The 576,716-nt window shown below is 46.0% G+C and overlaps 1 protein-coding gene and 1 non-coding gene across 5 annotated transcripts; both read left to right on the top strand.

Moving 5' to 3' along the window:
* The first annotated feature begins 181,249 nt into the window (after positions 1–181,249).
* TBL1XR1 (TBL1X/Y related 1) lies at positions 181,250–436,799 on the top strand. 4 transcript variants are annotated; one of them, XM_060242534.1, is made up of 16 exons: positions 181,250–181,792; positions 298,311–298,375; positions 394,134–394,236; positions 404,722–404,867; positions 408,254–408,473; positions 415,461–415,593; positions 417,701–417,842; positions 419,320–419,383; positions 419,489–419,586; positions 422,165–422,225; positions 424,656–424,777; positions 427,389–427,463; positions 429,619–429,746; positions 431,100–431,265; positions 433,174–433,275; positions 436,605–436,799. In XM_060242534.1, exons 3-16 carry the CDS (start codon positions 394,179–394,181, stop codon positions 436,629–436,631), a joined length of 1,542 nt encoding a protein of 513 aa, XP_060098517.1. In that variant the 5' UTR covers positions 181,250–181,792; positions 298,311–298,375; positions 394,134–394,178; the 3' UTR covers positions 436,632–436,799. The 4 variants fall into 4 exon arrangements, with proteins under 4 accessions (XP_060098517.1, XP_060098520.1, XP_060098521.1 ...); XM_060242537.1 differs by lacking the exon at positions 181,250–181,792 and adding an exon at positions 182,045–182,222; XM_060242538.1 differs by lacking the exon at positions 181,250–181,792 and adding an exon at positions 182,399–182,442.
* On the top strand, positions 292,145–292,211 carry TRNAI-GAU (transfer RNA isoleucine (anticodon GAU)). The gene has a single exon. It is a non-coding gene; the product is annotated as a tRNA-Ile (tRNA).
* Positions 436,800–576,716: the final 139,917 nt, after the last annotated feature.

The following is a 576,716-nucleotide window of genomic DNA, read 5'->3' as shown; positions in this document are numbered from 1 at the left end:
TCAAAAAACAGGCAGGGAGTGTATTACTGTGAGAGATGTAAAAAAATATGCAGCCAGGTAAACCAAATGGTAAAACCAGGTAGAAGGAATGAAATGATGCAAATGATAATTAAGTTAAGTGCAGAAAATATGTGGAATTCACTGCCACAGGAGGTGGTGGCAGCTACAAGCATAGACAGCTTCAAGAGGGGAATGGATAAGCATATGGAGCCACAGCTTATTGTTGGAACTCTGTCTGGGGCAGTGATGCTCTGTATTCTTGTGCTTGGGGGTGTGGGGCACAGGGCTTCTAGCCCCTCTGGTGGACCTCTTGATGGCACTTGGGTTTTTTGGCCACTGTGTGACACAGAGTTGGACTGGATGGGCCATTGGCCTGATCCAACATGGCTTCTCTTATGTTCTTAAAAGGCAAAGGAACTGGGATTAAATAAGATGTTTTCAGAAGGATGTTGACAAGCTGGAACATGTTCAGAGGAGGTCAGTGACGATGGGGAGGAGTCTGGAGACCATTCTATGAGGAAAGGCTGAAGGAGTTGGGTATGTTCAGCCTGGAAGAGAGGGCTGAGAAGTTATATGATAGTCCAAGTATTTGAAGGGCCATAATATAGAGGATGGAGAGGATTTGTTTTCTGTTGTCCCAGAATGTTGGACCAGGACCAACGGGTTGAAATTAAATCAAAAGTATTTGGATAACCTTAGGAAGAACTTCCTGACTGTTAGAGCGGTTCCTCAGTGGAATGGACTTCCTTGGGAGATGGTGGGCTCTCTTTCTTTGGAGGTTTTTAAGCAGAGGCTAGATGGCCATCTGACAGCAATACTGATTTTGTGAATGTAGGCAGATTGCGAAAGGGAGGGCAGGAAGGGATAAGCCAGTGCTTCCTCTTGTGGGCCTTTCTTATGTGCCCAGGGGAATGTTGATTTCCACTTTGAGGGCAGGAAGAAATTTTCTTCCAGATCAGATTAGCCCAGGGATCCTGGAAACCAGCTGCGGAATTCATTGGGAGGCTTAGCCCAAAAACGGAGTAAGACTTGGGTCCCAGCTAGAGAATAATCATTTGCAATATGGAAGAAGCTGCACGCATTGATTTGCATAAGGATTTATGACTGAGGAAGGCATTGCCAAAACCGGTCGTCTTTTCAAGTCCCTGATTGGCTGAATTCTTTCGATTCACCTCGGAATCTTTGAAGACTGCACCTTATATATAAGTCTAAGGACCACATGAGAGATTTGCGTATATTGGGACTTTGGTAGATTTATTGATGTTACTGTGTCTTTAAAACTTGTGTCTTTATTTACTTGAGAATAGAATATTGTGAATGTTTTATTAATTTCAGAACAGAATATTGTGCGTGCTACTCGGATTGTCTGTATTTTTTGCCATATTCTCACAGAGTATCCTCTTTGTTTCCCAACTGGGGACTGGCAAACCTATTCTAAACAGTGAAGGTAATGGTTAAAAAGAGGTTGAAAAAGAGAGTCCAGAAGGTCAGATCTTTTCAGAATGCACGGAGGTAATTGTCGCTTCTGAATAGTTATTCAGATAAAATGTATACTACGGATTAGAACACATGCAGGCAAGTCCAAGAGGTGAATAATGAGCAGAGTGAACGAAGCTTGGGAAGGCAAAGAGGCTTCCTTGCATTGCAACCAGATCGGAGTCTTATCCAAATTAGAAATGTAAGGATAGCAAATGGGAAACTATCCATGGAAGAGAAAAGGCACAAGGAGATTACTGGCCGAGGATTTGGAGATTGTAGAGAAGCTGAACAAATTCTTTCCATCTGCCTTTATGGCAGAAGATGTTGGATCCATGCCTGAAGTGCTTTTCCTGGGAGCGTATCGTCAGGAGCCATGCTGTTCAGTGCTCTTTGTGAGCATGTGCTGTGAACGGCCTTGAAGGAAGCACTGGAAGTAGGGTTTCCAATCCCCAATTGGGGTCAGGGGATCCCCCGGTTTGGAGGCCCTTCCCCTGCTTCAGGGTCATCAGAAAGCAGGGGTGGGGAATGTCTGCAGGCCGGGCACTCCATTATTCCCTATGGAGACTTCCCATAGGGTATAATGGAAAATCAATCCACAGGTATCGGGCTGGGGGGGAGAGGCTGTTTTTTGAAGTAGAGGCACCAAATTTGCAGCACAGCATCTAATGCCTCTTCTCAAAACACCCTCCAAGTTTCAAGACTGGATCAGGGGGTCCAATTCTATGAGCTCCCAAAGAATGTGCCCCTATCCTTCATTATTTCCAGTGAAGAAAAGGCATTTAAAAGGTGTGCAGTCCCTTTCAATATGATGGCCAGAACTCCCTTTGGAGTTCAATTATGCTTGTCACAACTTTGCTCCTGGCTCCACCCCCAAAGTCGCCAGATATTTCTTGAATTGGACTTGGCAACCCTAACTGGAAGTTAGGGTGGTGCCTGCAATACACAATCAAGTGCAACAGCGTGTCAGGAAACAAAACAGTTGCATGCACAGGGGAAGGAAGGGGATTCGGGGGAGCAAGTCAGATACCTAAGAAAAAGCAGCTTCTCCGGCCTGTGAGAGCACATTTGCAGAACTAACAGAGCAATCCAGTGTGAAATTGGTGGAGGTGGTGATGGAAAGTGCCGTTAAGTCACAGTCCACTTATGGTGACCCTGTAGGGCTGTGGCCAAACTGTGGCTTGGGAGCCACATGTGGCTCTTTCACACATATTGTGTGGCTCTCAAACCCCCCATCGACCAAATTGAAGAAGGCATTTCATTCTTTAAATCACTTCTCCAAGCCAAGCCAGCCGGTGGCTTGGAGAACACATTTAAAGTTAAAATTGCTTTCTTTCCACCTCTCCCTCCCTTCCCCATCTATTTTCCTTCCTTCCTTCTCTCAAACATGTCCTGTGGCTCTCAAACATCTGGCATTTATTCTATGTGGCTCTTACATTAAGCAAGTTTGGCCACCCCTGTTTTAGACCTTCTGACTTCTGTAGTGTTCTTGAAAGACTGCATGTAAATACATGTAACACTGAGGCCTTTAGGAGGAATTTTTTTTGTAAGGGAAGAAGGAAAAAAGCCTTTGGATTTTAGGTGTGTGTGGCACGCAGGCTTCTGGATCAATCCCCAGCATCTCCAGTTAAAAGGATCCAGTACTAGGTGATGCCAAAGGCTTCAATCTAAGACCTCAGTGAGCTGCTGTCAGTCTGTGCTCACAATATCGACCCTGATGGTCCAAGGCTCTGATTCACTGTAAGACAGCTTTGTGTGTTCATATAATCACGTCTCGGTTAGGGAACCTTGAAAAGTCCCCTTCATTTTCCCTTCAAATGTTCCATCTCTGTCCCTGAATGCTTTGCAACATTATAAAGCTCTTGTTTTCTTCACAATATAAAGTTCCCTCCTACTTTTAGCTTTTTTATATACTTCATGTTCCGAAGGTACCTAGCTATCCTAGGTATCTCTCCCCTTCCTGCAGGTAACCACCTAAGAGAGCCTGTTTGGTGTAGTGGTTAAGTGTGCGGACTCTTATCAGGGAGAACCAGGTTTGATTCCCCACTCCTCCACTTGCACCTGCTGGAATGGCCTTGGGTCAGCCATAGCTCTTGCAGGAGTTGTCCTTGAAAGGGCACCTTCTGTGAGAGCTCTCTCAGCCCTACCCACCTCATAGTGTGTCTGTTGTGTGGGAAGAAGATAAGTAAGCTTGTCTGAATCTCTGATTCAGAGAGAAGGGCAGGGTATAAATCTGCAGTTCTTCTTCTTCTTCTCATTATGAACTTGTAGACACACCGCTCCTTTCTAGCTCCAAACACTTAAGACCTCTGTCTCAACAGGAATTTTCAGCTCCATCATATTTTTCCCCCTTAAATATGTGGCTAATAGGTTTGGTAGGAGTCCAGAACCCCCTGCCAAATGTGAATTATTTTCTTTGGCCAGTTTCATATGAGAGCTTTTTGAAGAGTGACTTGCACAGAGTTCCTACAAAAGAGAGATGAAAAGACTTCTGCTCACCGGTCTTCCACAGATCTGTTTTTTTATCCCATAGGACTGTTGCTGCTGAAGAGACTAGGTCAGGTTTTCCAAAATCAGAAGCACTGCACAGCTGTGGCGTGTGTCCCACTAAGTGTAGGGGGTGCCCATAAATACCATGTTCTGTGAAGCTTGTGATGTCCTTAAATAAAGGGAAATCCTTTCATGCAAAGGACATGCCTTGAAGTGAGAGACATCACCCAGTGCCCTCTGTTATTTCATGCATTCAGGACTGGAAACCAGATGCTAGTAGGTCTGGAGCAGAATCCTTGAGCAAAGAAATTGCTTTTCTGCAATGGACAGGTTATTTTTGGTCCATAATCTATCACTTGCTTGAGAATCCCAGGTTTTCGTTTTATAGCCAATGCTAAAATGCAATCATGCATGCACCAAGATGGTCCAGGCTAGCCCAAACTTATTGGATCTCAGAAGCTAAGCTAGGTAGGCCCTGGTTAGTAATTTTTAGGGTTGCCAATCCCCAGTTGGGGCAGGGGATCCCCTGGCTTGGAGGTCCTCCCCCTACTTCAGGGCTATCAGAAAGGGTGGCGGTGATGGTGGGGTCCATTAGGCACTCCATTATAACCTATGGAGATCGGTTCTCTATGGAAATTGGTTCTAGGGTTCCCAAGTCCATCCCCAGAAATATCTGGGGACTTTGGGGGTGGAGCCAGGAGACTTTGGGGGTGGAGCCAGGAGACACTGGGGTGGAGCTAGGGGGAAGGAGGGGAAACGACGAGCCCCGGCCCGCCTCCACCCCACCCTCCGCTTCCACCCCAGAAGTGGAGCGGGCGAGGCGGCAGCGGCGCGGCAGCCTCTTCTCCGCTCGCCGTGGCTGCTCCTCCAAGATGGGCTCAACCTGAGCCCATCTTGGAGGAGCAGCCACGGTGAGCGGAGAAGAGGCCGCCGCGCCGCTGCCGCCTCGCCCGCTCCGCTTCTGGGGTGGAAGCGGGGGGTGGTGGAGGTGGGCCGGGGACGTGGCGAGCCGCGAGTCCGAGTCCTAGAAGGGCCCGGATTCGCAGCTCGCCATGCTCCTGGCCTGCCTCGCCCTCCCCTGCGCTGCTGCCACCTCTTGGCTGCTCCTCTGAGATGGGCTCAGCCTGGGCTCATCTCGGAGGAGCAGCTGCGGTGGGAGGAGAGGGGGCAGCAGCGGCGCAGCGGCCTCGCCGGCTCTGGGATGCGGCGGCTCGCCATGCTCCCCGACGCCGTTTCCACCCCCTCCCCCCACTTCCATTTTTTGGGAGAGCGGGGGAAGAGGGTGGAAATCCTGGGGTCCCCCGCCAGGGCGGGAGGGTTGGGAAGCCTAATTGGTTCCCATAGGGTATAATGGAAAATTGATCAGTGGATTTCTGGGGGCTATATTTTTAAGATATCAGCACTTCACTTTCAGCATAGCATCTGATGCCTCTCCTCAAAAGACCCCCCAGGTTTCAAAAAGATTGGACCAGAGAGTTCTGTGAACCCCAAAAGAAGGTGCTCCTAACCTTCATTATTTCCAAATGGAGGGGAGGCATTTAAAAGGTGTGCATTCCCTATAAATGTGATGGCCAGAACTCCCTTTGGAGTTCAGTCATGCTTGTCACAACCTTGCTTCTGGCTCCACCCCCAAAGTCTCCTGGCTCCACCCCCAAAGTCCCCAGATGTTTCTTGGGTCGGATTAGGCAACCCTCGTACTTGGATGGGAGAATACCAGGAAGTCCAGGGTCACTGCCAATTTATAGCAACCCAATGAATGAATAACCTTCCAGTCATCCTGTTTTTAAGAGCCTCGTTCAGGTCTTGCATGCTGAAAGCTGTGGCTCCCAGTCTGCAGTCAATGCTGCTCATTTTGGGTCTTCCCCTTTTCCTGCTGCCTTCAAGTTTTCCTAGCATTATTGACTTTTCCAGTGAAAACCCTGCAGCAGGAGTGGCCAAACTTGCATAATGTAAGAGCCACATAGAATAAATGTCAGATGTTTGAAAGCCACAAGACTTGAACTTCAGTTGTTGGAGAGCCACAAGGAAGGAAGGAAGGAAAATAGATGGGTGAAGAGGTGGAAAGAAAGCAACTTTAATTTTAAATGCATTCCCCAACCCACTGGCTGGCTTGGCTTGGAGAAGTGATTTAAAGAGACAAATACCTTCACCAAGCCAGCCAACGGTGAGTGGGGGCTTCAAATGAGCCGCACAAGATGTGTGAAAATAGCGACATGTGGCTCCTGAGCCACAGTTTGGCCACCCCTGGTCTAAAAGGAGGGTGGAGAAGCCAAAGCTTCTCTTTGTCATTGGCCCACTCATAAAGCTGGAGGAATGGGATGTGATGGTGAAAATAAGCCAGTGGGTTAGAATGTGCCATACCGAGATAGGAAATGGCTGTATCCTGGCTCACTGCAGTCTTCGAAATGGCCTCTGGCTCTTCCCCAGCTGTAGCCATGTAGCATATAGGCAGTAGCCATGTCTGTTAGAAAGTGAGGCTTGCTGGGAAATGGATGGTTGCTTACAGGCCCCCTCAGCTGAACAGCAGGGTTGGCTCCTTTATGATCGTGCTGTAGGAGCCTCCCTTCAAGGTTGCCATTTGTTGCAGAGGAACTTAGTGTTGTATTCATTGATCAGTTATCATTCTGGGGAACTCCAGGCTGTACGTGGAGGCTGGTTTCCATGTTTCTCAAGTAAGCATAAGTGTAGTGGTGTAGTGGTTAAGTGTGCGAACTCTTATGTGGGAGAACCGGGTTTGATTCCCCGCTCCTCCACTTGCAGCTGCTGGAATGGCCTTGGGTCAGCCATAGCTCTCTGACCTTGAAGGGGCAACTGCTGTGATATCTCTCTCAGCCCCAGCTACCTCACAAGGTGTCTGTTGTAGGGGGCAGGAAGGTAAAAGGAGATTGTGACAGCTCTGAGAGTATAGGATGGGATATAAATCCAATATCTTCTCCTCCTCCTCCTCCTCTTCCTTCTTCTTCTTCCTTCTTCGTAAAGGTAGTCCCCTGTGCAAGCACGAGTCATTTCCAACTTTGGGGTGATGTTGCATCATGTTTTCATGGCAGACTTTTTATGGGGTGGTTTGCCATTGCCTTCCCCAGTCACCTACACTTTACCCCACCCCCAGCAAGCTGGGTGCTCATTTTACCGACCTCGGAAGGATGGAAGGCTGAGTCAACCTTGAGCCAGCTACCTGAATCACCTTAGATTCATAGAATCACAGAGTTGGAAGGGACCCCCAGGGTCATCTATTCCAACCCCCTGCACAATGCAGGAAATCCCCTAATAAGTTCACAGGATCAGCATTGCTGTCAGAGGGCCATCCAGCCTTTGTTTAAACTTCTTGTTTCATTTCAGCTGTGGTTTTGGTTTTTATTATATGTTGCCTGGTAGCCAGGTGACCGAAAAAGGAAACAAATGCATTATCTGTATTTGCATAATTTGTGCAGGTCCTCAAATTCTGGCATGATATTGGCAACAGGCTCAGAATTGTCTGTCTTGGACAAAACAACATATGGGGTGGCCCCAGGTCAGGTTCAATAGAAATGTTTTTAATAAAGTACACACAAAAAAAATACCCCATGGATTTTGTACATCTGTTTTTAACCAAGCAATTAAAGCAACTACTGACCTTAAAAAAAAGAAAAGATGCAAGCAAACCATTTGGAGTGTTGTGCCCACAAGCCCACTCATTATTAAGGCCACACATTATGTATTCTCAATTAACAATAGAGACAACTGGTTGCTTTTGTCAGCCACCTCAGCATTGCAAATTAGGCTCGCCTTGGGCAAATTGCCTTCCCTTTGAAAAGTAAGAGCCTTTCTTTTATCTCTTCCTGTCGAGTCAACTTTTGGTGCATCTTTAGAATTCACAGACTGGCCCAGTAGTTCAAATGGAGCCTTTGGCACAGAAATAGACCCAGCTGGTTCATTGTACAAAAGTATGCTCTTAGAACAATAGAAGGTAGACCAGAAGGTATGCTGACATCATTACGTCCAGACATTACTAGTGATGTAAAAAAGGCTACTTCTACATGGATTCTACCTTGCCTCCCAAATTCTAGAGTGTGTAGGGTTGCCAGGTACCCCAGGATGGGAGGAGTATGGTTGCTGTATCCAAATTAGGAAACTCCTAGAAATTTGAGAATGGAGCCTGATGAGAACGGGGACCTCAGTGGGTTACAATTTCATGCTCCACCCACCAAAGCATCCATTTTATCCAGGGGGCTGATCTCTTTAGTCTGTAGAGGACCTGGAGGATGGCTTCCATAACTACATCTGTGCTGAGCAACCTCTCCTCTAGAAGCTCTGCCTTCCCCAAGTATCATCCTCAAATATTCAACTACCACCCACCCTCAAACCACCTCTTCCTCTCAACTATCCCTGCACACCGTTATTCCCCTCCCCAGCCATAATATTCACTCACCTGACCCTTGGCATTCGATCATCCCCCCCTTGCTGTCTTCCCATCCACCCCACAGCTGAAACAGATGCTGGCTTCCCCCTCACCCCACAAGTGTGTGTGTCCCCATGTCCATGGTAGCTCAAAGCCCTGAAAGAGGCCCAGAATGGAGATAAGGAAGAATAATTATGGCGAGTAGGCATGGCAACAGTCACACAGATGCTGAAATTCACCATTCATTTTGTTTGCAGTGCATTTTTGCCACCTTTTCCTCTCATATTCAGCCTTGCGGCATTTAGCATCAGCATGAGCTTGTGGCATGATCCAGGGGGTGGGGGGGGTTGCCTGCCTTGGTTGTGTTATGATATACCGTAGAGTATGCACCTCAAGGTGGCTGATTTCTGTAGGAGAATTGATCTGACTTCAGCTTTTCATCTCCCCACCCCCCCTCGCAGCCTCTACCTAGTAAAAGCAGTCTTTTTCCAAAGCAGGAGGGAAGCAACCTCAGCAGGGTATAATGGCACAGAGTTTACCATGCAAAGCAGCCATTTTTTCCAGGGGAACTGATCACTGCCATCTGGAGAGTAGTTGTAATTCTGAGTGATCTCCAGTCCCCACCTGGAGACTGGAAACAATGGTTCCCCAGATTTGGAGGAAGGCGTCTATGGCACTGTACCTGTTTGAGACTTCACCCCTCCTCAAACTCCATACTCTCCAGGCTCCACCCATCAAATCTCCAGGAATTTCCCAACCTGGAGTTGGCAATCTTATCTCCTTCCTTATCAGTAGCAAGGGGCCAGGCCTAGGGTAGCCAACCTCCAGGTAGAGCCTGAAGATCTCCTGAGATCACAGTGGAACTCCAGACAACAGATCTCTCTCTCCATTCTGGAGAAAATAACTGCTTTGGAGGGTGGACTCTATGGCATTATATTCAGCTGAGGCCTCTCCCTTTACTGACAGAAGCAACCTTGGTTGCCTAGCAACAGTCTCTGCCTAGCAGCTTTTCCAGTGGTCCTATGTTTGTCCTGGGGTGAGGCTGAAGGGAGGAGGAAAAGAGGGAATGATAGGAAAGAGGCAGCTGCCTTGTCCTCTAAGGAAACACTCCTGGCAGGGCCAGGTCTTGCCACCTAGTTGCATTACTACCCTCATTCCCTCTCTCTTCCCTGTTGATTCTCCAATATTCCCTGGGCTGCAGTGGGTGGGGGACAGGGGACTGAGCCAATGGAAGGACAGAGAGGTTGACTGAGGGTTAAGGACCAATGGTTGATGCAGCACACCTCAGCCAATGGGCATCCGAATTTGGCCATCCCACAGGCCTTTTACAGAAATAAATACAGGTATTTTTGTATAACTGATCTATTTTTATATCTTATATTCCTTTCCTTTAGCTTTGGGCTGTTAATTTGGATTCATGTAACATTTTAGTTTCTTAATTCCATGTACCACATAGACCTCCCCCATCTTGGACACACTATTTTAAAAGGAGCACCAGGGGGAAGGCAGTCAGTTGGTAAGTGGCTGTTCCTCCAGTGGCACACAAGGCAGTCAGCAGTCCCCACGGTGACCAGTTGCTGGGCACTGGGAGACAAAGAGGCAAGGCCTCAGAACTTAGAAGGGAAGCTGGGAGTCCTGACCCTCTCAGTGGGTAATTCCGGCAAAAGGTCAGGCGGTGGTGGCAGGTTACCAGAGAACAAAGTAGGAGTCCAGTAGCACCTTTAAGACCAACAAAGTTTTACACAGAATGTAAGCTTTTGTATGCATGCACACTTCATCAGACAATAGAATGGGGCACTAGAGGTGTTGGGAAAACCTTGGCGGGCAGGGTGGAATCGGGCCTGAGGGCCAGAACATCCTGCCACAGAAGGTCAGCCCTGGTTAGTACTTGGATGAGAACCCACCAAGGAATTAAAGGGTTGCTATGCAGAGGAAGACACTGGCAAACCACTTACGAGCTTCTACTGCCTTGAAATCCCTACAGGTTGCCATGAGATCTGCAGCTTGACAGGACTTTACATACTCACAGACGCATAAATAGATCCACATCAAGGGATCACATCTTGAGTGGTTAACCCACATTCAGCCCTAATGGGAACTAGTTGCTTACGCCTCCTCAGACTGTTCAGCTAACAGTTTACATTCCTCTTAAATGTGTGAGGAGTAGAAAGTGAGATTTATGAGGAGACCTAGAAATGCTGGCAGTGGGCTAGGAGGGGTGTCTACTCTTCTTTCCCAACAGCTAGTGAAGGGAAGGGGAAAAAAATCTGTCTTCAGCCATTTTTGGTCTCTGCTCAGGCTGAAACCAGCCTCTGAGCTTCTTCACACTTCGTGCTATTAATACGTTTCTCACTTTAATCAAAAATAGACCATGAAAGCAGCCGGCCTCTTAAAATTAGCGAGAAACTTACTTCTTTCCATCGAAAAGCCTTTGTTGAACATAAATAATCCATGTTGTGGCCGCCAAGTTGTGGCCGCCAGATTCCCAGAGCAGATGTAGCCAATTAACAAAGTCCCTCATTGGACTGCTGAAATAACTCTTGTGTCTGTCCTTCCGGCATGCATGGCCAAGACACAAACTTGGCATATTGAAGCGTGGCTTATACCTGGGGGGTGGCAGGTAGGTTTTGCCAGAGGATTGTCAAGTATCCTGCCTTTAGAAGGACTGGTTCTTCATATCACATTAGTATGGTTCTAGAAGAAGATGATGATGATATTGGATTTATATCCTGCCCTCCACTCCAGATCTCAGAGTCTCAGAGCAGCTCACAATCTCCTTTACCTTCCTCCCCCACAACAGACACCCTGCGATTTAGGTGGGGCTGAGAGAGCTCTCACAGAAGCTGCCTTTTAAGGGCAGCTCTGCCAGAGCTATGGCTGACCCAAGGCCATTCCAGCAGCTGGAAGTGGAGGAGTGAGGAATCAAACCCGGTTCTCCCAGATAAGAGTCCACACACTTCACCACTACACCAAACTGGCCCTCTAAGAGCTATAAGGAAGTTAAGGCGACTTTTTCGTAGTCCGGTATAATGAGGAGGAGGAAGGGAGAGGACATGGCTCAGCAGCTCAGTAGTAGAGCTTCTGCTTGGCATGCAGAAGGTCCCAAGATCCCAGGCATCTCCAGCTGAAAGGACCAAGCAGTAGGTGATGTGAAAGCAGGACCGGCGTGTAGGACTAGGCAAAACAGGCAGCTGCCTAGAGTGCCCCCGTCCCACTACTCTCAGCATCCTGGATCTGCCCAGGGCAGGGCCTTGGGTACCAGGAACTCTGGCACAAGCCCTGCATGAAAGACCTCAGCCTGAGACCCTGGAGAGCTGCTGCCAGACTGAGTAGCCAATACTGACCTTGATGGCCTGATGGTCTGATTCAGTATAAGACAGATTCATGTGTTTCTGTGTTCTCATGATAATGCGATCTTTCAAGTTTCAAGAGAGAAAATCTTAGCACCCCGTTAGATGCAACTCCAATGTCATATACAGATCTGGTTTCCAGTTTATCTGCTTATTGATTTTTCTCACTTACATAAAACAGCATTGAGAAAATGGGAATTAATTGAAAATTCCACTCCCAGGAACCTCCTCCCCCCCCCTCCAGAATCACACAAAAGACCTGCTTGGCAAACTGCAGTTTTGACTATGAAACCAGCTCCAATCTACGATGTAAGTCCGCCCCATCTCCCCGCTAAGTGCCTAACAAACAACAGATTTGCATTCCCCCCATATGCACGCAAACACTTTTTGGACAACTCTCCGAACACATCCCCAGAGCATCCCCTTACAGAGCGGGGATGACTCCGTTTGATTATGGCCGGATGGTGTCATTACTGGGATAATAAAGCTTTGCTCAAAGCCGAACGCCGATTTCTGTGGCATGCTGATACGAGCAACATGACGGGCATCAGCCGGGCGACCGACGAGGAAGCCAACGAAGCTTTGCTGTCCCGGAGCCAGATCTTGTTTTCGTCAAATATGGTTCAGCTGTTTCGGCACATCGAGAGCTGACATCACGGCTCTATCCAAATGGCTCAGGGCAGGCTGCTCGAGGAAACCAAGTGCACTTCTGTGCCCAAATCGAGGCGCGCCTCGGTGACAGACTGGTATGTCTAGGCTTTGAGAACCACAGTGCCATGTGGCTGCCAGGCTGCCGCATGCTGGATACAGCGGAGGCTGATTGCTGGTTGATTATTCATGCACAGCCTGTGCCAGTCTTCTAATGGTGTGCTGTATTACCAGGGCTGTAATGGGGTGGTGCGAGTGATGCTCCTGCCTTGGGTGCAGCTGGGTAGGCTATGTTAATGCAAGGCTATTGATATTTGTTTAGAGTTGCCAGCTTTGGCTTGGGAAATACCTGGAGATTTTGGGAGTACAGCCCAGGGAGGGAGGGGCTTGGTAAGGGACAGGACTTTAGTAGGGTAGACTGCCCTAGAGTCCACCCTCCAAAGCAGCCATTTTCTCCAGGGGAGCTGATCTCTGTTGCCTGAAGATAAATTCTTATTCTGGAGACCCAAATGGAGGTTGCAACTCTATGCAGGGCTTTTTTTGGTAGGAAAAGCCCAGCAGGAACTCATTTGCTTATTAGACCATACCCCTGGCACCAAGCCAGCCGGAACGACGTTCCTGTGTGTTCCTGCTCAAAATAGGGTTGCCAAGTCCAATTCAAGAAATATCTGGGGACTTTGGGGGTGGAGCCAGGACCAAGGGTGTGACAAGCATTATTAAAATCCAAAGGGAGTTCTGGCCATCACATTTAAAGGGACCACACACCTTTTTAAATACCTTCCTTCCATAGGAAATAATGAAGAATAGGGGCGCCTTCTTTTGGGGCTCATAGAATTGGGCCCCCGGGTCCAAACTTTTGAAACTTGGGGGGGGGGGGTATTTTGGGGAGAGGCACTGGATGCTATACTGAAATTTTGGTGCCTCTAAGAAGAAGAAGATGATGATGATGATATTGGATTTATATCCCGCCCTCCACTCCGAAGAGTCTCAGAGGGGCTCACAATCTCCCTTACCTTCCTCCCCCACAACAGACACCCTGTGAGGTGGGTGGGGCTGGAGAGGGCTCTCACAGCAGCTGCCCTTTCAAGGACAACCTCTGCCAGAGCTATGGCTGACCCAAGGCCATTCCAGCAAGTGCAAGTGGAGAAGTGGGGAATCAAACCCGGTTCTCCCAGATAAGAGTCTGCACACTTAGCCACTACACCAAACTGGCTCTCTCTACCTCAGAAAACAGCCCCCCCCCAGAGCCCCAGATATCTGCAGATCAATTCTCCATTATTTCCTATGGGAACAAGTCTCCATAGGGAATAATAGAGTTCCCAGCAGTTCCATAGGGAATAATAGAGTTCCCATAGAGAATAATAGCGTTCCCTTCCCTCCCCCTGCTTTCTGATGACCCTGAAGCGGGGGGAGGGCCACCAAACCAGGGGATCCCCTGCCCCCACCTGGGGATTGACCACCCTAACTCAAAGAAAAGCCCTGACTCTGTGTATGAATCAGGCAGCCATTGGATCAAAGCAACCTGGCGCTCTGGTCTGGGAGGGAGGGCTTGCCCTTCTAATCAAAGGTGGGACCGAACCCAGCAAGCCCTGGCTCAGATTAAAGCCCCTATGTGAGTGTAAAGTGCTATAAAGTCACAGTCAATTTATGGTTGCCCCAGCATAGGGCTGCCAGCTTCCACGAGGGACCCGGGGATCCCCCTAGAATTACTCTGTCCTTCAGAGTACAGAGATCAGTTCCCCTGGAGAAAATGAATGCTTTGGAAGGTGGGCTCTATTTGGGCCAACACAGGAACTCCCCACAGCTGGATTTAAATTGTGTGTTCAAACACGCACATTTGGGTACCGCCTCACTCCTGCCCTTACGTCGTCCTCAGGCGCCTCTCTGCCACCTGAAAAAGCTACCGCTTATGCCTTGATGCATAAAAAGTAAAGGTAAAAGTAGTCTCCTGTGCAAGCATCTGGGAGGACCGGGTTTGATTCTCCACTCCACTCATTTCCGACTCAGAGGGGACGTTGCTTTCCCAACATTTTCTTGGCAGACTTTTTACAGGGTGGTTTGCCATTGCCTTCTCCAGTCGTCTACACTTTCCCCCCAGCACTCGTTTTACCAACCTCGGAAGGATGGAAGCCTGAGTCAACCATGAGCCGGCTACCTGAACCCAGCTTCCGCTGGGATCGAACTCAGGTCGTGAGCAGAGTTTAGGACTGCAGTACTGCAGCTTTACCACTCTGCGCCATGGGGCTCTTGTCTTGATGCATAGTAGTTGTAAATCCAGATGTCCAAACACCACCTGGTGATTGGCAGCTGTCATCTCACTGGATGTTTTCCAGTGTTTTGGATGTTGAAACCTGCAGAAAAAGATGTGCTGCAATCCTGTGACGGGGGATTCTCAACTCAAAATAGGCTGCTCCATGCAGTCTCCAACCCCTTAAGTCTATGCATGTATTCACTACATTTTTATACTGCTTTTCCTCCTTGCTCAAAGCAGTCTACAAGTTCCATCGGAACATTTTCATTTACATATGCCTTCTTGCCAAATCTCCCTCCTGTTTCAGGTATTCCTATTTACCAACACTGATCTTACAGTAGATCCATCCATCTGTCCATCCAGCCGTCCATCTGCCTGTTACATTTTTTTTTATCCTCCCTGAGATCAAAATAACTTCAGGCTGAACAGAAGTGCATATATTTTGGTTCTGAGACATGTTGAATAAAAGAAGCACCAGAATATTTCAGAAAGTCTCTTTTAGCTCTGAAATCAACATACATTTTAACCATTCAAAAATTACACTGACACTCAGGGCCAGATAGATATTAATGCCAGGAAGAGATCTGTGATCAGTTTCCTCCCATTTGAGTATTGGGGGTGGGTGGGTTTTAAGGAAAAACAGGCTTGGTAGCAAAGAGGGAATTTTCACTGCAGAAGCATTCCCAGGGTAAAGATTTGCAAGGCTTTTTTTGTAGAAGAAACCCAGCAGGAGCCTATGTGCATATTAGGCCACACCCCCTGACATCACCACTATTCGCACAGGGCTTTTTAAAAAGAAAAGGCTCAGCAGGAACTCATTTGCATATTAAGCCACACCCCCTGAAACCAAGCCAGCTGGAACTCTTCCTGTGTGTTCCTGCTCAAAAAAAGCCCTGAAGACTTGAATCCATTCTCTATGAGCCGCCTTTGATAAAAAATTGCTCCCCCTCTCCATTGCTTTTCCACCCACAGTGGGAGAGAAATATGCAGGGGTATAGATAAGCTCCCCTCTCTGAGCTCCATTTTCCTTTGTGGTCCAGTTGTAACCAACTTATAGCAACCCCCAAAGGGTTCTCAAGACAAGAAACTAACAGAGGTTGTTTGCCATTGCCTGCTTATGTATAGCAACCCTGGTATTCCTTGGTGGTTTCCCATCCAAAGACTGACCAGGGTTGACCCTGCTTAGTTTCGGAGATCTGATGAGATTGGGCTATTCTGGGCCATCCCAGTCAGATCACTAGCCAGCTCTGGGTTGGGAAATTCCTGGAGATTTTGGGAATGGAGTCTGGGAAGGGTGGGGTTAAAGGCAGGGAGAGACATCAGAAGGGAAGAAGAAGAAGAGGAAGAAGAAGACAAAAGATTTATACCCCGTCTTTCTCTCTGTAGCAGAGTCTCAGAGCGACTTACAATCTCCTTTATCTTCTTCCCCCACAACAGACACCCTGTGAGGTAGGTGGGGATGAGAGAGCTTTCACAGAAGCTGCCCTTTCGAGGACAACTTTGCAAGAGCTATGGCTAACCCAAGGCCATTCCAGCAGCTGCAAAGTGGAGGAGTGGAAAATCAAATGCGGTCCTCCCAGATATGAGTCCGCACACTTAACCACTACACCAAACTGGCTCTCTGTTGCCATTGAGTCCACCTTCCAAAGCAGCCATTTTCTCCAGGGGAACTGATCTCTGTATTCTGGATATTGGTTGTAATCCCAGAAGATCTCCAAGCAGTACCTGGGGGCTGGCAACCCAAAAGGTGAGGGTCCATGTAATGGACCTAATTCACAGCATTCATACCTGAGTGTCCCCTAAAAATCAGGGCAATTGCTCTCCTAGTGTCATGCACAGAAACACAGCTCCATAAAAAAAATAACTTCAGGGAGTCAAACAAGCTTGGACAGGAGCATCCATGTGTATTTACTCCAGTGTCCATCCTTTTTAAGAGCCCCGTGGTGCAGAGTGGTAAAGCTGCAGCACTGCAGCCTGAACTCTCGGCTCACGACCTGAGTTCGATCCCAGCAGAAGTTGGTTTCAGGTAGCCGGCTCAGGTTGACTCAGCCTTCCATCCTTCCGAGGATGGTAAAATGGGTACCCAGCTTGCTGGGGGGAAAGTGTAGATGACTGGGGAAGGTAGTGGCAAACCACCCTGTAAAAAGTCTTCCGTGAAAACGTTGCGAGAGAAATGTCACCCCAGAGTCAGAAACGACTGGTGCTTGCACAGGGGACTACCTTGACCTTTTACCATCCTTTTTGCGTGTAAAGCAGGGCATGGGTAAGGCTGGCCCTGCCACTAGGCAAACTAGGTGATTGCCTAGGGTGCCAAATTGGGTGCACACCATGTGACTTGGTGATGTTATCAGCGCAGGGGGGACAGCACCAGAAGTTAGGCTTGCCTAGGATGCCAGACAATCTAGGGCTGGCCCTGGGTGTGGGTGGTTTATAAGTTTCTAGAAAATGCAGAGTGGAGGTGGCGGGAACGAAGCACTGAAAACCTTCTTCCCCCCCTTTGTTACACAGTTGGTTTTTTCCTTCTTGGGCTTGAGTTTGGAAGCCGGCAATTTCCCATCTGCAGATGCTGGTGCAGCAGTTAAAGCTTTTCTAGTTCTGTGGCTTGTCCTTCCTCACTGTTTGCTGTGTTCACTGGAGCCTATCAATGAACCCAAGTGTGGGAAAGGCAGCCCTTGAATTCCTTGTCTGTGCCAAGCATGTGATCTGGGGGAGTCTGGCAGGGAATAATAGCTTCGATTCTTCAGCAGAAAAACTTTCAACCTTTCCCCCAGTTTAATAAGGCATTCCCTAAAAGCCTAACCAGCCAGCAGAGGTCAAGTCCTTGAGATGTATGCAAGAACTCAAGCCACTGTGAGAGCAGGCTGGTATTCAACTGTACATTCTTAACAAAAATTCCATTGCGATGTTGCTACTGGACTTGGACGAAGAAGTCCTGAATGCCAGCACAAGGATGTAATGGCGGGAAGTAACCATTGCTCGGTTAGCTTCAAAGGTGCAGGCAGTTGGAACTAAGGTTGCCAATGTCCAGGAGGCACCTGGAGATCTCCTGTTATTACAAATGATCCCCAGGCAACAGAGATCAGTCACCTGGAGAAAATGGTTGCTTTGATGGTGGACTTCAGGGTATTATAGCCCACTGAAGTCCCTTTCCTCCCCAAATTCCATCCTCCTCAAGCTCCACCTGTGAAATCTCCAGGTATTTCTAAACCTGGAGCTTTGTTGGAACCTCTGCAAGGCTGGGGGGACAGTTAGGATGGTCTTCCCCAGAAGGCTGACGAATCCAAAGTGTTTCTTGATGTCTCTTGAGAATTTGCATACAGTCTGTCTACACTCCCTGCATATCTTCTTGCCAAGACCTGGGGTGGACTCATAAACGGTGTAACATGTAGTCAAGCCCTTAGGCAAGAGAACTAGGAATAGGGGCGGAATGGGAGTTTAGAATGAACATATGAACATATGAAGCTGCCTTATACTGAATCAGACCTTTGGTCCATCAAAGTCAGTATTGTCTTCTCAGACTGGCAGCGGCTCTCCAGGGTCTCAAGCTGAGGATTTTCACGCCTACTTGCCTGGACCCTTTTGGAGATGCCAGGGATTGAACCTGGGACCTTCTGCTTCCCAAGCAGATGCTCTACCACTGAGCCACCGTCCCTGCTCGAACCCACCGCTAATCAAACTGAGTGGCCATTACTGTGAAATAAGCTAGCCCTGTAGGTCCAGGCTTCTCATTGGCACCAATAATGTGTTCTGGCTCACCCATTCCATTCTTCCATAATATGATGGCAGTGTGAGAGGAGTACAGTTGCTGGCCTCCAAGTGGCACCTACAGGTTGCTATTACAGTTGATCTTCAGATGACCAAGATCAGTTCCTCTGGAGAAAATAGCTGCTTTGGAGGTTGGACTCTATGAGGTCCTTCCCTTCCCCAAACCCCACGCTTTCCAGGAATTTCCTAAGCCAGAGCTGACAACGCTAGGGACAAGGCAACTAGTGAGCTGACCCCAATCGTCATTGCCACTGAAGGGTCTGAGCAAAGTGGTCCCAAGACACTGGTGGATATGCTAGGACTCGGCTCTACTTGCTCCTGGCCAACAGCGGCTCTCTACAGAAGTGGCCTACCAGGACATTTCCCTACAAGCCAAATGGGAGGAGGAGGGTTGAATTTATACTCTGCTTTTCATTCCACACTAGACCTTTAATCCTGGTTCAGTCTTGTCCCCAAACTGATTTTCTGCACTAGAATCATAGACTCATAGAGTTGGAGTCTCAGAGCAGCTTACAATCTCCTTTCCCTTTCTCTCCCCACAAGACAACCTGTGAGGTAGATGGGGCTGAGAGTTCTCTGAAAGGACTGCTCTTGAGAGAACAGCTCTGAGAGAACTGTGATTGGTCCAAGGTCACCCGGCTGGCTACGTGTGGAAGGGTGGGGAATCAAACTCGGTTCTCCAGAATAGAGTCTGCTGTTCTTAACCATTACACCAAACTGGCTTTCTGGAAGGATGAAGAGGTGATGATCGGTTGACTGTCTTGAAGGACATAAACACCAAGGGCTGTGCCGAGATTAGACTGGGTGTGTGGGAGAGACAGAAAGCAAAGTTCTAACTCATTTTAAAGAAATGAGACCGAGTAGAGAAGAATCCTGGCAAAGGGCCAAGAGTACTAAGTCCAAAACTCTGAAGTTTTTATTACTGGATTTTGTAATCATCTCTCTAGGGAGGCACTGTAAATCTTGTGGCTTTAAGTCATAATGTACTGTTGGTGCGGCCAGAACATTTGGGATAATACCGTCTTTGTATAAACAAAGATGTTAGGACTGTTTCCATCCATGACTTCAGCACTGATGAAGAATCAAAATCCTGTCAATGGAGTAATGCAGAGGCGACAGAAGGAATCTTTCCACTGCCAACTGAAATTTTTTTTTAGCAATTTAACTATTGTGGCTTTCCCCAATGAATCCTGGGGATTATAGGTTGGCAAGAGAGCAAAAGATGTATCCATTAAAAGTCCCTCAGTTTCTCCTCACAAAACAACTCCCAGAATTCCATGGACAGAGAGAATGACTCAATGTGGCCGATTTATTTCCACCACAAAGTTATTTATTTCCCATTATTGTATGTATTTGTTCTATGACTTGTAGATCCCTCTTTTGACATGATGATTAACTGATATCACCACAATGTAGATACTCAGCCATGTATATAACAAATGGTGAGATATGCCCTTCACTACTTTGCAGCATTCCTTTGAGAGCCAAACCGTGCAGTCAGCCAAAATATATGTTAGAGGTCTTGTTGGGCATTCTTGCTAAAACTGGGTAATCTCATACCTTCATGTGCCAAATGAAGTTCAATGCTGGTAAGTGCCAGGTGATGCACACTGAAACAAAAAATATCCCAACTTCAAATAGAGGCTATAAAGGGGTCTGAGCTTACTGAAACTGAGGGGGGAAAGATCTTGGGAATGCAGAGAATAGCTCAATGAAAATGTCAACCCAGTGTGCTGCAGCAGTGAAAAGGCAAACTCTGCGTTAGGGATTATTAGGAATGGAACTGAGAATAAAACAGCCAATATTGGTGTGCCCCATATAGATCTATGATGTGGCATAATTTGGAATACTATGTACAGTTTCGGTCACCGTTATCTCAAAGAGGACATTTTAGAGCTCCAAAAGGTACATAGGACAGCAACCAAGATAATTAGGGGGTTGGAGCACCTTCCCTATGAGATGACTTGTGGGGGGGATATAATAGAGGTTTATAAAGTTAGGCATGGGTTATAGAGAGTTGACAAAGAGGAAATTTTCTCCCTCTCAAATACTAGAACTGGAGGCCATTCAGTGAAACTGATGGGCAATAAATTCAGGACAGACAAAAGGAAATACTACTTTACACAGAGAGTGATTAAAATGTTGAATTCACTGCCAGAGGATGTGGTGGTGGACACAGGAATACACAGCTTTAAAAAGTGATTAGATAGATTCATGGAGGATAAGTCTTATCTATGGTTACTACTCATGGTGACTGAGGGGAACCTCCACATTCGGAGGCGTGAATCTTCTGAGCCCCAGAGCCACGAGGCCTCTAGACCTGCTGTTGGCTATCTGGAGGAACTGGTTGGCCTCTGTGTGAGACAGAATGCTGGACTAGATGGACAATTTGTCTAATCCAGTGTTTGCCAAAGTGGGAGATATTGCCCCCTGGGGGGTGCTGGAATGATCCAGGAGGGCAGTGGCAGCCTTGGGTGCAATTGGGGGGCAGTGAATAAAAATAAGGGGGTGGTGGAAGCATAAAGGAAGAAGAGAAGAGAGAAGTGAAGAGAAAGGAGGAGAGAAGAGGAAAGAAGAGGGTAGGAGTTGTCAAAACATCACATTTCTGGGAGGGGTCCAGAAGTTCTAATTTAGTGGAAAATTCCAAAAAATAGAGGGTTCCTTTTTGTCTGCTACTTAGTGCGAATTCACCTAAGTAGACTAATCATGAAGACCAGAATTCCTTCCAAGGAAGGAGAGCCCACCACCTCCTGAGGAAGCCTGTTCCATTGAGGAATCGCTCCATCAGGAAGTTCTTCCTAATGTTGAGTTGGAAACTCTTGATTTAATTTCAGCCCATTAGTCCTGGTTCTACACTGATGACACCCAGCTCCACCTGTTGATGGCCAGTCCGATTCCACCCTAGAAGATCTGTCCGCAGCATTACAAACTGTGGAGGGGTGGCTCAGGCTCAGTGGACTGAAATTAAATCCGACGAAGATGGAGGTCCTGTACCTAAGTCGCCGCAGTCTGGGACCAGAGGTCCGTTTACCAACCTTTACCAACCGTTTACCAACCAGCTTATGCTGGCGCCCAAGGTTAAAAGCTTAGGAGTGCTCTAGGAGTGCTCTTGAAGTGCTTAGGCGTGCTCTTAATGATGGAGGCCCAAGTAGCTGCCACTGCCAGGTCAGCTTTTTACCATCTGTGGATGGTAAGGAAGTTGGTTCCCTTTCTTGATCGTGACGACTTGGCTACTGTGATCCATGCTACGGTCACCTTGAGATTAGATTACTGCAATGCCCTCTACATGGGGCTGCCCTTGTCCCAAATCCAGCGACTCCAGCTAGTGCAGAATGCTGCAGCCAGGTTGTTAATGAGAGTTCCTTTATGGGAGCACATGCGGCCTGTGCTGAAAGCACTGCACTAGCTACCGATAGTGTACCAGATTTGCTTCAAGATGCTGGTTATCACCTTTAAAGCCAGGGTCCTGCATACCTTAGGACCACCTTTAAGAACATAAGAACATAAGAACATAAGAGAAGCCATGTTAGATCAGGCCAATGGCCCATCCAGTCCAACATTCTGTGTCACACAGCGGCCAAATATATATATATATACACACACACTGTGGCTAATAGCCACTGATGGACCTCTGCTCCATATTTTTATCTAACCCCTTCTTGAAGGTGGCTATGCTTGTGGACGCCACCACCTCCTGTGGCAGTGAATTCCACATGTTAATCACCCTTTGGGTGAAGAAGTACTTCCTTTTATCCGTTTTAACCTGTCTGCTCAGCAATTTCATCGAATGCCCACGAGTTCTTGTATTGTGAGAAAGGGAGAAAAGTACTTCTTTCTCTACTTTCTCCATCCCATGCATTATCTTGTAAACTTCTATCATGTCACCCCTCAGTCGACGTTTCTCCAAGCTAAAGAGCCCTAAGCGTTTCAACCTTTCTTCATAGGGAAGGTGTTCCAGCCCTTTAATCATTTTAGTTGCCCTTTTCTGAACTTTCTCCAATGCTATAATATCCTTTTTGAGGTGCGGCGACCAGAACTGCACACAGTACTCCAAATGAGACCGCACCATCGATTTATACAGAGGCATTATGATACTGGCTGATTTGTTTTCAATTCCCTTCCTAATAATTCCCAGCATGGCGTTGGCCTTTTTTATTGCAAACGCACACTGTCTTGACATTTTCAGTGAATTATCTACCATGACCCCAAGATCTCTCTCTTGGTCTGTCTCTGCCAGTTCACACCCCATCAATTTGTATTTGTAGCTGGGATTCTTGGCCCCAATGTGCATTACTTTGCACTTGGCCACATTGAACCGCATCTGCCACGTTGACGCCCACTCACCCAGCCTCAACAGATCCCTTTGGAGTTCCTCACAATCCTCTCTGGTTCTCACCACCCTGAACAATTTAGTGTCATCCGCAAATTTGGCCACTTCACTGCTCACTCCCAACTCTAAATCATTTATGAACAAGTTAAAGAGGATGGGACCCAGTACCGAGCCCTGCGGCACCCCACTGCTTACCGTCCTCCACTGCGAAGACTGCCCATTTATACTCACTCTCTGCTTCCTATTACTCAGCCAGTTTTTGATCCACAAGAGGACCTGTCCTTTTACTCCATGACTCTCAAGCTTTCTAAGGAGCCTTTGATGAGGAACTTTATCAAAAGCTTTCTGGAAGTCAAGGTAAACAACATCTATCGGGTCTCCTTTGTCCACATGTTTGTTCACCCCCTCAAAGAAATGTAACAGGTTAGTGAGGCAAGATCTTCCCTTGCAGAACCCATGCTGAGTCTTCCTCAATAACCCGTGTTCATCAATGTGCCTACTCATTCTGTCCTTGATAATGGCTTCTACCAACTTTCCCGGTATTGAAGTCAGACTGACTGGCCTGTAATTTCCCGGATCTCCTCTGGAACCCTTTTTAAAGATGGGGGTGACATTTGCTACCTTCCAGTCCTCAGGAACGGAGGCAGATTTCAATGAAAGATTACAGATTTTTGTTAGAAGATCCACAAGTTCAACTTTGAGTTCTTTCAGAACTCTCGGATGTATGCCATCCGGACCCGGTGACTTATTACAAGGTTTTCTGCAGACAGTTAAGCTTCTTACAGTCCTTTGGTTACCAGGTGGTTGCTTCTGTTGATTACAGGCAACTTCAATGCCCCCAACACAGAGTGTCTTCTGCAGGGCCAGCATGTGGGAGTCAGTGGGGTAGGCAACTGCCTAGGGTGCCACCCTGTCAGGGGTGCTGCTGGGCACCCCTTTACTCCCCCTTTCCATGTGGTACTATTGCGCCAGCCAGCAGACAAGCCGAGAGCCCCGGGTGGCACTGCCATGCCACTCCTTTTCTTTGCAGGGCAAACGTTGCCTGCGCTTGTCGGAGGCTTCCTTCCAAAGAGCACCCCATTTTACTGCTGCCTGCAGCTTTCTGGTTGAAAGTGGCTGGGCAGTGGCACCTTCCCATTGCACTAGTCAGAGCTGAAGATTTCCAGGGGGGCGATGAGGTTTTTTTTTTCTGGAAAGGGAGTGTTAGGCCAAATAAGTTTGGGAACCTCTGGTCTAATCCAACAAGGCTCTTCTTACTTTTATACCTTCTTAAGATGGCCAGTCATGCCCTGGATTGTGTCAATGGGGCAAGAGATATGGACTTGTATCAAGGGGCTAAGTGTAACTATAGCATGTGGCAGCTAATAAATCTTTTAACTAAAATAAATATAACAACATTGTGCATTGTTTCTCTGTAATTTCAGCTAGAATAGGGTTTGAAGGGACCCTCAATAAGAGATCTAAATAATGTATATGAGGGTTCTGCACAGCCTTCTTTCTTATCTTTTGGCATGATGTGATCTTGTAGAGCCGTAGATCTTCTGATTCTCAATGTCACTCTGTCTAGTACTTTTTTTAGAAGAAGAAGACTGTAGATTTATACCCTGCCTGAAAGTCTCAGAGCAGCTTACAATCTCTTTTATCTTCTTCCCCCACAACAGACACCCTGCGAGATAGGTGGGGCTGAGAGAGCTCTCACAGCAGCTGCCCTTTCAAAGTCAACTCTGGGACAGCTATGGCTGATCCAAGGCCATTCCAGCAGCTGCAAGTGGAGGAGTGGGGAATCAAACCCAGTTCTCCCAGATAAGAGTCCACACACTTAACCACTACACCAAACTGGCTCTTTTTATCCCACGCATCCCCCCCAAAAAGTTCAGGATGGTATATATGGGTCTGTCCTATGGTTACCAGCTCTCCTGGTGGAGGCAGAAGTCCCCTGCTGCCAGCCCCACCTCCTGCTGCTCATCAGCCAGCCAGCAGGGGGATTTAACAGGAGAGAGAGGGAGCCCCAGGCCATGTTGCCAGCAATGCAGTGACATCACTTCCAGTATGCACGAGAAGTGACACCATTACGCCGGCAACTTCTAGGCAATGCTGTGGTATTCAGGCAAAAACTCAATGGTAGAAGCCATTTTTAAGATAGAATTTTGACCCAAATACCAGTATCGCCACAATGTCACAGTGTGATGATGTCACTTCCAGCACACCCCAGAAGTGATGTAGCCACTTGTCACCTAGGCCTCCCTTCCATTCCTGGTAAGTCTCCCTCCCATCCCTTGCCAGGCAACTCTAGTCTCGCCACTATTTTAACCTCAAACAACACTCTGAGGTAGGTTAAGCTGAGTGTGATTGGCCCAGAGACACCAATTGAGTTTGAAGGATAATCATGGATTTGAAGATTCCTATTTCAGCACTATAACCACTACACCCTGATGTCTTGATACCACCTTGAAGCCAGTGGTTTTTATTAATCAAGTTTCTAGAAGTCTAATGTGTAAATGAATTTTCTCTTTATTCCACAATACTGTTGATTCTTCTGTCACCATCCGGGGTTTTTTTTTCATCTTTCGACTTGCAGGGTCAGCATTACAATGAAGTGCCAGAATGAATCAGTAGTTTCATCTGGCAGATGCTGTAGAGGAAGCCATTTTACAGTCTTCAATCTGTCCCTCTGAGGCCTGATTTAAAGGGTCTTATATTTGTTGAACAACAACAGAAGGACTTCAAAGCGAATGTTCATCTGGGAGTTTTGTGTCTCTCATGCTCAAGGTTGTCCTTTATCCCTCACACCTGGGCCTATAGGTAGAAGCTTGGAGTTTTTTTGGGGGGAGGGGGCAAAAACGGGGCACCGACACTGGAATCATTTGTAACGTGATATCTCTTCCAAGGAAAACTGAAAATGACATAATATTACTGTCGAAATTTCCAGAAACTCTATGGTAAAACAATAGTTTCCGGTAATTCCTAAAGCAAAGCGACATTTTGTCTGGGTTTTCTCTGGATGTGGCATCACATATCAGTGATTTTTTAAAATCTCCCATTGCCAAAGGAGCTGTGGTGGAAAGAGCAAGTTGCGGGTGGGAGATCTAGTAGCACTAACAGAAACAGCTGTGACCTTCTCCTTCACATTATCTTGTCCCTTTTTAAGTGCCCTGTGGAGCTGTTATTGACTCCCTGGTCTCACAAATGGAGTCAAATGGCATCTCCACAGAGCAATGTGAGGAAGAGAAAACAACACAGAGGGGAGACTGCTGTCACTTCAGCCTGTTGCCAAGAAAGAAGGAAGGGTCTGGGAGACACAAAACTTCCCTTGAAAATATGCTTCAAAGTCCTTGTAGTATCACTCAAGAAATGTGAGGAAACTGTAACATGAGAAGAGGGCCTTAAATGTGCCACTGACTGACGGGCCAAAAGAAGTTACCAGTGCAACTCTGCAACCACTCCATGTGTAGTTTAAACTGGGCTACAACATTTTTATGGATGTGGAAGTTGGACAATGAAGAAAGCTGACAAGAAGAAAATAGATTCTATTGAAATGTGGCAATACCGGTCATCTCTAGGAAATGCTGAAAATTCTATGGTTTTTCAATGACATCGCTTCCAGGAAAAATGCAGAGGTGATGTCACGCCTCTCTGGAAAACTCCCTCTTATAACTTTCAAAGGCCCACCTCTTGCCAAACTGGGTTTGAACTAGGGTCGCCCACTTCGGATTTGGAAGTCTCTGGGAATTTAGGGGGTGGAGCCTGGAGATAGCCAGATTTGGGGAAGAGAGGGGCCTCAGCAGGGTATATAATATCATAGAGTCCAGTCCACTTTCCAAAGCCATTTTCTCCAGGGGACCTGATCTCTATTGCCTGGAGACCAGTTATAATCCCAGGAGATCTCCAGCCCCCACCTGGAGACTGGCAACCTTAGTTTGGCCATTGAAATGTTATTATTCCCCCTCTCCCTTCTTGCTTCATTGGATGTAGCTGCCTAGAAGTGGTTATTCTCTAAAGTCATCCCCTGGGGTAAGCAACAGCAATCTTCTCCCATAAAACTGTTGAAGCCTTTGAAATATACGGAAACATTATGACAATCATTATTAGTATAAATTACTAGTACAGGGAGCATAAGCCGCGTCTGTTCTCAAAGAGGAAGTCTTTGTGCAGGGTGCCTTAATTTTTAAATAAATAACCAATATGTACCTCCCCCCCTCCCATCCCCTCTCCCTCAGGGAAAATGAAAGATGGTTTCGTAAAAAGCAAACCCTTATCACGGATCTTCTGCAGGCTCTGAGCGATAGCAGGCACATTGAATTGCTCCGATGACATTGTGTCGGTTTGCTCTGGGAGTTCTAAAGAGTGGAGGGGGTGATTATGACAAATGATGGGACTTTTCATAAAAAAAAAAAAAAAAACCCGCCCCGACATAGATCTAAAGAGCTTCTAAAAGCAGAAGCTGGATGGAGGGAGAATGCGCCTCTACCTTTGCCATGGCATTTCCCACCATCATTCGTCATCTTAATTTACTCCAGAGAGACATCAGTGAAATCTTCAGAATCACAATGCAGGGCTTTTCACGGGGCCTTAATGAATCCCCCTTTGCTAATGTTCATATTCAGATAGGGCGAAGTTCTCTGTTGCTGCAAAGCGTGCCATGTGATTTGGTTCATTTTTCTTTTCATCTTTTTTTTAAAAAAATTCTAGCAGGAATTTGTTTTGTAAACAGAAGGATGATTCCATAGGAGTCTCTTTCTTTCTTTCCCAATGTTATGATTCAAGGGTGTGAGACTCAAACACTGGTGTGCTCCGTTGCAGTCCACAGAACAGGAAAAATATGCAGGATGTTTCGCCCAAAGGCAGCTGCTGCAACACAGGTGGAACAGCTGAGAATCTTGCCTCAAACATTAGAAACTGAGTACAATACGAGGCTTTAAAAGGTGATTCAGAAGCACTAATCCTCTGAATCTCAGAGCCAGAAGACCACATTAGGGGAAGGCCTCAGTTTTTGTGACCTGTTGTTGGGCCTCCAGAGGAACTGGTTGGCCGCTGTGTGGGATAGAATGCTGGACTATGACTGCAAATGCACTTTCAGTCCATTTCCAATGCCCTTTTCAACTGGATTTTGCCAGTTCACACAGAAAAATCCAGTTGGGAAATGCATCAAAAGTGGATTGAAAGTGAATTTTTTAGTTTGTGATTGCAGCCTAGATTTACTATTGAAGGGGTGTCAAACTCATTTGTCACAAGGGCCGGATCTGACATAAATGGGACTTTGTGGGGCTGGGCGATGTGTGTCATAAAATGTAATGCCAGGTAGTGGAGACATAAACTTTATAAAGGACACAAATAAACACAAAGATTTTTTTTTTTTTTAAACTTAAAACATGTTTAAAACATTAGCACTCTTGCAATATTTTGTCTATTTAACAGTGTCTGGTAACTGACAACTCTTGCTCTGTTGAGCCTCAGACAATAGAAGAAAGAGAGGCTTGGCTCAGTAGCTCTGCTGTGCAATTGAGAGAGCCTGGCAAAATAAACTGTGATGCAGAAGGAAGCAAGAGAGAGGGAGAAGGAAGCAGATGACAGCCAGTTGCTTGCGGGCCTGATAGGACCCCTCCGGGGGCATGATCCATACATGTTTGACACCCCTGCCCTATGGGATCAGAAAGCCCTTTGAGCTCCCTCCACTCCACAGACTCTGTCCCCACCAGGCACTACCCCCAAATCTCCAGAGACTTCCCAAGCCACAATGGCCAACCCTAGTCCCTACCCAGTTAACTGAGGCCCTTTTAGCAGTCGCATCTTGTACATTCTACAGAGAAAACATGTGCTCTGTTGAAGAAGAAGAGGAGGAGGAGGAGAGATTGAATTCATGCCCCACCCTTCACTTGGAGTCTCAGAGCAGATTACAATCCCCTTCCCTTCCTCTCCCCACAACAGACATCCTGTGAGGTAGGTGGGGCTGAGAGAGCTCTGGCAGACACTGCCCCTGAGAGAACACCTGTGAGAGAACTGTGGCTGGCCCAAGGTCCCCCAGATGGCTGAATGTGGAGCACTGGGGAATCATACCCAGTTCTCCAGATTACAGTCTGCCACTCTTAACCACTGCACCAAACTGAAGGGACCATTAATAAGGGATGGGCACGAACCATACTTAAGGGTTTATGAGGCCTTTTGCGTGGTAGAGCTGCAGAAGCAGAGTTTGTGGGGAAAGAGTGAGTGCGAAGGTCATGAAGGGCTTTAAAGTTCAGGATGTCTTTGGGTTGGGTTGAAGAAGGGGCAGGACCTTGAGAGAACTGTGACTGACCCGAGATTGAGCTATAGCCTTTCCCCAAAGAGGGATTTCCTTTTGTTTTTCCCTTTGCAGGTTACCGCAGGTAAATGTGTTAATAATCACAGCTTTGTTTTTCTGGACATGTCATCCTCACATTTACCTAGCTGTGAGCCCTGCAGAGCATGTGGTTACCAAATATTTGGAATGCTTATGAAATCGCTGTTGCAGATTGGTATACAGCCTTCCTCTGAACGCATACCAGATGTTCGCCTTTTATGACATTAAATTCCTTCCTTTCATTACCTTCCGAAGAACTAGGCCAGGGTAGGCGCGGCCAATGAAATGATCCCCGACTCAGCCCATATTTCTTCAGGGAGATCATGCATACTTAATTAATAAATGCCACAAAACGCCGTTCAAGCAGCGCTCCAAGGCACGGTTGACAAATCATCAGCCTGCCTGCCTCCCCGAAAAAAAGTTGTATAAATGAAGGCTGATTCATGCAGAGATACGGAGACAAGTCTGATACTTTTTGCCTTTAACAGTCAACTTGTTAAGATAGCTTTATGAATGGTTTCTAAAATGATGCAAGGGGTGGCGAGAACTGGGGATGATAACAGAAAGCTTCTGCGCTTCCAACGCAAATTATATTTTTAATAACATTTAAGAAACCGTGTGTGCAGACATAAGGAATTGCAAGGTGGGGCGTTGTTGTTGTTTTTCAGTTTCAAAATTGTTATTTTATCAAAAGAAAAGGAGATAAAGAAGGAAAAAGGAATTACAGATTTGATTTACACAAAAGCGAAGGGATCTTGCAGGAAATGGGTCCAAAACAGCAGAGGGAAGAAATCTGTACTCTTCCTGGATACCTGCAGATTGCAGGGCGACAATAACGTCAGCAGTCACAACTGTGAGTTGGCATAACAATGACGATTGTTGGCTCATAAACTGAGAGCATGTACTTTGGGGGTATGAATTTAGGGTTATGAAACTTGCTTGTATAAGCTGTGGTTGGATGATTGTGTATCGCATGTTCTGTTGGAGCCAAAACCTCCGAAGAAAAATTAAACAGCACCACAACCAAAATAAACCCATGCAGAAACCCAAATCAAAGTTCCCACCATGAGCAAATGCTCATGTGCTTCTGGACTGAATAACAGAATCCTCAGATTTAGTTCCTGAATGTCACCGGCTCCACTTATTAAAGCTGTAAGATCCGAATGGAGATGATGGAATGCAAACTGCGGGATTCTTGGCTTTTTGCAAATGGCTGCCATCCAAATCTAAAACTCAGCTATTTGGAAAGAATTCTCTCTCTCTTTTTTCATTTCAGCTGAACTTACTTCCAAAAAAATATGCTTAGGATAGCAGCTCGAGTCTTGTTCTGGTTACCGAATTAGACTTTGTTTCTCTTCAAAAGGAAGCTTACTGCTAAGCAAGTGAAAATGTACTCCTGGTTGGTATTATTATTTTGACTCACAAAATAAAAATTTAAAAAATAGAATCATTCAGGGTTTTTTGTAGAAAAAGCCCTGCATGAACTCATTTGTATATTAGGCCACACCCCCTGTTCCTGGGCATTCCTGCTCAAAAAAAGCCCTGAAATTATTGCTCTAGAATGATAATTTTGAACATCTCATCTATTCTAAAAAAAAGAGTTTCTTAGAAGTTTATTTCATGTAATAAGAAGCTTCTTATGACAGCCTTCTGATAAAAATGTCTCCAGCAATGTTCAACCCTAAATTATGCAATGGCTACACTTTCCCCCACACACTTTCCCCACACAGATTTTCAGAAACCTTCCTTTTGTTCTGGAGGGCATGGGGTATCTTTCTTCTCTGAAGCTGCATTAGGCTCTAGATCCTGTTGCAGACCTAACTTTCATGAGAACATAAGAAAGATTCTGCTGGATCAGACTAGTGGTCCATCTAGTCCAGCTTCCTGTTTCACACAGTGGTCAACTAGTTGCCTGGAAGCAGGGATGGAATTCTAGCAGGAGCTCCTTTGCATATTAGGCCACACCCCTCTGATGTAGCCAATCCTCCAAGAGCTTACAATGCTCTTTTTTGTAAGCTCATGGAGGATTGGGCTACATTAGGGGTGTGTGGCCTAATATGCAAAGGAGCTCCTGCTAGAATTCCACCCCTGCCTGGAAGGCTAACTAACAAGGCATAGAGGTCAAAGCCTTTCCCTGCTGCTTCCCCTTAGCATTGGTATTCAATGGTTCACTGCATCTAGATGTGAAGGTTTCTCCAGTGAAGGGGTATTTTCTTTTGTCCATCCTGAATCTATTCTACAAGATTTGGGTTGGACAAAAGGAATACCTCTTTACTCAATGAGTTGTTGAATTCTCTGGAATTCTCTGCCCATGGATGCAATTATGGGTCCTAAAATAGACAGCTTTAAAAGGAGATTGGATGGATTCCTGGAGGATAAGTCTATCAATGACTACTAGGCACAAGATTTTTTTTGTAGCAGAACTCCTTTGCATATGAGGCTGCACCCCCCTGATGTAGCCAATTCTCCTGGAGCTTACAGTAGGCCCTGTACTAATGAGGCCTGTAAGCTCTTGGAGAATTGGCTACATCAGGGTTGTGTGACCTAATATGCAAAGGAGCTCCTGCTACAAAAAAAGCCCTGATAGCCATGGTGACTAAAGGGAGCCTCCATGTTCAGAGGCAGTAAACTTCTGAATTGCAGTGTCAGGAGGCAACATCAGGGGAAAGTCTCAGCCTCTACGTCCTGCTGTTGGATCTCCAGAGGAGAATGCTCGACTAGATGAACTACTGGTCTGATCCAGCAGGACTCTTCTTATGTTCTTATATGAGTGTGAATGTTCCATGTACTCTATGCAAAATGAAAGTAATCATTATTCTTTCTACTATCCTATTTACAAGCCCCTCACTGGTAGTAATTCTAACCCCCTGGCTCTCATAAACAGTTTTCGATTGACACTGAAAGCTCAGCAGAATCTGTGATATAAATATCTGAAGGATCAATTCTTGCATAAGATTATGGAGATTTTCTTAATATTTAAAATAATCCTTTGGGGAAAAAAAGGACTTGTCATATCAGTAATAGGAAAATGGAAAGATTGACTCTTGCAAAACTCATACCCCAAAAACCTTGTTGGCCTCTAAGATGTTACTGGACTTGAATCCCAATTTGTTCTACTGCAGACCACCACAGCTACCCTCTGAAGCTATCTGGGAAATTCCTGGGTGCAAAATGCACTATGAACAGAGCCGGCCCTAGACTTTCCGGCACCCTAGGCAAGGCTAACTTCTGGCACGCCCCCTGCACTGCAAACATCACTAAGTCACATGGGGGATGCCCAGTTCGATACCCCTAGAAGGCCAGCTCCCTAGGCAATTGCCTGGTTTGCCTAATGGCAAGGCGGGCCCTGACTATAAAAGCTGGAATAAAGGAATTTGTCAGTCTATTGGAGGTCAAGTTCTTCTGGGGACTCCAGAATCCTTCTCTCTTGCTCAATTAGTACTTGTTTATATGTAATAACTGTGAAAGAAGATCTCCCATTTTGACAAATGATCTCCAGCTGGCAGAGATTAGCTCCCCTGGAGAAAATGGCTGCTTTGAAGGGTGGACTTTATGGCACTGTATCACGCTGAGGCCCCTCCCCTCCCCAAACCCCGCCCTCTCCCAGATCCACCCCCAAATTCTCCAGGTATTTTCCAGCACAGACCTGGTAATCCTAATTCCATGTGAAAGCTGTTACAGCACGATGACATAACTCGTATATCATGGCAAGTTGTGAATTTGGCGATGAACCCTTATTGTACTGTTTAGTTATTTTCCCCTGGTCCCTTAGAGCTGAAACGCCTATACTGTAGCTTTGTTTCACTTCCTCTGCCGGTTGTTGACCGTTAGATTCTGTTCAGGCAGAGGCCAGGAAAGGTCCAGCTTTTGTTCCAATAAAATGTTCAGTCCATTTGACACGGTGCGTTTATGGAATTACAGCAATCATGTTGGGTTCGATATAGCATGTGACTGAGAGCTTTCTGATCTTTAAGGCGACGTCACGGGCTGCAACCGCACACACTAAATTATGCACTTTCAATCCAATCCACTTTCAATGCACTTTCCAACTGGATTTTACCATGGGAAAGTCATTTGGGATGTCAGTCCAAGAAAATGAACCACCACATCATAGCCATTATGCGGGGCATGGCCAGGTTCCCCCTGGCCATTTGTAGAGGATGGTAGGGTTGGAGTTGCCAGGTCCAGATTGGGAGACTCCTGGGCATTTAAGGATGGAGCCTGAGGAGCACAGGGACCTCAGTGGGGTACAATGCTGAGTCCATCCTCCAACACATCCATTTTCTCCAGGGGAACTGATCTCTGTAGTCTGGAGATGATCTGTAATTCCAAAGGATCCTCAGGTCCCACCTTCAGGCTGGCATCCCTGAATTTAAGTAGCCTCCATGGTTACAATGATGTGCATGATGTTGTCGATAGTTTTGTCAGCAAGCTAGGATTGTTAACCTTTACTAAAGGTAGAGGCAGATGGTCTTGTAATAAAATCTCAGATGGAACTAAGCATCCTTTCCAAGTCTTTTGAGTTGCATTTGGTCTCTGCTTGGCAGAATCTTAGACAATTGATTACCAGAGAGTGGGAAGAAGGGGGATGGGGGAGAACCCTGCTTTATATGACAAGCAGATCTGTTTTCATCTGGTGATTCAATTGAAGCTCTCTCTTTGCCTCGCCCTGCCAATTTAATTTAATTGATAGAAGATTAAACTGCGGCGTACTAGGATTACAAATAAATGGACCAGACCAGACATTTTAAAATCATAAGAGACCAAGAAGAAGAGTGGGGAAAGGGATATTTTCCCCTTCTGTCTCTCTTAAATCTGTGGGCAAGATTCCTGAACGTCTTCAGGCAGCCAAAAGAGAGAATACTGAAAATGTCATTTGAAACCGAGGAATTTATGAAATCAAAGTCTGTTATGCTTGTCACGCTCCCCTCATCCAGTGAACCAAACATCTCATAATAATGACAAGACTTCCAGACCCCAACAAGATATATTTCAGACAATCCAGCCACTGACTGAGCAGCCATCTTGGCCTCAACACAGCAGCTAACAGTTGGCTGTCACTGAGGCCTAGTTCACACTGAGGTGCTAGCTTTATGTCTCAATTATACCAATTCAGGCAGCATGTGAGGGTTCATGATGAGATGTTCCCTCAGAAACACACACACAGCAAATCATTGTGTTAGGGAGAAAGCAAGACAAGTCTCTTTCTGAATTGTCTTTGAGGAGAAAAAGTTATGTATGGGTTGGTATTGAATGAGCAGTCTGAAGTGGGACAGGGCCGATCCAGGTTTCCCATTAAGGGCTGCCATTTTCAAGCTTCCCAAAATCCAGATCCTATGTCAATAATGGAAGGGATGTTGTGCTTCAGCCAGGATTGCAGGCCCCTCCATATCCCCACCCACAGCCTTTCCATGTGCCAGGAAACCTCAGTTCTCTCAGAAGAGACCCTGAGTAAAGCCTGGTTTGAGCAAGGGGCAGGTAAGTTTGTTTCCAGTGATCCTTCCCCAACATTTTTGTGGTAGTTAACAGGAAGAGATGCGAAGTAACTGGTAAATTATATAACAATTAATTGCTTGATATGCACATTTATGTTATCATCAGGGCCAGCTTGCTCACGAGGCAAACTAGGTGGTTGCCTAGGGTGCCAGGAAGGGGGGTTATGAATTGGGCTCCCCACTTCCCGGTGCCCGAGACGACCACCTAGTTTGCCTGCCTGCCCCCCTGCCCCCACTGCCAGCCGCAGCCCTTCCACCACCCTTCCCCACCTCAGCTTGCCGCGATGACACTGGGCCCTACTGGCGAGGCAGCCGTGTGTTTCTTGAAGGCAGTACACGAGAAGGCTTCTCCCTCTTCCTTTTCAGAACCAGAAGTGAGGGGGAGTGAAACCTCCTGCAATGCTGCCTTCAGAAAACACGCGGTTGCCTCGCCGGTAGAGCCCAGAGTCGTCACAGGGAGCTGGGGTGAGGAAGAGCGGCGAAAGGGAAGGGCGCAGGCTGGCGGTGGGGGGAAAGGCAGGCAGGGTCCAGCATTGCCATGGTGAGTGGGGAGGAGGAGGGCGGCGGCCAGGGGGGCATACACGCGTGAGACGGAGTGTGGCCAGGGGTAATCAGGCAGGGAGCCTGCCTGGTTATCATGAGGATACATATGAGCTCCAGAAAGCATTGGACTGGATGCCATTGAAGCAGGATGCTGGACTAGGTAGCCTGGCAAGGCCATTGTAATGTTGAGTGGATTTACCTGTAGCGCAAGAGCTCTTGAGAGCCTTCAAAGAACATGTTGGCAACCCTTCCAAATGCTGCTAGTCTGTGCACACACAAAACTCTCTTCCTACGGATGGCTTTTGGCTTCCAGGAGATTAAAGGATAATTCAGCTGCCAGCACTCCTGCTGTGAATGTTTCAAACGACCCAGCGGACAACTGCAAATCAACACACCAATGACATGGGCATCAGATTTCAGTTCTTGACTTCTTGCTAATGAAGCGATTGCTCTGGGGGGCTTGCAGTGTTTTGACAATGGGAGTCATTGGTCTTTGGGCACGGATGGGAATGAGCTTGACCAAATGACTCAGCATTGACTGGGTATCAATGCAGCAATCCTCCTGCTGGTGGCAAACAACTGGGTGCTTCGAGCATCGCTGTCAGTCTCCCAAATCGAATCTACAGAGTTCATAAACCAGCTGTTTCCTTTCAATAGATTCTGCATGGTTAACTCTCTGGTTAAAGGCCGTTTGCTGTGAGTTTTGGCATAAATGGGCTCTCAGAATCCAAGGGCAAAAATCTTCACGTTCCTTGATCAAAGGGAACTGTGAGAGGTGCCGTTTCACTTTATCTTTAGAAAGCTTTTGACATACTTAACCGCTAGATGTTAATTAGCAAACGTGAACTGCCAAAGAGAATGATGGATGAGATGGGAAGGAGGAAACTGAAGTCCGTAAGTTTAGCTTTTAAAACAGAAAAACAAATTGATTTAAAATATGTTCTGCCAATATTCATGCACTGGCCGCAATGGTATGCTACAACAGGTTTAGTAACCCCTCTCGGCAGGGAATCGTGGAAAACATTTGTCCAAGGGGTTCTGAGTACTTCTAACAATAATTCACAAACCCAAACCAAAGTACACATCCCAGAATTCTTTGTGGAAGAAGAAGAAGAAGAAGATGATAATATTGGATTTATATCCTGCCCTATACTCTGAATCTCAGAGCGGTCACAATCTCCTTTACCTTCCCCATCGCCCCACAACAGACACCCCATGAGGTAGGTGGGGCTGAGAGAGCTTTTACAGCAGCTGCCTTTTCAAGGACAACTCCTGTGAAAGCTATGGCTTACCCAAGGCCATTCCAGCAGCTGCAAGTGGAGGAGTGGAGAATCAAACCCGGTTCTCCCAGATAAGAGTCTGTGCACTTAACCACTAACACCAAGTTGGCTCTCTTATGGAAAACCATAAGGATCCAACTCATACCAACAGTTGGGTTTATAGAGTCAATATGACCCAGAGCTGTTTTCTAGAAAAACCTAAGACATTGTGGGATCAGATCAAAGCCAAAAGTCCACATCATCCAACAATACATTTCAATTCCAACAATAGGCAGCCTGATGCTCTATGGAATTTCTAAGCTTTGAATGCAGGTAATGGCCATTGTTTGATATTTATTTCCCACAGTGTGGTATAGAGTATTCCTACCTCTTTGCATGAAACTTCCATTTAGACATGGTTAATCTTTATTGTATTTATTTATAAAATTTATACCCTGTCTTTTGGTTAAAAAGGTAGCTAACGATTAAAAGCACCCTTAATAAAAAAAAACTCATCTGAAAAATCACAATAACCAACAAAAGCACCTCATTTAAACAATTAAGATCAAGTTAAGAACATAAGAGAAGCCATGTTGAATCAGGCAAATGGCCCATCCAGTCCAACACTCTGTGTCACACAGTGCCCCCCCCCCCCAAAAAAAAAACCAGATGCCATCAGGGAGTCCATCAGTGGGGCCAGGACACTAGAAGCCCTCCCACTGTTGCCCCCCCTCCAAGAATACAGAGCATCACTGCCCCAGACAGAGAGTTCCATTAATACCCTGTAGCTAAGAGCCACTGATGGACCTCGGCTCCATATGTTTAAGTTAAAATACACATACAATCAAGCCCAGGAGGAACTCATTTGCTTATTAGGCCACCCCCCCCACCGACATCACCATTCTTTCAGGCAGGGCTTTTTAAAAGAAGAAGCCCAGCAGGAGCTCATTGGCATATTAGGCCACAGACCCTGATGTTAAGCCAGTCAGAACTGTGTTCCTGTGTGTTCCTGCTCACAAAAAGCCCTGCATGCAGCACAGTAAAATATGCACATATAATAATGACAAGTAAAGCAGGAAGGAGGGATCATTGAGAAAACACCAGGTGAAACAAAAAAAAGTTGTCAACTGCAGGTGGAAAACGACAACAGAAGGGAGGTGAGTCTTTTGGGGCACAGAGTTCTAGAGTTTTGGGGCCACAACTAAGAATACCCTCTCCTGGGTTGCCATCTGCCTAATCTCAAAAGGTGGAGGCATCCAAAGTAGGATCTTGGAAGATGACTGTCGTGGTCAGGTACATTCATAAGGAAAAGGTGGTCCTTCAGGTATGCTGGTTCCAAGCAATAAGCCACTCCATCAGGAGGACCTTAAATATGGGATGATTTGAAAATTTAGCAAACACACAAGATAATGTGGAAGCTTTTAAAAATTGAATTGATTTAGCAGGAATGGTCTACCATCACTTAAGTTCCTTCTATGAATGTACCCTTAGGACTGTAAAGAGGGCATTCTGGGGTCCTCTTTGATCGGCCAAGGAGATCTTGTACAATGCTGGGTTAATCTGCCCATTAGAACAAGTGACCTGCTTGAAGCTGCAGAAAGTGTTTTACATCATTTAGTACTAGGTGAGTTTCAACTGCCAAGGGCTTTCTGAAAGAGACCTTTCCACAAATATGTGGAATCTGACTTGCGTTGCAGCATTCTTTGCTAGAGAGCCCCAGATCCCTACTTGTACAACTGCTCCAGGGATTCCCTGCTCAAGCTGATTACTAAACCAGTTGAAACTTAGTGATGCCCCAGAGTAGGAAAGGCATGCCTTCTATGCCTCACGATGCAGGACTTAACACAGCAGCTGTACATGTTCTGATATCTTCACAATGAATTGCCCTTGCCATTTTAGTGTTTGGGGCAGGGGTGGCTGCACTGTGGCTCTTTCATACATATTGTGTGGCTCTCTAAGCCGTCACCACCCCGTTGGCCAACTTGGAGAACACATTTATCTCTTTAAATCACTTCTCCAAGACAAACCAGCAGGAGGCTTGGAAAATGCATTTAAAGTTGCTTTCTTTCCACCTCGCCATCCTCCCATCTCTTTTCCTTCCTTCCTTCCTTCCTTCCTTCCTTCCTTCCTTCCTTCCTTCCTTCCTTCCTTCCTTCCTTCCTTCCTTCCTTCCTTCCTTCCTTCCTTCCTTCCTTCCTTCCTTCCTTCCTTCCTTCTCCTGTCTTGCAGCTCTCAAACATCTGATGTTCATGTCTTGTGACTCTCAGACTTCTGATGCTTACTCTATGTGACTTTTACCTTAAGCAAGTTTGGCTACCCATGGTTTGGGGCAATAGCTATTGAGCTGTGGGGTAGTAAGTCTGAGGACCCTTTGATATCCCATATTAGTTTGCAAGATTCTTGCCCATCAGGCACTGGAAAGAACAATCTGCAACCTTTGGGGGACTGGGAAAAAATTACATTTTGTAGCCATCTGTGTTTTGCTCTGATAAACTTTCCCATTGGGAAGAAAGAGAGTCCAATTGACTTCTGCCGAGTTTGCAGTAATGCGCACCATCTGACAGTATGTCTTCATGAGAACTAGAATTACTGTATATCAGATATAATTGCCGCTCTGGCTCTATCACTCTATAGCTTGTTTTATAGATATGGTCTTTGCTTTCCATCTGCGTGCTGACTTGTTGAGAGAGAGTCGCATTGTCAGATGTCAAAATGCATCACAGCCCTGTCGTTTTCCACATGGCTACCTCAATCTCTACCAGTTGTCAATCTGGACTTGAATATTTCATGCTAAATAGATCAGTGTGCATAAGCAATTATTTGACTATTAAAAACTGTGGCAAGAAGCAAGCTACAGGGCTCCAAGAAGATCAATAAGGACTTGTGGATGTCCCCAGGGCCTGTTCAGTGGCAAAGAATGAATTATATCTTGCTCACATGGAAGGGTCAGATATTTTGGGCCCTGAGAATCCAGGTCTCCCCTAAGCTCTATCTCAAACCCTCCTCAGAGATCAGGAGGCCGGCAGCAGCTGTACTTAAGGAAGCTTCATGCCCTTGATTTATTTGTGGACTAAGGGGAAGCTTTCTTTGATCATTTTTAAAAAGTTTACCCTTAGTTGTTGTAGATTTTCTGGGCCGTATGGCTGTGGTCTTAATGTAATAGTAGCTGATGTTTTGCCAGCAGCTGTGACCAGCATCTTCAGAGATATAACACAGACATCTGTGTTTCATCAGCAGCTGTGCGACCGGAAGAGGAAGAGAACAAAGAAAAAGGAAGTTCCCTGAGATTACACTTTACTGCTTAGAGGGTGAGTGAAAGCAGAGCAGACAGGAAGGAGACTGATATTGTCTCAGCTATCTAGCTTGCTCAATGGTGTTTGTTGTCTTGGAGAACTGAGCAGGAAACATGGCCAGTCTGTTCTTCTAACACAAGGGGCCACCACAGAGAAAGCCCTGTCTCACATGGGCCGCCCTCATTATTTCAGACCGCAGTGGCATGCCAAAGAAGGGTTTCAGATGATGACTGCAACAGTCAAGTAGGATCTCATAGGACTAGGCTGTCCTTCAGGACTCTGATCTCAGAGAAGGTATTGCCATCTTCTTTCACTATCTTCATTGGTTTCAGATTCCCTGAAACTGACCATTAACAATGGCAACACTTAATCCTTTGGCTGCTCTTCACCTGTTCTCTCTAATCACCCAGCATTCCCGCACTAAGCAGCTTCAACCCTCCAGACTGGTTTGTCCCATCAAACCTTACAGTTTCTCCTCCCAGTAATTATTTACATCCTTTGTCATCGGTCTCCTTTACACCTGAAATATCCCTTCCCAGAGCTCATTTTGTAGCAGGAGCTCCTTTGCATATTAGGCCACACATCCCTGATGTAGCCAATCCTCCAAGAGCTTACCGTAGTCCTGTACTAAGAGCCCTGTAAGCTCCAGGAGGATTGGCTACATCAGGGGTGTGTGGCCTAATATGCAAAGGAACTCTTGTTACAAAATGAGCCCTGCATAAGCCCCGTGGCACAGAGTGGTAAAGGTGCAGTACTACAGTCCTAAGCTCTGCTCACGACTTGAGTTCAATCCTGGCGGAAGCTGGGTTCAAGTAGCCAGCTCAAGGTTGACTCAGCCTTCCATTCTTCCGAGGTCGGTAAAATGAGTACCCAGCTTGCGGGGGGAAGTGTAGATGACTGGAGAAGGCAATGGCAAACCACCCCATTAAAAGTCTGCCATGAAAACATTGTGAAAGCAACGTCACCCCAGAGTCAGAAACGACTGGTGCTTGCATAGGGGACTACTTTTACCTTTAATAAGGTTTTATCTCTCCTTTTTCAGGCATGTTCCCCACCACACACAAACACATGAGCAAAACAATAAGAAAAGGAACAGTGGCAGCCAACCCACGACAAGCTCTGGAACTAAGCATTTCTCTCTATAGATTCTCCTACCTTCGCCTTGACTTTTAGAGGGAGAGAGCTCAGCTGTCAGTTTTGACATTTGCATCCCTCTATGAAAAGCACTGTTGTTAATAACAACCCACAAGAGGAGATGCTGCTAGCGGCTCAGTTTCTTTGGAAAACCACTTATTTTATTTTTTTGAAGTTATTGTTATAGCCCTGACTAGCCTAATTTCACCAGCGCTTGGAAACTAAGCAGGGTGGCCAAGGCTGGTACTTGGATGGGAGACCACCACATAGTCCCCTAATCTTTCCCTCATTTTAACGCTGTTAAGAAAACCCGAAGAACCATAAGAAGAGGCCTGCTGGATCAGGCCAGTGGCCCAGCTAATTCAGCATCCTGTCACATGGTACAATGGCCAACCATTTCCCCTGGAGATCCAGCAACAGGGCAAAGATAGAGGCCAAGGCCTTCCCCTGATGTTGCCTCCTGGCTGCCTCTGAATGTGCAGGCAGAGCCAGCGCTTGGGAGTTGGCGAACTAGGCGATTGCCTAGGGCACCAGCTCCCAGGAGGTGTGGGCGGCGGGTGTTCCCTCCCCACTCATGCTGTCCCTGAGCCTCCACTGCTCCCTCAGAGTCAAAAGAGTGACGTTTCCCTCCCCCCGCGTCCTCTGAGGGCACAGGGGAAGGGAAAGGTGGAGTGTTCCTTCAGCTTTGAGGGATCGCAGGACTTTCCCCTAATCTGTCAGAGCCAAAAGAGCCGCATTTCCCTCCCCCCATATCCTCTGAGGGCACAGGAGAAGGGAAAGGCCAAGCGTTCCTTCAGCTTTGAGGGATCTGAGAATTTTTCCCTAATCCCTTAGAGCCGAAACAACCACGTTTCCCTTCCCTCACGTCCTCTGAGGGCGCAGGGGAAGGGAAAGGCTGAGAGTTCCTTTGGCTTTAAGGGATCAGGAGGCATTTCCCCCAATCTGTCAGTGCCGAAAGAGTGGCACTGAGTGCCCAGCATGATGATGTCACAGTGACATCATCATGCCTTGTACACTCGCAATGCGCACACGAAAGTTTTAACTTGGGGTGCACACCATGGCGAGTAGCCACTGACAGACCTCTCCTCCATGCATCTGTCTTTTGTTGTTGTTGTTGTTCAGTCTAATCCTCTTTATAAAGCCAGCTGTGCCTGTGGCCATTACTACACCCTTTGGCAGCAAATCTGACAGTTTAATTTCTCCCTGTGTAAAGAAGTATTTCCTTTTGTCCATCCTGAATCTACTGCCCCTCAGTTTCTTTGCATGCCCTCAAGTGAGAGGGAGAAAAAAATTATCTTTGTCAGCACTTTCCACCCCATGCATAATTTTGTAAACCTCTATTATTTCCCCCTGTAGTTGTCTCTTTTCTAAACTGAGAAGTCCCAGATTCTTCAGTCTTTCCTAGTTGGGAAGGTGCTCCAATCCCCAATCATCTTAGTTGCCTTCTTCTACTTTGCCCAGGTCTGCAATGTCCTTTTTGTGATACGGTGACCAGAACTATACAGAGAATTCCAAATTAGGCCACATCATAGGTACAGGGCTTTTTTTGAGTGGGAATGCACAGGAATGCAAGATGGCTTGGCATTAGGAGGTGTGATCTAATATGCAAATGAGTTCCTGCTGGGCTTTTTCTTCAAAAAAAACCCTGTGTGAAACAATGGTGATGTCAGGGGTGTGTGGCCTAATATGCAAATGATTTCCTACTGGGCTTTTTCTACCAAAAATTAGGGCCTTATAATATTGCCATTTTATTTTCAAACTCTTTCATAATGCACAAATCTCACCCTTCTGGGTTATCCCCAGTCCTCCAACGATTTTGCTGTATTAATAAATCTCATCAGGTTCTGTTCTAGTCACGCAAGTCTCATCTTCTTGGACTTTCACTGTAACGTGGCATAGAAAAATCAGGTGCAGTGTTACTGATCATTCATGATGGCATGGGCACTAGCCAATATTTTTTTTAGTTTGAATCAGTTTTTCCCAGGGACAACTTCAAGGAAGTGAGAGGAGGAGAAGAACGTATACCAGATCAGACCAATGGTCCATGTATCCCAGTATTACCTACTCTAATCAGTTTTACTTAGCTGAAGGATTTCCCCCAAAGTCTTTTAAGTGAGATTCTTTTTAATTGAGGTGTAGGGAATTGAATTTGGGACATTCCACGTGCACTTTTCCACTGAGCCATGAGCCTTTCCCTGTTGCTCATGATGCCTCTTCTAAATGTCCCTAATTGTACGTCCAATTACTAGGAATTCCATTAAGGGCACCCGGATAGTTAAGCAGAAAAGTTTGAAGCAATTTGTAATGCACATGTACTTTCGCTGAGGCTGCATTTCTCTGCATTCTTTCTGTTGAGAAGTGTAAAACCTATTTGACATGGTGCAAAGGACTTCAGGATAAACATAAGAACATAAGAGAAGCCATGTTGGATCAGGCCAATGGCCTATCCAGTCCAACACTCTGTGTCACACGGTGGCCAATATATGTGTGCGTGTATATATATACACACACACATATACATACATACACACACACACACACACACACTGTGGCTAATAGCCACTGATGGACCTCTGTTCCATAATTTTATCCAATCCCCTCTTAAAGCTGGCTATGCTTGTAGCCGCCACCTCCTGTGGCAGTGAATTCCACATGTTAATCACCCTTTCGGTGAAGAAGTACTTCCTTTTGTCCGTTTTAACCTGACTGTGCAGCAATTCCATTGAATGCCCACGAGTTCTTGTATTGTGAGAAAGAGAGAAAAGTACTTCTTTCTCTACTTTCTCTATCCCATGCATAATCTTGTAAACCTCTATCATGTCACCCCGCAGTCGACGTTTCTCCAAGCTAGAGCCCCAAGCGTTTTAACCTTTCTTCAAAGGGAAACTTTTAATCATTCTAGTTGCCCTTTTCTGCACTTTTTTCCAGTGCTATAATAGCCTTTTTAGGTGCGGTGACCAGAATTGTACACAGTATTCCCAGTGAGACCGCACCATCGATTTATACAGGGGCATTATGATACTGGCTGATTTATTTTCAATTCCCTTCGTAATAATTCCCAGCATGGCGTTGGCCTTTTTTATTGCAATTGCACACTGTCTCGACATTTTCAGTGAGTTATTGACCATGACCCCAAGATCTCTCTCTTGGTCAGTCTCTGCCAGTTCAAAACCCATCAACTTATATTTGTAGCTGGAATTCTTGGCCCCAATGTGCATTACTTTGCACTTGGCCACATTGAACCTCATCTGCCACGTTGACGCCCACTTACCCAGGCTCGACAGATCCCGTTGGAGTGCCTCAGAATCCTATGTGGTTTTCACCACCCTGAACAATTTAGTGTCATCTGCAAACTTCACCACTTCACTGCTTACTCCCAACTCAAGATCATTAATGAACAAGTTAAAGAGCATGGGACCCAGTACTGAGCCGTGCGGTACCCCACTGCTTACCGTCCTCCACTGCGAAGACTGCCCATTTATACTCACTCTCTGCTTCCTATTAATTAGCCAGTTTTTGATCCACAAGAGGACCTGTCCTTTTACTCCATGACTCTCGAGTTTATTAAGGAGCCTTTGATGAGGAACTTTATCAAAAGCTTTCTGGAAGTCAAGGTAAACAACATCTTTTGGGTAACAGGTTAGTGATCTTCCCTTACAGAACCCATGCTGAGTATTCCTCAATAACTTGTGTTCATCAATGTGCCTTCTCATTCTGTCCTTGATAATGCTTTCTACCAACTTTCCCGATATTGAAGTCAGACACAGGGTAAACCTGTGTGGGATCGTGCTAAAACAGTTTGGAATGGGGAGGCCATGAAGGAACAAGAAACAAAAGGTTGTGTTGGTATTGCTGAGCACAGACCATGCTGGAGGTGAATCAACCCCAAGCAAGCCAGAAGTCATTTGGAGAGCCACCCAAACTTTATCCTTGGAATATTTTGGAAATCTTCTTTGGGATGGCAGAAATCCTACTGGTGCAGCATAATGGATAAGAGATCAAGCTAAAAAGCCCAGCAAGTTGCTGGCTTAAATCATTCCTTCACCACTCAGTGACCTTAGGCAAGATTAGGGATTAGATAGAAAGAGTCCCCTGAACATGGGGATGTATGATATATGGGGGTCCAGAGCTAATTTTGGGGTTCAGAGCCTTCAAACTCTCTCAGTGTTTTTTGGTTGAATTAACGAATAAGTCACAAACAAGGAATGGATAAGGAACTGGGAATAAGGAACCAACTTCAGCCTCCTTTCATGGAGAGCGTATTATTATTGTTGTTGTTGTTATTTATTCTGCCCATTCCCTAATGGGGGCTCAGGGTGGAGTACATCAATATAGATAATAACAAAATTACAATAAAACCTCATCCAAAAGCCTGGTGGAACAGCTCCAATTTACAGGCCCTACGAAAGGTTAACAAGCCAGGTACCAGTAGCTACTAGTCATGGTGACTGAAGGGTAGGGTTGCCAGGTCTGTGTTGGAAAATACCTGGAGACTTAAGGAGTGGATCTGGGAGAGGGTGGGGTTTGGGGAGGGGAGGAGCTTCAGCATGGTATAATACCATAAAGTCAGTTCACCTTTCAAAGCAGCCATTTTCTCCAGGGGAACTGATCTCTGCCAGCTGGAGAAATCCCCTAACCCTGGCACACAACTGGCAAGCAGGAATCTGTCGAGATATAGCCCTAATTCCATGGGCGAGGACACATCCACTTTGCACCCAGAGGATCCCCATCCTCAGGCCACATCTGGAGGCTGGCAACCCTACCTAAGGAAAACCTCCATGTTCAGAGGCACTAATCCTGTGATGCCCAGTGCCAGGAGGCACCATCAGGGAAAGGTCTAAGCCTCTATGTCCTGTTGTTGGCCTTCCAGAAGAACTAGTTGGCCACTGTGTAAGACAGAATGCTGGACTAGATGGACTATGTGTCTAATCCAGCAGGGTTCTTCTGATGTTCTTATGAAGGCCTTAGCCTCTCTGCCCTGTTGGTGGCCCTCCAGAGGAACCGGTTGGCCACTGTGTGAGACAGGATGCTGGACTAGTTGGCTACAGGTCTGATCCAGCAGGGCTCTTCTGATGTTCTTATGAAGGCCGTAGCCTCTCTGCTCTGTTGGTGGCCCTCCAGAGGAACCGGTTGGCCACTGTGTGAGACAGGATGCTGGACTAGATGGCTACAGGTCTGATCCAGCAGGGCTCTTCTGATGTTCTTACGAAGGCCGTAGCCTCTCTGCCCTGTTGGTGGCCCTCCAGAGGAACCGGTCGGCCACTTTGTGAGACGGGATGCTGGACTAGTAGGCTTGCCAATCCCCAGGTCCCAGCAGGGGTTCTTCTGCTTTTCCAGGCTCCTTCCTGCCCCCAGTCAGCTGGCCGGCAGGAGTAGCCCCGCCCCCAAAGCCATCATGTGAATTTCCCCCTCCGGAGGCTCTAGTCTCCGATTGGAAAGGCTTTCTCTTGGGATGGGGTGTCTGTGTTACTTGGAAGAAGTTGGCTGCAACTCGTGAGTAGGCTTTTGCTTTTGACATGTACTGGCTGCAACTGGTGACTCACTTCAGAGTCGCCAGAAACGGTGGGGGTGTGGGGAGAACGTCTGCTGAGCACTTCATTATTCCCCATGTGCAGATCAATTCTCATAGGGTATAATGGGGAATTGATCTGGAGGTTTTGGGGGCTCTGGGGAAACTGTTTTTTGAGGTAAAGGCACCAAATTTTCAGTATAGTATCTAGTGCCTCTCCCCAAAGTACCCCCCAAGTTTCAAAACGATTGGACCAGGGGGTCCAATTCTATGAGCCCCAAAAGAAGGTGCCCCTATCCTTCATTATTTCCTATGGAAGGAAGACATTTTAAAAAGTGTGCTGTCCCTTTAAATGTGATGGCCAGAACTCCCTTGGAGTTCAATTATGCTTGTCACACCCTTGTTCCTGGCTCCGCCCCCAATGTCTCCTGGCTCCACCCCAAAGTCTCCTGGCTCCACCCCCAAAGTCCCCAGCTATTTCTTGAATTGGACTTGGCAACCCTATGGACTAGATGGCTACAGGACTGATCCAGCAGGGCTCTTCTGATGTTCTTATGAAGGCCTTAGCCTCTCTGCCCTGTTTGTGGCCCTCCAGAGGAACTGGTTGGCCACTGTGTGAGACAGGATGCTGGGCTAGATGGCTACAGGTCTGATCCAGCAGGGATCTTCTTATATTCTTTAAGTTTAGCTTTGCTTTTGAAACAGTGTATGACAGCTTGCTGCCAGGCACAGTTCCCACCCTCCATCCCTTTATATGGCTTCTCCCCATCCCTTGCTGAACAGTGGGCAGTGGGGAAAAGGGGAGAAGGGGGTCAGTGACATTGGCAGCAGTGCTGCTCTCATGACACTTTTAAATGGTGGCAGCATCCTTGTGGCGACTATAAAGATATAGTCGTGTCCAATACTCCCTCTAAGTTGTGGAGTCTTATGAGCAAAAATTCTACTTTGTGAGCTACTGGCATTAAAGTTACTGCAGAAATTAGTTTGCTCTGGGGCCATTTTTCCTGAGCTAAGAAAAAAGATGTGAGCCAGAGGCTAAAAAAACTGACTAACTCAACTTTCAGGGAACACTGGTCTCTTGCCTAGTTGTGAGCAAGGACACTGTGAGGGAATAATAAAGGAATGGAGCACATCCTCGATGGCAGCACTGGGGTATCTACTGGAATTCCCAGTCTCAGAGAAAAAGTGAGTCAGACATATGAATCTGCCTTGTGCTAAATCTGACCACGCACTGGTCTATCCAGGTTAGTATTGTCTACTGTCCAGGTTCTCAGGTAGTTTCACGAAAGTTTCCTGGAATATTGGAGTGTGTGCTGGAGAACTTTAAGAGGATATTTTCCCAAGTATAAAATAGTCCCAGAGCTGGATTCTCCAGTCATTGACTGAGGATATTGTGCAGGTTTTGCAAGGGCCAATCTTGTCACTGTTAATAATAGTGCTAATCTTTCCACTGAGATTTTATTTTGTGGCTTTCCCGGCCACCAACCTAGGAGAACATACATATGAAGATGCCTTATGCTGAATAGATCAAGGCCAGTATTGTCTACTCAGATCAGCAGCGGCTCTCCAGGGTCTCCAATATAGGTCCTTCCCATCACCTACTGCCTGGTCCTTTCTAACTGAAGATGCTGGGGATTGAACCAGGGACCTCCTGCATGCCAAGCAGATGCTCTGCCTCTGAGCCACAGGGCATGGGTGCACAGGGTTTGGGGAGAAGAGGGCCTTCAGCGGGATATAATGCCATAGAGGCCATACTCCAGAGCCACCATTTTCTCCAGGGGAACTGATCTGGGTCCTTTGGAGACCAGCTGATTCTCGAAGATCCCCAGGTGCTACCTGGAGGTTGACAACCCTGATTGCAGAAGTCTTCCATATCACCTACTGCCTTTTCCTATTAAATGAAGATGTCAGAGACTGAACCTGGAGCCTTGTGCTCGCTAAGCACCTGACCTAACCACAGCCCCTCCTGTTTGGAGAGTTCGGAGTTCGGCTGTTATCTTCAGACTGCAAGGAAACAATGATCCAGGCATATCTGGAGTGAAAGGCATCAGAGGGGACTAGGAGGGGAGGAGCTTGCACACTCCCCAAAACACAAGAAGCATGAGGGTACCAGGAAACTTAGTAGTAGGTGCCATGGCATATGAAGGTACCATATTGGCAACTAGTAGCACCTTTAAGACCCACAGGTCTGATCCAGAATGTAGAAGAAGAAGAAGAATGCAGACTTATACCCTGCTCTTCCCTCTGAATCAGAAACTCAGAGCAGCTTACAATCTCCTTTATCTTCTTCCCCCCACAACAGACACCCTGTGAGGTGAGTGGGGCTGAGAGGGCTCTCACAGCAGCTGCCCTTTCAAGGACAACCTCTGCAATAGCTATGGCTGACCCGAGGCCATTCGAGCAGCTGCAAGTGGAGGTGTGAGGAGTCAAACCCGGTTCTCGCAGATAAGAGTCCAGACACTTCACCACCACACCAAACTGGCTCTCATGTGCGTGTACACTTCCTCAGACGATGAAATGGGGTACCATGAGCAGTGCTTCATATAGCTGGTGGGCACACAAAGTAGTACAAAGTTACTTTGTGTGCTTAACCACTGCCCACCAGCTATATGTAGCACTGCTCACTGTACCCCTTTTCATCATCTGAGGAAGTGTGCATGCACACAAAAGCTGACATTCGGGATAAAACTTCGTTGGTCTTAAAGGTGCCACTGAACTTTGTTCTCTTCTCAGACCAACACGGCTGCCCACCTGGATCTACCTACTGGCAACTGCTATGTTATATGAACATATGAAGCTGCCTTATACTGAACCAGACCCTTGGTCCATCAGTTTGGTGTAGTGGTTAAGTGCATGGACTCTTATCTGGGAGAACCGGGTTTGATTCCCCACTCCTCCACTTGCACCTGCTGGAATGGCCTTGGGGCAGCCATAGCTCTGGCAGAGGTTGTCCTTGAAAGGGCAGCTGCTGTGAGAGCCCTCTCCAGCTCCACCCACCTCACAGGGTGTCTGTTGTGGGGGAGGAAGATAAAGGAGATTGTGAGCCGCTCTGAGACTCTTCGGAGTGGAGGGCGGGATATAAATCCGATATCATCATCATCAAAGTCAGTATTGTCTTCTCAGACTGGCAGCGGCTCTCCAGGGTCTCAAGCTGAGGTTTTTCACACCTATTTGCCTGGATCCTTTTTTTTTTTGGAGATGCCGGGGATTGAACCTGGGACCTTCTGCTTCCCAAGCAGATGCTCTACCACTGAGCCACCGTCCCTCCCCAAGGAATATAGGAATCATTGGTCTTACTGAGCAAGGAAAGTCTTGCACGTACCTCGAGGAATCGTTGCGGCTATCTGCAGCCAACTGCATCCAGTGCTTTATCTTCCGCAGAGGAGAACCCAGGGCTTTTTTTTCATAGCAGGAACCCCATTGCATATTAGGCCACGCCACACCCCCTGATGTAGCCAATCCTCCTGGAGCTTAAAGTAGGCCTATTTATCTCAAAAATACAAAGGCAGTCTGCCTTCTATCTTCAACACAATTATTATCATTTGCAAGTTTATGAAAAAATGAGTGCAAACACGATAAACTGCTCCAGGTTTCTTTAATGAGGTAACAGTGCGATTTCGTTCTTGTTTCCTGCTAAGTAGCACGTCTTTCTATTATATTACGAGTCTCTGAGACAAGTTCAAAGCAAGTAACTCGTACAGCGAACCAATTGGCAGGCTTGTTTGAAGGCAGATAGTTCAGTTTCATATCTGCTGAATGATCCAGTCTCACCAGATACGAAGACACAGCAGAAGTATGCACTTGGAGGATTGGCTACATCAGGGGCCTCATATGCAAAGGAATTCCTGCTACAAAAAAAATAAGCCATGGGAGAATTAGGGTTGCCAAATTCAATCCGAGAAATATCTCAAGACTTTGGGAGTGGAGCCAGGAGACTTTGGGGGTGCAGCCAGGAGACATTGAGTATGGAGCCAGGAGCAAGGTTCTGACAACCATAATTTAACTCCAAAGGGAGATCTGGCCATCACATTGAAAGTGACTGCACACCTTTTAAATGCCTTCCCTCCTCTGAAAACAATGAAGGATAGGGGCACCTTCTTTGGGGGCTCTTAGAATTGCACCCCCTGGTCCAATTCTTTTGAAACATGGAGGGCATTTTGGGGAGGGGCATTGGATACTATGCTGCAAATTTGGTGCCTTTACCTCAAAAAATATTCCCTCCAGAGCCCCAGATAACTGCAGATTAATTCTCCATTCTACCCTATGGGAACTGGTCTCCATAGGGATTAATGGAGTGCCCAGCATATACTTCCCTCCCCTCCCCCCCACTTTCTGATAACCCTGCAGTGGGGGAAGGCCTCCAAACCGAGGGACCTCCTGCCCCCACCTGTTGATTGGCAACCCTAGGGAGAATCAATATGTTCACAAAGTGCCATGCTTGATTTATTATAACGCAGTGAGCCAGTGCACCAGTGCTTTCTTTTGCATGTGCTTTCTCCATCAGGCCGATGCAAAGAGACCTCTGGCTGAGGAGAACTGTCTGCTCCATTGTGTAATCTGCATTCTCTCCCAGGCCGGGGGGGATGAAGCGATCCAACTAGGTCTTCTAAGGATTCTGCTTGAGTTTGTACATTCCTACATGTTGGGTAAAAACCACAGGCATTTTGGCAACAGACACTGGGTTGCACCCATTCCATCCGAAATAATGGCCCAGCGATGCCAGAAGCCACAGCTATTATCAACAGTGCAAGTAATCAAGTGGAAAGAAAGGGAAAGCTTTCATTTTTCCCCCCTCTGCACAGCCAAATGATGAAATTGTCAAGACCATAAAGAGTCGTAGCTAAAACTGATTGCAACCTAACGAAGATAATTTTCTGCATTCCCATCTCCAACGGGGAATGGCACAAGAGTCTATAGCGGTGCATCTCAGCAATAAGCACTTTAAATTTAATTTAGGGAAAAACCACTTAGTCATTAAAAATAAGTTCTCTCATTATGGGGCCGGAGCTTTTGTGGAATCAGCAATATTATGAAGGCCCTATTTTACAAAAAGAAAGAAAGAAAATGAATTAAATTGAACATCTCCAGCAAAAGCTATCCTTGCTCCCATAGTTGGTATCAGTCAGAATCTCTCCAGCAGCATCACATGGCACTGTGATGTCACTTTGGATCACATGACCAGATGTGACATCATGGTGTTCCCCAATGTTTTAGCAATCCTCAAAAACTCCATAGCTTTATCAGAGTTTGGTGATGTGTGATGTCACTTCTGGCTACAGGCCGGAAGAGACATCATGGGGTCCCTGCAACATCACTCCCACAAACAAACTAAAAAAAATTCTCCAGAGGTTTTAAGGGACCAGAGGCTATAAGGAGGCACAGTACTATCTCCAGTACATTTCCACATCGGTGTGCACACATGGCCATGAGATACAAAGGCATGACTTCCCATTGTCTGTCACTCCCGATCACCCACTCAGTTTTCCTGTCTAGTTTGTAAACAGTTTGGGTTGCACCTTCTTTGTGGACCCGTTAGGAGATTAGCCATTCTGCAAAAGCATAAAACCAAACAGAAACTGTTGCTATCGTTTTATGAATACATCCTGGCTCAAAAGTCAAGACAGAACAAGCTATTTGCAGAGTAAATGAATACAAAATATAGCAGAGAGAAAGATGAGAGAGAGCTTTGTCTATAGCCTTTGAATGAAAGGACAAGGAAGTCGATAGCAGGACAGGTCCCAGCTCAGTCAATACACATTCAACAGACTGCATGAACAGACAACATGACCAGGCAAACAGCCTATGCAGAGTTTGGGCTGATGCTTTTTGCAAGGATCATATTCTTGAGGTTCCTGAGAAAGTGTTGCTCAATGAGACTATATATTTAAAAATCTCTTTTAGGGATACCTAGTTCACCCAAATAGAATTGAAACCACTTACTACCAGTAATGCAGATTCACTCACACACTCTTCACAATTTGTAGGATTTACAAAAATTCCTTTATAATATTTTGTATATTGCAATACATCCAGGGGTCGTTTTGTAGAAAAATAAGTGGTGGGGCTCATTAGCATAACTCATTAGCATATGCCACCGCCCTCCACCCCACCCCCCCCAGCCAAAAGCAACCTGACGCAAGAAAGGCGAGCAAGGCCTGCTTGGGCTGACTGGATGTCTCGCTCTCCTGGGGCTCTTCTGGCCCACCCCTCCCCCCAGTCCAAAGGCCAGCAAGCCACCCAATGCCCAAAATCACATAAGTAGAGAAAAGTTGGCACAGACTTCTCCAGGGGTTAATGAGGGCTGCTGGGGGAGTGACAAAGCCCCTGGTGGCTGGCTGGCTGGCTGCCTGCTCTCCTAATCTAGGGATTGTTATGCAGCTGCATCTACTATTCAATGGACAAAGTAGGTGTGAAGGAAGAAGGGGAGCCATCAGAAAGGTTCAGGAGCTCCTGTGAGCTCCTGCTGAATTCAAGGCCTGAATACAACCATAGGGAGTTCCAGGTCGGCTGTGTATGCTGCATTAAACGGTTGTAGGCCATGGCTCCATAATAATTGTTCAAGAGATGAGCAGAGCAGGAGGAAGATTAAGAACAGATTCAAAGGCCGGGTGCATGTTGTCTTCGCTTGCCACCCATTGTAGTCCAGTGAACAGTCCTCAGGAACCAGATTTTACATTTCAACAAATGGGGATTAGAACTGTACAGACTTTTGTTTTTGACCTGTATTCAGCGATGTCGGGAGCTTTTTTACCATTTCCGTGAGCTGATGGTCATGGTTGTATTGTAATATAAAGGTAGTCCCCCTGTGCAAGCACCAGTCATTTCCGACTCTGGGGTGACATCGCATCACGACGTTTTCATGGCAGACTTTTTTATGGGGTGGTTTGCCATTGCCTTCCCCAGTCATCTACACTTTCTCCCCAGCAAGCTGGGTACTCATTTTACCAACCTCGGAAGGATGGAAGGCTGAGTCAACCTTTAGCAGGCTACCTAAACCCTGTTTCCACCAGGATCGAACTCAGGTCATGAGCAGAGCTTGGACTGCAATACTGCAGCTTACCACTCTGCGCCACGGGGCTGTACATATTGTAATATACAAAATATTATAAAGGAATGTTAGTAAATCCTACAAATTGTGAGTGAATCTGTAAGAACGTAAGAGAAGCCATGTTGAATCAGACCAATTGCCCATCCAGCCCAACACTCTGTTACCATTTTTGCACACAGCTTACCTCGCAGTCACAATCCTGTTCCCTCCGTAGCGTCTGTCGGATTTCCCACCATCTGCGCCGGAGTTGCAGGAAGCGCCGCGGCTTTTGCGTAGCAAACGTAAACTGGGTTTTAGCGGTTTACGTTTGCTATGTAAAAACTGCGGCACTTCCTAACTTCGGCGCAGATGGTGGGAAATCTGACCAGACGCTGCGGAGGGAACAGGATTGTGGCTGCGAGATAAGCTGTGTGCGAAAATGGTCTGTGTCAGCAGCCAAAAAACCAGGCGCCATCAGGAGGTCCACCAGTGGAGCCAGGACACTAGAAGCCCTCCCATTGTTGCCCCCCACAAACACCAAGAATACAGAGCATTACCGCATTACCCATAATAAGTGGTTTCAATTCTATTGTTGTTAAGTGAATTGAACAGTGTATCGAATAGGGTGTTTTTGGTTTTGTTCTCGACGCTGTAATTGCCCTGTGTTTTTTGCTGGTTCAGCCCAATGGCAGCTCCCCAGGTGTTCCAGTTCAGCACTGAGGAAAAACTGTCTTTTCAAAACTCGCCTTCCTGTCCCATTGGCCAGTGAAAAAGAAACTGCTGGCAATCATACCATGCTATTGAAAGCAAGTGAAAATAGGTGCAGGGGCTGGAGGAAGCATCTGTTTACATCAGCTATAAATGCTATCTAGAGGAGGAAAAACACTTTCATTTCCCCTGTGGACTGGCTGTTCATTTTGCTGCTGCAGCTTCTAATGGAAAATAATAAAAATCCATTTGAGTCAGGCTGTATCTAGAACAGTTACAGGTCACGGCGAGCCTCCAAACAGACTGTTGAGCAACATAATGCATTGCTTTGTCGGGCTAGCATGTTTTCCTGCCGGTGGGGAGATTTTTACCATTTGGAACAGAACTGCATAAGTCAAAGAGAGCCAGTTTGATGTAACAGTTAAGTGTGCAGACTCTTATCTGGGAGAACCAGGTTTGATTCCCCACTCCTCCACTTGCAGCTTGTCAGGTTCTCCCTCTGTCGGAACCTGGGAGGGGCCGGGCGACCGCTCCAGGACGGATTAAACCAGGAACCAGGCATGCCTCAGACTGAGCAGGGGTGGTTGAAGGTATGGGCGGGGGCAGCGTCTCCGGACGTCCGTTGCTGGTGGGGCGTGGCGGAAGGATGGGCGGGTCTCCGCGGGTCATTGGTTCCTGTGGCTGGCCCTGTTGAAAGGGGCAGGCTCACTCTTCTCGGGCTGGTAGATATCCCGGCGTCTTTCGTCGTCCAGGCATTCCCCCGCCATAGCCTTTTGGGGATTCGAGGGCTTTGCCACTCAGGTCAGTCGCCGAGTAGTTTTCCAAGAGAGTCATGAGGGCTTTTAGGTCCACAGGTTTGTTGCGCACGACCCAGAGCCGGACATCCCGCGGCACGATGTGCAGGATCTATTCCCCCACAACTATCTCGATTACCACTTCCTTGGTGGTAGTTCCCAGTGCTAGCCAGCGCGTTGTTAACTCAGTCAGTTCCACTGCCATAAGGCGGTGCCAATCCTCGGAGCCCCAACATTGGGCTCGAAACTTGCTCCGATACGACTCTTCGGTGACCTCAAAACGATTCACCAAGGCATTTCGCACCGCGTCATAATCAGTCATTTGTCTGCACGGTAACCCCTGAAAGGTAACCTGGGCTCCCCATGTCATATACGGACCCAGGATATAGGCCCACTGGGTCCGGGGCCATTGGGCTATCTCCGCTGTGCACTTAAAGGTATCGAGGAAGATTTCTATGGCATCTTCCGCAGTGAGCTTGGTCAGTAGCAGCGGTGGGGGGTGTACGGGGATCCCGGTAGGGTTAGGGTGCGTGACCTGCCAGGCTTCGCACATGTCTTGGACTAGGGTCTTCTGGAATTCCCTCTGCTGTGCCATCCACTCCCGCATCATCTGGTCTTGCCTCTCAGTCATCCACTGGGTGAACTGAGCCACGTCAAAGGCTGGGGCAGCCGGGTCAGACATGCTTGCAGGTAGCATTGCTGGGCAAGGCCCCAGGAAACAAGGCCTGGCTAAGACCGGCCTTTGAGGCTGCCAGCCAGCGGGTGCAGGGATGGAAGGACAGGCCCAACTCTTCCCCGTATGGGCCACCAATTTGTCAGGTTCTCCCTCTGTCGGACGGATTAAACCAGGAACCAGGCATGCCTCAGACTGAGCAGGGGAGGTTGAAGATTAACGTCACCTAGGCACCTCCAACCGCTCTTGCTCCTGTCATTCGTTCCTCTCTCTCTCTCTGTACCATCCAAACTGACAACACCGAGCTCTTCCTCCCAGATGTGCTTGAATGGATCCCTTTAAATCTCATCCCTCACGACCCCCGCCCCCTCCCAGCTGAACTTCCCCACTTTTATTAAGCCCAGCCGTGTGCAGTTGGTCACTGATAATGCCCGCGGCGCCAGAGGGCATCCGAGAGCTCTCCAGCCAGCCGTTGGAGACCTCTTTGATGCTGGACTCATTGGCCCTTGGGCTGGAGGCTTGCGGGGCGTCTCCTAGAGACTCTCCCATCAATGGCAGCAGCCGGCAAGAGGCCAGAGGCAGGCCACGAGGCAAGCCCTCCGGACACAGCTGCTAGAATGGCCTTGGGTCAGCCATAGCTCTGGCAGAGGTTGTCCTTGAAAGGGCTGCTGCTGTGAGAGCCCTCTCAGCCCCACCCACCTCACAGGGTGTCTGTTGTGGGGGGAGAAGATATAGGAGATTGTAAGCTGCTCTGAGTCTCTGAGGTCAGAGAGAAGGGCGGGGTATAAATCTGCAGTCTTCTTCTTCTTCAAAGCCTGTGATAATTTGGGGGGTGGAGGGAGCTACTGGGATATTTGGTGAATATAGCAGAGTTTTGCCCAGTCATAGAAGTTCAATGCTGAGTGTAGTAACTATGGCCACAGACTTGCTTACCTTTAGGACCGCCTTTCCCCATATGAGCCCCAGAGAGCACTAAGATCAAGTACCCAGAATCTTCTTGTGATCAAAAGACGCTCGGCTGGCTACCACCAAAACAAGACGTTTTTCGTTAGTAGACCCTGCCCTCTGGAACGCTCTCCCTGAAAATATCAGGGCCCTGCGGGACTTGCCACAATTCCACAGGGCCTGCAAAACAGAACTGTTTAAATTAGCTTTAACAACTAATGGGGAATGTGACCACTAGACCACAGCATTGAACAACACTATTGTATACAGCGCCAAATACGAATTAATAATACTGATGCCATCTTGGATTTTAGGACTGAAACTGCAAATGTATTGTATGTATACAATGAATTTTAACGATTTTACTGTAATTTATTTTAACATTATGTATTTTAACTGTTGTGAACCACCCTGAGCCTGATAGTGGAGGGCAGGATACAAAAATAAATAAATATATATATATTGCAAAAAAAGATAAACTTACATTTATTCCAGTAGATCCAGTTCATATTGAGGTTGCAGTCAGAGGAAGAGAGAGAAGCCTAATCTAAAGAGTCCTTTTCCTATCACAAATGGCCAGCTTGTCTGTCATCATGTGTGTGGGAGTATGACAGCATTGTCTCTACAGGAGAGGCCTACAAGAATTTGTATCTCCATGGAAGGCCATGTAAAATGAGAAAGAGGAAAAAGGGAATAAGGAGAGGGGTCAGAGATGTGCTGATTGCCACTACAACAGAGGAAGAATTTGCCTTTTGCCTCTGCACCGTGCTTCAGCGATTCGATGCGGCAGGCCTTAAGGTAAAGAGGGAGAAGTGTATACTGGGGGTCCCAACAATCGACTTCCTGGGCTACACGGTGGACGCTGGTGGAATCCACCTGGCACAGGACAAGATCAAAGCCATCTGCGACGTGCCGGCCCCCACCAACAAGGCAGAGTTGCAGGCATTCCTCGGCCTCCTGAACTTTTATCACGCCTTCCTCCTCCACAAGGCAGCAATAGCAGAGCTTCTACATAGGCTCCTGGACAAGAGGGCTCTGTAGGTTTGGGATCGCTGGCAAGCCACCAGCTTTCAGGCAGTAAAGGACATTTTAACCTCAAAAAGCTTGCTGGCACACTTTGATGAGCGGCTGCCCATCATGTTGGCCTGCGACGCCTCCCCTTATGGGGTGGGCGCAATCCTGGCTCATGTGCTGCCGGACAGCTGTGAGGTCCCAGTAGCCTACTATTCCCAGACATTGCAGAAACCCGAGCACAACTGTGTGTAGATTGATAAGGAGGGTCTGGCTATAGTGGTGGGGTAAAAATATTCCATGATTACCTCTATGGTTGGCCCTTTACCATCCTTACAGACCATAAACCCTTGTTTGGCCTATTTGCCCCCAACCACCAAACTCCCCAGATGTTGTCACTGTGGGTCTTGCAGTGCTCCATCTTCCTTGAGGGGTACCAATATGCCCTCCAGTACCACCCAGAGAAGGCGATGGGCCATGCAGACACCCTAAGCCATCTGCCACTGCCATTGGGGGACCCAGCTCCTGCTCCAGTGCACCAGATACTGCTTCTAGGGCCCCTCTCAGACCACCCAGTACATGCTAAGGACATTGGCCACCTTTCCTCCAAGGACAAGACCCTCTTCTGAGTTTTGGACTGGGAGTGGAGGGGATGGCCCGCCAGCCAGGTGGACCCGGATTTTATGGCATACGCGTCCCACCGGGATGAACTTTCAGTACACAAGGGGTGTTTGTTGTGGGAAAGTAAGGTGATGGTGTCCCCAGCGCTGCAGCAGCGAGTCCTCACAGCGCTGCAAGAAACCCAACCGGGGATCGTGCAAATGAAGGCACTCTCCTGCAGCTTTTTCTGGTGGCCCAGGATCGATGGCCTAATATGCAAAGGAGTTCCTGCTACAAAAAAAAAGCCTTGGAAACAAGATTGATCTTAGTCTGCCTGCGCAATGCAATTTTATGTTCTTATGATTAGTGCTTTGGGCAGTGCTTTCGTCTATATGGGGAAACTGAATCCATAACAGAGATAATATAGAGATTATTTTGATCTATCTTTGCTTGTTACTCCAATTTTTTAAAAGCAATATTTTAAAGCCCGTGTTTATTTCAGTATGAGAGAAAGCAGCGCCATTTAGAAATGCTAGTGCCCCAACCCTGATGTCGTTGTGGCTACGGAAAAGTATATGCTCGTGATTGGTTGGTGCCACGGTAGGAATGGGAACGTTATTATTGAGCTGTGCTTCTTTCCCTTCTAGCCTGACAATAAATTATCCCTGGGCTCATCTATAGCCCCCACATAAATTGCTAAAAGCAATCTACAAAGCAGACTCGTCTATGTGCGGCTGTGACTTCGGTTTCAGGGCTTAAGAAAGTCTGACCTACCTGTCTGCAGCACTCGGCAGCTTCTTAGTATAAGCTAATCGTGGCAAGTGTCCATTTTTGCTTTTCTAACTAAGGAAAAACTCATTGACGTCCATTCGAAGCATGCCGTGAATTATGCCGTTATGTATTTGCAGCATTTTGGCTGGTTTTGAAACCCAGGGGTGGAATTCTAGCTGGAGCTCCTTTGCTTATTAGGCCACATGCCCCTGATGTAGCCAGTCCTCCAAGAGCTTACATTAGGTCCTGTAAGAAGACTTTGGGGGTGGAGTCAGGAGAAAGAGTGTGACAAGCACAATTGAACTCTGAAATAAGTTCTGGCCCTCGCATTTAAAGGGCCCCTGCTCCTTTTAAATGCCTTCCCTTCATTCAGAAATAATGACGGATAGGGGCACTTCCTTTTGGGGTTCACAGAATTGGACCCCCTGGTTCAATCTTTTTGAAACTCGGGAGGTGTTTTTAGGAGAGGCACTGGATGCACACAGAGACACACACATTCCTCCTTTTTTTTCTTGGTAACCTTGTCATCCCAAAACACAAAAAATAAACCAGGCTCACAGGGAGGAGTTTGTGGCTGTATGAGAACGAAGCACGTCAACCTCTCTGCAGATTTGCTGAATACAGTTATTCATCTCCAGCGTGTGCCATTTCTGTGGGCGCCGGGAGAGAAAGCAGGCAAGGCTATTTTTGTCTCGCCCATAACTTCCACCTGATTGTCACTGGATACCAAGAGGATACAGCCAGCCAAGCTCGGAACCTCGCCGCGCCAACATAAAATACCATATGCCTTGGAGAATGTCGGAAACTTCAGATTCAGTCACTGCCAGCCCAGCATAATGACAAGCGAGGCTTCCAAATAGCACTGGCAAAGTTGCCTTTCCTCGTTATGCTGTCTTCCTTAAGAACATCTGCAGATTGAACGCATCTTTTCCAGATCCCTGTTGGAGACTTTGAATACGAGTAGGCCTAACATATGTGACAATTGCACCTCCTCCTAATCAGAACAACTTGACTCCTTTTATTTTACAGCCGAGGCGATTGCGGTTGTCTGGGCTCTGGTACAGTCTGGACGCACAGAATCTTCAGGCAAGACTACTGTAATACATTGCTAGTGGGACAGCTCTTAGAGACAGTTCCACAAGGAAGGTGGTGCCAAACGAGGCAGCTTCATCTCTGTGATCTAGCCATTGGTTTCTGTGGCAGGCTACCTGGCAATGACCCACCTGGGAGACATACCCCTGGACCCAGGAGCAGGATTCACCTGGGTGGGAGCAGGGGCAGCCAAGGTAGCCTCAGCCAGAGGGCAGCTTAGGCAGTCTGTCGAAAAGGTGCTGACACAGTGAGTGAGCCTGGAAGGGAGAACAATGCCTCTCTTGGCTCAGCTGTTTTATGGCAGGGCGGGGCTATGTAGAGGAGGGAACAGAGAAGAGGGGAGTGGAGCTTAGCTGAAGGGCCTGGTGTGAAACTGGGGCTATAAAAAGAGATAAAAGGAAAGTGGGAGGAAGCTGTCTGGAAAGAGGAGGAAGAAGGAAGGAGGGAAGGAGAGAGAGAGGGAGGGAGAAGAAGAAGAAGAATTGGATTTATACCCCACCCTTTACTCTGAGCCTCAGAGTGGCTTACAATCTCCTTCTCTTCCTCACCCCACAACAGATGCCCTGTGAGATAGGTGGAGCTGAGAGATCTCTAGAGAGTCTGGAAGAGTGAGGAATCAAACCTGGTTCTCCAGATTAGAGTTTGTTGTTCTTAACTACTACAACAAACTGGCTCTCAAGAAGCCAGAAAGGGAGAAGAATTGTCTTGAGGAGGCTCCTAGGCAAAAAAAAAAAAAAGGCAGGCTGCAGTATTATTGGCTCTTCTCCTTTGCAGTGCATGGTAGTCTTGAGGTGGGTAGCCACACCTTCAGATACCTGAAGCTGTCAAATGAAAAGGAAGAGCATCCATGCAAGGAAGCAAAGTCAGAATCCAATACAATGTTCCTGTTGGATTCTAACTTTGTACTACTTTGCATGCTTAACCACTGCCCACCAGCTACATGTAGCACTGCTCACTGTACCCTGTTTCATCATCTGATGAAGTTTGCATGCACACGAAAGTTTACATTCTGAATAAAGCTTTGTTGTTCTTAAAATGTGCTACTGGACTCCAACTTGGTTTGAAAGAGATGTACTTGTTCACAAGGAGGAGGCTGTCCAGAGAAGAGACAGTATGTCTTCATTGCCAAGGCAACTTGGCCAACTCACGCTTGCTCAAATACAGCTGTGCTTTGCTGGTGAATTGGAGAAAGCGTGTGTTCGGGGGCAGGCAGATCCTATTGGCAACAATGCAGTGGGGATGGTCAGCGTTTGCATTCAGATGAACATCCACACTATCCTGCCCCCCCCCCCCAGTTATGGATGACTGCGTGACCACTAAGAACAACATGCAGGCATCAAAAACACATTGACTTTTTCATTCTTTTAAAAGCTGGTCAGTCCAGATGGTAGGGTAATCTTTGCTTTGTTGGGCCAGAGGTTGTGCAGAGCTGGTTTACATGAAGACAGAATTCCTGCATGAGGATCATCCGTAGGGAATGCTGCCTAGCAGATCCATACATCATGGCATCTAGGAGAGTCCATTACCTCCAGAATATTTATATTATAGGGCAGGGGTGGCCAAACTGCAGCTCAGAAGCCACATGTGGCTCTTTCACACATATTGTGCGGCTCTCGAAGCCCCCACTTATCTGTTGGCCAGCTTGGAGAAGTCATTTCTCTCTTTGAATCACTTTGCCAAGCCAAGCCAGCCAGCATCTTGGAGAATGCATTTAAAGTTGCTTTCCTTCCACCTCTCTCTCCCTCCCCATCTATTTTCCTTCCTTCCTTCCTTCCTTCCTTCCTTCCTTCCTTCCTTCCTTCCTTCCTTCCTTCCTTCCTTCCTTCCTTCCTTCCTTCCTTCCTTGCGGCTCTCGAACATCTGATGTTTATTCTATGTGGCTCTTACATTAAGCAAGTTCGGCCATTCCTGTTCTAGGGTAAAGAGTGCCTCCAAGCTACTCCACTCTTCTCCAAGAAAGTCACATTTTACTCTGCTCCATGTCATGGAATGAGAGGATCAAACATGCACTTCTGGTTGCCAACTGCAGGCTAAGAAATTCCTGGAGATTTGGGGGGGGGGTGCCTGGGGGCCAATGGGGCTCAGGGAGGGATCTCAACAGGGGTGTGATGCCCAAGAGAGTCGTCTCCAAAGGGGGATTGATGGTCTTTATAGCCTGGAGATCAATTGCAATTTTGGGATGTCTCCTGGCCCCACCTGGAAGTTGGAAACCTGACATGTACCCCTTGCCTAAGGCAACACTCCTGATGGAAATGGACCTCTGTCCCCCTGCATCTGCTGTCTATAGAAGTTTAACAAAGTGGGAGATTTCATCATGGATTTCCAATGTCTCACCTAATTTGTCCCATATATCGATCACATCCTAGCAATTTGCTGGACAACTTTGTCAGCTCTGTGTTTAGAGGAAGGGGATAAAAGAGATACTTTGAGAGCAGGTATTTGGGGTTTAAGCTGCAAAGGTTAGCTGTGTCTGTCTAAGTGGAATAGAAATCTTCTACTGGAAATGACTTTTTCAGTGCCTGCGCAAGTATTGTGTAGCAGTTATGTCTTTTGTTTTCTGCACATGGTTTCAGTATAATGTCTGTTCTCTTCCAGGAAGAAAATCACAAAAGCTGAAAGCTACTTTTCAGTCACTGAAGCTTCCAGAAACCTCAAACTTATGTATCTTATTTTCCTCTGTATTTATGGAGAACAGCTCCCATGGATTTCAAGTAATGGACTAAAGCAAAACCAGGTTTGCAAAGAATACTAAACTACTCTGTTGGCAGATCCAAACACACCATGGAATGTTGGGCAATTGACTTATCCACTCTAGCATTTAATAAGGCCAGGCATAGAAATAACTTTTAATATCCCTTTTGAAACAACCACTCTGTGGCAGGGACAAAAAAAAATCCCACAAATATTTGCTCAACATTCAGCTTCCATGGGTGCTGCTTGCATTTGTTTTTTCTCAACAATAAGACAAACTTTTACTCTAGGCTTCCTGTTCACTATGGGGTGTGATTCAAAGTGATGGTACTTCCCTTTATGGGTACCAGAGCACTAAAAAAGAGAGTACTTGCTCTCATACAAATCTGCTCAACCATTAAGACTTTCTTTTGATACCCTGCTCTGTGTTTCCTATGTTATGAAGTGAGTTGGCTGACTTCCAGAGCAAGTATCTCACCCACAATAGCACTTCATTTATACAGTTCTTTTCTTATCCATGGCTATGCATCAGATATGACGTCCCATATAACTAGGGGTTGACTGCAACCCCCATGAGTGTAGGGGCAAGAGACTTCTTGAAATTCACTTCTCGTTTTGAAACAGGAAGTGACACCATGACCCTATAGGAATGTTTGAAAACTCTATTGTTTTACCATAGAGATTTCTGAAATCCCTAGAGTGTTATGACATCACTTCCTGGGCTTTCCTCTTTCCCAGCTTCCTCTGAAGCAGGAGACAGCTGGGCAAGGCTGGTGTGGGCCGAGCTGCGCATTCTTTCTTCAAGAACATGCAGCTTGGCCCGCCCCTGCCCTTTGCCTGGCCCTCTCCCATTTCAGAGGGAGCTGGGCAGGCATCATGGGGGTCGGCGTGAGCTGGGATGGGGAAGGGGCACCCGCGCCTGCCCCTGTGGGAAGGTGGCGCCCCAGGTGGCCACCTACCTTGCCAGCTCCCACACACTGGCCCTGCTTCCAGGTATGGCCTGGAGATCTCCTGGTATTACAATTCATATCCAGGCTAGAAAGATAAAGATCAGTTCCAATACGGAAAAGGCTGCTTTGGATAGGGTTGCCAATCCCCAGGTGTAGGCAGGGGATCCCTCAGTTTGGAGGCCCTTCCTGTGCTTCAGGGCCATCAGAAAGGGGGGGAGGGAAATGTCTGCTGGGCACTCCATTATTCACTATGGTGCCCGATTCCCATAGGGGATAATGGAGAATTTATGTGCAGGTATCTGGGACTCTGGGGGAGCTGTTTTTTTGAGGTAGAAGCACCAAATTTGCATCATAGCATCCAGTGCTTCTCCCCAAAATATCTTCCAAGTTTCAAAAGGATTGGACCAGGGGGTCCAATTCTATGAGCCCCCAAATAAGATGCCTCCATCCTTCATTATTTCCAATGGAGGAAAGGCATTTAAAAGGTGTGCGGTCCCTTTAAATGTGATGGCCAGAATTCCCTTTGGAGTTCAATTATGGTTGTCACAGCCTTGCTCCTGGCTCTACCCTTAATGTCTCTTGGCTCCACCCCCAAAGTTCCCAGATATTTCTTGAATTGGACTTGGCAACCCTAGCTTTGGAGGGTGGGCTTTATGGCATAATATCCCAATGAGGTCTCTCCTCTCCCCAAGCCCTGCCCTCACCAGGCTTCACTCCCAAAATCTCAGGTATTTCCCAATCCAGAACTGGCATCCCTAGTTCTGCGCATTACTAACTTTGATTCCATTTCTTGGCATGCAGCTACACGCAGGAATTTCCTTTTTAATATATTAAATCGGGCTCGTACTAATTGAGCTTTGAAAGCGCTCTCCTATAGCCATGTAAGCTCTGTAGGGTTTTTTTTTTTAAATAAAAAAAATGTTAAGAATACCTAAGATGAAACAGGTGATCTGTGAACAGCCAGATCTTTCAGCATCATAGCTAATAAAGGCATGATAGAGCTGATGTATATTTATAAAGAGAAATTGGTCTCCACAGGGTTCCTCTTTTCACCAAAGAAGACCACCTACAGAGACGCTGCTCCCCCTCCAGGAGTACTGCCAATTAAGGTTGTGGGGCTTTGGAAAAGAACACAAGGGTGTCTTCTGGTGCATCTTAATCTGCTAACCTCGCCATTAACCTTGTTGGACACAGATCTGTCCACTTGGAGTGTGTTTTCCCAATTAAGCCTCTAGGCCTTCCGGCTTCAAGAACCGTCCGCAGCTGTTGCAGAATTGATCTATTCCCATGACAATGGCTGGAACCAGCAGTAAAATTTCAGAAGCCTCCTCGCTCTCGTTTTGAATGAATGAATCAGGGTTTCTTTTCACAAGCCAAACGCCCATGTACCACATTGCCTGCAGCCTCTCTTTACACTTCCGTCCTAAAAATGGCCGATGTCAGACTACTGGCTGACGAGAGTAATGGGAGATCTCCATACATTTATCTTTCCTTTGTTGTCAGAGAGAGTTAGGGCTGCTCCATGAAACTGCATGTAGTCCTCTCTCTATGATTTATTAATGAAAACATTTGCATGAAACATTGATGCGTTCCCTCTCAGTGATCCTCTCAAGGCGGTTTCCATACAGGGTTCAAAGCACTCATTAGCATAATAAATAGCAAGATAAATAGATCCCTGTTAAAACAAACGAGAAGCCCAGCCGTTGAAACAGTATTAAAAACCATAATTTAATATCCCTTCCTGAGCCAATAATTTGTATTTATTTTTATATCCCATATTAAAATGACAAGAAGAAGACGAGGAGGAGGAGGAGGAGGACGATGACAACGACTGCAGGTTTATACCCTACCCTTCTCTCTGAATCAGAGTCCCAGAGTGACTTACAATCTCCTTTATCTTCTTCTCCCACAACAGACACCCTGTGAGGTAGGTGGGGCTGAGAGAGCTCTCACAGAAGCTGGCCCTTTAAGGACAACCTCTGCAAGAGCTATGGATGACCCAAGGTCATTCCAGCATCTGTAAGTGGAGGAGTGAGGAATCAAACCCGTTTCTCCCAGATAAGAGTCCACACACTTAACCACGACACTAAACTGACTAAACTGAGGCTATCATACTTTGGTCACGTTACGAGAAGTCAAAAGTCACTGGAGAAGACAATCATGCTAGGAAAAGGCTGCAGGAATTGAGGAAGACCTAGCCTGAGATGGAGGGACTCCATCAAGGAAGCCACGACCCTCCGTTTGCAAGACCTGAGCAAGGCGGTTAACGAAAGGATGTCTTGGAGGTCATGAATTCATAGCATCTCCCTACATTGGAAGTGACTTGACAGCACTTAACACACATATTTGCAGTGCCAGCCCTAGGACACATGGTGCCCCAGGCAGGCCCCCTGCCCGTGCCCCCCCCCCCCCGCTGTCTCCCTCTCTGAGGGGGGGGCAGGCGGAGCATGGCAGAATGGAATGGAGAGGGCTGCTGCTGGCGGCAACAGTGGTGGCAGCGAGGGGAAGAGAGGCAAATTAAGGCGGTTGTCTTGGGTACCAGGAGGGGGGAGCCCAATTCGGCGCACCCCCTCCTGGCACCCTAGGCAACCGCCTAGTTTGCCTAGTGGGTGAGCTGGCCCTGCATATTTGTCCCTAAAGCAGTGTACAACACCATTCTCCCCTCCTCTATTTTATCCTTACTACAACAAACGTGGGAGGTAAGCTAGGCTGGGAGTGACTGGCCAAAGGTCACCCAGCAGCACACTTTCATGGACAAAGGCGTCTGTGTCCCAGCTGTAGAGATGAGGCGGCTGGCATGCAAAGACAGACCCCATGGAGGATTTCCACAGGCAGAGAGGTATACATCCCGAGAATGCAACTTTCTCACCTCCCCCCTCCCATGGTAGCGTGTTCTTAAGGGACAGGACACTTCTAGCAACAGGATTTTGCACAACATTTTAGCCTTCTGCAGGAACTCATATCCCTCCATCTGCAAAAATACTCCATGGGATCTAAGCTAGGGCTTTTCATCCTCCCCTTAGTAATGGCCTGCTCTTTGAGTTACCCACCTGTACGCCTGTAGCTGATGAGAGAAAAAAAAAATTAAAATGCTGTTGCCGATAGCATGACATCACTTCCAGGAAAAACCTGGAAGTGACCTCGTACCACTCCAGGAATCACCAAAAACTCTGTGCTTTTACCAGAGAGTCTCCCGGGATTCCTAGGGAGGCGTGATGTCACTTTCAGGTTTCTCCAGAAGTGATGTCACACCGTCACTGACAGTTTGCCCCCCATGTCCCCACCCACCTCCCAGTCTCTTACTGGTCGCCAGACCTGTTCCCCACTGTCCAGGCCAAAGATGCTTTAATTCCTTTATGTAACCAGTGAATTATAATAAGCCTTGTAAATGCAGATCTTGATTCCTCCTCCTCCTCCTCCTCCGCCTTCCCACTTCTTCTGTGCCCCTTTTGTTTGGCCTTCATTACCTTGCATCTAAATAAGAGATTATCAAGTACTCCAGCAGCTTCCAGGCAAGTTTTCAGCCACAAGAGAAGCGTCTGAGTCATCTCCCTGCGAGAATACTTCAGCCCGTACATCATGGTTTTGTTTTCAAGTGAACCAGTACAATTATGCAACACAAATGCTTTTAAAGCATCTGGGACTTCAGTTCAATTTAAAAATCCTGTCGTGTTTTTTTATGACCGCGCTAAATGATTATAAAACATGCACATCCTGGCTGAGGAGTCGGGAGAGGGAGGGGCAGGAAAACAGAGAGGGTGAAAGGGCAGCGTCAATTACAGGCGAATTTCAAGCAGAACATGGAGAATGGAAGCAAGGAGACACAAAAGCGCTAGTGTCAAAAGGGTGCCGATAGACTATTTATGGCTCCGTGGAACCAAATTGCTATCCTTGTTTTTCCGTTCAGATAGCTTGAATAATTAGAAGGCCTGATTGCCTGTATCAGGCAAACTTTATAACTGACATATAGTGGTTCAATGGCTACCTAGAAACATAGAGCAGGAAGGGACCTCAAGGGTCATCTAGTCTAACCGCCTGCATAATACAGGAAATTCACAACTATCCTCCTCCCCTATCCTCAGCAACCTCTATTCTATGCCCAGAAGAAGGCAAAAAACCTCTAGGACCCCTAGTCAATCTGCCCTAGAGAAAAAGTCCCTCCTGACCCCTAAATGGCAAGCAGCTTGTGAGAAAGGGGCACTAGAGCTGAGCACTGACTCATCCTTTTCTCCCCCTTCCCCCCGCAATGACCTGCCTAAGTTCACAAAATTAGCATTGCTTTCAGATGGCCTTTTAGCCTCTGCTTAGAAACCTTCAAAAATGGAGAGTCACTGACGTCAGGCTATCTGTGTATGACTGGTAAGTGTGCCTGAATTTCTTTTAAGTTTTAGACACTGGATTGAAACAGCATGATTAAGACCCTAAACATCTTTGAGTCATGGAGCTTGAAGAGCTCTTCCTATATTATCCACCCCACCAATTAAAATCCTCCTCATGAGACCTACCCTCCGTGCCCCTGCTTGCAGAGCTAAAGTGGGTGGTGACCAGAGGTGGGGCTTTTTCAGTGGTGGCTCCTCATCTACAGAATGCCATTCACCTTGAGTCTTATTTAGTGCTTCTCCCTTTAGGTACCAGGCCAAAACATTTCTTTATATGGAGGCTTTTCTTTTAGGGGGCTAATCTTTTCCAGGTTTTTAAAAGAAATTCTGTTCTAGCCTGCGGACATATGGCATAAGAAGAGCCCTGCTGGATCAGACCAAAAGCCCATCTAGTCCAGCATTCTATTCATACAGGGGTCAGCCAGTTACCTCTAGGAAGTCAGCAAACTGGAAGGCTGCAACAGCACCAACCTGCCTGTGCTCCCCAGGAACTAATTTAAAGAGATTTTAACTGAATTATTTTATCGTTTTAACTGTATTTATAATTGCTCTTTTTAAATATTTGCTGCCTTGTGGGCCCTGATCTAATGGGAAGGTAGCTTTAAAATGTTTTAAAGAAATCAAATAAACAGACGTTGATAAACGAAATGCTAAGATAGGAAGCGGGTCCTGCAAATGAAAGGAAAGGAAGGAATGCAGGAATTTCGTAATGTATCCAGCTGCCCTTCAAGCAGCAGCATTTTCTTTTATTAATTCTCGTCCAAGGAAAACCTGAAATGCTTGTGGCTTTTCAATGGCTATTCACAGACAAGAGAGATTCAAGGTAGGGAAAATTCAAGGACTAGGAAACGCGTCTTATGAACAAGCAAGGCATCCAGCAGGCTGCTGGAGAAGGCAGAGGGAAAGCACTGTGGTTCCCACCAACAATTAGATAATTGATCCACAGTTAGCAGACTGTCTCCCAGCAGCTTGTAGCTACACTAAAGAGAGTCTTCCTAAACAGGGCCCAGACTTTTTGTCAGATATACAAGCTTTACATGGAGACCAGAGAGACCACATGCTGGTTTCCTTCCCATTTTTGTCCATCTTTATTGTTCTGAGGCATTTTTATGCCAGAACATTCAAGTCTGGTCCTCGGTGCCTTGCCTTCTCCTCCCCCGCCTTTGCCACAGACCAAAAATACTGGGAAGTTCTCCTTCAATTTGAAATGTATGGAAGTTGTGCAAGAACACCATACATGTGCAAGGCCCTTGGAACAGAATTTCTTATAATATCTTCAACACGTATCCTAAAAGTCCATTACAAAATCTAGTTTGCAAAATAATAATAATAATAATAATAGGGGGCTAACCCCCTCCAAGAAAACGTTAGTGATATAAATGCCACCCCTAAAAAGGGACTTTAGGAGGCAATCTAAATTAGCACCCCACACAGTGGCAGAAACCACAGGCATCATGTGCTAAGTGGTGTTAGCTAGCTGAAGTCATACCAACAGCTGAACGGTGGCCTTTGGCTGGACTATTGCAGGAGTTATGACTCTCTGTTTTATGTATTATGTTTATGAGCTGTTCTAAATTTGTTGTGTTTAAATGGATATGTTTTATTTATTGCTATTGCAATGTTTTAATGTTGTAAGCTGCCCTAAGCCCACTTTGCAGGATAGGGTGGTGTATAAATCGCAAATTAAATTAAATTAAGAAGAAGAGGAAGACATGATGGGGCAAAAAGCTAGAACCAGGGGATAAGCAGTTCTGCACCTGGATCCAGTGCAGGTGGGGAAAGCAGAGCCAGAGATGGGGAAGTGGTGGTTTATTCAGGAATGGGATGTCCCCTCCTAAGTGAGTCCTTGTGGGCCCCCCTCTTCTACATCCCCGTTTTCTGTATTCTGGGACAACATCTAGGTAACTAAAAGACAGCCCGGTTAATATTATCTCCTAATATCCTTCCCTTCTCATGGTCCAGGCAAGCAGAGCTCAAGGACCTCATTTCCAGGACATCGGTGATGCTCCCAAAAGTCCTCTTGGCTGAAGTACAGGTAGCATCCTGGAGCATGACTACCTGGTCTCTCAAGACTATGTCAGTGTTCAAATGTAGTCAGCAAGAGGAGGGGACCAGTATTTCATCCAACCTCCCTGCTCAGAGAGGAATAACACCAAGGTACATCTAGCAGCAAGGAGTTAATTTTCCAAGGCTCACTTCAGTCCCTTTTGCAGCATATGGTTTGGAGATGACACATGCAACACACACACGTAAGCACAAAGTCCAAGATTTGGTTGATGGATTCTGCGACATCAACCTCTCTCTGGGTCGGGAATTCAACCTTAGAAACCTCCAGCTCCATCACACAGAACACAGCCTTTGTATATAGTTCTAAAATTGCATGCTTTTTTAAAAAAAACAAACCCAGAAACTACCGGTAACCCATTTCTAAATTTAACTCTCATTACCTGCTATTTATTACATAATGCTTCTGTGTTTATACTGCCCTGAACATTTATATCTATGGAAATCCATGCAATGCCTCCAGCTTATTATGAATTAAGCTTCTTTCATTCCTCTTCCGCGGCTTATTTTTCTTTCCTCTCTTAAATGATCAATCAATGGTCTAATTTGTTCCCTCTTGCTAGACATGCAAATGCTTTGTTGGCCATCATTCAGGTCAGTGCATTATTTTCCGCACAGGGAAAGACAATTTGCTCGTTATTGGAACCACCGTGGGAAGGGAAAGGGGGAGAGAGAGAGAAAAAAATGCTCCAAAAGCAAATTAATTTGCTTGTGACCAAATCGGGTCAATTTTCTTTCTCTCCATGAGACGCTGCTTAAGAATCGGAGCAGAACAACCGTATATCATCATTATCGCCTCCCGAACATTGGGATCGGGCATTACCTGTAGTCACATACTGAGCTGGAGAAAAGGGGATTTGGGTTCCCTGCTCATCAGTTTTACATGGTGGAAGGAGAAAGGGGAAAGATGGAGGGGGGGGAATCAAATATTAGCAGGACATAATTGGAATTATAATAACGAATATCAGAATGAATAGCCAAATTGGGTGTGTCAATACCTGCTGAGAAGACACATCCACCCATTCAGGGCTTTCTTTTTCTAGCAGGAGCTCCTCTGCATATTAGACCACGCCCCCCTGATGTAGCCAATCCTTCAAGAGCTTAGAGGGCTTTTAGTACAGGGCCGACTGTAAGCTCCAGGAGGATTAGCTACATCAGGGGGTGTGGCCTAATATGCAGAGGAGCTCCTGCTAGAAAAAGAGCCCTGCACTCATGGCTTTTCCTCCATGTGGGTTCCAGGATCCCCACCACAGTTTTTTGAGCAGGGGGTCAACAAGGGCCCCTCCTCCTTCCAGCAGCAGCAAAAATGCTAGTGCCTTTTTCACTTATACTGCTTTAGCAGCAATCTTCCCTTCTAGCTTCAACTGTCTCATTCACAGTGATCCATGCTACTGATCCAAGCTACCATAACCTCCATGTTGTCCATGGGAGTGTCTTGAAGACCATTTAGAGCAGGGGTGGCCGACAGTAGCTCTCTAGATGTTTTTTCCTACAACTCCCATCAGCCCCAGCCATTGGCCATGCTGGCTGGGGCTGATGGGAGTTGTAGGCAAAAAACATCTGGAGGGCTACTGTTGGCCACCCCTGATTTAGAGGCTTTAAGTTAGAGCAAAATACAACAATATCCTTGTTTACTGGGTGAGAGCCAGCAGATCACAACTGCATTGACTATTTCTGGGTTTTGTTCAGGTGCTTTCAAGTTATTCGTGACCTTGCGGGGGAGGTACCTGCTTTGCACATAGGGTTGCAATCACCAGGTGAGTCCTGGACTGGAGATCTGTCAGAATTATCAATGATTTCTATATAATAATAATAATAATAATAATAATAATAATAATAATAATAATAATAATAATAATAATAATAATAATAATAATAATAACTTTTTTATTTCTATCCCGCCCTCCCCGCCAAGGCAGGCTCAGGGTGGCTCACAGCATAAAATATATTATACAACAATTATACTTATAAAATCATAGTTAAAACGGATTACAGATTATTAAAATTAACATTAACAATAAAGTGCTATAACATTAGATCTTCAATAGAATTCAGTAACTAAAAGCATTTTCAACGGCACTTCCTGGCTTGTCGTTAGTTGAAGGCTATTTTGAAGAGGTGGGTCTTACAGGCCCTATGGAATTGATCTAAGCATCGTAGGGCCCGTACCTCCTCCGGGAGTTGATTCCACAGCAGTGGAGCAGCAATAGAGAAGGCCCGATCCCGGGTGGCCTTCAATCTGGCTTCCCTTGGCCCAGGGATATTCAGCTGGTTTTTTCCAGCTGACCTCAGCGCTCAGCGATTTCTAGACTACAGAGAACTGTTTTCCTAGAGAAAAGGACTGCTTTGGAGGGTGAGCTCTATGACATTATGGAGAGCCAGTTTGGTGTAGTGGTTAAGTGTGAGGACTTTTATGTAGGAGAACCGGGTTTGATTCCCCATTCCTCTACATACAGCTGCTGGAGTGACCTTGGGTCAGTCACAGTTCTCTCAGAGCTGTTCTCTCAAGAGTAATTTCTGTCAGAGCTCTTGCAGCCCCACCTACCTCACAGGGTGTCTTGCGGGGAGTGGGTGGACAAGGAGATTGTAAACCACTTTGAGACTCCAAGTGAAGGGCAGGGCATAAATCTGATCTCTTCTTCTTCTCTTCTGATGAGGTCCCTCCCTTCCACAAATCCCAGCTACCCCCAAACCTCCAGGAATCTCCCAAGCCAGAGCTGGCAGCCCTATAAAAATTGCCAGGTGGTGAGGGGGAGCCCACAGGGGAAGTGTTTTAGCTTTACCACCATCCTGTTTAAAACAGATCTTAGATTCAGCCCATCCCAAGTCCTTTCACTTTTGCTCCCCCCCACCCTCAATTCCCAGTTGCTCTCACCAATACCCAGGCATGATGGCTCAAGTCCAGTGCTTGAACTGTGCAGTCATACATCCCGTCCCCACCCCCAGACCAGTAGGGATTTTTTCTTGTCTTCCAGTCACCTGAAAAAGGGCATCCTCCATCTTTTCATGCTGAAACCGCAGAAGGGAAGGCGGCAGCCGACTCATTTGTTTAGCAGAAAAATATCTTCCAACTTCTCCAGTTGCTAAGGGAGTTTCAGACCTGCAGGGACACCCCTGCAGGAAAATCGGCTCTTTCCATTTATTCCCTTCATTGGAATTTAATTCCTCTGCAGAAGAAAATATAGCCAGCAGGTGAGCCGTTTTATAAATAAGTTTGTGTCCAACGTATTTCACAGAGCCCGCGGCTTTAGTGGCAGGTACGCCGTGCTGATTCCAGGTACGTCATGCTTATTAATTTCTCCCAGGACAAGAACAAAAAGATTTTTCTTCGCGGCTTTAGTTATTTATTTCTCTTCCCGGCTCAGGCAGTATTCCTGCAAATAATATCATCTGATTGCACCTTTGGCTAGTCAGCTGCATCTGTCCATTACAGGTATCTTCAAATTAGCTTTGCTTTGGACACAGGCAATTTTTGTTGAGATATTTATACCTCATTTTTCTTCGCAGTGGGGACCCAAAGCTACTTATGACACTTTTCTTCTCCTCCATTTGATCCTAACTACAAGCCTGTAAGGTAGGTTAGCAGGGCTTTTTTGGTAGCAGGAACTCCTTTGTATATTAGGCCACACCCCTCTTATGTAGCCAATCCTCCAAGAGCTTCCAGAGCTCTTCTTACAGGGTCTACTGTAAGCTCCAGGAGGATTGGCTACATTAGGGGTGTGTGATCTAATATGCAAAGGAACTCCTGCTACAAAAAAAAAGCCCTGGAGGTTAGGCTGAGAGTGTGTGATTGGCCCAAGGTCATCCAGCAAGCTTCCATTGTAGAGCTGGAATTTGAATCTGAACCTCCCAAATCCTAGTTCCACATTCTAATCAGGACTCTATCAGTATATGGCAGAGCTGTTAGGTTATGGCCAGTGTTCCCTCTAAGCTGAGTTAGCGTGAGCTAGTTCACAGATTTTTAGCCTCCAGCTCACACATTTTTGTCTTAGCTCAGGAAGGATGACCCCAGAGCACAACCGTTTATGCAGCAGCTCACAACTTTAATGCCTTTAGCTCACAAAGTAGAATTTTTGCTCACAAGACTCTGCAGCTTAGAGGGAACATTGGTTATAGCTACCAAGCCCTGGCACAGGACCTGACATCCCCAGCCCTGAGTTCCTATTTCCCACCACCACGCCAATAAACACATTTTTAATACTTCACTGGGAGCTGTTATGGCCCTAGGTTAGCCTGATCTCATCATATCTCAGAAGCTAAGCAGGATCAGCCCTGGTCAGTACTTGGATGGGAGCCCCACCAAGGAAGTGCAGGGTATTGGGAGTTAACTGGTTAGTTAATCCAGTTTCCCATCTCAAATTTATCCCAGTTTGGTGTAGGGATTAAGTGTGCAGACTCTTATCTGGGAGAACCGGGTTTGATTCGCCACGCCTCCACTTGCACCTGCTGGAAGGGCCTTGGGTCAGCCATAGCTGTGGCAGAGGTTGTCCTTGAAAGGGCAGCTGCTGTGAGAGCCCTCTCAGCCCCACCCACCTCACAGGGTATCTGTTGTGGGGGGAGAAGATATAGGAGATTGTAAGCCGCTCTGAGTCTCTAATTCAGAGAGAAGGGAGGGGTATAAATCTGCAATTCTTCTTCTTCTTCTTTAGCAGAGTGCATCTTGGCTACATGCCATAGAAGACATTTGTTCTCAGTGTGCTGGCAGAGTTACAAAGTTACACAGAGCCATTTATCTACTGCGAGACTAATAGTCCTGCTCTGCCCTGGATAGCCCAGGCAAGCCTGATCTCGTCAGATCTTTGAAGTTAAGCAGGGTCGACTCTGGCAAGTATTTGAATGGGGGAGACCTCCTTTGGAATACCAGCAGTCAGGAGTACTGACTGCTGGCAGGCTTTATTCAGCCTCTGGGTCAGTCACCATGTCAGGTGCAGACACATACAAACGGGGTATGAAGAAGAAGAAGACTGATAATAGTCCTTTTATTTAGGAACTACATTCTAGATGGTGAATAGATAGAGATAGAGACAGAACTAATCTAAAGTTGCTCGGATGGGTCCAGATGCAGAAAGGCATCCAGGCTCCATTGTGGCAAAGAGGAGAGCAGTGTGCTCCTTTTCTGTCGTGTGTGTGTGTGTGTGTGTGTGTGCGTGTATGTGTGAGAGAGAGGCAGAAAGAAGAGAAGAAAGAGTGTGAGAGAGAGAGAGCAGAAGGAAGAGAGGCAATTCCCCTGTGTTATCAGTCTACATCAATGGGACAACAACATAAGAGTAAGCAGGAAGAAAATCCACAGTTTGCCTGTCTATCACATTGACTTGCTTGCACCCCCCACCTCCTTGGAGGCTGAGGTTGGAGGAGAAGGAGGAGGAGATTGGATTTATACCCCACCCTTCACTTGGAGTCTCAGAGTGGTTTACAATCTCCTTTCCCTTCCTCTCCCCGCAACAGACACCCTGTAAGCAATACTCCCTCTAAGCTGTGGAGTCCTGTGAACAAAAATTCTACTTTGTGAGCTACTGGCATTAAAGTTGTGAGCTACTACAGAAATGAGTTTGCTCTGGGGCCACCCTTCCGGAGCTAAGACAAAAATGTGTGAGCTGGAGGCTAAAAAACTGTGAGCTAGCTCACACTAACTCAGCTTACAAGGAACACTGTCTGTATGGTAGGTGAAGCTGAGAGAGCACTGAGAGAACTGCTCTGAGCAAACTGATTGACCTAGACCGATTTTGCACTCAGCTTACCCCGCGGTCATGTTCCTCTTCTCTGCACAGCGTCTGTCAGATTTCCCACTATCTGTGCCAAAGTTACAGGAAGTGTTGCAGCTTTCACGCAGCAAACAGAAACTGGTTTTTAGTGGTTTCCGTTTGCTGCACGAAATCCGTGACGCTTCCTGTAACTCCGGCGCAGATAGTGGGAAATCCAACGGACGCTGCGCAGAGAAGAGGAACGTGACCGCGGGGTAAGCTGAGTGCGAAATCGGTCCTAAAGTCACTCAGCAGCTGCACGTGGAGGAGTGGGGGAATCAAACCCAGTTCTCCCAGACTAGAGTCTCCACACTTAAGCACTAAACCATACTGGATCTTATTTAGCCTCTTTGCTTGTTTGTTATTTATTTATAATTTAATTTGTATAATATCCTTTTCTGGATTCACAGAGCTCAGGGCAGTTAACAGTTTTCTCCCTAGTAAGGGCCCAAAGAGTCTCGGAACTTCGTTCTCCTTCTCTCCATTTTATCCTCACAGCAACAACAACACTATGAGAGAGCTTAGACAGAGAAAGTGACTATCCCAAGGTCACCTAGTGAGCTTCCATGGGCGAGTGGAGATCTGAACGTAGGTCTTTGAGTCTGAAATTCTCATTGCCCCACAAAACTTTATACTACTTGTTAACTCTTTAAAGTGCCACGTGACTCCCGTTTGTCCTCCGAGTTTAAATTGGGGGTATGGATACCTATGACCAGTGTTCCCTCTAAGCTGTTAGTGTGAGCCAGGTCACAGTTTTTTAGCCTCCAGCTGACACATTTTTGTCTTTGCTCCGGAAGAATGGCCCCAGAGCAAACTAATTTTTGCGGAAGCTCACAACTTTAATGCCGGTAGCTCTCAAAGTAGAAATTTTTGCTCACAAGACTCCACAGCTTAGAGGGAACATTGCCCACGACCCTGGGCTGATTCTTCCATTTTGAAAATAACGGACAGTTGCAAATTGTCCAGATGAAAACCTGTTAGAAAACCTCAGCAAAGATGGGGGTAGGGTCATTTTGTTACAGAATAGTGGGAAACTATCGTATCTCCTTTTTTTTAAAAAAAAAGTAAAAATACCAGAAGTTGTTTGGAAAGGGGAAGCTGTGCTCTGAACTCTGTAACCAACAGAAAGATGTGGGAGCTTTTTTTGGTTTTGTGGGATTCCCTTCCTCCCCCCGCAAAAAAGTCCTTTGCCCTAGATTTTGTCACACAAATATGTAATCGCTTGGCTGAGGAAACGGATCTGGGCTTTTAATGTATCTGACGGCTGAGAAAATGGGACAGCGGAACCTTGTGTTTATATTTCCAGAACTTCCCCCAGATGCAGGTCTGTTTTCCTTTGGCTGGACCTGAATCCTCTCACCCACCCGACTATAAAATCCCTTCGGTGGTGGGTGGAGGACTGCTGGGGGACAGGAGGGGCAGGCCGCTCTGGATTCCCTGTAAAGCCACAGTCTCATTCTCCCTCTTGGTTGTCTTTAAATCCCATAATGCATTGTGGTTTTGATCAAAGTGGGGGCTTTTCTCACCTGGAGCTGTATGTTTTGCTGCATTAGCAGCAAACAGGCAGCCAGATCCAAGGTGGATTGCCACTTCCTGATCCCTGCTGCTTCAGCGACAAAATCCCCAGTTGGCAAATTTGCTGCAGCCTCGTGCAAATCAAACTAGGGATTCTTGGCACTCATTTTTTCTGTTGCCTTGCGCTGAATTGACAAGTCAATCCTACTTATATTTGTACACAGAAATATTTAACTAGTCATGCCTACTTTTCAGGGTGGACCCCCAAAGCAGCTTACCTGGGGTTGCCAGCCTCCAGGTGGGGCCTGGAGTTTTACTGCTTGTACAACTGACCTTTCAGGCAGAGATCAGCTCCCCTGGAGAAAATGGCTGCTTTGAAGGGTGGACTCTAGGGCATAGGACCGTGCTGAGGCCCCTCCCCTCCCCATATCCCATCATCTCCCAGATCCGCCGCCCCAAAGTCTCCAGGTATTTTCTAACACAGACCTTACAATCCTAAGCTTACCTCATATATGAACATATGAAGCTGCCTTATACTGAATCAGACCCTGGGTCCCTCAAAGTCAGACTGGCAGCGGCTCTCCAGGGCCCTGAGCTGAGGTTTTTCACAGCTCTTTGCCTGGACCCTTCTTAGTTGGAGATGCTGGGTATTGAACCTGGGACCTTCTGCTTACCAAGCAGATGCTCTACCACCGAGCCACTGTCCCAATCTCAGTCTCCTCTTCTCCATTTTATCCTCCCAACAGCCCTGTGAGATAACTTCAGCTGGGGCCCCCCAACATGGTGCCCATGAGACACCCACTGACATCTTTCTTGGAGCCTGCTGAGTGTTTTTGAAAATGGGTGGGGCCAGGCAGAGCATTGGACAAATGCACATGAAAGAACCATATTATGACCTGAGGTGTTTTGGCCTGCAGAGGCCTTCTTCAGAGGTCAAACAGTATAAATTACAACATACAATAAAGTCCCTGTTATGCATGTAAATCAATAACCAATTAATATAGGACTAGGGCTGGCAGATCTGGCTCAAGAAATATCTGGGGACTTTGGGGGTGGAGCCAGGAGACATTGGGGTGGAGCCAGAAGACTTTAGGGGTGGAACCAGGAACAAGGGTGTGACAAGCATCATTGAACTCCAAAGGGAGCTCTGGTCATCACATTTCAAGGGACCCCATACCTTTTAAATGCCTTCCCTCCATTGGAAATAATGAAGGATAAGGGTACCTTCTTTTGGGGCTCATAGAATTGGACCCCTGGTGCAATCTTTTTGAAACTTGGGGGGGGGGGGTGTTTGAGAAGAGGCACCAGATGCTATGCTGAAAATTTGGTGCCCCTAACTAGAAAAACAGCCCCCCCCCCCAGAATCCCAGATACCCACAGATCAATTCTCCATTATATCCCATGGGAATCAACGTCCATAGGATATAATGGAGTGCCCAGCAGACATTTCCCCCCCTTGCTTTCCAATGACCCTGAAGCAGGGAGAGGGCCTCCAAACCGGGGGATCCCCTGCCCCCAACTGAGTGATCGGAGCAAAGAAAGAATGACACACGAGTGTCAAAGACAAGAAAAAATAACACACCCCATGCCCAGCTCCCTCCGAACCAGGAGAGGGCGGGGCTGGGGGGGCGCCAAGCATTTTTTCTCGGCTCCGAATAATCAGAGCTGAGAAATAACGTTTCAGAAAAGTGCGCAGGCACAATGACGTTATTTCCAGAGGGGGGTGGGTTTCTGCCCGGAGCAGCAGAACCCGTAGAGCGAGTGCTGCTTCCCGATCTCTGTTTTTTTTCTGTCTTGGAGCTTTAGGAACTCATCCCCTTCAAGGTGGTTGTCCTCATGGCAGGAGCTGACCTGTTTCACTGAGGAGGACGAGACCAGATTAAGGCCAACTGACTGAGGCCCTAAGCACCACCCAACAATGGTGCCCCTCAGCCCTTCCACTGCTTAACAGACAAGAATTAAGACTCAATAAGGTGAAAAAAAGAGATTACAAATTCACTTTACCTCCAGGCCATACCCCACAGTTTTATTCAAAACAAACTTTCTTAAAAAAAGGGATCCCGTAGAATTATAGCTCATCTCCAGATGAAAGAGCGCAGTGCCCCTGGAAAAAAATGGCTGGTTTGGAGGGTGGATGCTATGGCATTGCATCCCACTTCCATCCCCAAAAATTTCTAGAAGCTTCCCAGCGTGAATCTGGCAACCCTATCCCCACCCCCATCCCCTGCCAGTAACCACGGCCTTGGCAACCCTTCTTGTTACTGAGACACAGCTGTTTCCTGTGCCTCTTCTTTTTTCTTTTTATATAATTTCGGAAAGGGCCTTGTTGGCAAGGGGAAGGGAAACATAGCAGGGTGGAGAGCTTCCTCATTCTTGCAGCACCTCAGGGCATGAAGCTGTTTGGGACTGGCAGAGATCTGAGTTTCTTGCTCTGTTGGTTTTTTCAAAAACACATGGATGCTTTAACATAAAGCACCTCTGCTTCACATGATGGGCCAAACCAAATGCAGCCCACGGAAGCTGCAGTCAACTGCTCTGTGTGTGTGTGTGTGTGTGTGTGGTGAAGTGGTTAAGTGTGCGGACTCTTATCTGGGAGAACCAGATTTGATTCCCCACTCCTCCACTTGCACCTGCTGGAATGGCCTTAGGTCAGCCATGGGCCTCACAAGGGTTGACCTTGAAAGGGTGGCTTCTAGGAAAGCTCTCTCAGCCCCACCTACCTCACAGGGTGTCTGTTGTGTGGGAAGAAGTTAAAGAAGATTGTAAGCCGCTCTGAGACTCTGATTCAGAGAGAAGGGTGGGGTAGAAATCTAGTCGTCTTCTTCTTCTTTTCTGCCACTTTCCTGGCACTGCAAAAATATTGGATTTGCCAAGATCCTGCCAGGCCAAAATATATTAGGAGGCCACTCTGGCTTTTATGTGCCAGGTCTTCTCTTTTATCTTTGACACTGTCTGTAGGTTAGGTACAGGTGCATATTAATTCAGTATCTTACCATGACGGCATTTAGGAAGATGGAGAGGTCTTTTCCTGAGCAAGATTGGACTTGGGGGAGAACCTGCTCTTCTCCTTTTGAGCAGAAAAAAACCCAAGATGGGCATTGTGCTGATTGGCCAGCGCAGCAATCATGAAGCAGCTCTCCTCTGCAGAGCCAGTTTGGTGCAGTGGTTAAGTGTGTGGACTCTTATCTGGGAGAACCGGGTTTGATTCCCCACTCCTCCACTTGAACCTGCTGGAATGGCCTTGAGTGAGCCATAGCTATTGCAGGAGTTGTCCTTGAAAGGGCAGCTGCTGTGAAAACCTTCTCAGCCCCACCCACCTCACAGGGTGTCTGTTGTGGGGGAAGAAGATATAGGAGATCGTAAGCCACTCTGAGTCTCTGATTCAGAGAGAAGGGCGGGGTATAAATCTGCAATTCTTCTTCTTCTCTGCCCTCTCTTCACAGACCCACCTATGCCCAGCACTGAATGGCAAGCTTTGTTGTCCGTCAAAAGGACACTCCCTTCCCTGACCTGAGTTGCTTTCAACATTTAAATTAATTTCGTGAGGAAGGAAAATTAAGTGAATGTGAAGGAAATAAACATAGGAAATAGAGAATGTTGTCCGTCCACCCAGAACGATGGTATGCGTTCTTTTGATCTATGCGAGTGTCCAGTGAGGAGATATCTGATATCTATGAGGTTATATCCAGTCCTTGTTCCTAAGAGTAGCATGCATGGCTCCCCCATACACTTTGTTGTTCTTGCTGTTGCATGCATTTGTGTGTATGTGTGCACGCGTATGTGTGCGTGCCCATGCCTGGAAGTCATGGTGACCTCTGGCAACCCCTACTGGGGCATGGGGGACATTCAGAGAAGTGGCTTGATAGGCCTGCCTCTGTCTCCGGTATTCTCCGGAGGTGTCTCTTCCAAGTACTTGCCAGGGTCTGCCCTGCTTAGCTTCCATGATCTGACGAGATTGGGCTTGTCTGGTCTATCCAGGTCAGGGCTCCCAAGACACACTTTTTGTTCTCATAACTCTATAAGGTATGTTTGCCTGTGATAGTGCGACAGGCCCCAAATCACTCTGTGAACTTTGTGGGTGGGTAAGGATTTGAACCCAGACCCTTCTTCAGTACTCTAACCACTACACCCCACTCTCCCTGGAGTGAAGCTGGGAGAAGCAAAGCTTTCTCTACACACAGAAGGGAAAAGCCCGGAGTCCTCTGTGGAGGCCTGTTTTTGTGCAACCAGAGTGTCACTTGCAAAATGGTCCTGCTGACACATCCCCCTTCTTTTGGAACAAGATTATATATTTAAGGCATTGTAGTGTGGGATTGCAAACTGTTCATTTTGGTTGCTCTGTGTGTGTGTATGAGAGAGAGAGAGAGAGAGAGAGAGAGAGAGAGAGAGAGAGAGAGAACACGGAACATGCAGCTGCTGGGGGATGAGGAAAGGAAGACTGTATTCAGAGGAAATGCACTGCCATATTTTTATTTATTTATTTTAGGGAATGTGAAAGTCTCCTGGCTCCACCCCCAAAGTCCTCAGATATTTTCTGAGTTAGACTTGGCAACTCTAAAATAAACGCACCCAAGAAATAAATAAATTGCCTGTGGGGGAAAAAAAGCATTACAACTAAAACGTTCCTTTTCTCAGAGCTGATGCTTTCAAGAAGGGATTAATATTTGGAAAATTATAAAAATGCTGCAGCATTTGAGGGATTGCGTCTGCTGAAAGAGGGTCCACCACACAAACAGTTCCCTCTGTGTAGGTCCACGTCTGCAAAACTTCCCGGGGACTCCGCAAATGGAGCTGGTTTGCTCCAGGCCTTTCTTGAAATGGCTCCTCGCCACCATTTCTTTCTGAAGGTGATTTCAGCTTCCTGTTGGACCCATTCCCACCGTGTTACGGAGCCAACCCCTTTGGTTGCTTAGATTAATTAAGATGGAAATAATTTAGCTAGAGTATGAATTACCAGCTTGCTCAGCGTGCAGTTGGCTTCTCCTTGTTTGCATTAAAGATATACTTCACATTCGGGTTTATCTGCATTGAAGTTCAGGGGCTGTGGCTCGTTGATACCATCTCTCTTTGCATGTAGAAGATCGCAAGTTCAGTCCCCGGCATCTCCAGTTCACAGGATCAAGGAGCAAGTAATTTGGTTATCTTACTTATTTTACTTCACTTATATCCTATGATGCCAGCCCAGCAACCTTTGCTGTCCTCAAACAAAAGTCTAGTGGAATATCTCTGCTTTGCGAGTCCTGCAAAATTGTAGAACAGGGGTGGCCAAACTGTGGCTCGGGAGCCACATGTGGCTCTTTCACTCATGTTGTGTGTCTCTCAAAACCACCACTGCTCCCATTGGCCAGCTTGGAGAAGGCATTTATCTCTTTAAATTACTTCTCCAAGCCAAGCTAGCCAGTGGCTTGGAGAATGCATTTGAAGTTAAAGTTGCGTTCTTTTCACCTCTCTCCTATTTATTTGCTTTCTTGACTGCCTGCTTTCCTTCCTTGCAGCTCTCAAACATCTGATGTTCATGTCTTGTAGCTCTCAAATATCTGACATTTTTCCTATGTGGCTCTTATGCTAAGCAAGTTTGGCCACCCCTGTTGTAGAATGTCCCGCAGGACCCTGGTATCTTCCGGCAGAGCATTCCACCAGGTGGAGTCCAGGACTAAAAAGGTCCTGGCCCTCATTGGGGATAGCCAGACCTCTTTAGGACCAGGGATCACCAGCAGGTTTCGACCAGTGGAGCATAATACTCTTCCAGGGACGTAGAAGAAGAAGAAGAAGATATTGGATTTATATCCCGCCCTCCACTCCGAAGAGTCTCAGAGCGGCTCACAATCTCCTTTACCTTCCTCCCCCACAACAGACACCCTGGGAGGTGGGTGGGGCTGGAGAGGGCTCTCACAGCAGCTGCCCTTTCAAGGACAACCTCTGCCAGAGCTACGGCTGACCCAAGGCCATTCCAGCAGGTGCAAGTGGAAGAGTGGGGAATCAAACCTGGTTCTCCCAGATAAGAGTCCACACACTTAACCACTACACCAAACTGGCTCTCCACGTAGTGGAGGAGGTGGTCCCCCAGATCACTCAAAACCTTGAATGTAGAAGGTCCCAGGTTCAATTCCTATCATTTCCAATTAAAAGGAATTAGGGTTGCTGGGTCTTCCCTGGTCACCAGCTCGGGATGAGGGTTAGGGTTGCCGGATCCAGGTTGGAAACTCCTGGAGATTTGGGGATTGAGCCTGAGGACGACAGGGACCTCAGTGGAGTACAATGCCACCGAGTCCACCTCCAAAGCATCCATTTTCTCCAGGGGAACTGATCTCTGTTGTCTGGAGAGGAGCTGTAATTCCAGGGGATTCCCAGGTTGCACCTGGTGGCTGGCTGCCTAAAAGGTATAGACAATAGGTTGCATGAGATACCTCTGACAGTCAAAGTAGACAATGATGACCTTCGTGGATCAACAGACTTGACTCCATAGAAGGAAGTTTCATATGTCCAGTGTGCTGGGGTTGTCCTTTAATCCCTGGATCCTGCCCACTGTATGGAATGTCTTCTCCCAGAGGTTTCTCCCCACCCCGTGGCTCTACATTCTTTTTCTGCAGCAAAGGTCTGCACTGATGGAGCCTTTTCTGAGGGAAGCAGCGGAGTGCATGACCCTCTAAACCACACATATGCCCCAGGCCCAGGAATTAACACTTGGGCCAGTTTGGTGTAGTGGTATTGTGGACTGTACTCTGGGAGAACCAGGTTTGATTCCCCACTTCTCCTCATGCAGCCAGCTGGGTGACCTGGGGCCAGCCGCAGTTCTCTCAGAGCTGTTCTCTCAAGAGCAGTTCTCTCAGCCCCACCTCCCTCGCAGGGTGTCTGTTGTGGGGAGAGGAAGAGGAAGGAGATTGTAAGCCACTCTGAGTGAAGTGCAGAATATAAATCCAGTCTCCTCCTCTTCTTCTCAGGCCTGGTAGGAGGCCCTCTTGATGGGTGGGGCCCTGGCAGCTGCCTTCCCATGCCAATCCCTGACGCCAGGCTTGCTCACAACTATTATTAGAACTGTGCTCTTTTGTGTGTGTGTGTGTTTTGTTTTCACCTATAGTTTTTAGATACGGCAATATGCCCGGTGTCACTTTAGCACTCCCACCCAGTGGAACTGTGACTCACAAATGCTGTAAATAAATCAATATACAGGGGTTTTTTTGTTTTGTTTTTTAAAAAGCCAAGATTGGACTGAAATAACCAAGAGAACTTCAGTAGAAAAGAGCAAGAATCCAGTAGCACCTTAAAGACTGACAGAATTTGTGGTTTTCATGACTCTTGTGAGCTCCTTGGTGTTGTTCAGTCACACAGTCGAGTCCGATTCTTTGTGACCCCAAGGACCAAGTCACGCCAGGCCCTCCTGTCTTCCACCATCCTCCGAAGTCTGCTCAAATTTGTGTTAGTTACATCAGTAACACTGTCCAGCCATCTCATCTGTTGCCGTCCCCTTCTTCATTTGCCTTCTGTCTTTCCTAGCATCAGGATCTTCTCCAGTGAGTGCTCCCTTCATCAGGATCTTCTCCAGGGAATGCTCCCTTCTCATTTGGTGGCCAAAGTATTTAAGCTTCAGCATCTTACCTTCCAGGGAACAGTCTGGTTGATTTCCCTTAGGACTGACTGATTTGATCTCCCTCTTTGCGGCCCCATGGAACAAGTCACGCCAGGCCCGCCTGTCTTCCACCATCCTCCAAAGTCTGCTCCAATTCGTGTTAGTTACATCAGTAACGCTGTCCAGCCATCTCATCTTTTGCCGTCCCCTTCTTCTTTTGCCGTCTGTCTTTCCTAGCATCAGGATCTTCTTCAGTGAGTGCTCCCTTCTCATAAATCTGCAATTCTTCTTCTTTTTCTCCCAAGGAGCAAACGTCTTTTAATTTTATCTCTTACCCTGCCACAAATTTTGTTAGTCTTTAAGTTGCTCCTGGATTTTTGCTCTTTTCTACCCCTACAGACAAACACTGCTGCCCAGCAAGAGAACTTCAGTCCTCTATCTGCTGTCTGGCAATAATAATATTGAACTACACGGCAAGGCTGATATACAGGTGCATGTTTTCTTTAAAATCCCAGATGCCTGGTAAGCACTGGTGCCTAATAATTTTAGCCTCATTTGCTCTCGGGTTATAGATCCAAGACTTTCATCATTAGAACCTAAGCTTTGCAGATCTAAGATTTGCACTGGTTATAACAATTGTTGAGATAACACATGTAAAAGACTTGGAATACTAGAACAATTATCTGTAAAGGCAATTGTTCTTCATATTTTCCAGTAACCTTAGTAGTGGACTTCTCAAAGGATGGAGGAAAGCTGAGAGGTTCTATATTGGAGAAGCCACTAGGTGGCTCTGTACTCTCTTCTACCTCAACTTCCACCCCAACTGCCATTCTCAGAATGTGTTCTCCAATCCTACCCGGGTTTATGCACAAGTTTGGGGTAACTCGCTTGCCAAAACATCCTGAAGCATCTCACATTTTAAAAAACACAAAAGCGAATTTGACCTTTGGTTAAAGGGGAAAAGCAAGAGCCCCGTGGCACAGAGCATGAAAGCTGCAGTACTGCAGTTCTAAGCTCTGCTCACGACCTGAGTTCAATTCCCGATGGAAGCTGGGTTTTCAGGTAGCAGGCTTGAAGTTAACTCAGCCTTCCATCCTTCTGAGGTCGGTAAAATGAGTACCCAGCTTGCTGTGGGGGGAGAGCGTAGATGACTGGGGAAGGCAATGGCAATCCACCCCGTAAAAAGCCATGAAAACGTTGTGAAAGCAACGTCACCCCAGTGTCGGAAATGACTGGTGCTTGCACAGGGGACCTTTCCTAAAGGGGAAAACATGTGGGCACGCCTGGAGAAAACTCCATAGGTGCAAGCTCACCTGAAGCAAGGGTTTGTGTGGGGTATACAACTGGATAGGAATGCAAGAGGGAAGTGAACACAGGCTGTTGATATCATGCATGTAGGATTACTTTATATTAATAGATGAGGTAGGAGTGAGATTTAGCAAGGTCCATAGAGATCTCTCTTGGATACCTACAAGGTGCAGCAGAGGGTACTTTAAGAATGTTGTTTGTTTGCATATGTCTGTATGTGTGTGTGTGTATTTAAATGTCATAACAATGCTATCAATACCAGAGAAATTAAAAACTCTGCAATTTCTTTAACACAGCAACTTGTATTTTTGGCATCATGCTTCCCTATATGTATATGTGTGCCGTTAAATGCCATCAAGTTGCAGAGGAGGAGGAGATTATTGGATTTATACTCCACCCTTCATTCAGAATCTCAGAACAACTGATAATCTCCTTCCCTTCCTCTCCCCACAACAGCCACCGTGTGAAGTAAGTGGGGCCGAGAGAACTCTTTCAAGAACTGCTCTTGAGAGAACAACTCAGAGAGAACTGTGAGTGACCCAAGGTCACACACCAGCAGCTGTATGTGGAGGAGTAAGGACTCAAACTGGGTTTGAGTTCACCGCTCTTAACCCCTACACCAAACTGGCTCTCAGTGTAGCTACTGCCCTTCGCCTTGGGCCCAAGAGTTCTCATCTCTGGCCACGCCCAGGTCTTAAGCACCCTCCCTGGAGAGAGACAAATGCTCCACCTGGTCAAGCTGGCAGCCATCTTCCCACAATTCCCCCTCCCCTGCAGCCCTTCGAGCAAGGTTTCAGGCCTTGTTTGGTGACGGCCCAGCACTCAGCCCAGAGGAGTGTGTGAAGACAAGCGCACAAACAGGAGCCTTGTGACAAGGTATAACCCGCCCCACAGCGCTGTCATGAAGCAAAACCCATTCAACATATTGTACCACAAAAAGAGCGAGAGAAATGCTGCGGCGCCATCCACGTCGCATGAAGTTTTTCATCTTCTGTGGGCGCATGAATACGCATGGACACACACGCGTGGGACAGCAAGGCTCATCTCCATCACTCATCGCCTGCTCTTGGAAGCGAAAAAGTCATAATGGTGTAGTGTAATATGTCAAGCATCTATAATTCATGGTCCCGGGATCACACAGCAGGCAGCCATGCAGCTCAGCTCCACTCCGTGGAGTGAAATGTTTGTAATCCATCTACAAGAAAAGAGGAGCAAAAGACAACAGGCCAGAAGAGAGGCCTTAAATATGAGCCAAATGCAGCCGGGCTGACTCACGCACGCCGTGGAGTACCTGGCACCCCCAAGTAGGCCTGCCAAAGTCACGTGGAAAGCAAGAGGATTAGAGGAAGAGTAAGCAACCCTGGACGGAATGCAAACTGTAACGGCCCACTTACGTAAACGGAGACGGAGGCCGAGTCCCCACGGAGGCCTTCAGATGGTTTTAACAATCATTCCCAAAGAATGCTGTGGATCTGGGGGAAAGGTCAGGGAAGAAGACCAAAACGATTGTGAGGTTGGAGCACTACAGTTAAGGGCTGCCAGCCCCTTGGTGGGGCCTGGAAGTCTCTTGGAATTACTACTGAACTGCAGATGACAAGAGTGCTTCGGGCACTCTTCCTGTACGTGCACTGAGAGAGCCAGTTTGGTGTAGTGGTTAAGTGTGCAGACTCTTGGGAGAACTGGTTTTGATTCCCCACTCCTCCACTTGCAGCTGCTGGGATGGCCTTGGGTTAGCCCTCAAAGAGCTGTCCTTCAGCTTCTGGGAGAGCTCTCTCAGCCCCTCACAGGGTGTCTCTTGTGGGGGAGGAAGGTAAAGGAGATTGTGAGATGCTCTGAGATTCAGAGTGGGGGGGCGGGATATAAATCCAATTTCTTCTTCTTCTTCTTCTTCTTCTTCTTCTTTGAAAGTTCAGTCATTCACAACTTTCCAGAGTGCATTCATGCAAGTTGCCCTTTCTGTTCTGCCAAGGGCCTTCTGAGCAGGATTGACTGATTGAGAAATTAGGAGGTAGCTTTGAGTACCAACCAAGACAACCTATCATAGAATCTGGCACCTGGAGATCATTTTTTTCTTTCAAAACGAAAGCCGATGGTCTGTATGCAGTTCTCAGACAGGACAGTATGTAGGGGAGGCAACAAAAATTATTCAGGGATTAAAAAAAGAGAAAAAAGCTAAACTGGCTGAGGGTTTTTTGGTTTATGAAATGATGACAACATCTTACAAAGATGCCTGGCGGATGTTTTCTGAATAACAGGAAGTATTTCTGCGCATAGTGCACAGTGAACTTCCGGAACTGTATACCACAAAATGTGACCAGAATTTCTAGATTAGATTATCTTTTTAAAGAAAGTCATGGGACAGATTCATGGACAGTAGCACAATCAGAAGTAAGGTTGCCAACCTCCAGGTGGCACCTGGAAATCTCCAGATGACCAAGATCAGTTTCCTTGGAGAAAATGGCTGCTTTGGAAAGTTTTTACTGAATACGAGCAATATGGGGTTCTTGCCCAACAAGGCTTTTGATTGGCTACTGGAGATCTGATTACCTGGGCAAATGAAAATAACATTCAGTATGAGCTGCTATCACAGCGCTGGTTTTATTCTGTCTTTCTTCTTTTCTTGGCGTATCTTTAAAATTACCCTTCTTCTTCCCTGTGCTTGGGCTTCCTGTGTGTGGCTGGCTCCTCTTCACGTGGCAGTCATTTTGTGGTTGGCTTTGCCTAGGATTGCCAGCCCCCAGGTCCCGACAAGGTGAAAATACACAACAGGCTACACAGAGGAATGAAGTTGCAACCAAATGAAACAAACCACTCTGTGAAAAATGCTATTACAAAATATAACTCATACAAGGAAAAGAGTGCATTTCAGCAACCTCATAATTTTACATACCAGATGCACTCTTTTTCTTGCATGAATTATATTTTGTAAGAGCATTTTTCACAGAGTGGTTTGTTTCATTTGGTTGCAGACACCAGGTCCCAGCAGGGTTTCCCCTTTTTGGGGGGGTTCAATCCGTTGCTGGCTGTCTGGCTGGTGGGGGAAGCCCCACCCACCCCCCAAAGAGGGACATCCCTGAGACAATGACATCACTTCCGGAGGATGTCGTGCAGTGACACTCTGGTTTTGGGGCAAACTCCATGGTTTTGAAGGCAAAAAACCCATAGAGTTTTGCGCCAGAGCCTTGCATGAAACATCACCGGCACAATGACGTCATTTCTGGGTGACGTCATTGCATTGGGGACATTGCATGCAACATCCCGCTCGTCCTTGGAATGCCCCCAAACCTCCACACACACACACACCACGATAGCAAGAGGACATGGCAACCTAGATCCATCTCTTGAGGCAGCCATTTTGTGGTTGCGCTCACCACTCTGTGTCAGCATTCCAAAGGTGCTTAGAAACTCAAAAGTTTGATCCCCTATGACTGGAGAAACTTGAAAAGAGGGTGATTTTCAGCCTTTAATTTATCAAATGGGCTTGAGCTTGCATTTTGCCTCAGGGCATCCTGTTTGCATGACCAGAGGTATCAAAGCACAACAATTTCAGAAAGCAAGTACAAAATGGCTGCTCACCCTTCCTACAATACCCTCTGAAGGGTTGGACCAGGGATCCCCAACCTTTTTAAGCTTGCTGGGGCACCTTTGGCATTCTGACATAGCAAGATCACAAAATGGCTGCCGCAGGAGGCGGCCAGAAGATGGCGGCTACATCTTACCTTTCGTCACACAGTAAAGATCCTTCAGCAGTGGTTGTAGCTGCTGACAAATCAGCGTTTTTAAAAAAATCTGTACAACTAATGAAATGGCCATTGGCCAATCAGAACCCTTGCTGGGCAAAAACCCATCCAGCCCTGCCCACATTCTAAAAAAAACTAGGCAGTGCCAGGGGGGGGGGGGGGCTTAGTGGGCATTATGGCACCCATGGGTGCCATGTTGAGGACTCCTGGTTTACACCCTTGAATAGTCTGGTTTTCCAACCTACATCTATGCTATTTGTTGACATCTAGATGTGAAATGCAGATTGAATTTCTGCGAGAAGATTCTAGCAATAAGGTTTGGTTAATAACGTTAAGATTTCACAGGAAATATTTCTACATGGACCTTTCTACTACCCTTTGGCCTAGGTAAGCTTTTATTTGTAGAAACAGTCCAGCAGGAACTCATTTACATATTAGTCCACACCCCCGGACGCCAAGCCGGCCTGAACTACGTTCCCATGCCTTCCTGTTCAAAAAAAGCCCTGGGCCTTAGTGAAAGTATTCCCGAAGTCCGTTTCTCCCCCCCCCCTTATTTATTTATTTTTGTTTTTTTAATTGGGTTTATATCCCACCCTCCCTGCCCAAGCAGTCTCAGGCGGCTCACAACATGTGGCATACAATAAAACATTTTCATTATAAGTATTAAAAACGGTAAAATCCAGTTTCCTTTCTTGTCTTGGAATACCACTTTTACCCTGAAGGGGAGCACACAGGGGTTAAAAGGAGTCTGGGAAAGAATGCGTAGCCCAATTTGCCTTCGCGCTGAGTTCGCAGGGATTTGAACTCAGATCCTTTAGACTGGCCACACCAGCTTTCCACATTCAGTCTTTTTTTTTTTTATCGTGGTGAGGGCGGGGGGGAGAGACACGATTGCAAAACTCGGGAAATCGACGCTCTGCAGTTTGCCATTTGCCGTCCCCAATGCGCCGTCAGTTCGCCTCCCTCCCCCGGCTGAGAAAAGCGCATCGGCGGCACAAACGCGAAGAGAGCGCTGCTCTCGCTCTCTCTCCTCTCCCCCACCCCCGGCCTGCCAAACAGGCAGTGCTCTTCTCTTAGGCAGCCGGGGCTCGGCACTTTGCGAGTGCTCCTCTCTTCGAGGCTGGTGGGTATTTTTTGAAAGGAGCCGTGTAATAATACACAAACCACTGATGATGTCAGCTTGTTATTGACTTTCCAAGTCTGAATGACTGAGCAAAGGAGAGGGGGGTGGGGTGGAATCAATCTCTGGCAGGCGGAGGTGGCCCGCCGCGCGAAAATGAGCGCTCAAGGTTGAGCCGGGGAGGCTAGCTGGCTGGCTGGGGGATGGGCGGCAGCTCTCTCGCTGGCTTGGCTGGCTGGCTGGCTGCGGAGCGAAGGACCCGGAGAGGCGGACGAGAGCGAGGCCAGCCTCTGAGCTGGCTGCAAAGCCCACCGGACCTGGGCTGCGTCCCCGGGCTCCTCGTGCGCAGCGCCCTCCATGCACAAAAAGGAGTCGTGCACACGGGGGGGGGGGGGATAGGGTTACCAATCCCCAGGTGGGGGCATGGGATCCCACGTTTTGGGGGCCCTTCCCCCCTTTCAGGGTCATCAGAAGGGGGGGGGGATATCTGCTGGGCACTCCATGATTCCCTATGGAGACCGATTCCCATTGGGACAGTGGAGAATTGATCCGCGGGTATCTGGGGCTCTAGAGAGGCTGTTTTTTGAGGTACAGGCACCAAATTTGCAGCATAGAACACAATACCTCTCCTCAAAATACCCTCCAAGTTTCAAAAAGATTGAACTGGGGGTCCAATTGTATGATCCCAAAAAGAAGGTGCCTCTATCCTTCCTTATTTCCAATGGAGGGAAGGCCTTTAAAAGGTTGTGGTCCCTTTAAATGTGATGGCTTGCTCTCCCTTTGGAGTTCGATTGTCACAACCTTTTGGCTCCACCCCCATTGTCTCTTGGCTCCACCCCCAAGGTCCCCAGATATTTCTTGAATTGGACTTGGCAATCCTGGGGGGGGGGGAACTCGCGGGCAGGCCTAGGCAAACAGGAGGAGTGGGAGGGAGAAGCAGGTGCTGCTGTGGCCCAAAATCTTTCTGTCCTCTCCTTTTCACAGATCCTGAGTGAGGACAACAGAGGGACGTTGCCAGGGGCTCGACTGGAAGGGGATCAGAAAAGGGGGGGGGGGGTGCCAGAAAGCTAAGCCGGTTGCAAACAGCTAAGCGCCCTTCTCCCCTACTTCAGGTTGGGAAATGGTTGCGTTTTGCGGGAGGGACCTTCGCAGGGTATGGTGCCATATAGTCAGAGCAGCCATTTACTCCAGGGGAATTGATCTCTGGCATCAGGGGATCAGTTGTAATTCCAGGAGAGTTCCTGGCTGTACCTGGAGGTTGGCAACCCTCCTTCCTTGGGCCTGCCGGCATGCCATGAAACAAAGCCGCATCCCATAGGGTACCTATAAGTAAAAGAGCTGAAACCCATGGCCTCCTATCGCTGATCCTGTAGCAGGACTCCGAGCCCTTCATGATGTCTTCTTGCGCTCTTAGTCTTAGAGCAGGGTATTTCTCTTCTGATTTCAGACATGCTTTTATATTCTAAAGGCCTATGTGCATCACACTGGTTCTCAGCCAGAGGAGAGCTCTAAAAATCACTGTGTAATAATCAGTTCAATCAAACAGCTAATGCACAAGTAAAATCAATATGCCATTTCTGTTTCTCGGTGGTCAATAGAACCAACTCACCTAGCAACAGAAGACAATAAGCCCAGCCTTTTGTTGCTCTGGTTCCCGAAAGTAGGGCTGGGATCTATGCGACAAAAGGGAAATAAATGCAATTTACATAGAGAATTATTAAAATGTGGAGTTTGCTGCTAGGGGATGTAGTGATGGCCACGACAGCTTTAAAGGGGGATTAGGTAGATGGATTCGTGGAGGACAAGTCTATCAATGGCTGCTAGCCATGGTGACTGAGGGGATCCTCCACATTCAGAGGCACTAAGCCTCTGGGTCCCAGAGCCAGGAGACACCACCAGGGGAAAGCCTCAGCCTCTGTGCCCTGTTGTTGGACCTTCAGAGGAACTGGTGTGAAACAGGATGCTGGGCTAGATGGACCACTGGTCTTATGAAGCCATCATCCTCTATGCCCTGTTGTTGGTCCTCCAGAGTAACTGATTGGGCACTGTGTGAGACAGGGTGCGGGGCTAGATGGACCATTTGTCTGATCCAGCAGGGCTCTTCTTATGGAGGCCTCAGCCTCTATACCCTGTTGTTGGACCTTCAGAATAACTGGTTGGCCACTGTGTGAGACATGGTGCTGAGCTAGATGGACCACTGCTCTGATTTGGCAGGGCTGTTTTTATGAAGCGTTTATGCCCTGTTGTTCGCCCTGCAGAGGAACTGGTTGGCCACCATGTGAGACAGGGTGCTGGCCAAGATGGCCCACTGGTCTGATCCAGCAGGGCTCTTCTTGTGTTCTTACCAATTTCCATTCTGCCAGGTGACCAATTTCCATTGTGCCAGTCACATTCTCTCAGCCTAAGTGACCTTACAGGGAGGATGTGAGGATAAAATGGAGGAGAGGAGAACAACATCAGCCGTTTTGGGTCCTCATTGGGGAGAAAGGTGGAGTTTAAATGAAGTAAATATGAGTCCCAGAGACTACTACAATTGGCTAACCAACATCTTTTGACCATCCCTGGCCCAAAGGACATCTGGCTTGCCTTGACCATGGCCAGGACCTTTTCAGCCCTGGCCCCGACCTGGTGGAACCAGCTCCCCATGGAGATTCAGGCCCTACTGGACTTGTTTCCATTCCATAGGGCCTGTAATACGAAGCTATTCTGCCAGGCTTTTGGCTGATGCAAGCGGGCATCCTCATTTCATTGGTTATACCATCTAACAGACCTCCCCTGCACTGACCAACCATCCAGACTGTTAGATATCGGGCCAACATCTATGACATTTATGACATCTACAAACTTATAAAATGTGCTACACCATTCACGCTGCTTTATCTTGTTTGCTTGTTTTATTCTTTGGATTTTTAACTGTTTTATTGTGCTTGTAATCTGCTCCATTAAGGGAAAGGGTGGACTATAAATCCACTAAACAGATAAATAATAAATAAATAAATAAAACGACGTGCCCATGGTTTTACTGGGGAAAGATGTCAGGAAACAACGACAGTTCCTGGGTGACAGGTATGGGAGTGGATTTCAAAGTCCAACCCAACTGTAGGTTAGGAAATTTCTGATTTGGGGGTAGAGCCTGGGGACGATCCTCAGCAGGGGATAATGCCTTACCGTCCACTCTCCAAAGCAGATGTTTTCTAAGGGGAACCGATCTCTATCTGGAGCTCAGTTGTAATTTGGGAACTCTCGGGGCGCCTTCTGGAAGCTGACAACCCTAAACATCTTTCTGGAATCCCCCTAGCCATGTTGGGTCTCCATCCACTCGTGATGGGCCCTATGTTATGTTTATAAACTTTTTTTTGCGGGGGGGGGGGGGCAATTTCTGCTTCAGCAGCCCTGTGGCGCAGAGTGGTAAAGCTGCAGTACTGCAGTCCTAAACTCTGCTCATGACCTGAGTTTGATCCCGGTGGAAGCTATGTTCAGATAGCCAGCTCAAGGTTGACTCAGCCTTCCACCCTCCAAGGTCGGTAAAATGAGTACCCAGCTTGCTGGGGGGAAAGTGTAGATGACTGGGGAAACCACCCCATAACAAAAAGTCTGCAGTGAAAACATTGTGATACAACATCACCCCAGAGTTGGAAATGACTGGTGCTTGCACAGAGTACTACCTTTACCTTTTTAAATTTCTGCTTCACAGTATATCGTGCCATCATAGGCATTTCCCCCTCTTAGTTCCGTAACCTTAGTCCCACTGAGTTGTGTATTGGAGGCCTTTGCTGTCTGATTGAATTTTCTTCTATGTTTTATAATCTGCCTTGAGTCCCAAGGAGAAAGACTGGTCATAAACAAAGTAAATAAACCACTGAAAACTGGTGAGTGAGGCAGAAAAGGGGGGGGGGTATGGGTCCCTAGGCCCCTGGGAACATGCAGGCTGCTTCCTCTACTTTCTCAATGAGCCACCCCTTCCTAAAACACTTTTAAAATTAGCTGCCACCTGCTAGTTCTTTCAAGGTCACCAGCAGACCTTATTTTCAGTGTCCCCTGTAAGCAAAAACCTCATGAACTTGGATAGTGTGACTACTAGGGCCTCTGACTGATGAGGAAGCAAAATGGAGACTCGTGTATGTATATGTATATATATATATATATATATATATATATATATATATATATATATATATATATATATATATATATATATATATATATATATATATATACACACACACACACACACACACACATGTATAATCAAAGGTAGTCAGAAATGTGAACAGCATTTGCAAAAGGCAGAAAGCTTATAAAATACAAAAAGGAGCCAACATGCCATTTTTTTAAAAAAAAAGTTCAAAATGCTGCCCAGTATTATGTTCAGATCCAGACAGGACCCTTGAAATTTACTTGGAGTTTATAATTAAAACATTTCCAATGATCTCAGTCACGTCACCCTGCCTGCTTGGAAATAAAAATCAGCAGCTCCGCCATTTTGTTTTCCTGTCAATCGCCAAGTTCATCCATTTGAAGGAAGTTCTTGAGCAAACGCCTCTCTTCTCAGCTAACTTCCAAGGTAGCCAAATTGACATATTTCAGGGAGATTCCACAGCTCTCACTAGCTAATAAGGAGGTATTTTGTTTTTCTCATCTGCTGTTGATTTGGCAAGAAAGAAGGTTCTATCTAGCACAACTAAAAACAGCAGCCTACCAGCTGAAATGAGGAAGGAACTGCAAGCCACCACCGAGGGCGTGAAAGACAGGAAATTCTACATTTGTGTATGAGATATATCAGTAAATAGGTTTTCTGTCAAAGAGGCTTCTTTTTTTTTTTTGCCGTCAAGTCACAGCTGACATATGGCAACCCTATAAGGTTTTCAAGACAAAAGACCTTCAAAGGTGCCTCTACATCACACCCCTGCAGCTCTGTGGTGTTCTCCCACTGAAACAGGGACCAAGAACAACCCTTCTTAGCATCCAAGACCTGATGAGATCAGGCCAAACTGGGCTATCCAAGTCACAGCCAAAGAGGCTTTGGCCTAGCTTTAGAAAAGGGGGTTGAACAGCTTGAAATTGGCAGTCCAGGGAAACTGAGATCCTTTCTACTATGACTGGAGCATAGGGTTATGAACAATACAATGTAATAATACCCGACACTTGGCTTCTAAGGAAATGATCCAGTTCCACATCGAATATAAATTCAGCCCACTCAGGACCGACGTGGAACTGGATCATTTCCTTAGAAGCCAAGTGTCAGGTGTTATTACATTGTATTGTGTATGGAGCATAGGGTTGCCAGCCTCCAGATGCAGCCTGGAAATCTTTTTTTTTTTTTACATCAGCCGGCAGAGATCACTTGCCCCAGGGAAAAATGGCTGCTTTGAAGGGCGGACTCTGTGGCATCATACTATGCTGAGCCCCTCACCTCCCCAAACCCTGCCCTCTTCCAGATATACCCCTAAAGTCTCCAGGTATTTTTCCACACACACTTGGCAACCCCAGCTGGAGACTATTCCATAAGAATATTCGTCTTTAAGAGCAATGGAGGAGTTTTCCTAAACAATTGCCAAGGATGGATTTGGGACATCCATATAGCAGAGTAACTGAGGCCATGAATGCTCGTTCAGAAATAGGTGTTTCTTTGAAAATGGAGGGGTACTTAATTTTTCTGTTGTTGTAAAAGGGGAAGGGAGGGATGGGCATTTTGAATGAGCTTTCAGTGGACGTTTTATAATTTCTATGGTTGCCAGCTCTGGGTTGGGAAATGCATGGAGATTTGGGGGGGGGGAGGAGCCTGGAAAAGACGGTGTTTGGGGAGGGGAGGAATCTCAGCAAGGTACAATGCCCTAGAGCCCCCCCTCCACAGCAGCCATTTTCTTCAGGGGAACTGATCTCTGTAGTCTGGAGATCAGTTGTACAAACAGGAGATTTCCAGGTCGTAACCTAACTGGAGGTTGGCAACCCTAACTCTAAGAAAATGTGTACCATTACAGAATTCACATATGACATTGCTTTCATGATTTTACAGATGTGACTGATTGATGTCTAGTAGAGAGTTTTCACAGCTTTGTCAATGACTGCGCGAAATTTTGAAACATCTCAGATTTTAAAATTAAGCTCTGAAGCTGTCGCTTCAAAATGGTCAGGAGGCAGTCAGATCAAAAAATGCCATCATGAATGGATCTCTTTTGGGAGACTCATAGGGTTGCCAGCCTCCAGGTGGGGCCTCCCGCTTTTACAACTGATCTCCAGCTAGCAGAGATCAGCTCCCCTGGAGGAAATGGCTACTTTGAAGAGTGGACTCCTTGGCATTATACCATGCTGAGGCCCCTCCCTTCCCCAAACCCCACCCTCTCCTGGATCTACCTCCAAAGTCTCCAGGTATTTTCCAGCTCAGAGCTGGCAACCCTAATTGGGGATCATCTGTGTTTCAAAATGGAATGAGGTTGGGAACAGAAAAAAAGGGTTGCCAGCTGCAGCAGAGGGTGTGGGAAAAACGGAACCTATTGCTGTTTGGAGAATCAATGTTGTATTTCAAGTAACTCCATTATCAGGCTCAGAAAACAGATTGAATGACTGGCAGAAATTACTTAATGACTTCATTTGGGAAAAGAGAAAGCCCATCCTGTGCAAGGGAATAAAGCCACGAGATCTGGAAATCGAAAACGTGCAGTCCAGTCAGGGGTGGGGGGGCTGTCCTTGACTGCAACACTAAATTCAATTGGAAAAAAAAATAACAGGTAACAATTGCATAGAAAGATGGCCTTAAGAAACCGGGAACGTTTGGAATGGGTGCCATCGAAAATGTAAAATTATATCCTGAAGGTCTGATTTTTTCGACAACAGTAAAAGATCTGGAAAGCTTGGCAGCCCAAATAAATGGTCATCAGCAGGACTTTTTTTGAGCAGGAACGCGGTTCCGGCTAACTTGGTGTCAGGGGTGTGGCCTATTATGCAAATAAACTCCTACTGGGCTTTTTCTACAAAAAAATCCCTGTGCAAAACAATGGTGCCATCAGGGGGTGTGGCCTAATATACAAATGAGTTCCTGCTGGGCTTTTTCTACAAAACAAACCCTGCGTCAGGATTCTGCCTCCCATCGTAGCCATTTATAAGATGATTTAGATGAGAAGTTCCCAGCCTTTTCGAGCCTGCCCTCACCTTTAGCATTTTGACACAGTATGGTAGGCACAGTGACAAAATGGCTGTCTCAAGCGGTGGAAACAGCCACAAAATGGCTGCCATGACTTACCTTCATCCACTCAATGAAGATTCTTGTGTAGCGGTGGCAGCCGCTGAACAGTGTTTTTAAAAATTAGAGCCAGCCAAAAAATTTCTATAGCTAAGCCAATGACCAATCAAAAGCAGTGCTGGGCAAAAGCCCCATTTGGCCCAGCCTACATTCTAAAAACATGGCAAGTGCCAGGAGAGGTGCTAGCAGATGCCATGTACCCATAGACATCATACTGGGGACCCCTGTTCTAGATTAACAGTGGCTGGGGAAAGGGGCTTCCTTGATTTGTAGATGTTCTAGACAGTGATCTGCAACTGGAAGCAAAGGGATCTTGAGCTGCTTATCCTTTGGTTTACTTACTACTTAATCATCTCATCTTGAGATCTCGTACAAGTCAGATCTCCAGAGATTGGATGGAATCTGAATTAATATGGCACTTGTGGGTTAGGAGCTCTAAGGGCTCGATTCCCTGGTGGTCTCAGCTGTTATGTAAACCTATCTACAGAAAACTGCCTCTTATGTTGTGAGAAGGGCAAACCCAATCGGAGATGTTGTGAGAGGTACCGGGTGGTGGTGGGGAACCCTTAGTTAAGCATTTGTCCTTAACTAATTTGCTCTTAACATGGGTCGTTTTGTAGAAAAATAGGTGGTGGAACTCATTAGCATAACTCATTAGCATATGCCGTGCACATACACCCTCAGCAGCCAAAAGAAACTTGATGCAAGAAAGGAAAGCCCTGGGTAAGTGAGGCCTGATTGGGCTGGCTAGAGATCCTGCCAGCCCAAGCAGACCTCGCTCACCTGGGGCTCTCCTTGGCTGCCCCCCCCCCACAGTCAAAAGGCCAGCAAGCCACCCAAAATCACATGAGAAGTGGAGAAAGGGTGGTGAGGGCTTCTCCAGGGGTTAATGAGGGCTGCTGGGGGCGCAGCAAAGCTCCTGGTGGCTGACTGGCTGCCCGCACTCCTAATCCAGGGATTGTTATGCAGCTGCACCGACTATTCCATGGACAAGGTAGGTGGGCAGAAGGAGGGGGAACTGTCAGAAAGGTTCAGGAGCTGTGTTCCTGTAAGCTCCTGCTGAATTCAAGGCCTGTCCAGAGCCAAAGGCATACTGGTACGATAAAATAGCAAACATTGATCTATTGTCAACTCAGCTTTGGTCCTAACTGCAGCCTGAGTCCTTGGGATAATTCTGCTGTGGGCTATGGCAAGAAAATGGTGCGCATGTGGTACAAAAACTGCCGTTGCAAAAACTGCCATACAGTGGCTTGAAGCTAGGGAGGAAGCATTCTGCCACAAAAGTGCATGGCAGGAAAACATAGACACAGGCTGGTTGGGTCACATAGCTGCTTAGAACAGGAAACGCATAGGGGGAAATCCTCTCACCCCTGCTAAAGGAGGGATGGAAAAACACCTGCTTTCCGAGCTTAGCTTTGTTGTGTTTTAAAGAATACATGTGTGATGTGTTAAGGTTTCAGTACTGTGAGGGTCACACCAAAGTAAAATTAAATGTAACAGCTTATTGCTGGGGAAAACAACAACATAGCATTCTTCTAGGTTCCCTGAATGCTCTCTAACTCTTTAGCAGCAAGGATCATCTGGAAACTCCCATTCTCTATATTCTTCTTTTTTATACACGGCCTTTTTTTGTAGAAAAAGCCCAGCAGGAACTCATTTTCATATTAGGCCATACCCCCTGACAGCTCAATTGTTTAGCATAGGGCTTTTTTGTAGAAAAAGCCCATCAGAAGCTTATTTGCATATTAAGCCACACCCTTTGATGCCAAGCCAGCCAGAACTGTGTTCCTGTGCGTTCCTGCTCAAAAAAGCCACACACACACACACACACACACACACACACATATATCTCCTGCCTTTCTCCCCAAACGGGAGCCAAAATGGCTTACATCATTCTCCTTTTCTCTGTTTTATTCTCGCAACAGCCCTGCAAGGTAGGTTAGTCTGAGAAGGTGCAAGTTGCCCAAGGTCACCCAGCAAGCTTCCAAGGTAGAGAGGGGATTCAAACTTGGGTCTCTTAGGCCCCAGTGCATCCACTACACCATTTAAGCATACATATAAGGATATTTCTCTAAACTACAACACTCAGTACTTAGTTATCCCAGTCGTTACTTGACTCGGGTGGAAATTAATTTCATCCGCAGGTTCTTATTGAAGAGGATATAGAACAGAATGGGACTTGATAGGGCTGCCCCTGCTAGGAGAATGTGATGGACAGCCCTTAAAATGGGCTTCAAAATGCTGCACTATCAGAGTACTGGGAGGTGAAGACTTAACATCTCCTCAAGAATGGAGAGCTTTGAGTGACAGGCTTCTCCAAGCACTTTGATTGTCCAGCTCCTGCTAAGGGCAGGAATGTTTATTAGCTGAGTGCTGAGGAGAAATGGGCATTCTGACAGATTCCTGAAGAGAGAGGATTCTGTACTTTAACTGCTAAAAACCTGCTCTGAGGAAGAATTCAGTTGAACAGAAAGACCCTGAGTCTCAGCCTGTGCTGAAAGTAGTTTTAGTCAGACACAAGAACTGGGAATGAGATTTGGCAAGGTTGTTGTGTAGTGAAAGGAGACTCCCATTCAGACCAAAGGAAAGGGGATAGATCTAGAAAAATAAGAAGAATCCCTGCCAGTTTCCCTTCCTTTTAATCCCTAATTTCTATCTCGCTTTTGAGGTGTCTCACATAATTTCCTTTCACAACAGACCACGGATCTCCTCCTCCCAGAGACAACTCTCCTTGTTCGAGTTATTTATGGAGATCTCCGGTCTGTTGTGAAAGAAAGCTGCTTCAAAAACCTCAAGAGCTAGTCAGAAATTGGGGACTGAAAGGAAGCGAGTGAGGTACTGAAAGAAGGCACCAGCTAGGGCTGTCTTAACACATGGGCCTGATGGGCACTTGCCTGTGGGCCCCAGGAGCATAGGGGCCCCATACTAATCTGTATATGATGCAGTCCTAATAACCATTTATATTTTTATTCCTGTGAGTAGTTGTCGTAGGGGCCCAGTACACTGCTTTGCCTGAGGCCCATAATGCTGTTAAGCTGGCCCTGGTACCAGCCTCAAGGAAATAAGAGGAGAAACAGGAAACTCTATTAAGAAGAAGAAGAAGAAGATATTGGATTTATATCCCGCCCTCCACTCTGAAGAGTCTCAGAGTGGCTCACAATCTCCTTTACCTTCCTCCCCCACAACAGACACCCTGTGAGGTGGGTGGGGCTGGAGAGGGCTCTCACAGCAGCTGCCCTTTCAAGGACAACCTCTGCCAGAGCTATGGCTGACCCAAGGGCATGCTAGCAGGTGCAAGTGGAGGAGTGGGGAATCAAACCCGGTTCTCCCAGATAAGAGTCCGCACACTTAATCACTACACCAAACTGGCTCTTGTATTGTATTGTAGTGTTTGAAAAACAAAGGGGGAAAGCATCTCGATATTAAGATCTCAAATAATTAAGAATATAATCTTCAGTAACTCTCATTTATTTGCCTGTATAAAGAATTACAATCTGTGCAACCACTGATTTTTGCCTTGAAGTTAACAGCTCCTGATTACACCTGACCTTCTCTTGTCTTTTAAATAAAGTCTTTTGTTCTGTTTGACTTGTACGTAATCTCAAACACCATTAAAAAGAGTTCAACCCAAGAGGGCTCCTTATTCTTCCCTCAGGTTCCAGTGCTGGGCTAAAAGCCAAATTAAATCTGTGTCAAGGTGGGACAATCTTTTAAAGACAAAATAAGACACGTTACTTGGGGCGGCTCAGTCACAGAAGGGAACAGAATTTTGGAGGGGAAATCTATCTGCAACAGGCTGTCATGGCAGGCTGCGGGGTTGATACTATAAAACCAGAAGTCTCTCGTTCTCTTCAAGCAGAGCTACTTGGGGGGTGGGCGGTCTATGGGGTCAGATTTCTGGCAGGCCAGATCACCTTGGGGACTGAGCTGGGTAACTACATATGTACATAAGAAGCTGCCTTATACTGAATCAGACCTTGGTTCATCAAGGCCAGTACCGTTAAGTCAGACTGGCAATGGTTCTCCAGGGTCTCAAGTTGAGAGCTTTCACATCAACTACAGCAGAGGTGGCCAGACTTGCCTAATGTAAGAGCCACATAGAATAAACATCAGAAGTTTGAGACTTAAACGTCAGATGTAGGTAAGTAGGTAGCAATGTTCCCTCTAAGCTGAGTTAGCATGAACTGGCTCACAGATTTTTAGGAATCTCATACATTTTTGTCTTAGCTCAGGAAAAATGGCCCCAGAGCACAATAATTTATGCAGCAGCTCACCACTTTAATGCCAGCAGCTCACAACTTTAATACCAGTAGCTCACAAAGTAAGAGTTTTTGCTCAAAAGACTCTGCAGCTTAGAGGAAGGAAGGAAGGAAGGAAGGAAGGAAGGAAGGAAGGAAGGAAGGAAGGAAGGAAGGAAGGAAGGAAGGAAGGAAGGAAGGAAGGAAGGAAGGAAGGAAGGAAGGAAGGAAATATATGGGGAGGAGGGGAAGGAGAGGTGGAAAGAAAGTAACTTTAACTTTAAATGAATCATTAAGATGGTTGGCTTGGTTTGGAGAACTGATTTAAAGGGAGATGCCTTATCCAAGATATCCGACAGGGCAGTGGGGGCGTCAGGAGCCACACAATATGTGTGAATGAGTGCGGTTATCTGGGAGGCCTGGGTTTGAGTCCCCACTCATGCCATGGAAGTTCACTGGATGACCTTGGGCCAGTCACATGCTCTCGACCTAACCTACCTCACAGGGTTGTTGTGAGGATAAAATAGAGGAGAGGAGAAACGATGTAAACTGCTTTGGGTCTCCACTGGGGAGAAAGGCGGGATATAAATGAATGAAATAAGTAAACAAAAATCATCCTTTGATCTGGGGATACCAGCAGTTCTACCTGAAGATAGAACTTGGGACCTTCTGCATGCCAAACTAATTCTCTGCCACTGAGCCACAGCCCATCCCTGACCACATGATTTGTTTTCACATCATGGTTGACATGAGGGAGCCTTTGTCTAGGGATCCATGGTAGCTTCCAGTGACTGCCTCTTCTTCCTATATTACGAGCATAAATATTATGGGAAGCTAAACATGTTTTTTTCTTTTAATGAGCTACTAGCATCAAAATCACAGGAGGTCATAGCTCCCCGGTATACTGCCTTGGTCAGGCCGCACCTGGAACACTGTGTGCAGTTTTGGAGGCCTCACTTCAAAAAAGATGTGGACAAAATTGAGCGGGTGCAGAAGAGAGCAACGAGGATGCTCAGGGGTCTGGAGGAAGAACCATATGAGGAAAGTCTGGGGGTCTTGGAATGTTCAGTCTGGAGAAAAGGAGATTGAAGGGAGACATGAGTGCTCTCTTTAAATATTTGAAAGGCTGTCCTTTAGAGGAGGGCAAGGAGCTGTTGCATTTGGCAACCGAGGATAGGATTCAAAGCAATGGGCTCAAATTACAAAAAGTACCGACTGAATATTAGGAAAAAATTTTTTACAGCCAGAATAGTTCAGAGATGGAACCAGCTCCCTAGGAAGGTGATGAGCTCTCCTTCATTGGCAGTCTTCAAAATGGGGCTGGATGATTATTTTTCAGAGATGCTTTAGGCTGATCCTGCATGGAGCAGGGGGTTGAACTAGATGGTCTGTATGGCCCCTTCCAATTCTTATGATTCCATGACTTTTCAAGGGAAGAAAAGCTGAAATCTCTGCATTAGAGCACTGCTTCTCTAAAGCCTGAGATCTTTGGATAAGGGAGGCAGTTCTTACCAATTAAAACTTGCCAGAGATCAGGGCACGCCAGAAAACCTTCTCTCAACTGGACTTCCTTTTTATCTCATACATCACTAGTAACCCAGAAAGAGGATTAAATAACCCAGACTTCCATACATCACTAGTAACCCAGAAAGAGGATTAAATAACCCAGACTTCCACTCACTGCTTTACCTTTGTTTATTAATATCATTTTTGAGCACTGTAAATAGATTCTGTTTTTATTAGAGTTAATAAGATCAACAGAAGATGTTTCAGGTGGGTAACATTTTATTGCCGCAGAGTTCCATTCCCAGTAAGTGTCTCTTGTCAGTTGTTTTTTTCATTTTCATTTTCATTTTTGATTTTGTTTTTATTTCGTTGCTGTATTCATTGTGCTATTGTTTGGCATTGAAGGCTGTCTTGTTGCATAGTCTACATACTGATATTATAAACTAGATTAAGGCCTTACTGCTATGCAGCATTTCTCTGTAGAATAACAAACTTCCTCTGCAAGCTGTAAAATAGAATGAATGTGCGTGTGTGTGGGGGGGCGGAAATGGTTAATAAATATATTGTTCATCTAGGAAAAACAGAAACAAATAAGGCAATCTGCTATGCAACAGAATCCTCCACATCACACAGCAGTTCCTAGGCAGATAAATAGGGTCCGGGATGGAATTCTAGCAGGCACTCCTTTGCATATTAGGCCACACACCCCTGATGTAGCCAATCCACCAAGAGCTCACAAGGCTCTTTTTTGAAAGCTCTTGGAGGATTGGCTACAATCAGGGGTGTGTGGCCTAATATGCAAAGGACCGCCTGCTAGAATTCTACCCCTGAATAGGGTTACCAGCTCTAGGCAACCTGGAGATTTTGGGGGTGGAGCCTGGGGAGGGCGGGGTTTGGGGAGGGGAGGGACCTCAGCAGAATACAATGCCATCAAATCCATCCTCCAAAAACAGCCATTTGCTCCAAGGCAACTGATCGTGGTCATCCAGAGATCAGTTGTAATAGTGGGAGATCCCCAGGTGTTACCTGGAGGTTGGCAACCCTACATGATGAATCAATATGGAAAGGATGAGGCAGGATACTCATGGAATGGCAACACCGAGGAGGCTTTGGCCTCTGTCATGTTTGATGGTTTTTAAGAGAACATTGAGAAGGAAGATAACTATAGCCCAATCTCACCAGATCTCAGAAGCTAAGCAATGTTGGCACCTGGATGGAAGAACCACAAAGGGAGACTGCAGAGGAAGGCACTGGAAAAACCACCTCTGCTTCTCAGATGCCTTGAAAGCCCCTTGCTGGAGTCAACGCAGGTCAGTTGTGACTGGATGACACTTCCCGAAGGGGCCATCTGTTTGGCTGCAGTGGGAAATAGGATGCTTCACTCAGAGGTCTGATCAAGCAGGGATCTTCTTGTGTTTTTGATCTTTGCTGCTCTGAAAAGTAGAGCGTTGGAAGGTGTAGAGTATTGGAATCAGCACAGCGCCGCGCAACCCGAGCCGCCCGCGGGTCGCCTTGCGCAGCGCGGGAAAGCCACCCCAATCAGCTCCAAGGGCGGGAAGTTCAACTGGCCAGGATTGGGCTGGCCAGCAAAGGGGATGTTCCGGGATGCTTGTATATATTAGCGGACCCGACCGCGTGTTAACCAGTTCGGTAGTGTGCTAGCTATTAAATACTTATGCCTTCACCACGACTCGTCTCTCAGTACACTACACTGGCGACGAGGATGGGATCTAGCTAGGCCAGGCCACCCCGCGGGGAACCAGCCCTGGCCGGAGACGAGGAAGGCGAGAGACCGACGACCGAGCAGCCCGCCGCCACCATGGCGAACTCTAGCGTAACGACGGGCCACCTTGCTGAATTCAACCCAGAGCACCCCGAGAGATGGGAGACCTACACCGAACGGGTCGAGTGCTACCTGAGGGCGAACTTGATCACTGATGATGACCGGAAGAGAGACGTCCTGCTGAGCGTCTGTGGGGAAGAGACCTTCGAAATCGCACGAAACCTCTCCGCTCCAGAAAGGCTGACCGAGAGATCCTACGGGGAGATCGTGAGACTCCTCACGGGCCACTTTGCGCCCCAACCCTCCATCGTCGCCCGCCGATTCCTCTTCCACAAGAGGGACCAGAAGTCGGGGGAGACAGCGGCGGTCTACCTGGCGGCACTTCGGCAAATCGCCGGGAACTGCAGTTTTGATAAGAGGGACGAAGCCCTGAGGGACCGTTTCGTCTGGGGCCTCCGAGACGAACGGCTGCAACAGAAGCTCTTCGCAAAAGAAGAGCTCACCCTACAACAAGCCTTCAACGAGGCGACGGCGTTTGAGAGGGCCACCAAGGCGTACGGCCAGCAACGCGGGGAGGCAGTACACCAGGGTGAAGCAGAGCCAGAGGTCCGAGCAGAGGGAGACGCGTTCCAGCTCCGACGACCGCAAAGAACCGACACACGGGCCCCCGCGAGGCCACGAGCAACGGAGAGGCCCACCGCCACCACCGGTTCCAGGTGCGCCAGCTGCGGCGACCCCCACGAGCGAAGGGACTGCCCGTACCGCCACCTGGACTGCCGCAGCTGTGGGAAGACGGGCCACATCGCCCGGGCTTGCCGGGCCAAAAACAGCCGCCGCCAACCGTCAGCGCATCACGACTCCTTGGATGCCTACACGACGGCTTCCACCAGTCTACAGGTACTGAACCTGCCCCTTGCAGCCCCCGACAAGGTCAAAATGTCGGTCCTGATCGAGGGCGCCCCATGCCTCATGGAAGTAGACTCGGGTTCCTCCATCTCGATCATTTCGGAGGAAACCCTCAAGAGACTATGCCCCCGCCGCCGCCTCCATACGAGGCCAGCGGACTTCGTATTAAGGGACTTTCAAAAAAACCCGGTACACATCGTGGGGTGGGCCCGGGTGAATGTGGAACGAGGGAGTTTTAGAGGACCCCTCGACATCCTGGTGGTCAAGCGCCAACTGACCACACTCCTAGGGCTGGCTTGGTTCCAGCCTCTGGGAATCCAGCTAGTGGGGGTAGACCACATGCGGACCAGCAATTTCGACGGGGTCTGCCGGGAGTTCCCAGAGGTCTTCGACGGGTCCCTGGGGAGCTACAAGGGGCCGCCCATCACCCTACCGATCGACCCAACGGTCCGGCCCATAAGGCTCAAGGCGAGACGCGTCCCGTTCGCCCTAAAACCGAAAATAGAGGCGGAACTGGACCGCCTCACGGCCCAAGGCGTCCTAGAGCCAGTCACATACGCCGACTGGGAGACCCCTATAGTGACACCCGTAAAACCCAACGGGGAGGTGAGGATCTGCGCTGATTACAAGTGCACGATCAACAAGGCTCTACAGGACAATCCCTACCCAGTCCCGGTGGTCAGCCATGTCCTCGCAGCGCTAGCCGGGGCGAAGGTTTTTGGGAAGCTGGACTTAGCTCAGGCATACCAGCAACTGCCGGTCGACGCTAAGACAGCAGAGGCACAGACAATCGTGACCCACAGGGGGGCGTTCAGGGTTAAACGGCTGCAGTTCGGGGTGAGCGTGGCTCCGGGGATTTTCCAAAGCATAATGGACTCTCTCCTTAAAGGGATCCCCGGAGTCCAGCCCTTCTTCGACGACGTTTTGATCGCCGCCCCCACCGAAGGAGAGTTCAGCCGCCGCCTGCGAGAGGTCCTCAGACGGTTCCAGGCGGCGGGGCTGAAGGTGAAAAAAGAAAAATGCTTGTTGGGTGTTCCGCGAGTGGAGTTCCTGGGCTTCGCAGTGGACGCAGCGGGAATCCACCCAACCGCGGACAAGACCAAGGCCATTGTCCAGGCCCCTGCCCCCAAATGCAAAGCAGAACTACAGAGTTTTCTCGGATTGTTGAATTTTTACCACTCATTCCTGCCGCACAAAGCCGCGGTGGCGGAACCATTACACCGTTTGCTCGATAAACAAGCCCCATGGGTCTGGGGAAAGCGCCAAGCCGCGGCGTTCCAGGCGGTCAAAGACCTCTTAGTCTCAAACGCGGTTCTTCATCACTACGATGAAAACCTTCCCCTGATCCTGGCTTGCGACGCCTCTCCCTACGGGGTGGGAGCGGTCCTGGGGCACCAACTCCCGGACGGGAGGGAAGTGCCGGTCGCCTATTACTCCAGGACTCTGTCCCCAGCCGAGAGGAACTACGCCCAGATCGATAAAGAGGCCCTGGCGATCGTGGCGGGAGTCCACAAGTTCAACGACTACCTCTACGGTAGGCGCTTCACCATTGCCACGGACCACAAGCCACTCCTCGGCCTCCTAGCCCCCGACCGGCAAACCCCCCAAATCCTTTCACAGAGGGTTTTACGGTGGAACCAGTTCCTGAACTCGTACACCTACACGTTGGTCCACCGCCCAGGGAAAGCAATGGGGCACGCCGATGCCCTCAGCCGCCTGCCGCTGCCCGCCACAGACCCAGATCCCGCCCCGGCCCACGGGGTGATGCTTATAGAGTCCCTCCCCGAGCGCCCACTACACGCCGAAGAGGTGGCTCGAGCTACGGGCAGAGACCGCATCCTAGCGCGGGTCAGGGACTGGGTGGGAAGGGGGTGGCCAGCGGGCAAGGTGGAAGATGCATTCAGGCCATTCACGTCCAGGAAGGACGAGCTATCGACCCACAAGGGGTGCATACTCTGGGGGAGCCGGGTGGTGGTTCCCCCCCCCTTGCGCAGACAGGTGTTGGAAGATCTCCACGAGACCCACCCGGGCATCGTGAGGATGAAAGCCCTGGCCCGGAGTTACGTGTGGTGGCCAGGCATGGACGAGGAAATAGAGGGGTGGGTTAGGAGGTGCCAACCCTGCCAGGAGTCCAGGCCCAATCCGCCGTCCGCCCCGGTCCACAGGTGGGAGTCAAACGGGCGGCCGTGGTCCCGCCTCCATTTAGACTTCGCGGGGCCGCATCAGGGGCAACTCTTCTTTATACTGGTAGATGCTCACACAAAATGGTTGGAGGTGATCCCGGTCACCTCGACCTCCACCGCAGCAGCCGTCCGGGCGCTCAGAAGGGTTCTCTGCACACACGGGATCCCTGACACCCTAGTGACGGACAACGGCACGGCCTTCACCTCCCGGGAATTCCGAGAGTTCACCGAGAGGTACCTGATAAGGCACATAAGGTCCGCTCCCTTCCATCCAGCCACCAACGGCCAGGCGGAGCGGATGGTGCGGACCACCAAGGAAGCCCTAGGGCGCATTGTCCAGGGGGATTGGGACCACCGCCTCTCCGCGTTCCTGTTCCACAACAGGATCACCCCAAACCCCACAACTGGTTTCAGCCCCGCCGAGCTGCTCATGGGGAGGAAACTGACCACCCGGTTAGATAGGCTCCACCCGGACAGGGCGCCGGAGGTCCGCGGGTCCCCCGAGGTTCGCGAGGCAGTAAGGGGATTCTTTCCGGGCGACCCGGTGTACGCGAAAAACTTCGCAAGCGGCCCGGAGTGGGTAGCCGGGAGGGTCCTGAGAGTAACCGGCTCCCGATCCTACGAAGTGACCACAGCAGGGGGCCAAGTACTGCGGCGACACATCGATCAGCTGCGCCGCCGCACCCTGCCCGAAGAGCCGGAGGCAGCCGGGATCAGGGAACTGCCGGAAACGGAGTCCCCAGAAGGGGCCCCGCCGACTCAAGAACAGCCCATATACGAGGTCCCCGGGGCCGCGGAACCCGTACCAGAGCCGCTACCCGACCCGGACCATCCACCGCCAGAAACGGAGCCACCCGCAGCTGGGTCGGGCTCCACACCAATAGCAACCCCGAGGAGATCAACCCGGGAACGCAGGGCACCAACGTACCTACAGGATTATGTAGTTTAAACTAGGAGGGGAGGAGTGTAGAGTATTGGAATCAGCACAGCGCCGCGCAACCCGAGCCGCCCGCGGGTCGCCTTGCGCAGCGCGGGAAAGCCACCCCAATCAGCTCCAAGGGCGGGAAGTTCAACTGGCCAGGATTGGGCTGGCCAGCAAAGGGGATGTTCCGGGATGCTTGTATATATTAGCGGACCCGATCGCGTGTTAACCAGTTCGGTAGTGTGCTAGCTATTAAATACTTATGCCTTCACCACGACTCGTCTCTCAGTACACTACAGAAGGACTGTGCAGGAAAAGCAGTCATAGCCTACTCCAGGCTCTGCTCCCTTCTCCAGTCTTGCTCTCCCACTTTGGTGTAGAGAAGCTGAGGGGACCAGCCAATTTCCTCCATTAGCCACCTAATTTGGGTTGTCCTGGGCTTTTAAGTCCCAGCCCCCACTCACAATTAGCTTGGGGGGGAGCATCACGACAGAGACTGTCTAGCACACACAGAATTCATTCTTAGGATGCAAAGCCATAGCATTCTGAAATCTGGGTTGGTACTTTTTCTTTTCTTTTTTCCTTTTTTTTTTGCTGGGGGCGGGGGGGGTAGAAATTGCAATGTTTGTACTTTTTAACCCTCCGTTTTTAAAATGTTTAATTGGTTTTAGATTCCACACACACACCCCAAAAAATCTGAGGATTTTAAACCTGTTATGCAGATTAAAATAATGTTTCTGAGCCACTGCTACCCATGTTTATTTATCACCTCTCTTTCCCCATGAATTTTTAAAATTACCCCTCATTTCCCCTGCCCTTCAGCTTCCTCTTCCTCAGTGGCTCCACCTCCTGTGGCAGCCATTTTGAGGCTGTGCCATCACTCTGTCAAAATTCCAAAAGCGCTCATAGCTTCACGGATAAAAGGATGTACTTCTTCACCCAAAGGGTGATTAACACATGGAATTCCTGTGGCAGTGGCTACAAGCATAGACAGCTTCAAGAGGGGATTGGATAAACATCTGGAGCAGAGGTCCATCAGGGGCTATTAGCCACAGCATATTGTTGGAACTCTCTGTCTGGGGCAGTGATGCTCTGTATTCTTGGTGCTTAGGGGGGCACAGTGGGAGGGCTTCTAGTGCCCTGGCCTCACTGATGGACCTCCTGATGGCACCTGGTTTTTTTAGCCACTGTGTGACACCGAGTATTGGACTGGATGGGCCACTAGCCTGGTCCAACATGGCTTCAATTATGTTCTTATGTTCAAAAAGGTTGGGCACCCCTTCTCTACTTAATTCTCAGATGACTCTGTTGTGCATTTTTAGTTTGGTTGGTTTTCACTTGGAAAGCAGGTTTAGGGATCTTCTGAAGGAGAAAACAGTGGGGAAGATCTCTTATTCAAACTCACTCTGCTCCCTGGAGCTTGGATCTGATCCATGAATGAAAGCTAATACGTTACCAGTCCAGAAGAGGCCATCGTGCCATTGAGGTAACCCGCCCATAATCTTGTGCTAAGGCTATCATGTTCCTTCCTTGGCAGGGTCAGAGAGGGCAAACCACAGTTGTAAAATGGTAAGGGAAGAAGCTCTGGCCTGCTAGTACACTCCTCATTTGTTCAACCTTTGCTTAACCTTTGGATGAACATATGCAGCAGAGGACCATGAGTAGCTATTGGCCGCAAGGTATGGATGGAACACTATGGGCCTGTTCAGATGCACAGTTTAATCAGTTGTTGCTACTGTTTCCTACCAGATTAAAAGTGGCTGATCAGACAGCAACGCCTGCCTCCAAGTAGTCAATCGTTGTCGCCCCCTCCTTCTCCAAACTGGATTATTTTGTTATCTGCTCCTTTGTGGTGTTTTTTGAGTTGTCCACTTTCATCTTATAGTTTTCTCCGTCTGGATAGTTCTCAACCACCTTCCGGATGTCTGAAGGCTGTCCCAGAGCAAAAGAACCCTCAAACATCCAGTTTACAGTCACCATTTTTTTTTACCGCTTAATGATATGTGCATAACCACATAATGTTTTCTGACTTATGCGTATAATAATGGGGGAAACAAAAAAAATAACTGCACAGTGCTGCCGTGTGGACGGCAGAAGACAGTTTCACCGTAGAGTTATTCGAATTGCAGTATGGCAGTCTGATCGATAATGTCCAGAATAAAGATGTTTGGAACAGAACTGAGTCAGTTTAACACGGACTCAACACGCTGTGTGAACAGGGCCTCACTATGACCGATTCCACGGTCACTGTGGCTCTGCCCCTGAGCTTCCGCTTTCCTCAAATCAAATGATCAACTTCCCACCAGTTGCTGCATGGGCACATTTTGACCCACGGCTCCCTCCAGTTCTCCCCGTGCTTTGCCAGGCTTAATTGCACAGGAGCTACAGAGCAAAACCTCTATTTTCTCCCTTGGCTGAGGCTTCTCCCTTGGGGAAGAAGGGGAGGAGGGAGAGATTGCTTTGCCAGGCTCTCTCAATCACACAGCAAAGCTACTGAGCCAAGCCTCTCTTCCTTCTATTGGCTGAGGCTCCTCCCCCTCCTTGTCTCCTGGGGTAGGAAGGAAAGAGCCAGAGCTTCCTTTGCCCAGTTCCCTGGATCCCATAGGAGAGATACAAAGAAAGCACCATTAAGACATGTTTTAAGAATGTTTTATTTTAAGGGTTTTTTTTTAAAAAAAAATCTTTGTTCGTCTGCGTCCTTTATAAAGTTTATATCTCTGCTGTCTGGCATTATATTTTATGACACACACGGCCTGGCCTGACAAGGTCTCATTTGTGTCAAATCCAGCCCTCATAACAAATGAGATCAATATCCCTGGTCCTGAGTCTTGTAGTGGCTTACAATCACCTTCCCTTCCTCTCTGCACAACAGACATCCTGTGAAGGAGGTGAGGCTGAAAGAGTTCTGTGATTGGCCAAGGCCACCTATCTGGCTTCATGTGGAGGAGTGAGGAATCAAACCCAGTTCTCCAGATTAGAGTCCACCGTTGTTAATTACTATACCAGACTGGCTCTTCCAAAATGCCAGGAATTGAACCTGGAACCTCCTGTATGCCAAGCTAATGCTCTAACACACTGAGCCACAGCCCCTCCCAATTGTCACCATTTTATTATCCAGAAATAGAGGTGGCTAGAAGAAGATATTGGATTTATATCCCGCCCTCCACTCCGAAGAGTCTCAGAGCGGCTCACAATCTCCTTTACCTTCCTCCCCCACAACAGACACCCTGTGAGGTGGGTGGAGCTGAGAGGACTCTCACAGCAGCTGCCCTTTCAAGGACAACCTCTGCCAGGGCTATGGCTGAACCAAGGCCATGCTAGCAGGTGCAAATGGAGGAGTGGGGAATCAAACCCGGTTCTCCCAGATAAGAGTCCGCACACTTAACCACTACACCAAACTGGCTACTGTTCTTCAGCACCACCCAGAAGGGTTGCTTGCTCATTTGCCCTCCTAATGGAAGCCCCGCCTCCCAAGCTGCAAACCAAGGCTGGGGTTCTCCATTGCTCTTCACCATAGCTCATACTGAGGTCAGTCAAGAGTGTGTGAGGTCTACTTTCTACAGGTGCCCTATTAAGTGCCTTCTAAGAAGGATTCTGGCAAAATAGGATGTCGGCTGGAGTACCTACCACAGGAATTTTTGTGGCAGAATTTGACCTTAAAAAATGTGGCAAAGAGAAAGCTTTTGGGCATAGAAATCATGGGGCTCTTTCTAGGCCCTGCTTCTCCTTGATGTCATATGCCCCACCTGCTGGTACCTCAAAGGCTAGTGGGGAAAAAATGGAGAGGGACAGGGATGCTAGCATCACACTTGTGCATGCTGTCTCTTCCAGTGGAAACCGGAAATGGTCATGACATTGGGTGGGTGCTCTACGATTGGCCCAGAATTCTGCGGTTTATGAATCCCAGAGGGTCACCTTCTGTGACATTGTGCCCTGGCGTGATGCTGCTGTATCTGCCTCCACCCTCCAAATGCTCCTGGGCGTTCCAGGCTGCAGTCTGGCAACTGTGGTCCCGCCCCCATAGCAGCCATTTTGCAGTCACATCCACTTCCCTTCCTCCAAATTCCAATATGTTCAACAAGGTTGTGGATTCCTCATGTATACATAGCATGTAGTGCACAATATTGTATGACAACCCTGAGTAGAATACTGAAGAATGTGGGACTTCGAAAAAGTTTAACCCTACATCTAAAAGCTCAGGTCTAGCATTATTGGGAATATTTGTGGCTAAAATAAAGTTGGCCAACCAGAGCTCTTTTTTTAGCAGGAACGCATAGGAATGCAGTTCCGGCTGATTTGGCATCAGATGGTGTGCCCTAATATGCAAATGAGTCCCTGCTGAGCTTTTTCTACAAAGAAGTACTGTGTGAAACAATGGTGACATCAGAGGGTGTGGCCTAATATGCAAATGAGCTCCTGTTGGGCTTTTTCTACAAAGAAGTCCTGTGTGAGACAATTGTAATGTTGGGGGTGTGGCCTAATATTTTTAAAATCCCTGGGGCAAAAAATGCTGTGGAAAGGATTGCCTGTTTTCTTTATATTTTCACATAGAGTAGGCCAACACTGAGAGTGCTGAAAAGTGGAATAAGAACAAGGAAAAAAAGCAGATTCCATCAATGGGATCTTCAGAACACCCCCACAGACTTTGTGGAAGGCATTTGGAAGACCTCTCCAGATGTGACAAATGGTCCAGAATGTCCTTCCTCCCCTGCCAGTTCTCACTAGGCAGAAGATGCAGCAGCTTCCTGAGCAACAGAATTCAGGGAGAGCCAACTCATTTATGGTCTCTCAGACCCACCTCCCTCACAAGGTGCCAGCTGTGGGGAGAGGAAGGGAGGAGAGTGTAAGCCACTTTGAGACTCCTGAAGGCAGAGAAAAGCAGGGTATTAAAACACATTTTTTTAGAAAACCATCCCTGATATCAAGTAGGGGTGTGCAAAAAAAAAAAAATTTGGAATTAATCGGATTCGGAAATATACGGGGCCAAAATATTCGGAATACCATATATTTCCGAATACCGGTATTCAGAATAGCCGTATATACGGGAGATATATGGCTATTTCCGAATATACTGCCCAATTATACCTTATGGGCCATTGAAATCAGAGGCAAAATTTGCCGCCTGGAGGTGTGGGGGTTTGAGGGAGAGCCCCCAAATTTGCAGGGGATCTGCAGGGGACTCTCCCCTACGAATCCACCAAGTCCCAAAAAGATTGGGCCAGGGGTTCCCATTCCAGGGGCACCCAAAGAGGGTGCCCCATCCCACCATTATACCCTATGGGCCATTGAAATCAATGGCAAAATAGGGTATATTGGAAGCAGCCTGGGGGGGAGAGGGTTTGAGGGAGAGCCCCCACATTTGCAGGAGACCTGCAGGGGACTCTCCCCTACGGACCCTCCAAGTCCCAAAAAGATTGGGCTAGGGGTTCCCATTCCGGGGGAATCCAAAGAGGGTGCCCCTATCCCACCATTATACCCTATGGGCCATTGAACTCAATGGCAGCATAGGGCATAATCAAAGGCTACTGGGGGGCAGGGGGTTTGAAGGGGAGCCCCCAAAACTGCACGGAACCCTCAGACTCTAAAAATAGCTCTATAAAAACATGAAAGTTACCCACCCCACACAGCCCACACACCAACCCCCTCACACCAACCAAAGGTAATTAAAAAAAACCAAAATGTGACAGAAATAAACTTAACTTTAAACCCCTCCTCCCCCCCCCCAAAAAACCCCAGAACCAGGAAAAGGGACAACAGGACAGAATGCAAAACCAACGCAACAGATCCAAACAAATCCAAGATAAGGCCAACAAATTCAACTGTTAAAAAAACTGAGCTTTTTAACAATAAAAAACCTCAGGCCAAATCAGTCAACAACACCCCCCCCCCCCCAAAAAAAAAAACCAGAACCAGGAAAAGGGACAACAGGACAGGATGCAAAACCAACAACAACAGATCCAAACAAATCCAACTGAGAAAAAGCCAACAAATTCAACTGTTAAAAACTGAACTTTTTAATAATAAAAAATAGACCAAACAGCACCCTCCCCCAAGAACCAGAACCAGAAGAGAAAAGGAGTAACAGCAGCACAACACCGCAGCAACAAATCAAACACAGAATCTTTTTAAAACAGTAAAGATCTTGACAATGCAGGAACTTAACCAACCCCTCCCCCCCCAAAAAAAACCTTCACCCTAACCCCAAGAAATCCAACCCACCCAAATCAGGAAAAATAAAAGGACACTGCACTTTTAAAAGTCCTCTGACTAAAGTTAGATATAGGCAAATTGGCAACCCCCGCACCCCAGGCCCCCACCCACAGCAGAACCCTCTAACCCTAAACCAAAATAAAGGAACTCTGAGTCTTAAAAATTCCTTTTACTTTTATCCTTCTCCAGGCAGGTCAGGCAAGGCTGAGAGACAGCAGCAGGAGCTGAGGCCAAGGGCCAGTGCAGCACAATCTCTCTCACACACACCAACACCAACACAGAAGCAATGGGATGGAGTCCATCCAGGCAGACTCCTTAAAAAGGTTCTCTGGCCCTACACAGAGCTGTTTCAAAAAATACCACTGCTCTGTGATTAACCAGAGAACAGTATTTACTTGTTTACCAAGTAAACAAAAGAACAACAATGTTGCTGATGGCTGGGGAATTAGCCCAGTCATCAGCTACACAACAGCCCTGCAAAGCATGCATTTGCAATGCATTTTGCAAATACATGCTTTGGATTGGCTGCTGGGGCTCCTCTCCCTCTCCCTCCCTAATCCCAGGGAGGCTATGGGAAAGGCGGGAAAAGGCTTCCAAAGGCAGGAAAGGAGGCAAGCAGCTTCCCTGAAGCTGCAGAAACTCCTTTCCTGCCTTTTACATTGAGTTCCGTATACTTCCGAATATTGATTCGGAAGTATATGGGGAGCCGTATACAGCTACCGTGTAATGCCTTCTAATTGGATTCAGAAGCATATGATGCCGTATACTTCCGAATCAGCGGGTATTTGGCGGTCTATTTGGTTCGGCCGAACTGAATTCATACCCCTAATATCAAGCCAAGGGAGGCATCCGCCCCATATCAGTGTGCCAGGACTGCAGGGCCAGCCTTAGACTATGTGGCACCTTAGGCAAGGCTAACTGCTGGCATCCCCCCCCCCCACTCGCTGCACTGATAATGTCACATGGGGGGCACCCAATTTTGTGCCCCCAGAAGGCTGGCACCCTAGGCAATCACCTAGTTTGCCTAGTGGCAAAGCCGGCCCTGCAGGACTGAGCCTTAGGGTTGCCAGCTGGGTTGGGAAATTCTGGGAGATGTTGAAGGTGGAGCCTGGGGAGGGCAGGGTTTCTTGAAGGGAGTGACCTCTGTGGGAGTCCGCCCTCTAAAGCAGCCATTTTCTCTGGGGAAACTGATCTCCATAGCCTTGAATTCGGTCATAATTCTGGGAGATCTCCAGCCACCACCTGGAGGCTGGCAACCCTACCCCAGCATCCTCTGACACCTCTGCGAGGCCGCTGTGCATTCTTAAAGTGGGTCACACTGCCGGTGACAAAAGCGGTCGCCACTTGAATACCACCCCCACCCCCAGCTCTAGCTGCAAAGACAAACCGCGTCGAGTGAGTTCTGTTCGGCCGAGTTCTTAGAAGGCAGGCTGAACATGCTGTTCTGTTCCCCAGTAGCCTTGATTCAAGTGGTGTTTTGAAAAACAAGGCTGTCTCCTCCAGAATACATGGCGGCATAAAGTCTCCATATATTGTTCCTGCGATGCCTAAGAAGGAAACATTTCTTTTTTAGGTCTAACGGGGGTAGCAAAGCTAATCTTTGCAGCCACGGGGAAGAACTTCAGTGGCTGCCATTAACCAAAAGCTTTATGAACGTGTAACTCATCTAATTAGCCGTTAAATCAGTAACATTAGTAATTGCAACCCCTCTGTTGCACTTCTTTCTTTTTCTCTCACATAGGGCTGCCGTCGCTAGGGGCAGACCGCAGACAAGTGAAAAAATCTAAGTCTGTTCTCATACACAAATGGCGCACAGGAGGTGTTGGCGACCAGAAATGGGCTAGGCTGCATGTGTGCAGTCGTGGCATCTCTGCTCTGCGCCGGCTCTGCCACTAGGCAAACTAGGCAATTGCCTAAGGCACCGGCCTTCTGGGGGCACCAAACTGGGCTTTTCATTTTTTTCCCACAATTCATCTGTTTTTGAAAATTGGTTATTAGTGCAGGGGAGGCGGGGGCGCACCGGAAGTTTGCCTTGCCTAGGGTGCCAGACAGTCTAGGGGTGGCTCTGAGAGCCAGTTTGGTGTAGTGGTTAAGTGCATGGGCTCTTATCTAGGAGAAACAAGTTTGATTCCCCACTCCTCCACTTGCAGCTGCTGGAATGGCCTTGGGTCAGCCATAGCTTTCGCAGAGGTTGTCCTTGAAAGGGCAGCTGCTGTGAGAGCCCTCTCCAGCCCCACCCACCTCACAGGGTGTCTGTTGTGGGGGGAGAAGATATAGGAGATTGTAAGCCGCTCTGAGTCTCTGATTCAGAGATAACGGCGGGGTATAAATCTGCAATTCTTCTTCTTCTGCCACAGGGGCAGTTGCCAGTTTTGGGTCTGAAAATACCTGGAGTCTTGAGGGCGGAGCTTGGGAGTGCGAGGTTTGGGAAGGGGAGGGATGTCTGTAGGGTAAATTGCCATGCAGTCCACCTTTCAAAGCAGTCATTTTCTCCCAAAATGGAAGGAATTGTTTAAATGAGTCATTACGGTGTACTGAGATGAGCAGCAGCTCTCAAGGGTCTCAGTCTTTCCTATCACCTGCAACCTGCTCCTTTGGACTAGAGCTGCTGGGGATTGAACCGGGGAACTTCTACATACTCAGCAGATGCTCTGCCACTACTAATGTTATAAGGCTCTTCCCATTGCAAGTGCACATCTGCCTATACAGCAGTCCATATGCCCATTAAAAAAATAGGAAAAGGTAGTCCCCTGTGCAAGCACCAGTCGTTTCCGACTCTGGGGTGACGTTGATTTAACAATGTTTTCACAGCAGACTTTTTACGAGGTGGTTTGCCATTGCCTTCCCCAGTCATTTACAGTTACCAACCCCACCTCCCCCACCCCCCAGCAAGCTGGGTACTCATTTTACCAACCTCAGAAGGATGGAAGGCGAAGTCAACCTTGACCCAGCTACCTGAACCCAGCTTCCGCCGGGATTGAACTCAGGTCGTGAGAAGAGCTTAGGACTGCAGTACTGCAGCTTTACCACTCTGCGCCAGAGGGCTTTCCTATATGCCTATACAGCACAGCAAACAAACACCACAGGAAGGGGTGATGTGATCGGTTCCTGGTCAGCTTCTCCCAGCACCCTAAATAAATCAGTTGGGTCATTTGCAGGGGGAGGGGGGGATGGGAATCTCAGCTTGCTTCTTACAGAAATAACATTGGCTGAGAACCAAAAGGCGGAGAGTTTGCATTCCAGGGCTTCCAAAGAGTACCGCAGCTGTGAACTGCCAAGCACAAGCGTAACCAACATGCCAGCATCCCAAACCCACGTTCAATAAGACAGCTATCTTCCAATTTGTGGGTCAGGAGGACCCCAACATGGGTTGCGGCTGCAGGCCAGCACTCTCAAATGGCCGCCCCTGCACTTCCCATTGCTCTCTTTTGTCAGCTTGCAAACCAAGATCTGTCCCCCTGGCAACAGAATCTTCCATGTCATTAGGGTTGCCAGCCTTCAGGTGGGGCCTGGAGATCCCCCACTTTGACAACTGATTTCCAGCTGGCAGAGATCAGCTCCCCTGGAGAAAACGGCTGCTTTGAAGGGTGGACTCTATGACTTTGTTCCATGCCGAGGCCTTTCCCCTCCCCAAACCCCACCCTCTCCTGGATCCACCCCCAAAGTCTCCAGGTATTTTCCAACCCAGACCTGGCAACCCTACATGTCATACTTGAGTTGATTTCCCCCCCACCCCCACAGTTTATGTATATCCATGTCAATCAAATAAAACATGTCCTGACAGTTGCTAGAGTGAGTTTTTTATTCTCTTAGGAGCCCTGTGGCACAGAGTGGTAAATTGCAGTACTGAAGTCCAAGCTCTGCTCATGACCTGAGTTCGATCCCAGCAGAAGCTGGGTTCAGGTAGCCGGCTCAAGGTTGACAGCCTTCCATCCTTCCGAGGTGGGTAAAATGAGTACCCAGCTTGCTGGGGGGGGGGGGAGTGTAGATGACTGGGGAAGGCAATGGCAAACCACCCCATAAAAAGTCTACTGTGAAAACATCGTGATGCAATATCACCCCAGAGTCAGAAACAACTGAGGCTTGCATAGAGGACTACCTTTACTCTTTTTTTTCTTTTTAGGGGAGATTAGAGGGAGTGATGGAGAAGGAGAGGGGGCGGCCAAAGCCTGGAAGATTTCCTCCATTTGCAAAGGCTGTGAATGTCGGAATGCCACTGGCTTAGTATTCATAGTGGGGTCGGGCAGTTGCACCCTTTGTGTGACATTTGTGAGTTTCTCAAAAACATCCGGGTAGCTGCTGTAGAAAATGCAATGCTGAGCTAGAGATGGGCTGAGATCATCATTCACCTAGGGTGCCAAAAACCCTCAGCCTAGTCCTGGATGGGTCACAATACCAAGTAAATTTGGACTCCAGAAGTGGAAGAAATAGTTTCAATAAGTCATTACTGCGTACTGAGAGGAGCAGCAGCTCTCAAGGGTCCATGGCCGGTGCGTGGGAGTAGGCCAAGTAGGCAACTGCCTAGGGCGCCACCTGGCATAGAGGGCACTGCCAGGCGCCCCCTCTCCCCACACACAGCATGTGTGCTCCTTGGAGTCTGCCATCCCCAATGGAAAGCAGGTTCCACGGAGCACAGACGCTGCCTGGCCGGTGTCACATTTCCCGGGTCTGTTACAGACCCGGGAAACGTGAAACTGTACAGCGCCTGCACAGTGTGCTCCGTGAACCCCGGCAGGGATGAATTAAAAAATTGTAAAAGCTGAAGAAGAGCCAATTACAGTTTCTAAAAATTGACTCCTGTTGAAGTTGTATGCTGCCACTCTAGGGTTGCCAAGTCCAATTCATGAAATATCTGGGGACTTTGGGGGTGGAGCCAGGAGACATTTGGGTGGAGCCAGGAGCAAGGGTGTGACAAGCGTAATTGAACTCCAAGGGAGTTCTGGCCATCACATTTCAAGGGACAGCACACCTTTTTAAATGCCTTTCTTCCACAGGAAATAATGAAGGGTAGGGGCACCTTCTTTGGGGGCTATAGAATTGAACCCCCTGGCCCAATCTTTTTGAAACTTAGGAAGTATATTGGGGAGAGCCACTGGATGCTATACTGCAAATCTGGTGCCGCTACCTCAAAAAACAGGGCCCCCAGAGCACCAAATACACGCAGATCAATTCTCCATTATTTTTTATGGAAATAAGCATCCTTAGGGAATCATGAGTTCCCAGCAGACATTTCCCTCCCCTCCCCCTGCTTTCTGATGACCCTGAAGCAGAGGGAGGGCATCCAAACCAGGGGATCCCCTGCCCCCACCTGGGGATTGCCAACCCTATGCCACTCATCCTTCCTGCTCTATTTTAATAGAGCCATAGGGTGGGGTGGGAGCCATAGCTCAGTGGCAGAGCATCTTTCTCGCATGCACAAGGTCTTGTCCCTGGCACCTCCAACCAAAAGGATCAAGTAGTATTCTTCCAATTTTTGTTGCTTAATCTCACAATTTTTTTAAAAAAAAATGGAATTAAAAATTGTAAATTAAATATAGTTTCAAGTTTCTTTATTTCTCCTACAATTTTCTGTTTTTTTAAAATTCAGTGGGGGGGGGGAGGTGCTAGTGGGCAGCTTGCCTAGGACACCAAAAACCCTAGCACCAGTCATTAGCCCCTGTGATTGGCAGCGGAGCAAGGCTCTGGAGTGCAAGGCCTCAGTCATACTCAGAAGGCCGGGAGCCGCTACAGGAAAGGACCTTCACTCTGCATTCCCCAGACATTTGTTAGCTGAAGTTACCTTCTCTCTTGATCTTGGAGAAACGTCGACTGTGGGGTGACATGATAGAGGTTTACAAGATTATGCATGGCATGGAGAAGGTAGAGAAAGAAGAACTTTTCTCCCTTTCTCACAATACAAGAACTCGTGGGCATTCAATGAAATTGCTGAGCAGTCGGGTTAGAACGCATAAAAGGAAGTACTTCTTCACCCAAAGGGTGATTAACATGTGGAATTCACTGCCACAGGAGGTGGCGGCAGCTACAAGCATAGCCAGCTTCAAGAGGGGATTGGATAAAAATATGGAGCAGAGGTCCATCAGTGGCTATTAGCCACAGTGTATACACACACACACATATATATATATATATATATATATGCGTGTGTGTGTATATATATATATGTGTGTATATGTATGTATGTTTGTGGCCACCGTGTGACACAGAGTGTTGGACTGGATGGGCCACTGGCCTGATCCAACATGGCTTCTCTTATGTTCTTATGATCCAGTGCTGGAGTCCCCTCCCCCCCACCCCCAAAAGATGCACTTTTAGAGTACGTAAGAAGTCTGGGGAGGAGGCTGTGTTTTGAATGCCCGTGATTCTTGATTTTGTTTGTCAAGGGGCAGCCATGTAAGTCCATTACAGCTCAATAAAAGGCCAGTGATGCTTTAAAGAGTTATCAGCCCATTTCAATATGACCTTTTTGTAAGTCACAGCTCAGCAGTAATTCATGAAAGGTCAAACTGAAATCAACACTGTTAATCTTTAAGGTGCCACTGGACTTTTGCTTTATCTTGATTTTGTTTCTCCCTTGTGAGAAAAGCAACTCCAAATCTTCATTTTCTTCACACTCGCTTTTCTTCTTCCAAACATTTCCTGTTAACATTTCTAATGTTATTTTGGTACCAATTGCACATCAATGGTATATAAAGTATAAAATGACATTAAAACAGCACATGAATGACACAGCGATAAAAGAAACGAATGAATCATTGATAGCAATGAAAATACAGCAAACCAAAAGCAACACCATACAAAATCAGAAAGAAGCAAAAACGCCACTGTTGGCTCATCCCCAAAGAGGAAGAGAATAAGAGAAACGCATCTCAGGTTTGTGCCTGAGTTGTCTTTCTTTATTGGGTGGAGGCTAGCCCAGAACAGTGACTCACAAAGAGATGCAATGGCTCAGGCTCAGTTTCTGATTATGAGTTTTACAAAACCCTAAACAGGCCTGATATGCCTTAAGAAACTCTTCCTTCCCTCTCTTTCTCTGTATATATTTTCTGCTCATTGGGAAACCTTTGGGTGGCTGTGCTTCTTGTAGACTCCCTGACAGGGATCAGAGTTGGGAGAATTACAGAAGAGGGTGACTAAGATGATTAGAGGGTTGAAGTACCTTCCCTGTGAGAAAAGGCTGAGGAGTCTGGGACTTTTCAGTTAGAAAAATAATAAATAATAATAATAATAAGTTTTATTTGTATCCCGCCCTCCCCGCCGAAGCAGGCTCAGGGCGGCTAACAGGACATGGTATACCATGATTAATTATACAATTCATAAAAAGATACAGTTAAAATACAGTTTAAAAGTTACATAAAAATTAAAAACCATAATAAATTAAAGGTGCTATATTCAGTGGGATGTCTATCCAGATGGCTAGTTGTCACATTCAGAGTTCCCTATAAGCTTGTTGGAAGAGGGTAGTTTTGCAGGCCCTGCGGAATTGGTTGACATCCCGCAGGGCTCACACTTCCTCTGGTAGCTGATTCCACCAGTGGGGAGCCATTACTGAGAAGGCCTGCTCCCTCGTTACTTTCAGTGTGGCCTCCTTTGGTCCAGGGAAAAAGAGATGACAAAGGGGGAACATGACACAGCTTTATAAAATTATGCATGGGGTGGAGAGAGTTGACAAAGAGAAATTTCTCTCCCTCTCCGAAAATACTGGAACTTGAGGGCATCTAATGATGCTGAAGGGCAGCAGGTTCAGGATAGGCAAAAGGGAAATACTTCTTTACACAAAGAGTGATTAAACTGTGGGATTTGCTGCCAGAGGATGTAGGGATGCCACAGATCTAGGTAGTTTCATGGAGGGTAGGTCATAACATAAGAGAAGCCATGCTGGATCAGGCCAATGGCCCATCCAGTCCAACACTCTGTGTCATACAATGGCCAAAAAACCAAGTACCATCAGGAGGTCCACCAGTAGGGCCAGGACGCCAGAAGCCCTCCCACTGTCCCCACCACCACCCCAAGCACCAAGAATACAGAGCGTTACTTACCCCAGACAGAGAGTACCATCTATGCCTTGTGGCTAATACGCACTAGGTCAATCAGTGGCTACAACCATGTTGACTGAGGGGAACCTCCACATTCTGAGGCACTTAACCTCTGAATCCCAGAGCCAGGAGGCCACATCATGGGAATAGAGGGATCCTGTTGTTGGCTGTCCAGAGGATCTGGTTAGCCACTATGCAAGACAAGGTGCTGGACTGGTCTGCCAGCCGGGTTCATCTTATGTCAGGGGCATGGAGCAATACCTTTCCCCCTGCAGTACCCACACTGTGAAATACTACTTGCACTTTTTACTGAACAACTGGCTTTCACTGGCTTCTTGCTCCTGCCTCTCCCCCACCCCCATAAAATAATCAACCATTCAGCCAGGGAGAACAGCATCAGTGGATCATAGAGTTGGAAGGGACTGAACATCTCCAGGCTGAACATCCCCATCTCCTTCAACCTTTCCTCATAGGACTTGGTCTCCAGACCCCTCACCATCTTCGTCGCCCTCCTCTGGACCCGTTCCAGCTTGTCTATATCCTTCTTAAAATGTGGTGCCCAAAACTGAGCACAATACTCCAGGTGAGGTCTTACCAGAGCAGAATAAAGCGATACCATCACATCACGTGATCTGGACACTATACTTCTGTTGATACAGTCCAAAATTACATTTGCCTTTTTAGCCACTGCATCACACTGTTGACTCATGTTCAGCATATGAGCCACTAAGACCCCTAGATCCTTTTCGCACATACTACTACTAAGACAAGTCTCCCCCATCCTATAACCGTGCATTGGATTTTTCCTACCTAAATGCAGAACTTTACATTTATCCTTCTTAAAATTCATTTTATTGATTTTAGCCCAGTTTTCCAGCCTGTCAAGGTTATCCTGTATCCTGTTTCTGTCTTCTTCTGTGTTTGCAACCCCTCCCATTAGTATCATCTGTAAATTTAATAAGCATTCCTTCTATTCCTTCATCCAAATCATTGATAAAGATGTTGAACAAAACAGGTCCCAGGACAGATCCTTGAGGCACTCCACTTGTCACTCCTCTCCAAGAGGATGAGGAACCATTCACAAGCACTCTTTGGGTGCGATCTGTCAATCAGTTACAGATCCAACTAATGGTAACAGGATCCAAACCACATTTTACCAACTTGTCAACAAGGGTAGTATGTGGAACTTTATCAAAAGCCTGACTGAAATCAAGATAAACGATGTCTACAGCATTCCCCTGATCCAGCAAGGTAGTCACTTTCTCAAAAAGAGATCAGGTTAGTCTGACATGACTTGTTCTTGAGAAAACCAATCTGGCTCTTAGTAATCACATCCATTCTTTCTAAATGTTCAAGGACTGACTGTTTGATTATTTGTTCTGACAGCAGGAGAGGGGATGCTTCTATGAGCTAATCCTTTCAGACATGGATGATTACTTTGCTCAGATATCACCCAGTGTCAGCTCAGTACATATTGTAATGAGTTCATTAGCCAAAGTGCCTACCAGATGCATGAGGTTTGTGAGATGGCAGAGCTGGGAAAGAACAGTGGCATTCCGGAAACGTTTGCCAGCCATCAATCCTGCCCTTTACATAGGGAATATATTCACTTTATCTGCAAAGGACAAGTTGTGCGGTGGTGGTGGGGAAATGTTGTTGTTCAGTTGCACAGTCGAGTCCGACACTTTGTGACCCCATGGAGCAAGTCACACCAGGCCCTCCTGTCTTCCACCATCCTCCAAAGTCTGCTGTTACTCATGTTACTTACATCAGTAATGCTGTCCAGTCAGCTCATCTTTTGCCATCCCCTTCTTCTTTTGCCTTCTGTCTTTCCCAGCATCAGAAGAAGAAGAAGATATTGGATTTATATCCCGCCCACTCAGAGTCTCAGAGCGGCTCACAATCTCCTTTACCTTCCTCCCCCACAACAGTCACCCTGTGAGGTGGGTGGGGCTGGAGAGGGCTCTCACAGCAGCTGCCCTTTCAAGGACAACCTCTGCCAGAGCTATGGCTGACCCAAGGCCATTCCAGCAGGTGCAAGTGGAGGAGTGGGGAATCAAACCTGGTTCTACCCGATAAGAGTCTGCACACAACCACTACACCAAACTGGCTCTCAGGGTCTTCTCCAGTGAGTGCTCCCTTCTCGTTTGTGTGATGCTGAAAGTAATTAACTGAGACCCTGCCATTACACTCCATCCATCTCCCCTCAAGCACGGAGGCGAGATAAATCCAACTTAATGGCGGCTTCGATTTTAATTTTGATTTTAAACATTGCCTCTCTACAGCCCCTTTTGCCCCTAAAGACTGGGACCAATTTCCCACTAGCCTTATGCCTCTCTCACTCTCCTCTTCTCCGTGGGGCATCCATCGGATTTTACACTATCTGCCACAGGGCTGCCTCTTGCATGCTGCAAACAAGATCCTCTAAAAACCAGTTTCTGTTTGCCCAGTGAAAAAGGCAAAGCAAGTTGCAGCCCTGGGGCAGATAGTGTGAAATCCGACGGAAGCTCCGCAGAGAAGAGGAGCGTGAGAGCAGCATAAGGCTAGTGGGAAATCAGTCTGGGATTCCCAGGTTTCTCACTATGATGAGAGACCTCCCACTGGCAACTCCTGCTGTCCGTGACCACTGTGTTAGCCAGCAGAGAAAAATTAAGTGAGATACCGCTGTTGATATGATGCCATTATGTCATTTCCAGGGAAAATGTGGAAGTGACATCATGCATCACTAGAAACCATAGAGCTTCTAGTGACTCCTAGAGAGGCATGATGTCACTTCTGGGTTTTTGCTAAAAGTGACATAATGCTATTGTGCTGATGGCACCCGCATCTCCCTGCCCCTAGACTCTCCCTAGTTGCCCCACTAAAGAGGGAAACCCCTTGCCAGTACTGCTGAACTTGTTCATCTGAACAAGAGCTAGAAATCACAAGGCAAGATCCAGCCATTGTTCAGTGCTTTAAATTTAAATTTCACAACCGAATGGTGAAGACACAGCTGCTTATTTTGCAAGACTGCATTTCCCACCTGCAGTCGCACAACGTCAGGGCTTTGGTGATGCTTCACTCATCAAAAATGCACATGCTAGAAGAAAACACTGCCATCCCTCTTAAAAACGTTATTGATTGATCGATCAATTGACAGCATGGATGTCTTCTGAATTTTCAGACAAGTTTCCACCAAAATCTGGCAATAAATAAGGTACATAAGAACATAAGAGAAGCCATTGTCCTGACATTGCAATACTCTGTCATGCAGTGGCCAAAAAAGCCCAGGTGCCATCAGGAGGTCAATCAGTGGGGCCAGGACACTAGAAGCCCTCCCACTGTCCCCTCCCCAAGCACCAAGAATACAGAGCATCACTGCCCCAGACCAGGCCCGTAGCTACAGTGGGGCCTGGGGGAGGCAGGCTCATCCTTTCAACCCCCCTTCCAACTGTGTGGCCCCTCCATTGGAGGGCCCCCAATCTGTCCCCTTTGTTCACCGCCACTCTGAACAAGTAGTAGCACAGCTGCTGGTCTTTTCGCTTTTTCCTCTCCCCTTTCCTAACATAGCGTGCAGAGAAAAGGGGAGGAGGGGGTAGCTTGTGCAACTCAAGGCAGCTTACAGTGCCAAGAGTCCAGAGCCACCTGGTGGCCTCCTGGCCCCCCAGACAAATCCTGCTGTAGGTCCGGTCAAACATGAAATCCTGGCTACGGCCTTGCCCCCAGACAGAGAGTTCCAACAATACCCTGTGACTAATAGCCACTGATGGACCTCTGCTCCAGATGTTGATCCAACCCCCTCTTGAAACTGTCTATGCTTGCAGCCGCCACCACCTCCTGTGGCAGTGGATTCCATTTTCGATTTTGGAGGGGGCAGGATTATTCAGAGTGGGAAATCACAGAATTCACCGTTATTGAACTTTGTGCAACGTTTGAAAGAGCAAATGAGTAAGAAGGGTGTGTGTGATGATGACCCTGGAGAAGAGGAAAGGCTAACCCTATGACAAAGTATAACCAGAAGATCCAGTTAGTTGACTCCATTGTCCGCTAGCTCTGGGTCATTTTACTGCATATTTTGCATAAACGTGCTCTGAACTGTAGTTACGTTGCATAGCTCTGGGAGGACCTAGCTTGTTATCACTGAACCAGGTATGTGTGGGAATAGGCAAGGCCTATAGTGCAGCCTCATGAAGAAGGTCTGAAGATCACCCTACTGAGGGACAGCTGAAGGGCTGGTAGCTGGGCCAGCCCTAGACTGTCTGGCACCCTAGGCAAGGCTAACTTCTGGCACACACACCCCCGCACTGATAACGACACTGAGTCACATGGGGGGCACCCTAGGCAATTGCCTAGTGGCAGAGCCTGCCCTGGCTGGTAGTTAGCATAGCTAGAGGAGAGGCTGCTCACAGTTTCAGATTATGTCCTTCCTATGTCCTGATTTCCTGGTCCTGCAGAGCATCCTTCTTGTTGTTGTTCCTCCTCCTTCAGCAGTTAGCTTAGACCAGATGTGGCCAAACTGGGGCAAAGGAGCCACACGTGGCTCTTTCATACACATTGTGTGGTTCTTGAAGCCCCCCCAATCAGCTTGGTGAAGGCATTTGTCTCTTTAAATCACTTCTCCAAGCCAAGCCAGCTGGCAGTTTGAAGAATGCATTTTATATTAAAGTTCTTTCTTTCCATCTCTCCCTCCACCATCTATTTGCCTTCCTTCCTTCCTTCCTTCCTTCCTTCCTTCCTTCCTTCCTTCCTTCCTTCCTTCCTTCCTTCCTTCCTTCCTTCCTTCCATCCATCTCTCAGACATCTGACATTTCAGTCTTGCAGCTCTCAAACATCTGACATTTATTCTGTGTGGCTCTTACGTTAAGCAAGTTTGGCCACCTCTGGGTTAGACAGTTCAAATTCTCTCTCTTCTATGTTCTTTAACAGTTTTATTCTTCTTTAATAAACCTACTTATTTTTTCTCTAAACCAGGGGTGTCAAACATGCAGCCCGGGGGCCAAATCAGCCCCCCGAGCAACTGGTTGTAATCTGCTTCCTTCTCTTGCTTCCTTCCTCTCTTGCTTCCTTCTGCATCACAGCTTGCTTTGCCAAGCTTGCTCAATCACACAGGAAATACAGAGCAAAACCTCTGTTTTCTCCACTGGCTGAGGCTCCTCCCTTGGGGAGGAACGGGGGATGAATAGCTTGTTTTGCAAGGCTTTCTCAATCGCACAGCAGAGCTACTGAGCCAAGCTTCCCTTCCTTCTATTGGCTAAGGCTCATTCCCCTCCTGGTCCCCTGGGGAAGGAAGGAAAGAGTTAGAGCTTCCTTTGCTCAGTTTCCTCGATCCCATGGGAGAAATACAAAGAAAGCACCTTTAAGACCAACAAGTGCTAATGTTTTAAGCATATTTAATTTTATGTTTTTAAAAAATCTTTAATTGTGTTTGTCGGTGTCCTTTATAAAGTTTATCTCTCTGCTACCTAATCTTAAAAAGGTACACACTTGGCCAAGTCCAACAAGGTCTCATTTATGTCTGATCTGGGCCCCATAACAAATGAGTTTGACACCCCTGCTCTAAACAGTTGGCACGCCACTCCCTTTGCGTATTTAAACTCTGTCAACAGTATGAACATATGAAACAGCCTTCTACTGAATCAGACCCTTGGTCCATCAAGGCCAGTACTGATGACTCAGACTGGCAATGGCTCTTCGGGGTCTCAGGCTGAGCTCTTTCACAGCACCTACTGCCTGGACCTTTTAACTCGGAGATACTGGAGACTGAGCCTGGGACCTTCTGCATGGCGATCAGATACGTCCCTGCTGTTGAACTGTGGAAGAAGAAGAAGAAGATGACTGCAGATTTATACTCCAACCGTCTCTCTGAATCAGAGACACAGAGCGGCTTACAATCTCCTATATCTTCTCCCCTCTCAACAGACACCCTGTGAGGTGGGTGGGGCTGAGAGGGCTCTCACAGCAGCTGCCCTTTCAAGGACAACCTCTGCCAGAGCTATGGCTGACCCAAGGCCATTCCAGCAGCTGTAAGTGGAGGAGTGGGGAATCAAACCCTGTTCTCCCAGATAAGAGTCCGCACACTTAACCACTACACCAAACTGGCTTGCCAACTCCAGGATGGAAAAGTCCTAGAGATTTGGTGGTGAACCCCGGGGAGGGCAGGGTTTGGAGAGCAGAGGGATTTCAGGGGAATATAATGGCATATAGCCCACCCCCCCTACAAAGCAATACCAAAAAAGGTTCACAACACCAAAGAGCATTTTTGTTGATTTTTTGCCTCCTTCAAAGCAGCCATTTTCTCCAGCTGAACTGATCTCTGTCATCTGGAGATCCATTGTTATTCTAGGAGATCTCCCAGCCCCACCTGGAGGCTAGCAACCCTAGAGCCAGGGTTTCTGTACGCATTAGGACTTTTGATCCGTATCTAAGAAAATAATAAAAGGCGGTGAAGTCTCTGAATGAGGAGCGCTGTGTTGTAAGCAACCTTAGAGCCAAACTAGACGGCTGGGTTGGGGGATTAATGGTCTCAAATGCACCAGGGCCCAAATCAATTCAGGTGTAGAGCACAAGAGAAGAGGAACCTTCAACTTTCCTTCCCGCAGCATTTTTGGGAGCCAAAGTTTCTGTGTGGGAGCCAAGGTTCCCTCTGAGCTGTGGAGTCTTGTGAGTAAAAATCCTACTTGGTGAGCTAAAGTTGTAAGCAAAATGATTTGGCTACTGCATAAATGAGTTTGCTCTGAAGCCATCCTTCCTGAGCTAAGGCAAAAAATGTGTGAGAGCTGGAGGCTAAAAAACAGTGAGCCAGCTCACACTAACTCAGCTTAGAGGGAACACTGGTGGAGGCCTGTTTTCCCTGCTGTGGTGTCAATGGCTCAAACAGGGCCTCCCGTGACTGTTTCAGCTTGGGAAAGCTGGAGCCCTCCTCCTCCCTGTGTGGTACTCCCAAGCCAAATTTGGCCCTGGAACACTAGTTCCCAACATAACATCTATGTAGGGTTGCCAGTCCTCAGGTGGGGACAGGAGATCCCCCGGTTTGGAGACCCTGGAGACCGCTTTAGGGTCAACAGAAAGCATGGGAAGGAAATGTCTGGTGGGCACTCCATTATTCTCTATGAAGACCAATTCCCATAGGGCATAGTGGTGAATTCATCTGTGGGTATCTGGGGCTCTGTGGGGGCTGTTTTTTGAGGTAGAGGCACCAAATTTGCAGCATAGCATCCGGCGCCTCTCCTCAAAACACCCTCCAAGTTTCAAAACGTTTGGACCAGGGGGTCCAATTCTATGAGCCTCAAAAGAAGGTGCCCCTATCCAATGGAGGAAGGCATTTAAAAGGTGTGCGGTCCCTTTAAATAAGATGGCTAGAACGCCCTTTGGAGTTCAGTGATGCTTGTCACAATCTTACTCCTGGCTCCACCCCCAATGTCTTCTGGCTCCACCCCCAAAGTCCCCAGATATTTTTTGAATTGGACTTGGCAACCCTACATCTGTCTGTTATCTACATCTGGCAGATGTATCATCTAGTTGAGCTGTAAGTGCTGGAATTTGTGCTGGAATTTGTGCTGAAAACTGCCCTATTGCAAACTGAGCATAACCTTTTAGCTCAGAACGCTAATGTTGCTTTTTGCCCTTTCTACAGTTTAAGTGCCACAGCAGTCAGATCATTTTGTGCTCCAATACTCTCAATCAGCTGTTTGAGAGGATGAATGGGTTGAGGGCAAGGTAAAATGATAGGCTTGTTCCTTGCCAAGGTTGCCTTAGTTCCTCAGGCAAGATTGCACAAAATTGCAACTGACCTTGTCCCTTCGTTGCTGGCGCATGATCTCTTTGTTGTAGAGGGCCAAAACTTGGGGGGTGGTTTTGGAACTCTGGCAGAGACAAACTGGTCTTCTTACCAAGATGCAGGGGGAGTGAGAGAGGTGGACGCTTGATAGTAACACTAGGCCATTGATTAACAACCCCTGTTGGTGGAAAAATCTGTTAACTCTTCTGGTAAGATAAAGCCCTTGTCATTTAATCAACTGACTTCCTGTTTTTCTTCCCTTCCCTCTGCCACCTAGGATTGCAAGCCTCCCAGCCAGGGATGGAATTCTAGCAGGAGCTCCTTTGCTAATTAGGCCAAACACCCCTGATGTAGCCAATCCTCCAAGAGCTTACAAGGCTCTTTTTATAAGCTCTTGGAGGATTGGCTACATCAGGGGTGTGTGGCCTAATATGCAAAGGAGCTCCTGCTAGAATTCCACCCCTGTTCCCAGTCCAGGCAGGGGTTCCCCTGCTTTTGCAGGCTCCTCCCTGCCGCTGGCCAGTGAGTGAAACCCTGCCTGCAAGGGCCCCAAGACACGGTGCAATGACATCACCTAGAAGTGATGTCGTCACACTGCCAACATCACACAGAGGCATTCTAGTTTTGGGGCAAAACTCTACGGTAAATTTGGGCCCAAACCATACAGTTTTGCCCAGAAACTTGAGTGTTGTCATGCAATGTCAGTGGAATGATGATGTCACTTCTGGGTGACATCATTGTGTTGTGAACCACGTGTGGAAGAAGCTCTCGGGAAGGCCTGAGGATCCCCCCTCTGGGAAGAAGGCAGGACCTGGCAACTTACTGCCACCTCGTGCACCTGTGAAAAGCAGACAGAAGAAGAAGATATTGGATTTATATCCCGCCCTATGCTTCCATTCTGAGTCTCAGAGGGGTCACAATCTCCTTCCCCTTCCCCTCTCACGACAGACACCCTGTGGGGTAGATGGGGCCAAGAGTAGGGTTGCCAAGTCCAATTTAAGAAATATCTGGGGACTTTGGGGGTGGAGCCAGGAGACTTTGGGGGTGGAGCCAAGATCAAAGTTGTGACAAGCATAATTGAACTCCAAAGGGAGTTCTGCCCATCACATTTAAAGGGATGGCACACCTTTTCAGTGCCTTCCTTTCCATAGGAAATAATGAAGGATAGGGGTACCTTCTTTTGGGGCTCATAGCATTGGACCCCCTGGTCCAATCGTTTTGAAACTTGGGGGATATTTTGGGGAGAGGCACTAGATGCTGTACTGAAACTTTGGTGCCTCTACCTCAAAAATCAGGGCCCCCCCCCAGAGCCCCAGATACCCGCAGATCAATTCTCCATTATTTTCTATGGGAATAAATCTCCATAGGGAATAACAGAGTTCCCAGCAGACATTTCCCTCCCCTCCCCCCGCTTTCTGACGATCCTGAAGTGGGGGGAGGGCCTTCAAACCGGGGATCCCCTGCCCCCACCTGGGGATTGGCAACCCTAATTATGAACATCCAGAGAGCCTGAGATCCAGGGATCATTGCCTATCGTGCTCTTTGCAGCCGACCTCCAGCATCTCATCACTACAGTTTCATATGCAATTTTCCCCAGGGTTCTGAGGGAGCGATATAAAGCAATGCTTGGGGGAGTGGAGGGGAGGAGGTGGAGGGAGAAATCACAAAAGACAGTATTCTTTTTCCCATTATTGTGAGATACGGCTCCCACTCTCTGAAGAATAAAAGGAGAAAACCTGCAGTATAAAAATATAAAATATAGTTTATAAATAAACAACTGCCTTTTATCCAACTTGGGAATAAGATCTAGGAATGAGAGTCCTTTGATTCAGCCAGTCTCATTATCAAGACCACACCCCAGGCAATGAATTCAGGTTTTACTTGCTGAATTGTGTGCCTGACCTTGATAGGCAAGGCCAGGCCGATCTTGTGAGATCTCCGTATCTATATATATATATGGCTTTTTTTGAAGCAGGAACTCCTTTGCATATTAGGCCACACACCCCTGATGTAGCTAATCCTCCAAGAATTTAAAGGGTTCTTAGTACAGGGCCTACTGTAAGCTCCAGGAGAATTGGCTACATTAGGGGTGTGTGGCCTAATATGCAAAGAAGTTCCTGCTACAAAAAAAGCCCTGTATGTGTGTGGGTGTCTGTATACATAATTATGTATATCAAGAACAATCATATTTAACAGAATGTATGAAACAGAAAATATGCCTTTCCGATAACCCCTTCATTATAATTATAAAGGTATTATTTGTATGTACAATAGTCCTTTTTCCATCGGGGTACATTTCTATTCAACATCCCAAATTTCAAACTTTGTAACTATGTCTGTTTTGCAACAACATTGTTGATTTCTTCATTATTACAGTGATCTGCATGCATGCTATCAGTCTTTGCAGGTATATAATATATCTCATCAGGAGGGGATGCTCACCCCAGCTGCAACCTGATGGCAAAAACAAACAACAAAAATGGTGTGCCTTCAGGCCCCTCCCTCGGATGCTTCCCTGCCCAAATGCCTCTGTTTCCCAATCTTTTTTTGTTTGTTTGTTTCTAGTGAAAAATAGCTATATATTTTTAGGAACTGATTTAAGGGTGTACACACTGGTGTGATCTCCCATTTTCCCGGCTGCCAGGGGACAGGCTGGGAACCAGTTCTGCAGTAGGATCTGTCCCGACACAGGTCAGCATGATAACCTAGGAATGCAAAACCCAAGTTCAGCATTGGTCTCCCCTCACCCTCCACCCCCCAAAAAACCCCATCATGAGAAAAGAACAGACTGGGATGATTCACTGGTTCAGAATTGGTGTTGTGTATTGCTTTGTACTGGTAAACTTGTTGCTCAGGGCTGGCATTCCACAGCAGCTCCCATCATCCCTGAAAACCATTGTCCCTGAAAGCCATGCAGAGCATCTGCTTGGCACACAGAAGGTCCCAGGTTGTATCTCCAGCTAAAAGGATAAAGTGATGGGAAAGACTTCTGCCTGAGACCATGGAGAGCTGCTGCCGGACTGAATAAACAATACTGATTGCGATGGATCAATGGTCTGATTCAGTATAAGGCAGCTTGCTGTATATGTTTTGGGGGAGGGACCATGACCCAGTAGCAGAGCATCTGCTTGGCATGCAGAAGGTCCCAGGTTGCATCTCCAGTTAAAAGGATGAGGTTGAGGTGGTGGGAAAGACCTCCACTGGAGACCCTGGAGAGCTGCTGCCAGCCTGAATAAAGAGTACTGATTGTGATGGACCAGTGGTCTCATTCAGTATAAGACAGCTTGCTGCATATGTTTTTGGGAAGGGACCATATCTCAGTAATAGAGCACCTGCTTGGCATGCAGAAGGTCCCAAGTTCAATTCCCAGCATCTCCAGTTGAAAGGATCAGGCAGTAGATGATATGAAAGACCTCTGCTTGAGATCCTGGAGAGCCGCCAGAAGTATGAGTCAACAATGCTGACCTTTATGAACCAATGGACTGATTCAGTATAAGGCATGAGTTCATGTGTCAGGGTACAGGTGCAACAGCTCTGGACTGAAGAAGAAGAGAATTGAATTTATACCCCAGCCAAATGAGTCTCACAGAAGCTTACAATCTCTTTTCCCTTCTCCTCCGAGTGACAGACACCTTGTGAGGGAGGTGGGGCTGAGAGAGCTCTGACACAAACTGCTCTTGAGCAGAACAGCCTTGAGAGAACTGTGGCTGACCCAAGGTCATATCAGCAGGTGCATGTGGAGGCGTGGGGAATCAAACCTGGTTCTCCCAGGTAAGAGTCCATGCACTTAACCACTATACCAAACTGGAATGGTGTTGCACCTGTGTTCCTCTGGGCCTCCCACAGCGGTTCCCTCATCCTCACCTCAGAGTTCCCAGGGCCTGCCTCTACCCAAGGATGCCCCCGTTTTATCTGATAGCGCCCTTTAGGTTCCAGACTCCACCCTCTGAATCTCAAAGCCTGAAGCTCCGGAAAAGTGGCCGTTCCACCTGTGACCTTTCACCTGCTGGGTGCACGCGCAGGAGATGCTGAGACACCTCCAAACAGTGAGACCGCTCTGATCAAATAGGACTCCCCCTGTCCAGAGGTCAAGCGAGGTCCTGCCTGACTGCCTGCTCTGTGGGATCTCTTGCTTTGCAACAGTCTTCTAAAAAGACATGGTTAAAACTGATTGCTTAGCACTCAAATGTTATTAATATTACTTTACAGCCAGAATTATTCTGAGCTTTTCCCCACCCTCCCTTTCCCCCCTGCCACTCCGTTGAATGGCCCTCCACCATGCTTAATGGATGCAAGAATTACGATGCAAAACATGCACATTAATTAACTTCTGTTTGGGGAAATGTAATTATTTGATCCCGCCTCCTCTCCTCTGCACATTTCCAGAATGGTTTGCGAACCGGGGGAATTTTGATCAGAGAAGCCAGATGTGGTCGGTTAAATAAAGAACTTCTTCCTGGCTTTGCTTCCCAGAGTTGTCATCTTCCATTCCTGGTGGGACCCATGCCCTTAAGAACAGCACAGAGGGCACACTCAGCCAACCTCTTTGCCAGGGAAAGCGTGGCAGCCCCCATTCTTGCATCCTTCAGTATACAGACATGTCTCTTAGACCTTGCAATATTCCAGTACATAACTGCGAAGAAGAAGATGATGATGATATTGGATTTATACTCCACCCTTCACTCTGACTCTCAAAGCCTCAGAGCAGCTTACAATCTCCTTTACTTTCCTCCCCCACAACAGAGGGAGGTGAGGCTGAGAGAGCTCTCACAGGAGCTGCCGTTTCAAGGACAGCTCTGCTAGAGCTATGGCTGACCCAAGGCCATTCCAGCTGCTGCAAGTGGAGTAGTGGGGAATCAAACTCGGTTCTCCCAGATAAGAGTCCACACACTTAACCACTACACCAAACTGGCTCACACAGTGAATTCTATGGCAGAGCATGGATTCAAACCTGGGTCTTCCAGATCCTAGCCTGCCACTCTAACCACTATGCGATACAGCATGGGAGAGGGCGAAGACTGATGCGGCTCTGCATTCTCAGGATTCAAGTTTTGCCCAAGGCTCAGACCCACCAGGAGCCTTCTCCCCAGCGGAACTGTAAATAAAATAATTTCCAAACAGCACTAATTTAGAAGAGCGTGGTTATTAAACGCCTTGCCAAAATTTGGCTGGCTAATATATTGCACGATGCTTGAGCTGGAGTATTTGCAAAAGACAAAAGAGAAGTGAAGGGGAAAGGAAATCAACATCTTGCTAAATTGCATGTTTTTTTTTTAAATCCTATAATTGAGGCCGCTACTTCATTTCCATCTGTAAAACATGGCTATCTGCTAATGGATTTGGTTTATCTCTTATACTAATTACTGGCATTTGCATGGTTGGTACAGACCATTTGTTAACGGGAGGTTCACATGGAAAAAGTCAGGCTGACACAGTTAACCCCTGCATTGCCTGAGAGGAGTAGGAAACTGGTTGCAAGCAAACCAGGATTTCTCTGCTCCTTGCTTGATGTGAACAATTACAAGATCTGTCGGTCCTAGGGTTGCCAGTCTCCAGGCAGGGCCTGGAGATTTCATGGAAATCCAACCATTATCCAACTACTACAGAGATCAGTTCCCCTGGAGAAAATGGCTGCTTTGGAGAGTGGACTGGATGGCCTTGGACCCCATTGAGGTCTCTCTCCTCCCCAAACCGCAACCTCCCCAGGCTCCACTCTTCAAATCTCCAGGAATTTTCCAACTCACAGCTGGCAACCCTAGCTGGTCCACTATGTGCAAAGTATACATCGTTGCAGTCAGGGCTTTTTTGTAGAAAAAGCTCAGCAGAAACTCATTTGCATATTAGACCACACACCCTTGACATCACCATTGTTTTGCACAGGGCTTTTTTGTGGTAAAAGCCCAGCAGGAACTCATTTGCATATTAGGCCTCACCCCTGACACCAAGCCAGCCAAAACTGCGTTCCTGTGCTTTCCTGCATAAAAAAAGAGCCCTGATCGCAGTGCTTTAGGATATCTGCTGAGCCTCGTGGCGCAGAGTGGTAAAGCTGCAGTACTGCAGTCCTAAGCTCTGCTCACGACCTGAGCTCGATCCCAGCAGAAGCTGGTTCAGGTAGTCGGCTCAAGGTTGACTCAGCCTTCCATCCTTCCGAGGTCGGTAAAATGAGTACCCAGCTTGCTGGGGGGAAAATGTAGATGACTGGGGAAGGCAATGGCAAACCACCCCGTAAAAAGTCTACCATGAAAACGTTGTGAAAGCAACGTCACCCCACAGTTGGAAACGACTGGTGCTTGCACAGGGGACTTCCTTTACCATTTTTTTAAGGATATCTGCATATCTCCTTTCGAACCCAGAATGAACTTATTATTTATATTTGTGGGTTGAGGGGGGATTTGGGGGGGGTCCCCTCAAAAATGGCTAACTTTGCATTGTCCAAAATGCAAATGTTGTCTTTCCTTTCCTGCTAAGAAGGCTATTTGTGTGGGCAAAAATATCACCAGGGGGCATTTGGATGTTTCAGAAAAGAAAAAAACCAGGAGGAATGACTGGATGATTTTTTTTTTCAGACAAAGCCAATTTTTATAAGCAAACACCTTCCAAGTTGAAAATGAATCGCACCGACATAATTAGTCTCTTACAAATGTTAGTCTTCCAGTGCCCTACATATTTTCTGGGTTTTATAATTTGAGAAGAAGAAGAAGAAGAAGAAGAAGAAGAAGAAGAAGAAGAAGAAGAAGAAGAAGAAGAAGAAGAAGAAGAAGAAGAAGAAGAAGAAGAAGAAGAAGAAGAAGAAGAAGAAGAAGAAGAAGAAGAAGAACGACTAACATGCTGTATTTGCCTTCTTTTATTTTCCTGCTTTGATGAGCTCAGTCACATGGCACGATTGAGGAAACAGCTTAGTCAAGAGCCCCCAAAATTCACACTAATTTCATTTCTCGGTGTTGTTGTTATAGCTTTTACTTGGAAGCCACCTCCGGCAGGTTTTCTGGAGGTAGAAATGCTCTTCAATAAGGAAATAGATAATGTCACAAGAGTGTTTGCCCTTAAGTTCCAATTGCACTTGACATGAGAGCTCTCTGACTAGAATGCTCAGTATGGCTTGGGGGTCTTAAAAACACAGCCACGGGGGATCCAGTAACAGGTGGGGAAGCTGTCAGAACCGGGGTTTCAGGCAGGGCCCACTGCGGCCAATCCCCACAACATGTCATTTCACTGCTTGCTCCGTTGTGAGCACCACACTACTCATGTGGCATCCAGCTGTGCTTAGAAGAGGAAGAAGAAGAAGATATTGGATTTATATCCTGTCTTATGCTCTGAATCTCAGAGTCTCAAAGCAGTCACAATCTCCTTTACCTTACCCCCCACACACAACAGACACCCTGTGAGGTAGGTGGGGCTGAGAGAGCTTTTTACAGCAGTTGCCCTTTCTGCCAGACCTATGGCTGACCCAAGGCCATTCCAGCAGGTGCAAGTGGAAGAGTGGGGAATCAAACCCGGTTCTCCTGGATAAGCATCCATGCACCTAACCACTACACTGAACTGGCTCTTACTGCCCAGTGCCATAGATGGAATGCTACATATAGATGGAATGCTATGTCTGGGGCAATGATGCTTGGTGGTTGAAGGGCAACAGTGGGAAGGCTTCTGGAGTTCCAGCCCTGCTGGTGGACCATCTGATGGCAGCTGGGGGTTTTTTTGGCCACTGTGTGACACAGAGAGTTGGACTGGACTCAGTATTGTCTACTCTGACTGACAGAAGCTCTCCAGGGTCTCAGGCAGGAGTCTTTCAGATCACCTTCTGCCTGGTCCTTTCAGGTGGAGATTGCAGGGATTGAATCTGGGACCTTCTACATGACAGGCAGATAGAATCATAGAGTTGGAAAGGACCTCCGGGGTCAACTAGTCCAACCCCCTGCACATACCCCCCCTAGGTTCACAGGATCCACATTGCTGTCAGATGGCCATCTAGCCTCTGTTTGAAAACCTCCCAAGGAAGGAGAGCCCACCACCTCCTGAGGAAGCCTGTTCCACTAAGAAACTGCTCTAACGGTCAGGAAGTTCTTCCTAATGTTGAGCTGGAAACTCTTTTAATTTCAACCCATTAGTTCTGGTCCTACCTTCTAGGGCCACAGAAAACAATTCCACCCCATCCTCTATGTAACAGCCCTTCAAGTACTTGAAGATGGTGATGCTCAGCCACTGAGCCACAGACTTTAACACTTTAACCGCTACACCATACTGGCTCTCCCAAAGCCTAAGGCTGCCAAGCCCCTGGTCTGGGCAGGGAATCCCCCGCCCCGGAAGTTCTCAACCCACCGGCTCACATTGGGTCAGCGGCGGGGGGGGGACCTCACCCTGCATTGCCGGCGCATCAAAATGGTGGCATGCACGTGAGGCCGCTCTAGGCGTTTCCGGAAAAACTCTATGGTTTTCCTGGATACTCTAGACATTTGGAAGGTAATACAATGGTACAATAGGTACCATAGAGTTTTAACCTCCCAAATGGCTAGAGCGTCCGGGAAAACCATGGAGTTTCCCCGGAAACTCCTAGAGTGGCCCTGCATGCACCCCACCATTTTGATGACATCACTTCTGGGTGATGTCATTTTGTCACGCACGTTGCACGCATGCAGATGTCCCCCACCGGGGCTTGAAGAGGACTTGGCAACCCTACCAAAGCCACCTCAATTTGCTGCAGCAGCCATGCGCAGTTGTCGTACTGAATTACAATTAGATCAAAAACTTTCTAAACCAGGAAGTCTTCTGTCTCAGCTACATACACAAGGGAAGGAGGGAAGGAATTGAACTGGAGGACTTTCAGGCCCTTCCCTTCAGAATATTTCTGATGTTTGAATTAGGGTTGCTGACTCTGAATTGCTGAAGTCATTGAGATTTGGGGGTAGACCACTGGGAGAGCAGGGCTTGAGGAGAGGAGGGACCTCAGCAGGTTATGATGTCATAGAGTCTGCCTTTCAAAGCAGCTACTGGTATTTGAAACTGGGGAACTGTTTTCTGTAGTCTAGAGATCAGCTGACATTCCGCCTCAGGGCTACCCTCAGGGGTGGAATTCTAGCAGGAGCTCCTTTGCATATTAGGCCTAGGCTTCCCAACCCCCCCCCCCCCCGCCCTGGCAGGGGATCTTCGCATTAGTGGCCTCCTCCCCCACTCTCCAAAAATCCAGAAGCAGGGGGGGAGGGAGAACATGCCTGTAGGCATCGTGTAGTTGTAGAGCTCCTGATCCGTTTGTAAACAGTGTGCCTTTAAGGCTGTGCAGGAAACAGGAAGGGCTTCATTGGAAAGGGTCAGTAATAGTTTCCATGGAGAACGGCCCCTCCCTTTCTTTTGCTTTTGTTTTCACAGCAAGGAAAGTTCTGCAGGAAGAAGATCTAGTAAGTATTTGTGTATGTGAGAGAGGGAGGGGGCAGGGGATTCCCTGGTTTGGAGCCCCCCCCCTTTAGAAAGCGTGGGGGGAGGGAAATGTCTACTGGGCACTCTATTATTCCCTATGGAGAATGATTCCCATAGGGAATAATAGGGAATTGATCCGTGGGTATTGGGGGCTCTGGGGGGGGCTATTTTTTGAGGTAGAGGCACAAAATTTTTAGTATAGCATCTAGTGCCTCTCCCCAAAATACCCCCAAGTTTCAAAACGATTGGAACAGAGGGTCCAATTCTATGAGCCCCCAAAGAAGGTGCCCCTATCCATTATTTCCTATGGAAGGAAGGTGTGTGGTCCCTTGAAATGGGATGGCCAGAACTCCCTTTGAAGTTGAATTTTGCTTGTCACAGCCTTGCTCCACCCCTGATGTCTCCTGGTTCCACCCCCAAAGTCCCCAGATATTTCTTGAATTGGGCTTGGCAACCCTATTACCATGTGATCAGTCTGCATATGTAATCAACAAACTGCTTGTATTTCAGCCCACAATATCTGATCCCCTCGTCTGATGAGAAACACTCCCAACACATGAAAGCTTACGTTCGGAATAAAACTTGGTTGGTCTTAAAGGTACCACTTGACTCCTGCTTTGTTCAACTACTTCAGACCAACACGGCTGCCCTCTTGGATCTTCTGCAGTGGATGGGAAAGGACTTTTTAAAAAGCCCCCCCCCCCGACTTGTAAAATCCTGGCTACGGCCCTGCGCTGCTTTGAAAAGAGAACACACATTTCTGACATCAGCTCCTGGAGGTCTGAAAAAATAATTCAGGCATTTAAGACTAAAGGATTCCACCCCAAAAAATTATTTTAGCAGGCATATATGGAGCAGAGGTCCATCAGTGGCTATTAGCTACAGTGTGTGTGTGTGTGTGTGTGTATATATATATATATATATATATATATATATATATATATATATATATATATATTTGGCCGCTGTGTGACACAGAATGTTGGACTGGATGGGCCATTGGCCTGATCTAACATGGCTTCTCTTATGTTCTTATGTTCTTATGGCATATAAAAAGTACATTTCTAATTTCAGGAAACTGAGATGCCAGCTATTAGGCACCACAAAATATGCCAGTTGTAAAGATTTGAACAGATTTTTAAACACCTTGAATAGAAACCTCCAAGTGTTCTGTGAAATTATTAATTCAAGAGAACGAGGGGGCGGGGTGGGGGGGAGGAAACAGCTAAGTATTTCTCATACAGATAAATGACATTATAGCCAGGAGGCATCTTAAATGCTGCTGTCGTGTAAGAACGCCAGAAAGGAAGGCAGGCTTTGAAGTGAACGGCCCAAATTCTGTGCCATAAGATATACAGAGAACACCAAATGAAGTGTGCTCTTGGCTCAATCAGTGTAAAGCCTCCATATTCCTCCAACCAGGGCTTTTTTTGGAGCAGGAACTCCTTTGCATATTAGACCACACATCCCTGATGTAGCTAATCCTGCAAGAGCTTACAGGGCTCTTAGTACAGGGCCTACTGTAAGATCCAGGAGGATTGGCTAAATCAGGGGTGTGTGGCCTAATATGTAAAGGAGTTCCTGCTACAAAAAGAGCCCTGCTTCCAACACAGCCAAAAGTTCCAAATTAGACATTGGTGCACTCTTGTCAGCGTACCCATCCATCGGTTGCTTTGGGGAGGGATGGTGGCTCAGTGGTAGAGCATCTGCTTGGGAAGCAGAAGGTCCCAGGTTCAATCCCTGGCATCTCCAAAAAAAGGGTGCAGGCAAATAGGTGTGAAAAACCTCAGCTTGAGACCCTGGAGAGCCGCTGCCAGTCTGAGAAGACAATACTGACTTTGATGGACCAAGGGTCTGATTCAGTATAAGGCAGCTTCATATGTTCAGACTTTGTAACCTCAGTGGTAGGGTCGCCAAGTCCTTCTCTTTCGCTGGCAGGGAGCTTTCCAGGAGAGTGGGGTGGGGCCACATAACAAAGCGTGACATCCCAGATGTGATGACATCACGTTGGGAGTGTCATGCAAGTAGCTGTTTGGGGCAGGGCCTCCCCTGCCAGCCAACTAGCCAGCTGCAGGCAGGAGTCCAGGAAATCAGGAAATCCGCCACTCCCATTTGTGGGACTGGCAACCCTACTCAGTGAACTGCTTCCATGTCAGATCTGCCTGCTGAAAAACTGTTGCTCATTGCAAAGGATTCTGGGTCATGATCGAGGGCGTGCTATCAGTTCATTCAGGGCGAGGCTCAGGTCTCTTCAGCCTTGTCCCATGTGACCTGAGAATATACCCTAGGACCAGGGGTGGAATTCTAGCAGGAGCTCTTTTGCATATTAGGCCACACCCAACTGATGTAGCCAGTCTTCCAAGAGCTTACAAAAAAAGAGCATTGTAAACTCTTGGAGTGTGTGGCCTAACATGCAGGCCCCAAGCAACAGGCTGTTGTCTGCTTCCTTCTCCCTTTTGCTTCCTTCTGCATAACAGCTTGCTTTGCAAGGCTTGCTCAATCACACAGGAGCTGCAGAGTAAAATCTCTATTTTCTCCATTGGCTGACGCACCTCCATTGGGGAGGAAGGGGAGAGGAATAGCTTGCTACTGAGCTACTGAGCCAAGCCTCTCTTCCTTCTATAGGCTGAGGCTCCCCCCCCCAAGTCTCCTTGAGAAGGAAGGAAAGAGCCAGAGCTTCTTTTGCCCAGTTCCCTGGATCCCATGGGAGAAATACAAAGAAAGCATCTCTGAGACCAATGAGTGCTATGTTTAAAAATATATTTTTATTTATTTGTGTTCTTTATAAAATTTATATCTCTGCTACATAATCTTAAATAGGTACACACATGGCCCAGCCCAACAAGGTCTCATTTATGTCAGATCTGGCCCTCATAACAAACGAATTCAACACCTCTGCTAACCCATTGCTGGAAACGAGATGCAGAATGGAAGCCGCTAGGATTTCCTGTGTCCTAATATTTCCCATCTACATTCAAAAGGATACCAGAAAAGTCTTCCAGTTATGAATTCCATGATCTTTTCTGCATTCTCCACAGGAAACGATGGCCCATGTTCTACCCTGAACTCTTCATCTCCTGGGCCCACATGTCTAGACAGTGCAAAGATGACTGAAGCAGAACTCACAGTTATGACCGCTATTCAGCAACTGATGTGGCACGTTCTTTAGGGCTGTCCATAATCTCTTTTCAAATGACTCATGCGATGGGATTTCCGCTCTTTCTTGTGGGAAACCATTTCTGTACTCATAACTTACGCAACTTGGATATTTCTCTGCTTAGGAACGACAGGGCCTTGATGTGCAACCTCGCTTTGTTCCGCTTGGTTTTGTGTTCCCAATCTTCAGGTGGGGGCAGGGGATTCCCTGTTTTGGAAGCCCTCCCCCCGCTTCAGGGTTATCAGAAAGTGAGGGGGAAGAAAATGTCTGCTGGGCACTCCACTATTCCCTACGGAGACCAATTCCCATAGGGTATAATGGAGAATTGATCCACGGGTATCTGGGACTCTGGAGGGCTGTTTTTTGAGGTAGAGACACCGAATTTGTGGCATAGCATCCAGTGCCTCTCCTCAAAACACCCTCCAAGTTTCAACAGGATTGGACCAGGGGGTCCAATTCTATGAGCCCCAAAAGAAGGTACCCCTGTCCTTCATTATTCCAAATGGAGGGAAGGCATCTAAAAGGAGCATGGTGTCAAGCATGGTTGAATATATTGTCAATTGATTGTTTTACTGTCCTGCCTAAATCTGATCTGTGAATTGTCATGGAGGATCCAAGTCTATTTGTTTGTTATTCTTTCCCTTTTCCTTTCCCACTTTATGGCTGTTAATTTAGAGTAGTGTGAAGGGAACAAAGTAATCAGCACCTTCCCATATATCCTCCGGAGGGAGGATGAGACATCTGGCGAAAGCAAGGATAAAGTTCTGATAAACGTCCTGGGAAAGTAGACAGTCTGATAGTTTAGGTGTGAACGCTTCCCCTCAGCCCCCTCCCTTGGAATCCCTTTGAAGCATGCCTTAAAAGTATTGTATCAATGTATCAGTTTCATCACTCTCAAGAAATGGCTTAGGCTAAAGTATCGGTCTATCAATAAAGGTAGTCTTTGTATCAACTTCGACTCCTCATTGAACCCGCATACTTGACACATGGTCCCTTTAAATGTGATGACCAGAACTCCCTTCGGAGTTCAGTTGTGCTTGCCACACCCTTGCTCCTGGCTCCACCCCCAAAGTCCCCAGATAAGTCCCCCTAGTGTTCCTTCCTTGACTCCACTCTTCCCTTACCAATTCCAACAACGAATTTACCCTAGGTTAAAACTGATTTATTTACCTCAGGCCATGACTGCCTCACCGAAGCTTTTTAATAATGATATTTATTTCTTTATGTTCTTTATATTTATTTACAAGGTTCATATCCCAGAGACCTCTTTACCAACTCAGCTTCCAAGGTGGCTTCCAATAAAAACAATTAGCCATAAAACAGTACTAAGGACATGGTCTCAAAGCCGGTATACGAGGAATATTGTAGACTTAAACATGAAAAGGTGGATGTTAAATCCATCAAGCCTGCACACAAACTAAAGCAGGGGTCTCCCCAGGGCTTTTTTTGTAGCAGGAACTCCTTTGCATATTAGGCTACACACCCCTGATGCAGCCAATCCTCCTGGAGCTTACAGCAGGCCCTGTTCTAAGAGCCCTGTAAGCTCTTGGACGATTGGCTACATCAGGGGATGTGGCCTAATATGCAAAGGAGTTCATGCTACCAAAAAAAAAGCCACATGGTGCTGTGGTGGCAGCTGCCGCCAAATCAACATTTTAAAAAAGCTGCATAGTCAGGGAAACACCCCACCTGGCCCCCTCCACTTTCTAAAAATACTTGGCAAGCACCAGGAAAGCTGTCCGTGGGTGCCATGACACCCATGAGCCCCCTTTCGGCGGGCCCTGAGTTAAAGATTCACTCAGCTGCCCAGCTGGATTCCAGAACTGAGGTCCCAGGCCCAGTACCAAAAAGGCCCATTTACTTCAGCATCCTGGGTTGGATCTTATGAACATAAGAATATAAGAAGGGTTGCCAAGTCCAGTTCAAGAAATATCTGGGGACTTTGGGGGTGGAGCTAGGAGACACTTGGGTGGAGCCAGGAGCAAGGTTGTGACAACCATAATTGAACTCCAAGGGAGTTCTGGCCATCACATTTAAGGGGACAGCACACCTTTTTAAATGCCTTCCTTCCATAGGAAATAATGAAGGATAGGGGCACCTTCTTTTGGGGCTCATAGAATTGGACCCCCTGGTCCAATCATTTTTAAACCTGGTGGATATTTTGGGGAGAGGCACTAGATGCTATACTGAAACTTTGGTACTTCTACCTCAAAACACAGCCCCTCCGAGCCCCCAATACCCACAGATCAATTCCCCATTATTCCCTATAGGAATTGTTCTCCATAGGGAATAATTGCCCAGTAGACATTTTCCTCCCCCCCCCCACCACTTTCTGATGATCCTAAAGTGGGAGCGGGGGGAGCCTCCAAACTTGGGGATTGGCAACCGTCTCTCTCTCACACACTCACACACTTACTGGGTCTGGTTCCTCCACAACGACATCTGAAAAGAACAGGGATTAGGCTGCTCTCTCTCTCTCTCACACACACACACACTAGGGTTGCCAACCCCTACGTGGGGGCAGGGGATCCCCCAGTTTGGAGGCCCTCCCCCCGCTTCAGGGTCGTCAGAAAGCCAGGGGGGAGGGGAGGGAAATGTCTTCTGGGAACTCTGTTAATCCCTATGGAGATTTATTCCATAGAAAATCATGGAGAATTGATCCGCGGGTATCTGGGGCTCTGGGGGGGCTGTTTTTTGGGGTGGAGGCACCAAATTTTCAGTATAGCATCTAGTGCCTCTCCCCAAAATACCTACCAAATTTCAAAAAGATTGGACCAGGGGGTCCAATTCTATGAGCCCCAAAACTAGGTGCCCCCATCCATTATTTCCTATGCAAGGAAGGCATAGAAAAGGTGTGCTGTACCTTTAAATGTGATGGCCAGAACTCCCTTTGGAGTTCAATTATGCTTGTCACAGCCTTGATCTTGGCTCCACCCCCAAAGTCTCCTGGCTCCACCCCCAAAGTCCCCAGATATTTCTTGAATTGGACTTGGCAACCCTAACACACACACATTCGTGGGTGTGGCGGGATATAAATCTCAAATAAATAAAAAAATAAACACATGCTCTGAAATGAAAGCAAAACAAGCCGAGGGATTGTGTTGCTGACCCTTCCCGTGAAGTACTTCCTGCTCAATTTTAAAGGCACAGACACACACACACATTTTGAAACCAACCTGTTTGCAGGTTTCTAAACCTGCCCAAGATCTAGAGCTGCATGGTGGCCGTGGGGGCGGGACTTCCCCCACCGGCCAGCTGGCTGGGGGTGGGGAGAAGCCTGTAAAACCGGGGGATCCCCCGCTGGGACCTGAGGATTGGGAAGCCTAATAAGAGATCCTGGGTTGGATCTTATGAACATAAGAACATAAGAAAAGCCATGTTGAATCAGGCCAGTGGCCCATCCAGTCCAACACTCTGTGTCACACAGTGTCCAAAAAACCCAGGTGCCATCAGGAGGTCCATCAGTGGGACCAGGACACTAGAAGCCCTCCCACTGTTACCCTTCCCAAGCACCAAGAATACAGAGTATCACTTGCCCCAGAGAGTTCCAACAATAAGCTGTGGCTAATAGCCACTGATGGACCTCTGTTCCATATGTTCATCCACATATGAGCCACATATGCAAAGACTGAAGATCTTTCCTGTCTTCCCAGAAGGCCCCAGGCTCAATCTATGGTTGCCAAGTCCAATTTAAGAAATATCTGGGGACTTGGGGGGTGGAGCCAGGAGACTGGATTCACTCTCTGTACAGGACCATTGCATCTAATATAAGGAGGAGAGAAAGCTGGTAAACCAACATATATCTGACTCTGAGTATACAAGGAAAGAAACTAAAATTGGAGAAATCAGGGATGAGGAAGTAAAATGAGACAGGAAATCGGAAGACTAATGGTATGTGTGCACCTTTGGGGATTCTTTTTCTCACAATACTCCAGTCTTAGGTCTCATTTAGAGACCAGAGAGGCTGAAGTCTTCAATTCTGTTTGTCAAAGACACCAGGATACAGGACATTTTTTGTAGAAAAAGCCCAGCAGGAACTCATTTTCATATTAGGCCACACCCTCTGACATCACCATTGTTTAGCATAGGGCATTTCTGTAGGAAAAGCCCAGCAGGAGCTCAGGATATCTGCAGGCCCCACCTGGAGGCTGGCAACCCTGCAGCAAGAACCCTGTGATATAAGTTAGGCTGAGGGAGAGTAGCCCAACATGACCCCACATTTTTCCATCAGTGGAAAAATGGAGTGGGGGGGGATTTGATGTCACATCAACACACATCATCATTTGCTGTGCAAACTCGGAAGTGATGCCATCGTGTCAGGGTGATGAGCTACAGTCCACCTCCATTTCAGTGGTTTAACCATAGAGTTTGAAGGGATTCCTAGAGCACTGGCCAGACACAATATCACTTCCGATGCTGTGACAGAAGTGACGTTGTGTGGTGCTGTGACATTCAGTACGTTATCCTCACCCTCCAAATTCTCCTGCATTACTGCCAGGTAAGGCAAACAACCTTACAGAAAGGTGGTGCAGCCAAGGCCATGGGAAGTTAGATGTGGGTAAGAACATCCTGTCTCCCCTGAGTTTGTTTATAGTGATAACAGTGTGCTGATACCAGTAGGGCTGCCAAGTCTGACTCAAGAAATATCTGGGGACTTTGGGGGTGGAGCCAGGAGCAAGGATGTGACTAGCACAATTGAACACTGAAGGGAGTTCTGGCCATTACGTTTAAAGGGACCACGCTCCTTTTAAATATCTTCCCTCCATTTAGAATAATGAAAGATAGGGGCAACTTCTTTTGGGCTCATAGAATTGGGCCCCCCAGGCCAATCTTTTTGAAACTTGGGAGGTATTTTGAGCAGAGGCACTAGATACTATGCTAAAAATGTGGTGCCTCTGTCTTAAAAAACAGCCCTCCCAGAGCCCCAGATACCCATGGATCAATTCTCCATCATACTCTATGAGAATCGGTCTCCATAGGAAAGAATGGAGTGCCCAGCAGACATTTCCCTCCCCAGCCCGCTTTCTGATGACCCTGAAGCAAGGGGAGGGCCTCCAAACTGGGGGATCCCCTGCTCTCACTGAGGATTGGCAACCCTAGATAGTAGGCATGATGACAACCTCCAGGTGGGTCCTGGAGATCTCCCAGCTCATTGCCAGATTACAGAGACCAGGTGCTCTGGAGTAAATGGATGCATTGGAGGGTGGACTATATTGTACCCCACTGAGGCCCATGCTTTCCCCAGGCTTCATACCCAAACTTCCAGGAATTTCCCAGTGTGGAACTGGCAACCTCATGCCCCTCACCAGTGGCCAGGGGGAACCTGACAACCCTGTGCAATATTCCCTCTAAGTTGTGGAGTCTTGTGAGCAAAAATTCTCCTTTGTGAGCTACTGGCGGGGGTGGAATTCTAGCAGGAGCTCCTTTGCATATTAGGCCACACACCCCTGATGTGGCCAATCCTCCGAGAGCTTACAAGGCTCTTTTTTGTAAGCTCTCGGAGGGTTGGCTACATCAGGGGTGTGTGGCCTAACATGCAAAGGAGCTCCTGCTAGAATTCTACCCTGCCTACTGGCATTAAAGTTGTGAGCTACTGCATAAATTAGTTTGCTCTGGGGCCATCCTTCCTGAGTTAAGACAAAAATGTGTGAGCCGGAGGCTAAAAACATGAGCTAGCTCACACTAACTCATCTTAGAGGGAGCACTGACCCTATGTCAGGACCGGATCTACATGGTTTTTGAGGGGGGGGGGGCAAAATTAAACAATGACGCCCCCTTATGGGTCATTCCATCTCATGGTCCCATAGAATACAATGGACTCCATACCCAATTTGGCGACCCCTCTCTGTTGGTGCCCGGGCCAAGCACCCCCCCCTCTGCCCTCCCCCTAGATCCGGCCCTGCCCTATGTGCCATGTCCTCTTTGGGGGCAGTGGGGAGCCGAACCAGCCAGCCATCTTGAAGTATATCTGGTTCAAACAAAAACCTCTCAGAGCGACCTTCCCGTTCTCTCTCGTGCTGAGATGTAAGCAACAAAGGACTGCAGGCACAGCGAGATGAAACCACTCCCTTTCGGCCTTGCTTGATCTCTCCGAGTGCAAAAATATGTACAGTGCCCTTGTCGGGCGGGCGAGAAAGGAAAAGAGCATTAACGAGGAGAGGAGAGTGCAACTTTATCCTTCAGTGTCTGGTTTCGGCTGGGTGGGTGAGGGAGGAGGGAGAAAGGGGGAAGGAGAAAGGAGGCTGGGGGGGGTGGGGAGGCTATGGGACACAATCGCTGCAATCCCCAGCCGCATCCAGGGCTGCAAAACTGTTTCCCACAACTCGTTCTCTGCCAGATCTCTCCAGCTAATTGATCTGTTTTATATCGAAACTCAGCCTTTGAGTAAAAGGAAATCTATCCACCCTCTCCTCCAATCCCATCTGTTTTTCCCTGTGAATGAATACACCAGGCTGATGTCATGGGATAAGTGGAAGCCGGAGGCATTGTGGCCCAGTTTAATAGGGCAGAGTTATTGGCAAGGATCTCTTTCTGTAGCTTAATACAGTTATGTGATTTGATGTTGTTATTTGATGATCCGGGGGGGGGGGGGGTGGAGGGGGTGGAGTCTGTGGTGCTATTTTAAAATTCTGCTTATAGTCTCTCCCTCTCCTCCACTTTTGCTATTTTGATAAAGAGCAAATTACCATACTGAATTAACAAAAAAAAATTCTCCAAACAGAAAAGCTGTTCTAATGTCAGGGCTTTTTTTTGTAGCAGGAACTCCTTTGTGTATTAGGCTACACCCCCCTGATGTAGCCAATCCTCCAAGAGCTTACAGTGGGCCCTGGAAGAAAAGCCCTGGAAGCTCTTGGAGGATTGGTTACATCATGGGGGTGTAGCCTAATATAAAAAAGAGTTCCTGCTACCAAAAAAAACAAACCTGTCTAAGGTGTTATAATAAGAGCCCCATGGTACAGAGTGTTAAAGCTGCAGTATTGCAGTCCTAAGCTCTGCTCACTACCTGAGTTCAATCCCAGCGGAAGCTGGGTTTTCAGGTAACCAGCTCGAGATTGACAGCCTTCCACCCTTCCAAGGTCGGTAAAATGAGTACCCAGCTTGCTGGGGGGGAAACTGTAGATGAGCTGGAGGAGGGTCCCTATATGTTGTGGAAACGTGTATGAAGTTAGGGTTTCTGATTCTGGGTTCAGACTTTCCAGGAGGTTTGGGGGGGGGCATGGAGCTTTGAGAGGGTGAGACCTCACTGAGGACACTGCCATACATTCAGGCCTGGCGCGTAGGAGTCGCTGAGGTTGGCGGCCGCCTGGGGCACCACCTCACCGCAGGGGCAGGGGGGCAGGCGCCCCCTCCCCACTCATGCAGACCCTTATGCTCTTCCTGGCTCCCTCTGAAGCAGGCCAGGCATGGGGTGGGCCAAATGTTTGCGCTTCACTCACGCCCCGATGACATACCTTCTAAGAGAGGAGGTCGTCTTGTTAAACCTGCCAAGAAGTATGGCAGAGGGCAGAGCATTGCATATAGCAAGAGAGAATCTACTCTCTTAGGTTCTGTCTTTATGACCACACAGCCGTTGAAACAGTCCCTCGTGTTTTGCTCCACTGTTTACTATATTCACAACTTCGTAACTCACTACTGCGTCCTTTTTTGGAGAAATCAGGAGGCTGTTCGGATGCCTTCAAAGTCTGCAGGCTCCTGAGCGGTTACTCCCTGAAAGACACTGAAATAGTAGCCAAGTTCATTTTTCTGGCCACCATGATACGCCAAAGGATTCTGTAGCCATAGTTTTAATCGATAACGATGCTTCTAAATTTTAACTGTACTTTTTGTATTTTATGGGTAATTTTTATTTTGTATAACTTGGTAATCCTTTTATTCTGTATAACTGATTTCTTTTATGCCAATAAAGGCTGATGATGATGACATAATTTCTGTAGAGCCCTTGGGGGGGGGGGCGCAGGGTTCGGCCTGGGGCGCCAGAACCCCTAGCGCTGGGCCTGCACACATTCCACATTGGAGTACAATGCCATAGAGTCCAACGCAGCCATTTTCTCCAGGGGAACTGATCTTTGGTTATCAGGAGAACAATTGTGATAGCAGGAGATCTCCAGGTGCTACCTGGAGGCTGGCAACTGTAACAGGTGTGTGGGTGTACTGAAAGTGCCAGAAAACAAAAACTGAACTGCTCATTACGATTTCAGTGTTTTTTACTGAGAGCACTGGGTGTGACCACTAGATGGTTGAAACCTAGATCTCCCCTCAGGGCCCCAAGCTGTGCTAGGTTTTCCCCAGGTCCTTGTGATCAAGAATTTACTGCAAATCCTAGGCATGTATTTGGCTGATTCGGATCAGGACCAGGGTACATATGGAGAAGCAACGTAAGCCTTCCCTCCCATGCCATTTTCCCAAACATCAAAGGTCCCAGAGGGTGCTGCTCACCCTGTTGGGGAAACTTTGGGGTGGCCCATCCGTTCAGTGGCAGCCCATGATCAGGCCATTTTGACTTGGGGGAAAAGCCCCAGTCAGCCATTTCTGGAGTCTTAAAATGGAATATAAGATTTTTGAGGACTTGATTGGATAGCTCGGTGATGTGTACAAACAGGTTTCAGGATGTCCTGAAGACTTCTGGGACAGAGAAACAGAAAACGAGGACCACGCTTCCATTGAGAATACAAAGGCCCTCAGTCGCTCCTCAACACTAATTAGAATATACAGATTCTTTGTAAGGCAGTGAGCAGAAGAAAAACGTATGCATGGTCTATCCAGATCAGTACTGTTCACTGTGACTGGCAGTAGCTCTCCAGGGGCTCAAATACTGAACCTGAGACTTTCTGAATGCAAAACAGATGCTCTACCAACACAGCTGCCAAGCCCTGGGGGACAGAGAGAATTCCTCCACCCCCAAAGTCTCAAAAATTCCCCACTCCCAAAGTCTCAAAAATTCCGCCCCCCCCCCCTCCCCGCAAGGTCTCGAGTTGGTGGGAGATTTTTTTTAATGGCCGTGAGACTGATGACAAGATGTCACTACCAGGGAAAACCTGGAAGTGATGTCACTCCTTTCTAAAAAATCACAGGAACTTTATGGTTTTAATATAGAGTTTCCAGTGAAGCCTAGAAAGGCATGATGTCACTTCCTGGTTTTCCTGGAAGTGAAGTCACAGTGCCTTCAACAGCATCCCTCAAGCCCTCGCTTGGTCTTCTGCTGGTTTCCAGCCCATGAACACACATGAACAGATGAAACTGAACATGAACACACATGAACAAATGAAGGTCCTTCAAAGTCAGTATTGTCTACTGAGACTGGTAGCAGCTCTCTAGGGTCTCATGTAGAAGTCTTCATACTCATTTGTTATGAGAGCCAGATCTGACATAAATAAGACCTTGTTGGGCCAGGCCATGTGTGTACCTTTTTAAGATTAGGTATCAGAAATATAAACTTTATAAAGGACACAGATAAACACAATTAAAGCCTTTTTTTAAAACTTAAAACATTAGCACTTGTTAGTCTTAAAGGTGCTTTCTTTGTATTTCTCCCAGGGAACTGGGCATAGGAAGCTCTGGCTCTTTCCTTCCCCAGGGGACCAGGAGGGGGAGGAGCCTCAGCCAATAGAAGGAAGAGAGGCTTGGCTCAGTAGCTCTGCTTTGCGATTGAATGAGCCTGGTAAAGCAAGCTATCCCTCCCCACCTTCCTTCCGAAGAAGGAGCCTCAGCAAATGGAAAAAAGCAGAGGTTTTGCTCTGTAGCTCCTGTACAATTGAGCAAACCTTGCAAAGCAAGCTGTGAAGCAGAAGGGAGCAAGAGAGAGAGAGAAGGAAGTAGATGACAGCCAATTGCTCGGGGGCCTGATAGGAGCCCTCCAGGGACTTGATTTGGCTCCCAGGCCGCATGTTTGACACTCCTGACCTACTACCTGATCCTTACTAGAGATGCCGGGGATTGAAGCTGGGCCCTTCTGCATGCCAATGAGATGCCTCTACCACTGAGCCACGGTCCCTCCCCCTGCCTGGCAACCATACCTGCCACTGACCCACAGCCCCACGTATTGTTTCCCCCAAATCCAAATGTGAAAATGGTGAAAATCTAACAATGAACTAAACCAGGGATGGCCAACGGTAGCTCTCCAAATGTTTTTGCCTACAACTCCCATCAGCCCCAGCCAGCATGGCCAATGGCTGGGGCTGATGGGAGTTGTAGGCAAAAAAAAAATCTGGAGAGCTACCGTTGGCCACCCCTAAACTAAACAACTGGTAATTTGCAGCCTTAGAATTTGCTACTTGAAGCAAACAGCACCACTCTGGCATCTCCCTCCTCTACAGATTTTCTTACATCCTCAATGGGCAAGTTTTCAGTAGCACCATTTGTAGGAAATGGTAACTCACCATGATAGCCTCAATTTCCTGGCAAATCAGAATAAGCACTTCAACGGAATATGATTCACCTTAAATCTTTCCCCAGCTTCTTTCATCTCACTACCAATATACAAAACACTTTCGTAAGTGAAGGCTATAATCAAGGCCAGCCTGAGGCATTTTCCTTCTTCTCAGAGCTACTTCAAGGTGAGTCCTAGGATCCCTTGCATCGCCACCCAGGATGATGAGAATTGCTGAGTGATTACACAACATCAGCAACCTGCACATGAATCTCCTGTGATATTGCAAGGACCCTAGCATGGAGTCCTGGCTAGCATCTATGAGCCCTAAGTCATAAAAGAAGCCATGTTGAATCAGGTCAACAACCCATCCAGTCCAACACTCTTGTGTCACACAGTGGCCAAAAAAACTAGGCTTCATCAGGAGGTCCATCAGTGGGGCCTGGACACTAGAAGCCCTCCCACTGTGCTCCCCCAAGCACCAATACAGAGCACCACTGCCCTGGACAGAGAGTTCTATTTATACCCTGTGGCTAATACCCACTGATGGACCTCTGCTCCATATATTTATCCAATCCCCTCTTGAAGGTGTCCGTGCTTGCAGTTGCCATCACCTCCTGTGGCAGTGAATCCTATGTGTTAATCATCCTTTGGGTGAAGAAGTCCTGTTCTCCTTGCTGCCAGGTGAGCTTGTTGGGAGACTTTGGGCTAGCAACTCTCAGCTGAACCTACTATGCAAGGTTGTTGTGAGCATAAAAGGGAAGGAGGAGGAGATTGGATTTATACCCTGCCCTTCACTTGGAGTCTCAGAGCGGCTTACAATCTCTTTCCCTTCCCCTTCCCACAACAGACACCCTGTGAGGTAGGTGGGGCTGAGAGAGCTGTCAGTGAACTGCTCTTGAGGGAACAGCTCTGAGAGAACTGTGGCTGGCCCAATGTCACCCGGCTGGCTGAATGTGGAGGAGTGGGGAATCAAACCCAATTCTCCTGGATTAGCGTCCGCAATCTTAGCCACTACACCAAACCGGGAGAACACTTGTAAGCTACTGTGGGTCCCCAATGTGGAGAAAAGTAGATTATTAATAAATCAATCCAAGGGGCACTGCTTTGGTTGCACACTACATCTGGTGGATCCCTGCTCCAAAGCATCATTTGGGTTGCTCCACAGGTAGGGTTGCCAGCTCTGGGTCAGGAAATACCTGGAGATTTTGGGGGTGGAGTCTGGGGAGGGTGAGATTTGGGGAGGGGGAGGGTTTAACTGGGGTATAATACCATAGAGTCCACCTTTCAAAGTGGCTATTTCCTCCAGGTACACTGCTGTCTGACACCTGGAGATCAGCTGTCATCCCAGGAGATCTCCAGCCACCACCTGGAGTTTGGCAACCCCCTAGTTGCTTGTGCAGTCAAGCCAGCCCTTAGATGCTGCATTAGCAAACACTGCTGACTCTGTACAAAGGTTGCATTCAAACCACAAAAAAAGAAGGCCTTTGTTTGTTACTTTTTTTTTTGGTTCCCTTTGCCAAGCCTTGGTTTCCGTACTATCATGCTGCCTGGCTTTCATCCAGGAAACGGCTGCTGTCTTCCCTCCCCCCACAGCTGAGCAGAAGGCATTTCAGATATCAGACGTGCTTCTTTATCGCTGCTGTCCCTTCAAGCACAGGCTTCAAAGCATGTGTCTCTTGAAACTTTAGGCATCTAACCCCCTCTCCTACCATATCCATGACGTGCTAAATTACCAAGTGTCATGAGCTGTAGAGACTCCAGGCTCAAAACTAGGGTTGCCAGCTGAGGGTTGAGAAATACCTGGAGATTTGGGGATTGAAGCATGAGGAGGGGAGGGGAGGGACTTCAGTGCCATAGAAGGCACTCTTTGCGATCCCAGGAGACTCCCAGCTTCCAACTAGTAGGCAGTCCTACTCAAAACTCACATATTACTGAGTGTGCATAAAATGTCTGGGTTTCCCGCCCTTTTTTCTGTCACACATGACTTATGGATTCACCTCATTTCCACCACAGGCATTTTGAAGCACAAAAGGAGAAAGTACTTCATCCATCTCCTTGTGCCTTTTCCTGACCTGAAATGTTCCCATGAGTTTTCCCAGTGAGGCAAATAGTGCCCCTGATGCCAGTTTGAGTCAGGAAAACGGCGAGGAGGGAAAGGACAAAGTCCCTTATCTCTGTGTACTGTGATCCCAGTTGAAATCAAGGCCTCCGTGTGGGGAAACCAAGGAGAATTTGTGTGACAGAACAATCAGGTAGAGAACCCAGGCTAAGGCTCCCAGCCTCCAGGTGGCACCTAGAGACCTTCTGCTATTATAGTTGATCTCCAGACCACCAAGATCAGTTCCTCTGGAGAAAGTGGCTGCTCTGGAGGTGGGGACTCTATGGTATTGAGGTTCCTCCCCTCCCCGAATCCGACCCTCCCCACACTCCATGCCCAAAATCTCGAATGTATGAATTGATCCTGAAGTAGGGTTGCCAGACATGCAGGGAGAAGGTGTCTGGCAGCTGGTGGAAGGGTTGTGGGCAGGGTTCCCTCTAAGCTGAGTTAGTGTGAGCTAGCTCACAGTTTTTGAAGCTTTCGGCTTACACATTTTTGTCTTAGCTCAGGAAAAATGGCCCCAGAGCAAACTAATGTATGCAGTAGCTCACAACTTTAATGTCAGTAGCTCACCAAGTAGAATCTTTGCTCACAAGACTCCACAGCATAGAGGGAGCATTAGTTGTGGGGAGAGGGCAGTGTCAGGAAAGAGAAATTTAAAAGAAAAATTAAGCCTCTGCTAACTGGAATTTCTGTTTACAGAGCTTCAGGTGATTCTTACAGCTATTTGGAAGTGACACCTGTACCTCTAGCAATTGCAAGCACGGCTATAGCCAGGATTTCATGTCTGGTGGGACCCACAGCAGGACTTATTGTTTTGGGGGGGGGGGGGTGCTACCCAGTTTGGCAGAGTAGGGCTCTTGGAACTGTAAACTGCCTTGAGTTCCACAAGCTAACCCCCCTTGTGACTGTGTGGGCAGTCACAGCAGCTCTGGTTCTCCCCACCCCTTTCTTTATGTGCCCATCTCTCAGAGAGACAGAGACCTCTTGACTCTTTCCCCTCCACCTTTGCTCTGCAAGGTGCATTAGGGAAGAGGAGAGAAAAAAAGTGAAAAGACCTGCAGCAATGCTGCTACTTGTTCATAGCGGAAGTGAGCAAAAGGGGACAGATTGGGGACCCTCCAATGGAGGGGCCATATAATTGGAGAGGGGGTTAAAAGGATGGGTCTGGTCCCTCCCAGGCCCCACCGGAGCTACAGGCTTGATTGCAAGACTAGATAAGCCGAAAACAGGTACCTGGTGCCCTTCCTGTTTCAAAATGAATCTTCTTTTGTTCTCAGAGCAAGTTGGTGTATGATCAGTGCCTGTGTCACTACAGACGACAATCAACCATAACATTAAAAGGACACTTGCAAAATGTCAAGGTCCATCGATCCAAATATCTGAATGGAGAATCACCACTCTACAGTATTAGACAGGAACAAAGCCATCAGCATTTACAGAGATGGGAAAGATTCAGAAGCTAAGCAAGATGGTTAGTATCGGAGACCACTGAGGAACACCAGGGTCATGACACAGCGGCAGGCAATTATACTCCACTGAGTTCCCTCCCCTCCCCAGATTCTGCCCTTCACAGAGTCCACCCCCCCCCCCAAATCTCCAGGAATTTCCTAATCCACAGCTGGCAATCCTATCCAGAAAGTCCATATCACGTGATTTTCATCAGGAGAACACCCAGTGGCTTCTTTCATGAGTCCAGATCAAAAAAGCAACAAGTCCCTTCCAGGTAGCTTAATTACACCCATAAACTCAAACTTCTGCCTCACAGCAATCGTTCAGTAAGCACGCATTTCCTGAGCTGCATGGTGTATTTCGATAAGATAACCGGGGAGAAAAGCTATTTTCTGATTCTGAGATATCATAGTTGACCTCCTTTAGTAGTTCTCATGACGGGCCTCTTTCTCTCTCTCTCTCTAAAAAAAGAAAATACTGTTATAGGAAAGCCATTCAGTTTTCCCATTAGCAAATAGGTGGCTGGGTAAAGATAACATACCAAATATTTTCTGATTAAAAAACCGTGACGACTTTTGGAGATGCCAATCCAAAAATTGGGCACATTAGAGCACATCTCAATGAACTTGCAAATGAGAAACGAGAAGTCAAGCAGCTCGACGATATAATCATCATTATCTGATTATTATCATTGGAGTGATTCAGATTGTACCCAGGTAGTTGCTCCCCCCCGCTTCATTTTCCCTGTATCTTCTGATTCTATTATGTTTGTACTCTGCCCTCTATCTAGGAGTGCAGAGCAGCAAAGAACAAGGGTGATCCCAGTTCAAAACCCCTGTGAGGTAAGAGAAGGATTGTTTTTTATACTTCATTTTCTCCAACATTGAGGGGACTCAAAGCACCTTACAATCTCCTTCCCTTCCTCTCCCCACAACAGGCTCCTTGTGAGCAATGCTCCCTCTAAACTGAGTTAGCGTGAGCTAGCTCACAGATTTTTTTGGCCTCCAGTTCGTCTTAGCTCAGGAAAAATGGCCCCAGAGCACAATAATTTATGCAGCAGCTCACAACTTTAGTGACAGTAGCTCACAACTTTAATACCAGTGCCTCACAAAGTAGAATTTGTGCTCACAAGACTTTGCAGCTTAGAGGGAACATTGCTTGTGAGGCAGGTGGGGCTGAGAGAGCTCTGAGAGAACCGTAACTGGCCCAAGGTCACTCAGCAGACTTCCTGTGGGAAAGTGGGGAATCATACCTGGTTTTCCAGACTGGAGTTTGCCAACCTTAACTACTATACCACACTGGCTCTCAAAAAGCTGAGAAATGTAATGAATGGCCCAAATCACTCATGGAGGTCCTCAGTGTGGCATTTATGGCTGGCCTTAGGCTGTCTGGCACCCTAGGCAAGGCTAACTTCTGGTGTGTCCCCCCCACCACTGCACTGATAGCTTCAACGAGTCACATGAGGTTGCCCAATGCGGTGCCCCCAGAAGGCCGGCGTCCTAGGCAATTGCCTAGTTTGCCTCGTGGCAGGGCTGGCCCTGTTTGCGATCCATACTACAACTCAGTCAAGCACGTTAAGCTGCGAGAATAATAAATTTCTGGAGTGCCATAGTTCTTCACATCCACTGAAACCAGCAGGACTTAAAAGTCCTCAACTTGTATTGACTTGGTTTATAGACCACCTTTTGACTCCAAAAAGTTCCGGAGGCAGTTTACAACATACTCAGCAAAATACAATAAAATCAATACAGCCAGTTCACAAACATCATATATCAAACAGCACCATTACTCATAAGTTCAACTCCAAGAAAAGCAAGATCTTCGGACCCAACCAGAAGGCCTTTTGCATGCTCAGTTCCTGAAAGGATTTAGGGGGGAGGTGTTTGTGAGTTTCCTGCATTGTGCAGGGGGTTGGACTAGATGACCCTAGAGGTCCCTTCCAACTCTATGATTCTAAGGAAAGGTCAAGGGTCACCACCCAAAGACACTCCCCTGAATCTCTGTTTAGATGGTCCCTAGAATCAGTTCCCTTCACTTGTTCTCCAGTTTCAATTTGGATAGCCCTATAAATACTCTGGGCTCTAGCTAATTAGGGCTTTCAAGAAGCGACTTGTATTGAGCTCAGAAACAGTCTGGAAACCAGATTAGCTGGTATAACTCTCATGGTTTAATCTGTTTGCTCCTGAATCCCTGCTAGGGCTGCCAGTGCCAACCTCCAGTTGGTAGGAAATGAAGGCAAAGCAATCACATACAGTGCGCAACCTTATTAGAAGGAACCAGGTCCATAGCCAGAGCATTTTTGGTGGAGGGGCCCTGGAGCCAAAATGACATCACACACTTTTTAAAAAGATCAATTAAAAAAAAGGGGAGCAGTGGTGGCAGCGAGGGCGGCTGCGTGAACGGGGTGGCGAGAGTGGCGGCGGCAAGAGCGGGGCGGCAAGAGCAGCAGGAAGGGTGGCAAGAGTGGCAGTGGTGGCAAGAGCAGCAGGAAGGGTGGTGAGAGCGGCGGTGGCGAGAGCAGTGGCGGCCACAAGAGTGGGGCAGCAAAAACGGTGGGGAGAGCGGGGCAGCATTCTGTACCTGCAGAACGGTCATGGGATGGGGGAGGACAAATCAGCTGTGCAAGATGCCATGTGCTTGCAAGGATGGCATGTTCTGGATGTTACGTGCACCTGGGACAGCCCCCTCTCCCTTGCAAGCCTCCTTCCGACACAGACAAGAAAATCGCTGGTTCCCTTCTTTCAATTCCACCCCCTCTCCTCCCTGTTTTTTCCCCATAAGCTTCCACCATATGCATAATGTGATTCCAGGCAGTCCTTTTAAGCAGCGAACGCAGGAAGCCAAGGAGCTGCAGAAATAATTGCCTTTGACAGTGGATATTCTTCGGCCTCGAAACGTATCACAGAAGCCTGGAAAACAACCAGTGGTGCCTTAAAAGCTTCCCAAAACGGACTCCGTGTGTGTTTCGTTGGTTACAATGACTCATAGCCAAATGCTTGATTATATCTAGGATGAGGTAAGGAAGGTTTAGGGAGAGAATTAAAATACCATTGCAATTAGAAGGCAGAGTGTGTGTGTGTGTGAGAGAGAGCAAGAGACTATGTGTGTAGAATGAAGGGGTTTTTACCTTTATTGGAGGGCTTTCTTTCTTATGCATAGGTGTTACTCGCCCCCCCCCCTTCCCAAAATTACAGATGCTATCGAACCTCGGGGATTAAAAGTATAGCAAGCTCTTCAGAACAGAACTGATCTCAGTCATGATCCCTTGCCTTAAAAAAGACTGTGAGTTCACAGCTATTCATCTACTGGAGGGTGGGGGGGGGGAACAGAAGTGTTTCAACAGTGCCAGAGGCAACGATAGCTTTTTAGAGACACAGGAGAAGGGGGAGAGGGGGGAGAATAAAATAACAGCACGGCTGGCCTGGAAAGCTCTCTTTCTTTTGACTACAATGTATGCACCATCGATATTGTCATTGGAAATGTTGGCTCCACCGACATCATGGGCCCCGAGCTTCATTTGGATAAAGCCAGGCCGACCATGATGGGCGATTGCGTATGAGAAGGCTGGTGTAAAGGACAGCACTTAAGAGCATATTGCCCTTGTGCCCCTTAGGAATGCCAACCTCCAAGTGGCACCTGGAGAGCTAGTCTGGTGCAGTGGTGAAGCGTGCAGACTCTTATCTGGGAGAACTGGGTTTGATTCCCCACTCCTCCACTTGCAGCTGCTGGAATGGCCGTGGGTTAGCCTTAGCTCTCACAAGAGTTGTCCTTGAAAGGGCAGCTTCTGGGAGAGCTCTCTCAGCCCCACCCACCTCACAAGGGTGTCTGTTGTGGGAGAGGAAGGTAAAGGAGATTGTGAGCCGCTCTGAGACTCTGAGATTCAGAGTGGAGGGAAGGATATAAATCCCATCTCATCATCATCATCTCCCACTGTTACAGTCGATCTCCAGAGGACCAAGATCGGCTCCCCTGATGAAATCCTAAGAGGGAAGCCTCACCACTCGTTCCTGAGATAGTCAGCAGATCTCTGCTGGGCAAATGCAAACCTGGGCCCCTAGTCCCCAAGGACTCACTCCTACTCTCAGCAGAGGCAGAAGGCCAAAGGAGGCATAGCGCTAGGCTGTGCCAGACAAGTTACCAAGAATTCTCCAACCCAGAGTAGGCAACCCTAGATGATTCTCCTTCCTGGAAGGAGTTTGTGGTGGCTCAGCCCAGCATTGGGGGTTATTTCCTTATTGGCTGTGCACAATCCCACCATAGACCTAGAACAGCACTCTGAGAATCAGGGCTTTTTTTCTGAGCAGGAACGCAGTTCTGGCTGGCTTGGTGTTAGGGGGTGTGGCTTAGTATGCAAGTAGTTCCTGCTTGGCTTTTTCTACAAAAAAAGCCCAATGTGAAACAATGGTAATGTCAGGGGGTATGGCCTAATATGCAAATAAGTTCCTGCTGGGCTTTTTCTGCAAAAAAAGCCCTGCTGAGAATAATACTTCCTTGCAGGATCCTGGCCAGAGTTAGGGTTGCCAGACCCTCTGGTGGAGGTGAGGGGGTCCCACACTGCCAGGCCCTGCCTCCCCACTGCCAATCAGCTGCCCAGGGGGGAACTTACACTAAAAAAGATGGAGATCCATCCAATGTGCAGGGACATGTCTATGTCACTGCCCATGTGACCTGGAAGTGACTTCATCACATCCTAGTTATCATGGCAATGCTCTTCTTTTTGGGCAAAAACTCTATGGTAGAAGCCAAATTTACCACAGAGTTTTTGACCAAATATCATGAAAGGGTCACTCTGATGTCTCGGAAGGATGTGGACACATCCTGTATGACAGATGGGCCTCCTTGCTGCTCTGGGCAAGTCCCCCCACACCCCTCCCCTGGAATGTAGCAATGACACCACAGAACTGTTATTGGCTTCAACTTTTGCGCCCTTTCTGTTTATGAAGGCAGCTGTCGGAAACCTGTGCATTTGAATTCTATACAAGAATAAAAGGAAGTACTTCTTCACCCAAAGGGTGATTAACATGTGGAATTCACTGCTACAGGAGGTGGTAGCGGCCACAAGCATAGCCAGCTTCAAGAGGGGGTTAGATAAAAATATGGAGCAGAGGTCCATCAGTGGCTATTAGCCACAGTGTGTGTGTGTGTGTGTATATATATATATTGCCACTGTGTGACACAGAGTGTTGGACTGGATGGGCCATTGGTCTGATCTAATATGGCTTTTCTTATGTTCTTATCACAACCCTAAGACTGAGATGCCCCATTTCCATTGGTACGGGTAGCAGAATGGAATGCACACTTCAGGGTACCACTTTGAATGCCCCCCCCCCCACTTGCCTGCTTGATGTGGCTCCTTGCCCCTGACCCGATCACTGGGCCCACTATGGCTTTTGGCTTCCACTCCTATACGGCTTTGGCTTTCAGTTTCTCTTGAGAGTGGAGTGGCCTATACCAGCCTCCTCCAGCTGCTGACACAGGAAGTAAGTACATTAACTGAGCATGCTCAGCCTACATTCTGACTTTGGGTGGTGATTTAAATCCCCCAATGTATTTCTTCAACATTTTCAGATTTTGCAGAACTATCCATTCACTGTCACTGAGGCCTCGATCCACAGATTTAAATATCCACAAATGGGACAACACTTTGCCATTTGCTTACAAAGAAATTAATAGACATCTCACAGGTGGGAAGAAGATGAAGAAGATATTGGATTTATATCCTGCCCTCCACTCCGAAGAGTCTCAGAGCGGCTCACAATCTCCTTTACCTTCCTCCCCCACACCCTGTGAGGTGGGTGGGGCTGGAGAGGGCTCTCACAGCAGCTGCCCTTTCAAGGACAACCTCTGCCAGAGCTATGGCTGACCCAAGGCCCTGCCAGCAGGTGCAAGTGGAGGAGTGGGGAATCAAACCCGGTTCTCCCAGATAAGAGTCCGCACACTTAACCACTACACCAAACTGGCTCTCCTATGTCAAAACATACAGACTTGTGAGAAGTGATGTGTGTGTGTGTGCGTATAAAGTCGCAGTCAACTTATGGCAACCCCAGCAAAGGGGCTTTCAAGGCAAGTGAGAAGCAGAAGTAGTTGGGCATTGCCTTCCTCTGCAGTCCTCCTTGGACGTCTCCCATCCAAGTACTTGCCAGGATTGACCCTGAGATCGGACAAGATCAGGCAGTACCATGTCACTTTCCCTCTGTTGAGAAATCGTCATCATCATCATCACCACCACCACCACCACCACCATCATCATCAAAGCATTAGGGTAATATTTTCATTTATCTTTTTTTGTGCCCCTGAATTTGTTGCCTTCCTGTGTTTTGGGTTTCCTGGCATGTTCCCCTCTTACCCCCTCCTTCCTGTCATCCCCCTTGTAGTCACAGCTTCCTTTTGGTGTATTCCCTGAAGCATTTTATGTGCCACTTCAAAATGCCACACAGCAAAAGATTACACAGTTCATAAAACTTGATCTCGTCCTGGAAATGTTTTGTGGGGGACCTGTGGGCCTGATATACTGCGGGTTTAGTCAGTCACTGCTATCAATGCGCGCATGCATTTTGTGAGAAATCTATTCTCCTCTCAGAGGCTCACAAGCAGCCTGAGAGAGCTGATGAAGTCAAAGAGATTAGGACACCACAGTGAATATTGGGATGACTCCGGGCAAATACATCAGTTTGTTTGGCCTGCCTTAGATTCCACTCGATGATAAAACTAGCCCCTAAAACTTGGAACCTCCTAGGGATGTTTAGGAATAACAGCTTGAGCCAAGAACCACCACAGGTTCCCAGGTATCCAGGGAATGATTTTTGTTGGGCTCCCTCAAAGACCCAACACAATGATCACATGAAAACCAAATCATATGACTTGCTCAAAGCTGATAAGGATACCAACCTCCAGGTGGTGGCCAGGCTGGAGATGTTCTGGGATTACAACTGATCTACAGGCAACAGATCAGTTCACCTGATGGCAATGGCCACTTTGGATGGTGGACTTGATGGCATTGTACCTCACTAAAGTCCCTCCCCTCCCCAAACTGTGTTGTCCTCAGGTTGCACCCCCAAAACCTCCAGGTGTTTCCCAACCTGGAACTGGTAACCCTACTGATAACATGAATAGGCTAGTAGTCGGCCATCTTGATGTGCAGTGTACATTCCCCCTCACCTTCATTCTTTAGGTTTATATCCCACCCCTGCCTTCTAGGAGTTCAAAATGGTATACATAATTCTGCCCCAGTTATCTTCACAACAACCTGCGAGGTAATTTAAAGCAGCAGTCTCCGTTTTGGCACCAGGGACCGGTTTTGTGGAAGACAATTTTTCCATGGAGGGGGAGGGATGGTTTCAGGATGATACAATTGTGCACTTTATTTCTATTAGTTTGGTGTGGTGGTTCAGTGTATGGACTCTTATCTGGGAGAACTGGGTTTGATTCCCCTCTCCTCCACTTGCAGCTGATGGAATGGCCTTGGGTTAGCTGTAGCTATTGCAGAGTTGTCCTTGAAAAGGTACATACAGGAATGCGGTTCCAGTTGGCTTGGCCTCAGGGTGTGGCCTAATATGCAAATGAGTTCCTGCTGGGCTTTTTCTAAAAAAAACCCCTGTGTAAAACAATGGTGACATCAGGGTTTGTGGCCTAAATGCAAATAAGTTCCTGCTGGGCTTCTTCTATAAACCCCCCCCCTGCCCCCACATATACATCCCCAGTAACCCTTGCTCCATGCCCAGAAGATGGCAACAGCAACGACAACAAAACAGGTTCCCTTGCCAAACTGGCTTGGAGAAAAACTGCTGACTGATTCCAAAGTGTCAATCAGCATTTCCTCCTATCTAGCGTAGCTTTCACAGTGCGGCTGCCTTATCTACCTACCTGCTGAACCAGCTCAGTGTGACCATACCGGAATCTTCAGTGTCCTGGAACAAGAATTCTTTGTGCAACCTGTGGCCTGGCCCTGGATAAACATCCTCATTGGCTTGAGTCTCGCTCCTGGCAATAAAACCGCAGCTAATATGTGATAATTAATTCTGAGTTATAAAATAAACACTTTATACCTTTAAGCTGGCTTATTTTATAGTAATTGCGATCAAATACCTGGGACGATGCGATGAATCATGATGGCATTTAAAATATTGACATCTCCCATAAAAGCATCCTGAGATAATCCATTTCTGCCTCACTTCAAAACCAGATATTTCTCGACTGACAATAAGAAGAGAGGGCCATGCAAAGTAACTTGATGTCGCTGCACACCCTTCTGTGTGAAATGTTGTTGAAATGCTTTTTTTAAAAAAAAAGTATTAGGATTTGTTAAGCAGCTTTACAACAAACCTGTTGCCTTTTAAGGTGATGGCTTTCCACGGTGCTATTTTATGGTGATTGTGTACGGATTAGAAAGGGCTGCTTTGAACATCCATAAGATGATCTATTAAGAGCAGTGCCCATGAACCCGGTCTTCATGACAATAACACTGAGAGGAATTAACCCATGGGGTTGACTGTCTCAAGATCAGGTGGTGGACAGTAACTTTGACGGTGAAAAGTACCGTCAAGTTGCAGCTGATGTAAGGCTACCTCACAGGGCAGGGGTCTCCAGCATGATGGTTCTGAAGCCATGGTGCCCACTGACACCTTTCCTGGTGTCCATGAATTGTTTTTAGAAAGTGGTGGGGCCAAGGCAGGGTTGCCAGGTCTGACTCAAGAAATATCTGGGGAAGCAGCCAGGAGACTCTGGGGGTGGAGCCAGGATACTTCAGGAGCCGAGAAAGGTTGTGGCAAGTACAACTGAACTCCAAAGGGATTGCTGGCCATTGCATTTAAAGGGATTGCATCCCTTTTAAATGTCTTCCCTCCACTTGGATATAATGGAGGATAGGGGCACCATCTTTTGGGGCTCATAGAATTGGACCTCTTAGTCCAATCTTTTTTAAACTTGGGGGGTGGTGTTTTGAGGAGAGGCACCAGATGCTATGCTGAAATTCTGGTGCCTCTACCTCAAAAGACAGTTCCCCCAGAACCCCAGATATCCATAGATCGATTCTCCATTATATTCTATGGGAATTGGTCTCCATGTGGAATAATGGAGTGCCCAGCAGACATCTCCCTCCACCCTGCTTTCTGATAACCCTGAAGTGAGGAGAGGGCTTGCAAACTGGGGTATCCCCTGCCCCCAACTGGAGATTGGCAACCCTAGGCCATGTGCTTATGGCTCAGTCTCCTGTGGCCACCATTTTGTGGTTGGCTCTGCCTCCTGTGTCTGCCCTTTTATGGTTGTGTCCACCACTCTGTGTCAGAATTCCAAAGATGCTGTCAAGCTCAGAATTGTTGAGAACCGCTGCAGTAGGTTTTTCAGAGCAAGAGATGAACAGAGGCAGTTTACCATCGAAAAGGTAAAGGTAGTCCCCTGTGCAAGCACTAGTTTCCAACTTTGTGCAAGCATCTGTGACATTGCATCATGACATTTTCATGGCAGACTTTTTACAGGGTGGCTTGTCATTGCCTTCCCCAGTCATCTACACTCCCCACCCCCCCCAGCAAGCTGGGTACTCATCTTACCAACCTCGGAAGGATGGAAGGCTGAGTCAACCTTGAGCCGGCAACCTGAACCCAGCTTCCCACCGGAATTGAACTCAGGTTGGGAGCAGAGAGCTCGAACTGTAGTACTGCAGCTTTACCACTCTGCACCACGAGGCTCCTAGTTTACCATTACCTGCCTCTGTATAGCAATCCTGGACTTCCTTGATGGTCTCATATCCATGTACTAATCAGGGCCAAAACCCTGCTTAGTTTCCAAGGTGGGGCTCGCCTGGGCATCCAGGTCAGGACTATGCAGAGTTCCCCTAGTCTAAACCCACTGATTTCCATGACCTTCAACTCAAGTTAAACTCTGACTAGGATTGCCCCATAAAGATTGTAACCTTGTTTCGCTAATTGTTGTTTCAATAATCCCTATTTTACAAAGCAGGCTCAATTGACAAAATTTTCAGTTTATGAGCCACCCGCATGGGGATGGATTTGCTAATGCGACACAGATGGAACGAGTTTTGTGAGTCTGTTTGGCTCATGTTCACCCTGTGACGCAACTCTTCTGTGTTCAACCCTCTATTGGCAGAGGAACTGGGTCATGTGACGTTGCTAGATCAATCGGCTTCTTTAGAATGCATTATGAAGCATTATCAGTATTCGCAGGGCCAAGTCAAGACATGCAGATCCATTGGAAAAAACCCGAATTACTGACAACAATGCAGAAAGATTCCCTTGACTCCACCATGACTGATCTTGCGATTCCTTCCTCCTTTAATGGAAACAGAGAGATGAGTTTGTAGTGCTGATATTACACCACTCATGCAAGCAAGCAACCCACAAAAGAGGTTTCTCATGCAAGCTTGTGGTAATAACGAACACTAACACATGATGAGAATGAAGCTTTCTTTATCCAAGTGGTGGTGGAAAGGGCCGTCATATTGCAGCCTTATAGTGTTTTCAGTGCAAAAGGCATGCAAGGCTGGGATCACACACATACAATAATGCACTTTCAATCCACTTTCAATGCACCTTCCAACTGGATTTGGCCAGTTCACACAGTAAAATCCAGTTGCAAAGGGCATTGAAAGTGGACTGAAAGTGAATCATTTAGCATGTGTGATCGTAGCCTCCAAGGTGGTTTGCCCTCACCTGCCTCCAGGTAGCAACCCTCGACTTTCTTGCTGATCTCCCATCCAAATACTAACCAGGGCTGGCCCTACTTAGCTTCCAAGATCTGATCAGGCTAGCCTGGGCCATCCAGGTCAGGGCATTTATCTGAGTACCTTGAATAATCCAGAATATCTAGCTCAGGAGCCATATGTGGATCTTTCACACATATTGTGTGGTTCTTGAAGCCTCCACTGCCCCGTTGGCTGGCTTGGAGAAGGCATTTCTCTCTTTAAATCAGTTTGCCAAGCCAAGTCAGTGAGTGGATTGGAGGATGCATTTAAAGTTAAAATTGCTTTCTTTCCATCTCTCCCTCCTCCCTTTCTTGCTTCCTGTCTCACGAGTCTCAAACGTCTGATGTTCATGTCTTGCGGCTCTCAGACATCTGACGTTTATTCTATATGGCTCTTATATTAAGCAAGTTTGGCCACCCCTGGTCTAGCTAATCAGAAATTAGGCTTAACGCGTCAGCAGTTTCTGATAGATAAGATTTGATAAGAAGGGCACTGCTTGTTGCCCTTTTACAGAAAGAAAGAAAATAATGTTCCTTGGTTTAGTGAGTGTACTTTGAACCTATACCCCTGACCTTTAGAGTGCTTCAGGGCCATAGCCAGGCACTGGGAGCAGTGCCCCTTATTGAATCTGGGAAGGGGGGCACTCAATCTTCCCTTTCAGTGAAAGGGAAGAAAAGAGAAGAAGAAGAGATTGGGTTTATACCCTGCCCTTTGCTACCCAAAGGAGTCTCAGCGTGGCTTACAATTCCCTTTCCCTCCCCACAACAGACACCCAATGAGGTAGGTGGGGTTGCGAGAGCTCTCCCAGAATTGCCCTTGAGCAGAACAGCTTTCAGAGAACTTGTAGCTGACCCAAGATCACATCAACAGGTGGAGGTGGAGGAGTGGGGAATCAAACACGGTTCTCCCAGAGTCCGTGAATTTAATCACTATACCAAGTACTTGAAGGGCTGTCATATAGAGGACGGTGTGGAATTGTTTTCTGTGGCCCCAGAAGGTAGGACCAGAACCAATGGGTTGAAATTAAATCAAAAGAGTTTCTGGCTCAACATTAGGAAGAACTTCCTGACCGTTAGAGCGGTTCCTCAGTGGAACAGGCTTCCTCGGGAGGTGGTGGGCTCTCCTTCCTTGGAGGTTTTTAAACAGAGGTTAGATGGCCATCTGATAGCAATGAAGATCCTGGGAATTTAGGGGGAGGTATTTGTGAGTTTCCTGCATTGTGCAGGGGGTTGGACTAGATGACCCTGGAGGTCCCTTCCAACTCTATGATTCTATGATTCTAAGCTGTCTCTCTGGAAGATTGGGGAAGAGTGGGTGGTGGTGCTGCAGATTCTATAGGGGGCACCTGAAAAGTCAGGACATCTCTCAAACCTTATGATCTTTAACCAGCTGCCTAAGAGGATAAGAGACCTCTCCCTTGGTGGAGGTCTTCAAGAAGAAGCTGGGGCAGTCATCTCCCAAGATACTCAGGTTTGGATTTCCAGTACTGAGCAGGGAGAATGGCCTAGATGACCTATAACTCTAGGTCTACATTGTTGCTGTCAATTCGCTTCCCATTATTAATCTTGAGAGGCTTCCAACATATAATTCTACTTAAAATCCATTCCAAAGGCTAAGGTAACTGGGGATTTTTCAGTTTAGAAGAAAAGACGGTTAAGTGGGGAGACACAGGACTGAGATGTATGGATGGTGTGGGGAACAGAAGTTTTCCCCCCTCTGCCATAATGTTAGGGCCATTTAATAATACTTATGCCCGGAGCTGGATGGCCCAGGCTAGTCTAAACTAGTCAGATCTTGGAAGGCAAGCAGGTAGGGTTGCCAGACTCCAGGTGACACCTGGAGATCTCCAACTATTACAATTGATCTCCAGACTACCAAGATCTGTTCCCCTGGAGAAAATGGCTGCTCTGGAGGATAGACTGTATAGCATTGTACCCTGTGGAGGTCCCTCCCATCCCCAAACCTCAACCTCCCCCAGCTCCACCCTCAAAATCTCAAGGTATTTCCCAACCTAGAGCCAGCAACTCTATAAGCAGGGTTGGCTATGCTTAGTACTTGGATGGGAGCAGGGCTTTTTTTGTAGCAGGTACTCCTTTGCATATTAGGCCACACCTCTCTGAATCTTTTCTACAAGATTTGGGTTGGACAAACGGAATAGCTCTTTACGTCATTGAATTCTCTGGAATTCTCTGCCCATTGATGTAGTGATGGGATCTAAAATAGACAGCTTGAAAAGGAGATTGGATGGATTCTTGGAGGACAGGTCTATCAATGACTACTAGCCACAAGGCTGCTTTTTTGTAGCAGGAACTCCTTTGCATATTAAACCACACCCCTGATGTAGCCAATTATCCTGGAGCTTACAGTAGGCCCTGTACTGAGAGCCCAGTAAGCTCTTGGAGGACTGGCTACATCAGGGGTGTGCGGCCTAATATGCAAAGGAGTTCCTGCTACAGAAAAAGCCCTGGATGGGAGACCACCATGGAAGACCAGGGTCACTACACAGAAACAGGCAATGGCAACTACGCAGTCAAGTTGGTTGCAACTTGTCGGCACTTTCCACTGCCAATAATGAGATGGGCAAACGATTTGGGACAGACAGGAGAAATAACATATAAATGTCTTATGGAATTAATTGCTGCAACTTGTAGCGATGGCCACTACATCTGATGGCATTTAAAGGGATTTAGATAAATTAATAGAGAACAGGTGCATCAACGATGGTAAAATGGAGCCTCCACGTTCAAAGGCAATGCACCACTTGCCGGGGGCAAGAACAGACACTTGGATGTAGCTGCCCTGCTTATAAGCCTTCAGGGATCATCTTACTTGCCTTTCTGAAGAAATGCAATGATGGACTAGAACAGGAAGAAGAAGAAGAATTGCAGATTTTTACCCCGCCCTTCTCTCTGAATCAGAGACTCAGAGTGGCTTACAATCTCCTGTATCTTCTCCCCCCACAACAGTCACCCTGTGAGGTTGGTGGGGCTGAGAGGGCTCTCACAGCAGCTGCCCTTTCAAGGACAACTCTGCCAGAGCTATGGCTGACCCAAGGCCATTCCAGCAGGTGCAAGTGGAGGAGTGGGGAATCAAACCCGGTTCTCCCAGATAAGAGTCCACACACTTAACCACTACACCAAACTGGCTCTCACATCAGATGTTCGAGAGCTGCAAGACACGAATGTCAGATGTTTGAGGTAGGGAGGGGAAGGCAGGCAGGCAAACAAATAGATGGGAGGAGGGGGAGGGGGAAAGAAAGAAACGTTAACTTAAAATGCATACACGATGTTGTGTGGTTTGTTGTGCTCTCAAATCTGCTCTCAAATCTGATGGATATTTTTGTAGCGTTTTGAAATGATGCATTTTAATGTTGTAAGCTGCCCAGAGCCCGCTTGTGGGATAGGGCGGGGTATAAATTGGAAATGATATTAAATGAAATGCATTCTCCGAGCCACCGTCTGGCTTGGCTAAATTCTTTAAAGAGACAAATGCCTTCTCCAAGCTGGCCAACATGGTGGTGGGGGCTTGAAGAGCCACATTATATGTGTGAAAGAGCCACATGTGACTCCTGAGCCGCAGTTTGGCCCCCTCAGGACTAGAATAACAGGCCTGTGAATGCATCCAGCAGGGCTCTTAAATTCTTAGGTACATCAATGCAGCGTTGGAAAGCTCGGCTTCTTTATCTGAGCCAATCTGCACATCTGGATGTGCGGTTAAATTTGTCAGCATTACAGCAGGCATGAGTTTACATATCGTGCTGGGAGAGAATAGGGATCTCTTTGGGGGTACTTTTCCACTAATGGGAAGCATCTATCTGCTTTCATGGTAGAATATCGTGAGCTGTTTACCACACAGAGATCAGCCCTGACAGATACTTCAGGGACACTGAAAGGTGCTTTAGATTTCATGGAAATTATTATGAGATCCTTGAACTACCAGCTCATGTTACGTTGCTTACAAGAACGAAACAGCTCTCATTTAGAAAGGGGGAGGGAGGAGAGCATCCAGTGAAGCAGATCTGAAACAACCATATTCACGATGAATTCTGCCCATTATGAAAGACAGGAAATTGAGACATTGGCACTATCCTGTGTAGACACTGAGGAACATATTAAAATATTGACGGGCCTACTATCTTTGAAGAACATCTAAAGGCGGGGCTAATCCCAGGCCTTGACTCGTTAGGGAGTCATAAAATCTTGTAGAACAAGGATTATCCCCACACAAGAGCCCCGATCCTCCAGCAACCACATTTCAAACATCATTGATTTTCTCGGGGAAGCAGGGCTAGCTTTGTGGTAGAAAAGATGGCCTGGTTGTAGGGTTGCCAGCCTCCAGGTAGCACCTGGAGATCTCCTGCTATTACATTCCTGATGTAGCCAATCCTCCTGGAGCTTACAGTAGGCCCTGTAAGAAGAGCCCCATAAGCTCTCGGAGGATTGGCTACATCAGGGGTGTGTGGCCTAATATGCAAAGGAGTTCCTGCTACAAAAAAAGCCCTTGATTTCCAGACAAAGAAGATCACTTCACCTGGAGAAAATGGCTGCTTTGGAGAGTGGCCTCTATGGCATTATACTCTGCTGAGGTCCTTCTGCTCCCCAAACCCTGCCCTCCCCAGGTTCCATCCCAGAATCTCCAGGTGTTTCCCAACCTGCAGCTGGCAATAGGGTTGCCAGGTCTGGGTTGGAAAATAACTGGAGACTTTGGGGGGAGGAAGACAGGAGAGGGCAGGGTTTGGGGAGGGGAGGAGCCTCAGCATGGTACAATGGCTTAGACTCCACCCTTCAAAGCAGCCATTATTCTCCAGGGGAGCTGATCTCTGTCAGCTGGAGATCAATTGTAAAATGGGGAGATCTCCAGGCCTCACCTGGAGGCTAGCAACTCTAGCTGGCAACCCAACTAGAGATGCCGACTGTGGGTTAGGAAATACCTGTGGAGATTTTGGAGGTGGAACCTTGGGAAGTAAGGTTGCCAAGTCCCCTGTGGCCTACCATAGAGTTTTCCTTCCAAATTGCTAGAGCGTCCAGAAAAACCATAGAGTTTCCTGGACACTCCTAGAGTGGCCGGCACATGACGTTGCCGGTGCAATGACACCTTTTCCAAGTGACGTCATTGCGCTGGTGACATCAGGGGAGGATCCCCCTGCTGGCCCAATGTGGGCCAGCGGGTTGCGAACCTCCAGGCCGGGAGAACCCCCAGTCGGCCTGGGAACTTTGCAGCCCTATTGCGAGGGGAGCGTTTGGGGTGGGAAGGGACCTTCGCAAAGTATAATGCCATAGAGTTAAGCCCCTCAAAGCAGCCATTTTCTCCAGGGGAACTGATCTTGGTCGTCTGGAGATCAAAGTGGGCGATCTCCAGGTGCTACGTGGACGTTGGCAGCTCCAGTTTGTACCTTGAAAAGGGCTTTTCCCCACCAAACAAATCTTGGACCTCTGCCTTTGAGTTTTGGGGATGGGAGAGGGAAAGCATTTCTCAAAGGGGGAGAGAAAAAGAATACAAAGGAAGTGAATCATGTCTGAGATGTGGTCGCTGCAAGATTGAAAAGGTGCTCTGCAAGGCGTAAAAGCCAGTCCCAATTTCTCTGGGTGGGGGAGGGGAGGAAAGATCTTCTCTACAAGCCCTTAATTGTTTCAAATGTGTATCAACATTACACAGCAAATTCCAGAACAGCAGCTGGTGATAAGACTGCAGCCTTACCAGAATTCTCTGTTTTCCTAGTTGTTGAAAGCAACTGGACATTTGTGCCTGAGAATTCACAATGTACCCAGTGTACGTGTAAGTAAATAATTGTTCTCTGTGTGTGGAATGGGGAGGAGGGAGGAGGCAAAAGGCCAGGGTCGGCCCAATTGCACAAGAGAGTCAGGCCGGCTGCTTATGATGGCAGTGTTTTGAAAAGTGTCTGTGAAGCAATCGGAGAGTTGTGCCTGTTGTGTTGTGACATCAACACAGCAATGGCAGCTTTGCTGCTGAACTTTTATGGATCAAAAGAAACAATCTTCCAGATCCAGTAGAAAGTCAGAACGCATACATATCTGTTTCTGGATGGATCTGGGGCCTGGTGTGCTCTCCAGCATTGACAGAGCTTCATAGCTAGCTGACTGGAACAGAATGTGAACTGCCTCAGTAAAGTCGCCAACTCCGGCTTGGGATATTCCTGGAGATTTGGGGGTGGGGCTTGGGGAGAGAGGGGACCTCAGTTAGGGCTACCATATTTTTGAGAAGCAAAAAAGACATAGTTCCTGACTCACTACTTCAAACAAGCTATGATAAATCTCATTTAATGCCCCCTACTATAGAAGAAGAAGAAGAAATTGGATTTATATCCTGATCTTCACTCCGAATCGCAGCGTCTCAGAGCTGCTTACAATCTCCTTTATCTCCCCCACCCCCCCAAAAAAAGATACTCTGTGAGGTAGGTGGGGCTGAGAGAACTCTCACAGAAGCTGCCCTTTCAAGGACAGCTCTGTGAGAGCTATGGCTGACCTAAGGCCATTCCAGCAGCTGCAAGTGGGGAATCAAACCCGGTTTCTCCCAGATAAGAGTCCATACACTTAATCACTATACCAAACTGGTTCTCTGGTTAGTAAGCACTGGTAATGGCTACTGACTAGGAATATTCCTAACCTTCCAACCCAAAAAGAGGACATTTTCATCTGTTGTTTAAAAAGAGCCCATAAGAACATAAGAGAGGCCACAAAAAAAGCCCTGTTCCCTAGTAGTATTAATTATATTAATATGTAAAAGTCTCTAACAAGTCACATAAGCATTATTATAATGAAATGGATTTCAGATGGCAGTGAGCTCACAATGATCCCATTCAATAAAGTGCTTGTGCAGAAAGTTCTCTATGATCCTTCAAAGTTCATAAAATGCCAAGAATAGAATAATTGGATGTCACTGTCCACCTCCGATGTAGTTTGCTAGTTGTTCAGCTTGTTTCAATCATCTTCATGGAGGGGTAATAGACAGTCCACAATTTTCATATCCTATATTCATGACAAAAACGGTAATGGACCAACATTCCACAAATAAACAAGTACCTAAATTCTTCTTTTTACAATCATTTGTGTCATGTATACAACTGTACATAAGAGACATGAGTGATTTCATTGTGAAAATGGAAGGACTCAATATTCCAGCTCCAGCAGTACTCATGACATTAGATGTGTCATCACTTTGCACGTGCATACCTCTAGAGGAAGCCTGTTTGTTACTAGAGAAGAAGATGAAGATATTGGATTTATATCCCGCCCTCCACTCCGAAGAGTCTCAGAGCAGCTCACAATCTCCTTTACCTTCCTCCCCCACAACAGACGCCCTGTGAGGTGGGTGGGGCTGGAGAGGGCTCTCACAGCAGCTGCCCTTTCAAGGACAACCTCTGCCAGAGCTATGGCTGACCCAAGGCCATTCCAGCAGGTGCAAATGGAGGAGTGGGGAATCAAGCCCGGTTCTCCCAGATAGGAGTCCGCAAACTTAACCACTACACCAGTGGGAGTCTCAAGATCCACCCACACATTTTCTTATGCAGATTGCTGATATAATGTTTTGGAGGGGGGGAAACCTTTATAGGTTTGAGGATGCATATTATTATCAGGTTCAGGGGGTCTCCATAGGGAACAGCTTTGACCCTAACGTTGCATAAGCCCTTTATTGAGTGGAAGCCTCGTGAGCTCCTTGCCATCTGAAATCCATTTCATTGTAACAATGCTTATGTGACTTGTTAGAGACTTTTACATATTGATTTAATATAATTAATACTAGTTCGAATATAGTTCTAGTATTGGCTATTTTTCATGGTCTTTCTCTTTTTGTGACACCACCTGGAGTTAGGCAACACTGTTAATCTATCAAGTGCTATGTAGATTCCCAGAAATTACCCCCATTCTCTGCTGGTGCTTCAGAAAGCCGTGGGGGAACAATGGGGGAAATATCTTCATGGTGTCGCATCAGAGTACAAAGTCACTTCCAACCGCCCCCCCCCCCCCGGAAGTGATTGTTTAAGGATTTGCTCCAAACTTACGGGTTTTATTTGGGGGGAGGAAGAATCCTAGGGCACTGTCCTGATGCGATGATGTCACTTCCAGTGGAACACTACCTACCACATCTGGCAACTCTAAAGCCATGAGACCTTTTGTTGCTTAACAAGGCAGTATCGACAAAGCCCCTCCCCACATAATCAAAGCAGAGTGTGGAGGGATTCTTGCTGCAGGCAGATACGTGAAGTTTTAAAGACACAGCGCTTAGATCCCATGTTCCACAGATGGCAGGGCATGGGGGTGGCGGCAGGGACAAGGAACCTTGATAATTGACTTTTTCAAACGTGTGCTTGTGTTTCCTGCTCGAGCAAGAGCAGCTCTGCCAGCAAAGCCAAACAAACAAACAAAAAGAGGCTTTGAAAGACCTGGTGGCAGTCAGGGAGTTTGTCATTAACATCGCAGCAAGTATTTATCAAATATTGACTCTTGCACAATCACTTTCCACAGGTCAGTTGGTGTGAAAATGCCACTGTGTAGATCCCTGCTGTGGGCAGACTGCACTTCCCCAGCAATCTCATAGTGCAATTTGCATCCAAGGGGATATTCAGTTGCCCCAGTTGGGATACATGGGTGGAAAATTGATTCTGGGGAGTGGGGGGTGAAATCACATCTAGCAAATCCTAATCTGTATAGTTCAACAGGAATTTTTGTTCTGACATTTGATCTGTCTGGGGATGTGTACAGGCGCACCCAGTAGCTCTGTTGATTAGTGGCGGCGGAAGCTAATTCTACAGACACAGCACAGCCATGTATAAAAATTAAAATAAAAAGGCAACCCCCCCCCTCCGCACACACACAATTGAGAACCGCGGAATCTGGTGGAGAAAGAAGAAGAAGACGACGACGACGACATTGGACTTCTATTCCGCCCTCCACTCAAGAGTCTCAGAGCGGCTCACAGTCTTCTTTATCTCCCTCCCCCACAACAGACACCCTGTGAGGTAGATGGGGCTGAGAGGACTCTCACAGCAGCTGCCCTTTCAAGGACAACCTCTGCCAGAGCTATGGCTGACCCAAGGCCATTCCAGCAGGTGCAAGTGGAGGAGTGGGGAATCAAACCTGGTTCTCCCAGATAAGAGTCCGCACACTTAACCACTACACCAAAAGGAAGAAGAATACAATTAAAAAATGGCTATTGGGCCTATGGTATGATGCCACTTCCAGGGAAAATCCAGAGATTTCTAGAGAGGCCTGATGTCCCTTCTGGGGCTTTCCTAGAAGTGAGGTCACGACATTCTGGCCCCCTTTGCCCATGTGCCAAATGGTCTCCCACTAGTTACACTAAATGTAATAGATGAGTGTGTAGAGTTGCCATGCCCCCGGTTCAGGTGGGGGTTCCTTCCACAACATCGCCGGCACGATGATGTCACCCGGAAGTGACATCATCGCACCATTGCCATCGCTCGGTGGCCATGCTCTAGCCATGGAGGGAAACTCTATGGTACAAACTCTCTGCGTCTGGAGAACGCAGGGGACTGGGCAGCCCTATGAGTGTGCGACTGTTAGATGTGCAGATCTATATCGGGTTGTTTGTGTTTTCCTACACTGAAGTACTATTTGTATTTGAAATGGGCCTAAGGTTGGAAAACAGGACAAGATGAGGTTCGGTCAACACTTTTTGGAGAGCGATAAAGATTTGTCCACCTGTCTGACAACTGTTTACACTCTTTGTGACTGTGTGAATGTGAAAGGCTCCTGGCAGGCTTTCCAGCCTGATTGTGCAGGAAGTGTGCATATGTCCGCCATTATGTTAGGGTTGCCATACTCTGGGTAAGGCTTGCGGATATATTGGAATGCCGACTGGGCTCCAGGTGACAAAGAGATTGGTTCCCTTGCAAAAAATGGCTGCTGTGTAGGGGGGGGGACTCCATGGCAATATGCTTTATTAAGGTCCCTCCCCTCCACACACCCTGTCCTCTCCAGGCTCCGCCCCTCAAATCTCCAGGAATTCCCCAACCATGCTCATACAAACACACAAAGCTGGCTTGTAGTGATACATTCAGGTGGGTAGTCAAGTTGGTTTGAAGCAGCAGAACAAAATTAGAGCCCAGTGGCACCTTTACGACAACAAAGTTTTATCCAAGCTATAAGCTTCTGTGTGCTCCCTACGTACAGGTGGATGCACTGGTTGGTAAAATGTTGATGCCTCCACAAAATCTTGCCTTGTCCATAAGCCTTGACCGGCTCTGCAACTAGGCAAACTAGGTGATGGCCTAGGGGGCACTACATTGGGTGCCCCCCATGTGACTCAATGATGTTATCAGTGCAAGGCGGGGGGCGGCAGCCAGAAGTTAGCCTTGCCTAGGGTGCCGGATAGTCTAGGGCCAACCATGGGCATGGGAATTATTTTAATTGGGCCCAAGCATTGAAAACCAGCGCTGGCAGCTCAACACTTCCACGGTTGTCGAGCTCCGAGTTCTCCCACGATTCCAACTGATCTTCAGAGCAGAGATCAGGTCCCCTAAAGAAAATGGCAGCTTGGCAGGGTGGACTCTACACGGCATAGCATTCCTGCTGAACTATGGGTCAGCCATAGCTCCGGCAGAGGTTGTCCTTTGAAGGGCAGCTGCTGTGAGAGCCCTCTCCAGCCCCACCCACCTCACAGGGTGTCTGTTGTAGGGGAGGAAGGTAAAGGAGATTGTGAGCCGCTCTGAGACTCTTCGGAGTGGAGGGCAGAATATAAATCCAATATCATCTTTTTCTTCTTCCTCTCTTCCCCTGCAGGTCCCACCCCTCTAATCTCCAGGAATTTCCCAACCTGGAGTTGGCAAACCTCAATATTCCTGTAACTGCGTTTCCTTCAAGGTGTCAGGGTTTGGGGTTTTTTGTGAATGAAATGACTGACAGCACTTTGATGAGCTTGCGGAAATCTCTTTCCCTTGAAAAAGGAGACCAAACAGCACCTCTCCCCATTGCGATTTTGGTTTTGTGCTCTAACCTTCCCCTTCCTCCTTCTGTTGGGTTGTTTTCTTGGTGGTGGAGAACAGAGGAAGAGGGTGTTCCCTTCCGGTACGATTGCCCCTGCTTCTACTGCATCTTTCCCTCTGTGCGCCTTTTGCGTTCGGTTCCTGGTTTGCACATTTAATTCCGAATGTACAGAACCCCAAACGATATCTTGATCAGTTTAATGTAATTTCCGGGCAGGGCTGCTGAGCGTGCCTGTGTTGTGGGGGGCGGGGTATTCCTTAAGCAATGGGCCTCCCTTCCCCCACCCAGCGCTTTCTGCACTCGGCTCTCCATTGGCGTGCTCTGCTGACGCCTGGGCTGTTTCCACGAAAACTTAAAGCAGAAGAGGACATTTTTTTTTTATTACACGGCACCGGGCCTGTGTTTTTCAACGAAGCTCCCCTCCCGCTTTTACTGCGCTGCATATTTCACCTGGCACCTCACAGATCTCGCATTTCTGTGGCAGATGGGGGGGAGGGTCGTATTTTCTTTTCACCCCACCCCCCTTTTTCTGGCTACTGTTGTTGTATGTTTCACTTTGAATAGCCAAGAAACGCCTCCTTCCCTGTCCTGGAGGGGTGTTTGCAACCCTCGAGGTGTAGATTGCGTTGTGTTACTTTTAAACCCCCCCACACCTTTTGTCCCAGTCTGAGTAGACAATACTGACTTTGATGGTCCGAGGGTCTGATTCAGTAGAAGGCTGCTTCATATGTTCACTTTACACATTAGTCCCCCCCCCCCCCATACGTCCTCCTATGTATTATTATTATTATTTTCGCAGAGAGCTCATCATAATATTGATTTCTCTTCCCTGAGTTGTTGCCAAGGTATTTGGAGTCAGTGGGGGTCCATTTCCTGCCCCCCTCTCCAAGCTCTAAGCCCTTTTGCAAGCCCCCACTCCAGTATCCCTTATCGCTGGGCCTCCCACGATTTCCGTGGGCGGGGGATCTCCACGTTTCTGGTTTCCTCTACCCTATCCCCCCCTCCCCTCCATTTTCTTTATTTTGGTGGCGGGGCAAGGCTTAAATCCAAACCTTCCCAAGACACCCGTGTTTATTTCAGAAACCAGCCCCTCCGCGTGTTTCCATCTTGCAACGCCTTCGTTTCGCTTTGGCTTTTTGCATTCTGCAAAGCGGGGGGAGCCCTTCTAGGATTTGACCCCCAAAGCATTTCCCTTGCACCCCGACCCCGGTCCTTGTGGCATGCAAGCTAGGTTTGTTTTTCTGCAGGAAACCAGAAGCAGGCCTGGCTGGCTGGCTTGCTTCTCTTCCCTTCCTTTCCCTCCCCCTCTCCGGCTTGTGTGTGTGCGCGTCTCTCTTTCCCCCCCCCTCTCCGCTCATTTCTGTCTGGCTGGCCACCTTTCCCTTCCCCAGCGCGGAGTGTCTGAGAGCCGTTGGCTGCTCTGAACCGTTTTGGCTCTTTCCCTTAGTAACAGCTTTAACATTCTGCCTCAATTCCTCTTCAATCTAAATCACACACTCACATACGCGCTCACACACATACACACACGCGGAGAGATTACTTTCCCCCCCCTCCATCTCCTCCTTCCTTGGGACTGAAATCTGTGATCTCTTCCCCCCACCCCCTCCCATCAACCTTTCCACCCCCCTTTTTTAAACCCCCACCTCCCCCAACACACACCTCACCCGGGCTTGGGATATAATTGAATATCTTTGCATTCTTGGGTGGCTATTCGCGATCGGTGAATTTTTGGTGTTTTTTGTTGTTTTTCCTTCCAAATCGTCGCCTGGTTTGCTGCATTCGCGATTGCAAATAAATATATACACATCATAAGAGGAAGGAAGGAAGGAAGGAAGAAGGTGCATTTCTATCCCCCCCCTTTCCCCTCCTCTCTTTTGCTTCCATTGCAAAAAAAAAGAGAGAGGGGGGTGGAGAACAGACTCCTTAAGCCATTGCAAGGTAAGAAATGAAAGATCTTTTTTTGGTGTGTGGATTTTAAATAGATCTGTGTTTGCAGCTGGAATGTCTTTTTAGGCGTGCATGATGCTGGGGGGAGGGGGAGAGAGAAGGCTTTGAAGGCTGCGGGGGGGGAGAGAAGAGCTTAGGGGTGGGGGAGGGGCGCCTTGTGTTTGGAGATAGTTGGAGGAGGGAGCATGGGGGGGGAGGGGTGGAAGTGGAACATGCATTTTTCAACTTGGCCCTATTTTCCCACCCCCTCCTTGGAGCTGGTGTCTTTTAACTTCCAATTCTCCCCCCCCCTCTCATTTCTGGTCTTGTGTGTGGGGGGGCAGTTTTGATTCCCACCCCGCCCCCGGACCTCTTTTTTTCCTCCTCCAAGGGGGGGGGGGTCGGTGGGGGAAGAGAAGTGTGGATTCACCGCCTTTGGAAGGTAAAAAATAAATAAAAGGAATTCGCGCAAATCAATCCAAGCAAGCAGCCATTACGAAGCGAGCTGGGCTCGACGCCTATTTTTAGATCGTTTTGTGCAAAGAAGAGGAGTTGGGAGTTGGTTTATATTTGTATTTTTGGTGCATTCCCCCCCCCCTCCCCTGACTTCATAAGATTGGCATTAAAGAGCGGACCCCCCCTCCCGGAAGTGTGGATTTTAGGTCAGTAGGGTTTGCTTTCCGTGGGGAAGTTTTGTTTTATGGGCTTGTGTCCTAATGTGTGTTTGCAAGGAGCGGTGGGGGAAGGCGAGCGAGCGAGCGGTGTGCTTGGAGCTGAACTCGTGCTGGCGTGGGGGATGGGACGGCGGTGACTGTGACTGCACTTTCCTCCGGTGGGGTGATTTCCCAGGTTTTGTTGTATTTTTGCAAAACATTTTTTTTTGCTCTTTTTAAAAAATAAGAACGCTGTAATGGGTTTGGCTAGTTTTGGTCGTCGGCTTTCACCGCCAAGGAAGGTGGGGATGCGTGTGTGGGGGGAAGGGGAGGAAAGCGAGTTCCCCCTGGGCTGGCTGTTCGTTGGCGAAAGTTGTTCTGGATCAGCTCCTGGTGAAGTTTGGGGAATGATTTAGGCCCAAGGGCCGAGGGCTTGTGTTTGCCTTTTAAGTGCGGCCTCCCGTTTAAAGGCAGGGGCTGCATCCCACACTTCACTAAATAAGGTGTTTTGCAACTGGATTTTTGCTGTGTAGGTATAGCAAAAAATCCAGTTGCAAAGCACATTGTTTAATGTATTGTGAGCCGGTTTCTAACCCGTTTCTGAAAGCTTTTTTTTTTGCTTGGGAAAGGGAGGAACACCAACCCAGAGAATATAAATGGAGGACGCGGTGTACAAATAGTGTGTGGCTCATCAGATTGACGGGTGAAGGATATAGTTTTAATGCTTGCAAGGATAATATATATATATATATTTTAAAAAAACCCATTCTGTCATCATGTGGAGAGAGAGGATAAATTAAAGATGGCTCAGATATGAAGGGGATTGTCAGACGACTATTGAAGGGGAATGGAGTGTGTGGGGCGGGAACCACCAACACTGTGGATCTTTTGGACCCTGAAAGCCATTCAGAAATGTCATAAAAGTTTGATGGGTAGACGAGGGTCGAAAATAACTTTATTTTCTTCAACATTGCCTGCCCTGTGGAGTTTCCTTCATAGGCCTCACACTTCCTTGTTGTGTAAATGGAGGCCAAACTGATTCCCATCAGCCCCCCCCCCCCCCACGAGTCTCATTTTCTGTCACTTCAAACAGGAAATAATTTTTTTTTTTTAAAGAGAGACTTGTAATCCAAATAGTTCAGTTTTGGTCATCTCTGTGTAAGTTTAGCTGCTTTCTTGTATGTTTTGTCTTTTTGCCTTGGGTCTGTTACAAGAAATGCTTGGGAATCCCACCAAGCACGTGGTGAGCGATAAAACTCTTCCCTTGGAGTTGTGTGGTACATGTCCCTCTCGTAAAATCTGAAAGCACAACGTTTTGGCTCCGTCAACTCCAGAGAAGAGGTTTTTATTTCTAATTTTGTTGTGGTTTGTGAGTGAGGCCTAATGCTTGAGGCCTACTGGCTGTGTGGCTGACGTTGTTCCTAAACCTCTAGCTGTGTTGGCTGCCAAAGGGATCAATTGGACTTTTTGTGTGTATCACAGATATGACCATGAAAACATATGGGAAAAAATCATTTTGATCCACAATTGTAGAAATGCTTGAGGGTATTCCTGACTTGGCCTGTATATATCCATGGGAGTTCTTACTGAGTTCTTATGTTGGAGATAATCATGGTTGAATGGGTTGCAGCAGTGGGGTGGGTTTGCCTCTTGGAAGCTTGTAAGTTTTTGTGAGGTTGGAATTAGCCTGGTTCCAGGCAGTGCCTATGTTATTCCTGTGTTCTCAACACTGCCTGTCTTCCTGTGAATGCTGTGTAACTATTACATAATAGGAATGAGATTCAGACGGGTAGCCTTCTTAGTCTGAAGCTGCAGAAGTTTGAGTCCAGTGGCACCTTTAAGACCTGCAAAGTTTTATTCTGGGTATAAGCTCTTGTGTGTGCGTACTACAGGAGTCATTGTAGAAATGCTCATCATAATAGGAGTGGTTATGGTAGCCAGTGTCACCTGGACATATTGATGACTACATTTGGATTACAGTTAACCATCTTTATGAATGACTTGTATTAGTATTTGAGTGTAAAACTTTGGTGTATGTGTTCATTTCCTTACAATGAAAACAGCATAATGTTGAATCAGGAGAGCCATTTTATCTCTCTCCCCGCAACTGCGGGGTGATGAGTTTGGAAATAGCTTAGTCATGCTCAGACCCCTAGTTGTCCACTGGATTTGTATTTATACGACTGGGGCCTAGGAAAGAGGAACATTTGAAGGACATCTGAAGAATTGTGCGTGCCCACAAAAGCTTATACCTAGAATTCAAAGTTGTTGGTCTTAAAGGTGACACTGGATTCAGACTTTGTTCTGTTTCTCTTTCTCATAATACTAGAAATCAGGGTCACCCATCAGAGCCAATTTGGCAGTAGTTTTAGGATTGTCAAAAGGAAGTGACCCTAAACAGAAGTATGATTAACTTAATCCAGTCCACTACTACAAAGTATGGTAGTGTGGTGTAGTAGCGGTTAGAGTGATGGCTAGGATCTGGGAGACAAAAGGTTTGAATCTCTATTTTTCTATGGAAGCTGGAGGGGTGACCTTGGGCCAGTCACACCCATTCAGCCTAAGCCTACCTCAAGAGGGTTGTTACAAGGATAAAATGGAGAGAAAAATGATGTAAGCGGCTTTGGGTCCTCATTGGGGAGAAAGCTGGGGTACAAATGAAGGGAATGTAGAATGTAGATTAAGCCCATTTACATATATTCTCAATGACGGGGATGTGAAGAGCTTCAAAAAAGAATGAGGCAAATTCACAGAGAATGATCAGGCAGTGGGTATTTAGCCGCTAGTATGGTTGTCAGCCAGCTGCTGGAAACCTGCATGAGGCTCAGGAGATGGATTGTAAAACCATAGAGTTTCAGTGGAATCATAAAGCATCACCTTGGTGCCTCACATTCGTGCTGGAGGTCACGTTGCGTGATATGAGACTCCTTAGAGTAGAGAAAAGATATATGGTGTCCCCATTTCTGGAGTACGCTTCTGAATAAGAAGTGCTGGCGATGCCCTCCTAGTGAATTTTTAGAGACATATGGCTTCCTATCATTGGTCTGATATACTTTGTTAGTCTTAAAGGTGCTCCGGGTCTTAAAATTCTTTTGGTACTTCAGGTCAACATGACTACTCACCTGATTGCATATGCTACTGTAACTCTTCTTTGACTTTTTCCCATTTATTTTTGTCCTTTTCAGTACACTGCCCTCAATTTTAAGGACTGCTTTTTGTTGTCGGCCTCATAATACCTGAGCTCTCTTGTGTTATTCCTAACTGTATTAGCTCTAGGAGCGTGAGGTTGCAGTCATAAAAAACATTGAAGGGTACACTTGGTATAGAGCCAGTTTGGTATAGTGGTTAAGTGTGCGGACTCTTATCTGGGAGAACCGGGTTTGATTCCCCACTCCTCCACTTGTACCTGCTGGCATGGCCTTGGGTCAGCCATAGCTCTGGCAGAGGTTGTCCTTGAAAGGGCAGCTGCTGTGAGAGCCCTCTCCAGCCCCACCCACCTCACAGGGTGTCTGTTGTGGGGGAGGAAGGTAAAGGAGATTGTGAGCCGCTCTGAGACTCTTCGGAGTGAAGGGCGGGATATAAATCCAGTATCTTCTTCATGGCAGGCCTTCCAAACAATCATGATTTGGAAAGTATTCAGTTGTTGGAGGTGAGGTAGGACCTGTTTTGGTGGTCTTAAAAAAAAAAAGTTAATAATTTTGTTGTATTTTATTGTATTGTTGTAAGTTGCCCTGAGCCTTGTGATGCAGAGGGCAGGTGAGATAGAAAATAAATCTTGGAAGGAAGTGCGCCAGCCAGCTTTGTGGTCCTGTCCATCCACATGGCCAATGAGATTTTGGGCATCCCTTCCCTGCAGATGTTGTAAGCCGCCCTGAGTCCGCTTGCGGAGAGGGCGGGATATAAATTGAAAGTAATAAATAAATAATAAATAGATCCTCTTCTTTTGCTACATCCTTCACCTGCTCATTTTTGGCTATATTCACTACTGAAACAGTCCCTGCTGTGGACCCCTTGCATTTTGCAAGTGTTCTCTCTTCCACACCTTTGTCAGTGTCCTCTCCTTCAGCTTTGCCATATACCTCCTTCATGGTGGTGCCCAACCAGAACGCCACCACCACCTGCACAGAGTCTTCCGCTGTCGACTCCGTCCCGTTGGCCTTTTATATCGAGAAGAACCGCTTGATGGGGTATGATGGATTGGTGGGCAGCACTTTGGGTGTGGTCATCATGGTGGTCTCAGTGCAGGACACCTAGAAGGGAAGCCGCACAGTACCTGAGCTGAGTTTGTGGCAGACTCTCCTGTACTCTGCTGTGCACTTTGGCTCTCCAAGGTGTTCTGTCTGTTCCCCTTTCCCTGTTTAATGGTCTTGTGTGATTCCACCCCCACCCCCACCCCCCGTGTAGTGTCTTCAGGCTTGACATAAAATGAGCGTTTAAAGGTGAACACTGAACTTAATATGGGGAAAAATAGAATCACTGGCAGGCTTGGGTGTGTTTGTTGCTCATATGGGTTTCTTCAGCCTGACTAAAGAGCAATTGTTTTACAAACCAGCAGATTCTTGTGTGTGGTGGCAATGATGAATGCTTGGGTCATTGCTTTGAAGTTCCAAGGCATTGTAACGTAAGTGCAAAGTGTTATAAAATGTTGCTTCTAGCTTTGTAGTTATTCCGGTGTTGTATGAGATGATAGTGGAGAGCAATAGCAAATGCAGACAGCCTTGCCAAAGAGAATTGTTTAAAAGTTCAAACCTAAAGCTTGTGTGTTTTTGAAATGTGAAAGTACATAAGATGAAATATTTTATTTGTACCTTTGTGGAAGATGAACCCAGCATGATTCACATTCCAACTTCAACTGTACCAAAGACAAAAGAGTCCACCCCCCCTTGACTTAAAAAATTTCTTCCACCTTTGACTAATACAATGTCTCAGACAGCTTGTGGGGGCAGGGTGGCTAAAACTATCCTATTACTATATCCTGCGTTATCCTATTACAATAAAAACTAAGCAAAAATGAAATACAAAGCAAAACCATTAGTTAATACCTAACAGGTCTAGTTTACATTCACACATTGATTTAAAAATTGGCAAAAGGTTAATGTGCAAACATAAGAACAACTATGTTGGGTCAGACCAGTGGTCCATCTAGTAGTCCAACATCAGTTTCATACAGTGGACAGCCAAATACAACTGGGAAGTCTACAAGCAGGGCACACGAGACCAAAGCCCTCTTCCTGTTGTTACCTCTCAGTGGTGGAATTCAGAAGGCCCGTGATCATGGATGTTCTGGTTATTTAATTTAAAACATTTCTGTGCTGCCTTTCCAATCAAAACAGGTCACTAAGCCAGTGAACAATAAAACATTTCAATGTTAAAAAAACATTTCAAATAAAGTCTATATAAAATAATTCAGTATATACACACACAACACTAAAACCACGGTGGAGAGCCAACAACAGCGATTGGGGTATGCCAAACCAAGCCAAAAAAAAAAAAGTCTTCACCCGCTAGCAGATGACACCAGTAGAGAGAGACATGAATCTCTCTGTGGGGGGAGTTCCAAATTTTGAGGACCATAAAGCAGAAGGCCCCTTCTCAGGTTACCACCTGTCTGAGTCTGAAGCAGGACTTCCAAAGATGACTGGAGTGGACTGAAGTTCATATGGGAGAAGGCAGTTGTTAAGGAGTGCTGGCCGCAGGCCATATAGTGCATTAAAGGTCATCACTAGTATCTAGAATTAAGCCTGGAAGCAAATTGGGGGCCATTGCAGATGAGACAATCTATGGGACCACCTCTCCCCATATATGCCCTGAAGATTACTATGGTCCAGCTCACAACATCTGTTGACCGTCCTTGGCCTGAAGGACATCCAACTTGCCTCAACCAGGGCCAGGGCCTTTTTGGCCTTGCCCTGGTCGAATCAGCTTCCTACAGAGATCGGGGCCCTCATGGAATTACCACCTTTCTGTAGGGCCTGTAAAACAGCTTTTCTGCCAGGCCTTTGGTTGAGGCAGCAGGCGTTCTGTTCCATCAGCTGGCCTTTTGCTGTGTTACCACCTCTGCTGCAATACTATTTTTTAATTCTGACTACTGTTCTAGACCTTCAGTATGTTTAATATGTACCAAACTGAGCCGCCAGTTATAATTTATTTGTAATCTATCTAAATGTGTTGTTTATCCTGGGCTGGTTTTAAATGTACGTTTTAAATTGTTTTTATTATGTTGTTAGCTGCCCTGAGCCTGTCTCTGGGAAAGGGCGGAATAAAAATCGCCACAAACAAACAAACAAGACAGGAGCGATATGGTCCTTATGACTAGAGATGTAAAATTTCCAGAAATTTTGAAGTGCGAAATTAAAAAAAAAAAACCAACGGAAATTTTCAGAAAAATTGAAAAAAATGCTACATCAGCACTTTTTTTTTCCTTTTCCAGGTTGAAAGTCATTCTGTTACTTTAGGAATATAAAATATGACTATGGGCAATTTTACTTTTTACAGATAAATGAAAACTCTTACCTTTTAAAATTAAGTATATACTTTCAGGTCCTTTTTATTGCTCTGCATTTTCTTCCAAGGCTTTGCGGCCCAGTGAAGCCTGTGCCAGTATACCCACCCACATGCAGAAACAAAACTGAAACCTTTTTCTTGTGACAATAGCACTTCCTAAAGGAAGAAATGCACCTTGTTCTTGCATTGGAGAGTTCAGTTGGTAACCTAGGACTTGCTTATCCTCAGTGCACAGAAATTAGAATAATCTGATACCATGCATATTTTTTAGAAATGATTTGAAAAATAGTTGAACACCTTGTCTTAAAATATTTTATTCATCGGGTTAAAATAAAATGTTCCATAATCATTTTTTTTCTTTTTTCAATTTTTCCAATTTTTTTGGAAAAAAACAAAAAACTTGTCAGGGGAAAAAATGTGACAGCAAAAAAAAGAAAGAAAAAAACCTTTTTTTTCTGAATTTTTCTGGTTTTTCTCCGGGTCTTCACACCTCTACTTATGACCCCTCCAGTCAACACTTCGGCTGCAGCCAAACTGTAGCTTGCAGACAGTCTTTAAGGCCAGCCCTGTTCCGCATACCTGTTTAGCTACAATGCTAGACCGGATCTCACAAGTAAATAATGTAATGCTCCTGGATCCATCTCTTTCCTTGGTCATGAATTTACTGAGACTCTGATCCTAAGCATTCATGTTTGGAAGAAAATTCCATTTAAATCACTGGGGCTTACTTCTGAGTAAACATACAGCTTTACTGAGGTAATTTAATTTTTTAAAAAAATATGTATGCCTTGTTTACTTTCCTCTTCTGTAAGACACCTTATATCAAACATATAGAACATGTAACAATCATATAATAGGCATATAAAACATTTTTAGAAGCAATTTCAAGTACAACATCATGCTCAACATAGGTAATTGTTAGTTATTCTAAATATATCCCGTTTCTGCTTCTGAAATGTACATGAACATGAGAGAGAAGGAACTGTTCTTATGACCAGACTTGCAAATTTTTCTCAAGTGCTTCCTATTCTAAGTATATAAAACAGTAGCTATTTTTAGAGCAGTTGCCTTAAGTCAAATTCTGGGAATAGATGCTGCTGCTCCAGGGAACTGTTATGATGTATTTGATTCCCATGGATGGCCCCACAGCACAGCCCCCTATAAAATCCACACAGTGGGTTTACTTAGGGAATCCCCACATTTGCAGAATGTCTGAGAATGGGGTGGGAGTGTGGAGTGGGAATGATAAAATAGTATTAAAGTACTGAGATCTTATGTATCCTACAGTATTCTGACAGCCATTTTGGATTATCTAGGCCAGGGGTGGCCAAACTTGCTTTATTGTAAGAGCCACAAAGAATAAACATCAGATGTTTGAGGGCTGCAAGACATGAAGAAATATCACACACACATCTTTATTAAAATTCTTCATACTTTCTTTGCCCAGAAAGATAAAATACATATGTATGCACTTTACAACAGACCATGCTAGAAGGAGACTTTTTTAGAAAAACAAAAGCTGGGAATAGCAATCCCCATAAAACCAGCATAGGGAAAGGTTAGGGAATTGTTTTTGGCACCAGTGGAAGAAGAAAACACACATGTACCATATCACTGACCACCATTTGTATCATTATGCATCTCTCTTTGCCTTAACACTAATGTTAGTAAATACAGCTCCTACAAGAGCTATGAAATTTTGGAGGAATCCTGCACTGGCCTCTTAAATTCCATCCCTCCTTCCAGTGGCTCCCTTGGCTCTTGTGCTCTCTTTCCCCGCTCTAGGTCTCGAGGTGATCTTTGTGGTGGAGAAAAGCTTGCAAGCCTGCCTATTTCCCCTTCCTTCTCTGCTTCACTCAGCAGAAATAGTCGCCTACATTTGGGTCAGTGGTTACAGGCTGACTGAGGTCCCGATGCTAAGCACACTTACTTGAGAGTAAGCCTGCATTAAGTTTCTCCTTGACCTCTGGGAGCTACTCAGTATGTGTGAAAGAACTGCAAGTGGTTCCTGAGCTACAGTTTAGCCACCCCTGATCTAGGCAATTATGGACAACCGTGCTGGTATTGCATATAGTTGTCTGAGTAACCTAAAATGGCTGCTGAGATCTTGTAGTCTGCTTCAGAAGATTATGGGTGTGTCAAGGACAAAGGAGTGCAGCAACAGGACAATTAAAGTGGACAAAGTGGGAAAACTTGAGCAAAAGGGAAGAGATGGGAAGGAAAATCCCCTCTTTCACAAGTTCTCATGAGTCCCCTACTTGTTATACTCTGTTTCTTGATGAGCTGTTGAATTCTATCCATAATGTGACTTTCAGAGGTTATCTGGGCTTGAAAGGCACGAGTGCAGTTACACGTTATGCCAAAAATGGTTTGTAAGCTTCAGTTAATGGAGAATTCAGCTGGCAGTGGTTGTGGGTATAGAGACCTTTACTTTCATGGTTTCCAAGGAACTGATGTCCTCATTAAATGTTCTGTAAGACTTTACATACTTGGGTCTTGGGCTACCAAGTTCCCCGGTAGGGATGGGGGGATTCCCTGCCTTGATCTCCCATTGCCTGCTGGGAGCCTGATATGGACATGGTATACCTCCCTCCATCCAAGGTGAATAAATGGAGGCTTTCCTCTAGGTATCTTTCTTTTCTGAGCTTAGGTGGTATGTTACAGAACAGTGTTTTCTCAGTAGTCGCCATAGCTGGAGGATGGCTCCCCAAGAATGTCCACCACAAAGGTTTTCGTGCAAATACGAGGTTTTAACTTTTTGTTTCCTAATGCTTTTAGTAGTTGATGCAATTGCATTTTTTTCACTAGTTTAATTGTTCTCGTTATGTCACCTGGTTGCTTGCAGAAACGTGATTCATAAATGTGTGAAATAATACTTTTAGTAGCCTGGATGTGAAATCAGGATGTGGCAGTAAGTAACTTCACGTAATCAAATGGGACAATGAGACATGGGCTTTTATTGTCTGATGTGGAAGAGTGGCTGTTATGAAATAAAAAGGCTTGGACTGGTTGTGGTACAAATGGTATATCTCTAAATTAAAAGATTTTTTAAAAAAAGACGTATTAAGGAAACCTTAACACATGGCTATTTCCCTTCAAAGTTTTTGCTTACTTGTAGGAATAAACGTGTCTGTTCCTTTTGTGCAAAATTCTGTGTCCATAGGTAAAAGTTGCACAGGTGATAGCTTTTCAGAGACTATTGCCCACTTTATATAGGGTCATTTTCACTTTCTGGCCTTTTTGTTGTTGTTGGTCAAGCAGGTATTATTTTGCAAAAGATGCAGAATTGTGATGTAATACAGGGATGTGTTTGGCGTACTATGAAGTAATTTATAGTGATGCAGGGTGGGAAATGCTACATTTACCAATGCTACAAATTCTGCCCCATGTATGCAAATATATTTGGTTTATACTTGTCAGTAGTGATTGGCATAAACCAGCTGATGAACTAAAGTTCATCCCAAGTTTTGGCTGGTTCATATTTTGTGAAGCAGTGAACTTTTGTGGTTCATGAAGCAATGAACGCCACAAACTTTCATTAATTTTGATGCAGTTTGTGGTGGATCATGAACCCCTGCTTTCTGATCTTCAGGAAAAATAGCTTCTCAGCTGTTTGGCTTTAACAGCACCTTCAAGCTGTGCGGTTAAATGGCTGGGAGCCATTTATAAACCCCTGCTTTCTGCTTGCCGCGAAAAGGTGCGGTGAGCAGAAAGCAAGGGGTGAAAATGCTTGGAGCCATTTAAACCCCTGCTTTCTGCTCCCTATGAAAAGCTGTGGGAAGCAGAAAGTAAGGGCCATTGAAGCCAAACAGCTGAGGGGTGGTCCTGCTGCTCAGCTGGGAGCCACTTAGACCCCTACTTTCTGCTCTCTGCGACTTTCTGCGGAGCAGAAAGCAGGGGTTTAAACTGTAAATGACTCAAAGATTTCAGGTTTTCACGGCTGGTAACATCATTAGGGTTTGTAGAATCTTTTGGGCTCAAGTGCCGTGTTCTACTGGAGAAAGTTTTCCTTCCAGACGTTTCGTTCTCAGCTGCGGAGAACATCCTCAGTGGCGTTGCAGCCGGAGCAGGCGCTCTGACCTTCTTGGCTGCTGTGCATTGAGTGGGGCCAGGGCTGCTGGAGAGCTGCTATTTCTAGGCTGGAGGGGGTGAGATGAAAGGGCATTTGGTTTGTGGATGTGCCCATTGTTTGGTGGGGCTTCCTGGAAGGGTAGTGATAAGGAAACTGGCTGTTGAATGTGACCATTGTTCTGTGTTAATTGCTGGGAGGGTTGGAAGGGGTGTGAAGATAAGGAAGATGGTTGTTGACTGTGCTGATTGTTCTGTGGAATGTGCTGGTTGTTCTGAGACTTTCTGCAATTTATAGTCTGTAGGGTGTTTTGTAAATGACTCCCATACAAATGTGAACAAGCCATGTGGTGCACAAGCCATGTGGTTCATGCCCATCTCTACTTGTCACTCAGCTGCTGTGCTGCAAATCAGTCTTGTTACATGGGCTATATGTGGGATGTGAAACAAAGCTCTGTCTGTATGTGGCCCAGACATGTTCATGATATATTTGCCTTCACTTTCTGTCTTTGTATAAATGTTTAAATAATTTATTCAGATTTGCATCAGAAATTCAGATTGTCCAAGAAGACCTTCGTTAGTGGTGTTTGACAATTTAGGCGTGTGGTAGAATGGCTGATCTTGTCTCATTTTATTTACCTCAGATGTCCCACAGAACTTGGGTTTGATTCAAGTGTCTTCGTCCAGCTCTCCAAGTAACTTAATATTATTTAAACTTTATCGAGATAGTGACCTCAGCTGAGAACTTCTAGAATGTTAGAATGCCTTATGGCAGAAAATCTCTGTTTAAACTATTTTGTTCTCTTGTATTTGGCAAAGTTTGGCATTTTAATTTCCTGGTTTGTTTTCTGAAGGGATTATGTCCCTTGTCTTTGTCAAGAAAGGAAAAAATGTAACGAATGTGCTGTTGTGGTGGTGGGAAGTACTGCCTAGTCAGAGGTGACCTTTGGCAACCCTGTAGGGTTTTCAAGGCAAGAGTAGTTCAGAGGTAGTTTCCTATTGCTTGCCTCTGTGTCACGACCCTGGTATTCCTTGGAGGTCTCCCATCCAAATACCAGCTATGGCTGACTTTGCTTAGCTTCTGAGATCTGACAAGATCGGACTAGCCTGATCGACTAGGGATACGAATGTGCTAGGGAGGGCATAATAAAAGAAGAGTGTTGCTGGAACATAGCGGCCAACAAATGACATATTTATTTACTTAATAAAATAAATAAATACTTGAAAAATTTCTATATATCTTTTCCCTGCCTGAAGGTGCTTTCGAAATAAAACACAATAAAAACATCAAGCGTATTAACAGTTATAAACGCCCACTGTTTAAAACACATAAGAATGTAGAACATGAATATGCTTAAAATAAGTCTTAAACCTTCTCAGGTTAAAAACAGACTGTGACCGAATATTAAAAAAGATCAGTCTCTTAGTTAAAAAGCCTGGGTAAACAGACCTGGTGCATATAAAAAAGTACTGTAGATGCCAGTTGGATCATAAGGGAAGCATATTCTGTAGGCAAGGCGCCACCACCGAAAAAGCCCCGTGTCTGCTTTCCACCTTCCTCACCTCTAAAAGTGAGGGCTTACAGAGCAGGGCTAGTGAGGAATATCATAACTGGCAGACTAGACAGTATGGGAGGAGGTGGTCCTTCAAATATCCTGGCACCAAGCCATTTAGGGCTTTAAAATTTAAAACCAATACTTTATTGTGCTCAGCAACAAGTGAGCAGCCTATGCAGATCTTTCTGCACTGGGGTGATATGACCATTGTATATTATCTAACAGTAGCCTGGCCATTGCATTTTGAATGGGCTGAAGTTTCCAAATTGTTTTTGAATGGAGGCCCACATAGAATGTAGTTCTGTAATGTAACTTGAATCAGAGCTTGGATCACTGTGGCCAGGTCATACTATGTGAAGAGCCACCATAGCTGATGTATCAGTCGTAGCTGACAAAAGGCACTTTGTGCCACAGAGAAGTCTTAAGCCTCCAGTTGCAGGCCAGAATCCAGCAGCAAACCCCAAGATATGAATGTTCTCCTTCAGGGGGAGTACAATACCCTCCAGGGCAGACAGACCCTTCAATCCATGATCAGCTTTGTTATTGACCAACAGTAACTCAGTCTTGTCTGGATTGATCTTTCCTTTTATTCCCTTAGAAGTGCATTGATTCATAAACATCGAGCAGTGGGAAATACTTATTCCTTATTTTTTGGATGCAAGGGCTAAATGGACTGAAACATATTTTGCATTTGCTAAGGTGATTTTAAGATTTTCATCACTGAGCAAAAGTGCCAGGGTTTCTGGAGTATAAATGGGATGGTTGGTTAATTAGTGGCTTAATACTATGAAGATCTCTTGTATTTTCAGAGAACCTACATATTCGAGCAGGGCACGAAAGGATGTATTGATCCTATTAAAGTCACAAGGATAACGTCTGTTGGAATAGGGTCTATTCAGAAAATCTTCCCTGTAAAACCATTGTGTGTATAATATTGAGTCTTTGAAACAAGAAAGCTCTGCAATATCGTGGGGTGGTAAGCTAGTACATATGGGGTGTATTGATTTTGAGAAAGAAAGACCAAAAGCTGGGATGAGCAAACTCTGCGGGCTCTCAGAATCTAGCTGCTATGGCTGATTTCTACATTTTTTTGATTAGAAAAAATGCTTTGGATTCTGGATTAATCTTCAGTTTATTGGCTCTCATTCAATCCATTCCTCTCCAAGCACTCGTTAAGGACTTCCATAGATTTACCTGACTCAGCTGTTAAAGATAATTGGGTATCGTATTGGTGGCCCATTACTCCAAATCCCGATGGTATCTCCCAGTGGTTTTATGAAAGCCTTAAACAATACAGGGGACAAGGTGGAGCTGTGTGGGATTCTGTTACATACATGCCACCGGTCTGAGCAGCAGGTCTCCAGCATCACCTTCTGGAATGACATAAGCAGATGTATGGTTCCCCTGCCCCCAACTCAGCCAGTCTTATCAGAAGGATACCATGGTTGATAGTATTAAACACTGTGGAGGGGTACAGGAGAATCCACAAAGATTCTCCCCCATCACTCTCCTGGTGAAGATGATCACTCAGGGTGACCAGATCCATTTCCATCTCAAATCTAGACCTTAATCTCAGCTTTCTGCAGAAAGACATTTATTAATTTCTGAACACTTCTGACCAATGCAGCGTGGCTTGACACCAACAGCCATGATGAGCAATAGTTTAGATGTGATAAGCTGCATTTTTTTGTTTAGATATGGCAACCAATATTCCAAATGAAGTTGCACCATAGATCTATTTTTGTTCTGTCGCACAGTCAAGTCCAACTCTTTGCGATCTCATGGACAGAGTCATGCCAGGCCCTCCTGTCATCCATGATGAGCAGTAGTTTAGATGTGATTTGCTGCTAACAGACACATGCATCTGTGCGTATTTCCATATGAACCAAATGGACATAGTTTATGAAGACAGAAGAACCATAAGAGTCCTCATGCGGCAATAAGTCTGACAACTGCTTGAAATACCACAAAATAGGGGTACTCAATGGGTTCTGTGAGCTGTCCTATGCAATATCAATACAACCAGACACTGATGGGCAATTCCTGTGTAAATAATGGACCTACAGCCAGATCCTCCAGCGTTCATGAAGGCTGGCCCGGCAAGCAGCCCCTCTTCTCTCTGTATTCTTAAAATGCATTTCGTGAAGACCAGTGGAACCTACTGTCATGGAAATATCTTTTAAAGACGATGCAGAGTAGAGGTCATTGAGATTTCACTTGTCTTGGTGAAAAGGGATATTTAGATCTTGTTTCTTTTCTCATCGCCATAGTGGAAATGCACTGTTGTATATATAGTAATCTGAATGACCCAGTTACTTTACATTGACATTATTTAGTTTGTCATTACATGAATGAACCTGGGGGATCCTTGACTTGCCAGACTGTTCACCTAATGACAAACTTAATGACCCCCTCCCCGAAGCACATTGGAATTCCAGATGAGAGGAATACAGATATGATAAGTGCTATCTGTACAGACATATCTGGACTTAATAATGACCACTGTTAAAGTGAACAGGCTTTCTACGCAGGAATTGATCTGTATTGTTGCTTTTCCAGCACATCAGAATTATTTGTTGTCAGAGGTAACCTTGATGGCAAACAAGCTCTACATTGAACCAGAATTAAAATATAATTTCTACACGAAACAACAAATTCCTTGTTTGTTTGTACAGTTTCCTTCTTGGATGTGGAGTATTTGGGGTGGGGGGGGGAAGAAGGATTTCCTTTTCTTTGAGGCTGGAATGTCAATTTTATTTGTTTCTTAGTAGTGTAATGTCTCCTAATGCAAATATCTGAATGGTGGTGCTTTTATATTTTTCCAGAACCATTGGAAAACATCATCATACTATGCACTCCGAGTAAACTTTGCCTTAAAAACAGTTCACTTGTTTTTTAAAAAAATTTCTTAGTGGTTCTTTTGATGCTCTCTAAAAGCTGCAATTTTTTTCCACTGGAAAAACTGGGGGGGGTGGGAGATCCGGGGGGGGGGGAGCTGTTCCCTCCCCAGGCCTTCACATTGCTATTTGCAATGCTGCAAAAAGTATTTACCACTCATACTTCATACTGCTTTATGGGTTTCCCAAGACTTCCTCTGAGTTGTCTGCACTTGTCAGCTGGTTTGGTTAATGTTCATCTGGGTACCCACTTTTACACTGGGAGGTGGATTGTAGCATTCCACACCAGAATCCATTCTTGAAAGGCAGCTAGCTGCTGAGTGCACTAAAGAAGTCACACTTCCTGATTTCGATGCCAAATCTGATTTATTTATGGTTGGAAGATGCAGCACTGCAGAACATCTTGTTGAACTTTGGGAGGGACGGTGGCTCAGTGGTAGAGCATCTGCTTGGGAAGCAGAAGGTCCCAGGTTCAATCCCTGGCATCTCCAAAAAAGGGTCCAGGCAAATAGGTGTGAAAAACCTCAGCTTGAGACCCTGGAGAGCCGCTGCCAGTCTGAGAAGACAATACTGACTTTGATGGACTGAGGGTCTGATTCAGTATAAGGCAGCTTCATATGTTTGCTAACCATGCCTTAATCTGTTCAGCCATGAAAGATAATTGGCTAAAAATATTCCATATGGAAAGAAACATCCATCAGATCTACCTGTTTCTTCCAAGATTGCTGCATGCTTACATTCCCAGGAAGAAGTTTTTATGGATGGGGAAATCTGGCGGAAAACAGGGAGTGATTGGAAGTAAAGTCATTTTAAAATCATCCGTCTAGTGGCTCTTGTGCAAATTAACCTGATTGTCTTGAATTTTCATTTGCAGTCCCATCTAAGTCTCGGGTGAGGTCTGCTGTGGTGAGATGCCGTTTCTTTCACTGCTGTGGTACTTGTCATTATCATTATATAATGACCTTGTGTTTTGAATGTGTTGCCTGCTGCATCTAACTTTCAAGATAAAGTGGAGTATACATTTTGAAATTAAATGAACAGTGAAGGAAATTAAGGGCACTGTGCGTAGACTAAGCAATTTGCTTTCTAAAAAAGAGAAGTCCAGCATCGTACAGTCCACAAACATGCTTGCTGAAACCTTGCTCTGAAAAGAAAAATGTAGGTCACTAATCCGTTGTGGGTCTGCATAGACCTGAAAGAAAGACATAGAAATAATAACAATAAACCATTGGAGGATCCATTGAAAGTGCTACCAGGATTAAAAAAGAATCCTATGTGAAATATCTGTCTTTGACAGTAGAGTAATAGAATATCTGCAAAGACATATAGAAAATCTAAGATATGTAAGGGGCGGGGGGAGAAACGTTTTAACCTACGATACGATTTCAGTTTGTCTTTCCATGCAGTGTTTCAATGCAGCCTTTCAGTGACTGTTAGCCGACCTGAGTCCGCTTGCGGAGAGGGTGGGATAAAAATCTAAGGTAAATAAATAAATAAAAAGTGTTGGCTACAACTGGCTAGCACTGTAACCACTGTGATTCACAATCACAAGTGGTTGTGATGGACCAGTGAACAAAAGCCACTTGAGGAATATGTGGGATTTAGCATTGTAGAAAATTGAAAACAAAGTGTATCCAATTTGTCCTCTTTTCTCTGAGTCAATTTGACCTCATTTCCAGATTAAAATCTGGAGAATGTAAGTTTAGTTAATGTTTCTCTTTCTAAGTGGTAGCTAAATTTTCAGTCTCCATTGTTGTAAAGATGTTGGACATCCATTTTAATGGAACTAGTTGGACATGCAGAATATATTTTACTTCATGGCTTATTTTTCCCTCTTGAAGGCTGACTTGAAGGACTTTGCTTCTTTGAGTAACATTTTCTGAATAGTTGCCTAGGTGGAATGTACCCACCGGTAGTGGGGCATCTGTCAGGGTCAAAAGAAATAAGCAATTAACTCACAGCACTGAAAGTGGGTATTAAGGCTGTTTTTTGGAACTTGAAATGAAAATTACAAATGAAACTTCAGAAAAATAACAAGTAGACAGCACCAGCTAACTGTATTTTGTCAACTTCAAACTTGAAAATGGAATAACTTGTTTACCGTATCCTCTCTTGCAGTGGTCCCCAACCTTTTTGGTGCTGGGGACCGGCACCAGGGCCGACCCACCCACCGTGGCCCCAGGGCCGGCAGGGTGGGGGCTCCAAATTCAGCCCCCTCGCTGCGCCGCGCAGCCTCCCAGCCCTCCTGTGCTGTGCAGCCTCACCCTCCCGCCCCCCTTGCAGCGCTTCCGCAGAGGCGGGCAACCCACTGAAGAAGCTGCTCACTGTAGTTTAGCTCCGTTGCCCTGTCCCCTCCCGCTGCCGCCTTTCCTCTCTCCCCGGCGTTGCTCCATCGTCATTGTCATTGCCCTCCCTCCCTCGGATCACTCCGAAACTAGGCCTTACCAGCTTTGCTGTGGCCGCGCCATCTAACACTTTGAAGTTCGTGCGAGTGAAGACTTCTGCCTCCCGCTCCTTCCTGGAACCAGAAGTGAGGGAGGAGAGGTCTTCTCTCGTGTGAACTTCAAAGTGTTAGATGGCGCAGCTTCAGCAAAGCTGGTAAGGCCCAGTTTCGGCGCTGCCTGGCTCGGCATTGCAGCATCGGGGAGAGAGGGAAGGCGGCAGCAGGGGGGTGACGGAGCTAAACTCCGTTGCGGCTATGGGGTGGTGGTGGGGGGCTGCCAGGCTTCACAGCCCAGTTTTGGACAGACCATGGTCTGGTAGTGGTCCGTGGCCCGGGGGTTGGGGACCCCTGCTCTATTGTCATGCATCTTGCCACTCCAGAGCAGGAGACCCCAGCTTTTTTGAGCCTGCAGGGACTGTTGGAATTTTGACATGCCATGGCTGCCGCACAAAATGGCTGCCGCAGGAGGCGGAGTCAACCACAAAATGTCAGAGAGTGATTCATGCATAATTTTAATGGTAGCACTTGGATATTTCAGGCAGAGATGCCTTTTAAAATGAACATACTGTTTTGCAATATTTTTTTGTACACACACACACAACTTCTCTTCAGTCATAACAATGAAGATCCTTTTTTTAGTGATAGCAGTTGCTGCTGGACCAAAGTTTTTAAAACTCTCCATAACCAGTTATAAGCCCTATTAGGCAGAAGCACCTTCCAGCTCCTGCTGGTTTCTAGAAACACTTTATGGGTGCTGGGAAAGGTATTGGCGGGCATCATGGTGACTATAGTTGCTGAGCTGGGGGACCTGCTCTCAGATCCAAGCAGCAGGAGCAACTGCTGGAGCACTGATGCTGTTTGCGTGCATAGTTTGAGAGAGGAGCTGGACCGCAGCCATTTTAAGCCTTAAGGAGAGACCAGATCACATAGTCTAAAGTGGTGGTGGTACAGTGCATCTCACCAGCTGCAGTTAATAGGCTGCATCTGGAAATGCATCCATCTCTGCTGCTTTAGACAAAAAGAGTGGAAGAGGCCCAATGAGAAAAGGGGGGTATGTTTAGTCATTACTTACCTCAGCCTGTGCTTGGATGTGACCCACCAACAAAGGAGCCTCATGGTTTAGCAGTCCCTGGAAGATTGTTAAAACAGAAGGTTCATTTGTCTCTTGGTGGGTTTCTGTATGTGATTGGTAGGCTGCGTAAGGCTATGCGGGTCACAGGCTGTGCAGGTCTGATTTACCTTTTTATCTGTCCAGATGTCCTGGATTTTTATTCCCCAGAATTGGCCTCAGGAAACCTTCTCTGAGAAGGATCATCTAATTACTGTTCGGGGGCCTTAAAAACATGAAGGGTGTAACTGCCTTATATTAAGTTTGGTCAGTGGTCAGCCTAGTCTGGTCTTCAATAGACAGTTGCTTTCTGGGATCTCAGGCAGTTTTTTTTAAAAAAAACTCCCCCCCCCCTTTTTTTTTTTGCAAGGTCAGGCTTTGAACCTTCATTTGGGGGTTTATACATGCAAAATGTGTACTTTTTCTCCTCTTAACTTTTGCACTCCCTGGAGGAAAAAGTACTCAATCTATGTGGCAGCTTTGCATTCATGTGGCTTTTTTTTTGTGTACAGTTATCTAAACAGTACTTTTAAATAGCACCTTTATTTGGAAAACTTGAGTGAGGCAATTGTAGTAAGGATATACTCGGCATCTGTGCCTAAATGCTCTTTGATGAACTTTTGTTCAAACTGTAAATCTTTCCAGGAAGTTGTGCTTGTAAAAGAATACCCCACAGCTCTGTGGCTTGACATTTTGCATTTAATCTGTTGTGATTTTTTTTTCCCTCCTCCATTTTGCAGTTGAGCAAACTGGGCTGTGATAGATGCTTAGCAATAATATGCAGGCCAATATCTTTTTGTTGTTCCTTTTAAAAAGAAACACATAAAAGCACACCATTTCCCCTATGAATTTTTTGTTGTTGCTGTCAAGTCACAGCTGACTTATGGCAACCCTGTTGAGAAAACTGGACTGTGGGGTACAGCGAAAACTCATCCACCCCCTCACCTCCAGTTCTCCCTTGCAAATGATGTCTTTTTCATCACCAAAATGATGGACACATGAACTTGGGGACTGTGCATTTGCCTTGTAATATGTATTCCAGCCCTTAAGGGGGAAAAAAGCAGCATTTGGGCCTTTCTATAAGATAACTGCAGTTGCATTGTTATAAATTGACAACCATCAGAAGCTGTAAGTTTGTTGTTCTAAACACCTCTGTCAGAGCAGCGGAGTTCCAAATGGCCTAAAATGGACTGTGAGGCAAGTAGCTGCTTCAGCAGTGGCACTAATGCTGCATTTAATACAATGAGGAAGTAGGGTTGCTTGGCAGTCGGCAGGAGGGCTGTGGGCAGAGATATGGAGAGCCAAAACAAGGTGGTTTTTTTTAAAAGCAGGAAGTGTAAATAAGTAGCTCTAGGAATTAATGAAATCTCCATGGTTTTACCATACAATTTCTGGTGATTCCTAGAGTTACCCTGTGTCACTTTGTGGGGTTGTTTTTTTTTTTTTACTGGAAGTGCCATGACACCACATCCAGCGTTGTGAGTTTTAAAGGGTTTTTTTGCTCACTGCTACTACAGTGGGAGTGGGGACTTGGCAACTCTGTGAGGGAGGGTTGCCTCAGCTTCTGCGATATCAAATAGAAGCTCCTGTACCATTAAGGAATTTACCCTGTTCATCGACACAGGCTGGCAGCCAGATACCAGATGTTACTGCCGATTTTGACACAGCAAACCTCTTGAACTGTAACCAAAACTTTTCCGCTAAAGAGTGAATTGTGCAAGATGCCAGCCCAGTATCCTAAACTGTTAACATTGTCACAGTTGAGAGGCCTCTAAACTTGATGTGGCTTGTGTCCCTGTCAATTTTGTACACACACACTGAAAGTTCAGAAGTCTCAAATGGACTAGCTTGTGCACACATGTCGTAGGATGTGCATATATGTGCCACAGAACTTAGATATGTGAGAACTACTGGACCATATGTTACCAGCTAGTGAATTAAGGTTGGAAGGAAGTTGATAATGGAGCTGTTGTAGCACTGTGGGTGCAGAGCATGAGCTCTTAAGTTGGAAGTTCCCCAGTTCAAGTTTCAATTCTTCAGTGAACTGTCACTGGCCTTAGGCAACCCACTCACTCTTAGCCTGCAGTCTGTAATGTATGGATAACAACATTGATCTACTTTTATAGCAATAATGTGCATGTGAAGTGCCCTGTGCACTTAAAGAAAAAGACATCATATAAATCCTAATAATTACTATTGGAGCATTATGATTATTCTAATGTTTAAAAATTTACCGTTCTGGAATGGTGGTTGTTCACTCTGAACTGAAGAACTATAGTTTTCCCTGAATAGATTCCTTTCTTTACGTTATGCAGTTCATAGTGATGTAATGTACCCTTTGCTCAGATATCACACCCTGTTGTGTTGCTGGGGGTGGGATGGGCCAATCCCAGGCGCTGGTGATTCAGGAAGAGGTTCTGACGCACAGAATATTTAAGATTGCATCAGTCTGATAGTGGTCTTTGCAGGTGAGCTATTTTCGCTTGCTTTTATTTTAAAAAAAAATAGAACACAAAAAGCAGTATTTAAATTGTTCCTGTTGCAGTTGTGAGAAATGATTTCTGTCTCTGGAATGCAGTAGAAACTTCCCTGTGCATCAAGAGATGAGCCTGGGCTGTTCAGTGAGGTCCGGGTTGCCATTGTGAGGGAAATGATGCTTCTAGTATTCTTAACAACATTGACCATGTATGTGGAAGGATGTCATTTCCCTTCCTGGAACCATGGAATGATATTTGGCTTATTTTAAGCCTGGTTGTTTTTAAAGAGACACATATTACAGTTGGAATTTTATTTTTAAAAGCTCTGCTTTTAATTGTGTTTTAACTCTGATCCAGTTTGGTCACATGCAGTTGATTAAAAATCCAGTGAACCTAAGGTGGGAGTCATGCAGAACCTAACATGGAAACCAGAGGCACCTGTAGGGAAGCTTCCTATATAAGGCTTTAGAGGTCAGCTTGTCTGCAGGGTTTCTGTCTACCTCACCAATTGCTGGGCCTGTTCTGTAACCATTCCTGTTACTTGACCCTTGGACTTTTTTGACTCTGCCTTTTGGAATATGTAACCTGACCCTGAATTGGGACTTTGGACTGCCTTCTGATTTTGCCTTTGATTGTGTTATTGGACTCTGGGTTCTGAGCCTGAGAACCCCTGTTGCCAGACCCTGTAGTTACTGGGATTTGTCTCCCATCTGGTGGCCAGGACACCTGCTTAGCTTCTGAGATCTGACAAGATTGGGCTAGCCTGGGCCATCCAGGTCAGGGCAACAGAGAATCTTAGCTTCCATTATTATAAATAGCAAGGGTTTCTTAAATGCTCTAGCTTGTGTCCTGAGGTAGTAATAGATACCTCAACAACATTATCCAGAGTTATTCTATTCCTGATGATCTCCTAGGCGCCCAAAATGACAATTCTCAATTTAGGGATTGGATATATTTTTTCAGACATGTTGATAGATCGTTCTCTAATCCTAAAATCGAAAGTAGCCCCCTGGTTCAGACAAATCAAATCTGATCATCTGAGATCCCTATACCTGGTTAATATCTCCAGATTTAACATCAGAACATCCTTCACAACTCTCCGCTTTTGGACTTTGCAAACAACTCTGTTAACTGATTGATATTCCCACATCTCAACAACAGAATAATGTTTTTTGCATTTGTGGTTCACCTATGATAGAGGACCTCCCCTATTATATTCTATCCTGTCCACTCTACAGTACCCCCAGAATTAAATTTCTGTCTGGAGTACTAACCTCCTAAAAGCACGTTCAGAAACTGAAAAGATTATATTTCTGTGATCTGACAATGATGCTCATGTGTCCTATAGAGTCTCTTTGTTTGCGCTTGCAGCTAAGAAGATAAGAGCAGGAGTAATATCAAATGCTGTAACTTCTTGAGGTTGGCCTTTCTGGGGAACTTTTAAGGTGTTAATTGGAAACTTCGTTGTTCGGGTTTTGTTTCGTTTTGTAACGGCCAGTGGCTATACACAATAATTTTTTGACTGACTGGCTTATGGTGGTTTCTGGAGATAATGTGGGCTACAGTGGGTGGTAGTTTCTGGAGATAATGTGGGCTACGATGGAGTTTCCGGAGATAATGTGGGCTGCAGTGGTCCAAGTCCCTTCTTTTTTGACCATGATAATGATGAAGCTGGTAGCCAGTTCTCACTTTTATGTTCGGATGAGTTAATGCCTGCCAGAGGTGGGTGGGCATGTACATTCTTTTAGTATTATACACATAGGGTTTAATAGGCTTGTTATTTATGTTTATATAAATACTATTTTAAATAAAACTTAATACAACTGACTGAATTTACAATTTAAATGTGAATGCAAGTGACATTTCTAAAATCTGCTGCTATTCACAAGACATCACTGACGTCCAGTGTTCTGAATGGCTGCCATTACGGTTCGCAACTATCACTGTATATGGAAAATGTAGCATGTGGGCAGCTTGGCTGAGGACCCACAATGTGAAACACAAGAACCTCTCTTCTGAGAAATGTCTAACTTCAAAATATTTAATTATGTGGAAGAGGGCCTTCAGGAAAAATCTAGGCCACATTCCAAGCCATGGAGCCTGAGAAGGACAGATAGTTTAAACCTGAACAGCTGAAAGTGTTTGAGGTCCTTTCCTTTCTTGGCAAGGTATTTTACTTTCCTATCTCTTACCCCTTAGAATAAGATGATAACAGATTCTCCCCCCCTCCTTATCCTATATGCAAGGTTTCTACAAACTCTGGAACTCTCCCCCCCCCCCCTTACACATAATGCATTTGAAGTATTTTTCTATTCCAAGCCAAATTCCAGTATATCTTGAGGTAGAAAAAAGTCCTCACAGAACTTTGTTTTGGTTGTGGTGGCAGAAATGGTTCCACAGCACTAAAACATTTGGAGCTTAAGAATACACTTGGACATGAGGCAGAAGGCTCCTTTTGCGCAATTCATCCCCTCCCCCTTAGCATTGAATAATTCACACCAGTATGATTCCTTTACAAAGCTATGTATATTTGTTTCGACCAACAGGTATTGAACTTACGACGTTAGACAACTGACATAAATTTTTAAAGGACAAATCCAATCTCCGTTATAGTTATTGCACAGTTACTTATGCATCTCGACTCTGATGAGCCCTTCCTGGCAACCAAGCCCCCCCTCCCCTAATATGTAAGACTTGAGGAAATTTGTTTCAACCTATCTGAAGGAGGCGTGCATGCACACAAAAGCTTATACCCGCAGTTAAACTTTGTTTGTCTTAAAGGTATCACTGGTCTCAAACTTTGTTCACTAGTTTCTAATATTTTTGTGCCCTGAGGAACTTTACTGTGTTGAGGTCAGTATTTTCAGAGTTGTCAGGAAGGGTCTATAGTATGTCATGAAGTGCTGTCTCTCTCTAAAGCGCTTAAAATGGTTCCTAGATCAGAGTTCTGTTAACACTAGTGGCATATTTTTACTCCAGGTAATTAAAAAAAAATGATTAGAACTGTAGTATAATGGAACAACTTGAGGTGGCTTTGGTAAGAGAATAGGATTGTAGTCTATTACAGTGTTCATTTTATGTATCACCTTCCTTTTATTTCATTATCTTCTAACGCAGTAATCCATTTTTTAGCATTATTATGGCTTCAACAGGTTTTTTTGTTCCTGTTTAATTTTTTGTTGCTTGCATCCTTCTCCCCTGTTTATTGTGGGCTGATCAAACTGTTTTTTTTCCCCTTTTAATTTTGTAATCCATCTTGAGTTTTGGCAAGAAAGGTGGGCTACAGATGAAGTGAATTAAAGTGAATGAGTTTAGAGCATAAATGGCATAATGTGTAGATTTCTGAGGGGTTTCCCTCCCACCCTAAGTGCTTTTCTGTTTACAGAAAGCAAACTGTATGTCAGTGGTATTCAGTCTGCAGGTCACGCAGAGCCACGTTTGCCATTACCATCATCCAAAAGAGCCACGTTTATTTCTTCCCATAGTATGAGATTTGTACTTCAGGGAGTTGCAGCTTTTTCAGTTCCCGTGGTGGCACTATTTCAAAGTGGGAACCAGCCACCGACCACAATCTCCACCATGCAAGTGCCTTGCCAATTTTCCTGAAGCATGGGGTAAGCAACCACACTGAGCCACAGGTGGCAGTCAGAGAGCCACTGTCTACCACTGCTATAAATGTTAACGGATTGTACTCTGGGAACATAATTTACTACTGTACAGACAAAAATATTCTAAGAGGAAAAAGTTTCAGAGACACTTTTACCTGCATTTGAACCCCTCACCCAGAGTGTAAAGGGTAGGGAAAACACCGCAAGTTTCTGATGCTTTTAACAAAACAGTGAGTATGCGCTGTTTTGTAAATACAGTAAAATGCCGACTTCTCTAAACAAATTAACATGTCTCTTGTATTGGAAAAAGAAATTGCATCTAGAAAAACCAGAATCTGCCTGCAATCAACATGAACTGTGCAATTTAAGATAATGTACAGTTGCTTACGTTTGCTTGATTTTGCCCGCTACCTTCCTAAATTAGATTTTAAGAGAACTACAACACTTTTGTCAAGAAAGAGAATATTAAAGAAGGGTAATTATGGACCCATGAAACAGTCCTTGTACTGAGTCAGACCATGTCGGTCCTTTCAGTTCAAGGTTGTTTTGTATCCAAATAGGCTCCCCAAGGCAGTAAACATTAAAACACTTGATCATTAGTTTTGAGCACTCTGCACTGAATAAAAACATACAAAAATCCATATCACCAAATCCAGGGAGGAGGTCCAGTAACAGTTATTTGGGAGTATGTCAAGCAAAACAAAGAAGTCTTCACCCACTTGCAGAAGTCAGTGATACAGGGAGAGAGAGATCGAGAGAGATCTTGGGGGGAAGAAATTCCAAAGTTTTGGCACCACAACTGAGAAGGCCCTTTCACCTTCTGTCTTCTTGTGCAGCCTCATATTGGGACTACCCTTGCGTAGGCCAGCTGTGGACATTTTCTTGCTTAAAATTCAAAATAAGGGGTGCCTTGCCCAGCCAGAGATGCGCATGTGTGGGATTTCCTGCCCAATGCATCACACATTCCAGAGAGTAGGTGCCCCTTTCCCTCAATTTCATTTTTGCCACTGCAAAGAGAGGAGGGTTTTCTAGTTTGCTCTGCTTGTTCATTATCTAATTCAGATTGGGTTTGCCAATTGTCAAGGCCTCCCTTTTTTATTTGTAGAGTAATCTTGGCAGGAGATAATCTCAACTGATTTCTCTCTGCCTCATGTGCTCTCAGTGAAGACTGTGACACCCAGAGCACTGTTTAAGAAGTGTTCAAAGTGCAAAACAAAATAGATACAGAGTGATGTCTGCGAGTTTTGTCTGTTGTGCTTCAGAGAGGCCTACAATGTGGGATCCTGTCCAATTTGCCAAAGGTTCACTTCAAAAACTCATTCAGATAGAGCTTCTAGATTGAAGGCTGCCTTTTGGGAAAGGGCATTGTCCTCAGCACCAACCAAGGAGCCTCAGAGCTTGGATATGACAATTTTGGTTACACTCCCCTCAGCCTTGAAATCGGATAGCTGTTTGGGACTTCCATGTATTCGTATAATACTGATTGGTCCAACTACCAGAATGGATACAGCCCATCTGAAGAGGATTGCCTTGGTCTTCCTGGAGGTGGAACCTAAATGCCCTGGATTCACTGTCATCGGAACCTTTAGCTAGGGCTCGAATGCACTTGGAAACACCTGCTGAAAAGCAGAAAATCAAAACATAAGGAGATAGCTGTTGTGGCCCCTAGGCCATTAGGTTTGAAGCAGGCAAAACATTTGAAGCATTCTGATCTGTGTCAGGAGACCGTATTGGCTGCTCCTTGTACTCCCATCACCTCATCCAGTCTCCTTCACAGGCTCAGTGTTGGGTGAAGACCTGCTTGACATTCCTGTGGGTCAGCTGGTTTCATCAGATGCCGCACCACCTTTGTCATGGCATTCAGTGGATCTACTGCAATACTTCATGTGTCCATCCTACTTGGCTAGGTAGGCTCGGCACTATCCTCGATCCCTTGAACAGGATACCAACGTGACATGGACTCCTGTCCCACTTCCACTCCTTATCAGGAGCAGCAGGAGGCTGTTCTGTCTGTGTCCTCTGCACCCACTATAATTCCAACACTGCTTTGGACCTGTCACCAGATGACACTGCAGATGATCCCACTTCTGTATCCCAAATGAATATCTTCATCTTTATGGTGAGCAGATGCTTTGAATGGCGAAAGGCCTTGACATTGATGTCTCTGCCTTTGGCAGCCAGCTTTACACTTGACTCACCGGGAATAGTAGCCTTCCTGATTTTAGAAGGTTTGTCAGACATTACTGTCTTGATTTGGCAAAACCCAGCAGCAACTCAAAAGCAACACCTTGGAAAACTGAAAACTTATATATGATCAAACAGGATTTGTGTGATTTTTTTTTTTTTTGTCTACTCACTCACCTCCATCTTCTTTAGTCATTGAGGATGTGCAGGCATGGCAGCGACACAACCATCAGTCTTCCTTGACTGAGAGAGAAAGCTATAGTTTAGACCAGGGGTGGCCAAACTTGCTTAACAGTAAGAGCCATAGAGAATAAGCGTCAGATGTTTTGAGAGCTGCAAGACATGAAAGTCATGCTTGAGAGCTGCAAGGAAGGAAAGCAAATAGATGGGATTGGAGGGAGAGGTGGAAAGAAAGCAACTTTAACTTTAAACGCATTCTCCAAGCCACCAGCTGGCTTGGCAAAGTTATTTAAAGAGAGAAATGCCTTGTAGCTGGCCAGTGGGGTGGTGGGGACTTCCAAGAGCCACACAATATGTGTGAAAGAGCCACAGTTTGGCCATCCTGAGCCACAGTTTGGCCATCCCTGGTTTAGACACACACTGGAGAAAGTTGTATGCCTCATCAGCTCTTAACTTCTGTGTCACCAGTTATCAGACTATCATGGGCGGTTACCAACTTTTCTTGCTGGAAAGCCTCTCCCAGTATCTGGATAAACTAACTAGATTACTCAAAATCTCTAGCAAAACTCATCTAATCTAAAGCAGGCAAGCTATCCAAACAGGAGATCAATGCAGGCAAGCATGCTGCAGAGGTTTCAACAAGATTAATGGAGTCCAGCATAGTTGTTTGGAGGCATTCTCGCAGATCTGGTTCGTCAAGAGATATGACCCCAGTAGGTACCTCCTGTATCATTGCTCTTCTATACCCAGAAAAGTGCCGTGATGTCTGCTGTCATGGCTTGAGAACCCTAATTTATTCTCAGGGGTTCAGTTTGGATTTTGGGTTCCCCAGGTCACTTTAACCATGGATCTTTTATTAATGGGATGGGGTGAACCAGGGCTTCTCAATTCGTGGCAGATGGCTACTGACTTAACCTACCCTTCATATTTATGTTCTAGAACTTCATGAAGTAAGACATGCCCTTACCTCAGATATTTTAAGAAACAAAAGGATGCTGATTCAAATGGACAACACTGCAGCTGTTTTCTACCTCAACAAGCAGGGAAGGATAGATTTCTGGAATCTCTGCCTATAAGCAGTAGTGACATCGGAAGTCACCAGGGACTTGGAGTCATTCAGATAGCAGGATCCCTAAATATGGAGGCAGACGCCCTGAGCAGAATTGATCAAACCAATTATATGTGGTCCATTCAGGAGAATTACATCAGAAGGATTTTTGAGGATGTGGGTATATTCTCAGGTGGATCTTCTTTGCCACACTTGAATCCAAAAAGGCCCCAGTATTTTGCTCTCTGGCAGAGTGACCTCGGTTCCATCAGGGATGCATTCCAGATCACATGGTCAAATAAGCTCTTTTGCAAATCCCCCCTCTCCTCCCTAATGGACAGGATGATAGGAAAGATCATAGCAGACCACACAACTGCATTCTCGTGGCCCTGACAGATTTGGTTTGTGGAATAGTTACATCTGGCAAACAGGTCTATGATCAGGTTTCCCTGGCCCCAGATCTATTAAAACAGGGTCTGTTACTGCATCATAATACAACTCTCTTACACCTTATGGCTTAGAGGAGTCAACCACAGATCCCTTTTTCTCCAGTGCAATAAAGGAGGTGCTATTACAAGCCCATAAACCTTCCACTCTGAATACTTGTATAACAGGAAGTGGTCTTGTTTTGAGTCATGGGAGCCCCCAAAAATGGCCAGAATAGATGAGTAGCCCCCCCCCCTCAATAGTTAGGGCTACAGATTTGCTTTTTATTAATCTTTGTAATGATCTGTGATTCACAGCGTGCCAATTTCGGTAAAAGACAGCCGGTTTGATGCTTGCAGAACAACCGAACATGCAGACATGTAATAATAACTGAAGTCCTGCTTGTAACCAGTTATATATGGATATCAACATTCCCTATCAGTTTCAGAAGTTCCTGTTTGGTGTCTTAAATATAAACACACGTGGCTAAATAAAAGCTCTGAAACCTTGATTGTAATCAGAACATCCTTTGGAAACCAGAAAAAAAAAAAATTAGCAGTGATGCCTTGTGATCACTTGAGCATGCACTATTTAAAAAGCCTAAAGTTCAGACCTAATTTTCGGAAGGTTTAGTTTTTATACTTGGTTGTTTTTAACAGCTTGTTTACTGAACATAATAGGATAAAGAAACAGAAAGCTATTTGATGTGAACATAAAAAAGTGCTTTGGTGAACAGCACAGGGCAATTATGCCACGTGTGCTAGCTGCTCATTGCTGCTAATGCAACACCATGTGGCTTCTATAATAGCAGTGAGCACGTTGCTCATAGAAAGCATGAGTCTTTGTTTAAAAGGCTTTCTTTTTGAATTTTTGCATTTTCTGAATTGCTAATTATTAGGCTTTATAGCATAGACCAGATGCCATAGAGCAGAAATGAGAATCCTAATAAAAGATTGCAGATTTCTTATGACAAGTGGGAGACCTGCGGAACGTGTGTGTGCGTGCGTGTGAGACCCCTCCTCAGCCAGCCACTTGCTGGCTAGGCTACCTGCCTGGCTCCCTCAGATGCAGCGGGGTGTGTGGCTCCCACTCCTGTTTCCTCATCAGCCCACCTTGTTCATGTGGCGCCCAGTAGCTGCTCCTCCCTTTTTAGAAATGGCTGCCGAGATTTCATGATGTAGTGTCGTGAACAGAGATGTGAAGGCCTGGAAAAATTCGGAAAGAAACCGTCCCCCCCCCCCCCGTTTTTTTTTTTCCTGGAGCCTTTTTTGTTTTTATTTTTTTAAAAAAATTGGAAAAATTGAAAAGAAGAAAAGAAAAAAAAATTGATTTTGGAACATTTTATTTTAACATGATGAATAAAATATTTTAAGACAAGGTGTTCAGATATTTTCCAGATCATTTCTAAAAAATATGTATGACATCAGATTATTGTAATTTCTGTGCATTGAGGACAAGCAAGTCCTAGGTCATGCCCATTCATTGAAACTTAGTACATTCCCTTCTATACACTCTCCCCCTCTTCAATTGTTTTTATGAGAATGAGTTTTTTATTTTTATTTAATACTGTGGAGAGGAAATATGAATAATTGTTACTTTTGGATTTTTAAAAATTGTTTTGTGGAGGTTTTTTTGTCTGTTCCACAGAAACTAGTCAAGCCTCTTTTTTTGTGCTTCTTGATGTAGCCCCCACTTTATATAACTTTGTCTCCCTAATGAAGTGGAGCCTTCAGCCATTGAATGTAAGGCTGATACTAAGATGTAGGGGCTGATTATCAGTCCTCCTGTCTTGCCAAATCACTGTACAGGCTGATACCGGGGAGGGGGGTGGGGTGGGGTGTGTGGATATTTCAGATTCTAGTAGGGGCAATTATTAGAATAGTGCTGTACATTCCAATTTTGAAGTTTCTTGTTTAATAAGCTTTTGCGAGATCTGCATAGGGTTGGTGCTTTCTGATTGTACAGATTTGAGTTGAGTAGAGTTAGAGATCAACATTGTTCCAGCTATTCCTGGACTCAAATCTCACTGTTTCATTGAAGACTCACATAACTACTCTCTGAAACTATCTTCATGGAGGAAAGAATGTTGTGATTTAGTAAATAAAACATAATCTCTGGCAGAAGGTGAGTGAGGAGGACTGCAGTTCTGTAGAGATCCCAGAACCTATGCTGATTGCAACCCCCTCCCCTTTCCCCTCATCTCAGTGACTTTAGTTGGAAAATAGTATGTGTTCAGACCCAAGGGCAGCCTTTTCGATACAGCAAAGGAAATTGGGCTTCCTATTGTTCTGTAAAGATTTCTGGATTCTTTTCATTTAATTGTCATGTTCTTCTACCATGACCATGCCAGACATTGCAAAACTGGAGAGTGCATGCAAAAAAAAAATTCCTCCATTAAGACAGGGATGCTGGATGTGTACCTTGCTTGCTGGCTACCACACTGCTTATTTGTGTGGCTGTCGGAACTGAATTACGCAGGAGAGAGGAACAAGCTGGTAACTTTTGGCCATTCTTTTTAGTGAATAAAATTAAACGAGCACGCCTTTGGGCAGAAAGTGATTTGCGCCAGCTTGTGTTAAAGTCAGTGGGACGGCATAATTGAAGTTGGCTCAGGATCTGCCGGGAATTGGTGTTGGCATATTATTGGGGGCAATTTAGTCTACACAGTGTTCTTTTTAAAAAAGCATGTGTAATGCAAAACTTATATTACTTGGTCAGTTTTCTGACTTGGCTCAGTTGGGGTGGGGATAAAACACGTTATGTAGTAGCCTTATATATCGGAGCCCTGACAACCAGTTCCCTCTTACAAAACTCCCATGGGAGAGAGGTCTGTTCCCATCAGGGGAGGATGAGGTGGGCCGGGGCGTCAAACTCATTTATTTTGAGGGATGGATCTGACATAAATGAGACCTTGTCAGGCTGGGCCATGTTGAGCTGGGCTGTGCGTTTTCTTACTTAAGATTAGGTAGCAGAGATATAAACTTTATAAAAGACATAGACAAATGCAATTAAAGATTTTTTTTTTAAAAAACCCCCTTAAAATAGAATATACTTAAAACATTAGCGCTTGTTGGTCTTAAAGGTACTTTCTTTATATTTCTCCCTTGAGATCCAGAGAACTGGGCAAAGGAAGCTCTAGCTTTCCTTCTTTCCCCCAGGGACCAGGAGGGGGAGGAGCCTCAGTCAACAGAAGGAAGAGAGGCTTGGCTCAGTAGCTCTGCTGTGCGATTGAGAGAACCTAGCAAAGCAAGCTCTCTCTCCCCCTTTCCTCCCCAAGGGAGGAGCCTCAGCCAATGGAGAAAATAAAGGTTTTGCTCTATAGGTCTTGTGCAGTTCAGCAAGCCTAGCAAAGCAAGCTGTGATGCAGAAGGGAACAAGAGAAAGGGAGAAGGAAGCAGATGACAGCCAGTTGATCGGTGCCTGATAAGAGCCCTCTGGGGGCTTGATTTGTCCCCCAGGCCGCATGTTTGACATCCCTGGTTTAAACCTTCCCTGCCAGATGCCCTTGTTTTGAAATTATTGTCCCTCTTAACAGTGTTGTGGATCAGTTTTTAAGCTGCCTTTCCAGAGGTCTCCAAGGTGGTAAACTTGAGAAAACATTTGAACATTAAAACAGCATTTAAAATAATGCATAAAGTTAATTCTATAAAAACATATAAACATACAACACAAAAACCAGGAGGAAGGGCCAGTGACAGTTATTAGGATTGTGCCAAAAGAAATGAAATGTGTACCTGCTGGCAGAAGACACTGATAGAGGGTGACAAATTTCCCAGGGGAGGGAGTTGCAAAGTTTTGGTGTCATAACTGAGAAAACCCTTTCTCATATACCACATCCTATCTTCAGATGGGGGGGGGGGGCACCCAAAGCAGGGCCTCTGAAGATGACCAGAGTGGAGATGAGTAGGTTCATATGGTAGTAGGTAGTCCTTAAGGCATGCTGCCCCTCCCCCCCCTCGGGCGTTTAGGTCTTTAAAGAATGAAACAGCACCTTGAATTGAACCTGAAAGCAAACTGGGAGCCAGTGTAATATTTACAATTCAGATGAAGGTTTCATTTTAGTATAATAACTTTTCAGGTTAGTTTTAGTTATATCGGAAAATTAATGCTTGGGGATAATTATGGAATCATTGCAAGGTGAACTGTCTCCCATTTAATAGGTTAATAATTCATATTTGGACAACTTTTCTGCTGTTCTTTGTTGGAAGAAGAAAAATAACCACTAACAATAACCATTTAAATTGCTTTAACTAAAACATTGTATAGCATATTGTATTTGCTGAAACATTCATGAAGATAGTAGAACAAAATAGGAGTCGGTTGCACCTTTAAGACCAATGTAGTTTTATTCAGAACGTAAGCTTTCGTGTGCATGCACACTTCTTCAGATGAGGAATGAGGTACAGTAAGCAGAGTACAGTAAGCATAGCTGGTGGGGTTTGGAATGCCAAGTGGTACAAAGTTAAAAACCAGTAGCAGAATAGTAAAATTAACAAATTCAGAAAACCTTTGATCTGGGTTGCATTAGCGTGGGAAACCATAAAACAGTAACATGTCAGAATGTGAGAATGTCTGTTAATTATTCTATTGCTAATAAACCTGGGTCAAAAAGAAGGCATTTCTTTCCCAGAAGTTTTTCCTGTCCAACTAATTTACCTTTTAACATGTAACATAAATATATATACATCATTTTAGTTTGCCATTAGGAAAAGTACACTAAAATATAATGGAAGATGAGTTTAGTATATGTAATGAGATAAACAGCCAATATCCCTTGTTTGAGTATGTCAATACAAAAGCATTATTCTGATACACTATCCTAAAAGAGAAATGCATTGGAATACTGTGGATATATCACCATACTTGGTGAAAGTGGGTTTAGCATATGTAATAAGATAAAAAAACAAAACAACACCTCTGGTCAGTCTTGGGGAGGTGTTTGTTCCAAGTTTTATAACAGTTTGTAATTCAGCAATTTCTCCATTCTGTTCTTGAAGTTCTGAGAGTGGATTTAGCATCTGTAATGAGATAAAAACCTAATATCCCTGTTCAGTCCTGGGGAGGTGTTTGTTCCAAGTTTCATAATAATTTGTAATTCAGCAATTTCTCCTTTCTGTTCTTGAAGTTCCTTTGCAGTAAAACAGCTACTTTTAAGGTCACCCATTGAATGCTTTGGAAGGTTAAAGTGTTCCCCTACAGGTTTCTCAGTTCTGTAATTTCTGATGTCAGATTTGTGTCCATTTATCCTTTGGTGGAGGGTTTGTCCTGTTTGCCCTATGTAGAGAACTGAAGGGCATTGTTGGCATTTAATGCCATATATAATGTTGGAAGATGAGCAAGTGAATGAGCCTGAGACGGTGTAGTTAATGCTGTTAGGCCCAGTAATTGTGTTGTCTGGGTGTATGTGGCAGCAAAGTTAATTAATCCTTATTTCGTGATGAATAACGTTTGGGCTATAATGTATCTTAAATAGAAAACCATCTTAGAGTTTTTCTCAAACATCATTGTACTAAAAATGCAATGTAGATTTTTTAAAAAAATCTGATTTAAATAAAAAATGTGATTTGAAATAAGATTTTGTTATTTTTTTTTTTTTTAAAAACCATTGATTTTTATCCACCCTGGCACACGGTCATGCCAGGATATTTCCGTCAAAATCCAGATAGATGTATCATCTTTATGTAGACTATCTTATAACTGCTCTGAGCCAGTTTCAGGAACATCAGGTTATAAATTGAAATAAATAAAAATAACTCGAAAACTGACTGTGCATTTAAAAGATAATGGTCATTGTTTAAATGTGACTAATTTTGTCCACCATTGATATAGTATAGTGGGTTTGATGATAATACCTTTTAAATGATAATGTTATTTGATGATAGCACATTCTTAGCCTCAGCTAAGGCCTGGGCCTTTTCTGCCATGGCTGCAACCTGGTGGAACATGCTCCAGCTTGAGATCAGGGCCCTGCTGGACCTTCTACCATTCTGCAGGGCCTGTAAAACAGAACCGGGTGAGGCGGCAGTGTCCAAATTAAATCGGCCTCCCTTGCTGAAGTTTTCCATCTGGAGGCCCAGATTGACTAGATTTTATAACCGTTGAGATTGCTTCACTTTAACTAACAGTGCAGTTGGCTTTAAATTAGGTTGTTTTTTTTAACTGTTTTAATTATTGAATTATTTAATTACTGTCTTATTGCTGTATAATATTGTTGTGATCCTCCCAGAACCCACTTATAGGGAGGGAGGGTGGAATGGAAATCCAAATAAATAAAATGAAGAGTTCAGCTGTTGGTTATGCGGATGAGTCCAGCAGAATCAGGACATTAGCTTACCGCCTTATTCCCTGCTGCATGGTCACACCCAAAGGGACAAAGGCAATTAAGAGCCAAAATGGCTAGAAATTAAACTCTTCTTTTGGAGGCAGGAAGATCCAAGTGATTCCCAGGGACAGATTTCTCAATGTAGATTATGAAAACTCAGGACTTGAGGAGGAACCTCTTTTATCACTCTCCACCTTCTGACCAGGGAGCCGCAAGTCCCACAGGACTTCACTTTTACCTAAGGACTCCTTCTTTAAACTACTGCTACTTCAAGGTCAGCTAACCTACAGACATCATTTAGGAAGTACCTAGTGTAGGGAATTAGGAATGCAGCAACGTAATTCCAGCATGCTAGAGATATGAATCTGTTTAGCAGGAGGTACTCCTGGGGTCATTGGGGGCAGCAGGTAGTCACCAGTTTGTTTTTGGGTATCCCTGGGCAGCAAGGGGAAAGGTGATGTTGCCAAGCTGCCAAAGAAGGGCTTGTGAGTCCCAATCTCGGAAGCTAAGCAGGGTCGGCCCTGGCTAGTATTTGGATGGGAGACCTCCAAGGAATACCAGGAAAGGAATACTCTTCTGCCTTCTTTCTCTGTGTTATCCTACAGTTCATCCGGTTCCTGTTCTAGTATCAGTATTGACATTCACTTCTATAATGTTTTGAGTAAGACTGTTTTCAGACTGTTTCTCAGAGTCACCCGAACAGAGGGATGGGTGTTCCTGCACCATAGGAAGAGGGAGAAATTCTGTTTCCTGTCTTCCTGATTGGATGGTGGGAAACATCCAAGATGTCCTCCTTTCCTCAAAGGAGAAGGACCCATCATGATAAGTGCCAGTGGTCATTCTGGCTGCCAGATAATCTTAGAATCTCCAGGTTGAACTACATACAGCCATATGATAATTAATTTCCTTCCCATGCTACAAAATTTCTTTCCTGTTTTTTATTTTTTGTTGCTCTTTTTATTGTTTCCAAGAAAAATTCAAAAGAAACTCTTCTCCTTTTGTGTGTGTGTGTGTTTTTTTTTGGAACTTTGTAATAAACCATTGCTAACCTTATCATTGCATGACATTATAAACAAAACTCATCTCTCCATAACCTTTCCAGCTGTTATTCTTCTTGATTTATTTTCTTATTTTGATATGTCAGTTTCGATATCTAGAGAGCAATTTCCCATGCTCTTAACAGTGTTGGGGCCACAGAAGATTTCCAACAGGATGCGACTCAATGTCTTATGAGACTTAAGAAGCATATTATAGGCTCACTGTCTGAGGTAGCTATACAGTAGTTAATGTAATATAATAAAGCAACAGTTCTGACCTGAGCTTTAAAACCTGAAGAGAAAAGAAAAAGGAGGGATATTGTTCATGTTGTAGATAGCCAACGTGGTCTTTCCCCTTTATCCTTAGTCACTGGCCAGCCTAGTGGCTCCTATCTAGGCCTGCCTCTCCATTGGTCGCCCAAACTCTGGAGCCCTCCCCTCCAACAACCCTCCCCGCCAATCCTTGGCCAGCTTCCAGGTTGGTGGTGGGGATTGATGCTAAATGATGCTAGACAATGCCTGGTAGCTCCTGTACCAAGGCAGCTCGTATCTCTTCCCAGCTTGCCGCCTTGTTCTTTGGTGCTCGCAGATTCATCTGGGGCACCAGGGTGGTTTCCTGGCTATTTGGGGGGCACCATGTGTCCCAGTTGTGCGATTCTGGCTCAGCATGTTGGTGTTGGCTTACCCCCAATATTAGCCTAACCTACTTCACAGGGTTGTTATGAGGATTAAATGGAAGACAGGAGAATGATATAAGCTGCTTTGGGTCTCCGTTGGGGGAGAAAGATAGAGTATAAATAAAGTAAAAATCGTTATACTTCTAAATTTCATAAACATGCCAAATAGTACAATTTTACATGCCAAGGAAGTTACTAAGTTATGTATTTTCTCCTGTCAAAGCAGTAAAAATAGTTTAGAAAGAAAGTATGGCGTATATCTCTGTTTTCCTACCAAATGTATTTTTTTCCCCTTGGTGGTGGGGGAAAACACAACTTTTTGTTTTTGGACATGTGAGGCCTCTGTTCTCAGTCTTAGGTTGTTGCATAAAATATTACACAATAGCTGCCCTCAGTTATGCTTTTTTTCCATGCCTCTAGGAGCTCTGCAATGATGTTTTTCTCCTCCATTGTTATCCTCACAGGAAGTTAGATTCAGTTAGATTCAGAGAGAGTGACTGGCCCAGGGTTTCCTGGCAAGTTTTATGACTGGGGGGGGGGGGGGGGGCGGGGTTGAAACTGGGGTGCTCCCAGTCCTAACCAGCATGCCTTCTTTGCTGTCATTGTTGCAGCTGTTTTGATATGGTACCTTTATATGTTGACAAATAAAGAAATAACTGTCTCTTGTTAGGTAACTATTGTTAGATTGGAGTCCATTAGCACCTTGGAGACCAAAATGGTTTTCAGGGTATAGGCTTTTGAGTGTCAAAGCATCCTTTGTCAGACACAAGTAGGAATGGAGATCGTTGTGTCTTTATATTACTTTCAGAAAGCGGGATTGGTGTTGTAAAACAGCGGTCCCCAACCTTTTTGGCACCAGGGACTGGTTTTGTGAAAGATAATTATTCCACGGACCAGGGTGGGGTGATGGTTTCGGAATAATACAATTGTGCACTTTATTTTGGTGTGGTGGTTAAGTGTGCAGACTCTTATCTGGGGGGGGGGGGGGACTGGGTTTGATTTCCCACTCCTCCACTTGCAGCTACTGGAATGGCCTTGGGTCAGCTATAGCTCTCACAGAGTTGTCCTTGAAAGAGCAGCTTCTGGGGAGAGCTCTCTCAGCCCCACCCACCTCACAGGGAAGATAAAGGAGATTGTGAACCACACTGAGATTTGGAGTGGAGGGCAGGATATAAATCCAATGTTGTTGTCTTATTATTACTACTACATTGTAATATATAATGAAATAATTATACAACTCACGGCCTGGTTGCTAACAGGCTATGAACCGGTACTCGTCCATGGACCGGGGGGTTGGATATCATGCATATTGTAATCAGTTTGATCAGAGCAGAGAGGAAATGCTTGGGGGCAGGAAATCAGTATCTGTAGTGAGATAAGAATCCTGTGTCCCTATTCAGCCCTGGGATCCATTGTTCTGAACCCATGAATGAACTCAAATTTAGCAATGTGTTATCATTTCCTCTTGAAATTTTCTTTGAGGACTGCCACTCTTAGGTCAACAACGGAGTGACCCTGAAGATTAAAATGTTCTCCTGCTTGTTTTGTTAGTGTTTTGGTTTTTAATGTCAGATTTATGTCCATTATTCTTTTGCGTAGAGAGTGACCTGTTTGCCCGATGTAGAGAGGAAGGGCATTGCTGGCATTTTGATGTCATATATAATATTGCAAGATGAACAGGTGAAGAAAACCTGTTACAGTACGCCTGGTGTTGTAAGCAGAAGTGGATGAAATTGTGTGCATGACCTGGGCTCTTAGTTCTTCTTACCAATAAAATTAATATCAAGGACTTTTGTGTGTAAAGCCTTTAGGCAGAATGATGAATTAGCTACAGGCAAAACCAGCAGGACATCGTGGCACTTAGAGTGTGAAATTCATTCAGGAATTTGCAAGACCTACTGTTTTTGGTCAGAATGTCATTTGCATGATTCATATCTTGCAGAGCAGTGCAAGTGAACTCCGAGGTGCAGATACGGGAGAGAATTGATTAGAATATCTTTCAGAGCACATTGGGAAATAACAGCTTTGTGGGAAGTATATATACCGCTGCAGGATCAGCCATGGTCAGAACTTGGATGTGACACTAGCAAGGAAGACTGGGGTGCTGTAGAAAGGAAGGCAATGGCAAACTTTCTCTGCTCCTCTCTTACCTGGAGCAATCTGTGGATGAGGTCATCGTGAGTCTTTCTCTGCTCCTCTCTTACCTGGAGCAATCTGTGGATGAGGTCATCGTGAGTCTTTCTCTGCTCCTCTCTTACCTGGAGCAATCTGTGGATGAGGTCATCGTGAGTCTTTCTCTGCTCCTCTCTTACCTGGAGCAATCTGTGGATGAGGTCATCGTGAGTTAGTTGCAATTCAACACCTCTAAGAACATAAGGACATAAGAGAAGCCATGTTGGATCAGGCCAGTGGCCCATCCAGTCCAACACTCTGTGTCACACGGTGGCCAAAAAAACCAGGTGCCATCAGGAGGTCCATCAGTGGGGCCAGGACACTAGAAGCCCTCTTCTTCCTTTTGGTGTAGTGGTTAAGTGTGCGAATTCTTATCTGGGAGAACTGGGTTTAACTCCCCACTCCTCCACTTGCAGCGGCTGGAATGGCCTTGGGTCAGCCATAGCTCTTGTAGGAGTTGTCCTTGAAAGGGCAGCTTCTGGGAGAGCTCTCTCAGCCCCACCTACCTCCCAGGTGTCTGTTGTGGGGGAAGAAGATAAAGGAGATTATAAGCCGCTCTGATTCGGAGAGAAGGGTGGGGTGTAAATCTGCGGTCTTCCTCCACCTCCTCCTCCTTGGCAATGGTTCATCTATCTAGCTTGACACTGAGAAGCTACAAGTCGGAGTAGACAAGATCTTGTTGCTATCTTAGACTCTTTAACTGGAAATGTGAGGGGTTGAATCTAGAACTTTTTATGTACAGAGCAGGGATGTGGTCCTTCCCCAGGAACCAGCTGTCAGAGCAAGGTAGTCATCTTGAGTAGTTGATCAAAAGGATCCTGTTTCCTCTGAAGAGCCCCAAAGCCCTTCTTTGAATAGCAGATTCAAAAGTGGAATTGGTTCCTTAATTAAGCTTGTATTAGTCATATAGTCATTTTTTGTTTGTTGCAACTTGGAGATCTGGCATTTGCTTAATAGCTAAAGATAATAGCTGCATGGGCTTCAGTATAGTATTGGGAATTATTTTGACATAGCTTTCCCATCTCCAAAGGAAACTTTTGCCTGCTGGTTGAAAATAACCCGATCTCTAAATTATTTACAGAAAGAGGAAGCTGCTGTGAAATGTTTGCCAAACACGTTCTGAACCATTATGCCAAATAAATTATTTCAAGGGTGCAAAGCGTAGTATGGGTGCACCTCAAGCATAGCATTGCATAATTTTGAATAGATGCTGCCTGGAAGGAACAAAGGTATGCTTCCATATACTACCTTGAAGACAGGTTTTGTAATGGAGCTCTCAAGGTAAAGTTGCATCCACATAATAACCCCCCTTAAGCTCTGCTCTTGGGGCTGCAGAACAACATTTTCAAGAATCAGCATCAGGTTTTTAAACGTAAGATTGTGGAGTTGCAGGAATCCTTTGTGCTTTGTGGTCTGTGCATTTGCACCTGATGCTTGAAAGTTTGGACAGTTTTTTCACCCTTCCCTGTGTGGGTCTGGCACCCAGGAATCTGAAATATTTTTCCAACTGGTATCACCTGCCAGCTTGTGTTTGTTGGTGCAGGCCCTGCGCAAGTCGGAACAAAAATATACCCAACTCTTAAGTGCTAGCAAGGATTTTTTTTTTTTACAGTCAATTAATTGCTGTGTTTTGACACTCACCTTAAAAGTTTAGCTCTTTTGATATGTAATTACGGTTGGGCATCAGATTAGCCAAGCTTTCTCTTTTGGGAAGGGCTGGAATGCTGAAAAACATTCTCTGGTACCCTGCTTTGTGGTTGCCTGTTGTTAGGACTCGTAATAACTGTAGGGCATCCTTGTACCTCCTGTTGGAGATGCTGCTTCTTCCTTACAAGGCAAAGGGGAAATATGTGTTTATACCATGGCAATCTGGTTTCAGTTTGCCCTTGTCATGGACTGGGTATGGGCGAGACCAAAGTCCAAGTCCAGGCCAGGGTCAAGCCAGAGAGTTCAAGCAGAAGCTGAGTCAGATAGCTGAGTCAGAGAGCAGAGAGTGAGGTCGCTGGGAGCCAAGTGTCAGAAAACCGAGAGTACATGCAAGAGTGCAAGAGCCGGGATGGATGCTGGTCATGCCGAAAGTGACTTGTTGCTTCCACGGAGAGCCCAGCCCCAAGCAGGGGCTAAACGGGCCTCTGGTGATGTCCCAATTAACATTGGGGAAGCTCCAGTTAAAACTCAGGACTTCGCGACCGCCTTCCTCGTAGGTATGCATCTCTCCGCTGGACCGCAAAATCTTGGTGGAGTTGCTCCCTCAACCGTGCTACCCGTGGGGGTGAGTCAGGAGGGCTCCCTCCTCTTCTGCCGGCTCAGGTGCGGGGAATGCTAGTGACAAGCTGTCAACCTCAGAAGTGCTAGAGGGGCCTGGCTACAGGCTCAGAAGCACTAGAGGGGCCAGTTACGGGCTCAGTTGCTGGCTCGAGCGAGGGTCCCACCTAGGGTCACCCATGACAGCCCTGTTTTATCTGTTACATTCCAGTGTAACTTGCTGCACTGTTAAGGGTCTGCAAATTTTGGCTAAGCTTTGAGAACCAGCCATTGGTTTTCCTAATAGCCTAACAGGTCAAGCTCTTTCTCATTCTGCTGCACAGTAGCAGTGCCTCCACCCATGTCCTTGATGCTGTGTTCTGCATAAGACTCACCTGCTCAGTTCTGAAAGAGGCATTTTATGCTTCTGTACAAAACAAAAAAAGCAAAATTTGCTATTCCTGCAGTGTAGTATGATGGAAACTTTTGTTGTTGTTGTTAGAATTATTCAGTTTTATAATCTGCCTTTGTTTCTAAGACTCAAGGTGTGAGTTATGTATGTTTGTAACTGCAGTAATGTTGAGGCCAATTTATGGCAACCCAGGCAAGGGGTTTTTAAGGCAAGGGAGAAGCAGAGGTGGTTGCTTTACAGCAGGGATCCCCAGAATGGTGCCTGTAGGTGTTCTTGCGCCCGCTAATAATTTTCTTGGTGCTCACCAAGTGTTTCTAGAAATGGTTTGGGGCCAGGTGAGGCTTTTGCCCAGCAAGGCTTCTGTTTGGCCATTGGAAGTTTGATTTTTTGTGCAGATTGATGTGCAGATTTTTTTTTTCTTGAAAAACAACCGCATTGCTGTGGTAGCCATTTTGTGACTGGCTCTGCATCCTGTAGCAGCTGTTTTCTGGCAGCCATTTCGCACTTCATCAGAATTCTGAAGGTGCCCACAGACTCAAAAAGGTTCGGGATTCCTACTCTACAGAGTCCCTTTTGGTGGTTTCTGATCCAAGTCCTGACCCAGTTTAGCTTCCACGATCTGAGAGGACTGAAGGGTGTTTTGTTTTTTGTTTCGTATTTTCTGTATTTGTGTGTGCTCACGCACATACATGCACGAAAGTCATGCAACTTCTGGTGACCCCCAACTGGGTCATTGAGGATGTTCAGAGAAATGGCTTGATACAGCCTGCCTCTGTCTCCTGCTCTTGGTATTCCAAGGCGGTGTCCCATCCAAGTACCTGCCAGGGTCTGCCCTTCCGAGATCTGATGAAATTGGACTTGCCTATCATGCCATCAGAGTATAAAACAGAAAATGGCCCATGAACTAGAACAACTAGGATTACAGAACTGGAAAATTGTGCGAGCATCAAACTACCTGAGACAAAAAAGTAAAGGTAGTCCCCTGTGCAAGCACCGGTCGTTTCTGACTCTGGGATGATGTTGTTTTCACAATGTTTTCGTGGCAGCCTTTTTATGGGGTGGTTTGCCATTGCCTTCCCCAATCATCTACACTTTCCCCCCAGCAAGTTGGGTACTCATTTTACTGACCTCGGAAGGATGGAAGGTTCAGTCAACCTGGAGCCGGCTACCTGAACCAGTTTCCACTGGGATCAAACTCAGGTTGTGAGCAGAGTTTAGGACTGCAGTACTGCAGCTTTACCACTCTGCGCCATGGGGCTCTTACCTGAGACAAGGAGGAGGGACAGTGGCTCAGTGGTAGAGCATCTGCTTGGTAAGCAGAAGGTCCCAGGTTCAATCCCTGGCATCTCCAACTAAAAGGGTTCAGGCAAATAGGTATGAAAAACCTCAGCTTGAGACCCTGGAGAGCCGCTGCCAGTCTGAGTGGACAATACTGACTTCGATGGACCGAGGGTCTGATTCAGTATAAGACAGCTTCATATGTTCAAGGAATACTATAAACATTACAAAAAGTGGAATTACAAGATGATAAGATTAAGGTGTTACTTTAATGTTCACCACTGGGGATGGTATTTCTGTGTCCCCATGCTTTGGACCCTTTCAGTAAATCTCGAAACGAGCAGGGCTGTATCAGCAGGAAACACTTGATCCAATCAAGGTAGGCCTCTCTCCCATATCATGCCTTAGATGATATCATGGAAGGAGTAGCTGAAGAATGTGACCTCTCCTCTACCTGTAAATGTGGCTCAAAAAAACCCATCTATTTCTACATGAGAATGAATATTTGAAAGTAGCTTTTGAAGTGGTCGTAAAAGTTAGACAAGTAACAGTTGTGTCTAATTAAAGCACCATTGAACTCTTCAAAGATAAAAAAGCACAAACCTTTATTTTAAGTTGTTACAATTCATCAAATTTTTATGATGATACCTAAAAAATTATGAAAAAAACATTGTCTAGCAGAGATGAAAGGCTCTCTTAAGGCTTTCAAAACTGTGAGAATGAATTTTGACTTAATATATGTATAAGCTTTAACGTTCCTTCATTTTCGGCTGCATTTCAAACCAGCTTTTGGAAAATGGCACACACATTTTCTGCTTAACAGGATTCCTGATTTAACACAGTTGTAAATTAATCTCTTCCCCCTTCCCCTCCCAGTGATACAATGTCTAGTTTTTCTAATTTTGAATGCTTCAGTTTGGAACATCTTAGCCAACTGGCTTATTCAGCAATTTGTCAGTGGACTTTGGAGCTCATTTAGAGGACCAGGTTTTAGTTATTGGCAGGAATGATTGCTGTCCAGAGAAGCCAGGTCTGTAACATTTGCTCTTGGACACTCATTCTGTTCCTCTTCCCCTTTGGTTATTCTGGGACATATATATATATATATTTAAAAATCCTCTAGTTAGGGAACTCAGCCATGACAGAATGATGGGCCATGGTTCAGTTGTGGGGTGTGCTTTTTCTTGTCTCATAAAGGTGGGATTTAATTAATTAATTTATTTATTACGTTAAGCTTATATCCCGTCCTCTCCGCAAGCGGACTCAGGGCGGCTCACAACATCACATTACTTCCATTAAAAACCAATAAAACATATAAAACATAATTACATATTTAAATTATTTAAAACATTTCATGGTGCTGTATTAATACAGTACAGTATAGCGTTTCTGAAAATTCGATGGTGACCATCGGTACTCTGCATGGTGCTCTATATGATGTCCGGTGGCAGCTCTCTCTCGGTTAAATGTCGAAGGCCTGTCGGAACAATTCGGTCTTACAGACCCTGCGGAATGTAGACAAATCCTGCAGGGCCCTTATGGCCTCCGGGAGAGCGTTCCAGATTTCTGGTGCTGCCACCAAGAAGGCCCTGGCTCGTGTCGTATGCAACCTGGCTTCTTTTGGTCCAGGGATGGACAATAGATTTTTCGTCCCTGAACGCAGTGCTCTCTGGGGAATATGCAGAGAAAGGCGGTCCCTCAGATAGGTCCCTGACCATAAAGGGCTTTAAAGGTCAACACCAACACCTTGAAACGAACTCGGAACACAACAGGAAGCCAGTGCAGCTCTTTCAGCACCAGCTGAATGTGCTCCCATCGAGGGAGTCTCATTAACAGCCGCGCCGCAGCGTTCTGCACTAGGTGTAGTCTCCGGGCTAGCGTCAAGGGTAGCCCCATGTAGAGAGCGTTACAGTGATCTATTCTTGAGGTGACCATAGCATGGATCACCATTGCTAAGTCGTTGTGCTCCAGGAACGGGGCCAGCTGCCACACCCGCCGAAGGAGGAAAAAGGCGGATCTAACTGTGGCCGCTACCTGGGCCTCCATTGTAAGGGAGGACTCAAGGAGCATGCCCAAGCTCCTGACTTTAGGGGCCGGTATTAATGGCACCCCGTCAAGAGCCGGCAAATGAACCCCTCCCCCCGGACCACCCCGGCTCAGATAGAGAACCTCCGTCTTCGTCGGATTCAATTTCAGTCGGCTCAACATGAGCCACGAAGCCATGGCTTGAAGGGCCAGGTCTAGATTTTCCGGGATACATTCGGACTGGATGCCCATCAATAGATAGAGCTGGGTGTCATCTGCATATTGATGACAACCCAGTCCATACCTCCTGACAATCTGGGCAAGGGGGCGCATATAGATATTAAACAGCATCGGGGATAGGACTGCTCCCTGTGGCACCCCACAACTGAGAAAGTGCCTCTGGGATGCTTCCTCCCCTGTCACCACCCTTTGTTCCCGATCTTGGAGAAAGGAGGTCAACCACTGTAAGGCGGACCCCTGAATCCCCACATTGGCAAGGCGGCTAGTCAGTAGCTGATGGTCAACCGTGTCAAAAGCAGCTGACAGATCTAATAACAACAGCACCGCTGAGCCGCCCTGATCCAGATGTCGCATGAGGTCATCTGTGAGAGCGACCAGAACCGTCTCCGTCCCGTGACCTGGTCGAAAGCCGGACTGGAATGGATCCAGTGCGGAAGTGTCCTCCAGGAATCCCTATAGCTGAGTTGCCACTGCCCTCTCTATAACCTTAATCCATAGCACAAAATTTTTTGATCCAAAAACAAGGCAGGGGAAAAATCTATCTCTGAGAACTTGGAAAATCACTGCCAGAGCCTACCATAGGGCTAAATGGAACAACTGTGTGTGTGTGTGTGCACGTGCATGTGTCTAGTTATATAAGATAGGTAGTGATGATGAATGATAAGATGTGATAAATAGATGGATAGATAGATGGTGGCGGTGGAAAGTGCTATCAAGTCACAGCTGACTTATGGGGAATCTGTGAGGTTTTCAAGATGAGAGGCGGTTTGCCATTGCCTGCCTCTGCACTGTGGCCCCCGAATGTCGTTGGTGGTCTTCCATTCCAATACTAACCCGGTCTAATTTTGCTTATCTTTTAAAATCTGACAAGATCGAGATAGCCTGGCCCAGCCTGGCCCATCTAGGTCAGTGTGTATGTGTATTGATACCCGAGAGAGTGATTGGAATCTTTTTGCTTCACCTCCCCCCTCCCCCAAATACTTAGGCTTGTTCACATGTGACTAACCATCAGGTTCCTGTTCCATGCTGTCGACTGATGCTAATTCAGAGAAGGGATCTCACAAATTGATGACTGCGCATCATGGGATGATTCCTCGTTGGTGTTTAAGGATGGGGTAAAACCCACTATGGGAAATTATTTTCCTTTACCTTCCTGAAATGGGCGTAACCAAGCCTTTTTTTTTTGGTAGAAAAAGCCAAGCAGGAACTTATTTGCATGTTAGACCACACCCACTCACCCATATCACCATTGTTTCACACAGGGCTTTTTCTATAAAACCTCATTTGCATGTTAGGCCACACCCTGTGATGCCAAGCCAGCCAGAACTGCATTCCTGGGCGTCCCTGCTCAAAAAAAGCCCTGGGCATAACCATTGGTCCCATTCTCTACCCTTTGTAATAATAAGCCTTTTGATGCATTTCAAATGTGTCTAAGGAGAGGAGTGGAAAGGTTTTTTTTGTTCCTGTTGGGTTTTCCTTTGCACTTTATGAAGATCTTAGCTATTTCTGGATAACTGGCACATTCAAACCACGTCAGGTATCATAACAAATGCTTTTTTGGAAATTTTAAATTTCTTTCTGGGCTCCTGGATTTTTTCTTGTTTCATGTAGTGTTGTACAACTCTTTTCCGATGAAAATACCCTGAAGATACGTCGGTCCATAATTGCTACTTACACTGTAGTTCTGTGGTTGCTAATACAATATCTGAACAGTCTTCACTTGGTCCAGCAAATCACAGAACATGAAAAGTACATTTATTTAAAATGTTTGTATCCCATCTTTCCATCCAGTTAGAACCTTTAAGTATGGCATAGTATGCTTAGATTGCCTTTTTGTATGAAGCTTTCTTTTTGCGGGGGAGGGGGGAATAATGCCAGGGGAGGGGCTGTGGCTCAGTGGCAGAGCATCTGATTTGCATACAAAAAGTCCCAGGTTCAATCTCCAGCACCTCCAATTAGAAGGTTCAGGTAGTAGGTTATGTGAAAGACCTCTCTGCCGGAGATCCGGTAGAACTGCTGCCAGTCTGAGTAGACAATCCTGACTTGATAGAGACCAAAGATCTGATATAATATAAAGGAGCATCATGTGTGTGTTGATCTGTGCTGGGTTCTTGCCCACATTTTTACAACTCCTGTCTCATTCTCAGACCGATTTTCTCACTAATAATAATAATAATAATAATAATAATAAAATTTTATTTATACCCCGCCCTCCCCGCCAAGGCAGGCTCAGGGCGGCTTACAGGTATGGCAAAGCCATTGAACAATAAAACAGTTATACAATTCAATAAAATTACAATTTACCATTAAATTTTACATAATCTAAAACAATCTAAAAACAGTGTAAAATAATCTCTACACGCTGTTATCTCAGTTATTAGTATTAGTGATGGCGTGATGTTTATTTCAAGCTCCATCTTGAAAGGCTAGCCGGAAGAGGGCGGTTTTACACGCCCTATGTAATTGGCTAAGGTCCCGTAGGGCCCGCACCTCTTCCGGCAGCTGGTTCCACCATTGGGGTGCTTTTATAGTGTTGCTTCACCTCCAGGTTTCTGTTTTCCCCCAGCGCAAGGGATCAATTTCCCACCAGTTGCTCCATGGGCACATTTTGATCCTCCAGTTACCTTTGCTGTTTTGTGATGCTGTCTTTTAAGGATTAAGAAACTGTGAGGGGAACTGGAGAGAGCCCCACGTCACAATGCACCCAAAATGGAGCAACTGGTGGGAAATCGATTGCTTGCACCAGGGGAAAACAGAAGCCTGGGGGCAGAGCAATGCTAGTGAGAAACCGGTATCAGTGTGGGTAAATCTGTGGATAATTTTGTGACAGTAGAAATCAGGGGAGGGAGCTGGACCCTTTCCAGGGCTGCTTGACCTTTGAGGGAGGAAACTTTGGGGTCAGGCTCAACAGCAAGCACCTGGCAACTTCATACTGCACAACTTGCCTGGGTCTTAATACTTCCTACAGTTCTAGTGGCTAGAGAGTCAAACCAGGATCCGGGAACCCAGGTTCAGATCGTCACTTTGCTGTGGAAGCTCACTGCATGATCTTGGACCAGTTATACATTCTCAGCCTAATTTGCCTCACAGCGTAATGGAGGAGGAGTGATGTAAGTTGTCTTGGGTCCACACTGTGGAGAAAGGTGGGGTAGAAATGAAATAAATAACTGAAGATGAGCGCATAAAGGTAGGTTGGTTGGTGGGCGGGAAGGAGAGAAGGAAGCAGGGAAAGGTGAGGACATTGGGGGTGACCAGGAGGAGAGAGAGAAAGCAGCAATAGTGTGGGGAATGGATACAGGAAAGAGTGAGGTGTCCTTTTTAAGTCTTTGTGGATCTCCAACTTGCAGCTGGCCCAAATGCATAACTGAGCCTGGCCTGCGGTTGGAATCACACAACTGGACTTTAGTTTTTCCAGGCAGAGGCTTCCTGGGGGATGGAGGAAGGCAACACTGAAGACAAGGCAGCAAATAAAGGTTGGTTGACTGGCAAGTAGGAAGGAGAGGAAAGCAGGGAAAGAGGAGAGCGTATTGGTGCTGTCATGGTAGTGAAAGAGGAAATAATGGAAGAGGGAACAATTAGATTCTCCCTGCAAGTCACTTCTTTTCTCTGTTACTTTGAAGGGCAGGGAAGAGGGTTATTGTGCATAGTGGTGGATTGAAACCCAAAAGTCCCTGTAATCTTCAAGCGGCCTTCTGTTGATTATTGTGATCACGAAGGCCATTTTGCTTGCCCTGTCCTGTTATTAAAGAAAAGCAGACAATCTCAGAATTGCAGTAAAGGTCCATGAGTTGCTCAGAAAAGGCTCTGTGGATGCATTTTGCCTTGTGGTTAAAAGCAAGATCATGTTATTGTTGAGCTGTGTGGTGATGTCCAGAAAGAGTGCAGTGCTGGAAATTGAGTATATACAGAAGAGGAATCAGAAGAGTATGTTTGCTTATGAGCAGGCTCAAGATTAATGATAGCCAAAGAGGCTTGTCTTGTTTTTCTTGTAGCCTTCTTTCTAACAAGCTTAATTTCAGTATAGGAAACTTGATGGGTTTTTAAAAAAACAAACATTTTTATGCTGTTAGTAGGAAGCCTTCTATCACTGTGCACTGTTCAACAACCTTGCAGTGCGAGAATATCTGTGCAGCAACCTAAGTGGATCTTGATTTCTAAGTGTGATTGTGAAGAGAAGGGAACCATTTTGAAACTTCAGGTCAGCAAGTTTTATCCACCTGCATAGATTGATCTGTCCTTGTTCATCAGGACAAATCCTGGTGCTTTTGTCTAGCAGCTTCTTCCACACATCATAATTTAAATCCCCCCCCCCCCCCCCGTTCCTTCCCCATCAGCTCCCTCCCTTTTCTGCTTTCCAAAGAAAATTTGTTTTTTTTAAAAAAGGAGAAATAATGTCAAGGGAGCAGGCTCTTTTTTCCTTTGCTAAATTATTCCAGATTCTGGAAAGCCCAAAAATACTACTAGCATAAACGGCGGGTGGCTGCATATGTATTTTCTTCACATGTACTATATATTTTTGTGCACTATGTATTTCTTTACATTTAGGATTAGTGGCTAGGCCATTGCAGCAGCTATTTGCAAAGGCTGGGGAATGCCACCCCCACACCCTGTGGCATAGGGGGTGTAGGGGTAAATGAAAATAAGGAATGTCTCCAAATGTTTTGGGCATCTTCATAGAGCTGTTAGAATCCGTTTCTGAGTTCTGTCCTCCCTTCCCCCAGAAGTTCTAGACCATTCAGGTTAGCCTGATATCCTCAGATTTTGGAAACTAAGCAGGGTCAGCTTTGGTTGGATGGGCAAACACCAAAGAAGTCCAGGGCTGCTCCTCAAAGGCAGGCAATGACAAATTACCGTATTTTTCGCTCCATAAGACGCACCTGAGCATAAGACGCACCTAGTTTTTAGAGCTGTTTGTGTGAATTTAGAGGCATTTGTGTGAATTTTTTGCAGTATTCGCTCCTTAAGACGCACACACTTTTCCCTCCACTTTTTTTTTGGGAAAAAGTGAGTCTTATGGTGCAAAAAATACGGTACCTCTGTTTGTCTCTTGCCTTCAAAACCCTTTGTTGGAGATCCTCAGCCTTTTTGAAGCTACGAGTGCCTTTAGAATTCTGACACAGTGTGGTGGGCACAGCCACAAAATGGCTGCCACAGGAGGCAGACCCAACCACAAAATGGCTGCCACAGCTTATTTTCAGTCACACCATGAAGATCTTTCTGCTGTGGTGCCAGGAAAGGTATCGCGCAGCATGGTACCCACAGGCGTGCCACATTTGGGAACCTGCCTTGCGGGGTTACCATAAGTCAGCTGTGACTTGATAGCAAGAAAAGGACATGCATAGAAAAGGCCTTTGTCACTTGTGAGGACAAACCCAAGTCATGTAGCGGTGACCTCTCTTGCAACATTTTACAGACTAGAGTAAGTCGATGGGTTTTGAGTCACACACTTTACAGGGCCGGCCATTTTCCGACTCACCTGCCCTTTGCACTAAGAAGCCTGTGCCATAAAGATATTGGAAACAAAAAAGAAGAGATTCGAAGGAGGGGGGAGGGAGTGGAAATGGAGGGGGGAGAGACTTGAGACCGGAGACAGTAGGAGGTGTGAGACACTCTCGATTGAATTTGCGCTCTTATAATGGGTCAAAATGTAACACACAAACTCCTTTCCTAACAGAAGATATTTCCAATTCTGCTTTTTGACAGCTGCAGCAGAGTGAAGTGTTAAAAAATGACTATGCCATTATTTCCTGAGTGATACACATTAATTTAGAACCCAGTGAGGAGGTGGCTTCTTTCTGACATGTTTGCCATGGTGATCCCCCCCCCTCCCATTCACTTCACTCTATAGCTGTGCAATAAACTCCAGATAGCATGTCTCGGGTGCGCTACAGATTTGCCTCAGCTACTACTCAGAGGCGTTAGGCAGGCAGGGATGATTTTAAAAAACTAAAGGACCTTCTTTAGGGCAATGCATGGGTCTTTTGGATGTTCATACACATCTCTAAATTGAAGGGGGAATTTAGTGATGCAATTAGCAGCAGCGGCTCACTGAAGTATAATCTAGTTAAGTGAGGCATTTGAATGTATTTATTTTGATGTTTTCCTGAGTTCAGACTACACAGATCATTAATGAATGCGTTGAGCATCACTGTTTCTGTTACAGGTACTGTTAGGCACCCTGCTGTTTACTGCTCGTTGGTACTTTTGAGGTTATATTTGAACATATTAAGTGGGTTCGGGAAGAGCTGTGTTAAACTGCAGGATTGACCTCTTGAGTCCCAGTCCTTAGAGAACCCCTCCCCCCATAAGCTCTTTTCAGAGCTAAAGCTGATGTTGTGGGGTGCATTGGGGTGTTTGCACTTACCTGCCTGAATCTCAGGGCCTTCTGCTTTAATTCAACCTGATTTTTGAAGTAGTGCATGCCCCAGAAAGGCATGTGGCTGAATTTTTTTTTCAGAGTTCCTTGGTGTCAAGCTTTACATTAAGTGTCTGCGGTATTCGGTTACCTGCTGGACCAGTAACATGTGAAATGGGGGAGATTGCATCTATGATATACTGTATTCCAGTGCTCTCAGTACATTGGGAAGTATTTGATGCTGGGGATAGGAGCAGCCAGTGACCTGTTTTTCCCATTCGGAGAACTTCCCACTTCAGCAGTGTTCTATGCAGCTTGTAGAATCATAGAGTTGGAAGGGACCTCCAGGGTCATCTAGTCCACCCCCTGCACAATGCAGGAAACTCACAAATACCTCCCCCTAAATTCACAGGATCTTAATTGCTATAGAATCATAGAAATTGTGCAGGTACTCATGGCATAAGAGGCCCTTTACATTGTTCTGCCAGCACATATCTTGCCTCCTGGACAAGGGACTCCTTTCTGTATCTGCCACCTTTTCTTCTTTATGTTGCTCTGTAGAATTGTGAACTCCGCTGTTTCCCCGCTGAAGAGCTTGGGGGAGTGGCCATGGCCCAGTGGCAATGCATCTGTTTGGCATGCAGAATTTCCCATATCCAGTCCTTGGTCTCTTCAAAGGATTAGGAGATCATAGGTGATGTGAAAGACATGTGCTTGAGACCCTGGAGAGCCGTTGCCAGTCTGAGTAGACAAAACGGACCTTGCTGGTCCGATTGAAATATAAGGCAGCTTCATGTTTGTTCAATGATGGTTGTTTACATGATCAGTAATGGGAAGGAGGTGAGTCAAGAGCCTCTGATCTTATTGATTGTCTTTTAGGCTTAGTTTCCCCTTGCTGCATCCTTCACTGCTGTGCTGACAGTTCCCCATTTGGGGGAGGATGGAACCCCACAACCTGAAGTGTCCCTTATTCTCTACAACAGCGCCTCCTCATGGGTGGAGGCCTACTTCAACCTCAGAGGCCACCTTCACACTTCAGAAGTACTGCAGCTATCCTGACCTCCTCCCAAGCACTGTTGGAATGTGTCAGCAAAAGAGTTGCTGTCCTAGGATCTCTTGAGTTTGTAAGTTGGCCCTGGTAGGAGTACCGTACAGCAGGGATTGAAACTGTACTCAAAGTTTAGGATGCAGCAAGATTACCTCCAGAAGGCACCTCATTGGGACAGAGAGATGGAAACCTGAGTGCAGTAGAGAGAGGAGGGATCTGGAAGGATCGGTCACTGACCTGTTCTGATGTCTTGATAAAGAAAGAAGACCTTATGGCACAACATGCCTGTTGTGGCTTGCAGGCCCTATTCCACCCTGCCCTTCTAGATTTTTCTCACTCCCTGGAGAGGTTTTCTTCCACTTTCGGGCAGCTCGCTGCCACCACCACCTGACTTGTAGGAATTGCCCCCTGGGAGGGTCAGGACTTCCAGCATTCCCATCCAAGTTCTGAGGCCTTGCCTCTGTGTCTCCCACTGTCCAGTGTCCGGTCACCACTGGGACAGTTTACTGCCTTGTGCACCCCTGGAAGAATGGCTACATGCCTGCGGCCTGCTTTCCCCCCTGATGCTTCTTTTAAAATAGTGTGCCTGAGATGGTGGAGGTCTATGTGGTACAGAGAAATTCTTACCAGCAACAAACGTTTAAAGTATTTATTAGAAAGAAAATGTTTAGAAGCATATTTTTGGCAGAGCACCAGAAAAAGTGGGTAAACTGCAAATCCTCTGTTCCTTTCTCTGTAACACACTGTCAAATGTTAAAATAGGACAAGGACCCTTTTGCTTTGCAAGGTACAGATCCATATAGAGCAGGGGTGGCCAAACTTGGTTAACTTAAGAGTCACATAGAATAAATGTCAGATGTTTGAGAGCCGCAAGACATGAACGTCAGATGTTGGAGAGCCACAAGACAGGAAGGAAGGAAGGCAAATAGATGGGGAGAGGGAGGGAGAGGTGGAAAGAAATCAATTTTAACTTTAAATGCATTCCACCAGCTAGCTTGGCTTGGAGAAGTGATTGAAAGCGACAAATGCCTTCTCCAAGCTGGCTAGCGGGGCAGTGGCGGCTTCAAGAGCTGCACAAATATGAGTGAAAGAGCCACATGTGGCTCCCAAGCTGCCATTTGGCCACCCCTGATATAAAGTGTCCCTTGCCCTGCTTGCTGCAGCTCTTGAAATGAGCACATGGTCAGTAGCTGCCTTCTCAGTGAGTAGGTTTGAGTACGCTCATGGGCTCAGCACCCAAGCAAAAGAGAATCCCTTCCTTTTACAAGGTGCTTTTTATAGTATTTGTTTCTCCACTCACAGACCAAATCATGCCAAGTCAAAGAAACATTTCCTGGGGCTTCTTCCTGGAGACTATTCCTAGATCTAGCCAAGAGTCCTCCAGACCCTGCTTGGAGAAGGGGAAGAACTTGACCCATCCCCCATCCATTATCTCGTCTGCTAAATCTATTAGTATCTGTATAAAGATGAGCTGCGGTCCATCTGGGAAGCAATTGCACTGACTTCCTCCTTCCCAGCCTGTTCTTTGCCGGGGGGGGGGGGGGGAACCTCCCAGAGGTAAAAAAAAATGCATTTCTTCACAGTCCTGAAAACAGCATATGGGAAGAAGAGTCTATTCGGCAGTCTAGGTGTTACTTACAGAGCTAAACGTGACTACTGGGCATGAATTCAGACAGGGGTCACTCATCCAGGGATTGTTATGCAGCTGCACCTACTATTCAGTGGACAAGGTAGAGAGTAGGAGGGGGAACCCTCAGAAAGGTTCAGAAGCTGTGCTGCTGTGAGTTTCTGCTGAATCCAAGGCCTGAATTCAGATAATGTAAAATGTCTGTTGTTACTGGCTGTGGGTAATCCAGGAAGGAGTTGCTGCAGCTTCAAACTGAACAGTTCCACCCATTTCCTTCCGAGGTTTCTTGGTTGCTCTGTAATAAATAATGTCATAAAAATAACTGATGCAATCCACAACACACCAAAGTCCGTTCCCCCCCCTCTCCCCTCAGCACCTGGTTTCCGATGGGTTGTGTAACATGATTCTGCCAGAAAGACCAAATATTGTAATCTCATTTTAACAGTTTTTCCTGTTTAAATCTTCTTGACTCTTTTTGTTTTAAATAGCTCTCAGTTCACTGGGTGAACATCATACTGGGCATGTAACATATTTTGCACTGGATGCCTACAATCTGACTAATGCATTTGTTCGCTTCCAGCACCTTTTGTTTTATTATGTGATCCTTGAAAGGTAATTGCTTCCCTTTCTCTGAGCAGGGGAATAGGTTTAATATTGTTTATTAACAATCAAGAATGGCTGCTTTTCACCTGCCACTTGGAGTGATTTGCACGAGCCTTGCTTTGTTTAGTTCACGCTTTGCAAAAGTCCAAAATAACTAGGTGACCCCACAGCTACCATATTGGCTGCTGGCATAGAGATGACACATGGAGCAGTGCTGTGGATCTGTGTTCCCTCTAAGCTGCAGAGCCTTGTGAGCAAAAATTCTGCTTTGTGAGCTACTGACGTTGTGAGCGACTGCATAAATTATTGTGCTTTGGGGTCATCCTTCCTGAGCTAAGACAAAAATTGTGCGAGCTGGAGGCTAAAAATCTGTGAGCTAGCTCCCGCTAACTCAGCTTAGAGGGAACACTGCTGTGAATATATGCCAAGCAGTTGTTCCCTCTAGACTCACATCCAATAGCTTTAGTGTCTGAAGAGGGAAGATGGGGAAGCCATGTGTCCAGCATCGGTAGCTCTGTGGTATGGGATTCCATATGTAGGTTATCTCTGAGAATACCCTGGAAAGGGCTGCTGCAGGCCTCTTTGTTCTGTAAGAGCAGAGGAAAGGAAGAGTTGGTGCCAAGATCATGCCAGGAAGATCACGAATGGCATATGGGTAGATAATGAGAGACGATCCTTCAGGTATATGGGTGTCAGGCCCTATTAGAAGGAGAGCCAGTTTGGTGTAGTGGTTAAGAGCATGGATTCTTATCTGGGAGAACTGAGTTTGATTCCCCACTTCTCCACTTGCAGCTGCTGGAATGGCCTTGGGTCAGCCATCGCTCTCGTAGGAGTTGTCCTTGAAAGGCCAGCTGCTGTAAGAGCGCTGTCAGCCCCACCTACTTCACAGGGTGTCTGTTGTTGTGGGGTGTGTGGTAAAGGAGATTGTGACCGCTCTTAGACTTTGAGATTAGGGTGGGATATAAATCCAATATCATATTATTATTATTATTATTAGTCTTTAATGGCGAAGACTGGAACCATAAAATGAGTCTGGAAACACTGAGATAGTTAGTTCGACTGCTCTAGAACTGCTGTAATATTCTGGCAGCATTGGGTTTTAGGTAAGAGTCAGTTTGCTGTACTAAATGAAGCCATGCAATGTAGCACACTGCAGCAGTTCAGCCAAGGGGTTCCAGCACTGTGGATCAGCATGTCAGGGTTGGCTGAGTCTAGAAGTACCAGTGCAAGGACACAAAGAAGACTGCCTACTTGACAGAGACTTGAGCCATGGTATGCTGGTATGAATATGTAGGACTGTCTAAAAGGAGAGTGAGAGAGAGACTTAAACAGAAGGCATCAAAGAAAAGTAAAACAATAATTTTCAAACTAGTTAGTTAGTTCTGTGCATCAAGGAAGAAGGGAGTTCATTGATAACATATGCTTTTAAAAAAGCCCTTCACTTTATAAGATCTTAGTGTCCAGTCATTGCTATGTTAACTTGAAGTAATGTGTTTTCCCCATGTGGCTAGGCCAAGGAAAAACCACCTGGGAGCAGAGAAAAGCGGAGGTGTCCCAGAAAGAAAGAAGAATTGTGTTTTTATATCCTGCATTTCTCTACCTTAAGGAGTCTCAGAGTGGCTTACAATCTCCTCCCCTTCCTCTCCCCACAACAGACACCTTGTGAGGCAGGTGGGGCTGGAACAGTTCTGAGAGAATCGTGACTGGCCGAAGGTCCCCCTGAAAGCTTCACGTGGAGGAGTGTGAAATCAAAATCGCTTCTCCAGATTAGAGTTTGCCGCTCTTAACTACTATGGCACACAAACACGGGGTGGATTAGGAAGGAGATTTATCTTTTAAGGCCATGGGCACCTTTGGAGTTTGTTCCCAGGGTGCTGGGCGCAGTCAGAGGATGGGTACCACAGGAGGTGGAGCCGCCCCCTCTCCCCGAAAGTCCAATTGCAGTGAAGTACAGGGGTAATTTGAATAGTAGACTGGGAAGGAGGAGTGGGAGGCAGAATAAAATCAGCACTATGGTGGCAACTGCCGCCAAAACATTATGTCAGTCTGCACAGCTGATTGGATATTCATTGGGCAATCAGTAGTCGTGCTGAGCAAGGGCGCACCTGGACCCACCCACTTCCTGAAAACACTTGGCAGGAAAGGTGTTGGTGATTACTACTGTGCCCATGGGTACCATGTTGGGGACTTCCGGTTTAGGTGGGCGGAGGGGGGGGAGTCCCTTCCTGAAGGACTAATTTAATTTTTTCTAATGTTTTAACTTGAAATTTTTGACTGTATGTTTTATATGTTGTTGTCCGCCCTGAGCCTATTCTTGGGGAGGGCGGGTTATACATAGAAAATAAATAGAAAGTTGGGGGGAATCTATGCAATCACCTAATTGCATAGATTCTAATCATAATTCCCTGGTTTGATATCAAAGGTGGATTGTTCTGTACCTCTTGCTGTGCAAGGTCAGAAGATGCGGGGTGTGTGTGTGTGTGCGGGGAGTAGGGCAAATCTTACATAGTTATGCAGTTTATTAGATTTAAAAGCCTATAGGCCGTACACCATAAAAGTTAATTATAAAATCTACTTCCCAAGGAACTTCTCAGGATGATGCAAAAACTGGGCAGTTGCTGAGCAGGGCAGAGGTTCTTTTTGAGACAGCATGCCCATGCTGTTCACTACGTGCTGTGGACTGCAACAGTGCGAGTCCAGTTGCTATGATGCATCGTTTCACAGTGCCCTGACTGGGATAGCCCAGGCTAACCCAGTCTCCTCACATTTCAGAAGCTGCTAAGCAGGGTCAGTGCTGGTTAGCATTTGGATGGGAGACCACCAGGGAATACCAGGGATGCTACTCAGAGGTGGGCACTGGCACAGCACCTCTGAATACCTTTTGCCTTGAAAACTGATAGGGTCGCTATTAGTCAGCTGCGAGGTGACGGCAAAAATAAAAAGTTTCAAAAATACTTGCCTCCAAAGGCTCTTCTTTTCTGTAGAAAAGCAGACTTTAAGTTCAGGCATTAGAGAGAAAGGGAGAGAGAGGTGCTTGGGTGAGGAGATAGCTGCTCACGGTAGGGCTACCCATCCCATTTTTGCCTCTGGTTAAACAGATTGTTAGATTTTGAACTGTTTCAAAAAAACCTGTTTTTCCAGAAACAGTGAGACAAAAAGAATGGAAGCGTATGTCATGGGAAGCAAAGCAGCCTGTCTCAAGCAGTTTTTGGTTGTCTGTTTAAAGTAGTTGTCTCTAACTCCCATGCGTTTGATAGAGGCTCATGGCTTTTAGGACCAGAAGCATGTGGCTACAATGCAAAGCAGAGTTGAGCAAAACACATGGTCTCGAGCAGGGGTGTCGAACTCATTTGCTATGAGAGCCAGATCTGATATAAATGAGACCTTGTTGGGCTTGTGTGCCATGTGTGTCATAAAATGTAATGCCAGGTAGCAAAGATGCAAACACCAAGATTTTTTAAAAGCTTAAAATAAAACATGCTTAAAACATTAACACTTGTTAGTCTTAAAAGTTCTTTCTTTGTTTATCTCCTGTGTGATTCCAGGAACTGGGCAAACAAAACTTTTGCTCTTTCCTTCCTTCCCCAGGGGATCAGGAGGAGGAGGAGCCTCAACCAATAGAAGGAAGAGAGGCTTGGCTCAGTAGCTCTGCTATGTGATTGAGAGAGTCTTGCAAAGCGAGCTCTCCCTCCCCTCACCAAGGGAGGAACCTCAGCCAATGGAGAAAATAGAGGCTTTGCTCTGTAGCGCCTGTGCAGTTCAGCAAGCTTGGCAAAGCAAGCTGTGATGCAGAAGTAAGGAAGAGAGAGGGAGCATGAAGCAGATGACAACCAGTTGCTTGTGGGCCTGCTAGCAGCCCTCTGGGGGGGCCTGGTTTGGCACCCGGCGACATGTTTGACACCCTTGGTCTTGAGCATGCTTAACTCTGTTTAGGCTGAGATCTGTATGATCTTCTTTAAAAAACACACACACAAAATGTAATTCAGATTTTATTTTATGCTTATTCTTTAATTTTATTTATTTCATTTATATCCCACCTTTCTGCCCAGTGGGGACCAGAAGTTGCTTGCCTAGTTCTCCTCTCCTCCCTTTTACCCTCACATTAACCTGGTAAGGTAAGTTATAGACTGAGAATGTGCAACTCTCTCCTCCCTCTCCCCTCATGGATCTTCTTCAAAGCTTTTAGATATGATGCTCGGACTCTTTGGTTCCTGCCTCTGGGCATGGCCAGACGTTGGTAATCCTTGTTATGGCTGCATCCCAGTACTTTGTGATCTCATCCAAATTGCAAGCTATGGTTTGTTCTCTTCCTTCAAACTGTGATTGGGAGTACTGGTTTGCAGGAGAACAGACTGCAACTCATTGCGGGTGTTTAACCACAAACTGTGGCTTGCCGTGAAAATTGAAATGATTAATTTCTGCCCAAGAAGCATGGAGGGGGCCTCTGGGTTTCCTAGATTTGTTCCCCTGATGTCAGATCATGAATTTTTAATTTTTTGTGTGTGAACCAGCAACAGCGCTGGGAGTGTGGTACCAGATCTTGTGCCTTGTGTTCTGCTGCTGCAACTTGACCCAGGAAACAGCCTGGTTTTTGCATGCATACATGTCCAAGTTACCCATGTTCAGGAATTCCTGTGGGTGTAATTCAATGTCAGAAAAAGATATGGAACTTAATTTTCTGTGTGGTTAGGTATCTGGACCAACCTGACTTCTTAAACGAACTGACCCTGTTTGCATCTAAAAATAATTGATATCATTACTTTTGTTTGGAATCATTATGTAAACTTTCGGTGGAGCCAATCAAAGTGGCAGAAGCTGGTAAATTGTTTTGGTGTTCTTAAAAGTGTCCAGTGCATCATACAGTTTTAGTAGTACTTGTGAGGGTCCTGGGGAAAGAAAAGTACTTAATATGAGACTTAGGAAGAAGATGGCAAAGTGTAGAGGAGGAATAAGTTTCAGAGAGGTAGCCATGTTAATCCATTGCAGTAAAACCCAAAATCACTTGGCAGGTTTTCAAGACAAGTGGATCAATTGTGGACTAGTCTTCATAGACAAGAGTCCATTTCATTAAGTGCGTGTGGGTGCTTGTTCATGAATACTCAGACGACAGTAAATCTACTGATCTTTAAGTGCCCCATGTTTCTTTTTCATTTTAGAAATAGTTTTGTCGGTGCAGGATTATTACAGCAAGAGTAAATTTTACACGTCAGTTTCTGTACTCCACTATAGACCGTCAGTTCACACTTAACAAATAGTAAAGAAATAGTATGAGAATGTGTAATTTCAAGCATACATAGTTATATTTCTGTTTTTATGAAGATTTACTTACTCTAGGCAGGAAGTCCAGAATAAATTACTAAAATAGCCCAGTGTCTTAATTTTGAAGAAAGCAGATCCTGGATATTCAGCTAAATACCCTCTCTCTCTCTCTCTCTCTCTCTCTCGGCTTGGCTTCGCGAACGAAGATTTAAGAAGGGTGCAATAGTTCACGTTTGCTGCAGGCTCTCTGGTGGCTGACAAGACCAATGTGGGACAGGCAGGTCCGGCCACAGCGGCTGCAGGGAAAAGTCTGATTTAGGGTTGGTCCTGTAGCAGTGCGATTCTTCCTCAATCTCCTTTTGTCCTCAAGACCAGCTATGCGTGCGTTCTCAAAGGAAGAGACAGCCTGGTGGATGGTGTGCCTCCATGCTTTGTGATCTGAGGCTAGGTCAGACCACTGGTGATGGTTGATGTGACAGGTGCTAAGGGATTTCTTCAAGGAGTCCTTGTACCTCTTCTTTGGTGCCCCTCTATTTCGATGGCCGGTGGAGAGTTCGCCATACAGGGCAATCTTGGGAAGGCGGTGGCTTTCCATCCTAGAAATATGCCCTGCCCAGCGCAGCTGCGTCTTCAACAGCAGTGCCTCAATGCTGGTAACCTCCGCCCGCTTGAGGACTTCAGTGTTGGTCACAAAGTCACTCCAGTGGATGTTGAGGATGGTGCGAAGGCAGCGCTGATCAAAGCGCTCAAGGAGTCGCAGGTGGTGACGGTATAAAACCCACGATTTGGAGCCGTAGATGAGGGTTGTCATCACAACTGCTTTGTAAACATTGATCTTTGTGCCTTTTTTCAGATACTTGTTGCTCCACACTCTTTTGTGCAGTCGGCCAAATGCACGGTTTGCCTTTGCCAGCCTGTTGTCAATCTCCTTGTCGATCTTGGCATCTGAGGAGATGATGCACCCCAGGTAGCTGAACTGCTGGACTGTCTTCAGAACTGATTCACCCACAGTGATGCAGGGGGGGTGATAATCTTCCTGGGGTGCAGGCTGGTGGAGAACTTCTGTCTTCTTCAGACTAACTTCTAGGCCGAATAGCTTGGCAGCCTCTGCAAAGCAGGACGTCATATGCTGCAGAGCTGATACCGAGTGGGAGACGAGTGCAGCATCATCAGCAAACAGTAGCTCTCGGATGAGTTTTTCCATTGTCTTGGAGTGTGCCTTTAGTCGCCTCAGGTTGAACAGACTGCCATCGGTGCGATAGCGGATGTATACACCATCGTCATCATCTAGATCTACTGCGGCTCTTTGAAGCATCATGCTAAAGAAGATCGTAAAGAGAGTAGGCGCGAGAATGCAGCCTTGCTTTACACCTGTGCCTATTGGGAAGGGCTCCGAGAGGTCGTTGCAGTGTCTGACTTGGCCTCGCTGGTCTTCGTGTAGCTGGATGATCATGCTGAGGAGCCTTGGGGGACATCCTAAACGTTCCAAGATTTGCCACAGGCCTTTCCTGCTAACGGTATCGAAAGCTTTGGTAAGGTCGACAAAAGTCACATACAGAGCCTTGTTCTGTTCCCTGCATTTCTCTTGGAGCTGCCTGAGAACAAATACCATGTCGGTGGTGCTCCTGTTAGCTCTGAAGCCGCACTGGCTCTCTGGGAGGAGTTCTTCTGCAATGGTGGGCACCAGTCTGTTCAGGAGTATTCTGGCAAGGATTTTGCCTGTGATGGAGAGCAGGGTTATCCCCCGGTAGTTGGAGCAGTCTGACTTTTCCCCTTTGTTCTTGTATAGGGTGATGATGATTGCATCGCGAAAGTCCTGTGGTAATTTGCCTTGTTCCCAGCAGGTGACAAGTACTTTGTGAAGTGAGCTATGTAGTACTGTGCCCCCATGCTTCCAGATCTCTGGTGGAATTCCATCAACTCCCGCTGCCTTGCCACTTTTCAGTTGCTTGATGGCTTTAACAGTCTCTTCTAGGGTGGGGATCTCATCCAACTCTGTTTTCACCGGTTGAAGTGGGGTGAGGTGGATTGCTGAATCTTGAACTACGCGGTTGGCACTGAAGAGAACCTGAAAATACTCCGACCACCGGTTCAGTATGGATGCCTTGTCTGTGAGGAGCACTTGGCCGTCTGCGCTACGCAAGGGACTCTGAGCCTGATATGATGGACCATATACTGCCTTCAGGGCTTCGTAGAACCCTCTTAAATCACCAGTGTCTGCACACAGCTGGGTTCTCTCTGCAAGCTTGGTCCACCACTCGTTCTGAATGTCTCGAAGCTTGCGCTGGAGGTTGCTACATGCAGCGCGAAAGGTTGCTCTTTTCCCAGGACAGGAGGGCTGAGCAAGATGTGCTTGGTAGGCAGATCTCTTTTTTGCCAGTAATTCTTGGATCTCTTGATTGTTCTCATCAAACCAGTCCTTGTTCTTCCTTGTGGAGAACCCGAGGACTTCTTCAGAGATCTGCAGGACGGTAGTTTTTAGGTGTTCCCAGAGTGCTTCTGGAGAAGGGTCTGTGGGGCAACTGGGGTCCTCAATTCTTGACTGGAGTTTTGCCTGGAAGGCAGCTTTAACTTCGGCTGACTGGAGGCTGCCAACCTGAAACTTCCTCCGAGGGATACCTCCTCTCCTGGGTGTGGGTTTAAAGTGAAGACGGAGATTGCAGCGTACAAGACTATGATCCGTATGACATTCTGCGCTGGGCATTACTCGGGTGTGTAAGACATCTCGAAGGTCTCTCTGGCGCACCAGAATGTAGTCGATAAGGTGCCAATGCTTGGACCGTGGGTGCATCCAGGTTGTCTTCAGACTGTTCTTCTGCTGGAAGATAGTGTTGGTGATGGTGAGCTGGTGCTCCATGCAGAATTCTAGTAGGAGGCGCCCGTTGTCATTGCAGTTGCCAATGCCGTGTTTGCCAAGTACTCCTTTCCAGGCTTCTGAGTCTTTACCTACTCTGGCATTGAAGTCGCCAAGGATGATCACCTTGTCCTCTGTAGGGGTCTTCCGTACGAGGTTGCGTAGATCAGCATAGAACTTGTTCTTTTCTGCAGGATCTGCTTGAAGGGTTGGGGCATACACACTGAAGAGTGTTGCATGCTGCTTGTTTTGAAGTGGGAGGCGCATGGACATGATGCGATCTGAGTGACCTGTTGGCAGGTTTTCGAGTTTGGAGGCAATGGAGTTCCTGACCATGAAGCCAATGCCAGAAAGGCGGCTCTCAGCCTTTGACTTACCCGACCAGTAGAAGGTATAGCCAGCACCGTGTTCTTGAAGACTACCTTCCTCAGGGAAACGGACCTCACTGAGAGCTGCTATGTCGATATTCAACCTGAGAAGTTCGTGGGCAACTAGAGCAGAGCGTCGTTCAGGGCGACCACTGCCTACTGTGTCAAGCATGGTTCTGATGTTCCAACACGCAAGCTTTAGTCTTTGCACACTTTGTGAGGCAGGTGCATGCCTTTTCTTTGTTGTTATTTTTCGACCGCAAGTAAGGATGCCCGTTGACCGCGGCTAGCCAACTGGGGTGGGGGAGACGAGCTTTGTTTAGGCCACCTTTTCTAGGCCCCTCTCCGTGTGGAGCAAGCAGTGCTGTCCCTAGATAAGGCTGCTTGGTCGTTCAGGGTGCTGCCGAAAAATGCTTTCGTCTCCGGGTCAGCATCAGGCGACCAATACCCTGAACCGCCTACATGCAGGATCGGGACTGCGGCTTCCAGTGGCACCTTCCACCTGCCGTTTCGCCCCTTGCCCATCGCTGCAGGACTTGATGCGTTGTGTGGTGTGTGTGTGGATATGCCCTTCAGGCCTGCGCAGAGGAATTTTTTAGGTGAAGCGCAGTGTGCGCGGTACTGGCTCCACCCTTTCACCTGGGGGTCATCTGCCATGGCCCAGTAAGCCGGGACGCCGGCAGCGAGTCCTCCAGGTGGTAGGTGTTACATTAACGAGCTCTATCTGCCTGGGTTTGATGTTAGAGTTTTCCTTCTCTTAGGCTGGCGAGGTTGGTGGGCCCAGCCTGCCCATCCGGGCCCAGCTAGAGTTAAATACCAGCTAGAGTTAATCGTATGGTTCAGTGGTACTTCAGGACTACCTAGACTGGTGGCCGTCAACCTTTCCAGATGAAGTACACGTAATCCCAACCCACAGCAGCCCGGGATCTGCTGAAGTGCAAGTGCATGACATAAAATTACATGATGGAGACATATGATCAGGGGAAACTGAAGACTTCACCACTGTCAAGGATGGTTTGACACTGGTAACTGATGGTCACTAGAGTGAGTTTCTTAGACTCTAAAGGAAGGCGTAATGGCGGAGAGAGTGGCCAAAGACTGGAATGTAACCTCCACATGCTGTGTATGTTGCAGTGCCACTTGCTAGGGGTTCATAGAAGTGCGCCCTTTGTGAAATGTTTGTTGGTTTCTCAAAAATATCTGGTTAGCTGTTGTAGAAAATGGAATGCTGAATGAGAGACATGTTAAGGTCATAGTTTGCCAAGGGCACCAAAACATCTCGGGCCAGCCCCTGCATGGGCCACTGTGATGAGAAGGTTGGGGACAAATAATACCAGAAGGGAAAGAGGTACGTTGCCAGTAGTACCATCCAGTGGTGGTGTTAACTTGGAAGGTGTGGTTAGATAGGTTGGGTGATGGGTATTTTGCCAAACAATTGTGCTGACCAGCACGGTGTGGTGGTTAAGAGTGGTGGACTCTAATCTGGAGAACCCAGTTTGATTTCTCCTCCACATGAAGCTCACTGGGTGACCGTGGGCCAGTCACAGTTCTTTCAGAGTTCTCTCGAGAGCAATTCTCTCAGAGCTCTCTCAGCCCCAGCTCCCTCACAAGGGTGTCTGCTGTAGGGAGAAGAAAGGAAGGTGATTGTAAGCCACTCTTGAGTGGGTATAAATCCAACACCTTTTCTTCTTCTTCATCCATTTAAATTTTCATCGAATTGAGATGCAAAATAACCACTGTGTCTCCCATTTGTTTGTTCTCTTTTGTTCTCTTTTCTGTGGTCCTCCTCTGTCCTGCTTGATGTGCAGCACATCTGAGTCTATAGGGGAAGAACAAAACAGATAGGAGTAAAATTGTTTGGGAGGTACTGCATCAGCCTTTCTTGATACATTGGGCAATTTTCAGTGACCGAAGTTTTAGTTTGGCAGTCCCTACTCATCATCTTTTCAGTTCTTTGAACTGCATGCGTTCTAGTTCTTAAAAGGTCCTTTAATGTCGACTGCAAATACTTTTGAAGCTTTTCTCTGCAGTGGCAAGGATTAGAAAATTTTCTTTAAAAAAAAATTAACACTTGCGAAGGAAGGAGCCAGGATCTATGAAGAAATCACAAAGCCAAGGTTCCAGATTTGCTCGATGTCTTAATCCCCTCTTGATTGTGCTGTGGTATGTCCTAGTCCCCCCCCCCCTTTTGCAATTTTACCTTTCCGTGTTCCACGTTTCTTTGCCTGTCAGAACAAAATAGGTGGTAGAAAAGGATCTCTGACTCTTCCAAAGCCAATAAATTATGGGTGGCCAACCTGCGGCACAGGTGCGACAGGGGTTTGTGTGAGTGACAGCATTGGGTGAGGCCCGTCTCATTCCACTGCTATCTTCCCTCCAGCTCGGTAGGCAGGAGATTCCCCTCCCCCTCTGCCACGTTAGGTTGAACATGTACTGCTTGCGCACACTGAGTTGCACTGTCTCATCCTTTCGACTTGGCTTGCAGAGCACCCGCCGAGAAGTGCAGCTGTAAATATAGCAAATACATCTCCCCAAGACTGTAAACAGAACATGGTTTCAAAGCTTTCAAGGCCAGTCGATCCCAACTCTCCCTTCAGTGCAAATGCTTCAAATGACAGGGGTGGGCGTCTACAGGTCACTTGTAAATCATATTCTAATCACCGGGCAGCACATTTCGGCTGTTACTTCAGCTCCCTCATTACGGATTTAATGAGGAACTTCCTTTCTTCCTGACAGATAAGGTGTAAAAAAAAAAAGTTATTGCACAACCGTAACAACCGAGCTGCACAACGTTCTGCGGAACTGTACCAGTGACCTCCAGCTTCCTTGTAGCACTCTGCACTCCCACATAGCTTGGGCACTAGGCTGTGCGGTTGCAATTACAGTTTCAGTTTATACGTGGCGAGACTCATGAACTACGTTTGTACTTTGGTTATCAGTTGCAGACAAAAGGAAGTCCCTTATTAAAGCTGGGCTACACGTGGTATTATTCTCCCCTAGTGATGCAGAGCCCAAGTATGCATACCGTACTTGTAGTGAGGACATTATTCTTCCCATGTTCACCTTCTTCTGTTGTGTTGTTGAATGTAGGCTTCTCTAGGCAAGGCCCTGTCTTCATATCCTTTACAGAGCATCATGCGCATAGATGATGCTATGTTATTATTACTGTTAATAACATCCATATTATTTGGGGCTAAAAAATATCCTGGAGCTGAAAGTATATGTTCTGCATTGCCTCAGCATGAGTCAATAATACATTTATGCAAAGCTCTTGGCAGTGTGGTGGATACCCTGGTTAACACTTAGATTAGATTACTGCAGTGTGCTCTGTGTGGAGTTGCCCTTGAAGACTGTGCAGAAGTGACAGTTGGTGCAGAATACTATGGCCAGAACATTGACTGGAGGGAGTTGACCATATCATTCCAGTCTTTGTTCCATCTACACTAGCTCCTTGTTTGCTTCTGGGATCAGTTCAAGGTGTCTGTAAAGCCCTATATGGCATGAGGCCAGCATACCAGAAGAGCAGCCTGTTCTGGTGTGAACCTGCCCATCTACTCCAGTCATTTGCAGAGGCCCTGCTTCAGCTGCCCCCTCCCCCCCAGGATCTGGGGCTAGACAGATGGCAGTCTGAGAACATGCCTCCCCTCCCCCCCACCTGGGGGAGAGATTTGTCTGTCTCCCTCTGTTGAGATCTTCCACTAGTGGGTGATTTTCTTCTTCTTGTTTGGTGTTTCTCCCACTAATGTTATTGGCCCCTTCTTTCCCTGATTGTGTTGTCATGCATGTTTGTGTATTTATGTGTTTTAATTATTTAAATATTCTCTCTCTCTCCTTTATTTTCAATAACTGTTCTAAGTTCTCAGATATTTTCATGGTGAAATGTTTCGATGTTCGCTACCCTATTTGGGTGGAAAGGTGGTATAGAAAGGGGTTTTTTTTAAAAAAAAATACATGAATGTGGTATCCTCTAACACAGAGACCCTAAACTTTTTGACCCTGTGGGTACATTTGGAATTTTGAGGGGTGGTGGTGATTGCCACTCCAAAATGACTGCTACTGAAGGTGGAGCCAAATTCAAAATGGCTGCCACAGGAGGCGGAGTTGAACGGAACAGCTCCCTTCACACATCTCCTGGGAAGCAGGAAATGGAGGGAAAATGGAAAATGGAATCACGCACTAAGGGAAGAGCAGGAGAGTCCTCCTGATCCTCTAGTAAGAAAACCTTTTAATTGAATGAGGGCAGCCAATAACAAGCTCTGCCTTATAATAGCACCCCTCCCCCCACTCACTTTCTGAAAAGTTTGGTAGGTGCCAAGGGGAAGTACTTGCAGGCACCACATTGGGGAACCCTGCTCTGGCAGGAAGGGCTTCAGTTTCCCAAGGCTTCCAAAACTGGCAAAAGGTTATCAAAAGGTTATGAGAGCCAGTTTGGTGTAAGTGGTGAAGTGTGCGGACTCTTATCTGGGAGAAATGGATTTGATTCCCCACTCCTTCACTTGGACCTGCTGGAATGGCCTTGGGTCAGCCGTAGCTCTCATAGGAGTTGTCCTTGAAAGGGCAGCTGCTGGGAGAGCCTTCTCAGCCCCACCCACCTCACAGAGTGTGTTGTGGGGGGGAGAAGATATAGGAGATTGTAAGCCCCTCTGAGTCTCTGATTCAGAGAGAAGGGCGGAGTATAAATCTGCAGTCGTCTTCTTCATCACCATCTATGTATTCCAGGACTTTCTGTTCCTGCGGATAAAGTACTGATATCATTCATATGTAGCCTGATAAAAGCTGAATTGTTGGGCAGGATGCTATTTTGCATCGGTCGGCCTGGTTGTCACTGGGAACGCTCTGAACAGGGTTGTTCTATACTTCGGAGAGTGAAAGGTCTTTTTCTAGAATTAACTGTTTGCTTACAGCTTATTCTTTTGCATTTTGAGTAGCTCTAGGGTTGCCTGGTCTGTTTTGGAAAATAGCTGGGGACTTTGATGGTGGGTCCAGGAGAGGGCAGGGATTGTGGAGGGGAGGGGCTTCAGTAGGGTACAATGCCATAGAGTCCCCCCTTCACAGTAGCCATTTTCTCTGGGGGAGCTGATCTTGGCCTGCTGGAGGTCAGTTGTAAAAGCGGGAGATCTCCAAGCCCCATCTAGCAGAGTTTCAGCTCTCTCTCTAAAACTGAAGTTACAAATACAATAACCTTTATTGGCATGATATTGAACATGACAAGGAACCAATCTGTCCATCAAATGGCAATTTGCAAATACATTAAGCGTCTTCAGGATGTTTAATATAAAAATTTTGCAACAGTTTCAGTTACCAGTTAGTTACGAGTTGACAACAGGAAGACAATTTTAGATTTGTCAGGCTTCACTGTTTGCTTACTCAGACAGGGGTCAATGAGTATGAAGCACAGGTCAGAGTAAAAAGTACAGTTCTAAAGTTTCTATCTCTGGACATGCACAGGAGCACAATCTGTTGGCATAGGGAGTTCTATGGGATCTTCCAAGAAGTATAGCAGATGATAGTACCTGGCACGGGAGACACCTAGATCACAAAGAAGGTTTTCCCAGGGTGAGGTCCATCCATACTAAAACTGAAGTTGGTTTCTTAATCTCTTCAAAATAGTTTGGTGCTACAGTCCGGTCTGCTAGGCTGAAACCAGACGTTGACTGGCAGACAGGTCTGAAAATGTGAGTTGCTGCAGAGAAATAGCATGTGGAGCGGGGGATCACTTCACCTCCTTTTCCACACCTCTGTGTTCCCTGGCTGCCACCAGTCTACATGCTGCTTTTGCTGCTTGATAAATGTAGGGAGAAATGGCTGGAGGAAGTTGCTGAAGAAAACTGACAGAGGAGGCCCACCTGTTGCTTCTTCTCTGTAAATGAGGCCCACCCTTGGTTGCTTTGCAGTGCAGAGAAGTAGCCTGACTTGTCAAACCTGCCTGTTTCACCCTTAGTGTTTTCTGCTTATTGCTGATTCTCTCAGTAACAGAACAAGGAAGTGTGCCTGCACACAAAAGCTATATACCCAGAGTCAAACGTCGATGGTCTTGAAGGTGCCACTGGACTCAGATTTTGTTCTGTTGCTTTATTGACCAACACGGCTACCCACCTGAGTCTATCAGTAGTACTCAGAGATGAATATTTCCATTGATTTTGACGCTGCTAACAAAAAAGCTTTGGGAGAGCTTTTTTTTATAGAATGTATGGAATGCATATTTCCTGTCAAAACAAACCCGTTGTTCTGTTTTAGCAACATAAAATGCATTATGTATATTTCAGTTGGCATATAAAGTTGTGTTAAGAGGAATGTTTATAGAATTTTGAAGTCTTAGCACTCTACAAGGGGGAAAAAATTGAAATATTTCAAATACTGAAGTGAAAGATTGCTGCACCCTGTGATACCTTGGTTCGTTTCACTCACTCCAAAAAAAGGGAGGGGGGGATTGTATTTCTTAGGTTTCTACAAGCATTTGACTCATTTCAGAAGTGTGTGTATTGGAGGGGAGGTATTATAGGATTTTTTTCAGTGCATCCCAAAATCTTCCCCCCTCCCCCGGGAAAAATTGAATGCTGTGCATATTGAACACATAAAACCTTATATTAAAAAAACATTTCACTCATTCCAAAACACAGAGAAATCTTTAGCTTGGACTACGGAATGACATGATAGAGGTTTACAAGATTATGCATGGGATGGAGAAAGTAGAGAAAGAAGTACTTTTCTCCCTTTCTCACAATACAAGACCTTGTGGGCATTCAATGAAATTGCTGAGCAGTTGGGTTAGAACGGATAAAAGGAAGTTACTTCTTCACTCAAAGATATAGCGCCAAACGATAATAGTATGGCTAGATTTAATTCAATGTAATTTAATTTAGTGAAATTAGATTAATAATGGTTTTTAATTAATGTATTAACTGGTTTTTAAGGCTAATTTAATGTTTATTAATGTAATGGTTTTATTAATGCATTGTTGTTGTTAGCCTTACTCGGTCTTTCACCAGTCCCGGATTAGCGGGCGGGGTGGCGGTACTCATACGGGAGGGTTACTCCCTCCGGGCTCTCCTGGCCCCAAAGATCGACGGTATTGAGTGTGTTGGCCTTGTGTGGGACGTCGGGGAGAGGTTGGCGATCTGGCTGGTGTACCGTCCGCCTAACGCACCGGCCAGCGCCTTACCATCCCTGATGGAGGCGGTGTCCGGCTGGGTGCTGGAGTACCCAGGGCTTCTGGTCCTGGGCGACTTCAATGTCCATGCCGATGACGCGGCCTCCACTCAGGCGATGGACCTAGTGTCTTCCATGGCGACACTGGGACTCTCCCAATTTGTTACGACTCCCACGCACCAGGCTGGGCACACATTAGATCTGATCTTTGCGGCCGGGATTCAAGTGAACGAAATCGCAACGGAGACGATACCATGGTCGGATCACTTAGCCCTCAAGGCTCGTATGGAGACGCTACCACAACCCTGTAAGGGCGGAGAGCCTATTTTGGCTCGCCCGCGGAGCCTGATGGACCCGGAACGGTTCCAAATGGCTCTTCGGGATCCTTGGCCCCCTGGCGATTCCCTTGATGCCCTGGTTGATGCCTGGCAAGATCGGCTATCCGGGGCAATCAACGAGATCGCACCTCGATGTCCTCTGCGCCCTTGTTCAAGGCTGGCTCCTTGGTATACCTTGGAGCTACGCTGGTTGAAACAGGGACTTCGACGACTAGAGAGGCAGTGGCGGCGCACTCGTGACGAAGCGGCGAGAACATCCTATAGAACGTTTATGAGGTCTTATGAGGTGGCAGTCAAGGCCGCGAAGAAGAAGTACTTCGCGGCCAAGATTGCGTCTGCAAATTCGTGCCCAGCACAATTGTTTAAAATAATTGGACAGCTAACCACACTGCCCCAAGGCAGACCAAACGTTAGAGAATTGGAAATAGGCTGTGAGGCTTTTGCGAAATTTTTTGCAGACAAAATCACGTCGCTCCGCCAGGACCTGCCCATCACCTTGGATACAGTATGTGAGCCCGAGGCCCCGTGCCTGTCTTCTGATTTAATCCTGGATCACTTCAACCCGCTCAGCCTGGAGGAAGTTGACGGAATTCTCTCCTCTGCACGCCCTACAACTTGTGATTTGGACCCATGCCCCTCCTGGCTAATTAAATCCTGCCTGAGGGAGCTTGAATGTCCTTTATGGGACATCATAAATAGATCCCTCTTGGAGGGGCGCTTTCCATCATCTCTAAAAGAGGCTTTGGTCCGTCCCCTCTTGAAAAAAAGTACAGCGGATCCGGCCGAATTGGCAAACTACTGACCGGTCTCTAATTTACCGTTTTTAGGTAAAATTATAGAGAGGGCAGTGGCGTCACAGTTGCAGAGCTTTCTGGATGACGCTTCCGTCCTAGACCCTTGCCAGTCCGGCTTTCGCCCAGGTTACGGGACGGAGACAGTACTGGTCGCCCTGGTAGATGATCTCCAACGGCACCTGGATCGGGGCGGTGTGGCGGTGCTGATGTTGTTGGACCTGTCGGCTGCGTTCGACACGGTTGACCATCGGCTACTGACCCGCCGCCTCGCCGATGTAGGGGTGAGGGGGTCTGCCTTACAATGGCTTGCCTCCTTCCTCGAGGATCGGGGACAAAGGGTGGCAATTGGTGGCGAGCTGTCCCAGAGGCGCACACTGGACTGTGGAGTGCCTCAGGGGGCAGTTCTCTCACCAATGCTATTTAATATCTATATGCGCCCCCTTGCCCAGATTGCCAGGAGACATGGACTTGGGTGCCATCAATATGCGGATGACACCCAACTCTATCTGCTAATGGACGGCCGGCCTGACTGCGTCCCAGAGAATTTAGACCGGGCCCTGCAGGATTTGGCAACCTGGTTGAGGAAGAGCGGGCTGAAACTGAATCCAGCGAAGACAGAAGTCCTTTGTCTGGGTCGGGGTGCTCAGGGAGGGGAAATACCTCTCCCGGTCTTCGACGGGGCGCCATTGAAAGCGGCGCACCGGGTTAAGAGCCTGGGAGTTTTACTGGAGCCTGCATTATTAATGGAGGCCCAGATTGCAGCCACTGCCAAGTCAGCCTTTTTCCATCTAAGGCGGGCAAAGCAGTTGGCTCCCTTCCTAGAGCGCCAAGATCTGGCAATGGTGCTTCATGCAACGGTCACCTCGAGACTGGATTACTGTAATGCCCTCTACATGGGGCTGCCTCTGTACCGAACCCGGAAGCTGCAGCTGGTGCAGAACGCAGCGGCTAGACTGTTGCTGGGACTCCCTAAATGGGAGCACATACAGCCTGGGCTGCGCGAACTGCACTGGCTGCCAGTTACATACCGGGTTCGTTACAAAGTGCTGGTCATTACCTTTAAAGCCCTATATGGTCGAGGACCTGTCTACCTTAGGGACCGTCTATCCCCATATGAACCCCAGAGAGCACTGAGGTCAGCCGGGAAAAACTTGCTGACTATCCCTGGACCGAGAGAGGTGAAGTTGCAAAGCACCCGTAACCGGGCCTTCTCCTCTATAGCCCCGAGCCTATGGAACCAACTTCCAGAGGAAATGCGGGCCCTGCGGGACCTAGAACAGTTCCGCAGGGCCTGCAAGACCTTCCTCTTCAGACTGGCCTTCGCTGATGAAAATGGAAATTGCGAAGGAAACCGCCATCAGAAAAAGTAAACATAGTATTAGCACTTTTAAAAATTAATCAATTTAATTTTAAAACTTAACCAGATTTTAATTAAATGCTTATACTGTTTAATGTAATTTTATTCATTTGTATAATTTAACCCTGAACTATGTTGTTAGCCGCCCTGAGCCTGCTCCGGCGGGGAGGGCGGGATACAAATAAAATTTGTTGTTGTTGTTGTTGTTGTTGTAGCCGCCCTGAGCCTGCTGTGTCGGGGGAGGGCGGGATACAAATAAAATTTATTATTATTATTATATTATTATATAAAGGGTGATTAACATGTGGAATTTACTGCCACAGGAGGTGGTGGTGGCTACAAGCATAGCCAGCTTCAAGAGGGGATTGGATTAAAATATGGAGCAGAGGTCCATCAGTGGCTATTAGCCACAGCATATTATTGGAATTGGCAAAGTGGGGCTTATAGCTTGTGAACCTCCTGATGGCACTTGGGGTTTTTTTTTTTTTTGGCCACTGTGTGACACAGTGTTGGACTGGATGGGCCATTGGGCTGATCCAACATGGATGGCTTCTCTTATGTTCTTATAGAAATATTTTTACTGCCCCCCTCCCCATTTCCCAGTTTTTCCTCTGGAAATTTGTCCTTGGGGGTAAAGCACGGGGGGGGATTTTTCCCCTGAATTTTCTTGTTCCCTCCCCCACAGGCCTTCACATCTCTAGTAGTAGCTGCATAAAGGGGATGCTGGTTACTTCAGCTCGTGTCTCTCATATGTGTCCCATTTAATTTTTTACTTAGATACTGGGACAGACACCTAAAATGATCCCATTGTTGTCACTTAGAGGAAGACTGCTGGGGCAGTCTTTTCGCTTGGATTACTTGTTAGTTCCCTCACAGACTAGTGATTACAATATGACCTTCAAAGCCCTATTTTGCCCATGACCCACATCATGACCGGAGCGATGTCATATATCTACTGTTCTTACGGAAGAAAAAGCAGAGCGTTTTGTGAGAACCTGAGGCCAAATCACTGTGGCTTATTATTCATGAATGATGATGTTTTAACTTTCAAGTATTGCCAGAAACCTCATCAAGCTATATGGCAAGATGTGCAGATAACATCAATAACTGTTGCAACAAGTGGTGGCAGCTAGACATGGACAACTTCAGGAGGGGGCTGGACCTTGTTCAGTTCCGCAGGGCCTGTAAGACGACCCTCTTCCGGCTAGCCTATACCTAGCTTGAGAACTTAATGCAACTTGCCAGAGTTTTTTTATATATATTTCGAATATTTATTAATATTTATGGTTTTATCTGTTTTATCTGTTTTAAATGTTTATTCCCTTATATGTTTAAATATTGCTTAATTTTATGCTGGATCTATTGTTGGAAGCCGCCCTGAGCCACCCGTGGGAAGGGCGGGATATAAATTCTAAATAAATAAATAAATAAATAATAAATAAATAAATAAATAAATAAATAAACATATGGAGCAGAAGTGCATCAGTGGCTATTAGCCACAAGGTATAGAATGAACACTGAGTCTGGGGCAGTGATGCTCTGTATTCTTGGTGCTTGGGGAGCAACTGGTTTTCTGGTCTAGTGGGTGGACTGCCTGATGGAACCTGGGTTTTGGCTACTGTGTAACACAGAGTGTTGGACTGAATGGGCCATTGGCCTAATTGTGGTCCAGTTTATAGATTTATACCCCGCCCTTCTCTTCGAATCAGAGATTCAGAGCAGCTTACGATCTCCTATATCTTCTCCCCCACAACAGACACCCTGTGAGGTGGGTGGGGCTGAGAGGGCTCTCACAGCAGCTTCCCTTTCGAGGACAACCCCTGCAAGAGCTATGGCTAAGCCAAAGCCATTCCAGCAGATGCAAGTGGAGGAGTGGGGAATCAAACCCGGTTCTCCCAGATAAGATTCCGTGCACTTCACCACTACACCAAACTGGTTAGAAACGGTTTTGTATTATGACTGCCAACAGAGTAAATCAGGGATCCCCAACTTCTTTGAACCTCTGGGCTCCTTTGGAGTTCTGACACGGGGTGGTGGTGGGAGCAGCTGCAAAATGGTCGCTGTGGGAGGCAGCGCTAACCATAAAATGTCATGGAGTGAGGTTACGTCGAACTCTAATAGTGACTCTTCAGCATTTCAGGCAGTCTCACATCTTGAAGGCCGACATTTGCGTATGAGTAATGCATTAAAATAAGTTTTTCCTATATTAATATTTTAAAAGTGTTTGCTATTACATTTTCTATGCTGTTTGCCCTAACACCTCATGTGTAGATGCAGGGATTTGAAAATGCAGACTTCAAGAATCCCTCTGATTTCCAGCCTGACTGCAGATTTGCATATTCACTTGTCTTTAGTAGACGTCTAGGAAATACTAGATATTTGCGAATCTGTTGTTTTCATACGGTAGGCTTGATGTGATTTGCAGTTAATCAGATTTTTAGCTTGAAATAAGTTGTAATACGAATCTGTTTGTACCACTGAAAAATGGGTTAGATGTTTCAGACTGAGTATGTGATCTTGTTGATCGAGATGAACTATTTAAGCAATAAATAGCTGCCATATTGTTCTCCGTATTTTAATATACATTGGCTTATTGGCTATTTAGCATTGGAGCTCCTGACCTGGGTAACACAGGCTATCCCAGTCTTGTAAGACCTTGGAAGCTAAGCAGGGTCAGCCTTGGCAAGTATTTGAATGGGAAACCACCAAGGAAGTCCAGGGTTGCTATGCAGGCAAAGGCAAAACCACCTCTGAACTTCTCTTGCCTTGAAAACCCTGTGGAGTTGCCATAAGGCAGCTCTGAGTTGGTGGCAGTGGAAGCTAAGTAGCCAATAAATCAATATGCACTATAAATATGGTAACGATATGGCAACTTATTTCAAGCTATAAATTTTGATTAACTGCAAATCGCATCAGGCATACGGTACGAAAACAACAGCCCTAACATACGACGGTTTCAACAGGACTAAATCTGACGTACCCTGATCGCTCGGCCTCAACTTAGCTGTTTTTAGTGGATTCCGCTGCTTACAGTTGAATACATTTATTCAATCAATAAATAATAATTTCCATTATTAATAAATTGTACGCTAACTTTGGTTTCTGCATTTGTAGATTTGGAGCTTGCTCCCACAATTTTTTGGGGTTACCTTAGCATGGCCAAAAAGGGGTTAGAGCAGATCTGTAGTTAGGTCGCCACTCAAGCCGTGTATATATGCTTGGAGCTTTAGGCAGTGGCACGCTTGCTTTGGCTACGTGAAATGAATGTCTTCTGCTTTGAAAACCAAACATCTCAGCTTTGCTGCAGCATTTGTTGCCCATAAATGGCATTTTCCTCTTCCCTGTCGCTTAGGTGAGAAGCAGGAGCTTGTTATTTTTGGGCAAACAGTCTGTCTCGGTGATGCAGTCTCATTTGAAATTCTCATGCTCTGCTTCTGAATTTTTAAAACTTACTGTTGCAAGGTGCTTTCGAGGCTGAGCGATCAGGGTACGTCAGACGTAGTCCTGTTGAAACCTTCATCTGTTAGGGCTTTGCAGTTCTGTAACCCAGTTATCACAGATTGAAGCTGATACTGAAATTTCATGGCTACACATTTGTGTGCACACTCACCTCCTATTGTGCTTCCTTGCACTCATCATTCATTTCAGATGCTACCCTGGTTTGTATGTATCTGTATATCTGTTTCACAAGTATAGGTCAATCTGTGGATATTTTAAGTCTGCAGATGTGGCCAACCCTGGAAGCAGAGATGTTTCTAAAACATTGGGACTTCCCAAGTTTGCAGAAATTTCTTAAAACTTAAAAAAAATACATTTGGGGGGTTAAATCCCTTCCCCCCCTAACAAAAATATTGTGCGCACACGACACAGCTCCTGACAAACAGAGGTGAGGGGAAAATGAAATGAGAGAGGATTGCCAGAGAAAGGAGTAAGGGGTGAAGGAGGGGAAACTGACATAGAAGAGAACAAAGTAGGAGTCCAGTAGCACCTATAAGAGCAACAAAGTTTTATTCAGAATGTAAAGCTTTCGTATGTAAGCTTTCCATTCTTCAGACAATGGAATGAAGAAGTATGCATGCATACGAAAGCTTATATTCTGAATAAAACTTCGTTGGTCCTAAAGGTACTACTGGACTTCTACTTTGTTCTATTGCTTCAAACCAACATGGCTGCCCACCTGGATCTATTGACATAGAAGAGGTGAGGGGAGAAGGTGGTGGAAGAGGGATGAGGGTGGTGAGATAGAGAGGAGAATATTGACAGAGAAAGGGGAAGAGAGAAGAAAGGAGGAAGTAAAGTGGGAATATGCCCCCTCCCTGTAAGTTTCTTGTGGGTCTCCACCTGTAGATTCTAAATAGGTGGTATGTTGAGACCCTGAATATTTAGAAAAGCTCGTGGCCATTCTGTGACATCACAGAATCGGGGGTGAACTGGCTGTTTAACTTTCTGGGAATGTTCCCTCTTGGCTTCTGTCCTGGAAGGTTGTTGGGGAGCTGAGGTCCAGCAGGGCAGGAAGTCCCGCAGGAGTCCCTCAGCTCAGTCCCAGCCAGAAGAGATGATGATGATAGGAGTCTGTTTGCCAGTTGCTACTTCCTGTGCCGTGGTGATGTCAGAGTGGTGACTGCCACACTGACCGTCTGCCATTCATGGTGGCCATTTGTCTCTGCTGGGTTCTAAGGCTGATTGAACTTCCAATCTGACCCTTCACAGCATCCAAATGAATAGTTGTGCTAGGCTCCCAAGCAGCTTGCACTGCATATTTGTATATCTCTGCATGTCAGGGTATAAATGTTCAAAACGGGACAGGTATTGACAATTCTAAGGCACTATCCTGATTTTGGTGGCCATCCCATCTGACAGCGATAGACCAGGGAATGTAGCTGGTGTTCAAGTGGCCATCCATCTGCATTTGTTGTAATTCTATGAGGTTAAGCATTCACCAGATATGTGTGGGTATTCAGCATGTCCTGATGGTTGTGGATACACTCTTTGTCTTGGAAATCCACTGTGGCAAAGATATGGAAATATTTTAAAGGGACTTTGTTGTTTTGTTTTTAAAACAGCTGGGAGAAAATGCCGATGACTTGAATTTTAGCACTAGCTTTTGCCAGAAGTTAAAATGTGCGCAGGGTGCTTCGATCTGAAAGCTGCTGTTGACAGCCATTACTCCGACTGTCTGATCCTACATGCCTTTTCAAAGCGGTGTGTGGGATCAGAACTCTGTTCTGTGTGCGATCAGTAATATTTCTGTCAGAAATGCTATAGCCTTGGTTGTGTGCTGGCTTGCATCATGCAAAACAGTGGTTGTGCATTGTGTTTCCTGATTACTTGAGCAATGATATTTCTCCTTTGCAGTAAAAAGGAACTGAAATTACGAAATACATGGAAGTGCGACTGTGGAATGAAGGCTGTGTAGTGTTTTCCTCTTAGTTTTTTTTTTTTAAATTCTCTGACTTTTCAGAAATGAGTAGGAGTCATAATTTGAATTGCTTGAATCTGCTTTTCTTTCCATTCTCCATGAAGTACAATGGAGGTTGTCGTCAAACAGCATTGTGAGGATCTCCTTTTCCTATTATGGTTTTGTTTTTCAAGGTGAAGCACAGCCGCTCCCGTGTTTTGCATATTGCAAAAATGTACTACGAAAGAAACAGTCTGATCTTTGCCTGATTAGCTCTGCTCATTCTCCCTTACTTGGCAAACCCTCCCAGAATACCTCTGTAGTTCTACTGCTTCTCCCCCCCCCCCTTTGAAAATATGCCTTTTCCATGAAGTTGTCGGGGGAAGCCCTTAACTGTCATCTCCTACTTGAACCAAGCACAATTTGAACCAAGCCAATGACATTATTTGAACACCAGTGTGATGTTTCTATATAATCAATGCAGGCAGCCCCACAGAAAACGCATTACAGCAATCTAACCAAGAGTTAAAAACCAGGTGAGTCAATGTATTTGTGTGAATTAAGAACATAAGAACATAAGAGAAGCCATGTTAGATCAGGCCAATGGCCCATCCAGTCCAACATTCTGTGTCACACAGCGGCCAAATATATATATGGGCCATTGGCGTGATCTAACATGGATGGGCCATTGGCCTGATCTAACATGGCTTCTCTTATGTTCTTATGTTCTTAATTCACACAAATACATTGACTCACCTGGTTTTTAACTCTTGGTTAGATTGCTGTAATGCGTTTTCTGTGGGGCTGCCTGCATTGATTATATAGAAACATCACACTGGTGTTCAAATAATGTCATTGGCTACCTGTTAGCATCTGAGCTGGATTTGAGTCCCAGCAGCACCTTAGAGACCAACAAGATTTTGGGAATGAAAGCTTTCAGGAGTCAAAAGATCGCTTTGTTGGGTATTTTAAAGCTTACCTCCAAAAAATCTAGTCTGTCTCTAAAGTGGTACTGGACTCAAATCTAACTCTTCTACTGTAGACCAATATTGTAGACCAGTGGCTCCCAACCTTTTTGGCACCAGGGACCAGTTTTGTGGAGGACAGTTTTTCCACAGACAGGTGTCTGTGGGGGTGCTGGGATTTTTGCTGCCCCAGACTGCCCCCACGTTCTGTCCCTGCACCCCATGGGGGTCTTTAAATGAGGAGTAGGCGAAGGTCACTGTTATGCTTCCCCTCCCACCCACCCAGGACCCAGACAGATGAAAGAGGTGGTGCTTCGGAGCGAGGCCACTCTGCCTCTTTTGTCCACCAAGGTCCCAGGTGGGCAAAAAGGGCAGTGCGGCATCTTTGCCTCGCTCCATGGCCCAGTTGCTAACAGGCCATGGACTGGTACTGGTCCATGGTCCGGGGGTTGGGGACCCCTGCTGTAGACCTCTGAAACTATCTTCATGCTAGTATCTGAGCTCCAGGAAAAGTAGCTTTGGTCTTTAAGTTTCAAAATGGTTCAGGTCAGGATGTCTTAAAGACTGCTTCCTCTCATACTTTTGTGCCCAAATCGTAAGGTCCTCCTCCCTGTTTGGCCATCTTTGGAGGGCGTTGCAAAGGACAAACCTGTCTCCCTCTGATTCTTTGCAGGGTGTCGTATTATTCAGCTTTTGTGGCTAAATTTTTATTTTCCCAGGGAGTTTAAGTTGTAACACCGATGTTGAAATTGTGACACCCCATGTAGATTGTTGTCTTGATTCTGCTTTGCTTCTGGTATTCAGTTTTCATGTAGATTGCTCTGTTTATTGTTTTGATTTTGCTTTGGCTTTATAGAGTTGTGTTTATAGAAATCCAAGGCTATTTTTATTGGTTAATTTTGGTGTGGCTGTATTGTTCAAAATAATCATTTCATTGTCTTTTCCCCTATTCTCCATTCCCCCTCCCTTTTAATTAAATTTAGTGTGCTCTCAAGCTCTGTGTCTGTTGAAACTGAATAAATTAAATAATAGCTGCAGCTTAAGTGTTTTGAGCTCATAGGAGTTAGAAGTGTCTATTCAGTAGGCAAGTTTCCCCTTCCCAAATTTAGAATATTGTTTTATGCAGACAGTAATCCTGCTTTGCTAGTTTTTATGATTTTTTTAAAAAATCTCTCTTTGTGAACTTAATTTGTGTGCAGTAGGGAGGTTTGGGTCAACATTTATACTGTTTCGGGCCTACTTGTTGAAATTTCTGGGGAGTGCTTGAGAGTCCGTTGCTTTGTGGTGAGGTGAAGTTAACTTGTCTTTGCAAACAATGGAAATGTGTGGTTTAAAAGAAAAAGATTAAATTTATCTCCATATCTGGCTAGATGCTCCCTTTGTTGTTGTAGGTGTACTGTGGTAATTTACTGGTTGCTTGCGTTAACGCAGTACCCAGTTTTTCTCTGCAAAAGATACGCAAAGTAGCTTTAAAAATAAATAAACATCAGTTGAGCAATATACAGACACAACCACCACAAAACCACATCCTGGGTAAGTTCTGAATCCAGTAGTCAGCCCATTCAATGGCGGTAAGCCAAGGACTGAGCGCCTTTTGGTCCTTGCCCTTCTTCTGATCCCTCTGGCTGCACTGGGGCCTCTAAAGCCTGTGGCAGGAAGGAGACAAAACATCTGAGATGTTAAGCCAGAAAGATGGTGTTCCCCTTCTCTGGGTATGAATGGTTACCAGTCCCCCCCTCAAAAAAAAAAAAGGAGCTAGAGTGCCGTGATGCATTATGGGACTGGAGAACTATTTGAAAGTGTCCCCACGCCCCTCCGTTCTTTCTCCACAGGTTTCTGTGAGATGTCTGTGAGGTTTGACCAGACCAGTTGGCCCTCCCCTCGCCCTTTCATTTATTTGGTTTCCCAACTGCTCTCAACATGTCACGCTGTGATTTATAAGCAATTCCTCGTCAGGCTGTCTTAAAATTCTCTCTTCCAGGTAAGGTTGTCAGACTCCAGGTGTTGGCTGGAGTTCTCCAAGGATTACAACCAGTCTCCAGGCGACAGTGATCAGTTCATCTGGAGAAAACTGCTGCTTCAGAAGGTGGTCTTTGTGGCATTATACCCCATCGAAGTCCCTCCCTTCTCCAAACCCTGCCTTCTTCAGGCTCCACCCCCCCCCCCCCCCCCAAATCTCTAGGTGTTTCCCAATCCAGAGCGGGCAATCCTGCTCTCAGGCCTTTTTTTACTTTGGGTTCATTTATGAAGTTATAGTTTCCTGTATACCTGGGGCATCCCCTGAATAAGTTTCTTTCTTGTCAAAAGGAGAGCCCATTTTTGCTCCTTTTGCTGTTGTCATGGGCCAGCTCAGCGTAGCATTAGATAGTAATGAGTGCAGTAATGAGAACAGTATATGAATAATAATGACAGTGATACTTCTTCCAAATACTCAGTCACCTGTATAACAGCTTTGCAAGGTAGGCTGGTATGGTGTCCCCTGGTTCACAAACGGAGGCCTGATTCCCAGTTTGTAGCTGAGGAGAAATTGGAACCCGGGATTTACTCTGTGCCGGGTCTTCGTGGTCAGCTGCATTCACCTCAAAGCAGAGGTAATGTTTTTCTTCCAATACTGTGAATGCATAATAATTTATAGCCTTTGAACGCCTTTAAAAACATACACACACAAACACAAAAAAATGTCCAGGTGGTTTTAGTCACATCATCTACATAACAGCCATGATACTGGAAAAAGCAAAGCTGCAAAGATTTGCGGTTATATAACCCTCTTGCTTAATGAACAATGCATCACCCCCCCTTCCTCTTTTGTTGATGCTGCTTATTTCTTAGCAGAATAATTGGTTTTTCTGTGACTCAATGAGCAGGGAGGGGTAGTCTGTGGCGGAAGAGCCAGAAAGTTCCCTTTTGTAGTTCTCACTTTAACCCCCCCCCCCCCCCAACACGATAGAGTTTTGCACAATGCTTAATGGATGCATTTATAAGATCTCCAGTTTGCTTTTCAGGCACTCTCAACCTTCAGACCTGGTCTGTGTTGCTGTGCAAATGTCCAGCAGTTGCTGTTTTCTCTCCCGCCTTGTCCTGTTTTGTATGCTTCCTTCCTTGCTGGTTGGTAGCAAAGGAGCAAAAATATGAAATGGTGGCAGTGCTATTCATGGCAGCTTCAGGCTAGCTGTGACTCTGCTGTGTGTTGGGAGCCAGTGGTTGAAGACCATTGCTCTAGTTCACGTGACCAGGAAAGATGGAGTTATAAATGGGACCAGAGACCAGTGGTTACTTCAGATTATCACGTGAACTGTAGCCTTTGGCCTAGATGCCTTTCTCTTCCTTGCCCAATTAAGACAGAGACATCCAGATTGTTTTGAGTGGGCTCCTCTTGTTCTATTTTCTGTTTCTAAAACCAGGGCAACTGCAGTAATCCTTGGTGCTTTTCTGACCCTATTTTTTTGCCAATTCACAACAGCCCCCAAAAGCCCCCGAGGTGCTGCTCATGGGGGACTCCAGGAACAGCTCTGGGAGTGATGTTTTGGTACATTCGTCCATGTTTGTTTGGAACATATAATTTCTATTGCACAGTGTGCGGCCTTTGTTGGAGAAAAGATTTTCTCCTGGGTGCTCTACTAAGTATGGGGTTTTTTTTTTGGTTTTGTTTTGATGTTCTTACTCGTCTCTCTACCCCGATGTCCCCAACATGTTGTCCCATTCTTACAAATTGCCCAGGAAGCATAAGTTCGGTGATGCAGGCAGGATCTTTGCGCGGTACATTCTTTCAGCATTGTTGGGAAATTCTCTGGAATTGAAGGGAATAAAAACCATCCGGACAGCATCTTGACCAAGCCAAAGCAGCGATTTAATACCGGCCCAGTTCCTGTGGATCATTTCTGTGGCATTGTGCTGGGGGGAATTGCTGCTGAATATCCCTGCTTTACTGCAAGAGAGGTTGCCCCAACAGTATGCTAATTCCCAACCTTCCCGTTTGGCCAAAATTACATACTCTACCTTTGGCAGGGGCAGGTGTCTAAAAAAACATAAAAAGAGCTGCTGTTTTGATCTTCCCAAGCTAGTTAGGGAGGCTCTGCAGTTGCAGATTCCCTGCCTGTTCTCTCTGATTCTGGCAGTGCTGCGGCCTTAGAAGCTGAGTTGTGTAAACTGTGTGTTTTAAAATTAAAAAACCAAACACCTGCACCCACAGCGTTAGGGGAGAGTAGCTCAGTTCTGTGACCAGTTATAGACCACACACATAGACCACAGTGTCATGCCAGTTATTATTTTAAATAATTTGTACTTCCATTGTTTATTATTTTATGATTTATTGCAGTGTTTAAATTTGCATAATGCAATCTGTTTGTGCTGATTGTGAGGAACGACAAGGCACAGAAGCTGTCCCTGCTGTGGCCACTGGAAATCTTTGTTGCGGATCCTGCCCAACCCAGGCTTTTTTGGTCAGGCTTTGCCTATACGTTTTCAGACCTGTTCTTCCTTTTAAAAAACATTTCCCTTGACAACAACAAGAATCCAGATGCTGAATTCTGTGCATTTTCTTTGCTCCTGGGGAATTGTGATGTCCATGAAGTCCTTGATTATAAGCCGTGTTTCTCCAGCAGCTTTATTTACAGTGGCGCTTTCATCTATGCCTCCCTATTTCTGTATCCTAGACTTCTTTATTTAGGCCAAATACAAGCCCCCAAAGCACTTTTGTCTGCTCGTCCACTGGTGAAAAACAGGCGTTTTGTGTTGGGTTTCTGAGTCAATTGATGGTCATGCTAGAAAGGTTGATAAAAGGAGCACTTCTAAGCCAGTCTACTCAGAAGTAAGCCTCAATTTAGGAGATTAAGTTCAATTCCCAGGAGGGGAAAAAGTTCCTAAAATTGCAGCCTTAGTCACATGTAAATTATCCTGTGCTTTCAATAATCTATGTGCATGGGATTATGGCCTTCCAGTTTTATATTACTAATTCTAATAGTTTTAGGTAAACAACTGAAGCCATATGGCGAGAACAGAAATTGCTAGTACACGGGTGGAAGTTTCAAACATGTTTGGTAGCTGATTTTGGAGATTTTGGAGCCGTATGAGTCAATATGTATTATTAAGATCTTCTTCGTGGTCTCTGTGCTTCACACTCATGGGATAGTGCGCCTGCGCCGATCCCCGAATCGGTAACTGAAAAAGCCCGGGATTTTTTCGCGCTCGGCGCCAGTGAGCATGCGCACGCGACCCACTGCGCATGCCCACCAGCGCCCGCGCGACAATCCCGCCAGTTCCTTTCTGACCGCCGCGCTAGAGAGGTTCACTTTCTGCTTTCCCGGTCGGTGAGATTTTTCTTCTCTCGTTTTTTGCCCGTTTCGCTGTGTAAATAGTTCCTTAGTTAGTCATAGTGTATAGTTAGATAGTTAGATAGTGTTTAGTAAAAAAAAAAAAAAAAAAAAAAAAGCGCTTTTTTCCGTTGGTCTGGCGGCCTTGCCCCTTGGAGCGCTCCGCTTTCGCTTTCCCCCATTTTTTCTCTCAGTCGTTTTTAACTGAGAGTTTTTTCTCGGGCGGCTGCTTATGGAAAGTCGCTGGGGTTTTTTTCAAGCGCTGTCGTGCTTGCGGCAAGAAGATCGCCCCTCCGGACGGCCATTCCCTTTGCCTGCTGTGCCTTGGAGAAACGCACAGGGTAGAGTCGTGTCCGCATTGCCTTCGGTTCTCTAAACAGACTAGAAAGAACCGCGCGGCTCGATTATCGGCAGCACTGACTGAATCGGCGCTTCGGCCTCATCGACCGATGGAGTCATCGGCACCGAAGTCGACCGACACCCCGGCACAGGAGCTCGCATCGGCCGATGCCGCTCCGATATTGACTTTGGATCTGCCGGAGGAGCGTGGCGCTACAAACCGTTCCCACGAGGGTTCGAGTACGCCCGCTGAGAAACGCCGAGAGGACTCGGGGACCCGAGCTCCTAAAAAGGCGAAGGCGAAGTCGAAGGAGAAGCGCAAGCGACCCCGCACTCCTTCCCCGTCGGGTGATGCATCGACTTCGACAAAACCGTCAAAGTCGGCACGGGTCTCTCCGATTCGGAGTCCATCAGTCCGTCGGCTGTCGGCGTCGGAGCACGAGCCTGAGATCGACCTCACGCAACGGTCCTCATCTTCCGGCTCCCGTCGGCGGTCGATCAGTGATTCGGCGTCGGAGGTGGATGCTTCGGCACCGGTCGTAGACCCGCCTTTCAAGCCCCGACAGAGGCGAGAGCGATTTCCCGTTCTCCAGCGCTTCCCGATACCACCATGGGAACAGCGCAGGTGGCAGCCTCCCTACTCCAGATATGAATCCGTTCGTTGGTACCCCGACGAGTATCCAGACTGGGAGCAAGCGTCGGAGTTTTCTTCGATGTCGAGGGTTTCGCATCGATCCCGAAAGGCGTCGGCATTGGTTTCGGTTCCCCCAGACCGTCAGCTGGTTCCGGTCGAGACCCCGCTAAGACCACCGCTGACTCAGCTTCCACCTCGAGAATCGACCCCGATGTTCTCGGAGCACTCTACCCAGCGAGACTCTTCTTCGTCGGAGTCGGAAACTGAAGAGCAGGAGTTGGAACCCTCACCGGGTCCCCAAACGGCGGAAGATCTCCCGATTTCGCCGTCGGAGGATCTTAAGTCTTACGGAGACCTCGTGAGGCGGATTGCTGCTACCCTCAAACTGCCTGTGACTCAGCCGGAGCCTGTAGTGGATGACAACGTGTTTGACATCATGCAACGCAACACGTCCACTGCAGTGGCTCTGCCGGTCACCAAGGTGATCCTTCAGGCCATCAAGGAACCTTGGAAGAAGCCTTCTTCGACACCGGTCTCTTCCAAACGGCTGGACCATATGTACAGGGTCCAGGAGGCAGGGGCCGAATTCTTATTTACCCACCCGCGTCCGAACTCGGTGGTGGTCTCATCCTCGTCGAAGGCCAGGAAGGTGCATTCCTCCCCGCAGGACAAGGAGGGCAGGAAGATTGATGTAATGGGCCGCAAGGTCTATTTGGCGGGGGCACTCGGCATTAAGGTGGCCAACTACGCTGCATGCATGGCCAGATATCAGTATGCAGTGTGGGAACAGCTCTCCCCCTTCCTCTCCTCTTTAGGCGAGGATAAGAAGACGGCGGCAATGAAATTGCAGAAGGAAGGCCTCGTTGTGGCCAGACAGCAGCTGGCCGCGGCGAAACATATGGTTGAGGCTTCAGCCAAGGCTATTACTTCGGCAGTTTGCATCCGCCGGCACTCCTGGCTCAGGTCAACGGCACTTCATCAGGACACCAAGACCTTTATTGAGGACTTACCCTTTGAGGGTGATGGACTTTTCAGCGCCACAACTGACACGGCGCTGCAAGAGTTTGACAAGAGTGTCAAGACGTCTAGGAACTTGGGTGTCCAGTCGTCCTCCAAGTCCCCTAAATCCAAGCAATGGTCCAAACCCTGGTCCAAAAAACCGTACCAAAAGTTCTCCCCGGAGCAGTGGCGTCCTCGTTCTCAACAGCCCGAACGACCATCCTACGCCGGTAACGGCAGAAACCGTTACGGGGGCCAGCCTTCTAATAAGTCTAAAGGGGCCCGGCCACAGAAGCAGGGGGTTTGACTTCCCGCTGGCACGCGTCATCGCTCCCACTGTCGACTCCTCCATACGTCTACGCCCCTTCCTGCCTGCCTGGGAGTTGATCTCCACAGACAGGTGGGCTCTGTCCATCGTGAAAGAGGGCTACATAATAGAATTTATTCAGACCCCAGACCAGTCCGTGGTAGTTACCACTCCCCCTTCCCCACCTCTGCTGGCGGAGGTGAACAACCTCCTACAGAAACAAGCCATAGAGGAAGTTCCATTGGAGGCCAGGACAGGAGGTTTTTACTCCCGCTACTTCCTGGTCCCCAAACGGGACGGGGGCCTGAGGCCTATCATGGACCTTCGGAGTCTGAACAAATTTATTCGGTACCAGAAGTTCAGAATGGCCACGCTGCAAACAATCCTGCCCCTCATCAATCAAGGGGACTGGATGGCGACCCTGGATCTCAAGGATGCCTATTTTCATGTCAGCATTCATCCTGCGTTCAGGCGTTTCCTAAGGTTTGCAGTGGGTGCTCGGCATTTCCAATTCAGGGCCCTGCCGTTTGGACTGTCTACTGCCCCTCGGGTGTTCACGAAGCTGATGAGTGTGGTGGCTGCCCATCTTCGTCTGCAGGGAGTCGTCGTCTTCCCATACATCGACGACTGGCTTCTTGTGGCAAGGTCGAGGGAGAGTCTAACAACGCACATTGCTATCACTCTGCGTCTTCTCGGCACCCTGGGGCTGCAGATCAACCTGGAGAAGTCCCATCTCACTCCTTCAAGGACAGTCCAATTCATAGGGGCTCTATTGGACACACAGCAGCATCGAGCATTTCTTCCTTCGCAGAGAGCGAAGGACATCATCGATCTGGTACAGCTTCTTCGAAGACGGCAGTGGGGCACAGCCCAGCAGCTCCAGCGGATGCTGGGGTTGATGGCTGCGACGACAAGCGTGCTACGCTTCGCAAGACTACACATGAGAGGCCTACAGTTATGGTTCTTGCGCCATTTTCGACCTCTCACAGACTCACCTCGAAAGAGGTTCACCATTCCACTGGGGACTCTCCGCTCACTGCAATGGTGGGGAGTAGAGAGCAACATCTGCCAAGGGGCTCCTTTTCATCTGCCGACCCCTACAGTGACCATCGCTACCGATGCTTCCATGTGGGGGTGGGGAGCTCATCTGGAAGATCTATGTGTGGGAGGCAAGTGGACACCAAAACTGAGTCGGTGCCATATAAACTATCTAGAACTGCTGGCGGTTCACTTCGCCCTTCGATCTTTCCGTCCACTGTTAGCGGGAAAGACTGTGGCATTGCTTACGGACAACACCACTGCCCTGTGCTATATAAACAGACAGGGGGGGACGGTGTCTCGCAGGCTATGCTCGCTGGCGATAGACCTCTGGGAGGAGTGCCTCCAGTGGGACATTTTTGTAAAGGCCACACATCTGCCGGGGGTCCTCAACATACAGGCGGACTCTCTCAGCAGGGGGGGAGCCTCCGCACACGAATGGGAACTGCATTGGAGGTTCCTAGAGCCAGTGTTCCAACTTTGGGGCTACCCGCAGTTGGATGTTTTTGCCACAGCGCAGAACAAGAAGTGCCCCTTGTTCTGTGCAAGGGGAGGTGCGGATCCGGCGTCCTTGGGAGACGGACTCCTACTTCGGTGGGAGGGCTGGTTCCTGTACATGTTCCCGCCCTTACCTTTGCTGACGAGGGTGGTTCACAAGCTAGTGCAGGAGAAGCCACGCTGCATCCTAGTGACTCCGTGGTGGCCCCGTCAGAGCTGGTTCTCGATTCTGCTCCAGCAGTCGAGGGGGACCTTTTACCAGTTCCTGGCAGAACCGGACCTGTTGTCGGCCCAGGGTGGGCACGTGCTCCATCACAACGTGCCTCACCTGAAATTGACAGCGTGGTTCATCGACCTCTAGACTTCTCCTCTAGGGTCCAGCAGGTGCTCCAAAGCAGCAGGAAACCTTCCACCCGCGCCTCTTATGAGAGGAAGTGGAAGAAGTTTAGCAAATTTGTAGCTGACTCCCCGTTGCCGCCCGCCTCGGTCGGGCTGTCGGCAATCTTTGAGTTTCTTTTGTCTTTGGTGGATGAGGGACTGGTGTTCTCCTCCATCAAGGTCTACCTAGCAGCTATTTCTGCTTTCCATGGTTCGGTTGAGGGTTACACCGTTTTTGCTCACCCGCAGTCAAAAAGATTCATGAAGGGGCTGTTTCGCCTCCATCCCCCTTCTAGATCCCCTCCACAGTTGTGGGACCTGACTTTGGTTCTGGACAAGTTAACTCGCCGTCCTTTTGAACCTATGGCAACGTGTTCCCTGCAACTTTTGTCTTGGAAAACTGCATTTTTGGTTGCCATCACTTCAGCACGTCGTGCGGGGGAGCTCATGGCAATGAGGTGTGACTACCCATACCTTGCCTTTCGGGAGGCTGGGGTTTCTTTGGCTCCGGACATTACATTCCTCCCGAAGGTGGTTTCCCAGTTTCACCTTGACTTAGAAGTCTGGTTGCCTACCTTTTTCCCTAACCCTTCCTCGGATGAGGAACGCAGGCTGCATGCGTTGGATGTTAAGCGTGCCCTCCTGTTTTATTTGAGTCGTTCACGGGGGTTTCGTAAGGATAATCAGCTTTTTGTCTCCTACTCTGCCCCCAAGTTAGGGTCCAAGATTTCGTCTCAAAGACTTTCCAAGTGGCTCACTGAGACGATCAAACTTTGTTATTTGTTGGCTAAGAAGCCTTTACCTGGACCTGTTCGTGGACACTCCACAAGGGCGATGGCCACGTCGGTGGCATTCCTGAAGGGCGTGTCCCTGTCTGATGTCTGCAAGGCGGCTACCTGGTCTTCTCCGCATGCCTTCATGAAGCACTACGCGCTGGACGTGCATGCTCAGCAGAGGACTCGGTTGGGAGCTGTGGTGCTACAAGCTGTTTCTTCGGGCTGACCGTCTTCCCACCTCCAGGTATGCTTGCTTGCTAATCTCCCATGAGTGTGAAGCACAGAGACCACGAAGAAGATAGACAGGTTGCTTACCTGTAACTGTAGATCTTCGAGTGGTCATCTGTGCATTCACACTACCCGCCCTCCTTCCCCGCTGCTGACGGTCTCCTTCCAGCAAGAGGCTCTCGGCGGTCAGGAAGGAACTGGCGGGATTGTCGCGCGGGCGCTGGTGGGCATGCGCAGTGGGTCGCGTGCGCATGCTCACTGGCGCCGAGCGCGAAAAAATCCCGGGCTTTTTCAGTTACCGATTCGGGGATCGGCGCAGGCGCACTATCCCATGAGTGTGAATGCACAGATGACCACTCGAAGATCTACAGTTACAGGTAAGCAACCTGTCTTTATGCATGTTGTCAGTGTAACTGGAGGAAGAAGACCCAACCAGTTCTGTTCATGGTGAAGAGAGATTTCATGGTCAAGATAGCACAAACAAGATAGATGCTGCATCTTAAATAGTAAATAAATCTTAAGAATAGGCAGGAGATCAGCTTTAATTGTCAGAGCTATGCTCTTTAATTGATTTAATTAGTATGAAGTAATGTAAATAAAGTTCTGGTTGATTAAAAGTCTGGGCCCAGTTTTAATTGGTGAGGGTGAAGCATGGTTGAGAGCTAAACACATGTTTGTTTGTTTGAGGTTATTTTAGTTTAATAAAAAGGGGGAATGGAAAAAGGAAATAAAATTGTGCATTTAAGAAAAGCCTTGGAAAGCACAATTTATCCTTGATAGGACACAATTGAAGAATCTCAAATGATAGTGTTGCTAGGGAGAAGAAGCTGGGAATACTTTTTTACAGTTATCTGGCAGTAGCAATAAGTTTAAATTGCAGGAAGATAGGTTCGGAGCAGTGCGCCTGGAGAGTGCTGAATGGAAGGATTCCTTCCCGTAAAAATCCCAGGAGCTTCATCTTGGCAGGGCGTTGAGGGATACAGGACACTGTAGTTCAAATCCCCAGCAGAGATAGATAAACCCCTTCAGTGGTCAGTTGTGAGGCTGTCTGTTTATTACTCATTCTGCTTAAGGAGTGAGATAGCAACCTGCAAAGAGCTAGATTTGGCTTCAGTCATATGTTAAAGACCAGGTTTGTTGGTCTTTAAGGTTGCTCGCCCACTGGTGAAAAACAGGCGTTTTGTGTTGAATCTAGCTCTTCTACTGCAGAATCACTGACGCTAGTGTGTGGAGTTTTTGATAGATCCAGTTTACCCAGTTTATGCAGAACAAAACAACATCAAAAGCGAATGTCACTGATGTAGCTTGGCGGGCCCTTGTTTTGGAATCGTTTTGTGGTTGTAGCCAAGCTTCAGAAGTAAAATGGGAACTGAAGGGCCGAAGAAGCCATCCAAAAAGTATCTCAAAAGCCTCCTGGGTGGGGCATGGAAGCATATCTGGTGTTTGCATCCACTGAAGCTTCCCAGGCCATTCAACTTCTGTTCCTAGTTTCTTTTATGTGCGTCTTCCCCTCCCTCCCTCCCTGTTGCTCTGCTTCCAAATGGTGGAGACCCTTGAGACCTGCGTGCAATGCAATGGAAATTGGAAGAAAACTCTTACACGATACAATCGGCCTCAGGAGCCAAGTGCATCCTAATATAAAGGAATTAAAATAATAAATAAAAACACAACTTTCTGGGTTCACAATCAAATGGGCGGGAATCCGGTTGAAACCCGTTCTATGTTCCCAAGGCACATCAATGTACCTGTTTGTGGTTGTCATCCTTTCTATGATTCCCACTTATCAACTGCTAAGTGGACAAGAACATCACTAGGAATTATATGTCCTTTTGTTTTACCTAGACTTGCAGCAGCAGCAATTAACAGGCAACTTTTATTACCTTTTATTGCTATCCAGACCAAATGGTCTTCCAGTTTATTACACCATTTTGCCATTTGATCCTAACTTTGTATCGGTTTAACCCACCAACGACATGTCTTTCAGCCCACTGTACCCTATCCCCTCGTCTGAAGAAGTGTGCATGCATACGAAAGCTTACATTCTGAATAAAACTTTGTTGGTCTTAAAGGTGCAACTGGACCCCTACTTTGTCCTGCTGTATGGGTTGGAATACTGGGAACTTGGGATTCCTCAGCTATGTTTCCCTTGTGGCCTCTGTCATGATCTCAGGAATCTGGTCGTTTCTGCGCTTAATTGTGCATGCTGAGACACCCACGAAGGACTAGCTCATCTTTTTGCACCTGTGCATCCTAAAATGCCAATTCCCCTTTGCCTTAGCTAATGAGCAGGTTGTGGTGCACAGTAAAATGTGGAGCAGCTTCTGCCAAAGCTTCTGTTTCTGTGTGCCTTGGGAAAGAAGGTTGGTACGAAAGGCTCGTTCTTTCTGTCCAAGCCAAAATATAGGCAACGGTCGTAGCCAGTGTGACTGGCCTTGCTGTCATCGTTCCGTTCAGAATTTGCCCCCTGTTGAAAACAAGCTGCCGGACAGGGCTGTGGGACATTTAAAATGGAAGAAGTGTGACTAGGTTGCCGCTCTGTCTTGTTTCTAAGTCCCAGACTCCCAGTGTTAATTGATCGCTTTCTGTCCCTGCCAGCTGTGCTTAAAATTCACCTTCGCCTGAGCGAGAGTTTGCGGGGGTGGGGGTGGGGTGGAAATCATATTCCATGCATCGCTGTGCACGGGGAAGCTACAAAAATAGTGATTGGAAACCAGCTCATCAATCTTGTAATTTATGGATGGCTGGGATATAGGCTGTGATGTGTGTAAAAGGAGTGGTAGAAGTTGCTTAGTGGGTTTATCGAGAGTCAGCTTAAGGTTGTAGGAAGCATAGAAAATATTGAGTAGGCTTTCCAGTATAGTCATTTAAACCCTACTGAGAGTTACTGGCAGGCACATTCAACCAAACCCTTTCCTCACTCAGCGCTTCTCTACATTATATTTACCTTCAGTAATTTGAGGCAGAGAAGCAGTGCATTGCAAAAGGGTTAAGCACCCTTTCCTTTCCCACCGCGTCTCAACTTGAAATTTCTCCCTGCCAAAGCTGTTTTCACCCCCCCTTTAATAAATGGAAATGGATATTAGTTACATGCATCTGTAGGAGCCCCGTGGCACAGAGTGATAAGCTGCAGTACTGCAGTCCAAGCTCTGCGCACGGCCAGGTAGCCAGCTCAAGACTGAGTCAAACTTCCATCCTTCTGAGGTCGGTAAAATGATAAAGTGTAGGTAAAGGGATAAAGTATAGATGACTGGCGAAGGCAATGGCAAACCACCCCTTTAAAAAAATTGCCAAGAAAACGTGATGTGATGTCACCCCATGGGTCAGTAATGACTCTGTGCTTGCATAGGGGACTACTTTTGCCCTTACCTTTACATGCATCTGTATGATTTTTTTTTTTAAAAAAATGCTCTTAGACATCAAGAATGCTTGTAAATTTTTTGGACCGGATTGTGATTTGATTTCAGGGTTATCAAAGGGGAGGGTTTGGAGTATGACATTCAGGAGCCCAAGTCACTTGGGGGAGGCTGGGGCACAGTGCCTCTCAGGGTGGTAGCACAGTGACCCTTTTAAGGAAGCATCTTGTGCAGGAATCCCCAGGTTTTTTTGAACTTGCAGGCACCCTTGGAATTCCGACACAGGGTGGAAATACAACATGGCTGCTTCAGGAGGAGGAGCCAGCTACAAGATGACTGCCACCTACTTTCTTAACAAACAAAACAAAACACCCACTTGACAGGCTCCAGGAAGGATACTGGCAAGCACCCTGGTGCTTTTGGGCACCATACTGGGGACTTGTGCATAGTGATCTGATTAGGAGGAGGCCCCAGTGTCATGTGGGGGGAAGAAGATATTGGATTTATATCCTGCCCTATACTCTGAGTCTCAGAGCTGTCACAGTTTCCTCTACCTCCCCCCGCCACAACAGACACTCTGTGAGGCAGGTGGGACTGAGAGAGCTTTTTACAGCAACTGCCCTTTCAAGGACAACTCCTGTGAAAGCTATGGCTGACCCAAGGCCATTCTAGCAGGTGCAAGTGGAGGAGTGGGGAATCAAACCCAGTTCTCCCAGATAAGAGTCCGTGCATTTAACCACTACACCAAACTGGCTCCTGGGGCCCAGGAGGAGTTGGTGTGGAAGGGCCCATGGTGGTTCCTGCAGGCTCTGCTACTTGAGTTCTGTTACTGCTCTGTTGTTGAAGGAGAGGAGTGCCTGCGAACCAGAGAGGAAAAGGTAGATTTTCTATTGGATGCTAGTTGCAACTCTTATGAAGCCCATTCATTACACATCAGTGACAGCTTTTTGCCTCCTGCTGTGTAATGGATTCCTACACTCTCCAATAGCCTGTCCCCAAACAGCTCCAACCAATTTCTGTTTCTTACAGCTGAACATTTAATAGAATGTTTCAGCACTTTTGGTCTGCCTGAAGTTATTACAGAATAAACGGGGGACCCGTGAACATTCGCAGGGGAGAGGGAGTCCCAATCTCTCCTTCCTGGCCCCCTGCTTCCTTCTTCCTTCCCCCTCAAAGATCTTTCTGTTTGTACATTCAGACCAGACATTGCTAGTTGATATAAAATAACCTTAATTTTAGCAGGCTGATCATTAAGAGGGAGTAGAAACAGCGACATTAAAGATAATGCACCCCCTCTTCAGTGAGTTAAGTTTTAGAAGCTAAGGTCAGGAAGCAAAAATCAAAAGAACTGTTATATATGTCATATTAGCCATCTTCAATGCCCTCCGTAAGGATAGTGATTTACTTGTGATGGATACCATGTGCAACATAGATGTTTGGGGACTTTTTTTGGCTTACTCTTTAAAAACAGGGTTGTGCATGGGAGTTAACATTGAAATTCTGCATCTCCTTCCTTCCTTCCTTCCTTCCTTCCTTCCTTCCTTCCTTCCTTCCTTCCTTCCTTCCTTCCTTCCTTCCTTCCTTCCTTCCTTCCTTCCTTCCTTCCTTCCTTCCTTCCTTCCTTGTAAATCAAGAGAGTGGGAGTGCATTTTGAGAAGTTAGTGGTTCACTGCTAGACCTTTTGGGTAACTTCTTCTGTTCCTGAAATACTTGGAGACAAGTTAAGAACATTTCCCTAATGTTTAGCCTAACTCTTAAATTCCTATACTTTAGCGTCATTCTCAGGCTTTGCCAGAGTATTCTCCCTGAGTCAAGGGAAAAAACAAAACAAAAATAAATGATTAATTCTCCCAATATATAACGGAGCGGCAGCAACACTAACAGTTATCCCACTCACTGCCTGGGGCCACTAAGCCCCTAACATGCCCTTTGGCGGAGTTCCCAAGTTTACTCCACACTGGGCCAAATCCACAAGCATCTGGGGAACGTAGTTCTAGAGACGCTCTCCTTATTGCAAGCTCCACTGCTTTAATCTCTTAAGCGCGGAGTCTCAAAACTTCCTGCTAATGGTAGGCAGGCTCTGCTCATTCTTGCTTCTGGACTCTTGAGCATGCACATGGTTGAGTCAAAGGCACATACCGTTCCAGCATGCCCTGACTCCACATATTCAAAATAAGAGATGGTCTCTGGTTTATTTGGTGTAGTTTGTCTTTGCACACTGGGAGCCTTCAGCATCAACCCTTCTAGTTGAAGGATTTGTATTGTCAGGTCTTAAAAAGACCCCAAAGATCCTGGGAAACTGTTGGTCTGGTAGACAGTACTGGGGTAGGGGACCAAGGTTCTACCTCAGCATAAGGGATCATCACACGTTCCTAAGTCTACATGTGCACCAATCTCTGCATGCCAGTGGAACTGTATATCACTGCCCCATAGTACTAGTGGCTGAATGCTGTCCTGCTAAAATGCAGCTGTTTCATCACGGAGTTCCATATTGTACCTGTAAGACATAAAAGCAGGGCTGTCATCACAAATGAGGATGTTACTCTAGCCATAAATGATTCATTTACTTTGGAAGTAAACTGGCAAAACAGAAAGTCTTGCCCTGTGGTAGTTTTGATTAGGTTAAGGCCTGGGTTCTCTTGCAGGGCACCATTTAGCATCTGTCACAGGGATAATTTTAAAACAAACAAAAACAAAAAACAATGGCGTCTTCATACAGGTAGCCCTCCAGTTTAGGATTTTGATGTTATAGCAAGTACAGTGAATTCGAAGAAAAGGTCTTCTGTGTTAATAGCAGTCACTTGTTGTGCCAATGGTGGGCTTACAACTGCATTTGCTGCTGAGCTTCTTTTTTGCAGCATTTATTTACTGAATGTGCCCGTGGGCGTGAACCTGTATCCCCCCCCCCCTCCCACAAAACAGCAGGCACAAAGGATTCAACGAAAGCTCTGGTAGGTGTATTCCTTGTTTTGAAATTCCTTGTTTGCTTGAACTTTTCTTTTTGTGGTGGTGAGGAAACAAACTTATGAGTGAATGCACTCAGTGCTAACCTCATAATGTCCATGCATCCATGCCGTTTAAATTGCCTTCTCTTGTTCTTCAATGCTGACGTCGTGGGGAGGACTGTATATAGTTCTTCCAGTGGAATGCCAGCATCCTATTTCCTCCCTAAACCAGGAGGCATTTAGTTTCTAGGGAATTACACACAAGTACTGAAGTGGTTAGAATTTGATGACTAGCAACTTCTTCAAGTGCCGCTCTGACTCTCCATTGTATTTTGTTCTCTAGCTGCTATGTTCATAAGTTGCGGGGGGGGGGGGGGGGGGGGACAAAATAAAAGACAGCTACACATTGCACATTACAGTTTGCACATTCTATTTTTACCTTGGGGAGGCTTGACCTGTAGTAAATATCACCAGGACTTTCTTCCCCCTGCCAGTGCTGCACAGATGTTATTTTTGTGTGTGTGTGTGTGTATGGTGCATGGAAACCTGATTCCTGGAATTCAGCACCCTCCATCCCCCATTTCAGCAACATAACCCTGCCTGGTTCCTGCTGAGAGCTTTCCAGTAAATAATTGCCAATTGCCCACTGCAAAAGAGACTGAAATGTGGTAGATTCTCTCCACGCAGGGGTGTGTGTGTCTTTGATAGACTTTGTGGGGACCCAGAAGCCATTGGGGAATACTGCCAAACGTACATTGAACTGTCAATAAGATATCCTTTGTCAGAAGTAAAATGTGTCAATTTCATGATACCTTTTAAAATATTTTCCTCATGTACTCCCTACTTTGCATGTCACACAAGGCATTGCACTTCTGATGAAATAATGGCAAAAAAATTGTAAAGAAGCCGTAAGACGCATGGTTGAATAAAATTAGCAAATAGATCTGATGAGTATTATTGTAATTGATTGGGTGGATTAAATTCCCGTCATGCTGGCTAGCGATTCTGGTGTGTTATTCAAGGGACCAGTGATGTATGTGAGATATTTTTGACAAGCCTCCCCCCCCCTTTCATGTCGCACCAGGCATCTGTGCTTGGATGTGTACCATATTTTAATTTCATCATGTCAGAAAATAGCAAAATGTAGCTCAGTCAGTCGCTAATAAGTCTATTCCAGAAGGAGGAAGTCTGCACGCAAGAGCCTCCAGCTGAAAGTAGGAAAAGGCCACTGAGTGCTCAGTGGATTTTAATTAATTGAATAGCTATTCAGAAGAATAGGAACTTTGTAAAAACAGTAAGGAGGTAAATGTCCAGTGGGTTTTTAGAGTACTCTCCTCCCTTCCCTTCTCATTGTGACTCTTCTTGATTAATTTCAGTTTGGCTCACCTGCATGATCACCCACATGGATTAGTTGCTATTCTGTGTTCCCTTTCATCATTACTTAATCCAGGGGTGGCCGAACTGTGACTTTCACACATATTGTGTGGCACAAAGCCCCCCCCCCCCCCACATTGGCTGGCTTGGAGAAGATATTTGTCTCTTTAAATCACTTAGCCAAGCCAGCCAGTGGTTTGGAGAGTGCATTTAAAGTTATAGTTGCCTCCTTTCTACCTCTCCCTCCCCATTTATGTTCCTTCCTTCCTTCCTTCCTTCCTTCCTTCCTTCCTTCCTTCCTTCCTTCCTTCCTTCCTTCCTTCCTTCCTTCCTTCCTTCCTTCCTTCCTTCCTTCCTTCCTTCCTTCCTTCCTTCCTTCCTTCCTTCCTTCCTTCCTCATTCATGTCTTACAGCTCTCAAATATCTGACACTTATTCCATGTGGCTCTTCTGTTAAGCAAGTTTTGCCACCCCTGACTTAATCTATCCTGATTGATAACATTCATAAGTGAGAATTTGTAGAGGGAGAGGAAAATCAGCACTTCTGTCCTCCTGTGGCTGGAGGATTCCTCCCCCAGTGGAAATATGTGTGATAGTCTAAGCCTGGGGCTTCCTATCTTGTTGAGCCTGTAGAGAATTTTGAGAGCAGGGTGTGGGGCCCAACACAAAATAGCTGCCATGTGGAAGGGTGATCACAAAATGGCCGCCATGGGCTGCTGAGACCAGCAGCAGAATATTGGAAGGTTATAAGTCAAGCATCCTCCTACAATGGAGGCTATTGTTTCTGATTGTGTATTTGATGCAACAGCAATGCCCCCTGCATTCTTTGGAAGCTTCTCCTGCTCCAATCAGGAGGAGGAAATCTGGGATTGGGTTTTTGATTGGTGGAAGGAACCCTTTGCTGCAGCAAACGGGTGCCAGGAAGCCCATTGACAGGCATCATGTCGGGGATCTCTGCTCTAAGCCAATGATTTAATGTCTGCCTGTGCTAATGATCAAGCATGAGGGTGAATGCAAATATTTCTCCCCCTTAATTGGTACACGAATGGCTGAAATTCACTTACAGAATTCCTGTTTATACATAGCAGCTCTGCATCTGTCTGGAGGCTCTGTCATACATACTAGGCTGTGGCTCATGGCTAGTGTGTTGTTAAGTGAATTTTAAACATGACGACCATGTAAAGCACTATCAGGAAAACAAGTATTTTGATGACCCTGCCACCAAGAGTGTAGTGTTTTAATTGGTGCCCATAGCAGCGCATTGATTAATTCCTCTGTGTGTGTGTATTAGATGTGTTTCCAGTTCATTAGCTCTTGTCCTGAGCTCCCCAGTTTTAAAACATGGGTGTGCTTGGAAAGCGATAGTTACGTGCCCGCCAGTGAATTGCGGACATTCGTCTGCAGCCCTGTGCTCTGTTTTATGAGGCTGACACAGGTGATGAGAGAGTCTGATGTTCTCCATCTGAGTCGGAGGCCATCTTGGGTGCTTTCCACCATCTTGTCAGGGAGGCAGGAAATAGAATAATTCTTCTTCCTCTCCTTTGACCCTGGAGCAACCAGATCTCCTTAGTTTCTTTCCTGCCTCTAAAGGGAGAGCTCTTACTCCAGGGATGTCAACCTCTGACAAGGCAGAATCTACTATCTCCCCAGGGAGATACAGATGCCAGCCTGTCAGGATGGGGAGCAACACTCGACAACATTCCAACGCAGGGTCGCTGGTCACCGTCAGAGACTCAACTTCCAATTATTGTGTTAGAATTACGGGCGATCCGTCTAGCTCTGTTATTCTTTGCCGATCTAGTACAGAAGCAGCACGTTTTAGTACAAACAGACAATGTGGCGGCGAAATCTTACCTGAATCATCAGGGGGGTTCGAGATCTGCAGCTCTGGCCAGAGAAGCAAGGACGTTATTCACCTGGGCAGAACATCATCTCCTGTCCATCAGAACAGAACACATCAAGGGCATTGTCAACATCCAAGCAGATTGGCTCAGCCGAACAACCATACAACCAGGAGAATGGAGACTAAAGTTGTCAGTATTCCAGCAGATAGTTCAACAGTTCGGGCAACCAGTCGTGGACTTGTTTGCTTCTCACAACAATTATCAAGTACCAAGATTTTACACCAGGTTCTTTCACCTCGACGCAGCAGCAGTGGATGCTCTGACAGTGACTTGGCCCCAGGGTCTATTATATGCCTTCCCTCCGATTCCGGTGTTATCAAGATTTCTTCATCAGGTGCAACACCAGAAGGCACGGGTTATCCTAGTAGCTCCATGGTGGCCACGACGCCCATGGTTCTCGTCTATTCAAAAACTGTCAACACCCAGCCACTACGGTTGGAGATATCTTCAGACATGCTGACACAGGGTCCAGTTTGGCATCCACACCCAGAATGGCTGCAATTGACCATGTGGAAATTGAATGGTCTACATTCCGAAAATTAGGATACTCATCAGAGGTTACTAACACACAACTGGCCTTGAGGAAGGAGTCCACCACCAGAATTTACAATACTACCTGGAAGGCCTTTCATAGGTGGTGCTGCAGAAAGACAAGGGATCCACTAAATCCATCAATTCAATACATTTTGGAATTCTTACAAGACGGACTTCATTCTGGATTGAAACCAGCCACTTTAGGTAGACAAGTAGCAGCTTTGTCATCGGTATTGGGACTGATACAGGGAAAAGATGTTTCCAGACACGCACATGTACAGAGGTTCTTGAAGGGGGCCACACTCAAATGCCCCCCAAGACTCACAGATTTCCAACGTGGCGTTTACACACTGTCCTGCGTGCGCTTACAAAATCATCTTTTGAACCGTTACAGGACATTTCTCTAAAATGGCTACGTTTGAAGACCATATTTCTGATCACATCGGCAAGAAGGGTCTCGGAAATTAATGCCTTATCGGTAAAGAAAGAACTCTGTATTTTTCACAAGGACAAGGTGGTTCTCCGTACAGATCCTACCTTTCAGCCCAAGATTGTATCTAAGTTTCACAATTCGCAGGAACTACATTTACCATTATTCTGCCCAGATCCTAAACATCGAAGGGAGCGAATGTGGCACAACTTAGATGTTAGACGTTGTCTGAAGGCATATCTAGTCAGAACTGAACCAGTTAGCAAGACAGATGCCATGTTTATCAACGTTACACAACCTAGGTTGGGACAGAAGATGTCAACACCAGCCATCAGCTATGCTATTAAGCAATGCATCACTGAAGCATATAGGGCAATGAAATTAGAAGTACCCCAGCACATTCAGCCAGAAGCATGGCAACTAATGTGGCCTTTAACAAATATGCTTTGGTAGACGAGGTGTGCAGGGCTGCAACATGGTCTTCTATTTCAACTTTCGTTTGTCACTACAAATTAAATGCTTACTGTTCAGCAGAAGCAGCATTTGGCAGAAAAGTACTACAACATGTGTTCCTAGAAGAGAGCGATACCCCACCCAATCATTAATCTACTGCTATAGGAGAACCTAAGATGGCCTCCGACTCAGAGGGAGAACGACTATTGGTGCTTACCGTGAGGGGTCATTCTTCTCTGAGTACAGGAGGACATCTTGCCCACCACACTGTATAGCTCATACTAGGGTCTGTTCTGCCATATCTATATCTATTTCATTTTTTCTTGCTGCTTCATAGTTCTCTCTGTTATGCTTGTTGCATATTATCTGACTGTTATTACGGTCATTACCGTTATTACTGTTTAATTCTTTTGAGTAAGGTTGATAGTTTAGAAACTGCTTCTCAAAGTATCCCAGCTGAAGAGATCTGGGTGCTCCAGGGTCAAAGGAGAGGAAGAAGAATTATTGTATTTTCTGCCTCCCTGACAAGATGGTGGAAAAGCACCCAAGATGTCCTCCTGTACTCAGAGGAGAATGACCCCCCACGGTAAGTACCAATGGTCGTTTTGCAGAGATCTGGGATTGTAGTCTGTGTTGAACCTGTCACAGGGATGCTAAAAATGGCATCCCCCATTGGTGAATAACACCCGTCTTGTTGAATATTGAGGAAGACAGCCTATGGCTGCCAGGAGCTTGCGGACAATATATTTTGTCTCCTAATCCTGAGAATTTAGTTGGTGATTCTCCTTGTGACACCCTTCAATTTTTTTTAACTAGTGCATCCCCCCCCCCCCCCCCCGTTTCTTTATTCTCTGAATGCAGTCGAAGAAGGAAAACAATGTGGGATTTGTAAATTAACAGTTTGTCCTTTCTTTTTAAAGTGATGATAAGCATACAAGCAAAATATATTTTCAAAGAACATGGGCTGCTGAAGACATGTTGTATTGGCTAACTCCATCCCCCCCCCTTATGTGTGTGTGTGTTTGTGTGTTTTAAAGCCTCCCGCTCACGTTGCATATTGTGTATTTTGCTCTTCCAGCCTGCTTTGGAGCATGGTGAATCCAAGGTTAGCCGTCTTATTAATTGCAGGTTAAATGAGTTTGGAAAAATAGAATGTCCCTCTTGGTAGCATCTGGAACAGCTCCTACCAATTAGTGCCAGGAACATCCATCATAGCAAAAATAAGGTTGCGTAATCCTGTTTCCAACAAAGTACACGGTGGAAACCAGAACAGAAAAGCGAGCAAGGTGAGAATGTGAGGGGGATGGGGTTGCCATGACAACGCTCTATAGGATGGAACAGCCGTCACCCAAAACAGCAAACTGCCAATTCTTTTTCGTAGGTGTGAGCCTCTGGTGATGACTATTTACCATAAGTGGGCCAATATTTGCTGGAAACATCTTGCAGGATTTGAGTGGCAGGGTTGTAATTATGTTACTGAACACACAGAGAGACAGGGGCCTCAGATAGGGTTAACTCCCCCTCCCCACGTCACTCAAGCTCACATTTCAGAGAGAGTGTATTTAAATCCCCTCTTTTTTTTTTCATTTAAAGGATTTATTTTGTTACGGTTGCAATCCTTTTTTTCTTTTCTTTTTTGTTACATTCCCAACATAATTATCAGTCCCGGACACATCCCTCTTTCTCATGCAGCTTAAACATTAGCTTTTGTTCAGCCTTTAAAGAAAGAATATCTAATACGTAGGTAGGCATGCTCACAGAAGTGGGGAATTTTCCCTTAGGCAATAATAATAGTCTTTTTTTAAGCGGCAGCATAATAAATGCGCCGTGGACCAAACCTGCCTATTTTGCAGAGCTCCAGGGGCGATTAAAAAAAACAACTGCAGCTGAGACCATACGTTCTCGCATCTTGCAGCAAAAGCTTATTACAGTCGCAGTTCTGAGCTGCACGTGTGACCGCCACGGCCCTATCCCTGTTTCTCTGCCTAATTCAGGAGTGCACACATGCTGAGTCAGAGCACTGGTCTGTAATGGCTGGTCTCATCTATTCTGACTGGCAGCAGCTCTCCCTGTGTCTACTATCTGATCCGTTTCCATCTCCTGCTAGCCGATCTGACAAAGGGCACGTTGACTCTCAAAAGCTCATATCTCGAAAATCTTACTGGTCTCTAAGGTGCTCCTGGACTTGAATCTAGCTCTTCTACTGCAGTTCAACAAGGCTGTTCTCCTGTAATGAGCTGATCCTTTAATATTGGAGCTGCTGGGAATTGAACCTGGGACTTCCTTCATGTGGCTCTGCCACTGACCCTTGGTCCCACTCTTAAACCCGCAGGGTTGTTGTTAGAAAAGGTTTTATACCCGCTTTTCTCTCTCTTGGGGGAGGGAGACACCCCGATATGCTTGAGTTTCTCTTCCCACAATCCCTGGAGGCGGGAAATTGATTGCACTTCTTCTTCTTTTGGAAAACAAAATCCCTCCCTGGCAGCCTAGAATGACACATTCCATTCTGTCCCCTCAGCTGCTTCATCCTGCTGCCAGTCTAGACCAAGCCTTACTTAAGTCTTCAGGTTTCTTGGAGAGCTGTGGTCTTCCCCTTTCCTGCAGGCAGCTTTTTATGAACATCTTTTGGTCTGCTACTGAGAAGAGTTAAGAGCAGCTCAGTTTTGCCAACCCCAAAATAGAGACTTTAAATAGCTATGTACATAAAAGCTGTCAGCCTAAATGTTTGGGATTTGACATCTTTTTTTTTTCATGTCTACCCATCCATCTATCTATATTTAAATACCTCAGTACATTACAGAACAACCTTCAAATAGCACAAAATGCAGCTTCCTAAAGAAAAGTGTTACAACTAAAATTGAGTTTAAGAAAAACACGCTCCTTAGTTGAACGTTCAGAATGTCACAGTGGAGGGGTAGTAAATGCTTTTTAAAAGCCAACCCGCCTAGGCCAAAGGAAATTAACTCATATAAAACAGTGGCTGTTACCTGAGAAATGTCTGTGGCCCAGTTCAGGGATCCTCTGGTGTGCCAGAGGAATGGTGTGTCTGGGACAGTGATTGGGTAGTTGCCACCCACTCCAGACTTGTAGTAGAAGAGCACAATCAACGGGGCTTCAAGGTTCCAGATAATGTTCCTGTCTTCATAGTGCTCTGCTCCTGCCCTATGGCCTTCCCCTTAGAGACCACTGCATTTCTTCATTTCACTGAGCTCCCAGATAACACTCCCTCTCCCATTTTGTTCTTCTGAGTCTCTTGTCTTCTTTGCCTTTTCTCCTTCTCTTTATATTTCCATGTCCCCCTCCCATTTTTTGCTTTGTTGGGCTAAAAGGAAAACAAAAACCCATTCTTCTCAGGATGAGAAAGGATGAAAAAGAAGAATGTTGAGTACGTACGGTTCAGAATCTCTTTTGGATGCACTCTTGATGCTAGCGTTTCTTGAACCTCCTTTTGTCCCTGGAAAGTATTCATTGGAAAGTGGCCAGGGGAATGGAAGAGAGGGGCAAAGCTGTAGTGTGAAAGAAAGGGCCATCGTCTCATGGCCAAGGTGTTACTAGCCCCATATGTGGACTTCATCAGCTTTGGAAAAGTATTGCCAGAACACCTTAAGGCAAAACTCGGTATTGTTCCTCTTAATTTTGAAAAAAAAAAACCCAGTCAGTAATATTAGAATTGTCTCTCCCTCCGCCCCCCACCCCAAGTGGTTTGGCATTTTTGTTGTAGCCTCCATGGTGGGCCTTCCCTGCTTTTTCAGAGGAACATAACAATTGGATAAACCAACTATGGTAACATTTGAACTTAAAGAGCAAGAGACAAAAGGCTAGTTCCTGAAGATTGTGGGATCACAGTGGATTTATAGTGATCCCGTAGGGGCTTCAAAGCAAGAGGTATGGCCATCCCTGCCTCTGTGTAGTAACTCTGGACTTCCTTGGTGGCCCCCCCATCCAAATACTAAGTCCGACCTTACTTAACTTCCGAGATCTGATGAGATTGAGCCAGCCTGGGCCATCCATGTCAAGCAGAGGTTGCAAGGACCAGTCTAGAAACATCTACTAAACTTAGCAGCCCATATTTTTAAAATTAATTGTCTTGCTTCCACATACTACTGTTCTTTGCAGCCTGGAAGGGGGTGGGGTGGGGGGAAGGTACCTGTCTCTCTTCCAGTTCATCAAATATTCCACGCCTGGTCAACTGGGAGCATTTCTTACTTGCCACTAGTAGGGCTAGTAGGCAAGTAGAAGTGTGCAAGCGTGATGGAGGTCTGAATCTCAGACATGCAGGAAGACGCGTGGCTCTATTAAAACAAACACCCTCATTCTGCAGGCAGGCTTTGTGTGGCTTGCTTAATGTGTGTCTCTCCCGTGCAAGTCATGCGCATAACACTTTTGAGATGATGTTTGCACAGGACTTCAGCCGTAGCTGTGTGCATTCATGTCTTATAATCAAGCTAGAATTGGCCGTGGCGGTAAGCAACAGAGAGTAGAACCCCCCCCCTCGCCCCCCGGTGCTTTTTTCTGGAGATTCTAGATCCCATCGGAGACCGGATACTGTTTCTTGAGTAATCATTGGTAGTCTGTTGAGTAAACAGGTGTTCGTGTATGCATATGTGTGTTTTGAAGAAGGCGATGGTAACTTTGCTTGGTCTAAGAATCTTGTGACTTCTTTTATGCTGCTAGGAGCCAGGCTTTGGATCTTCCATGCTGTGGCTCCAATGCTTTTGTTAAAGCGAGGTGTTGGCCTCCAGCTTTGACTGCACTGCAACTTGTCACCTCAGAACTTGGATTGTGGCCAGCCACAGTGCAGGCTGACTGTTCATGCTATAGATGCCTGCTTTGAAAAGCAAAAGCTCCTACATTGTTTTGATTTTGTATTTACAGAATTACTGCTGAATGGAGTGACTACTTAACCTTCCAATCTAAGGAAGAATCTGAGTGCAAGAGAGTATGAGGTTGCATGTTAATGTCTCTAGCTGAAGTTTCGCTTGCTGCAAGAATAGCTGGTACATTCCATCTAGTCCTTTGCATAGAGCCAGCTAGGATATGCCCTTTGTCCGGGGCGGGGTGGGTGGGCCATAAATTGGGATATAAATATTTTGAAGAAAAGCTGCAGTCATCTTGTAATGCTCTAAAATTACGTTGCAGGTATGAAGACTGTGGATGGCTGGGCATTACACTTAACTGCTTTATTTGGAAAACCATTTCTACTTTTGGCTTGAATTCATTGTCATCACATTAGTTTATATGCATGTGGCATTCATAAAATGATAGTGGAGGTACTCTTGGAGAGGGACTTAGTGGTTGAGCGTCTGCTTTGCTTCCAGAAGGTCCCAGCATCAGTCTCCAGCATACTCAAGTTAAAGGTGTCAGGTAGTCAGTGATGTGGAAGTCCTCTACCTGTGACCCTAGAGCACGGGTGGGGAACCTTTTTTCCGCCAAGTGCCATTTGGATATTTATAACATCATGCATGGGCCATACAAAATTATCAACTTAAAAAACAGTGCTCTGTTGAGGCAGAATGATTCAGGCCAGCAAAATTAATACAAATAATTGCTTTTCTATTTTAAGTCATGCGGGAAGAGCCTAATTTGGCACGCACGCACACAAGCATGGCCCGCCACCCTAGGGAAATGCCTAGGTCCAGGGCTTTTTTTGTGGATGCCGCCACGTGGCTTGGCTCGGTTTAGCAGTCCCTGAGGGCCAGACCAAGTGATCTCGAGGGCCATAAATGGCCCTTGGGACAGACGTTCTCCACCCCTGCCCTAGAGAGCTGCTGATGGTCAGTGTGAATAATACTGACCATGATGTACCAGTAGGCTGAGTTTGTGTAAGACAGCTTCAGCATTCAGTGTTTGCCCTGGCAAGTTAAGGGGTTTAAACCAGCCTCCCTCTCCCAAAACTTGGTAACTTAGTTCTTAGCAAAAACTGTCCTTTCCCGTGGCATATAATACTTAACAGGTTCATATTTACTAAATAAAAAAATGTTTATTTTATTAACTTAAGCATGCAAAAGGTCCCACGTTCAACTCTGGATGTCTCTAGTTAAAGGACCACCCTGAAACTGATGGGAAAGACCTCTGCCTGAGATCCCGGAGAGCGAGTTACCAGTCTGAATAGACAGTATTGACTTTGACGGACCAGCGGTCTGATTTCGTATAAGGCAGCTTCATGTTTGTTTATACAGACCTTTAAAGTGGCCTATGAGCAATAAATATAACAAGCGCTTTAAAAAAATGTTGCAGTTAGATTATTTGGGAACTTCAGGGCTCGTGCCACTAGCCTAGCTCTTTGTGGGCATTATCTGCTCAATCTTCACAGGCCTTTTTAACGGCAGAAGGAAATAAAGGTGCACAAGGTTGGACCCTTGTGACTGTCAGTCAGTACGAAGCCTCCAGTTTGGTCAGGCGTGGTATAAGTATCTAGACCTTGGCTTTCAATCCTTTTCTGGCTTAACAGAGCAGGCTCCTGTTCCTTCTGTCGCCCTTCTGATTTTGGTTTTTGGCACCTTCCAGGTTTGGAATCTGCTTATCTTTGCTAGAAGCAGGTCTTTTCATCAGGCAGGGTAGATGTTTGTCCCCCATACTGCTGCACAGAGAGCCCTACAATTTAGCCTTTGTGTGAAGAAGTATTTTTTTTTTAATCCAATCAAAATATTCTTTCAACAAAAAGCCCATTTTAACATTATACAGAAGAGTACAATGGGTTACAAACATTTACATTTTTGTTGCAAGTTCAGATTGACTCTGCCTCCTTAGGGGATCGCAGGATATTAATTTACAGTTGTACAGATTAAAAAAAAGAAAAATCAGTGAGTAATGTTAATGTATAACATAATTTCCTATTGCCTGTGTACACGTTGGTCTTAGGTTTTCTTTTCTTTTCTTTTAGATACAACTCGTCGTAAAACATTCCAGTATTCCATAAACTAGCATCAAACGTTAAACTAGATGGGAAGAAAATGAACAAAGGCAAATTTGGGATGTAAAGGGAGTACTTAGCAATCGAAAACAATCAGCTTCTGATTGCTGTGCAACAGTAAAGGTGGATTAGGCTTGTTTCCCCATATTTGAATGTGTTTAGCTTGAAATACGCCTGCTGTCAGGTCTTGGTGAAAGCCAAGGAGACTTTCTCGGGATTCAAATGTGGCATATGTACTCTCCAACTCCCAGAGTTCTCGTGGTCAGTTACTTGAGTGGAAGAAGGAGGGATGACAGGCAGGGGGTCTTGATTTTGACATGGGCAGATGATAGTCCAGAATTCACATCTGGCCCTCAGGAGCTTTTTGTCTGGGCCTTGAGAGCTGCTTAACAAGAGCACTAATGTGCCAGATGGCAACATGGGGCAGCAGGCCAGTGGTTCCAAAAAATTATCGAGCGACTCAAGGGCTGAGAGCTGCAACATCCAGAAAAACCATCCAGTGCTTCCAACGACACGGGTTTCTCATCAACCTCTCCAAGAGCTCCCTGATCCCCTCTCAACACTTAGAACATCTGGGAATAATCATAGACAGGACACGGAATTCACTCTTTCTTACAGAGAGGACAAGATTTAGAAGACCAAACAGGTGGCAGATCAAATCATAGAGTTAGATGGGACCTCCAGGGCCATCTAGTCCAACCCCCTGCACACTGCAGGAAACTCACAAATACCTCCCCCTAAATTCACAGGATCTTCATTGCTGTCAGATGGCCATCCAACCTCTGTTTAAAAACCTCCAAGAAAGGAGAGCCCACCACCTCCCAAGGAAGCCTGTTCCACTGAGGAACCGCTCTGTCAGGAAGTTCTTCCTGATGTTGAGCCGGAAACTCTTTTGATTTAATTTCAACCCATTGGTTCTGGTCCTACCTTCTGGGGCCACAGAAAACAATTCCACCTCATCCTCTATATAACAGCCCTTCAAGTACTTGAAGATGGTGATCATATCACCTCTCAGCCGCCTCCTCTCCAGGTTAGACATGCCCAGCTCTTTCCACCTTTCTTCATAGGAGGCAGGCAGAATTAAGGGGGCTCCCTTTTTGAGGCAGTGAGAGGCACCCTTGTTTCCCATTCGATTCTGTTGTAGAATTTGGAAAGATTCCAGATAGTGGCACAGATAGCACTGGAGCCACTGATTAAGGAAGAACAGTAGCCCAGGGAAAAGGCAGACTGACAGGGCAAGGAAATCTGGAGGCACCAACAGGTTAAGGCATCTGGGCAGCTAGGCAGCAGGTTGAGAACCTTGAGGCAGATTTGTTCGGACTGGGAATGAGTTGTGGAGAGTGGCAGGCAGGGGAGCCCTGGTGGCAGGCGAGTGCACACTGCAGAGAAAAGTATTAGCGCAGCCCAGACAGACATCGGGAGTGGAGAGGAAGGCAAAATCCCATCCAATATCCTTCAGGGTTGGAATGCCTCTCATATAACTACAGTCCTAGTGGCTACAGCTTGCAGACAGTTAAAGTCCAGAGCCTCTCTCACCCGTCTCCTTCCTCTGCACCCTTATTAGAAAATACTGCCTGGCATGTGAAAGTGAAGTCAATAGAGGCAGAGGCTGCAATGAAGTAAGCAAAGAGAACAAAACTTTTTTTTTTTTGGTTATAGGCTATTTAGATGGGGAATTTGTTTTGTTTATATATGAATTACAATGATTAAAGCACCCAACTTTTGTAATTATTGTAATTAATAACAAGATAAATGCCACAAGGCTAATGCTGGGTTGCGAGTTCCAGAAACATGAAGAGCTGGCATGCAATGGATGGTTACAGCATCCAAATAGGAAACATCTAACTAGTAATGAATATCATTTTTACTTAAATCCATTAGTTCAGTTGGCTATTTCCCCCGAAACCATAGTTTAAATATCACAGATTAAAATCAAACCATCTGTCTTATTGGGTCAAAAGATCCTGTAGTCACTCTGTATTTTTTATTTTAGATGTTTGTCAGACTATACATAACAGATTGCGTCTCTCTCTCTCAGCACAGAATTAGGAGAACTTCTTGTCTTGCCTCTTGTCTACTTTGTTTGAATGACACTGGAGCTCAAGGAGTTAGGGCTTTTTTGCAGGGCCTGCCATCCTGAAATCTAGGCATGTATGTTCGATGGCCACCCACAAACGTGTGTGTTTGTGGAGGAACGGCAATGTGGCCAGAGGGCTGCCCTCAAAGGAAGGCGGGGAAGGTTTAGGCCCACTTACACTTGATGCTAGGCGGGGAGGGACGGTGGCTCAGTGGTAGAGCATCTGCTTGATAAGCAGAAGGTCCCAGGTTCAATCCCTGGCATCTCCAAAAAAGGGTCCAGGCAAATAGGTGTGAAAAACCTCAGCTTGAGACCCTGGAGAGCCGCTGCCAGTCTGAGTAGACAATACTGACTTTGATGGACCAAGGGTCTGATTCAGTATAAGGCAGCTTCATATGTCCATATGCCTTAGGGTCTGTATTAAAATAATATTTCATGAATAACAGTGCCACAGAGAGAGAGAGAGCCTTCTCGATCGATTGCTGCCCCCTATTGGTGAAATCTACTGCTGGAAGAGGTTAGGTTCTTGCGGGACCTTGCCCAGTTCCGCAAGGCCTGTAAGACAACACTATTCCGGCAGGCCTTTAATTGATCTGGAATGACTGATATGGTGTGACTGATGTACATCTAATATATACTGAACATCATCTGAAGTGAGATAATTCCAGATATGATTAGCGCCAGATTGTTTTAACTGTTTTAATTGTTCAATTGTTTTAATTGCTTAATTGTACAATTGTTCTGCTTTTACTGGTTGTGAGCCGCCCTGAGCCTGCTTCAACAGGGAGGGCGGCATATAAATCCAGTAAACCTACAAACCACCCTAAAAAGAGTTTCACCCTTCTAAGCCTGTTGTCTTCACTGAACATAGAAAATGTAACTCTGTTTAGGATTACACTGCTAGCCGTGTCACATTTCTGTTGATGAAAGGAACAGGGACCTGCTTGTAGCTTATTGAATTTTATTGCAGAAATCCTTCCACTCTTTTGCGGTAGTTCCAATAGTGCAACATTCTATGAACAGTTGTGCTCCCCTACTGGTGAATTACTGATGAAGAGGGAAATGCTTAAAGCAATACATGGTCTTGGCCCACTGGGCAGCGATGCTCATAAAACTGCTCTTGAGTCTTATTCATTTCTTCCCACACTTATGTGCACAAATGTAATTCTTGAATCGTGAGCAAACTACAAACTCTTCATGAAGATAGATCCAGGTGGGCAGCTGTGTTGGTCTGAAGCAGTAAAACAGATTTTGAGTCCAAGTGCTACTGGACTCAAAATCTGTTTTATGAACTCTTTAGTGCACGGGTGTCAAACATGCAGTTCAGGGGCTGAATGAGGCCCCTGGAGGGCTCCTATCAGGCCCCCGAGCAACTGGCTGTCACCTGCTTCCTTTTCCCTATACTGTATCTTTCCTCCTTTTGCATAACAGCTTGCTTTGCAAGGCTTGCTCAGTTGCCCAGGAACTACAGAGCAAAACCTCCATTGGCTGAAGCTCCTCTCTTGTGGAGGAAGGAGGCAGGAATAGCTTGCTTTGCTAGGCTCTTGCAATCACACAGCTGAGCTACTGAGCCAAGCCTCTCTTCCATCTATTGGCCGAGGCTCCTTTCCCCCCACCCCCATTCCCCTGGGGAAGGAAGGAAAGAGCCAGAGCTTCCTTTGCCCAGTTCCCTGGATCCCGTGGGAGAAATGCAAAGAAAGCATCTTTAAGACCAATGAGTGCTATTTTTTTTTAAACATGCTTAATTTTTTTTCTAAAAAATATTTGTGTTTGTCTGTGTTCTTTATAAAATTTATATCCCTGTTGCCTAACCTTAAATAGGTACTTACATTGCTCGGCCCAACCCGTCACGGCCCAGCCCAACAAGGTCTCATATATGTCAGATCCGGCCCTCATAACAAATGAGTTGGACACCCCTGCTTTAGTGGATTTTTAGGGACTTTTTCACTATAAGTAGAAACTTAGTCTTGCCACTGAGTACATACCACATATGGGGCTGAAGTCAGTGACTGTTCCCTGATGAGTGTCCCTGTGTAATACAAATGTTTGTCCTAGTCACACTTTACTGTCTAGATAGGTGCCTGAAATATAAGTTTTGTGGCTTTCATGCTTCATTTACCTGAATAAGCATAGGTGAAAGGAGTGGTGTGGCTGCACTAACTACCATGTTCACTTTGGAAGGTCCTGTTTTGCTGGTTCAGTTGATCATACTGTCATTTCCCCCCCCCCCAAGGAGCTCAGAGTAGTGTACAGCTCTCCATCTTACCCTCACAACAGCCTTGTGAGGTAGGTTTCACTGAGAGTGAGTAACTGGCCAGAGATCATTTGTTGAGCTTCATGGTAGAGGTTTTGAATCTGGGGTCTTCCATGTCTTAGTCCATCATGATGATTGCTACTTCCCACTGGCTTTTGTGTGGCCATCCTAATGGATGCTGGATGCCACCAAGGACCACAAACATATAGTTTGTAGTTCTTGCTTCCACTTCCTCCATCCCACTCCACCTATATGTCTGTTGCAGAATCTTTCCACCATTTGGCATTTGCAGGTGATGGCAGTTGCTGTGAAGTAGCATCGGGTGCTTTGGAAAAGAAGAAATAGAACTCTCAGAGTTCTACTTGCATATTATAGGTCACACAATTTGTGAGTGTGCGTGGTGGGGTTTGCCATAAGCAGCATATCCCTGGTACAAAATATTTTGATACTTCATATTAAATGTTTAACACTTGTTGAGTGATATTTTTCTTTCTGAATGCAGAACTGGCCACATCTGAAATAGTAATATTTATTTATTTTCTCTTTGAACCTGATAACCTCAAATGAAAAAAAAAATAGGGAAATGTGTCCATTGCGTGACACAGTGTTGAACTGGATGGGCCATTGGCCTCATCCAGCATGGCTTCTCTTACGTTCTTATGTGTTCCCTGTATCCTGTTCAGGGCTTGTTCCATTTCTCCTGGATAAGGTGACCGGGAAAGGAGATGCAAATCCCACTGTGTTCCATGGGTCTTACTCTCAAGTAACACTGGCACCCTAACAGTGCTATCCTAAGCCCAGTTTCATGGGATTAAGCCCTATAGGATAGGTTTGAATGGGGCTTTAAGTAGACCTGCTTACAGTGGCACTGTCAGTTGTTGGAAATGGTTGTTTCAGGTTGCATCCATTCACATTTCCCCACTTTGACAGCAGCTGCCACATAAATGAATGCCAGTTCCTGCAAAGGGCGTATTTCCCTGAAACTGCTATCAGATCAGAAGACTGTTGCCAGTGCTGTTTAGTAAATGGTAGAAAATACAGTAAATCCATAATTTACATGCATTAACACAAGCCACATGTGGCATAGGCTATCCTGACACAACCCTCCCCTCCCGAGCTGTTGGTTGGGGTGATTAGCTGTTCCTTATATCCAAATAACAAAAGCCTTTCAATAGCTTTCATTAAGACCAACCCAGCTGTTGTGTTCTGCTCACTGTGTTGTCTTAATTTGATAGGTCTTACTAAACTGCATTAACGTGGCTTTTGTTTTTGGAGTCTGAGATGGACCAGTGTGTTTGCTGACCTTGTTTATTCCTTGCATAATTTTTTTTTTAAAAAACATTCATTAATATTTTTTGTCAATGGCAGCTTTGTGTCTCTGATCTTGGAGCTGATTTGATGATTTGTTTCCACTGCGTATGCATCCCGTGCGGTCGGGTTTTCATACTGTATTTATGCATACAATATGCATCATCTGTATGCATAGTATAAATATTTATTGATGCATAAATAGTGTTGAAATGTGTACATTTTACGGGGGGGAAGATTTGGTGCTGAGAAAGAGAAAATAAAGAATCACAAGGAAGGATACAATTGAAACAGGGATTTTTCAGCCTGTAACGGCAGAGACAAGGAATTCAGAATCATCCCTAGAGCTGTGTGAAGTTCAGGCTTTTGAATGTAGGGGGTTGGAGGTTTTCGATTTCTGAGAACTGTTTCATTGGTTATAGTAGAACATCAAAGTTGGGTAAGTAAGTAAGTAAGTAATTTTATTTATATCCCGCCCTCCCCGCCGAAGCAGGCTCAGGGCGGCTGACAACATCATTCAATTATACAAAAACAACAAACAACAAAGTTACATTTAACGTTAAAATTCTAATAAGTTTAAAATTGATTAATTAATTAGTAATAAAAGTGCTAGTGCTGTTTGTTCTTTATATGATGGCGGTAATCCTTAGCAGTCACTTCCTTCATCAGCAATCACTTCCTTCATCAGCGAAAGCCAGTCGAAAGAGGAAAGTTTTGCAGGCCCTGCAGGTGGGCTGCAGTCCTGAGAACACATGCTTGGAAGGAAGCTCCATTGAATAACATTGAACCTATCTCTAAGTAGACCTGCGTAGGATTGCTTCCCATAGTCTTCTGAACACAAATTTGAAATCTTGCGGGTGGTGCATCTGTAGTGCATTTTTGAGACTGGCCATGGCTCAGTGGTAGAGCATCTATTTGGCTTTTAGAAAGCCCAAGTTCCATTCCTCAGCACCTGCAGTTAAAAGGATTTACCGTATTTTTTCGCTCCATAAGACGCACCTGAGCATAAGACGCACCTAGTTTTTAGAGCCGTTTGTGTGAATTTAGAGGCATTTGTGTGAATTTTTTGCAGTATTCACTCCTTAAGATGCACACACTTTTCCCTCCACTTTTTTGGGGGGGAAAAGTGAGTCTTATGGTGCAAAAAATACTGTAACTAGTAAGTGATATGAAAGGCTACCTGATCCCATGGAGAGCCAATGAGAGCAGACAGAACTGAACTTGATAGACACAGTGGTCTGACTCAGTACAAGGCAGCTTCCTGTGTGTTCATGTGTAGAGTTTTCTTTGGAGTCCAGAGTTACTACCTGCCTTCTCTTTGCTGTATCCTATGATTGGTGCTATTCAGTTCAACATTTGCGCCTATTGGCAGGTAGCTTGGATCCTGCGGTAAACGAGAGCCAGTTTGGTGTAGTGGTTAAGTGTGTGGACTCTTATATGGGAGAAACGGGTTTGATTCCCACTCCTCCACTTGTGGCTGCTGGAATGGCCTTGGGTCAGCCATAGCTCTCGTAGGAGTTGTCCTTGAAAGGGCAGCTGCTGTGAGAGCCCTCTCAGCCCCACCCACCTCACAGGGTGTCTGTTGTGGGGGGAGAAGATATGGGAGATTGCTCTGAGTCTCTGATTCAGAGAGAAGGGCGGGGTATAAATCTGCAATTCTTCTTCCACTAACAGAAGGGATTTCAGTCAGCACTGTAGGATTCCACTTGCTTGCTGTAGCCCAGAATTCTCCCTAAAATGCTCATGGGGACAGGGTGTCCCCAGTAATAGCAGGATTGGAGTTATAGCCAGTGTGGTGTAGTGGTTAAGAATGTTGGGCTAGGACAGGGGTGGCCAAACTGTGGCTCGGGAGCCACATGTGGCTCTTCTACACACATTGTGTGACTCTCAAAGCCTCCACCACCCTGTCAGCCAGCTTGGAGAAGACATTTCTCTCTTTTAATCACTTTTCCAAGCCAAGCTTGGAGACTGCAATTGAAGTTAAAATTCCTTTCTTTCTACCTCTCCCTCCCCCCTCCCCCATCTATTTTCCTTCCTTCCTTTCAGTCTTGCAGCTCTCAAACGTCTGATGTTTACTCTGTGTGGCTCTTCCGCTAAGCAAGTTTGGCCTCTCCTGGGCTAGGATCTGGGTGAGCCAGTTTCAGACGTGCACTTTGCCATAAAGCTTGCTGGATCAATCTAACCTAGCTCACAACATTGTTTGGAGGGGAAAAGAGGGGAGGAGAATGATGTAAGCCTCTCTGTGCCTCCATTGGGGAGAAAGGCAGGAATTAAATGAAATAAGTAAGTAAATAAAGGTTTGCAGCATGAAAAATGGGCACCCCTCCCTAAGTGGAAATTGACCATGGAGTCCAAGCCTACATGTATTAGTAACTGGTTCCATGGGGAAAGAGATTATTCTAATAGGTCAAATAAGAAATAGTTTTTGTGACTTGCTTGGCATAAAAGGAACATCATATTGAAAGCTCTGAGAGAGAGGATTACCTGCAGCACGTGGTACCCCATTTTGTGAAACACATTTCTGCCTAGTTCTGTGGACCGCTAGGGCAAATGTAGCAACTTTGAGTGTTGAATATTTATCTCCACGTGAACGAATTTTTCTCATTATCGTTTAAAAATTAAATGTGACAGTTGTAACATATTCTTCTTACTCCTCTAAAAACTCAGAGGTGAAAATTTCAGCTTTCCATTTTGCAAATTCTTCCAAGCAATCTGGCCTCCGCAGTGTCATGGAATTGTTATGTGCTGGCACTATCTTAAAATCGTTCGACCCGTTTTGTTTACCGTTCCCTGTTCTTTCTTCCAGTACCATCTTTCTGCATCCGCAGCCTCCTGTCAGGAAACCTTCCGCCCATCAATGCACTGCCAATGGTATGTACATTTACATGTTATTAAATCAGTGTTTAGGGTTTGAAGTGTTCTTGAAATAAAAATCTGTAACTTTTTTTTTTCTCTAAAGAAGACGTGAGCAGATTACTTGGCAAGGGCATTTTAGAAATTGTACCTAATGATGTTGGCAAATATTGCGGTGTACTTTTTGCTATCAGAGAGTTTGACAGCCAAGTTTGACATCTGTGTAAAGTCGGTAGCTGTTCCTACATTCCCTTCTGGCGAAAACTGAAGCATTAGGATACTAATCGCCTCAAAGCAGTACATTCTGTCATTCACACCAGGATTTACAGAACTCCTTGTATGTTTGTGTGTGCGTGTGCATTTCCGGTTCCACTGTGTGTGAGTTGGACAGACACAGGGTGAAGGTGGGTTCTTGGCACAGCAGCTTTTCTCCCTAATAAAGATTCTCAGCAACTTAAAAAGGCCAGTCTAGAATCTGTTCTAACTTAAACTGTGCTGAAGCCGTGCGTGTGAACGTCGTTTATTTTTCCTCCCCCCGATCCCTATTTTATATTTCCATAAAAGCTGTAGCAATGTTGTTAATGCATGCCAATTTTTTTTTTAAAAAAAAGGGATCTGTGTCCTTTGGCACGTGTGCAGTACTCCAAGGCTATGTTGTGTTATCAGTGTCAAAGGTTTCCAAGAAAAGTGATTCCGAGGCGAGTCCATTTTCCACCATGGTTGGGGGGTTTTGTTTTTACTGGTTTTAAATGACTTCTCGCACCTCCTCAAAAGCTTGGCGCTGCCTTCAGGAATTCTTTCATGCTTCGCTTTGCGTCTTTGTTCAGCCAGGGGTCACACAGGGGACGAAGTGGCACTGCAGATTTCTGTGCCCGCTTGAAACTGTCTAACTGTGTGGTAGCCACCCCACAGCTCTTGGAGAGCTACATTTGCAGTTAACATCAGCCAAAAGAGCCACGTTTACTTCCATCCCTGACATCAGACCTGGACCCACAGAGAGACTTGGGGATTGCCATTTCTTCTAGTGGTGACCAATGTTCCCTCTAAGCTGCAGAGTCTTGTGAGCAAAAATTCTACTTTGTGAGCTACTGGCATTAAAGCCGTGAGCTGCTGGCATTAAAGTGGTGAGCCACTGAAGAAATTAGTTTGCGCTGGGATAATTTTTCCTGAGCTAAGACAAAAATGTGGGAGCTGGAGGCTAAAAATCTGCGAGCCAGTTCACGCTAACTCAGCGTAGAGGGAACACTGGTGGTGACTGTTTTCAAGGAGGGAGCCGCTGCCAGCCATAAGCCTCACCAACATGGGGCAAGTGAGACATTGGGAAGCAATGCTCAGAAGAACTAGAGGTAGCATATTGAAGAGCCACAATTGGCTCTTGAGCCACTGAATGTGTTTAATTGGAGTATATAATAGCATCTCTGAGAGTTACTGAAACCCACCCATTGCCCTCTGAATGGAGGAAGTGGAAGGAGAGAGAGAGAGAGAGAACATGCCCCTGTTGATGAGGAGGATACTCGGTCTTTCACCAGTCGCGGACTAGCGGGCGGGGGGGAGGGGTGGCCCTGTTCATTCGAGAGGCTTACTCCTTCCGGGCCCTCCCGACTCCGGAGATCGGGGGTATTGAATGTGCCGGCCTGGCGTGGGATGTTGGGGAGGGGTTGGCGATCTGGCTGGTGTACCGACTGCCTAACGCACCGGCCAGCGCCTTACTATCCCTGATGGAGGCCGCAGCAGGATGGGCATTGGAGCACCCGAGGCTTTTGATCCTGGGTGACTTCAATGTTCATGCTGATGACGTGACCTCCAATCAGGCGATGGACCTAGTGTCTTCCATGGCGACACTAGGACTCTCCCAAGTACTTACGACACCCACCCACCAGGCGGGTTACATGCTAGACTTGATCTTCACGTCGGGAGTTTTAGTGAACGATCTTGCTTCTGTAGCAGTGCCATGGTCGGATCACTATGCCCTCAAGGCTCGTGTGGACGTCCCACCCCAAACCCGTTTGGGCGGCGAGCTTATTTTAGCTCGCCCGCGGAGCCTGATGGACCCGGGACGGTTCCTGACGGCTCTGCGGGATCCCTGGCCCCCTGGTGATTCCCTCGATGACCTGGTGGAGTCTTGGAATAATAGGCTCGCCGGGGCCATCGACGAGATCGCACCTAGGCGTGCGGATAGGAGGATCCTGTCAACTTCTTCCAGGCTGAGCGCCGAAGCCGTCCAGAACACAATCCGAAGACAGGCACGGAGCCTCAGGTTCGCTAGCTGGCCATGGGACGGAGACGGTGCTGGTCGCCCTGGTGGATGATCTTCAGCGGCATCTGGATCAAGGCGGCTCGGCGGTGCTGATGTTGTTGGACCTATAGGATTCAGGGGCTGGCCTTGCAATGGCTTTCCTCTTTCCTTGACGGTCGGGGACAAAGGGTGGCGATTGGGGAGGAACTGTCCCAGAGACACACGCTTGATTGCGGGGTGCCTCAAGGGGCGGTACTTTCCCCGATGTTATTCAACATCTATATGCGCCCCCTTGCCCAGATTGCCCGAAGGTATGGGCTGGGTTGTCATCAATATGCTGATGACACCCAGCTCTATCTGCTTATGGACGGCCGGCCCGCCTGCGCCCCAGAAAATCTGGACCGGGCGTTACAGGCAGTGGCTAGGTGGCTTAGGCTGAGCGGGCTGAAGCTGAATCCGACGAAGACAGAGGTCCTTTGCTTGGGTCGCTGCGGCCCGGGAAGGGAAATCCCCCTGCCAGTTTTTGACGGCGCGCCGCTGACAGTGTCGGGCAGGGTCAAGAGCCTGGGGGTGCTATTGGAGCCTTCTCTGACGATGGAGGCTCAGATAGCAGCCACTGCCAAGTCCGCTTTTTTTCACCTTAGGCAAGCGAGGCAGTTGGCCCCCTTCCTGGAACGCGACGACCTAGCAACAGTGATTCATGCTACGGTCACCTCGAGGTTGGACTACTGTAATGCCCTCTACATGGGGCTACCCTTGTGCCGGACCCGGAAACTGCAGTTAGTGCAGAACGCTGCTGCCCGGCTGCTACTAGGGCTCCCAAGATGGGAGCACATTCGGCCGGGGCTCCGGGATCTGCACTGGCTGCCAGTAATATTCCGAGTCCAGTACAAGGTGTTGGTCATTACCTTTAAAGCCCTATATGGCCTAGGACCTATCTACCTTAGGGACCGTCTCTCCCCACACGTTCCCCAGAGAGTACTACGCTCGGGTTCACAAAACCTGCTGGTAGTCCCTGGGCCAAAGGAGGCCCGTCTAAAATCCACCAGGGATCGGGCCTTCTCAATAGCGGCACCTTATTGGTGGAACCAGCTGCCGGAGGAGGTGCGGGCCCTGCGGGCCCTAGGGCAGTTCCGCAGGGCCTGTAAGACAGCCCTCTTCCGGCAGGCCTATAACACCTAACTGATAATGAGAACATCTCTGGATGGAACAAAATGCTCTTATAGACCGCTGGTTTTATCTTATCTTGTTTTATTAATTATGGTTTTAATTGTATTTGTAAATGTTTTAAATTGAATTGTATGAATTATTATGCTGTGAGCCGCCCTGAGACACTTCGGTGAGAAGGGCGGGATATAAGTCCACTAAATAAATAAATAAACTGAACCTAACATTCCACACGGCATAGGCTGTTATGTGACTCACCATTGCTGAACAATAAAAATGTCCAGCACCAGTCGCGTGTATTTAGGTGTGATCAGTGAATACCTGCATTTAGACACAGGATGTGCATCCCATTGGTCAAGATGGATGATGTCAGTTCTTGGGTCCTCATTTAAATACTCATCCAAATTGGCTGATATCTTCCATCCGTACTGCCTCACTTCCGATAGGACACACAGTTGAATGTGGAGATGTCATCCGTGTGTACTTTCAGGGAGCATTCTGTTGGATCCTGGCCCTGCGTGGAATTACTCCAGTCTAAGCTCACTGAAAGCCATGGGTTTAGACTGGAGTAAGTCTGCATGGGATTGTACTGTCAGTCAATTATGAGCTCATGGATGAAGGTGAAGGAGCGTCAGCCTTCTGTCCTTGCACCATGGATGAGTTCCCTCGTCGCCTGATACCCTCTTGCAAACATTATTGTATGCTTTAGCTAAAACTATTTAAAAAATCAAGAATCACCAAATGAGATATTAAAAGGGGTCACAAATGGGGTCACAATCTTCACTTTTCAGCTTAGCCCTAGGGACAGTGGCAGAGCATCTGCTTGGAAAGCAGAAGGTCCCAGGTTCAGTCCCCGACATCTCCAACTAAAAAGGGTCCAGGCAAAGAGGTGTGAAAAACCTCAGCTTGAGACCCTGGAGAGCCGCTGCCAGTCTGAGTAGACAATACTGACTTTGATGGACCGAGGGTCTGATTCAGTATAAGGCAGCTTCATATGTTCATAGTGTATATGTTAATATGTTCATATGCAGTTTTGTTGATTACTGATCGTTCAGTGTATGAAACCACTGAATTGGCCAGGAATGTAGATGTTGCCAGAACAATATTAGCCACTTTGGCTGCCCTTTGAGAAGAAAGACCCAAAGTGGCATACATTGTTCCCCTCTCCTCCATTTTATGTACATGAAGTGATTGGAATGCTCAAGGAGTGCTACGTAAATGCAAAATATTGCTACCAGATATGCTAGTGCTTTGATTATTCTTCCCTCTTCCCACCTTGTCATCAGGAAGGTTCCTGGCGGGTTGTGCCCAAAGGCCAAAGCTTACATGCATCCCAGAGCACAGAGGTGTCTGCTAGGCTAGCATTGTGACACCCTTTCCAGTCTTCCAAGTTGAACGTTATAGTAGCTAGGAGGGTGAGAGGTGTAAAATTTTTGTAAATATCAAAACCATGGAAAAAAGACAGTGGTGTTCTTCCTTTCCTGCCTTGTCCTGTCCTGTTCTATCCTATCCTATCCTATTGTGAAATTTGAAATGTGTGTAGTACTTGGAAAGCAATCCTAAACAGGTTATTCAGGATCCTATTTATGTCTATTCAGAAAGGGCTACTCCAAGGAACACTAAACTTGCGTTGCTGCTTTGGCAGCATTGAAAAAAAAGTACATCATTTATAGCTTAGTGTATAAAACTGTACTATTTAGTTATAGCTGAGAAATTTTAAATATAAATGCCTCTGGTTTTCTACAAGCAAACTTGCAAACATATTCAATACTGGGGAGGGATGGAGATAGTATGCAAACTTCAGTTCCTTGTGCTGTCTTACCACATATATTTCAGTGTTGCTAGATGAGAGGTAGGAACAAAATAAAAATAGGAACAGAAAACAACTTTTGCAGTAAACAAAGGAAAGTGAATCTTTTGTACACAGGACTGTCTATGAGAGAATATTTGGATATTGAGTTTAAACTTTTATATAGTAAAAACACTAAATTCTTCAGGGGTGTGTTCATACTACACTAATGTGTTTTGCAACTGGATTTTTGCTGTTTTTACCTACTAAAAATCTAGCTGCAAAGTGCATTTTTTAGTGTAGTGTAAATGCACCCCAGTAGTGTTATCATCATACATGATAGTCACTGTGGACAAAATCAGTTGCAGTTAAATATTATATATTTGAAAATGTTGTATGTCCGTAGTGTACACAGGAATTGGCATTATGTCCTGTTTTGGACTGTCTTTGGACTGACAATGGAGGCCCAGATAGCTGCCACTGCCAAATCCTCCTTCTTCCATCTTAGGAGGGCGAGGCAGTTGGCCCCCTTCCTGGAACGCAGAGACCTGGCAACTGTGATCCATACAATGGCCACCTCGAGGCTGGACTACTGTAATGCCCTCTACATGGGGCTGCCCTTGTACCGAACACGGAAACTGCAGCTAGTGCAGAATGCAGCAGCCAGGCTGTTAGTGGAACTACCACGGTGGGAACACGTACAGCCTAGGCTGCGGGAGCTGCACTGGCTGCCGATTGTGTACCGAGTTCGTTACAAGGTGCTGGTTATTACCTTTAAAGCCCTTTATGGCTGAGGACCTGCCTACCTTAGGGACCGCCTCTCTCCATATGTTCCCCAGAGAGCGCTGAGATCTAGTTCTCAAAACCTACTACGAATCCCTGGACCAAGAGAGGCCAGATTGAAAGTAACAAGGGAGCAGGCCTTCTCCACAATGGCTCCCAAATGGTGGAACCAACTACCAGAGGAGGTGCGAGCCCTGCGAGCCCTAAATCAATTTCGTAGGGCTTGCAAAACCACCCTCTGTCAACTCGCATTTAAGATGGCACCCGGAGATGACACCTAGCCATCCTATACACATTCTGAACTGTGGCACTTTCATTTATACTTGATCAAATTTTAATTGTTATTTAACTTAATCTGAATTGTATTTAACTATTTTAATTGTTTTAATGTATTGATGGATTTTAGTGTAATCATGGTGTAAACCATGTCATGTGAGCTGCCCTGAGCCCGCTTCGGCGGGGGAGGGCGGGATATAAGAATAAATTTATTATTATTATTTAAAAATATTCCATCATGCGTATTTAACTTGAGGGAACTTAGAGGGCTATAACGTTGCTTAGAACAGCGATGTTCTGCGAGAACCAGCATGATTTAGTGGTTAAGAGCAGTGGGCTGCAACGTGGGCTCAATTCCCCACTCCTCCACGTGAAACCTGCTGGATGACCTTGAGCCAGTCACAGTTCTCTCAGAACTCTCTCAGCCTCACAAGGTGGCTGTTACCGAGAGAGGAAAGGAAGGTGATTATAAGCTGCTTTGTGACTCATTAAGGTAGAGAAAAGCAGGTTATAAAAACCAATTTTGCTTCGTTTCCCACCTTATTTAGTGGCTTTCCAAAAGTATCCCTTGAAGCCTATTTAGCTTATAAATACAGTGTTTTTTTCCCTCTCTGCTGCTGACCTTGGATTCTGAGCCTTTTTCTGCTGGTTTTGTGCCACCTTGTGTGTTTACAGGACTGAAAGATCCATTGGATTATCTAGGGATAAATACTGAAATCATGCCCAGTAAACACTGAACTGTTATTATTTTAAACTATATTTTTATTGGATTACTACAGTCCTTATTAACACAAATAAAACAAGGGAAGATGTCTTTCAGAACTGAAGAATGTCTTTTTTGTGAAATAGAGGTCAAGTTTGATTATACTGCCTAGTGGTTAAGTGGCCTGGTCTTTTATTATTCTGGGACAAAGTTACTCTCAGAGGCCATGGAGAGAGTTATGTACCATCTAGTTTTGCCTTTCTTAATTGGCTTTTGGTTACCACATGATAAGTTTCCTATAGCATTTTGGGTGCAGTTGTAGTTCTCTTTTATCTAAATTCTTTTCTGTAAAGCCTGTTCCCATGTCCAATTGGCAGAACCTGCTTCCAAAATCATAGATGAATTATGCTTTGTATTGGGTCTTCTGTTGTGAAAGATATTTCTTCTGTCTTTCATGGAGATGATTATGGTCAGGGATGGGCAAAAATGTGGTTCAGTTTATGCCTGAACCATGAACCAAACTATAAATCTATATGAAGGTTTGTGATCCAAACCGGTTTATGAGCCATTTAAAGTTTAAACCTCTGCTTTCTGCTCACCGCAAAAAGCAGTGGGGAATAGAAAACTTTGGAGTTTAAATGGCGCCAAGTTTTTTCACCTCCACTCGAGACTTTTCATGGCAGGCAGAAAACAGGATGTGAAATGCTTCCCCAGCCATTTCACCTTCTGGTTTCTGCTCGCCGTAAAGAGCTGCAGTGAGTAGAAAGCTGGGGGGCTGGGGTTTGAAATGGCTTGGAGCCATTTAAACCATTGTTCTTCACTCACCACAGAAAGCTGCAGGGTGTAGAAAGCAGGGGTTTAAATGGCTCCTAGCCACGTCACCCTCTGCTTTTTGCTTGCCACCATGGAGAGCAGAAAGCAGGGATGAAATGGCTTGAAGCCATTTAAGCCTGTTTTCTGCTCTTCATGAACCGCCTCAAAATTCGTGGCAATTCACGGGATCTTCAGTTCGTGGACATCGCTTCATGAACTATGAACCGGCCCAAATTCAGGGCAAACTTCAGTTTGTCAGCCAGTTCGTGCCCACCTCTAATAACAATCATGCAGCTTTGTTCATGGACGACGTAATGGGTGCCACAGGTTGTATGTGTTCTAGGATAAAAATAGAGTGGTCTATAGGGGGCTGTCTAAGGGACTGAGTCAGGCAGTCTACACTCCTGCCTTTCCCCTGTGCTATGGTGCAGCTTGCCATGCAGGGTAGCTACTGCATATATGTCTCCAGTGTCCTATGAAAATGATCCAGCTGCATGCATGGGGGAGGATTGCACCAGCTCAGCCTCATCCCTCCCATTCTGCCTATCGTGCATCTTCTTTTAAGCATTTGCAGAGGGGGCATGCATGCCTTGAGTCCAATGAGCTTTGGCTTCATCTGTGCAATCTGTACGTCACTATATGGCAGTATGTAGCAGTTCACAGCAGTACATGAATCCGTGTGTTTGTCACTGTCCGCCCATGAAAGGCCCTGTCCAAACATGAAATTGAACTGCAGGGGAGGCCCTAGTGAGCGTGTACGCAAAGCTGCACTTTCTGGCAATGTGCTGTTGCAGTCAGAAGAGTCCTGTAGTGAGTGGGCTTTCCAAAACTGCAAAACCACATAGCAGAGGTAGCCAACATAGTTCTCCTCCTAGGTAGAACGGAGATAGGCAGAGGGTTCCCCCCTCCCCCTCTCAGCTGTCACGTTTCAGTGTTTTGATTCTTAGAATGCCCAATTTGTGCACTGCTGTTTTCCCAGAAGACAACTGCCCCTTTCCCTGTATTACTTCATGTTTGCACATTGAGAATTAGCCAAGGCTGGAATACTGTTTTGCATTATTGCAACTCTTAAAAAAACATGACTCATTCCATATTAAACTACTCCCAACACTTCATTAAATTTTAAAATACCAGGAAGAGACTGTTTGAAGTCTTATTGCGTTTTGTCCTAATTTTCCCCCTACAGGTTATGCCAGAAAAAAACCCTAAAGTATCCGTAAGGTCTTGTGGGCCTGTTATTTTGAATGGTGATAACGGATTCTTAATTACTGCTTGGAGCAGAAGGATTTGGGCGGTGGGGGGGGGGGGGGGAGGAATCTTTCACTAAAGAGACTTAAGAAAGAGAGAGAGAGAACGCATGTCGGCTGTGGGAATTCTGTGCTGATGGTTGAGCAGTGCGCCATTGGATGAGAATGCCGTGAGCCATTAACTTCTGCTCTCCATTTGCTTGTTTTAAAAGAGATTTTTTTTTTGGGGGGAGGGGGAAGTGTCTCTATGAAAGATGTGAATGAGATGGTTTTAGGGAGGAGAGGATGCTAGGATTGTAAGGCACTGTGCAGAGAGCCAGCGTGGAGTAGTGGTTAGAGCAGGGTGTGTGTGTCAGACTCATTTGCTATGAGGGCCGGATCTGATATAAATGGACCATGTCAGGTTGGGTCGGGCCATGTTAGGCTAGGCCGTGCATGTACCTATTTAAGTAGCAGAGATACAAACTTTATAAAGGACACAGACAAACACAATTAAATATATATTTAAAAAAACCTTAAAACATGCTTAAAATGTTAGCACTTGTTGGTCTTTAAAGGTGCTTTCTTTGTATTTCTCCTATCTCACCAATAAGGCTCAAAAGCTGTTTGCATTGTTCTTCTTTCCTCCATTTTCTCCTCACCGCAACCCTGTTAGGTAGCTTAGGGCTAGGAGTATGTGACTGGCCCAGAGTCACCCAACAAGCTTCCATAGCAGAGTGGGAATTTGAACCTGGGTTTCCCAGATTCTAGTCCAACACTCCAACCACTACACCACACTAGCTTTAAAAAAAAAAAAAAATTGTAAGGCATCTTTATTCCTATGATTAGGACTGTTAAACCACAACATTGAAAGCTGGTTGTGTCACTTTCTCATGGAAGCAGCTCTGCCTTAGAGCAAGCTCCAGTCTTTATGGAGGTCATTTATGCAGGAAAAGGAAAGGAAAGGTCCTCTGTGCAAGCACCAGTCGATCTTCTTCGTGGTCTCTGTGCTTCACACTCATGGGTTAGAGCACCTGCGCCGATCCCCGAATCGGTACCTAAAAAGCCCGGGATTTTTTCGCGCTCGGCACCAACGGGCATGCGCAGGCGTCCAAGTGCGCATGCTTGCCGGCGCCAGCGCAAGGATCCCACCAGTTCCTTTCTGACTGCTGCGCTGAGAGGATCTCCTTTCGTGTCCCCGGTCGGTAAAGTAATCTTTGGATTGCCTTTCTTGTTGTATATAGCCCGTTTGTTATTTTCTTAGTGTAGTTAGTTAGTTGTTAGATAGTTAGTGTTGTTTAAAAAAAAAAGTTGGACTTTGCCCTTTGGGGTCCAGTTTTTCCCCTCAGAGTTTTTCCTGTGTGGGTTTTTCCTTGGCGTCTATGGAAAGGCGTTGGGGGTATTTTAAGAGGTGCCGTTCTTTTGGAAAAAAGATTGCCCCTCCAGACAGCCATTCCCTCTGTCTCCATTGTTTGGATGAGGGACATCGTGGTGATTCTTGCTCGCACTGCCTGTGTTTTTCTAAACAAACTCGCAAGAATTGAGTGGCGAGGCTTTTGGCCGCGTTGGTTGAGTCGGCACTTCGTCCTCAAACGATAGCATCGGGCCCGTTGGTACCAATGGGAGAGGCCCCGACGGTCACATCGGCCGATACATCGTCGATCAGGACCGAGATGCCGGTTGAGCGCGGGTGTTCCACAAAATGACCATCTGAAGGGTCATTAGACACCCCAGCTAAGAAGCGTTGGGATGACTCGGGGACCCGATCATCCGCACCGAAGAAGGTGAAATCCAAGGAGAAGCCGAAGAAGAGATCGTCCCGCACTCCTTCCCCTTCTCATGAAGCTTCAACATCGATGTTGACCGCTCCACCGAGGAAGATCTTGGCGTCCCCACGTCGTAGCCCTTCGGTGTCGAGAGACAGTGCTTTGCATCAGTTGCTTATATTGGCATTGGAGCAAGAGATCGACCTTACTCAGCGTTCCCACTCTTCAGGGTCGAGGTGTTGGAGTGAGAGCGACTCTGTGTCAGAGGTGGAGATGTTTATACCGATGGAGCCGTCGGCACCGCTGGATCAGGCGAAGGGTCGGAGACAGCAAGAACCAACTACCATAGCTCGCCGTTTCAAACTGCTTCCACCGTGGGAGCAGCGCCAGTGGCCTCCCTACGCCTATCCATACCTGCCGTACCAATGGTACCCTTCCTCGTGAGTTTGCAGATTGGGACCAGCAATCTGAGACATCCCATATGTCGAGGCTTTCTCAGCACTCTAGGCGGCATCCCTCAGCATCGATGTCTGTTCCACCCGAAAGACGCGGCGTGGTGGTGGAGGAAGTCCAACCTAGGTCGTCGGTGTTGATCCGGTCACCTGTCAACGCCGGTGCTCTCGGAACATTCCTTGAGGAGAGAGTCTTCATCGTCGGACTCCGAGGTCGGTACTGACGATCCGGACAGGACTTTGGAACCTTCGCCAGTGTCGCATACCTCTGAGGATCTTCCCATTTCACCATCGGAGGATCTGAAGTCATTTGGGGACCTGGTGAAGAGGATGGCACTCTCCCTCTCTCTCCCGGTGACACAACCGCAACCTGTTGTAGACGATACCGTATTCGACATCATGCAGTGGGATACGTTTACAGCTGTTGCCCTGCCTGTTACGAAGGTCATCTTACAGGCGGTGAAGGAGCCCTGTGTCATCAAGAAAATTGGACCACATGTAGTACGTCCAAGAGGCCGGTACTGAATTTCTTTTCACGTACCCGAAGCCCAATTCGGTGGTCGTATCCTCCTCGTCAAAGGCCTGCAAGACTCACTCCTCTCCACCAGACAAGGAGGGAAAGAAGTTGGACAACGTTGGGAGGAAGTTTTATTCTGCTGGAGTGCTGGGAGTAAAGGTATCTTAACTATGCTGCGTGCATGGCTAGATACCTATACTCAGTGTGGGAACAACTCACCCCCTCCTGTCTTCCCTGAGTGAGGAGAAGAGGTCCGCTGCAAAGAAGTTGCAGAAAGAAGGCTTTGCTGTAGCCAAGCAACAACTGGCTGCAGCAAGCATATGGTGGACGTCTCAGCGAAAACCATCGCGTCTGCTGTCTGCCTCCGCCGCCACTCCTGGCTCAGATTAACGGCCCTCCAGCAAGACACCAGGGCCTTTATTGAAGATCTGCCCTTCTAGGGCGAAGGCCTCTTCAGCTTGACCACCGACAATGCTCTCAGGAAATGGATAAAAGCATAAAAACCTCTAGGAACCTGGGTGTCCCGGTGACTTCCAGAGCTGCTAAACAAAAACAGTGGCATAAACCTTGGTCAAAGAAACCATATCAAAAATTCTCCCCGGGACAGCAGTGGAGACCTCGCTCTGCCCAACCTGAGAGTAGGTCCCCATACAGGGGGAACAATAGAAACCGATACGCTTCAGCACAGACCACCGGCAAGTCCAAGGGCGCTCCCCCTCAAAAGCAGGGCCTTTGACTTTCTGGTAGCACGTGTTACCGTCCCCACTTCTTCTTCATCTATCCGCCTCCGCCCATTTTTGTCGGCCTGGGAGTCCATCTCTATGGACAGGTGGGCGATTTCCAACGTCGCGGAAGGCTACAAAACAGACTTCGCTCAGATTACGAACCAATCTGTGGTAATCACCACACCCCCTTCCCCACCTCTGCTGGTGGAGGTGAGCAACCTCCTACAAAAACAAGCCATAGAATGAGTCCCAGTGGAGGCTAGGACGGGAGGCTTCTACTCTCATTACTAACCAGTTCCCAAGCGGGACGGGGGTCTGAGGCCAATCATGGAGCTTTGGAATCTGAACAAGTTTATTCTGTACCAGAAGTTCAGAATGTCCACTCTGCAAACAATTCTGCCCCTCATCAACCAACGGGACTGGATGGCAACGCTGGACCTCAAGGATACGTACTTCCACGTCAGCATCCATCCTGCGTTCAGACGTTTCCTTCGGTTTGCAGTAGGTTCTCAATACTTCCAGTTCAAGGCCCTTCCGTTCGGTCTGTCCACTGCACCTCGGGTGTTCACGAAGATGATGAGCGTTGTGGCTGCTCACCTCCGGCTTCAAGGGATAGTCATCTTTCCATAAATCGACGACTGGCTCCTTGTGGTGGAGTCGAAGGAGAGTTTGTCAGACCACCGCTCTTCGTCTTCTTCACACCTTAGGTCTGCAGGTCAATTTGGAGAAATCACATCTTACTCCATCACGGACAGTTCAATTCATAGGGCTTTGCTGGATACGAACCTTCATATCGCTTTTCTGCCTCAGCAGAGAGAGATGGACATTATCAACCTTGTCGAACTTCTGCCGAGTCAAAAGTGGGGCACGGCACAGCAGCTGCAGCAGATGCTGGGGCTGATGGCGGTGACTACAAGCATGTTACTCTTTGCGAAGCTGAGGATGAGAGGCCTACAACTTTGGTTTCTTCGTCAGTTTCGGCCGTTAAGAGACTCACCCCGAAAGAGATTTGTAATTCCACCTGTGACACTTCGAATACTGCAGTGGTGGAAATCAATGGACAACATTTGTCAGGGAGCTCCCTTCCACCTACCTGCACCAACAGTGACAATCACAACAGATGCGTCTTTGTGGGGTTGGGGGGCTCACATGGACGCTCTGTGTGTGGGGGGCCCTTGGCCTTCGCAATTGACTCACTGTCATATAAATTATTTGGAACTGCTGGCAGTTCACTTTGCTCTTCAATCCTTCCGCCCCATGGTGTTGGGGAAGGTTGTTGCTCTGCTAACAGACAATACTACTGCCCTGTGTTACATCAACAGGCAGGGAGAAACAGTCTCTCAACGGCTCTGTGCGCTGGCACTGGAACTGTGGTCAGAGTGCCTGGAGCACGACATCTTTGTGAAGGCTGCGTACCTCCCAAGGGTGCTCAATCTGCAAGCAGACTCGCTGAGCAGGGGTGCAGCTTCCCCGCATGAGTGGGAGATACAGTGGCGCTTCCTTCAACCTGTGTTTCAGCTCTGGGGGTATCCTCAGGTTGACATGTTTGCCACAGCCAAGAACCGGAAGTGTCCTCTGTTTTGTTCCAGAGGGGGCACAGATCCAGAGTCGCTGGGAGACGGTCTACTTTTCCCATGGGAAGGTCGGTTCCTATATCTGTTCCCACCTCTGCCACTGTTGACAAGAGTTGTCAACAAGATCGCAAGAGAGAGAGCATGCTGCATCCTGGTGACTCCCTGGTGGCCCTGACCGAACTGGTTCCCGATCTTGCTCCAACTGGCGAAGGGGGTTTTCTACCAGGTTTCGGCGGAACCGGACCTTCTGTCAGCTCAGGATGGTCATGTATTCCATCACAACGTGCCCCACCTGAAGCTGACAGCGTGGTTCATCGACCCTGTGAGTTCTCCAGCAGAGTCCCAACACGTTTTCCTGAATAGCAGGAAGCTGTCTACCCGCGCTTCTTATGATAGGAAGTGGCAGAAGTTTCTTCAGTTTTTAGTTGATCCTACAGTTTCACCCCAAAGGGTTGGACTATCGGTAGTTTTTGAATTTTTGTTATCTCTGGTGGATGCTGGCCTTGTTTTTTCTTCCATTAAAGTTTATCTGGCAGCAATATCTGCGTTCCATGAACCAGTTGAGGGGCATTCAGTTTTTGCACATCCTCATTCAAAGAGATATTTGAAAGGTTTGATTAGGTTTCATCCTCCATCGAGATCACCCCCACAGTTGTGGTTTTTGACTTTAGTGTTGGACAGGCTGACTCGTCGTCCTTTTGAGCCAATGGCCACATGCTCGTTACAGCTTCTATCTTGGAAGACTGCTTTTTTGGTAGCCATCACATCAGCACGACATGCAGGGGAGCTCACGGCTATGCATTGTGACTACCCATATCTAGTTTGGTGTAGTGGTTAAGCGTGCGGACTCTTATCTGGGAGAACCGGGTTTGATTCCCCACTCCTCCACTTGCACCTGCTAGCATGGCCTTGGGTCAGCCATAGCTCTGGCAGAGGTTGTCCTTGGAAGGGCAGCTGCTGTGAGAGCCCTCTCCAGCCCCACCCACCTCACAGGGTGTCTGTTGTGGGGGAGGGGAAGGTAAAGGAGATTGCGAGCCACTCTGAGACTCTTCGGAGTGGAGGGCGGGATATAAATCCAATATCTTCTTCTTTTTCTTTTCAGGAGTCTGGAGTGTCCTTAGCTCCTGATATTTCCTTTCTCCTCAAGGTGGTTTCTCAATTCCACCTTAACTTAGAAGTTTGGTTGCTCACGTTTTTTCCTATACCTTCCTCGGCTGAGGAACGTAGGTTGCATGCTCTAGATGTTAAGCGTGCTTTATTGTTTTATTTGAGTTGCTCCAAGAGTTTTTGTAAGGACCAGCATCTTTTTGTTTCTTATGCTGCTCCTAAGTTAGGTTTCAGAATCTCATCTCAGCGGCTTTCGAAATGGCTCACTGAGACTATTAAACTGTGTTATTGGTTGGCAAAGAAGCCGTTACCTGGGCCTATTTGCGGACCCTCTACAAGAGTGATGGCGATGTCGGTGGCGTTCCTGAAAGGCGTTTCCCTGACGGACGTTTGCAAGGCTGCCACCTGGTCCTCTCCGCATGCTTTCATGAAGCACTACACTCTGGATGTGCATGCTCAGCAGAGGACTTGTCTGGGAGCTGCGGTGCTGCAAGCACAAAGACCATGAAGAAGATAGTCCGGTTGCTTACCTGTAACTGTAGACCTGCCCTCCTTCCCCACTTTTGACAGTCTCCCTCCAGTAGGGGCTTCCAGTGGTCAGGAAGGAACTGGTGGGATCCTCGCGCTGGCGCCGGCGAGCATGCACACTGGGACGCCTGCGCATGTTTGTTGGTGCCGAGCGCGAAAAAATCCTGGGCTTTTTAGGTACCGATTCGGGGATCAGCGCAGGTGCTCTATCCCATGAGTGTGAATGCAGAGATGACCACTCGAAGATCTATGGTTACAGGTAAGCAACCTGTCTCTTCCGACTCTGGGGTGACATTGATTTCACAACTTTTTCATGGCAGACTTTTGACGGGGTGGTTTGCCATTGCCTTCCCCAGTCATCTACACTTTTTCCCCAGCAAGGTGGGTACTCATTTTACTGACCTCGGAAGGATGAATCAACTTTGAGTCGGCTACCTGAAAACCCAGCTTCCACGGGGGATCGAACTCACGTCATGAGCAGAGCTTAGGACTGCAGTACTTCAACTTTAACACTGTGTGCCACAGGGCTCTTGATCATTTATACAGAGCACCATATAAATAAAAACGCTTGCTGTTTCTTTTAAACGACTCGTAATCAGAAAAAAAAAAAACCCTCTGCTTTTTGGTTCGTAAATCTGTAATGGTTCAAGCTTACAAGTGCTGGAAGGGGAAGAAAAGGAAGACAGCAATTTACTTGCACAGCCTACGGTTGGGCATTGCTTTTTCAGTAGTGTTTCTACCTTCCAAAGAGAGGGGAAAAATGGAAATAGTGTACTGTAGTGCTGCTTTTCTTTTTACAGATCTGTTTTCCTCCTATTCCAAAAACTCTTTATTTGCCTCGCTTGATAAGGGGGAAGCTGTGTGTGTGTGTTTTTTTGTGTCCCAAGGGAATGGTGTGTGTGTGTGTGTGTGTGTGTGTATGTCTTTAAGCTTCTAGGGATGCTTCCAAATTCCAAAAAAAGCTCTTGTTCACTGAACGAGTGCTAGAAATAGGTTGCAGGGGGCTCATAAAACTGCCTGATTCTGAAAGGTCCAGCTTTGACCTGTTCCGCTTTAGTACCCACTTCCCACTCCTGGATTGGCCTATCAGAGATATATGACTGTTTTACTGGCCCATTTTTTCTCCTCTTTGCGCTTTGAGTGCTTGACCCAAAGAGCACTCGTTGGCTCTGCTCAATCTTATCAGATGTAACCGTATCCTTGGTAATTCCTTAAAAAAAAAAAAAGGTGGTGGTGGGGAATGAAGGAAAGCTAATAAGAAATTAAGAAGCATGTTTCATTGAATTACTATCCAAGAGGGACTTATAAATGGGATAGTAGAAAGAATAATGCTAACTTAGTATCAGCTTTCATTTTGCGTGGTGTACATGGAATATGCATACACACACACACACACCAGAAAAGTTCTGCTGGATCAGACCAGTGGTCCATCTAGTCCAGCTTTGTGTCTCATGCAGTGGCCAACCAGTTCCCCTGGAGGTCCAACAACAGGGCATAGAGGCGGAGACCTTTCCCTGATGCTGCTGGCACTGGGATTCAGAAGTTTCCTGCCTCTGAATGTGGAGTTTTCCTTTTGTCACCAGGGCTAGTAGCCACTGATAAGATCATGAATCTGTCGAATCCAGGGGTGGCCAAACTTGCCTATCGTAAGAGCCATATAAAATAAATGTTAGATCTTTGAGAGCCACAAGATATGAGTGTCAGATGTTTGAGAGCTGAAAGAAAGGAGGGAAGGAAGGCAGGCGAATATGTGGAGGTGGGAAGAGGGAGGGAGAGGTGGAAAAGAAAACAATTTTAACTTTGTATGTATTCTCCAAGCCACTGGCTGGCTTTGCATGGAGAAGTGGTTTAAAGAAAGAAATGCCTTCTCCAAGTGTCTGACAGGGTTGTGGGGGCTTCAAGAGCCACACAATATATGTGCAAGAGCCTCGTGTGGCTCCCAAGCCACAGTTTGGCCACCCCGTCTAATCCCTTTTTAAAGCCCTCTATGCTCATGGCCATCTCTACATCCTAGGGTAGTGAAATGCAGTTTTTTGTAGCTTTTTGTCACACGAAGAGGATGTCATCTCTTGAGGCTCTCTTGCCTAATGCTTTTGATGCTGCTGCTGTTGTTAACGTTTAATAATATTTTTACTCCCAAGTAGTGTGGATGCTGCGGTCTTCCCATTTCCAGTTTTAGCATCTCAACAGCCCCAAGGGGTAGTTTAGGTTGAGGTAGATAGTGACTGCAGGGCTTAGGCCAATAAAGTGGCTGGGAAGAAAGCCCAGAAGGACTGCTCACAACCAGGTAGGATGACGATGGGGGTGGAAGCTTGCCTGTTGGCTCCCAGCCACCTCTTAGCTTTGCAGTGCCTGCAGCTGAGATGATGGAACATGTGGAAGCTGCCTTATATGGAATCAGACCCTTGATCCGATACAGTCAGCATTGTCTCAGAGCTGGGCTCAGTGATGTAGAGCATCTGCTTGCCATGCAAAAGGTCCCAGGTGCAATCCCCAGCATCTCCTGTTGGAAGGCTCAGGTAGCAGATGATACGAAGGATCTCTGCTTAAGACTCTGCAGAGCCACTGCCTCTCAGAGTAAACAGTACAGTCCTTGATGGACTGATAGTCTGATTCAGCATAAGCAGCATTCGTGCGCGTTCAGCTAGGTTCCTTGCTGCTGCTCAAGCAGCAGTGGCCTGTCATTGGCTTCTCTCCCCCCCCCCCCTTCCAGTATCATCTATTAATATAAAACGTCTGATGCGATCTCGCTGCCACGTGGGTTTCTCCACTGCTGTTCCGCTGACTGGCCTATGCTTGCAAGGTGCGGAAACTCTCAACTTGCTGACTTCACATCACGTCTGTTGAATAATGAGGCATTACCTGTGAGAGCAGAGGATGGGAAGCCACAGGGATGCTGTTTTGGCAGTAGCCATGTGCCTGTCATAACACCTGATTCTGGGTTAATCCCATTCAAAATAAACATCTCAGCCACTTCACACAAGGTAGTTTCGAGCCAAAGTGTCGAAACACAGCTAGGAAAATAAGCTATACTTTCCCTCCAATTGCAGTGGACAAACAAAGCCCAGTATCGAGTAAAATATAATTTTGTAATTATTAGTGTATTAATTGTCATCCCTTTACTGGTAGGATTTTTGTTGGACATGGAACAAAATACTCTCCCCCCCCCCCCCTTTTATCTTTTTGCTGGAGGCTGCTGATATTTTAACAGGTGAGCTGCACTGTTGTGTAACAGAGAGATAATCTCCTAGTGTGGTAATTAAAGAGCAAAATCTGGATTTGCATTTTAATGCACAATGTGGTGTTTATTTCCTTATCACCCTCCTTTCTCACTGATACTCAAGGCAGATTAGAAAATAAAATAAAACCCAGTTCAGTCAGATAGCACAAGACATCCAGTGAACACTGAAATAGGCCTAGGGCCTAGGATTACAGGATTTGAAAATGCAAACATGAAACTGCAGCACAGCATACCATAACCATTGAAGAAACTGGTTCACAAAGGTAGAAGACAGTGCAGTAAAAGCAACGTGATACATACAATAAAGATTGCAGATGGTTACATGCCTATTCCCTTTATAAAAGTGTCCTTCTGGATTGTAGGTCAGGTGAAGCAAAGCTCAGGTAGAAATTGAAGGCGAATAAACACCACTAGGAAATAGTTAGGGGAGGGACGGTGGCTCTGTGGTAGAGCATCCACTTGGGAAGCAGAAGGTCCCAGGTTCAATCCCTGGCATCTCCAACTAAATGGGTCCAGGCAAGTAGGCGTGAAAAACCTCAGCTTGAGACCCTGGAGAGCCGCTGCCAGTCTGAGTAGACAATACTGACTTTGATGGACCAAGGGTCTGATTCAGTATAAGGCAGCTTCATATGTTCAATATGTTCATATGTTAAATAATAAATATGGGCAAAAGGCTATTAAAGAATGGACATGAATAAAAATAATGTAATGTGAATAGGGTGCAGCCTGCGGATGAGCGTTTGAAGATGGGAGCCAAACTCTTCTTTCGTGATGATGCTCTGTATTCTTGGTGCTTGGGAGGGGCAATAGTGTGAGGACTTCTAGTGTCCTGGCCCCACTGATGGACCTCCCAATGGAACCTGGGTTTTTTGGCCACTGTGTGACACAGAGTGTTGGACTGGATGGGCCATTGGCCTGATCCAGCATGGCTTCTCTTATGTTCTTATGTGAAGGATATATGAAAAGCTTGCAAGGAATGTTAGGCTCTCCCAAAGCTTTGTGATGTATTTAGATTTTTTACATCGCATTTCATGAGATGTTTAGTGTCGCAAATGGGGAATGAGGTCAAGTGGTCTGGTCTGGTCCTAGTTTAATGTGCACATCTATAGGCCTGACCTGGATAGCCCAATCTCATTGGATCTTGGAAGTGAAGCAGAATTGCACTGGTTAGTACTTGGACAGGAGACCACCAAGGAAGTCCAGAGTTGCTATGCAGAGGCAAGCAATGGCAAACAACCCGTTTGTCTCAAGCCTTGAAAACCCTATGGGGTTGCCGTAAGCTGGCTGCGACTTGACAGCAGAACGAAAGAGAGAGAGAGAGAGAGAGAGAGAAAGAAAGAAAGAAAGAAAGAAAGAAAGAAAGAAAGAAAGAAAGAAAGAAAGAAAGAAAGAAAGAAAGACTGCAGATTTATACCCAGCCCTTCTCTCTGAATCAGAGACTCAGAGCAGCATGCAGTCTCCTTTATCTCCTTCCCCCGCAACAGGCACCCTGTGAGGTGGGTGAGACTGAGAGAGCTCTCCCAGAAGCTGCCCTTTCAAGGACAACTCCTACGAGAGCTATGGCTAATCCAAGGCCATTCCAGCAGGTGCAAGTGGAGGAGTGGGGAATCAAAGAAAGAAAGACCCAGACAGTGAAGGAAAGCCATTGACCTTCAACTATTGGTGGAAGTTATCTTGTAAGGCACCACGAGGAGTCCAAGTACCAGTGTGGACAATGAAAATCAAGCTCCAGTTCCACATCTTATGAGATGCTGTTAGGGGCTCATTCCACTCACCGCCCAGAGTCTCCTACTGGTTTTACAGAGCATCATCACTGTGAACAAATGAGGTTCAGTTCTCTGGCAAGCCACCCAAGGGACTTCTTGAAGCAACATTGTTAGTAGGGACCTAATGAACCGTGGGACGGGATCCGTTTGCCCTCAGCCATTGATATCATGGCATTTGGGAGGCATTACCTCCTGGATCCAGTTGCCATTGACACAGGAGGCAGACGTGGATGCCCCTTGCTTGGAGAGATCAGATAGCTTGAACTAGCTCTGAAACTGTTGACGCACGAGAGTCCAGAGATGAAATGGCTGCTGAGCTGCTGGAAAAGTTACCTTTTAAAGAAAGTGGGCATTCTCTGGGATTTGAGTTGAAAGTGGAGGCCTACCAACAATTGTCATTGTGATGAGAAAAGACGGAGCCAGCTGATACTTAAACCCTTCGTTGAGGAGCAGCGACTGATAGTAGAACAAATCTGTCTGTACCAGCTCTTAGAATTCCCGCAAGGCTCCAGTTGCTTGCCTGCATTTCATGCCCACGGGCAACCAGCTGTTCTGCTCTTGGTTTAAACCATATACCATCTTTGTGTTAGCTAGTGCTCAGAATGTGACTGAGATCCTGCCAGGTGTTTTATTGCTTTCTTCTGCCTAGCAGCACACTGTCGTGAAATAGCAATTTTGAGAGACAGCTTGGCATCGACCTCTTTGACCCTCCAGGGCAGCTGGCTGGACACTGTGCGATACAGGATACTGGATTAGATGGACCTCTTTTTTATGGATTCCATCCAGGGTTCTTTTCCTAGCAGGAGCTCCTCTGCATATTAGGCCACGCCCCTCTGATGTAGCCAATCCTCCTGGAGCTTACAGTACGCCCTGTACTAAGAGCCCTAGGGCTAAGCTCTTGGAGGATTGGCTACATCAGGGGGGTGTGACCTAATATGCAGAGGAGCTCCTGCTAGGAAAAGAGCCCTGATTCCATCTCTACCTTGACTACTGTCAAAATCCTTTGGTCCATGTGCACTGAGAGGCTTTGGGGTCTGTGTGTGCTCCCCTTGTATCTGTTCCAAGTTTGATGGAGGAAGGGGTTCAGTCCTAGGCATCTTCATGTAAAGGTATCTTCTGGGGTAGCAGGAGACTGGAAAGAGCTTTCTGTGCATAAGATACTGTGGGAGCTGCTTTCATTCAGAGCAGACACTGGTGAACTAGATGGACCAATAGTCTGACCTGGTATAAAGCACCGTTGTGTACGTTCAAACAATCACTGTCTGAGTGAAATGTGGTTTCTGCTCCTTTGAAAAAGGCCTGTTTTAATAAAGTACTACTACTTTATTAACTTATTAGCGTCAAACCACTCTGGAGTTTCAATTGTAGCATTTTAATGCCTTTCTCGGCCACTGTTTCTTAGAGAGCCATTTTGAGAACGGATTAAAGGATGAACCGGTGTTGATCCAACCACCACCCCTCGGAGTGCCTGGCTGGAGGAACCAGTCTCTCCTCAGCCCTCTTTTGCCAAAATGGGTCGCTCAGTGGCCTAGAAGCATTCACTGGCCGGTTCTTCATTTAATGCATTTATTGTGTTTCAGATGCTTTTGAATTAGTAACTGTTATGAGATAGCACGCGGGATGTCTTTTAAAGACATTTAATGGAATCCATTGCACAAGAGGAAAAAACACTCCTCAAGGTTTTGTCTATAATTTCTCTCCCACTCAAAGAAAGGCTGATGAATCATCACCCCCACCCATAGTTTCTAGCGTAATTATTTTTCCTTCTTGCATTTCTTTAGGAAGGCTCCGCATTAGAATAGCTTCTTTTTCCTGAGAGCAGTGAACAGACTCGGATTGCCACTGTTACAATAGAGATAATAAAGACTATCTGCTGTTTGGATCCATGCCGCAGTAACATTGAGATGGACTAGACTCCTGTAAAGTTCTCTATGTAGGGGTCCCCCAAAGTCAATTTGGAGACTCCAGTTGGTGCCAAACATTGTAGCTTGGCTATTATCAGGAGCCGGACAGATCATGTGTATCACTCTTGTTCTGCAGTCACTCCAATTGTGGCCCAGCAATTACTGGGCTCAGTTACTAGCTATCGCATAGAAAGCCCTTCGTGGCCAGGGTCTGTTGTATCTGACAGGTTTGTTCATGTGAGCAGGGCCTTCTGGGAGTGCCGCTCTGGAAATGAGCAAAATGGACAACTACCAGTAGACGTGCATTCTCTGTTGTGCCCCCCCCCCTTTATTTCATGCCCATGGGCAACCAGCTGTTGATATCAGGAATACCAGGGGTGGAATTTTAGCAGGAGCTGCTTTGCATATCAGGCCACACACCCCTGATGTAGCTAGTCCTCCAAGAACTTAGAAAAAAGAGCCTTGCAAACTCTTGGAGGATTGGCTACATCTGGGTGTGAGGCCTAATATGCAAAGGAGCTTCTGCTAGAATTCCACCCCTGAGGAGTACTCTTGTGACTCTCTGTAAGCTGTGCCAAACTGAACTATGCAAGGTGGCTTTTTTCCTCAGAAAAAAGGGTTGCACAGTGACAAAATTATTCAGGAAGAAGTTTCGGCTAAAGGGTTAGGGACTGTAGACGATATCAGTGTATTGTTTGTAATATCAGTTGCTATAATTTGTTTCCTGTTGTGTAATTTTTCCATTGCTTAGTGCATCATGATTGGTTCTAGATTTCTACAGGCCAAAACTTACTGCACCATCTGTTGGATGTCCCATCCTGTTGATTGTTTTGACTTATTCTGTGTGATCCGCCGAGTCCCCGCAAGAAAGGTGGACTATAAAAAGCGTAAATGAATAAAGCTGCAACATAGCAGCATGTAGAGCATGCTTATTATAGTGGCATCTGTTTTTAAGACTTCTGATATATTCCGTGTTATGTTTGTGTCAAGCTAGCCATTTCCTGACTTCTTTTAGCACAAGCTATTGGGTTTGGCCTGGATCCTAAGCCTTGTTTTTCTTTGCACGACATCCTTTTCTGTCATGGAGGGAGTTCTCTACTGAGGAATGTATTCCTCAGGCGTTTTAGGCACTTCAGCTCGCGCAGGACCCATGTCTTCTAAAAGCACTTAGCACTAGCGGAATGCACTCTGCAGCAATTTGCAGCAGATGAAGAGAAGTTCAAGCCAAAAGAAGGCTTAAGAGTCAAGCCTCTATGTCTAATAGCAGTGCTCTACAATGCACAGAATTCAAGAACAGCAGCCACCTCCTCCTCCTCCATACTTCCAGTGTAAGTGCAGCTGGTCCTATTATGCACCAGTGCTTCCCCTAAATAGTGAGACAAAGAAACAACCCATTAACCAGCATCCACTAATCTGCCCACCAAAGGAGTGTTTTGGGGCCTCCTGCTAGAACAGCAGTATGGTCCCCCCTGTCCTAGACGCTTGCTTGAGCTGTGGGAGGTGGGGGAAGGAGAAGAAGGTGGTGATGATGATGATGATGATATCAGATTTATATCCCGCCCTATACTCTGAATCTCAGAGTGGTCACAGTCTCCTTTATCTCCCCCCCCCTCAACAGACACCCTGTGAGGTGGGTGGGGCTGAGAGGGCTCTCACAGCAGCTGCCCTTTCAAGGACAATTCCTACGAGAGCTATGGCTGACCCAAGGTCATTCCAGCAGGTGCAAGTGGAGGAGTGGGGAATCAAACCCGGTTCTCCCAGATAAGAGTCTGCACACTTGACCACTACACTACACTTAACCATTATAGCAAAAGGGACAACATCCATGCTTGATGGAGAGGAAACAGCTAGTCTTGTTTTGCGCTGTTTGGGGCAGGTAAGAAACATCAGGAGAGGGGGACATGTTGCAGGACGTGAGGAGCACAAATAGAGGCTGGGTATTGAATCAAAGCAATGCCTGTGTCCTTCGCCTGGAATTCTGCTGTAATGGTAAAACTTTAGGCTTGACTACACTTGTTCATGCATGCAGTCTACTAGACATTGGCAAGTGTAGCATAAAGGGGTTTGAAGAGCAGCCCTTCTACTTCCTGATTTGGCTGCATAATTATGGGAAGTGTAGCTGTAGGAGAAAGGAGGCCCGCGTTCCAATGTTGCTCCTGATCGCTGGTAGTATTTCTTCTCAGTAGGGACCATGGAAACTATATGGATTGCCTACCTATCCATTTGATCACTGATACCATTGGTTGAAAAGGTGCTCTCAAGGCTGGGCAATGCCTTTGCCTGTGATCTTGAAGAGCCCCTCAGAATAAGCAACTATGAGTGAGTAGTTGGTCTCAGTCTATCTCAACTTCATACTTTTAAAATGCAGTAATGCTTGGGAATATAAGTATAGTGTAGAGTACTGTAGGTGGCCAAATAGCCATTAAAAGCAGTTTGCTAATGGAAAAGTGTGTTGTGTAAGGACATTGAGCCAAAACTGCAAGAATGAGGTCAAAGCAACAATTCAACATATATGCTATAGGTGTCCTCAGGGCTTTTTTTGTAACAGGAACTTCTTTGCATATTAGGCCACACCCCCCAATGTAGCCAATCCTCCTGGATCTTACAGGGCTCTTCTTACAGGGCCTACTGTAAGCTCTTGTGTGGCCTAATATGCAAAGGAGTTCCTGCTACAACAAAAGCCCTGGGTGTCCTGACTTGGATAGGCCAGGCAAGCCCACTGTCATCAGATCTTAGGAGCTAAGCAGGGCCAACTCTGGCAAGTGCTTGGATGGGAAACCTCCTTGGAATACCAGCAGTCGGGAGATGGTAGCAGACTTGATTCAGTCACCTGCCTGAATATCCTCCAGGCCCCCATTAGGAGTCAGTCACCAGAGGTCGCCATGACTTCCAGGTGTGCGCACATACACACACACACACACACAAATATCCCCCCCCACACACACACATGTGGTATAGGGAATTTTTTAGCTTCAAATGGTAAATGTCAGAGGCAGCAGGGGAAGCCAGAAGGAGCATGCCAGTTTGCCATTCAACTCCTGCCTTTGTTAATGGACAGTAGCAGCCAAATGGTGCATAGCCAGGAATCAATCTTGCGGTCCTGGTGGAGGGCATCTCATGGTCCTTGGACTCCTGCTTGGAGAAGAAGTAATAGACAAAGCCATATGTGGGCACACCACAATTTTGAGGATGCACAGAGGAGTCTGGGGGTTCAGTGTTCAGCTACACAGAAACTCAGTTCTCTTTCTGAGAAACAATCACTTCCTTGGCCTTTATGGCTGCAAAGGTATGCTTTAAAACAGGGGTCCCCAACCCCTGTTAGCAACCAGGCCGTGAGTTGTATCATTATTTCATGATATATTACAATGTAGTAATAATAAGAAGAAAAAGATGACAACATTGGATTTATATCCCGCCCTCCACTCCGAATCTCAGGGTGGCTGACAGTCTCCCTTCTCTTCCTGCCCCACAGCAGACACTCTGTGAGGTGGGTGGAGCTGAGAGACCTCTCCCCTGAAGCTGCCCTTTCAAGGATAACTCTGCCAGAGCTAGGGCTGACCCAAGGCCATTCCAGCAGCTGCAGGTGGAGGAGTGAGAAATCAAATCCAGTTCTCCCAGATAAGAGTCTATACACTTAACCCCCACACCAAAATAACGTGCACAATTGTATCATCCCGAAACCATGCCCTCCCCACCCGGTCCGTGGCAAAATTGTCTTTCACAAAACCAGTCTCTGGCGCCAAAAAGGTTGGGGACGGCTGCTTTAAAGATATAGTTGGTTGTGCCGACTCATTTCAGACTGGTGATGGCCAACTGAGTGTGTTGTATAGTAGCCTTTGGATTATGTTAATGGCCTTTGGTCATGGACCTGGTTCATGGGATTCAAGCCCTTTAAATGGTCTTTGGAGACCCATCTATTTACTCTGGCCTTTACCATATAAACAGAGCCCCATGGTGCAGAGTATTAAAGCTGCAGTACTGCAGTCCTAAACTCTGCTCACGACCTGAGTTCAATCCCTGGTGGTAGCTGGGTTTTCAGGTAGCCGGCTCGAGGTTGACTCAGCCTTCCATCCTTCTGAGGTCGGAAAAATGAGTACCCAGCTTGCTGGGGGGAAAGTGTAGATGACTGGGGAAGGCAATGGCAAACCACCCCGTAAAATGTCTGCCGTGAAAACGTTGTGAAAGCAACGTCACTCCAGAGTCAAAAATGACTGGTGCTTGCACAGGGGACTTTTCCTTTCCTTTCCTTTCCTTTCCTTTCCTTTCCTTTCCTTTCCTTTCCTTTCCTTTCCTTTCCTTTCCTTTCCTTTCCTTTCCTTTCCCATACAAACTAGCTAAGTAATTTAGAATTTTAACTACAGATTTTATTCTTTTTCAAAGATTGACATAATGGTTATTTGCTTTGAGTCTTTTACAGTAGGGATGTATTTTGTGAATGGAGTGCTATAAATCCTGTAATGAGTTTGGTGGGAAAGGAACTTGCTGTGATGACCCACTACTGCATCAGTTGTATTGTCTCCTTTTTTTTGTTTCCGGGCCCAATTCAGTGTGCTGTTTTCAGCTTTTAATACCTTAAGTAGTGTAGGACGAGGGACCTGAAGGACCATTCTCCTGAAATGAACTAAAACTGGTATCAGGTACTGGCATGCTCCTTCACATATCTGCTTTGCTAGAGGTGAGGCTGGCCAATACATTGTCTTTTTGGGTGTGACCCCCAGGATGTGGACCCTCTGAGAGTCAGAAAGGCGGCAGAGAAGCACTTTCTTTTGGGAAGTCAGTCTTTTTCCATTTTGGCCTTCTAGCGTAGTCAGAAATTTGTTTACCTTTGAAATCGAATTATTTTGCCTCTTTATTATTACATTAAAGGGGGTTTTTTTGTGGGTGGGTGGGGTATCTGTATTTCTTGATTTCAGATTTGATTCATTGCTGTTTTTTGTTGCTTTATTGATTACTATGTTTTATTGTAATTATTTCCCCCTATAATAGTTGCCTTGAGTCCTTGCCGAAGCAGAAGGTGGGATATAAATTTTCAAAATAAAATCTGATAACTTCACATTCTGATGCTGATCGCTATAGAAATAGGTTGATTACGCGCCACAGAAAATTAAGTCATCTGCTTCTTCTGTGCCAGTACTGTTGGATACAATTAACATCTGAGATCAGAAGGTTAGCGCTTTAGTTTCACAGCAGACAAAGGAATACGCTTGCAACCAGAGCCCAAAACGTTTTTTTTTAAAAGAATGAGAAATCTGCAAATCCTCTTGTTTCTCGTTTAATAATGGTGAGATGCAGGGTACTTAATGTATCAAATCAATACATTCCTCAGTGCAATGTCCTGAAAAGCCAATGACTCCAAGTGATGCTTTAACCTCTTATTTTCTCATTGTTTAAAAGCCTGCTGATGCAATGCATGGGAATGTCACATGCCAGAGAGGTCGGTCGGATGAAGTTTCTGCATAGATATTTTGATGCCTTGACTTAGCCCCCTTTCAACCCCTTGTATCCAGCCAGAGCAAAATAAATCATTAAAGAGCAAAATAAATCATTTTTTTTAAAATTTCAGTTATTCCACTCCAGAGATTACGCAGATCGCCTCAGTTTGCGGGGTGTAAGCAAGCTGCAGAGCGGAACGTTTCTTGCAGTAGGGCATATATTATGTAGGTGGTAAGCATCAGTGATAGTATTGTTTGGCAAGGGCTGCATCCTACTCTTAAATGTAGACTTGGGTCAGTTATTCAATGCTGAGCATATAGTTTGCATTTCAAAAGGCCTCTGTTACTCCTGGTTCAATGGGTCCCCACAGGCAAGGCTAGGAAAGCTCGAAACTTTGGACATCTGCTATCAACATGATAAGCAGTAGATGTTTCATGAACCTGCCACTGGGAATGTAACCAGCAGCCCCTTAATATAGCTGCCTTGATTAAGACACCCATCTGTTTCAGGAGGGAGGCGAGTTTTGCTGCTGCAGTGCTCGGGAGCTATTGGAAAAGCTCTTGAACGGCTTTGTGATAGTCAGGTTGGTGCTTGACATTTTCCCTTGGCTTTGTCCAGCCCTTCAGACAGGCAGCGAAGCTCTTAAGATGTCCTTCTCTTTCATTATTTTATGATATGTAAGCTAGAAAGAACAAGCATGCACCATGGACAAAGGCCTGTGAGAAATCAGTTGGGAGATCTTGGGCAAGTCCCAGCATTTTCAAAGTGCGTTGACCTTTTCCAGAATGTCGAAATGGGAAAGTGGCAGAGTTCCAGCATTCCTGTCCTCGTCACCTTGTGTTTGCAAAGACCCCCTTTCCCCTTAAAATGATACAGAAAAGATGTGGTCAGCACATTGCGGAAGTTAGTTTTTGGGGCGTGGGGGTCAATGCATGAAGCAGCCCAGAGTTTTGCTGATTATGAAAAACTGGCTCCTAAAGTACATTGAAATAAAATTAAAAAATGGAGCAAAGGAGCCCTGCCTGTGCAATTTCCTTTCATAACACACAACAAAGTTCGCATTCAGGAGTATCAAGTACATAAAAGCAAATTAAAGAAGAAAATGGTTGGTCAAAAGGTTGCAAAGGCCTGAAAGCACAAGCTTAATAGTCACAGGATCAAATGAGGCATTAATGTCCCCCCCCTCCTGCGTTTGGTGCAGTTCATCAGAAGTTCAAATAATTCAGCTGAACGATTGAACTGGAACAAAGCGCGGTGCCAAAACTCCTGATTCCTGATAGCATAAACAGAGCAGTGATCAACTGAACTTACTACTTGATGTAATCGTTGAAAAGGGGATTAGGTAGATTCATGGAGGGTAAGTCTATCAGTGGTTACTAGCCATGGCAACTGAGGGGAATCTCCACATTCAGAGGCACTAATTTTCTGAATCCCAGAGCCAGGAGGCCACATCAGGGCAGGCCTGTAGCTAACCAGGGGCCCACAGGGCCAGGCCCCCTGACAGATTTTGGGGCTCCCTCACCCCCTTCCCATGGCCACCCCCTCCTGTGTGATTTAAATTGCACCACTGCCCCTCCAATGCCATTTAAAGGGCCTGCCAATCAGACATTGCTTTTGAAGTTGCTAGAATTCTATCTCATTTGCAAGCAATGACACATTGTATGCAGATATCCATAACAGCCATTGCAGTAAAGCAACAATTTGAGACATTCCTCTACCAACCAGCAGTTATAATGACAGTAATAACAGAGAATCAGGGAGCATGGAAGGCAAGAATTCACCATCAGAGAAGGGATGAGTTAATAGATTGTCCATAGGAATAGCCCAAACTGACACATTTTTGTTTCAACGTAACTCTTGAGAATTAGAGCGTCCTCCTTTAGATGGATGGAAGGAACCATCAGGTACACACCAATATTATGCATGGTATGGAGCAGCCCTAATTTACCTAGTCTAGCCCAGTCTTATCAGAGCTTGGAAGCTAAGCAGAGTTGACCATGAAGAATACTTGGATGGGATACTACCAAGGAAGAGGAAAGCCATGGCACCCCATCTCCGCTCATGCCTAGACTGGAAAATTCCAAGAAGCAAAGGCTTCATGGGGTTGCCGTGAGTTGGCTGTGACTTGATGGCACATTTCAGCTAATGGGAGGGGGGGAGCTGTAAACAGGCATGACAAAAGGCCAGGATTGGGTGTAACCCAGGGTATAATGGGATTTGTTATGGCTCCTATTTATGTGGAACACAGTGACTGGTCACAACTCTCCCTTCCTCAATACGTCTGTAAATACAGTGGTTCTCAAATTGTGGATTGGGAACTCTTGCAGTTGGGTCATGGGAGAAGAGGAAGAGCAGGGTAAGGTGGGAGAGGAAGCTGTGGGGGAAGCTCAGTGGCACATTTGGGTTTGCCTCTGCAGACTCTGAGAAATGGCCAAGAAATACAACGTGTTGCTCAGTAATGCTACGTATTTATAAATGATAAAAATTATAATATAAACTTCAGTGTTAAGTGATCTGAGATTCTTCTGCTATGTATTTGGAAGGCTGAAAAATAGGGTGGAGTTACTTTGCAAATGGATCCTGAAGAGTGAGTTTAGAATTGGGTGGCTTCCTTGGGAGCTGGTGGGCTCTCTTTTAAAGAGAGGCTAGATGACCATCTGACAGCAATGCTGGTTCTGTGAACTTAAGCAGATCACGAGAAGAAGGGCAGGATGGGTTGCCTCAGTACTTAGTTCTCATGGCTTTTTCTTACACGCCTAGGAAAATGCTATTCATCACAGCAGTTTTCTTCCAGGCCAGTTTAGACAGGGATCCTGTAGGGTTTTTTTTTGTTTTTTTGTCATCTGAATGTGGAGCAGGTGTCACTGTGTGTGTGTGTGGGGGGGGAGGTATTTGTGAGTTTCCTGCATTGTACAGGGGGTTGGACTTAGATGACCCTGGAGGTCTCTTTCAACTTTATGATTCTAGGGGAGGGACGGTGGCTCAGTGGTAGAGCATCTGCTTGGTAAGCAGAAGGTCCCAGGTTCAATCCCCGGCATCTCCAACTAAAAAAGGTCCAGGCAAATAGGCATGAAAAACCTCAGCTTGAGACTCTGGAGAGCTGCTGCCAGCCTGTGTAGACAATACTGACTTTGATGGACCGAGGGTCTGATTCAGTATAAGGCAGCTCCATATGTCCATATGAATGCCACTTCAGACAGATTGAGAACCACCGATAGTGTGTGTGTGAGAGACAGAGGAGGGGGGAGAGGGAGAGATCAGGTCTGCCAACCTGTGATGTCCCTCAATCCCTAGAGATCAGTTTCCTTCAGCTACACTTCTGGTAATAATAAACAGCAATCCTATGGTGGTGGTGGAAACCTTCTGAGACGGAAAGCATCATCAAGTTGCAGCCGACTTACGGCGTCATCAGTGGGTTTTCAAGGGAAGCAACAAACAAGAGGTTTGCCTTTGCCTGTCTCTACACAACAACCATGAACATCCTTAGTAGTCTCCCATCCGAGTACGAACCAGGATTTCGCTTCCGAGACCTGACAGGATTGAGCAGGCTGGGCCATCCATATTGAATAAGTACTGTGGAACCATAACAAATTTAAGGTGTCACAAGACCCCAGTAACAACCTGGCAGAGTAACTGAAGATGATAGATCTCTAGAACAGAGACAGTTAACACACCTCAGTTACATGTCACAAAGAGAACATTTTTAATATTTATTGATAAAAGCTATGGTTTGCCCATACGCGTCAAGAGTCTACACTGAAAGATTGAGTAATCCTCGGCCAGAATAATTTTGCATTTTGCATTGTTTTTATTTAGTTGCTCTTTGCCTTTTGCTAGTTTTTCCCAGAGAAAGTTCAAACATGTAACTTTGTTGTGTTTAGCATGTATTTAAGTCACTTTTCTCGTCTGAAATACACACTGAATTTTGTCTGAATGAGACCTTCTAGAGGAATATGCAAATTGGTTGCGAGAAATAAAACTGAACTGATTACTGACTGATCTTCATGGCTGCTTGTAAATGCAGAAAGGAAAACTGAAACTCTTCCATGCAGCACTCTTACTGGTTATACTGATATATATTTGCATTCATTCAACTGTGCTGTGCTCATGTAGTCTAGATCCCGTTAGATCTCAGGAGCTAAGCCCTGGCTAGTATTTGAATAGTAGAGCACCAAGAAAACCCAGTCTTTGGTACACAGAGGCAGGCAACGGCAGCCACCTCTGAATGTCTCTTACCTTGAAAACCCGACAGGGCCTCCACAAGTCTATTGCAACTCGGCAGCACTTTCCACCATCGCTTTCATGTACAGTAATGTTAAAGATGTTTGACTTATGAGAGGTTGGTCCTCCTCTATTGAAGTGAGTGGCCAGTGTGCACTCTGATGTTGCTCCCATTTATTCCAGCCAGGCTTAGGCCAGAGATCCTCCCAGTAGATTTTATTTTTTTTGGATGACCAATCGCTCTGACCTATGTCAGTGTTGCAGCTAGAACAGATACATCAGCTCAGGCGGCCTAGGAGGATGCCATAGGCAGTTGTGTGTTAACTGGTAGTTGGCAGGCACTGGGTAGAAGTTTTGGGTTCAAAGATCCCCAGGTGTCACAACAGGGAATTCCTCTGAGTACCCTGTGCCATTTTTAGGCTGCACTGTACCCTAAACTCCTCCTTGTAGGAAGGTAGCAGCCTGGCAGTATGATCACTGATGCTCAAAATGAAGGAAAGACATCACTCATTTGACTCAGTACTTCTGCTTTAGTATCAGCTGTGCCCTCCAGTTAAATACCTGAGCATGAACAAGAGATGGGAATGAAGGACAACAGGACTGTTCCCTCAGGACAGCTTACCACGTAGTTCTGTGGCTTGTATTTGATCCTGCAATGACTTTGCTTCTCTCCCATTAGCAAGCATTCCTTTCTCCTATGCAGGGTGTGCAATGCATGGCAGAGAGGATCAAAGGAGCCGGTTTATTGCTTACCTGGGTTTTCAGGAGAACTGCTCCATAAATAGCTTCAGGAAGTAAGAAATGGTACTGAGGAAGAGTTGGGGAGGAGAAGCAAAGCCAAATGTAATCAAAGTTGATGCAGCTGAAAGGCTGTTGGAAACAGGGAAGGCTCAATGCAAGCAGAGACCGAGAAGGTGGCATTGCATTGGAGGCTGTTCCTTAAAACAAATTTGCTTAATATTAACAGCAGATGGAGAAGTGGAAGTGCACAAGAGTAAAGCAGCTGGCCGCCTAAGTAAGTGGCCAAACATTCCAAGTGAGAATAATACAAAAAAGCTGGTGCAGCAACTTTGGTCTTGTTCAGCGAGACTTGACATTTTTGAGACCGGTGCTGTCGACCAGTTGTGTAGTTGATTAACATCTGCCTTTGAGCCCGTCATTCAATCAAATTTCAGTCATTTGAAGATGGCAAATGTCTCAAGATTTGTGACTTTCTGAGATCCTGATGAAACTGTAAGGTCATTTACAATGTAATTAATAAAATGTCACCAGTTGTTGTTATAGGCCCGGGAAAGCCAATATTTTAAATGTCTCTGATTTTCATTCCCCACCAAACTAATAGACCAAACCTGAAAGTAGCCTAAAATAAAATGACCTGAACTCTCTCCCCCTGCCCCCCAGTGTGAAAATAGATTGCGCAGCTACTCAACAAAGACATTAGTTGATTCGTCTACTGATTAGATTGATTAAAGCCTGATTGAGGGGGTGGGAATGCCAAATCCCATTTTGGAGTTACTGTGTGTTAAGCTTTCCACCACAATAAATAGGAACATTTGGCTTTTCTATAGGGAGGTCCCTGGCTTCTCACAAGTGCTGCAATTGTTGTAGTCATGTGATTCCCTCTTTCTTAAAACAGTAGGGGCTTCCCCTCCCCCCACCAAATACAACATCATCTGCTTTTTGCTTCTAGATAGGCTCCTTCAGAGAGAGGTATATTGAGTCATATTTCATTAATATGTAGAGGATATTTTATTTAATTTTTAAAGAATTCGTTTCTCCGTATTTATTGGTAGAGGCAGCAATTTAGTGGGTTTTTTGGGAGGGGAAAACCATATTAGAGGCTAATTTAGCAACAGCTGAGGTGTTTGAAGGATTTGGGAAATAGTTCTATTATCATTCTAGCGTTCTCCCTTTTTCATCTGCAATTGACATTTTGTTAGTGGGAGGCTAATTGCTAATCTAAAAGGAAATAAACTGTAGATGGTACACTGGTAACAAATTGGTATTTAAGCATATGTTGGGCTGTGAGCTTTCCTGCTCATTTGACGGACATATTCTGATTTATCTACGGCTTCTATTTCATTTTTACCACAAAAAAGTTTAATTTTTTCCCTCCCAAAAATAAATTTAATCAGCATGTTGCTAATGCGCCTGCAGTACAACCACATTCCTGTTGTTATGAAAGCTGGGAAGCCAAAGGCAAGAGAATTCTCTGCAAAATTATTTTCAGATGGTAGTTTTGAAACAGCACAAAAACCTCCCAGCCAAGTGATTAAAAAAACCCACATGACTCAAACTTTTAAAGATCCCAAGGCTTTAATCTCTGTGCTCTTTACTGGTTGCCCTCACCTAGATGACTAGCCTGATCTCATCAGATCTTGGAAGCTAAACGGGTTCGACACTGATTAATGGAAGACCACAAAGAATGAAGCCAGGGTTGCTACACAGAGGCAGGCAGTGACAAGCCACCTCTGGATGTCTATTGCCTTGAAAACCCTATGGCAGGGGTGGCCAACGGTAGCTCTCCAGATGTTTTTTGCCTACAACTCCCATCAGCCCCAGCCAGCATGGCCAATCGCTGGGGCTGATGGGAGTTGTAGGCAAAAAAACATCTGGAGAGCTACCGTTGGCCATCCCTGCCCTATGGGGTCACTATATTTGGCTTCAGCTTGGCAGCACTTTCCAACACCATGTAAGCTTGGCAAACGGGATCCTAAGAGATGTTTCCGAGCCTGAGCTCAGCTATATGTCTCTTTGCTAGAGGTGCCATTGATTCAGCTGGATCCTCATGTTACTGTTTCTTCATACTGCACAGGAATATTGGTCTGGTGGCCTGAGAGATGTCAAACATGCTGATCAGGGAGGGCAGCTCAACATAGATCCAAGGAGTAGCCACAATCCAAAATTCAGTTCACTACCGAAGAAAGGTTAAAGAGGTTACAGCTATTTAGCTCGGAGGAACAATGACTGAGGGGTGACATGACAGAGGTTTACAAAACCTCTATACATGATAGAGTAAGAGCACGGAATACCATCAAAAATTAATCTGATATTAGCACCAAATTGTTTTTATTGTTTTAAACTGTTTTAATTGCTGAAACTGTACTATTGATTTTTTACTGTAATCTATTGTTTCTATTGCTGTGAGCTGCTCTGAGCCTACTTCGGCGGGGAGGGTGGGATATAAATCCAGTAAATCTAAATTTAAAATTATGCATGGGAATAGAGAAGGTAGAGAAAGAAGTACTTTTCTCACTATATAAGAACTCATGGGCACTCAATGAGATTAATGAGCAGTAGGTATAGAACAGATAAAAGGAAGTGCTTCTTCACCCATAGAGTAATTAACATATGGAATTCACTGCCAGCAGGAAACGGTGACAGCTACAACCATAGGCAGCTTCAAGAGGGGATTGGATTAACATATGGAGCAGAGGTCCATCAGTGGCTATTGGCCCTAAGATATGGATGGAACATTTTGTTTGGAGCAGTGATGCTCTGTATTCTTGGTGCTTGGGGGGCAACAGTGGGAGAGCTTCTGGAGTTCTGGCCCTGCTGGTGGACCTCCTGATGGCACTTGAGTTTTGTCTACTGTGTGACACAGACTGTTGGACTGGATGGGCCGCTGGCCTAATCCAACCCGGCTTTTCTTATGTTCTAAATGTTTAGAGTCTGATTGGAATCAAGAACTTTGCGGTCTGGGTCAAAAACAGCAAAAAATTTTGTTGTCACCAAATAAAATAGCGGAGAGATTTCATTTAATATACAGTGCCGTCTCTCTTTTTTTTCTAAATATGACATAAGATTCCACAAGGATTAAAGAAGAAAAGGAAATATGAAAGGAAGGACAATTAAAATAGTTTTACAATATAGTTTGCAGTCTTGGCATTTGGTACAGAAACATTGTTGTGTCTTTGTTCTTGGAGGCAGAGAAGGTCCTGGTTGACAGATGATTCATCCCATCAGAGCCGGAGGCAGGGCTAACACTTAGCTTCCAGTCCAACAGTAGGGAAAGTCCCCACTCAGTCAGTTCCTGCCCCAGTGAGAACAGCTAGGGCTTGGAAGGAACTCTAATTAGAGCATTCCTGGACAGTCTTTTTGGAAAGTGGGTGTCAAACCAAAGATAATTGTTTTTTTTTTCCTTGTGCATCTTGTCACTTGCATTGGTTGAAGTTCCAGAAGCATGACCAACTAGATCTGAGTTTTCTTCAGCTCTCTGCTTGGGATAAGGGGGTGGGTGGACAGAAAAGTGATGCGCATGGATGTTCATGGGGATCAGTTCCACTGCCATGTCCAGTTTCCAAAAGAAAACAATTTGAGGCAACCACGTGCTAAAGATGAGTCAAAGAGAAATGGCCTTGTCCTGCAGTTGTATGTACTTGGAAGTTATAAGTACTTCATCTCAGCTTGTGTAGTTTATTGAACTGTCTTACTGCAGTGCGTGTTCATACACTCTAATCCTTCTGTAATTAATTAAAGAAAATAACTGTTTATTTCGTTGAAACGAAACACTACCTTCCCCCCAACCCCCAAGCTGTCCTTGGAAGTTAATACAATTGTTTTCTGACACATGGTGGTTTTCAAGTTCATTTCTCCATAGCGGATTAGTAGACATAGTGGAGTAGCAGAAGTTGCATTTTGGAGTCCCACATGTAGATGATAGTGCTGTATTCATGCTTGGTCAGTCAGTGGCTACTAGCCATGGTGACTGTGGGAACTTCCACATTCAGAAGCACTAAGCCTCTGGGTCCCAGAGCCAGGAGGCCACATCAGGGGAAGGCCTCAGCCTCTGTGCCCTGTTCTTGGCTGTCCAGAGGAACTGGTTGGCCACTGAAGATAGATTCAGGTAGGTAGCCACGTTGGTCTGAAGCAGCAAAATAAAATTTGAGTCCAGCGGCTCCTTTAAGATTTTTGTTGGTTTTAAAAGTGCCATTAGACTTTGTTCTTTCCACTCCAGGAAGTTTGGATCTGGAAGGGAAGTGGCCTGGATACAGCCTGATCTTGCCTGATCTTGGAAGCTTACACAAAACACAGTATAGGGTTGCTGAAAGGGCAAATCACAATAGGGCAGAAAAACATTTTGTCACAATTGAAAGTGCTCATGGCATATACAGTGATGATTTCTATCTCTCCCCGTGGTCACTTGCTTGCGGAGTTCTGCTCATGCATAGATAGCATCAGGGAGAACCAGCTTTCTGTGAAATGTTTTCCTTCCCAAACTATTTCAATCTGTAATATTGGATCTAAATGTAAACTGCTGACTCTTCTCATATTTGTGTTGGAGATGTGAGGAGATTTTGACTGATCATTGCATTGAAGTTATCCTATATCTGTCTAAATCTGTGAGATTTCTGCTGCCACTCTGCATTTTGGGATTCTCTTGATTAAAAGCAGTAGGCCTGTCTTATCACCAAGTTGTTTTGGTTTTTTTTTAAATGGTTGGAATAATTAATTATACAGTGAAACATTTGTGGATGGAAGCTTTTACTGAGTTGGTAGTAAGTGAGTGATGGATTTCCAGTTCAAGATGACCTTTTCAATATGACTTTTGGGGGCCTTTCTCCATTGTGATCCATCCAAGAAATTTTGTTTGGTTTTCATTAATAAAGTTTCACAGCTCTGAAAAGAAAAAAAATGGTATTAAAAACAAATAGAGATAAAAGGGGAAAGAAAGTGGCAGTGGTTTTTCTCTGATAAATTTTATATGATGCGTTTAGTCTGGGATCCTAGTACTTGGCAACCTGTATTTTCTCATCATTAATCCGAGTGGCAGCTCTTTTCCTCTGTCCAGGCCTTGATGTGTGGTTCTCATACATAGGGCAGTGAAATGGAAGTGACTTCCATAATTGGAAATCACCAGGCCTCATTTTTGTTGATCCCCTCTACTAATGGACTTGCTTGCTCACAAGCACTCTGCCGCTTGTGCTTCTGTCACTACTACGGAGGGTGGTGTAGGTGGTGCAGAATGGACGAGTTTACAAATGGTTGGAGAGAGAGACAAGGTATGCAGCTGGGTGGGCAGGAAAGGAGGCATGAGTGGGATGCATGGTGGTGGACAGAGGAGAAGTGGCAGGCCCTCAACAGTGAGGCCAGCCCTGTAGGTCGCTCTTTTCGTTGATTTTTTTTTATAGAACTGTGATGGGAAAGTTGGGGCTGGTGAACCAGGATTTCTTGTATCTGGTTTTATTCATTATTGGCCGCTGGCTATTATTGGATCGATTTCTTAAAATTATTGTTATTAGTTATTTGTTGCAATCACTGGCCTCCTCTCTGGTCCTGGTCCTGTATGTTATATGTTCGTGTTCGTGTTAAAAAATTATGTTTTTAAATGATGTTTTTAATTGTTTGTGGTTTTCATGTTTGCCGCCTTGGGGACCCTGATCAAGTGGAATGGCGGCATGAAAATGTTTTAAATATGTAGATAGTTTGGTTAAGCAGCCACCACGTCTTGGTCTAGAAGAGAGGCAGGGGAAACCTGTGTTATATAATTAAAAATGGGGCTGCTGTGCTTGTTTTTACTTTGCCATGATAAGTTAATGACTGATTTCCTGGGTTTGGGGTAGTTGGTTGACAGGAATAACTTCAGCAGGCCAGCATAGGGTTGAGCTTACCACATTGAATGAACCTTAGGAGGCCGTACAGGTTAAAATCTCCTCTGTTTAAGTTGGCTGCTGTGGTGTGTCCTCACACCTTGTGAGTTTTGTTGTTGAAAGTGAGGGGCACCTAAAGCTTTCAGGAACCCCTTGCACGCACTATGCTTCTGCCCCATTCTCTGACCCGACCTGAGCTCTTTTCTAGTGAAACCCAGAGCCTCCACCCCCCAGCCATGCCGGTAGTTGTCAGGTTTTCTCCCCCGGATTTGGTTACATACATCTCTAAGTACGTTGGGACAGCAGATTGAGATGCAGCTCCTTGGTTGCTCCCTTAGCAACATTTGCTCTGCTTTCCTTTCTTGCCTGGGGTGGGACAAAATTGGAGTCCTGTAGACCACAGCTTGAGGAGGCATCTAGGAAGTTTCAGGTTTTTTTTTTGGGGGGGGGAGAATGATCAAGAGGGCAGAGAAGATTGAGATGTCTGCATAATTTGGAGGCAGAAGATAAAGAGAACTTTCTTTCTCGCACATTATATTGGGGCATTTAATAATGTTGATGTCCTGTCTTAGCTACCTCAGGCTGGCCTGATCTGGTCAGATCTTAGAAGCTAAGCAGGGTTGGCCCTGGTTGATACTTGGATGGGAGATCACCTAAGAAATTCAGGGTTGTTACACAGAGGCACGTGATGGCAAGCCACCCCTGGACATCTCTTGCCTTGATAACCGCATAAGTCTGCTGTGACTTGATGGCAAACAAAACAAAAACCCAAAGACCACAGCAGATATTGAAGGAAGATGGGCTGAAAGAACTAGGATGAGAGGTACAGTGGCTGTTTTTGTGTTTCAGTGCACTGGAGTAATTTGACTGTGTGTCAGTCATTGGATTAGCAGTGTTACAATACCCCTAGATAGCAATCAACCACCACACAAATGTGTAGAAAGGAAACAGGACAGGACCAGTTGGTGTCCTGGACCAGTACTGTTTTGCGCCAACAGAAACTGAAGCATGGGGTGTTCCCTTTCTATAGAATAACGAACTTGGCAGAACTTCCCAGCATGTTTGCAATTAGTAGGCTGAACCCAGACTAATATTTCCACGGGCACAAGAATTTCTGCTCATGGAGTGAGATTTTCCTACATCCCCTGCTCATGCAACAACCCAAATACTGTTCACCAAAATCCTGTTCTTGTGGGACAGTGACCCCCCAAAAAAAGAATTGGGGGGGGGGGTATTTTGTACTTCTATGAGAGTGGGGAGGCAGGAAAATTACACTCTGTGGGCAGAAATCTTTGCAACTGCAGCAGCGTCTAGACTTGGATCCAAGTGCATGTTTAAAGATGATAGTACTTTGAGTTTTGCTTCTATTGTTGCTTCCAAAAAATATTGCAAAATTAGCAAATAGCAAGCCTTTATTGGCATAAAACAGATTTAGCTGTAAAATAGCAATATAAATAATATAAAATCCTAGATTATAGAGTACATAGGGAGCTAAAATACGTAAATTAAGTAAAATATATATGAGTCGAGTTTAGCCAAATTAAATAATTAAAACAAATAAAATGTCATTCCAGAACCATTCTCTGTCGTATTTCCATGGCCTGTTGGAGAAATCTAGCCACCATTAAAGTTACCTCAGTGCAAGTGTCATTTAAAAGTTTGTGGACTTTGCCTGAATCAGCACAGCCCAACATATCTGCTAAGATATCTTTCAAGTATATACAACGAATATCATCATATTCATGTATTACTGAGGACAGTTCGTTAATACATGGGAAATAGTTTCAATACACGTGGAATTACAAAGACAGTGTCTATTAGAGTACTCAATCCTGTTAAATCTACCAAATATTGCAACTTGTAGCAGTGTGCGGATGTTGAGGAGTCTTCATTGGGAATTCTGTGTCCCTTTGGAGAACTACAGTTGCCAGGTACCTTAACTGGGAGCTGGAAGATTAAAACAGGGACAAAACTGGCTTAAATTTTCCCTGACAGGATGCCAGAGAATGGCTCCTGTTCTTGCTGTTTCGTTGTAGCTCCTATAGCTAGGGCTGTCAAGTCAGCTTTAAAAAATGGAGATGATTGTCTCATCTGTACAGTGTGTTTCTCATTTTAAGAGTCCAGTCTCGTCCAATACCATATCTCAACTGAGAGTAAGAAACAGCATAAAGAGAATTCAAATACTAATGTTTATTCCACGTCAGCACGCAGTTGGAGCATAGAGCACCCAAATGAATAAAATCATTCCTGTTGAATATTTTTAACACTGTGATATTCTTTTAAAAACATTGTGTATTTTATTGTCTAATAAAACTAATGTTCTGTTCTAATTTCTGAGTGGTAAATTGCATGAAGGAGAGGCTTTGAGATAGAAAATACATCTTTTGGGAAATCCTAAAGAGCCTTATTTCTTTTTGGGAAAGGGATCAAATAAGTGATTTATGTATTCATGATTATTACAATAGGGATGTATGATAATTTGTGGTTGATTGATGTGCCACTTTTCATAATGAAACAAAGGTGTGCCTTGTATTCTGTCATCTAAGAAACCTGGGGCCGTGCTTTATATTGGTCAGAATGCAGCATTCACATTTCGCTGGTCGTAATCTCTTAAGTTTTGTGCTCAATTATGTGAGGAAGACATGCTGTTAATAAAAATGAACTCATTACATTTGAAGATGTAATAATTTTGTAAACATGGCTAAAGTGCTTGTCTGGAACATTTTAATTTTTAGTCTTTTTTTTTTTTTACTCTTACATGGATTCTACTTTAATTAAAAAAACCTCTTTTGAGTTCTGTGCTAAGGAAAGCTGAATTATATGACCTCTATAACAGCAATTCAGAAAACCTCCACAATTTCATTTATTTTTAAAAATAATTGATTTGGATTTAACATATTGTGGGAGAAGAAAGCTCCATCCACATTCAGTGAAACTCAGCCGCTTCTCTGCCTTTGGAGATGCCTGCGTATGTTGCCAACATACTTTTCAATATGTCTTTGCTGCTATAAAGGGCAAAAGATTAGTCTGAAGGAGAAGAAAGCAGAGATTGTCAGGAAGTTATAGCCTGTGCTCACATCCACGTTCTTTGTTTTTTTTCTGTACGCTGTTGATTTGCAGCTTATAAATCACACTAACTTTAAAAATAGAACACGGCTTCCTTTCCATGCTTGTGGCGTATAGGACACTTACACTGATCAAATTTGGGACATGTGAGAGCACTGCTGAAAGGAATGTGAATGGGAGCCAAAGTCTCTTTCCTGTGAATTTGGGTAGCTAGGAGTTTTCCATAAAGGGGTGGGTTGTTGGGTCTCAAGCAAACCTTCATAGCTGATATGTGTGTGTATATGTGTGTATATGTATGCATGTATATGTTTCCATACATATTGGCCACTGTGTGACATAGAGTGTTGGACTGGATGGGCCATTGGCCTGATCCAACATGGCGTCTCTTATATTCTTATGAAATCTGAAGAAAGAATCTTTTGGTTGGTGGCTCAGTCTTTTAGCATCTACAGTGTACTGACTCAGTGTGCAGACTCAAATGTGAACACGTAGGCCTTTCCAGTGGAATGCATAACCTCTGCCTAGTACTGCATCCTGATGTGTTAGTTTCGGAGGGTACCTGTGTTGGTCTGCAGCAGAGCAGCCAGATTTGTCCAGTAGCACCTTACAGACAACAAGAATCGTAGAACCATAGAGTTGGAAGGGACCCCTAGAGTCATCTAGTCCAACGCCCTGCACAATGCAGGAAACTCACAGATACCTCCCTCTAAGTTCACAGGATCAGCATTGCTGTCAGATGGCCAGCTAGCCTCTGTTTTTGTTTTTTGTTTTTTAAAAAAAAAACTTCAAGAAAGGAGAGCTTACCACCTCCGAGGAAGCCTGTCAGGAAGTTCTTCCTAACGTTGAGCTGGAAACTCTTCTGATTTAATTTCAACCCACTGGTTCTGTTCCTACCTTCTGGGGCAACTGAAAACAATTCGGCACCATCCTCTGTATGACAGCCCTTCAAGTACTTGAAGCTGGTGATCATATCACCCTCTCAGTCACCTCATCTCCAGGCTAAAACATACCTGGCTCTTTCAACCTTTCTTCACAGGACTTGGTCTCCAGACCCTTCACCATCTTCATCACCATCCTCTGAACCCCTCCTCTGGTGGCGGTATACAAATTTTTTTTTTGTTGGTCTCTAAGCTGCTACCAAACTAGAATGTAGCTATCCTGGTGTGTGTATTTTGGATACACCCATGAGCTGATTGTAGCTAGGAGGACTGTTTCATTGCAGATACCTAGAAGCTGGTTTTTAAAAAAACCTATAGAGCAAATAAAACTCAGTATAAAACTGTGGAGGAAACAGAGTCACCAGGGATGTATTTTTTAAAGCATAACTTTTAAATGTTAGTAGTAATTGCAGCATTTGCTTAATGAGCCTGTAGCTCGGCTTTGACCCGTCTTGCTAGTGGTGATCTGTTTGTTTACATTTTGTGCTCTTGCTCTGAGTACTATTTTTTTTTTAAAAAAACAACAACCAGCAGCTGAATGCAATCTCTATTTGCCAACACCGCCCCCCCCTTCCCATACAAAACTTAATGTGGGTCTTTGATTTCCTGTTTCTCTGATTGCAGCAGTTGTTAAGGAACAGCAATTGTCGCTTGCTGATTTTATTTTATTTATCTAGCAAAAATTTCCTGGTAGCCTCTGCAGAGGTCCATTCGATGCAGCTCTCACAGAAGGGAAAAAAACCCCACACCCAATAAAATTATATATATATAAAAGAAGGATAAATATTATCTAAGAACACACCAGGGCATCAGAGGAGTATTAAAAACACCGTAAACTGAGAAAGGCAAGAGTTGTGTGCTGCTGTGACCATCACACCCCTTTAAGCAACTTGCCCCACTTCATCAGCTAAAAGTCTTCACCAACTAAAAGTTGTCCACGTAGCTATGACCATACTTTGCTTGAGGGCCATCCTGACCCTGAACCATACTCGGCCACATGGTGATCTTGGTGGCCATTATTTATTGCACTTATCTCAGTGACTGCGAGTCTAAGCCTCACCAGGTAATGAATTCTGCTGAATGTAATTGCATCCCATTAAGTGTATTCTATCATATGCTATTTTGGATATCAGCGATCTGTTTAAGCCCTGCAGTGTGTTAAAGTGTCACAGCATCACCCTAGGGAGGGCTCAGTTTGAAGGACAACAGACCTAGGTAATAAATATTCAGTGGCAGAGGAGGAAGAGGCGAGAAATTGTTCACCACAGTCCACTGAAGATTCCTGTTTGACTGAGCCGTGAAGGTGTGTAAAATCACCACCATTTCTTGATTTGAAATATTTATAAACAGTTGTATTTTATAAACAACTTGTATTTTATTTCTATAAACTGTATCTCTACAGTTGTATTTACAAAGTGACTCACATAAACGTTTCACATTTTTAAAAAATAAGACACTAACAGCACACTCTATAATTCTAAATAGAAAGTATCAGACAAACTTTTCTGCAACCTCAAATGAGATTCCCAGTGTTAGCTTTTTAAAATAAAAAAAAATCTAAACTTGAACCCAGACAAAGCATGTGTGCCAGTGAAATATTTCTAGGGAGCATACTTCTGCAGCTTGGTGCTGTCGGTACTGGTGGAACCTGTTCATGGTAACCATTTGTCTGACCTTAGAGGTGAGGAGTACCTGGTCTCCAGTAGATGGAGCAGTCTTACATGGACAGAGGCAGCTGTTCAGAGACCTTAGATCATGGGTTCAAGTTCTCCTCTGTTCTAGTCCATCTCCTTGAGAGCAAATGTCTAATTCATTAAGATGGGTGTAGTAGATGGGGCTATCTATAATTGGGCATTAATGACTTTAGAAAATCCTGGGGACTCCTTTGCTGAACCACAGTCTTCCACATTTTTTGGGAGAGAAAATGTGTGTCCTATATTTTTGGTTTTTTTGCAGTTCACTGCAGTTTACGTTTTTTGCAAAAGCTCAAACACTCCATTTTCAGAGGTTTTGGTACATGCCAGAGGACTTGGGGAAAGGAAGGGTTGGCAGTGACCATAGATAATGGGGCTGAGTTAATGTCTAGCAAAGGCTGGGACTTTCATAGTCGCAAGATTCTAGAGATTAAAACCTATTTGTCAATATCAGGTGGCAAGATCTGGCTGCCTGCCATGCCTCCTGAGCATATGTAGTTCAGAACAAAGGAGCAGGAAGAAAAAGGAAGCTTTAATTCAGTAGCCAGGAAGTTCAGGCGGAGCTCTTGAATAGTTCAGATTCCACCTTTTATTGAAAAAGAAGCTGATTTATTTTATTGGCTTTATATCCCGCCCTCTCCGCCAAAGCAGGCCCAGGGCGGCTCACAACACAAGGCATACAATAAAACATTTACATTAAAAAGCATTAAAAACAGATTTAAGAACAATTTGGTGCTAGTTTCAGTACCGACTAAGATGGCGTTCGGTGATCTTTAGCATCCACTAGATCTACCATCTCAGTAATGGAGATCAGCATCTCTGTTAAATGCTAACTGAAACAGCGTTGTCTTACAGGCCTTGCAGAACTGGGCAAGGTCTCTCAAGGCTCTGAGCTCCTCAGGCAGTTGGTTCCACCCGTGACGGGTGGCAATTGAGAAGGCTCTTTCTCGCGTTGTTTTCAGTCTTGCCTCCCTCAGCCCAGGGATCAATAACAAGTTCTGTGTTCCTGATCTAAGTACCCTCTGGGGAACATGTGGGGAACATTTATTTGGAAATGGTATCTGTCCCCTGAGTACCCAGCTTGCTGGATGTAAAGTGTAGATGACTGGGGAAGGCAATAGCAAACCACCCCGTAAAAAGCCTGCTGTGAAAACGTTGTGATGCGGCATCACCTCAGAGTCGGAAACAGCTGGTGCTTGCACAGGGAACTACCTTTACCTTTTATCTGTCCCCCTGGGGATTAAAACCAGCCATGTTCCTACACTCCTATGCAAGGATGGACTTAGACCTACTCCAGGGTGGGCAGGCAGTGAAGGATGTTTTGTCTGCCCACAAGATTATTAACTTTTACATGGGAAAATATGAGGCCAGAAGACAGACAATCCATAAAGCGTTTTCTGGCGAGGCCTGTTCAGGAGAAAAGATGAGACTGCACAGCAGTCAGGAGCAGGCCCAGGTAATGCAGCATGCACATAAGTTGATTAAAGCTTAGCTGCTTCACTATTATGGATAGTGCTTACAGCGTTTGGGCCACAAGAAGAATGTCAGCTGGCTAGACAGTTGAAACCTAGGCTCACACCACATCAAAGTTCATCAAAGCTCTGCACTTGCTGAAACCTGATTGGGTCTTTGCTCTCATTCCCAGAGAATTGTTGTATCAGGAAGGATCCGCACAACATACAGTTAGATAAGGAAACCAGTTTCTAAGTCAGTGAGGAGCATTGCTCCTCTTTAGGAACACTTACTTCAGGATAATAAAATCTTATTGTTTGCCAGGAGATTTGCCAAGAGCCGATCTTGACGTTTGGAAAATGTGGACGTGACTAGGAACTGTTTCTTGTAAACGTGGGACAGGTCAGACGGACAAATGAACCAGGCTTTCACTGATGAGCACATTCTTGGATAGCAATGGTGTCTTGTATTTCATTGTTTATCCGAGCTGTGTCTTGGCACAAATGCGGTGATGGATCAGAAAGAGTGAGCTTTGCATCATGACTTTCACTCCAAGAAATAGTGGCTGAATTTTATCCACTGCCCTTTAGAAATAAGCGTTGAGAAGAAGTCTCATCCTGATCCTCGATCTGCCTGGCCCAGGCTAGCCCAGTCTCATCAGCTCTTAGAAACTAAGCAGGGTTAGACGGGAGACCACTAGGGAGGTCCAGGGCCACTACACAGAGGCAGCCCATGGCAAACCACCTCTGAATATCTCTTGCCTTGAAAACCCCACTTTGGGCTCATCATTAGTCAGACATGACTTGACGGCACTTTTCAGCACCGTCATCATCCTCTGGTTTGTGTTGCAGGTGGTGTGATACCAGTGGCCGCATTGCTGCCACATAACAATTTTGTGGGTTTCAGAGAGTAGTTCTGGTATGGTCTCAGTGGTTCTATTGTTTGACGGGAAAAGGCTGATACATTTGTCTGATGTTGCATCAGAGTGAGCAAGCATTTGTTTCCTTGACAAGGCATCCTCTTTTTTCGGCAGTTCCCTTTTAAGCATTGGTTTTGTTTTTGTTTTTTTGGAGCTGTTGGGAATTAGTACAAGGTTCTTGATGCCGGTCTTTTAAGAGCTGTCTTGAAATACTACTGCTCTTCACAGTATGGGAATATTAATCTGAGCTTCAATAACTTTCAGCAGGGATTATTTATTCAGGTGTTGATTTTTGGGGGGAATAAAATCTATAAACTGTTCTTTCCTTGTTGGAAGCCTTTGAAGCAGTGTATGATGAAGTCATAATTATCAAAACCCCCCATAAACTTAAACAAGCAGAAACAACAACTCTGGTTAAAAAAAGACACAGAGACAATCAATAAAGCATCAATAAAACTACAGAAATCCAAATCACTTTACAAAAGAATGTCTCGGTGCTTGTTCATAAATGGAGAAAATAACCATGAACATCATAACCAGCCTCTCATCTCTGGGTGGGACTGGTCATGTTTTCCTTGAAGACAACTTTGCTTGAAGCTCGGCCATGTTGCATTAATATGCCAAGAAGCATCCATGTGCAGTTTTCTAGAGGAGTCAGCCTCTAATACTGCCTTTTAAAAGAAATGGTTTAAAACACCATCTGAAACGAGTAGTTGGTTTGAGTGATTAACACGTTGCACGTTCATTATGTAGGTTTTTGAAAATAATCCGACTGCACGCTATGAGAATGTATCTTTCGTGTACATCCTGGAGATGGCTTGGAAACTCTCAGCGGCAGGATTGGGATGCGTATATTTAAAACAATTGTGTAGGCAATTTAAAAATAGTACCGTGCAAGTGAAGGAAAAGCTACTTTCAAGTTTGCCTAATAGCCACGAGACCTAGTAGAAACTTAATTTTCAGAATTACCATCTCCAAACTCCACACACACACACACACACCCATGCCAGGAAAATATGAGCCTGGGAACTATTGCATTATGGGACTCGGCAGATGAAGCAGCAGTGCCAGAGTTCTTCTCTAGTTCTGTGACCTCTTGTATTGCTTTTCCATGATGACGCTCCTTGTTCTCTTTATAGTCAGCTCGCTGCTACCTGAAAAGAATCCATTAAGTGAATAGGATGACATCATTTTAAAAAGAGAAGCTGTATTATGCTCGATGTTGTTGCAGACTGTTGTGCACTGATTGTTTCAGCGGCAGATAAGGGGTGGTATACTTGTCTTGGCAGAGGTTGTCTTGACAGAGGTTTTTAATATATACTTGTAATTGAATCAGTGCCTTCTGGATGGAGGTGATGTTGCTCAATAGCATCCATTTAATTTGTGCAAGGGCTCCCCCCTCCTCGCTGCCCCCCCTTTTGTTCAGCTGCAGAACTGAAAATGGTGAGGCACTATGTGAATCATAGGCTCACGTTTTAACATCCCACATTTAGGGCGCTAACCAATTTGCCCAAGATTCAAACAGCATGGCAATCAACTCGAGTTTGAAGACCACTCAAGCTAAGAAGCTAAGGGAAAGAATGGGAAAGAATAAACATGACAGCCTCAGAAACAAGCCATGTTCCATGCCTGCATGGTTATAGAATGGGGGAGACATGTTTTAGCAGTAGTATGTACGAAAAGAATCTAGAGGTCTTAGTGGATCATATGCTGAACATGAGTCAACAGTGTGATGCGGTGGCTAAAAAGGCAAATGCAATTTTGGGCTGTATCAACAGAAGTATAATGTCCAGATCACGTGATGTGATGGTATCACTTTACTCTGCTCTGGTAAGACCTCACCTGGAGTATTGTGTTCAGTTTTGGGCGCCACATTTTAAGAAGCATATAGACAAGCTGGAACGGGTCCAGAGGAGGGCGATGAAGATGGTGAGGGGTCTGGAGACCAAGTCCTATGAGGAAAGGTTGAAGGAGCTGGGGATGTTTAACCTGGAGAGGAGGCAGCTGAGAGGTGATATGATCACCATCTTCAAGTACTTGAAGGGCTGTCATATAGAGAATGGTGTGGACCAGAACCAATGGGTTGAAACTAAATCAAAAGAGTTTCCAGCTCAACATTAGGAAGAACTTCCTGACCGTTAGAGCGATATCTGAGTGGAACAGGCTTCCCCGGGAGGTGGTGGGCTCTCCTTCCTTGGAGGTTTTTAAACAGAGGCTAGATGGCCATCTGACAGTAATGAAGATCCTGTGAATTTAGGGGAAAGTGTTTGTGAGTTTCCTGCATTGTGCAAGGGGTTGGACTAGATGACCCTTGAGGTCCCTTCTAACTCTATGATTCTATAGGGGTCAAAGTCAGAAAGAGTTCAAGCTTCCTGCCCCAAGAATCCTTTCCATATTGATTTGTCCGCCAAGGATCTCCTGGGACTTGACTCTCAAATCTCTTCAGTTTGCACTGGAGCCGGACAGGCCTGAAAGTTCTCACCCTTTCTCTCCACTAATTAACAACAGCTTCTGGTTGCAAGCTAGGGGAGGGGCTGTGGCTCTGTGGCAGAGCATCTGCTTTGCATGCAGCAGGTCCCAAGTTTCATCCCCAGCATCTCCAGCTTTTGCTTTGTTTTCCAAAGGATGGGATAGTAGGTGATCTGGAAAGATCTCTTCTTGAGGGTCTGAAGAGCCACTGGCAGAGTTGACAGTATTGACTTTGATGGTAGCTTACATTACAACATGTTTAAAGTGTTATTATGGTACAGACTAGTGATCTGTACAAAACTGTAGAACTTTTGTCAGCAGGGATGAGGTATCTTTCTCTGTGGCACAGTAAATGTCTGTTTTTTTTAAAACACTTACCAAAAACCTGACTTAATGACACATCGATAGGTTTGTATATATTTAATACTTTCTCTTTCCTCTCAAAACTGCGTGTAACCATAATTTTGTCACACTTCACTGCTTGCGTTCCTCAAACATGCAAACAGTGTACTTGCATGAAGTTCATCTGTCCTCTCACTTATAAGGAATTTAAACTTGTTGATGTCCTTGTGATAGTGAACTCTTTGAACTATTACTGACGCAGAAAAAGGGAAGCCTTTGGGTTCAGAGAAACACAAAATAATACCAAGCTTACTTAAGCTGCTAGACCTGTTTCCAGTCAAACATTATAACAGGATGCTGAGGTACTAGAGGGGGTCCTCAACATACTATGTAACTTTTTCCTGTCAAATCAAACAATTGAATCTACTAACTGCCCCTCTGTCCTCACTCAACTGCCATTTTCCAACAGTCTTATTTCTCTGTGGAGAAATCTCACCAACATGTGAGTAGTTTATAAGGTTATGGGGCTGTGGTTCAGCGGTAGAGCAGTTGTTTGGCACTGAGAAGGTCCCAGGTTCAATCCCTGGCATGTCCAGCTCCGGATCAGGAGTAGGTGATGCAAAAGGCCTTGGCCCTGAGACCACAGAAAGCTACTGCCAGTCTGAGTAGACAGCAGTGGCCTTGAGGGACCCCATGATGAAGGTTATTTTAATCCTCGTGGTGGGCTACTCAAGATAACTTCGTGCAAATTATAGCTGTTCTTCATGCGGAACTTGCTAAGCAGTGGAAGTCTAGTGATTCTTTGAAGTAGGATGTGTGGTTGAATCAAATGTGGAAATGGGCACAGATGGAGAAATTTATCATTTTAATGTTAATCGTCTAGAGTTCTTTTAAAACCAAAGTGAAATGGTACTTTTCTTGTTCTTCTGAATGCAGATCTGAATGTTGTACCAAATTCTATATATCCCTTTGGCTGATTTATTTAAAAGATCTTTTTTTTATTCTGCCTCTTAGACAAAGGCCCTCACCCATCCGTCTGTTTGTCTGTCTATATTAATTACTTGGTTACATTTTCAAGAAGAGATGTTCATTGCATCATTTTTATTAGTGGGAATCTGAAACAAATGTTTAGATCTCTCTTAGATGTCCCTGTAAAAATCTGTTAATGACAGGCATGGAACATGGCTTGTTTCTCAGGCTGGCATGTTCATTCTTTCTCATTCTTTCCCTTAGCTTCTTAGCTTGAGTGATCTTCAAACTCTAGTTGATTGCCATGCTGTTTGAATCTTGGGCAGATTGCTTAGTGCCCAAAATGTGGGATCGCTTTCCGATCCCAGCGCTTGCTTTAAGCATCAGAGCTGGAGCCAGGCAGACAGGCACGGAGGTAGCACGCTGCCCCCTCCACAGCTGGCGCTCGCAAAGCGCTGGGTTTGCGGAGGGGGCGGGTGTTTCCTCTGTGCCTGTCTGCCTGGCTCCAGCTCTGATGCTTAAAGCAAGCACTGGGATCGGAGGGCAGAGGGAGCGATCCTGGCGCTTGCTGTAAGCATCAGAGCTGGAGCCAGGCAGACAGGCACAGAGGAAGCACGCTGCCCTCTCTGCAGCCGGTGCTCGCAAAGCGCTGGGTTTGCAGTGGGGGCAGCGTGGAGCGATCCCAGAGCTTGCTTGAAGAAGCTGGAGCCAGGCAGGCAGGCGCGGGGGAAGCGCCAGGATCGGAGGCGGAGGCAGCGGATCGCCCCCTAGGAGGAAGGTGCGTCCTATGGTCCGGAGCGCCTTATGGTCCCAAAAATACGGTAATTGTGCTGTATAGGGAGCAGCCAGAAGTCCAGTTTGGCCAGGTGCCTACATTTAGGTGTTATAAAACAGTGTGGTTTTGATTGAAGGCTTCTTCAACCAGGAATCTTTCTGTCATTCTGTGTGCTCAAAATGAGGAGTAAGGGAAACCCCCCCCCCTCTATTTCTGCCCGCTATAACCAATTAGAGTTTTCTCATGATGTCTGAATGCAGCCTTAGTTTGCATAACTGTATTTTTGCTAGAATTGATTTTTGTTATTCCTTCCTTCCTTCCTTCCTTCCTTCCTTCCTTCCTTCCTTCCTTCCTTCCTTCCTTCCTTCCTTCCTTCCTTCCTTCCTTCCTTCCTTCCTTCCTTCCTTCCTTCCTTCCTTCCTTCCTTGGTGTTGCTGTGCCAAATACCACATGACCTGGGAGAATGAAGCATGAGTCCAAGTGACATCTTAGAGTTTCACAGAATTTATTCCTGTTCCATCTTTAGTGATTCAGATGGATTGAACTGCCAACTTTTGATGCTTTTATAGTAACATGTTATCCTATGCTCTGGGAATGCTGTATGAATAATTACAACAACTGGAGGATTTGAACAAATCCCCCCCTCCCCCCCCAAAAAATATTTTCTAGCGCCAGCCTCTTTCCCACCCCCCAACCGATTCCATGTATTTGTCAGTCAACTGGCTTACCTTTTAAAGTTTGATATAAGATTGTGCTGTTGTAACAGAGACTAGTGTTCATTACTTTATTATCCATCATTTGAATTTTAACCTGATGGTCTTTGCCAGTTTTGAAACCACTTGTGGGACTGAGAACCTCTTCCCCACCCCCACCCATCTTTTTTTTTTTTTAAAGTAATGTACTGTATGTCATCTTCACAATATTGGAAAGCATCGAAACAGGCGAGCTGAACTTCACATTTCTGGAGTCCTAATTTGAATATCTGAAGTAATACCTTCTCACATGCAGTGGCGGATGCCAGCTATATTTGAAAAGTTGTCTCATCTCATTTGGCAGCCTTTGATAAGAAGCGGCCTTAAGACTTGAACTAAAAGAGGTAGTTAGAGTAATTACCTCATCCCCAAAAAGCTACAGTGGAGGTCATTTGGGGGGCAGTTTGGAGACATCTGAGATGCAGCTGCTCCTATCTCGCTTGTAGCCTGTGGACAGAAAATGCCTCTTTGCTTCATCACTACAACCACAATTTTACAGAGTACCAGAACGAAGCCTATGGCACTTTTCCCTCTCTCTTCAAAATCATATTATGATGAATTCTTTCATGCTCTGAGTCTTAAGGACAATCACATGGGTTTGGGGCCATAATGGTGTGAGGTAGGAGTTAAAACCGGGAAATCTATTTATTCATCGTGTTATTATTTATTTATTATTTTAGTTTTCTATCTTGCCCTCTCCACAAGCAGACTAAGGGCAGCTAACGGTCAATTTAGAAACATAGTTTAAGGTTACAATTTAAAAACAATAACATTAACAATTAAAATACATTTCATGGCGCTACTCAGAATTTCAGTATAGGTAGGATCATAACTATCTTCTTCACAGTCTCTGCGCTTCACACTCATGGGATAGAGCGCCTGCGCCGATCCCCGAATTGGTACCTAAAAAGCCCGGGATTTTTTTGCGCTCGGCACCAACGGGCATGCGCAGGCGTCCCATTGCGCATGCTCGCCGGTGCCAGCGCAAGGATCCCGCCATTTCCTTTTTGACCGCTGTGCTGAGAGGATCTCCTTTCGTGTCCCCGGTCGGTAAAGTAATCTTAGGATTGCCTTTCTTGTTGTATAAAGCCCGTTTGTTGTTTTCTTAGTGTAGTTAGATAGTATTGTTTAAAAAAAATTGTTGGACTTGCCCTTCAGGGCCCAGTTTTCCCCCGTTCTTCCCCTCAGAGACTTTCCTGGGTGGGTTTTTTCCTTGGCGTCTATGGAAAGACGTTGGGGGTTTTTAAGAGGCGCTGCTCCTGTGGGAAGAAGATTCCCCACCCCTGACGGCCATTCCCCCTGTCTCCTTTGTTTGGGCAAGGGACATCGCGTGGATTCTTGCTCGCACTGCCTGAGTTTTTCCAAACAAACTCGCAAGAATCGAGCGGCGAGGCTTTCGGCTGTGTTGGTTGAGTTGGCACTTCATCCTGAAAAGATGGCATCGGGCCCGTTGGTACCGATGGGAGAGGCCGTGGCCTCGATTGTCACATCGGCCGATACATCGCTGATCAGGACCGAGATGCCAGTCGAGCGTGGGCATTCCACAAAGCGACCTTCTGAAGGGTCAGTGGACATCCCACTTAGAAGCGTCGGGATGACTCGGGGACCCGATCATCCGCACCAAAGAAGGTGAAATCTAAGGAGAAGCAGAAGAAGAGATTGTCCTGCACTCCTTCCCCTTCTCACGATGCTTCAACATCGATGTTGACCGCTCCACCGAGGAAGATCTTGGCGTCCCCACGTCGTAGCCCTTTGGTGTCACGAGGCAGTGCTTCGCAGCAGTTGCGTCTATCACATCGGAGCAAGAGATTGACCTTACTCAGCTCTCCCATTCTTCAGGGTTGAGGCGTTGCAGTGAGAGCGACTCTGTCTCGGAGGTGGAGGTGTCAGCACCGATGGTGCCATTGGCACCGCTGGATCAGGCAAGAGGTCGGAGAGATCTGGAACCAACCACTGTAGCTCGCTGCTTCCACCTTGGGAGCAGCGCCAGTGGCCTCCCTATGCCAATCCATATTCACCGTATGCATTCACACTACCCGCCCTCCTTCCCCACTGCTGACGGTCTCCCTCCAGTAGGGGCTTCCAGCAGTCAGGAAGGAACTGGCGGGATCTTCGCGCCGGCGAGCATGTGCACTGGGATGCCTGCGCATGCCCGTTGGTGCCGAACGCGAAAAAATCCCGGACTTTTTAGGTACCGATTCGGAGATCGGCGCAGGCGCTCTATCCCATGAGTGTGAATGCACAGATGACCACTTGAAGATCTATAGTTACAGGTAAGCAACCTGTCTTTCTTCTGACAGTGATACTATCAGCATAGTAATCTATACACCTGTATTGATGTACTCCACTCTGAGCCCCTAACGGGCGGAATAATAATAATAATAATAAATAATAAATCTGGTAAGCAAAGGTGGAGGGAAGATTCTGTGTATTTCTTTTCAGAACACCATCTTGTAGGGTTTTACGCTTTATATTCTTGGCAATCTCAGTTTTATAGTCTTTAAATGACTACCTTCTCCCATATGAATCTACTTGTCCACACTGGTCATTTTTAGAGGCACTCATGAGGTGCCCCTACCATCTGATGCTAGAGTTAAACTAAATTCAGTCCAGGTCTCTCCCCCCACCCCCAGGTTTCTGAGTTAACTAGGCTAACAACCAGGAGGTTTCTGAGTTAACTAGGCTAACAACCAGGAGGTGTTGCCTGAGCAGTGAGAACTTGAGACTTCAAGAGCACTACTCTTAAAGATCCCGTACCACTCCTGATTCTCTTCCTGATTCCCCGCCCCCCATCTGCCCTTACCTAGGGTTTTATCAGTTACTGCCTGCAGGAGTCAACCTAAAGTTTTATTTTTTGTCTTCTATGTCAGACTTCTAAATAAACTGTACCACCACCACCACCACCACCACCACCACCACCACCACCACCACCACCACCACCACTACTACTACTAATAATAATAATATTGGAAAGCAGATTACCCCTTCCAATGCAGGAACACTAAAACCAGAAGATCAGCAAAGTCAGTTGCTCAGCCCCGCCCTGCCCGCCTTGCTCAGTGCTGTTCTCAATAAAACAATTTTCACTTGGCTATGTAGATTTATTATAGTCAGACTGAGATAGGCCTTTGGGGGGGGGCGGGTTGCACCAGAGTACAGACCAAGAGGTAGAACACATGGAGTCGTTGCAGCTAACATGTTACAATCTCTAGGACCTTCCCTAAGACTTTGCCACTGGATCACAATGGGCAGGAGTCATTATGACTCCTCCTACCCATTTTTTTTAAAGTATGTCTCATTTGGGTCATTTGTCCCAATACACAATGTTTCACTTGAGTATATGAAACTGCCTTATATCAAGTCAGATGATTGGTCCATCTGGTCCAGGATTGCCTATTCTGGCAAGAAACAGCTCTCTGGGTTGAAGGCAAATAAGATCTTTCCCATCACCTGTTCCTTATGATCTGAGACCATCTCCATGTTATAAATGTAGCCTTATCCCATTTGGTATAGATCCCAGTCAAGATAACTCAGGGTGTGTTTACATGGGGAGGACTCACTGTGCTTCAGCAAACTTGTCATTAAACCTGGTATCTTCTCCATACCAGGGGAAACAACACCTATTGAATTGTTAACCTACCAGCACAGAAGAACTTCTAGGGGGAAAAAAATGTGGCAGCTGTAACTTTCTATTCCAGCGAAGCAGTAATGAAAAACAAGAAATCGTGTAATCCTTCTGTCTATAAATCATTTTATCAGCTCTTTATTTCAAAGATAGACCGGCTGTGTGAAAAAGAGATGTTAAGAGTCCGTTACATTTTCTGAATAATTCTGTGGATTTTTAAATTCTGCGTTTTTGTTTTGCATTTTTAGCTCGCACTCTAGAGCCGTGAATTTTAATTTGTTTGTTCCCGTTACATGTTGTAGCTAAATATCTTAAAGCCCAAGGGGGAAGCTTGTCTGACAGTTAAATTTATTTTGGGTGTTCTGCTTTATATACTTTTTTTTTTTTTGCCAGTACAGCTTTGAAAAATGAATGCGGTACATTTGTCCGTGTGGTTTAATCTCATCATAGCTATATTTCTCAAATGCTGCAGACATTGATATCAAGGCTATTCTTCCTCTCTCTCTCTCTCCCTCTCTCTCTCTGTCCCCCCCTCTAAATGCCATGTTATTTTTAGTACTAATATTAGCAAACAATAATATGCTTGTTTGACATCTTTCTAAGAGTCAAAATCGTATGTAATGTGGCCATCATTGCAGCCATTTGCCTATCTGCTGGTTTATATAACTCTGAGGCTGTCAAGTTGACCTGTACATGCAAGATATCATTAGAAAGCCAGTGGCTTACTGACAGCCGTGTTTCATGTTGGTTGCCCAATCAGGCATTAGTTTCATGTTGGTTGCCCAGTCAGGAAATTTGAAAAAAGCTCCTTAAGCACTGAACTGTCCTAGACCGTGGCTGATTGGCTTCTTTATTGAAATCAGAGCATGCAAACCAGTGGCATCCAGAGGATCCAGGGCAAATGACATGGCCAGGGTTCCTATGACATCAGAATAGATAAGTCATAGAATCACAGAGTTGGAAGGAATCTAGTCCAACCTCCTGCACAATGCAGGAAATTCACAAATACACCCCCAGTGACATCAAGTGACCCCCCCCCCAGTTATAAAGACAAAGCAGCAGCTTTGGGTGTCCACTCAGTGCAGCAGTGGAAGGTCCATGATTTTAATCTCTTTCCATAGCCATATCCAGGTCTTGTATAAATAGGTACAAGGAGGAGGGGTATATCCCTCCTTTGTTTGATTTGTATTCTTTATGCTTACCTTTTGCATGAATACAGCACAAATCTTGGTAGAAAGTGTGTCCAGATTTTCTTCACCTCTTGAGGCCAAGGGAAGGGAGAAAGCACAAATCTCATTTTCCCTCTGTTTAAATTCTGTCAACCTCTGAGAAATCCAGAGAATGAATGATAGATTGCAGGACTGCATAGGAGATTTGAATGCTGTGTTAGTAGACATTAAGTTATAACAACAAAAGAAGGGAGAGCAGTGTAGACATCTAGAACTATTGTCAAATCTGGAAGAGCAAAAACCATGTGTGACATTCTATTAAACGCCTCAGTAATGAAGAGTTGTGGAGTGGGCCAGAGATGTAGCAGAGTGAAAGATTAAATGAAAACAAAACACGGGAAACAGGGGGGCAAACTGAGACTCGTGGGGTCCAGATGAAAGATGGGGTGGCAGAGAAAGATGTCAGTGTGGCAGAAGAATTAGAAGCCCTGGTGTGATGCAGACCCCACAAGTACCCATTTGCTCACCCCAGCTATACACATATGCGTGCCCTGATTTGAAAGCTTACATTCGCAGCAGGCCAGCGCGCATGTTTGCCTTTATAATTGTAAATTAGTCTGGAGTTCATAATTCTCCATTTAGCTGCTTCTTTTTAAAAAAAAAAGAGGGGGGGAAAAAACCCAGTTCTCTGAATGCAAAACACCAAATCGGTTCTAGTCAAACGAAGCGCTCTGAGTTGCTACGTTGTTTCCATTGTGGTGTTTTCTCGGAGGGCTTTTCCATTTCACCCTTCCTTCTTTCAGAGATGGCACTTAGTATTCAACAGAACACCTGCCTCGGGAAACATTTGGCAGCTTTCATGCGCTCGGCAGAGAAATTTCTGAAAAATGATTTCTTATTTCCAAACTAGAAGCTGCCTGGGCTGGTAGAATCCAAACCTCGCTCCCCTTGGGAATTGCAGTTACAGGAAGAAATCGAGCTTCGTAACAAGTAAGCAGGCTGGTTTTATTTGCATTTAGAATAGATCAAGCCTTTCCCCACCTCCTCCTTAAACAGAGGCACGCGGTTGGTGCTGCTGCTGTTTCCTTCTTTGAACAACAGTCTCTTTGCCTCCCTGTTCTCTGATGCTGGAAGCAATGCCTGGCCTAATACACCCCCCTACAAGAATATTATCATGATTGTAAAGGGGGAACTGCAGTCCATTGAGCTTGCTATAGTCAGACCAGCATTGTGTCCCCAGCAATGCTACATTTATCTCTAACCAGCACACCTATTGACTGTTTCAGATGGAACAGCAAACTCAGGTTTGTCACTGTGGGGATAATCCTTGGGATTCCTTGGGCGTTCAGGCTCCTTATCCCTCCTCACTTGTGCCTGTCCGGAAGATGGAATTGAAGTTGACTGAACCATGATTTGATACTATGTCAGAACTGCGAATGCGTGTTTGGTTTCTTGCCTGCAAAGCAAGGCTCCAACGCACAGTTTAGGTTTGTAGGCAAGAAACAAACCATCAGTTAGCATTCACCCATAGTGACAAACTACAGTTTACCGCAGAGGTTATTCCCCAACTCACAACATCAGTAAGGATGGAGATCCAAAGACTTGTAAGGCCTGTTCCTATAATGACAAAGCCATGGTCCAGCACCGCATTCATTTGTATGCAGCCATGATGTATACATTATGTAGGTGGACTAGAACAAGACTTCAAAAAAAATGACCAAATGAATGGCACACAGTGAAATTTTTTTACTCCTTTGTGAACATTCTTATTTTGAAGTAAGTTGCATAAAAAGAGCACATGTTTTGGGTTTTTTTTTTTTTTTTTAAAAACCCACAAGATTGTAACATGTAATTTAATTATCGAGCAGATACATTTTACAAAGCTGTTTTGTTGCAGAATTTAGGTCTGCCTTTCTGTTAAGAAAACACTCAGATGGTAGTCTGTGTCCACATGAAACTCATTTGTAGGTGGTGCTTCCGAGATCTCACAGCATAAATTTTAGCTAATCGTAGAACATCCTGTGTGTGTTCTTTTTAAACTAATTATTAATTTAACCTCGAATTTTGGAAATGGGTTAGGAAGTCAAATAATTATTGCTTTTTATATATTGCCAGGGACGCAATTCAAGAGCAAGTTTGGTAAACGATATAAGATCACACCATACTGCCATCCTGCACATTATTGCGAAACCTCTTAAAATCTCCGGAGTCCCTTCTGAGAGCTGTTGGGAAGCATTGGTTGTGAATGGATGGCAGAGCTCATACTTTGTATGCATTTGATGCCAGGTTCAATCCCAAGTGTCTCCAGTCGAAGGATCATGGGTGACAGAAAAGACTTTTCCATGCGTGGGACAGTGCTGAGTTAGATGGACCCTGGTCTGGCTCACTGCTAGGCAGACATGCGTGCAATAGATACAGATCATATTAGAAGTAAGCGATATGTAGAATTTTTAGGCAAACACCTATATGTTAAATATTTACACTGGTGGTATTTTGGCTTTTGCTTTCCATTTCCTGCAATACTTTGGCTGTGAATTGGAAGAGTTTTCAAGTTAGTAATGTGTGTGCGCGCGCACGCTTTTGTAAAGTAGTTTAACCAGCTCCCATCATGAGGGTAGAGGAAGCTGTCACTATTTTCAGTGTTCTCTTTGCAACTGTGAGCAACATTTACTCCGGACATTTTGCTTTCTGAGGCCCCCACCTTTTCTGCTACTTCTAGCCCCTGTGTCAAAGGAGCCAGTGATTCTCAACACTTCATTCTCTGTATGGGAAGCACATGGTTTTGCTGTGTTGGTTTGAGAAAGGCCTGGGAAAGAGGAAAAAAGAAAATAAACACTTGCTTTTCTGAAGCCCAGGCCTTGGCAGCCATGGTGGGGTCTGCAGGTTAGGAGATTGTCTCCACCCCCAAACCCCTTATAGATGAGCTTAAACCCTCATTTATGGATGAGCTTAAACCCCCCCTTATGGATGAGCTTAAACCCCCTCTCCATTAGCGCTGAAACATTCATGGGAATTCTGACGTTTTTGATGGTGGAAAGTATGGTCAACTCACGGCCAACTTTGGTGACCCTGATGAATGTTCAAGGGAAGAGACATTCAGAGGTAGTTTGCTTTTGCCTGCCTCTGTATAGCAACCCGAGGCTCCTGTGGTAATCTCCCATCCAAATACTTATTAGAGCCCATCCTGTTTAGCTTCCAAGATCTGATGAGATCAGGCTAGCCTCGAGTTCCTAGTTTTCCATCAAATACTTCCAGTCAGGGGTCGTTTTGTAGAAAAACAGGTGGTGGAGCTCATTAGCATAACTCATTAGCATATGCTGCCCCCCAGCCAAAAGCAACCTGATGCAAGAAATGAGAGCCCCGGGCAAGTGAGGCCTGCTTGGGCCGGCTAGAGATCCAGCCAGCCCAAGCAGGCCTCACTTACCTGGGGCTCTCCTTGGCCACCCCTCTCCCCAGTCAAAAGGCCTGCAAGCCACCCACCACCCAAAATCACGTAAGAAGCAGAGAAAGGGTGGTGTGGGGTTCTCTAGGTGTTAATGAGGGCTGCTGGGGGCGTGGAAAAGCCCCTGGTGGCTGGCTGGCTGCCTCTCTTCCTAATCCAGGGATTGTTATGCAGCTGCACCTACTATTCAATGGACAAGGTAGGTGGGGGGAAAGAGGGGGAACCGTCAGAAAGGTTCAGGAGCTATGCTCCTGTGAGCTCCTGCTGAATATGAGGCCTGCTTCCAGTTAAAACACATCAGTGAAATGGCATTAGGACTGAAAGAATCCCAGGTGGTAGAAGCTGCTCTCATTGATTTTTTTTTCGGGGTGTGTGTGTGTGTGTGTTTTTTTCCCTGAGGGGGGGTGTCCTGTGTGACCATTGACTTTTTTCTTGTCTGTGCATACTGTCACTTTACATTTTAGTGACGTTTGCATCTGTATTTAAACCCAGACAAAGTGTTTCTTGATCAAGTGATTTTTTTCTCCAAAACACAGTTCTGAAATCAAGACATGAGCATAGATTTTTTTATTTGAAAGCTGTTGACACTCTATATATTTCACAAAGATTTTGGAATAAGTAGTGTATTAATCTAGATAGCCCTTGCCTGGGGCAGAAAAGGAGAGAGGAGATGAGGAAATGGGAGAGCTGCAGCAGAGATCAAGAGCGATGGAGAGCAGAGGGGATAAAAATGAGAATGCTTTCTATTAAATTAAATGTATTTAAATCTGATTTTTTTTTAAAAAAATAAAGGAATAGTTATATTGCATCTCCTTTATTAAAAAGTTCCTTGGTTGAAATGAAATCTGAATTTAACACAAACATATTACGGTATTTACAGTAGCTTAAAACTGAATTACCAACTCCTCTGACACACAGTGAGTTAGGATCCTTCTTTTTCTCCTCTGTGTAGCGGAACAAGGCAAAAGGGCAAAAAGAAACCTTGTTTATAAGATCAAGCATAATGAACTTGACTCTATCGATTCTGCATTGCTATGGGAAATTGTTTGAAAAACACTTGATATTGACAAACAAATTGGGCACGACTTTCTACTTTGTGTCTATGCCAGTCGGGGTTGCCAACTCCGGGTTGGGAAATTCGTGGAGTTTTAAGAATAGAGGCTAGGGAGGGCAAGGTTTGGTGAGATGAGGCAGTGGCTCCCAACCTTTTTGGCACCAGGGACTGGTTTTATGGAAGACATGACCTGGTGGTTGAGGTAAGGGACGCTGATAGGGTATGATGTCATAGAATCCACGCATCAAAGTGTCTGTTTTCTCTCAGGGGAACTGATCTCTGTCATCTGAAGATCAGTTGTAATTCAGGGAGATATCCAGCCCCCCCCCCCCCCCAGGATCTTGGCAATCTCTAATAACAACTCAAGGAAACACTACTATGCAGAAGTAGACCCCATTTTGTTGAATAGGATAAGCCGTGATAAGATCTTAAGAAAGCGTTTTTAGGATTGCAGCCCTGACTTCCTAAAAGTACTGTGCACATGTAGTCTGCCAACTCTTAAGCGATTCTCATTGCATTTAGAGGTTATAATTAATTTGTGAAGGACTGTGCAATCCTGTGGGTTTTCACTGAAATAAGTTTGCATTGACTTGCACTGTAAGTCTCCATGTGAGTGGTTTTACTTGGCGTTCTTGTCTGGACCTACAGTATCAGTTATATACTGTCATCATGTACTGCAGTGTTAAAGGTTTTTAGACTGTCTGATGCAGAGGGTTTGTTCAGTTTAGTACAGAAGCTTTAGTTGCAGTCCGATATGTTAACACTGTTAAAACAAAAGCTTAGTACACAGTCCCCCCCCCCCCCCCGAGTGAATAAGTACATTACAAAATGGGAAACTTGAATTAAAACAGTGGTTTTAACTCCCCCCCCCCACCCCGATCATTTAAATCATCTTGATTTTAATTCAATCCACCCTGCTGCAGAGGCACAAGAGTAATTGGAACAGAAAATTAGATATGGGGAGTATTGTTGAACTGCACTCAATGGATGCAAAATGGCGTATTATTCCTTAGCACAGCTGGCTGCGTGCTCATTTACCTCCTCCATATCAATTCTGCTCAAGCTGGTAATGCCACCACAGGAGCATTAAGAAGCCCTTTGGTGGAGAGCCATTTTGAAGCAGTGTGGCTTCTGTATCATTACTGTCAAGTTAATAATATAAATATCTTGATTGTAATAAATGGAATTTTGTTGCTGTTGGGATAGGTTGCTTATTAATTACCTGTTCGGAACAAGCCCTTTAGAAAGGGGGAAGTCAGCTCAATTCATAAAGGTGTGTATTGGTGTGACTTTGGGAAAGGTTTCCTTGCAAATAAATGAGATGGCTGCAGGAATGGAGTCGCTTCTGTAACCAAGTGACACATTAATCTCACAAGGGCATTCCTGCTTTGAAAAACCGGTTCCCTACCAGCACCGCTTCCAGATTTGCACGTGATTTTGGTGCTCCGTCGCATCTGACACCATTTCTTGAGAAAGGTCTATCTAGGCCAGTAGTCTGTTTTCAGCCGCGGCAGCTGAGCGCTTCCGTGAAGCTGGCAAGCAGAGTGAAGGCAAACTCCCCTGGGCAGCTGGAGGCCTGGAAGAAATCACAGCAGGGCTGGGGACAATTGTGGATAAGGATCTCTTTCTGGTGGGAAGCTTTTACAAATTTGGAATAGGATCCATACTCGGAGTGGTATTTTAAGCTGTTGACATGCCACAGATGACTAGCTTAGGTAGGCAGTCTAGTAAAAATATTCCCCAGCCCAGGCACTGAAGTGAATTTAGGCCAAAAACAGATGTGACACATTTCCTGACTTCGGGGGGGGGGGGGGGGGGGGACATCAAAGCTGTTGCAGAGGGCTACTATTTTTGTACGAAGCAGTACTAGAGAACGAGAGATCAATCCTTTCTAGTCTGAGCCTTACCCCCTGCCCCCAATACATGGACACACACAAGCACACCATTAGGTAGCAGGAAAAAAATGTAGGCACAATACACACTGTATTCTTCCAGTTTGGCGTAGTGGTTAAGTGCGCAGACTCTTACCTGGGAACACCAGGTTTGATTCTCCACTCCTCCACTTGCACCTGCTGGAATGGCCTTGGGTTAGCCATAGCTCTCGCAGAGGTTGTCCTTGAAAGGGCAGCTGCTGTGAGAGCCCTCTCAGCTCACCCACCTCACAGGGTGTCTGTTGTGGGGGAGGGAGATAAAGAAGACTGTGAGCCACTCTGAGACTCTGAAATTCGGAGTGGAGGCTGGGATATAAATCCAATATCTTCTTTTTTTCCCCACCTGCATAGCTACTAGTAGCTTGGAGGGGAAGGCTTAAATTGGGAAAATACTCCAGGAGGTAAAGGGTTAAACTCTTCCTCCCATAGTGCTTCTGCTTCAGTCAACATCAAAGCCACCACTTTTTTTTTTTAAGTCACTTGTTTTAAAAGATCCATTCCAGATCACCTACCTGGTTTTAGGCCATGCAGTAGATCCTACAGAAACCCTTGCTGTTCTTTGCCACAGCAACCCTAGCGTGACCACCCTTCTGGAATGTTTAAAAAGTAGTGGAAAGACACCAGTGACTTTTGAGTCACAACCCTCTCTGGAGGTATATAAAACGTGAAGTGGGGGAAACCACTGCATCCTCTGTGTTTCTAATAGAAAACTTCTGGGTGGCTGTTGTTTAGTTTGGTCACGCACGAAAGTTCTAGAAATGGTTCGGTCTGACTCGCCAAACATTTTGGTCCTGGGTGCACTTGTCTTGTCAATAAACTTTGTCTGTTAAAAACCAGGGTGACAGCCCATTGTGATGCAGTGGCCAGAGTATTGATCTAGACTCTGGGAGACCTGGGTTCAGATCCCCAGTCTGCCCTAGAAGCTTGGTGGAGTGACTGTAGGCCAGTCATTCTCTCTTAGCCTGACCTACTTCATGGGGTTCTTGTGAGGATAAAGTGAGGGAAACATCTTCGGTTCCTTGGAGAAGAGGCGAGGTACTAGATAAAGCACTAGAAAGATTTATTTATTATTATTAAGTATTGTTAGCCGCCCTGAGCCTGCTTCGGCAGGGAGGGCGGGATATAAATTAAAATTATTATTATTAATTTATTTAATTTATATCCCGCCCTCCCCACCAAGGCAGGCTCCGGGCGGCTAACAGTATGAGGGTCAGCAATAGCGTGCCCAACCATTTAACAGTAAATATAAACAATGTTAAATATAAAAACATTAAAATATTAAAACATTTAAAACATCTGGTGCTAATTCGATGTATCCGAACAAGAAGATATTAGTAGTGGTAATCAGTGGTAATTAGTAGTGGTCGATTTTTAAACTTCTGGAGGTCCCAGACAAGCCACTGGTGGTGTTTCTGGGCCAAATCCATCGCTGTAGATGTCATTATGAAAAAGCGTGGTGGAAGAGTGCCGTTTTGCAAGCCCTGCGGAGCTGTGTGAGCTCTCGCAGGGCCCTCACCTCCTCCAGCAACTCTGGCAAGATAAATTCAGGTAGGTAGCCGTGTTGGTCTGAAGCATAGAGCGACATTTGAGTCCATTGACATTGTTCTGTCCAACAAAGTTTAATTCTGGATATAAGCCTTGCTATGCTACTGGACCTTTGTTCTACTTTGTTCTGCTTTGTTCTACTAGAAAGATCGAGATAAACCCTTAGAGGTCTTTCTGCCTTATTGGTTCATGATATTTACGTGGTGCACAGTTAACTGTGTTCATGGTGGGCCCTCGTGAGCGACCCTGTGTTAACAAAACTACATCTCCTCCTGAGTAGATATCTGTGGCCTTTGTCATTTACCGTCTTAGTGAATCTGGTTAAGCTTGTCTGGAAGTGAGTAGGGAAGTTAAGGTTGCAGAGCCTGAATGGTGATAGTGTGGCCTTTTACCTCTGTGGAGGCTATCATACGCATTGTTTGTTTCAAGTCTCCTATTTAAGGCTGATGTTGAAACTGGTGTTCAGATACTGATGCTTAAACTAATCTTGATTAGCCTGTAGTTTGTTGTTGTTTTTTAAGTACCGTCATTTCTGAATGAACCGTGACACATTTATTTAGTGTGTTCCAGGAAACTCAAAAGTGCTGTGTTTAGGAATACCCAGAGGATTTCTTATCCAGGAATGACCCAGACTTAATGACTTCAGCAAAGGTGGCCATGCCATTTGCTTTCCCAACCCCAGGACTTTTTTTGTTAGAACAAGCCCAGCAGGAACTCATTTGCATAGTAGGCCACCCCCCCTGACATCACATTGTTTCACGTAGGGCCTTTTTGTGAAAAAAGCCCAGCAGAAACTCATTTGCATATTAGGCCACACCAAACCAGCTGGAACTGCTTTCCTGTGCGTTCCTGCTCAAAAAAAACCCTGCCCCCAACCCTATGCCGGCGTTGTATCATCTTCCACACTATACCTCCTTTCCCCACGTATGGACCGGAAATGGCTATTTATGTGGATGAGGACTCCCCTCAACCTTTCATTAAATCATTTTCTTTCTACACTTTTGCTTGGTGCTACTGTTTTCCTGAATTCTACTGTTTCGGCACCACTTTCCACTTTCCACCTACCCCACACACACACTTCTTTTTTATTGAGGTGATTTCAACTAACCATGGATTACTTTCTAACAAAGGCTGACTTTCAAAGAATATTTAGCCAAACAGATAGGCTTATTTGTTGATGCCACTGTGAGGATACCAAGGCAATTAGAAATGGAGCTGTTCACACATATTGCCCTGTTTGTTTATATCGTGTCAACAAAAAAGGGAGGCATTTTTTCGACACTGCCAAAAGCATTCGCTGAAAATGTTTGCAAAAAGCTGACTTTTAGTTTGGGCTTGGCTTGACTCTATTACAAGTTGACAAAATAATTTATACTTAAGGAGTTGTGCACAAAGCTTAATATTCTGGGAGAGTCTCTTCAGAACAAGAGAGTTGCATATAAAGCACATCTCTTTATAACTTTTAACAGTAACTATATAGCCTTGTGGGACTCCACTGATTGAATATAGAGCAGTATCTCATTAACCTCTGGCTCAGATAAACCATTTAAATAAATACCTTAATATAAAGTCATTAAAAGGATATTTTTAGCTCAGCAGCCTTTTGCCATTAAAGGAACTTTGAGTGGGAATTGTATTTACTGTGTTTTCTTTATTTCAAAGGTCACAGGCCCTAAAAAAAATGACTATAAAAGCCTTCTTTGGAAAGGAAATTATTTATGAACTATAAGGTATTAAATTACTTTGAGAACTGCTACTGACAGCTGCTATACAGAGCAGAACTGGGGGAGAACATAAACTTGAAACCTAGAAATATGACCCTAGTCCTTAGAAATAAGGAACTTTTTCTGAACATTAACATTTGGCATTAACATCTGGTATATATGAAGTGTACTTTTAAAATGTGATTTCCTTGCATGCTACATGGCTTTTCTTGTATCTAGTGCAAAATTTTATCTAATATACAAAGTCCAGAGATTTTTTTTAGGAAAAGCCCTGCAGGAACTCGTTTGAATATTAGGCAACACCCCTGATGTCACCATTGCTTTGCAGCAGAAACTTATTTGCATATTAGACCACACCCCCTGATGCCAAGCAAGCCAGAACTGTGTTCCTGCTCAAAAAAAGCCCTGACAAACCCCATTTAACTGGCAGCAAAACATATATATTCCTAATTCCAAGAAACTATGCAATATGAAATGTTTAATAATAATAAATGTATACTCCTAAAGGTACCACATGGCTAACTGTTCCAGCTGTTAAATCATATACCAAATGATTTCATACCAAAATATTTTAGGCTCTTTTCTACAGTCTCCCTCCCTGGAGGAAAAAACACCTTTTTTATTTTGCCTGTGCCTTGAAAATTTCTGGAAATTTTACATCTCTACTGCTGAGTGGTCCAGTTTTAGATTGAGCAACTGGTTGGACCAGATGGCCTATAAAACTCCTTCCAGCTCAGTGATTCTGTGGTCTTGTCACTGGGTCTCTACATATTTGGTTGCTGCACTGCGTTGAACCCAGCAGCTCCAGGTTTTTTCAGCCTTGCTAGGCATGTAGGAATGGAACAGCTGGTCAAGCTATTTTTGACCGTCTTCTACGTGGACCTCTACCATAAGACTGCTGTCAAACATAATCTTGCTGTGAGAGGATGATGCAGTAAATTGTCTCTTACTATGTCAGCAAATGATCGCTTAACATAAGGGGGGGGGGGGAAATGCTGCTGACACAGGGCCATATATTGGGTAGCCCTATTGCTCTGCCGTAGTTTGGAATAATAGAATGATGTTCTGGATGGAGATTCTGACATCTGATGCTTCAGCTAAAATTTGTGAATGTAGAATTTTTATGTGTGTTTTTTAAACTGTAGTTACCAAAGCACAGTCATGCCTTTTGCCACTTGCCGCATCCTGTAGCATAAGTCACTGCACGGCCCACAGGAAGCAGTACTGCAGCAGCTGGGATCTGAGTCCAGATTCCTAAATTCTCCCTCTCTCTCTCCCCCTTCCCGCTGCGGGCCTTGAAGGGCCAGGAGCCCTCTTGGACCAGAGACCCAGTTTAGTGTCTTGGCTGTCTTTATGCTTTCTTATGTGGAGAAGTAAGACAGCCAAGGCTAACAGTTCAAGAAACACAATTTAGCGCCAGGACAGATGCCAGTCTCAGTACCTTTGGAGAGGATGGAAAGGAAGTAGAGGACTCTCACAGCAATGGCGTGAGGGAAGCTGTCGCACCAGGGACGGGGAAATACCAAGTCGTTTGCTGGCATGCAAGGAGCATAGAATTATGTATTAGCTGAGAAGGGAGCTGGTGGCCATCCTCATAAGATATATTTGCGAAGCCATGTTGGTTCCGACATTTTGTGGCAGGTGTCATGAAGAACATAGGTATCCCAAGGAACTTCTGATGTACCTTCGACAGGCTAGGTAATATTTTGAGACCTGTGTTATTTTTCTTTTGCTTGGAAACCAAAGTTTTATTCTGTAGCAAAAAAATAAAAAATAAAATCTGACATCTTGGTAAGAATAAGCTCTGTCTGAACAGTCAGGATGCAGAGATTGTCCTAGGTCATTTATGAATTTCTTCCAGGGAAATAAAAACACATACTAACTTGGTAGTTTAAAAAGTAATGCTTTGCTCTAGGCATATTTCAGAAGCTAGACCTTATCTGTGTTAATGCTTTAAGAGCAATGTGACCTGTTTCTGGGAACATTATGCCCAGCGATGTAGCCAAGAGAGGACTTGGCTATCATTTTAACATTTAGTTCCTCTTTTTTTTAAAAAAAATAAAATAAGTAAAATAAAATAAAAGTGTGACTGTCATCTCTTCCCCCCCCACCCTTTTAGAAAATTCCAAAGAGCCTGTGTCTTGCCATTTGTTTTCTTTCAGATTGGTTGACAAAGGTGAAGGGAACTGCCTTAAATTAGGTCACTAAAGCTTAATGGTATAATCAGGATTTGCACAGGGACAAACACAAACTGTGCCAGATTATTTGCTCTGAATATATTACTCCAATAAGTCAGCTTGCATGTGTGTGCTTACTTTGCATAATTTTCTTCTGCTTTCAGGGATGAAGTTTTCAGGGTTTTTGGGTTTGTTTGTTTTGTTTTCTGACAAGGGTTGTATCGGTGGAAGGCGGGGAATATGAAGACCTGTAGGTCAAATGGATAGGAAATGCTGTCACAAGTGGATAAAGTGGGTAAGGAAGGTTGCATATCTACATCTCTTGGATAGTAAAAGTTTTCCCCAGCACTCTAGCAACTTCATCTCATGCATTTCAAGGGGATCAGTAAGAGCCAGAAATAGGGATGCCAGCCTCCAGGTGGGACCTGGGGATCCCCCCAGAATTACAGCCATATCCAAACAACACAGATCAGTTCCCCTGGAGAAAATGGCTGTTTTGGAGGGTGGACTCTGTGGCATTGTACCTCCCCAGGCTCCATCCTCAAGTCTCCAGGAGTTTCCCAACCCTGGCAACCCTGTCCCTTGCTTGGAGGCAGAGCTTTTTTTTGTAGCAGAAACTCCTTTGCATATTAGGCCACACACCCCGATGTAGCCAATCCTCCTGGAGTTTACAGTAGGCCCTGTGCTGAGAGCCCTGGAAGCTCTTGGAGGATTGGCTACATCAGGGCTGTGTGGCCTAATATGCAAAGGAGTTCCTGCTAAAAAAAAAAAAAGCCCTATTTTGGAACCGGGCAACCCTACCCGGAATATATATATTTAGAAATTATTGCATGTCATGGCAGTTTGGGGATTTGAACCTGAGTCTCCAGAATCCTAGTCTGACACTCTGTCCTCTGTGCCGCACTGGCTGTCTTATATTCTGAAACAATTTTAACATAGATGAAGGTCCCAATAGGCCCCTAATCAGTGTGCCATACACCTTGATGGCATCCACAAGACTATGCCTCCTCAAGAATATGCCTCATTTTTAAATGGAAAAAAAGAACACTTTCTAAATTTGATTTTGTATGCAGTTATGTTTATAGATCAACGCTGAGGGCACTTTTACAAGCAACAATGGAATGAATGCCTCTTCATTTCTCTGCCCCCCTCCTCCCCCAAAATTGTGACAATTTATGTGATCTGTCATCTTGGAAGCTGCCATTTTAGAATAAGAAGTTAGACATGTGGTTCTTCAGTGTTGGTGGGAGCTTTGCATGCTTTTCTTGTGCTTTCAAAGATAACCATTATTGATCATTGCATGCCATGCAGGCCGTGGAAACTCTTAGCTGTCAGACCATGGGAAATTTGCTAGCAGATGGCATCTGTCTCGGCACCAATACAGGTCCCTTGACTCCCAGCTAGGATTCTTTGCATCTTACTGTGTTGCTGCCGGACTTAGAATCTGGAAACAGAAAAAAGAAGTTGACCAGTGGCTTCTTTCTCGGCTTCTTGCTGTGTTCCACCTAAGTTTGGTGACCATGAAATGTTCCCAGTACTGTGATGAACAGCCTGATGTATGGTGTTCTACAACAGACGGGGTATGTTTCTGTGTTTGTTTAATTAGACTGTTTCTGCTCTCCTTTTGTGTCTCAGGAGCTTCAAAGCAACATACAGTAAACGGAATTGAAACAAATCCTAAGGCAAACAACCAAAGGGGGGGGGGAAGGGCAGGAAAATACTAAAGCAGAATAAAAACCACACAAGCCAAGCAACTATAACCCAGAAAGCATAGTGAGAAAGCAGGCAATATATTGAAGAAATGTAACTTAAAAGCCTACCTCCATGTGCCCAATCTTTTTGAACCTGCTTGGGCACTGTTGGAATTCTAACAGCACGGTGGGTGCAGTGACAAGATGGCTGCCGCAGGAGGCAGAGTCAGTCACAAAATGACTGCCACAGGTTTACCTGCAGTGGACAGATCCTGTGATGGCAGCTGCAGCCAAAGCAACATTTAAAAAAAATCTGTATAGCCAATCAAGTCTCCAGTGGCTAATCAGAAGCCTGGCTATCTGGAAGCCTCACCCAGCCCCCACCCACTTTATAAAAACACTTGATGGGCACCCGGGAAGATGTAGGTGGGCACTATGGCACCTTGACCACCCTTGAGGACCCGTGGCCTACCTAAAAGACCCATTTCTGAGCAGTGAACACAGAAATTGATACATGACCCTCAGAGAATGGGGAATTTCACAGTTTTTGTGATGTCATTGAGAAGGCCCATACTAATGTTGCCACCTGCCACATATCTGAAGACCAGGGGAACATGTTATATGTATGCAGTTTAAATCATGGTCTGAAAATGTGTAACTTTGGCAGCAGTCCTATGTACATTCATTTGGGAATAAGGACAATTGTAAGTTATGACTTCTAAATAAGCTGGTGTAACATCTATTTATCTGATGATTCTACAACTAAAGCTAAGCAGGTTTAGCCCTGTCCTTTGCTCGGATGGGTGTCTTCCTGGGTAATAACCATGCTGATCCTGGCAGTGAAAAGTGGGAGCAGGGCTGCAGGGTTTTTGGGGGCAGGGGGTTAAACAGGAGATTTTGAAAACCTTGTCAAATGCCTGAACACTAGGGAAAACTATCGAAACAGCCCCTGTTTATGTTGCTGCCTGTCATACCAGCAAAGCTTTTGAAGTAAGAATGAAAATGAATCATGCCAGATTCTCAGAGATGTTCTCGGGACGTGCATTCGTTCTCCACATATTAGCCTTTAAATAGCACAGCATTTGTCTAAAGAATAACAGCCAGGTGACCCAATTATAAGCAGAAGCGGAGATCCTGTTACCTTTTCAGTATGATGCATTAAATTGGGGAGGGGGGGAATCACCATGCAGTAGTTGTGGAGCATTCATATTACAGCTCTGTGGTTTCAAAGAGACAAGCTGCAGATTAATGGGCAAAGAGTAGCTTGTCCCTTTGGCAGTGGGAATGGGGGTTCCAAAACGAACAAATATTGTCCTTGCTGTGTGCATGCTGCTTCTTCTTACTTATCTTTGGATTGTAGCCCATAATTTTTCTGTGATTCATCCGCCAGATAGTGTGGGTGCTTTGAAGGTATGGCTTGTTTCCATAGCTCGGATGACGTGATGGTAGCCTCTAGAGACCTGCATCTTCGAAGGCAGCATCCAACTTTTTGCGCATAATAAGACGACGTCACCTTTCCCCTTGATTTTCTTTCATTGAGCCAGTTTTGTGAATGAGTCAGCATGTGATGGGTTCCTTAGCCACCCCCTCTAAATACCCGTTATCTCTTGTCACCGAACTAATATGTAACAGGTTCTAATGAAGAAAGCAAACCCTTGTGCCATATTTATGTATGAATTTTAGGACTACAAGCTTCGGTTGGTTTAATTGATTAATTGTTTTAGTCGTTTGATAGGTGGGCGTTAATTTTAATTGGTAGGTGCAGTTTTTAATTGCTGAAACTGCAGAGCAAGGTCACACTCAGTTATGTCTGGAGATCATTTTGTGTTGTGGCTATGTTATTCTAATAGGGGTTGAGAAGGAAAATGAGAAAGGCTGCCTGCTAACAATGAGTGTTAGTTGTTTATGAGTTTTTAAGTTACTGTGTGCTTCCTTTACTATTCCAATACAGTGGCTCAGTATAACACCCTTATTCAGCGAGAGGTGAGTGTCCCCCCAGAAACAGGTGGCTTCCTCCAATACAGCGAGTTTAAACAGCCTCTTGTGTTGAAGGAAGATGTCTCCAACTGGAGGACTCTGCTGCTTTTTTCAGCTGAGGGTAATGGCAGCTTATAGCCTATCATTTATATGGAGGTTTGGGTAATGTGCACATTGAGTGAATAATTGGTTAATAGGCAGGTTGCTGTGTTCCTATGATTCTTGAGTAGGTTGACATCTCTTGACTTACTGCTAGGTTTATAATCCATCCCCATCAAGACTCAAAGCAGGTTGCAGAATTTCTTGGCTTGGGAGAGGTTTCTGCTCCTCTTAAAGGGTACCAAGGGTATCTGGAGGCTTGAACAATGGGAAGTAATGGCCATGGTCAAGGAAGCCTGACTCAATCCATACGGAGTGAAAGCTTTTTATTCCAACCTGTTTTCTCTTTACTTTTCTTTTCGGTGAGCATTTGTGTGTGTGTGTGAACAAACGAAGCTGCCTTATACTGAATCAGACCCTTGGTCCATCAAAGTCAGTATTGTCTTCTCAGACTGGCAGCGGGTCTCCAGGGTCTCAAGCTGAGGATTTTCACACCTACTTGCCTGGACCCTTTTTGGAGATGCCAGGGATTGAACCTGGGACCTTCTGCTTACCAAGCAGATGCTCTACCACTGAGCCACCGTCCCTCCCCTTGTGTGTGTGTGCAAGCGTGTGCTTTGCGTGCCTGGATATCATGATGACTTCTGGAGACGACTCCTAGTGAGGCTTGGACATTTCAGAGAGGTGGCTTGGTATTTCCTCCCTCTGCATCCTACCCCTGGTATTCCTTGCAGATCTCTCTTCCAAGTACTTGCCTGTGTTGGCCCTGCTTAGCTTCTGAGATCTGATGAGATTGAGCTCGCCTATCCATATCATGGCTTTGTCCCAACCTGTTCTATAACTTATGGCTTTAGGTGGGTAGCTGTGTTAGTCTGAAGCAGCCGAACAAAATTTGAGTCCAGAGGCACCAATTTGATACAGTGATTAAGTGCATGGACCCGGGTTTGATTCCCCACTTGCTGGAATGGCCTTGGATAAGCCATAGCTTTCACAGGAGTTGTCCTTGAAAGGGCAGCTGCTGTAAAAAGCTCTCTCAGTCCCACCTACCTCACAGGGTGTCTGTTGTGGGGGGGCGGGGGAGGTAAAGGAGATTGTGACTGCTCTGAGATTCAGAGTATAGGGTGGGATATAAATCCAATGTCGTCTTCTTTTTAAGACCAACCAAAAATACCCAAAATAAAACTTAGTTGTTCTTAAAGATGCCACTGGAGTCAAACTTTGTTTTATAAGTCATGGCATTTGTAGAAACATTGTTAAAAAAAAGAGGGCAAACCAGACATATAAAAGTCTTGTGGTGCACCAAGGATACCAAAACATTCTCCTTTGAACAAAAGAAAACTGAGCTTTCTGCTAGCAAGCTCACTCAGCATTAGAAAAACATCTCACAAAGCTCACCCCTGAAAGGTCGGAAAGCAGAAACGTGATAGTTTGGAGGAATCAATCAATAACATCTAACAGGAGGCAATATTTAAAAGCTTTCTAGGAAATAGGGAGGGGGAGATGTCAGTCCTAATTCAAATTGATACCTAATAAATACATCCCTGTAAAAATCATAATGTGTTCTGCATATGTTACAGATTTAAAATGTATGAACCCTCTATTCGTTATACAAATTTTTGCTTCCTTAATGACTTTTTAGATGAATGGTTTTCATCTACAGCTTCATTTCTCTTTGAACTATGCCAGGGCATTTTTTATTGAAAGTTCAGAAAGGCTGGTTGGAGGTTATCCTTCTACATACACTAGAAGCACAGCTTAATTTACAGTGTTTCAGAGATGATCAGAAGGAAGTTTTGATCCAATCCCCTATTACTTCTTTTCCTGTAGATCAGCCCTGCCAAGTGGAAATGAGCAAGGAAGTTTGACAAAGTGTACTATGGCTACATTTGTGTAGGTGTGATCAGGGGTGGAATTCTAGCAGGAGCTCCTTTGCATATCAGACCACACCTCCCTGATGTAGCCAATCCTCCAAGAGCTTACAGGGCTCTTTTTTGTAAGCTCTTGGAGGACTGGCTGGATCAGGGGAGTGTGGCCTAATATGCAAAGCAGCTCCTGCTAGAATTCCACCCCTGGATGTGGTAACCTCAGATTTGCTTCCCACCTACTTTGACACACACCCTGCTTTGAGATCACACCCCTGCTCCTGCACATGCTGTGTTGGGATTGCCACCTCTGTCCTTGTTTTCCCAAGTCCTTCACACTCACGTTCATGCTTGTTTCCAGATGGTTACCGGCCATTAGAAAAGCTCCGAATGCCATAAAACAGGGAAGGACAATGAGAATCCTTGTGCAGTTACATGGACGGGAAGGGCCATTTGGGAAGCGCTTTCCCAGGAAGAAGTAGTCTGTTTGTCCCCACCTTCTGTGCAGCCACCCAGTGGTGTTTTTCAAACGTGGTCCAGGCAGGAAACAAAAATACTCAGAGGCATGGGTTACACTGCAAGCTCAGTTTTTCCAAGGTCACAAGAACGGTTTGCAGCTGAGCAGTGGTTTCAGCCTGGGTCTCCCGCCTCAGAATCCCAATGCTTCATCCTCTGCCGCAACCTGATATTCGTTACAGTATGAATAATGTACGCCTGGCTGCACATAGCACCCATGACATCTGCTCTTGCAGCTCTAAAGTATATCCTTTCTGTCGGGACATTGGCAAAAGATTTTCATTCAGGGGAGGGGGGGGGGAGGATCGCTGACTTGCTGCCAACTTTTCCTGGGAAATTCTTCCTTGGTTTTGGCAGATCCTTGAGCAGATCTTAGCTTAAAGATTCACAAACTGAACTTTGAGACCTCTTGAAAAGGCCTTCTTCCAACTGTCACTTTCACATCCTCAACGAGATTGGTGTCTTAATGCTGGGTGCAGTTCGTAGTTGCCATAATAGGTTGCGTCACTGTTTCTGTTATAGCCCCCAGTTGTGTATTAGATGTATTTATAACTGGGCTGTAAAATCCACCCAAGAATTGAAACTTGGCACCAAAGATGGAAATGTGAAGTAACTGTTTATCTGGAACAATTTGGCTTGCCCAGCCGGTAACTGCTGCGGTTTTGTCTTCTCCCATTTGTTGTGTGATGTACTGGCTGGAATGTCAGATTTGGGCTGGTGAGAATCTCCCGTCAGCCATGAATCTAACATATCTGGCAGGGCTGCTACAAAATAAGTGGGGAAATGGGTGCAGAGGTAACTCAGACCCGAGCTACGGAATCTTCATCTTGACTGTAAGAATGTGCACCCTTTCCTTTCTTGCGCATGAATCACTTGTTTTCCTGGACAGTTGTTAAATTCTAGTTAAAAGAAATGCTCCCAAACTCTCTTTCAGAATCTTGGTATAATCAGAGTACATGTTCTTAATAACTTAACTGCAGCTTTCAATGAAACCAGGCTTTAGGAGGAAAGTGGGATAGAATGAGAATAACCATTTTTTCCGTTGCCATTGGGCTCTCAAGACCCATGAAGTATTTAGAAGCAGGCTTGAAAGTTCTGTGTCCCCCTGCCCTGTTATGACTTTCCTCCCAGAATCCACCTGGAATGTTCAGGTGATTCGAATGCTGAAATCGCTCCGCTGAATGTATTCAGGCTCCCTGCAGTACTTAATGTGTATGTTTGAAAAGGTGACTTGTTTTTTCCGCACAGTTCAAGGGTCCTGCTCCTGCTTCCTGAGTTTCTTGAAATGTGTCTGGGTGCATCATAAAGAGTACACATTTTGACTGGCATCCACCCCTGAGAAGTGTCACAATTGTTGAAATCAGCCCAGTTTGTACCACAGCAAGGGTAGTCAGGATGACGCTGGGCTCATGTGGTTATCTTGTCACGCGAGTGCCTTCATTTGAGAAACGGGCTGGAATAAAATGGCCAGGATAAGCAATTCTGGCAAAAAGAAATGAATGAATAAAAGGGGGAGTTCAGAGCATTTTTGAAGAGTTTCCTTGGACTGTGTTTATTATGCAAATTGTGTGGTGTAATCAAATCTTACAATATTTTTAGAACTTCAGACCTTTTCAGGCTATCCCACACAAGATGACTGATTGGTTTCTTTTTATATATGTGTATATACAAATTACGTGGCCATGTGGGAACGTTTGGAATCCAGTAAGTGGTGATTATTCATTTTTTATATGCATTAAAGGCTATGTTTTAACCCCCCCCCCCCCCCCAAAAAAAAAGACAGCCTCTTAAACTGGAGTCAAGCATAGCTAGATTTGCATTTGCTTTGATGAGTAGGCCGTGCATTACCAACCACACTAATCTTCACAGTGTAACTTGTCTGGATGCCGTTATACAGGCAGGGCTTTTTTTGAGCAGGAACGCAGTTCCAGCTGGCTTGGCACCGGGGTGTCTGTGTGTGTGGCCTACTATGCAAATGAGTTCCTGCTGAGCTTTTCCTACAAAAAAAGCACTGCGCAAAACAATGGTGATGTCAAGGGGTATGGCCTAATATGCAAATGAGCTCCTGCTGGTTTTTTCCCCTACAAAAAAGAGAAGCCTGTATACAGATGCATTGTTGCCCAGTCCTCGCAGCCCAGGTTAGCCTGATCTTATCAAATCTCAGAAGCTAAGCGGGTCAGCCCTGGTTAGCACTTGGATGGGAGACCTCGAAGAACATCCAAGGTTGCTACTCAGTGGCAGGCAATGGCAAAACCACCTGCACTCATCACTTTCATCAAAAACCCTATGGGATTTGTCATAATCACACTTTTCATCAGGTTGTTGCCCTCACTGATGCTTGAGCTTTGGGAAATGCCCATTCTGTCCATATCTGTCCATTCGTTATTACATGACCCAGAGTGACCTACCAAAACAAACTAGCAGGCTGGCAAATCTACTCAGGGTAAAGAGAGAGCCAGTTTGGTGAAGTGGTTAAGTGCAACGGCTCTTATCTGGGAGAACCGGGTTTGATTCCCCACTCCCTCACTTGCAGCTGCTGGAATGGCCTTGAGTCAGCCATAGCTCTTGCAGGAATTGTCCTTGAAAGGGCAGCTTCTAAGGGCGGGGTATAAATCTGCAGTTTCTTCTTCTTCAGATTCTTGAGGAAAAAGAGGAGAAAAAAAAAAACCTGTATGGAAGTGACAAAGTTTGCTGCAATGCCCTGAGTCCTATGCCTAGATCTGGTGGTGGAAAGTGCTGTCAAGTCACAACCGACTTACAGTGATGCCAAAGGATTTTCAAGGAAAGAGAATAGCAGAGATGGTCTACTGTTAGCTGTCTCTGCATAGTAATTCTGGACTTCCTTAGTGGTCTCCTCTCCAAATACTAACTAACCAAGGACCGCCCTGCTGAGATCTGATGAGATAGGGCTAGCCTGGGCCACATCCAGGTCAGGGCTATCCATGATAAAATTACAAAAGACGTAAAAATCCTCCAGAGGCTTCTTTACAGATATATCCCTAGCAGGATGGGGAGTTGCCCACAGAAATGGATGCTGTATAAACCTTTCTGCTTGAGAAGGAAGAGCTGCAAACTGAGTTCAGTCCCTGCTGCTCCCTTTTCCTGTCAACCTGCTGGTAGGTGGAGTTTCAGGTTTTTACACGGGCTGTATAGGCACAGCTGTATGGTTGGCTCTGAGGCAGTCTATTTTTTAAGACTGATGCTACACTAACGCATTCTGTACCATCAATATCGCTGTGTCAATCGGGCGAAGTCTGGAAATTTTTTGCCCCACTAGGTTTATGCAAGTTATAATTCCGGTGCACACCTCTGCCATGTGGAATGTGGCCAGGCAGGGGCGTGGCGTGGCAGCCTCCATCTGGGTTGTGGTCGCATGCCAGCTGCCTTCACTTGTGTGGCTGTTTTTTTGCAATGTTCGACTGACACTTTTAGGTTAGCTCAGACGGTCTTTTTAATACAAAAGAATAAAAAAAAATCAATAAACACTTAAGCTATAAATTGCGTGAAATGTCATAAAAGTACGGAACACTTAAGAAAACGGTTGACCAAACACAAGCTAGAAGAAGGCTACCTTGTGCATCCCTTTTGAAAATATTAAAGTGATGTCGCATTTTGAACCTCGCCTTGGAGGAGATCCAAGAAAGAGACTAGTGACAGTGCCTGAGAAGTTACCAGGCTGTCCTGAGACAGCGCTTTCATGTCAATAGGTCTCGTAAAGAGGTGCTCCCATCTTATGCATAAGGTCATTGGGGGCATGTTTCCCAAACATGCAATTTTGTATGTCCTTGTCAGTTTGTTCCATAGCTCAGTTTGCTTCAGTTCCCTTTTTTTTTTTTTTAAGAAGGGAGAAAAAGCTCCAGGGAAATTTCAAAATCAAATAAACCACAACGAGCAACTTATGTTTTTGAATATATCACAATTACGTTGCATTGCCTTGATTCTTCCCCCCTCCCCCGGCATTGCAAGGAATGCCTGATGTAAATTTTATCTGGATGAGGTTTTAATGGAACTGTGGTTATGACAGTTGCTACAGCTGATTCCTGCTTTGTGTGGGCTGATTATTATTATGAGAAGGGAACTCTTAAGGGCTGGGGAGAGCAGAAAGAGGAGTGATGCCCAGCTTTAAGTGTTGTTCTAAAAGCCACAAAAAACCCAAAAAAACTCACACAATAAAAATATTGTTTATACATTTAGGGCTAGGGTTGCCTGAAGAGACTGTTAGAAGCATAAGACTTTGTATGTAAATGTGTGCGCGTGAAGAGAGATCATAAGCATATCAGTGCACAAACTACTTAAATAGGTGTACTGAAACTGGGAAATGGAACAGGCCAGGAATAGTCAGTGGACTACCCAAAAGGGGCGTTACCTAGTGCCTGCCACAGATTTTAAGTTAAGGTAAAGGTAGTCCCCTGTGCAAGCACTGAATCGTTACTGACCCATGGGGTGACATCACATCATGATGTTTTCTTGGCAGACATTTTATGGGGTGGTTTGCCATTGCCTTCCCCAGTCATCTACACTTTACCCCCAGCAAGCTGGGTACTCATTTTACCGACCTCGGAAGGATGGAAGGCTGAGTCACAAAATGTTTGGCTGCCGTTTTACTTGCAGGGAAAAGGAGGAAATAATTGGAAGAAACACACCCTCTTCAATCTTTTCATCTCTCTCTTTTGTATGTTATTTGTATACTTTAGTCCCTCTGTAGTATGGATGTACATTTTTTAAAAAAAATTGGATTCAAAAGCTTCATTCCTTTTCATTACCTTTATTATTACACATTCTTATTAGCAATATTATATTTCATCTTTCATCTTCTCGTGTAGCCCCACATTGGGACTGTGCTTGCACAGGCTGGCCACAGGACATTTGCTCAAAAACGACAAAGGGCACTTTGTCCTTTTCTAAAGCCAACAGATGCACAGGAATCCTGCCCAACACATCGCGTGCTCCATCAGCTGGCACTCCCAGAGAGCCAGTTTGGTGTAGTGGTTAAGTGTGCGGACTCGGTCAGCCATAGCTATCGCAGAAATTGTCCTTGAAAGGGCAGCTGCTGTGAGGGCTTTCTCAGCCCCACCCACCTCACAGGGTGTCTGTTGTGGGGAGAGAAGATATGGAGATTGTAAGCCACTCTTAGTCTCTGATTCAGAGAGAAGAGCGGGGTATAAATCTATAAATCTTCTTCCTCCTCCTCCTCCCTTAGCTCAATTCCTTTTTCATTGCTTGAAGGATAGGAAGCTTTCTAGTGTACTCTGTTAATCCTGTTTGTCATCATCATGAATGAAAGAAAACTCCTTTTTGCCCATCGAGGACGTGTTTCGCTCTCCTTCAGGAGCCTATTCCATGGCAGGCAAGCCCCGTTGTCTGGGTTCTCCCTGTTTGTTTTGCTTGTAGTCCGTCTCCATGGTTTCCAAGTTCAAGTAGGGAAACTTCTGTGGAAGGGCGCAGTGGTTCAGGTCCCAGATGGGTTTCAATCCTGAGGTTTCCATTCAAGGCTATTTCTAGTGGATATTAAACGAATCTTTTTAAAATTTCAAAGTTCAGAATGGTCTTGCTTTTTGCTTTGATCGCGTTTCTTGCCCTGGGTGTGTGGCTCATGGTCCTTGATTTAAAGGATACCTATTTTCATATTTCAATCCACCAATCCCATAGGAAGTATTTACAGTTTAGACATAGCTCTGAAGTGTTCCAGTATGCATCCCTCTCATTCAGTCTTGATACTATGCTGAGAGTGTTCACCAACTATAGCTGTAATGATGGTGTACCTGTGTGCACAGGGCTGCTATGTTTTTCCATATCTTGACGATTCACTTATTGTGGCCCCCAGTTGTGACCTACTGAATGACCAAGATCTCCGCACCATTTCCACCTATAGCAAATTAGGCCTAATGATGAATTGGGGAAAATCTTGCCTTGAATCCTCTCAGTGAGTTGTGCAATTCATTGGTGCCTCTGTCAAGTTCCTTTTCATCCTCTACCAGGGCCAGGTCATTTTCGGTCCTGACCCCAACCTGGTGGAATCAGCTCCCTATGGAGATCCGGACCCTACCTGGCTTGCTAGCCTTTTGTAGGGCCTGTAAAACGGAGCTGTTCCGCCAGGTCTTCAGGTGAGGCAGCGAGCATCTATCCATTAGATCAGTTGGCCTCCCCTACTGTACTGTCCTACTGTGCTGCTACACCATCTTATTATATTGTCCTGTTGGACCATTCTGTTGCACTGAATATTGTAATTGGATTTTTTTTATTGTCATGCTGCTGTGATTTTATTGTGATTTTATTATTTATGTTGTACTTCGCTCTGAGCCCCTATGGGGGAATGGGCGGAATATAAATAAACAACAATAATAATAATAATAATAATAATAATAATAATTGTGCTGTGTTCCTTTGGTGTAGTCTGTGGAATGGATGAGTAGAATGCTTAGTCTGCTGCAGAAATTAAACTTAACTTGCTTGCCTCCTGGGAGCTAGGAAACTACTTGGTACCAAGGTCGTTACTCCCTCCGTGGTAGAAAGCTTAGCAGTGAATGTGTGTGTGTGACCTATAGCCACTAAATTTGAACTGTCTTCGTACCCTAAGTTCAGGCGTGCTTCTAACGACTATTGCAAGGGTATATAATCTGAACCTGTGCTGTTGTGTGTTACTTTCGACACTGACTGCGAGTCAGTGTCAGTGTATCTTGCCTTACAATAAATATTTATCCAAACACATGGAGAGTCATCTTTATGGAAGGAAAAGTGGGAACTTGACAGCCTCCCTCGATGCTACCACTGGAAGAGTGTTTTGCACGCAGACAGGGCTAAAAGTATTAAGGCAGTGGTGTTAAGCTGTATTAGAAAACATTGGCAGCCAGTGAAGGCAGTTCAGTGGCCATTAGGGCTTATGGCCTTGACCATTGCAGTGATCCCGTTAGCAAGACTGCACATGCGGAACTTGCAAATTTGGTTTGTTAGGAAGTATAACCCTAACAAACATTCCCCGATGTGCTATTTTTTCGATACCTAGTGTGGTAGTTAGGTTTCTGCAGTGATGACTAGATGATGCTAACTTGTTCTCAGGGATCCAGTTTGGGTTCTGGGTTCCCCAGTCACTCTGACCATGAATGCTGTGCTGTCCGGTGGGGTGCCCACTGCAAAGGTTTTTCGGTACCAGTGGCCTTTAATGCAGAATACTCCCCATATTAAGGTCCTGGAACTTCATGCGGTAAGATTTGCTGCTTTTCATGAGGAGGTGCAGGGAAGTACTGGATCTTCTTCGTGGTCTCTGTGCAGTCCCACACATGGGTCTTGCCGCAGGCAACGGATCCATTCCTCGGAGCTCCAATAGCTCGTTTATAACGTCTTTTGGCGCGCTTTCCTCCCGCTCTGGGGAGCAGGCAGCGACCGCGCATGCCTGGAGCGGGGGGAGAGCGCCCCTTCCACTCAGTTTCTTTCCTACCGCCGCCCGGACAACACCTCCCTCGCTGCGTTCCTCCTTAGCTCGTCTGTTACTTCATCCGCTTCTTTCCTCCTTCACTGGTATCGTATTTCTATCTCTTATATCTTCTCTTTCGTCCCCCCCCCCAAAAAAAACCCGTTCTGCGCTTTCTTTCCCCTTTTCTCCCTTCCCCCCCCTCCCTTGTCCGGGGCGCATGGAAGGGAAAGTTACCTTCAAAAAGTGCACGCGCTGTGGGACCAAAATCCCTACTACAGACGGCCACAGCCACTGCCTTTTTTGCTTGGGGGAATCTCACCGAGTCGACTCCTGCCCTCATTGTGCGAATTTCGGAAAGCAGGCCCGAAAAAACCGCGCGGCAAGGCTCCGGAGTTTCCTGATCGAGTTGTCCTTAAGGGCTATGCCCACATCGGGCTCGCCGCCTCCCCAACAACAAGCGGGAGATTCGGCTTCTACGGACGTGTCTCTCGCTAAACAGAAACACAAGTCCGATAAAAAATCTTCGAAGCACGCCGAGACCGGCCATAAGGCTTCGAAGAAATCGCGCCACCTGGAACCCACGGGTCCGGCGCACAAAAAGTCTCGTCATCCCGGATCGGCCGATTCGGGTCCGAGGAAACTCCACGCGCACTTGGCTCCCAAGAAGCCTCAGCCTCCAATTTCGACATCGACCTCCATGGATCCTGTGACTCCAACTCAGCCTGCTCTTCCGCTTGAGTTGACGACTCCGTCGGACGTCATCACCGACATGCCCCAACTGACGCCTCACACATCTACAGCAGTTGAGGTCATACCGGTCCACTCTCGTTCGCCCTCGGTGCACAGCGTGGTCCCGACCGACTTCCTTGAACCCGATCTTACTAGTGAGTCTACCCAGACCTACCTGAAACCCCCGCTTCGAATCGGATCCTTCCGCGATATCGGGATTTCTCCCCTGTATAAGGACCTCCGAGACGTCGGGATTTCTCCCCTGTACAAGGACTCGGCCGTTCAGGCCTCAAACAAGGGGCGCTCTCGCTCACCCTCACGTCGACTACGATCCCGGTCACCGCTCAAGGCTCGCTCCAGATCACCGCGCCGGCGCCGAGACTCCGACTCCTCTGATTATTATCGGGACTATTATGCCCCCAGATACGACCGGCACCACTCTCGCTTTCATCGTCCTTCTCGTTCTCCTTCTCTTGAGGGCTCAGGTTATTCCCCGTACCAATACGAGGACTCTCCTAGACCCCGTGATCGACTCCGTGACTTTTCTCGACGACTCCGCGATTCTCCACGCCGTGATTACTCCCGGGATCGGACCCGAGAGCCACGCCCCCGCGGCTTCGACCATGACCTCTCTTCTCCACCCCGTGACCAAGATCGGACCCGTGAACATGCCTATCCTCGGGATCGGATCCGAGAGCAGGACTACTCTCGCTATTCCCCTCGACTCCGCGAAAGGCTTCGGGAATCTGTTCGTCACTCTGATCTACAGCGACCCCGGGACCACTACCAGACAGAGGACGCTAGACCGCGCACTCCATCAGCCTCGGCCGCGATTGCTCCTCCGGTCTCCACTCCTACAGACCAACCTGCTCAGACGATGAAATCTCAACCTGTTCCTTCGGACCCGATCCGACCCCCGCACTCTCCCTCGGGTGAGGATTCCCACTCCGACCCGGAATCGTCAGCATCCTCAGACTCCGAGGACCGTCCTGACTCGGTAGCCTCTGATTCGGTACCACAGCCCCGACTATCTCCATCTGATGCGTCCAAGGCCTATCTCCACCTAATTACAACCATGGCCGAAGCCCTCAACATTACTCTTCCGTCGGACTCACCTAAGGTCTCTGACCTTGTACACGACCTCGTGCAAACGGACTTTCCACCGGGCTCGCTTCTTCCCATGCTCCCGGTACACCTCGAAGGCCTCCGCGAAACCTGGGACAAACCTGCCTCGGTTCCACCTACCGCGAAACGCTTTGACTCTCTCTACAGAGTTCACGCTCCTGAGGCTAAATTTCTTGCTTCTCATCCGGCGCCCAACTCCATTATCGTGCACTCAGCCACTAAGGCTAAACCATCCAGACATCCGACACCTCCTGACCGTGAAGGCAGGAAATTGGACACCCTGGCAAGAAAAATTTTCGGCCTTGCCTCTACAAATTCTAAACTAAACAATTATTTAGCCTACTTTTCAGCCTATGTCTACAACTTGGCTAACCAATTTACGCCTCTTATTTCCGCCCTTCCTGAACCCTCCCAAAGAACGGCCTCCGGCTTGGTATCAGAGCTATCTAGAGTGTCCAAGCAACAGATCAACACCATACGCCATGCTGTTTCTTGCTCGTCCAGGGTTTTTGCATCCTCTGTTGCCTTACGACGCCACGCCTGGCTGAGGTCCACAAATCTACAACCGGACATTAAACAAAAAATAGAAGACCTTCCCTTCGATGGCCTCGGCCTTTTCCATGCTTCTACTGACGAAGTCTTAGCCTCGGTGGATGATGGCCGCAAACGTGCCAAGCGCTTGGGAGTTTCCCAACCGTTTTCCCAGCGTCCCAACCGTGCAAAGCCCTGGAGACCATCATTTCAAAGACGCCAAGGGTCACCTAAGCGTACCGACTTCTGGAAGAGGAAGACTGGCCAGCAGAAACCGCAGTTTCAACAAAGACCGCGGTCACAACAGGCCAAAAAACCCTCCCTTCCTTCTAAACAGTCTCTTTGACTCCCCCGTACCGTTCTTCAACACACGTCTGTCACCGTTCCTTCCGACTTGGAACTCGATAACAACCGACTCCTGGGTGCTGACCATCGTGCGTCTAGGTTACGCAATCGAGTTCATTTCTCCACCTCGCCACCACTATTTCACAGCTACCCCCCCCTCTCCCCTCCTCCGTCAGGAGATCCTGGACTTGCTCCACAAGGAAGCCATAGAGCCCGTTCCCCCCCTCCATCGGGGGACAGGCTTCTATTCAAGATACTTCCTTGTTCCCAAGAGGGATGGAGGAAGGCGTCCCATTCTAGATCTAAGGAAGCTCAACAAGCACATCGCATACAGGAAGTTCAGAATGATCTCCCTGCAGTCCATTCTGCCTCTTATCCCCAGGAATTCCTGGATGGCTTCCCTAGACCTTCAGGACGCTTACTTCCATGTGACAATCCGACCTCAACATCGGAAGTATCTACGATTTGCCATGGGCCGGGACCACTACCAATATGTGTCCCTACCTTTCGGCCTCTCCACTGCGCCCCGCGTGTTCACCAAGTGCATGGCGGTTGTGGCAGCTGCACTTCGCACTCGGAACATTCCAGTCTTCCCGTACATCGACGACTGGCTCCTGGTGGCCCCGACACAACAGCAATTGGAGCACAACCTCGACACAGCTCTCACTCTTCTGAGCTCCCTGGGTCTCCGCGTGAATACATCAAAGTCGCACCTCACACCTACCCAGGACCTCAAGTTTATAGGCGCCCTTCTCTGCAGCTCCCTGCATCGAGCTTTTCTCCCAGAGGATCGGGCATGCACTATTATTGCCCTAGCCAAGGCAGTTCAACAGCAACCCCGTCAGTCTGCGTTCACAATCCAACGCCTGCTGGGCCTTATGGCTGCAACGACATCTGTCCTTCGATTTGCCAGACTGCGAATGCGACAACTGCAGATCTGGTTTGTTCGAGCCTACAACCCTCAAACGCAACCGCAAGCTGCTCTGCTCACTATCCCACAGAGAGCGCTTCTATCTCTCACGTGGTGGACTGTGCCCAACAATCTACTAGAGGGCAAGCCGTTTCTACCGACTTCCCCTACGACCACTATAACAACAGATGCCTCCAAGTGGGGATGGGGAGCCCACCTAGAGGACAAAACTGTCAGAGGGCTTTGGACGACCACCGAGAGACTCATGCACATAAACTGCTTAGAACTGATCGCGGTGCACAGAGCTCTTCAATCATTTCTCCCATTAATAAAGGGCCAGCATGTCCAGATCTCTACGGACAACATGGCGACTGTTTATTATATAAACAAGCAAGGGGGCACCAGATCCCTCCGTCTCTGTCGTATAGCCGTACTGCTCTGGGAATGGTGTGTCAAACACAACATATTTATGACTGCCATTCATCTCCCCGGTGTGGAGAATACCTTGGCCGATTCCCTCAGCAGGTTTCGGATAGACGACCACGAATGGTCCATCACTCCGACCTACCTTCGCAGCATCTTCCGCTGCTTCGGAACACCCGAGGTGGACGCCTTTGCATCCAGGAACAATGCCAAGTGTCCTCAGTTTTATTGCAGGAGGGGCAACGACGCCTTTCTGCACGATTGGACAGGTCCCCTTCACTACTTCTTTCCACCGACCCCCCTTCTGACACGTGTGTTGGTGAAAATAACTCGGGATGGCACAGACTGCATCCTCATTGCGCCATGGTGGCCTCGGCAACCGTGGTTCACGAGGCTGCTTCAACTGTCACGCCACACTTACTGCCGGCTTCCTCCTGCGGGCGACCTCCTCTCTCAAGCCAACGGTCAGGTTCTTCATCACAACCCTCGGGTCCTGGCCCTGACCGCCTGGAGAATACGGCCACCTTCCTCTCTACAGAAGTAGCCAATGTCATCCTCAACGCAAGAAAGCCTTCCACCAGACTTTCTTATCAGCGTAAATGGAAGCGCTTCTGTTCCTTTGCAACATCTTCTCAGCTGCAGCCGGAAACGGCTCCACTTCCCCTAATTCTGGACTACCTACTTTCCCTACAGAAATCCGGACTCTGTTATTCCTCTGTGAAGGTTCACCTTTCTGCGGTTTCTGCTTTCCACAAGCCGATCGATGGCAAGACTGTGTTCTCCCATCCCTTATCAAAGTCCTTTCTCAAGGGCTTGTTGCACCTCAACCCACCGGTTAAACCATTTGTTCCGACATGGAGTTTATCGTTAGTCCTTTCCTGCTTGATGAAAGCCCCTTTTGAGCCTATGGCTTCCATAGACCTCAATCTCCTTTCCTGGAAGACAGCATTACTCGTAGCCCTCACCTCGGGCAAACGGGCAAGTGACTTATGCGCTTTCCGCTACGATCCTCCCTACACCATTTTCCACAAGGACAAAGTTGTTTTGCGACTGGACCCTGCGTTCCTGCCTAAGGTTGTCTCCCAGTTCCACTTATCAACCTCAACTTCTCTACCAACGTTCTTCTCCAACCCATCCGACCAGGGACAACGAGCCCTGCATTCCTTGGACGTTAGAAGGGCGTTATCCTTCTACCTTGATCGTACACAACCTTTCCGTAAGGACCCTAATCTGTTTGTGGCCTACGGAAACCCCCACAGGGGTCTTAAAATTTCTACCCAACGTCTGTCAAAGTGGGTAGTCAGTGCCATCAGGTTGTGCTACGAACTGGCTAAGCAGCCTTTGCCCGACGGCCTTAAGGGCCACTCTACTAGAGCGGTCTCCACGTCTTCGGCCTTTCTACAAGGCGTGTCTCTAGAGGACATTTGTGCGGCTGCATCCTGGTCCTCTCCATCCACGTTCGTCTCCCACTATGCGATGGACGTTCGTGCGAGACGTGACGCCTCCTTCGGCCAAGCGGTCCTCAGATCCATCTTCCTCTGAAGCCAGGGGTGAGTGCATCCGCTTCCATCTTTACACTGCAGACCACGTCACATGATGGTTGATTGCGTGATTGCATGTGATTTGATTTTTCCTGTGACTAACCTTTTTCTTTACCAGCACCCTCCTCCAGTCCATCCAGCTGGCTAGTCACCCATGTGTGGGACTGCACAGAGACCACGAAGAAGATAAACAGGTTGCTTACCTGTAACTGATGATCTTCGAGTGGTCATCTGTGCAGTCACACACGCCCACCCAGCCTTCCCCGCTGCTGGCCTCTTGTGATTCTTCCGTAAACTTACAGTGTCATTGCCGGCGGCGGCTGGAAGAAACTGAGTGGAAGGGGCGCTCTCCCCCCGCTCCAGGCATGCGCGGTCGCTGCCTGCTCCCCAGAGCGGGAGGAAAGCGCGCCAAAAGACGTTATAAACGAGCTATTGGAGCTCCGAGGAATGGATCCGTTGCCTGCGGCAAGACCCATGTGTGTGACTGCACAGATGACCACTCGAAGATCATCAGTTACAGGTAAGCAACCTGTTTTTTTGCTCATAAGTTGGCTCAGTGTTTTTTTTTAAAGGGGCTGTTCAATGTTTTCCTCCTCCATATTGTCCCACAGTGGTAATTGCCCTTAGTATTAGCCAGACAGATGAAACCATCCTAGCCTCTTGTTCCTTAGCTTTACTCTCAAGGAAGGTTGCACTCTTAGTGGCTAGTACCTGAGCCAGAAGAGTCAGGGAACTGGCTGCAGTCAGGGTCAGTCCTCCTTTTCTCAAGATACTCAGTAAGCTGGTCATATTACACTGTTGTGTAGACTTCCTGCCTAAGGTACTTTCCAAGTTCCACCTAGCACAGGAAATTGTCTTATCTGTATTTTTCCCCACTCCAAGCTCAGAACTGGAAAAGGCCCTACATCCCCTTGATGTTAGGATGGCCCTCCTTCACTTATATAGATAGAACTAAGCCATTCTGTAAAAACAAAGTACTCTCTATTTGTTATTGGGGCCCCAAGAAGGGTGAAGCTGCTTCAGTCCAGTCCATGTCCAGATGGGAAGTTGTTGCTATCCTTTCCTGCTACATGGCATCCATCTGGAAAGCCGTGTCCGTTTGATGTGAAAGCACACTCCATCTGAACACAGGGGTCATCTGACACGTTCCATGAACATGTTCCCCTGCTGGACATCTGCAAGATGGTAACCTGGTTGACAGAGGACACATTTGTGAAGCACTATCTTTTAGACTTTCAGATGAGGAAAGAAGCAGATGTGTAAACAAGGCTCTGTTCCAGACTCATTCCACCCCTTCTGACGAGTAGCTCACTAATGGTCCCAGTGTGGGGCTGTACAAGAAGACGGAATGAAAACAGAGTTGCACTTATCTGTGACCGTTGTTCATTCATGGCTTCTGTGCAGACACACATTCTCTCCCTCCTGCCCTGTGTGAGCTCTCACAGGGCCTATTGTTCCATGGAAGGGGACTTGTGACAGCTTAGCAGAACTGAGGGAAGGGGGCACTTACTGATAGAGCATGTGATGTGTTGGGTGGGAATCCCACGGATACATCAGCGCCGAAAAAGGGCTGGGCAGCTCTCTCTTTGCTGTTTTTGAGTTAGAAAGAAAATGTTATTGTGCCTGCCTTGTGCAAGTGCAACCCCAATGTGGGGCTGCACAGAAGACATTTATGAACAACAGTTACAACTCTGTTTTCTGTTTGTTTCCATTGGTTTTCATGGAAAGCACATTTCCAACTGTAACATCTTTGTTTTCCATCCCGATTTGATGAAATACTCCAGGAATGTTCATGTTGCCCCAAGGATCACTCCTGCCGAATTTCAGAGAGAGATGGGGGAAAGGGCCCTAGTACTTTTTACAAATACATAGACTATTAAAGCAAAGGATTGTGAATCTAAATATTGCAACATCTTGAAAGCTGTTTATCCAATTATCATGAAACCTGCAGAGACTTTTATACTTCCAAGGGGATTCCCACACAGCAGTGCAGGCCAAAGCAGATATGTCACCCCCACATGGCAGGCAGAATAACAGAGGAGAAGGAGAATACATTTGGCTGCCCTGATTAAGCAGACAACATCAGTCACTGGCCAGTGGCTTGCATTTGGTACCCCACAGAAAGCAGGCCATCTTAAGTAACAGTTACCGATCCAAAGAAGGTAAACAGCCTTATGGACCCATCAGAGTGGAGGTGTCTGCAGCAGTTTGCGTCTTTTCAACTTTGATTTGAAGTGCCCGTTCTCATCTTGCTCTTCAGGTCCTGCTCATTAGACATTTGCTGTACTTACAAAACAGCAAACTAGAGCCCCTACTTGTGAATAAATGGACTTGTGGTTGGTGTGTGCTAGGAAGTCAGCATTGATCCACAGAAGCTTCTGCTGGAATAAATTTTCTTAACCTTTAAGGTGCTCCACCCTAACATGGATGGCCCTAACTAGCTTGATGTTGTCTTATCTCAGAAGCTCCAGAGTATGAACACCGAGGTGGGCAGTGGCAAACCACCACTTAATGTCTCTTGCCTTGAAAACCCCCCATGGGGTTGTCATAAGTCAGCTATGACTTTCAGCATTTTCCCACCACCAAGCTGCCTCACTAGACTTCTCTTTGGTGTAGAATTCCAGGAGATGAAGTTTCTGGTAGACCTTGTAGAAATAGCTGCTGAAAACAATTACGGTACTTCTTTAATGAGACTGTGACTTTTCTTTTCTTTTTTCCCCCTTTTTTCCCCCTTTTCTTTTTTTCCCCCTTAAACAGGAGAGCCAGTTTGGTGTAGTGGTTAAGTGTGCAGACTCTTATCTGGGAGAACCGGGTTTGATTCCCCACTCCTCCACTTGCACCTGCTGAAATGGCCTTGGGTCAGCCATAGCTCTGGCAGAGGTTGTCCTTGAAAGGGCAGCTGCTGTGAGAGCCCTCTCCAGCCCCACCCACCTCACAGGGTGTTTGTTGTGGGGGAGGAAGGTAAAGGAGATTGTGAGCCGCTCTGAGACTCTTCGGAGTGGAGGGCGGGATATAAATCCAATATCTTCTTCTTCTTCTTCTTCTAAAGAACATATTGAAAACAGAATGCCAATCATGGAGATTTCCAGGAAAGTACAGATCACCACACGAGTTGTTCCTAGGATTTCTAGAGCACATCAGAGGGAAAATAACTACTGCAGACCCATCTTTAGTCCTTTTGGAATTAACATTTTTATGACGTTATGACTCAATAGTACAGTTCCTTAGGGAATACATCAAATATTTTGACTAAGTATTGCTCAGGTCATTTTTTTTTTTTTGAAGGGCCCAGGATTTGTATTCCTTGGCTAAAGTGCGGAGGAAATCTCCTTAGACGATTCTACAGCAATCTGGGGCAGGGAAAGGTTCCATGCAGTAAGCAAAGTGGGTGACTCACTGCTGGCAAAACTTTAAAAACAAGAGTTCACCGTGGAGGAAAAAGCAGCACATTTTCTGTGGAAGTCTTCTGAAATACTGTGAATTTTTATGCACAGATTAGACCATTATAACAAGGTTTCTACTCTATGATGTCCTTATTGGGAAAATTGCCCATTTCTCTCTTAGCTTTGCTCTCCTTTTTCATGGTCTGTAAAGTATTTCAAATATTTGTGTTATACTGCCACCTTTTGCCCATTAGATAGCGAGTCTCTTGTCTTGTGGGATGCCTGCCAGAGCGCCGCCCCCCAGGCCTGTTTCCTTGATCATCTCGGAAGAGAACGCTTTGATCCAGCCTTGAAAAAAAATTCTGTTGTCCAGATAAATAATATTTTTTGACGGACAAATAATATTTTTTCCCTCCGGATCTTCTGCAGCGAGGTCTGTAGCTGATACATTTTTATGAATGTTTTACAACGTTGTTTTCAATTCACGCGATGTATTATTTGCTCCTTCCTCTTTTTTGAAGAGAGCTCCAGCATGGTGTAGTGCAGGGATGCTGAGCTCATTTGTTGTGTAAGCACAATTTTATTGATAACATATAGCAACAATATACATTAATACCTTCTTATTATCTATTCCATATGCTATTTTCTAGTCCCCCTCCCCCCGTTATTTGACTCCCGCCGAAGTTATATACTTAAAATACTAACATTTAAAGGTACCCTTAAACCATAAGAACCTATATTCATATTCTGCTTTTTTCTAGTACTTGATCATTATTAAAAAATTGTCCAATATCCTTTTATATTCCATTCTTCTTCTATATAACGTCTAAACTTTTTTCCACTCCTTTTTATTCACTTCCAAATCATAGTCTCTTAAGATTCTTGTTAATTTATCCATCTCACTTCTGATGTTGAACTCATTTGTTATGAGGACCGTATCTAACGTAAATGAGACCTTGTCAGGCCCGGCCACGTGTGTCATAAAATGTAATGCCAGGTAGCGGAGATATGAACTGTATAAAAGACACAGACAAATACAATTAAAGATATAATCCTGGAGTCGAAAGCAACATTCGGGGTCATCTTGTCCAACCCCCTGCACAATGCAGAAAATTCACAAATACCTCCCCCTCACACACACGTATCCTTTTTTTGTTTTGTTGCTTAAAATACAAACATGCTCAAAACATTGACTCTCTTGCAACGTTTTGATGCTGATGCCTGGAGTGGGGAGTCTACAAAACTAGTCTTCCCCAGGAACATAACTACAGCTCCTAATAGGCAGTGCAATAATAGACAGACAGCTGCTTATAGTGGTCAGTATGAGCCTAATAGTTGGCAGTCTTGGGTTCAAAATCCCCAGTCTATAAAACAAAATGTGCTGGGTGAACTTGGTCTGGACAAACACTCTCAGCCTAATGTCCACCTCACTGGCTTGCTTTGCACACACAGAGAGACCCTGGGTAGCAAGGGTAGGGGAAGAGGGAGGGTAGGGGGAGGCAGACCCATTTGCACCTGGGAGAACTGCAGCACAACAAGCCTGCCAGAACATACAAACAAACAGAGAAAGAGAGTAGCAAGGCACTAGAAATCTCTTACCTTGAAAACTTTATCTGTCTTAAGGTGCCACTGGACTCAAAGTTGGATTTGATCACACAGAGATGCACTGGAGGGAGGGGGGAGAAAAGAGGAAGCAGACCCAGCTCCTCTCTTAGAGAAAACTTTGTCTATCTTAAGGTGCTGCTGGACTCAAACTTGGCTTCGGTCACACAGAGATGCATGAGCGGGTGGGGGAGAGGAAACAGACTCAGCTCATACCTTTTTTAAAAACTTCGGCCTTAAGGTGCTACTGGACTCAAACTTGGCTTTGGTCACACAGAGACGCTTGGGATGGGGGTGGGGTGGGGGAGAGGAAGCAGCCCCATCTCATACCTTTTTTATAAACTTCATCGGTCTTAAGGTGCTGCTGGACTCCAGCTTGGCTTTGCAGACACACAGACCCTGGTAGCAAGGCAAGGGGGAGGCGTACCCAAGTAATGAGGGAGTGGGATCTGTATTTTAAAAGAGGAAGTAGCTGATCATAACCACCAGGGAAAAGGCAGTCATGTGGAGCCACCAGTCTTACTGCCGACCCCAGTAGTAATTGGCAGTAAATCTATAACTGGGGGAGGGGGAACCGGGGGGGGGTTCTCTACCTATGGGCCAGATTAAAGACCTCAGAGGGCTGATTGTGGCCCGCGGGCTGTATATTTGACACCTCTGGCGAAGTGGCTGGAGCATCAGTCTGGGATCTTGGGGGCTCCATGCTCGAATCCCTGTTCTGCCATGGAAACTCGGCTGGGTGATCTCGGACCAGGCCTACACTCTCAGCCTATCCTGCCTAGCAGGGCTGCTGTGAGGATAACTTGGAGGAAAGGAGAACAATGGAAGTGGTTTTGGGTCCCCCTCATTGAGGAAAACGGATGTGTATCAATTCAGTACACAATCACATAAAGCTGTCGTGAGCTCAGCTTTTGTTGAGTAAGGGTGCCTTTACTGTTTCTCTTGATGAAAGGTCCCTGAGTTTTTGTGAACAGATAATGCAGTGATTCCATCTACAGTTCCCAGTGCTCCAAGCACACCTTCGTGGCGTTGGACTCAAACTTTTGACTTTGCTGTTCTTGTTGTTTCCTTTTTGGGTGGTGTTTAAGTAAACCATTAAAGATGACCCCCCACACACACACACTTCTTTATGAGGCCTGTTTCAACATGTGATGCTGAGGCAAAACCAGCTTCCTCTTGAAACTTTGCTTAGTCTTGTTTAAACTTCACTGTTGCAATCCATTCAAAGAAATTATTTTGATGCGTTTGTGTGATTGTGTATGTTGTATGTGTGCGTCCACCTGGAAGTCATGGTGATCTCCGGTGACTGATCCCTACCGGGGGCAGGAAGGGGATTCAGAGAGGCGGCTGAATGAAGCCTTCCCCCGCCTCCTAACTGCTGGGGGGGGGGGCGGTCTCCCATCCAAGGAGGTCTCCCATCCAAGTACTTGCCAGTGTCAACCCTGCTTCGCTTCTGAGATCTGACGAGATTGGGCTTGCCCAGGCTGTCCAGGTCATGGCTCCATTCAAAGAAATTGTTAATGCTTAGACTTGGATCTGCTGGAGAATTTCGTCAAATGGAAGGGGGGCATTGTCACTGTCCCCACTCTGGTCTTGTTCCTGAACAGTCTCTGTCTCCCAGTAGCAGACTAATGAGAGTTTTTTTGTTTTGTTTTGTTTTGTTTTTAATCGCAGAGGGAAAGGTAGGCAAATGAATTGCACCCCATACATGGAAATCCCTTTTGGCCCTAGGAAATCCATCAGTGAAAATCCTCCAGTAGATTTGAGATTTAGTTTGCATGCCAGCAGGCCTCGGATTCAGCGGGAGCTCACAGGAGCGCAGCTCCTGAACCTTTCTAACAGTTCCACCTCCTCCTTCCCACCTTGTCCATTGAACAGTAGGTGCAGCTGCATAACAACCCCTGGATGAGCTCCACCACCCTGTCCCCCCTACAAAACGAGCCCTGCACACCAGAGATCTAGTGTGGTAGTTATATTGTCTAACATCTGCCTCCCCACACCAGCCTGATCCCTAGGTAACCTTGGATCAGTCAGGTTCTGTTAGTCTAAACTACCTCGCACGGTCGTTAGGATAAGATAGGGAAGGATCCTCTATGTCTGCTGCTTGCTGCTATGAGCTCATCGGAAGGGGGGCAGCAGGATAAACATGTACTAGATAGTGTAAATATTTCTTGCAGATATTTCTTACGTGCTTCACTACCTTGCAGTTAAAGTATTGGGTGGCGCAGAGGTGCATGGAGAAGTTCCTTGCCTCACTAGGATCACCCTAGCACCACTCCTCCATGTCCACCCTCTGCAAACTAAGCACTGTTTTGCGGAGAGCACAGGGATGTGTGACATTTACAAACGGTGACTTTGTAGATTATTTCCCAAGTACCTGAATTTATTTATCCAGGATCCACTTCAGTTATAATGTTGGCTGGGCCTTAAGTACTTTTAAGGGAGTAACTGCAGGAATCTTCTCTCCCACCCCCGCCCCTCCTTCTGTGATATAAGTTTCTTTCCGTGCACCTATCTTTATCCTAGTTTGCCATTACACTTGGCTAAAGTTAATGCTCATTTGAGGATGCTCCAGAACTAGTTTTTAAGAACCCAGCAGTGCTGTTTCAGCTGCGTCGAGGGGTTTCTTGCAATGAATTATCGTGTCTTTCTTCACAGTCTCTTGAGCGTAACACTGATGGGAACACTTGAGCATGCTCAGAATCCAGACTGAGGAACTTCTGTCTCTTCAGATTCCTAACCCACTATACCTTTATTTTTATTTATTTTAGGGTTGTATCCTTCGTTGTGACCTCATGGTTTAAGCGGGCATAAAGATGAGTATAAGCAGTGATGAGGTCAACTTCCTCGTATATAGATACTTGCAAGAGTCCGGTGAGTATTTGCCCAATATGACTTCATTTGTCAGGGAATTAACTGAAGGCAAATTTTAGATCTGTCACAAACTTACTAGGTGGCCTTAGGCTATCTCCCCTTCCCCCATCCGGAGTTCGTAACAGTGCCATTGAAGTAACACTGAAGTAAAAATGATGTAATTTGAACACCCTGAAATGATTTATTAAGTGCTAAGTATTATTATTATAGGCTTGTTACCTGCTCCACCTTCTCTGGCCTCAAGCTGTTGGAGTAATACAGAACTTGAGTAATACAGGCTTGAGTGGTGTTGGCACAAAAGTTTTTGTGGTGCTGTCTTCCTTTCTTGGGGAAGAACTATCCCAGAGGCACCCAAGTAGTAGTAGAAGATGATATTGGATTTATATCCTGCCCTATACTCTGAATCTCAGAGCGGTCACAATCTCCTTTTCCTCTCCCTCCCCACCCACAACAGACACCCTGTGAGGTGGGTGGGGCTGAGAGAGCTCTTGCAGCAACTGCCCTTTCAAGGACAACTGCTACGAGTAGAGTAGAGGCTTTATGGGGAGGTGGGACCTTCCCTGCTGCACAGCACATAAGAAAGGGAATGAGGTACTCCTGGTGACCATCTGCCTCTGCTGTAGTGGTTGGGATTTGTTTTTGTGAGTTCTTCTTCCAAGGCAGCAGTTCCTGATTAGGCCGAGGCTTGGCCGCACATTGTAGGGTTCAAGGCAAAAAGATGAACTCATAAAGGGCCAAGGGCTCCAAGCACCTCCTCCTTCTCAGCTTAAAGTAAACATAAACAGTAGCGCCATTGTTATCCCTGGGTGGAGTTCGCTGTGAAAAGTTCAAGATCGTTTGTAACACTGTGCACATCTGGAATGTCTTAGAGTTCCTTGTTACATTTATGACGTTGTTATGGATAGGTGTTCGGACTTCAGCTAATGAAATCACTGAACAAAAAGACAGTTTTTGTTACTGTTCCTATTATATTGTATCTGATTTCTTTAAAAAAAAAAGGAAGAACACTCAGGAATTGCTGTATGTCTTTGGAAATAGTCCTTGGTAATTTCTGGTATCTGCACCGTCTGCTTTGCATCGTCTGCTTGTCACAGCTGTGCAAGAGAGAGAGTGAAATGATGTCAGTTAAATGATGTTCCAACCAGAGCAGACTTTGGTAATGGATCTATTCTGCCATGCATTGTGCTATTTTGGTGGTTTAGGGGAAAAAACTGTGATCCGGGTTCTGTATAAGCTAGCAGTAGAGTAGAATTCTCCCGCCTTGCGTGCAATACATTCATCTCACTGAGATCTGGCAATTACAGGTTCCCATTCACTAGCTTATTTCGCTATTAACAATTGCTTGCTGCTGTACTGAGCAGTGCTTTGGGTGTGAGAGGTTGTGATTTGCTGCACTGTATATGCGAGCGTGCATTGCTATTTAAAGTAGGGTTTTGATGCCCTTGTCATTCCCTTTCTTTTAGTGCCATCTCTAGTGCAGAATCCAATGTTTTCAGTTTGTGCATGTGTCCAACTAACTGCTGTGCGTACCAGTGGTGACTTGTGAGGCTGTTGAATGCAAGCCTCTGTGCCCCCTCTTCCACATCACCTTTGTCTGTTTTGTGTGTGTGTGGCTGGCTGCCTCCCTGTGTTGCCCTGCAAAGCCAGGATTTTAATTAACTATTAAGATTCAGCAAGGGGTGTAGGATCCAGTTCCAGAGAATTTCATTCCAGTTGGATGGAACCATCATGAATGGAAATGTGTTTCCCATTAATGCAGGGGTGGGGAACCTTTTTTCTGCCAAGGGCCATATGGATATTTATAACATCATTCACAGGCCATAAAAAAATTATCAACTTAAAAAAACAGTGCTCCGCCAAGGGAGAATGATTCAGGCCAGCAAAATTAATGCAAATAATTGTTTTTCTATTTGAAGTCATGTGGAGAGAGCCTAATCTGGCACACATACACACACATCCAGCCCAGCGCCCTAGGCAAATGCATAGATCCAGGGCTTTTTTGTAGAAAAAACCCAGTAGGAACTCAGCCTATTAGGCCACATCCCCTAATATTAGCATATTACAGGGGTGGCCAACGGTAGCTCTCCAGATGTTTTTGCCTACATCAACCCCAGCCAGCATGGCCAATGGCTGGGGCTGATGGGAGTTGTAGGCAAAAACATCTGGAGAGCTACCGTTGGCCACCCCTGGCGTATTAGATCACACACTCGTTATCATATTAGGGTGCAAACTGAACTGTGACAGTAACTTTTTCAGGCCCTGCAGCAATTCTGGTAGGCCAGCCAGGCCCCAGAGAGGTTTCTGCACAGTACATCTGGGCCCTGTGATCCCTGCCTGGCCCTGGGGAGGCTGCTGCGCAGCGCAGCTTGGCCCCACGATCCTCACTGGCCAGCCAGGCTCCAGGGAGGCTGCCACATGGCTTGGTTCGGCCCAGCAATCCCCGAGGGCCACACCAAGTGACCTCAAGGGCCTCATACGGCCCTACTTCGGACAGCCTCAGGAGAGGGGCAAAGACCTATGCAAAGTACTGAGATCTTAGATCCTAAATTACTAGAGAACTTACTTAGCTATCAGGGATTTCATCTGCCATTACCTACACTTTTCTCACCCGTATATTTGCATCCAAATGAGTAAAACAAAAAAAGTGTTAAAAACTTTAAAAAACAAACAAAAAAGTTCTTAAAATATGGATAAACCCTCCCCACCCCATCCCCAGCAAAACCAGAATTTGATGCTCAGCAGAGTTTCACTATCAAAGATAGTGGTTGAATGCAGAGTTCTACTGGCCTGAAGCCTTATATTGATGCCTTAGATTATTAGCGTCACTATTTCACCTTGTCCTACAACTTCAGTTAACCAGTGGTATTTGGAAGAAAGGGGTTTATCAGTATTCTTACAGTTTGAGTTAGATTTGCCAACTAGGAATCTTTCCAAACGAGCCCCCCTTTGTTATCACAACCTCAGACCTTCTCTCAGTGGACTGGAGCCAGTCTGATTTTCTAGACACCAACTCCTTATTTCAGGTGGTCAGTTGCAACACTTGACACAATTCGTTACACTTCTTGTTTGGGGAGGCAGCTGCTCCGTTTCATGAACACGTGGAACTTGGGGCAAGTCAGCCCTGTTCCTCTCTGCCAGATGTTCTTTGTGTTGAAGGTCCAAGCCTGGTATGCTTCACACGTTGCATGCAAGTGTGAAAATGCTTCTCCTGTCAGGCACTCTGAGGCTTGAAACAGTCAGTCCAGTTTTATAGCTGAATAGGAAAGACCATTAGAAAACTCATAAAGGGTTATAAAAGTTGGATACAGGGAACTTGTTATAAATGAAATGATGTGTATACATGCCTTTTACTTTACTTGATTGAATTGAACATATAAACATACGAAGCTGCCTTAATACTGAATCAGACCCTGGGTCCATCAAAGTCAGTATTGTCTACTCATTCTGGTAGCGGCTCTCCAGGGCCTCAAACTGAGGTTTTTCATGCCTATTTACCTGGGCCCTTTTTAGTTGAAGATGCTGGGGATTGAACCTGGGACCTTCTGCTTACCAAGCAGATGCTCTACCACTGAGCCACCGTCCCTCCCCAAGTTTATTTATTTAAGTTTCTAAGTTTGTTTATTTTATTTTATTACATTCGTATCCCTCCCTCTCCATGGCAGCGGGAAATTGTTAGAGCTTTATATACATTCCCTACTTCCACTGATTTAGACAGAAGACAGAACTATAGGTTTAGAGCCTATTAAGACACCCTCCATATCGTGATTTCTTTAGATACATTCTTCCAGGGGTCCCATAGAGATAGCAAAAATTAATGACGAAAGGAGACACCCTTGGCATGTACCTCTTTTAAGTTGACAGGACTGAGAGTAATAATCATTAACTCTGATTTGAGCAGAGGGATTGTAATACAAAGCACGGAGACTATTTTAAAAGTTCTTACCACAACCCATATTCTCAAAGACAGTCATAAAAAAAACTTTCTCCACAGAATCAAAAGCTTTCTCCACAGAATCAGCATCTTGTATCCAATTTACCAGTTTCTCGGTGAACTTCTTTCTTGGAGCAGCATAAATAGCCCAATATAACATACCACAGCAGCCTTCCCCCCCCCACCCTTTCCCATTTGATCGAGCTCCACAGATGCAAAAACATGGGTTAATTGGAACTTTCCGATAGCGACCTTTAAGGAATTGAAAGCATATTGTTTGAAATTGCAGTGCAGAGAGGAGGAAGGGAGGATCATTAAAATAGCTGCCTAGATTAAATTACCACATGCACTAGAGTGAAGCCTGAACCAGAATCCTCAGAACTTTCAACAAGTGGCAGTAGACCCTGGAGTCTCATAGCTCTGTGCAGGCCCCTTCATTCAGAATGAAATACTGTGAAACACATCCTTTTGCCTTTAGCTGGCCAGCAGAGTAATTCTGGCTACACTTCATGCTCCAGTTTTCAGCTTCAGACTCCTTTTTCAGGGACTTCGGAGCACACACTCTCTAGGACAAAGTTTTAGGTAGATTCCAGCCCGGCCCTGACATCTTCTAACCTCTGATCTCTTGCAGAATGTCCTTTGGGAGCAATTTTTTTTTTGGGGGGGGGGAAGAGGGGACTGCTTAGTTATTCTTCTTCCTCTACATCACTTCCATAACTATCACACTGTCTGGCTCTGCCACAATTGGAAAATACATTTGTTCTGTCTCTCAGCAGCAAGAAAATGAGTCAGCTGGACTCCCGAAAAGCTCCTTCCAAAGCACTGATCTGATGGATTGTTTTCAAGCAAGCGTCACTTTGAGGGAGCCTGGTTTGAAAAGCGAAGCTGTTTTTCAGGGAGACTACTGCCATGGGTCTGTAGCAATAAATCGAGGAGGTCTCCAGGATAAATCAGCAGCAGTGCCTGCGAAACCACAATTCATTAGTGTTCATAAGACCAGCGCGCAGGAGAGAACCGAGCACGCATATACGTTCTTTCCAGTGATGGTTGGAAACAGGCCTTTGGCGCAGTTGGAAGTTGGCAGTGTACAGTCTTAACAGTCTAGCTGCCTGAAAGATTCTTATTCACGTTTCCTGCCCGCTTCTAATATATATTTTACTTACTCTATGTGGTCTGGGATTGTTTCTCAGCAGGGTAGTGTAACATTCATGTTACATAGTTTACATCCCTTCTGTTCTGCCCTTCCTGACTTGGATGGCCCAGACTAGCCTGATCTCATCAGAGCTTGGAAGCTAAGAAGGGTCAGCTCCAAATAGACACTTGGATGAGAGACCACCAAGGAAGTCCAGGGTAGCTGCACAGAGGTAGACAGTGGCAAACCACATCTGTTTGTCTCTTGACTTGAAATCTTTAAAGCTAAGCAGAGTTGGCTCCTGTTAGTATTTGGATGGAAGACCGTCAGGGAAGTCCAGGGTCACTACGCAGAGGCAGACGGTGGCAAACCACCTCTGAGCAACTCTTGCCTTGAAAGCCCCGCACATTGGCTGCAACTCAACAGCACTTTCCTCCACCACTTGTCTGCCTGGACTTTACTCACATTTATTAAATTTTGTTGGAAGTTATGACTGGTGATTCATAACCATTCCATTCAGAAAGCCTGGATTCCTTTGTGTGTGTGTGTGTGTCCCAAGAATGACATTCATTGAATGAGAGAGCCACGAAACCATAGAAGGTTCCATGCAGCCTTGAAACACGTCACTATCCTATTCATAATATGGCAGACAGAATGCCCTTCACATTGCGGCTTTGACATGAATGGCAGGCCTGGTCCATAGCTAGAACCTCCAGCTGTGGATGTGCTGTGGCTTTAGAAGTTTGCATCCAAACATGTGGGATGGGCAGTCCAAGAGGAGCCCTGTCCATGCTTGAGCAGTAGATTGCTTGGACTGGGAAAGACTTGGAAGCTTTGTAAGTTCAGGTGGGACTCTCATAGAATCAGAGTTGGAAGGGACCTCCAGGGTCACCTAGTCCAACTCCCTGCACAATGCAGGACCATCACCTAACCCCCCACATACATCTCCAATGTGACCCCTGCTCCATGCCTAGAAGATGGCAAGAAAAAAACAAACTTCCTGGCCAAACTGGCCTGGAGAAAAACTGCTGCAATCTGCATTTCCCTGGGCATGTAAGAAGAGGCCATGAGAATGAAGCATTGATGCAGCCCTTCCTGCCATCCTTCTCATGATCTGCCTAAGTTTACAGGCTCAGCGTTGCTGTCAGATGACTCTGTTGGCTCCTTAGATCACCTGACACCACCACCATCACCCCAGCTGCTGTCTACGGTGCCATTGTTTGAGTTTGTCCCATGCTGGTGCTGAAACCCATGCCACCTGGAAGTGACATGCACGCGTCCCTAGGGAGACCCCGAACTTGGTTCAGTTCAGGCAGGATTTGCTTGGGGATTATTTCAGGACTACCCGGTTCACAAACCCTGAACCTGGCTTTCACAATCTCTGCCTACCCCTAGAAAATAATATTTTCAGTAGTTCTCTGCAGTGTGCTTCTGTTTTTTTTCTTTTTATTTAATGAAGAATTGATTGCTGTACATTTTTAATCCCATATGAGCCTTTCCAAGCCTTGATGCCCAGACAAGAGGCCTTATTCCAGTTCTTGCTGTTTTGGGAAATCAGGTTTTTTTTAGTGCCTGGAGTAGGGACTTTTCAAATGTACTACTGCCACTGTGGAATAACCTTCCTATCTTCCATGATGTTGGCTAGCTTTTAGCTGGCTTTTTCTGTCTCTTTCTTCCTTATCAATGGACTCTTCAAAAGTGGACATTGCTTGCTTTGCCACCAGCACTTGTCGATTGTCCCTGTGTTCCATCTTGTTTCCGACATGTCACCAAAATGTCCACATTTTTTAAAAGGAAGCTGTTAGAGGCTTTTCCCGTCTACTGAGGGGACCTGCACAGCCACCTATAATTTGGGAGGAGCTAGGCTTGTTTTAAACTAATATAAACCTTTCCCTCAGTTACCAGCTTCTCTAAAGATAGCAAAAGTGTAGGCGTTGAGTTCATTGCCGTGAGATAAGTTTTGTGATAAGCAAATAGAATACGGAGATCATCGAGGCAGGAATTATGTACACAACACAGAAGACTTATTTATTCATCAGTTGGTTTCAAAAAGCAGCGCAGGTCTCCAGGTGGACAAAGGAAAAACCTGGCTGAGGCACGTTAATTTAAATTAGTTATGGCTTTAGAGAGTACTTTGCTTTAATTCCTTCAGGTATAAGCAGGCTTTTAGAAGATGATGATATTGGATTTATACCCTGCACTATACTCTGAATCTCAGAGTCTCAGAGTGGCTTACAATCGCCTTTACCTCCCCCCCCACACACACACACGACAGACACCCTGTGAGGTAGGTGGGGCTGAGAGAGCTCTCCCACAAGCTGCTCTTTCGAGGATAACTCCTACGAGAGCTATGGCTGACCCAAGGCCATTCCAGCAGCTACAAGTGGAGGAGGGGGGGATCAAAGATGGTTTTCCCAGATAAGAGTCCGTACGCTTAACCACTACACCAAACTGACTAGTTGCTAGATTGGATCCCCTCACACTCACAAAATTCCACCCACAGCAGTCTCCTCCTCCCCATTTTATTCCAAATGCAGAATTGGAGTTGTTCTTAAAGCAAGACTATACAAAGCCACAGCCAGAGATACATATTGTCAGTTATCAAATAGTAAGAATTCTGGGGCGGGGTGGGGAGGGGAAGGGGAGAACACCACTGCAATATTCCAGAAGTCTGCAAGGCTGAATAAGCACACGGATCTCTATGTGTGAGAAAAGAAAGCACCACACTGGGTGGGGATTACTATTGGGATAAGGGCTGAATGTGTCTGTTTGGTGTAGTGGTTAAGTGCATGGATTCTTATCTGGGAGAACCGAGTTTGATTCCCCCCTCCTCCACTTGCAGCTGCTGGAATGGCATGGGATCAGCCATAGCTCTGGCAGAGGTTGTCCTTGAAAGGGCAGCTTCTGTGAGAGCTCTCTCAGCCCCACCTACCTCACAGGGTGTCTGTTGTGGGGGAAGAAGATAAAGGAGATTGTAAGTCACTCTGATTCAGAGAGAAGGGTGGGGTATGTCTGTACGATCTTCTTTCTGCCCTTTGAGCCTCCACTCATTTCTGTAGCCCGCCTGTTTATAGCCCCATCCCGGCTTTCGCTTTGTCATCGCTCTCCCATTGCCACTTGCAGTATTTGTGGAATTAAATTCTTTCTCATCTGCATTATATGTGCCACATCTTAGTTCCTGCTCCCCACGAGCAGCAGTTTATGATGTCCCCAAAGGGAAAATTTCTGACATCCTTCACAACATATGAAGGGAAAGCAGAACAGCTTTAGACGGATCTCTTTGTCGCAATAAATTTTACCCTTTCTAGGCAAGCAAATAAATAACACATCGTTAATCCTAATTATCTATTTACAAAATTATAATCGTTTCACTCTTCAAGCTAGCACACAGGACTGATGTGTGCATGGCGCTGGAGCATGTGTACGATTCAAATGCTTTGTCTTGGAAGTTAATTCTCACTCCCATAGACATATCCCCCCCCTGCCCTGTGCATTTTTTAAAGAAATGAAGACAGAAACTCAAGGAAAGAGTGTCACCGGAGCTTTGGGGTTGGCTGAGTAGACTTGGCCAGTGTTTGAGAAGGAAATGAAGATCACTTCCCTGGGTAGCAATGGGGCTGGAGTCAAACGTGTTACTGCTGTCAGAGGGAACATTGTCTTCTTTGCCATTTGGCTGGTGCAGTGTGATAAATCTTGGATATTAAGAGGATATTTAAACTTTTAGCAGACTCAGGTATGACAGACAGGTTGGGTTCTCTAAACGCTACCAATGAGAGCCGACAGAATGTTATTGAGAGACAGCTGGGTAGGACAGAGTACATCTGTGGTTGAGTGAAGTGGGGTGCTGAGCAGCTTTAAGGTAAATGGAAAGAAAAGTCAGTTTTGTAACAAAAGGCCCCCACCTGCTGGAATAGGAAAGCAGTTCTGTAGAAATGAAATGTTGTATCCTTTACCTTACTTTCTTCCCTGTTACTGCCATTCCTTAAATAAAAGTGAACTCCTTGTATGGGTCTCAGGGAAAGAAGCACATGCACCAGTGAAATTCTTGGTCTATATATGATTTAGGATGCAGATAAATGGTAGCAGGGTGTGAATGGAGCAGTGTTTGATCTTCCAGCCACAACAATCCTGTGAAGTGGAACAAAGCAGGAGTCAAGGGGCACCTTTAAGACCAACAAAGTTTTATTCAGATGTTAAACTTTGTTGGTCTTAAAGGTGCCATTTGACTCCTGCTTCATTCTACTGTTTCAGATCGACACAGCTGCCCACCTGGATCAACCCTGTGAAATGTTTGAGTGAGGGCCTGTTATGGGGCGGGTGGGGGCTGGACAACGTGATCTTCTGATCTCTGTGTGAGTGAGAGGGAGGACCTGAGAGGGGAACCGGTCATAGCTCTGTTGAGATTTTAACAGAAATGAGAAGGGTAGTGACCAGTGTTCCCTCTAAGCAGTTAGTGTGAGCTGGCTCATAGATTTTTAGCCTCCAGCTCACACATTTTTGTCTTCGCTCAGGAAGGATGACCCCAGAGCACACTAATTTATGCAGTAGCTCACAACTTTAATGCCAGTAGCTCACAAAGTAGAATTTTTGCTCACAAGACTCTCCAGCTTAGAGAGAACATTGTTAGTGACGCGTGATGCCCTGACCTACCTGTAACTCTGAACTTGAGAGAAAGGTGCAGAGGGTGTGTGAGTGGAGAAGGGCATCCTCACAGGTGATACAGTTGCTCCCTGCACCATTTCAGAATGCAGGTGGAGGTTGGTGTCAACAGAGAGCCAATTGAGGGCATGACTTTTATGCTCAAGAGAAGGAAGAAGCATGAGATGAGGGGAGAAGAGGAGCTGGGAGAGGTTAAGCCCTATTTCAGTTCTCCGGCCATGCTGAATTTATCCTCTACCTTCCAAGGCAGGATTCCAAAATGGGGCTTGGAGGTTATAGAGCAGGCCATAGTTAGTAGTGTAGATGTAGCTTCTGTTGATGGCTTAACTGGCAAAAATGGAGTGGGAGGAGGGGTTTCCCCTTATATGGTGCAGGAAGATGGGACTTCAGTTGAGGATGGATGGATAGATGGATAAAAGTGCAGTGATCATGTTGGACAAACTTTTGTCATAGGTGAAGATAGATAAGGGAGATGGGCTATAAGAGCCTTTAATCAAATAATTACAAAATACTGCCATTATCAAACTGCCAAATTTGAGTTTATTCCTTGATGATCAGTGAATCTGTTTATGTAGCGGAAAGACAAGAATCGACCTCTGCTTCCCTCACCACCTACCACAACCATCCATCCTGACAGAATGTTCTGGAAAATGGTGTTCTGGAAGGGGGGTGGCAAGGGATGACAGTTTGGGGACAGGGCCTAACCGCGTAACATTTCTCGTGTGGATGAGCACACCCCTTATAACCTCCCCCTTGTCTCTAGGGTTTTCTCATTCAGCATTCACCTTTGGTATTGAGAGCCATATCAGCCAGTCAAACATCAACGGTGCTCTGGTGCCCCCAGCTGCTTTGATCTCCATCATCCAGAAAGGCCTGCAGTATGTAGAGGCGGAAGTCAGTATTAATGAGGTAAGGAGAGCTCTTGTTGCCTTGCATTTCATGGTCTTTGATTCATTTTGGGGCAAGATTAGCCACTGCCCTTCCTTCGTGTTGCTGCCACCACTTTGGGTAAGACCCAGCCCTTTGCTCTTTCACATGGGCCACCCTAAGCCAGCCTCAAAGGGGCATCATTCAGCAGCTTGTCGAGTGGTCTTGCTGATGGGTGAGGGCTTGTACAGACTCTCTTAAGTTAAACAAGATTTAGTTTCTGCAATAAAGGAGGGTATTTCAAAGGACAGAACCTAGGTGGACTAAGTAAAATAAACAAACAGACAGTTGCTAAGTGCTTGCAATCCATGTTACATCTGGTCTCTGACTGTTGCAGGAAGTACTCATCCCTGGTGCATCTGCAGCCCTCTTTATCATCATTCTCCCCTGTCATCTTTCATTGTAAAAAATGCACTCAGACCTCAGTGATTCTCTCTCACTCTTTCTCTTGCTTCTTGACAGTCCTGAACTATTCACAGTCATGCTAGATTCTCTCCCCCACCCCACCCCACTCTTTAATTTCACTAAACTGTGTTTCATGTGAAGGCTTATAAAACTGCCTTAAGGGTTCAAATCAGGACACTCAATTCATCACCAAGTTTGGCTTCTGTTGTTGGGATTGTACAGTGTGTGTACCATGCAGCAGTTGCGTTCCTTTTTTAGGGAGATTTTAATCACAGTGTTGGTCATTTAGAGATCATGATCTCTTCCCAGATCATTTTGCTTCTGTCAAAGCATTCCCGTTTTCTGATAAATTCAGGTATTTCCAAAAGCAGTAATCTTTGTGTAATGAAGAAATACCTGAATTTAGAAATGCGCCTCAACTAGAAAGAAATAGCCTGCAAAGAAATTGTGTTCATGGAGTTTCTTGCCTTCTTACTATCAGGAAATATTATCCAATCTGGCTTCCATGGCTCCTTACTTACTGCATTATCTAAAATTAATCACTGGTTTTGTTGCTACAACTACCCCGTTTTTCCTCAGCTCTCAGTTTTCCAAAAAGTGTGTGTGTTTTTATTTGGCACAAAGACATTTAATCAACTACTGGTTTTTACATTTTAATGGGAAGGCTTCCATTTTTCTGCTTCTCAGCGGGCTGAAGGTATAACCTGATTACCAGCACTGTTTTATTCAGACCTGCCTGGAATTCTGCATAGGTGGTAGATGAAGCCTAGAGATCAGGGCTTATGTAGCACCCATAACAACCACCCTGATGGAGACCTCAGCAATTTACATGCTGCTTTATTTATTGTGTAGTCATTTATACCCTGCTCTTCTCGTCAGTGGGGACCGAAAGCAGCTTATGCCATTATTCTTCCCTCCTCAGCTTTATCTTCACAACAGCCCACCTTGCAAGATATTTTATCCTGAGCCAGTCAGAGGGACCTGGGCCTCTCAGAACCTAATCTGATCCTCTTACCACTACCCGTGCTGCTGTGTTATTTTGACTGGTCTTAATTCCAGAGGGGGGGGGGGGGCAATTACATGGCATTTTGCTTTGGGCCAGCGAAGCTGTCTAGAACTGAAGCTAAGTGGGTTTTATTCTCTAGACAACTCCCTTAGTTCTGCATTGGTGGTCTGGCTCGTCCGTGTCTTGTCGAAAGAGCCTTTTCCAGACGGGCCTGTGAAGCTCCAGCAGCCAAGTAAATGCTTCCGCTGCATTTGATATTCCTCTGTTTTACCTTTGAGGTGGAACAGATAGAGCATTCTCAGCTTGCTGTCACAAGGAAGGTGGACCAAGAACTGCCAGTCAAGGAGTTCCCCCAAGCATCTAAAAATACACCTTTAAAATAGTCAGCTTGTAAGTGGGATCGGCAAGGTTTTGAATTCTTTTTAAAGTCTTTAGCAACCCCAGAAGCACTGCACGTGTATATATTTACTCCACTTGCTAAGCATGGTCTGCGTTATTCTTCATGAGAATGCATTGACTCAGCTGTTATTTACTTCCGGGGTAAAGGAAGGGCTGGCATTGGTGTGACAATTAAAATACATCCTCAGCTGCTCCCGTGTTCTAAAACTGCTAAAGCAGCATGGCTTTGCGGGAGCAGTAGACCAGCCGTTTACATTAGTGCAAACACCAAGTCAGTGTAGTGAGGGGCTTAGAATGTTTGACTAGGATCTCAGAAGCCCAGGCTCAAATCCGCTCAACGCCGCAAAACTCGCTTGACCTCGGGGGCGTGTCCTACTTCAGAGGGTGCACAAAAAAGTGCTTCACGGATAGCACTGGGAGTAGTCTTGTCTTGATGGCTTTTATATGTCCTTCAGACCAGAGATCAAGAAATCGCCTTCAGCTGTCATGGGGACTACCAAGGCTGTTCCCTTCAATGTAGGCTTTTGTTGTGGGGCAACTCGTTCATTTTATTCCTGGGTAAACTGCAGAAGGCTATTTTGGGTGAGCAGGATACAGCCCTTGAACTTGGTGGTCTTTTGTCTTCCATTAGTCAGCTTCTACTTGACATAATAGATGTCTTTAAATAGGACTGTTTGTTGAATGTCTTATGCATTTTCTCTAGCTATATAATCCACATTGGGTCTCAGCAAGAAAATTGGGCTTTAAATAAGTAAAAAGCAAAATAAAAATTTGTATATCACTGGCAACATTTATGCATCTTCCATGATGAATGTGTTGTATATGTGTTTTTACTTGAGCATTGATTGTACTTGAGTTGAACGGCAACAGGAAGTAGCCGATGCGGGACTCAACCAATAAGCGCATTGAACCCTGGAAATCTGAGCTCAAATTTACCTGAAAGCTTTTTTAAGGTTGGGGTTTATCTCAAGTACATACATTGTGTTGGATCCTGTGACCAATCAGTGGCAAGTAGCTGATCTTCCCAGCATTTCCGTCCCCAGCATCCATATCCAACCCTAGCAATGATGTATTTCCAGGATTGCAAAACCCATGTGGAGCAATGTACAGGGGGATCAGGAGGCTGCAAGTGCGGAAGGAGCAAGATTGCGTCCTCTTCCATGAGTGGAGCTCCACTGGTGAAAGATGAAGAAGGGAGCAATTCTGCTCTACTCTCCACTGGATCCTCCTGGCCCACATGACTCCATGCATTTCTTACAACACCAGGAATAAATCCTCCCAAGGTTGCAACCAGCTGTTAGGGAAGGGGGAAGATTTACAGTCCTTGGAAGGTCCATATGATGGATCCAACTCATAGTTTGTCTTCTGTAGAATGAGGGAAAAGCACTGAGGATTGTTGTTACCAAAGGGAACAAGATAATGACAGCAAAACAGCCAACACTGTTGTCAAAATGTTATAGTTTTGATAATAAAAAATGTTGTCCTCCTTTCCTGTTGTAAATCTAACATGTCGTTAAACACTGGCTTTTTCTCTCCTACTTCCGAATCTCCAAATTAGGATGGTACTTTATTTGATGGCCGGCCGATAGAGTCTCTCTCGCTGATAGACGCCGTAATGCCAGATGTGGTGCAGACGAGACAGCAGGCCTATAGAGACAAGCTTGCACAGCAACAGGCAGCAGCTGCAGCCGCCGCGGCTCCTCCCAATCAGCAGGGGTCGACGAAAAACGGGGAAAACACCGCAAACGGGGAAGAGAATGGAGCCCACACCATAGCAAGTAAGCTGACCTTTGTAGAGTTTGACCTAGTGATGGTCACCTGTGGGTTGGACATTCCATGGAAAATAAGCTGCATATGATAGCTTTAACGGGCAGTTTTTTCATCTTCTGGTAGCATTAGCACATTTGATGTCTGGAATCGAGCTGTGCCCAATGTTTGACCATTTTGCCCTTTACATGTGCCAGGACCAAAGGAAATGTTCTTCCCCAAACCCCTTTCTTTTACTTTCATCTTCCAGGCATTTTTGCACTGTTTCCTTTGCTGCTGTTTCACCATTATCTGGGTGGGAAGGTGGAGATTTCTTGTTCCTGGAATGATTCACTGATCAAGTGGTGAGCATAGTGATGTCACATAGCTAACGGGTTGGGGTCATGCACTAACTAGAATGCCCAAGTGTCAACCAAGCCTATTGAGAGTGAGGATAGTTCTCTGCGTCACATTGCCCTCACTCTGAATGGGAGTCAGAGGCGAAGAGAGTATAAGCATGACTGCTGTCAAAGCTACCAAACACTGCATGCATTTTCCTTCTTATGCTGTGGCAACTCTGCTTCCTTAGCTAAGAACCCAGACTATTGTTTTTTCCCCCCCCAGCTCTGAGCACTTCTATAGTTTTTTTAAAGGCCCCTCTGAAATATCGCTGAAAGATGATGCTTTTTGCCACAAGCAGACATACGTTTGAACACTTTCCAGTTCAACCCAGGCCTGGGTACTCCAGTGCCATTCCACACCACTGGATCCCAAGAACTCATGCATGGGATGTCTTAAGTTCTGCCTCTATCCCAGCAGGCGGGAAGTGGTAGCCCATCAGAGAACTGGTGTTGGTCTTCTTGTGGCCATTGGTCCCCCAAATAGCTCTCTGCATCATCCATCTTCTAATACTGTTAACGTGAGGCTGAACAGATGTGAAATGTTCTGCCACTAGTTCACCTTAACCTTGCTTTGCCTCCTGCAGTTCTGATTCATTTCTCCTCCTGCCCCTTCATTTGTTCAAAAAGCCTTTGCCCCTTCTGTAACCTTCACAGTGCCCTACGGTTTGCCAGCACACACACACACACACACACACAAATCAAATGTAATATAGTTATGGTTATAAACGCATATGTGTAATTTTGCAAATGTTGCACTTCATTTGCAAATGATTTTGCAGTCGGGCTTACATGGAAACATTGATGTTGCCGCTTCTGACTGTAAGCTGTAAGACCATACAAACCGCAGATGCTTTTCCATCTCTCTTGCTAAGCGTCTTGTATGAGTAAACAGACTGTCTGCAAGCGCTTAAAGGCCATAATGCTCTAGGCCAGTTCTCACACAGCTGACATTTTCCGCTGTAAAATGTGTCTTGAGCATCCTCGTGTGTGCCACCGAGGGTATCTGCCCGCTTCGTTTTAGGGGACTGTGTTCTCACTTCATAAACAGCTGAGATTGCTGAGCCGCATACGACTTGAGATGTAAAATTTCTGGAAATTGTGGAAGAGGTTTTTTTTGTTTGCTGTTTTTACCTCCACCCCCCTGGGGAAAAATGAAATTAGAGTAAAAATTGAAATATAGACAACACTTCCTTATCAGACCAAAATTTATTGTACTGCTTTAACAGCAGAAAGCATATCATTCATAATTCAGTTGGCATGTAAAATTACATTGATTATGGAATTGAAAGGTAAAATGCATACATTTTCTACGAGCAAAATGATTCATATATACAATAATTGAGAGAGATGCACAGTGCTGCACTCTATGCTAGCCAAGCCCATGTAATTATACTTTTCTTTGTCTGATAGGTAGAAAAGATAACAATTACAAATGGACAACAGTAAACAATAAAAAAATTATTATCTAGAACACAAATGGGCTCATATAGGCCCAGTAGAACTAAGAACTTATTGGGACATTGAGTTAATGTTTAACATGGAAAACAACTCCTCAGTAATTCATCATCTCAGAGAACAGGGTTCAAAGTCTGACTCCACTGTGAAAGCTTGCTGGGTGATCTTGGGCCAGTCACTCTCAGCCCAGCCTTGCTCACAGGGTTGTTGTGAGAATGAAATGGAGGCGACGAGAACAGCTCCCCTTGATATGTGTGGGTGGGAATGAATACCTTTTCTTGGGTGGGTGGGAAGACTGCAAGGGTGGGGGAGGCATTCACCAAGAGCCTCTTTCTAGAGCCCCTTGTATTTCTTTTCACAATGAACCTTATTTCTAGTTAGAATATACAGCTGTTTGCAGCACATTTCACTGTTAGGTTGTATGTTTAGTGTAGAATCTCCAAACAAGCATTTAAAAAACTCATTCTAGTTTTCTTTGGTATTAGGTGATTTCTTCTAGGGCTTCCCCATCGGCACTTTTATCTTGCTCTTCTCAGCGACAACTTAAGCTTTTGAATCTGATTCTGAGGTGTATTTGCTTTCCCTTTATTTCCCTTGTATTGTACATCTACCTTGGTGTCCACTGTTTTGAGGCGGTTTTTTTACTCCTTGGAGGAGCAAATTTCCTCCTCTGGGAAGAAACCCTGATGTTATTCTAGTCTCTACTCATTTCACAAAAGGGGACTTTCCAGCCACTCAGGCAGCTTGTCTCCTTCCTGACGGTCTCAGAAGCGACAAAACAAACTCCCAACGTTTTTCATTTTTGAGCCCAGTTCAGGCTGTTGACGTCCAGATTTGCTGGCTTTTCCTGCTCTCTCTCATTGCGGAAGCAGCAGACTCCACAGCGGCCCCGTTTAGTAAGGTCTGTGATAGTGTAATCAGGAGCGGGGGCTTGTCGATGGGGTAGATTCCTTTGAAGTTGAAGCCGGGGTATGTATGATTCATGGCCCTCCCTGGGGTGCCCAGCGGGTCAGCAGAAAGGGAGGCTGTACACAAAGGGGTTAAGCTTTTTGCCTCTTCCTGGAGGCCCAAGCTAGGTTTCTAGTCCAAAGCCAACTTTTGGGAAGTCAGGGAATGCAGGAGCTGGCACACACCACTTACAGGGAATGATGTCTAGGCAGAAAGGAGGGAAGCTTAACTCCTTATCTGCTCTCTCCAGTACCAGAGGCCTTACGCTTGTTTATAGCAATTGCCAGGGAGCAGGTTGCAGTCGTCCAGCTTGTGAGCTACTCAGAGGCAACTGGGTGGACACCAAAAAGAGGTGAAGGGCCCCCCTCCTTGGAGATCTTCAGAGGGGGTGCTGTGAGGCCTACCTGTTTGCTAGGGCTTTTGAGGGCAGGGGGTTGAATGGCAGGCATCTTTTATGATGGGGTTTGCTATTTTATTTTTGGTTTTAACTGAAAATCTGTTTTTAACTGCTATCGTAAGCTGCCTCGAACTACAAGAAAGGGTGGGATATAAATGGTTTTAATCAGGGTTTGTTTGTTTTTTGTAGCAGGAACTCATTTGCATAGTGGGCCACACATTCCTGACATAGCCAGTCCTCCTGGAGCTTACAGTAAGCCCTGTACTAAGAGCCCTCTAAGCTCTTGGAGGATTGGCTACATCAGGGGTATGTGGCCTAATATGCAAAGGAGTTCCTGCTACAAAAAAAAATCCCTGGTTTAAATAAGCAGGCAGAATGCTGGACTTGAGGGGCCCGTGGTCTGTTTCAGCATGGCTTTAACTCTTATGGCCTTAACTCTTCTGGTGTCTGGTGAGCCCAGTGTCCCCTCCTGGACATTACTTTATAGAAGAAATTGGGGCGGGGGTGATGGCCGGAAAGCAGCCCTCCTCCCATCTGGCAGTTCTCCGGAGCCAACTGTAAGAGGAATATGGGTCTGGGAATCCCCTGTTTCCTTGGCAACATCTAGGTTGGCAGTGAAGTCAGCAAGGGATGAGGATGCAAGCAGCTCAGCCACAGCACGTCAGCTAACTGGGTAGCTAACGAAGACAGAAGGAAGCAAGAGAGTGCTATTTTCAAAAACACCTTTAAATTTTCAAACATTTCCTCCCCTGGATTGGGGTGTGCAAGGGAAGAAGCAAAGTTCTGTGCCTCTGTGTGTGCTCCACTAGGCATGAGGCAAAGGGAGTGTTGTTTTGCATCTCATTTGTATTTAAAGTTTCCTCCCCCTACCATCTGCATTGGAGCCGCTGAGAAAAGTGGGGGGGGGGGGGAGAGAGCAATGGAGGCCCCATCATCTGGTTTGATTGCGGCTAGAGCTGAAAGCAGCAAACATCTTGTTTAATTTCTGGGAGGGTTTTAATTTCCGGGAAAGGGGGTGGGTTGACAGCTTAAGCCTGCTTGGAAGCCCTTTGTGTTGTCTTATCCTACAGAGCCCATGTGGTATAGTCGTCGAGCTAGGATCTGGGAGGCCCATTAAAATCCCCTCTTGGGGACATCAAAATCCCCACCGACCTTGGGACAGTGACTCTGTCTCAGGCTAACCCACCTCCTAGGGCTGTTGTGAACACAAAGTGTAAAGGACTGGGCTTTGGTTGGTCTGTGGTGAGGGTTAAGCACTCTACATGTGCACAGTGGTGGCGGCGGCAGATTCAGTTCAGTTTTATTATGGTCAGCAACCAGATCCAACTGGTTTTTGTTGGAAAGTGCCATCAAGTCACAGCTGATTTATAGCAACCTGGCTGGGTTTTTCAAGGCAAGAGGTGGTTTGTCATTGCCTGCCTCTGTATCACGACACTAGTATTCCTTGGAGGTCTCCCATCCCAAATACTAGCCCAAGCTGATGCTACTTAGCTTCTGATGAGATCAGGCTAGCCTAGGCTATCTGGAGGGGGGCGGCACGTGCTTGTTACACTGCAAAATTCCAAGTCTTGGTTCTGATGTTCAAAACAAGTTCTATAGGTGTAGTATCCTGGCACATATAAAATTGGTGTGTGTGTGTCCTGGGGTGGAGTGGGGCACAATCTAACTCAGGGGTGTCAAACATGCAGTTCGGGGGCCAAATCAGGCCCCTGGAGGGCTCCTATCAGGCCCTCGAGCAACTGGCTGTCATCTGCTTCCTTCTCCCTATATCTTGCTTCCTTCTGCATCACAGCTTGCTGCAAGGCTTGCTCAATTGCACAGGAGCTATAGAGCAAAACCTCTGTTTTCTCCATTGGCTGAGGCTCATCCCCTCCCTTGCTTTGCCAGGCTCTCGCAATTGCACAGCAGAACTACTGAGCCAAGCCTCTCTTCCTTCTACTGGCTGAGGCTCCCCCCCCCCAGTCCCCATGGGGAAGAAACCACTGCTTTTGTGCCTGAAACAGTCCCAGCTAGGTGCTCTTTGGGGAAATCCACATGATCCCTGGGATACGTGTGGGTTTCCCCAACAGGCCTAGTAGCACAACTTGAACGTGTAGCTTAAGAGTGATGGTCTGTCATGGGGAGGGGCCCCAGGCTCAGCCTGTACACTCTGTGATCTGTGAAGCAGCTCATAACCCCCAAGTGCAAGGGTCCACCCCCAACCTTTTGGAACCTGTAGGCACATTTGGAGTTCTTGCACAGGGCACAACCACAAAATGGCTGCCCCAGGAGGCAGGGACACACACAGAAGAAGCCCAGATGCAGGGGAGAATGAAGGGTAATTAAAAATACATTGGGAAAGAGCAGTGAGAGAGAATGAAACAAGCACTGTGATTGCAACAGCCACTGAAAGAATGTTGTTTTAATTGCATAGCCACTCAGATCTTCAGTGGACATTAAAAGACCCACTGGGCAAAAGCCCCACCTAGCCCCACCCACTTTCTAAAACCACTTAGTTGGCACCAAGAAAGGTATTGGCAGGTGCCGTGTTAGAGGATCCCTGACTCAGGGAGATGGAGCAGGTAGCAGCGCTATGATAATGTAGGGGGATTTTCATTATAAGGAGGGTCAAAATGTGGAGTCAAATTGGATCGGAGGACTCTGACATTCTGGGAGGGGGTTAACCTTCCCCCCCATCACATACTGTTTACCTAAGAGAACATAAGAGAAGCCATGTTGAATCAGGCCAATGGCCCATCCAGTCCAACACTCTGTGTCACACAGTGGGCAAAAAAACCCAGGTGCCATCAGGAGGTCCATCATTGGGGCCAGGGCACTAGAAGTCCTCACACTGTTGCCCCTCCAAGCACCAAGAATACAGAGCATCTTTTGCCCTAGACAGAGAGTTCCAACAATACCCTGTGGCTAATAGCCACTGATGGACCTCTGCTCCATATGTTTATCCAAACCCCTCTTGAAGCTGTCTTTGCTTGTAGCTGCCACCACCTCCTGGGGCAGTGTATTTCACGTGTTAATCACCCTTTAGTGATTAACACTTTCTGTGATTTACCTCATAGAAATCAGACATCCTTGGTAAGCAAAAGCAGAGTATTGCACACCTCGATTTTCCCCTTTCAGTTAATAGCAGGGCTAACCTACCCTTTACTGTTCAGCATCCTCGGTCCAAATCCCCCATCACTCCCCCCCCCCCCCCCCCCCGATCAGTGTACTGCAAAGCTCGGTCCTGGGTTGCCACAGATGCTTGGAATGGTCTGGGAGCATCAAATGGTGTGTGGCTGTTATTTATGTGGGTCTCGGCAGGTTAGCACTTCATTTTGTATGTGTGGGACTTCCAGGATCGCACATTTTTAAAAAATAAAAACGATGCCTTCATTCTTTTTTCCATGGTTAGATTTTGAAATCACACACACACCCCGAACGATGTGCTGGAGTGCCAGCACTGATGTAGCGAGAATATGATGTTCCAGCCACCCCTACTGGCTGGAAATGCAAACGATTCCTGCGTTTCCTCTTGCCTTTGCAGGGCTTTTGTAGCTTAGTGGCTTGAGAGCAGTTTTGATCCATGAGCCTATTGAAAAAGCTTGTTTGTCCCATTGTAGCCCTGAAACGCTTGAGTTTTGTCATTGTATTGCATTGGGGTGCATCAAAGGAACAGGAATCCAGTTGATTAGGGAAGCTAAGGAAGTTTGGGGAAGAGTCTGGTGTGTGCTCTGACAATACACACACAGGGAAGTCCTTTTGGATCCAAGGCAGCAAGTAAGCAATGTGTGTGGAAATAATGAAACATCTGCCTGTTCTTGTTGTTCCCTATTATGCAGATAATCACACAGATTTGATGGAAGTGGATGGTGATGTTGAAATCCCTCCTAACAAAGCGGTGGTGCTGCGCGGCCACGAATCCGAAGTGTTCATCTGCGCTTGGAACCCCGTTAGTGACCTTCTGGCCTCAGGGTAAGCGCCCCACTAAAGCAGTCCAAGATGCTGCTTTCGTTGCTGCGGTTGTATCTGCTCCCTCAAAAGCCATTCAAAATATTCCTTCCGTTCTGAACCGGAGAACATTGTTATTGCAGGGAATGTACCCTCTTGGTTTAAATGAAACCCCTTAGAAAAGTGTCCATCTTTTAGGATGCTGCAGTGACATTGCATGAAAGCGAGTAGGAAAGCGCAGAGCTTTTTTTGTAGAAAAAGCCCAGTCGGAACTCATTTGTATATTAGCCCACACCGCCTGACGTCACCATTGTTTTGTATAGGACTTTTCTGTAGAAAAAGCCCAGCAGGAACCTTTTTGCATACTAGGCCACACCCTCTGGCAGCAAGCCAGCCAGAACTGCGTTCCTGTGTGTTCCTGCTCAAAAAAAGCCCTGCGAAAGTGTCACCTCCATGGTCAGAGGCAATATCTGGTCAGCGATACGGAAGAAGATGATGATATTGGATTTATATCCCGCCCTCCACTCCGAAGAGTCTCAGAGCGGCTCACAATCTCCTTTACCTTCCTCCCCCACAACAGACGCCCTGTGAGGTGGGTGGGGCTGAGAGGGGTCTCACAGCTGCTGCCCTTTCAAGGACAACTCCTGCAATACCTATGACTAACCCAAGGCCATTCCAGCAGCTGCAAGTGGAGGAGTGTGGAATCAAACCCGTTCTCCCAGATAAGAGTCCGCACACTTAACCACTACGCCAAGCTGAGACTTGTCATTGTATAGGGCTCAAACGGACATGGCAAAACCCGTATATTTACATCCAGCCTCAAAATTTAAATTGCAGCCTCAGTTTGCCTCAGGGTTGTGTGAGAAACAGAAAGTTTAACTCTTTGAACTCTTCTTGGTTTTGATAATTGGAACTGGGTCATGCCCTCCCCCCATTCATTTTTAAAACATGCAGGGGGTGGGGTTTCCTCCTTCAAAGTTGGAAGTGTAGATCCAGTTAGCAAAGTCAAATTGGGAGATTGGGAGTTAAATCCCCTTTCCCTTCCCTGCAGAGCCCTGGGGCAAATTAAGGCCATACACTGCCTGCAGTTTGCATTTTAGGAACCACGTGTGATCATCATCTGGTCTGCTTGAGCCTTTGGGCAAAATCAGGAGGAAACGGAGCTGCTAGTGTGAGCCAAATGGGGACCATTGCTTGGCGTGCCAATGATGTATGCAGCCAGTGCGATTCCAGAAGCAGACCGAACTTTATTGCAATAAAGGGGACCTTGGCAGCAGAAACCCAAGGACTCCGTTAATAAGACAGCAGCATTAACCTTTTATACAGTGTGACGAACAACTTTTAGACCTGCACAGATGTTTATAGGTTACAAAACTTGATCTTCCTCTATATCTTCTATATAAGTATATTTGCTAAGCATGCATTTCTTTTTGCCCTTATTTGGAATGCTCATATATCTCCCGAGTTTTGCAAAATAAACCTCTCTTATTTCCAAAGACCACCTTTGCTTAATCAGCTATGTTCTGGAATGTTTTGCCTACTTCACTGCATCCTGTTTTGCTTGTTCACTAAGTTTAGCTTGCCTAAGACTTTAGCTGGCCTGAACTGCACAAAATAACGTAAATGTGGCTTCGGTCTTGCATAGCACCAGTATACATAGCTTGTTGGCTTGCTTGTAGGAAAGGCTGTGAGCCGTCTGTTTAACACCCAATGAGAGCAGCAGACTTATTTACGGAAGCCAACTTCACCATGCCACTTGGGCTTACCTGGAATTCCATGAAGAGACCAGGGCCACCATTCTAACCCCGCCGCACCCTTCTGAGAGTGCTGTTTGCATATGTTTAATTCAAGCAGTTCTCAGGCAAATATGTTTTTGTGAACTGACACAGCCTTTTGATTGTAAATGCCAAACCTGATCTGAGTGTTTCTTATACGAGCGCCCCTATGTTGAGTTCAGTCATGAACAGGAAAACCCTACCCCTTATGTCTTTTTTTCATTCGGGGGAGCACTTGAGCTTTTCAAGAGGAATAATATCCCTAAGGCTTTTTTTTCTTTTCTTTTCTTTAGCCTTTAATGTTGTTCTGTGGATTGCTGGAATAAATCCCCAGCCCAGTTCTGTTTATTTTGCAGATCGGGAGATTCAACGGCAAGAATATGGAACCTTAGTGAGAACAGTACCAGCGGGTCCACGCAGCTGGTCCTCCGGCACTGTATACGAGAAGGGGGCCAAGATGTACCGAGCAACAAAGACGTGACATCCTTGGATTGGAATGTGAGCAGAAACTACAAGTGCCCCAAGAGTCTGTTACAAATACTGTTTGTTTTATTTGTAAAAACACAGAGGATAGAAATCTAGAAAAAACAAAGCTTCTATCAGAACTTTTTTTGATTAGAATTCCAGTAGGCAGCGAAAGTTTAGAGAGAGCTGGTCAATGTACTTTTCCATTCCTTTGCCAAATCCTTGCTATGTAAGAATGTCCCTCACAGCCATCCCAAAAGCTTCCAAACACGTCTGATGGACATTTGGGAAAGGACGGTGGCTCAGTGGTAGAACATCTGCTTGGCAAGCAGAAATTCCCAGGTTCAATCCCTGGCATCTCCCAACTAAGAAGAGTCCAGGCAAAAGTTGTGAAAAACCTCAGCTGGGGACCCTGGAGAGCTGCTGCCAGTCTGAGTAAACAATATTGACTTTGATGGACCGAGGGTCTGATTCAGTAGAAGGCAGCTTCATATATGGTCATATAAGTTCATTTAATGGAGGGAGGTGTTCACTTTGAGTTGTGGGTATCCGTTTTTAGTTTTGCTGTAGTGTTCCTCAGCGCACATGGCGATATAAGATCAAAACCAGATGCTTGCTGCAACGTCAGCCTTTTTCTTCGTATCTGGGACGTTACCCAGAGAACCATACTCGCTCAGTGCGGTTTGGGCTTTTCCAAGAAACACGACACGCTCATTTTGAATGTCAAATAACTTTTGAAACTCGGTGGACATTCAGAAACTGTACGTGATGCAATGCTGAAGTTTGCCATTCCAAGAAGGAAAACGCCCCCCCCCCTCGGGTTGGCTTTTAAGCATGTGGCCCTGGGTGGCAGAATTAAGTCAATAAAACAGGGAGGGGCCAGAAACAATAAATGGCAAAGATTAAATGCTGATGGCGGCAAGCAAGACTTACTTACTGTGACCCTGAATTACAATGTTAGCAACAAAAGTCAAAAGATAAGATAAGCTCATGAGGCCTAATTAGGGACTTACTAGTTTCGGAACCGAAGAATAGCCTGCATCCCATTTCCCATAGCAATCAACTGGATGTCCCTTTTGAGCCTTGTGTAGACAAGAGCTTTAGCCTAGCAAGTGGTATTCAGAGGTATACTGCCTCTGAACATGGAGGTTCTGTCTTAACTGTCACGACTATCAATTGTTAATAGACCAGTCCTCCAGTGGACTAATTCCTCCTTGAGTCACCTAAGTCAGTGGCTGTGAGTACGGCCCACAGAAGATTCTATAGCTTAATTATGTATTGCATGGAAAAAGGTATTTTCTTGTTTCTACCCTGATACCTGTTCCATGCTGGTGGGAAAAGCAAATAAAGAAGTTCACATGAGAAGCATGCGGTATCTCCCCAGAGTTTGCACTAGATGACATGCAATTCCAATAGTTATAGCCAAGGAAGTTTTTTTGTATGAAGGTTCTGGTTTGCTGAGTTGGAAGTCTGTGTGATGAAGTTACAAAATTCTATGTTTGCCCCACAGAGTGAAGGTACGCTTCTAGCAACGGGGTCATATGATGGATTTGCAAGGATATGGACTAAAGATGGTGAGTTTGCTTCTCTTTCACGCGCTGTGTTTTGCACCATTGCATGTTTTGTAGATTTTTTTTTCTTTTTAAATTTTTTTTAAATGCTTCCTTTTCATTTTTTAGGTAACCTCGCCAGCACATTAGGGCAACATAAAGGTCCCATATTTGCATTAAAATGGAACAAGAAAGGCAATTTCATTTTAAGTGCAGGCGTGGACAAGGTGAGAACAGATTTGGCTTGCTAAAATTCATTGTTGTCGGTTTAATTAAGAGGTATCAAAGCTGTGATAGGTTTTGTTAGTGCCGGAAAGGTAGTCAAACTGTCTGGGTTTAAGCAAGAGCCACCTTTGGTGTTGCTTAATCAGGCCCTGAACGTAGCAGGTGATTTATATGCACTGCAGACGACAGATGTGATCTCTTAATGCCGGTGGAAATCTCAGTTCGCTCTGGCATTAAGAAGGACTGTCAAATAATGAAGTCATAAGAGGAGGTGAAAATTCCTGTCTCTGGAGCAGCTTAAGACTAGAAAAAGGATCAAACCCAGTTATTGTTGATGTGTGATCTCCCAAGGCGCCATTGTATGTATCGCACATGGTTTATGCCCTGGTTGTAAACTCTACAATGAGTTTCAACCAGTCACAGCTCTCTATACGTCTGTTCTCTTAATTTATACCCAACTTTTCTCCACAGTGGGGGCCCAAAGTGACATGGTTCTCCCCTCTAGAGGAGGGGAGAATTGTCAGTCACTTTGCGACTGTGTTGGAGAGAAAAGTGAGGGATAATATGCATGTCAGCCAGGGCATTTTTCTTTTCTGCAGCAGGAACTCCTTTGCATATTAGGCCACACACCCCTGATGTAACCAATTCTGGAGCTTACAGTAGGCCCTGTAAGAAGAGCCCTGTAAGCTCTTGGAGGATTGGCTACATCAGGGGGTGTGGCCTGATATGCAACAGAATATCCTGCTAAGGAAAAAGCCCTGATGCCAGCTATTTTTGCTTGTAACCTATGCACATAGCATGTACTGTTAAAATACACTTTGAACTAGCATCACAGCATTGGCTGCCCAGACTTGAGCCTCAGATGCTGGGCCTTTGTTGGGGTAGCTAGTCAGGATCCTCTGCTCCACCGGTGGAGAAGGACTACACAGAGAAGGGATGCAGTTCCAAGGACAGCAAGATTCGAGTCCGGTAGCACTTTAGAGACCAGTAGTCCAGGAACACCTTGGAGAACAGCATATAGGCTGTTGAGGGTCAAAGCTCTTTCTGCTGGTATCTGACAAATAGAGCTTTGGCTCGCCAAAGCTTTACATCCTGGAAATCTTGTTGTGACTGAGGGGCTACTGGAGTTGAATCTTGCTCTTCTGCTCCAGACCAGCACATCTGCTCACCTGAAACTGATTCCAAAGAACTTGAGTGGAGCACAGCGATTGTATTAGAGTCCATAGCACTCCTGCCACAGCCTACCGATCCCAGAGCATCATATTCCCAGTTGTGAGTAACATCTAATGTGGCTCTAGGGTCCAATTCAAGGAAGACATTGCAGCCTTTGCAGGGAGAGGAGCAAATCTGAATGATAATGCCCCTGTATAAATCGATGGTGTGGCCTCATTTGGAATACTGTATACAATTCTGGTCACCGCACCTCAAAAAAGATATTATAGCATTGGAAAAAGTCCAGAAAAGGGCAACTAGAATGATTAAAGGGTTGGAACACTTTCTCTATGAAGAAAGGTTAAAACGCTTGGAGCTCTTGCTTGGAGAAGCTTCAACTGAGGGGTTACACGATAGAGGTTTACAAGATTATACACAGGATAGAGAAGGTAGAGAAAGAAGTACTTTTCTCCCTTTCTCACGATACAAGAAGTCGTGGGCATTCAATGAAATTGCTGAGCAATCGGGTTAGAACTGATAAAAGGAAGTACTTCTTCACCCAAAGGGTGATTAACACATGGAATGCACTGCCACAGGAGGTGGTGGTGGTGGTTACAAGCATAGACAGCTTCAAGAGGGGATTGGATCAACATATGGAGCAGAGGTCCATTAGTGGCTATTAGCCACAGCTTATTGTTGGAACTCTCTGTCTGGGGCAGTGATGCTCAGTATTCTTGCTGCTTGTGGGGAGGGGCACAGTGGGAGGGCTTCTAGTGTCCTGGCCCCATTGACGGAGCTCCTGATGGAACTTGGGGTTTTTTGGCCCACTGTGTAACACAAGAGTGTTGGACTGGATGAGCCATTAGCCTGATCCAACATGGCTTCTCTTATGTTCTTATAAATGTAAAGGAATAAAAACCAACAAAAGACAGCCTTTTTATTAATTCTAAAGGAAACAATACATAAGGTCTTAAAGAATCATGAAGACTTTTGTTAGGGTTTATTACAAACAGTGTATGTATGGAAAATACATACAAAGTTAGAACCCTGATGATTGTGGCACAAATGCACCATTGCATCTGCTTATCTGCTTGGAAAAGGAAGATGCTTATGGCTTGATAGAAAAAGATTTAGACTGAAAGAAATCATTAAAGAAGTGGTGAAACCTCAATCAAATGAACTTGTTTGAAATTGGGTTTTGTTCCCAGAGCACTGGATTAACAAATGTACAAGATCTCTTATTTGAACTAAGATTCACTTCCTAATAATGGAAACAAGAAGAGTTTGGGGTCATTATTTATTTTTTTAAAAGTTGAGTCTGGCCCTACCAAAAATGTAGGGTCAGAATGGTCTTTGTCCACCAGATTTGATCAGTGTACAAGTTCTGCAAAGCAACCTCATGATCCTCTTCTTTTTCTTTTAATTCAGACCACAATTATCTGGGACGCACACACCGGAGAAGCTAAGCAGCAGTTTCCTTTTCATTCTGGTATGTGTTCCATTCAGAGAGAGCCAGTTTGGTGTAGTGGTTAAATGCGCGGAGTCTTATCTAGGAGGACCGGGTTTGATTCCCCACTCCTGCACATGCACCTGCTGATGTGACCGTGGGTCAGTCATAACTCTCTCAGAGCTGTTCTGCTCAACAGCAGTCCTGGGAAAGCTCTCTCAGCCCCACTCACCTTCCTCACAGGGTGTCTGTTGTGGGAAGGGGAAGGAGATTGTAAGCCGCTCTGAGACTCCATCAGGTAGAGAAGGGCAGAGTATAAATCCAGTCTCCTCCTCCTCTTCCAAAATACAGTTTTAAGCAATTTCTTTTGGAGGGTGGGATTAATTCATCCTGATTTCTTTTGAAACTTTTTAAAGAGTTTAGAAGGTTTTCTTCTGACTTGACACTGAACAGAATACCTTGGTTAGGGTAAAACTATTTGGCTCCACCACTTTTGATTTGGTGCATACACTGCCTATAACAGTGCATTCAGTCTGGTTTCATTATCTGGCCCTGATCTCTTTTCTCAAATTTACGGTAGACTGCACTAGCAGCTTGGCTTGCCTTGCCTTGCCCTGCCCCCCGCTTGAGAAGCACAATTAGCGAAATGTTTTTATCCCGCTGTACCTTTGCTGCTATGCGCAAAGGGCTTTGCTTAGGCCTCTGAGCCTCATAACTGAGCAGTGATTTGAACCTTAGATTTCCCAGATACGCATTCGAAAGAGCACCAAATTCTGCCCCAGCTGGCACTCAGGGTAGAACTTTTTTGAGCTGGCTGCAGTAGAAGACTTCTGGGCTTACAGACCTTGTCACATTTTTTAAGCACATTCCCTAAGTGGAATGTGCAGTCCATTCTGGAGCCTACGGTCCAGGGATATTCCTTGTCATACCACCTCTGGCTCTTCTGAGCAGCACCTGCCCTGTGCTTTCTGGGGCAAAGCAAGCAAGTCCTTTGCCTGGTGGGGCTTGTGGCTGGCAGATAGTTTGTACTTTGAAACATCTGCCACCAGAGGAGTGGGCAAGCTGTGAGCCTTCCAGATGTGCAGACATCATGCCGGGGTGGGGTGGGGGCACAAATGTGACTGTTCTGGTTGATGGTCATTGCCAGTGTGGCTCCCTGTTAGCTGCAGAGTAATACGCGTATGAACAGAATAGAAGGGGACAGTCCATTTTAGCCCTTTGAGCCATGTGGTTTTTGATCACTCCTAACCCAGCCCCTGTGCTGTGATCATTGCATCCCACTAGTTCTATAACAGGGCTTGGAGAAACGTCGACTGAGGGGTGACACGATAGAGGTTTACAAGATAATGCATGGGATGGAGAAAGTAGAGAAAGAAGTACTTTTCTCCCTTTCTCACAATACAAGAACTCGTGGGCATTCGATGGAATTGCTGAGCAGACAGGTTAAAACGGATAAAAGGAAGTACTTCTTCACCCAAAGGGTGATTAACATGTAGAATTCACTGCCACAGGAGGTGGTGGCGGCCACAAGCATGGCCACCTTCAAGAGGGGGTTAGATAAAAATATGGAGCAGAGGTCCATCAGTGGCTATTAGCCACAGCGTGTGTGTGTAAGTGTGTGTGTGTGTGTGTGTGTGTATATATATATATATATATATATATATATATATATATATATATATATATATATATATATATATATATTTGGCCGCTGTGTGACACAGAATGTTGGACTGGATGGGCCATTGGCCTGATCTAACATGGCTTCTCTTATGTTCTTAGGGGTGGCCAAACTGCAGCTTGGGAGCCACATGTGGCTCTTTCACACATACTGTGTGGCTTTTGAAGCCCCACCCCCACCCCATCGGCTGGCTTGGAGAAGGCATTTGTCTCTTTAAATCACTTTGCCATGCCAGCTGGTGGCTTGGAAAATGTATGTGAAGTTAAAGTTGCTTTCTTTCCACCTCTCCCTCCCCATCTCCCTTCCTCCCTCCAACATCTGACATTCGTGTCTTGTGGCTCTCAAGCATCGTCTGTTTATTCTATATTCTGCATTTAAACTAGCACTGGTGCTTTATTTGTAGCCCAACAACCTTAATCGTTTCTGGCCTTGGCCAGTAAAAGCCGGATCACACAGTTGGGTTGGTTCAGCAGAGCTTTCACCTGTTTGCACACACGCTTCCAAAATATGAAGGTCCACATGCACAGCCGGCAGCACTTTCCATAATGTTGCAGTGTTGAAACAGCATCAGGGATTTCTGCAACTGTGATTGTTTCACACTCCACATTTCTTTGTGTAAACTTGGATGATTCAAGTGGTTTTTTACGCGGGGGGGGGGGGGAGTATTTTGTGAGCCGGCCGTTCAGTGAGACAGCGAGTCCCCTGGATAGTGTTTGCTTATCACTGCTGAGTGAACCAGAGCTTTCTTCTGATCTGGTTGTGGCTTGTTTCTTTTTTCCTCCCGTCGACAGCACCAGCGTTAGATGTTGACTGGCAGAGCAACAACACGTTTGCCTCCTGTAGCACAGACATGTGCATTCATGTCTGCAAGTTAGGCCAAGATAAGCCCATCAAAACCTTCCAGGGCCACACGGTAAGTCCCGCTCTTTCTCTTGCTTTGCTCCCCTTTCTCAGTGGCCGCAGCATTCGTGGAGTAAAGTTGAGAGATGCAATTTGGCGAGTGTCCAAGAACCTTTTTTTGTTCCAGAGATGGTTATGCAAGGAGTTGCATCTGTAGTGAATTTTCCTCCGGCTGAAGCATCCACGGCACAACAACGTGCACGTGCTAGGTTTAGAGCCCCACCCCCACCCCCCCCATCCTGTGACTTGGCATCCAGGCCCAAATAAATTAGTTAACCAGAGTATGAAGAAGCACAGTTTCAAGGCAAAGTTCTTATCCTTCACAGAGCCAGTTTGGTGTAGTGGTTAAGTGTGCGGACTCTTATCTGGGAGAACCGGGTTTGATTCCCCACTCCTCCACTTGCACCTGCTGGAATGGCTTTGGCTTAGCCATAGCTCTTGCAGGGGTTGTCCTCGAAAGGGCAGCTGCTGTGAGAGCCCTCTCAGCCCCACCCACCTCACGGGGTGTCTGTTGTGGGGGGGGGGGGAGATATAGGAGATTGTAAGCCACTCCGAGACTGATTCAGAGAGAAGGGAGGGGTATAAATCTGCGGTGGTCTTCTCCTCATGTAGTGACTGTCCCAACCCCCCCATAATTGACATTAGGGTCCCTTAGTTGCAATGCAGACCTGACATTTCCCTGGAGCATGAGATGAGCATAGCCGGTTGGGGAAAGTGAAAATGTCATGTGCTGTGTGTTAGTTGTGGTGTGAGTTCCAGCTGCACAGCCTGTGCATCTTTGTTGTCTAGAAATGGTGGCAATGAAGGGTTCTCTTATCCCCCCTGCCCTGTCCTGGATGGCTCAGGCTAGCCCCACCTCATCAGATCTTGGATGCTAAGCAGGGTCAGCCCTGGGTCATACTTAGATGGGACACCTCCAAGGAAGTAGAGGGTCATTACCCAGAGGCAAGCAATGGCAAACCACCTCTGTTCCCCTCTTGCCTTGAAAACCATACTGGGTCGCTGTCATTGGGTTGCAGCGATGGCAGTTTCTACCATCACACGTCATCTGTAGTGGTGGAGGCTCTTGGCCAGGGGCTAGACGTTTCTTTGATCATCTGGCAGCCTGGAGCTGTATCCTTACAGGACATACAGTAATCAGGCCCAGTGGAGCCCCTCTGAATAAACTTCTGGCCAGTCACTGATTTGCCTATTTCACCATTTTTGGCAGTGTCCCTTTTCACTTAAGGTGTGTTGCGTTCAAGCCGAAAGCGCCCACCCTCCTTTACTGTTCTTCTTCAGGGAACAGGCTTCCTCAAGAGGTGGTGGGCTCTCCTTCCTTGAAGGCTTTTAAACAGAGGCTAGACAGCCATCGGACAACAGTGCGGATCTTGTGAATTTAGGGCGAGGTATTTGTCAATCTACTGCACTGTGCATGGGGTTGGACTAGATGACCCTGGGGTCCCTTCCATCTCTATGATTCTAAGTTCCTCCGGTGCTAGGGAGGCCCACAGGAATTTTGTGGCAGACAAAGGAGAAAAGATGGCTTTGGGTATTATAAAGTTCTTTAGGTCAAAGGGGGGAAATTTTGTTCCAGCTGCCCTTAAGCTTTTCAAATTTAAGATCATACCACAATTACTGTACGGAACTTTTCTAGGCCCCTCTGAGTCTTGCTTTTTGCCTTTAGAATGGGTCCAATCTAAATTTTTAAGAGCAGTATTACAGGTCCCAAATTGTGTCTCAAATTCTACGATTCAATTAGAAACAGGGATGGTGAAAATAACTGCCAGAATAACTCTTTCCTCATTAAACCTTTGGTTTAAGATATACAAAAACTCTTTGCGGTCTTGCACCGTTATTTTTGCAGGATGATTTTCAATCAAGCTGGCTTAAAGAAGTCCAAACTAAGTTAGCTCAGCTCGGACTTTTCCCTGATACAGTTTTTCATTTGGGCCATGATACGGCTAGACAGCTTCTTAAGCAGAGAGTGGAAGACATGGAACATCAGATTGACATCTCCAAATCACCAAACTTCATTGTTGCCTCCCAAAGATGTTACCTTCTTCAACTGTCCCCTTATCTATATAGCCTGGAGAATGCCAATCAGAGGAGGGCCTTTTCTCTTGCAAGGTTAGCTGTATGCCATCAGCAGTGGTCGAGGGTAGATATAATAAAATCCCTCAAGCTGAGAGAGTTTGTCCCTGTAATGTTGGTGCAGTAGAGACAACAATACATGTTTTACTTCATTGCCTGATATATAATGATACTCGTTTGACGGTTATTTCTCCAATATTATCAAAAGGTTCCAAAATCTCCGACGAAGAGATTGTTAATAAATTTCTTTCTGACGAGAACCCAGAGATTAGTAAAAAAATTGCGAAATTCTATACTCAAGCAATGAAATTGCGCTCCATTTATGTTTCTCAAGGAAATGTGGGTTAACTGAATTGCGTAACTGTCTTACAAGAGCTGTAAATCCATGTATTTAATTTTAGTAAGTTTTAATCATTTTATTGTGTAATCATTTTCTTTGTGTGATTGTTGTGATATTTATATATTTCTCTACTGGCCGTGGGCTGTTAATAAATCTAAATCAAATGATTCCAAGTGGAGATGTCAGCTTCACTCGTGCTGTTCAATTTCAGAATGAAGTAAACGCAATCAAATGGGATCCCACCGGGAATCTTCTGGCCTCGTGTTCTGACGACATGACTTTGAAGGTAAACGCGGAGCGTGGGATGGGGACGGCTATCCGTTCTGATAAATGTTTTCACACTGTGTTTTCTTGGCCACGCTTTCTGTTTGCAGGAAATCAATACATACATGCCTGTAACCAAGAAGAAATTGTGAAACATTTGGCAGGCTGGAATTTGGAATACAAGTCGTCCATCCTTATGATAATATTATTCTGCTTATTCCTTGATGTCAAACTTGGTGTCAAGGAAGAGAACATCACAGTCTTATTGGATCAGACTAGAATTCCATCAACACCAGCCTCCCCAGCTTTATAGATAATTGGAGATTCTCGACTATTACAGCTTAATAAAGACCAGTGGCCCATGCTAGCCCGATCTCAGAAGCTAAACAAGGACGGCCCTTGTTAGTACTTAGGCGGAACAAGGAGGCCAAGTGTTGCTCTGCAGAAGCAGGCTAGGACAAAACCACCTCTGTTTGTCTTTTGTCTTGGAAACTGCATAAGAGTTGGCTGCGACAGCAGATTCCATTACTTGATGACATCGAAGCTCTCAGGTGGTCTCCCGCCTGTTTGTGTTGTTCCATTCTGCTGATAGGTTGAACTGACTCAAGTTCGCCTTCTCAGGTTTGGAAGGCACTTAACACAGCCAGCAGTCTACACCGAATCTTCTTGTGGCTTCCAGTCTTGTCTTCTTACAGAACAGATCACCCTGCTGCTTCGCCTGCTGGTTCTCAGACAATCAGTTGGGGCATCAGAAGTGGGCTGCAGGCTGTAAGGTCAGAAGGGAGGAAGAGGAACAGTGTGGGTCAGGAGAAAAAGCCGTGGGGGGACTGAAGGGCCAGTTTGGGTTTGCCCTTGGAAAACGTGTGATAACTGAAAAGCTGGAACGGGTCCACAGGAGGGCAACGAAGATGGTGAGGGGTTTGGAGACCAAGTCCTATGAAGAAAGGTTGGACATTGTTTAGCCTGGAGAAGAGGTGGCTGAGTGGTGATACGATCACTATCTCCAAGTACTTGAAGGGCTGTCATATAGAGGATGGTGTGGAATTGTTTTCTGTGGCCCCAGAAGGTAGGACCAGAACTAATGGGTTGAAATTAAATCAAAAGAGTTTCCAGCTCAACATTAGGAAGAACTTCCTGAGAGTTAGAGTGGTTCCTCAGTGGAACAGGCTTCCTCAGGAGGTGGTGGGCTCTCCTTCCTTGGAGGTTTTTAAACAGAGGCTAGATGGCCTTCTGATAGCAATGAGGATCCTGTGAGGTATTTGCAAGTTTCCTGCATTGTGCAGGGGGTTGGACTAGATTATCCTGGAGGTCCCTTCCAACTCTATGATTCTACTGCTGTTCAATAGCATTTTTATCTCAAGGGGGGGTGGAAATATCATGATGTTACTTTGCGAGTCCTCTTCTCCCCCCCCCCCCCAGAAGCCAGGTTAGAAGTGTGTCCTGCTTTAAAAAGTTTAGGAACTTAAGACTGGTTTTAAGTCTCTGTGAAGCAGCTGGGAGGCTCTGTGGCTCAGTGGTAGAGCAGACGGTCCTAAATTCAGTCCTCAGCATCTCCGTTTAAAAGGACTAGGAGGCAAGCAGTGGATGGTGTGAAAGGCCTCCACGTGAAAGTCTGCGTGAACAATACTGACCTCGATGTACCAATGATCTAGTTCAGCATAAGGCAGCTTTATGTATTACGATGTGTTTGGGTCCACACGTCCTACCCTTCTAAACCCATTTGATGTCAGTGGACTTAAAAGGATGTAACTTTGCTTCGAGTGGCACTGCCAGTTTGTCTGCACGTTTTGTGTTTCCTGGCAACATCAGTGACAAGTCCAGTGCCACTGTGTAGGATTTCACAAGGGAAAGCCCACAGAAAAGTCACTTCCTTTCAAACAACAAAAAAAGAGTTCATTGTTATTTCTTTGCTTCCTTTTATTGGTGTGTTCCATCCAGTACATGAAATGAGCATATGCAGAGAAAACGTTGCTCTCTTTTCTTGGCGGAAGCAAGAGAATTGGTGTATCTCTAGGGAAAGCCTTCCTTAGTGATACATGAATTACACCTTTAATCCACCTATCTTGCAAGGAATTCAAAAGTGTCCTTGTGGTGTCCTATCATGGAAATGTCTAGATCCTGTCTCCTTGTGCCTGAAGACCATACCTGAAATGTATTTCTTCTCGTCCTTTCCCTAGATCTGGAGTATGAAACAGGATAGTTGTGTCCACGATCTACAAGCACATAACAAAGAAATTTATACTATCAAGTGGAGTCCTACAGGGCCTGGAACAAACAACCCTAATGCCAATCTTATGTTAGCCAGGTAACAGTGCATCAGGTCGCTGCTTAAGGAGAGACAAGGTTTACTTTGCATATCCCCAGGGGTCGTTTTGTAGAAAAAAAGGTGGTGGAGCTCATCCGGGGATTGTTATGCAGCTGCACCTACTATTCAATGGACAAGGAGGTGGAACTCTCAGAAGGAGGTGAAACTCTCAGAAAGGTTCAGGAACTGCTCTCCTGTGAGCTTCCACTGAATCCGAGGCCTGCGCATCCCTCTCTCCCCCCCCCCCCCTCAAACTTGTCCTCTGGGCCCTTACTTAAGAACAAGAGAAGCCATGTTGGATCAGGTCAGTGGCCTGTCCAATCCAACATTCTGTGTCACCCAGTGGCTGAAACCCAGGTGCCACCAGGAGGTCCATCAGCAAGGCCAGAACTCCAGCAGCCCTCGCACTGTTGCTTGATGTTGTACGCTGCAAGTGGCGTGCCCTTCTTCACCCTTTCAATAAAAGCATGCTCCAGGGGGAAATATTGTGGCAGCTTCCCACAAATGTTGTCTAGCACAAGGAATCGCCATGTGCACGAATCATACCGAGACTGGTTTGTGCAGATCTAAAAGATACAGTCCCCGGCAAATGGCATTAAATAGCTGCCATTTTTTGTTTTGCCCTCTCATCTCTCTCCCCTGTGCATGCAAGTTATTATTCAGCTCTCCAAGAATCACAGTTTTCTCTCTTTCTAAAGTTTGTAGTCTTCTGGGATGTCAGATGGGGTTGCGCTTTGAGGCAGTGCCTGCTAAAATTCAGGGGCCATGGGTGGGGCGAGGAGAAAGAAGATTCCCAGGGGGCTACAGCAGTGTTTCATATAGCTACCCCTAGAAGCAGAATAAATTATGCAATATAAATTAGAAAATAAATTACAAGTTATAGTAACAGAAGAGATTGTGCAAGTAGGTTTCATTTTGCATCGCAGTTCTAGCATCCACCTTTCCTTGGAGCAGCTGTGAAAGGGTCAGCTTTTAAAAGCAGGTTTTCTATTGCAAGCTGTTCTTTTTCTCTCCTTTTTGTTGTTTTCCCTGTCCTCTTAATTTCTCCCCACATGCAATCTTTATAAAGCACTACCCAGAAAGATTAAAATAAAAACACTCATTATTTTAAAGTTAGCGGGCCAGCTTTTTATCAGCATTTTCATTGGCACCAAAGGAAATGATTTAATTTGATTCACCGCAGCTCTCTGCTGTGTGTGTTCGTTTCCACATAGGTCCCACTATCTCCAGGATAGGGGTTTTTTTAAGGGGGGGGGGTTTCTTGCATCAAAGGAAAAGCTGCGGGTGTTCAACTTGAGCTTTTCCTTTCAGTTACAAGCTAGCTAAATTTCTTTCCTGTTTCCTCCTTGGCAGTGCATCCTTTGACTCTACAGTTCGGTTATGGGATGTAGACAGAGGGATCTGCATCCACACTTTGACGAAACATCAAGAACCCGTGTACAGTGTAGCTTTCAGCCCTGATGGCAGGTACCTGGCCAGTGGCTCCTTCGACAAATGTGTACACATCTGGAATACGCAGGTAGGCTTGTTTCTTGGGGGCCAGTGCCTTAATGGGAGAAACTGAGTCAAGTTGCATTTAAAGATGCTTTTTTACTAACTTGGAAGAGTTTCATGAGCTACTGCGGTGATAGATGCAACATGCCTGTTTCACTTCTGTTCCTCCAACCTTGGGCAGTTAGATCCAACCTACAGGAGCCCTCATCCACTTGGTCTCCTTTCTCAAAGGCATTTGTCTCCTGTGCTCCTTACACCAGCCTCGGCTTGAGGGAGGCAATAGAGCGCTGCTATATTCCAGAATGGGCAACGGCTGCATTTTCCAGAAGGTCTAATCTCACTGCATCAGGCAACAGGAGATCGGCTTTCTGAAGCTGACGCTTAAAATACACATTGGGGTAGTGGAACAGATTCGGCAGGCGGCAGCCTGGAAAAGAGGGCCTTCTTGGTCCAAAGTCTTTCCCCAGGGAAGCTTTCTGTTGTGGCCTTCCCCCAGCAGGCGAAAGCCATTTTGCCTGGCATTCCCCTCGGTGATCCTTCCTTCCTGCCGTACGATCGAATTGTCCTCTTTAAGATTTTGTATTTTAGCTCGGTTTTAATCCTTCACATGTGCTTTTGTTTGGTTTTAATGGCTTTTAAGATGTGTTTTTATGATGTGTGTTTCGAATGCGTTAGCTGCCTTGGTGGCCCCTCACGAGGGCAGAGGTGTTAGAAGACTTGGCACTGTCTCCTCTCTCAAGCCTGAGAGAGGACACACACAGAATCCTTTCCTTCCTGCTCTCTGACATTTCCCTTTGAAGCAGAATGCTATTCTTAGGGCGCAGCTTCCTCTCTCTCTCTCGCACGCGCAAAGAAAGGTGCGAGATTTCTCCATCTTGTCCACGGAGGCTGGACATACGGCCAGCATCCCACACCATCTAGTTAGCAAGAATGGGTAATCGACCCCTGCCTCTCACCTGCACGCTCATGCATGTATTCCCTTTAATAAAAAGTTGATTATCAGTCCTAGAGCCAATTGCTGACTCCCGTGTAACTTCGTGAAGTCTGCTGCCGCACCTAGCCCCAGCTCTGCTGCGTTAAAGCCTCGAGCTCTCTGCTACTTTTACGTGGTTCTCTGACCGTATCGAGTGCGGAGAATCCAGCGGAAAGGTGGGTTATAAATTGTGGCTGTAGTTTGGAGAGGTTACTCCTGCCCCCATGTCCTGCCCCCACCACCCCGCCAATTGGGAAGTAAACACGGAGCCCCCTGTTTCTTGCCCGTATGATTACCCCAGTGGATCAGTAGAAGCCCTGAGGACATTTAGGCTTGGAAGAATGGCACGAGGGGAGGGGATTAAGTTCCTTAATTTGAGCCCCCCCCCCGGTCCCCCAGCTTCTATTTACCACTTAAGAATTTGATCTCACCATCTGGTTCAATTTAGTTTTTGTTTCATTTTTGTTGTTGTTCAGTCGCACAGTCGAGTCCGACTCTGTGGCCCCATGGACCAAGTCACGCCAGGCCCTCCTGTCTTCCACCATCCTCCGAAGTCCACCCATACTCATGTTACTTACATCAGTAACGCTGTCCAGCCATCTCATCTTTTGCCGTCCCCTTCTTCTTTTGCCTCCTGTCTTTCCCAGCATCAGGATCTTCTCCAGGGAGCGCTACCTTCTCATTTGGTGGCTAAAGTATTTGAGCTTGAGCTTCAGCACCTGACCTCCAGGGAACAGTCAGGGTTGATTTCCCTTAGGACTGACTGATTTGATCTTCTTGCAGTCCAAGGGGCTCTCAAGGTTTTTTTTTTTCATATATCACTGTAAAACATACAGATTTTGTTTCATACATCACTGTAAAACATGTTCTCTCTGAAAAGCAACTCGTAAGCATTTGCTGTCATCATTGTCTCATTGCTTTCTCTCTCTTCCCCCCCTCCCCCCTCTGGGTCTTTTTCAGACGGGTGCTTTAGTTCATAGTTATCGGGGAACAGGAGGCATTTTCGAGGTTTGCTGGAATGCAGCAGGAGACAAAGTTGGAGCAAGCGCTTCAGATGGTTCAGTAAGTAGACCGGAACGGCGTCTCTCGCTTCTCCCTCCTGTAATGTAGCACAGCCCAGGCATCTGTCAGGTGCCTTTCAAATTAGGTGTCAGCTGGAAGGAGCCCTTAATGGCTTGACAGAGAGGATAAGCGGTGTCCATAGGAATGAGCAAACAAGGCAGGACTCTTGGCAATCTGGGATCCAGAAGCCAATAATTCATTAGCGCTTCCTTCCTGCAGAGAATCTCCAAAGACAAGCATTTTTTTTAAAAAAAATCCTCAGTAATGTCCTGTGAACTTTAAATGTTCCAGATTTCATTGACATGTGGAAAGGGAGCTCTTAAAAAAGAAGGCTAGGCCAGTCACCCTTTCCCCTGGCACATTTGCTTTCCACGGACAAGGAAAACCCTTGGGAGTGTGCCACCAAGGCATTCTCCACTAATCAAATGAAGCTGCCTTATATTGAATCGGACCTTTGGTCCATCAAAGCCAGTATTGTCTGCTCAGACTGGCAGCAGCTCTCCAGGGTCTCAAGCTGAGGTTTTTCACGCCTACTTGCCTTTTGGACTCTTTTTTGTTGGAGATGACGGGGATTGAACCTGGGACCTTCTGCTTACCGAGCAGATGCCCTACCACTGAGCCACCATCTCTCCCCAAACCAAGTCAGTCCCAGAAGCTTGGCACGTCGTACTATTTTTGCGTGTTTGCATCAGCCCCAAGAATAAAAAAGCTAGCTGTCATCGTTTAATCTTGCACAGAGGAGATGATCCCTGTCATGGGTTGTTGCACTTTTTGAAAGAGAAAGAGATGGTAGAAACAAATTCAGGATTCCGGAGTTGATTTTTATCTGTTGCATTTGCTCTTATTAGCAAGGCAGAGAAGACCAGAGGGCCAAACTCGGCTAATTAAAAAAGCTGCTCTATAAGCCATGCCGGATTTTGTCAAGCCAAGGTCCCTGTAATTGTTAGTGTTGGCGGGGGCACCCTCAAAAACACCATTGTCCCAGTTTGCGTACCCTTTGAATGTATGGTACTATCACCTATTAGCTATCTGATTAGTATCAACTTGCTGCAGATTTTTTTTTTTACTTCAAACTTTATGTGACATCAGGCCTGGTTTTCTGCGGCTGCTGTTGCGGATAGGTGATTCAGCCAGTAGAGCCAAACACGCTGTAGAAGATACCTGAGTCCAAAGCCTCCCGGTATCAACGTATATTTCTCCTGGGGGCACCTGTGCACTTGCAGGTGCTTCCCTTAAAGCTCTCTGCCGAGATGCTTTTGTTTGGTGACAGTTCTGTACGTCAGGAAAAACGGTGGGTTTAGTCTCGGGGAATAAACAGAATCCTCCTTAGTCGTAAGGAAGAGAATTTGTCTACTGCCAACTGAGCAACACGAGCCCTTCGTGTTCCGTGAACTTGCAGAGAGGCTCCTTAGGGCTGGGAACCCCAGCATAGCACCCTTGGACACCATGGTGCCTTCCAACACCAAACTGGAGAGCCAGTTTGGTGTAGTGGTTAAGTGTGCGGACTCTTATTCGGGAGAACCGGGTTTGATTCCCGACTCCTCCACTTGCAGCTGCTGGAATGGCCTTGGGTCAGCCATAGCTCTCGCAGGAGTTGTCCTTGAAAGGGCAGCTGCTGTAAAAAACTCTCAGCCCCACCTACCTCACAGGGTGTCTGTTGTGGAGGGGGGAAGGTAGAGGAGATTATGACCACTCTGAGACTCTGAGATCCAGAGTATAGGGCGGGATATAAATCCAATATCATCATCTTCTTCCTGGTGCCCACCAAGTGTTTATAGAAAGTGGGAGGGGCCACATGGGGCTTTTAACCCAGTATAGTTTCTGGTTAGCAGTTGGAGATTTGATTGGCTGTGCAGATTTTTGAAAACGTTGCTTTGGCAGCAGCTGCCACCACAGCACAAGGAACTTCTGATGACCCCACCACATTATGTCAGAATGCCAAAGGTCCCCTCAGGCTCAAAAAGGCCTGAATCAGAGAGCTTTTGCATGCAGAATAGGTGTTCTACCACTGAATATGCAGATTCACCCCAGAGCTGTTCTTCCATTCAGCCGTAGCTCCTCGCCCCAGGAGCCCTGGAGAGATTCGCAAGCAGGGGTCCACGGCAAGATCCACCCCGTCCCCAGGTTAGGCTTCTGTCTAAAACGGCTTGAAGCCACCGACAGAGCCCTCACAGAACTGCCTTAAATGGAGACAGACCTTTGAGCTGCCAAGGCCAGTGCCATCTACTTTGACCGTTGGTGGGTCTCCAGGATGAACATATACGAACATAAAAAGCTGCCTTCTACTGAATCAGAACCCCCCTCGGTTCATCAAAGTCAGTATTGTCTACTCAGACTGGCAGCGGCTCTCCAGGGTCTTAAGTTGAGGTTTTTCATGCCTACTCGCCTGGACCCTTTTAAGTTGGAGATGCTGGGGATTGAACCTGGGGCCTTCTGCTTACCAAGCAGATGCTTGACCCCTGAGCCACCATCCCTCCCAGGTATCTTAGGCAGAGGTCTTTTCTCATCACTGGCTCCCTGATTGTTCTAATGGGAGATGCTGGGATCGAATCAGGGACCTTCTGCATGCAAGGCAGACGCTGGGCCACTGCGCCCGCAGTCCCACTCTTTTCTTTTTTTGGTATTTATTTAATCCTTTATAGAGGTTTACAAGATTATGCATGGGATGGATAAGGTAGAGAAAGAAGTACTTTTCTCCCTTTCTCACAATACAAGAACTCGTGGGCATTCAATGAAATTGCTGAGCAGTCAGGTTAGAACGGATAAAAGGAGGTACTTCTTCTCCCAAAGGGTGATTAACATGTGGAATTCACTGCCACAGGAGGTGGTGGGGCTACAAGCATAGACAGCTTCAAGAGGGGGTTAGATAAAAATATGGAGCAGACGTCCATCAGTGGCTTTTTTGGCCACTGTGTGACACAGAGTGTTGGACTGGATGGGCCATTGGCCTGATCCAACAGGGCTTCTCTTATGTTCTTATGTGACACAGAGTGTTGGACTGGATGGGCCATTGGCCTGATCCAACAGGGCTTCTCTTATGTTCTTCTGTGACACAGAGTGTTGGACTGGATGGGCCATTGGCCTGATCCAACAGGGCTTCTCTTATGTTCTTCTGTGACACAGAGTGTTGGACTGGATGGGCCATTGGCCTGATCCAACAGGGCTTCTCTTATGTTCTTATGTGACACAGAGTGTTGGACTGGATGGGCCATTGGCCTGATCCAACATGGCTTCTCTTATGTTCTTAAGTAATCTGCAATAGCAGGCCAGACCGGCAAGTCTCATCTTTCTGACCAGGCGCCTTGTCTTCTTTTCTCTCCCCCTTGCAGGTTTGCGTACTAGACCTCCGGAAATAGCGCTACTAGTTGGAAGCCATGGACCGACTATGAATGTGTACATAGCCAAAATGACTGTCCCCTTGACCCATGTACTGCTATAGTCCCAACTGAACCATGGCCAGTCCACTACAGCCAAACCCGAAAGAATTATATACATATACTGTATATTAAAAAAAGCAAATTTTTTTTTTTAAAAAAAGATTATACCCTGAAGATGATGATGACAGAGTTTTGTCACAGCTTGTGAAGCCTGTTCACCAAGTGCTGGAATCTGCTGTGTCCCCCTCTTCCCCCTTCCTCTCCCCTCCCCAAATAACATGTAGGCATTTTTGGAAATGGGGGGGGAAAAAAACAAACAAACCATCCAGGACAAGAGAGAGAGAAACATGACTGTACAAGAACAGACCGTTTGGTGTACCAAAATGGGGGAAAGCTACACATTTTTCTTCCTGCTCTGTTTCCCTACGGCCTTTCTAATGCTTTGAAAAAAATTGGAATTTTGGTTTTTTCCTTCCTTTTTAAAATTTTTCTTTCAGTAGGTGATGAGCGGTTTGTCGTGTACAGGGGGAAATGGACTTGCCTACTCCTGCAAACATTAGTTTGTTCATTGCTTTTTAAAAAATCTTTCTCTCCCCACCTCCCCAGTCAACCTTGTATGGTTTTTATTAATGCACAAAAGCAAAAAGTCGTGAACCGTTTTCTCAGCGGCGGTTCTTTTAATGCAGAATTGAAGGAAGGGGATTATTATTTTTTGCAGCCGCAGTTCTTTGAATGCATTATTTTTAAAGACGCAGACATCTGGAGCACGTTGCGGGTGTCGACGCACAGCTTAGACGAAGAAGGGCGGAACAGAAAATGGGACGGTTTGAAGCATGACATCGCATCTTCCTTTAAGCCGTAAGATGCGTTTGTCACAGCCTGCAGGGTGGTTAGATTCTTTGTGATGGCGACAGTCTCCCCCCTGAAAGCTGTCATTTCTTACTCGAGGCACGGTTCTCTCGTGCATAAACTTTTAAGAGGAGGCAAAACTAAGGAGAACAGTTGATTTTATGCTAGCTGGGTGACATCGTGCCCCCTTCCATGGTATACGCATCCGCCCCTGACGTTCATGCACCAGCATTCATGTCTGCATACTGAACACAGGGGTGGAATTCTCGCAGAACACAGGGGTGGAATTCTCGCAGAACACAGGGGTGGAATTCTCGCAGAAGCTCCTTTGCCTATTAGGCCGCACCCCCGTGATGTAGCCAGTCCTCCCAAGAGCTTACAAAAAGACCCTCGTAAGCTCTTGGGGGATTGGCTACATCATTGGGGTGTGGCCTAATTTGCAAAGGAGCTCCTGCTAGAATTCCACCCCTGCCTGTAGATATAGAAGGGTCGGTGTGCTACGGGGTGTGAATAACCTCAGTCCTCCATGGCAGACGCTCTCCAAACATCAGATGGCTACAGTATCAAAGGATTATATATATATTTTTTGGTCTGTTCCTTTGAATCCGTAGAGCTTCAGCTGTGAATCAGGAGTGCGCACTACTGCAAAAAAAGAAATGCAAGAGTGGAAAAGGGGGAAAGCTGTTTGGTTAGTGTTTAAATATTCCTTTGTGAACTTTCACTGCCACAGCTTCTGTGAGAGCATTACCCATTCTTAAACTGGCAGTGCTTAGATGTCTGGCATAACCAAATTCCAACTTGAAAAGTCCCCCCCCCCCCTTCATTGTTCCTTTTTTACAAGACTAACTTTGGTGTCTCTTTCCTAATACTTCCATAAAAAGACAAGGAGTTTAGTCCCTAAAGATACAGTGGAAACAAATTGGGGGTGGTGGTGAGAGGCGGAACGCAGCATCTGCTTAACAAGGCCATCATTGACAAAGTGTCCAATGAACGGTACCTCTGAGGTTTCAAAGGAAGGTGGAAAGGGGATCTGTGTCCATCAAAGGACTTTTCTTCAAGTTTATTTTAATACTGAGTGATTGAGCTTCTGTAAAACAAAAGAAAGTCTTGCACTAATCTCACCCTGCTGCTCCCGTCTCCTAATTTTTCTTTTTATATATGTGCTTGTGACATTTGTTTTTCCTTCCAAATTTAGGGTAAACATACGCTGCTATTTGTTTTTAGGGGGGAAAAAATATGGTCACTACTATATTGTCTCTTTGTTTCTGATAACCAATGTTGTTCCTTTCTTCATGGCCATCATTGGCAAACAGTCATTTGCTTGCAGAATTGAAACCGTTTGCAGGATCCTTTTGGTAATAGAGCAGCGCGAAAGTGAACTTTTGGCCAATATTCTTGTTGCGTCACGTTTTCTTGCAGCTGTCAGTTTTTCTTAAAGGAAAGTTGTCTGGTTTTTAACATTTCGCCCCGTTTTTACTTCAAAGAGTGATTTTATATTCAGTAGCTTTGCAGAAGATTTTATATCGCCGTTGCAGTGTCAGTGAACTGGTTCACAAAATGCCGTACTTCAAACCTTGGTGTTTTCCTCTCTGTGGTTGGATTCACGCACTGCAGAGTACACGGCGCTTCCATGCAAAATGGCAGCCCCATGTCAAGTTACTCGCTCCTCCTCCTCCACAACTTCTAATTCAATGTCACTTATTTCTGGATGTCGTTACAAGATATATTTCCCTGTTCCACATCATTGGCTGGGGAGGGCAGGGAAACGCCCATTTGTGAGGACACCCTGCAAGCTGAAATGGAGACTGTAGAAGAGAGCAGCGAGGTGACACAGGGCTGCCGTCTTCTGTAGCAGTCCCGTGTCCTTCTGCAGCTTGCGACTTCTGCCCTTTTTTAATATAGCTCCCTGTAAATTCAGCTAACATGGAGAAAACATCTCGTTCTCTTTTTTTTTCCAGCTAGGCTGTCCTTTCAGCACAGATCTCTATTCCCATAACCATGAAGTGAGTCAAGTTCAGCCCGTAACGCACGGTAACCATTTTAGCCTGTTTTTAATATGCACACCCCCCCCCCCAGTTATTATTAATGGGGTATTGTACTCTTATGCAGACCATTGTGAGGGAAACAAAAGGAAGGTCCATATCTACTAGGCCACTCATCTGTTATGGTTCTGTACCCAGCCGTTTGTAGAGTTTTGAGAATGGGCTCGAGATGTTCAGGACAGTTCCCTTGCGAATTCCAATATGTAAGCTGCGTATCTGGCACTTGAAAATCTCGCTTTTTATTACTGGAGGTGCAGGACTGTGGCTGACCTCTGTCATTCTTAAAAAAAAAAAAATTAAAAGTTTTTAAAAATATAAAAATAAAAATCTGTGCAATAATTTTAAACTCTGCTCCCAGGAATAGACACAAATGCGTGTTTTGGTTGTTTTGTTGTTTTTTTTAAAAAAAAATTATATATTTAAACAGCGTTCTTCTTTCCTTTTAGCAACACTTATGTCAATTGCACTGAATTTCAATCTTCAAAAGTCAGAGGCAATTCTCGATAGTACTTTTGTATTTTGATACAGACAGTCTGTTCAGTTTCCTTTCCATACGAGCTATTGAACAGCTGTTTCGGAGGAACTGAAAAAGGAAAAATAAAGAGAGAGATGGTGTTGAATTCTTTTGACACAGCTGCAAATATTCCACAGCAACGTTCACACTTTCTGGGTTTGCAATTGTTAGATGCTTTTTATTTGTGACTTTGATTCTAGCCATTTAAATATGATACCGCATGTTAGAAGATGTTGAAGCTTCATTATCACCAAATCCTGGGCTTGTTTCCCTTTTTTCTTCCTTCCCGCCCGCCCCCCTCGTTTTTTTGTTTTGTTTATTTTTTTACTTTAGCATGATTCAGGATCATCACACATGGGGCCAGATCTGCAGCCCTCTCTTGGGAGAGGAGGGAAAGATTCTGATCTTCAGAGTCTCCTCTCTAACATCAGAGGCTCCTCCGTGTGAGGCGAACATTTGATCTACAACCCTGCACCCAGCTCTCTCCATGGTTAATCCCAGTTGGAGTCAGTGGCTGTTGTAAACATACACTATTGCGTGCAGGACTGTAATCTAGGGTCACGCACCAGAGAAGCCGATTTACCAGATACATTCGCATAATGGGTGCTCTCTCTCCCCCCCCCCCCCCACTGCCATCACCTCAGCTTAATAATATAAGTCAGTTTGAGAAACAGTTGGTGTAGCTTCTGTGATCTTTTTTGGGAAGGGTATGGGCAGGGCTGTTTTTTGTAGCACTATTAACTCCTTTGCGTATTAGTCCACACACCCCTGATGAAGCCAATCCTCCCAAGAGCTTACAGGGCTGTTAGTACAGGGCCTACTGTAAGCTCCAGGGGGACTGGCTACATCAGGGGTGTGTGGCCTAATATGCAAAGGAGTTCCTGCTACAAAAAAGCCCTAGGTATGGGACTCATAAAAGATGAAAAAGAAACCCCACTGCCTTTGGAGAAGTGGGGGGTTCTGGACTTCAGCCTACACCAGTCCTTTTGTTCCCTGCTGTCCTTTAGCCGTGTGCCACAGTGCTGCTCCAATTCTGATCGCGCTTCCGCTCCTTCTTCAGTAGGAGATGCAAACTATAGGATAGGCCTGAAGAAACTTCTTTAGTGCCAGTTTTGCTGTATGATGAAGAGCAGGGGTGGGTAGGGGCAGACAGTCGTTTCTGTCACCCCTGCTGTGGTCCACTCACCACCGTTTTTGAGCTGAACCATTGTGAAGGGGACGTGGCATTTCCAGCGTAGTGTTTTCCCTCAAATACCAATGGTCTGAGGGTATCTGAAGGGACTCGTGGACTGGAGGGGGAAGTGCTTAGTCTCTTCTTCATTCTTCCTTACCGAAGCTCACACACCTTGGTTTCACCAGCCAGATAACAAAAAATGGAAATCCACTCACCTGGGTGAAAACCAACCTTGGAGACATTTGCCAAGGAAGAACTGGTGAGGTTCTAGAGGGTTTAAGGATTCCTTTCACTCACCTCTGTAAACGACTTCACCATTTTGATAATCTTGGCAAACGCAGGATTGGGGATATATGTTTGCCAAGGTGATGAGTCGTTCTGTGTCCTTGAAGTAAAATCCATGGGCAGATTGAAAAGGCCACCGTGACTGCAGCTGGGTTTGCATGTCACGGGCTCTGCATTCCAGAAAGAAGACAAAACAAAAAAAGGAGGTTTTAGTACTCTTTCTTACAAAGCATTTTCTACTGCATGTTAATGGAGTTAGCTTTCTGAGCTTGGAAGATCTTTTTGTTTTTTTTGCTTCCACTAAATTGATAGCAGGACTCCCTGGAGTGTGAAAGGTTAGGTTAGTACGTTGCTGTGGATTTTGAAGTAAATATGTGTATTTTTCAATCTTAGTGACCTGTGATTGGCAGAGAAAGTCTAGAGCTGGTCTAGAGAATCCAGAATGGGTTGGCATTGATAGCTTGATGAGGAATGGATGCTGGCCACCTCTCCAAATAATTTCTTTCCTTCTGGCTCTGCCCATTCCTGCCCTTTTGAATTTGTCTGCAAAAGGTTTCCCTCCATTTTTTTTTAAATCTAAGAGTCATAAGAAGCACTATTAAGTCATCTTTTACAGTAGTGAAGTCACACCAATGAAAGAAAGGAATCTCATTACCCAAATGGGAAGGCATTTGAAAGGGGTGTGTGGAAAGGAATATAAGGAAAGGCCTGGATTATTTCTTCTAATCCATAGAACAGCATGGGGCAGAGCTTGTTGGAAAGCAGATCAGGAGTCTGTGTTTCTTAGCTTCAGGCCCTGATAATGCTGTAGCCTATCAAAATGGCTGAGGCATTGTTTTGTCTGCAGGTAATAGCCCATGCTGCTGGCTGGAATAGCGGAGTGAAGACTTGGGAACTCCTGTGGTTGTCAATAACCATGTAAGTGTGTTAGTGGATGTCTGTAATTGACTGTGGCACCCACAATCCTAAAACATGCTAGGAAAGCTGAAACTTAAAGCGATTGAAGCTTACTTCCAGGTTACCGTGCTTATTCTCGTAGCCTATCATTCAGTGTGAGAAGACTACTTTCACCGATTCGCATCTGAATAAACAAATTGAAACTCACTATTGTTGGTTTAAAAAAAAAATTAACCTGGATGCAATTGTGGAGACACACCGAAGAACTGTACCCATTTTATTTCCTGACTGCTTTTCTACGTGACTTAGATCTTCTTAGGGATATTTCAGAAGACCTCAGTGTCTTTAAATATCCTCTAAGTTTATGGGCAAAAAATGGGCTAGTTTCATGCATCTTTTTGTGGCTGGCACATGAAAGCATTTTAAACCCTTCCGGTTTGCAAACCGAAGCTTCATTTTTGTTAACTCTTCCTTAAAGAAAAGGGCCTTTCTCTGCTTAGAAGTCCTGCTGAAACTTAATTAATTTCAAAGGGAAATAAACATTGTACCTCTTGGTATTTCCCCAAAATAGAAGAGGTTCTAAATGTTATTAATTTAGTACCACAGTTGATCTTCATCAGAAGCAAAGCAACGAAATCTGGAGGCAGCGTTGTCTAGCAAGTACTTTTAACAAATTTCTTAAAAATTTGTAGGAAAAGGACTTTGTCTCATACTTCCCCAGAAGGGGGGCAGCATTGTGGCACATGGACACAGATGTTAGGAGCTTTTTTTCTTTTAAAGGATGCGTGTGTATATGAACACCCCCTACCATCTATATAACACCCATATCAGATTCTGTCTTGTTTCCCCAATCCCCACTGCAACAGACAGTTACGTGTGATGCCATAGGTGGGCGCAGTTGTGCAGTTAAGCCTGCAAAAGGGGCCCTTAGAGAGGTTTTTTGTTTGCACTTCCAACTTTGTACTTGTGAGTTGTGTGGAAGCTACTGTGGGACAGGCCGCTGTTTGTAGAGAACAGCAACGTAGATTTTGCCATCAAGAGCCTCGAATTCATCCTGTAGTCAGGAAGAGGACGTGAAGTCCTTCAGTTTCTTTTGCATCTCCAATTCAGGTTTCCAGTTCTGTCCTATACGAACGGGCTTGGTTTAATTGCAGAACTGAGAAACGCATACAGGATCCTTAACAATTTCAGGTCTCTGCGGTGCAGGAGTGGTTGAGTCAACATAGTGACAGAGACTGAATCCTGGAGACCTTTTCAGTTCCCAGTGTTGAGGATAACAAAAGCATTTTAAAAAAATCTATATTTTTAATGCTTTTTGCTTTCCCCTCTTTTTTTTTTTTTTTGGTTGCCTTTTGTGGATAAATTCAGGAAATCGGTCTGCTCCGCTGTTGTTTCACCTGTGTAATTTTGCAGTTCTTGTTTCTTGACAGGCCGCAGTGAGCAAGTTGGTCACCTGTAATCCAAAAAGTAATCTCTCTCACTCTGTGTCTCTCTTTTCTCTCTCTCCTGACTTTGACATTGTAGTTGTAAAACAGGTTCCGATTTTTTTTTTTTTTTTTGGAGTTGCAAATCTTTTGGGTCTAATTCTGTGAGCCTACTTATAGCACTGGATTTTAAAATGTCTACATCATTTCTTCATTTATCTATCCAGTTAAATAACAAATGTTGTAAAATGTAAAACCAGCCCATTAAAGGTTTTCTTTTTTTTTTCTTTTTTACTTGTTCAGGAAAAAAAAACTTTTTATTGTTCAGTTTTCATGATTTTATTGTCTAAAGAAGACTGATCTAGATGTTCTATACTGTCCTGGACCCCTGTCGATCCACACCTTTTATGATGTACTTTGGTTCCGCATCACAATGATTTTGTCCTTCCAGGCCCTTTTCTTAATCCCTTTCTAGGCACATTTTCTGTTGCAATTTTTTCCCTTTGCATTGTATTGCTCTGACAAGTGTAATTTGAATCAGATCTGAAAGAGGTCCAGAATAAAATATATTTTGATACGACGCTCGCTGTGCATTTGGTCTTTTTAAATAGCATTTGAAAGCAAGACCTGATCACACATGATAAGGGGAGGTTGTATGTGCCATTAATTAAAAAAAAATGACATATTACATTTTCTTGAACATATCTCAACTTTCTGCTGAAGAAACAGGTGGAGTGGGTTTATTTCATTGCTTCATTCACTTCCTCTCCAAGAGGGACCCAAAGCTGCTAACATCCTGTTTTCTCAACAACCCTGTTAGGTAGGCTGGGTTGAGAGTGTGTGATAGGCCCAAGGTCACAAGCAGATTGGAGATCACAGGATATAGATGGAACGCTGTCTGGGGCAGTGATGCTCTGTATTCTTGGTGCTCGCAGGGGGGCAACAGTGGGAGGGCTTCTAGTGTCCTGGCCCCGATGATGGGCCTCCTGATGGCACCTGGGGTTTTTGGCCACTGTGTGACACAGTGATGAACTGGATGGACCATTGGCCTGATCCAACATGGCTTCTCTTATGTCCTTATGATAACTGGTGGTGTCAAATCACAACTGACTTACAGCAACCCTGTAGGGTTTTTAAAGGAAGAGACGTTCAGAGGCGGTTTTCCATTGCCTGGCTCTGTAGTGACCCTGGGCTTTGCTGACAGTCTCCCATCCAAATGCTGACCAGGTTCAACCCTGCAAAGCTTCCAAGATCTGGCAAGACAGGGCTAGTCTGGGCTACCCAGAGCAAGGCGCCCCTGGTCCTAATGACATCAAAAGCTGGCATTCTGTCTAATCACAGTTGACCCTTCGAGTTCAGCGTTGTCTGTTTCTACTGGAAGCAGACTCAGATTAGCCTTTCTGAGGCCTCTTAACATTCTTCAGCAGCTGATGCTCAAATCAAGTTATCTGCTTGTAGGGTTGCCAATTCCCAGTTGGGGGACAGGATCCCCTGGTTTGGAGGCTCTCTGCCTGCTTTAGGGTTATCAGAAAGCGGGAGAGGGGGTTGAATGTCTGCTGAGCACTCCATTATACCCTGGGGAGACTGGTCCCCGTAGGGTACAATGGAGAATTGATCTTTGGGTATCTGGGGTTCTGGGAGGGACAATTTTTTGAGGTAGAGACAGCAAATTTTCAGCATAGCATCTGGTGCCCTTCCTTAAAAAAACGAAACCCAAGTTTCAAAATGATTGGACAAGGGGTCCAATTCTACGAGCTCCCCAAAAAGGTGCCCCCATCCATTATTTCCTGTGAAGGGAAGGCATTTAAAAGGAGCACAGTCCCTTTAATATAATAATAATAATAATAAATTTTATTTGTACCCCGCCCTCCCCTGCCGAAGCAGGCTTTAAATGATAGCCAGAACTCCCTTCAGAGTTCATTTGTGCTTGTCACAACCTAGCTCCACCCCCAAAGTCCACATATATATCCTGGCAATTCTATCTACATGCAGAATATAACTAAGGAGCTACAACTATAAAAGCATTCCTGTCATTGAAAAATGTGTGGTTCTTTAACACGTGCTTGTCTAGTCCTGGCCTTATACATAGAACCAGCCTGTTGATAGGCTACTCAGTCCTTATTAGCCAAGGTGTAGAAGGAGCTGTGTTCTGAGTTTACTTGCCCATTGTGCTATGGCCACGGAGAGCCCAGGTGCTTACCAATTCCTGTTGCCAGCTGGTAACTAATGAAAGAAAGGTTGGATCACTTGCTGTTGTCGTGTTTAGCCTGCAAGGCTGCTTTGTGAAGATTTTCATGCAGATTTCCTTCTGCATCGAGAATGAAATATGGCGCTACTGTGGAGCTGTCAAAAGCATACCATTTGAGGATCAGCTTTGCAGAGACAGAAATTCACAGGGACCCAACCAATACTTCCTCCTCTAAGCTATAGAGTACTTTGTAAGCTACTGGCATTAAAGTTGTGAGCAAGCGATTTGACTAAGACATAAATATGTTTGCTCTGGGACCATCCTTCCTGAGCTAAAAAAAAAAAAAGTGAGCTGGAGGCTAAAAAACTGGGAGCTACCTCACACTAATTCAGCTTGGAAGGAACACTGGAGCCAACCAGTGAACAATGATGTTCTCAATTCATATGTGTACAGTTTCAGCTATAGATCTGGAACACGGCACACAAATTGTATGCTCATTCCTTTCTATAAGCTGTTGTTATGCCAGTAAAGGACACAATGGAGAAAGTGCTTCAACAACTGTTACCCCCAGTGCAAAGTTACAGTGAACTGAACGGGTCTGGGGAAGGAGCATTTTGGCTAATTGTGGAATGTGATGTGACATGATGTGTCTTTGGCAGCAAACCAAATGGCTGCCCTGCCATCCATTTGCGTTCCGGGTACTAACAGTGTGGGAAGTGGAAACTGCATGCCCCTGTTCCAATCCAGAGAGGGAAACTTAAGAGTTGAAGACTTGGTGACTTTTCACAAGTTGGGGTGGGTCAAGCCCTCCCCCTCCTCCAAGCCTGGAGCAGAGATTTGAAAGGCTAGAATGCTAGGTAGTCTCCAGGAATATTCTTCAGGAAGAGGCTGAAGGAAATGCTTCTATGACCTGGTCAAGTGAGAGGGAAACAGAGATAAAGTCTCCTTGCAAGAAGAAGGCAGTCTCAACAGTGTGATGTGGTGGCTAAAAAGGCAAATGCAATTTTGGGCTGTATCAACAGAAGGATAGTGTCCAGATCAAATGAAGTGATCATTTTACTCTGCTCTGGTAAGACCTCACCTGGAGTATTGTGTTCAGTTTTGGGCACCACATTTTAAGAAGGATATAGACAAGCTGGAACGGGCCCAGAGGAGGGCGACGAAGATGGTGAGGGGTCTGGAGACCAAGTCCTATGAGAAAAGGTTGAAGGAGCTGGGGATGTTTAGCCTGGAGAGAAGGCGGCTGAGAGGTGATATGATCACCGTCTTCAAGTACTTGAAGGGGTGTCATGTAGACAATGGTGCGGAATTGTTAGCTGTGGCCCCAAAGGTAGGACCAGAGCTAATGAGTTGAAATTAAAAGAGTTTCCGGCTCAACGTTAGGAAGAACTTCCTGACCATTAGAGTGGTTCCTCAGTGGAACAGGGTTCCTTGGGAAGTGGTGGGCTTTCCTTCCTTGGAGGTTTTTAAACAGGCTAGATGGCCATCTGACAGCAATGAGTATCCTGTGAATTTAGGGGGAGGTATTTGTAAGTTTCCTGCATGTGCAAGGGGTTGGACTAGATGACCCTGAAGGTTCCTTCCAACTCTAATTATGTGATTCATTTTAATTTGTGTGTGTGTTGGTACACCTGGAATTTGTGTGTGTGGGTACATCGACCTCTGATGACTGACCCCTACTGGGGTTTTGGAGTTTATTCAGAGAGGTGGCTGAATAAAGCCCATCCTTGCCTGCCAACTGGGTATTTCAAGGAGTTCTCCCATCCATGTACTAATCACAGTTGATTCTGCTTAGTTTCTGAGATCTGATTAGATTGGGCTTGCCTGGGCTATCCAGGTCAGGGCTAAGAAGGCAGTCTCTTTCTTTTGGGATGCTGGGTTGAGGCGAACTCTGAACTCTGGTCTGAAAGCAGGCAGCCATTGGCCATATGGTCACCTGGGAGGCTGGGAGCAAGCTTCAAGGTAATGAAAACTCTGTAGAGAACAAGAACAGCTAAGCTAAAGGGCCTGTCCTATTTGAACAGCTGATCAAGCATGTATAGCAAGAGGAACAGAGGATTTGTGGAGAGTTTTGCCAATTTCTTTTGCTTTTCCTTGCTCAAATCTGGTGCTGTGCTAAATGTATGCTTGTAAACATTTTTTCTTTTTAATAAATACTTTATAACTGTTGATGCTGGGAGTGGTTTCTCTGTACCACACAGACCTCCACTGTTTCAGACTATTTTAAAAGGTGGTCCAAGGGTTTTGGCAAGCAACTATTCCTCCAAGGGTGCCCAAGGCATTAAACTGCCCCCATTGTAACCACGCTTCCTGCCAATCCCCCCTCTTGTGTCTGCTCAGAAGATACTTGATTAACAATAGTTACAGGTAAGTGCAACTTTGTTTTATTCCTTCTCTTTGCTTCCTGTTCCATTTATTACTCTTTGCTCCCTGCTTGGTTGGGAAACTCTGTGTTTTGCCCATGCTCAGAGGCAGCCTTTACTAATGTCCCCCAAGACACCAATAGTGTAGGAGGCAACAGGAGACGCAGAGGCGAGGCTTCAGAACTGAGAAGGAGCTGGGAACCTTGCCCTTCCCAGCTGGAAATTCCCTTAAAAGGGCAATTGGTGGCAGCAAATTATCCCAGAGAGAAAGAAAAGCCCCTCCAGTGAGTTGGGAACCCCTTGGAAGGCAGGGCGGAAACGGGGCCATGGAACGTGTAAATGCAAGATGGATTAATAATGAAGAGAACTGCTGAATAAGAAAGAGGGAGAAGTCCCTAACAAGAGGAACGAACAGAACATTGTATCTCATGGGGAATGGCAAAAAGTGTAAACCAGCCACCGCATCAGGGAGTGGATACCAACCAGACACTTAATTGTTTAAATATGTGCATGTGACTCTCTGATACTTTAGTAAGCCAGAGAAGTGTGGAATGCTCATAGAGTCATGCACTGTAGTGAAAAAGACCATCCTGTCTAACTGAGGGTGGGGTGCTGCTGTGTGGGATCACAGGGTCCCCAGTAGGCTCTCGAGTAAAGTTATGCAAATTTAGGCATACCTTTCCTTAAAATAAGGTTACTATAACCCTCAAAGGAGAAGTGTTTCGCAGCGATCAGCACTAAAGTAGCACGGAATCTGCTAATTTTAGCTCAGCTAATAGTATATAGAAAATACCCAAGGCCTTGTGAAAATAAAATAAATACATTTTAGAAGCACAAATACGTTAAATCGTTTTAAATAAACGTGGTATGCCACAGTGCCTCTAAACTGATGACCCTACCCATTTATTATTGCTTATCCTGAGGTTTTTTCTTTGAAAAAATTGATCGTCTTTGGACCTAATTGAATATTTTATCTGCTAAACTAAATTGCTATATAAATTTTGTCAATAAGATAGAATGTGGGGGGGGGGAGAGGGTTTTTAAAAAAATAATTAGCTAGGATAAAATTATTAGTGGTAGGAATAAGTTTTAGTTAGGTCATAGGAAATATTAGTGGATAGAGTATTAGGTTAAGTGAGTGGGTGGGAGGAGCAGGATACGTTGATGTGCGCACTGCTGGTGATCTGAGACTCTGTGAAGACCATTAGTAAGAGATGTCTGGTCAGGGGATTCCAGTGCTCCTGGGGAGGGGAAAGTCATTTATGCGGAACTATGAGATGGCAGTCCGGGCCACAAAGAAGACTTACTTTGCATCCCAGATTGCGTCCGTGACCTTGCGCCCAGCACAACTGTTTAGTACATTCGGTCGCTAACAACTTTACCGCAAGGTAAACCAAACGTTAGAGAATTGGAAATTGGCTGTGAGGCTTTTGCAAGTATTTTCGCAGATAACGTCTCGTCGCTCCAACACGACCTTCCCGCCATAACTGATACAGTGAAAGAACTTGGGGCACCAAGTGCGTCTTCTGGTCCAATTCTAGATTCCTTCGATCCACTCAGCCTGGAGGAAGTTGACAGGATCCTTTTTGCTGAGTCCGCTTGCGGAGAGGGCGGGATAGAAACTTAAAGTAATAAATAATAATAAATAAATTTTATATGATCAAGGCCTCCCTGTGCCTCAACACACACATTGGCTTCCCTCATAGTTGAGAGGCTTAGTGACACTGGTGGACTTCTTTTGAAACATGCTACAATTTTCATCTCGGGGAGGAAAAGAACCTTCGGGCCTGTCCATTCCCCCCCCTCAAAAAGCTGGAGTCATAATCTCCCCCACCCCCTGATCCGTTTCACCTCACATTTTTTATGAGCAAAGCTTAGTATCTTGATACTGGTGACTTTTGAATCTCACTGGGAATATACTTCTGCTTCATTACTTTGCAAATCACCAGAGGTTTGCTCCCACAGCTGTTGGAAAGGCCAAACTCGCGTAGATAAGGGCTCAAGCAGAGGATGACAGCCATAGAGCCATCTCTTTAAACACACCTCTGCCCCAAGTAAAGCAGAAGGAAGGGGTGTTTAATGAGCATGCAGATGGGCTTGTTGAACTCTTCATTTGTAGCTTCTATGTCAGTCAAACTTAAAAGAGGGATATCAACGTTATTTTTTTTTCCAGTTTAAGAAAAGAGGGAGTTCACATCTTTGACAGCATGATCTCATCTTCTGACTCTTAACTTTGGTGAAAATAACAATAAACTTCAAATTTCTAGGAAAGAATTTCTGCAAGGAAGAGTTTCTGTCAGAACTCTCTCAGCCCCACCTCACTCACAGGGTGTCTGTTGTGGGGAGGCGAAGGGAAAGGAGATTGTAAACTGCTCTGAGACTCCTATAAATCTAATCTCTTCTAGGCTGAAAGTGTGGAACTGGCTCAAGGTCACCCTGCTACAAGCTTCCATGGAATGCGTGGGGATTTGAACCTGGATTTCCCAGATCCAATGCTTTAACCATTACACCATCTAGCCAGTGCCTTAAAGATGAATAGACTTGCAGCTCTGTTCTACCTTGGTGGTCCACTCTTTCTTTTCAGGTGCTTTTTGTAGCCCTCAAATATTAATGTGTAGCTTATAGAAAAGCTGGAGTCGTTCTGAGATAGTTTGTCTCAGCTTCAGGGCCTCCAAAAATTCTGGGGAAAATGCACATTTTTCCTCATAAGAAGAAGAAGAAGATGATGATACTGGATTTATATAGGGTTGCCAATCCCCAGATGTGGCAGGGGATCTCCCGTGGATGCCCTCTCTCTGCTTCAGGGACTTCAGAAAGTGGGGAGGGAAATGTCTGCTGGGCACTCCATTATTCCCTATGGAGATCAATTCCCATAGGGTTTAATGGAAAATTGATTCGCGGGTATCTGGTGCTCGGGGGGGGGGGGGTTGTTTTTTGAGGTAGAAGCATCAAATTTGCATCATAGCATTCCGTGCCTCTCTCCAAAAGACCCAAGTTTCAAAAAAGATTGGACTAGGAGGTCCAATACTATGAGCCTTCGAAGAAGGTGCCCCTATACTTATTTCCAATGGAAGGAAGGCATTTAAAAGGTGTGTGGTCCCTTTAAATGTGATGGCCAGAACTTCCTTTGGAGTTCAATTATGCTTGTCACAACCTTGCTCCTGGCTCCACCCCCAAAGTCCCCAGATATTTCTTGAAGTGGACTTGGCAACCCTAAATTTATACCCCGCCCTTCACTCTGAAACTCAGAGCAGCTTACAATCTCCTTTACCTTCCTCCCCCACAACAGGCACCCAGTGGGGTAGGTGGGGCTGAGAGAACTCCCATAGAAGCTGCCTTTTCAAGGAATAGCTCACCCCCAATGTGGGCTCAGGGTTACAATCATGGCGCCTCTTCCTTTTCCCTCAGTTCCTTATTATATGGTGGTGGTGGGTCACATAGTATCAGGGCTTGTCTGAGAAGAAAGTGGTATCTGATGCCAGGCTGGGAAGAAGTAAGCTTCAGGCAGGAAGAGAGAGTTTGCTAACCCTTCCCCCATCTGTACACCTTTTTGTTCTTTAAATCCTTGTCTAATTTATGTTGGACTGGTTGAAAGAGTCTGGCCTGCCACCTTTGTGTTGACTTTGAGAGGAAGAGAGTGGCCCAGGCCTATTTTAAAAATACATTAGACCGGTTTTTTTTTTAATGTAGGCCAAAAGATTTAGCTAGTCTGGCTACCCTGCTTGTGTTGTCACTTGATCTGATTACAACTTGGATAATTACAAGCGTGAATCACATATTTAGTGGCAACAAAACAGATTGATGACAAACATGTTTCCTGTCAGAAGCGGAGAAGAGTGATATGAATTCAGATTGGGTGGCGAGAGCGAAAAATGGATATCCAGAGAGGCCCAGGGAGAGATGCAAATGGGTACCCAGAACAAACCAGATAGGTATCCAGACTGTAATAGCCCTTAGATAGCCTAGAACAGGGGTGTCAGACATGTGGTCCATGGGCTAAATGAGGCCCCTGGAGGACTCCTCTCAGGCCCCTGAGCAACTGGCTGTCACCTGCTTCCTTCTCCCTCTCTCGCTTCCTTCTGTGTAACAGCTTGCTTTGCAAGGCTTCCTCAATCGCAAAGGAGCTACAGTGCAAAACCTCTGTTTTCTCTGCTGGCTGAGGCCCCTCCTTTGGGAAGGAAGTGAGGGGAGGCACAGTTTGCTTTGCCAGGCTCTTTCAATTGCACAGCAGAGCTACTGAGTCAAGCTTCACTAGATGGACCACTGGCCTGATCCAGCAGGGCTCTTCTGATGTTCTTATGACATTGCTGAAGTAGGCCAAAGGTCAACTTTTTTGACTTAAAGCAGTCTATAAAGAACTACGACAGACTTCAAGATACAGCAATTGTAAGAATGCTTTACGCCAGTGCATTCTGATGTCATGCAGGAAAAAAGACCAGTGGGTTTTATCTTTATTTGTTTCTTGTATTCATTACCTATGTAGGCTGGTTACAGGTGGTATCACTGGGTAAGGTGGAAAATCAAAGTAGATAGGGGGCAAGCCACAGGGTGGGCCTAAGCACAGCAGTGCAATAAACAATAGAATATACTCCTTGAGCAGGGGTGGAATTCTAGCAGGAACTCCTTTGCATATTAGGCAACACCCCCCGATGTAACCAATCCTCTAGGAGCTTACAAAAAAGAGCCTTGTAAGCTCCCAGAGGATTGGCTACATCAGGGGTGTGTGACCTAATATGCAAAGGAGCTCCTGCTAGAATTCCACCTCTGCCCTTGAGACACTCAACTGATAGGCAAGGCTGCAGCCATTTCTCTGATTTAAGCAGTTCAGGACAGATAACCTCGTAAAGGTAGTCCCCTGTGCAAGCACAGAGTTGTTACCGACTCATGGGGTGATGTCACATCATGACTTTTTCTTAGCAGACTTTTTACGGGGTGGTTTGTACCATTGCCTTCCCCAGTCATCTTCGACTAGTTTAAGTGTTATGCTGCTGCTGTTAAGAACAGATTTGGTAGAGCCCCTGAAGTATTATTCACTGACAATGGTACTGAATATAGCAGAAGGGAGTTCCAAAGGTTCATGGAACAAGAGCATAAGATTACAATCCCTCATTCATCCCAACAGAATGGGAATGCGAAATGTTTAAACAGGACCATTCTACGCTGATGCAATCTGGACTTTCTTAGGTAAGCTAAATTCAGTTAAAGAGAAAAACAGGATTTGGCAAAATAGGTAATGGCACAAGATGTGCCAGAACATAGCTGATTAAGCAAAAATGGTTGTCTTTAGAAATAGAGGAGTCATTTTGCAAAGCTCAGGAGAAATGAGGGCTTCCTAAATTGAAATGAGGGCTTCCTAAATTAGGGCTGCCAGCCCCCCAGTTTCTAAGCCTCACCCCCCAACAGCCATGACCTGGTGCAATGTCTCTGATGTGATGACACCACATGGAAGTGATGTCATCGTACTGAGGACAGCATACTGCGAAGCTCTGGTATTTGGGGGCAAAACTCTATGGTAACCCTTCTACTGCAATAAAGTTCTGTCCGCTTCTGGAATCTCGCTGGCTGTAGAACAAAGCGGTAGACAAGTGGCACCTTTAAGACCAACTAAGTTTTATTCAGAATGTCAGCTTTCGTATGCTCTTAAGCAGACCTCATCAGACAAAGAGCATACAAAAGCTTACGTTGTGAATAAAATTTAGTTGGTCTTAAAGGTGCACTTGTCTACTGCTTCAGACCAACACGGCTGCCTACTGGGATCTGTCTCACTGGCTGTGTTCATCCTTGGGCATTGGCACACCAAGCAATAGGCCCCATTTGGCTAACGCAACCTCCTTTCATCCATAAAATACAAATTGCAGGTTCACACAGCCTCAGTTTGCTATGGAGCCATGCACAGACTGAACAAGGCTTTAGCACTTCAGTTGCCTCTATTCCACGTCTGCTCCCCTGTTATACTACCAGCATTTTAAAGGAAAAGATGCATCTTGTGAAAACACAACTTCTTTCCTTTTTTAAAACAGCAATAAACAAAGTGGGTAGACCAGTTTCAAATGGTGAAAAGGAATAAAGATGGAAGGGTTAAAAACCTCTCGCTTTCCAGCACACCGTTGAGGCAAATCAAGGTTGCAGGAACCTGGAGTTTGCATTTTGTGGATGGACAGGGCAGGCCTCAGATTCAGCAGGAGCTCGCAGGAGCACAGCTCCTGAACCTTTCTGACCATTCCCCCTCTTCCCACCTACCTTGTCCATGGAATAGTAGGTGCAGCCGCATAAAAACCCCTGGGTTAAAAAAAGCAGGTAACCAGTCAGCCACCAGGGACTTTGCCACACCTCCAGCAGCCCTCATTAGCCCCTGGAAAAGCCCGTGCCACCCTTTCTCCACTTCTTATGTGACTTTGGGCAGCTGGTGGCTTGCTGGCCTTTTGACTGGGGGGTGGGCAGCCCAGGAGAGCCCCAGGTGAGTGAGGCCTGCTTGGACTGGCTGGATCTCTAGCCAGCCCAAGCAGGCTTCACTCGCCCAGGGCTCTCCTTTCTTGCATCGGATTGCTTTTGGCTGGGGTGTGTGTGGAGGGCATACGCTAATGAGTTACGCTAATTAGCTCCGCCACCTATTTTTTCTACAAAACGACCCCTGGATGATCTTCATCATCTTATTATTTTTGCTGCTGGCCAGCCTGCCAACAGCTTCTTCCTCGTCTAGGGTTTGCTGGGAAGTTGGTATGAAGACAGCTTGGTTATCCTTGAGTGAGCCTCAGTTCCAAGACAGGCTGGAGGCAGGTGGGTGAAGAGAAGTGATTCCTTACAAGGTCATTAGAGGAAAGGGGAAAATATGAAAACAGCACATTTGCTCAATTTGGCAGAGAGAGAAAACTGACCATAAGGAGCACGGCGGAGTGAATCTGGGCGCCTTGGGGGTCAGCTTGGTGCCCTCTTTCCATTACGAATATAATTTAATTTCTAATACTTACACGCCAACCAATATCGTCTGGCAATAAAAAGGGCTAGACATATGCTAATCGACAGCTCTGATAATTACACAATCTTCAAATTAATTAACAAGCCAATGGCAGCCAAACATTAGCATTTAGAAAGAGCTCTGCTGCATTAAGCGCTAATGAGTTCGTTTAAATCTATCGCGCAACCCGTTTTGGAAAGCTTGGGCCATATTTAATCATATTCAATCAGATTTAATAACGGAATCCTTAACATCGGGCATTGCTGAGTGTGAAATTACCATGGAATTTTAATTGTCGAATACAGAAATCACATATTTAATGAGCACCATTAATTGAATATTACATATGAGTCTTGGTATGTAAAGTGAGGAAAACACAGATGTGTGCAGGTATGTGCTTATGATGACTACCTTGTTTTGATCAACATCTCCAAGTAGAGCTAGGTGGAACATCAGACCTGTCTTTTACCACGTTCAGGCTCAATGCTCCCTCTAAGCTGTGGAGTCTTGTGAGCAAACATTGTACTTTGTGAGCTGCTGGCATTAAAGTTGTGAGCTGCTGCATCAATGAGTTTGCTCTGGAGGCACCTTTCCTGAGCTAAGACAAAAATGTGTGAGCCAGAGGCTAAAAAATGTGAGCTAGCTCACACTAACTCAGCTTTGAGGGAACACTGTTCAGGATCTCTGGCCTCAGGGAATGGAGTGCACTGAGGTACATTTATTTCTCTGTGGTAGCAATACCCAACTGTTTCTGTAGGGTGATAAGAACATAGCATAAGAGAAGCCATGTTGGATCAGGCCAATGGCCCATCCAGTCCAACACTCTGTGTCACAAAGTGGCCAAAAAAACCCCCCAAGTGTCATCAAGAGGTCCACCAGTGGGGCTAGAAGCCCTTCCACTGTGCCCCCCAAGCACAAGAATACAGAGCATCACTGCCCCCAGACAGAAAGTTCCAACAACATGCTATGGCTAATAGCCACTGATGGACCTCTGCTCCATATGCTTATCCATTCCCCTCTTGCAGCTGTCTATGCTTGTAGCTGCCACCACCTCCTGTGGTAGTGCATTCCACTTGTTAATCACCCTTTGGGTGAAGAAGTACTTTATCAGTTCTAACCTGACTGCTCAGCAATGACCCACAAGTCCAAATTTGCTTGGTGACCTGTCCAGGGCTCAGCCCAGGTTTCTTGGCACCACAAGCAAACTATGACCTTGGCACTCAGCATTCCATTGTATTGTCTACAGTGGTTACCCAGATGTTTTTGAAAAACCAACAAACATTGCACAAAGGGTGCAGTTGCCCCTACCAGAAACCCTAAACAGGTGGCATTCCAATCTGCACAGCCTTTGCATAATAATAAGATATTGGATTTATATCCCACCCTATACTCTGAATCTCAGAGTTTCAGAGCGGTCACAATCTCCTTTACCTTCCCCCTCCACAACAGACACCCTGTGAGGTGGGTGGGGCTGAGAGAGCTCTTATAGCAGCTGCCCTTTCAAGAACAACTCCTATGAGAGCTATGGGTGACCCAAGGCCATTCCAGCAGCTGCAAGTGAGGGAGTGGGGAACCAAACCTGGTTCTCTCAGATAAGAATCCACATACTTAACCACTACACCGAACTGGCTCTCATTCATAAGGAGATTACATTCACTACTACTACTATCCCCCCACCCCCGCCCAATCCCACCTAAGATCCTCACTCACCCTGGGGACCATCAGGACACATTTTACTTGATCAGTAGCTTTATGCATTGAGGCATGCAAAAAAATAACTAATGTATGACACATTTGCGTCTCAAATGGAAATCGCTAAAACCCTAGTTTACGTTAGCGACGCAAAAGGTCTGGCACTTCCTGAATCCGCGGAGCAGTTGGTGGGAAATCCGAGCAGATGCTGTGCGGTGAGGAGGGACTTCGCTCCTCGGTAAGCTGTGTGGGAAATCGCCCATGACTCTTCCCTGCAGGAGAAAATAGCATCCCGGGGCTAATGCCAGTTTTTGGTGGCTTGGGCCGAGGTTGCCCTGGACCCCCTTCCCCTCCTCCGCTTGCTGTTGTGCCCACCCTCCAGGCTTCTCCTCCCCTGTTACCTACAAACCCATCCTTCCCATATCCAATTGCTCGTTTGCAGCTGGCATTGTGGGTGGTGGGAGGGGTCACAACAAGCAGATGGGCAGCAGCGGTGGCAAACTAGTGGGAGGCGATGGCCGTGGATGTGATGGCCCACTGGAAGATCTGGTCCTTGGCAATTGCCCCACCTCTGAATATTTTGACATGAGCCATACAGCAGCCATTCATTTCTTATAAGGAGAAGTTGGGATGAGCTTTTGGGCACACCAGTGGGATGAAGCTGGTAATGAATTGGCTCTCTTGGCCTGGTTCGGAATTGGCTTGATGTGCACAAACATTCTCAGCAAGTGCTCAAAAAATGATGACGCACCCTGACCTGGATAGCCCAGGCAAGTCTGATCTCATCAGATCTCAGAAGCTAAGCAGTGTCGACCCTTGTTAGCACTTGGATGGGAGATCACCTTGGAATACCAGGAGCAGGCGGAAGAGGCAGGCTTTATTCAGCCACCTCTCAGAATATCTTCAAAGCTCCCAGTAGGGGACTCTCACCAAAGGTCACCACAACTTCTAGGTGTACACACACACACACACACACACAAATGCAAAAATACCAAATCCTCCCATGACACTCATTTATTTCTACCATAATTTTGATGTATGCATGGTGTCCCATGAATATGCATACAATTGTCCCCTGGGAATTGCAGTTCCCAGCAGCAGTTGCAGCTGCTAAGAAGTTCGGCTGTTCTCTTAACAAAAGAAACCTCCCTGGAAACATGAACTTTCTGTTTCAGGACAGGGGACAGCAACCACCCACCATAATTCATTCCATTATGGAATACCCTCTTCTCGTTTATGTGCCCAATGAAAAGCTTACTATCTATCTAAACATTTTGATTTCACACTTCTTCCAATGAGTTCAGGGCAGCATTCATGGCTCTAATTCATCCCCCATTTTATCCTCACAACAACCCTGTGAGGCAGGCCATGCTGAGAGAGAATGACCGGCCAAGGGAGCCTTTTAGCTGAGGAGGGATTTGAACTCTAATCACCCAGGCCCTAGACCAAGACTCCAGCCACATATCACATTGTACTTCAGTCCCAATCATTTTGTAATGGTCTGCTTTTTCTGATTTGAAGATCAGCTGAATGTTTAAAAACATATATGTTAGATTACAAGTGTCAGGCTTTGTAGTTCCTGTGCTCAATCAGAGTTTCATTAAACTGAGGGCTAACACTGAAAACCTTTTGCACAAACTCTTGCACAATAGGCTATAGTCAGCGTGAACATGGATTACATGTGTGTAGAATCTTACATTACATTTCTGAGCTGAAGAAGAGCTTACAGGAGAAATGACACTCAGATCATGATATAGCTGAATGTTTCTGCTTTCTGATTGGGGAAGCCCAGAGCAGCAACTCATGCAGAGATGCAACAGGCAGCATCCTCTGTTGGTGGACAATTCTGAGCCTCTAACTCACTAAGTAATCAAATCTCACCTGAAGCAAAATAACCTGTTGATAAAGTAGAGATGCAGGAATTGCCCCTTCCTTGGGGAGACGCTGTCTAGAGCCAACATGCCTCTGCCCAACCCCCTCCTCAAAGATTTCTGGGGCAAGACTTGACTGGAAGTGTCACGCCTGTCCCAGAAGAGATGCTACTTCTGGATGATGCTCTAGGAACTCCCCCTCCAATCTCTATGGTAAACGCTATAGAGATTGTGGAGGCTTCCTAGAGTGTAACTTAAAAGTTACATCTCTTCTGGCCAAATGCCATCCCTCTTCCTTTCTTTTTTTTCCCTCACTGCACATACTATAGGTAACAGGAATGTAAATGTGGCAGCAGTGGGATCGTCTGCTGGAAGTGTTCACTTGGTGAACCTAGGCCACTCACTGTTCACCAGTGCTGGAACTGCTGATAAAGATAGGACTCTTTTTGTAGTAGGAACTCCTTTGCATATTAAGCCACACACCCCTGATGTAGCCAATCCTTCTGGAGCTTACAGTAGGCCCTGTAAGAAGAGCCCTGTAAGCTCTTGGAGGATTGGCTCCATCAGGAGTGTGTGGCCTAATATGCAAAGGAGTTCCTGCTACAAATAAAGCCCTGGATAAAGACAAATGTCAACAGCCCACAGTCTCCATGTGAGCGTCTCCTTTCTCTCCTTCTTCTTCCCCACAAATGTTCAGGGATTTTTTTTTAAAGGTATTTTGCAGCTTAGGCTCTGGTGTAAATTAAATGAAAGCTCCTATATCGTCTGCAAGAATCTATGTCATAAATATCTCTATTAAGTAGCAATTAAGATGCTGGGATTTAGGCTCTGTGCCGTTCGAGGAGGTAATTATAAAAGAATTGGATTAATTAGCCACTGAATTATTTATGTAGGCATAAATATTGCACACGCGATTAGTGTTAAATAGAATATCACTACCCCCCAAAAAAACAAAAATGAAAAGAATAAAAGGGCGAGTTAAAGATAAATTGATTTTCGCATTTGGTGCTTTAATTTCCTGCCCACTGAATGAAATAATAAACATTTCTCTCCTACACCAACTATCCCTTCAATCGGAGCATCCGGCTCAGGTGATCGACACCCTGCATGCATAATCCATGTGCGGACTGACACGATCCACTGTTTGTTTTGTGCCGTCACTTATTTTTTCCTGTAGCCCTCAAACAAAACAAATAGTCATAGAGAAACATTCCCTTTCTGAGAAACAGAAATGACTCTTGGGTCTGTTTGTGGGGGTAAAAGAAAATTACAGCTACAGGGAATGACATGTTTCCACAGAGAAGCCTTATCTAATATACAAACAGGCAATGCATAATTGAAAGGAGCCGTCTTGGTAAACAGGAGCTCAGATAATGTCTGCTGAAATCTGTCCATCTCTCTCTGAAGTTCCCCTGCAGATGAAGTCCAGAGTCACTCTTGGCTGTTCCAAGTCAATCACTATCGAGACAGAATCTTGGGGAAGGGTGTGGGGGTGGGGGGAACAAGAGAGTGCAGGATACTTGGCAAAAACATTTGTGAGGATGATGCCTCCTTCTCTTCTCCTCCTCCCTCTCCTCCTCCTCTTCTCTTTCTCCTTCTTCTTCTCCTCCTCTCCTCCTCCTCCTCTCCTCCTCCTCCTCCTTCTCTTCTCGTCCTCCTCCTCTTCTTCTCCTCCTCCTCCTCCTCTTCTATAAATAAATAAAATCATAAAGGATCTTTTCCAGTGATGCATCTTAAACTGAGTTGCTTCAGGTAGCCCAGGACTGTGTACCTTTTTCAAAGCCCCCCTTTGAAATGACCCCATAGCATTCAGGACTAAGCCTGATTAAAAACAGGAGAACATGTGAAATCGCCTTGAACTTCTGAAGCATCCCATGTAAGACAGGCCCTTGGTGCCACTGGTATGAGATAGAAACCCATTGGTAGTAGGTTCCATGGCACCCCCAAGCACTACATAGGAATGTATTTTTCTTCCAACCTCTCTTTACGTTAGGGGTATCTGTCGTCTAACTGAGCGTTCTCCATATCCTGCTCACATCTTGGGAGCCAAACATCCATGAATCAGAACAGCCTCAATATATCTGACTGTGGAATAAAAGATAGCAATGAATACATAATTGCAGACTCCTTGTCAGTCACAGCTACTGCTATCCCACGCAGGCCTCCTTTTCTTTTGTGTCTATTCCTGTGTTCAATATAAATGCGAGTGGCTAAAATTAAAAAGTGGACAAGTTTGAGCAGGCTGGAGTCAAAATTCTCAGCATCCCTGAATCTGACCCAACATCAGATGACTCAGCTCTTATTATGCCACAAAACAGGAACTCTTTTGCATAATAGGCCACGCCCCCTGATGCCAAGCCAGCCGGAACTGCGTTCCTGTGTATTCCTGCTTGAAAAAAAGCCCTGCATAAAACATTGGTTAGTCTTTCATACCAGTGAAATAGTATGCAAAAAAAAAAAAAAAATAACTCAAAATACCCCGGCAGCTTTGCAGAAACTGGCCAGAAGCCAAAAGGATTTTCACCAAGGTAAGAAAACGTCAAGAATGGATCACTATAAAGTTAAACCATAGCTAATGAAGACAAGGAAAGTGCGGGGTGTGGGAGGAGGGGTAGAGAACCAACCTCTAGTCGCAGTTCCAAAGGAAATTGTATTGAAGTCCATAAAACAGCCAACTATCTTATTAAAACTCCAAAGCCCACAGACCATTTGAGAATATCTGGTCAGGTCCACTCGTTCTATCCCTACATCTAAAGAATTAAGAATATTTTTCCCCAGCTGTGTGAATGGGTAATTAAAAAGAGGCGGCTTACTGCACAGCAAGTACCTTATAAATCAGAAGGCAAGCAGGAGGACTTGGGAGCCATTAGCTGCTGTCTGCTAATAGGTCCCCCTTTGAATTTGCTCTTCTGGAAATAAATGTTGAACTACCTGATGATCCCAGAGACTGGCTGTTGTCACCTGGACTCAATTAGCAGCTGCCACAAGAGAGAGGGGTGGATTAACCCCTTGCCCCATCCAGATCCTAATACCAATGCCTGAGGTGTCCATCTCTTAAAAGTGATACCCTGGAGGTCTTGTTGATCTTTTAGGAGTTACAGGACTTGAGTCTTACTCTTCTAAAAGCTATCCACCCGAAATGGCTCTCAAAACAACTCAGTAAAGTATTCGAGGCCTGTTTTTCCAGTACAGATCTTTTAACAGGCAGTACAGGACTTAACCATAATCATGATACTTTGGGGACAGTCAGTTATTTTTCTCCAGGCCAGTTGGGCAAGGGATATATGAACATATGAAGCTGCCTTCTACTGAATCAGACCCTTGGTCCATCAAAGTCAGTATTGTCTACTCAGACTGGCAGCAGCTATCCAGGGTCTCAAGCTGAGGTTTTTCATGCCTCTTTGCCTAGACCCTTTTTAGTTGGAGATGCCGGGGATTGAACCTGGGACTTTCTGTTTACCAAGCAGATGCTCTACCACTGAGCCACCATCCCTCCCCAATCCTGGAGGTTTTTGCTATCTTCTGGGTGTGGAGCAAGGGTTGTATGTGTGTGGGGATGTATGTATGTGGGGGAGGAATTTGTGAGTTTCCTGCATTGCACAGGGGGTTGGACTAGATGACCCTGGAGGTCCCTTCCAACTCTATGATTCTATGGTATACTGTTTCTGGAAAGTGCTTTCAAGTGGCAACAAGCTCTTGGCAAACCTTCATGGGATTCTCAAAGCAAGAGACAACCAGAGGTGGTTTGCTATTGCTGGCTTCTGCGTAGCAACCCTGACCTTCCTTGGTGGTTTCCCATCCAAGGGCTAACCAGGGGCTCGCCCTATACACTATTGTTTCTCATCTTGGCATCTAGGGATGCTTGGCTTCCATGATCTGACAAGATTGGACTAGCCCGAGCCACCCAAGTCTGGGCAATATTTCATCCCTAGATGCCAAGATGAGAAACAATAGTGTATAGGGCGAGCATATGAATAAAGGACAGATTTTGTCTATTTATTGAGTATATTTAATTCCACCCTTCTACAAATGAGGTCCAGGGCAGCATCCGTGTTTTTTCCTTCCACATATTATCTCGCAACATCCCTGTGAGGTAGGTTAGGGAATGGCAAAGACTGGCCCAGTTTTGAGGGAGCCCCAGTATGATATAAGCCGCCCTGAGCCCGTCAGGGGAGGGCGAGATACAAATATAATAAAATAAATAAGTGTAAAGTAATGCACATTGGGGCCAAAACTCCAAATACACGTTGATGGGGGCTGTTCTGGTGGAGACTGACCAAGAGAGAGATCTTGGAGTTGTGGTAGATAATTCACTGAAAATGTCGAAATGGTGTGTGACTGCAATAAAAAAAGGCCAATGCTATGCTGGAGGTCATTGGGAAGGGAACTGGAAACGAATCAGACATAATGCCCCGGTATAAGTTGATGGTGCAGCCTCATTTGGAATACCATGTACAGTTCTGGTCACCACACCTCAAAAAAGATGTAGCATTGGGAAAAGTGCAGAAAAGGGCAACTAGAATGATTAAAGGGTTGGAACACTTTCACTATGAGGAAAGGTTAAAGCGGTTAGGGCTCTTTAGCTTGGAGAAACGACAACTGACGGGTGACATGATAGAAGTTTACAAGAGTATGCATGGGACAGAGGAATACTTTTCTCCCTTTCTCACAATACAAGAACTCATGGGCAATCAATGAACTTGCTGAGCAGTCAGGTTAGAATGGATAAAAGGAAGTACTTCACCCAAAGGATAATTAACACATGGAATTCACTGCCACAGGAAGTGGTGGCAGATACAAGCATAGACAGCTTCAGGAGGGAATTGAATAGACATATGGAGCAGAGGTCCATCAGTGGCTATTAGCCACAAAGTATAGATGGAACTCTCTGTCTGGGGCAAGTGATGCTTTGTATTCTTGGTGCTTGCAAGGGGCAAAATTGGGAGGGCTTCTAGTGTCCTGGCCCCACTGATGGACCTCCTGATGGCACCTGTTTTTTTGGCCACTGTGTAACAGAGTGTTGGAGTGGATGGGCCTTTGGCCTGATCCAACATGGCTTCTTTTATGTACTTTATCTAGCACACCACACTGGCTCTGTGAAAACAGATTCAGTGAACGTCAGGTGGTCACCTTCAAAATATGGCTTCCCTTGCTTCTTCCTCTCACTTAAAGTGACTTTCTCTTCAAGTATTCAAACATGAGATTCTCTACCTGAATCCTTAAGTGCAAGGTTACTCCTTTGTGTTTTTCCAACAACCCAGAACTTTTGCATTTTATAATCCTGACTGGTTGTTGCTATTCTGCCATTTTCTGTTTTGGGCACTAGGTGGCACTAATGCTCTATAAACACCCTTCAACCGCCAAGGCTTGGGAAAGACTGCTAAGTGCTATTTAAATTCTATTTTTAAACGTATTTATTTTATAATACCAGGACTTATAACATATCTAGTTATCTCTGCTAAACGGGTCGGGTCTCTGGGAAAAAAAAAGCACACACCTTAATCAGTACAATTTGGAATAAAGGTGTAATATGGTTGTGGAATGTTCCAGCCACAAATGGCATAAACGTCGCTTCTTGTTCTGCGCTAGGCTTTGAAGGGACTATTTTTGAGAAGAGGGTTATGGCTTGTATTTATATGCATGATGAACAATCAACAACCACATAAAATGGCTTTATGGGAGTCAAGCGTGCCACTAAATTATACAGCCTCCCAATGTGGTCCCTCAGTGCGCATTTCCTAATTTGATTTTCTGTGGGGCATGGGAGGAGGTTAGTGCTTGTAGGCTCGGGGCGGCTTGTTCCATTTTCCAGAGAGAGTTGGGAAAGATCTTACAAAACTGCATTTGGTGAGCTTATTGTCTGATATATGAACTGGATGAAAAGGACTGTAGCTCAGATTTTAAGAGGCGAAGTCTTGGAAAGAGGGTTATACCGAAGAAGAAACAGAGCTTTTTTTTTAGCAGGAATGTGCAGGAACGCAGTTTTGGCTGGCTTGTTGTCAGGGGGTGTGGCCTAATATGCAAATAAGTTCCTGCTGGGTTTTTCCCACAGAAAAACCCTGTGTGAAACAATGGAGACATCAGGGAGTGTGGCTTAATATGCAAATGAGTTCCTGCTGGGCTTTTCCGAGGCCTAATATGCAGATGAGTTCCTGCTGGGCTTTTTCTCCAAAATAAAGCCTGGAGAAGAGCCATCTCGCAGGCTGGGAATAAATTGCTCCTTGAACGGTCTGCTCTCAGGGTAGCACTGTGAACATTCCTATGACATAACTTTTGAATCCCTGATTCTCCTTTGCCCAGATCTGGATGGCCCAAGTTGACCCAATCAGATCACAGAAACTAAGAAGGGTTGGCCCTGGTTAGTACTTGGATGCGAGACCACCCAAGAAGTCCAGGGTTGCTACACAGAGGCAAGTAATGGCAAACTATCTCTATTGCTCTCTTGCCTTGGAAACTCTATTGGATCACCATAAGTTGGTTGTGACCGGATATCCCTATCCGCTACCAATTCTCCTTCCTGTTTCATATTAGGACATGTAACACCCTGTGGGTCAAGTTCTTCAGTTTCACCTAGGGTTGCCAAGTCCAATTTAAGAAATATCTGGGGACTTTGGGGGTGGAGCCAGGAGACATTGGGGCGGAGCCAAGAGCAAGGGTGTGACGAGCATAATTGAACTTCAAGGGAGTTCTGGCCGTCACATTTAAAGGGACTGCACATCTTTTTAAATGCCTTCCTTCCATAGGAAATAATGAAGGATAGGGGCACCTTCTTTGGGGGCTCATAGAATTGGACCCCCTGGTCCAATCTTTTTGAAACCTGGGGGGTATTTTGGGGAGAGGCACTAGATGCTATACTGAAAATTTGGTGCCTCTATCTAAAAAAACAGCCCCCCCAGAGCCCCCGATACCCGCTGCTCAATTCCCCATCATTCCCTAAGGGAATCGTTCATGGAGGTGCATGATGGCTGTGGGGGTGGGGCTTCTCCCGCCAGCCAGCTGGCTGGGGGAGGGGGAAAGCCTGTAAAACCGGGGGATCCCCCTCTGGGACCTGGGGATTGGGAAGCCTAGTTCCACCTGTATTGAGAAGAGGAAAGACGTGGAGCGCTGTACCCTTGCTCCATTTAAGTTCTGGTTCTCTGTAATTTGGAAGAGCCTCATATAGATGCTGTCATGATCCTGGGCCTAGTGAGGCCTACAGGCTCCAGAAGCCTGCCTAGGAGTAGCTACAGAGGGCCTACATTTCTAAGGATGCCCTCTGATTGGGGGGCAAGGTTTTGGAGGGAAAACTGGCCCAGAGAGGGGTGGGACCTGGAAGGAAAGCATAAAAGGGCCAAGCACGGACAGGGTGTGTTCCCTCTGGAATAGAGTGCAGGAGAGAAGGCAGCAGGAGAGATCCCTTACCCAAGATGGTGAGTTTTGGTATTAGAGGAAGGGAATGTCCAGCAAAATGCATTTATTTGCACCAACCTTTACTGTTTCCATATTCACTATTGCACTAAATGTTTATCACCTACTTATTGTTTTAGAGCACTAACGATAACATTCCTTTTGTTACTAACTGTCTGAGTCCTCACGTCTCCTTGGCTGCAGTTAAGAGGTATTTACTAATAATGAAAATACAGGGGGGGGGGTGTTGGATGCTCTGGGGCCCCCCAGGCAGACCCTGACCAGAGTGGTGGCAGCCAGTAGAAGACCCTCCTAGGCCCCTGTTGTGTGACAGTTGCATTATTTGGCTTCATTCGAGAGGAAGAAAACCAAGGCCATTTCCACAGTATGGACTTGCTTCTTTTAACCAGTGTGTTGAATTCCCAGCTGATGCTTTGACTTTTCAACACTCCTTTTGCAATAGAGCATTTACTTTGTAGTTTTGCGGGAAAGGACCCACCTCATGCATTCTGCATTCACTTTGAAAGGGGACCACGCTGCCTCCCATCATGCAGTTCATCATTAATGGAGCCCCCCAAAATTGTGCATGTGCAGTAACATTACAACAGTACTGCATTGTTAAAAAAAAGTTTATTTGGGAGTTGGGGAAGGCTCTTTAGTGAGTTGCCATTTTGATTTCTGTCACTCAGTGTGTCTTCAGAGCATCCATTTAAAGGTCCACTAAAACTCTGAAACTGCTGCTTGTCTCCGTTTTGACCCATGAACTTGGTTCACTTGCCCTCATCCATACAGGAGAAAAAAAATGTTTAAACTTCAACAGTATGGCAAGGCTGTCGAACAAACATGCGGCTTTAAGATCTAAATATACAGAAGGAATTACTAAAAGTTTCGCCTTGCTAAATATTTCATTAAAGAATTCCTGCTTATGTTTTAAAGGAAAAAAAATTACTCAAGGGGGCACCCAGATTTGAACCTGGGACCTCTAGATCTGCAGTCAAATGCTCTACCACTGAGCTGTATCCCCTCTGCTGGTGCTAGTGATTTCTGAAAATTCTTTTAGTGTGCTGATGATATAATTCCAGCCTTGGATGCCTTCACAATTTTTCAAAACTGGAAGCAAAGCAAGCAAAGGGTTTCAAAGGGTGGAGGCTTTTTTAGCTGGAAGTACTAATCCGGCACAGGATATAACTTGATAACTATAAAAGGAACTCCCTTTACGGAACAGAGAGACCATGACGTTGTAAAACAATCAATCTTTTTCTTTAAAAAATGGTGGATGTCTCTGGGACAATTGGAGGGGGGGCAGGGAGAGGACAGTAGGCAGGGTGAACACGTGTTGGCGCAGCAGGAAAACAATTTTGAATGAGATAATCCCTCATTGGAAAACTGTGAGTTAAGATCTGAAGGGAAAAAATGCTAGAAAAGTGGTTTAGGAAAACACCAGTTAAGGCGGGGCAACATTTGGATCCAATTCTGTGGAGGCAAAATTTTGTGTGGAGGCAAAATTTTGTGCATAGTCTGATTATTTAAGAAAGCCAACACGTAGGTTTGCCCGTTTGCAGAAATGGCCTGAAACGTGAAACGGTGTGGAAACCGTTGAAACGTGATGTTGGAACAGAGTCTTATGAATACTGCAGGCTGCCCCAAAGACAAATAAGTGTACCCTAGGTCAAACATGACTAAAGTCTCCCTTGAAGCTAAAAATAATGAAACTGAGGCTATCATACTTTGGTCACATCATGAGAAGACAAGACTCACTGGGGCGGGGGGGGGGTGGGGGCGGAATGATAGGAAAAGCTGAAAGTCACAGGAGAAAAAGAAAACCCAACACGAGATGGAGGGACTCCATTGAGGAAGCCACAACCTTCCATTTGCAACACCTGAGCAAAGATGTTACTGACAGGACATTTTGGAGGACATTCATTTATTCATTCATTCATTCTTTCACTCTCTCACTCACTCACTCATTCATTCATTGGGTTGCTGTAAGTCAGAAGAGACTTGATGACACTTAAAACACAGACAAGGAGGCTGGTGCCAGATGGGCGATTTAAGCTGTCCTATTTTCTCCAGTGGCTGAGGTTCCTCCCTTGGAGAGGAAGGAGGCAGGGAGAGCGTGCTTTACCAGGCTCTTTCAATCGCACAGCAGAGCTACTGAGCCAAGCCTCTCCTCCTTCTATTAGTTGAAGCTCCTCCCCCATCCCCTGGGGAAGGAAGGAAAGAGCCAGAGCTTCCTTTGCCCAGTTCCCTGCATCACACGGGAGAGATTCAAAGAGAGCACCTTTAAGACCAACAAGTGCTAATGTTTAAAGCATGTTTTAAGTTTTTAAAAATCTTTAGTTGTGTATGTCTGTGTCCTTTATAAAGTTTATATCTCTGCTACCTGGCATTATATTTTATGACACACATTTATGACACACATATGGCCTGACAAAGTCACATTTATGTCAGATCCGGCCCTCATAACAAATGAGTTTGGCACCCCTGCTAAGAATACCCTCTTTCTCCCCCACCTGCCTGCATCCCAACATGCACTGGACCACACACCTCTTGCTCTGTGAGCCCTTTTAGAGGCACACTGGCCCTCCCCCACCAAGGATTAAACCTCCTGGCATGATCCTCCTTCTGCGCAATTTATTTATATTATTTCTAGTCTGTCTTTCTCACTGTTACTCAAGTGTAAGTCAATAGGATCAATGGCCGGGACATCTCATAAAACAGTGCAGCGAGGTCTGGATTGCAGAAGTTGGTGAAGAAGCAAGAATCTGACAGAGTTGAAAGAAGCAGAAGCATTTCAACACGACACATTCAAGGACACAGACGTTAGCGAGTAGGAGTTTGGATTTCCTGATCTGTTCACCCACAGATTGAAGAGCTGCCCCACACCCCCTAGCCGAATTCAGCCTTATGCTGAAAGGGACTAAAGATGGCTGCGGCCTTTTCGAAAAGGGTGGCCAGTCTGCTCTAGTGAGAGAACATAAGAGAAGCCATGTTGGATCAGGCCAGTGGCCCATCCAGTCCAACACTCTGTGTCACACACGGGCCGATATATGTGGGTGTTTTCTGGGCAGATTGAAGCCCCAGCAACTTTGAATTTTAGAAATCAGTTGTTATGTATTGGTCATTTTTGACTGCTGTTTTGTTATGTCTGTTAGTTGACCTTGAAGCATACCTCATTGCCCTCCAGGACCCCGATGCCTGAATTCTGATTGGCTGTTCTTTTAGAACCAGCCAATCAGGACACAAGGCATTTCTCTCAGAAAATGCAAATGAAGGATCCTGGAGAGACCAATAGGGTGGATTGCCACCCACATAAGGGGGCGTGTTTAATTCAGGCCAAATGGATATAAGAGGTGGTGTGGCCGGTGCTGTGTTCAGTTCTGCTCTTGCTCAATAAAAGTTTTTGCTTACCTCAAGCTTGCTGAACTCACTGTATAATATTAATTCTCTCCTCTATACTCACCTGGCTGTGTACAAAGCCATCCACTCTCTGTAGCTTCTCTGTAGCCTCCTCACCTTGCCCTGGCTAGTTCTACCCTCACTCTCATACACCACTCCTCGGGGGAGCGATCATGTTTGAAAGGTGACATCAGACACGTAAATATTTACCAGAGGAAACCAATTTCCTGTCATTTCAACCTAAATTGCTTTTTAGGGGTGGGAGGAAAGGAAGGAAGCAATGCTTCAACAGAAGCAGGAAGTTAGACAGCCCTTGAGCTGCTACAAGGTGAGTGGAATTTTAAAGCAGGGTCCTGACAGATTCCTATTGACAACACGGAGGTGGTCTGAAGGTGCAGGACATTCTCAGCCTTGCAAAAAGCCAAAACTTATTTCTCGGTTGTTAATATACTGCTCCGAATGCATCAGCTTGGGAATTACAGCTGCGTCCCTGCCAGTATTTGGAGTCAGAGCTGAATTGAACCAGAAGGTGATAAATCCTTTAAAAAAAAAAAATCGAAGAAGAAGAAGATGATGATGATATTGGATACCCTGCTCTATACTCTGCATCTCAGAGCAGCTTACAATCTCCTTTACCTTCCTCCCCCACAACAGACACCCTATGAGGTAGGTGGGGCTGAGAGAGCTCTCACAGAAGCTGCCCTTTCAAGGACAACTCTTGTGAGCAGGGTCGGCTCACTCACTAGGCAAAGTAGGCATTTTCCTAGGGCGCCAGGAAGGGGGGGTTCTGAATTGGGCTCTTCCCCTTCCCCGCACCCAAGAAAAATGCCTAGTTTACCTGCAACTGCTGTCGTCGCCTCACCGTGCCACCACCACCTCCTCCCTCCCCCCGTGGGTAAAATGCTGCCGCCTTCCCTCCCCCCTCCCCTTCTGTGGCAGCAGGCTCCACCCCCCCTGCTTCAGAAGTGAGGGAGGAGCGAAGCCTCATTCAGTGCTGAGAGGTCTGGGCCTCGTTTAAGAGGGTAGGGCCGATTCTAGCGACACTTCTCTGAGTGTTGGAACTGCATCTCGTGTTGGAACTCCATGGGGTCATCATGAATTGGTTGCGACTTAATGGCCCACGTTGCCTTAAGACCAAAACACTCTTAACATGCAAACTAGTTGTGTCCAGGCCTCAGATTCAGTGGGAGATGACAGCAGCACAGCTCCTGAACCTTTCTGAGAGTCCCACCTCCTCCTTCTGAGAGTTCCACCTCCTTGTCTATTAAATAGAAGGTGCAGCTCCATAACAATCCCTGGATGAGCTCCGCCACCTATTTTTTCTACAAAACAACCCCTGGTTATGTCACCCATGACCCACAGAGCTCCAAAGAAAATACTATTCGCCAAATATAGAGAAAGGGTTTATTTTTGTGTCTGTTGATTCTTCAAAAACAGCAAGTTTGCTTTCCAAACATGAGCTAGCTAAAGTCACTTGCACTTTGGTTCGGTTGGTTTCAAAGGGACTTGAGCATGGAAGGACTGCGATTCCGAACCTTTTTGTTTTATTTCTGTCAAATCACAGCTGACTTATAGTGACCCTGTGGGATTTTCAAGGCAAGTGATGTTCAGAGGTGGTTTGCCATTTTCTGCTTCTACATCATGATCCTGGTATTCCTTGGAGGTCTCGCTTCCAAATACTAGCCAGGGCTGACCCTCCTTAGCTTTCGAGATCCGGCAAGAGCAGGCCAGCCAGGGCTATCCGGGTCAGTAAAGTCTATTGAACTTGGAGAGATTTACTTTTGAGTCAATGTGTAAAGGATTTGGGTCCTTTTGGGCTGGATTGGAGCCGAGCCATGGAAGGTACTCAGAGCTTTGTGTGGGTGAATATTTCCCCTGGAAAGGGCAGAACGGTCAACAGATGGATGCAAAAAGAAAAGAAAAGAAAAGAAGTCGTCAAATGGAAATAACTCTGAAAAATCTCATTCAGAGGGAGCAGCAAGAAAATAATGAAAAGCTATTAAGGGCTTATTAAAAGGGAAGCCTGCTTTAGTAAGTCCTCTTGCATCGCTGCAAAGCTTTTATTACCCACAGGGATAAAGAAGTACTCTTAACTTGCAGAGCCACTGGCCAGTATTTGTCCATGTGGTTTAAATGTCGATCTAAGCTATTAATACCTGCAAACGTCGAATCGATTATCAGTCTATGCAGCCTTCTGAAAATAAAGGAGAGGTAAATGATTTGCAGTCCTCCTGCCAAGATTGTTGTTCTCAAGGCTTTTTTTTGTAGCAGGAACTCCTTTGCATATTAGGCCACACACCCCTGATGTAGCCAATCCTCTACGAGCTTACGGGACTCTAAGTACAGGGCCTACTGTAAGCTCCAGGAGGACTGGCTACATCAGGGAGTGTGGCCTAATATGCAAAAGGAGTTCCTGCTAAAAAAAAGCCCTGGTGGTTCTCACCTGAGTCCTAGAATCATAAGAGTTGGAAGGGACCTCCAGGGTCATATAGTCAAACCCCCCCTGTACAATGCAGGAAACTCACAAACAACCCCCCCACACACACCCAGTGACCCCACTCCATGCCTGTTCTGACATTTCAAGAAAAAAAGATGCAGAGAAATTGGAATGGGTTCAGTGGAAGGCAAGGACAGGCAGTCAGGAGTCTGGAAAACATGGGAGAAACCATGGGAAACATGGGAGGGAAGATGGGAGGAACCATGTACGCTCTTCCTGGACCAGAGAAGATGGTAGGGGTGGCAGTAATGACGTATGGATATAAGCACCATCAAGCTGCAACCAACTGATGGAGATCCCGGTAAGGGGCTTTTAAGGCAACTGAGAAACTAAGGCAACTCTGCAGAATCTTTCTTGGTGGTCTCCCATCCAACTACCAGTACTGCTTATTTATTTATTTATTTATTTATATCCCGCCCTTCCCAACAAGTGGCTCAGAGCGGCTCACAGCATAAGATTTCACATATTAGCATTTAAGCATAAAACAGTTAAAATTAATTAATACATTTAAATTATAAAATATTTAAAAGTATAAGACATTTAAAACATTTAAAACATTAGGGACAGCAACCTCTAATATAACTACACCTGGATTTCTTGTACCAGCTAGTCATAGGCCAGCCGGAAGAGGGTTGTCTTACAGGCCCTGCGGAACTGGGCAAGGTCCCGCAGGGCCCTCACCTCCTCCGGCAACTGGTTCCACCAGGAGGGGGCCGCCACAGAAAAGGCCCGGTCCCTGGTGGATTTTAAGTGGGCTTCTTTTGGCCCGGGGATAACTAGGAGATTTTGAGTTCCCGATCTCAGTACTCTCTGGGGCACATGTGGGGTGAGACGGTCCTTCAGGTAGGCAGGTCCTAGGCTATATAGGGCTTTAAAGGTAATAACCAGCACCTTGTACCGGACTCGGTAAGCTATTGGCAGCCAGTGCAGATCCCGGAGCCCTGGCCGGATGTGCTCCCTTCTTGGGAGTCCTAACAACAGCCGGGCCGCGGCATTCTGCACTAGCTGTAGCTTTCGGGTTCGGCACAAAGGCAGCCCCATGTAGAGAGCATTGCAGTAGTCCAACCTCGAGGTGACTTCTGAGATCTGATGAGACTGGGCTACATCATTCCGCCTTCCCTCCTGCGGTCATGATAGCACTATTAAAATGCTGAAGGGTTGTCAGATGGAAAAGGGCAAGGACTTGTTTGCTGCTCTGAAGGGCAAGACTAGACCAAATGGACTTCAGCTACAGTTACCTCCAGGGGTGGAATTCTACCAGGAGCTCCTTTGCATATTAGGCCACACACGCCTGATATAGCCAATCCTCCAAGAGCATACAAAAAAGAGCCCTGTAAACTTTTGGAGGATTGGCTGCCTCAGGGGTGTGTGGCCTAATATGCAAAGGAGCTCCTGCTAGAATTCCACCCCTGGTTATAGTTACCTTCTGGGCAAAATTCTTCCTGCCCAAAGTTCCCCCAGGATGTCATGGTTCCCAATAACCCTGCCTTGTTTCCAGTAAATCCAACAGGGATCCTTCATTGGTCCATCTCCTGTCTCTGAACACTGTACAAAGGCACATCCACAATGATTCTTAATTCCTTCTGGTTTTTCCCCCCTCGGGTCTTATTCCTTCTTCTAAATGAAGAGTGCACCCATGGGCATGGATGAAAACAGTGCAATATAAAAGCAGGCTCAACTTAATGGTACATTCAGTTGTTTCAAAGTTCTTATTTGTGTGGTGGTTTAGTAGCAGATAGAACTGCACAGGGATTTTTGTTTTTTTTTAGCTGGAACGCAGAGGAACACAGTTCCAGCTGGCTTGCTGTCAGGGGGTGTGGCCTGATATGCAAATGAGTTCCTGCTGGGCCGTTTTCTACAAAAAAGCCCTGGAACTGTATGTGTACATCAGGAAAGTACTGCACACAAAAAGAACACTGGTACGGCACTCTCTATCATCAAGACTGCTTTTTAGGTAGTGTTTTATCAACATGTGCATGCTGCAAGTATTTAGAGCTTAAGACAGGGGTGGCCAGACTGGGGATCGGGTGCCACATGTGGCTCTTTCACACATATTGTGTGGCTCTTGAAGCCCTTACCTTCCTGTTGGCCAGCTTGGAGAAGACATTTCTCTCTTAAAATCACTTCTCCAAGCTAAGCCAGCCAGAGGCTTGGAGAATGCATTTAAAGGGAGGGAGTGATGGAAGTTGCTTCCCTTCCCTTCCCTTGTGAGCCTCTCTGAGACTCTTCGGAGTGGAGGGCGGGATATAAATCCAATATCATCATCATCATCATCATCATCATCATCATCATCATCATCATCATCATCATCATCATCATCATCTTCTTCTTCTTCTTCTTCTTCTTCTTCTTCTTCTTCTTCTTCTTCTTCTTCTTCTTCTTCTTCTTCTTCTTCTTCTTCTTCTTCTTCTTCTTCTTCTTCTTCTTCTTCTTCTTCTTCTTCTTCTTCTTCCCTTCCCTTCCCTTCCCTTCCCCCAACATCTGACGTTCATATCTTGCAGCTTATCTAACATTTATTCTATGTGGCTCTTACGTTAAGCAAGTGTGGATACCCCTGGTTTAAGAGACGAGCCTTTGAGCATAAACTGAAGGGCAAGAGCCTAAAGATCCTGTGGATTATAGCCCGAGACTTCGGCCAGATGAATTAACCTGGCTGACAACCTCAGGATGTATTCTCTTTTGTTTGTTTCTTTTCGAATGTGTTTTATGTAGACTTGTTTAAAAATGTGGTTTTGTAAAGTTGTGTTGGGGAGAAAAGCAAGATAAAAATGTGCCAAATAAAGGCACAACTGTAATGCAAAAAAAAAAAGAAAAGAAAGAAAAGCAAAAAAGCACACTATGGCATAAAGAAGCAGAAGGTTTCAGAAAGTGTGACAAAACTCCCCGCGTTCCATTTCTGGAATCAGTTTTAGAAATTCTTTGACATGAATCTGGATGAAGAGGGATGAAAACATGGCACAAGGACACCCTCCCCCCCCAAACAAAATAACAAAGGGAAAGGAGGAAGATCAGCTCATTGCTATTTGCAAACTTTCAGATCTGTAATAGCAGTCTCTCGGTTTTAGTTACTGGATGTCTACAGCGTAGGGTCTACAGCATCCTCCCGCTGGGGAAAGGTTTTCCCCGATTTCAGGGCCTTCAACTCACCGGCACACAACCGGCTGGTGTGTGTGTGTGGGGGGGGGGGCTGCTCCTAATGAGCTCCATGGGAGCCTGATGTCCCTGGAGTGATAATGTCACCCGGAAGTGACATAATTGAGCCAGGCACATCGCACGGGATGCTCTAGTATTTGGGGGTGGGGGGGGACTCTACGGCATCATAGAGTTTTTATAAAAGGTCTTATCTGGCAGCTGGTGGGGGGGGGGCTCCTCTCACACATGCATTGTGAGCAGCACAATGATGTCACCTGGAAGTGGTGTCATTGCACTGGCACGTTGCACACCCCTGTGCAATGTGCCAGTGCAGTGACATCACTTCCAGATGACATCCCCCTGATGTAGCCAATCCTCCAAGAGCTTGCAGTAGGCCCTGTAATAAGAGCCCTGTGAGCTCTTGAAGGATTGGCTACATAAGAGGGGTGTGACCTAATATGCAAAGCAGTTCCTGCTACAAAAAAAGCTCTGGTAGGTGTACTGGGGAAGGGTAAGCGGGGCAACCAGATTCTCCATCTTGCCCAGCTAGTGACCTTCTCCAGTATCAACTAGCTGGTGATTGTTAAAGACAGAGCGAAAAACCTCTGGCTTAAGGGAAGTTGGGGAATCCTATTTTTACCTGTTCAAAGGTCACTTAAGTTTGCTCATGTTCCTGCCATGTATTGTCATGCGAAGGACACCGTTTATGGCAGGAAAGAGAAATCTTTTACTAGATCCTATTTTTTAAAAGAAGAAGAGAGGAGGAACTGGGCTCTGTTCTCCAAAGCCATAGAGAATCGACAGCACGCCTCGCTGCCTCGAAATTAGATCACAAATTTTCTGGCTGATGGCAGCATCTTAGCATTCGCCCCGAAGGCAAAAGATATGAGCAAATTATGTTTTAATATCACAGGTTCATTTGTCCGTGCTGAAATTACATGGGAGCAAGATGAGTGTGTGTGTGTGTGTGTGTGTGTGCATACACATGAAAATCCAGTGGGCTTGAGGGTGCATTGGGGATGAAACACAGTCCATGGGAAGAGAGAAGAGGCTGATTTGAGAAAGAGACCTTGCCTTGATGTCTGGGCCAGCTTGTTGCATGGGCCAAAACATCTGGGGCAGTTAAAAACACAAAAAAAGTATCGCCATTTATGGATTATGAATTGGACTTTATTAAATGGTCCATGACCGTTATAAATAAATTCATTCATTCATTCATAAAAGAAGGGGAGGCATCCGTGGGGTAGGGGAGGCAGGGCAGATTGGAGGGCTAGGGGGCAAGTCTTGCAGGCAGGGCTTTTTTGCAGATGTAGCCAATCCTCCAAGAGCTTAGAGGGCTCTTAGCAAAGGGCCTCCTGTAAGCTCCAGGAGGATTGGCTACATAAGAGGGGCGTGGCCTAATATGCAGAGGAGCTCCTGCTAGAAAAAGAGCCCTGAGGCCACATCCCTTGACATCACCATTGTTTCACACAGGGCTTTTTTTGTAGAAAAAGTACATCAGGAACTCATTTGCATATCAGGCCCCACCCCTAATGCCAAGCCAGTCGGAATTGTGTTCCTGCTCAACCCCGCCTCCCCTCTTGCAGGGATATGACTGGATGAGATGGTCTAATGATGTTACCACTTTTGTTTTCCCAACCTGAAATGACCACAGTGGATAAACTTTTGTGTTCGCCAACTTAGATGAACTTATATGTAGACAAGATAGGGATGCCAGCTTCCAGATAGGACCTGGGGATCTCTTGAAATTATAGGTTACCTCCAGACTACACAGAGCAGTTCCCCTGGAAAAAGTGGAGGGGGACCCCAGGGCATTGTACCCCCCTGAGGCCCGGGTTCTCCCCAGGCTCCATCCACAAATCACCAGGAGTTTCCCAGAGAGGATCTGTCAACCCTGTTCCCTTTTTTTGTAGCAGGAACTCCTTTGCATATTAGGCCACACCCCCTGATGTAGTCAATCCTCCTGGAGCTTATAGTAGGCCCTGTACTAAGAGTCCTGTAAACTCTTGGAGGATTGGCTACATCAGGGGTGTGTGGCCTAATATGCAAAGGAGTTCCTGCTACAAAAAAAGCCTTGAGAACAACAATCTTGGCAGGAGGACTGCAAATCATTTACCTCTCCTTTATTTTCATAAGGCTGCATAGACTGATAATCGATTCGACGTTTGCAGGTATTAATAGCTTAGATCGACATTTAAACCACATGGACAAATACTAGCCAGTGGCTCTGCAAGTTAAGAGGACTTCTTTATCCCTGTGGGTAATAGGCCCTGTACTAAGAGCCCTGTAAACTCTTGGAGGATTGGCTACGTCAGGGGGTGTGGCCTAATATGCAAAGAAGTTCCTACTGCAAAAAAAAACCCCTGTTGCCCCCCATCCCCACCAGTGGCCATATGGACCTGGCAATCCTAGTAGACCATCAATATTCATAAATTTCCCCCAAAGGGGCAAATAACAGGGCGTTTTCGCACTGACCTTAATCGGCAGCGACGTCCTTCTTCACCGCGCAGGATCTGCGCGGATTTCGCACCAATTGCTGCGGAGCACCCGGAAGAGCCGCAAAGTCCCGCGGCTTTTGCGGCGCAAATGGAAACCGCCAAAAACCAGTTTCCATTTGTGCCGCAAAAGCTGCGGGACTTTGCGGCTCTTCCGGGTGCTCTGCAGCAATTGGTGCGAAATCCGCGCAGATCCTGCGCGGTGAAGAGGGACGTCGCTGCCGATTAAGGTCAGTGCGAAAATGCCCACAGTTTCCTGATACAGTCTCAGGTCAGGAAATGGGTGGGGTGGGAGGTTTAAACTCTTCCAGTCCACACAATGTGGCCCCAACCCTAATTAGGCACCCATGTACCTCAGAACTGATCTTTTGAAAGTTGTTGCGTCTGTTTGTATTCTGTACACTGGCAAAGACAATAATACTAAAAAAAAAAGTTGAAGGCAGCAGAAAAAGAGGAAGACCTGGCATGATCTGGATGGATTTAGTCAAGGGAGGCACAGCCCTCTGTTTGCAAGACTTGAGCAAGGCTATTAAGAAGAAACTGCAGATTTATACCCTGCCCTTCTCTCTGAATCAGAGACTCAGAGCTGCTTACAATCTCCTATATCTTCTCCTCCACAACAGACACCCTGTGAGATAGTGGAGCTGAAAGGGCTCTCACTGCAGCTGCCCTTTCAAGGACAACTCTGTGAGAGCTATGGCTGGCCTAAGGCCATTCCAGCAGGTGCAAGTGGAGGAGTGGGGAATCAAATCCGGTTCTCCCAGATAAGAATCTGCACCCTTAATCACTACACCAAACCATTACACCAAGAGGACATTTTGGAGGTTATTAATCCATAGGGTTGCCATCTGTTGGAAGTGACTCAATGGCACCTAACGCAACCCTGGCAATCGATGGAGTGACAGATGTCACAGTCAGATTGCCCTCATATCTAAAACTTAATGCACACACTCCTTAATGCACACACTAAAGCCTCCCTGAGCCTGCTTTGGTAGGGAGGGTGGGATATATATCAAATAAACCCAAACCTAATAAAATTGATTAAGCTTTTCTGCCTCAGTAACTCCTCTGGGAAGAATACTGAGCCAAAACTATGGGTTTTTCTGTGCTCTCATTTCAGTTGCTTGTGTTCCTGTATTGTGACTTTGAGTTTTGCTCCCCCTAGTGGTGGAGCTTCTATTTCATCACTGTATCTCCAGCATATTTCCCTGCACTAAAGCAGGCAAAACAATGGATGGAAAAACAGTCTCCTGACACAATATAGCAGACTGGTGACAAAAATAAGAGTGTGGGAAAGTCCTATGTCTGTGCCTGTATAGGCCAAAAGGACCCCCAAAGTTAAAGGCTTGGGATGAATACATTTAGGCATTTTTTTTTAAATGGGATATTTAAATACATGATTTTAAAAAAATGAAGTAAAATATTCTAGAATTCTACCATTTCACTCAGTTGAAGAGCGATAGAAAAGCTCTGAGTAGTTTTGTCTTCAATAAAGTATTTCAGATGACTGGAGGGGGGGGGGGAGTCCTTGTCATATATCCTCCCCATGTCACAGGATACACTTCAGCATCTCCTGTCTCGTCAGCAGCATTGTTGGCTGTCCCCAAAAAATGAGAAAGTGATTGATTTTTCCGATAGTCCCAGGGACTTTAATTCCATATTTAATGGGTGTCCAAGAGGGAAATAAAAAGAAGAAGCCAGCAAATGCACTGCAATAGCCTGGTGGCTTTGTTTATTAGTAATTAAGTGTGCAGGGGGAGGGGAATTATTCCTCCATTCTATTAAAAATAAAGCCCCATTTCAAAAGTGCTTTTAAAAGAAGAAAAATAAATCTTTAAAAAATAGAACAGTACAGCTATTTAAATAAAGCTCTAAGGAAAGGAAAGGAAAGGTCCCCTGTGCAAGCACCAGTTGTTTCTGACTCTGGGGTGACGTTGCTTTCACAACGTTTTCAGGCAGACTTTTCAATGGGGTGGTTTGCCATTGCCTTCCCAAGTCATCTATGCTTTCCCCCCAGCAAGCTGGGTACTCATTTGACTGACCTTGAAAGGATGGAAAGCTGAGTCAACCTCGAGCCAGCTACCTGAAAATCCAGTTCCCACCAGGGATCAAACTTAGGTCGTGAGCAGAGCTTAGGACTGCAGTACTGTGGCTTTAACACTCTGCACCACAGGGCTCTTCCTAAAGCTCTAAGACAATAGCCTAAAACGAGAATCTGAGAAGAATCATGGTCAATGATGGAATGATGTAGACCTAGTTTATCTTGATTTCAGTAAGGCTTTTGATAAAGTTCCACATACTATCCTTGTTGACAAGTTGGTAAAATGTGGTTTGGATCCTGTTACCATTAGGTGGATCTGTAACTGATTGACAGATCACACCCAAAGAGTGCTTGTGAATTGTTCCTCATCCTCTTGGAGAGGAGTGACAAGCAGAGTGCCTCAAAGATCTGTCCTGCGGCCTGTTCTGTTTAATATCTTTATAAATGATTTGGATGAAGGAATAGGGGGAATGCTTATTAAATCTGCAGATGATACTAAATTGGGAGGGGTTGATACTAAATTGGGAGTGGAAGGCAGAATCGGGATACAGGATGATCTTGACAGGCTGGAAAACTAGGCTCAAACCAATAAAATGAATTTTAACCGGGATAAATGCAAAGTTCTGCATTTAGGTAGGAAAAATCAAATGCATCATTATAGGATGGGGAGGCTTGTCGTATGTGTGAAAAAGATCTAGGGGTATAGTGGGCCATACAATGAATATGAGTCAGCAGTGTGATGTGGTAGCTAAAAAGACAAAATGCAATTTTGGACAATTTTACCTCACACAATCTGCCCTGGAGCTTCAGTCAGCGTCGGCTTTTTTGTGCAGCAAGGAGAAACTGGGTTTTAGAGGTTTCTCTTTGCTGCGCAAAAAAGCTGATGCTGGCTAAAGCTCCGGGGCAGATTGTGTGAAATTGGAGGGAAGCCCCACTGGGAAGAGGAGCTTGACAGTGGCGTAAGGCGAGTGGGAAATCGGTCTCTGTGTTGTTGCAGGTTTGTTATTTATTCTTCCATAATTCATTTATACCCCACCTTTCTCCCCAACAGGGCCCCAAAGCAGCTCATCTCATTCTTCTACCCCTCAATTTCATAGAATCATAGAGTTGGAAGGGACCTCCAGGGTCATCTAGTCCAACTCCCTGCACAATGCAGGAAACTCGCAAATAGCTCCCCCTAAATTCACAGGATCTTCATTGCTCCATTTGTATCCACACAATTACACATATTGCCCTATCTACACAAAATGGCACCCAACTGTATCAGGAAGGTAACGCATAACGTAGGGTTACATGTCCTTTTTGTGTCTGGTTCAGGTAGCCGGTTCAAGGTTGACTCCACCTTCTATCCTTCTGAGGTTGATAAAATGAGTACCCAGCTTGCTGGGTGGAAAATGTAGATGACTGGGGAAGGCAATGACAAACCACCCCTTAAAAAGTCTGCCAAGAAAACATCTTGATGTGGCATCACCCCATGGGTTGGTAATGACCCGGTGCTTGCACAGGGGACTACCTTTACCTTTTACCATTCTCTTTTGGTCTCTCTCTCTCTTTTTTAATGGATGTAAATATCCTCTTTCGGGTTTGGAAGGCTAGGAATATTCCTAAATAGTAGCAATTACAACAGCTTAAGTGGTCCCTAGTATTTAAAACTAGATTTGTCATAGTGATCCCTTGTTTGAGGTCTCTCTCTCTCTCGGCTTGGCTTCGCGAACGAAGATTTAAGAAGGGTGCAATAGTCCACGTTTGCTGCAGGCTCGCTGGTGGCTGACAAGACCAATGTGGGACAGGCAGGTCCGGCCACAGCGGCTGCAGGGAAAAGTCTGATTTAGGGTTGGTCCTGTAGCAGTGCGATTCTTCCTCAATCTCCTTTTGTCCTCAAGACCAGCTATGCGTGCGTTCTCAAAGGAAGAGACAGCCTGGTGGATGGTGTGCCTCCATGCTTTGCGATCTGAGGCTAGGTCAGACCACTGGTGATGGTTGATGTGACAGGTGCTAAGGGATTTCTTCAAGGAGTCCTTGTACCTCTTCTTTGGTGCCCCTCTATTTTGATGGCCGGTGGAGAGTTCGCCATACAGGGCAATCTTGGGAAGGCGGTGGTTTTCCATCCTAGAAATATGCCCTGCCCAGCGCAGCTGCGTCTTCAACAGCAGTGCCTCGATGCTGGTAACCTCTGCCCGCTTGAGGACTTTAGTGTTGGTCACAAAGTCACTCCAGTGGATGTTGAGGATGGTGCAAAGGCAGCGCTGATGAAAGCGCTCAAGGAGTCGCAGGTGATGACGGAGGTAGTCAGTTGGAAAATGTGTCCTCTTTTTGGCTTTTTAAAATATGATAACCTTCACACAACGTGTTCTCCTTCCACTAAGGCTGTCAGTCCCCTCTAGTGGGCAGAAGATCTCTGCCCCTTCCTGTTGTTTCCTGTTTGGCCACCCTAAATGGTAGTTGAAAAACATATTTTGGCCATAATGTCTGTTGTTTGTTGCCCAGGCCCCTATTGCTGGGGGACATCTTGGCAGCTGCACAACACCTCTGAACATAAGAACATAAGAGCATAAGAGAAGCCATGTTGGATCAGGCCGAAGGCCCATCCAGTCCAACACTCTGTGTCACACAGTAGCTTGCTGTGCATCTCTCTCTTTCCTTTTTGAAGATATGAAGTCAGGCCTTTGGTTCTTAGCCTATGGCTCATAGCCTGTAGCTGCTCCATGAGCCAGCCACTGGATTTAGGATCTGTCCAGGTTGTGTTTTTGTTTATTACATTTTACAAGCTTGAACTTTTGGGGGGTTTAATTAGGTTCTTTTGTAAGATGCTTTACATGTCTACCTAGGGAAAAAAATCTAATAAGTTATCTAAATAGATAAATATGTAAAAATTCATCCAGCAGTAATAGAGATCTATTGCTAATATTGATTGCTAGACAGACTTCATCTTGATATCTAGAACAACCAAATCTGTTCATTTCTTAAAGGGATTCAATTATTTCCCTCACAGTAGCCTGACTCATGCCATGTGATGAGGTGTGACCTTGAGTGTGATTTTCAAGGTCATTGATTTAGGGTGTATTCATCCACATCATCTGTGCCACCTGATGTACATTGATGTGGCCTGCAGCCTGCTTTTAACATGCCCACACTGATAAATAAATTTTGAAGGCACTTTCTGGATGCTGGATGCCTCTGGAGGAGCCAGAAATTCTCCACAGCACCCATGTTACGTAGTGTTTTTCCTACACAGGGCTTTTTGGGTAGCAGGAACTCCTTTGCATATTAGGCCACACTAGGGTTGCCAAATCGCCAGCTTCCCATAGCGGGAGACTAAAGCACATGCGCTTCGCAATGACATCACCCAGAAGTGGCACCCATGTGGGCGCCTATTGTACCATAGAGTTTTCCCTCCCAAATGGCTAGAGTGTCTGGGAAAACCATAGGGGTTTTCCAGAAACGCCAAGAGCGGCTCCACATGGGTGCCACCATTTTGATGATGTCACTTCCAAATGATGTCATTGCACCACCCGGACCAGGGGCTTGGCAGCACTAGGCCACACCCCCTGAATGTAGCCAATTCTTCAAGAGTTTACAGGGCTCTTCTTACAGGACCTACTATAATCTCTTGGAGGACTAGCTTTATCAGGAGAGTGTGGCCTAATATGCAAAGCAGTTCCTGCTACCAAAAATAACCTTGTTCCTGCAGAAATCTTTCTGGCTACCTCACTGGCCATTTTTCATCTGCAGATGAAAAAAGAAATGTTTGTTTTTAAAAACTGTTGTGACAAGAGCAGAAGGTGGGGCGTTAATAATCTCATTTCTAGCTGCTTATTACCCCAGCGATTGTCCCTGTTAAGTGATTTTTGAGAGTCAGCTTTTATTGTAGCTTTTGGTTTCTAGGTGTTTTATTATGCTTTGAAATTGTGATCTGCATCAGGTGGCGAACTGCAGAGAATGGAGCTAATGAGTACTCGAAATCAATCCAGAAACTGTACACTAGACGCGCTGTGGGTGTCCTTTTATATGGACTCATAAAAAACGCTTGAGTCTTCTATTCTTTCCAGCTCATACAGAGAGGGTGGAAGGATCATGGGAACTGGGTGTTCACAGGGCATTTTTGTAGCAGGAACTTTTTTGCATATAAGGCCACACACCCCTGATGTAGCCAGTCCTCCAAGAGCTTACAGTAGGCCCTGTACTAACAGCCCTGTAAACTCTTGGAGGATTGGCTACATCAGGAGGGTGTGGCCTAATATGCAAAGGAGTTCCTGCTACAAAAAAAGCCCTGGATGTACACATGGTCAGATGTACAAGCAATGTGCATCATGATGCTCTAATTAAGAGGACCCACACTACCCTGTATCTTTTCTGATGGTCCCTTTTGCTACATTTTTAAAAGAAGTCATTAAAACATGAAGCTGTCTTATACTGAATCAGACCATTGGTCCATCAAAATCAGTATTGTTTGTTCAGAGTGGCAGCACCTTTCCAGGGTCATAGTCAAAGGTCTTTCCCCTCACCTACTCCCTAATCCTATTCCCTGAAGCCAGGGATTGAACCTGAGACCCTCTGAGCAGATGCTGTACCACGGAGCTGCAAGTTCTCCCAAATTCCAGGAGGAGAGATTTGGCCTCCCTCGTTCTACTCAAGGGAACAGTCAGTGGGGTGAGGCTTGTGGATTTCTTGTACCCCTCAGGGTGCCATATTGGGAAATCCCTGGAGATTCTGGAGTGGAGGCTGGGGGTTAGAGGAGGGGGGAGAACTTCAGATGGATATAATGCCCTAGAGTCCATCCTCCAAAGCAGCCATTTTCTCCAGGGGGATGGATCTCTGTCCTCTGGAGATCAGTTGTAATTCCAAGAGATCTCTTTTGGTCTCTCTCTCTCTTTTTTTTATATGGATGTAAATATCCTCTTTCGGGCAGGGCCCACCTGGAGACAGGGCTGGCCTTGCTGCTAGGCAAACTAGGAGATCGTCTAGGGTGCTGGCCTTCTGGGAATGCCGAATTGGGCACCCCATGTGACTCAGTGAAGTTATCAGTGCAAGGAGGGAGGGGGGAGAAGTTAACCTTACCTAGGGTGCCAGACAGTCTAGGGCCCCAGCTCTGCCTGGAGGTTAGCAAACTCAATGCCCCTCCCTAAGGTGGTCAACTGTAGGCTGGGAAATTTGGGGATAGAATGTGGAGAAGGACATCAGTAAGGTATAATGCCATGGATTCTACTCTCCAAAGCAGCCATGTCTCTGGGGATCAGTTTGAATTATGAGAGATCTCCAGGCCTCACCTGGAGGCTGCCAGTCATTCCTCTCTCCCTCGTTCCGTTCATACACCGGCATAAGTGCAGGGCTTCCCATTCTGCTCCTTCTCTGGATCTGTACAATACATTGTCTCAGGGCTTTTTTTGTAGCAGGAACTCCTTTGCATATTAGGCCACACACCCCTGATGTAGCCAATCCTCCTGGAGCTTACAGGAAGCCCTGTAAGAAATGTCCTGTAAATTCTTGGAGGATTGGCTCCATCAGGGGTGTGTGGCCTAATATGCAAAGGAGTTCCTGCTACAGAAAAGCCCTGAGACAATCTGAACTATCCCTGCCTATCTCTCTCTCTCTCTGCATTGCTGTGACAAGTGGCTTTCAAAAACCGAAGCCACTTGCTCCCAAATCCTGCCTTCAGAGCAACTAAAGCAGCACATAATTAATTCCGCTGCAGTTCTGCCTTTCCCATGCTGGGAAGCGAGTTGTCATAACTACGCACGGGCTTTATTTAGCTCTGCCTTTGTTAAGAGATTTAGTCAGCAGAGAGGACCCGTCCTGCTCTGCGCCTCCACGAGCTCTTTCATGCCTTCGTTCCTTTCAGCACTGTTGTCAGAAATGCAGCAGGGAGGCTCGAGATGACATTACGGAGGCTCTGACCTTTGGGTCAGAGGGGCTCTGACCTTTGGGTCAGAGGGGTATGACTGCAAGCGCAAGGCAGTTGTTAGCAGACACCTGCCTCCAGACAGCTGTTCATGGGCTTGCCGCTGTCACCAAGGCAGGTGTGGGAAGATAAAGCTGTGGTTCAGTGGTAGGGCCTGTTGATGCCAGCTCTCTGTCTCCTGAATCTCCACGTGCTCTTGGTTCAGAAGCCAACTGCGAAAATGATACTGTTCCTGCTCTCATGCCCTTTCTGCACCAATGTGCTCTTTGATTTCCTATTTCAACATGCATCAAAACTTGGATAATCAAAGGGGAAGGCTTAAGAACATAAGAGAAGCCACATTGGATCAGGCCAATGGCCCATCCAATCCAACGCTCTGTGTCACACAGTGTGCACTGGACGTGATGTTACCCCATCACCAGCAATGCAGCATGCCCTTATATTTGGAGGAAAACTCTATGGGAGAAGCCATTTTCATGATAGAATTGTTGCCCATATACCAGACCTGCAACTTGATGATGTCACTTCTGGTGCACACAGGAAGTGACATTGTTGGCAGTGTCATTGCCATGCCAAGCTAGGCTTCCCCATTGCCGTAAGTACCCTCTTGGTCAACTGTTTGGTGGCTGAGGGTGGCAGGTGGGACAGGGGATTTGGCAACCCTAGGTTGTCCTTACTCCACTGGGCTGACTCTACAGGGCCACAGCCTGTGACCTGTGGGCTAAGAGCCATGGCTGAATGGTCTTTGAGCTGTAGCTATAGTTTTATGGCTCTGGTTTAAATGCCTGTACCAGGAAGGGAAACAAGCTCACTGCCAATCTCACTCACTAGCAGAGATGTTGCCACAATTCCCTTCCACTGTTAGACAAATGGCTTCAATTTGGGAATGGAGAAGCAAAATGAAAACAGGGATTTTTCAGTCAAAGCAGCTGGAATGAGATTTGCTGCGGTGAACACTCGACTCACCAGCGTGGCTGGCAGGGATCAATAAGGGTGAAGTACAAGCTGCTGACTGCATAGCTGGCTTCAGGCATTCACAGAAGTGCCAACTCTGAGTTGGGAAATTCCTGAGGATTTGGGGACAGAGCCTGGGAAGGGGAAAGAGTTTGGGAAGGGGTGGGAGCTCATTAGGCTGAAATACAGCCCACTCACCAAAGCAGCTATTGTCTCCAGTGGAAATGATCTCTGTCTCCCAAAGATCAGTTAGAATTCTGGAAGATCTCTAGGTTGGGAGAAGTCCTGTCTCTCTCCAGGACAAGTGCCACGTTCCTTCTGGTGTGTTGCAGTGCCCAGGGGCCTACGAATGCAACATTTCTAGACAAGTTTCTAGTGTGAGCATTTCTGAAATTAGATAGGATTTAGGGTTGCCAATCCCCAGGTGGGGAAATAAAAAAAAACCGCTAAGAGACACCATAATTTTTAAACAACAAAGCAGTGTAATGTAAAGGTCAGTGGTGTCCTGACAAAGCTTGCACATAGAACTTCAAATAGACAAGAGCATGTAGCAAGAAGACATTAACGGAAGACAGTTCAAAAGCAGTCTTTCCAATCACCAAGGAGTGAGAATTTTCCAGTATTTAGTTAATGCAACTAAAGAAGCCCTTCCAAAGACGTCTGTTCTAGATATCAAGACGTTTCATCCGTCTTTCTTCAGTTTGGAGGCTTATTCATCACTGGAACCCAGTCTTTACAATACATTCACAGGAGACCAACAAGGTTCAGAACATGTCTATAAGATTTCCAGGTTCTTCTTGCTACATGTTCTTGTCTATTTGAAGTTCTATGTGCAAGCTTTTTCAGGACATCACTGACCTTTACATTACACTGTTTTGTCATTTAAAATTTATGGTGTCTCTTAGCAGGTTTTTTTTTATTTACACAGCTGTATGCTAAGATCCTATAGTTTTGCTAATCCCCAGGTGGGGGCAGGGGATCCCCCGGTTTGGAGGCTCTCCCCCCGCTTCAGGGTCATCAGAAAGCAGGGGGGAGGGGGAGGGAAATGTTTGCAGGGCACTCCATTATTCCCTATGGAGACCGATACCCATAGGGAATAATGGATAATTGATCTGTGGGTATCTGGTGAGGCTGTCTTTTGAGGTAGAGGCACCAAATTTGCAACATAGCATCTGGTTCCTCTTCTCAAAACGTCTACCAAGTTTCAAAAAGATTGGACCATGGGTTCCAATTTTATGAGGCCCCCAAAAAGTTGCCCTTATTCTTCATTATTTCCAATGGAGGGAAGGCACTTAAAAGGTATGCGATACCTTGAAATGTGATGGCCAGAACTCCCTTTGCAGTTCAGTCATGCTTGTCACAACCTTGCTCCTGGCTCCACCCCCAAAGTATCCTGGCTCCCCCCTCAAAGTCCCCCGATATTTCTTGAGTTGGACTTGGTAACCCTAATAGGACTCCACATTTCCAATAATGCTCACATTATAACACAGTTTGTATATGTCTGTGTGTGTGTGTGTGTGTGTGTGTGTGTGTGGATTCTTAGGGCTTGGTATTGATCGGGGACCAGTGTATCTTTGGGACCTCCTCTTCCTATATACCCCACAAAGGGCATTATTCTCTAGAGAGAAGAACCTCTTGGCGATCCCTGGCCTGATGGATGTCTGACTCTCCTCAACCATAGCCAGACTCTTTCCAGCCCTGGTGCTGGCCTGGTAGAACTCTCTGCCTAATGACATCTAGACCCCCGGGGACCTAGGTTTGCCAATCCCCAGGTCCCAGCAGGCGTTCTTCAGCTTTCCCAGGCTCCTTCCAGCCCCCAGTCAGCTGGCCGGTGGGGGGAAGCCCCGCCCCCAAAGCCACAATGTGACTTTCCCCCTCCGGAGGCTCCAGTCTCCGATTGGAAAGGCTTCCTCTTGGGATGGGGTGTCTGTGTTACTTGGAAGAAGTTGGCTGCAACTCGTGAGTAGAGAGGCCAATCCCTCGCTTCCGAGTTGGCAGAAACGTGGGGGGTGGGGGTGTTTCTGCTGAGCACTTCATTATTCCCTATGTGGAGATCGATTCTCATAGGGTATAATGGGAAATTGATCTGGAGGTTTCAGGGGCTCTGGGGGAGCTGTTTTTTGAGGTAGAGGCACCAAACTTTCCATATAGTATCTAGTGCCTCTCCCCAAAGTACCCCCAGTTTCAATATTATTGGACCAGGGGGTCCAATTCTATGAGCCCCAAAAGAAGGTGTCCCATTATTTCCTATGGAAGGAAGACATTTAAAAAGGTGTGCTGTCCCTTTAAATGTGATGGCCAGAACTCCCTTGGAGTTCAATTATGCTTGTCACACCCTTGCTACTGGCTCCACCCCCAATGTCTCCTGGCTCCACCCCAAAGTCTCTTGGCTCCACCCCCAAAGTCCCCAGATATTTCTTGAATTGGACTTGGCAATCCTACGGGGACCTGATGCAGTTCTGCAGGGACTGTAAGGCAGAGATGTTCCCCAAGGCCTATGGTTGAGGACAGCAATGGTTTCCCATTAAGCCTGGCCTTCCCATCTCCTCCCCACTAGAGAAGGACAGGCCTCATTCTGGGCAGGAGCTCACAGGAGCGGAGCTCTGGAACCTCTAAATTTTATTGTGCTTTCTTTCTTACCCCGAAATACTTGCTTTTGGGTTCCATTGTTCAAGTCCCCTGTGAGAATTTCGCTGAACTCTAAGATATGACAAACTTTCTAATATTTTCCCTCACAAAAAAGGGGGGGGGGGAATCAAAACATATCAAGCAGACAGATGGAAATCTTCCTCATGCCACTGTGGCCACAGGAGAAAGTAATTTTAAAAGTATGACAGGAGAGAGTAAGGTTTTATTATGACAATTATAATTCAAGAAGCATTTTCAGGTAGATGCTGAGCTGATATTATTTAGTACACCTTCCGGTGATGTCAGGGTTGTGTGGCATATGCAAATGAGTTATGCTAATGAGTTGTGTTAATAGGGTTCAGCACCTCTTCTTCTACAAAATGACCCCTGGAAAAGGATATGGAATATTCAGCACCATCTTATTTTTTTTTATTGTTTTAAAGTTTGTGTGTTAGTATGTAGTATATATTTTATATTTTAGTAGTATACATAGTATATTTTACAATTGTATTTATAACTTGTTAACTGCCCTGATCCCCAAATTGGAGGAGGGTGGTATATAAATTTAAACAATAATAACAACCCGGTATGTCTCCACTGCACTAAGACCCTAGGGTTCTCAACAGAAATCACGGCCTAACCCTTCTTTGAAAAACTGCGGTAAGAAATATTTTGTCATATAACGGCTGCAACTTAATATTGGATTTTTCTCGGTTTGTGTCAAAGAATCTTTGCCAGTTTTGGATGGCCTGTGTTAAAAATCAATTTTAAATGCACTGTGTTTTATGTTTCCAAAAGGAATATACAGGCCTGCTTAAATTTAGAGGACCCAAGAAATCTGTTGCCGTAGTTTCCCCCCTCACCATGTTTGGAGATATTTTGTAGAAAGGGTACTGTTTTATTTTGGAGATATTTGATGCCATCTTGGTAGGGGAAAATGAAGGTAAAGTCAAATTCCCCAGAATATAAATGCCTCTGTTGCAAAAGGCACATCTTTTCTGGACTTCTTGTATTATCTTTATCAACAAAGAGAAGAATTAAAACATGCTGGAATTGTATTTTTAGTCACTACTTTCAGTTCTTCTACTTTTGGCTGGAATCTAGTAACACCTGTAAAGAGTGATTTAATTTCATTCCAGCATCAGCTTTCATAGACTAAAGCCCATTTCTTCTATGCAATGTACTTGGCCAGCATGTATATGTGGTAGGGTTGCCAGCTCTGGTTTTGGAAATACCTGAATATTTTGAGGGGTGGAGTCTGGATTTGGGAAGAGACCTCAGCAGGATGCAATATCATAGAGTCCACCCTCCAAAGCAGCTATTTTCTCCTGGTGAACTGATCTCTAGCTAACATCTGGGGGCAGGGATCTTCTTATGTTCTTTGAATGTAAAATAAAATGGTGACAAAGGTGGTGAGGGTAGGCTTCCCAACCCCCCCGCCCTGCCGGGGGACCCCTGGATTAGCAGCCTAATCCCCCGCTCTCTAAAAATCTGATAGCGGGGGTGGGGGGTGGGTGGAACGGCGCAGTATCTCTTTCCCTGCCTGGCTTCAGGCTTCTCCCTTCCTCCGAGTCACAAAGACCCGCCCACCGCCGGCCTGCTATTCGCTCCAGTCCGGCCTCCCTTCGCGAGGTGCATGCTGGGACTTGTAGTCCTTGCATCCTCTCTGGCTGCTGGGTGGCGTCTCCTCGGGGAGTCTGGACCAAGTGCGTTTCTACCTCCAGAGGCTTCAGTCGCTGATTGAAAGGCTTCCTCTTGGGATGGTGTGTCTGTGTTACTTTGAAGAAGTTGGCAGCAACTCGTGAGTAGAAAGGCCCATCCCCTTCAGAATCGCCAGAAATGGGAGGGGGGGGGGACACGTCTGCTGAGCATTATTCTCTATGTGGAGATTGATTCTCATAGGGTATAATGGGGAATTGATCTGGAGGTTTCGGGGTCTCTGGGGGAGCTGTTTTTTGAGGTAGAGGCACCAAGTTTTCAGTATAGTATCTAGTGACTCTCCCCAAAGTATCTCCCAAGTTTCAAAACGATTGGACCAGGGGGTCCCATTCTATGAGCCCCAAAAGAAGGTGCCCCTATCCTTCATTATTTCCTATGGAAGGAAGACATTTTAAAAGGTGTGCAGTTCCTTTAAATGTGATGGCCAGAACTCTCTTGGAGTTCAATTATGCTTGTCACACCCTTGTTCCTGGCTCCGTCTCGATGTCTCCTGGCTCCACCCCCAAAGTCCCCAGATATTTCTTGAATTGGACTTGGCAACCCTAGGTGAGGGGTCTGGAGACCAAGTTCTAGGAAGAAAGGTTGAAAGATCTGAGTGTGTTTAGCCTGGAGAGGAGGTGGCTGAGAGGTTATATGATCACCACCTTTAAGTACTTGAAGGGCTGTCATATAGAGCAGGCGTCTCCAACCCCTGGTCCATGGACCGGTACCAGTCCGTGGCCTGTCAGCAACTGGGCTGTGAGTTGTATAATTATATCATTACAAATTACAATGTTGTTGTAATAGTGGTAGTAATAATAATAATACATTGAATTTGTATCCTGCCCTCCACTCCGAATTTCAGAGTGGCTCACAATCTCCTTTTCTTTCTCCCCCACAACAGACACCCTGTAAGGTGGGTGAGGCTGGGAGAGCTCTCACAGAAGCTGCCCTTTCAAGGACAACTCTGTGAGAGCTATGGCTAACCCAAGGCAATTCCAGCAGCTGCAAGTGGAGGAGCAGGAAATCAAATCCTGTTCTCCCAGATAAGAGTCCACACACTTAACCACCACACCAAAATAAAGTGCACAATTGTATCATCCCAAAACCATTGCCCCTCCCCAATGGAAAAATTGTCTTCCACAAAGCCAGTCCCTGGTACCAAAAAGGTTGGGAACCACTGATATAGAGGATGGTGCAGAATGATTTTCTGTTGCCCCAGAAGGTTGGACTAGAACCAACAGGTTGAAATTAAATTTGAAGAGTTACCTGCTGAATATTAGGAAGAACTTCTTGACAGAGTGGTTCCTCTGTGGAACATGCCTCCTTGGGAGGTGGCGGACTCTCTTTCCTTGGAGGTTTTTAAGCAGAGATTAGATGGCCATCCGACAGCAATGCTGATCCTGTGAATTTCCTGCATTGTGCAGGGAATTGATGACCCTCAGGGGTCCCTTCCAATTCTTTGATTCTATGAAAAAGATGTGTTCACTATTTTGCAGGTTAATTTGCAGGGGGGGGGGGGGGCGGAAAGGAAAGCAAACTTAAAAGTTTTGTTGTTGTTCTTGGAATAGCAGGGAGGGAAAATGCAAAAAAACCCCATTCCTAACATAGTGAACTATTTGTTTTAGCAGAATTTGTCTCTCCCCCAGCCCTGAAGCTGTCCTTTATGGCCTACAATGCATGTTTGTTTTCTGTTACGCTCCTGATGCCAAATCTCCTAGCAGGATGTTATTTTGAACCTACGCAGCACATGCCGAATGTTCAGCAGTGAGAAAAAACCCCATCTGCTCATGTTCTCTGCACCCAATCTCCTTGTAGAAAGGAAATCACTTCCTTTTGCAAAGATGTGTCACTGAGTTTAAGTCTGAACCCCCCCCCCCCCAGCATCCCACCAGCATATGTCTAGCATCCATTCTTGTTCAGGCCCTCAGTATCCCAAGAAAAGCTACTTCCCAGCTCTTTCGTATCAAAAAGAAAGCAAAGGGAGCCCATGTGTTGTCATCTGATGAACCCTGGCTATACTGAAACCATTTTAACGTACAACTTGAAAAGTATGAACAAAGGAAAGCATGGTAGATCAGGACCGGATCTAAATGTTTGTTTGTTTTTGGGGGGGGGGGGCAAAAGTAAAAAATGACACTCCCTTTTGGGCCATTCTAACTTATGGTCCCATAGAATACAATAGACTCTATATCCAATTTGGCCCCCCTCCTCCGTCGGCACCCGGGACAAGCACCCCTCTCTGCCCCCCCTAGATCCGGCCCTGTGGTAGATGTCTGATTGAAAAGACTGCTTGGAACTCATCAGTGTATCTGAAGCACACTTGCTGAAGAAATGCTGGAGGAACAAAGCTTCCCTCTGTGAATCAATGAAATTTTGCATCTGAAAGGAAGGGGGGGGGGAACCTTATATGCCAGGGGTGGCCAACAGTAGCTCTCCAGATTTTTTTTTTTGCCTACAATTCCCATCAGCCCCAGCCAGCATGGCCAATGGCTGGGGCTGATGGGAGTTGTAGGCAAAAAGCATCTTGAGAGCTACCGTTGGCCACCCCTAGTATACCACTCTTAGTTCGGGCAGCTACTTCTTTATTTGTATATATAGATCCTTGTTGCTACCAACCTAGTACATTTTTTTTTTAAAAAAACCTTTCTCTTTAATTAGCTCTTCTGTTTTCATAAATTAACAGACAGAATTTAGAATCTATAGTTGTTGTTTTTTTAAATTATATTTTGAGCAAGGGGCGGCAGGTTGTGAGGAATGTTGCTACAAAATCTTACCTGCAGTTTTGTTTCCTCTTCCTGTCTGTGGTTATATGGTTGCCAGGAATGGAAGATGGGGGGCAGGATATCGAGGGAGTGGCCATTGGCAATGGCATGACAACATTTCCAGGGAAATCTGGAAGTGACATCACAGCCCTCTAGGAATCAACAGGAATTCTGTGGTACAACCAGAGTTTTTGGTGATTCCTAGAGAGGTGTGATGTCAGGGAAGACCCTGAAGTGAGGTTATGCTATTGGCCTGATGGCCCTTAGTTTGTTTTTCTCCTGCTGTGGTTCTGAGTGAGAAGGAAACAGGAGCTGGAGGTCATTTTTATAACGTTACCTTTTGCTTGTCAATCAGGATTCAGATACTTACCTAGATTCCTGCTCTCAGGTTCACGCAGCAGAGACGAGAATGTTCAAAACAACATCCATTTTTAACAAGGACTGGAGCAACTGCTTTCAGAACAAGGCAGCTCATGCAGTCCACACCTGTAGCAACTCCTGCTTTTACTATCTTTATAGCCCATCTCTCTCACTGAGTCCATGGAGGAGGATTTAAAAACGTACTCATAGAGCAAAGACATCCAATGAGCAATGCAATTTTATTAATCTAAATGCTAGAACGAGGCATGTTTAGTCCATTGAACTCTAAGGCAAGCTCTGGTATACTCTGCCTACAGTTTAGAGCTCACTGAGCGCTTCTCTTGCTTTCTTCTTGCTTCCTCTGTGTCTGGTCAGTCCTTGTGTCCTGAAGGTTTTTCTGACACTGGAAGGCACAGAGTTTAAGGCAGTTTCCAAATCCTGTTGCTGTTGCAGTAAACTTTATAAAATGCAACTCTGCAGGTAACAAATTCGACTAGTTCCCCACCACAGCTAACACTAGCCATCAACAATGGTAAAACGTTTGTCTATAATATTTATATTTTGAGCATTGTCCTGTGGAACCATATGTTTGTTGCTATTTTTTTTGTGGTATCACAGTGGTATAGCCACAGTGGTATAGCCACAGTGTCCTGGCCCCACTAATGGACCTCCTGAGGGCACCTAGTTTTTTTGGCCACTGTGTGACACAGAGTGTTGGCCTGATCCAACATGGCTTCTCTTATGTTCTTATGTTTATTAGACAGACTCCAATACAATCTCGCCCCATTTGATCTCAAATGTGGTTAAGGTCTTTCAACCAATGTAGACTTCTCCAGTTTGTCCCCATCAAAACATTGAAGCATGCATAGAAAGCGAATTTCACCGTATGAAGCATTCAGTGTTCTTCAAGAAAGACTGGTGGTTCATTGGGAGATACTAGGAAGCAAGTCAATTTAGGCATGAGCTGGAAGAAATACAATGAAAGGGGTTAAGCGCAGGGCTCATGTGCGGGTGTGTACAACATTTAACACCTCTTGCTGAGCTTATTTAATGATAAGATGCCATTTTCTGTCACATCAAGTTGTCAGTTGTGAGAAAGGATGGTGAGGGGGGTGTTATTAGCATGCCCTCATGTGTCCCCTCTGGAACAGATAACTTTAAAACAGGGTCTGTGTCTCATCACTGTGTACAATTTTCTAGGAAAGCTCCAATGTTGTATGTACGCTGGAAATGCACTCTCCACACTCTCCACAAATGAAGCTGTCACTCTGGCTCCTCCTCTTCCTGTTGTGTGAACGATGTCACAGAACCTACTGTTCTGCACTTGTAGCTTTAGTAGGCTCCATGTTGGGTTTGAAAGGTGAGTCTCGAAAGCTGGAAGACCACAGGTTTGGAGGGACTGTGGCTCAGTGGTACAGCATCTGCTTTCCAGTGTTTTTTTTTGTAGCACCAACTCCTTTGCATATTAGGCCACACCCCTCTGATGTAGCCAATCATCCAAGAGCTTACAGGGCTCTTAGTACAGGGTCTACTGTAAGCTCCAGGAGAATTGGCTACATCAGGGGTGTGTTGCTTAATACGCAAAGGAGTTCCTGCTACAAAAAAAGCCCTGTCCATTTCAATCCCAAGTATCTTCCATTAAAAGATCTGGCCAAGCTCTGATGTTTCTGTGACACTTCCTGGAGATCCACTTCCAGATGGAGGAGATAGATTGCGCCATTTAAACTTGACTCAGTATAAGGCAGCTTTCTATGGTTTATATTGTAAGCTGCCTTGAGTTCTACAGGGGAGAAAGGTGATAAATGTTTTAAATAAACAATACACATTTTAAATGAACAAATCGAGAGCCAGTTTGATGTAGTGGTTAAGTGTGCAGACTCTTATCTGAGAGAACCCGGTTTGATTCCCCACTCCTCCACTTGCACCTGTTGGAATGGTCTTGGGTCAGACGTAGCTATCACAGGGGTTGTCCTTGAAAGGGCAGCTGCTGTGATAGCCCTCTCAGCCCCACCCACCTTACTGGGTGTCTGTTGTGGAGGGAGAAGATATAGGAGATTGTAAGCCGCTCTGAGTTTCTGATTCAGTGGGAAGGGCGGGGTATAAATCTGCAGTCTTCTTCAAATCGAGACAAGAAGTCTCTCTCTCTCTCGGCTTGACTTCGCGAACGAAGATTCAAGAAGGGTGCAGTAGTCCACGTCTGCTGCAGGCTCGCTGGTGGCTGACAAGACCAATGCGGGACAGGCAGATCCGGCCACAGTGGCTGCAGGGAAAAGTCTGATTTGGGGTTGTTGCTGTAGCAGTGCGATTCTTCCTCAATCTCCTTTTGTCCTCAAGACCAGCTATGCGTGCATTCTCAAAGGAAGAGACAGCCTTGTGGATGGTGTGCCTCCATGCTTTGCGATCTGAGGCTAGGTCAGACCACTGGTGATGGTTGATGCGACAGGTGCCAAGGGATTTCTTCAAGGAGTCCTTGTACCTCTTCTTTGGTGCCCCTCTATTTCGATGGCCGGTGGAAAGTTTGCCATACAGAGCAATCTTGGGAAGGCGGTGGTTTTCCATCCTAGAAATATGCCCTGCCCAGCACAGCTACGTCTTCAACAGCAGTGCCTCGATGCTTGTAACCTCCGCCCTCTTGAGGACTTCAGTGTTGGTCACAAAGTTACTTTAGTGGATGTTGAGGATGGTGCGAAGGCAGTGCTGATGAAAGTGCTCAAGGAGTTGCAGGTGATGACGGTATAAAACCCACGATTCGGAGCCGTAGATGAGGGTTGTCATCACAACCGCTTTGTAAACATTGATCTTTGTGCCTTTTTTCAGATGCTTGTTGCTCCACACTCTTTTGTGCAGTCGGCCAAATGCACAGTTTGCCTTTGCCAGCCTGTTGTCAATCTCCTTGTCGATCTTGGCATCTGAGGAGATGATGCACCCCAGGTAGCTGAACTGCTGGACTGTCTTCAGAACTGATTCACCCACAGTGATGCAGGGAGGGTGATAATCTTCCTGGGGTGCAGGCTGGTGGAGAACTTCTGTCTTCTTCAGACTGACTTCTAGGCCGAATAGCTTGGCAGCCTCTGCAAAGCAGGATGTCATATGCTGCAGAGCTGATACCAAGTGGGAGACGAGTGCAGCATCATCAGCAAACAGTAGCTCTCGGATAAGTTTTTCCATTGTCTTGGAGTGAGCCTTTAGTCGCCTCAGGTTGAACAGGCTGCCATCAGTGCGATAGCGGATGTAGACACCACCGTCATCATCTAGATCTACTGCGGCTCTTTGAAGCATTTCGAAAGTCTCTCTGGCGCACCAGAATGTAGTCGATAAGGTGCCAGTGCTTGGACCGTGGGTGCATCCAGGTTGTCTTCAGGCTGTTCTTCTGCTGAAAGATAGCATTGGTGATGGTGAGTTGGTGCTCTGTGCAGAATTCTAGCAGGAGGCGCCCGTTATCATTGCAGTTGCCAATGCCATGTTTGCCAAGTACTCCTTTCCAGGCTTCCGAGTCTTTACCTACTCTGGCATTGAAGTCGCCAAGGATGATCACCTTTTCCTCTGTAGGGGTCTTCCGTACGAGGTAGCGTAGATCAGCATAGAACTTGTTCTTTTCTGCAGGATCTGCTTGAAGGGTTGGGGCATACACACTGAAGAGTGTTGCATGCTGCTTGTTTTGAAGTGGGAGGCGCATGGACATGATGCGATCTGAGTGACCTGTTGGCAGGTTTTTGAGTTTGGAGGCAATGGAGTTCCTGACCATGAAGCCAATGCCAGAAAGGCAGCTCTCAGCCTTTGACTTACCCGACCAGTAGAGGGTATAGCCAGCACCGTGTTCTTGAAGACTACCTTCCTCAGGGAAACGGACCTCACTGAGAGCTGCTATGTCGATATTCAACCTGAGAAGTTCGTGAGCAACTAGAGCAGAGCGTCGTTCAGGGCGACCACAGTCTACTGTGTCAAGCATGGTTCTGATGTTCCAACTCGCAAGCTTTAGTCTTTGCACACTTTGTGAGGCAGGTGCATGCCTTTTCTTTGTTGTTATTTTTTGACCACAAGTAAGGATGCCCGTTGACCGCGGCTAGCCAACTGGGGTGGGGGAGACGAGCTTTGTTTAGGCCACCTTTTCTAGGCCCCTCTCCGTGCGGAGCAAGCAGTGCTGTCCCTAGATAAGGCTGCTTGGTCATTCAGGGTGCTGCCGAAAAATGCTTTTGTCTCTGGGTCAGCATCAGGCGACCAATACCCTGAACCGCCTACATGCAGGATCGGGACTGCGGCTTCCAGTGGCATCTTCCACCTGCCGTTTCGCCCCTTGCCCATCGCTGCAGGACTTGGTATGTTGTGGGTTGTGGATGTGGATATGCCCTTCAGGCCTGCGCAGAGGAATTTTTAGGTGAAGCACAGTGTGCGCGGTACTGGCTCCACCCTTTCACCTTGGGGTCATCTGCCATGGCCCAGTAAGCTGGGACGCCGGTAGCGAGTCCTCCAGGTGGTAGGTGTTACATTAATGAGCTCTATCTGCCCAGGTTTGATGTTAGAGTTTTCCTTCTCTTGGCTGGCGAGGTTGGTGATCCCAGCCTGCCCATCCGGTTATATCGCCGGACATTCGGTCACACCATGACATGGCAAACTCTGTGAGAAACGGGGGGGACCAGCGGGAAGGTGTTGCCACGGATGCAGTAATGCAGGAGAGGCCATTGCAGTGACCATCTGCCAGGCATAGCCGGACAGTGACCACGCGGCGTTCACTACACCGGGAAAGGAGAGCCTACGTATTGCGCATACAGTTTCCCTGGGGGGGGGGGCAGGATACCCAAGAGGGAGCCCACCCCTCCCCCCCCCAGACAAGAAGTACGATCCCTAAAAATTCCATCCCAGTGGGGTGGGTGGGAAAGTTACAGGGGGGAATGCTGTTCCCATTGAAGTGCCATCCCCCCAAAGGGATGATGACTCAGAACATGTGACAGAATGATATTAAAGAGCCCCAAAATGTTTATCAAGGAAGCAAGCCAAACATAAACCTGATATTTTAAGCACACAGTCCTAATAACTAGATGACCTATGAAAATATAGAATTAAAACTTCCCAATTATTTTCTCTAGCCATTCAGTGGGATCTTATGAAGAAGGGGGGGGGGAAATGAATGCCTCTGCTCACTTTCGTAAATAATTTGGTACTCTAGAGGAATCCTGGCAGAATATGTTGAGGGGAGGGATGGCAAGGTGTCAGGGTCTTTAGACCTCTCTAAGGTCTGCCAACCTCTTTTTATCATTCTATCGTTTCATCATTGTATCATTTTGCTGTGTAGAGTGAGAAGGGTCATGCTTCTTTTATCTCCTCTTGTTCGGTTATGAACTCAGGCCATTTGTCCGCATTGTGCATGGAATGAGGCCACTGCAGATGGGTTTCCTTGCATGTCGATGGGGAAATGCTGGAGCTGGTCACAGGTGGGCACAGAGATGTGAGCTCCCCAGTGCAACTCTCTCCCCTCTCTTGGATTGCACAGCTTGGAAGGACACCTTTCTTCTCTCTCACAATGAGCACTAATGAAGCTGCTTGTGGGGCCCCAACAGGTGAGCAGAACACCTTGCTTTGAGCAACTTCCTGGAGTTCAGGGCCAATCTGCCTTTGCTCTTCCTCTGTTCTGAACCTAAGGTCATGTCCCCAGTTTTTGCTTTCCCCGCTTGAGTGGATTCTGTACTAGATGGGCCGTCCTTCTGACCCAGTTAGGTTGCATAGCACCTGTATTCTCACAATGGAGAAGGATTGCCTCTGTGGTGAGGGGCTGTAAAACTCTTCTTTCTGTTTACATTCAGATCCATATTACGCCCCTTTGTTCTCTTTCAATGGCATCCTTTTGGCTTCTTGGTGAATATGTTGCTGATCCCCAGTAAGCTTTGGCAAGCTAGGAAGCTGAAAGTTCCTTTTGTATGATTTGTTTAAGGGAATAAAGGCTAAGGATCAGCCATGGATTAACCAGTAATCAAAACAAGCATGTTGTTCCTACGTTGTAGGAAACGGGAGAAATGCCGTCGCCACTGAAAATATACAACATCTAATGAGATTAGCACCAAACAAATTTTTGATTGTTTTAAATTGCAGAATCTGTAATTTTATAATATGTGTTGTTTTTATTGTTGCTGTGATTTTATTCTGTGAGCTGCCCTGAGCCTGCCTGCGGCGGGGAGGGCGGGATATAAATAAAATAAATAAATAAGTGAATAAATGTAGTCAGGGCACCAAGAGAAGGGGGGCACCACAGAGGTTATTTTTCCTTATACTGCTTACTGCTATTTAGTGTTAAATCATTTTTTAAAAGTTTATATTTAATATTGGTGTGGGGCCTTGGCCTGGAAGAAAACTGATTTTTAAAAACCTCTTATTTCACCTTCAGCACTTACCCATAGAATCATAGAGTAAGAAAAGACCTCCAGGGTCATCAAGTCTAACCCCCTGCACAATGCAGGGAATTCACAAATACCTCCCCCCACACCCCCTGTAACCCCTGCTCCATTTCCAGCAGACGGCACCCCCCCCCTGAAAAAAAATTGCTTCCTGACCCCAGAGTGATCAGCATGTGTAAGAAAGGGCCATGAGAACCAAGCGTTGATGCAACCAATGTTCCCTCTAAGCTGCAGAGTCTTTTGAGTAAAAATTCTACTTTGTGAGCTGCTAACATTAACGTTGTGAGCGACTGCATAAATTATTGTGCTCTGGGGTCATCCTTCCTGAGCTAAGATGAAAATGTGTGAGCTGGAGGCTAAAAATCCGTCAGCTATCTCAGCTTAGAAGGAACACTGGATGCAGTCCTTTCTGTCCTTCCTCTCATGATCTGCCTAAGTTCATAGAATCAGCCTTGCTGTCATATGGTCAGCAATTATTGAGTCTTAAGTACATAAGAGAAGACGTTGGATCAGGCCAATGACCCATCCAGTCCAACACTCTGTCATTCAATGGCCAACCCCCCCCCCCCAGGTGCCATCAGAGGTCCACTAGTGGGGCCAGGACACTAGAAGCCCTCCCACTGTCGCCCACCAATCAAAAAGAAAACAGAGCAAAACTTGCCCCAGACAGAGAGTTCCATCTGTACCCTGTGGCTAATAGCTACTGATGGACCTCTGCTCCATATGTTTGTCCAATCCCCCCTTGAAGCTGTCTATGCTTGTAGCCACCACCACCTCCTGTGGCAGTGAATTCCATGTGTTAATCACTCTTTGGATGAATAAGTCCTTCCTTTTATCTGTACTAATCTAACTGCTCAGCAATTTCATCGAGTGTCCACGAGTTCTTGTAGTGTGAGAAAAGGAGAAAAGTACTTCTTTCTCTACCTTCTCTATCCCATGCATAATCTTGAAAACTTCTATCATGTCACCCCTCAGTTGACTTTTCTCGACTTGTCTTTTAAGTAATGGAAGGGCTAAGGGGTACCATTGCTGGGCTCTGCTTGGGGCATCAGTTGGCCTGAATCCAGCTATAAGAAAGGTGGTGCTGCCCTTGATTGCTCGTCAATGGGTAGGAGATGGCCTGGTTCATAAAAAGGTAACATCTATGAGATTAGTGCCATTTGCTCTTTCTGTCAGTTCAGGGGAGAGAGAGATGTGAGAGAAAGAGGAAGAAGTATATATGAGCCTATCTGTATAGAGGGGCTCAGGCACATGATGCAGACAAGTTGTTGAAGTTGTGGGTCTGTTGTGGATGTGGACATGATATGTTTCTATATGACCATTCCTGCCTGGCTCATTGGAGCCTTTAGGACTGAATTTGGGGACTCTGGAACAATGGGCAGCATGATCCAAATCCCTGCTGCCCTGGCCCAATCAGAGGCCCCTTGCAGGTTCAAATGACCCAATGGTGTTCTAGTGCAGGACCTTGAACTGTATATAGTTGTCCCTAGTCTCCAGTCTTCTAGTTCAGCCATTGCCATGCTGTACTGAATAAAGAGAGCTATAATCACCGCAACCGCATCTCCTTCATGCATTGAACCCACTATATCATAGGGCCCAAGTCTGGTCAGTACCTGGATGGAGACCTCCTGGGAGTCCTATGTGCACTGCTTTGATGGCAGCTGTTTCACATCCTTGGATCCTAAACATGCACCAACAACCTGGAGCTAGAGTTGATGTAAACTTCAAAATGAGAGCCCAGAATGGTTCCTAGGCCTCACTGCTTGTTTGTAGACCTGCCATCAAGAAAATTCTTCTATATTTTCTAGGACACTTATGTGTTCAAGCAAGATCTTGAAAGGGAAGAGGCAATAGTTGCAACTTATTCATGCATTTTACACCTCCTCTGTTTTAGGCTCCAGTACCTGGGGAAGGCAATGGCAAACCACCCCATAAAAGTCTGCCAAGAAAACATCCTGATGTGACGTCACCTCATGGCTCTGTAATGACCCAGTGCTTCCACTACCTTTACCTTTTTTTCTTGGGTTTTCCAATGAGGAAACTCATTAGGAATGGGCTGTGGTTCAATTGTAGCACATCTGCATGGCACGCAAAAGACCTCAGGTTCAATCCTTGGCATATCCAGTTTAAAAGGATCAGGCAGTAGGTGATGTGAAAGACCTCATCCTGAGACCCTGGAGAGCATCTACCAGTCTGAGACAATGCTGACCTTGATGGACTGATGGCCAAATTAAGTACAAGGCAGCTTCATCTGTGTGTACTTTTGGGAGGAGCTGTGGCTCAGTGGTAGAGCATTGGCTTGGCGTGCAGAAGGTCCCTCCCAGGTTCAACCCTTGGTATCTCCAGTTACTCTCTCATGGATTGCTGCCTTGACGTGGTGAGAGGGCTATGCCATGCAGGGCCACTCAAAATGGAAAGGCCACAGCAGAGAACCCAGACAAAATACAATCCACTGGAGAAGAAAATGGCAACCCACTCCAGTATCCTGGCCAAGAAAACCCCATGGACAGTAGCAAAAGGCTAAAAGATATGGCACTGGAAGATGACCCCTCAGGTTGGAAGGTGCCCAATATGCTACTGGGGAAGAGCGGAGGGCAAGTACAAGTAACCACAGAAAGAGTGAAGCGGCTGAGCCAAAGCCGAAAGGACGCTCAGCTGTGGATGTGTCTGATGGTGAAAGGAAAGTCTGATGCTGCAAAGAACAATACTGCATTGGAACATGGAATGTAAGACAGGAGGGGCTGGTGTGACTTGATCCATGGAATTGCAAAGAGTCCGACGCGACTGTGCGACCGAACAACAGCTCTCCAGTTAAAAGGATCAGGCAGTAGGGGATGTAAAAGACCTCTGCATGAGACCCTGGAGAGCTGCTGCCAGTCTAAGTAGATGATACTGAACTTGATGGATCGATGGTCTGATTCCACATCAGGCAGCTTCATGTGTTCATGTGACACTTTAGTTGGCAGTGCTACTCTGGGGCCTGGTGCGAATTGAAACACAGAAGCTTTTCTGAATTGTCAGGCTGATATTTCTGCCTCATCCACATGAGAGAGCTGTCCATAGCAAGTCACCGGAAACGATTGTTGCTGCGGAGGACAATAATACATGCCGTGCCAATCCCCTTATCTCATGCTCGCGCAGCACATTAGCACGCATTCCCATGGTAAACCTACTTCACTGATTTCTTGCTTTCAGGAGTCAGTTCAAGTTGACATAGTAAAAGAAGATTAGTACATTGGTGAAACGCTTCAGTGATTTACACAAACTCCAAATAATAGGCTCTGAGCAGTTCGGAGCGGCTTCATTTCACATGTGGTTGAAACTGAATACTGTACCCCCGCCGCGCTGTCATATGCATCATGGAATTGCCGATGACATCTCGAGCCATTTGCGCTCATCCTCAATGTGACTCCTGTGTTTATTCAAATAATGGGCATTGTTATTGTCAGGCGACACAATGTTGTCAAATTCCGAAAAAAGTCCCTGAAAACTTCTCTGATTGTTTCGAGGAGCCCCTAAAGCGTCTCTGGTTTTTAGCTGCTGCCGGTCTGCAGGAAAAACAAATTCTCACCTATTCTCGTCAGAGAAGTTTTTCCCCTTGTTCTCCTCTTACAACACCAGTTAATTAAATCTAGGCTCAACCATTGGCATGACTAGAACTGGAGATATTAGCCTGGTGTTGCGGGATTGCCAGGTGGAATTGTTCTCAGACTCTAAACCCTGGTCAGAGAGATCAGCCCATCTTTCTACAGTACCACCATATATTGGGTATATTTCTTCATGGTGTCTTGAGGGGGACATAATTCATCCTGGGAATCTTTTTTCCCCCTTTTCTCACACTGCAGGGGGATGGGTAGAACTATAATTCATGTTAAAAATTAATTACTGTTCCAATTTGTAATTAATGTAGACTCTAATGTGGTCTGAATTAATTAGACTTTCAGACATGGCTGGGTCTCTTGGCATCAATTCCATGTAGTCCCTCAGCCTTCAAGCAAGGACTAGTTCTCCTCACAATCAATTACTTACCCTGAGTCATCTGAGAAAGGACAGACTAGCAGGGAGATCCTCATCCACACTGTTAAGGCTTCAATTTGCTCTAAGGCCTAAGGTGTCTCTGAATACAAAGAACTACATTTCCCAAGATGCTGAGAGGCCCAGGGCATGCCCTGTAGATAGGATTGCCAGCCTTGCACCAGCAAGTGTCAGGAGATTGGGGAAACAGTGCCTGAGGAGGGTGGAATTCCAGGTGATGCAATAGCACATCCTCCACGATGCTTTAGGAATTTCCTGTCTTTATGGCAAAGACCATAGAGACATTGGTAATCCCAAAAGTGCCATGGAAGATGAGATTTCACTTCCAGGTGGAATTTTGGGGAATGTGATGTCCAATCTGGGTGACACTCTAGGAATCCATACAATCTCTATGGTCTTGATCATAGAGATTGGAGAAATTCCTAGAGTATCATAATTAATTCTGTTTCCCCTCCAATTTTTTCTCCTGCTGCTGAAATCATCAAAAGAAGGGGGTTGGAGTTGAGGAAGGAGTTTGCCTACCTGTAACATTCCACACATTGGATCCGTCTGTGACCTGACCAAAAGAGAGCAGGCCCTCGCTGCTACCCCTCACCACCCCAGATGCTGCAGTGGCATCAATGATGATAATAAGGAGGCCACACAGTCCCTGACATTTAAGCTGTTGACTCATTCAAGGTTTGGGTACACAATGTGGATTGGACGGCCTATGCATCTTACGAAGAAGAAGACTGTAGATTTATACCGTGCCCTTCTCTGTGAATCAGTCTCAGAGTGGCTTACTATCTTCTTTATCGTCTTCTCCCACAACAGATACCCCTCTGAGGTGGGTGGGGCTGAGAGAACTCTCATAGCAGCTGCCCTTTCAAGGATAACTCTTGTGAGAGCTATGGCTAACCCAAAGCCATTTCTGCAGCTGCAGGTGGAGAGTGGGGAATCAAACCCAGTTCTCCCAGATAAGAGTCCACACACTTAACCACTACACCGAATTAACTCCTTAGACCTTGAGATGTGCTGCTGATGCCTCTGCAGAGCAACTGGCCACTCCTGAAGTAAATATAACATGTTAATGATTAGAGTTCACTACCAAAATATGGCAGGCTAGGATATACCCCAAGCCAGGTTTAATGTTTGAATGGAAGCAAGGAACAGACAAAATTAATCTCAACTGTGTTACAATGCTCTAATTAGGTTTTTTGTATGTGTGTGATTTTAATGACTATTCTTATGCAAACTGCCTTGAAAGCTTTGGCTAAGAGACTGTGGTATTAAAAAAAAATCATATAGCTATACAGAGTAATTAATAAGACTACCCAGAGTGTCTGTCGATTAAAGTCCAAGCCCCCACGACTGGCATGAATGAAATCACAGGAAGGGGCCTAGTCTACGGTCAGGTGCCATTTTCCGTCATGATGAGGCTGCCTGGTTTGCAAGGAGTGCTTGTCTCAAGCTCAGGCACCACCAGTATGCAAGTGGTTCCTCTCAGCCCCGCCCCCTCTCTGGCCAGGGTTCGTTTTGCAGAAAAATAGGTGGTGGAGCTCATTAGCATAACTCATTAGCATATGCTACCCCTCCCACCAGCCAAAAGAAACCTGACGCAAGAAAGAAGAGCCCCGAGCAAGCAAGGCCTGCTTGGGCTGGCTAGAGATCCCTCCCCCCTCCAGTCAAAAGGCCAGCAAGCTACCTGCCATCCAAAATCACATAAGAAGTGGAGAAGGGGTGGAGCGGGCTTCTCCAGGGGTTAATGAGGGCTGCTGGGGGTGTGGCAAAGCCCCTGGTGGCTGGCTGCCCGCTCTCCTAATCCAAAGATTGTGATGCAGCTGCACCTACTGTTCAATGGACAAGGTAGGTGAGGAGGAGGAGGGGAAACCGTCAGAAAGGTTCAGGAGCTGCACTCCTGTGAGCTTCTGCTGAATCAGAGGCCTGGTCAGGTGCCATTTTCCATCATGATGAGGTTGTCACCAATACCCAAGTGGTTTCTCTCAGCCTGCCCCCCTGCCAGGCTTGTGGGTCAGACTGAGGCCTGGTTTTCCTAAAATGACAGGCAGAAACCAAGTGCCTGCTTCAATTTTAGCGTAAATTGTCCAAAGCTAATGAAATGTGTCTTGGAAGTTTCTGAAGTGAATTATTCACCGTTCCCGAATGGCACAAAGCTGGATTCAAATATTCATCAAAAGAGAAGTAAATACTTCAACCTGAGAAGTGAGAATTTGAAGGAGCCTCATTTCATTTTGTTTCATTAGGCCTTCATTTTAGCTCTACGTGAAACGTCTCCTGGGGACACTTCGTTTCCCGACATTATTACTCTGTGTTATGTAGAGCATTAGCGCACCATGTCGCTTTAATTAGTTTACCAGGACACACAGAGTAAACTGCAAGAAGCAGCACATAGAATACTTGGAGTCCCTATAGGGTTTTCACAACAGCCTGGGGGGACAAAAATGTCCTGCTCCTTTAAGAGAGGCTTAATGTGCAGAAATGGGCAGTTGACTTTTTTTACTGCATGGAAGGCAATGTCACCTGGAAAATAACATCCCCTTGAGCCACTATTAAGGGGGCAGAATGTTTTTATTCAGGTTCTTGGCAGATCTGGAATGGAGTACTCTGTGTGTGTGTGTGTGTGTGTGTGTGTAGGGGAAGAATCCTCCAAACCTGCTAAACATAATGAAATAAAGTTAGTTCAGTCAGCTCTGCATCAACAAAGAACACGTTATTGCAAGAAGAAACAGTCATAAACAGTTCAGGCGTTTCACTTATTATATACACTCTGGCCATGGTTAATCACGGCCACGCCCCCCTAGTAGGAAACAGTTACACCTATTGGCTCACTCCAGAACCCTTCATTTGCCTTGCTTTGTTACAAGTTGTTACATGCCTAGCACCCTGATTGGCTTACTCCAGAATCCTTCATTTGCTTCTCTTTGTTACAAGTTGTTACATGCCTAGCATCCTGATTGGCCAGTTCTTCCAGTTCTTCCAGGCTTCAGGTTCCTGGTTTGCAAGGAGTGCCTATCTCAAGCTCAGGCAACAAGACCCCAGTACAACACAATACATAGCACATAAAGAAGCTAGTTTGGCTAAAAACCTTCATTAAAAAAAAGGGACAAGATGTATGCTAGGTCTGGAGACAAACATAGGGTTGCCACCTCCAGGTTAGGAAGCACTTGGAGATTTGGGTTGGAACCTGAGGAGTGGAGGTATAAGGAAGAGACTGGCTCAGGCTCAAAACAGCAACTCTGAATAACTAAATGAGGGGTGAAAAGGGGAGCATCGACCTTACAAGTCATTGCAGGAAATGTCCAATTTTCTTCTTGCTGCACAACTGATCTACCTTAATTAACAGCTTGACTGGATAGAGGGAGGGGCAGTGGGTTAAAAGTTTTCCTCAAGGATAAAGCCAAAGGGGGGAGGGTTGTTTTTTTTTTTTTAATAGTGCATCTTTTTGGCAGGATTTTCCACTGCCTTTGGGGTTTGAGTGACTTTTGGCTAATTTTATTGATTTACTGTATTTTGTTAGCCTTCTGAAGATGCTGAACTACCTTTTGCTTGGTTAATTACTGTTAATTGAGGTCACTTCACCTTCTGATAGTAAAGGAATTTTGCCTGATATACTGAATTCAAGTCTGGAGCCAAATATTTTGGAAGAGAACCCAAAGCCTAAACCATACAGGAGGGTTTGGAGAGGGGAGGAACTTCAGTGGGATATTATGCCATAGAGTCCACCATCCAAAGTGGCCCTTTTCTCCAGGTGAAGTGATTTGTGTCACCTGGAGATCAGTTGTCCTCTCAGGAGATCTTTATAGCTACCACCTGGAAGGTGGCAATCCAAGACAGACATGAGTCTCCCACCCCCACCTTCAGCAGAGGGTTGAAAGTAGTTGAACAGGGCATGGCCCAGTCATCATTTTTTGGGAACCTGGACAGTCTTGTATCACCATCTCTCTTCTCTGATTCCTTCAGTATGGTGTAGTGGTTAAGTGCGCGGACTCTTATCTGGGAGAACCGAGTTTGATTCCCCACTCCTGCACTTGCACCTGCTGGGATGGCCTTGGGTCAGCCATAACTCTCGTAGGAGTTGTCCTTGAAAGGGCAGCTGCTGTAAAAGATCTCAGCCCCACCTACCTCACAGGGTGTCTGTTGTGGGGGGGGGGGGAAGGTAAAGGAGATTGTGACCGCTCTGAGACTCTGAGATTCAGATTATAGGGTGGGATATAAATCCAATATCTTCTTCTTCCGACATGCAGACAATAACGAACATGAACACTATTTTAATTCTAAAATGCCATCAACAGATCATATTGTGATAATGTGGACAACCTCTAGCTGAAATGCTGAGAACTGCTGCCTGTCTGAGGAGACATCACTGACTTTGATGGACCAATGGTCCTGTTCAGCCAGGATCTTCTGGGCCACCTTTCGGAGACACTGTGACTCAGGGGTAACCAGGGCTTTTTTTGTAGCAGGAACTCCTTTCCATATTAGGCCACACACCCCTGATCTAGCCAATCCTCCAAGAGTTTACGGTGTGTCCTGTACTAATAGCCCTGTAAGCTCTTGGAGGATTGGCTACATCAGGGGTGTGTGGCCCAATATGCAAAGGAGTTCCTGCTACAAAAAAAAGCCCTGGGGTAATGAATTTGCTTTACATGCAGAAGGTTGGAGATGCAATCCCTGTTAAAAAAGATTCAGGAAGTAGATGATGTGAAAGACCTCTGCTTGAAACCCTGGGGAAGTCCTGCCTGTATTTGTCTACTCATACTGGCAGTGGTTCTTCAGGGTCCCAGGCAGAGGTTTTTCACATCATCTTGTACCTGATCCATTTAATTGGAGATGCTGAGGATGGAACGTGGGACTTCTGCCTAACAGCAGATGGTACTACTCAGTTGTGGTCCCTTCCCAATGTATGTCAATCATAAATAGAATGTATAACAGGGGTGTATAACAGAATGTATAACAGGGATATGACATAAATGAGACCTTGGCCACGGTCACACTCACCATTAAATCCATCCCTAACCCATCGCTATTATACCCCGCAGCTTTTTTACAATGAATTTTCTGATCAGACACCCCTCCATCCTTCAGTTCTAAGCAGCGTTGGTCCCATCGTTGGTTGATCAGAGGTCTCAACCAGACCTCATTTTTTGAGATGGCATTCCACACTTGCACAAGCACAATACCGTGGGATATCATGCTTGGCTTTTTTTTAAAAAGGTACCAGAAAATGTGGGCGATCTGCCCCCCCACCCCCAATTTAAACACCCGGGCAGGGAGCAGAAGCCCAGGAGTTCTCTTTGCTGTCTCTCTGCCTGGCGGGGAGACGGCAAAGGTGGGTCATCTTCCTCCCCCCCCCCATTTAAACACACCGCCATGGTGTTTAAATGGGGGGGGAGCATGGCAACTCTCTTTGCTGTCTCTCCTCCTGGCGGGGAGACAGCAAAGGTGGGTGATCTTCCTCTCCCCCATTTAAACACCCCACCGTGGTGTTTAAATGGGGGGTGGAGCACGGCAACTCTCTTTGCTATCTCTCCGCCTGGCGGGGAAATGGAAAAGGTGGGTCATCTTCCTCATCCCCATTTAAACAGGACACGGTAAAAGCCAGAAGGGGCCGGAACAGGCCAGAATGGGCATCAAACAACGTAGACTGTCACAAAAAAATGAACACCCCGTCGGGGTGTTTAAATGGGGGGGAGCACAGGAATTCTCTTTGCTGTCTCTCCGCCTAGCGGGGAGGAGGCAAAGGTGGCCAATCTGCCTCCCCCCCCCATTTAGGAAAGGTCCCCTGTGCAAGCACTGTGGCAGTGCAATTCCAATGAACTAAGGTCAAACTTGCAGATTTCTGCAGTAGAAGCTGAAAATCAGGCATCTTTGCAAGCCCAGCAGAATGAGTGCAACGTACAAAGTGCCCAGCAGTTCCAGTGCAATCACAGAGTGCCAAGATGGACCCAGTACCATTGTGGCAATGCCAGCTTAACAGGACTGTCATCAAGCGTAGAATCACAATCCAAGCAAAGAGGAGTTGCAAGCCCAGGAGAACCAGTGCAATGTACTAATGCCCAGCAGAACTCAGTGCTATTGTAGCAAAGTCAGCTCAATAAGACTGATGTGAAGCACAGAATCACAATCCAAGCAAAATGGGGGTTGCAAGCCCAGTTCAGCCAGTTCAGTGTCCAGAATGCCCAGCAGAACCCAGTGCCACTGTGGCAGTGCAAGCTTGAAAGGACTGATCTCAAAGCACAGAGTCACAAAAAATCCAAGCACTTTTTTTTTCAAGCCCAGCACAACCAGTTACAATGTAGAAAATACACAGCAGAACCTAGTGCCACTGGCATCTCAAGCTTAAAAAGATTGATCTAAAAATATATAGTCACAAACGTTCCAATTAACGGAGGTGGATTTTGAATTTTCTCTGTGCAAGGAAATGGGATGGGAACACAAAGGAGTCCTAGCAAAGGGGGGTGGGGACTGACAACCCTGGCGAGGGGGACTGACAAGACTAGTTTGAAACTGACAAGAGCAGCGGGGAAGCCCACAGAAATCCCAAGGCACAGAAACAAAAAAGAAAAGGAGGAAAAAAATGATGGCTCCTGACAGGCCTTTTTTTTTTAAGCAGGAACTCCTTTGCATATTAGGCCACACACCCCTGATGTAGCCAATCCTCATGGAGCTTATAGGGCTCTTAGTACAGGGCCTACTGTAAGCTCCAGAAGGATTGGCTACATCAGGGGGTGTGGCCTAATATGCAAAGGAGTTCCTGCTACAAAAAAGCCTGGCTCCTGATCTTCCTGGAAGATTCTGAATATATCTGGGTTGGGTTCTTTTTTTTTTGAGATTTTTTTAAGGGGGGGGGCGGGGATCTGAATGCCAATATATTTAAAACATACAGATAAGATACCAGTCAATTTTTTTAAAATTATTGATTGGTATACCAATAAGATATTTTTGGGGTATATCTTTGGTTCGGGTATATCCAAACGCACTTATTTTTATATTAATTTCTAGTCAAGTAGGTTTTGCAGACTTTAGTATTGTCAGAAACCTGCAAAATCCATTCAACCAATGGTACAAACCGAATTGGGTATATACACAGAGACACATAAGGTTGACACATAAGCCTTCTTTTGTATTGCTGTCAATTCTCTCAGAAACCTATAGCCTGCCTTCAGCTTGCAACTGCTTCCTGGGATTTTTCTGGGAAAGAGAAACTACCCAGCAACTTAGTAAGGAGTTGTTACTTAAAATATTAATACTGACAAAGTACAGAAGACCAGCTCCACAGTTTCTTTATCTCAAGCCATTAGCTTTGATTTAGTGCAGTCATGGAAGTCTTTTGGAAGCCTCCTTAGTATCTTCTCACTCAAGTTTAATAGCATTTGTTTAAATGAGGAGTGGATTCGCAAGCAATATTTCTCTTTAACAGGCAAGTCCCAGCGCAAGGTAATAAGTAAACTGGGAACAATATATTTTCAAAGAAGAGAGAAAGAGATTCAGCCAACTCAAGTGAGAGCAATATTTATTACCTGTAATTTTTCAACTATTTTCCAAGAAAGTAATATAAAATGATCTTTCCGATGAGCCAAAAAAAGGGGGGGGAAGCACCTAAGTGGGGGGTTGGAAACTTTCACAATTGTTGAGAATTAATGCATCATATTGCATCGGTACTGTAGGAGTCAAGGTATAACTTATACGAGTCAAAGCCATCACTGCCGCAGTCTCTCTGACTCTGTATGTTTTTGAACTCTTAACATGCTCTGAACTCTTGGTGATTATGGAAAGAGAAAATGAACTAGTTCACATGATGTCAAAACCCATAAGTTTGTTTCAAGAAGAAAAGAGAAGGTGGCTTGGGTTCAAACAATGGGGTACACTAGTTTGGTGTAGCGGTTCTTGGGTTTGATTCCCCACTCCTCCACTTGCACCTGCTAGCATGGCCTTGGGTCAGCCATAGCTCTGGCAGAGGTTGTCCTTGAAAGGGCAACTGCTGTGAGAGCCCTCTTAGCCCCACCCACCTCACAAGGGCAACTAGAATGATTAAAGGTTTGTAACACTTTCCCTATGAAGAAAGGTTAAAACACTTGGGGCTCTTTAGCTTGGAGAAACGTTGACTGTGGTGTGACATGATAGAGGTTTACAAGATAATGCATGGGATGGAGAAAGTAGAGAAAGAAGTCCTTTTCTCCCTTTCTCACAATACAAGAACTCGGGGGCATTCAATGAAATTGCTGAGCAGCCAGGTTAGAACGGATAAAAGGAAGTACTTCTTCACCCAAAGGGTGATTAACATGTGGAATTCACTGCCACAGGAGGTGGTGGCGGCTACAAGCATAGACAGCTTCAAGAGGGGGTTAGATAAAAATATGGAGCAGAGGTCCATCAGTGGCTATTAGCCACAGTGTGTGTGTGTATATATACCTTTTTTTTGTCACTGTGTGACACAGCGTGTTGGACTGGCTGGGCCATTGGCCTGATCCAACATGGGTTCTCTTATGTTCTTATGTTCTCCCCAGAGGGGACCCAAAACAAAATTAGAACCCAGGTCTTGTGGATGCTAGTCTGACACTTATAACCACTGCACTACACTGGCTCTCTTTTTCTTCCTGAGATTTTAAAATAGCAATATGCTGTGCTAAATTATGTAATTAAATTATTCTCCAGTTTCCCCAGATCTCAGGCTGATATCTGAAAATGCGAGGCCCCATACGGTTAGTGTCTATTTAGCTCAGCACTATGTACTCTGACTGGCAGCAGCTCTCTGGAATATCCGCTAAAGAATGGTCCTTCCCAAAGGCTGGAAATGCCAGTGACTGAATCTGAGACCTTCTGAATGCAAAGGATGGTCTCAAGAACTCTGCAAAGGTTGCAAAAGTCTGATGCTTGAGCAGCTCAGTTATATCTAGGCCATGGGTGGCCAAACTTGCATAACACAAGAGCTACATAGAATAAGAGACAGAGGTCTGAGAGACACAGGAAGGAAGGAAGGAAGGAAGGAAGGAAGGAAGGAAGGAAGGAAGGAAGGAAGGAAGGAAGGAAGGAAGGAAGGAAGGAAGGAAGGAAGGAAGGAAGGAAGGAAGGAAGGAAGGGAGGGAGGGAGGGAAGGAGGGAAGGCAGGAGGGAGGGAAGGCAGGAGGGAGGGAGGGAGGGAGGGAGGAAGGAAGGAAGGAAGGAAGGAAGGAAGGAAGGAAGGAAGGAAGGAAGGAAGGAAGGAAGGAAGGAAGGAAGGAAGGAAACTAGATGGGGAGGGAGGTAGAGGTGGAAAGAACACAACTTTAACTTTAAATCCATTCTCCAAGCCACCAGCTGGTTTTGCTCAGAGAAGTGATTCAAAGAGACAAATGCCTTTTCTGAGCCAGATGACGGGGCAGTGGGGACTTTGACAGCCCCACAATATGTGTGAAAGAGCCACATGTGGCTCCCGAGCCACAGTTTGGTCACCCCTGATCTAGGCCCTGCTATGAACATCAGCACAGCCTGGAAAACCAGTGAGAGTACAAACATCTTAGGGGTTCCCCATTTATCCCATTTCAACTTTTAGCTATTGTTGTGGGCTCGCAGAACAATTTACCTTCCAATTATTTTGAACATATGTTTGCCATCGAGTCACAGCCAACTTACGGTGACCCCAAAGAGTTTTCAATGCAAGACGACCTCAGGGGTTATTTGCCATTGCCTGCCCCATGTCACAACATAGACTTCCCTGGTGATCTCCCATCCAGGGAGACTCTACTTAGCTTCTATGATCTGACAATATCGGGCTGGTTTGGACTATCCAGCTAGGGTTGCCAACTCTGGTTTGAAAAATACCTGGACATTTTTGAGATGGAGCCTAGGAAGCAAAGGGTTTGGGGTATAATGCCATGGACTCCAAACTCCAAAGCATCCATTTAAGAACATAAGAGAAGCCATGCTGGATCAGGCCAATGGCCCATCCAGTCCAACACTCTGTGTCACACAGTGGCCAAAAAACCCAGGTGCCATCAGGAGGCCCACTAGTGGGGCCAGGACACTAGAAGCCCTCCCACTGTGCCCCCCAAGCACCAAGAATACAGAGCATCACTGCCCCAGACAGAAAGTTCCAATGATTTTCTCCAGGGGAACTGATCTCTGTAACCTGGAGATGAGTTCTAATTCTGGAATATCTCCAGGCCCTACCTTTGAGCATCTTCATGCCTTTTCAATGCTGTTCTCTTCCTTGGTTCCCCCTTGTACAACTGACTTCAGCCTTATTGATTTTTTTTCTTCAGTGTTCCCCAGAGAGCACTGCATTCAGGAACTAAAAATCTATTGTCCATCCCTGGACCAAGGGAGGCCAGGGCCTTCTCAGTGGCAGCACCAATGCTGTGGAATGCGCTCCCTGAGGCCATAAGAGCTCTGTGGGATCTCTCCCAATTCCACAGAGCTTATAAAACTGAACTTTTTAAAACAGGCCTTTAACAACTAGGGGAGAAGACTGCTGCTTTTATGCTACTGGGCAACTCCACCAGAAGGACCACCAACAGATCAATTGTATACTCTGTATAGCACCAATACTTTGTTTTAAATTATAACTGACTGTCCTATTGTTTTATATTTGAAACTGAGATGTTGGTTTTTATATGATTGTTAGCTGCCCTGAGTCCGTTTGGAATGGGCGGGAATGGGCGGGATATAAATGGGCAGGAGAGCCAGTTTGGTGTAGTGGTTAAGTCTGCGGACTCTTATCTGGGAGAACCGGGTTTGATTCCCCACTCCTCCACTTGCACCTGCTGGCATGGCCTTGGGTCAGCCATAGCTCTGGCAGAGGTTGTCCTTGAAAGGGCAGCTGCTGTGAGAGCCCTCTCCAGCCCCACCCACCTCACAGGGTGTCTGTTGTGGGGGAGGAAGGTAAAGGAGATTGTGAGCCGCTCTGAGACTCTTCGGAGTGGAGGGCGGGATATAAATCCAATATCTTCATCTACCTCACAGGGTGTCTGTTGTGGGGGGAGGGAGAAAGGTAAAGGAGATTGTGAGCTGCTCTGAGACTCTTCGGAGTGGAGGGCGGGATATAAATCCAATATCTTCATCTACCTCACAGGGTGTCTGTTGTGGGGGGAGGGAGAAAGGTAAAGGAGATTGTGAGCTGCTCTGAGACTCTTCGGAGTGGAGGGTGGGATATAAATCCAATATCTTCTTCTTCTAAATGGAAAGTAAATAAATAAATAAACAATCGGGGGGGGGGGAGGTGGACTCCTGCCTCTAAAGTCCCATCACGTAGAATTTACTACTGTTGCACATGGACCTGTGTTGAACATCAGCATGTCATACAGCAGTGCACAATTGAAACAGCTGATCTTTGATTCATTTCTATTCTCCAGACAAAGTGCTTTACATTAAAAAAAAATTGATCAAGAGTCTCTGTCTTGTCTGCAGTTTTGATCTTCCATAAGAAGGGAATCTACTGCTCTGTTGACAAATGAGCCCTCCTTCCTGACAATTACAAGTCTGCGTCGGCGTCTGCATCGGCCCTCATGTCTCTGTTTGATGTAAGCATAATACAAAACTCTTTGAGGTGTGATCGTGATAATGTAATCTCTGAGCAAAATTTGTATACGTCTCGGAAAGGAGGCAAGGGAAATATACTAATTGGGAAAAATCATCCCGCTAACAAATCGACTGAACCAACATAGCAAAGAGATGTTTGATGGAGAGGAGGGGGAGAAATCAACCGACTGCAATAAAATGATTAACTCGGTAGTTAGCAGCTACTCCAAGATGGTTTACTGTATTAGCAGTGGGAGAGAAAAGCAAAACCACAGGTAAGGAACTCCGAGTGGAAACAAACATCTGGGTACAGTTTCCAACAAGCTAATTTCTAAGAAACGGCATGAGTATCAAATCAATGCTATACCAACTACTGTGGGGGGGAAAATAAACCAGAAACAAACATGAGATCTCCCAAAGTGCTGATTATTCTAATCAGAAAAAAAATGCATGCTAATTTCATAAGGCACTACAGATTTGAGCATCTTCAACGAGACTGGAAAACAGCAATATCAGCGATGGGAGGCAAACTGTAATGTGCCTGAAATAGCAGGTCTGGAATTTTGGGTGGGGGGGAACATCAGCCAAACTGATGGCATTCAAATGCTGGAAATTCTGTGTGCTCCCCCCCCTCCCAATCTAGCGGAAATTATAGCCCTGAGATTCTGCCAGTTTGACCTTGTGAAAGGAGTATCCTGGCGGGCAGCTTCATGATCGGCAAGGTAACCGCTAATAGGTTTTCATGGCTTAAATTATAGAGTCCAGGAATGTCAAACAAACTGAGAGGCTGTTAAGCAGGCTGGCCAATGCTAGTTGGTATCACTTTGTTTGAAGGCAAAAAAGCAGAAGGAGGAATGTCAAAGAATACTGCAGATGGATGTAATAAATGGGAAATACAGTGAAACTTCAAGACCAAGAGATTTAAAAGAGAAAAGGCTAAAGAGTCTGGGACTTTTCAGTTTAGGAAAGAGTGGGAACATGATAAAAGTTTATAAGATTGTGCATGGGCTGGAGAGAGTTGACAAAGAGAACTTTTTTCCCATCTCCCAAAATATTGGAACTCGTGAGCATCCAATGAAGCAGGTAGGCAGTAGATTCAGGATGAACAGAAGGAAATACTACTTTACACAGAGAGTGATTAAAATATGGAACTTGCTGCCAGGATATGTAGTGATGGTCACAGATATAGACAGCTTTAAAAGAGGATTAGACAGGTCTGCAGTGGCTAATATCTATAAACACTTAAGGGAACCTCCAAATTCAGAGGCAGTAAACCTCTGAACCCCACAGCCAGGAGGCAACACTGGGGAAAGCCTTGGCCTCCATGTCCTATTGTTGGATCTCATTTAATGGAGAGAAAATGGCAGCAGACTCCCTAGCAGACTCCATCCATCCACCCACCCACCCACCCACCAGTTTGGTGTAGTGCTTAAGCGTGCGGACTCTTACCTGGGAGAACCAGCTTTGATTCCCCACTCGTCCACTTGCAGCTGCTGGAATGGCCTTGGGTCAGCCATAGCTCTGGCAGAGGTTGTCCTTGAAAGGGCAGCTGCTGTGACAGCCCTCTCAGCCCCACCCACCTCACAGGGTGTCTGTTGTAATAATAATAATAATAATAATAATAATAATAATAATAATAATAATAATAAACTTTTATTTATACCCCGCCCTCCCTGCCTAGGCAGGCTCAGGGTTGTGGGGGGAGAAGGTATAGGAGATTGTAAGCTCCGAATCTCTGATTCAGAGAGAAGGGTGGGATATAAATCTGCAGTCTTCTTCTTCTTTCTTGGGAAAGAACCATCCCAGAGGCACCAAAGTAGAGACGACTTCTTCTTCTTCTTCTTCTTCTTCTTCTTCTTCTTCTTCTTCTTCTTCTTCTTCTTCTTCTTCTTCTTCTTCTTCTTCTTCTTCTTCTTCTTCTTCTTCTTCCAAAGAAGACAGTATACACCACACCCCACTTCCCCAAAAATTAGACTCCCTTCTTTTTCTATGTTGAAACTTAAATTCAATCTTCAATCTGTAGGCAATACTGGCTGGAGTTTCTTGTGCATCCATATTGGTATTACATCTATATGCTGTGTTACATCTATATACTGTTTCTAAGGTCTAGTGGATTTTGTAGCCTCACAACAATCTTGTGAGGTTAGGCCACAAAACAATGAGCTACCCAAGGCCTCACCCCCTTGATAGTTTCTCAGCTGACCAGGGATTCACAGAATCATTGAGTTGGAAGGGACCTCCAGGATCATCTAGTCCAACCCCTGCACAATGCAGGAAACTCACAAATACCTCCCCCTAAATTCCCAGGATCTTCATTGCTGTCAGATGGCCATCTAGCCTCTGTTTAAAAGCCTCCAAGGAAGGAGAGCCCACCACCTCCTGAGGAAGCCTGTTCCACTGAGGAACAGCTCTAACAGTCAGGAAGTTCTTCCTAATGTTGAGCTGGAAACTCTTTTGATTTAATTTCAACCCATTGATTCTGGTCCTACCTTCTGGGGCCACAGAAAATGGCAGAATGGAATCAGCCATTTCCAAATCCAGTTTACTATCCCACTGCCAGCTCTAGTTTATATCCATTTCCCTGTTCCTTATCCAGTGGCAGTAATTCACGTTAACTTGGGCTGTCAAGTAATTCTCTTCTTTACTGTTCATGCTGCTGCTGCTTCAACGTGGATTAAACTGCTACTGTTCCTCTTTGGTTTCACCGCCACGCTGGGAAGAAAAGAACAAGCTGCCTGATATTCCGCTATATTGGAAAAGGAAGTTGGGAGAGTGCAGTCTCTGGAAAGGACTTTCTCCTCATTTATTTCTCCTCAGGAAGACAGATAGAAGAACATGCACTGTTTCCTCCAAGCATCACAGCTGGATACAAGGCAGTCCAGGGTTGCTGGATCTTATAGCGTGTAGAGTTGCCAATCTCCACGTGGGGCTTGGAGATCTTCCAGAATTACAACTGATCCGCAGACTACAGAGATCAATTCCCCTGGAGAAAATGGCTGCTTTGGAGGGTTGGCTCTTATTTCATTGTACTTCCTGAGGTCCTTCCCATCTCCACACCCTGCCATTCACAAGCTCTGCTCCCAGATCTGCAGGAATTTCCCAGCCTGGAGCTGACAACCCTATAATACCACGGGATTTGACAATGCCCATGCACAAGGGTCGTTTTGTAGAAAAATAGGTGGTGGAACTCATTAGCATATTAGCATATGCTGCTCCCTCACCAGCCAAAAGCAACTCTATGCAAGAAATGAGAGCCCCGGGCAAGCAAGGCCTGCTTGGGCTGGCTAGAGATCCAGTCAGCCCAAGCAGGCCTCACTCACCTGGGGCTCTCCTGGGCCACCACCCCCAGTCAAAAGGCCAGTAAGCCGCCTGCCACCCAAAATCATATAAGAAGTGGAGAAAAGGTGGTACAGGCTTTTCCAGTGAGGGCTGCTGGGGGCTGCTGGGGGTGTGGCAAAGCCACTGGTGGCTGGCTGGCTGCCTGCTCTCCTAATCCAGGGATTGTTATGCAGCTGCACCTACTATTGAATAGACAAAGTAGGTGGGGAGGAAGAGGGGAAACTCCAGAAAGGTCCAGGAGCTGTGCTTCTTTGAGCTTCTGCTGAATTCAAGACCTGCCCATGCACATTTTTTCTGATTTAGCTAGTAAAACTGTGTCCTATTTGGTAACAGGTATTACTAATGAAAAGCAGATTCTGCAGTAGCTCCCCACCTCTGGTCTTTTAAACGCTTCCATACTGAACCCCCATGTCACCATCTTCCACTGTGATTCCCACCTCTGACCTGCCAGGTTCCATCTTGGTTCAACACTTAATAGAATCACAAAGTTGGAAGGCACCTCCAGCATCCCTGGAGAATCCTCCAGGCTCCATCACTGACATGTCTGGTTCTACAGTGACTGTAACTTTAGCCAATGAGTTCTGCTGTTTCTTTGCATACCATGGAGACCACCCTTCATGTTTGGTGTAGTGGTTAGGTTAGGGCTGCCAAGCCCCAGGTCCGGGCGGAGGTTCTCCCACCTGGGAGGTTCCCAACCCGCCAGCTCACATTGGGCCGGTGGGGAGAACCTCCCTAAACATTGCTGGCGCAATGACGTCATCTGGAAGCGATGTCATAAACATGCGGGGCTGCTCTAGGCATTTCCTGGAAAACTCTATGGTTTTCCTGGACACTCTAGCTATTTGGGAGGTAAAAACTCTATGGTGCATAGGTACCATAGAGTTTTTACCTCCCAAATGGCTAGATCATCTGGGAAAATCATAGAGTGTTCCTGGAAACGCCTGGAGTGGCTCCGCATGGGCGCTGCCATGTTGAGGATGTCACTTCCGGGTGATGTCATCGCATCGTGCGCACACTCTGCACGTGAGAGAGAGTCCCTCACTACGGGAAGCTGGAGATTTGGCAACCCTAGGTTAGGTGTGCGGACTCTTATCTGGGAGAACCGGGTTTGATTCCCCACTCCTCCACTTGCACCTGCTGGAATGGCCTTGGGTTAGCCATAGCTATCTCAGGGGTTGTCTTTGAAAGGGCAGCTGCTGTGAGAGTCCTCTCAGTCCCACCCACCTCCATCTAGTCCATCATCCCCTCTCACACAGTGGCCAACCAGTTCCTCTAGATGCCCAGCAACAGGGCATAAGGGCTGAGGCCTTCCTCTGATGTTGCCTCCTGGAACTGGTATTTTACTGCCTCTGAATGTGGAGGTTCCCTTGAGGGACCATGGCTAATCACCACTGATAGACCTATCCTCTGTGAACTCAGCTGGGTCAAAAGACTTCCTCAGGCTTTGTTTAGATCAGCTGAAGGACTGCCCAGCTCTCTGAGCATGGAGAGCTCTTCAAAGGAAGGCAGTTAACCTCTGAATAGCAGTGCTAGGAGACAATAGCAGAGAGGTCTTGGTCTCAATGTCACTCGTGTGGTTTCTACTGGTCAATTGACTGGCCACTATGTGGACAAAATGGACCACTCACCTGATCCCACAGGGCATTTCTTAGGTTCGTGTGGGTGAGATAACTTAGGAACTTCACAGCTTCTTAAAGACGTGGTATTTCCCCCCATTGTGTTCTTTTAAGACTCATTTGGGGATTCTTTCCATCAAGGCCTTGGACCTTCTACATCAGGGGTGTTGAATTCATTTGTTATGAGGGCTGGATCAGACATAAATGAGACCTTGGTGGACCGGGCCATGCTGTGTCGGGCTGGGCCATGTGTGTACCTATTTAAGATTAGGTAGCTGAGATATAAACTTTATAAAGGACATAGACAAACACAATTAATTTAAAAAAAAACTTAAAAAAACATGATTAAAACATTAGCACTCATTGGTCTTAAAGGTGCTTTCTTTGTATTTCTCCCATGGGGTCCAGGGAACTGGACAAAGGAAGCTCTGGCTCTTTCCTTCCTTCCCCTGGCGACCAGGAGGGGGAGGAGCCTCAGCCAATAGAAGGAAGAGAAGCTTGGCTCAGTAGCTCCGCTGTGCTATTGAGAGAGCCTGGCAAATCAAGCTCTTCTCCCCTTCCTCCCCAAGGAAGGAGTCTCAGCCAATGGAGAAAACAGAGGCTTTCCTCTATAGCTCCTGTGTGATTGAGCGAGCCTCGCAAAGCAAGCTGTGATGCAGAAGGAAGCAAGAGAGAGGGAGAAGAAAGCAGATGATGGCCTGTTGCTTGGAGGTTTGATAGGAGCTCTCCGGGGGCCTGCATCAGCTCCCGGGCCTCATGTTTGACACCCCTGCTCTACACAAATCTCTATTCAGTGCTTACTTTAAAGGTCCAGTGCCCCCAGGTTTGGGTTGCTACTTCCCTTGAAGCTGCCTTGAAAACGTTGACTTGATTTTTTCTTCTGTACAGGTTGCCCATTTTTGCCAAGTCCCCTCTTACCCAAAGAGGAGTTTTTATTCTGAAAAAAAAAATCAAAACCAATCAAACCTTTTGTTCGGTCTAAGAAGCGAGCTGTCGCTTCGTCATTTGAGGGAGCAAAGATTGAGTTTCATCAGCTCCGTCCTCATAAAGAAGTACTTTCCCTTCGCAAGGATCCCAATGTGACTTTGCAAGCTATAAAATATTAAATCAGATGGGCCAGATGGGTGCACAACAGCGTGAGGGAAGGGAAATGTTAGCCATTAATGGAACTGTAAGGAAAAGCATCCTGGGACTTTAATGTCAACAGAATGTAGGCAAGTCCTTGGCTTTTAAGCTCTTATCTCCAAAGACAATAAACGGTATTTCTAGTTTCCACAGCATATATATAGATACACATTTGTCAGTTGCTAGAGGACAAAGTCAACAAGCTGAGTCTTAAAGACCAATGAAACTCTTGTGCCTTTGCATTATTTCTTCTTTATATTTTGAACAAGGCCATAAATCCAGTGTTAAGTGAATAACACCCCGCTTCTCCTCCTTTCTTAATATAGCACCAGAGAAAATGGGATTTAATTTCTTCCTAACCTGCTGCCCTAATATCTTTTGGGACTCCCGAGTCATATTTCTGAAATTCTCCCGTTACTCTGCTGCTGTGACAATAGTTTAAAGAAAAAGCCGTATATTCTATTAAGTGGCTTGGTAGAAACAGGCCTGACCTGGCATTCACAGGGTCTCCTCAGAGAGTAACAGGTAAAAAAACGAAGAGCACCTGGTTGCTCTGCCCGTTAAATAGCAACCAAATGGCACAGTTAAAATGTCTTTCTCCAAAACTTTAAAATGTGGAATGCCCCTCTTACAATCACCACCGAGGACGTGACCTTCTTCACTCACAAATCCATCATGGCAGCCTAGATATTTTTTATAGGATTGCATTAACAGTGGTAATTTCCAACTTTGGGACCCTGAGGAACCTCCTCCCACGTTGGCTTGCCTCTTAAGGGACACTTCGTGTGGCAGAGAGTAGGAGGGCAGATTCCAAAGGTCAAAACAGATATGACGCTGGGGATTCCATACGCAGAGCTCCAAAGTATTCCCATGAGGGAAATCTTCACATGTAACTCTCAGAATCATGTCTGCTGTGCTCCTAAGGCACACAACTTGTTTACTCAGGAAAGTAACCAGATATGTAGGGTCCCGCTGTTCATCACTTGAGTGGAGAGTGTCCCTAGAACGGGAGTCTTCAGCAAAGACAAGCCTGAGGTATTTGGGGGATTTTTAATCACTCTCTGAATAAAGAAGTCTTTCCTTTTGCCTGTCCTGAATCTACCATCTATCAATAAAATGTGGAATTTGCTGCCAGAGGATGTAATGATGGCCCCAGAAATAAAATAAAAGGTAAAGATAGTCCCCTGTGCAAGCACCAGTTGTTTCCAACTCTGGGGTGACGTCGCATCATGATGTTTTCACGGCAGACTTTTTAACGGGGTGGTTTGCCATTGCCTTCCCCAGTCATCTACACTTTCCCCCCCAGCAAGCTGGGGACTCCTTTTACCGACCTCAGAAGGATGGAAGGCTGAGTCAACCTTGAGCCAGTTACCTGAACCCAGCTTCCGCCGGGATTGAACTCAGGTCGTGAGCAGAAAGCTCAGACTGCTGTACTGCAGCTTTACCACTCTGCGCTTGGGACCCCAGGCATAGATGGCTCTAAAGGGGGAATTGCATAAATTTATGGAGGATAGATCTATCTGTGGCTACTAGCCATGGGGACTAAAGGGAACTTCCTCATTCACATACTGATTTCTCCCTAGCATTTCTCCTTCCCCAGGCTTCTGTTTCCCCCTGGCATAAGCAATCGATTCCCCACCACTTGCTCCATGGGTGCATTTTGAGGCACAGCTCCCTCCAGTTCCCCTCATGGTTTCTTAATCCTTAAAAAAAACAGCATCACCAAACCATGAGGGGAACTGGAGGGAGCTGCATCTCGAAATGTGCCCACGGAGCAACTGGTGGGAAACCAATCGTTGGTGCTGCGGAAAACAGAAGCCTGGGGAAGGAGCAATGCTAGTAAGAAATCGGTGACAGATAGTAAGCCTGTGCCAGGAAGCAACAGCAGCGGAAGGCCTCAGTCTCTAGCCCTTTTTTTACCCCTCCAGAGTAACGGGTTGGTTCTGCTTGGAATGCTGGACTTGATGGACCACTGCTCTGATCCAGGAGGGTTCTTAAGTTCTTAAAAGCTACAAGAACCCCAGTGTAATAAGCCAAACAAACAAACTGAAAATAGCCTAAAATAAAGTGACCTGAACTCTCTCCTCCAAAAGCAATGGGAGAAAAGAGTCATCCCTCCTTTTCCTGTGGTGGGACCCTGGCCTTTAAGAAGAAGAAGAAGATATTGGATTTATATCCCGCCCTCCACTCCAAAGAGTCTCAGAGCGGCTCACAATCTCCTTTACCTTCCTCCCCCACAACAGACACCCTGTGAGGTGGGTGGGGCTGGAGAGGGCTCTCACAGCAGCTGCCCTTTCAAGGACAACCTCTACCAGAGCTATGGCTGACCCAAGGCCATTCCAGCAGCTGCAAGTGGAGGAGTGGGGAATCAAACCCGGTTCTCCCAGATAAGAGTCCGCGCACTTAACCACTACACCAAACTGGCTCTTTATGTATTGATGCTGCTTTCGCATGGCTACCTTGTGCACAAGAAGAAGAAGACCACAGATTTATACCCCTCCCTTCTCTCTGAATCAGAATCTCAGAGTGGCTTACATTCTCATTTATCTTCTTCCCCCACAACAGACACCCTGTGAGGTGGATGGGGCTGAGAGAGCTCTCCCAGAAGCTGCCCTTTCAAGGACAACTCCTATGAGAGCTATGGCTGACCCAAGGCCATTCCAGCAGCTTCAAGTGGAGGAGTGGGGAATCAAACCCGGTTCTCCCAGATAAATGTCCGCACACTTCACCACTACACCAAACTGACTCATGTAATTTGGCTCCAAGAACTGGGCAAGAATGCTTCACATGAGTTGGTTCTTAGTGCCTTTTCGTTAGCTCAAGTTGACTAATGCAGATAAACATGAATATGCGAGGTAGTGGAATAGTAGTGTAATAGCAAGCGAGTGCATTTTGGTTGATTTATTGGCAAGACTGTTATTAATCATGTCAATTACATTTTATTCTCTCCCTCCGTTAGGAAGTTCAGGGCAGAGTAAGTTCCCCCCATCCCTCCATTTTATTATTGGGACAACCCTGTAAAGTAAGCTCAACAGAGAGATGGAACTGCCCCAAGATCAAGTTCAAGTGGGGATTTCATAGAATTGAAAGGGCCCTCCAGGGTCATCTAGTCCAACCCCCTGCACAATGCAGGAAACTCACAAATACCTCCCCCTAAATTCACAGGACCCTCATTGCTGTCGGAGGATTTGAACCTCTGCCTTCCCATTTCCCACTCTAAACATTACACCCTACCAGCTTCTACATCTAGTTAACAAGCGCGTGCGCGCACACACACTCTCATACACAAAGATACTTGCTTTCAAGATGAAGGTTTGATTTAAATATATCCCAGTTAATAGCTTGCCTTTGCTCCGTTTGGTATCCCAGCTGAACGATTCAAAGAACTAAGTTGCAATGAAAAGGAAGGTGCAACCATAAATTCAGTGGTGTGCCACCTTTCCACTTATGGTTCCTCCTTTTGCTTTAATGATGGTTGTGAAAAAGAAAATAACGTGAAGCAGGATTCGGCCTCTTTCTAGTTTTGTTTTGGGTTTGTTTTTTTTAAGGGGAGGGGAAATATCTCCTGCTTGACTGAATGAACTTTTTCATAGCTTTTCATTTTTTGCTGTACACTGAAGAGAGGAAAGAAAGTGAAGGTGAATGTTCTGGAGTGTGTTTGCTCCAGAAGCTTTGAATACAGTGGCCCAGATTTTTCTTCCTTTTCCCATACTTCACGGGAGACCTTGGGGGGGATGTCCAAAGAAAACATGGTTTGTAGGTTTGAAAGGCGATTGTGTTACTGTTTTCCTGCATCTGAACATACTTGTGTGCCCTGCCTGCAGTTATAGTCTAGGGATGCCAGGCCAAAGTTTGGCACCAGGCTAAGGAAGCTTAGCTTCTCACAGCCCCTGCAAGTCCCTCCCCCAGATCATGTTCCCATGGGACTGGCCAGTCCTGTGTCACTTCCCCCTTTCCTTCCTGTAATGTACTGGGTTTGGAGACGTTCAACTAGGGTTGCCAATCCCAAGGTGGGGGCAGGGGATCCCCCGGTTTGGAGGCCCTCCCCCCGCTTCAGGGTCATCAGAAAGCGGGGGGAGGGGAGGGATAGGTCTGCTGGGAACTCCATTATTCCCTATAGAGACTTATTCCCATAGGAAATAATGAAAAATTGATCCGCAGGTATCTGGGACTCTGGGAGGGCTGTTTTTTGAGATAGAGGCACCAAATTTTCAATATAGCATCCAGTGCCTCTCTCCAAAATACCCTCCAAATTTCAAAAGAATTGGACCAGGGGGCCCAATTCTATGATCCCAAAAAGAAGGTACCCCTATCCATTATTTTCTATGGAAGGAAGGTATTTTAAAAGGTGTGCGGTCCCTTTAAATGTGATGACCAGAACTCCCTTTGGAGTTCAATTATGCTTGTCACACCCTTGTTCCTGACTCCGCCCCCAATGTCTCCTGGCTCCACCCCCAAAGTCCCCAGGCTGCACCCCCAAAGTCCCCAGATATTTCTTGAATTGGACTTGGCAACCCTACGTTCAACAGCAATCATGTTTTATTAACATCTACACTACAAGACAATATGGCAGATCTGGGTCCCTGCTTATATGCCTGCACCCGGAACAACCCCCTCTCAAGTCTAGTCCAATCCGGGATGCTTAAGTTTGCGTCACAGTTCTTAATAGGCGGTCACTTAAGTCCTTCCCTAGTCAGGTGACCTGTGGTTTTCTGCGGTTCCCCTGGGCGCGCTAGGCAACACTGTGTTGGAAATTCAGGGACAAAAATGCAGTACACAACACTTCCTGTTGGCAGCAGGCTCCCGTTAGTGCCCTCATGTGGCCTACAAACCTTTTGGACCATCCTGGTTTTGGCCCTACCACAATCAGGCCAAATGGGTGTTGCCCAACATCAACCCAAACAGTGGCAAAAGGCTGTGAGCCATGAGCAGGACTTCTTCCAGCCCCCCGAACACATGGCCCCAGATGCTAGCTGGGTGATGGTGATACACTAAAAGTTGTGGGTAGGACTTTTGCCTGATTCCTGGATGTGCTGAGGATATATGGTTCCGTTGGCCAGGCAGCAGTGGCAGCATGACTGCTAAGGTATGGTCTGGTTCTTAAAAGTGTTTTCAGGTGCCCCCTGGTCACCGGTGGAGGGTAGCATTAAGTTACCAACTCTGCGTTCAGAAATATCTGGAGGAGAAAAAGAAGAGGAGAAGAGACTGGATTTATACCCTGCTCTTCACTACCCAAAGGAGTCTCAGAGCAGCTTACAATTCCCCTCCCCTCCCCACAACAGATAGGTAGATGGGGCTGAGAGAGCTCTGATAGAGACTGCTCTTGAGAGAAACAACTCTGTGAGAGCTTGTGATGGACTGAAGGTCACATCAGCAGTTGCATGTGGAAGAGTGGGGAATCAAACCTGGTTCTCTCATGCACAGGGGTGGAATTCTAGCAGGTGTTCCTTTGTATATTAGGCCACACACCCCTTATGTAGCCAATCTTCCAAGAGCTTACAAAAAAGAGCCTTGTAAGCCCTTGGAGGATGGGCTAGATCAGGGGTGTGTGGCCTAATATGCAAAGGAGTTCTTGCTAGAATTCCACCCATGCTCATGCACTTAACTGCTACACCAAACTGGCTCTGGATAAATCTGGAAATTTGAAGGGGGAGCTGGAGAGAGTGGAATTTAGGGAGGGGAGAGGCCATGGTAGGGTATAATGCCATGCAGCAACCATTTTCCCCAGGAGAAGTGGAAGAAATGTTTTAAAGAATAAAGAAATAAATAATTTATGCAGGCTGGAGAACAGTTCTCAGTTGGAGGTATGATGCCATAGAATCCACTTTCCAAAGCATCCATTTCCTTCTTGGGGACTGATCTCCTGTAGTCTGGAGATGAGCTGGAATTATGGGAAATACCAAGGTCCAGTGGTGGACTGAGTCTAAAAATATTGGTTGCCAGGAGACAAAGGGGGCCCACCCACAACTATAAGGCTATCATTTAATTTTTATAAGAAACAAATAAAATTTGGGGGGGAAAGGTACAATTAAAACTTTTGCTAGATAGATAGATAGATAGATAGATAGATAGATAGATAGATAGATAGATAGATAGATAGATAGATAGATAGATAGATAGATAGATAGATAGTAATTATAGTGTACATACATTGTACATTTTACTGGCAGTATGCAGTAGATATTAAATGTAAATACAGATTGCATTTTCTCCAGGGGAGCTGATCTCTGCCAGCTGGAGATCAGTTTGAAAAGCGGGAGATCCCCAGGCCCCATCTGGAGGCTGGAAACCCTAAATACAATGTAAATTTTAGTTACATTACAGTAATAATATTGGAACTTCTGTTATGTTTTCAAGCTACTAAAAGGACATTAACATTTTTAACATATTGTCTCATGTTTAAGGGGGCCCACTTGCCATCAGGCAAGCTGATACCCTGGCCAGTCTGCCACTGCCCAGGTCCCACCTGAAGGCAAGCCTCCCTACCCCGGATGCCTGCCTCTGAACAAAGATTAGCAGATTTACTGTGGCATGCACTTTTGTGGCCATCAGTTTAGTCCCTGAACGCACGTGCCGCAAGCAATCTGTTACAGGGCCATTTTAAGCAGAGTGACACACTTCTAATGGGCTTGGAAGTGCATAATTCTATTTAGAATAGCTGTGTTGGACTTCGAGGCAGCACAAGCTTGCTTTTTATGTCATAGTTATTTTAAAAAACCCTAATTAAGACAGATTTTTTTTTGGAAAAAAAAGAGAGAAAATCTGTTTGTTTCATGGCTAATTATACCTCAGGCTTTTAATACCTGCATGGAAGCAGACTCCTGATATGGACAAAGGACTCCACAAACCATCTGAAAATGGCAAAGAACTAGAATGTTTACATGCTTCTCTTCATCATTTATACAATCAGCTCATGGAAGGTTGTGCCCGGCACTCTATAAATTTCAATTATATTAGCAGTGACTCTTCACTGCAGTAATTGGTACACTCACTTTATCTAATGGAGTATTTTTCATCTAATTGACTCCCAATTTATCATATAAATGTCAAAGCCAAATTTTTCTCCCCATAATAACCTATTATCTCTGCTTTTCTAGCTCACTGCACTTGTTCAACAGAGGGTAGCAATAATCTTCGGGATAATGAAAGACAGCAGCTTAATTCGCAAACTGCCACACTGAACAACAGCTCCTTTCCTTGTCCAAAAAAGGGAGAAACTTTTTAATAGATTTGTATAATGATGCCACGGTTTTCATTTGCAAGCTATGCTTTCTCTCCCCACCGCTTCGTCCCCTGAATTGCAGGCGAGAATCTGTCTTTTCAGCAGAAAATAAAAGAAAAGCATTCATGTTGCTGGGTTGATGGGTTTCTTGTATGTGGTGTTCTGTGCTACTCTCTTTCCTGAAGAATGCCCCCCTGACAACAGGGTGTAAATCAATTGTGTCACAAGAAGCAGGCAATTGCATCATGAAACAGGAGTGACAGAAAGATAACAGGGCAAGGGAGAGGTTATTCCATGCATAAATGAATGTGTAGGAATATGGAAGCTGGAATATGCCAGGGTGCTTTCACACATACTAAATCAGGGCTGTTGAACTCATTTGTTATGAGGGCTGGATCTGACTTAAATGAGACTTTGTTGGGCCAGGCCGTGTTGGGCTGGGCCATGTGTGTACCTATTTAAGATTAGGTAGCAGAGAGGTAAACTTTTTAAAGGACACAGATAAACAGGACTGAATTAAAAAAAACTTTTTAAAAAAGAAAACACGCTTAAAACATTAGCACATGTTCATTTTTATATTTCTCCCATGGGATCCAGGGAACTGGGCAAAGGAAGCTCTGGCTCTTTCCCTCCTTCCCCAGGGGACCAGGAAGGGGAGGAGCCTCAACCAATGGAGAAAATAGAGGTTTTGCTCTGTAGCTCCTGTGCGATTGAGCAAGCCTTCCAAAGCAAGTTGAGATTCAGAAGGAAGCAAGAGAGGGATAAGGAAACAGAAGAGCCAGTTGCTCGGGGGCCTGATAGGAGCCCTCTGGGGGCCTGATTCAGCCCCCAGGATACGTTTGACACCCCTGTACTAAATAATGCAGTTTTAATCCACTTCAGGCACTGTTTGCAAGTGCATTTTACCATTTCACCCAGTAAAATCCAGTTGCAAAGTGGATGGGAGGTGCAATATTTAGCCTGTGTGAAAGCACAATTAGTGCTGAAACCATTGATCAGCCCTTTTACAGGGCTTTAAATAAGACTAGGCACTTCAGATGTCTCAAAGGAAGATATGCTGTTAATTGCTGGATCAAGACTGGCCTGCTGTACAGCAAGTAATGGGATGCTCCTAAATGTAATAAAAGTAGGCTAAATTGTCTAATTTTGGACAAAGCATCTTCACTCCAGACTGGCACTATGAGGAAGGCATTGGGATTGCCATGTCCCACTTGGCCACTGGCAAGGAGTAGGGTTGCCGTCTCCAAGTTGGGAGACTCACGGAGATTTGAGACTGGGGAGGGCAGGGATCTCAGTGGGTACAATGTCATAGGGTGTTTTCGCACTTACCTTAAGCCGGAGCGACGTCCCTCTTCACCGCGCAGCGTCTGCACGGTTTTCGCACTAATTGCTCCGGAGCACTTGGAAGAGCCGCAAAGTCCCGCGGCTTTTGTGTCGCAAATGTAAACCGGTTTTTGGCGGTTTACATTTGCGCCGCAAAAGCCGCGGGACTTTGCGGCTCTTCCAGGTGCTCCGGAGCAATTAGTGCGAAAACCGTGCAGACGCTGCACGGTGAAGAGGGACGTCGCTCCGGCTTAAGGTAAGTGCGAAAACGCCCATAGAGTCCACTTTCCAAACTATCCATTTTTTCCAGGGGAACAGATCTCTGTAGTCTGTAGCTGAGCTGTAACTCTAGGAGATCCCCAAGCTCCACCTAGGGATTGGCGTACCTAGGAAGGTAGTGAGGCTGCAACTCGGTGTTGAACCATCTGCATTGCATGTAGAAAGTCCCAGGTTCCATCCCCAGTTGAAACCATTAAGGGCTACGTGGTTTGCAAGATCTTTACTTGAGACCATGGAGAGCTGTTGTCAGTCTGAGTAGACAATACTCATTTTGATGGACCAAAGGTCCATAGAAGGCAGCTTTATATAATAATAATAATAATAATAATAATAATAATAATAATAATAATAATAATAATAATAATAATAATAATAATAATAATTTTATTTTTGTATCCCGCCCTCCCCTGCCAAAGGCGGGCTCAGGGCGGCTCACAGACATGGCATTCCATGATTCAAATAAAACAATGTAAACAACAATTTTAAGTATAATCAATTACATAAATAACTTAGTTAAAATAGATAAAATAGGTGCTATAAAATACTATGTCATAATATACACAAGATGGCTAGGTGGCTACAAGTCGGTTTAGCCAGGTTCTGTCTCAAAGGCAAGCTGGAAAAGAAATGTTTTGCAAGCCCTGCGGAATTGGTTCAAGTCCCGCAGGGCTCGCACTATTTCTGGAAGATGATTCCACCATCGAGGGGCCATTGCTGAGAAGGCTTGCTCCCTGGTTATCTTCAGTCTAGCCTCTCTTGGCCCAGGGATTGTTAAAAGATTTTGAGAGCTGGATCTCAGTGCTCTCTGGGGAACATATGGGGAGAGGCGGTCCCTTAGGTAGGCAGGTCCTCGGCCATATAGGGCTTTAAAGCACTTTATAGCGAACACGGTACACAACCGGCAGCCAGTGCAACACAGAATATCTGTGTTCAAGTCTCTTGCATGATGTGGGAGCTGCTTTTTGGGTTTCCATCTCTGAAAATCCCCCCACCCTATTTGGTTGAGCAAATCTCAATAGGAGCAAGGCTGAAGAGGTGGGGTGAACCGACAGAGCCACATGGCTGTTCCTAGTGAGTCTATGAAACTGTGAGAAAGGAAGAGAGCCTAGTCCCTCTATATTTTTACATTCCTTTCAGAAGTTGTTTGCATAGTAAAGAGTAAACTAGAACCTTTTGTTTCCTGTGTTAGTCTGAAGAAGTTGGTGGAAATACAGCAGATGGTTACAGTCAGCAACTCCTGTGAGTAAAACTAGAGCCTTTTGTTTCCTGTGTTAGTCTGAAGAAGTTGGCGGAAATACAGCAGATGGTTACAGTCAGCAACTCCTGTGAGTAAATAGCCGCAGTGAGATCGCAAAAGTGTGTGCTTGCAAACTGCATTTAGTTTGACTGCTTTGTGTTCACTTTCATTTAGTGGGAGTACAGCCAGCGGCTGGGGGGGGGGGGTGAGGACATGAAGACTGTATACAGGGGAACTGCACTGCTGTATTTTTATTTATTTATTTTAGGGAATGGGTCCACCCCAAGGTCTCCTGACTCCACCTCCAAAGTCCCCAGGTATTTTCTGAACTGGACCTGGCAAACCCTACTTACAGGCCCTGTAGAACTGCAATAGGTCGCACAGGGCCCTGATCTCAGGTGGGAGCATGTTTCACCAGGCTGGGGCCAGGGTCAAAAAAACCCTGGCCCTAGTTGAGGCTAAGAGGACATCCCTTGGGCCAGCGATAACCAGAAGGTGTTGTTCTATGGAGTACAAGGATCTCTGGGACACAATGAGAAGAGACACTCCCATAGGTATGCTGCTCCCAAGCTGCATAGAGCTTTGAATATCAGTATCATGAACTTGAACTGGTCTCAAATCTAGCTTTCAAACAGGTGAGGCATATCCTCCTTCCAAATATGCACTTCCCAGTTCTGCTTGGAGATCAGCCTTGTCTGTGTCTAACTGTGTCTAAGAGGTCCAAAAATGTAGTTACCAGTCACAGATGATGATGAAGAAGAAGACATTGGATTTATATTCCGCCCTCCACTCAAGAGTCTCAGAGCGGCTCACAATCTCCTTTATCTCCCTCCCCCACAACAGACACCCTGTGAGGTGGGTGGGGCTGGAGAGGGCTCTCACAGCAGCTGCCCTTTCAAGGACAACCTCTGCCAGAGCTATGGCTGACCCAAGGCCATGCCAGCAGGTGCAAGTGGAGGAGTGGGGAATCAAACCCGGTTCTCCCAGATAAGAGTCTGCACACTTAACCACTACACCAAACTGGCTCTCTGGTGGAGATTAGAGGCTGAATTTTTAAAAAAGGAAGCAGAGACCAACTCTTTTCAAGTAGTCCCAGGGTGTGCCTTGTGCTAAGATGCAGCATCAGAGTTTATGGTTAGAGGTTACCTGATACAGTTGCCACCATTTGTCCCTGTGTACTTACTGCCTCGAGCAAGTCCTCTGGAGAGGAGGTATAGACATTTTCAAAGTAAATAAAATTACATCATCAAGACAGCTCATGGTCCAACTGCATCATGGGCTTTGTAGTTTCAGCCCTGCATTAATAGCCTCTTGAAGCACAAAGGTTAAAATACCACAAGTTGTCTGCAAGAATGCATAATGCCAGTTGTAAGTGTGAGGAATAAAAATGCTGCAGTGACATTTTGGAATGCCCTTTGAATTTTCAAATTTTGACTTGGAAGTGGCAAACTGCAATATTTGTCTCTCATTCATGGAGTTTGTTTTTAAAACATTGGCAATAAACCTACTTCTCCTGGGAGTGACAGGCTGGATATGAGTATTTTCCAAGGCGACCATTCCAGGATTAGGGATGGACACAAACTGTGAAAATGTGGTTCAGTTCATGACTCATGGCTAAACCATGAGCCAACCACAAATTGAATCAGGAGTTTCATTCATGAACCAAACTACTTTATGTGGTTCATGGCCCTGCAAAGCCCATTGAAAGGGACTGCAGTCTCCTTAAATGGAGTTTTCAGAAAGCATGAAAAGCAGCTGAGCTGTTTCAAGATGTCTTGTGCAGTCCCTTTAAACTTTAAAGTCCAAAAGAACTGTGTGGCAGGGAGTGCAGCAGGTTTTCACACTGTTTTCTGCAGTCCCTTTAAAGTTTAAGGGGACTACAGAAGACAGCCTGAAACAGCTGAGTAGTGGGAAGCTGTTTTTGCACCTTTCATAGGAAACAGAAAGCAGGGGTTTAAAGGACAGAGTCCCCTTAAAACCCCACTTTCTGCTGCATCCATCGGCCACCACAGACCTCATGAACCGGTCTAAAAGTTTATGGAAGTTTATGATGGTGAAGCTGTCATGAACTTCCGTTCATGAACCACAAATGGGGCAAAATTCATCAAGAATTTCGCTTTGTGTTTCAGTTCATGACCTTCCTTTCTTAATAACATGTCAGCTCTCATCTGTAGGGAAACATTTCTGAGTAGCAAAAGAAATGGAAGGCTCTAGAAGTACAATTTGCTATAAGAATGTAACTTCAGCATTATGACTGGAGGGCACTTCCCAGAGGTGGAATAAGTCAGCTAGTCAGTGTAGAATATATGTATATGTGGCTTAGTTATAGGCAGTGATGTTTATGCTCAAGTTAACCTCCGTGGGTCTCCAAGGCATGTCATGTTCCCATCCTTTGTATTTATGATTCAGCAAGTCAAACAATCATGGCATCCGCAGCCACCTCTATCTTGAAAAACACAAACAACCAAGACAGTCATTGCGACTGATTTGTTTCAAAAGTCGAATGTCTCTCGGGAATGCTTCCCAGAAATTGTATCTAATGATTTGAGGCTAGAATGAAGCAGTAGCAAGCCTAGAGGGATAAATTTCTCCAAGTATCAGCACTTTCAGAATGTACAGAAATGAAATTATCATGCGCTGAACTTGCTTTTTCTTTTTCTGAAAAGAGAGAGAGAGAGAGAGAGAGAGAGAAATTGACACCTTGTCATTGGTTCAACCATGAATTTCTGGATGATGGAAGAAGTCTTTCGGACATAGAGCTTCAACTCAAAAGGCCCTTAGTCAATGCAATGGGCATATTTTAATGGCTAAAAATATGGGCTTCACACACCAGTGTATTCTAAACTTCCAACTGCCAGGGTAACGTTTCCATAGTTAGTTCCACACTGGAGCCATCCTCTGCATAGAAGTTAATGCTGGTTTGATCAGTGCTGCATGTAGAAGTACAGAGGAAGATCTACATGTTATTGGGTCTGGTGCCATTAAAATTCTTCACTTTGCTGATTTTCCTGGTAGTGAAGAGGATGGTTCAAGTCCACCCCCTCCCACTGTTTGCCAACACTGGTAGAGATTTTTCTCCCTAAAGTGACTTTTTAAAAAAAGCTTGACCAGGTCTGAACAAAGTGGTGAACACTGGCACATTTCAATGATTAAAACAATGTTTAAAACACAGACACATGGGGCTTTTTTGTAGCAGGAACTCCCTTTGCATTGTAGGCCACACACCCCTGATGTAGCCAATCCTCCAAGAGCTTACAGGGCTCTTAGTACAGGGCCTACTGTAAGCTCTTGGAGGACTGGCTGCATCAGGGGTGTATGGCCTACTATGCAAAGGAGTTCCTGCTACAAAAAAAAGTCCTGCACACAAATACAATGTTTAAAACAAAACATATCAACATGCACAAGCTGGGAGAAGGGGTAATATGAGTTAGTGAGGGAATGCCAAACAAAACAAAAGTCTTCACCTGCTCATGGAAGACTACAGTACAGGGAGGCAGACAAATCTCCTCGGGCAGCAAGTTCCAAAGTTTTGGAACCTTCATCAAGCCTGTAGCCAGAAAATTTTAAATGGGGGGGGGGGGGTGGCCAGGGGAGAAAAATTTAGGTGTGGAGTGGCTGCGGGGGCCAAAATGGCATCTGACTTTGAGGGCTACAAGTAGGACTTCACACGGCTCACTGCCTAGATCACAAACTGCATTGGGAAGGTGCCAAAGAAATGGCAGAGCTCGTCTTCCTCTCGAGCAATGCTGCACTTGTTCAGAGTGGCGGTGAGCAGTGGTGAGCAAAGGGGGCAGATTGGAGGCTCTCCAGTGGAGGGGCCATACAGATGGAAGGGGGGGTTGAATGGAGTGGCCTGGGCCCCCCTGTAGCTATGGGCCTGACCTTAACAGAGAAGGCTTCCTCAGATTGCCACCTATTTATCCCCTGGCTGGAGGGTTGTCTAATGATTTGGACTCTTATCTGGGAGAACTGGGTTTGATTCCCCACTCCTCCACATGCACCTGGCTGCTATGACCTTGGGTCTGTCATATCTCTGTTAGAGGCTGTTCTGGAAAGAGCAGTTCTGAGAGAACTCTCTCAGCCCCAGAAGATAGGAGCAGAACCAACGGGTTGAAATTAAATCAAAAGAGTTTCCGGCTCAACATTAGGAAGAACTTCCTGTCCATTAGAGTGGTTAAACAGAGACTAGATGGCCATCTGACAGCAATGAAGATCCTGTGAATTTAGGGGGAGGTATACCATTGCATTCATTTCACGTGCCAGCAAGGTCATGTTAAAGATCCTACAAGCTAGGCTTCAGCAGTATGCAGATCGGGAACTACCAGAAGTTCAAGCTGAGTTTCAGAGAGGTAGAGGAACTAGAGATCAAATTGCCAACATTCGCTGGATTATGGAGAAAGTACGGGAGAATCAGAAAAAAACCCATCTATTTCTGTTTCATTGACTATGCTAAAGCCTTTGATTGTGTGGATCACATCAAACTGTGGCAAGTCCTTAAAGAGATGGGAGTACCAGTCCACCTCACATGTCTCCTGAGAAACCTGTATAAGGGTTAAGAAGCAATAGTCAGAATGGGATATGGAACAATTGATTGGTTTAGAATAGGAAAAGGAGTTCAACAAGGATGTATATTGTCACCCTGCTTATTTAATTCATATGCAGAGTACATCATGCGGAATGTTGGCCTGGATGAAGAACAAACTGGAATTAAGATTGCCGGGAAAAACATCAGCAACCTCAGATATGCAGATGATACCACTCTAATGGCAGAAAGTGAGGAAGACCTAAAGAACCTCTTGTTGAGGGTGAAAGAGGAGAGCACAAAAGTAGGCTTGAAACTCAACATCAAAAAAACTAAGATCATGGCATCCAGCCCCATCACACCGTAGCAAATGGAAGGGGAAGACATGGAAGCAGTGACAGACTTCACATTTCTGGGATCCAAGATCACTGCAGATGATGACCGTAACCATGAAATTAAAAGATGTTTGCTCCTTGGAAGGACAGCTATGGCGAACCTGGGCAGTATAATAAAAAGTAGAGACATCACCCTGCCAACAAAAGTGCATATAGTCAAAGCGATGGTATCCCCGGTAGTAATGTATGGCTGCGAGATCTAGACCATAAGGAAGGCCGAGTACAGAAGAATAGATACTTTCGAGCTGTGGTGCTGGAGAAGACTCTTGAGAGTCCCTTGGACTGCAAGAAAATCAAATCAGTCAGTCCTAAGGGAAATCAACCCAGACTGTTCCCTGGAAGGTCAGATGCTGAAGCTGAAGCTCAAATACTTTGGCTACCAAATGAGAAGGGAGCACTCTCTGGAGAAGATCCTGATGCTGGGAAAGACGTAAGGCAAAAGAAGAAGGATCTCATATGAGAGAACATGTACAGTGTACAGAGTGGACAGTAGAACCCACTGACACTGGCATTGCAAGCTGTGTGTGCGTGTGTGTGTGCTAGCACACTAGTGCAAAAGATGAGATGGCTGGACAGCGTTACTGATTTAACAAACATGAATTTGAGAAGACTGTGGAGGATGGTGGAAGACTGGAGGGCCTGGCATGACTTTGTCCATGGGGTCTCAAAGACTCGGACTCGACTGTGCAACTGAACAACAAAAATTTGTGAGTTTCCTGCATTGTGCAGGGGGTTGGACTAGATGACCCTGGAGGTCCCTTCCAACTCTATGATTCTATGACCTCACAAAGTGTCTGCTGTGGGAAGAGGAAGGAGATTGTAAGCCACTCTGAGATATCTTTGGGTAGTGAAGGGCAGGATATAAATCCAATCTCTTCTTCTCTTCTTCGTCTACTCCCCTGTCCACACAATGCTGTTCAGGAGAAAATCTTCTAACTCTGCATTCCATCCCCAGGAAGTAACATGCACAATCCCACCCACGATGAGGCTGGACCTCAGGCTCAGCTTCAGTTCCAAACACTCCATCTCCTGACAATGAAGTTTCTCTCTCTCAAAAACTTCATGGTGAGAAAAGTCATTATTCTGCTAATAAAACATTGGCCCATTATGCATGCACACCATACTGCAGATTTTCCAAGCAGTAAGCCTTTAAACTTGATGTTGGATTTTATGTCCACTTTATGCACCATTCTTTTTCTTCTAGTGTATTTATTTTGCAGCTGCAATTTTTTAAAAAGCACTTTTCTAAATCAGGGTGGGAATGTCACTTATGACATGGGGGCGGGGTAGCATCTAAAGTTTTTTTTAAAAAATTATGAAATTGCTCTATCGCAGCTGCACACTAGCATCCTGCAAGCACCTTGCATTTAAATCCTCCTGGTTAAGATTTTGAGCATGCGTTTTAGCATTAGCTCACTGAATAAAAGGGAACAGAAAGGAAGAAAGGCAAAGGGGGGAAAAATCTCACTGTTGAAATTGACCAGACTTTTCATGAAACTGACAAGCAGCTGTGAAGCCGTTTTCCATATTGCCAAGCCCTAGGGGATTCTCTGCTGTGTTATCAGCCACTGTGAAAAATAGGAAAGAGTCACATGATCTCATATGAGAGAACATGTACAGTGTACAGAGTGGACAGTAGAACCCACTGACACTGGCATTGCAAGCTGTGTGTGCGTGTGTGTGTGCTAGCACACTAGTGCCTGTGCAAAGTTGACTGCAATATCACCAAGCTTTGCGCAGGGCTGCAATTTGTATGGGGGAGGAGTCTTCTGGCAGAAACTTCCAGAAACCGCCAAAATGCCCCCCCAAAATGCCCCCCCAAACCCCTTTGTTCACTAAAGTATTAAAGGGAAAAATGTTTTCAAAGCTTTAGACTTCCCATCCCAGTATCTCTCTCTCTCTCTCTTTACATCTCATGTCAATCTATACTGATGATCCCCTCCCCTTTATTTTATTTGCATGCAGCACTGAAATCCTCTTTTTTTTTTGACTGAGGATGCTGTTGTTTGCCTCCTCTCTGATTCCCAGGGCCAACCCTGCCACTTGGCAAACTAGTTGACTGTCTAGGGTGTTGGCCTTCTGGGGGTGCCAAATTGGGTGCCCCACATGACTCGGTGATGTTATCAGTGTGTGTGTGTGTGGGGGGGGGACCAGAAGTTAGCCTTGCCTAGGGTGCCAGACAGTCTAGGGCTGGCCCTGCTGATCCTCCTTTCAAGTCAAAACCAGCAGGGGACTAAACCTCATGCAGTTCTTTTTAACCCCCCCCCCCACCACATTTTAATTTTTTTATTCAGCGATCTGAGACTAGGGATAGTCTCATGCTGCTTGTAAATGAAGAGGGGAGAATGGCAGAAGATGCAGAGTGGGAGGAATACCCTCAGTATGGGTGGTGGAGTGGCCTTTGAGGGGTGGGGAAAGGGGATCTGTAAGGGTTTTTTTGTAGAAAGAGCCCAGCAGGAACTCATTTGCATATTAGGCCACAGCCCTGATGTCACCATTGTTCCACACGAGTTTTTTGTAGGAAAAAGCTCAGCGGGAACTCATTTGCTTATTAGGCCACACCCCCTGTTGACACCATTGTTCCACACAGGAGGTTTTTTTGTAGAAAAAGCTCAGCAGGAACTCATTTGCACTTTGACCACACCCATTGACATCACCATTGTTCCACACAAGGCTCTTTTGTAGCGAAAGCTCAGCAGGGACTCATTTGCATTTTAGGCCACACTCCCTGACAACAAGCCAGCCAGAACTGCATTCCTGTGCATTCCAGTTCAAAAAAAGAGTCCTGTGTATGCTTCTGAATTGCCTTCGGCTTGGAAGCAAAGCAAGGGCAAAACTGGCACAAAAGCACTCTCAGGAAACCCAGGAAACAGCGATCAGAAAGCGAACTTAATGCTTAAGAGAGGCAAATCAATGTAGAACAAAAAAAGAAAAAGAAAACTCGATGGACATGCACAGTGAAAGCAAAACAGAACTCTGGCGAATAATAGGCCAAAGTTTAAAACACACTGCTACTACAGTAGCTCTCTGGAGACTGCAGGTAAGCTGAGATAACAGTGTTGTTTATAAATGGTTTATAAATGCTTATAAACAGTGTTGTTTATAAAGCCCTGTGGCAAAGAGTGGTAAAGCTGCAGTACTGCAGTCCTAAGCTCTGCTCATGACCTGAGTTCGATCCCAGCGCAAGCTGGTTCAGGTAGCCGGCTTGAGGTTGACTCAGCCTTCTATCCTTCGAAGGTCAGTAAAATGAGTACCCAGCTTGCTGGGGGGAAAGTGTAGATGACTAGGGAAGACAATGGCAAACCACCTCGTAAAAAGTCTGCCGTGAAAACGTTGGGAAAGCAATGTCACACCAGAGTCGGAAACGACTGGTGCTTGCACAGGGGACCTTTCCTTCCCTCTAAATGGTAGTGCAAAGACCATGCAAATGCCACAGAGAATGTGCTTCTGTTCCACAGAAAACCAGCAACAATCCAGCTCAACAGAACTTAAGGGGGGAGGGGTGGAATGGGAAAGCGGAAGTTTGCTACCGATGTCATTGGATAGGGTTGCCAGTTCTGGGTTGGGAAATACCTGGAGATTTTAGGGGTGGAGCATAGGGAGGGTGAGGCTTGGGGAGAGGAGGAGAGGGACTTCAGCTGGATATAAATGCCATAGCCTCAACTCTCCAACACAGCTATTTTCTCCAGGGGAATGGATCGTGGTTGCCTAGAAATCAATTATAATAGCAGGAGGCCTCCAGGTGCCACCTGGAGGTTGGCAACTTTACACTGGAACCCCCATTATAACTGCACGTATGGCTGTTGGAAATTATGATAACTCTCAAATATGTAAAGCCTGTATGAGGTTTAATCATATTTGTACAGCCCAAGGCAGATTATTTTTTTTTTGCTTTTTACTCTTTGAATGCCAATGTTTTAAATATCTACAGCCTGCTGGGAGACTTGAATAAATCTAAATAAATACATACTTTTAATATCGTGCACTAATAATAAATCATAAGCTTCCCTCTTTTGTCTGTGAGAGATGAGTTTTCAGTTCTTTCAAATGAATAGTTGAATTTGCCATAGCTTTTCTTTCTGTTTTTTTAAAAGGAGTTTGAAAATAAAATATAAAGTGCTAATGCTGTTCTCGAGATTATTCACACAAATGTAGCTGAAATGTTCTGGAATTTGGTCCCTCATTTGTGGCTGCTTCGTTCAAGTCATGTGACGAGACCACTTAGTGCTCTTGTTCAAGGCAGCGTGGGTACTGGCCTGGGACCATTTCATTGTCTGTGACATTTTATCATGTAGCTGTAGCCAGGTTTTTGATGGAGAACTCCTACTGTGAAGGACAAGTAGCATGATATCTAGAAAACGAGAGAACAGATGTTGCTGAGCTCGATAATCTAGCATGACATTTGTTAGGCTTGGGAAAGCAGTATACTACTGTGCGCTTAAAATGACAGGGGGAAATGAGAGTGAGCCTCCACTTCGATGAAAAGGCCACTTAGAATTTCCTCATGAAGAAGAAGAAGGAGGAGGAGGAGGAGATGATATTGGATTAATACTCTGCCCTTCACTCTGAATCTCAGAGGGCGTTTTCACACTGACCTTAATCGGCAGCGACGTCCCTCTTCACCGCGCAGGATCTGCGCGGATTTCGCACCAATTGCTGCGGAGCACCCGGAAGAGCCGCAAAGTCCCGCGGCTTTTGTGGCGCAAATGGAAACTGGTTTTTGGCGGTTTCCATTTGCGCCGCAAAAGCCGCGGGACTTTGCGGCTCTTCCGGGTGCTCCGCAGCAATTGGTGCAAAATCCGCGCAGATCCTGCGCGGTGAAGAGGGACGTCGCTGCCGATTAAGGTCAGTGTGAAAACGCCCAGAGTGATTTACAGTCTCCTTTCCCCTTCTCTCCCTGTGAGGTAGGTAGGACTGAGAGAGCTCTCCCAAAAGCTGCCCTTTCAAGGACAACTCTGCAAGAGCTGCGGCTGACCCAAGGCCATTCCAGCAGGTGCAAGTGGAGGAGTGGGGAATCAAACCTGGTTCTCCCAGATAACAGTCTTCACACTTAACCACTACACCGAACTGGCTATGGTAGGAAATACATGGCTGGTGTTGGGGAGCATGCGTGCCTTCTGAATACAGACTTCAACCAAAGGGTCAAATGGAACTGGGAATGCAATCCCTGTTCCCCAGATATGTGTTTTCTTAGCCCTGAATAGCCCTGACAAAATCAATCTTGCAGGGCTGGCCTTGACCAGTATTTGGATGGGAAACCACCGAGGAAGCCCAGGCCAGCTATGTAAAGGCATGCAACGGGAAAACACCTGTACTTGTTTCTTGCCTTGAAAACCCCATGGGTCTGGGGTCACCATGAGCTGCTGCAACCTGATGGCAAACAATTATTAACAGATGTGTGTTTTATGTTCCAAAGACATCCACCGTGGCTGGTGGACTGACATGGATTTGGCCAGCAGTACCTGGAAAATCGGGGTGGGGTTGTAAATCCAGGCCTCATTTTGGGCAGGAGCTCATAGGAGCAGAGCTCTAGATAGGGTTGCCAATCCCCAGGTGGGGGAAGGGGATCCCCCTGTTTGGAGGCCCTCCCCCCCCTTCAGGGTCGTCAGAAAGCGGGGGGAGGGGAGGGAAATGTCTGCTGGAAACTCTATTATTTCCTATGGAGATTTATTCCCATAGAAAATCATGGAGAATTGATCCACGGGTATCTGGGGCTCTGGGGGGACTGTTTTTGGGGGTAGAGGCACCAAACTTTCAGTATAGCATCTAGTGCCTCTCCCCAAAATACCCCCCAAGTTTCAAAAAGTTTGGACCAGGAGGTCCAATTCTATGAGCCCCAAAAGAAGGTGCCCCTATCCTTCATTATTTCCTATGGAAGGAAGGAATTGAAAAAGTGTGCCGTCCCTTTAAATGTGATGGCCAGAACTCCCTTTGGAGTTCAATTATGCTTGTCACAGCCTTGATCTTGGCTCCACCCCTAATGTCTCCTGGCTCCACCCCCAAAGTCTCCTGGCTCCACCCCCAAAGTCCCCAGATATTTCTGGGATTAGACTTGGCAACCCTGGCTCTAGAACCTTTACATTTTATTGTGCTCTTTCTTTCTTTAACGCCCCCCCCCCTCAGTACTTGCTTCTGGGCTCCATTGTTTAACCCCCCTGTGAGAATTTTACTGAGCTCTAAGATTCGACAAACTTTCTAATATTTTCCCACTCAAAAAATGGGGAAATAACCAAAACATATAAAGCAGGCAGATGGAAATCTTCATTGTGCCACTGCGGCCACATAGGAGAAAGTAATTTAAAAAGTATGATGGGTGTAAGACAGCTATAATTATGACAGTTATAATTCAAGAAGCATTTTAACGTAGATGCTGAGCTGATTTAATTTAGTACACCTTCCAGTGATGTCAGAGTGTGCGGCATATGCAAACGAGTTGTGCTCTTTTTCTACAAAATGGCCCTTGTTTAAATCACATTATTTCCATTTCCATCAACGGGGTGGGGGCAGTTATGTCCCCCTCTCATATGCTACTTCTCTTTTGCCATCTGCCCTCTTGTTTGGCAGCAGTTTATGGGGGTCTCGGCTTTAGACCCGAGCCAAATTTGCCGGTCTGGTTTATGAACTGTTGTTTAACTGCTGCTCCGCCATTAAAAAGAGCTTTTGTGATTGGCAGCTAACCTTTTCACTTCTCAGCACTGGAGATAACTGTCTCTTGCTAAAAAAAAAAAAAAGGAATACAACGGAAAAGCAAAAGAACAGAAGCAGCTTGGCTCTCAGTGGGAACCTTTATGTAAAACTCCAAAATTCATGGTTTGAAAAATGGATTCACTACCGAGAGGCTCAAAATATGTGCATCTGAAAGTGGATTAAAAACCGCAGGGGAGTCAGCTGTTTAAAAAACAATGAAAGTGTCCTGAGTCAGGGTTTCTGATGTGGAAAATAAAATGGACTTTTGTTTTGAGGAACAAGGATGGGAGAGCCAGCGTGGTGCAGCGGTTAAGAGCAGAGGCCTCTCATCCGGAGAACCAGGTTTGATTCCCCACTCCTCCACATGAAGCCTATTGGGTGACCTTGGGTGAGTCACAGTTCTCCAAGAACTCTCTCAGCCCCACCTACTTATAAAGTTGCCATCCTCCAGGTGGTGTCAAAAATGTCGGGACCACGGAGGTTTTACAACCAAGAAATGACAGAAAAAATGCTCTCCATGTAACAAAACAATACCAGAATATAATTGCAATGATTCCCAGTACAGCAGTATATTATAATGCCAACAATATAAATTTCAGTGACAAAATACCATCCAAAGCACACAACTTCACCACTGCCCACAAGATGATGCCACATTAATTCAATACAGTCCAAGGATGATGCAAAACTGGTCCGTTCTCGTTTCGGATCCGTGTGATCCTTCCTCTGGGACTATCTTATTTATTTTTAGGCGCAGCAGCCAGATGGTGCCTTATTTCATTTCAATTCGCTGTTTTCCAGGCTTTCTCTATTTCCTTTTTTCAGAACACTGTTGCCATTTCTCCATCTATTAGCATTTCTTTGCACTGATCTCCAGTGACAGAGATAATTTCTCCTGGAGAAAATGGCCGCTTTGGGAGGTAGACTCTATGGCATTAAACCCCATTGAAGTCCTTCCCTTCCCTAAACCTCTGCCTCCTCAGACTCCACCCCCAAAACCTCCAGTTATTTACCAACCTGGAGCTGGCAGCCCTACTTCCTGTCTTAACCACTACACCACACTGGCTCTAAGGCCCATTATTTGCACTGCTGAGCTAAGCAATACCTACACTGCTGGTGTGTAGTGCCACAGATGCTGTTTTCAAGGCCTAGTCCTTTCATGCCTGTACCACCGAGTGGACTGTTCCACATCACTGCCCTGCCGTAGCCCTTTTCGCTATCTCTGCCCAGCCAGTTTAGTGTAGTGGTTAAGAACTCAGACTCTAATCTGGGAGAACCCAATTTGATTCCCCACTCCTTCACATGCAGCCAGCTGGTGTGACTGTGGCCAGTCACAGTTCTCGAAACAGCTATTCTCTCCAGAGCAGTTCCTTCAGAGCTCTCTTAGCCCCACCTACCTCACAGGGTGTCTGTTGTGGGGAGAGGAAGGCAAGGAGACTGTAAGCCACTCTAAGACTCAAAGTGAAGGGCGAGGTATAAATCCAATTTCCCTTCCTCCTGCTGGAGGAGTCATACATCTCACTTCTTCATTGAAGAAAACTTGTGCACCCCTGAACTCAAGTTGTGTTCAGTATAACGTGGTGGGTCACAAACCAAAACGTGAGTGCTCAGAGAACTGCCAAGTGTCCCATGATAATAATACCTCTGTTCAGGGGTGGAATTCTAGCAGGAGCTCCTTTGCATATTAGGCCACAACTCCCTGATGTAGCCAATCCTCCAAGAGCTTACAAGGCTCCTGTTTTGTAAGCTCTTGGAGGATTGGCTACAACAGGGGTGTGTGGCCTAATACGCAAAGGAGCTCCTGCTAGAATTCCACCCCTGCCGCTGTTTCTAATAATAGCAAAGCATTCATTTTTAGAATAATAATAACAAAGAATTTGCTCATGTTGAAGCTACTGTTCTAACTTCTGTCTTCTGGAGGTCAGTCCTCCTTCAGAGAACACTCTGATACATCACATGTGCGCATCTTCTACTCAGAGTTGCCTCAGACTTTCCCTCAGCCAACAGATGTCAATGTTACAAAAGATGCAGGGGAGTCACATTCTGCCTTCTCCCTTATGATCTTGCTGGCTGTGTGTTTCTCTCACCTTTGCATATGGCAGCCACAGCAGCGTAGAGGTTTTTTCCCCTTGCCAGATGTAACACCATGCCCTCTGCCATTCTTTATGGCAGATTCAATAAGGCAGCCTATTCAGTCAGATCCTGCCTCTGTAAACAAAAATGTGTTGAGTCGATCACTCATACTCTTCTTCATTATCATTTGTATACAGATCTTCGTCACAAGTACTTGCATTCTGTTTTCATTAGCATGGTGGATTGCGCTTAAGGTCTATGGACTTTCGAATGATTTTTCATCTAATGTCACCGCACTGGGTAGCTAAGTTTCTTTACTCTGTTTTAAAGGTACGCCAAGGGATCTCATAGAAACAATTTATGTTTATGTTCTCTCAGATGTATATGTATGCGATGGTTCCATTTTGCCTTTTTAAACTAATTTGTTCTGATAGTTTTATGCCAATGAAGGCTAACTTGAACATATTGCAGCCAGTATTTCAGTAGAGGGCTGACAAATGAGCAAGCAAATGAAAATGCAGGGAAAGAAGATGCAATACGGGGGGCGGCATTTGGGGGCACTTGCCCTGCGTCTGCTGTAATTTATCCCTAATAGACGCTTCCCGCTACATTCTGACCCTGTGTTCCTGTTCCTGACACATCTACAGTTATTGTACATGTCATTAGGAAAAGCTAGATTATGTGGATTTAAAGGAATGATAGAGGGCAGATGTCGGGTGCAAGTTGTCTCGATCTAAGTGAGAAGAGGACACCATATCAAAGGGGATGAGGCGCAGCCCTTTTGGAGAGCAGCTGCTCAACATTCTTCTTCTTAGGGCTTCTTTTGTAGCAGGAACTCTTTTGCGTAATAGGCCACACACCCCTGATGTAGCCAATCCACCTGGAGCTTACAGTAAGCCCTGTAAGAAGAGCCCTGTAAGCACCTGGAGGATTGGCTGCATCAAGGGTGTGTGGCCTAATATGCAAAGGAGTTCCTGCTACAAAAAAAGCCCTGCTTCAACTTATTGCTCTTCTGTCCCAAAAGTCTTAAACGGATCACAATCCAACTTTCTAACAGGCCATCACCATGGCTAAATTCTTAGTGACTGCTAAGGTAGTTTTCCAGTCCTTGTCTACAAGGAAAAATGGGACAAAACTGGCCTTGGCATGCTGAAGAGGCCAAATTCAATCCTGGCACCTCCAGTTTAAAGGATCAAATGAGAAAGATCTGTCCCTTAAACCTTGAAGCTAGTCGGGATGATTAATATTAACTTTGATAGACCATTGGTCTGATTCAGTATAAGGCAGCTCCATGTGCCCATGTGTTCAATACAAAAAATCAGGGGTGGAATTCTAGCAGGAGCTCCTTTGCATATTAGGGCACACACCCCTGATGTAGCCAATCCTCCAGGAGCTTACAAAAAAGAGCCTTGTAAGCTCTTGGAGGATTGGCTACATCAGGGGTGTGTGGCCTAATATGCAAAGGAGCTCTGCTAGGATTCAACCACTGCAAAACATTATGCCACCTCTTAGGCAGAGATCATCTTGACTACACAGATTATTTGGCAGTATTGGGCTGGTCAGTTGACTGGCATCCTCTCCTATTCAGTTCCACTGCTGTTGTTTCCCATGCATGGACAGAGCTGCTGGAATTTTCTACCATCTCATTTGATGCCAGGGACTTGGAGTTCTTTCTGCTAAACCCCATCAAACTCTAAATATGTATTTAAAAGTATATGTGCCCTGAAGCATGTATTTAAAGTTTTATACTGACAGAATCAGACTCCGAGGAAAACTTTCCAGATGCCAAAATGCGCAGCGTAAAATTCAATAAAGTCCTGGCGCATATTAGTGTCTTTGTCAACTGTTATGAGTGTGAACAAATTCAATCTTTCATTGCCCATTGTGCTTGAGTACTTTGGCTTAATGATCCCCGTCCCAGAGAGAGCTCCATTACAGTTTGCAGATGTCAGTAAAAAAAATAAATAAATGTAAGGGTTGGGGGAGAGAACAATATTACAGGCTGCTGAAATAAGTTCTTGTACCGCCAAGCTCACACTGTTAAGGCATTCTTTTGCAAAATTCAGAGTGGCTTCTTTGGAAGGAATTGCTCAGATATATCTTTAGCTTCCTTAGTTTGATGTACTTGGTGTCGGAGACCAATGTACTTTTTCTCCGGTGTGCTTTAATGAGAATCTGCGAGAGCCAGTGGAACCATGACTTATGCAGTGGTTTCGGCCATAATGCAGAGTGAAACTATGAGTCACACATACTTCCTCTCCCCATGCACTGTGTCACATCCTGAAATCACCCCAAAGTGCTGATCAATAACATGGGACGACATAGTCATCTTTTTTTTTAAAAAAAAGATCTTGCTTGCCCTGTGTTGATTAGGGTTCTTTTTCTCCCCTTAAGATATGTTGCTGCAAGTCCTGTACTGCTCCATAATTTATCAAAGATGCTGAAACTTTTGACTGCGCAAACTGTCGACCCTCTGATCTCGTAACAGGGTCTCCCCCCCCCCCCCCGCTTGCTCTACCAAACGAACCGCATTAATGCGACAATAATGTTCAAGGTCAGAATGCAGGCTGCGGCATCCCAGATGATGCTTCTCTGAGTAATAAGGCACCAATGTGCGCACACACATATCCTTATGTCTTCTCTTACGCAAGCAGTCAGCTCAATTACACTGCAGGATAGAAGGAGTTGTTCACTCCGATGGAGTTCTCTCAACTTTTTCCTCCAGGGACTACCCTCACCACATCTCCCTTTCATTTCTGTTATGGCCTGCGTTTAGGAGATTTTAAGAAAATCCTGTCTCAAAATGAGATACTCAGATTCTAGTCATTCCTCGTTATATTTACACCGTGGTCTTTGTATATGCATGTCTTATTTGCATTTGGGTGTCATGTCTTTGAAAATCACATGCAGCATAGGCAGGGCCTTTTTTTGTAGCAGGAACTCCTTTGCATATTAGGCCACACACCCCTGATGTAGCCAATCCTCCAAGAGCTTACAGGGCTCATAGTACAGGGCCTATTGTAAGCTCCAAGAGGATTGGCTACATCAGGGGTGTGTGGCCTAATATGGAAAGGAGTTCCGGTTACAAAAAAAAAAAAAAAAAGCCCTGAGTATAGGTTAAGCTTGTGATTTTCTTCTGTCTTTGCCCTTTCTTTTAAGGGTTGAAATTAAATCAAAAGAGTTTCCAGCTCAACATTAGGAAGAACTTCCTGACATAGAGGATCTATTCCTCAGTGGAACAGGCTTCCTCGGGAGGTGTTGGGTTCTCCTTCCTTGGAGGTTTTTAAACAGAGGCTGGATGGCCATCTGACAGCAATGAAGATCCTGTGAATTTAGGAGGAGGTATCTGTGAGTTTCCTGCATTGTGCAAGGGGTTGGACTAGATGACCCTGGAGGTCCCTTCCAACTCTATGATTCTATGATTGAATCACTATTTAATTACTTAGTAGGTTTTTGTCCCACTCCTCCTCCAGGGAGTTGAGGGTGGCATACTTTGTCCTCTCCTCCTCGACTTCACAATGTTCCCTCTAATCCCCACTCCCAAATACACAGTGAGGGGAGCTGTTCACATCCTGAGCAGAATATAACAGCTGTAAATTGAAAATGGACAGTGGGGAGAGCAAGACCCTGCGCAGCTCCCAACTGCTGCTGAGCAGGGCTTCCGGTGTCAATGAGCGGCTGCTCACAAGCACAGCTTAGAGGGGCCACTGCTCACAACAACAGCTCTGTGAGGTAAAATAGGTTGAGAGAGCAGGGCTTTTTTGGGGGAGAGGGGTAGCAGGAACTCCTTTGCATATTAGGCCACACACCCCTGATGTAGCCAATCCTCCAAGAGCTTACAGAGCTCTTCTTATAGGGCCTATTGTAAGCTCTTGGAGGATTGGCTACGTCAGGGGTGTGTGGCCTGATATGCAAAGGAGTTCCTGCTACAAAAAAAAAGCCTTGTTTGTGAGAGAATGATTTTTCCAAATTCAGACAGTGAGTTTTTCATGGAACAATGGAAATTTGATCCTGGTTACATGTTGCTCTTTTGCATTCACTTGCAGTGTAACAGAGGTGCTCCTTGAACACATGGAAGCTGCCTTAGGCTGGATCAGACCACTGAGATCAGTATTATCTACTTAGACAAGCAGTCGCTCTCTGAGGTCTCAGGCAGAGGACTTTCATATCACCTGCCCCCTGATCCTTTCTGTTGGAGATGCCAGGGATTAAACCTGGAGCCTTCTGCATGCAAAGCAGATGCTGTGCCACTGAGATACAATCCCACTGTTTTCCCAGGTCCTACTCTAACACACTAGCCAACCAGATCACCCTGGCTGTTTCACATGGCTTATAGAGAGCCAATTTGGTGTAGTGGTTAAGTGTGCGGACTCTTATCAGGGAGAACCGGGTTTGATTCCCCACTCCTCCACCTGCTGGAAGGGCCTTGGGTCAGCCATAGCTCTTGTAGGAGTTGTCCTTGAAAGGGCAGCTTCTGCGAGAGCTCTCTCAGCTCCACCCACCTCACAGGGTGTCTGTTGTGGGGGAGGAAGATAAAAGAGATTGTAAGCCGCTCTGAGACTCTGATTCAGAGAGAAGGGCGGGGTATAAATCTGCAATCTTCTTCTTCTTCTTCTTCTTCTTCTTCTTCTTCTTCTTCTTCTTCTTCTTCTTCTTATTATTATTATTATTATTATTATTATTATTATTATTATTATTATCATCTTGACTTATGTGATATTTCATTGAAATGTTACCATTAGTAGCAGCTGAACCACTGTACAAAACTGGGGTCCAGTGTTTTCATTTTTGGTAGGTATTTTGGGTATGTCTCCCGTATTGCATTGTATGTATTGAGCCGTGCCATTGAATTCCCTGACTTTGCTGCGACTGTGTCTGATCTAAGAGGCAACTATGTATTTTGCAACACCGGGTGATAATACTGGGCTACTTTGATGGAATGCAAATACAGTGCAGACGAATAAAAGAAAGTTCCTTACATGTTTAATTCCAGACTGTCGCAACCCAGCTAAGCTGTGTACGCAGAGATTTAAACCATTCTTGCTTTGCTTCCTCTTTCTCACCATGAAGTGGACAATCAGTCTTTGGTTTGCGCCTTATGCATTTTAATTTGTCTATAAAAAGAACCCCCATGGTGTGCCTTCAGGAGGAGGTCTCCAAACTAGATTATTTATTTATTTTATTAGAATATTCATATCTATTTAAAAATAAATACTGCAGGCTGTGCATCCCAGTCTGTTGTGTTTAGATGTAACTAGGGCTGCTTCCAAATATCTCTTTCTCCCTAAATTTTGGGAGATTGAAATTACGCAGTCTGGTTTCCGAAGTGGGTACTGAAGTATTAGAAGAGGAAGACCGCAGATTTATACCCTGCCCTTCTTTCTGAATCAAAGACTCAGAGTGGCTTACAATCTCCTATATCTTCTCCCCCCACAACAGACACCCTGTGAGGTAGGTGGGGCTGAGAGGGCTCTCACAGCAGCTGCCATTTCAAGGACAACTCCTGCGAGAGCTATGGCTAACCGGCCATTCCAGCAGCTGCAAGTGGAGGAGTGGGGAATCAAATCTGGTTCTCCCAGATAAAAGTCCTCACACTTAACCACTACACCAAACTGGCTCTTAGCAGTGGTAAGTTTGCTGTTGGGTGGGAAGGAGAAAAGGAAGCAGGAAGAAACGGAAGGCTACTGGGGATGATGGTGGTTAGGGAAGAGAAAGATGAGGGAGGAAGAATGAGATGTCCCCCACATGTCCTTGCAGGTTCCCACATAGCATTCTAAGTCTGTTGAAGTCTATGGGCTTAGAATGGCGTAACTGTTCTTATAATTGCACTATAAGTTATATCCTTCTACGTCCAGTCAAGTCAATGGCAGTCTAGGAGTTTTTCAGTATTTCATTTTCATTCCTGAAATTTACGCACGCACATTATACCACAGCACTGAGCTCCTTTATGTCTCACTGCCATATTAGTGATGCATATGCGTACATTAAAGACAGAACTCATAACAGAGCAATATAAATGTGCATGTGTGCGTGCGCACAAGTGTATCAAAACTCCTTTGGTGTGGCACAAGAACATATGAAGGAAATCATCCCACAGTGCAAATATCAGTGCAGTAATATGAACAATCACAAGATTGCTTTTTGGCAATGTTTTCATAATTGCGTGCTTCAGGAACGTGGTATGAGTGTGGGGGGAGAGATACAAATAAACCAAAGAAACCGAAGCCTGCAGCAAACTGCAGACATTCAAGTCTAGAATTAATTTTAGCAATTTGTCTCATTAAAACAGAATTAAGGAGAAGCTGAATGCTGAGCAGTGCAAACCCCACAAAACAAGAAAAAGAATGGAATGGGAGAAACTTGTTCAGCCCTAGACGTAATGATTTGCTGCACATGTTCAGAATGATACCAAGGGCTTTTTTTTTTAGCAGGAACTCCTTTGCATATTAGGTCAACCCCCCCCCCCTTATGTAGCCAATCCTTCAAGAGCTTACAGTAGACCCTGTAATCTCTTGGAGGATTGACTACATCAGGGGGGTGTAGCCTAATATGCAAAGGGGTTCCTGCTACAAAAAAGAACCCTGATGATAACCAACGAGATCTGCCATCTAAGGATCTAGAGCAGGGATACCCAAGTTTTTTGAGCCTGCAAGCTCCTTTGGAATTCTGGCACAGCCACAAAATGGTTTCCGCAGGAGGTGGAGCTAGCCACAGAACGGCTGCCACAGCTTACGTCCAGTCATAAGAGCAGGGATGGAATTGTAGAAGGAGCTCCTTTGCATATTAGGCCACACACCCCTGATGTAGCCAATCCTCCAAGAGCTTACAAGGCTCTTTTTTAGTAAACTCTTGGAGGATTAGCTACATAAGGGGTGTGTGGCCTAATATGCAAAGGAGCTCCTGCTAGAATTCCACCCCTGTCTAAGAGTGACAATCTTCGTGCTGTGGTGACAACTTTAAAAATTTGCATGGACAATCAAACTTTCAATGGCCAATCAGAAGCGTAGCTGGGCAAAAGCCTCATGCGGCCCTGCCCATTTTCTAAAAACACAGCAGGTGCCAGGAAAGATGTCCACAGGCACCATGCCCCCCAGGGGCACCATGGTAGGGACCCCTGGTCTAGATTTAAATTCAACTGAATATGAAACCGAATAGCACTCTTTTAAAAAGGAAAGTGAAGTCATTACAATATGAGAGGGGTAAGTGGGATGCTAGAACAGGTATGGAGAAGGAAAGACAGGCTAAGATTTTTATGAGATGAAGGGGCTTTTGAGAGGTACTCTGAAGAAAGCTGAGGAGATGCCAGTAATCGAAGTGTGAACCAGGCACACATTTTTGTTTGCATGCCGAAACCATTGTGCAGGGTGCTTTTGTGCATATGTATTAGTAATTGCAAAAGCCTGTGAATACCAAATGAAGGAGTGACAGCAACCGGTGTCTGGGAGGCAGAAACTGTATGGGGTTTTAATAGGCTTCCCAATCCCCAGGTCCCAGAGGGGGATCCCCCGGTTTTACAGGCTTCCCCCCTCCCCCAGCCAGCTGGCCGGCAGGGGAAGCCCCGCCCCCAGAGCCATCATGCACCTCCATGAACGATTCCCATAGGGAATGATGGGGAATTGATCCGCGGGTATCGGGGGCTCTGGTGGGGCTGTTTTTTGAGATAGAGGCACCAAATTTTCAGTATAGCATCTAGTGCCTCTCCCCAAAATACCTCCCAAGTTCCAAAAAGATTGGACCAGGGGGTCCAATTCTATGAGCCCCAAAAGAAGGTGCCCCTATCCTTCATTCTTTCCTATGGAAGGAAGGCATCTAAAAATTTGTGCAGTCCCTTTAAATGTGATGGCCAGAACTCCCTTGAAGTTCAATTATGTTTGTCACACCCTTGCTCTCGGCTCCGCCCCCAATGTCTCCTGGCTCCACCCCCAAAGTCCCCAGATATTTCTTAAATTGGACTTGGCAACCCTAGGTTTTAATCATGTCAAAGATCATGTCAAAGCTGGCCTCTCGCCTTTCTCTCCCCCTTTTCCTGTTTGATCGGCCCCTTCCCAGCCATGTCGGCATCGCTGGCTAGAGGCTGGGGGCCGCTGTTGCCCTCCTGAAAGGAGGGAAGGCTGGCCCCGCCTCATACGGCAGATGGGAAGGATCGTTGGCCGTGGCATCGGGGCTATAAAGGCCCCGGCCCCACCCAGCGTGTCGCAGTTGCCTTTCAGCTCTCGGAGGAGAGCATCTGCAGAGCTCCGGGGATCTCTCGTTTTGGCTAGGCACGGCGGCATGTGCGAGGGGCAACGGTGAGACACGTTTGCGAGGCGTCATAGGCTCCTTTGTGCAAGCGGTGGCTGTGTTTAGTTTTTTCTTGTTCTTTTTAGTAAAGCGAGGGGTGAGGTTAAGAAGGTGAAAGGGGGGCTTGAGGATTGCAGGGGCAAGGCCAGCGGCCAGTCATCCCTCCCCCCCCCGTTTTTGTGGGTGCCTGAGTTGGCCGGACACCTCACACACCTTTGCACAAGCGGCTGCGGGTGCTGGGGTTTTTGTTGGCTGATTGGAGGGAGTGGTGCAACTGAGAAGGGGATAAGTGGGGGCTTGTAGGATACAGGTGCCAGGCCTATTCTCCCCCCCTTTTTTGTTGTAGGTGTCGGAGTTTGCCTCACACACGCACACCCCTACTGGTCTGTTAAGCAGGTGGTGGGTTTTTAGGCTTGGTGGCTGGCAACTCTCCACTCCCCCCCCCCCAACACACAGCATATATTACAGTCCCTGTGTGGTAAAAAAAAAAAAAAGAAACAGGGGGAGATAAGTTCCTTATGTGGCTGGGTTTAATAGGGGCGTGGATAGATTAGGCGATGGCTCCCAAGAAGGGTCAGGGCCTCTCTAAGGGAAAGCAGCCTGCAAAAAAGAGGGTGCAGCAATCCAGGTCACCTGGTGACTTGGGTGAGGAGGTCCAGTTACTGCAGGCCATCATTAGCCAGCTAGGCATCTTGGAACAACAGCGAGGTGCTGTGGGGGCTCCTACATGGGAGGGGCGACATAGGGCGACAGGCTGGTCATCAAGGTTAACGTTTGAAAAGGAGGTTCTGGCTTGTCTTTCTGCTTTACAGGGCGGTGCCGTCGGCTCGGACAAGCAGCAGGAATCGGATCATGAACCTGAGGTGGATACGAGAGAGGCCCCCAGCAGGGAGCCGGTTGATTCCGGCGCAGTGGGGGCAGTGGTGGAGACAGCCCCAGTGGTGGAGATTGCTGTTACCCCCTTGAGGGTAGCAGGTAAGTCCCCATCGCAACACCAGCTTCCCGCTTGGCCGTGGGCCCCCCCCAGCCATCGGTTCCCTACAATGTACCGGGTATGGTGGTTTCACCGCCTGGGCAGCCGCACCGTTTTGAGCAATATAGTCAGTTGGGGCCTTCCTGGGCTTGGAGTGCACCTTGCGCATCGATTCAGAGTCCCAATACGGTTGTTCCGGCCTCGCAGGAAGCGGCTGCGCCATCATTGCAAGGCGCCTCTACTTCACAGCAGCAGTTGTTGCAACAGGGGGTGTGGCCGGGTCATCAGTGGGGTATGTGGCATTATCCCCTGAATCCTTATGGGTCTTTACCGTTTCACGTCTTGCCCTACGGTGACACCACATTGCCTCTTGGTGATCATTTGGCGGTGGCCACCCGGGAAAAAAATATTGAGGGGCGAATATGCAGACGTCTTCAGTCTCCTCTTTAGAGAATTGGAGAAAAAGGACAAGGAGGAGTTAGACGATAAAGAAAAGGAGAAGCTGAAACGTAGAAAGGTAGACAGGACTTGGTCCAATTTGCTGCCAGGTTTCCTGATTTATGCTGGGGTGATAGCAAGGGCGCAGCCTTTATGGGCCGCAGCCCTTTTTCAATATTGTGACATAGTGCACCGGGAATATACAGACTTTCCTGGGGCTGCATGGTTGCAATGTGACGAGGACTTCAGAATGAGGGCTGCGGTCAACCCCAGTCTGTCCTGGGATCAAATTAATCAGCAGCTCTGGCTGCAGTTCATGTCCCCGGCGAAGCCCAACACAGGTGATAGGGCTGATAGTGGGCATTTGGTCCAGAGGCAGCAGAATACTGCAGGTGCCCGCAGCATGGTGGGCCAGTTGGTTCAACCCCGGCTGCTATGCTGGGAATTTACATCCAAGGGCGTGTGTGCTAGAAAAGTCTGTAAATTTAAACATGAGTGCTCGCTATGCGGGCCTTTTCAGCCTGCAGTAGTCAAAAACCAAGGGTACTGCCAAGTGCCCCGGGGGTGGGAGCAATCAGCAACTGCCTGGAAAAGGGACCCAGCCCCATACGTCTGAGGGTACTTAGACAGTTGCTGGCTGAGTACCCCTTGGTGGCTGATAGGGCCTATTTACTGGAGAGTTTTCGTTTCAGTTTTAGGATTCCATATCAGGGACCTAGAGTCCCTAGTATGGCTTCTAATCTTCGTTCAGTTGTTGGGATGGAGCACGTGGTTAGGGCAAAAATAGCGAAGGCGTGTAAGGAGGGATGGGTCCTTGGCCCTTTTGACTCTCCACCAGTACCTAATTTACGGATGTCTCCCTTAGGGGTAGTGCCTAAGAAGGCGCCCGGGGAATACCATCTGATACACCATCTGATACACCACCACAGGTGGTTCAGTGAGCGATTCCATTCCGGACGTTCTCTGTTCTGTCAAGTATACTTCCTTTGACCAAGCGGTTAAGGTGGTGAGGGATTGTGGTGTGGGGGCTGAGATGGCAAAATGCGACATTAAGTCAGCATTTCGCTTGTTGCCAGTACACCCCGAAGATTTTGATCTTCTGGGCTTCGCCTTCAAAGGAAAGTATTACATGGATAGGACTCTACCCATGGGATGCTCAGTGTCCTGTGCCGCTTTTGAGCGGTTTAGTTCCTTTGTGGAATGGGCGCTTCGGACCAAGTCTGGGTTGAACTCTACAGTTCATTACCTAGATGACTACCTGTTTGTGAGCCCTGCTGGGTCTGGGCAATGCGCAAGGTTGTTGCAGTTATTTGAGGACCTGGCAAGTGAGCTCGGGGTTCCCTTGGCCCATGAAAAAATGGAGGGGCCCAGCTCGGTGATTACCTTTTTAGGCATCGAGCTGGACACCACGTGGCAAGCTTCGCGGCTGCCTGCGGATAAAGTTGAGGGGCTGAGGGATCGTTTAGCTTCACTTAAAAGGCAGCACAAGGTGTCGCTTTTGGAGCTTTGCGGGCAAGGTTGTCGCACCGGGGAGAAAATAGAGGCCGAGCTCCAAATTTTCTCTGATGCGGCGAGCGCCACTGGCTTCAGAGTATATTTCTGGGGCCACTGGTGTGCTGAGCAGTGGCCCGTTGCGTGGGTGGACAGGGGTCTATGTCGTGACCTCACCTTTTTAGAGTTCTTTCCCATTGTAGTGGCAGTTTGGATCTGGGGGGAGCAGCTGGCCAACCATACGGTCCATTTCTGGTGTGATAACATGGCTGTGGTCCGCAGTAGTTATGACCCTGGTGTGGGCATTCACATTGCGATGCCTCTGTTTGAACATTTTATTTCTGGCAAGGGATGTTCTGGGAGTGTGCAATGGGGTGGCGGACACTCTATCTCGTCAATAGATGGAGCGCTTTCGCCAGCTTGCTCCGGAAGCGGATCTGCAGCCAGTGCGAATGCTACTGGATCTTTGGCAGCTTGGGAAGCCAAAGCCAGTAGGGCAATTTGATTAGCTTTGGCACCTAGCATCCGGAAAACTTATGATTGGGCAGTTAGGCAATTCCAGGTCTTTAGGTGTGAGGTCGGGCTTCCGGACAGCTAGCCGGTCCTGGTGGCGCACATATTGCAATTCTGCGTTCATCAGAAGGGCAGAGGGTTGGGGCTTAAGTCTATTAAGGAACAATTGGCTGCCCTTTCATTTATAAGTAAATCACAGGGCCTTACAGAGGGCACCAGTGATTTTAGAGTCAGGAAGATGCTAGAAGGTTGGGCAAGGGAACGGGGGCCGCAGGTGGATGCTCGGCAGCCCATATCTCCTTCAGTGTTGAAGGGGCTTTTCAGGGTTTGGCCTTATGTATGTTCATCTTCCTTCGAGGTCGCACTTTTTCATGCCACGTCTTTAGTGGCCTTTTTCGGCACACTGCAGATTAGTGAGTTGGTAATACAGTCAAAAAAGGATACCTCCGACCGGGCGCTTCGAAGAGGGCACAGGTGCAGCTGATTTGAAGGGGGGAAGGTGCGGCTGACAGTCCGGCAGTCCAAGATGGACCAGCATCAGCGAGGCTCAGTCATCACAATTGGTCGGTGTGGATTGCCAGAGCTGTGCCCCGTCACTACGTTGGAGCGGTATATACTGCTCAGGGGAGAGGGCGATGGCCCCTTGTTTCGCCATAGTGAGGCCCCCCCCCAATGAAATATCAATTCTGGACAGTGACCGGTAAGGCACTGGCGAAGTTGGGGTTGGGGGGGGGTTAAATTCACCACACATTCCTTCCGAATAGGTGCTGCGTCCACCGCAGCAGTTATGGGATACATCTCTCTGGCATACAGCGGATGGGCTGTTGGCAGTCGGCTGCCTACAAGTCATATGTGCGTCCGCTGGTATCTCTCATCTAAACATTTTAATGATGACTATTCACTCAAACAGGGTCCACAAGGAAGAGAACAATTAAAATACAGTTAAATGCAGTTAAAATAATACAATGAAAAGGCACCTAAACTAGAAAGGGGGCCACAATAGAGAAGACCTTTTCTCAGCCACCCATCTAGCTTCAAATGGTGGGAGCAACTTAAGCAGGGCTTCCAAGGATGACCAGAGTGAGCATGTACCAGGTCCATACAGGAGAAGGTGGTCCTTATGGTATGCTGTTCCCAGATCATACAAGGCTTTAAAGGTCAATACCAGCACCTTGCATTGAGCCCAGGAGCACATTGGGAGCCAGTGTAGATGGAACAACATTGGAGTAATATGGTCCCTATGACCCACTCTGTTCAATACTGTGACCACACATTCTGTACCAACTGTAGCTTCTGGACAGGCTTCAGTGGCAGTCCCTCATAAGAACATAAGAGAAGCCATGTTGGATCAGGCCAGTGGCCCATCCAGTCCAACACTCTGTCACACAGTGGCCAAAAACAACAACAACCAAGTGCCATCAGGAAGTTCACAAGTGGGGCTAGAAGCCCTTCCACTTTGCCCCCTTCCCACAAACACCAAGAATACAGAGCATCACTGCCTCAGACAGTTCCAATAAAATGCTGTGGCTAATAGCCGCTGATGGACCTCTGCTCCATATTTTTATCCAATCCCCTCTTGAAGCTGGCTATGCTTGCAGCTGCCACCACTTCCTATGGCAGTGAATTCCACATGTTAATCACGCTTTGGGTGAAGAAGTACTTTCTTTTATCCGTTTTAACCCGACTGCTCAGCAATTTAATTGAATGCCCACGAGTTCTTGTATTGTGAGAAAGGGAGAAAAGTACTTCTTTCTCTACTTTCTCCATCGCATGCATAATCTTGTAAACCTCTATCATGTCACCCTGCAGTTGACGTTTCTCCAAACTAAAGAGCCCCAAGTGTTTTAACCTTTCCTCATAGACTGCCAGAGCACCTGGGGCCTGATAGATTCCCGATTTTCCTGTCTGCAGTAACACTGGGATTGACAAGCTGATGGCAGGTTACTGCAGAGCGCTGGTAAGTTGAAGTCAGCTTGAATAAGGTTTCTGTAGAAGTATTTTTTGGAAGGGGTCATAACTAGAAAATTTAGTATGGATGGCATTTGTCCACATTTTCTGCAAGGAGTGTATGCATCTGAACTAACTTCAAGGAGCAGTGCCTTCAAAATATATGTTTGAACATAAGAATAAAGGGCTTTTTTTAAGCCAGAAAAGATTGACAGAAGCAGGCTTTCAGAAGAAAGTTATAGGGATGTTGTTTTGAAGTAATGCAGTATTATTTTGCTTGCCATCCCCACTCTGAAATTGCTGTAGAGGACAGCAAGGACTTACAAAGACCTCGCTATTTGTTTTCCAATTCTATGTGCAATTAGAACAAAGGAATCATAGAACCGGAAGGGGTCATACAGGCCACCTAGTCAAACCTCCTGCTCAATGCAGGATTACCCTAAAGCAGGGGTGTGGAACAGTGGCTCTCCAGATGTTTTTTGCCTACAACTCCCATCAGCCCCAGCCAGCATGGCCAATGGCTGGGGCTGATGGGAGTTGTAGGCAAAAACATCTGGAGAGCCACTGTTCCCCACCCCTGCTAAAGCATCCCTGATGAGTGTTTGTCCAGTTGCTGCCTGAAGACTGCCTGTGAGGGAGAGCTCACCGCCTCCCTTTGCAACCAATCCCACTGAGGAACTACTCTTATTGTAAAAAAACCCCAAACCACAAACTCTAGTATCAAGCCAGTATCTTTCCACCCATAATTTAAATCTATTATTGTGAGTCTTATCATCTGCTGCCAACAGGAAAGGCTCCCTGTCCTCATTTAGAGGAGGACAGCCTTTCAAATACATGAGGAAGAAGAAGAGGAGGAAGAGGAGAAGATCGGATTTATACCCCACCCTTCACTACCCAAGAGTCTCAGAGCAGTTTATAATCTCCTTTCCCTTCACCTCCCCACAACAGACACCCTGTGAGGTAGGTGGAGCTGAGAGAGCTCTGACAAAAACTGCTCTCGAGAAAAACAGCTCTGCAAGAACTTGTGACTGATTCAAGGTCACATCAGCAGGTGCATGTGGAGGAGTGGGATATCAAACCCGGTTCTCCCAGGTAAGTGTCTCCCCCATACACTTAAACACTACACCAAACTGGAACAATCATGTCCCTACAGTATCCTCTTCTCCAGACCTTGATAATCTCTGTCACTCTCTTCTGTGCCTACTCCATTTTGTCCACATCTTTTTTGAAGTGAGGCCCCCAGAACTGCACATGGTACTCTAGGTGCAGCCTGACCAATTCAGTGTACAGTGGGACTGTGACATACTGGATGTTATGCCTCTGTTGATACATCCCAAGACTGCATTAGTCTTTTTTGCCCTGTATCACATTGTAGGGTTGCCAGACAACCAGGTGGAGGTCCTCCACTACCAGGCCTCACTGCCATACCATTAGTCAGCTGGACTTACCTGGAAAAAGAGCGAGGCCCAGTCAGCATTGCAGTGACATCTCTGTATAACTTCCAACATAAGCTGGAAGTGACATAGAGGCCAAATTTACCATAGAGTTTTTGCCCAAATACCAGAGTGTCAGACTGATGGTGCTGTGTGATGATGTCACTTCTAGGACATGTTGTTGCATCAGCTAGGCCTCCCTCCCATTCCTGATAAGTTCCCTCATCCCTCACCAGTTGCAAAAATCCCATTACCAGGGGTCGTTTTGTAGAAAAATAGGTGGTGGAGTTCATCCAGGGATTGTTATGCAGCCGCACCTACTATTCAATGGACAAGGTGGGGAGGGTGAGGGGGAACCCCCAGAAAGGTTCAGGAGCTGTGCTCCTGTGAGCTCCTGCTGAATTCGAGGTGTGCCCATTACCAATTCTTGTGTGACCCTGCTACCCACTTCCCTCAGTTACAAGAACCGCCCATTCATTGCTACCCTCTGTTTCCTGACGTGTATTTTCAGGGCCATCAAGTCACAGCTGACTTATGGTGACACCAGCAAGGGGCTTTCAAGGCCATGAGAAACAGAGGTAGTTTGCCATTGCTCTCCTCTGCAGAGTCTTCCTTGACGGTCACCCTTCCATGTACCAACTCTGCTTAGCTTCTGGGATCTGATGAAATCAAGTTCTACCATGCTGCTTTCCCTCCCTTCCTGACATTTAACCAATTTTTAACCTATCAGAGGACCTGTCTTCTTACCCTGTGACTGGTGTTCCCTCTGTGCTGAGTAGGAGTCAAGTTGCACCTTTAAGTCCAAGGTAGAGGCACCAAATTTTCAGTATAGTATCTAGTGTCTCTCCCCAAAGTACCCCCCAAGTTTCAAAACGATTGGACCAGGGGGTCCAATTCTATGAGCCCCAAAAGAAGGTGCCCCTATCTATTATTTCCTATGGAAGGAAGGCATTTAAAAAGGTATGCTGTCCCCTTAAATGTGATGGCCAGAACTCCCTTGGAGTTCAATTATGCTTGTCACACCCTTGTTCCTGGCTCTGCCCCCAATGTCTCCTGGCTCCACCCCCAAAGTCTCCTGGCTCCACCCCCAAGGTCCCCAGATATTTCTTGAATTGGACTTGGCAACCCTACTACTGCTTCAGACCAACACGGCTGCCCACTTGGTGAGCTGAGTTAGCGTAAGCTAGCTCACAGATTTTTGGCCTCCAGCTCACAGATTTTTGTCTTAGCTCAGGAAAAATAGCCCCAGAGCAAACTAATTTATGCAGTAGCTCACAACTTTAATGCCAGTAGCTCACAAAGTTGAATTTTTGCTCACAAGACTCCATGGCTTAGAGGGAACATTGCCTGTGACTGCTAAGCTTTGGATGACTTCTTAGTGAATTACCTTGTCAAAACAGTTTTGGAAGCCCCAGTGTATAATGTCTAGTGGACCACCCTTGTCAATGTCTTTGTTGACCTGCTCAAAAGACTCAAGAGGTTGATGAGGTAGGACTTCCCTTTGCAGAAGCCATGCTGAATTTCCCTTAACAGGCTTTGTTCATCAATGTGCTTAACAATTCCATCTTTAACATTGCTGTTTCTTCCCGAATTTCAGTCTTCTTTCTGTCTCCCTTTTTTTTGGGATACAGTGTACTGTCATTAGATATTATCATATGGGCCAAGTCTCAGAAAGAATTTGCTACAAGAACTACGAACTTTGGAAGTCAGCATTTAAAATCCCTGTAATAGATGCAAATAGTTTGGGTCCAAGTATCTGTACATCCCTGTTTCCCTCTGGATTAAACCGACTGCTTTTTGCAAAATTAATTCACTGCAGGCAAATCTGAATTTTTGCAGATTTGCAAGAAATAATATGCAGGGCGGGAGAGGAGAGAATCATTATCCATTTATTCTCACTTCTTGAGTGTTGTTAGACGGAGAACAGTGCTGACGGCTGGCGAAACTGCTCCTGCAATAATGAAATTTTCTGCCAAACTGGCCAATTTCGGCAAGGTGAGGAACAATGAATAAGTGTTGTCATTTTTCACTGTACAAATAGTGTTAGAGCTGGTCAGATAAAAAGAACTTTAATAGAAGCCCTGTCCGCAAGTCCTTTGATAACTTCATAACTGAAATGTGTCAGGATAACAAATAAACCAGAGAAATATCCTTATTGAAGACAAGATTGTTGCACCAAATGTCAGTTCTGTTGTCTAGGGTGGAGAAGAGATCCATCATCATTTGGCTTTCTTCAGCTTTCCTGACTTTTATTTTTAACTTTAAAAGTATAACTTTGTTGACTTTAGTATTTCAAATGGACAGATCAGAGGGCATCAAACCAGGAGAAATGCACAGTTAGGGGGGACAGGAGCTCTGTTCTATAGGATAGGGTTGCCAGATGTCCTCCTTTTAGAGATATGTCCTCTTTTTTTTGGTGTCCATCTTCTTTTAGGTTCTTTTACAAACACTGATGAAAATGTCTACTGCTAGACAGAGTCATTGCCAATAAATGGAGGGGCAAAGAACCTCCAAAAATTCAACAATGGCAAAATAAACTCTGGGAATCTTTTGTGTATGGTAAGAGCTCAAACAATGCCTTAAGGCCAGATCTAGCAGATTATCAGATGAAATTTCAAGTTCTTTGGAGTACCTGATACACCATAATTCCAAAAAAATGCTTATTATCATGATTTGCTTTATTTCTAATGTTTTGGCATGCACCTTTGTATTTTCTTAACAAACCAGACCTTTTTCATTTATTCATTCTTGTGTACCACTGTTACGTAGATACCTGTTGTATAAGGTTGTTTATTATTCTCATTGATATGACTTTTTCATTTTGCTATCCCATTTGCTGTAACCCCTAATTATTTCAATAAAGTTTGATTTGTTTTTTGGGGAAAAGTCCTCTTTTGGGGTTGGAAGGTTAGGAATATTCCTAGTCAGTAGCAATTATCACAACTCAAAGAGGAGGGGTATTCAAAATGAAATTTGTCATAGTGATCACTTGTTTGAAGCAGTCAGTTGGGAAATATGTCCTCTTTTTTTGCTTATAGGGTGGCCTTTCCAAGGAGTTACTTGCTTGTCAGTCTTTAGTCTACATTATTATTATTATTAGCAAATTAGTTTATTTATATTCCGCCCATTCCCCCGTTTGGGGGCTCAGAGCGGAGTTGATCAAAATAGTAACAAAATCACAATAAAAATCATAATAAAACCAATTTCAACATTCAGTAAAGTGCAGCAGGATGATTCAGCAAGATGATACGACGGCAAGATGGTATAGCACAAAAAGAGTACCACCATACAGCACCACAATACAGTAGTGCAGTAGGGGAGTAGAGGGGAGGCCGTGATCGAATAGATGGATGCCCACTGCCTCATCCAAAAACCTGGTGGAACAGCTCCATTTTACAGGCCCTACGAAAGGCCAGCAAGCCACATTAGACATAAAGATAGAGCTGGAAGGTACCTCCCAAGGGTGATCTAGTCCAACTTCCTACACAATGCAAAAAATTCACAGCTGCCTTCCCCCCACCACTCCCCCAGTGATCCATGTTCTATGCCAAGAGGAAGGCAAACAACCTCCAGGATCCCTGGGCCAATGTCACCTGGAGAAAAATTTCTTCCTGACCCCAAAGTGGTGATCAACATTACCCAGGGCATATAAGAAAGAGCTGCAAGAGTTGAGCATTGGCTCATCCTTTCCTGCCCTCCCTCTCATGACCTGCCTGAATTCATAATAGCATCACTTTCAGGTGGCCATTTAGCCTCTGATTTAAAACATCCAAAGAAGGAGAGCCCACCACTTCACAAGAAAACCTGTTCCATTGAAGAACCACTCTGTCGGGAAATTCTTCCAAAATTTAAGCCAGAAACTCTTGTGACTTAATTTCAATCTGTTGGTTCCGGTTCAACCTTCTGGGGCAACAGAAAACAACTCTGCTCCATCCTCTGTATGACAGTCCTTCAGGAACTTGAGGAGGCTATCATATCACCTCTCAGTCATCTTCTCTCCAGGCTAAACATAGCCAGCTCCTTCAAGCTTTCCTTAAAGGTCTTGGTCTTCTGACCCTTCAGCATCTTTGTTGCCCTCTTCTGAACATGTTCCTGCTTCTCAACATCATACTTAAATGGTAGACCCCAAGGGTGGAATTCTAGCAGGAGCTCCTTTGCATATTATGCCACAAATGCCTGATGTACCCAATCCTCCAAGAGCTTACAAAAAAAAAGAGCCTTGTAAGCTCTTGAAGGATTGGCTACATCAGGGGTATGTGGCCTAATATGCAAAGGAGCTCCTGCTAGAATTCCACCCCTGGTAGTCCCCAAAACTGAAACAGGACTCCAAGTGAGATCTAACCAGGACAGAATAAAGTGATACCATTACTTTGTGTGATTTGGAGTATGTGACCTACTGTGCCATGCTTATACCATTTCAATTCAAGGAGAAGATGATTTTGACATGTAATTACACAGGGAAGCAGTCTTCTGATCTATACAGGTTGCATCTAAGATATTCTTCTGCATCTGGGAGGTGTTTTCTGCTCATATGAGTCCATTGGCTTAGATCCACATCAGAAACACTGCCCGTTAGGGTTTGCCACATTGAAGTCCCACAACTTTGAGTAACCTAAATTGGAAATGATGCAAATCATTTGCTGATTATAGAAATCAAACTCACCAATGTTATATTCTGTACTAATTGCTTATCTTCTCCTCCTGTTAACTCCCACAAAAAGTTAGGGAAGGAGAAGGGAAGACATATCTTTACATGTGACATAGGTGGGAAAGGGCACTGAAAAGCACCGCTTCTGCATATTTTTACAGAGAGCACTTCATTTTTTTAATTGCATTCCTGTTATTCTTGGAGTTGGGGTTGTTTCCTTGGGGAGGATAATTTGGAAATTCACAAGCAGTTCACAAGATGGTCTGACAAAGGGAGCTTTGATCCTTGAGAGCTTATACCTCTCCTGGGCTTTTTTTGTAGCAGAAACTCCTTTGCATGTTAGGCCACACGCCCCTGATGTAACCAAGCCCTGTAAGCTCTTGGAGGATTGGCTACATCAGGGGGTGCGTGGCCTAATATGCAAAGGGATTCCTGCTACAAAAAAAAAAAAAAAAGCTCTGTACCTCCCAGGGTTTTTTGGTTTTGTTTTGATCTTTAGGGTGCTGTTGGATTCAAATCCAGATGTTCCACTGCAGACGACATGACTACCCTCTGAAACTATCAAGATGGTACAAGCGGCTTTTCTTTAAAACGGCATACTTTTAAAAACCTGTTAAAGCCCATGAAGCAGAAAAAAACAGATCTACCAATTGCGTCTGCAGATCTCTCAACTAAGGCAAGTTCCAAAGAAGCAGTTCGTGGCATTAAGGAAACCTAGCATTCCCATGGTATCCCAGGACTGTCAGTCAAAGCCACGACTTCTCTCACTGGCTAGAACAAAGAGGTGGAGGATGCAGGGCTGCTTTTCATGAGATACATTAGGTAGAAAGCTGGACATTTGAGCTTCCATACTGACAAAAGGTGAAAATCTGGCCCAGATAATGGGCTGAACAAGTTCTGGGTGACAGATGCAGCCAATCAGGCAATATGGCACCCCTATCGCTGTGTGCCCCCACTGTACAAGAACTTCCGAAGAGCCCTGTTGGATCAGACCAGAGGTCCATCTAGTCCAGCATCCTGTCTCACAAAGTGGTCAACCAGTTCCTCTAGAAAGGCCAACAACAGGTCAGAGAGGCTGAGACTTTCCTCTGATGTTGCCTTCTGGCTCTGGGATTCAGAGGTTGATAATCTTGAAACTTGGAGATTCCAGGGACAGGTGAATGCTATTCTTTTCCTGAGGTTTTTATCAAATGTTGAAATGTTAAACTAATTATGGATTGCAGATTTTTTTTTTTGCTCCCCTTTCTCATTGCAGTTGACTGTGCTGAGATCTTCCAGTCTGAGAGCCAGTTTGGTGTAGTGGTTAAGTACGTGGACTCTTATCTGGGAGAACCGGGTTTAATTCCCCACTCCTCCACATGCACCTGCTGGAATGGCCTTGGGTCAGCCATAGCCCTGGCAGAGGTTGTCCTTGAAAGGGCAGCTGCTGTGAGAGCCCTCTCAGCCCCACCCACCTCACAGGGTGTCTGTTGTGGGGGAGGAAGATAAAGGAGATTGTAAGCTGCTCTGGGTCTCTGATTCAGAGAGAAGGATGGGGTATAAATCTGCAGTCTTCTTCTTCTTCCCCTGCTGTTGCCACCTGGTATTGGGATTCAGAGGTTCCCCTTTACTCACCGCGGCCAATATAAGGTATATGACCTGGTGCATTTGGGGGGTCCCCTTTAGTCACCATTGCTAGCCACCACTGATAGATCCATCCTCCATGAATCAATCTTTGTGTGTTCCTTCTAAACGTATGCCCTTATTGCTGTTTGTTGTTCTCCATGTTTTTTTTACCTGCTGCTTTTAAACTAGAAATGTTTTCTTTCACTTGGCTGCCCTTCTCATTGTTTTCTCTTTTAGCTACGGAGATTTTGGCAGGTGATAAATATGTTTTGTTTTGTTTTTTCTAAACTGAGTAAATAATAATTTGTCATCACATATGAAGTGATCGCAATTTCTGCAAATAAAGTCCTGGGTTTGGATGTAGCATCAAATCACGCTGGGAGGAGATGTAGCTCGGTGGTGGAACACCTGCTTTGCATTTAGAAGGCCCCAATGTCAATCCCTGGCACCTCCTGTGGTTGCCAATCTTCTGGTAGAGATGTCAGCCTTCAGGTGAGACCTGGGGGCCCCAGGAATTACAGTTCATCTCTAGACTACAGGGATCAGTTCTACAGGAGAAAATGGATTCTTTGGAGGGGTGGACTCTATGGCATTGTCCCCTATTGAGATCCTTGTCCTCCCCAGGTTCCATCCCCAAATCTCTAGGGGTCTCCCAACCCGGATCTGGCAACCCTACCCCCTATCTCCCACAGGTGGCCAGGAAGGACCTGCCAACCCTACCACCAAATGGTGCTTGGGGTTCTCCCAGAATTGCAACTAATCTCCAGGCTACAGAGATTCAGTTCCCTGGAGGAAATGGCAGCTTCAGAGGGAAAACTCTATAGTATTCCATAAGTCATAGGCAATGCTCCCTCTAAGCCATGGAGTCTTTTGAGCAAAAATTCTACTTTGTGAGATACTGGCATTAAAGTTGTGAGCTACTGGCATTAAAGTTGTGAGCTACTGGCATTAAAACTGTGAGCTACTGCATAAATTAGTGGGCTCTGGCGTCATCCTTCCTGAACTAAGACAAAACTGTATGAGCTGGAGGCTAAAAATCTGTGAGCTAACTCATGCTAACTCAGCTTAGAGGGAACACTGGTCACAGGTGAAATCTCTCTCCAAATTCTTCCCAAATCTCCAGGGATTTCCCAGGACAGAGCTGGCAATCTGAGAGGTAACAAGAAAGACCATTCCTACAACAAAGTAATGGAAACAAAGTACAACAAAGTAATGGAAGCTGTAAAAGGTAAGAAGGACTCCTTTAAGCAGTGGAAAACCAGTCCAAGTGAGATTAGTAAAAGGGAAAACAGGCTGTGGCAAATCAAATGCAAGACTGTGATCAGGCAGGCAAAAAGGGACTATGAGGAGCATATTGCAAAAAACATAAAGACCAACAATAAAAATTTCTTCAAATATATTAGAAGTAGGAAACCAGCCAGGGAGGCAGTGGGGCCCTTGGATGACCATGGGGTAAAAGGATTACTGAAGGAGGGTAGGGAAATGGCTGAAAAGCTGAATGAATTTTTTGCCTCTGTCTTCACTGTGGAAGATGAGAACTTTTTGCCCGCCCCAGAACCACTAATTTTGGAAGGGGTGTTGAAAGACCTGAGTCAGATTGAGGTGACAAAAGAGGAGGTCCTACAACTGATAGACAAATTAAAAACTAATAAGTCACCGGGTCCGGATGGCATACATCCGAGAGTTCTGAAAGAACTCAAAGTTGAACTTGTGGATCTTCTAACATAAATCTGTAATCTTTCATTGAAATCTGCCTCCGTTCCTGAGGACTGGAAGGTAGCAAATGTCACCCCCATCTTTAAAAAGGGTTCCAGAGGAGATCCGGGAAATTACAGGCCAGTCAGTCTGACTTCAATACCGGGAAAGTTGGTAGAAACCATTATCAAGGACAGAATGAGTAGGCACATGGATGAACACGGGTTATTGAGGAAGACTCAGCATGGGTTCTGCAAGGGAAGATCTTGCCTCACTAACCTGTTACATTTCTTTGAGGGGTGAACAAACATGTGGACAAAGGAGACCCAATAGATGTTGTTTACCTTGACTTCCAGAAAGCTTTTGATAAAGTTCCTCATCAAAGGCTCCTTAGAAAGCTTGAGAGTCATGGAGTAAAAGGACAGGTCCTCTTGTGGATAAAAAACTGGCTGAGCAATAGGAAGCAGAGAGTGAGTATAAATGGGCAGTCTTTGCAGTGGAGGACGGTAAGCAGTGGGGTGCCGCAGGGCTCGGTACTGGGTCCCATGCTCTTTAACTTGTTCATAAATGATTTAGAGTTGGGAGTGAGCAGTGAAGTGGCCAAATTTGCGGATGACACTAAATTGTTCAGGGTGGTGAGAACCAGAGAGGATTGTGAGGAACTCCAAAGGGATCTGTTGAGGCTGGGTGAGTGGGCGTCAACGTGGCAGATGCGGTTCAATGTGGCCAAGTGCAAAGTAATGCACATTGGGGCCAAGAATCCCAGCTACAAATACAAGTTGATGGGGTGTGAACTGGCAGAGACTGACCAAGAGAGAGATCTTGAGGTCATGGTAGATAACTCACTGAAAATGTCAAGACAGTGTGCGTTTGCAATAAAAAAGGCCAACGCCATGCTGGGAATTATTAGGAAGGGAATTGAAAACAAATCAGCCAGTATCATAATGCCCCTGTATAAATCGATGGTGCGGTCTCATTTGGAGTACTGTGTGCAGTTCTGGTCGCCGCACCTCAAAAAGGATATTATAGCATTGGAGAAAGTCCAGAGAAGGGCAACTAGAATGATTAAAGGGCTGGAGCACTTTCCCTATGAAGAAAGGTTGAAACGCTTGGGACTCTTTAGCTTGGAGAAACGTCGACTGCGGGGTGACATGATAGAGGTTTACAAGATAATGCATGGGATGGAGAAAGTAGAGAAAGAAGTACTTTTCTCCCTTTCTCACAATACAAGAACTCATGGGCATTCGATGAAATTGCTGAGCAGACAGGTTAAAACGGATAAAAGGAAGTACTTTTTCACCCAAAGGGTGATTAACATGTGGAATTCACTGCCACAGGAGGTGGTGGCGGCCACAAGTCTAGCCACCTTCAAGAGGCGTTTAGATAAAAATATGGAGCACAGGTCCATCAGTGGCTATTAGCCACAGTGTGTGTGTATATATAAAATTTTTTGCCACTGTGTGACACAGAGTGTTGGACTGGATGGGCCATTGGCCTGATCCAGCATGGCTTCTCTTATGTTGTTATGTTCTTGAGACTGAAGAGCTGCAGCCAATCTGAGTAGACAATACTGATCTTGATACACCAATCATCTGATACAATATAAAGTATATGACCCTGTGCACAAACTACAGTTGTAAGACATTCATCACTTAGACCGATTTCTCGCTAGGTTTGTTCTAGTCTTGGAGCCCTTCCCCCACCCCGACACTTCTGTCTGATTTCACACAAGTTGGCCTGCCTCTTTCCCGCAGCAAGCAGAAACCAGTTTTCAGAGAATCATTGACCATGGCTCAGGACTTTTTCCATTATGGCTCCGGCTCTGTAATCTTCCGAGGATGCTGCAAGGCCTGCCTCTTTTCCAGAGCTTCTGAGGAGGGTTGAATGGCAGACATCTTTTAAGGGGTGGGGTGAGGAGAGATTTTAAAACCACTTTCAACTATTATTGTGAGTCACACTGAATGGTGAGGAAAAGTAGGATATATATGACTTTATGGCAGTTAATAAAGAGAGCTGGTGTCTGGAGGAGAGGTCTTCTGCCTCTTGGTGGATTTTGGGATAACAAACCTAAGGAAAAGTTGTTGGCTTCCTGCAACATCTCCTTGTGGTTCATTATCCCAGACTCCACCAAGAGGCAGATGACCTGTCCTCTTTATTAACTGGTGACTTAGGGAAACTTCCACATTCAGAGACAGCAAACATCTAAATACCAGTACCAGGAGGCAGCAACTGGGAAAGCAGTGGCCTCTACGTCCTGTTTGTTTCGCTCTCTAGGGCAAGTGTCTGGCCATTAAATTGACCACTGGTCTGATCCAGCAGGGCTTTTCTTTGGATTTTATGCACCATATATGTGTGTGCGTGTGTAATCTGCCTACTGAGGATACACTTTATACATAGGATTTAGTGTGTCCACAACAATGTATGCTGCAATAAACCTAATACTCCTTAAGACTTCTTTATTGCCTTAGTTTATACAATCACTTGGTGTAAGGCAAAATGGTGAAAGCTCAAGAGCTCCTATTATTCTAGGCTTCAGTGTTTCCAGTCTCTCTAACCTCTCACAAATATCAGTCAAAACAAATTGAAATGTCTTAGCTAATTGTTATCTCAAAGAAACCCAAAAGGTTGCCAGATTCAGGGTGTGAAATTCTGGGTGATTTGGAAGCGGAGCCTGTAGAGGGCAGGGTTTGGGGAGGGGAGGGATCCTGGTGCAGTATAGTGCCATAGAGTCTACCCTACAAAGCAGCCATTTTCTCCAGAGGAATTGATCTCTGTAGTCTGGAGGATGTCGATTGGCAATAGGTTTGCCAATCCCCAGGTCCTAGCGAGGATTCTCCTGCTTTCCCAGGCTGCTTCCCACTCCCAGTCAGCTGGCCGGTGGGGGGAAGCTCCGCCTCCACAGCCCTCATGTAGCCTCCGGAGGCTTCAGACTCCACTGGAAAGTGGAGTTGGGATGGTGTGTCTGCATCTTTAAGGCTGAAGGGGGGCTGTGAAAGCAGCCCAGACCCTCCATTGGTTGCACAATCTTTGCAGAGGTCGTTTGGAGCCCAGACCCTTCCTTGGTCGCATAATCTTTTCAGAGGTCGGTTGCTCTGTGTTACTTTGAAGAAGTTGGAAGTTCAGCAACTCGTGAATAGAGATGCCAATCCCCAGGTGGGAGCAGGCCCTCCTCCACTTCAGAGTTGTGAGAAATGGGAGTGGTGAGGAGGGAAATGTCTGCTGGGCACTTCATTATTCCCTATGGAGATCGATTCCCATAGGGAATAATGGAGAATTGATCTGGGGGTATCTGGGGCTCTGGAGGGGCTGTTTTTTGAAGTAGAGGGACCAAATTTTCAGCATAGCATCTAATGACTCTCCTCAAAATGTGCTCCAAGTTTCAAATAGATTGGGCCAGGGGGTCCAATTCTATGGGCCCAAAAGAAGGTGCCCCTATCCTTATTTCTAATGTAGGGAAGGCATTTAAAAGGTGTGCGGTTCCTTTAAATGTGATGGCCAGAACTCCCTTTGGAGTTCAGTTGTGCTTGTCACAACTTTGCTTATAGCTCCACCCCCAAAGTCTCCTGGCTTCAACCCCAAAGTCCCCAGATATTTCTTGAATTGGACTTGGCAACCCTAATTGGCAGCTTTAGTTAGAAGGGACCCCAGGGCTTTTCTTTTTTTAGCAGGAGCGCACAGGAGCACAGTTCCGGCTGGCTTGCCATAAGGGGTGTGGCCTAATATGCAAATGAGTTCCTGCTGGGCTGGACCCAATACATCTTCTACTGTTGAAGCTCAGCAGGTCTGGCTTGAAAAGCTGCCTGGGAGCCAGACGTAAACCGGTATGAGTTGTTCAGAGGAAGAGTAGTCAGTACATGAAATGAATATATGAAACAAGAGAGGTGGTTGCATGAACCAACTCCAAAGCTTTTGACTCCATCAAGGAAACTAAGGCACCAAGGAAAGGATTCAAAATGGGACACTTCCAAGTCAGCCTGCTTAGGATTCTGATATTGACATAAATAGAATGTAGCACACCATTTTTATAAGTTTAGGTTTGCCAAGACAGCCACCTGTTTGTTGCCGTGTTCCGCCGGGCTACAGTTAAACAAAGTTTTCACGTTGTGCTGTCACAATGTGCCCACTGCCTGTCAACATTTGAGTCTAAAAAAAACTCACACTCAAAGGGTAGGTTTGATGAAAACTGGAAAAGTAATACAGGCCCCTAGAACTGGGTCTGTTAATGGTTTTGTACTGACAGAACGCCATCAGGAAGAGTTACCAGCAGGCCTCAAGACTAGCAAGGAAGAGGAAGGGAATGTGAATGTCACTCCAATTCCTTTATTCCAAGCAGGGCTTTTTTTGTAGCAGGAACTCCTTTGCATATTAGGCCACACACCCCTGATTTAGCCAGTCCTCCAAGAGCTTACAACGCTCTTAATACAGGGCATACTGTAAACTCCAGGAGGATTGGCTACATCAGGGGGATGAGGCCTAATATGCAAAGGAGTTCCTGCTACAAAAAAAGCCCTGAATCCAAGGCATGTAAAGTGTACCCAGGTCCTTAGGCAAAGTTCATATTTTTCCACCGGGTTGAACATTGCACTGATTTCCATGAACTGGTCACTGAACTGGTCAAGGTATTTTTATTTATTTATTTATTTAATTCCGTTTTTAGCCTGCCCTTCCCGCAGAACAGGCTCAGGGCGGGTTACATCATAAAAACAATCAACAGTAAAAAAACAATTTAAAATATATAAAATCTAAAATTACAGAGTAACAGTGGGTACTAAAACTAAATAGGCGCACAGAATTTCTGCGGCCAGTTTCTCTGTATTATGGTGAGTCACGGGCCATGTGCACACGATACTGTGGGTTCCGGCTATGTCATGCTTGACTTAATCTAGAACCCCCTTATCCGTCTTTGTCGAGGTTCATGTTAGTCATAAAACTCTCCTCTGACACCACATTTCAAATGAACATCCTGGGGCAAAAGTAGGGGTAGTGACCTGGATAGCCCAGGTTAGACTGATCTAGTCTGATCTTGACAGCTGAGCAGGGTCAGCCCTGGTTAGTATTTGGATGAGAATTGCAGCGTCATGACATAGAGGCAGGCAGTGGCAAACCACCTCTGAATGTCTCTTGCCTTGAAAACTCTACGGGTTCCCCACTGGCAAAACTTTCCAGCCATTTTCAGGGGAGAGGGACTAGAAAACAGATGCTCTTCCAGATAATTAGGGACAGTTAGCTTGTGCCTTAGAAACGCAATTGAAGCGCACTGGTGCTTCATGAGTGATTCTCAGAGGTTCCGCAATAGCCAAGTAGATGTGGGAAGGGTTGCCTCAAGGTAGAATTTTTTGAAAACTGCTCTCTTAAAAGCATAGTTAGGAAAGGATATGCAAGGGAAGAAGCAATAAAAGGACTGTCTACCTGGCAAATTTTAATCTCCTTGCTTCTCTAATGATATCACATTGAATTGAATCAAGAGGCCAAATTCCTTGCATGCATTCCAGTCCTAGGAATGCTTTGCAACTGGGAAGTATTATCAATTGAAAAGGATGGGTATGTGCTGATATCTGATTCCCTCTCTCCTCTCTCTTGTGGCACAGAGGAACTTTCTGTCTAAGAAGCAGAATTCCCCCAGCTGATGGGGGGTGGGTAACTTTCTGTAAAAGTCCTATGATGAAATTTTAAAGTGGAATATATCTGTGATGGCAGATGGAATGTGAGGGAGAGACTGCTCTTGCAAAAAGATGGCAGAATAATATGGAAAAGGATTTCTGCTGAATCATGGCAGGGGGGCACAAATTGGAAATGAGAAATGACATATTCTGAAAGCTGTCCTGGGATTGGCTGTTTTTTAAAAAAATATATATTATTGTTTGCAGTGAGAAACACCATTAACTGCTTGAATGTTTATCTGGCTGTGAGACAGGATCAATAATTAAAAACCCTGAACAAAAACGTTGATGATTAGGACAAACATCAGTTTGAAGAGGAGGGCCAGATTCCTCCGTATGGTAACCATAGAGTTTCAGCCAAAATGCCAGAGTGTTGATGCAATATTTGCCCAGCATGATGGCATCACTACGATGATGTCAATGCGGGAGGGGGCTTCCCCTGCTGGCCAGTTGGCTGCTGGTGGATTTGAATTCCTGAAATCAGGGGAACCCCCACCCCAACTGGGGGTTTGGCAAACCTAGACCCAACTCAGGTTTCCAGGCCTTCTAAGACAAAGAAAAATTTTCTGTGAGGTCTATTTGTAAAACTTCCTGCACTGGCTCAGGAAATTCTTAGATCTTGTGGCTTGCACCCAACAAGGTTGAGATGTCATTAGAGTTGCCAACCTCTAGGAGATCTCCCACTATTACAAGTGGTCTCCAGATGCTATAACAACTGATCTCCAGAGGATTTCCAGTTCTGCTGGAGAAAATGGCTGTTTTGGGTGGGTTCTACAGAATCATAGGTCGTTTTCGCACTCACCTTCCGCCGGCGCGACCCCCCTCTTCACCGCGCAGGATCTGCACGGATTTCGCACTAAACGCTGCGGAGCAGCCAGAAAAGCCGGAAGCTCCCGGCGCAAAAGCCGCTCAAACTGAAACCGCCAAAAAGCAGTTTGGCGTTTGCGCGGCTTTTGCGACGGGAGCTTCCGGCTTTTCTGGCTGCTCCGCAGCGTTTAGTGCGAAATCCGCGCAGATCCTGCGCGGTGAAGAGGGGGGTCGCGCCGGCGGAAGGTGAGTGCGAAAACGACCATACCCAGCTGAGGTCCCTCCTCAAACCCTGTCTTCCCCAGGCTTCACCACAAAAATCTCCAGGTATTTCCCAACCCACAGCTTGCAACCTTAGGTGTCACTCTGGGACATTATGCCCTGAGATGTCACTTCCAGGTCAAAGGTCAAGCAATGGACATACAAGCACCAGAAGAACCCTGATGAATCAGACCAATGTTCCATCCTGTCTTACACAGTGGCTAATCAGTTGCTCTGGATGGCCAACAACAGGGCATAGAGGGTGAGACCTTCCTTTGATGTTGCCTCCTGGAGGTGGAGGTTCCCCTCAATCACCATGGTTAGTAACCACTGATAAGCTCTGTCCTCCATGACTCTAATTCCCTTTTAATAAAGGAGATAATTAAAAAAAAGTCGTGTTATGATGATGTCACTTCTGGGTCACATCTCCAGACCCCACCCCTTCCTATGAGGTCTTTCCCTTCTTCCAAAATCCAAATTTAAATTCCTGCCCTACATATTGCTCTGAAGAAAAGTAGGTTGTATTTTGAGAAATCAGTAAACTGGGTTGAGCAACACTGCTGTCCTAATAGAGGAGGTTGTGGTAAGGAATACTGATAAAATATATAGCATTTTGCAAATCTTAAGGCTACGTTTCAATGCCCAGAGTTATACCCTTCTAAACTGATTTGTTTTCATAGATTTAGAAAGGGACAACCCTACTTAGAATTGCATTGTTAGTTCTAAGGACACATGCTCTGGATCTGACTGCTAGTTTTATTCTGTTCAGAAGCATACATTCATGCTCCCTGACATGACCTATATCAAACCCCAGCCTTTTTGTCTGTCAGCCGTGTGGGAGTGAAGTCGCACAGGCATTGTGAATATTCATAAATGTACTCGAAACTTGTGCATTCAAAAGATACAGTAATAAACTCAATGGAAATAGCTATGGGTAGACTCACTCCCTTTTTAATGTGCAGAGACTTCAGTGGGAAAGGACTTCAGTGCAGTTTGCGATGTCGCTTCAGTGAAAATCACACTATTCCTGTCCTACTTCTCTCGACTGGATTCTCTGGCAGAGTATCCAG

The sequence above is a fragment of the Heteronotia binoei genome, chromosome 6 (assembly GCF_032191835.1).
Source record: "Heteronotia binoei isolate CCM8104 ecotype False Entrance Well chromosome 6, APGP_CSIRO_Hbin_v1, whole genome shotgun sequence".
Classification (NCBI taxonomy): domain Eukaryota; kingdom Metazoa; phylum Chordata; class Lepidosauria; order Squamata; family Gekkonidae; genus Heteronotia; species Heteronotia binoei.
This window is presented reverse-complemented; position numbering and strand designations above follow the sequence as displayed.

What these genes read in the sequence shown, in the direction of transcription:
- TBL1XR1 (XM_060242534.1), top strand. Translation starts at nt 394,179, where the DNA reads ATGAGTATAAGCAGTGATGAGGTCAACTTCCTCGTATATAGATACTTG. An exon ending in TAAGTGCAGGCGTGGACAAG is followed by an intron (nt 419,587 to 422,164) that starts GTGAGAACAGAT and finishes CTTTTAATTCAG; the next exon opens with ACCACAATTATCTGGGACGC. An exon ending in TACACATCTGGAATACGCAG is followed by an intron (nt 431,266 to 433,173) that starts GTAGGCTTGTTT and finishes GGTCTTTTTCAG; the next exon opens with ACGGGTGCTTTAGTTCATAG.